This window comes from Chelonia mydas, chromosome 9 (genome assembly GCF_015237465.2).
Source record: "Chelonia mydas isolate rCheMyd1 chromosome 9, rCheMyd1.pri.v2, whole genome shotgun sequence".
NCBI lineage: Eukaryota > Metazoa > Chordata > Testudines > Cheloniidae > Chelonia > Chelonia mydas.
The window spans coordinates 80,835,247-81,411,962 of NC_057855.1; the positions used below are offsets into that span (position 1 = coordinate 80,835,247).

General features: G+C 42.4%; 4 protein-coding genes and 3 long non-coding RNA genes across 11 annotated transcripts; 2 read left to right on the forward strand and 5 right to left on the reverse strand.

Moving 5' to 3' along the window:
* Positions 1–33,965: 33,965 nt before the first annotated feature.
* On the reverse strand, positions 33,966–274,269 carry NEXMIF (neurite extension and migration factor). Of its 2 annotated transcripts, none has more exons than XM_043523178.1 (4): positions 274,150–274,269; positions 96,092–96,230; positions 50,687–50,811; positions 33,966–44,914 (listed from the first exon to the last, which is right to left on the reverse strand). In XM_043523178.1, the coding sequence occupies exons 3-4, from the start codon at positions 50,760–50,762 to the stop codon at positions 40,614–40,616; spliced, it is 4,377 nt and encodes a 1,458-aa protein (XP_043379113.1). In that variant the 5' UTR covers positions 50,763–50,811; positions 96,092–96,230; positions 274,150–274,269; the 3' UTR covers positions 33,966–40,613. The 2 variants fall into 2 exon arrangements, with proteins under 2 accessions (XP_043379113.1, XP_037765095.1); XM_037909167.2 differs by lacking the exon at positions 274,150–274,269 and adding an exon at positions 273,691–273,992.
* A 10,008-nt stretch (positions 274,270–284,277) lies between these two features.
* On the reverse strand, positions 284,278–288,991 carry LOC122461838. Its single transcript, XR_006284047.1, has 3 exons — positions 288,832–288,991; positions 287,004–287,007; positions 284,278–284,288 (listed from the first exon to the last, which is right to left on the reverse strand). It is a non-coding gene; the product is annotated as an uncharacterized LOC122461838 (long non-coding RNA).
* A 25,861-nt stretch (positions 288,992–314,852) lies between these two features.
* Positions 314,853–380,533, reverse strand: ABCB7 (ATP binding cassette subfamily B member 7). 2 transcript variants are annotated; one of them, XM_037908160.2, is made up of 16 exons: positions 380,269–380,533; positions 355,810–355,887; positions 352,891–352,977; positions 347,504–347,623; positions 337,185–337,317; positions 336,456–336,724; positions 335,273–335,361; positions 335,094–335,181; positions 333,061–333,235; positions 331,099–331,256; positions 330,369–330,532; positions 330,072–330,201; positions 329,419–329,590; positions 320,765–320,868; positions 318,266–318,373; positions 314,853–315,568 (listed from the first exon to the last, which is right to left on the reverse strand). In XM_037908160.2, the coding sequence occupies exons 1-16, from the start codon at positions 380,428–380,430 to the stop codon at positions 315,350–315,352; spliced, it is 2,256 nt and encodes a 751-aa protein (XP_037764088.1). In that variant the 5' UTR covers positions 380,431–380,533; the 3' UTR covers positions 314,853–315,349. The 2 variants fall into 2 exon arrangements, with proteins under 2 accessions (XP_037764088.1, XP_037764089.1); XM_037908161.2 differs by lacking the exon at positions 380,269–380,533 and adding an exon at positions 379,937–380,169.
* Positions 380,513–382,162, forward strand: LOC122461597. Its single transcript, XR_006283598.1, has 2 exons — positions 380,513–381,303; positions 381,569–382,162. It is a non-coding gene; the product is annotated as an uncharacterized LOC122461597 (long non-coding RNA).
* On the reverse strand, positions 381,934–392,385 carry LOC122461598. The gene is made up of 3 exons (XR_006283599.1): positions 392,282–392,385; positions 382,464–382,547; positions 381,934–382,381 (listed from the first exon to the last, which is right to left on the reverse strand). It is a non-coding gene; the product is annotated as an uncharacterized LOC122461598 (long non-coding RNA).
* A 10,151-nt stretch (positions 392,386–402,536) lies between these two features.
* On the forward strand, positions 402,537–427,428 carry UPRT (uracil phosphoribosyltransferase homolog). Its single transcript, XM_037908126.2, has 7 exons — positions 402,537–402,887; positions 414,843–414,885; positions 418,855–418,924; positions 421,135–421,197; positions 422,101–422,262; positions 424,027–424,125; positions 426,973–427,428. The coding sequence occupies exons 1-7, from the start codon at positions 402,610–402,612 to the stop codon at positions 427,077–427,079; spliced, it is 822 nt and encodes a 273-aa protein (XP_037764054.1). The 5' UTR covers positions 402,537–402,609; the 3' UTR covers positions 427,080–427,428.
* Positions 427,429–428,547: 1,119 nt separating this feature from the next.
* Positions 428,548–469,258, reverse strand: ZDHHC15 (zinc finger DHHC-type palmitoyltransferase 15). 3 transcript variants are annotated; one of them, XR_006283612.1, is made up of 13 exons: positions 468,985–469,161; positions 460,525–460,551; positions 457,007–457,101; positions 454,379–454,499; positions 452,142–452,211; positions 451,410–451,442; positions 449,707–449,827; positions 447,203–447,335; positions 445,124–445,250; positions 444,219–444,328; positions 437,940–438,022; positions 436,271–436,322; positions 428,548–434,897 (listed from the first exon to the last, which is right to left on the reverse strand). XR_006283612.1 is itself a non-coding variant. In XM_037908125.2 (13 exons), coding segments are annotated over exons 2-12 (882 nt in total). In that variant the 5' UTR covers positions 466,595–466,692; positions 468,985–469,114; the 3' UTR covers positions 428,548–436,322; positions 437,940–437,978. The 3 variants fall into 3 exon arrangements, 2 of the variants coding, with proteins under 2 accessions (XP_037764053.1, XP_037764052.1); XM_037908125.2 differs by adding an exon at positions 466,594–466,692 and having other exon boundaries at positions 428,548–436,322; positions 468,985–469,114; XM_037908124.2 differs by having other exon boundaries at positions 428,548–436,322; positions 468,985–469,258.
* Between the last annotated feature and the right edge of the window lie 107,458 nt (positions 469,259–576,716).

Here is a 576,716-nt window from a genome sequence, read left to right on the forward strand (position 1 = left end):
ATGTCAAAGGCCTGGACTTTGGGGAGGAAATTTCTGGATGAGCTGTTAATCATTAATCATCTCTCTTTTTATTATATATGTTAATGGAATCTTTGAATTGTTTGATTTAATTGAAGGTTGCAAGGCAGTGTGGATCCTGGCAAATAAGTGTGTGTGTAGTACCACGGGGTACCTAAAATGCATAAAAACAATTTAGGAGTTACAGAAGCTTTACAAGCATTACCTAATTAATCCTTCTCAGATCCCCTGAGGCTCAGAAAGGTGAAACAATGTACCCATGGCCACACAGCAAGTTAGTGGCAGAGGAGGAAATAGACCTCAAGAGTTCTTGGCTTACTCCGCTAGGCCATTTCTCTGAGATAGAGGTAGCTAATGTCTTGTTAGTCATTTTTATTATAGTTAGTATTTTATCATCCAATGTGACAGGCCAAAACTGAGATCAGAATCACATGTTCAGACTCCACAATTTGTGTGGGTGCTGGATAGCATGAGTGTAAAATCCTTCAGCCTGTTCTAACTCATCAAAACATTAATAAATCCTATGGCACAGCAAGAATCACATATCAAAACTCAAGGATTTACAGATTAAATGGTTTAATGCTGGAGACAGAAGAGCCAGAAAGACTGTTTTAGACCTTCCCCTCCCTTTAATCTGAGCTCCCATAGCCCCCTTGGGTTGATTTACAGTGTGGCCATTTTCCTGTTCTCTCTCCCAAATTAAATCATTTGGCCTTGTCTACACTACGAAATTAGGTCGAATTTATAGAAGTTGGTTTTGTAGAAAGTGTTTTTATACAGTCAATTGTGTGTGTCCCCACACAAATGCTGTAAGTGCATGTAGTCGGCGGAGTGTGTCCACAGTTCCGAGGCAACCGTCGACTTCCGGAGCGTTGCACTGTGGGTAGCTATCCCATAGTTCCCACAGTCTCCTCCACCCATTTGAATTCTGGGTAGAAATCCCAGTGCCTGATGGGGCTAAAACATTGTCGCGGGTGGTTCTGGGTACATATCGTCAGGCCCCCTTCCCTTCCTCCCTCCCTCCGGGAAAGCAAGGGCAGACAATCGTTTTAAGCCTTTTTTCTTGAGTTACCTGCGCAGACGCCATACCACGGCAAGCATGGAGCCCGCTCAGCTCACTGTCACCGTATGTCTCCTGGGTGCTGGCAGACGCGGTACTGCATTGCTACACAGCAACAGTTTATTGCCTTTTGGCAGCAGACAGTGCAGTATGACTCGTAGCCGTCATCGACGTAGTCCAGGGTGCTCTTTTAACCGACCTAGATGAGGTCAGCGGCGCCTGGGCAAACATGGGAGTGACTCAGCCAGGTCATTTCCCTTTTAAGTTTCGTCTCATGGCGATTCAGTCCTACTGGCAGTGCACTGTCTTTTAATCTGCAGCCAGCAGAAGACGATGGCCAGCAGTCATATTGCACCGTCTTCTGCCGAGCACCCAGGAGATGACGATGGCTAGCGGTCGTACTGCACAGTCTGCTGCCAGCAAGATGTATAAAGATAGATGAAGTGGATCAAAACAAGAAATAGACCAGATTTGTTTTGTTTCATTTTCTCCTCCCTCCCTCCATGAAATCAACGGCCTGCTAAACCCAGTTTTGAGTTCTATCCTTGAGGTTTGGAGTTCTGTCCTTGAGAGGGCCATTCTGTTTCTCGCAAAGCCACCCCCTTTGTTGATTTTAATTCCCTGTAAGCCAACCCTGTAAGCCATGTTGTCAGTCGTCCCTCCCTCCGCCAGAGCAATGGCAAACAATCGTTTCGCGCCCTTTTCCCTGGATTGCCCGAGCAGGAGCAGCCATAGCACAGCAAGCATGGAACCCGTTCAGCTCACCGCAGCAGTTATGACCATTGTAGACACCTGGTGCATTATCGTGCAGTGTATGCAGAACCAGCACCTGAAAAACCAGGTGAGGAGGCGACGGCAGTGCGGTGATGAGGACATGAACACACTTTTCTCTAAAACCGCGTTCCCCCGCAATTTGGAGATCATGGTGTTAATGGGGCAGGCTCATGCCGTGGAACTCCGATTCTGGGCCCGGGAAACAAGCACAGAGTGGTGGGACCACATAGTCTTGCAGGTCTGGGATGATTCCCATGGCTCCGAAACTTTCATATGCGTAAGGGCACTTTCATGGAACTTTGTGATTTGCTTTCCCCTGCCCTGAAGCGCAAGAATACCAAGATGAGAGCAGCCCTCACAGTTCACAAGCGAGTGGCAATAGCCCTGTGGAAGCTTGCAACGCCAGACAGCTACCGGTCAGTCGGTAATCAATTCGGAGTGGGCAAATCTACGGTGGGGGTTGCTGTGATGCAAGTAGTCAATGCAATCACTGAGCTGCTGCTATCAAAGGTAGTGATTCTGGGAAATGTGCAGGTCATACTAGATGGCTTTGCTGCAATGGGATTCCCTAACTGTGGTGGGGCTATAGACAGAACGCATATCCCTGTCTTGGGACCGGACCACCAGGGCAGCCAGTACATAAACCGCAAGGGGTACTTTTCAGTGGTGCTGCAAGCACTGGTGGATCACAAGGGACATTTCACCAGCATCAACGTGGGATGGCCGGGAAAGATTCATGACGCTCGTGTCTTCAGGAACTCTGGTCTGTTTAAACGGCTGCAGGAAGGGATTTACTTCCCAGACCAGAAAATAACTGTTGGGGATGTTGAAATGCCTATAGTTATCCTTGGGGACCCAGCCTACCCCTTAATGCCATGGCTCATGAAGCCGTACACAGGCACCCTGGACAGTAGTCAGGAGCTGTTCAACTATAGGCTGAGCAAGTGCAGAATGGTGGTAGAGTGTGCATTTGGAGTTTAAAGGGTCGCTGGCGCAGTTTACTGACTCGCTCAGACCTCAGCAAAACCAGTATTCCCATTGTTATTGCTGCTTGTTGTGTGCTCCACAATCTCTGTGAGAGTAAGGGGGAGACATTTATGGCAGGGTGGGAGGTTGATGCAAATCGCCTGGCCACTGAATACGCGCAGCCAGACACCAGGGCAGTTAGAAGAGCACAGCAGGAAGCGGTGAGCATCAGAGAAACTTTGAAAACCAGTTTCATGACTGGCCACGGTACTGTGTGACACTTCTGTTTGTTTCTCCTTGATGAAAACCAGTCCCCTTGGTTGACTCTAATTCCCTGTAAGCCACCCACCCTCCCGCCTTTGATCACAGCTTGCTTGCAAAGGAAATAAAGTCACTATCATTTAAAAAACATGTATTCTTTATTAATTGATTATAAAAATAGGGAGACAACTCACAAGATAGCCCAGGTGGGGTGTGGGAGGAGGGTAGATGGGAAGGAAAAGGCCACTTTAAAACTTGTTGAATGCCAGCCTTCTGTTGCTTGGGCTGTCCACTGGGATGGAGTGGTTGGGTGCCTGGAGCCTCCCACCCTGCATTCTTGGGCATTTGGCTGAGGAGGCTATGGAACTTGGGGAGGAGGGAGGGCAGTTAAGCAGGGGCTGCAGCGGCAGCCTGTGATCCTGCTGCCATTCATGAACCTCCACCAGATGCCGGAGCATGTCCGTTTGATCCCGCAGTATCCCCAGCATTTCCTCATGCCTCCTCTGATCTTCCTGCCGCCACCTCTCCTCACGTTCATCGGCCACCGTCCTGTACTCTGCTATTGTGTCCCTCCACACAGCTCTGTCAGTGCTGGATGACTGCATGAGCTCAGAGAACATTTCAACGCGCGTGCGTTTTTTTCGCCGCCTTATCTGAGAGAGCCTCTGGGACGGAGGAGGGAGGCTTAAAACATTTGCAGCTGCTGGAGGAAAAAAAGGGAGTGAAGTATTTAAAAAGATACATTTTACAGAACAATGGCTATACTCTTTCACGGTGAACAACAGTATTCACATTACATAGCACATGTGATTTGTGGTACAAGGTCGCATTTTGCATCTTATATTGAGTGCCTGCGGCTTTGGTGTTAGAGATCATACACGCAGGGCCGGGCAACAGAATTCGGCTTGCAGGCGGCCATGGTAAGCCATAGTCTTTTGGCTTCTGCAACCTTCATAACAGCAGCCCCCTCCTTTCCCAACCAAGCAAAGCCCGTTGAGTTGGCCATTTACTGCTGCAGTTTTCCTGTTAACGTGCAGCAGCAGAAACCAAACTAACCCCCTCCCCCATCCAATTCTCTGGGATGATCACTTTTCCCTTCCCCCCACCGCCTGGGTGATATCAGGGAAGATCCCTGCTAGCCAAACGTGAACAGCTCAGCACCAATGCCCCCCCACCCCCACAGTGTGGCTAACAGCGGGGAGGATTTCTTTTCAGCCACAGGCAAACAGCCCAGTAGGAACGGCCACCTCTGAATGTCCCCTTAATCAAATTCCCCTATTTCAACCAGGTTACCGTGAACGATATCACTCTCCTGAGGATAACACAGAGAGATAAAGAACGGATGTTGCTTGAATGCCAGCAACCACCGGGACCACTCGCTGCCAGGCTTTGTCATGCAGTGATACCAGATTACTTGCTACTAGCATGGCGTGGTAAAGTGTCCTACCATGGAGGACGGAATAAGGCTGCTCTCCCCAGAAACCTTCTGGAAAGGCTTTTAGAGTACCTCCAAGAGAGCTTCATGGAGATGTCCCTGGAGGATTTCCTCTCCATCCCCAGACACGTTAACAGACTTTTCCAGTAGCAGTACTGGCCACGAATGCATCCCAAGTCCTCAGGGCTACTTAATCATTAAAAAGCGCTTGCTTTTATAACATGTATTATATTTTAAAAGGTACACTCACCAGAGGTCCCTTCTCTGGCTTCGTTGGGTTGGAAGGGTATTTCAGTCAGAGTGATAAAAAGATCCTGGCTGTCGGGGAGAACGGTGTGCTGTGTGCTCTCCCCAAGCTCGTCCTCCTCCTCCTCATCTGCAAAATCCTCAGCCATGGCGGAGAGTATCCCATCCTCGGAGTCCATGGACTGGGGTGGGGTAGTGGTAGTGGCCCCCCCTAGAATTGCATGTAGCTCAGTGTAGAAGTGGCATGTCTGGGGCTCTGTCCCAGAGTGTCCATTTGATTCTTTGGTTTTCTGGTACGCTTGTCTGAGCTTCTTAAGTTTCACGCGGCACTGTGTTGCATCCCTGATGTAGCCTCTGTCCCTCATGGCCTCTGAGATTTTTTGAAATGTTTTGGCATTTCATCTTTTGGAACATAGTTCTGATAGCACGGATTCCTCTCCCCATACAGCAATCAGATCCAGTACCTCCCGTTCGGTCCATGTTGGAGCTCTTTTTTGATTCTGGGACTGCATGGTCACCTGTGCTGATGAGCTCGCCTGGCCAAACAGGAAATGAGTGCAAAGTGAATCCAAATCAGAATGGTAGTGTTTTACACCAGCTTTGCACAGGTGTAAATGGCAACACAAGGTGAAGAGAACTATGGGCCTGATTCACTAGTAGGCATTTGTTAAAAGAGCAATGTCATACATCTCTCTGAATGACATGAATCTTTTATTGATCTTGGCTCAGATTTTCGTGATTGCAGGCATAATTATTGTCACTATACCTGCAATCATGGTGCTTGCGTTTGCAAACTAAATAGACCTACAGTTATAAAAAGTCTTGGCCCTTATCCAGCCTTGCAAAATTTCTATGACAATTTACCACACAAAGTTTACTCACTTGTAATTTACCAAGATAACGAAACATCTAATGATATTTTACCCATTGGAGGATAATTATTGTACATTTCACGAAAGTCCAGGTACTAATCATTTGAGCTGGTTGCTTGTGGTTATGGTAGTAAGTACGTGAATACTTCCCATATTAAACATTTGTACATTTTGGTACACACTTGGGGCAGCAGTTATTCCACAGTTCAGTTTGTAACAATTTCTGTTATAGTCTCCAAGTCAGCAGAGCACTTAAGCACATGCTTAACCTTAAGCATGTAGGTAGTTACATCCCCGTTCAGCAAAGCACTCAATCATACATTTAATTAAAAGTTTTAATTGGGGACTTCAGCACATGCTTAAAGTTAAGCACTTGCTTGAGTGCTTTGCTGAATAGGGATGGGATTACTACATGCTAAAGGTTTCTACAAAATTTAAGTGAATCAAGCAAGGGCTTCATGATCCTTCATAAAGACTGTGATTTGACTATAATTTGGAGCTTCCCCCCCCCCCATCACCACCACGCACACCTATATAAAAACCAAACAACCTGATCCTAATAAATTAGGTCTCATTATTATCCCCATTTTACAGATGGAGGAATTGTGACACAAAAATAAGTGGCTTAGCCAGCTTCCTACACAACCTGCTGTAGCGCTCAGAACAGAACCCTGTGTTTAGCCCTGTGTCTTAACCACAAGCCTGTCCTTCCTTCAGCTAGCTAGTTTCTGATATGGCACCCACCACCATGGTATGTGAGCATCTGATTCTTAACAAATTGTAAAGTGGATACACAAGATACAGTTATCTGTCACCTTCCTTCCCCTCCTGTCCCCAGTCTGCAAGTACAAGAATGTGGGTGTTTAATTTTTTGGTTGTTTGGAGGAATGCTAAGTCAAATAAGTTGGTTTTGCAATTTGTTCTGAAGGAGCTGAATTTCTTGAATATGTTGATCTGTCTCAAACATGAGTGCCAGACTTTTGGATCAGGCACTAAGAAAGTTCTGTCTCACGCACACATGAGCCTCATCCTTAAAACTGACAGTTCTGCTGTTCCAATAGAATGCAGCACTTCAAGAAGGTCACAATCACACAGACTGAAGTGGTCCCTTTGGTAACTTGGGCAAGCATGAGGCATTTGATCATGTCTGGGTAGCCAGTAAAGGGAGCAGAGCTCTAGGGCAGTGTCCTTTTGGTGAGCTGGGTTGCTGAACAGATGGACTGCTTTGTTCTGAAACAATTGTAGCTTTGTTTTAAAATCAGTCCTTTTCTGTATTCAGAGAATTGCAACAATCAAACTTGGAAATCACCAGAGTTGGATCACCCTGGCCAAGGCCTAACCTCACAGCAGAGGGTGCAGTCTTCTCACCACCCATTGCTAGAATAGGATATTTGTCATCCCTAGGACCTTCTTACAGATACGGGAGATGGATGTCTATGGGATTTGCACAGGTCTGGGCACTGGAGATGGAAGAGCAACAGCCCATTATGTCAGCACAGTGTCGCTAACCCCTGACACATGTCCTGGCTGGAAGCTTGATTTGGAGGAATCCAGGATATGAGCAGTGTCTAGCTGGAGTTGAAGATGGCAGTAGGTAATGGCTCAAGACTGGGAGGCTAGATGCCAGGAAGTAGTTGGGGTCATAAGTATTGGTCATATTATACTGTGCTTTTGAAAGGGAGAAGCAGATTTTCTTTCTCAATGGTGTTGTTGATGTTCTTGGTAGGAGTCCCATATGTTCTTGATGTTCACAAGCCAAAAAGGGCTTGGATCAGTCTCAGGTGGTGCTTTAGCTTTCCTGCTAGGCTTCTAGTACTTCAGTGTTGTATGAATGGGCTAAATTCAGAGAGGGAATTTGTGAACTAGAATTTAGTGAAATAGCTCATGCAGCTGTTTTAGTAATCTGTATCCCACTACAGACTGGCTTGGAAAGACAAAAGGCTGAGTCACAGAGCTGAAGCCATGGGTCATCACTGATGCTTCTTAAGCCTGGATAACATTCATACCCAAATCTTATCGCGCGCAGTAGGGACTACACTATACAAACACAATGAGCTTTACCTGATTTTATTTCTAGTTTTTAAAATTTGAGCCTACTCAAAATGTAGTGGGGAGATTCATAGAAATGTAGGGCTGATAGGAATCGCAGGGTCATCTAGTCCCTCCCCCTGCACTGAAGCAAAATTAAGTCTATCTAGACAGACGATTGTCTAACCTATTCTTAAAATCCACCAATGACAGATTGATCAACACCTGGAGTAGAGCATTCACCAAAATGTTCCAGGAGACTATTCACCCTCCTTCCATTATGTTTCTTTCATGTAGGCCATAAAAAGAGATAATCCAAGACGGTTACAGTGATAGCTTGTTTTAATTTTGATCAATATGTCCTGATCATGAAAGAGGTGAAACAACCATCTCTGGATTTTCACTTCTAAATTCATGATCTGTTTTTAATATGCAGTATAGGAGGTGCTGCATTTGTTCTCATCTATCATTGCTCCTTTTTCTCTTTGCTTTGTCAGCAAGATTAATTCACAGCCTTTCCTGATTTTTCCCCACTCAAGATTGTGAAATTTTGGGATCCCGTCCTCTAATTTGTTCCATGGAAAATAATACTTGTACGATGTTAATTCAGAACCAGACGGCAAACCCACTTGCACAAGTGAAAAAAGCTGAAGGGGCATGTTCCCTGGAGCACTAGACACATTGTAGTAAGGTTGCAATGCAAAGCATTCACAAGAATCCCTCCTGCATGACAGTGAAATGTAAACACTTGTATCGTGAAAAATAAGAAGCACAGATCCAGACCAAGTTAATGCATATGCTATTCCCAACCTTGGTGCCATCTGAAAACTCATCACAAGTTACGGCCGCAATAATTTGTGCAAATTGTGTTTTTGTTTTTTGGGGGTTTTTGCTTATCAAAGCATCACCACCATACAGGGACAATGGAATGCTATTGTACATATGTTCATATGACAATATACAGAAAATGGCTTTGGGTGACGTCTTACAAACACAACTCTGCCTGGGCCTCCGGCCATAGCCGTGGTACCATGTATTGGAACTTTGGCCTAGACAGTTTCTCCATGGCATCACTGAAAGTTTCTACCCTTGTGCAATGGATTTTTTTTAAGAGGCGCGCATTGGCAGCATATGCATCAGATGTCATGTGCTGCAATACCTTCTGTATTTTTCTGCATTTTCAACACTCTGTTTTCCTGGGGAAAGAGAAACATTTGGCCTTTAAAAACTGGAGCTGTCAAAGATCTCTTCAGATCTGGTGTACCAAATCTGTGGCCACCGGGGCACTTCATGGCTTGCACTTTGCTATATAGTGTGGCCACGGGGAAATACATGGGCTATAAATGGCATCCTCTTGTTCCAAAAGCACTCACACCTGAACTAAAGGAAAAATCTCTGTTGCCTCTCAGCTTTACAAGGAACATGACACATACATGAGCAGTTCTAATTTCATCCAGTAGAGAGCACTGGTGCATATGCACACCTGCCAGTACTTTTTATAGTACTCTTTGCTTTGTCAACATTTCAATATAAAATGCTTAGTCTTTTCAGCCCTTGACACATTATGTAATCTTTTCTTTCAGTTAATATATTTGGAACACCTAGCAAACAAGATGTAGCCACACTTCTTCTCTGAGGACAATAGCAGGCTTTAATGTTAAACTAAAGGAAGGAACAGAAATTAGCAACTCTGTTTGTGCTGCACTGAGATGCCTCAAGATTCAATAATCTGGTATTTATCAATCTAAAATGCAGAAATGTCTGATGATTATATGAGGAAAAATAAAGACATTGAATGCAAACTGCCGACTTACAGATAAGAGCGTATTTTTTGTAGCAGGCTACTGCTGAAACAATGCAGTGCTGAGTCAGGTGGGAGAAACAAGCACCACTGAAGACTACACAGATGTAGGTCTCTGTAGAGTACTTCAATTAATCTGCGCCTGCATACTCTGTGTGGTCATAAACAGGAACAGAACTCAGCCCAAAATATAGGCTTCTAACATTTCAATCAAGGGAAAATCTCCATGAATAATACTTACACACTGTGCCTACAGGGTGACCAGGCAAGTGACCAGCCAGTAGAGGGTAGTGGTGCACACATAGTAACCTCATGCAAAGAAGACTATGCAAAGAAGAAACCCTGTTGAGACAATCTTAGCATAACTCTGATCGGGTGAGCCAGGAAAATTTCCTTTTGACTCATCCATTAAACCTGCTGTCTTCAGCTCATAAGGGTCCTGCTTTGGGTCTCGGCTGCAGTTATCACTAGGGTGAAATGGTCCATGCCAGGACATGCAGAGGAGGAGAGACTGCGTAAACCAGGACTGTTTAACCCCAAGAAGACAACGAGGACTTAGGGACACTTGAACAGGTTATTTTAAAACATGAAGGATATTCATGAAGCTGATCAGTCCCTCTTTTGTACTCTGTTATATAATGAGTTACTTGATGGAATTCTAGACCAGGGCATTTAGACTAGTTAAAATATGTTTTTTCTCACAGAATATAGTCAGTCTGTGGAATTCATGGCTGCAGGGGGTCAGCCAGCCAACTACTAGGGGTGGATTGTAAAAGTGGCTGGATAATTGTTATCGAGCATTTGTAGACATGCAAATTAAAGGTATGTAATTATATTTCTTGCTTCGAGGCATAAACTGATCATCTATGAGGGTCAAGAAGGGAATGCCTCCTTCTTCCACCTCCAATATACAGAATTTCACAGTTGGCTTGTTGCATTATATCCACCTTCCTTAGAAGGTGGGATACAGGACATGATGGACCACTGGCCTGATCAGGAATGGCAAATCTTATGTTCCTAACTATGATAATATTTCATGATTATACATCAGTTTTCATCCATTGATCTTGAAGCACTTTACAAAAGGTGGGCTTGGCAAGTATCATTATCCCCCCTTTACAGATGGGAAAACTAAGAGATGAAGTCTCCTATCACCCAGTGTGGGGGTGCCCTTTCCACTGGATGATATTCTTGAGAGTTCTGAGTTCTTTCTTCATAACCTATGGCCATGTTTAATTCCCAGAGTGCTTTCCCTTTTACGCCTGTGTTTTAGCCTTGGGTATTTTATGGAAATTCACCATTCTCTTGGGGCTGAATTCAGACCTGATGTTAGCTAGCATAGCTCCCAGTCAGTTCGGGTGAAATCCTGGCCCCACTGAAGTCAATAGCAAAACACCCATTGACTTTAATAGGGTCTCCCTTTGTGGAGAGTTGTGTCCACTTACAGCTCAGAGCAGGGCTAGCTGAGTGACAAAGCATCATTCCTATGTAAAATGTCAAACCTTCTGCACATTTGATTCTATCCTCTGCAACCCAAAAAGACACACACAAGAAAATCTGCCACTGATTCACATCCCAGTGACTGGGATTTCCTCACGGATGATCCTAGGAAAAAGAATTTCTGCCCCGTTAGAGAATGTGATGGGTCAGCAGACATTTAATAATAGAAGCCTCTACAAACTGTGACAGGATTATGCCTGGGCAATCGTGATTGTCTCTCCCTGACACAATTAAAATTCATTGAAGGTTAAATAGGGAGAAGAGGGAGAGCAAGTGAAATTGGAAGCAGTTTCATTATTTATTTATTTTTGCATGAGTGGGGGCTGGGGGACAGGGTTGGTAATTCAAATCAGTGTATAAGGAAAACACAATTTAAAAAAAAGAAAGGGAGACTGGCCTGGAATGAATGTTGCCATTGCCAACTTGGCTGAATGTAGTGGGACTGTCATGATTCTGATTGGACCGTTCCACAGCTTATGGGGCTAAACTTAGACCTACAGAACCCCTGTGATATAAGGAAATATTGTTAACTCCATTTTAGAGTGGGAAATTGAGACACAGCAGTCAAGTGATTTGTCCAAGGTCACGTAGGCTCCCTTTTGTGTTCCCATCATGAGAAGCCAGGATACAGGCCCTCAATGGCAGAAAATCAGCCCAGAAGGATGTTGCAACTGCACCAGGAACCCGCAATCTCTGTTTTGCTAGGGAGCTAGAGTTGGCTAGCACCTTCTTAAAATTATCTGGGGACCAGGCATGGCCAGCTAGCTCAGGCCACAAGTGGCTTCAGTACATCTCCCAGGCAGCATCTCCATGCATAGCTCCAAATTAAAGATGATCTTGCCTGGCAGAATGCCCACTCCTGCTTTGAGTAAACACTGAACTGCCACAAAGTGAATCAAGGTTACAGTATGTCAGACGCAGGACAGAACCCAGGTCTGCCGATCCTAAGTCCTGTGCCTCCAACACAAGGCCATCCTTCCAGGTAAAACTATTCTAGACTGAATCCAGGGCAAAAAAATATCCTCCAGGTTGCTGAAAGCCTTCGAGATCATTGTGTATTGCTACGTAACAAAAGAGCTTCAAAATCTAGGTACAACAGCACTAGTCGAGGATGAGGCGTGGAAGGCTAAATTTATAATTTGCTTGACCACGGAATGGAAACATACAAATGTTAAGTTGGGTAAATGTAGCATTCTACTGCACCTCCCCCCATCGCAAGGCAATCAGTAAGTCTGTGCTCTCAGTGGACACATTGCTTTACTTACACACACACACACACACACACACACACAACTAGGTGAAAAGAGCATTATTAAGGTTGCAAAGTTAAGCACCCAAAAGGTAGGAAATGCCAGAATTAAGGTTCCTTGTGTAACCTTAATTTGATTCCCTTATGTGGTTGTATTATAATGCGTTAATGTAATCTTTGGTTTCAGAGTAACAGCCGTGTTAGTCTGTATTCGTAAAAAGAAAAGGAGTACTTGTGGCACCTTAGAGACTAACCAGTTTATTTGAGCATGAGCTTTCGTGAGACTGGGAGTGGCTAAGTCATTATGCAAGGTAGCCTGTCTCCCCTTGTTTTTTTCCTGCAAAACCCCCCCCAAGATGTTCTGGTTAAACTTGGATTATTGCTGTGCACATTGTAAGATGAGCTGTTGCCAGCAGGAGAATGAGTTTGTGTGTGTGGTTTTTGGAAAGGGGGGGTGTGGTGGGGGGGGTGAGAAAACCTGGATTAGTGCTGGAGGTGACCCACCTTGATTATCATGCGCATTATAAAGAGGGGTTTCAAAGGGGGATGGGCTGTTGCCAGCAGGAGAGTGAGTTTGTATGTGTGTTGGGGGGGGGGGAAGGGTGAGAAAACCTGGATTTGTGCTGGAAATGGCTCTACTTGATGATCACTTTAGATAAGCTGTTGCCAGCGGGGGAGTGGGGTGGGAGGAAGTTTTGTTTCATGGTCTCTGTGTGTATATAATGTCTTCTGCAGTTTCCACGATATGCTCTGCATCCGATGAAGTGAGCTGTAGCTCACGAAAGCTCATGCTCAAATAAACTGGTTAGTCTCTAAGGTGCCACAAGTACTCCTTTTCTTTTTAATGTAATCTTGTTTACAGAGGCCTGTGTTAATACAAATTAGGAACCTTTTAGTTTTCCCCCACAGTATCCACATGGGGATGTTACAGCGCAGAACTTTGGTGCACACTGCTAGTCACACCCCTATAGACCAAACTGTAGGGCACCATAGACAAGCCCTAAGCAAGGAACAGGGAACCAGGATCTCCTGAAGTCTAAATCCCCTTCTGACACTGAATACTTCTGAGGTTTTAGGCAAGTTATATATAATCTTCCTCAGTTTCCCCATGTGTAAAATGGGGATCATAATACTTATTATTACTAGTACTAAAAGGGGTGCTTGGAGGCTTAATTAATTATTTACTCTACCTAGCTAGCTACACATTTCTATTATGCCATTCCTTGTAGTATCTAGGCTCCAAATTAGAGTTTTAATTTTCAGGTGGCTCCTGGTTTGGCCTATGTTCTGTCTGTGTGTGTGTTGCGAGGGAGGGAAAGACTAACGCAGGCTTGTGAATGTTGCACTGCACTCTCACGGGGGCAAATCATGAGTGCCTGTGGCTAAAAGTTCCAGAGCTGGATGCCTTTCACTGGGAATGCCCTGACTGCAGCTCAGCTGAGCTTTGTTTTGCGTACGAACAGCTGCATCATACCTGCTGATCACAGGTATTATATTGGACCCAGGGGTTTCTATTCTCTAGTTGGCTGTAAAAGCTTAATGCACACCTGTGATGCTATAGAAATAATTAATAATAAAGTACTTTGAAGCCAAAAGCATATTACATTAAGCATGGGTATTACTATTATTAGAATACCCCAAATCCTTATGAAAAATGGTAGCTCCAGCAGGGAAGGCCTGGATTTGTAGCATATTTAGCACAGGAAAAACTCTTAGGGTTGCAGTTTATTAACCCTAATAACAGTTTTCTGCTTCAGATAAAATAATGGGCTAATATAGCTGGCTGCATAAGGCATTTTCTGCATTCAGGGTTGACTTAGAACTGAAATTTGACCCTTGCAGGCAGGGTAAGCAGATGGTCCTGTTTGCTTTGTCTATTGGTGATTAAATAGTTCTGGAAATGTTGTAGACACACTTGCAGCAGTATAATCATAGCCGGCGCTAGGCATAAACAGACTAAGCAATTGTTTAGGGCCCCAAGCAGCTCAAGGGAGCCCTCTATTAATTATTAGTATGTGTTGTGAGGGGAGGGCCCCCCCAGAATAATCCTGCTTAGGGCCCTCAATGGGCTAGCACTGGCACTGAGTATAAGAGGGCTAAAAATGAATTGTTCATGGAAGCACTGTCGTTTTCAAGTTAGGAAAATATTTAAGGCCAGCTCTTCTGGACACCACACACACAAATATTTTTTCAAAGAGATATAGCCAAGATTTAAAAAATCACATATGTAAAATCCTTGCCTGCCACTTAAGGCCCCAATCCTGCAAACATGTCTGATTTTACTCTCATGAATACTCTCAAGTTTTTCTTTGCTCAGTTTAGATAATGGAACTAAAAGGGTCGATTTCACCTCTTTGTTTCCAGTTAGTTTCACTTTCTGGTTCTCATGCTGTTGTGTCTAGGATCACACCACTGAAGAAAAAGGTTTAATTAGAGAGAGAGAGGGAGAGAGATGTGTTGCACACATGTGCACACACACACAAAGAAACCTGAAAATGATGCCGCAAGGTATGACGCTGTAAACTGATGGCAAGAGTCAGAAGAAGTATCAAATGTAATGATAGCTAAGTTTTTTTCCGTAAGGAATTACACTTATAATAAGCACTCAAAATAAGGCACCATAGCAGAAAAAATGTAAACAAAAAACTCTGCCACACATTGGGCTCAACTTATTCCTTTGAAGCTTGTGTACACTATCAAAGACACTCTGGGCCTGATTCTTCACTGCCTTGTATAGTCATTTATTCCTGTGCAAAGAGGATTTGAAACACTTCCATTCTGATCTGATAACATTTTACACTCACTGCGTGGGTGACAATGACCACACAAGGTTCAAGGAAGTGGAAAATCAGACCCCATCTCCTGAGTAACCTTTGCGCGCGCGCACACACACACACGCACACACACACACACACACATTCCCAAAGCCAAGTTGAAGTTAACCCCTTGTTCACTGGAGACCAGGTAGTGCCTCTATTACAAGGGCATACAACTATGGGGCCAGATTTACTGATATTCTTCTGCTTCTTTATGTTGCTCCAGCTCTAGTTAAACTGAAGTTTACAGCTGCTTTGCATCACTCTGGAGTGGTGCAGAGAGTCCGGCACATACCAGTGACTCTGGACCATGACATTTAGTTTACAGCCCATGGCTGGCACTGCGGATACCAGTGCTCCTGAACATGTAGCAGCGTTGCTGAAGGATTTTGTTCCTCACTAAACTTTCCATTTCGGTAGCCAAAGCCTGCAAGGCTCCAGTTGGAGCATTTCCTCTGTCACAGCTTCTCTTACATCCGAGCCTGTGTTTTACCATATTTTAAATCCTGTCCCATGTGTTTTCCCTGAAGCAAACCATGTATTATATTAAGAAAAAATATGAGCAAGACGATGTGGAATGAACGCTCTGGTTGCACACCTAAATTCAACACTCCTTGGAAGTGTTAAAAAGCAGTGTGTAATGATATGGTGGATCGTGTCTATTATAACATCACAATATAAGGTGAAAGCAGTCTGGGAGTCACAGTTATTTATTGTTATTAATTATACATAATTTATAGGGTCTTTAACAACCATAAGCTTTACAGAATTGCAGGAAGGATGGTCCAGTGGTTTGGCCACTAGCTGAGGGCTTGGGAGACCCAGCTTCAATTCTTTGCTCCACCCCAGACTTCATGTGGGACCGTGACAAGTCACTTAGCCTCTTGGTGCCTCTTTTGTCCATGAGTATAATAGCATTTCCCTTCCTCTTAGGGGTGCTGTGAGGATAAATACATTAAAAACTGCGAGGTGCTCAGATAATGCAGTACTGGGGACCTGACCTTAAATAGTCAGTCTATAATGCCTTACTCTTCATCTTATTAAGGATCTTCTGTTACTTTATGCAGCAGGGAAAGGCAAATTCCATAGGATTATGTTTAGCTGTGTTGTATATGCATAGGGGACTGATCTTTCTTGGGCCATCAGCCACTTAAGGTAAAATAGTAACTCTCCTTAAAATAGACACATAGCCTTTTCTGTGAACCAACCGCTAGAGGGAGACAAAGACAATCCCTCTCTCCTAGTATGAGTTACCTCCTCCCCAGGTGTGCCCAGTTGTATCTGCACCCTATACATACAGTGGCACAGTGTGTACTGCTTTTGATAAGCACCTGGTTATTGTGGGGAGTAGATCTACTGGAGAAAGTGTATTTGAGGTCAGAGTGTAAGCATGCCCTGAGAAGGAAGTGAAAAATGCCAAATCCTACACCCCTAAATGTCTCAACACCATGATAAGACCTCCGTCCTACACCAAAAGCAACAAGCACATGTGCCAACATCCATAGTTCACAGCTGTGCACATGCACGACCAGATTAGTCAGCTGTTGACTTTACTAACCTAAATTTTGTACATTGGTTACATGCATCCATCTCAATATCAGCTACCTGCAGTGTAGTTGTAGCTGTGTCAGTCCCAGGATATTAGAGAGACAAAGTGGGTGAGGTAATATCTTTTATTAGTCCAACTTCTGTTTATATTACCTCACCCATCTTGTCTCTCTGTTCAGCTACCTCTCAGTCTTGGGACCTGTCCTCCTGCGGCATGGAGAAGATAAACCAAACACCCATTTATGAATCTTCACAAACATTCTGCCTGACTCAAACCAGCTTTAGTTCCATTGACATCAATGATTTACAGGTGGAGTGAGCAAGAGCAGAATAAGGCTATATTTTAGCTGTTTCTGACCACCTCTGCTTGAGACAGTGAAATGGGTCAGCTTCCTTAAGTGCTGTAATGGTTTGTTATTGCAACGTGGGCCGCAGCTGCTTCTCAATATGTGCTAGCTCAGCAGGTTTGGGGACCAAATTATGCCCTCAGTTACGGGGCTATAACTCCCTGTAAAGTCAATGGGATTTTTGCATGCTTGTCTGAAGGTAGAATTTGGCTTTTTATGTTTTGAGGGAGTGAGGTAAAGTAACTTATGGCTAGGGCAGTGGTTTGGGAATGAAGACTGGAGTCCTGGCTTCTATGTCTGGTTCTGCCACTGACTCACCATGTGACCTTGGCCAAATAGCTTTCAAGAATTGCTTTCACAACTGTGGTTGTAAAAGCATGTGTATAATCGTATGCCTAAATTGACCAGTTCTGTTAAGACATGCAAATGGACAAGTGCAATTATCAGACTGCAATAACTGCATGTACAAATTAGGCATATTTTTGTACGCACAACTGCACATCATTTTCAAAATCAGCCCTTTAACTCTGTGCCGAGTTTATCCAGCTGGATATGGTAGTGGAGATAGATAATATTTACAGTGCCTATCTCACAGGAATGTTAAGAAATCTAAACGAGGTTTCTAAAGCACTTGGATAGTCTCAGATGAACAGCACTATGCATGCATGATATTATTAGATAAAATAGTAATCATCACGTTTTAAACTAAAAGTCCTGTTGAGATATATAGACTGCAAAAAACCGAAACAACATTTTAAAAAGACCTGGTACACTTTTAGTATTTCCCCCCTCTGATCAACTGAAAACAATCAAACCAAAGTTGGTTTAAATAAAAACAGAAGCTCTCCACTTCCCAAGCTGTGAACTCAGCTGTTGAGCTTCCACATGATATAGAGTTTAACAGCTAAGCTACAAATCCTCCATAGAAGGCTTTAGAGTGGAAGTGTTGACAGACCCTTTAGCCACAGGAGTGCTTTGCAGGTGCTGCTTTGATAAAATCAAGACAGAGCCTGAGGGATTTACATATAGGATAATGAATGTGGATGAGGAAGACAGACAGACTAGCAGGGTGTAAATCAATTGAGGGGACCTGATGCTATTATCCAAAACACAAGGAGAAACTCAAGATGTCTTGTTTAAAAACCCGTGTGATTCTGATGACTTTCATGATTCTCCTAATTAAACATTAGGATACACTGCTGCCTGTGACCAAATTTATACAATAAATTCTTACACCTACTGACTGTTCATCTTCATTTTTCTTGTACTGCCAACATTTTTCAACTTCTTGTACATTTTTTTACAACTTCTTGTACATTTTTCTTGTACTTCCAACAGTAGCCTTAGAATATTTCTGTCCTGGTTAGAGATCTGGTGAGGAGAGCAGGGAAAGAAGATTGAACACATCCCATTTGCTAAGCATGTCATAGAATCATAGAATATCAGGGTTGGAAGGGACTTCAGGAGGTCATCTAGTCCAAACCCTGCTCAAAGCAGGACCAATCCCCAATTTTTGCCCCAGATCCCTAAATCGCCCCCTCAAGGATTGAACTCACAACCCTGGGTTTAGCAGGCCAATGCTCAAACCACTGAGCTATCCCTCCCCACAGTTAAATAACTGAATTGTCTTCATGAGGCAGTGCATGGAAGGAAACCATTTTTCATGTCACAGCAGCTAGGATAATTATAATGGGTATTAAGGTAGCTTTGAGTCAAGGTATAGTAGAGTAGCCTCTAAGCAGAGGTAATCTCATAATAGAAAATGGTATAGGAAATTAGATTTTTAAATCTTATTCTTTCAAGAATATGTGCGGCAGTTTGGTGAGAAATGTTTGCTGCCTCTTGAACCGTGAACTAACTTGGGACTATTGCTTAGTCGATTGACATAGAGATAACCACACTAAATATTGACGATACATTGCAAACTGATAGTACAAATCAATTCTGCTATCACAAGATGTTCCTAGTGAGTGTTAGTGAAAGATGCTAGACAGACAACCCCAGAGACTAAAGTCCTCTCTTTAATCCACAGAACAGGGGCAGCATAGGCAGTGGCAGTGTAAGCTTTCCCTTCACAGACCTGCCAATGTGCCCCTGGAGGGATATCCTCTAGAAGTAAGAAAGTAGATTGGCTTCCATTGCCCATTCTAGCTCTGCTCTCTCTCCTGGCTCTGCACTGAAAGAGCTCAACTGGTGTCAGCTGTGGTGGTGGTTTTTCTGATGTGGACATCCTTTCACTGGGAAATGGGCTGAGACCCCAAACTCATTTCACATAGACTTCTGTACAGCCACTGGATAATAACTATCAGTCAGTACTGATCTGTGCTGCAAACCTGATTTTTAAAAAAACTGCTCTGTAATCCCTTCAGATAAGTGGTGATCCTACTGAAATACATTTATATAGGGCAAACTGACAACCATTATGTATTATACTTTCATTTATGGAAACTCTTCTAGAATTTAACAGAAAATTAACTGTTGTCTAGATTTTTTTTAAGCATTTTGTAGAATTGAACAGAGAATTATATTCCTGCAACAGAATTCTGTAAGGTGGTAGAAAAAAAATCCTTTAGGAAAAATATCAGGTTTGCAGAGTAATTTCTACAGAACCCTATTACATTCCATAGGATTTTTCCATACAGTTTCCATCATCAACCAGATGTACCTGCTCTAATTAGCAAGACTCAAAATCCTGTGATACTAAGTTACATTCACACAAGATTTAATTCTGCCTTTTCTCACAAGCAGAAATCACTGGGCCTTGAGTTCAGATAGATGTCTGAGTCAGAAATTATGGAAGTTTTAATTACAGCACTGTGAGTTCAGCAGAAATGTGTTTGTGACAGAGTGCTGGAAGCTTACAGTGAGTCAGCACTCTGATCACTTAGACATCCATCAGTTCCCTGGGAGAAGACTGATGGCGGATATGCAAGCTAATTAGCTGATCAGGCTGGGAGGGCTGATGAACCAGTTAGCCCCTCAGCTGAGGTACATAAGAAAGAGACAGGAAGAAAGTGCAGGGAGATGAACTGAGGAAACGTTGAAAACAGAAAAAGAGTTCTTAGCTGGAATTTTCAGAAAGCTGACTGGGCCTTTTCAAGATTAAATGTGATGAATATTTACATAGTAACTGTATGAGTGACAACAGAGGAGAATTCTATTGCAATGTCATAAAAGGAATTACTGATCTGGCCACCTACAAATCATGAAATGGCCCCTGACTTAGAAATCCATTTTCCTGAGGAATGAGGGTTGCACATTAGCAAAGAAAGAAAGAAATTAGGCATACAGGCAAGAAAAACACACCATGAATAGTAAAGACAATGAATTATAAACGATGCAAGGCGATGTCACAAAGGATTATCAAAAAGACAAAAAAAGAAAGAAAATGGAGAAATTTCTGTGGGAAACTGAACAAAGATTCAAAGCTTTCAGAAATATATAAGCAAATTCAAAGAATGAATGGTATTTGAAGAAAAAGTAAATGTATACCTGGCCTTATTGTAAACAATGAAATTGAGGTTTCCAACTTAGGAAAGGCAGCCATTTTAGCAAAAGAATGCCAAAGGGTCAGTAGGGATATGAATCAAAGCAATGAGTTTCATGAGGAAAAAAAGGAGGTTTATAGAGGAAAATGTGAACTATTAAATGGCAGGAGAAAACATACTGATAATGTGTTAAACAAAAATGTTAGTATGCAGGAGCATATTGCAGCCATTGGAAAAAGGAAAACTACAGCTCCGGGTAAAGATAATATAAGTAATGAAACGCTTCAACACTTGTCAGAAGGGAGTCTAAAGGTTCTATTGTGGTTTAGAATGATCTATAGGGGAAAGGACTGCTGTCAATAGAAGGGAAACAAGCATTGGTGGTACCAATTAGGAAACCAGGCAAAGCACATAAAAGATCTGATGCTTATAGGTAAGGCTACGTTTTAGTCATGGGTATTTTTAGTAAAAGTCATGGACTAGTCATGCGCAGTAAACAAAAATTCACAGCCAGTGATCTTTCTATGACTTTTACTATATACCCCTGACTAAAGCTTGTGGGGGGAGCCTCAGGTGATGGCCCGGGGGGGGTATGGCCCAGGGAGGTGCAGCGGGTGCTTGCGGGGGTGGTTGCGCCAAGGTGCTGGGGAGGAGGGGTTGGCGAGGCTGGGGCAGGCTCCCTACCTGACTCCTGAGCTCCACATCCTGCCTCCACTCTGCCCCAAGCCCCAGTTCTGCAGCTCCCATTGGTTGTGAACTGCAGCCAATGGGAGCTGGGGGGTAGTGCCTGCCGGCAGAGGCAGCACATGGAGCTAGGAGCTGAGGGAAGGGAGCCCTCCCTCCAGGTAAGCCCCCCAGGGCCAGTCAAACCAGCTGCTGCAGAAGTCATGGCGGTCACAGAAAGTCATGGAATCCGTGACTTCCATGACCTCTGTGATAAACGCGGAGCCTTACTTATAGGCCTATTGCCTGCACATTGTTTCAGGGAAAAAATGATAAATGTAAGACTAACGGAATACTTGGAGAAAAATTATATTATAACTGAAGTACAAAGTGGTTTCAGAAAAGGAAGATGTACTGCTGACCATATAGTGAGACTAGAAACAGAGGTACAAAAAAAGCATAAGGACTCAGAGCTTTATGATAAGTCTTCCTGGACATTGAAAAGGCATATGACATGCTATGGATGACAGGCCCCCTATATAAACTAGCCAAAATTGGAATGAAGGGGAGAATGTTGTAGTGGATAAGGGACTTTTTAAGAGACAAACTATACAATATAAAGTGGGAACGGCTTTATCAAAAACCTACAAGCTTACAAATGGAACTCCACAAGGGAGTATTATCAGCCCTACTTTGTTTTCCATTATGATAAATGACCTCTCAGAAAGAGTGCAGACGGGAATAGGTATTTCCCCTTTCACAGATGACTGTGTTATATGTACGAAGCCTAAAAGACTTAAAGTAACCATGGAAAAGACAAATGAAACACTCCAGAGAATTTCCAAGTGGGGTAATGAGTGAGGATTTAAATTCTCACTTGCAAAAAATAAAAGGAATGCTTTTAACTAGGAAGAAAATTAGGGAAGCTTTGGACTTATTGCTTTATGGTGAAAAAATTCAGATAGTTGAAAAGTTTATGTTCCTAGGAACAGTGTTTGATAATAAATTAACTTGGAAAGGTTACATCGATATCATCATTCAAAAGCGTAAAAGTAGAATGAGCTTACTCAAAAGTATAGCTGGAAACAAATGGGCGTGCCAATAAAAAGGTATTGACCATTATGTCTAGAGTATTGATAAGACCAGTTTTAGATTATGGCTGCCAAGCTTTTGGTTCAGTTTCAAAAACAACTCTTAGAAACTAGGAATTGCTGTCGGCCCAAGTTCTGTGTTGGCATGTGGCTCAATGATAATACCACCGTGTGAGAGCGGCAAACAGCCCTGGAGAGGCACCTATAAATCGGAGGATAAAACTATTAGATTTAACCTTTTGGGTGAAGGTAAAAGCCAGTCATGAAAACAGAAGTACACAACAGATTTGTGAAGATTGCTGGGAGCTTAGTAGGCAAAATTATATGCATTGCCACAGACTTCCTCATACTATCAGGGGCAAAAAATAGGTAAAGGAGAGAACTAAAAATGTTTAGTCATGGAAATGAAAATTGGGACAGATATTCCTCTATTTATGGATTTGGAATTGTATGAAAAAAACCTTGGGAGGGGAAAAAACCACACAAGTGACATTTCTAAATGTATTTATGAAAAATGGAACCAGCTTTGCCAAGTCTGTACAAACAGATCAAAAGATGACAGCATGGTTAGAGTGGGAACAGCCTTCTAAGTTCCTAGTCTTGGAATACAGAAATCTAAAAGGCTATTGAATTATGACTGTTCTGACAGCTGAACTAAGGGGGATAATGTTGGCATTAACCTGGGTAAGAGATGTGCAACTGCACCTGTAATTTTATCTGATTCCTTGTCAAGCATTATGACAGGGACTTTGGAATGCAGAAATGTAATAATAAGTGAAATAATGTTCTTAACTATGGTAACAATGCAATCATCTGGGTAACAATATAGTAGAACCTCAGAGTTAAACACCTGGGGTATGGAAGCTGTTGGTAACTCTAAAATGCTCGTAACTGAACAAACCATTATGATTGTTCTTTCAAAAATTTACAAATGAACATTGACTTAATACAGCTTTGAAACTTTACTCTGCAGAAGAAAAATGCTGCTTTTAACCATCTTAATTTAAATGAAACAATTTCCTTATCAAAACTTTCCCTTTTTTTCGTAGTTTATGTTTAACGCAGTACTGTACTGTATTTGTGGTTTGGGGGGGGTTGGGAGGTTTGGTCTCCTCTGCTGACTGATTGAGTACTTCCAGTTGCAAATGAGGTGGGTGGTTGACTGGTCAGTTATAACTCTGTGGTTCGTAACTCTGGGGTTCTACTGTAGCATGGGTTCTGGTGCATATCAGAATACCTGGAAATGAGATGGGTGACAAAGCAACAAAACAAGCTCTAAAAAATGAGGAGGTGGATATTAAGATACCCGAATTTAAACATGTGGTCACGAAGGAGCTCAGGAAGGAATGGCAAGAAAACAAAAGGACAAAGGTTTATGAAATATGCTCAAAAACCAAAGATAATAATATACTCCACGGTCATGACAGAAAAAGTGAAGGAGTCATTTTTAAAGTGTGAGTAGGTCATTGTGCCTTACATGATAAGTTAAACTTATTAAAAAGACATAAAGCTGGGCTCTGCAATGTGTGCAAAACCAAAGAACCTGGTGAGCATGTTCTATGGCATTGGGGGCAATATTCTATGGTAAGAGAGTTTCTTTATGGAAGATTAAGTTGGCTTGGAGTCAAAGTAGGGAGTAGTGAGAATATCAGGGAAATGGAATAGTGCAGGGGGGAAAAAAGGCTTGTTGCATTTCTTTAAGGATACTAGGCTGAGTGAAAGGACATTGAAAAATATCTTGGCTAAAAATAAATGAAGAAAGTGGTGTTCATAGCCTTGTGTGATGAGGCTGCTTGCCAAAAACAAAGAACGACAAAGTGTGTGGGGGAGGGAAAGGACTTGGGCTAGCTGAGCCCAGTGTGCTCATAGATCTCAAGGAAGGGAGTCTTCTGTTCCTCTCTTGGCCTGTGGGAATGGGCTAGGTAGCGAGTCACTGTAATAATTTGCTGCAGAAGACTGTTGGTGTTGGGAATGTAAATAAATCACACAAAGTTGCCACTTACTGGACAGAGTCTGAGAGGTTTCTGGGGCATCAGAGGATGGGGATGGAGCATTCCCATTACAACTGGGGGCTCGGATGGGATCAGACTCCCCCAGCTGCGGTGATAGAGAAAGCAGAAGTGGGAAGCAGCTATGAGGATTTGGCATCTGGGCGATGGAGCAGTCTCTGGAGTGGTTGGTGGAGCAGCTGCAGGAGATTCAATAGACTATGCAGGTCTTTCAACAATCACACCATCCAGAGAGAGAGAGTCCCTGCTGGCATGGCAGTTGGAGCAGCAGAAGGAATTTATCAGGGAGCAAGCACAGTTGTTTCAGAAACTGGTGAGTTCCAGTACGGGGAACAGCAAGCAGACACGGGGTCAGCCTGGGTAAAATGAGACCTGCATTTCCAGTTACGTTTGCAAGGATAGCAATGGGAGCTGTGTGGGACAGCAGAATGTGGGCCCGCTGGTTAGCACCCTATTTGGCAGAGAAGGCTCAAGTGGGCTACATGGCCCTGAGTGACAAACTGGCCAGTGACTATGATATTGTGAAGGTGGCTATATTAGACTGTCTACAGAGAAGTACAGGCAGAAGTTTCAAGCTGCTAGGTGGGTGGGAGATGTACGACCTAAGGCATTCACCCAAAGATTAATGGATTGGGCTACCTGCTGGTTAAATCCAGGTATGCAGAGTGTGGGTGAAATTATGGACTCCATAATTCTGGATCAATTTGTACCTGAGAACCCCCGTATCTGGGTTAGGTGGCATCAACCCACAACACTGGAAGTGGTGGTCAAACTCACAGAGGAGTTTGAGGAAGGAGATTTCCCCTGAAAGTGGGTGCATTTATTTAACAGGCCAGAGCTGGGAAAGAAGGTTGGAGAATTGGCAGGGGTAAAGCCTGCAGAGAAGAAAAGGGTAGAGACCCAGAGGAATTTTTTCAGGGCGTCAGGAAATTACCTGCTAGCCATATGGGAGATTGGACCATATAAAAAGAGACTGCCCCTAAATGGATTGTAGGGTGACTGAATTTTATGATTGGACTGGGACATTGGGGGAGCGGTGGAGAAAAATGCCAACAGTCTCTGTGAGGGTGGGGAGGAGATGGGAGAAGGACACTGCCTCAGGGTGTTTGCTGGCTAGGAAAGATGTGGTAAAGCCACACTGGATCCTGCCAGGGGAAAAGCTGACTATGGAGTGTATCCAGGGGGAGAGAAAACTCTGACCAATGGCTGAGATGCCCTGGGAGGTCCAGGGAAAGTTCAAATTGAAACAGGTTGGGGTCGTGGAGAGGTTGCCCCATCTGGTGGTGTTAGGGATGGACTGGAGCCTCTTCCCCTTCAGGAAGAGAGCAGGCATCTGGGGTCCACAGTGGAAGGGAACTAAGCTTCCAGAGAAGATAGAGAAAGGGTTTAAGTTAGGGGTGGGCAAACTTTTTGGCCCAAGGGCCACATTTGGGTGCGAAATTGTATGGAGGGCCGGGTAGGGAAGGCTGGGCACATGTCCCCAAACATCCTTGCCCCCCGCCCCCATCTGACCCCTTCCACTTCCCGCCCCCTGACTGCCTCCCTCAGAACCGCCCACCCATCCAACCCCCCCTGCTTCTTGTCCCCTGTCCGCCCCATCCCAGGACCCTCGCCCCTAACTGTCCTCTGGGACTCCACCCCCATCTAACCCCCCCTGTTCCCCATCCCTTGCCCCCTCCAGAACCTCTGCCCTATCCAACCGTCCCCTGTTCCCTGTCCACTGACCACCCCCAGGGACCCCTTATCCAACCCCCTCCACTCCCCGACCCCCTTACCATGCTGCTCAGAGCAGCATGTCTGGTAGCCATGCAGCCTGGCCAGAGCTAGACAAGCTGCCGCTCTGCCCTGCAGGAGAGCGCAGCCCCGCCGCCCACAGTGCTAGCCTCCCTGGTGGGGAGCTCAGGGGCCGGGCAGGCTGGTCCCGCAGGCCGGATGTGGCCTGCGGGCCATAGTTTGCCTACCTCTGGTTTAAGTAGAAGAGATGGAGAAACCCCCCAAATTTTAAAATCAAAATGAGGGTTCTTGGGTTGCTAAAATTTGAGAACCGCTGCCCTAGACAAGAAGATACAAGCTGGGGGTAAAAGAGGGAAATGGAGATTCCCAAGGAGAAAATGGGGAAAAGAAGAAGTGGCTGAGCAGGCACTCGGAGGAAAAGGAAGCCTGAGTGGGATAGGCTGTCCCCAGGATGTTCACTACCAGGGCCTTGAGAGGAGGAACCCTGAGATATGTTGGTAGGAGAGAACGAGAGGCCATAGAAGAAAAAAAAGATGATGAAGGCTTAGGACATAGCCTGCCCCAAAATAAAGAGATGTGCGGGAAGAGAAGGAGAGAAACAGAGAGACAGAAGACTCCCTTTGCCAAGCTCTCCTAGCCTTCTGAGTAGATACACCTTCCCCACCCTTCATCTCTTTCAGTTTTACTTCCTGTTTCTGGTCAGCTTCCCTCTCACTTTCTGGCTCGCTTGGAATTTTCCCACCCAAAAAATATGTTTCCATAGATTTTGAAATCGAATCACAAAAACTTTTATATTCATATTCTATCCCACAAAACTTAAATCTTGGGCCTAAATTACCTGAGTGTCTCTTAAACAACATTTAATCTGTCTTTTCCAAGGGTGGAAAACAACATTCATAAGGTCAGGAAAAAAAAGAGTTTATTGAAAACTAGTCAATACCATTTATGAAATGTTATGTTAGAATTCAGTTGCTTTTGCTCATTGATCCATAACTTGTGTTTGGAAAATTCAGATCCAAGAGTTGTTAATAGCTATTTTTAGATGACAAGGCTTTGTTGATATTGGTGTGTTTTAACATGATACCCATTTAACCTACCTTATTAATACTGAAAATAACCAGCAACTTTTAGCTAAAGAAAATAAATATTGAGGGTTGGGGTTTTTTTTCATCTTCTCACAATGTAAGATCTTTAAACATGTTGATCAAACTCTGGCTGACCATTCCATTGACACATGCCAAAAAAGAGAGCAATTCTACCTGTGTGTCACTCCAAATTACTCAGAAAGTCAACACTGTAGGTCTAGGTCAACATGAGCTTCTGTAGGGTGGGGTAGGACTTAACCTATCCGTGGACATGATCTGTTCTAAAAAAAATAATCTGTATTCATGGGCTTCTGCAGGTGAGAACAGGCGTCCATGTTGGCCCCATTTTAGCAGGATCAATGAGTGTCTGTTTTGGGGGCCATATTGTGCATTTTCAAAATGTAATTGCTTTGAAATGGAATTGCTTGGTTTCAGAATATTGATCTCAGAACTGTGATTCTGCGGGCAAACTGAGGTGGTTTCATACTGAGTGATACCTAAATTAACAAATAACTACCTCATTTTGGGCCAGGTCAATAGGTATCTGACTACGCTGCTGCTGGAAGTGAGACAGCTTGTGGGGCTTGCGCTGTCACACTAAACATAGCAATGTGGATGTTGTTGCACTGACAGAGGCTCGGACTAACCACCCGAGCTCAGACCCAGGGGATCTTGTGGACCCAAGCTCAGGTGGCTAGCATAAGCCACTGCCAGTGCTGCTATTTTTAACATACTAGCTTGAACCCCACTAGCATGAGTCTGTCTACCTGGGCTGAGAGGCCCGCTCCCAGCAGCAGGGTAGACATGTCCTAGGAGTCTTGACTTTAATGGGCTTCGAATCAGGTGCTGTAACAAACAAGAAATCTGGAGAACCATTGGAAGAGAAGGATTTCCCATTGGATTGTAGATCCAGTCATTTAAAGTGTGCTGCTCTTGGGAGAAATTGTGCTAATGAATCTCTCGCTCTAATTATCATAAAACAAGGCAAATGGCCAGACTAAAAGTAATCATAATTGCTGGGTTTTTACCCACGAAAGCTTATGCCCAAATAAATCTGTTAGTTTTTAAGGTGCCATCGGACTCCTCGTTGTTTTTGTGGTTACAGACTAACACGGCTTCCCCGCTGATAACTATGAAAAGGAGTTTTGGCCAAGTAATGGAGAATGATCGGATGTGGATCACAGAGACATTTTAAAGCAAGATTAAAACATTTTGTTTTCAGTTTGCCAGTTTGACTACTGGGAAATGGAACAACACCAAGGAGATTCTTAATCTCTTGACATGGGCTTTGAATATTGAGTGACTCAAGGTTGAATCTTAAACCTGCACTTGCTAAGCAGCTCCTTAATTCTGTCAGAATTAGTTAATTGGAATAGATGTGATAGCTTGGAACGACAATTTCCTTAGGTAACTGTAACTGTTATCAAATCAGTGTCTGTGATAGAGTCAATAATCCTTTGCTTCATGTTGTATATTTGTTCATAAACACTTATGTGATTCAGTTGAACAAGTATGGATTATTAGTATCATTATTAATTCTAAATAATTAGCGCAACAGAAGTTTACAGTAACTTGACCAGAAGCTAAACTACTTAAAGTTCCGGGAGGCAGTGTTGTCAAGTACAGTGGCTCTCAACCAGGGGTCCGGGGCCCCGTGGGGTGCCGCGAGCAGGTTTCAGGGGGTCCACCAAGCAGGGCAGTCATTAGACTTGCTGGGCCTAGGGCAGAAAGCCAAAGCCCACACCACATGGGGCTGAAGCTGAAGCCTAAGCAACTTACCGCTCCTTTTATATTCAGAAACCAGTTGCTGTGGCACATGTGGGCCATGGAGTTTTTATAGCATGGGGCGGGGCTCGGAAAGTGAAAGTTTGAGAACTACTTGTCTAGTAGTTACAGCAGACAGGACCTTTACATACTATTTCCAGCTCTGCCGTGAACTTGCTCTCCCTCTTCCACTGTAGCAGATAGAAGTGTCTTGTCCTCACTTGAAGGTCCTTCACACTCTGCCCTTTCCTACTAATCTACTGTTGTATCTTATCTCGTTGCCCCTTCACACCCTCCAGTCTGACAAAAATGTCATCCTTGGTCACCTATTTTTCTACTTCTCCACTAACTGCCTTGGTGCTTTCTTCTGTCCTGCCTCTTACAAATGGTACACTCTGCCCAAACTAGCTCAGAAAGCTGCTACTCTGTCCTCCAAAACCCTCCTCAAGAGCCAGTCCTACCATGATCCCTATCATACATGCCGGCTGATAATAGCTAGTGAGGAGATCGATCGGGATTCCTGCCATCGGTACTTTTTTTTGTTTGCTTATTCATGTCCTAAACCTAAAACAAAAATCAAACTTTGAATGGATTTAAACAAGCTAATAGTGCACATAACTACTCTGTGTAACCATGGTGTTCTTATCATGTTACCCTCATCCTCTCCCCCCAGGACCTGCATTTGTTTGTTATACCCTCTTGTTAAATTAGATTGACAGCCCTTGTCCCGAAGAGCATGTAAGTACCATACAGCACTCAGCACAATGGGGTCCCAGTTCTTATTAGAGCTTCTGGGTGCTACCATAGAACGAAGAATAATCACTAATAGGACAGTAGTGACCATTACATCCAGAAACAAGGGTTTGCAGCACCTAGCCCATGGTTTCAAAGCCTTGTCCAAGTGACTGGCAATTGAGTGATTAAAAGTTTAATTGAATCCTTCCTAGCTCAAGTAAACAGCTTTTGACATTTGGACATACTGTTAGAATTCGTATTCCCCTCTCAGCATCAGGTTGGCTAATCGTGCCTAGAGCAGCTCTTTATGTGTCATCACAGAGTAAGGAAAGATTGGTGAAAATCTACATTGAATCTGGAAAAAAATGACTTGCCACTCAGATGTTATGTGGTTTGGTTTTGTTTAATCAGTGGATTCTTACTTTGATGGGCTAATAGACAACTAGACTTTCAGAGAAAGTAACCTTGCTAGAGTGCTAAACTCTGGTCCTAACAAAGTCAAAAGCAAAACTCCAATGAAACTAAAATTTTGGACGAAAATAGCTTAATATTTTTTGTCAAGTTTAAATATAAGGAAAACCACCAGGCAGCTGTAATGCTTTATTGGGGTTTTGTTGTTTCTTTTTGTGTTTGTTTAAACTCATTTAAAAAAAACCTGGGTAAACTAATGCAATGGCAATTTTATTGCTGGGGTCTGAAAGACCAAACCTATGTAAAGCAACATGGGTATCTCCAATGGGTGTTCTATCCCATCAAGGATGAGGACACAACAAAGGAAGAGGCTTCCCTGTCTTCACGAAGTACCAAAGTGGTGAGAAGCTACAGAGCTTGATGACCACACTAGGGAAATGGCCTCTTTACCAGAACAGTTTGCAGAGGAGGAGGGTGTGGGATTCAGAGGGCGGACTCCCCAGATCAGAGCTTTACATTCAGGGACAGTGTAGGTGTTAGCATCTTTTACCCTAAAATAGTGGGCCAAATTCTAATGCAAGTCCAGAGTAATGCTCTTGAAGTCAGAGGGCCACTCCTCAATGTAGATGGGAGGAAATTCCACCAATTGAAACCCACTAAGTTCCCTACTTGTTCCTCTGTTGTGGGGATTGAGTTTTTCTCACCTCAGACTGCCAGAAGAAGCCATGGAGTTCCATTCCCTTCATCAGCAGATTTTGTGGGATCCGCAGAGTCATCATGTATATACTTTTGCCTCCACTTTGCTACCTAGCCTCGCTAGTCCCCACAGGAGCTAAGCTTCCAGCTGTTCTCTTGACCACAGCAGCCTAAAGCGGAATTCTGCAGCTCAGAGGGCAAAGCAGTACAAGATAACACAGCCTAAGGCTATATTGGCTTACATTGGGTTTTGTCATAATCTGAAGGGGTAAAAATGGAGAAGCCCAGCCAGCTTCCCTACTCCATCCTCTCCGAGGTCCAACCTTTTTCCTCCAGCTCATTGGAGGCTGAACACAATGGAGTGCTGGGAGGAGCATACTACTGGGGGCACATGCCTAAAGGACTCCCCGATGTACCCAGAAAAATCATGAGATCACTGAAATCAGTCAACTCCTATGCAGTGTACAAAACCCATTGAGCTAACCATATCATCTTATCAATGGACCCCTTGTCTTCCCAGTCCCTTGTCCCCTCTTGTCTGTCACCTCCTATCTGTTTTTAGAAAGTTGGCTGTTTGGGGCAGGGCACATCTTTCATTTGCTCTCTAAGCCATTGGCACACTGCTAGGGGCTAAAGAAGCAATAAAAAAATTAATTATTAACAAACATCACCACATGCTTCTGGAGGAAACAGTGAGCAGCCATGCAGGTGGAGGGAAGAACTGTCTTCAGGAGAAATTGTCTTCAGGGATGTAGAGGAAGCAGTGTGCCCACAGGAAGGTATTTCGTATGTAGGGGCAGCATGGAAGAAAGCATGATGATAAGGAGCCTACATGAGTATGATGGATTATCAAGAGCAAGTAAGGCAGCCTGTTACATCACTACTGTGCTAAACAATGGGTTGGACTTGGGACACTGAGAACTGAGTGAGACCATTCATAATTATGCTCTAGGATGCATGCTGATTTGAGGCAAGCATGGCTTGGGAGTCTTACGAGGGCAGAGGTCCAAGAGCTCATAGCAGGAATGAGTCTCAAGGCATAGCTGGCATTTAGTAAAGCAGCAATACTCACATTGTTTGGGTACATTACTGCAGCAGGAACAAATTGGTGTTATCATAGAAAAGGCCTGCAATGGCTTGCACATTCTTCATCCCCCTGTGGGCATGAGGCTTCCATCCTCCCCTTCCATCACAACTGGAAACAATTATCTGTTGACAATGGCTGTTTGTTCTGCCTTTGCATATCTGTTGAACAGTCTGAACAAAGGGTGACATAAAATGGATATGGATGTCCATGCAGAGGTTATATTTGCAGTCAGGAAAGAGGGCGGGGTAGTATAGTGTGTTAACACACTAGCCTTTCACTTCTGTTGGCCTTGCTTCAAATTTGGATGCACTCACATATGAAAAGGAATGAGGAGTACTTGTGGCACCTTAGAGATTAACAAATTTATTTGAGCATAAGCTTTCGTGGGCTAAAACCCACTTCATTAGACGCATGCAGTGGAAAATACAGTAGGAAGATATATATATATATACACACACACACACACACAGAACATGAACATGAAAAAATGGGTGTTGCCATACCCACTATAACGAGAGTGATCAGTTAAGGTGAGCTATTATCAGCAGAGAAAAAAAACCTTCTGTAGTGATAATCAGGATGGCCCATTTCCAACAGTTGACAGGAAGGTATGGGTAAGAGTAGGGGGAAAAAATAAGCATAGGGAAATAGGTTTACTTTGTCTAGTGACGCATCCACTCCCAGTCCTTATTCAAGCCTAATTTAATAGTGTCCAGTTTGCAAATTAATTCCAATTCAGCAGTTTCTCGTTGGAGTCTGTTTTTGAAGTTTTTGTTGTTGTAGCAGTGCAACTTTTAGATCTGTAACTGAGTGATCAGGGAGATTGAAGTCTTCTCCGACTGCTTATTTTTCCCACCTACTGTTACTGCTAGGTGGGATTTTAAAGGCCCCATGGGAAATTCTTGAAACCCTGTACTCTCTAGCACATGCTCAGAACAATTTTTAAGAGGCAGCAGTCTGTCCCAAAATCCTTCAAAAACTATGTCCGTGCAAGGACTTTTTATGCAAAAGCAATAGTTATTAAGAGTCTAGCTGTTAGCTCTCCTAAGGCTCGGACATTCATCCTCCCCCCACAACACAGCAGAGGATGAACATGTACCAGAGAAACTTGGTGTTATTGCTGAAGGTCTCACCTATGTCCCTCTTGCTGCTCACTCATCCAGGTGGAAAGATCTAATTTGCTAACACGTGTTTTCCAAATTATTGCAATCAAAATTAAATATTTATAAAAGAAATTAAATGCGATTTTAAAAGAGAAGCCGTTTGCACAAGGGACAGAATACAGACCAAGACGTCAGTTATTCCCCATCATCTTTTCACACAGTGCTACGGGATCTTTAACTTTTGCCGGGACAGCGCTCCCTCCACCCCCATTAGATGGCCAGAATATACTGTGTGTGACATTCCTTCAGCACCTCTAATAGCACAACTCTTCTTCATACTGCGCTGCAGCTAGGAGGGGATACAAACCCCCCGTCTTCTGACTTACAAGTAAAGGGGCTCCCAACTGAGTCACACCAACTCAACATTGAGGCCCTCACCTAGCAAAGCACTTAGGCATGTGCTTAAGTTTAAGTAAATGAGTTGTCCCAATGAGTCTACACACATCCTTAAAGTTAATCACGTGCTCAATTGCTTTGCTGGAATAGGTCCTAGGTGAGGAAAAGGGAAGTAGCAGCAGAGTCTCAGCAGCCATCCCAGCACCCCCACAATCCTACTCCGGCTGCCTTCACTCCCTGAGCATGGCGGGGGAGCATGGCTGGGAACACTGAACCGCTCAGATAGGGAAGTGCACCCGGTGCAGCAGATAGCACCTGAAATACTGTCTTGGGGGAGCACATGCTAATGCTTTGCTTGCCCAGCTCCCCTGCAAGTCTTATGCCTGCTCTCAGCCACAATGCTCTGAGTGCTGCATCTCTAGAGCTTGGCCAAAGAAAAGCGGGCAGGGGGGACTTCAATCTTGAAAATGTATCCCCATTTTTAGACCAACTACCAACCTTTTCCAATTTTGATGAACTTTCAAATTTCAAAGAAAAAAAATTCAGACTCTGTATGAATTCCCCCCTCCCCACCCAACCAGCTCTATGCAATTCGGCCCCACCACCTCTAGGAGCCTTATGGCCCACAGATTTTAACATGAGCCCAGTTAAACTGACCATCAAAAGGTTATAATCAGGAGTGCGCAAGAGACTCCATTACTCATTTCTTTCTAACAATAATGATTTCTAATATTACAATTTCTAATGTTCAATAAATGAGTTTAATTTCTTTTTTTCATACATGATCTTAAAATGAGATTTTTAATTTTTTTATTTGTTCCATAAACAATATAACAAAACTCAGCAAGTTAACAATATGACGTTTTCACCATACAGAGTCAGTCACAAATATTTAAAACCTTTGCAACAAGAACAACAAAACCAAAAATATTACAAGAATAATTTACAAGAGGATCTATAAAACAGCAAAGCGCTCACAAATTTCCAGTTTCCTTTACACAATATCACTACACTCTTTCACAACATTTCTTTTTATTACAAAATTCCCAACAAAAGTTTAATTTTTTTCTTTGTATTTTGGTTTTTAAAACCAGAAACTTTTAAGTATACATCCTTTTATTAACACCCGGAGGTGCAAAAAAAAGGAAACCTCACACATACAAACACTTCACAGCACTTTTCTAAGAAAAATATACACTTACAAAATATTTTACAAATTGGCACACTTAAAAATATACAAGATTTTGTAGGCGTCTTAGAGTGATCCTTAAGAATTATACTTCAATTGACTCTACAGAATATTTATAAAGCTTATTCTAAAAGAAAAAAGGCAAATAATTTCCAAACATGTTAAAACTGTCGTGTAAAATGTTAAACAGAAATGGATACGTTACATTCATAAAAAGGGCCATTTACTATTTCTGAAATGCTCAAGGGGGATAAAAGTTATTTTAGCACCATAAAACAGTAGCAACTTACTAAAGAGGTGCCTCCAGTTCTATGGAAGTTAACTTAAGGAGCAGTACATTCAAATCTCTGTAGGCAGCAGTCAAAATGTCTACAGCCAGTGCTGCAGGCAGTGAAACAGAGCATCTCCTTAGATTTCTACCCTGCTTCCCACTGGGAGTAAAAGACAAAAGGAATTTAACTGGTATCTTTCTTTTTTTTACTTTATTTTTAAAAAATCTTCCCTTTGTGCTTTTGAAATGTACATTTTTCTATCGAAGGGCAGCAGTGAATACAAATTTTATTTCTTGTTTCCTTTTTTCACCAAGTCTTCAAAGGCTCAGCAAACGTGTCTAGCAACCCAACTATTCTGTGAGATTGAGGGCACCCTCCTTTTTATAGATCCAAATTCTCTTAGATGGCTGTTACTCCATTGTCATTAGTGTCACTTGTTTACCTGAGAAACAGATTTTAAAAGCCTTGCTTCTACCACAGACATTGTACGTTATTTATTTTTTGCATTATTTTACACACTGAAAGATAAGGAGGCACATTCTCAAATAAGATGTCAGTGGCTTGAGCCATGCAACTTCCACTAGACTTTCTGGAAGCTGCACAGGAAAAGTCCAGTGCACTGAGTTGAGAAAGTACAGCCCAAGGGCCTGATCCTGCACCAACTGAAGTCTATGGACCTGGTTCTCTTCTCATTTACACCGACTTCAATGGAGTTTCTGACTTACACCACTGTAAGGCTTTGATCCAGCAAATCAGATAAGAATGCTTTAAGCATGTGACTAGACTCATGGGACCTGTCATGTTTGGTCAAGTACTTAAAGTTAAGCACGTGCTTAAGTGCTTCACTAGACTGGGGCCTAAGTGAAAGACGACTCTAATCCAATGGGTGCCAGTGCTGAAACTGCTGAAAATGTCTTTATTTTGATTAATGGTAGATTGAGCTATAATGCCAGAAAATAGCAGTAAACATGACTTTTTAAACAAAAAAGTTACGCCCATGGCAATTGTTTCACAAAGCAAGCATCATCCACCTGATCCCAACACAATTTTTCCCCTCTCTGTTTAGGCCTTGATTAAGCAAGATATAAAAGCACATGCCAAAGTTTAAGCACAGGAGTAGGCCCAATTGGCTGTAACTGAACTATTCACATGGTTAAGTCTGTTGCTGAATCGGGGTTCTAATTCAAGATTTTGGTTCCTTATTCAAGAAACACTATGCTAAAAAGGGAGAGGGGGCGCAAGTGGGGGAGAATACATAATTTTATGCTTTATGATTGCTCAAGTTCCCCATTATTAATCTTTTTGTCTTTACAAAACCTCTATATGCAAGTACCGCTAACAAAACTAGGGACATTGGGGGTTGTAATTTAAAATCAGGTTGTCATGGGCATTTATTTTGAAAAGAAATATTCCTCATAGTGTCTTTACAAAAAGAAAATGGAGAATTTCCCTATAAATGCAGGAGGCACCAGTCCTGCTAGAACCAGGATTAGCAAGCAAATGCAGCATTCTCCTCACCTTGACTCTGTCCAGCACAGGGATTTTTCTCACTTCAATTCTTGGAATTGGAATGAGAGCAAATGAAATTGGGCCACATTAAACTGACCCAGTTTATGCCAATCTAAGCCAGGCTAATAATGGGAATGGGTCCTTTTAAATTGGGTTGTTTGTCCCTTTATGTATTCTAATTTATCTCATGATTATAACTCACCAAAACTGAAATCTGCCAGAGTTGCAGTACAGCGCATCGTAAGAGAACAAGGATACTATATAATTTACATAGCATCCTTTATACAAAGGATCATAAAACGCATTGATAGTAAGAGTCAAACAAGATACACTGAAAACAGGGACTTCACGGCAAGCTGTAAAAGGGAATGGCTTAGTGGCTTGTAGTGAACATCCGACATTGATGAGCCAAAACAAATAAAATCGTGGAACTGTAGAGGATCCTGAGGAGGCAGACTAAAATGATGCAAAGTGGAGATGGGAGGGAATATAAGGAGAGGGAAGGGTGGAGTGAATCCTTGGAGATTCCTTTAAAGGGAGATTTAAAAATGGCAAGAGGCCAGTTAGTGACAGGATCCTGGAGAGGGGACTCTAGCTGCAATATTTTGGACCTTCCAGAATTTTTGAGTGTAGGAGTATGCAAGAGGGAAGTGCGCTAATCAGGATAATAGAATAATAAGTGGTGAAGGCAGGAATGAGCTTTTTGACAAGGAATAAGATAAAGAGATTATGAAAATGTTCTCGAGGTAGCTTTAGGCAGGTGCACAGAAAAGGTAAACAAGGGTAGAGGACAAAAATTTGGTTCAGGGAGAATTCCAAGATTTCTGGCTTTGGAAGCCAAGTGAAGGGGTGAGTTAGCAGAGGGATAGTAGAGTCACAGGTGGAGCAGGGTCAGTGTTTTACCCCAAGGACTTTTGTTTTTCAGGCATTCAGTGGCAAGGAATGATGGCACAGTCTAAGGATGACAGAGTCAAGGAGGCCAGAGAGATGGGAGACAGAAGGCTGAGAGAGTGAGTCAAGGGAGATGGAATCTGCAATTAATATTGTACTGAAATGTAAGGTAACTGAGTATTAATGGAGTTTGCAAGATACAATACAATAATTGATATGTTTTATGTACTGTATTATTGTCCTATTGCACATTTCTCAAATCCCATAAATATTGCTGTATGTTTCAGTACAGTGTATCTTATTATGAGTCACATGTTAAACACACACAACACAATGAAGACCAACAGAAATGTGCTTTCAAATGACAGGTCTGAGTAAATGGGCAGGGAACTGCTGTTTCCTAGACCTGGGTCTGACCCTGCTCCATAGGAGCAGCAGCCTAAACATCCAAAATAGCAGTGATTGCAGGTTCCTACCCCTCCCACCCACCATGTGCAGAATGGGAAACAGCTCTAGAAAATCTTAGTTAGCAACCCTTTTATTTTATAGAGCAGTTAATCTCTGATTACCACATAAATACAAAATACAACAGTGACTTTGTAATTACATAGGCCTGGACTGTCTCTTCGGGATCCAGATGTGGACGGGACCCTTTGTATGTGAATGTCTCCAGCTGTGGCACTGATTGAGAGAAAGGGTGCTGTCTCTTCCCACACAGCTCCGGGGCCCCATGGATATGGAGAAGGGCAGGGGGCTGGCTGTGCCCTGTGACTCTATTCTCTGCCACAGTAGACATCCAAGTAGGAATTAACACTGTTTAACAGGGCTCTGAGTTCCCTTCCAGGTTGCTACTATGTAGCCACAAGGGGAGCCAAGCAATGGAAACATGGCTTAAGCAAAGCCATGCACCTAAGGGTGGGGGCCAGCAGAGCTATCCCTGTAGAGAGCTTTTGCTTTAGCAGTTCTGGGGTCCCTTAGACCTCACTCCCAACTTGCTGGATTTTCTGTGGGATGCTGCACTCTAGCTTGGGTCCCATAAATCAACAGTTACTATGAGATTGCAGAGCTACCATAATCTGATCCAGAGTCACTCACTCCAGGCAGAGCTATAATGTTATTTTTCAGGACGAATCAACCAATATGATACTTTCAGAGTAATTACAAAGCAGATTAGTTGTTAAGTAAAATAATGTTATTAAAGAGATGAGGCTAAACTAAAACCCCAGGATCTGAACAACCCCAAATGCTAAGAGATTTTGGATCCAGGTCAGTAGTTTGCAACTCAGTCCCATCTCTAAGTCTCAATACTAATAAAGTGGGGAATAATTTAATATAAAAATGTATAGCCACCTCCAACTCTGCCATTAATATTACAGAAAAAAACCTGACTATATCAAAAACACTTCCATGTACTGCAAACACAAAGTCTATCCCTATCTACTTTGAAATGCCACCTCAATACTCATGAATAGGTTGAGGAAGTGATCTCCTATTAGATTGCTACTAAGGCCCCTCTCCTTGTACCCATAATTTTCTATTGCATAAATATGTGACCTTACTTTCCTCTGCTTTCATTAGCTCCCCAGTTAGCAGGTCTCTTGCATATCAAGGTTTCATAATAAATCAGCAGCAAAATGCACAGGCTCTTAGTTGCACAAGGAAAATAAGTGAATTTTTGTTTTGTTTTTGTTTTCTCGAGGTGAGGGCATGGTGGGCTACAAATAAGGCCTTCTGAAAATACTTTTAGCATTCAATACTTATCACTGTCTTCATATAGTCCAGTCATGTATGATCTGGCCTCGATTTGGTGAGATCACAAATATTTCTGTTTTCTCTTTTATTATGTACCGAGTCAAAGAAAAAAATGGTTGCATTGAAAATTGTTTTCATTTTAAAGTTTTCAAACAATATTGGCATTGCAAAGTTAAACCCTTAGAAAACACCAAAGCTGTGATATGAGAGCACTTCTGACAGGATCAGCATAAAAATGTTTAAGAAACTTCTCAAAGAAAAGTAAATAGCAATAAATGTATGAAATGTAGTAGTTCTAATTTTATAACTATTTTAGAATTTATCCCAGGTTATTATAAAATATATAAAACTGAGATACAAAGTATCAGCAATATAACTTTGCACTTTAAATGATCTTCAGCTACAGGTTTTGCTTTAAGAAAACAGACACTTGAAAAGCAGCTGTTCTGTAGTCTCTAAATGCAGACATTTGAGTCCCTGTCAAACTTACCTTGAGTGATTTTCTGAATTCCTCCAACATTTCAACTTTCTCCTATAATGAAACCCAAAATTTCATCATTATGGTTTTTTTGCTCGTGTTTCTAAAGAAAGGACATTAAAATTTCCCAGCTTCAGTTTTAAAGTTCTTTTTTTTTTTTTTGGTGAGCTTTAAACCACAGGGCAAATCCATGAAATGAGGTAAGTAAATTTGGCACACTTTTAGTTATGTCCATAAAACTTTTGGTAAGTTGTATAAGTGAACAACATCATTTTCACTGTGAGTTACAGGTGCTTTCAAAGGGGGGTGGTTAATACATAATCACTGGAATGTTTATAGTAAATCAAAAGGCATAGTTCCAGAAAACACTCACAACCCAATGTTGATAGAGAAGTAAAAATATGTACAATACAGTCACTTGTTCATAGTTTGGCACAATTTTTGTTGTTGTTGTGGGTAATAGTGCATAAACTACTGTACAACAGTATGACTTTTAAAAGTCTTTCACGGAGAATACCAGATTAGGTTTGCTTTCAAAGAATAAATTCCCACAATTTCAAACTCTTCATTTCAGCACTTACATTTCAACATACCACAAGGCATATTTTGAAAGAAACAAACAAAAACCAAAAAAAAACCAAACATCAAACGTCTTTCTAGAAAAAGGAGTCTCTTCTTCAAACACAGGTAAAACCAAAGATGTTGTTTCTGCTTTAAGAAGAATGTAGTCTGATTCCCTGCAGAAAAATCAAACATTTTATGCCATCTTAGTTAGCTTGTGTGGAGCCACCACGATAGGATCATATGCTCTAAACTCTGATACAGCAGATGACGCTTTATGATATAGGTTATGATATAAACAGCAGAGGGGGCTAGAAAGCACTCAGAATTGCCACATGAAGCTCAATTATGAATGAGTTTTCATTTTCAAACTAAAGAGCCTTTAGTTAGATATCTTGGCTTTTGGATGCATAACCTCTTTTTTGTGTTTTCTTTTATACAAAATGTTCAAAAAAAAAAGTCTTTCCTTTTCAAAATCATTAAAAAGAGCACGTAATTGTTTTGTTTTTTTTCAATAAATAAGTAATTAAAAACTGAAGAAGCCAAACAGCAGAAAAGAGTAGCCTTGTTAGTTTTTTAACCCCAGCCAAGCCAGAAAATGGGTCATTCTTTTAGGTAGCTTGCAAGTAATAAGTATTTTCATGCACTTAAAAAAAACTGTAAAAGGGGAATGTCTCTTTCATGCAACTCTTGCTTTCAGGAAGGAAAAAATGAGGAACAGCGGGCTTAGCAGGTAGTAGGAAAGTTAAGGGTGCATTCCAGCCAGTTTGGTGCAGCATTACCTCAGTTTTTCAAAAGAAGCTGTCACAGATGGGTCCTTATGGGTCTGTTCACGGTCTGTTCGCTTTACTTTACAGTTCTCATCCCTCAGTGATTTAGAACTTGATTTATGACGGTACAGCTTTTTATGGGTAGGTCCATTATTGCCTAAAGTGCTCAGGTTACTATAGCTTTTATCAAAAAAGGGAGAGTGAATGTCTATATTGTACCCAGTTGAACAGTTGGGGCGACTGGGATCACAAGTTGTGGCTTTGCCATTATTTTTACTTGAGCCCTTGTTGCTTGACTTGTGATTCTTCGCAGTTCCCGGGGAATTACCATTTCCCTTTTTCTTGGACTCTTGTGATGTCCCTGCCAAAATTTTAAGAGTTTTCAACTTCAGGCTGTTAGATTCAGGCGACCGAAATATATCTGGGACGCTATTATGGCCTACAGGCCCCCACAAGGGTTCGATTGAGGCCATCATAAATCTCTGAACATCTGCCATTCCAGATGCAATGTTAGATAAAATATTGGAAGGTTCCTCAAATTCCCTTTGATCATCATCAAGGAGGTTGTTAGTGTTTGCTATGCTAGTTTCGGACCAGCCTGTACTATTGTCTTTTCTTAGTGACCATTCACCAGATAGTCCATTATGCTTCCCTATCTTTACAGAGGTTGGGCTGCGGTGCTGAATGCATTCAGCTAGTGCCTTTGTTGTTGAGGCTGTATTATTTAACTGATTGACTGTCCTGCTGCCAGCTGCTTGAGCCTTTTCACCATTGACTCCAGCTGCATTTTTCCCTTTCCTTGTTGACTTGGGAGTCTGCCTGGAATTTTTACTTTGTGGTTTATCAGTTCCTTTGTTAGTTTTAGGAGATTTTTTCCTGGTGTTTTTCTGGGGAGAACTTTGGTTTGTACCTACATTCTTGCTGGATGAACTTTTCCTCTTAGATTTTGACACTTTGCTATTGGTGCTAATTTGACCAGATGGCTCATTAAATGTTGACAAGCATGGACTTTTTTCAAGGAGGCTAACAGAATCTTCATCATTGAACATATGGAACTGAAACTGATGATTATTTAAAGTAAACCCACTATCTGCCTGATCTTGGGTCTGGAGAACCCCACAGTTCCACTTGACCTTATCAGTATTGCTTAGCACAGTCTGAGTGGTCTCCTGAAAACCTTTCAGATTGCTTAGCGATTTGGTATCTGACACAGTTATCTGAGGGGAAAGGTTGGGGGTGTCTGGAGGAGACATTTCCGAAAGCGATGACTGACGGAACTTATCAGGTGTGAAGTTGGAGATGTCTAAAAGGTCCGTAGACTCTTTCAAAGGGGTTATTTCATCTATACTTTGTTGGATCACTAGCTTGGGACTGCAGTGGGCCAAGAAATCATCATTAATATCATCTTCACCATCCTTTTCACAAGACTTTAGACTTAAAGAACTGTAATTGCTCGAACTAACTGACAGTGAGCCCACTGAATCAAAACTAATGAGTCTGCCATCATCTGTACTTAGTGTACCTCGTTGGAAATGAAAGCGCCCCTCTCCATTATTAAAATGACATGACTGATAAGAATCATCAGACTGCACTTGTTGGTTATCCGGCACATATTTTTTTTGGTATAGCAATTTGCTGCTATTCAGATTTACTTGACTATATCCAGAGGCTGGGAGGTTATCTGCTCCTGCAGAGCCACCAAACTCATTTGATAACGCAGAAGCCTCCCTCATGTCACTTGCAAATTCCTGATGGTTGCTGCTAGCAGCCTTGTTTGCTGGCCACATGCTACTGAAGTTGCTCTGCTCAATTTCTAAGTGGCCAGGTGACTGCTGCAGTTCAGATTCAGAAGGCGGGGACAGCACACAACTCTGGGCTGTCTGCAGAGCAGAGAACTGCTTTTCTGCCTGAACAATGCTAGGGAGGGAATGCTGCCGTTCAGCAGGATGCTGGGTGAAGTATGAGATACCAGTGTTACTTGACAAATCAGAAGCATCTAACAATGTCTGCAGATACCCGCCGGGGATCAGGGGTACATTGGTGGTGATATTAGCAGGTGGTAGAGGCTTGTCGGGAGAGCAGGTGGCTGGCAGGAAAGTAGAATTTTTAGCAACCTTATCCTCCTGGCACTCAGAAATATGGGAGGTCTCTGAAGCACAAGGAATATTTTCATCCTTCAAACTAGCTGCTGTGTCCTGATTTTCCAAAGCAGGGGAGATTTCTCCCGTATTTGTGGCAGCTTTGATTTTCTTGCATTTCAATCGGGCTTCACTTTTGAATTTGATTCGGCGTAGCACTTTCCTCTCTGTTCCCTTATATTCCCTTTCCTGTGATTTGTACTTCACTGAGGCAATGCCTGTGATGTCATTTAAATGTAATCCATTTGCACAGCTGGGGGTAGCGATGGCTAATGTCTGCATCCCTTTCAGGCCTGCATCTTCTTTACTGCTGCAAGGCTGCTTCTGATCAGAGGAGCAGGAGCCCAGTTTGTTCACCGATTGCTCAATGGCTTTAATTCTTTGAATCCTGTGCCTGTTTGCTAGTTTGCATTTTCGCTTTCTCGGGTGAGGAAGGAATGAGACATCCGAGCCATTAAGATAGAAATTCTGTTTATGGTAAAGAGACGATCTAAGATAATCCATCCGGCTCTGCTGCCTCTCTTGCCAGAAGCCCTTCAGTGGGGCCAGTTTTTCATACTTGCTGAGCAGTTCCTCGCTTAGGGTAACAGTTGTCTCATTGGCATCGACTTTACTGAGCTTCACCAGCATATGCTTCTCCCCTTTAAATCTGTTAATGATGATGTACTTGATGATAACCGGGGGCTCCTTGCGAGAGACTTTTCGCCTTTTCTTTGGGCACCATTCGTCGTCATCTTCCTCTTTGGGTCCATCCGGGAGCCATTCTTTCTTATCCAGAATCTTCTCACTCTCAATGGAATCCACATCGTACAAGTAATCATCGCTGTATCGTACTTTCCTCTTTGCCCGCAGCCCATAGTTCTGCTGAATGAAGGAATTGGAATGTTCCCTGGACAGATACCTGCTACAATCCTTTATATCCCGCAGCACATCATCCGAGGACTCCGTGCAGGTGCTGTCATCGCTGAACTCCCCGGAGTCCTCTGTGGAATTCACAGAGTCCAAGAAGTGGCTCCTTTTAGAGCCTATATACTGCACCACCTCTGTACTGTTGCAAGTTTTATTTAAGGCAGCTTTCTCCTTCTCCTCCTCCCCATCCTCCTCCTCTCCATCCTCCTCTTCCTCCCCCCAAATGATGCCCTCCTCAGATTTGAATTGGGAAGGATCAGCCCCACCACCAGCCCCCCTCTTGAGGGTGCTCTTGTTGTCCCTTTTAGTGCAGTTGCCAAACACACTGGGAAAGAAGTTGAACTGGGCATCCTCTTGCAGGGCGTTGGTCTTCTCCCTCACGTTGTCTTGGAAAGATTCATATCTAATCTTTAAGGAGCAGACGTCACTTCCCAAGGTTGAATCATCATCATCAAACATATAATTATCCACATCTTCCTCAGAAAACAAGTTTACAGAAAGCTCATTTTTGGAGCAAAGGTCAAGCAGCTCAATTTTACTTTCACTAATGAAAGATTCGAAATAGCCCCACTCCTGGTTGGGATTTGTTAGCAAAGGTTCCTCACCATTGCATTTGTCTGATAGTAATCCCTCGTAATAATTTTTCTGAGTGGGGTCCTCTGAATCACTGTCAGATTTCTCTGCATCTCTTTTGTCTGCTGCCCTCGATTTATGCATAGGGAAGCTTAAAAGCTGGTCTGAAAGCAGCTGATCCCCATATCTCATGGTTTCTCCTGTGCTCATGCAGTGAATCCCTATATCAGAGACTGAACAGGTGTCATAATCCCTATTTATATCACCCACTTTCAAGCTTATTCCCGGCTCTGCATCAATGCCGTCCTTTGATTCAATAAAGCAGCCTAGACAGGTCCGGCTTGGCTGCATCAAGCAGTCACCAGTCAGAGCTGACATGCCTCCGGGCTCCATAATTGTGAATGGAGCCTTCTCACAATCGCCTGGCAGAGACCAGGAGCTCATGCTCTTTGTCACACAAGATGTAAGAGAAATAGCGTGTGCGGACGAGTCATCTGAAGTGTTCTCAGGTACATCAGTGAGTCTCAGAGGAGAAGGAGGGCTCAACAAACAGGGCTTCTTTGAAGTCAGAGGAGGCAGCACTCGGTGGCACACTTGATTTTCCTTCTGAGCTATTGTCAAGGCTGAAAACGTAACCGCAGTATCTGCAGCAGTGCAAGGCTTCCCATCACTGTCTGGGTCATGGGACTCTGGAGGAATTGAAAGAAAAAGGGAGAGTGGAAGAGAAGGAATAAGAGAAAGAGAATTAGTTTAACAACCTTGGGATTCTGATCTGATTATTTTCCCCTCCTCTTGCTATGTTTTGGGAGATGACTTTTGCAAACAAACAAATTCTTTGAAAAACAGCAGTGTCTTGCTTACAAGACTGCAAGACTTGTGCATATGGACAGATTTGGCATCCATGCAATCTACTATAGTCACCTTTATCAAGAATATTTATTTTACACTGAAACTGATGAGAAAACTAATTTAATGTATTTATGCCAATTTGCATTAGCTGAGGATCTAGCCCATAATGTGTTTATGTAAACACCCATAGTTATAAAATACAATATAAAGTAAAGAACAAATGTGTTACTGCACTGTTAATGAGGAGAAAACTAGGACACAAAAGTCAAGAAACTCAGAAGATGAAGGTTTTCAAGGCAGCACTAACTCCGGTACATCACACACTTGTGCATCTATTTAGTAACTTATAGGCAAAATTCTGGGGCTGTTGGGAGGTCCACAGTGCAGGGGTCAAGATATGAATCTCCATATCCCTCTGCACTCCCTGCAGACTAGCTCTGCAGTGATGCAAGGTATGTCTACACTTAAAACACTGCAGTGGCATAACTGCACCTCTGTAGCACTTCAGTATAGACACTACCTACGCGGATGGGAGGGGTTCTCCCGTCGGCACAGGTAATCCACCTTCCCAAGAGGCAATAGCCTGGTCAACAGAAGAATTCTTCCATCAACCTAGAGCCGGTCTACACCAGGGGCTAGGTTGGTACAGCTACATCTCTCAGCCAGGCCTCTGTCTGCAGGTGCCTTGAGGAACAAGTATGGCCAGGGGATCTCCCACTCTATGGATCTATTGATATACAAAAATCTCTAGGGAGAACAGTGGCCTGTGGCTAATATTCCTGACAACATCCGGCAGTAGTGGCCTTAGGAGCACTGCTGAGCCAACAACTGCAGGATGGGGTTGTGGGTTCTGGACCTCAGGGCAGGTCTACACTGAAAACTTACATCGGCATAGCTAAGTCTCTGACCTAACCCCCAGTGTAGACAGCACAATGCCAACAGAAGAATTCTTCCATCAAAATAGCTACCGCTTCTTGGGGAGATGGATTAACTACAGTGACGGGGGGACCCCTCCCCCTTTGCCATTGGGGGGGTCTACATTGATGTGCTAGAGTGGCACAGCTGCAGCTGTGAAACTGAGTGTGAAATTGGAATGGGATCAGAATCAGGCTCAAAGAGCTTAAGGCAGCTCCACACGATTGGCAGTCTTAAGGGCTGAGCCACCTTTAGCTTTAAAGCATTAAGCAGGTAAGGGCAACCTAAAACTAAAGCGATTCAGCATGCACCCCACCTTCCAAGTAACGCTACCTTCGGGGCCCTGTGAAAATGGAAATGGAAATGTTTTACACATACACAGGCACATTACATTCCACCTTTAAACATATATAGCTTTAAAGCTACTGAACTGATTTCCCTGAAATGTGGTTTACTTTTCCTTTTTTAGAGAGGACTAAAAACAACTTTGAGTTCCTCACTTGAGCCATTTCTGAGTTTGAGGCTGCAAAAATTTCAATTGGATTATACGGGAAAGCAACTTTTGGGCCAGCTCCCATAACTTCAAAACAAATGAACAAATTCAGGTCCAACTTAAAAAAAAAAAAAGAAAATCAACTTTGAGCTGACAGTAAGCATGGGAAATTGAAGCCAAAAGGAATATGTCTGTGAAAGTTACAAGGACATGAACAAGGGAAGTTAAAATGACAATGGGAACTTGGTCTTAAAACATTCACTACCACCTAAATCATCTCCATTTTTTAGATCTACATCTGTAAAAATGAGCTTGTCTCCTGTGAGGTGCAAATCCTGAAAAATGGATTTTCCAGGGACTGTATGGTGCTAAAGTCAAGATCATATTCAATTAAAAGGTGTATTTACTCAATGGACTGTAGTGACTTCAATGTACAGAGTGGCTGAGAGCCAAGAAGAGCATTTCAGACGTAACTATCGATTTTCTGGCTTTTGTCACAGTTTTTGGTCACAATTTTAATATTATTTCAGTATTTTATGGTAACATGTTAACTCAAAAGCTAAGTAAAAACACAGTAGCCCAAATACTCATCTATAGCCAAAGAGAGTGCAGTATAGTTGCAGAGAGGGAGGGGTGCAAAAGGGGCCTCCTTTGCACTCCCCAAGTTCTCAGCCTGTTTCATGCCAAGCCAATCACTAGCTGTAAGTTAGAGCTACCTAAAAGCTACTCTAAATTACACTGGATGCCAGTGTCCCCAACGGGTCAGTAAAGCAGTGAGGGATTGATACGATATAGAGAAGCCCTGGCTACCACCATAATGAACATGCAAACATAAGAACGGCCATACTGGGTCAGATCAATGGTCCATCTAGACCAATATCCTATCTTCTGACAGTGGCCAGTGCCAGATGCTTCAAAGCGAATGAACAGAACACGGCAATCATTGAATGATCCATCCGCTGTCATCCACTCCCAGCTTCTGGCAGTCAGAGGCTAGTGATACCCAGAGCATGGGATTGCATCCCTAACCATCTTGGCTAATAGCCATTGATGAACCTCTCCTCCATGAACTTATTTAATTTTTTTTTTGAACTGTGTTATAGTTTTGGCCTTCACAACATCCCCTGGCAATGAGTTCCACAGGTTGACTGTGTGTTGTGTGAAGAAGTACTTCCTTTTGTTTGTTTTAAACCTGCTGCCTATCAGTTTCATTGGGTGACCCGTGGTTCTTGTGAAGGAGTAAATATCACTTTCTTATTCACTTTCTCCATGCCATTCATGATTTTATATACCTCTATCATATCCCCCCTTAGTCGTCTCTTTTCCAAGCTGAAAAGTCCCAGTCTTTTTAATCGCTCCTCATATGGAAGCTGTTCCATACCCTTCTTCCAGATCATTTATGAATATATTGAACAGCCCTGGTCCCAATACAGATCCTTGGGGGAACCAGCTATTTACCTTTCTCAACTGTGAGACGTGACCATTTATTTTTTACCTTCTAAACAGTTACTGATCCATGACAGGACCTTCCTTCTTATCCCAAGTCTGCTTACATTGCTTAAGAGCCTTCGGTGAGGAATATTGTCAAAGGCTTTTTGAAAGTCCAATCACCTGGTACAGAAACTGATTTAAGAGGTGATAAGTTACATACAACACTTAGTAGTTCTGCAATTTCATATCTGAGTTCCTTCAGAAGGGAGATGATGATGGCATAAGAACTGCCATGCTGACTAAGTCACAATCCCCTACACTGTAGTGATCCTCACATGGGCAAAGACACTGCTGTCAGCACATAACCTGCTTTTGGTTCAGCATCAAGTAACTGCACAGCACTGGAAGATCTGGGCCAAAACCTTTAGAAAATTCACTATTATACTCCAGTATTTAATTAAGACATTTTCCTATTTCTGTTTGTTTAACTGCATTTCATGGAAGTTGTATCAGATTCTACAAATCAAATCAGTTTCTATTGACAAGGTAACCATTGATTCTGCTTGGTAGGAGTAGATTAGGCACACGCATAATGGCCAGGAAATCTCTTTGTAGCTCTAGCAACTGTCACCCACTATTATTTTACAGACTGTTTGCATGTATCTGATAAAGAATAAGATTGGCTGAAACTGACAGATATATTCTGAATTCTGTCATGCTGGAAATCACAAATGTGTGTTTCATTTCTCACTACTCTATCAGCTAACAACAGTGCTATTCACCTATACATCTGGAGTTACTCTGGATTTACAGCTGTGTGGAAGAGAATAGAATTTGCACCTATAGACTTATGCTTCCAATTTCATTTTGATAGGGTACAAGAATCCGAGCCTATACCACCTCACAGGATTGGGCCCTCAAAGATCCAATATGGTCAAATATCAACAGTCAGAAAAATTAAAAGGCTAATAACAATTTTAAACAGAAACACGCACTTAACCATGTATGTTTAAATAAATTTTAGAGATGCTACAAAGAATGAAAATGCCAGTTTTTGTCGCAGTGCTAGGAACTTGAAAGCTAAATGACATCAGCAAATGCTCAGAGGAATTTTTATTTGAATCGTAGAATCATAGAACTGGAAGGGTCCTTGAGAGGTCACCTAGTCCAGTACCCTGCACTCATGGCAGACTAATTATCTCGACCATTCCTGACAGGTGTTTGTCTAACCGCCTCTTAAAAATCTCCAATGATGGAGATTCCACAGCCTCCCTAGGCAATTTATTCCAGTGCTTCACCACCCTGACAGGACGTTTTTCCTCATGTCCAACCTAAACCTCCCTTGCTGCAATTTAAGCCCATTGCTTCTTGTCCTATCCTCAGAGGTTAAGAAAAACAATTTTTCTTCCTCCTCCTTGTAACCACCTTTTAAATACTTGAAAACTGTTATCATGTCCCATCTCAGTTTCCTCTATTCCAGACTAAACAAACCCAATTTTTTCAGTCTTCCCTCGTAGGTCATGTTTTCTAGACCTTTAATAATTTTTGTTGCTCTTCTCTGGACTCTCCAATTTGTCCACATCCTTCCTGAAATGTGGTGCCCAGAACTGGACACAATACTCCAGTTGAGGCCTAATCAGTGTGGAGTAGAGCGGAAGAATTATTTCTCGTGTCTTGCTTACAACACTCCTGCTAATACATCCCAGAATGATGTTCGCTTTTTTTGCAACAGCGTTACACTGTTGACTCATATTTAACTGTGGTCCTCTATGACCCCAGATCCCTTTCCGCAGTACTCCTTCCTAGGCAGTCATTTCCCATTTTGTATGTGTGCAACTGATTGTTCCTTCCTAAATGGAGTACTTTGCATTTATCCTTATTGAAGTTCATCCTATTTACTTCAGACGATTTCTCCTGTTTGTCCAGATCATTTTGAATTATAATCCTATCCTGCAAAGCACTTGTAACCCCTCCCAGCTTGGTATCATCTGCAAACTTTGTAAGTGTACTCTCTATGCCATTATCTAAATCATTGATGAAGATATTGAACAGAACCAGACCCAGAACCAATTCCTGCAGGACCCCACTCATTATGTGCCCTTCCAGCCTGATTGTGAACCACTGATAACTCCTCTCTGGGAACAGTTTTCCAACCAGTTATGCACCCACCTTATAGAAGCTCCATCAGGTTTGAGGGCAAGCATAGCACTGAAGAATACTTTTAATTAGTTATTGCTTTTGAAAGAAACTATGGAGCAGTTGAAAATGACCAAAGACAAAGCTAGATACAGGAAATTTTGGGCATGTTCCTGAAAGATGCCAATCATTTCCCACTGATTTCAGTGGGAGTTGAAATTACTCAACAGTTCTCAGGATCATGACTTTACCAGTAGCATGTGTTTATGCACAGAAGAGGTGCCTAGAATTCTAATGTGATCTTGGGACAGCAAGTTGGAGGGGCCATGCTGCCAAAATGGTCACAACAGTATGTAACAAAAACCAATACACTCAAAAAAAAAATCACAATTCAGATCTGTGTGTGTGTGTGTGGGCATGCACATATGTGTGGGGAAAAAGCAGCAGTTGTTGCTTAAGGTTTAAAAACTGAAGATTCATAGCTGCAGCAACATATTTGCACAAAATATCCATCTGCCCCACTGCTCTACATTTTGAAGATGTCGGCAATACTCAGAAATTAAATACATGAACTAGGAAAATAGATTGGCTTGCTGTTATCACTGCTGCTTCGTGCACTGTAATTAGGTTTCCTTACCATTTTCTTTCACCCCATTAATCAGGATAGTTTCATGGTCTTCTGAGGCACAATCCTTATCTTGTTGGTCATCCATCAATTTAACCTCTTATTGTTCATTCCATACTCCACTGCATCTAGCCAACCTGTACATTTCCAAAAACATAATTACAGTCATTAAAATTCCTGAAATAAGCTCACAGAACTGTGAATAAAAGAAAAAACATTACACACAGCTACTAACCCTGTTTAGGAGGACAAACACTATTTATTATAACAAAGTAGCTATCATATTTTCACTCTTCTAATCCAAAACCTCCCCCAGTCCAATGTATTTCAATGGAGTTAAAAAGAGATGTCTCCATTTTCTTCCCAAAAGAACAACAAGCATCAGTAACACAATTTCTTTGCAGTTGTTGAGGAATTTTTCACTGCCACCGAGAATTTTACTTCAGTGCAAATCCAAATTTCAGTGGTTCCCCAGAGAGGATGACTTGGTTAAAATGAGACTCCCAGCTTACGGACACCGACACCATTCCCAGCGCCTCAGTCCATTGCTGTGGCTGCCACAATGTTTCATTCAGTGGGCCAGGGAGCCCAGTAAAAGATCTACTGACATATTTTAATCAAAAAGAAAAGGAGTACTTGTGGCACCTTAGAGACTAACCAATTTATCTGAGCATAAGCTTTCGTGAGCTCACGAAAGCTTCATCGGATGCATACTGTATGCATCCGATGAAGTGAGCTGTAGCTCACGAAAGCTTATGCTCAGATAAATTGGTTAGTCTCTAAGGTGCCACAAGTACTCCTTTTCTTTTTGCGAATACAGACTAACACGGCTGTTACTCTGAAACCTGTCATTTTAATCAAAGAGACTCCCCATATTTTTAGTAAGATTTCCCAGTCATAAACTATGTATCATTTAGAGCAGTGGTTCCCAAACTTTAACAGCCCGCGAACCCCTTTCACTAAATTGTGAAATCTCGTGAATCCCCTCCTAAAAATGAATATTTCCAGGGATTTAAGTTTAAATATCCTCCGCACGGCTCCTGCTGCTGGACCCCGTTGACTGCCCCAGTCAACTGAGCTCCACTGAGCTCGGGCTGCAGGTCCTGCTGACCGCCGGGGCTCGGGCTGCCAGCCCCAACTGCCCGGCCCCGCTCTCCCTGGGGCTCGGGCTGCCAGCCCCGTGTGGAGTGCTGGGGTTCGGGCAGCCGGCTGGCTCATGGGGAAAGGGCTCGGGCTGCCAGCCCCAACTGCCCGGCCCCGCTCTCCCTGGGGCTTGGGCTGCCAGCCCCGTGTGGAGTACTGGGGTTCGGGCAGCCGGCTGGCTCATGGGGGCAGGGTTCGGGCTGCCAGCCCCAACTGCCCGGCCCCGCTCTCCCTGGGGCTCGGGCTGTTTGCCCTGCAACTGGGTCCCACCTGCTGCCTCTAATGCCCAGGTTCCTCTGGCCGCCATTAGTGAAATTTTTCTGGCGAATCCCCTGTAATGTTCTGTGAACCCCCAGGAGTTCGCGAACCCCAGTTTGGGAACCACTGATTTAGAGTATTTGCATGTAACTTTAGGAAGATTAACTTTTAAGTATGACAGATGCTCTACATTTTCCAGTTACAGGCTGCTTAATAATGTCTCCTGCCTGTTAAACATGCGTTCAGGAGATACACAGTATAAAGTAGTAAGTGAGACAGCTTGACTTCTTTGGAATGGGCCGCTTGCTGTGTGAGGAATCTTTGGTGGGAGGAGTACTGCAATTTGGTAAGGAGCTTAAACACATCATGGATTGACATTAAACAAATCCATTCTGTCCCTCTCTTATGGTTTTCCAGGTGGAAGACAAATGTGCAATGATCATTCATTTCCAATAACCACATGTTAGGGTTGCCAACTTTCTAATTGCACAAAACCGAACACTCCTGCCCCGCCCCTTCTCTGAGGCCCCACCTCCTGCCCCGTCCCTTCCTCGAAGCCCCATCCACCACTCACTACATTCCCCCTCCCTCGGTAGCTCACTCTCCCCCACCCTCACTCACTTTCACTGGGCTGGGGCAGGGGCTTGGGGTGCAGCAGGAGTATGAGCTCTGGGCTGGGGATGAGGCATTTGGGGTGCAGGAGGGGGCTCTTGGTTTGGGGCAGGGGCTCAAGGATGAGGAAGGGCATTGGGGTGTGGGCTTACTTTGGGTGGCAGGGCTAAGGCAGGCTCCCTGCCTGTCCTGGCTCTGCACTGCGCCCTGGAAGTGGCCAACAGGTCTGGCTCCTACGTGGAGGTGCGAAAGTGCCTCCGCATGGCTCTCGCCCACAGGCACACTCCCCCCCAGCTCCCATTGGCCATGGTTCCCGGCCAATGGGAGTGCCAAGCTGGTGCTCGGGGCGGGGGCAGCGTGCAGAGCCCCATGACCTCCCCCACCTAGGAGCCAGACCTACTGGCCACTTCCGGGGTGCAGCGCGGTGCCAGGACATGTAGGCACTAGCCTTCCTTAGACGTGCAGCACCGCCGACTGGACTTTTAACAGCCTGGTCGGCGGTGCTGACCGGAGCCGCCAGGATCCCTTTTCAACTGGGCGTTCCAGTCCAAAACTGGACACCAGGCAACCCTACCACACGTGAGTATAGTCAGATGACTGCACATTCAGCTATCCACACCTCACATATTTGAACTGCTTGCTTGCTCACTTCAAAGCACCACAAATATGTATGTGCGTCTGGATGATCTCACATTCTGTATTTGGAATGCTGCACGCTGTAATAAATGCCCCTATTTATTTGAATCTGTCATCATCTCAGGTGGGTAGTGGTGATTCTCTAACTTGCACAGGGGCCAGTCAGCACAGGATGGAGAAGCTGAAGCCAGCTCCCTGACAGCTAACCTCCACCTCGTCTGAGTAAATTTGTCATTCACATTGCATACCACATTTCTCCAGAAAGAAAACACTGATACAGACACAAAACACTGGCAAGCTTGGACACCACTAGGATTTAATTTAGGTGAGTACACGAACGACTATAAGAATGTTTTCTTAAAACATTCCAACACCAAAATTGGGAAAATTTCCCCACACATTTGTTTCCTGCAGTTTTGTTCTACATCTTCCCCTTGGCCCTACTAATGAGCTATATGAAAGCTGCAGATCATTGAATTGAGGGATAAGATAACAACGCAACATCTGAAACTGATTCTCTTATTTCAACTTTCCATCAGTTGTTCTCCAAATCAGATCATCAAAAAATCCAAAATGTGCTTTTTTTCTGTTTTGTAAACCATGGGGATGCTCCACAAGTCTTATGTGGCCTGGTATTCCTGGAGTGGAGGAAGCTGACTCCAAAGACAGAATGTGGACAGACATGAAAGCAATATTCCTGAGGTCAAATTCTGTTGGACAGGCTCAGTGTTACTGTCTCACAAAGAATGTTCTCTAAATAGTATTCATCTCACACAGCCGCTCTCTGTCCTATAGGCAATAATGATATTGCAATGTATACAGAATCTTATTGTGTAGAAAAATCCTTTGATCAGTTTCCTTCAATGAAGCACTTGTTCCTTTTCCTATAAACTTAACAGAAAGCATGGCTAAAATCTACGTTTACTTATTTTGCAGGGGCTGAAATCAAAACTAGGGCAGAGAAAGAAACACCCGCAAATTACAAGATTAAAATATCTGGACTACTTTCTACATTTGTCTCCTTCCAGGTAATCTGAAGGCCTAAAGTGCTAGCTGTGTTATCAGTTACTGTACGTGTAGAGCCTGATTCTGCTCCCACTAGTATTAGTTTTACACTGGTGAAACTCCACTGACTTCAACTGAAATGCTACTGAGTTACGCATGTGTGAGAGCAGAATTTGTTTAATTACTCGCGAAGATGCTACAGTTTATTTTGCTTCTCCTCTATTAGATTCATGAGACACTTGTTTTCCCAAGTGCAGCGCATGAGTGTCCTTGACAGCTATACACATGGAGTGGACCACTGCCCTCTCAGACTAGGAGGGTCAGCCACTTCTTTGCTCCAGTCTCCCAGTGGGGGAAATGGGCAGGCTAGTGGCAGGAGCAAGCATGCCAGGGTGAGGCAAAGGAAGCACCTCTTTCCCAGCCAGCTCTTGGTCCCACAGTGATTCACCAGAAACATATCAGATCACCTGGGATTGTGGGATCTTGTCTGTGGAAACCCCAATTCTGCTGGGAGTCCTTGGCTGATGATTGGGCAGGAGTCTGCCCGGTGCTACAGCTGGTTCAGGGGCACAGGGCCTCTGCACAGACAGCCCTGATCTCTTGTAGATCTTTGGGGATTCTCCAGGTTCACTGCTGGGCCCTGAGGCCTGTTCCACGAGGGGCAAAACTTGCTCCCTCAAATGACTGACTGGGAACAAAATTATGCACTGGGATCTTTGGAGAGATTTCCCTCTCCTCCCCCGAGGCCCCTCCAGCAGGTTTTACAATAGGAGGAGGGGTGATCTGGCTCACAGTATTTTCAGGCACAGCAGTGCTGGTCTTGGAGATGTCTTGCAAGTGTGTACAGTGGATGAAGATAAAGAAAACCAATAAGCGGTGATAACCATGTCATCTAGTATCTGGCTGCTGATATATATGTCTATAGCTCGATACGGATCTCCTGACTCAACTTTCCCATGTGCCAGCATTATCCTCTGAGGCCAAATACACCTCCAAGCATGGAAAAATCCATGCTGTAAAATAAATATTCTACTGTGGGTATGAACTGCCTGGAAAATGGAAACTGATCTATAGCTATCAAGTTAGCTTTATGAATAGAGATAAGATACACATACCTATATACACACAGAAGCCAATATTAGGTAGGTAGGTAGATGATGCGGTGGTGATAGCTGCTCCATAGTTAAGGCTGAAACAGAGTTTTAGTTTAAAGCTGAATATATGGAGGGTCAGTAGCCCTCAGATGAGATCCAGCATAGCGATTCCAATAATCAAATACCTAGTGAAGTGTCCATTGCTTGTTTTTGTTGTGGATAGCAAGGGTTGCAAGAGACACAGAATTGAGGGAAATCTTTTTTACGGAGAGGAGGATTAAAAACCACCATCATGGGAGATCTGATTTTCTGCAACAGAGTTGTAAATAAGTGCAAGTGTTGGAGTGAGGCCTGTATGTGCAATTAGGTCTTAGAGAAAACCTCCAGAGAAATTAATTAGGTGTCAAAGCTTCTGATGCCTCTGACAGGTCTTATAAGAATTAGGATACTTTTAATGAAACCATATACTTTAAAAAACACACCAAGTAAATGTCTCTAAGATATTTATGCACTGAAAAGTAACACAGCAAGAGAGCCCAGGTTTCCGCATAGTAAAAACAGACACTGCACACTCTGTGTTCTCATTAATACAAAGTCTTCCCTCTTCTTGGAGTGCTGTATTCATTAGGCCTTTCACAGAATAAAAAAACATGAATTGCAAAGCCCTCTCTAGCTAGGGCTCTAGGGCAGGTGCTTCTGCCCCAGGCATCAAACTGTAGCAAGTGAAAAAAGAATCAGAGCAGTCCAAAATATAGATATATTTCCTTCCCAGCTATGAGGGCTGGAGTCCTTCTTGTAGACTTTCTGACCTCCCATTTCCCTTCCTAAGCAAAGTCAGCATATTTTATACCTCCTGCTAGGTTAGCTGAAAGGGTAGCAAGGGCCATCTGCCAAGCAAATCCAACTTCAAAACCCTTTGCTGGATCTGGAGATGTTCCCATGGAAGATACAGGGATACTGAATTCTCTTCAGAGAGCATCTTGGGGCAATCAGCTACCAACCCTAAACTCCGGAGTATCCTTGTATTCAAAGAACCAGTATACCCAGTCCCAGACACAGAAACTGAATGACTTTATTTTCCTTCTAATTTCTACGGTTGTCATAATCATCCTTCAGCTATTTCAAGTATTCTTCTTGATCCTTGATATTTATAATAAATTGATATCTTATGTGTGACTACATTTAATATTTTCATTTGCCAATAGACAAGGGATCTCAGTCTGTCATTTGTTCCATTCCAGGGTACCTTAAAATGCCTAGTATAAAAGAATCCACTTCTAATAGAGGTGGAAGAAATAAAAATCGATGCCTTGGAACTGGAAGTACTTCTGCTTGTTTTATTTTACCAGTGATGTTGGCTTTATTTAGAACAGAGGTACCCAAATTTTCACCAGCAACTTGCCAGGACCCAATAAAATCGAACAGATTGCACCCACCCTCATCTTTAATAAGATGATCCAGACTGCAGAAAATACAGGTTGCAACATCCAATTTAGCCCAGCCATTCAGATCAAGATGAACATAGTGTACTGGAAACAGTAATCTCTGAAGTCTGTATATCTGTGTTTAAGCTTTGTCCAGCCACAGGCTGCATTGTAGAGCACTGTAAGCCACCCTTTGGCTACCTGATACACAACTTTGAGTTGTAGTGATTCTGGAGCATGAAGATAACCTTATAAAGCAGAAGAGCTGTTTGTGTGTAAAGTTGCTATACTTGTGACTCATGATTTGATATAATTTTTGTTACATGATCATGTAGCATTTCTCAAATAATACAATATCCGACTTGTTCCCTATAATCTTAGGCACACAAGGAGCATCTTGCAGCAGTGTGCATGCCAGACAAACAGAATCCACAAGAATCTTGTATAGGAAATGCATACAATATTCATCAGATTATGCATACTTTCAACATAGAGAAATAGTTTCATTTAGATGACATAGTTGGGCCAACAGAATTTACAGGTAAGGTAGCCTCATAGTCTTATCCCCTGAACTAAATCTGAAGAAGGCTATGCAGCTGATTGAAAATTTCTTTGCAATCAGGTATGTAAGGTAAATTCATGGGTGCTAATAAAATAATTAAAATTCATACCTTAGAGAGAAGAGAACTTATCATATCTTATAAAAACTAAGTCAATAAAGATCAGATGCCACACATTTTTATGTAATGATGCAGAAAAATGTTGCTTTATTTGAGGAAATAGTATGTGATTGTGTAATTAAAAACACAGAGCTTGTCTACGTGAACATATAGTTCACAGCAAGCTGGGGTGTGGATCTACCTCGAACTAACTTAAAACTGGACTAGATCAAAGCAAACTAATGAACTGTTAATTTGCATCAGCAGGATCCACATGGACAGTTAGTCCACGCGAAGCTAGTGAGTGCTAGATTCACAACGCAGCTTGCCACAAACTGTATGTTTGGGTAGCCAAGCCCTTGTAATACAGACAAATGAGGGAGCAGAGTTAAAGTTGTGCATGCACTTTAACTTTAGTATTTCCTGACTTTTGAGTGCTTAACCATACAACTTTCATGATACCTTAAGATAGTTTTTGTAGGGAATTTTAATTCTCTTTAAAACATGTGCAGGCAGATTTGTTTAGTAGGTTCCCTGCATTTGTAAAACAACAAGTGTTCTTACAGGGCTCTCTCTTCCATTATTCCATTCACGTTTAATAAAGCAGTGGACATTTGCTTTTGAGAATTGGTTCATTTTTTAAAATTTCCAAACAGCTCTATTCACAAATTTACGCGCCTCAGCAATTCACCCAACTAGATGAAAGAGTCATAATGAAGTACAAAGACGCGTCACTTAATTTTATCTTTGAAATAATTTTGGTTCAGCCAGATTTTAAAGTCTGTTTTTTAAGGCAAAATACTGTGTTAGGACAGATTGTAGCCTGTAAGAGATCAGTCCAGCTCTCCATCTGTATCCAGGTAACAATGTGGAACGCACATATTTAAGGGGGAGGGAGGAGAGAATCTGGACAGCTGCCACAACTGCCTGGGAAGCAATGTTTAGTTAAGTCTCGGATATCACTGAAAGATGATGTGGAGATGTCACCCTGTAGGTGAAACATTTTTCTGCATGTCAGATATTCAGCCCTGGGTCTCAGATGTGGAATCCAAATGCTTTGGTCCTGCTCTAGCTTTAGACAATGTGAGATTCCTTTCTGTGAATCTGAGTGCCTCCTCATCAGCCTTCTTTCATTCATAATCATAGGAACGTCACTGCAAATTGGTCATATCCACTGCCGAGTCCCCAAACGATAATACTATGATCTGAGAATCTCAAAAAGTGTCCCCTGCATTAATGAACTGAGCCATAAAACAACCCCATGGAAAACAGTATCATCCCCATTTTACAGATGGGGGAAACTGAGGCACAAACCAGTCACATGACTTGCCCAAGAACACACTGCAGAAGAGCAGCAGATCTGGGAGTAGAACCCAGAAGACCACTAGACCATACTGATTTCCAGACCACCTTTTCCAGTCTCACTGAATGGCTAATTTCCAGTATCACTATGTATGCTACAGTGTGTGTGAAAGAATATACATTTCTATGTCCATCCTAACCATCTGCAGCCCAGCCAGTCAAAAAACATTCATCTCTTCACAGGAAGATAACTAGTGACCATCATGGCTATGTTTTCCGTGGGTAGTGCCCTTTTCTGGGGTCTAGACTCCTTTGATTTAGGTAACAACAGAGATGTCTGATGCACTAAACTCAGTATCTTTTGTGAGCCACAGGTACACAGTTCACTGTCAAGCTCGGAGCCTAAGAGAGAGCTATTAGTTGTCTAAAATGCATGCCTGGCTAGCACAGCACCTTCCTTTTTGTGTTGGTGGTGAGTAGGTGGTTCCTTAATGATCTGGCAAACATCCTTAGCATAGTTCCCTTGTAATTATATCATCAGTAACTTGTGTGGATTCACACACACCGTTAGTTCACACTGACACTTTGCTGGTCCTATAACCATTTTCTCCCCCACAGACTGTCATTCAGCATCAATTTTTTTTTGTTTGATTAAACTTTTTCAAACTAAGAGGAAGTCAGTAAATTTCACCACTCTCCCTATATAAAGCAACAAGCGGAGGGGATCATAAACAAAGGCATTTATCAGCCTTTGCTGGAGGTGTTAGTCTTTGCATATTGAGTAGCAGTGCTGTAATTGTTTCATTAGAAGGACTCTGGTTTTGCCTGCAGCACTAACAATGTTTAGAGTACAGAGGAAAAAATACTACAGGCAGCACCAGAGCAAAGATAAATTGATAAATGCTCCATGCCTGACATTAGTTAATACATTGCAGCTTTATTCACTTAAGGCAGCCAAAGAATCATTCCTCAGTAAAAATAAAAAATAAACATCTGGATCCATGCACACAGTATTGGTGCAGAGCAAGAAATGATGGAACAGAAAGATGAAGCATGTACTGTATATGCCTTATACCGCCACTGCTACACTTGCAAGTCATTTCCCACTTCTAAGTATTTGGCTTTACTCAAAGCAAGCTTTTGCATGTTGGCTGAAAACTAACTAATTTGTCTCTGCTGAGCTTTCTGTAAGGGTGGCAAAGAAGTAATCTCAAGGAGACTTTGCATTGGGTTTATAACAGTATTCTAAGTAAACCAGCCGCACTGATGCAAACATAGGGATTGTAAATACATAAATAAATTGAAAAACAAAGTGAAAGATGCTTTTAAAAATGGTTTTAATCCCCTCTTACTGTTGGAGGAAGTTCTGAGCCCCAGATCACAAAGAATTCTGTAGAGATAGCATCAAACAGAAAGTGAAAGCAACCTAGTAAATGTTAAACTAATTGTGAATTCAAGGTTACACGCTGGAAAAACAAAATAAGATCATGGTTAACTCATCATCTGCAATAAATCTGAATCTGCTAGAATAACTTGTAGATTCTGACAAGGCAGACTGAACGTTTGCGAAGAAAATGTGCCTGTCCTTCAAAGACAGAGTAGTCATGGCACGCAGACCAGTAAGGCTGATTCTACCTGGTAACTGAGCATTAGTAATCCTCCAACAAAGAGCACGCTGGAGCCACAGTCAAACCACTGCTTCTCCACCCTCCTCTTCCCAAACTTGCATTGCTTGGTATAAACGGGCATTATGGAAGAAGGAATGTGACTCCTAGACGAAGGCTCTGAATGGGAGGGTAGCCAGGATAACTCCATGTGTCCAGGGACCTCAGACAACTGCTACTAACATGCAGCAAACATTTTATAACAGCAGTCCTCCACATGACACTACTTAACAGTTTTCATTTCCAACGCACTGCACCAACCTTAATTAATGTATCCTCACAATAGTTTCATATGTAGCTCAGGCCATTATGTAAACAGAATTTTATCACAGGAACATTTTTGTGGGACCCTTTGTTAAATTAATGGGAGGTTAGCTGCATGACACTAGTTTCAAGACAAGGAAACTTTTGATGGATGGAGGAAAGCATTGGGGGCCTCCATCATCCTGCACTTAATCTTGTCCTTTACAAATGTGCCACCAAATGAGAATTCTCCATTCACTCAGGTAACAAGGTAACTGTGGATGTGTGTAATGTGACAGCACAAAGTGCAAGATAGGGACAAATCAGGCCTTTAGCCTCTAGTCTCATGATGAAATCTCACCTGAGAAGCGGCTGTGGTGCAGCTGTACTGTGGTGCATTACTGAGTAGCTCATAGAGAGAGAAATCGCCACTAATGCAAATGGCCAAATCTGGACAAAAAAATCCAGCTTCTAAACTAGATGTTTTTATATGGCTCGTGCACATATTTAAGACCTAACAAAAGAATATGAGCTTCCATTGCAGTAGTCAAAAGGGTGATCATTGGATATGTAAATGGGAATCTCAAGTAAGAGTAGACAGGTTATTTTAACTCTGCACTTGGCCCTGAGGAGCCTGCACTTGGCCCTGAGGAGCCTGCTGCAAATTCAAGAAGGATGTTGATAAATTGTAGGAGGGTTTAGAGAAGAGTCATGAGAAGCCCTATAAAGTCTACACTTAAAATTTAGGTCAGCATAAGTATGGTGCTGACAGGTGTGAAAAATCCACATCCCTGAGTGCTGTAGCTATGCTACCCAACCCATGGGGCAGACACAGCTAGGTCGCTGGAAGATTGCTTCCATCAACCTATCTACCATCACTTGGGGAAGTGGTATTCCTACAGTGACAGGGAAAAAAAGTTGACGTAGGTTAAGTCTACCCTACAGAGTTATATCGGCATAGCTACAGCACCATATCTATGCTGTTATAGTCCCTGTTAGGGTAGTCATGGCCCAAGAAGCTCCCCTTTAATATCTACTGCTGCTGCTGGGAAAAGAGAGGTGCGAAAGAAACTACCTCTAGTACCATGGCAGCCGAAAGAGGACACTGCCGGCAAAAAGTCTGTGAAGGGGCAGGGATAGAAAGCTCAGAAAGCTGTATTTTCAATTAAGCTCTCCCACCAGGTGAGTTTTTGCAAGCTTTTTCAGAGGCAGCATTCACCCAGTCACTCACCCAGAATCAAGGTACTTCAAGGGGTTTAACAAAATCCATACAAGACCTCGATCTTTTCATACTGCCTTTTAGGCTTACCTCTTTATTCACCTAGCCTCAATGAAAAGGCCTGTGAGGCAGAGGCCTTGAGGATATCACGGTAGCCATTGCACGCTACACAAAATACTGTACAAACAACTCAAGTCCTCATTCAGATTTTCAGAACTGTTTTTTTGGATGGTAGCAGCCGATTATGTGGGGCTTTCATCTATTTTGAGCTCAAATTGATTGGCAATTTTGAAGAATGTGTTGCAAATTGCTATGCTAATCATGGTAAATCAAGCCATGTAACTATATTAAAATAACATTAGCACTGAGACAGAAACTGAGAAAACCAAGGAAATGCTGAGTTAAGGTTTCTTGCCCTGGAATCTTCATCTTGCCCACTTGTGCCTCGATATTTTCTGCCATTATGTGTTGTGAGATTCTAGAGCGGTCATTATAATGCTTAGGGCACATAAAGAATGTTTTACATTTTACATTTTCAAAGCAGTGGGGGAATATTTTCAGAAAAGTGAGTTTTTGTGGCACACACGATTTTGCACCCACATTGAAATAGCGGGCACTGATCTTGGTACTTTTGCTTCAACCTACCTGATCACAGGCAGAAATCAGAGAGTCAGGAGTGCAGATCTGTGGCCACCATACATTTCAAATGAAGATGTAAAATGCACACAGAAAACATCTTTTGCCTGGCTGTAAAAGACTGTATACCCCACAGGGTAAACCCATAGCTGGAGAGTCTGGGGAAGGAAAAGTATTTGAGGTTCCCCTCACACTGAGTTTCCTCAAATTCTTCTGTTGGGGGTATACGGGGTTGCCAACTTACCAAAAAAGAAGCTGGGGATCTGCCAGAGGAATATTGCAATCTGCATGGAGGCCCTGTACGTCTGCATCCCCTCTCCTGCACCTTGGCAGTGTGCTCCAATGCTGCCAGGAAACCGCAGAGAAGTGGCCTCCTCTACAAACTCCCCTTTAAGGAGGCTTCCCCAGCATGGAGGGACTCCAGATAAATAGCGGTACAGCCTCAGAGCGTGTTACCTTTTGCAGATTCCCAATGGTTTGTAGGGAAAGGTGTGGCTCTACCCTGCCCTCCTATGTGCATTCCAAACCCCCCAGAGAGTACTCTGCAGGGCCCCAGAAAGAAGTGGAATGTGCCATGAGATAGCTGGCCTCTGCCCTTTCTCAAGGGCCAAAGGAGATCAGAGTGTCCCTTCCTCATGCAGAACTCAGGAACAAACTGGGCTCTAACTAATTAATCTCCATAAATTGCCTTTTAGAGGGATGTTATCTCCATTTTGCTGGGGAGGATACCGAGGCACAGAGTTGCCAAGAATCACAATACTTCTATGACATGGTTTGGGACAAGGCTACTCTTCTGTACCTGTTTACTGGCATCAAAGAAATACTGGCTACGATGGATCAAATCTTAGGTCAAACACTACACATGTGTGCTGGTATAGCTTAATTTGGTATAATTTAAAACTAACCCTGTCAAGGTTCCTTCCCCACTCTGAACTCTAGGGTACAGATGTGGGGACCTGCATGAAAGACCCCCTAAGTTTATTCTTATCAGCTTAGGTTAAAAACTTCCCCAAGGTACAAACTTTGCCTTGTCCTTGAACCATGTGCTGCCACCACCAAGCGTGTTAAACAAAGAACAGGGAAAGAGCCCACTTGGAGATGTCTTCCCCCAAAATATCCCCCCAAGCCCTACACCCCCTTTCCTGGGGAAGGCTTGATAAAAATCCTCACCAATTGTACAGGTGAACACAGACCCAAACCCTTGGATCGTAAGAACAAGAAAAATAAATCAGGTTCTTAAAAGAAGAATTTTAATGAAAGAAAAGGTAAAAGAATCACCTCTGTAAAATCAGGATGGTAAATACCTTACAGGGTAATCAGATTCAAAACACAGAGAATCCCTCTAGGCAAAACCTGAAGTTACAAGAAGACACAAAAGCAGGAATATACATTCCATTCAGCACAGCTTATTTTGCCCGCCATTAAACAAAAGGAAATCTAATGCATTCCTAGCTAGATTACCTACTAACTAACAGAATTTCTGTGACTGCATTCCTGATCTGTTCCCGGCAAAAGCATCACACAAACAGACAGACCCTTTGTTTCCCCCCTCCAGCTTTGAAAGTATCTTGTCTCCTCATTGGTCATTTTGGTCAGGTGCCAGCGAAGTTATTTTAGCTTTTTAGCCCTTTACAGGTGAAAGGGTTTTGCCTCTGGCCAGGAGGGATTTTATAGCACTGTATACAGAAAGGTGGTTACCCTTCCCTTGATTTTTAAGACATGCCCCCCAAATCACAGATAGGGTGAAAACACTGGCTGTGATTTCTTCCTGGAGCTCTAGGAGAAAACAGAATTAATAAGACACATGCACCTCTAAATAGACTACCAACTGTATAAAGACTAACAATATTTTCCACATCTCAAGGATGATTTTAACCAGTTGATTCTGGGAAACTTTCACGGGAGAGTGCATCAGCCACTTTGTTAGAAGCTCCTGAGATGTGTTGTATGTCGAAATCAAAATCCTGGAGAGCTAAACTCCACTGAATAAGTTTTTTGTTATTTCCCTTGGTGGTATGAAGCCACTGTAGCGCAGCATGGTCGGTTTGCAGGTGGAAACGCCGTCCCCAAACATATGGGTGTAGCTTTTCCAGAGCATAGACAATGGCATAACATTCCTTTTCACTGATTGACCAGTGGCTTTCTCTCTCAGACAGCTTCTTGCTGAGAAACACCACAGGATGGAACTCTTGATTCGGTCCTTCCTGCATTAAGACTGCTCCCACATCACGCTCGGACACATCTGTGCTTACTAGGAACGGTTTGTCAAAGTCTGGGGCCCTTAGCACAGGGTCAGACATGAGTGTTGCTTTAAGCTGGCTAAAGGCCTTCTGGCACTCTTCAGTCCACTGAACTGCATTTGGCTGTTTCTTTTTGTTAGGTATGTCAGTGGGGTGGCAATTTGGCTGTATTGTAGTACAAATCACCTGTAATATCCAGCCAAGCCTAAGAAGGATTGGACCTGTTTCTTTGACTTTGAGATAGGCCACTTTTGGATAGCATCCACTTTGGCCTGCAGGGGGCTGATAGTTCCTTGACCCACCTGGTGTCCAAGGTAAGTCACTCTGTTGAGGCCTATTTGACACTTCTTGGCCTTAACAGTTAGTCCTGCCTCCCTTAAGCACTCAAAGACTTTTTGTAGATGTTCCAGGTGTACTGCCCAGGAATCCGAAAATATGGCCACATCGTCAAGGAGGGCGACTGCCTGTTCTCACAGTCCTGCTAGGAGACCATCTACAAGTCTTTGGAAGGTGGCGGTGCATTCCGCATCCCGAAAAGGAGCACATTAAATTCATACAGCCCAACATATGTGGTGAAGGCTGACCTTTCCTTGGCAGATTCATCTAGCGGTACCTGCCAGTATCCCTTGGTTAAGTCCAAGGTAGAGATGAACTGGGCCCATCCCAGTTTCTCCAACAGTTCATCTGCGCGTGGCATTGGATAGTTGTCTGGGCGAGTTACAGCATTTATCTTATGGTAGTCCGCGCAAAAACGTAACTCCCCATCTGGTTTGGGAACTAGAACCACTGGAGATGCCCATGCACTGCCAGAGGGGCTAATTACACCCATCTGTAGCATATCCTGGATCTCCCGTTCTATAGCAGTTTTAGCTTTTGGAGACACCCGGTAAGGTTGGGCTCTAATTGGGTGAGTATTACCTGTATCAATGGAGTGGTATGCCTGTTCAGTCAGTCCTGGGGTGACTGAGAACGTTGGCGCGTAGCTAGTGCACAGCTCCTTGATCTGCTGTCGCTGCATACGCTCAAGGGTCATGGAGAGGTTCACCTCTTCCATGCCGCCATCACTTTTCGCTTTGTAGTAGACACCTTCAGGCCACTCTGCGTCATCTCCTCCCTGGGCTGTAAACTGACAAACCTTTAATTCTCTGGAATAAAAGGGCTTTAGAGAATTAATATGATACACCTTAGGCTTTCGGTTGGAGGTGGGCAATGCTATGAGATAATTAACAGCTCCCAGGTGCTCTTGGACCGTGAATGGCCCTTCCCATTACGCTTCCATTTTATGGGCCTGGAGCGCCTTTAAGACCATGACCTGGTCCCCTACTTTGAAGGAACGCTCTCTGGCATGTTTATCATACCAGGCTTTTTGCTCTTTTTGAGCATCCTTTACGTTTTCTTTAGCAAGGGCTAAAGAGGTTCGGAGGGTGTTTTGTAGGTTGGTTATAAAGTCCAGAATGTTAGTTCCTGGAGAAGGTATAAACTCCTCCCATTGCTGCTTCACCAACTGTAATGGCCCCTTAACCTCGCGGCCATATACAAGTTCAAATGGTGAAAACCCTAAACTGGGATGTGGTACAGCTCTGTAGGCAAAAAGCAACTGCTGCAACACTAGGTCTCAATCATTGGAGTGCTCATTTACGAATTTACCTATCATGGCCCCCAAAGTTCCATTAAACTTCTCCACCAGGCCATTTGTTTGATGATGGTAAGGGGTGGCAACCAAGTGATTCACCCCATGAGCTTCCCAAAGGCTTTCCCTAGTTCCTGCCAGGAAATTAGTTTCTACATCTGTGAGGGTGTCGGAGGGCCAACCTACCCTGGCAAAAATGTCCGTTAGTGCCTGACACACACACTTTTAGCCCTAGTGTTACTTAGAGCTACTGCTTCCAGCCATCGGGTGGCAAAATCCATGAAAGTCAGTATGTACTGCTTTCCTCTGGGTGTCTTTTTCGGAAAAGGACCCAGAATATCCACAGCTACTCGCTGAAATGGAACCTCAATGATGGGGAGTGGCTGCAGAGGGGCTCTGACCTGGTCTTGGGGTTTGCCCACTCTTTGGCACACCTCACAAGACCGGATATAGGTAGAAACATCCTTGCCCATTCCTTCCCAGTGGAATCACTTTCCCAAATGGTCTTTGGTCCTGTTCACCCCAGCATAGCTACTAGGATGATCGTGGGCTAAGCTTAATAGATTTACCCGGTACTTAGTTGGAACTACCAACTGTCTCTGAGGATGCCAGTCTTCCTGGTGTCCACCAGAAAGAGTTTCCCTGTATAAAAGTCCTTTTTCTACAACAAACCTGGATCAATTAGAAGAGTTGAGAGGCAGTGGGTTGCTCCGTGCCGCCATCCAAGCTTTCTGGAGGCTTTCATCTGCTTCCTGTTCGGTCTGGAACTGTTCCCTTGATGCTAGAGACATCAGTTCCTCATTGGATTGTGGACCTAAGCTTGGTCCCTCTGGAAGAGATGCAGGTGCTGAGGCTGTTTCCGTTGATGGTGAACTGCGCTCCGCTGGTGCACTATGGGGTATTTCAGGTTCTGGCTGAGCCACTTGTGTAGGGTCATCTGCTGCTGCTGCCAGTGCAGGCTCGGTGGTTCCCTGGGGTGTTGGAGCTGTACATGGGGTTGCAAGCACTGGACTCAGTGCTGGTAATGGTTCTGGTGCTGGTTGCTTCGCCAGTTTCGGTTCGGGGACTGGCTTGGGCTGGGTCTCTGGGACTGGATCCACTACTGCCATTGCAATTGTTGGCAGGGGATCCGGTTCCACCACCTCCATCTTGGTCTCTGGTAACACAGACGGGGCCCTGGTGGAAGGCTCAGGAACAGGGATAGGTGTGGAAGCTTGCTTAGTCTGGCTGCGGGTGACCATTCCCACCCTCTTGGCCAGTTTTAAATGGTTGGCCAAGTCTTCCCCCAGCAGCATGGGAATGGGGTAATCATCATAGACTGCAAAAGTCCACATTCCTGACCAGCCCTTGTACTGGACAGGTAACTTGGCTGCAGGCAAATCGAAAGAGTTGGACTTGAATCGTCACTTGGGTCTCTGGGTTGATTAAGTTGGGGTCTGTGGCTGCAAGGGCTGGGGGGGAAGATACCGGCGAAAGGAGGACACTCAGGCCTAAGAATAGTAAACTATGCTTTATTGAAGGAAGGCAGAACTTACGCTCCAATCTGCGCGGGGAGACCCTAGGACGCGTGGAGGGGCTGCAGGGGACTCTGGCCATTCGGGACAGCTGACCAGGCAGGACTCCACCAAGGGGGAGTCCTCTGCGGTGCTATATTCTCCGCACTTATCTTGGGGTTACATGGGATCAACAGCTGGTTACATTCTTACATGTATAATTTATGCTTTTTACATAAACTGACTTGTTTACAGGCAAAAATATGCTGAGCTATGCTACAATATCTTTTGGCAGGGTCTGTCGGACAAAGTTCATTGAAACTGCCTGCATCCTCCGCTTACATCCAGTCACATATTCAGTCCACCACTTAGCTCCTCGCCAATCTTCCGCAACCTTGTCCCTACAGGGTCCACTAAGGATTGATGGATGACTGACACCTGCGCTCCAGTGTCCCTCCACGCTGTAACCTTCTTCCTGCCCATGCTCACGGTTTCCCTTTGCTCCGAGGGTATCTGGGAGGCATCTGGGCCTGAGGACCTTTGGTGTGACCCCGGTGCAATGAACTGTAATCTGTTGGGGTTCTTGGGGCAGTTGGCCTTCACATGCCCCAGCTCATTACATTTAAAACATCGCCCAGTTGACTGGTCACTGAGGCGAGGTGGGTTGCTGGAGAATGGTGTGGTGGGACGATAAGGTGTCTGGGGTTTTCTTTGGGATGTAGGTGGGGCCTTGGGTTGTCCCCGGTCATAGGGTTTTGTCTCGGGTTGCCCCTTCTGATATTTGCCCCAACTGCTACTAGTTTTTTTCTTTTCTGCCACCTCCACCCATTTGGCTCCAATCTCCCCTGCCTGGATTACAGTTTTGGGCTTCCCATCTAGGATGTACCTTTCTATTTCCTCAGGGACACCCTCTAAGAACTGCTCCATTTGCATTAGGAAGGACAACTCTTCTGGAGATTTAACACTTGCTCCTGATATCCAGGCATCCCAATTTTTCACAATGTGGTAGGCATGTTGGGTAAATGACATGTCTGGTTTCCACCTTAGGGCTCTAAACTGCTGACGGGAATGCTCAGGTGTTAGCCCCATTCTGTCTCTTGCCTGGGTTTTAAAAAGTTCAAAACTGTTCATGTGTTCTTTAGGCATTCAGCCGCCACCTCTGCTAAGGGTCCTCTGAGCTGCAGCCTCAGCTCTACCATGTACTGGTCTGTAGAGATGCTGTACCCAAGGCAGGCCCTTTCAAAGTTTTCTAAGAAGGCCTTGGTATCATGGCCTGCCTTGTAGGTGGGGAATTTTCTGGGATGGGAAGTGGTACCTGGAGAAGGATTGCTAGGGTTGGTTGGTATATTCTGCTGAGCCTTTGCCTTCTCCATCTCCAGTGCATGCTTCCACTCTTTTTCCTTTGCCTCCATAGCTCTCCTGTGGGCAGCCTCCTGGGCTTTTTCTGCCTCTTTCGCTGCCTCCAGTCTGGTTAACTCCAGTTTGTGTTGTGCCTTGGTTTCTGTCATCCTAGCGTCTCTGTTTTTAACTAACTTTACACCCGAGAGTTAGAAAGAAAACCACAAAACAAAAACAAAAAACCTGGCTTGTAAAATTTTGCTGTGCTGTAATGTGATTACCTATGTTCTCTGATAGCTATTCTCAGCCTACAGAAAAATCCTTTAAAAAAACCCCAAAAACTAACACCTCTGTCTCCAGGCAAATAGACAGAAAACCCTCTAGCTGCTCTTAGCTTAAAAAAAGAACCTCTTCAGGTCTGTGAAAAACTTGTGAATTTCCCTGCAGGAGATTAACTACCCTGCCTTTAGGTAGAGAAAACTCCAGCTCAAAAAATAAAAATCCCTTTGTTATGCCTGCTGCTCTGTCCCCCAGGCAGAGACACAGAATTTACACCTGCAATCCTCTTTTACCAAACTTTTTAAAATCCTGCTGTGCTTCTGGTTCAAAATGATCTCAAAAAAACCTCAAAATGATGCCACCGCTCTGCCACCATGTCAAGGTTCCTTCGCCACTCTGAACTCTAGTGTACAGATGTGGGGACCTGCATGAAAGACCCCCTAAGCTTATTCTTACCAGCTTAGGTTAAAAACTTCCCCAAGGTACAGACTTTGCCTTCTCCTTGAACCCTATGCTGCCACCACCAAGCGTGTTAAACAAAGAACAGGGAAAGAGCCCACTTGGAGATGTCTTCCCCCCCTCCAGCTTTGAAAGTATCTTGTCTCCTCATTGGTCATTTTGGTCAGGTGCCAGCAAGGTTATCTTAGCTTCTTAACCCTTTACAGGTGAAAGGGTTTTGCCTCTGGTCAGGAGGGATTTTATAGCACTGTATACAGAAAGGTGGTTACCATTCCCTTTATTTTTATGACAAACCCAAATTAAGGTCACTATAATTCTGAATGAGACTATCCACACAAGGGGTTTAATGCACTCTAAGTAGTCCACTTTTATTTCACACCTTTAGTTAATTTGGATTAACTGTCCTGTGTTTCCCTGTGTAGCGAAGCCCTTGTACACTACCATACAGTCCTGAATACAATTGTCACACTTGGTGCATCTCCAAAGAATAACTCCAGTGTAGTGACAGGCTTTCTTCCTTTTCCTTTCAGCAAGCAGTATTTCCTCTCCATACTGACTGGGTCGTTGGGCTCAAGTGGCTGAGCGGCATTAGGTCACTGCTATGTCTGTGCTCTCAGAGTATATTTCTGTTCTACCTACCTGTTGCTCCCCATTGCATTGATATGCTAATATTTCATTACTATGTCCCCCTTATGTATTCTTTGTGTAGCTCTGGGAAAAAATGACCTCCTTACTCTCACTCTTAAGCTAGGATTGGGTATGAGAAGTGAAGTACTGCTGAATTTATGCTAGGACTTAAAGGGATGCTGTCAACTTGTAACTCACAAAGTATTTCAGTTTTTTCACCTCTGTTAATAATACTACAGAAGTGAAAGATTTTTAAGTACCTAATTTCAGCATTACTAGCTCTCTCGATTTTATCCTGAGTTTCATATTTCGTGTTTCATTTAAAGCCTCAGCTCCTGGAGTCAAGCGGTTACATGGAATCACATCTTTCCTTTAAAACAAAAGTACATTTCTAGCCCTTGTGGCTGCAGAGAAAAGCATGAACACATGACCCAAGTGTAACCTTAAAGGCTCAAAAACACAGAAGGCAAATAATAAGTACCCAAAAGGTACTTTTAAAAAAAATTATGATTAAATTTCATGATTTTTGAATGATCTGGCAGTTGACAATAGTATTATTTACTTTTCAACATTTATCCAGTTTGTTTACTTTTTACATTTCACTCAGTTCAGTGAAACTCAGCCTGTCAGTTTCACTTTCTAGTCTCATGCCTTAGCATGCTGTCATTATGTTTGGGGATCTAAAACTGCAGGACAATGTATTTAATTCATCCTGTTTTTATTGACAGTCAAAATAAATAAAAACTTTTTTGATAACGTTTCAAATGAGATTTCATACATTAAAAAAAAAACTATCTCCATTTTGCACAAAAGGACCAAATCCTTTTTCTCTGACAGTGTATTTTTTCATCCTACAACTAATAAATAAAATAATAATAATTATTATTATTTTTTAAAAAACAGTTTACTGAAGCTTATTTAAAGAAATACTTTCCTGAAAATTTTCAAGTTTTTAATATCTAGAGGCTTTCTATTCAAATCAAAAATAAAATAAAATAAAAAATCTAGAACAGATTAAAAATCTACCCTTTAAAAAAATTCAACTCCAAAATAGCTCAATGGATTGAAACCATTTTTGTATGAATTTTTTTAAAAAATTGCATCTGGGCTGACAGCTTGAACACTGAGTTGCAGCCCAATGAAACAGAAATGCCAACTCAATCTTAACCATAGTGTTGCTACCAGTTGCTATAATGATCTTAATCAAAGAGTATTGTGATAAAAAAGAACTCTGGTTTGACTGCCTTTGGCACGTCCTAGTTATCACAGTGTCCAGATTTCACATTATGCATTCAGAGAAGTAAAACTCCTTCCCAGAAAACTCCATATTGAATTTTTCTTTTTTCTTTTTAATAAAACATAAGCGTATAGCACTTCTATCTTTCTTGAAATCTTTGTGATCACTCAAAATGTTCAGAAAAGTAAATGAATAGTAGAAACCATTGTCAATCCATGCTAAATTCCAGAGGAAATGCTTTGAGCAATGACTTTATGTTCATTGTTTGTGCTGAAAATAAAGTTCCATTTTATCCCCTTATACTGAACAGGCAACTGGAGAAATGACAAAAATATGTTGAATTTTGATGTCTATCACTTAATCCCATTCCAGAACCAAAACTAATTTTGATAACAGAAAGGAGGATTTAGTGACTGATGTGCTAAAAAGTATTTTAAACATCTATTAATGTGTGTTAAGCTTGCATTTTTCAAAATCAGATGACTGATGATAATGGATAAGAGAACCAGATTTGCATGGTGAAGTATATCATACACAAGCACACACTAAGGCCCCAATACAGCAAAGTATTCAAGAACACTTACAGCTAAGCATGTGAATAGTCCTACTGAAGTCACTGTGACAGGTGATGCCATGGCTAAAACAGGGTCCTGTGTTCTAACAGTTTTGTACTATTCTCCTCACTCATCAATACTCCAGTAAAATCCTTAGGGAATCTATCTGAAAGGCAGTTGCTCGATTAGTTGCTTTTCAAAATCAATAATACCTGGCACTTCAAAGTAGCGTACAGGTTTAAAATAACAGATCCCCACAACATTCCTCTAAGGTATATAGGTAAATATAATTAACTCATCCTACGAACAGGGAAACTGAGTCGGAGGCTGACTTGCCTAAAGCCACACAGCAAGTCAGCGTCAAAGTTGGGATTAAAATGCAGGAGAGGCCTAGCTCCCTACCCTGTACTCCCAGTTAAATACCTTCAGCCATTTAATTTCTTGCCCATCCCTTCTTCACTCCTTCTTATGATTGTGATATAGTAGCACCCAGAGACACGAAAGAGGATCAGGACCCTGTTGTGCTAGTGCTGTATAAACACACAGTAAGAGACAATCCCTGCTGGGCAGATTCTACAATCTAATTTATGACAAGATGCAACAGATGCTGTAACACACAACTGAAGAAATGTGGGAAAGAGGGGGCGGGTAACATTGATAGGAACATGTGGTTACATAGACTGGACATGTGCAAAGTTAGGTTGCCGTGGGTCCCTTAAATATATTAGTTAAAATATATAAATAAGCAAATAAAAACAAAATAAATAAATATCCATAATCTAACTAGGCAATTATCTATAGAAGGCAGACTTGTGGGTTTAACATAACGGAGGCACATAATGGAATATTGCTTGTGGAACACAAATGTTCTGAGGTTACAGGAACATAATAAATAAAGAAATAAAACTAGACAACTTCCATAGAGTCTTGGAGGTTGCTTTTTTTGTATTACTTAAAACAGATACATGCTATTTCAAGCTGGGAAGATGAAGAGAAGCCTTTGGAAAGTTGAATGTGGCATGAAAAGGAAGCACCCTCTCTGCTTAAAAGAAGAAAGTTTTTGACATCTGAACATCTATAACATATAAAGCAGATACTGTGGAAACTCAGCAAGCAGTTGGAGCAGTAACTAAAAGGCTGGACTGCAAATACATCTACTTGGGGAGTTGTTTCCAGTGTATCTGCTGCATATATGGTGTGTGTGTGTATATGTATGCGCGCATGTGTGTAATGCACACATTAGCTACATTACACTACATATATGCAGCAGATACTCCAACTACTTGGTGAGTTTCCAGTGTATGTATGTAAGTCTAACTTGCGAACACATGGGGAAAACAGCACAACAAACCTAGATAAACAGGTCAAAGAGCAAAACGAAATCTAGGAACATCTTGAAGACATCGAAGAAACTGAAGTGCCTGCAGTCTGGGTCCATATTTTAAAGAACAACATTGTCAGCAAAGAAGTTGAAGAGATGATCTGAGGCCCGTGGTCAGCCTTGGACAGATAACACCATAGGTTAGAGAGAGACTTTTGTCCTCAAAAGACCTGATTAAGGCACTTAATAATAAACTTGAGTCTGAATTTATTTATATTTTGTAAAATTGAACAGTGAGCCAGCATCTTTTCCCAGGCAGAGCCCCGGCCTGCCAAGATTCAGCATAGAAAGTACTTTTTATAGTCTAGTTGGAGATGCATATCACTATAATGGGCTCTGCACCTTTATAACCATCTCTTAATTAATGCGACATCTTAGGCAAGTCAGCATTTCCCTCTTTAAATGATGCTATTCAACTTGTTCTCCCTCAGTCGCTATTTGGGTTTGCAGAGGTACTGCCAAGATCTAACACGAACTTAATAGTTGGACAGGATTATTTTTTTTTAAATCCTTCCATATTTTCTGATGATAATACCATGCTAAGCAAATGGCCACACACCAAGCCAACCCTTGCTGCCTTTACTCAAAGAGTACCATTGGCCACAGCATCTCCTCCATTGGCTTTGCTGGGATTAATCACAAGACTTGGCCCAATGTATTTAAACTCCCACAATCACCACCATACTTTACTACCTCCCTACACCCACAGACTGAGTATTCACTGCTGAGTAAAACATCCCATTTTATAATCTCCTGTGTAAGTGTGTGTCATGCATGCACACTTGGAGAGTTCATTGCAATATAATCTCCAATTACCTTGTTCAAGTTCTGATGACATTTCTGCAGCCCTTGTGCTTTCCTTACACAAAGATGGGAAGAAGGATTGATGAAGACAGGAGACTGGGAGATCAGGGTTCTATTCCTGCTTAGTACTTTCTCTGTGACCTTAGTCAAGTCACTACCTCTGTTTACTGTAGTTTCCTAATGTGTAAAATGTGGCTAATACTAATTCCCTTCCTCATATTGTGGATCAATTAATTAATGTTTATCAAGAAATTTAGACGAAGATGGGAATATATAGAAGGCACCATATTAATTCAAAATATTATTGGTAAACCAGATTCAGAGGTCACATGTAAATAGCTGCAATGCTATTTCAAACATATCAATAACATTGTAATTTTACACTAAGGAGAACATCTCTGCTTCACACAAACATTCTTACGATTGCACCATGTATATTTATTAAGAGAAGCAAGTTGTACATGTATTAGTGGGCATAATATGTTTCAGAGACACTCTTGAATAGATTTCAATCCAAAATTTAGGCTTAATAGATACCAGGTTTTTACAAAGCCTAATATCAAGAGAACACTTTATTTTTTATTTATTAGCTTCAATTAAAACTGTTTTTAATTTAAATTTCCCCCCAGTGTTTTCAGCCTGAAAAATGCAGCATTGTGCTAGTGCATGAGAGCCAGAAAGAAACACTGATTAGAAACTGATGAGAATCAAAAGTTGAACTGATCTCTATTCATTGTCCAAAATCAGTGAAGTGCAAAAAGTAATCAATCAGCCTCAATAGTGAAAAGAAAATTAGATTATTAAAACTGAAAGCATTTTAAAATCTATCTAAGGGGTTCAGATTTTTAACCAGAGAGTGCCCCTTCTGATCTGATTTATTAGAGTAGGCTATGGATATAGTTACCAATGAAGAGGAGTTATTCGCATACAAAGAAACAAACCTTTTTAGTGACATTTCTTGGTGTCCAAAAATAAGGTGAAAAATAAATTATGCTATTTTTCCAGGTACCATTAAATTATGCCAAGCTGCAGTGTCAAAAACTGACACCATCCTATACAGACCCTTATTGTTCACCCTCATTTTCACTTTTTTAACTCTTGTGTATAAATTACAAATCAAGACTCTCCTCCATGCTTCCACTAAAGGGAACCACTTTAGTGAGGATGCATGACTTGGACTAAAGCCTAGCGGTGAACAATTGTCACCTGTCAAACTATATGCTACAGTTCCTCAGTTTATCCACTGACCCCAACACACGGCTGGCCAGCTATTTATCACTCCAAGCTGCAACACTATAGACATACAAAGTTCAGACAGAGAGAGAAAAATAAAACGTGGCATCAATTTAAAACCCCCTCCAACCTACTACAACCATTCCTGCTTCCAATAAGCCTATTGCAAATTATGGTCCAAATTCTCCTCTCATTTACAATGGTGTAACACTGGAGTAACTCCACTGACACCAATGTAACTGAGAGCAGAATATGCCCCTCTCTGTTTAAAAGGTATTTTACATGTTATCATCCGGATCATTTGACTTTCTTGCATAAAGACTGCTGTAGTCTGTACAAAAAAAAAAAAAAAAAAAATCAAGCAATTATGCTACTTCACTGAGAGCCTTGATTTTTGCAGTTTTGGAAAAATCCTATGATTTATTGTTAGATTTATGAGACTAACACAGAGACTTGCAAAGGTTTGGAGGTGGGGTAGTCCATCTTTCAGTCCTGTATGTAAAAAGCACATTTCCTTAGAAATTCACAGCCTCACAGACATTACTATAGAGGAGCTGGAGACATTTTTGCCCTTTCCTAGCAGCTTATATAGCATTCCTTTAAAAAAAAAATGTTCAGAGAAATGTGGTGCTTTTATTCCCTTGTGTTGTTTAAACCTTTTTTCAGGACACCCCACAATGAGCTTTCTTAGGGAAGTAGAACACTATCTTCTCCTAAGACCACAGTGAAGCAGGTACAGCTTCAGTGTGGTGAGAGGAAGGCGCGGGGGCGGGGTGCGGGGAGAGAGAGAGAGAGAGAGAGAGAGAGAGAGAAAGACTGCGAATGAGTGAGGGTACAATAGGGAACATGAATTACTGAGGAAAAAATGAAATCAAGTGTGAGTATAATTGCAAAGCACCAGCTCACTTCTGGCACTGGGGAAAAAAGGGGAATTATATACGATTCAGGAGTATGACAAAGAATCCCTTCAACGGGTTGTCTTTTATCACAACTTCACTGGTGTACAGCACAGGGAGAAATTGCATCATGTCAGTAGCAAGTTTATAAAGATAAACTGGTTCTGCAGAGGGTTGAAAGATGCTGGAAGTTACCTTGTGTTTTGTTTATCACATTGCAATAAATCCTCCAAGAACAACATAAAGAGGATATTAGAGATAAAAGGTACAGATGCACTTAAAAGGTCAGTTCCCATAATTCTGAGGCTCAAACCGAAGAGTATGGCCCACAGCTTGCAATAAATCTAGAGCATTCCTAGGCAAAGGTCCAAAGCTCTTTGGTTTGTTGGGTGTTTGTTCTAGAGACAATGAGGGTGCATAACCTAAGTATTACACACTCACATATGCTGAGCACAAACATCAAACAAGGACACTTCATTTAGACAGCCTAGCCTTCCATCTGGGCTCTCAGCCTGAAATTTAGGCACCCAAACACCCATTTTTTAAGTATGAATTTGAGCTTTCACGTGCTAAAATGAAGAAAACTAGTTTAGGCTATGGATTTAAAACTGGGGTCACCATTCCAAGTATCATGAAAACCATGGACATTTTCCTATGCAATAAAACCTGGAATTTCACAAGATAGCAGTTTAATTTCTAAATTACTACACATCTAAGATGCTGACTGTGTACGACTGAGTGAGTGTGACACTGCCTTCTGGGGCTGGCCCAAGGAAAAGAACAATGACCCCCAGCTATTTCTGTCAAAGCTAGAGCCATGTGTTTTTAGAGCAGAAGGCACAGGCTTCCAATCTCAACTCTGCCAGGAACTGATAAATCTTTACCAAGTCCCTACTCAGGCAGAACTCCTAGTGAAGGAAAATGGGAGTTCTGAGCAAGGACTAGGTAACAAACGAGTTAGAACTCAGGGTTAGTGCTCCTGGTAATATAATAAGAATGCAATATTTTTTCAGTGCTACCTTCAGAACTTGTTGAGTACAGTGGTGGTGTTATTTTATTTAAGGGCTTTTCCTGCTTGCCTTTGTACTTTCCCCACAATGGATGGCTTCTGGTTTAAATGCAAATAGTGAAGATGTAGTCATAGGATCTGTTTTTAAATTCCAAAAGAGGAGACTTCTAAGTTTATCTCAGAAGGACACTGGAAAAATGAATAGAGAGAAATTATGCAGAGAAAGAGAAAATATTCAAAGAGTAGAATTATGTATGCATAATTGCATGGCTCCCTAGGGTGCATGGACAAGCACATGCAGTCACTTTGTGAAATAATTTCCCACAACTACTGTATCCTAATTATACTGTCCTAAGTGGAGAAAAGCTAATTTTTAAACAGTCCTGATGGGGTAACTGGGAGAGCCATGAGGAGATTTTAACCCCTTATCTACTGCTGCAGGTCTCCAGGCAGAGAAGCAAAAACAAAAGTAGTATGAAATGCAAGCATGATGATGCATCTTTATTTGCCAATTTAAAAGTGTCCTGTAACATACGAGAGAGACCCCAACCAAGTATCAAGCGCTTCTGGTTTCTGAACTAGCTGAGACAAGGAATAGATAAAAAGAAATGGGCCTGAATCAGAACACTGGGCTTGAACTCCTCTTAGACTGTGGAGATGATTGGATTCAGGCCCTCAATTTGCTCTCGAAAGACAAGCTAACTTCTGTTTTGCTAATGTTATGTGAAGCCCTGCATGAAATGGGTTGAAAATTAATGTGATGTCGGGGGGTGTATTGTCATCTCCTAAGAAGTGAAAGGGAAGGAGGGTGAAATTCTGGTCCCACTGAAGTCAATGGCAAAATGCACATTGACTTCAGTGGGGTCAGGATTTCATCAGGTAGATTAAAGGGGAGAAGTTACGGAGCACTGGAAGAAGAAAAGACACGCCCTGTAAAAGCCTCCTGTAGTTTCTACTGAACATAGTATTCTTCACCTAAGGCGTAACTCCACTCAAGTTTTTATAGCATCTTTTCACCCAAAAGGACCCCAAAACACATTACCCATTCTATACACCTTTAGTGGTTCACTTCATCCACCACTGAAATGTAGCCACCCCTGGGTGGTACAAACCAGCTGTTTAATGGCATATCTCAATGCTAGACAATGATTTAGGACAGTAAGGACCTATTTCAATGCCAGCTGAACTCAAGGGTATTTTTCATGCTTACACATGAAGCAAGTGGTTCCAGGTACAGACATGCTAAGATACTTCTTGTTTTAATATAGTTATTACATCTTACAGTTTGTACAAATAGGTATCACTACACACAAGCATACAGGATTGATAAAAACACACTGTAACCATACTGAGCAAAGGGGCATGTTTTCCTGTGTGTGCCGGTATACCTCCCAGTAAGATGACAGGAAATGTGTGTCTGAATTGAAAGCAAGCTACTCCGTATTCCACATAATATAAAGCTTGCTAACATCCTCCTTCCAATGACTCACTGAGACCCCAACTGTTTATTATAGCTATGAAGTCAACATAGTTCACTTGGTTTGTTTTATTAAAAAGCACTAAAATTACTTTAAATTAATTACTTGTTCTATGCTTAAATTCCACATAAAGTTCAAAGAGAAAAGAAAAAGAAATAGTAAGACAACTCCATCTTAAAATATGAAAAAGTAAGACAACACGTGCTTCCCATGTTGCCTTTTGATTTCCTCTGAGTCAAAAGTCCACCATAAACTGCATTCTATTATTGCCAACTTCTACGAATCTAAATTAACTAAAAATATTGCCTGAAATCTTTCAACTCCCATACTTTTACTAGACTTTTCTCTGTTAATCTGACCCATATACCTCTGTTCTTTTGTGATTTTTTTCAGCTGCAAATAGATACTGCAAAAATACCATGAAGTCACTAAAGTGTTCCAGTTATTTTTCTTTATTGACACAGATGCTGATTTTTTTAAAAACAAAATTATAATCTGATGCTGCTAAAGAAACCTTCTCCTCAATTCTCCCCGATACAATACTGCTAAAGTGTGTAAATGTTTGTTATTTCTCTAAAGAGCCCCCCCCCCACAAAACCACAGCATTAACAAGTTCTGAAGAATATGACTTCAAACTATTCTTTATATTAACTTGATTCCTAGATTCATTGCTCTGGGTGAGAAAAGAGAATCTTCTCACTCCCAATTTCATTATTTTGAGTCCTTTGGGTATTCTGTTCTTTGCATTTCTCCAATTCCTCATTTGCGGAGCTTTTCCCATCTTTTTCTCCCCAATTGCAAAATCCTCCATGCAGTCTGCTCTTTTGAAGCAAGAATTAGGGCTATTAGTCTTGGCAATGTAAGCCAAATACTTCAGTTCTAGCAAATGCACCTTTCTATTCATAAATTCATTCTTTCTTCTAAAAGATCATCTCCAAAATGTCACCTTTATTCATAGATTCATGGAGCTTAAGGCTCGAAGGGACCATTTCACCTAGCCTGACCTCTTACATAGCACAGCCCATTAAATTCCATCCAGTTACCCCTGTATTGAGCCCAATAACTTATGTTTGACTAAAGCATACCTTCCAGAAAGACAGCAAGTCTTGATCTGAAGACATTAAGAGATCCACCATTTCCCATGGCAGTTTGTTTCAATGGTTAATTATCTTCACTGTTAAAAAATTGTACCCAATTTCTCACCTGAATTTTTCTAGCTTCAGTTTCTCGTCATTGTTTTTTGTTGAGCCTTTCTCTGCTAGGTTAGAGAGCTGTATGGTACCCAATATTTTCTCCCCAGGAAGGAACTTATACACTGTAATCAAGTCATCTCTCAAATCTTTGAGATAAACTGTTTGAGCTCTTTAAATCTCTCCCTGTAAGGCATTTTCCCCAGCTCCCAAATCATTTTTGTGGCTCTTTTCTGCACCCTCTCCATTATTTCAACATCCTTTTTAAAATGTGGACCCCAGAACTCCCCAATGCTATATTCAGAGGTAAAATCATCTCTGTACTCCCACTCCCATTTATACCCCCAAGGATCACAATAGCCTGTTTTGCCATGACCTTGCACTTAGAGCTCATGTTGACTTGCTTGTCCACTCTGACCCCTAAATTATTTTCAGAGTCACTGTTCTGCAGGATACAGTCTCCCTTCCTTGTAGGTATGGCCTACATTCCTTGTTCTAGAGCTATAACTGTGCATTTGCCTGTATTAAAAAGCATTTTGTTTGAATGGGCTAAGGTTATCAAGCGATCCAGATCACTTTGTATGACTCGCTGTTCTCCCCATTATTTACCACTCTCCCAATCTTTGTCTCGCCCCCACTTTTTATCAACAGTGATTTTATATATACATCCACCCTGTTGAGGAAAATGTTGAATAGTGTTGGGCCTAGTGCTGAACCCCACTAGGAACACCCTCATTCACTGATGATCCTCCTTTTACAACTACTTTTTGATATCTGTCAGTTAGCCAGTTCTTAATCCATTTACTGTGCACTCTGTTGATACTGGAGACTGCCAGACTTAACTCAGAATGTTGTGCGGTACCAAGTCAAATGCCTTATGAAAGTCTAGGAATATTACTCCTACACAGTTATCTTTATCCATCAAACTTCTAATCTCATGAAAGAATGAAATCAGGTTTTTTTTAACAAGGCCTATTTTTCATAAAACCATATTAATCTGTGTTTAAATACATTTGACATCTTTTTAGCCCAGATACCTAAAGCATCTACATCCCAGTCCATTTCACTGATGAACATGCTTAAGTTTAATGTCATGGTCATTTAGGTGGCCCTGAAATTTGCTTGTTTAATGCTCCAGGTGCAGAAATATCATCAGCAGTATCTGAAAGTATCCATGTTGTGGCTGTATTCACTGAATACCAGCATTTAAAATCAGACACACCAGCTATGGGACATAGCATTGCATATCTGTTTTATGTCATATACCTGGCATGTGATGCAGTACAGTGATGACCTGTGGAAAACATTCATGCTTGTGAGTAGTATTTGGGTTATGTCCTCTGCAGCCTCTCAAGCCACATACACTTGAGCAGGTCTCATATTACATCTAAAGACTTGTCTAAACAAACATTTAGTTTCCAGCAAGCCAGGGTGTGAATCTCTCCCACACTAACATGCCGCATATTAACTATCCATGTGGATCCTGCTGCCACACACTAACAGGTCCATAGTGCACTTTGGTCTATGTCGCTTTGAAACAAGACTAGATCAAAGTGTGCTAAGGCAGTGGTTCTCAACCAGGTTCTCAGCCCAGGTTCTGGGACCCCTGGGGAGCTGTGAGCAGGTTTCAGGGGGTCCTCAAGCATGGCCAGCATTAGACTCGCTGGGGCCCAGGGAAGAAAGTCGAAGCCCCACCGCATGGGGCTGAAGCTTGGGGCCCTGAGCCCCGCCGCTTGGGGCTGAAGCTAAAGCCTGAGTGACTTAGGTTGGTAGTGATCAAAAGCTGTCCCTATTGATATTTGGAATCAGTCCAGTTCCTGGTATCCAGTTAACAAATGTTTACCATTATGGTTTGTTGGAAGTTTTAGTAGAAATCCCAAGGACACAGTGGGCTCATGGAGACTGAACCACCCTCTCTCACTTAAAGGTGGAACAGCCACAAGAGAATGCCATGGGGAAGCTTGCCTTGTCAGTACCCATCCTGTACCCTATGCTCTGTGGATGGTCTCCAGAGCTTTCAACAAAGTACCCATTAACAACAGTAAATTCACATGATAATTTGTCAAGTGCCCAAGGGAGTGCTAGGAACCTCAGAAAAACAAGTAAAGATTCCATGAGTGTATAATCTAAATTCAAAATGGCACAGTGAAGGTCATTAAACACACAATGGGATTGGGTGGCCAGGCTTGACAAGAAGGACTAGGCTGACAACAGTAAGATCATGCAGTTCATAAGATGTGTGCACAACTGGGTGGTTCAGTTTGTTACTCTTCTGCTTCCTTCTTCTTATAGGTGTGATGGCAGAAGAGAGTTTTTAGGCGTGATCTGAATGTGAAGAAGGTGGCTTGATGAACACGATCATGTAGAACATTTCAAGTGTAATAGGAAGTTGTGGAGGGAGGCATGGAAATGTCACAGAGAAAGAGACAAAGGGATATGCATCAGTGGCAGAACAGTGGAGGGAGGGACAGGGGGAATCAAAAGCATATTGGATTCAAGTTGACAAAAGAGAAAACAAAGTAAGACTATACTACAATTTATGTTGGGAGAATTTGTGTCGCTCAGGGGTGTGAATCAACCACGCCCTTGAGTGACATAAGTTACATGGACATAAGCACCAGTATGGACAGCACTATACTGGCGGGAGAGCTTCTCCCATCAACATAGCTTCTTTCACTTGTGGAAGTGCTTTTATTATGCTGATGGGAGCGCTCTCCCATCGGCATAGAGCGTTTTCCCCAAACACGCTGCATCGATGCAGCTGCACTGCACATATAGACATGCCCTAAGATCAGACTCAGGCAGCTTTAGAGCTTTCCATACTGATTTATAAACTGTTGAAAGGGACGTGGAGGAATGAGGACAAATCCCACCTATTTCTTTAGCTCAGTCCTGAGGGTCTCCTGGACACAAACGACCATCTCAAATTGTACCACATCAGAGCATGGAGGTTCTGTGATGAGAAATCTTGCCCATTAAGAACTGAACCAGGCACCATCATATTGAAAATATCATATTGAAATATTAGCCTAGAGGTGAAGAGCGGGTGTTCCACCGTTCCACCATTTGGAGTTTCAATTCGGTGAACACGACATTGTGGCAAGATGGAAGGATACTGATACAGCAGCACTCAAGATAAATGTTGCTTCTGAATGTAAATACATAAGTATGAAGGGAAGGGTGAAAGAAAGAGAATGGGAAACAAAGAAACATCACAGTCTACAGGCAATATTGTACTGACTTCTGTAAAGTATAATCTAAGCAATCACACATTGATGCGTAGAGCAACTTACAGACACACAGCATTATTTATTATTTACTAACTCTTCCTTTTTTTTTCTCTGCCCACAGCAAGTGCCAAGCCATATATCCATGCTCATACAGAAAAGAGGTGGAAGGTGATTGTATGAAAGAATTCCTCTCTAACCTTTCCATTCTATGTAGTGTAATGAAACAACTGTTACAGCGATTTCTAGCCTTTTCCACACTGGGATTCCCATCCCATGACCCCCTGACATTTGTTCATGACACTCAGGTTGAGTACTCATTAGCCAGTAGGTGACCTCTGCCCTCTGCTGGCTTGAATCACAACTCCTCAATGGTGTGCTGTAGGCTGTATACTGCAAACCTCAACTAATGGAGATTCTCCTTCAGTTCAAGTGATGGGGTCTGTGTTTTTGGAACTCTACTATCTGCCTTGATGTTCCAGGTGATTATGGTGTGCACCGTAGTGATGACTTTGAAGTTGTGAGTTGCTCTGAATTTGGCACAACACTCTTTGTCAAATCCAATAGCCCATTTTTTAAATGGTCTTTTCTGTTAACAGCTCCAACTCAGCTAAATCTTGGAAAAGCTGCTAGTTAAACCAAAGTCACCAAAACATAAAAACAATCACTCCAGCACCTCTTGAGACAAACCCACTGTGGACATGGAACTGTCACATGGTGCTCTACACAGTCTCATCTGCACATAGACCTGCAACCTGCATCTATGACTAGCCAGCAATATACACGTGGCTGCACAGAGAGTAAAGAGAAAATTAAAATCCCATAAAAGGAGAAAAGTTAACGAGCTGCAACTCAGAGGTTCATCATCCGCAAAAGTGATGAGCAATATATAAATAAGGACCATACTAGAAACCAGATTCACATTGTTGCTAGGCTTTTAATTTCCTCATTGACTTTAATTAAACTAACAAATTGAAGATACTGTCTATTTTTCCTCCCCCCTTCACCAGGTAGGATTATCTAAGAGCTCACAGCTAAAGCAAAGAGACACAAGAAACTGCAAAATTAAGAAGCACAACAGACAGCACCATAAAGGGGAAGGAATGTTTATCAAATGTTTTTAAAACAATTCAGTTTTAAAGCAATTTGTGTGCAGTGGTACTGAGCTTTCTTGATTGGAGAAAGCAGAGAGCAGACTGGATCAACTGAGGGGTGGAAGTGGGTGCAGGGAGACAGGAGCAGTAGAGTGTGGCGCGGAGGCTAATAGCATTGTAGCAATTTATTCACTGAAAAATACTGCAGAGTGATGCAGGGGTCTGTGTAGAAGATAGCAGTGAGTTCAGCAATGCCACAATGACAGAGAGAGACACAGAGCGAGCGAGTGAGACTGACTCAAGAGTGATGGAGAAGAGAGAGTGGAAACTAAACACTTTAGGGAATATGGGACCCTCCCCCCTCCAAATAAATACAATTGATCAGGCCCCCCCTATGGAAAAATCTGTGGTAGAACAAAGGATATACCAAAAATGCTGTGTGATAATACCTGCTGAGCTACCAAGAAATTATGTTGGTTAAGGATGTGGATTTCTTCCCCATGGAATGAGCAGGGGTCATGGCTCTCCAGCCTCACCAAGGTACATGATCTGTAGGCAACTACAAAGGGCAGGAGCATTCGTACGCAGAGGGACTGCTGTTCCATGCTGTAAGTCCCTTTTCCTTTTGGGACACTTCATGAAATAGTCCTCATTTTTTCAGCCACTGCCTGGCCCTGTATTTTCCCCTTGGCAACAAAGCTCCACCTGGAACCATGTCACAAATGTCTCTCCTCTCAGATCTGCCCCTGCCTCCACATTTGCTAGTACACTGCTGAGACCCCCCCCCAGGAATTATTCCCCCAGGTGTTTCCAAGTTGGGGGTGATGCCATGTAGAGCTTTTCTCTCTCCTTATTACACCACTCCCCAGCCCACCCATATCCACCCTAAATAGGTAGGGAATCCCAACATGCCAAGTTCACACAGCCGGGCTTATGATGAGGCTGGAGAGAGGTGAGTAGCTGACAATGCTAAGACTCAGTTCTTCTGCATGTTCCAAACTCTGCAACTTTCTTCACCTCCCTGGCAAAATCTTGAAGGTGACTGATCTTGCCCCAAGTCCCTTCCCTTCCCAGGCAATAGTTTCTCCTTTCCCATCTCTGCAAACTTCTCTGACTTGCTATCAGTTGCTAATGAAACATAATAAATTGTTATTAGTGCCACAGGTGCATTAGGAACCTTACAGATAAGACCAGGTCCCTGTTCCCAAGAAAAGACAGTCAAAATGCAGCCAACACAGATAAAGGAAGGAGGCTGGAATGGTTATACAATAAGCAAAGGGACTGAGCAGGGAAGCTTGGGACACATCTCGTTACGCCAACAATTTTTTTTATTTATTTACGATAAATAAAAGTAACAAGATTAGCTGTATACGGAGGATGTCTTTGGCCCTGATCCTTTGTTGATCACACAGAGGACTGCTGCACCTGCACGGAGCCACATGACCCAGTCCTGCGTGGCGAGCAGCTCCAGAGGACTGTTGTATCCTTCCAGAGATCTACTGAAGTCAGTGGAGCTCTCTGCAGGTGCAGCAGTTGCAGCGCAGAATCAGTCCTTTGCTGTCCTGCCACTTCACCAAATTGCCCTTCCCTTCCTCTTTTCCCCGTTATTCGCCTTCATGGTGTAACTGAAAGAATCCGTCTATTTATATTATTTCTAAGGTCCCTATTGCCATGATATTTACCCACCAGATTATTCTCCCTGTATGGCATCTGTATGACAATAAATGCAGTTTTTCACTGCATTGCTGCAGTGGCTGGCTATGTGTTATGTCTGAAGGTACGTGTTTTATTTTCATCTATGAAAACCTCCCCCTGGTTCTAAAAGCAATGGAACAGTCCACTATTTAAACTTCCATCCCTTAGAGAATTCTGCAGTTGCAAAAACGGGTTGAATTTGATTAAACCTTTGGAATCCCTCCAATATTTCCACTTATTCCATCTGTAGAAACACTCTACTGGCACTTGGCACATTTATAGCATTAACTGCCTTCTAAATCAGCAGCAGTTCTGCCTAATAATTTGGCATTTGCACACGCCTTGCAAATTACAAATGTTGCATCCTTGAGTATGAGGAGTTTTCTCCCCAAAAAACCATTAGCTGTCTGCAGAAATTCTGGAGGAAGAAAATGTCTCTTTGTTTTGGCAAAGGACAATCTCACAAACAAACAAAAGAGGCACAAAGTGGGTATGAAATTAACTCTACATCTCATGTCGGAGAAACAGAGAGCAACCCAATGAGACCAGCTGGCTGCTAACAGCATATTGCCAGGAGGCCCTCTTTTTTGTTTTGAAGCTTGTTAGCTTGCATTATTCAATTCAGAATCAAGGGCTAGCATTTAAGCTGTAACTTGCATGTTTCAGGGCTGCAAGAGATGCTGTGTGGCAGGGAAGCAGTCCCTCCACTGGCCATGCTCCTGGAATTAAGTAAAATTCAGAAAACGAAAGATCTATATGCTTTGATACTATTGCCTCCCAAACCAGAGAGACCGAGCTTGGAATGACCAGCAGATCCACATCAAGTCACAGAACAGTAGGAAGCTGATCAGCAATATCAACAGTGGTTTGTTTGGTCCTCAAGCATGAATAAGGAGATAGAGCAGGTCTATAGCTGTAGCCTCCCTATCTCTCCTCTCTCATATGCCAAAACTGTTGGGGCAAAAATCACCTTCTTCCCCCAGTTCCCTGAGAATGTCATCCCATCTCTAGTTGTGTCCAGTTCCAGCTCCTTCTGTGACTGATGGATTCTGTCAGGACAGAAACTATATGTTCTAGAAGACATGTGCCTCACCACCAACAAATGCAAGGACATTCAACAAATGAAGTGCCAGCTCATGCCCCTCTGCAGAGCTTCTCCCCGTCAGCATATCAGATCTTGTTTATTCTTGGCATCCTACGCTCTGGCCCTTTCTCCCGGATGCTGCTGTTGTCTCAGTACTTTTTTATTTTCAACCATTTTAAGGAACTCTGCTCCTGCACCCCACCCCAACAATATGCCCCATCGATTTTGATATACACTATGATTCTGAGGAAAACATATTGTTACAAATCTAGGGTCACCTAAGGACTCCACGGCTGTCACTATGCTGCACATCATGAGCAGCTGGAATCTGACAGCAGCACTGGGGACAGAACTCGGATCTTTGTGCTTCAGAAGCACAGGTCATTTTTGCCTCAGCTGAAAAAAACCTCTGTTAGCTCACCTCTTTGCAGTAGAAAGCCTATGACACACAGCTGAACCACGGTGATTCCATCCAGAAGGAAGAGTGACACACACTAGCAAGTTCCTTATTATTCTTTAAATTAGTGACAAACACTTAGATTAGGTCTCCTATTCTATCATTTATAAAATTACCTTCAGTTTTTCTATTTCTCTTTTATCTTGTTTTTTCCTTTTGGTGTCTTTTATTATTTTTTGCTTATTTTAAAAAAAATATCAAAAGGTGGACAGTTACATAGGGTTGTGATTTACTTCCAGCCAAACTCCTACTATCATCTCACTGCAAAAATTAGCCATCAGCATTTTAATAAATAAGAATCCGTAATCTCTCTCATGGCCACGTGATCCCTTTTTGTATTTGTAGTAAGGTCTATGAACTGTGCATGTCCCAAACTCCACATCATACAAATACAGTATGTGCCTACAAGGATATGTCTACATTACAAACACAGGGTGCACCTGAGGCTCTGGTAGACATGCCTGCGCTAGTTTTAATTTAGCTAGCTTGAGTAGTGGAGCAGTGAAGCCACAGAAACATGGGCTTCAACACAGACTATACAAGCCTGCCCGGAACCCTGGGTAATTAGTCGGGCTTCACTGCTCCAGTACCCGAACTAGCTCAGGTATGTCTACATAAGCTGCATCACACCTGTAACTGCAGTGTAGACATACCCCGCAGAACTCACAGCCTATGGGGAGGAAGGGCTAACATGCCTTTCACTCATCTTTGCACCCTTCCGACCCCATGGCTACTCCAGGGGACTGGAGAGGCCCTGACATAACTTAAACAGCCCTGGGGCGCTAAGTCATAGCAGCCTCCCTGAATTGCCCTGTGGGCCACAACGCCTCCCAGAATGTTTGCAGCACTGCATGGTGAGGCCCTGCCCCTCCTCCCCCTAGCCCTGCTCCCTACACCACGGCTTGCATGGATGTCCCTAGAGGGCAGTCTTACAGCTTTCTTCCACAGTTCCTATGCCAGCAGAACTCCCTCTCCCCTCACAGAGAAGCCAGGACTTTTAAGACTCCTTGCACCGCTCCAGTCTTTTTATCTGGCATAAAGGGGGCCAGAAGGAGGATGAGGATTTCACCTTATGTGCCTTATGGAATATACAGTGTACTGAAACTGTTGTGAGAGAGTGTAACATGACCTGAACTCTATATTTTTATAAACAGGGCTCCCGGAGTATAATGAGCAACAGCCTTTGTTGTCCCTAGGGATCACCTTCTTCCATATCTTCTATGGGAAACAGACATGTCTCACAACCACATAGCTATACTGCACTTGATGAAAATGTCTGCTCTCTCACAAAAAAAGCTATCTGCAGCCAGCAGTCAGTGATGCATACTAGATGGCTGCCTTCTCAACATGGGAGCAAAAGGGCAAACGAATCACATTACACTCCATGAATAAAGACTGAGTCTTAATGCAACAGCTACTTAATGATTTCATTTTCAATACACTAGACAGTTTGGCCTCATTTCCAAAAATGCCAAGCACCCACAACTCCCACTGAAGCCAATTGGAAGTGCAGGTTCTCAGCACCTCTGGGACCCAGAACGCTTGTGAAAGTTCTCTAACCTGAAAGAAAAAAGAAACACCCTTTCCTCTCCCCCCCCACCCCCCCCCCCCAAAAAAAATTCAGAGCATGTATTAGAGATGAGTCTGAAGTTCAGATCCAGATCTGCATTTGAGCTATCTGGGGCATTCTAACCTGGGATTCTGGTTCAGGTCCATACCCAGTAATGCAGAAATTGCACTTTGCAGAATCCCCTGAATCATTCTTCTACTTCATCTGCAACCAAAGGAGATGCTGTGCCAAATTCTGCCCTCAGTTATATCTGTGCAAACCAACTGACTTGTGACTGAGAGCAGAATTTGTCCCCGTTTTCCTAGCCATGGTCACAAATAAGAAAGGAGAGTGGTTTCAGCTTGCTCTGAGGTGATTTTATCAGGCTTGGTTTTGGACACACTGTACGCACAAGTTAAATAAGATAATGTGCAAACCATTAGAAACAAAGAAAATAGTATTTTTAACTACTGTGTGGTATTATTGACAAGGTTTTGTTCACAGAGTTCTTTAAAAAAAAAAAGCAGTGTGTGAAGGAGGAATGGGAGAACAAATCTACACCAGTCAGGCAGGACCTAGTTAACACCTAAACACCACGGTGATGGGTTGCTTTGGAGAGACCAGGGTTAGACAATGTGATGGTTTGCTTTCCAAACCTAACCCAGCCACTTTGGAAAGAACAACTCTTAAGATTTAAATACCCTAACAATTTATTTGCTTTTTAAAATGTCCCCCATTCTAAGGCAGACTGACAGCCTCTCCCACACAAAAGCTACACTCCATGTCCTGTGCTGGGCAACCCTTCAAAGCAAGCAATCCATTATTATTTATTATTGGCCTTGCCATAGTGCTTAGGAGCCTTAGTGATAGACCAGGACCTCAGTGCACTAGGCGCTGTACAAACAGAACAAGAGGACAGTCCCTGCCCCAAAGAGTTTACAGTGTAAGTACAAGGCTAGCAACAACAGATGGATACAGGCAGATGGAGTAGTACAAGGCAAAAATGTGAAAAATATTGGCCAACATGATAGGCAGTGGTCTCAGTAGATCAGCAGCCTAACCATCGTCAAGGTTCTTGTAGGCATTGTGGCAAAGAAGGGTTTTAAGGAGAGATTTGAAGGATAATGAGGCGGCGTTGCAGACATTTATGGGGAGCAAGGGAGAAAGCACAAAGGTGAATGTTTGAAAACTGAACAGGTGGGTGATGGAGGCGGGCATCATGGGCTGATCAGAGTTTGGAGCAGACACCTCAGCAGGGAATGAGAGATGATGAATAGAGGGGTGATAGGCAGTTGGGGAGTCCTAAAAGCGAAGACAAGCATCTTATGTCTGATGTGAAGGACAACGAGGAGGGGCAGTGAGGGGATGCACAGAGATGGGTGATGTGGTCAAAGTGATGGGACAGGAAAATGAGCTTTGCAGCAGCATTCTGAATGGATACAAGTGGGGCAAGATTGCGTTGATCAAAGCCAGAGAACAGGATGTTGCAGTAATGGAGATGTGAGATGATGTGATCCTGGATGAGAGTTTTAGCTGAGGAAAAGCTGCATCTTAGAGATGTTACGTAGAAAGAATCTGCAAGATTTAGACACAGTCTGGATGTGAGGATCTAGAGAGAAGTCTGAGTCAAAGATGACACCCCGGGGGCCAGAGTGACAGGCAGGGTGGTGGTGTTGTGATCATATTGTGGTCATTGTGATTGAGAAAGGCAGCAGCGGAAAGGGCTTAGAGGGGAAGACTAAGAGCTCTGTTTTGGCAGTGTTGAGCTCTGGCTTCTTTATAAGTGTGGACAAGGAGGATGACTTAGCACCATTCTTCTCAGTCAGCAGGAAACTCACCTTGTCAATATTCCCATTTTTATTTGAAAAATTCTTAATGGGATAAGCCCTCAAAACAAAACCAGCCTCTTGCATGTCAAAAGAAGTCAGATGAAGAGTATTTATTGCCAGCACTTCTCCCCTCACCCTAAATGGCTGATTAATTTTATTCCTTAGGACATCTATCATTTCATATCCCACATAATTTTTTTTCCTGCTGGCACTGCCTTATTTTCACGCATCAAGAGAAGATGTGCAGACACAAACCAATTCACAACTCGGAGTAATTGTTTGAGAAACAAACAGCAGTTTCACCGGGGTCCTAGCAAGAATATCATGAATTGATGCTTCTCATCTCTTCATTATCTTTCTGCAAGAGTTGGCTGGGATCACGTGTTCTCTGCCTCTGTGCAGTGACATTGGAACTTGTCATCCCTCCCATTTGTAACAGACTGTTTGGGAGGCAGCAACCACTTACAATGTAACAATCGGAGGCCCTTGCTAAGCTGGAGAGACTTTCAAAAGAAACAGAACATAAGCCAGAGAGGAGTATTCCGCTGGTATGTGCATCATGGCCCCCTCACTTATATATGTATGCTGCTGTGAAAATAAAGCCGTAAGCTGAGGTTTTCAATGTCTAAACATCTCTTCTGTTTAAAACAGCTGCTGAATTTTAATCAGAACTTAAAAATCAAAATCACAACCCTGGCTAATGCAGTACATCCCATCAAAGTGCTTCCATGTCTCCATTTTTGTGGGGATTTTTTAATTTGTACTGTTTGGTTGGGTTTTTAAATTAGACCTTTTGTGCTGCCTTTAAAGTATTTGCATTCAAAGTCATGCTGCAAGATATTAGCCCTGTATGTAAGTGAGAGACCTTCTCCAGGTAGGGAGTCAGTGATCTTCATTTTAAGGAAAAACTTGAAATGTACTTGCCTATGAAATGGCTAGTGCTAATGCCACATGACTGAAACCACCCCCATCTGAAAGAGAAATAATGTATCCATCACAAGGCTGGAAATTTACAAGGAATATCAAAAACTGATTCAGGCAAAACTGTTTGCAGTTCTCAAACCTTACTGAACAACATATAAATAATGCAGGAATCTAGAGATTGGGATCAAAAATAATTGAAGCAATTAGGGGATGATTTTTAAGACAGTTACAAAGGGTAATAAAGTTATCAAGTAACTAGCCAGTGTTACTAAGAAAGGCTGTGAAAGCAAGTGTGTGTGTGTGTGTGAGACAGAGACAGAAAAAGAAAATGAATAGGTAGGTTATTGATTTTGATCCACACTCCTGCAACTACACACAATAAACAGGTGTGTAATTTAGTTTTTAATTTTTGTCTTGAACATACAGCTGTGAATTGTAGCTATTTGGTCTTTCAATGGGGTCAGGCTCTATGCTGGTGGGCTGGGCTCTCAGTTCTTCCTGTCAGAAAAGATGCGCCTCCACCATTAGTCAAACTGGCAAATTTGTTCTTGGATCCAATGATTCCACAACAAGTGGCCATGACACAACTTGCTCCTTTCAGTGCCAGGGGTTCTCAACCTCTCTCTTTCTGAGTCCCCCCTCTCCCCAAGAACATGCTATAAAAACTCCATGGCCCACCTGTGCCACAACAAAATTTTTCTGCATATAAAAGGCAGGGCCAGCGTTCGGGGGTAGCAAGCAGGGCAACTGCCCAGGGCCCCATGCCACAGGGGCCCCTGCAAAGCCACATTGCTAGGCTTCAGCTTCAGCCCTGGGTGGCAGGACTCAGGGCCTCGGGCTTCAGCCCCAGGCAGTGCGACTTCGGTTTTCTGCCCTGGGCCCTAGAGAGTCTAATGCTGGCCCTGCTTGGCAGACCCCCTGAAACCTGCTTGAAGCCCCACAGGGGCCCCTGGTTGAGAACCACTGCTGTAGAAGAGAGGAAAAACAGTTCTTAAGCAGAAACTAAGAGACTAAAATGGCCTGGGACCTGGTTATGCACCCGACCAGTTCTCATCGTTTCCCCATCCAGGTCGTTACCGTCAATCAGGAGATTCTTGCCACCAGAGCCTATGCTTGGACTCTGTCCTCACTGCAGGGCTCTCTCAGAAGTGAGAACTCTCACAAGCTCCTAAATCTGGCAGCTGTCAGGGCTTGATGCAACATGCATTTCTTCTGCTTAGGGCTCATGTTAGTATTTTGTTCTTACTTCATGCTTTGGCAAATGGCATGTCTAACATTTGACTCTCTGTAACTGCAGTGTTTTACTACCATAGCCCCAGGATTTAGCGAGAAGAAAAACGCCAAAGGACCTGGTTGCAGGCATCAGTGGTTTGCAAGTGCCCTTGTCTTGTCCAGTGGGCGTTACTGCAGCAAATAGAAATTGCAAGCAGAGGCCGAATGGCAATGAGTCAGCCAGGCAGAAAGGCATGAGAACAAAATGAACGGAAAGGCAATAAACCTGTAATATTTCACCATCCGTACTGAATTCCTGGATAACCTCAATCTATGAGCGTTATAGGAGATGAACGTCTATGAGTGTCCCTGGAGATGTAGTTACAGTACATTAATGACATCACCAATGAAGAGAAACAGCAAAGTGAATGCACTTTCTCTCCACTGTGGTGAAACCATCATGAGGGAGGGATGGTGCAGCTGGCACCCCAGCCTCTTTGTCAATTCTTAAGCCCCTCAGATTCTCCTGCAGTTATCAGATAACTTCCCAGCGAGCAAAGAAAAGGCTCCCAGGGTTTACTGGCTTCCCTGAAGGAAACAGGAGTAAGGGAAGTCACAAGGCAATGCCAAGCAGTGATAGAGGCCCTGATTCAGAAAAGCATCCCTCTTTAGGAAGGGCATTTAAGCAAAGGCTTAAACACTTCCTGCACAGGTGCCATATTTGTGAAATACTTGGGGATGAGGGAACAGAAGAACACAGAGGTCTCAGAGCTTAGGAGAGAAGTAAATACCATGTGGTACAATGAATGAAATGTAAAAAATTACACTCACACACATACACACACAGAGAGATGCATTCTCTAGAAATAGCTAGGAAGCAACCCAAAGTTTAGAATCAGAGAAGAGAAAGTTTAAAAGCAGGAAAATGAGATTTCCCTGCTTCTCTTTGACACACACAGATTGCAATAGTTCATTTCAGGGAGATAGTAGGGGAGACCCTATTACTCAGGATATTTAAAACTAGATTGGACAAAGCTCTAGAAAATGTACAATAGGGAACAACCCTGCGCTTGATTTCCCAGGGGACGGATTCACCAAGGATCCAAATGGGCCACCTTTTTTTAAATGTTCTCTAAGTTTGCACTCACAAATTAAATGATTTAAATATCTAACTAGCTGACTGTACCCCAAAAATCAGGCAGAAAATCCACAGTCAATCTTTTGCACCATCAGTGCAGCAGCTGCAGGAGGTGCCAAGCATACATTCGTATGAAATATAATCACTTACTGGCCTTGTCTGGAAGTTAGTCACATAGCACTATGTTGGCACATGCTAATCACCTGACCAAGTGGAGTCCTGCTTTCTTTCGTATTTTCTAGGCACTCTTGCATTTGTCCCTATAGCCTACTTGGTGCAGAAATAACAAAGACCAAAAAAAGCCAATTCCCTATTAGCAACACAGAAATCTCAGGCAGCCAATTAGAACAGAGCTCTTTAAAGAGATATAAACCCAAGAGTTTTGTATTGAGATAGGTGCTACAGATGGCATACCAGATGAGGATTAATTTAGAAATCATGTTTCTTAAAATGATATGGTCTACCTTTCCAGTTCTATATTTTCCTTTTTTGACTTGAAGCAGGGATTTAAGTTCCTCTCCCAGCTATGAATTTTTCATGAACAAGCATTACAAAAATAGTAGTAATGAAGCACAAAATCCAATAACATATTGCAAAATTTTCGATGTGAACAACTGTGCAACCTAGCTACCTATGAATGGATATGTGAGGAAATATAGATATTTGCATGCTCATACCTCGTTCCACCTTTGAAAATTTTTTCTCCAACATTTAGAAATCACTAATCCTAAATAATGCTTTCTAGCAACTTTATTTCAGACAGGATCCTGATTTACAAAGGCAGGGGTAATAGATCATTGTTATATCTTGATTTTTTTCCTTTTATGCGGAAAGGAAAGTTCAGTATAAATAAGTCTCCTAAGATGTATATTTCCAGTTAGATTGCACCCTGATCTGATGCATAATGCAAGCTGATTCATTTACTATCCTTTATCCCTTTAAAAGCATTTTTGGAAGACCCAGTGACATCTGATAATTAAAAGACACTATCTCTCACTGATGCAGTGAGAAAGACATTCATTTTTAGATTCTGCCATTAAAAAATTTACCAAAAACCACAACAGTGGAAGATATCAGAATAGGGAGTCACAACATTCCACAAAATGCAAATAAAATGCAAATAAGTTACCCCGTCCCACATCCGAGTTGCAATGTAAGTGAAAAACACACAGCAAAACTGTGTAACAAAAAGAGAAAGTTCAAAGCTCTGAAGTACCCCCTCTTTGTAAAGGTTTCCTCAAGATTATGACAAGATTATGCCATCCACGTAAACCACATCACCATGTTTCTTGTGAGAACGGTTGTTTTCAGTCACGCCATCACCTTAGCAATACATACAAGTTAAGTTGTTTCATGGCTCATCTCTATATTACCCTCTACTCAACACCAAGGATTTAGCCTGTCTTCTAGACCTCATGTTAAAATGAGGGGAGAGAAGGAAAAGAGGATAAAAAGCGTCACTTACCCTTAAATTATTTCAACACCATCCCGCTTTCCCTGTTCTGTTTAAGATGTGGGCCTCCCTTTTGGTTACTTTTTCCAAATTTGGTCTTTGGGTAGGTGAAGAGGAGAGTGGAAGGGTTTATACTTGCTGATGAAGGAGACTGTAAAACAAAGAGAAGTGATTTAGTGCAAAATAGTCCCCTATGCACATACATATCAGATTAAATTCAATTATTGACACCTACATCAATGCAATGCTTTCTATTGTTTTTATGCACACATACAAATATCACATGGATCAAGGAGAATGCAGTTGTCAGTTATTTGGAGGGGGAGGGGGAAGAGCGATTTGTAAAAAAATACAACAAAACAAAAAAAAAACCCAGCTTTTAAAAGGCCAACAAAGGAAGCTTCTGCTGCTCTTTAGCAAGATGCCAGCCAGTGCGCTGGGCAACTGTGCAGAAGTGGGTCTGCCCTCAGAACTTGCCCTCTCTAGGCAGGTATAGAGATGTACTCCACCATCTGGAGATGAAATAGCAGGATGAGGTGCATTGGTCTTCAGCACCTCATGCTGGACAATTTATTAAGCAGCATGGGTGGCAGAAGAAACCATCTACACATTTTTTGCTGAACAAATATAGTGGCACAATAGGGGCCATACTGAGAGAGCAAAAGGAAAATTAAGAGCTGAAGAGACAAAAAAAGATGAACAGAAAGGAACTGCTGGACACTGAGCTAATGCTTAGAGCCCAGGGCAAGATCAAACCAATCTGTGTCAAAAGGCTTTCATAAACTCTATTCATTGAGCAAAGGCAGGTATGGGAAACTGCTCGAGTCAGGCCAAAGGGCAGAAAATTCTGGAACCTTTATTTCAGCTCTTCCCCCACCCCCTAGCAAATGGACAAAAGGTTCTTCCACACTACATTCAAACGTCAACAGGCATCAAATGCAAGCATTCGTCCAAATCTTGTTGCAACAAAAGGCTGCATATCGTGGAGTGAAATTAACTATGGACAACATTTAGGGCTCCACAAGTACCCCCAAAGCTTCAGTTTATGTCACACCATCTGCTTTAACTGCAGAATTTCTTACAAGTGATTATTTCCCCCAAATACCTACAGACCCATGCATCTATTTAAACACACAGACAGACAATTGGGCTATAAAAAGTTACAGGGTAAACAGCTGCTGTACAAATAAACGTGAGGTTTTTTTTGGGGGGGGGGGTCTGAAACAATAATACGTTTTTGATGTATGATAGAAGATTCATTTTTACATCTCCAGCCCTCTCTCCACGCTTGGCTCACACCTGGACTCTTAAGGCAACATGGTGACTGGGAGAAATGTCTTGGGCTATTTCCTTGACACTGACCTCCAGCAATCATGATTTATTTTTCTACTGCACAGTTTTAGGTCCTTAAAATGTAACTTTATTTTTAGATGGTTGAAAGAAGAATGGAGATGAGAAAGGACTGATTTTCAGTGTTATCTGATGTCATTAAAACTGTCCAACCTTTTGTATCCCATTAAAATCTCTGAGACAAGCACAGAGTCGTTTCCCCCCCAACCCCATGATTAATATACATAGCTCCAAAGACAACAACAAATTACATATGTCCTTGGCTAAGTTAGGTTGTAAGGCACTAGTGGTAGGGATTGTCTTGATTTGCACTGTACGGCACCATATTTACTGATGACACCATTAGAAAATGTACAATCAGAACTATTAAACAGTGCTCACAATAAACAGCTAATGGTTACATAACATAACACTTTTCAATAGATCTCAAAGCACTTTCAAAGCTGGGAAGCTTTCCATTCCCATTTGACAGAACGGGGAAGCTCAAGCACAGCTGAAGAACTGAGGTTAAGTGCCTCACCCAAGGTCAGGGGCAGAGCTGGGAACCCAGGCCTCCTGACTTTTTACCCAGCGCTATATCTGCTGGAACACACTACCACCTTCCTGCTTTTAAACAGAAGTGTTACTATGAGCATAAGTAATATAGACTCCCTGCACATTTTAATTTTTAGTACAGAGAATAAATAATTTAAACATCTTAAAAAAGACACCCTCAGCCTAATAATTGCTGAAAGAGGTGACAAAGCTGGTTGCACCTTACTGCACCTATTAAGGGGAATGCTTGCATGGCTGCAGTCTCACTAATTTTCCTAGTGAGATTTTTAGCTCCCCTGTTACAATACAGAATAGCTCGTTGGGGCAATTGGGTTGAGGGTGTGGAACCACCTACAAACAATTCAGGGAACCTGCACATTTGCTGTCATTGCTCCTGCTCCCAAGCTATTAGATAAAAGGTAAAGCTAAAAAAAGTAGGTAATTTGAATTACTCATGGACAGCAGAAAACTGAAGCTATAATTTCCCACATGTTTTTAATGGGTGTAGGTGTATATATGTGAATACCCTTGGAAAACAGACAAACCTGATGCCCAGAGAGAGGTCTTCTTTAAAAGAATTCAGGGAAAAAGCAGCACACTTAGCCCTGGTCTACACTACGGGGTTAGCTTGAATTTAGCCGCGTTAGGGTGATTTAAAAATGACTGCGTCCACACAACCAACCCCGTTCCGTTGACCTAAAGGGCTCTTAAAATCAACTTCTATACTCCTCCCCGACGAGGGGAGTATCGTTAAAATCGACCTTGCTGTGTCGAACTTGGGGTAGTGTGGACGCAAATCAATGGTATTGGCCTCCGGGAGCTATCCCGGAGTGCTCCATTGTGACAGCACTTTGAACTACAATGCACCAGCCAGATACACAGGAAAAGCCCCAGGAACTTTTGAATTTCATTTCCTGTTTGGTCAGCGTGGCGAACTCAGCAGCACTCAGCAGCACAGGTGACCATGCAGTCCCCCCAGAATCGCAAACGAGCTCCAGCATGGACCGAAAGGGAGACACTGGATCTGATTGCTATACGGGGAGAAGCATCTGTGCAGGCCAAACTCTGATCAAAAAGAAGAAATGCAAATATATATGCCAAAATCGCACAGGGTATGGTGGAGAGAGGCTACAACAGGGACACACAGCAGTGCCACGTGAAAGTTAAGGAGCTCAGGCAAGCCTACCAAAAGACAAAGGAGGCAAACGGTCGCTCCGGGTCAGAGCCCCATACATGCTGCTTCTATGATCAGCTGCACGGCATTCTAGGGGGGACCCCACCACTATCCGGGGACACCTGCAAGGGGGGAGTCTCACGAAACAGGGAGGAGGATTTTGTGGATGAGGAAGAGGAGGAGGAGGAGGAGAATGTGCAGCAGGCAAGTGGTGAACCTGTTCTCCCTGGCAGCCAGGACCTTTTCATCACCCTGGAGCCAATACCCTCCCAAGGCGGGATCCCCGACCCTGAAGCAGGAGAAGGCAGCTCTGGTGAGTGCACATTTGTAACTACAGTACAGGGTTTAAAAGCAATAGTGTTTAATGTTTGATTTGCCCTGAAGAATTGGGATGCATTCGCGGCCAGTACAGCTACTGGAAAAATCTGTTCACATGTCTGGGGATGGAGCAGGAATCCTCCAGGGACATCTCCATGAAGCTCTCCTGAAGGTACTCTGAAAGCCTTTGCAGAGGGTTTCTGGGGAGAGCTGCCTTATTTTGTCCTCCGGGTAGGACACTTTACCACACCAAGCCAGTAGCAAGTATTCTGGAATCATTGCAGCACAAAGCATGGCAGCGAATGGTCCTGGGTTTTGGTCGCATTCAAGCAACATACGGTCTTTATCTTTCTGTGTTAGCCTCAGGAGAGTGATATTCATGGTCACCTGGTTGAAATAGGGGAAATTTTGTAAGAGAACAGTAAAAGGACCCTGTTCATGCTGGGCTGTTTGCGCTTGGCTACAAGGGAACATCCCATGGCCACGCGGCGGGGGGGAGGGGAGAGGGGATCATCCCAGAGAATAGAAACGTGGAGAGGTGGGGGGAGGTGTGTGCTGCACATCCACCTGAAAACCGCAGCCCCTCCTTTTAAATGCGAAACCCAACCCATTGATTGCTCTGGGAAAGGAGAGCGCTGCAATTTGAAAACATTGTCACATGTTATGAAGGCGTAAGAAGCAAACCCTGCGTACCAAAAGGCTTACCATGGCTGCCTGGAAACTGCATTCTGTTTCCCAGCCGTGTGTGTGTGTGATGTTGTGTGTGATGTGTCACCATACCGGCAGGCGCTCAATATAAAAGGCAAAATGCGACCTTGTACCTAAAGCACATGTGCTGTCTGCTGTGAATTGCTTGATTCACTGTGAAAGAGTCTCCCTTTTGTTCTCAGAAATGTATCAGCTTAAATTTTACTCTCCCTTTTTATCTCCCCCCCAGGTGCAAATGTTTCTACGCTCCCCCTATCATCTCCGTCCCTGAGGTTATCGCAGATTAGAAAGCGAAAAAAACGGACTTGCGATGACATGTTTTCCGAGCTCATGCAGTCCTCCCGCACTGATAGGGCACAGCTTAATGCATGAAGGCATTCAGTGGCAGAGGCCAGGAAAGAATTAAGTGAGCACGAAGAACGGAGGCAGGACGCGATGCTAAGGCTAATGGGGGAGCAAACGGACATGATGAAGCATCTGTTGGGGGAGCAACCGGACATGATGAAGCGTCTGTTGGAGCTGCAGGAAAGCCAACAAGAACACAGACCCCTGCTGCATCCATTGTATAACCGCCTGCCCTCCTCCCCAAGTTCCATATCCGCCTCACCCAGATGCCCAAGAACACGGGGGGAGGCTCCGGGGACCCAGCCACTCCACTCCAGAGGATGGCCCAAGCAACAGAAGGCTGTCATTCAAATAGTTTGATTGTTAGTGTGACTACAATAAACAATGTGGTCTTGCCCTTCCCTCCTCCCCCACCCCATCCGGGCTACCTTGTCCGTTATCTCATTTTTTAAAAAATTAATAAAGAAAGAATGCACGGTTTCAAAACAATAGTTACTTTGTTTCGAAGGGGAGAGGGTGGTTGGCTTACAGGGAATTAAAATCAACAAAGGAGGCAAGTTTGCATCAAAGAGAAACACACACAACTATCATATTATAGCCTGGCCAGTCATGAAACTGGTTTTCAAAGCCTCTCTCTGATGCGCAGCGCGCCTAGCTGTGCTCTTCTAATCGTGCTCGTGTCTGGCTGCTCAAAATCGGACGCCAGGTGATTTGCCTCAACTTCCCACCCCACCATAAATGTCTCCCCCTTACTCTCACAGATATTATGGAGCACACAGCAAGCAGCAATAACAATGGGAATGTTGGTTGCGCTGAGGTCTGACCTAGTCAGCAAATAGCACCAGCGAGCTTTGAAATGTCCAAAGGCACATTCTACCACCATTCTGCATTTGCTCAGCTTATACTTGAACTGCTCCTTACTACTGTCCAGGCTGCCTGTGTAAGGCTTTGTAGGGGGAGGGACAGCTCAGTGGTTTGAGCATTGGCCTGCTAAACACAGGGTTGTGAGTTCAATCCTTGACGGGGCCATTTGGGATCTGGGGCAAAAACTGGGGATTAGTCCTGCTTTGAGCAGGGGGTTGGACTAGATGACCTTCTGAGGTCCCTTCCAACCCTGGGATTCTATGAGCCATGGGAGCAAGGGATAGGCTGGGTCCCCAAGGATAACAATTGGAATTTCAACATCCCCAATGGTAATTTTCTGGTCTGGAAAGTAAGTCCTTTCTTGCAGCTGCTCCAACAGCCCAGAGTTCCTAAATATGCGAGTGTCATGCACCTTTCCTGGCTATCCCACGTTGATGTCAGTGAAACATCCCTTGTGATCCACCAGTGCTTGCAGCACCATTGAGAAGTACCCCTTGCAGTTTATGTGCTGGTTGGCAAGCTGGTCCGGTGCCAAGATGGGGATATGCATTCCGTCTATCTCCCCACCACAGTTAGGGAACCCCATTGCAGCAAAGCCATTCAGTATGACCTGCACATTTCCCAGAGTCACTATCCTTGATAACAAAACGTCAATGATTGCATTGGCTACTTGGATCACAGCAACCTCCATAGTAGACTTGCCCACTCCAAACTGATTCCCAAATGACCAGTAGCAGTCAAACGTTGCAAGCTTCCACACGGCTATCGCCACGCACTTCTCAACTGTCAGGGCAACTCTCATCTTGGTATTCCTGCGCGTCAGGGTGGGGGAAAGCAACTCACAGAGTTCCAGGAAAGTGCCCTTACACATGCAAAAGTTTTGCAGCTGCTGTGAATCATCCCATACCTGCAACACTATGTGGTCCCACCAGTCTGTGCTTGTTTTCCTGGCCCAGAATCGGCATCCCACTGTATCAACCAGCCCCACTGCCACCATGATGTCCCAATTGCCACAGCCCATGCTTTCAGGAACGTCTGTGTCCATGTCCTCTTCAAAATCCTCCTTGTGCTGGCATCTCTTAGCCCGGTTCTGCATATAGTCCAGGATAATGCGTGAGGTGTTTACAATGCTCACAACAGCAGCAGTGACGGTGAGCTGAGTGGGCTCCATGCTTGCCGTGGTATGGTGTCTGCACGGGTAACCCAGGAAAAAAGGCGCAAAACGATTGTTTGCTGTTGCTTTCACAGAGGGAGGGGCGACTCACAACATGTACACAAAACCACCCACGACAATGTTTTTGCCCCATGAGGCAACCCAGAATTCCAATGGGCAGCGGAGACTGCGGGAACTGTGGGATAGCTACCCACAGTGCACCGCTCTGTAAGCTGATGCTAGCCACGGTAATGAGGACACACTCCGCCGACTTAATGCGCTTAGTGGGGCCATACGCAATCGACTGTATAAAACAGATTTCTAAAAATCAACTTCTATAAAGTCGACCTAATTTCATAGTGTAGATCTACCCTTAGTCTTTGCTCTACCCCTAGGAATTTCTGTAGAGGCCATTGTTAGCACGTGACTCATGTTACTGATTGCAGATCATCACAAGGGTCACTTTGGATGGGTCATGTTTGTGGCTTTAGATTAACCCAAAGGAGCAATGGGATGAATGAGCCAGTGGAGTAGCTGAACTAAGCAGAAAAGCTCCCACGGGGACTAAAGAATATATTTTTGGTATCTGCTATTTTAAACGAAAGGTCAGAGTCCAGAGTCCTAAGTGAGGGTTGATTTGTGGGAGAGAGAGTTAAGAAAGCAGTTATTGGAGTTGGTGTGCAATAGGCCAGATGGAAAGATGGATCTGATACATCTGAAACCCAAGGCACAAATGGCCCTAGTAAAAAGAACATCAGAAGATTAAGTACTATAACTTGAACCCACACACTTAATTAACCACATTCCTGTGGCCTGGGGTTACGCATGCTCCCCCAAAGATTCATCTAGCTTTCATAATATTAGCTGTAATGTTTGGAAACTGATTGTCCCAGGGAATTGGTAACAAGATACAGAGTCTTTCACTATGAGGTTGATAGTCTGAGTCCAGCTCCGGTCCGCAGTGATATGACCTAATGGCTATTCACTGATGTATCTGAAGGAGGTTAGAGGTCTCAATCCTCTTCCAGTGAATAGGTTTTGAAATAACAACACACAGTAGAGATGCTAAGAACTGAATGGGCCATGGAGATGCAAATCTCCTCCTACTCTTAGTAAAAAACAATATGAGCACACAGGCAGGTCAGACTGGATGGTTTACTTGTTCTGTGTCTGTACATCACTAGCACAGTGGGGTGCTGGTCCATGACTAGGGCTCTGACATGCTATGATAATACAAATAAATAAATGTGAGGGACATTTCCACTGTTCTTGTCTGTGCCAAACCTAGTTTGCTGCTGAATAAAGAATTTCAGGTCTCCTGCCAGTTCAGTACCTTTCACCAACACTAAATTAGTTGTGAAAATGTTTAGACTGTGATTCTCGAAGTAGTCTAAAGGAGTAGTAGATGCCCAAATACCACTGGATGTAATGGGCTTGGGCACATAAATCTCCTAAGATTTGTCTACACTGCAACCAGAAGTGTGATCGCAACACCTGTAGACACTAGCTTTAATCTAGCTAGCATTGGTACCAAGAGCAATGAAACCACAGCAGCATGGGCTTCCTAGCAGGCTTACAAGCCAGGCTGGGACACTCGGTGCTTACTGAGGTGGCTAGCCCCCCCTGACATCTGTGCTGCCACAGCTCCACTACCATTGGTAATGGTGCTTAGCTTCGGGCCCTCCACGTCTCCTCTGGCTAGATTAAAACTGGCTTAGGTATGTCGACATGTGCTGCACACACACACACCCCGATTGCAGTGTAGCCATACCCTGAGACTCCTTTGAAAGTCACAACCTTCAAGTCTCAAGTTGAAGTTTAACTTCCAGTGCACATCAAAACTACATCTGAAAGAGAGTTCCCCCAACTTGCTTATTACAACAGCCACAAGTAGGAAAACATCCATTACAAACAAGCACTTTGGCTGTTTTTTTTATTGCCTTAGCTGCCATCCAACATATAGATCCCATTATGAAAGTGCTATTTTATCGCAGTGCCACTCTATAGAGAGAAGATACAAATAAAATCCTTCAAGGGAAATTAGGAGAGGTTATTTTTGTTGTTGCTGCCTTTGTTAATCTGAGTAGAATAGCAGGAGCTGTTGGCCTTTTTAGCAGGCTGACAGGCCTCAAGGCAGGGACAGCTTCACAGGTTTGGCCATGTGCACGCCACATGTGCACGCCAGTTTGAAAATAAATCTAACCTTCTGATGTCTGGTTTCAGAGTAGTAGCCGTGTTAGTCTGTATTCGCAAAAAGAAAAGGAGTACTTGTGGCACCTTAGCGACTAACAAATTTATTTGAGCATAAGCTTTCGTGAGCTACAGCTCACTTCATTGGATGCATTCCAATGTCTGTTTCTGTGCCATCATTCCTCCCTGGAAAAATCTGTGTGCCTGGAAGAGTTTCCCAGAGGTCTGTTGTACCTTCCCTTGTCAGAAGCTCATTACAGCATGTTTATGAAGGGTAGGGGCAGAAAGGATCTTGGGAACTGCAATCCCAACAATCATCCATGCCAAACCCCAGCAGCTAAGAACACAATGAAATTACAGAAAAAGAATCTAACTTTATCAGTGTGTCTTTCTATCTATATACGGACAGAGACTGACCTTCAGACAGATGGGTGATAGGTACAATATAGATTAGAGGATGGGTGTGATAGGCATGCAGACACAAGGAATGTGTTTGCATGTGTAGTACCATATTTTTGACACCAAGGTGTGCCAAGATGTATACTCATCTTCCCATCAAGACATCCACAGCTTTCTAATTCTATAAATCCAGCTGACCTTGGACTCCAATGGGCTTGGTAAGACCACAGGGAGAAAGATGCTTGGCAATTATTTTCCACCCCGGAAATTCACTGAGCTTAAAGTTAGTCTTGTATAGGATCTCCAGTCATATTTCAGCTAAGTGCAAGTTATCTGGGAGGAGGGGGAAGGATGGGATAGAGGGAAAAACAGCAAAGAAAACCTTTGAGTTTTCAGAGTGAGTTCAAAGATGCTGCATGGGAATTCGGTTTCCTGAACTCAGAAGTTCCATTTCTGCTTAGCCTGACCTGACACCAAGAAACCTCACCTAATTTTACACTGCAACAGGTTTCAGCACGTTATAGATGAAGCAGGAGGAGCTGGTGCAGGTTTCTTGGCAACATTTGAAATTGCACATCTTTCTCCCCGGTCCTCTGCTCCCCACCTCAGAAGTACAGGGACTTGTCCTGGGGTTCAGCCATGGTGATCTCTGGCAGGATTCCAACACTGCACAGATGGCCATGATTTGGTTACCCTGTGCTAAATCCAATCTGCACAGGCTATGCACATACCAAGTTCCAAAGCAAAATGAACATTTGTTCTACAACAAAACACACTGCAAGTGGCCCTTAACCAATTTTAACTGTTGCTACAGACAGATAAGACCATGGTAGCACATCTCACACCCTGTTGTTAGGGCAAGCTCCGCGCTGCTAAACATATGAGTGGCAATGCAGACAGATCTATATTTTGTATTTCAGTATAAATTATAGAGCAGCATAATAGAACTGAAGAGGCAGCTTTGCTCTTCCCTGCATCAGTTCTTTCACATTTTGAAGCCCATTAAATTTCTTCCCATTTAGTTGCTTTATTTTGTTTTTTTGCTGCATAAAATTGTTCCACATTCAAGAAGCAATGAAGCTGAATAAATAATCACCAACTTCCATGCAAAGCCTCCAAGAGCTGTTATGTAAAGCAGAAGGGTATCAGCAGATAGAGACGACTCTAGAACAACCTAAGGTTTAGTATTCTATGTCAGCTTGACACACAGGGGAAATAACCCTTTAATCCAGTGCAGTGTATTTCATTTGCTGTAGTGTTATGCAGTTCGAAGATGTTATGAAAGGCATCCCCAGAGAGATTTAAGACTTCAAAAACATCCCGAGTTTGAACTTAATTCCACTATTCCAAAAGGCTGTAGCAACGGAAGATGACCTTTTATGTACCTCACATGCCAGGAACTGTTCTGTCTCATAATGTCATGCCAAATTAGAATGGTCTCCTCTTGGGCTTTTTTTTTTTTTTTTAAATTAAAAGCATCTGTCACTACTAATGACACAGCATAAAAAAATCAATAACAAACAGAGGTTAAAAATCGTGACGTTAGGAGAGATTGGTAGGCCCAGGGCAGTGGTAATCAGGAATAGGGTCTTTCACATCTTTGACTTTACCAGGTCACATCCAAATCCAGGCCAGGTCACTAGTGAATGAATGTTGTTACCATCTGACCAATGTTGGTGAAATGGACCCATGCTCTCCATCCAATTCTTAATGGAGAGGTATCACAAAAATCATCACCACACTTGGTAGCTCTGCTTAGAGTCCCCACAGAAAAGAATCCAAAGACTGAATGGAACATGGAAACTGAGGTACCATCTCAGACTTAGGGGTGATCCTTCCAAGAGTTGAGGTACAGTGTAGGAAAAGCTGATGCTACCAAAGCATATGCTGTACCTATTCAGTGCATAAGGATAATGACCTCAGGCTCAAGGACTGTTAATTTAGCTACTTTCTTCAACACTAAAGACAACCCCCTGCCACACATTGTAGCAAAAGGTTGGGCAGGTAGATTGGACAGTGCCTCTTGCAATCTAAGGCTATGTCTACACTACAATCAGACTGATCCTCTGGTGATCGATGCACCGGGGGTCGATTTAGCAGGTCTAGTGAAGACCCGCCAAATCAACCGCAGATCACCCTCCGGTTGACCGCGGAACTCCACCCCAAACAAGAAGAGTAAGGTAAGTCGACGGGAGAGTGTCTCCCATTGACCCGAGTTACATCGACTCAAGCTACGTTATTCACGTAGCTGGAATAGCATAACTTAGGTCGACTTCCTCCGGTAGTGTAGACATAGCCTTGGTCACTATATTGTAGGGAAAAATATAACATAGATCTCAAAAAGCTCAAACCCAATGCTGGTCTTGAATATATAGTTACTTTGATTTTAAAATGATAGTGATTGTATAGTAATAAAATAGAAATTGACTATTAAAGCATTAACTGAGGTGACAGAATTATATGACAATACCTGCTGAATGGTGCTTAATCAACAGTAAATGCTTTACTGAGCATCTGGTATTATTTAATAGTAGCCATCTTATTAAAACAAGCTTTTGGGAACCTGCTTTAAAGTGGTTCTTTAATATTAAACGTGTCCACTAATTATATTATTTTGAGTTGAACTGTAATATTTTAGTTTTGATTAATTCAAAGACCATTTCATGGAAAAAAATAGTTACTAACCTTTTGTAACTGTTGCACTTTGAGATGTGTTGCTCATGTCCACTCCATTTCTGTTTTTAATTAAACGTAAATTTGTATTTTTAAAAAATGTTACTCCTACACAAAATATACTAGCTTCTTTGCAAAATTCTTCATAATATTAAATTATTTTGCCTGTTAAATGTGGTACAAATAGCTTTATTGTATCATCAATACTAAAAAATGTTCAGTCAGCACTGCTGAAAAAATATAAACTAAATATGTCAAAGATACATCACTTTCTAGTCTTACTATTTTTTAAATGCCTTATTTCACAGTAGATAAGTAAAAAATCTTTACCACCTGACTCAGTGCGAGGCTCATTTACTCATGCAAATTTGAAACCAAGTGTCATAATACAATGAAATTATAAAAACATATCAAAAAGAAGTTAGCAAATCACTAAATTTAGCTCCTAATGGAGTTCAATCTGCCTTACACTGCTTTATGTTAATGTGAATAGCTACAGCACTCTGTAAACATCAGAGTGCAGTTTAGAAATCATTATATGTGCATTGTATTTTGGAAAGAAGTCTTTCAGGCTTACAGGATCCTACATCTTGATCTAAGTGAGAGTTGAATTTTGATCCTAGCAGAGATTAGAAATATGCTTAGTAAAAATAAATTAAAATGCATTGTACTTATCTCACTACAAGTGCTCAGTTGTGCATATTCCTTCATCGGACATGATTTTAGTTAACCTCTTTGCAATTGCTGATACAAGTGCAGAATCTGGAATTATTACAGGCTAGATATTTTGCATTAGTATGGCTCTTCTAACTCAGTACAAAATATCAGGGCCTGATCTTCTGAAGTGCTGAGCACCTCCAGCCTGGTGCTGAATGCCCTCAACTCCCTCAGATGTCAATGAGAGTTAAGGACACTCAGCACCCTACGAGCTACAACTCTAAATGTGACCACTAATGTCAGATGAAAAATTTGTACTCCCTGAATGAATTACAGCAATCCCCATTTTAAGGCATGGTCTAGATCCCTAGTTATAATATTCTTCTCCACTTGCTAAGGCTTTTTCTACACTACCACTTTTGTCAGGAAGACTTTTGTCAGTCAGAGGTGTGAAAAAAAACAAACACACCTCTGACCAACATAAGTTTCACCTGCAAAAGTGCTGGTGTGAACAGCACTATGTCGGCAGGAGAGGCTCTCCTGCCAACACAGCTAATGCCGCTCGTTGGGAGTGGTTTAATTATGCTGGCAGAAGAGCTCTCTCCTGCCAGCAAAGAGCGGCTACACAGGAGACCTTACAGGGGCACACCTGTAGCGGTAGAGCTATGCTGCTGTAAGGTCCATAGTGTAGACATAGCCTAAGAATCCTACACCAGCACTGGCACTGCCTCTGAAAAAAGAAGCAGCCCAACTATCTTCTAGGACAGGATCAAGAGCAAAGGAGATAAAGGATCAGAGAAGACTGAAAATAAAATGGCCATGTGATCAGGCCCACATGTAATGCTCATTTAATATCTCTCACTGATATAGCATCAATATTCTGCTAGGCAGTTCAGGAATGCTAAAGGCAAAGGATCTCTTTCCTGCAGAGTTCTCCTGTAATTTAAGTAGACAGTTTACAGGAGTTTATGATTTAAGTATCCCCCTGTCGGAGACTCAGGTTTGGCTCCTGGCCTCTAAGACCCCAGACTGGTAAGTGTCCTGGAAGTTCTGCAGAGACAGCATGTCCTGACCACATATGACTTTTAAAGAGAAGAGACAGACCTGCTGTCTATATGTGTAGTCCTTCTTGGCTTGAAGGATGATGGCTGCAGCATTAAGTCTTGGCCACATGGGTGTCATGGGTAGGGGAAAAATTAGGATCCTCAATGCTCCTCCCAACCTCCTGGAGAAAGATGAAAATCAGGCAGTGTGGAGGGTAGAGGACCGGGATCCATGAAAATGTACTGAATTCCAGTCAGGAGTGGGCCAACAGTTCACTGCATAGTCCTTAGGTAAGTCAGTTAATCTTCCTGAACTTCTGTCAACCTCTAGGTAAAACCAGAGACATCAATAAAATATATAACCTAGCTGTGATTTTTTCTGTGTGCTGTAAATATACATATCTTTATGTAGATATAAATATACAATCTGTGTGACCCGGATGACTGTGGTAGACCTGTACTTTAACCATAACATCATCCATTTCTCCTAACAGATCTGACAAGGTGTGGAGAATGAGAGGGAGAAGGAGAGATGTTCTATTTAAATGTATTAAATTTTTTTTGATATTTCACATACTATTTGGAGTGTGACATTGCACTACATTTCACTCTACAGTCTGAATTTTATTTTTATCCTGAGTTAGATTTGAATCAGGTTTTGCAAAAGACAAAACAACACACTGTAATCATCCAGTGTGCCAATTAAGCTAAAACATACCCTGGAAATTAAAATTAAATGCCAAAGCTATGAAAAGAAACAGACTTTTCTCAGGAAAAAAATTAAAGAGAACATGTTCTTGGCAGTCCAAAAATGTATCCAAAGCAGTTATATAACTTACTATCATCCCTCACATCTGCATACTGTGTATCTTCATCAAATTCTGTATGTTTGTGCACATTTATAATCAAGAATTATTGAAGTTGATTCCATAAATTTCATTTAGTTGTTCACTGCTGCTATTTGTTTCCAAGGCAACAAATGCACTTTGCCCAAGCTGCACAGTAAATCATGATTGTTCTGAATTTGGGGGTCCTTGCCCCTTGTGCGGTGGAATGAATGCACTTGTACTGGCAAATAACGTGCCAGCACTTAGGCTGCAATAATTAGCCACATATTTGGTTGATTTTTTTAAAAATGAAGCTATGCTATGAAAGAAAAACGCAAAATGCAAAAGCAAATACGGACTGTGGGCTGCCATGTTTGGACGTCCAGCTACTCTTTGCTGACAGGAAAGAGACTCATGCAAAGCTTCCATCATACCTAATTTGCACCTAGGGTTGATAGTGGTTGAGAAATCCATTTTCAAATTCAGGAGTCAAGGCTAGTTCTGTCATTTTTGTCCTTTCCATCACAGAGGATGCAAAAGGATAAAATAAAACAGAAAACCAATGAACAACACTTGAAATGCAAACATTATATACAACATAGCATCTACCTCCTTATTTTTATTTGCTGTTAATGCCCATCCCTCGCTCCTTACCTCACCTCACCTTTCTTTGTCTGTTAACGTCATTTCTTGTGGTTGGCTAATTAAACACCTAGAGCAGGAGTAGGCAACCTATGGCATGCATGCCGAAGGCAGAATGCGAGCTGATTTTCAGTGGCACTCACGCTGCCCGGGTCCTGGCCCCCGGTCCGGGGGGCTCTGCATTTTAATTTAATTTTAACTGAAGTTTCTTAAACATTTTAAAAACCTTCTTTACTTTACATACAACAATAGTTTAGTTATATATTACAGACTTATAGAAAGAGACCTTCTAAAAACGTTAAAATGTATTACTGGCACACGAAACCTTAAATTAGAGTGAATAAATGAAGTCTCGGCACACCACTTCTGAAAGGTTGCCGACCCCTGACCTAGTGCATGGTGCCCAGTATTTTCAGCTCTCATTAAAGTTAAACAGGCACTCAGCTCTTTGCAAGATTTTCATCTTCAGGCAGCAAGATTTTGGGAAGCAGGGTCTTATTTCTGAAAAACACCATGCAAATTGATGATGCTTATAATAGAATGGCAGTGTCTTCTGTTGACACACCCTGTTAGCAGGTGTTGGACCCTACACGGACATGCTAATTTAGGCCTCGTTTACACAGAAATTTGCACCAAGTTCTTACTAATTTGCTATAGCAGGTGCAGCTTGTAGAGCTTGGGGGGATATTTTGGGGGAAGACGTCTCCAGATGGGCTCTTCCCCGGTTCTTTGTTTAACACGCTTGGTGGTGGCAGCACAGGGTTCAAGGACAAGGCAAAGTTTGTACAGGGAAACTCTTTCTGGTGGACACCAGGAAGACTGGCATCCTCAGAGACAGTTGGTAGTTCCAACTAAGTACTGGGTAAAGCTATTAAGCTTAGCCCACGATCATCCTAGTGGCCATGCTGGGGTGAACAGGACCAAAGACCGTTTGGGGAGGTTATTCCACTGGGACGGAATGAGCAAGGATGTTTCTGCCTATGTCCGATCTTGTGAGGTATGCCAAAGAGTGGGAAAACCCCAAGACCAGGTCAAAGCCTCTCTCCAGCCACTCCCCATCATTGAGGTTCCATTTCAGCAAGCAGTTGTGGATATTCTGGGTCCTTTTCTGAAAAAGACACCCAGAGGAAAGAAGTACATACTGACTTTCATGGATTTTGCCACCCGATGGCTGGAAGCAGTAGCTCTAAACAACACTAGGGCTAAAAGTGTGTGTCAGGCACTAACGGACATTTTTGCCAGGGTAGGTTGGCCCTCCGACATCCTCACAGATGCAGGAACTAATTTCCTGGCAGGAACTATGGAAAGCCTTTGGGAAGCTCATGGGGTGAATCACTTGGTTGCCACCCCTTACCATCATCAAACAAATGGCCTGGTGGAGAAGTTTAATGGAACGTTGGGGGCCATGATAGGTAAATTCATAAATGAGCACTCCAATGATTGGGACCTAGTGTTGCAGCAGTTGCTCTTTGCCTAAAGAGCTGTACCACATCCCAGTTTAGGGTTTTCACCATTTGAACATGTATATGGCCGCGAGGTTAAGGGGCCATTACAGTTGGTGAAGCAGCAATGGGAGGGGTTTACATCTTCTCCAGGAACTAACATTCTGGACTTTGTAACCAAACTACAAAACACCCTCCAAATCTCTTTAGCCCTTGCTAAAGAAAACGTAAAGGATGCTCAAAAAGAGCAAAAAGCCTGGTATGATAAACATGCCAGAGAGCGGTCCTTCAAAGTAGGGGACCAGGTCATGGTCTTAAAGGCGCTCCAGGCCCATAAAATGGAAGTGTCGTGGGAAGGGCCATTCACGGTCCAAGAGCACCTGGGAGCTGTTAATTATCTCATAGCATTGCCCACCTCCAACCGAAAGCCTAAGGTGTACCATATTAATTCTCTAAGGCCCTTTTATTCCAGAGAATTAAAGGTTTGTCAGTTTACAGCTCAGGGAGGAGATGACGCTGAGTGGCCTGAAGGTGTCTACTACAAAGCGAAAAGTGATGGCGGCATGGAAGAGGTGAACCTCTCCATGACCCTTGAGCGTATGCAGCGACAGCAGATCAAGGAGCTGTGCACTAGCTACACGCCGATGTTCTCAGCCACCCCCGGACTGACTGAACAGGCATATCACTCCATTGATACAGGTAATGCTCACCCAATTAGAGCCCAACCTTATTGGGTGTCACCACAAGCTAAAACTGCAATAGAACGGGAGATCCAGGATATGCTACAGATGGGTGTAATCCGCCCCTCTGGCAGTGCATGGGCATCTCCAGTGGTTCTAGTTATGTTTTTGGGTGGACTACCATAAGCTAAATGCTGTAACTTGTCCAGACAACTATCCAATGCCACGCACAGATGAACTATTGGAGAAACTGGGATGGGCCCAGTTCATCTCTACCTTGGACTTAACAAAGGGATACTGGCAGGTACCGCTAGATGCATCTGCCAAGGAAAGGTCAGCCTTCACCACACATGTCGGGCTGTATGAATTTAATGTGCTCCCTTTCAGGATGCGGAATGCACCTCCCACCTTCCAAAGACTTGTAGATTGTCTCCTAGTGGGATTAGGAGAACATGCAGTTGTCTACCTTGACGATGTGGCCATATTTTCGGATTCCTGGGCAGAACACCTGGAACATCTACAAAAAATCTTCGCGCGCATAAGGGAGGGAGGACTAACTTTTAAGGCCAAGAAGTGTCAAATAGGTCTCAACAGAGTGACTTATCTTGGACACCAGGTGGGTCAAGGAACTATCAACCCCTTGCAGGCCAAAGTGGATGCTATCCAAAAGTGGCCTGTCCCAAAGTCAAAGAAACAGGCCCAATCCTTCTTAGGCTTGGCCGGATATTACAGGCGATTTGTACCGCAATACAGCCAAATTGCCACCCAACTGACAGACCTAACCAAATAGAAACAGCCAAATGCAGTTCAGTGGACTGAAGAGTGTCAGAAGGCCTTTAACCAGCTTAAAGCGACACTCATATCTGACCCTGTGCTAAGGGCCCCAGACTTTGACAAACCGTTCCTAGTAACCACAGATGCGTCCGAGGGTGGTGTAGGAGCAGTCTTAATGCAGGAAGGACCGAATCAAGAGTTCCATCCTGTGGTGTTTCTCAGCAAGAAGCTGTCTGAGAGGGAAAGTCACTGGTCAATCAGTGAAAAGGAATGTTATGCATTGTCTACACTCTGGAAAACCTACGCCCACAGAATTGGGGATGGCTTTTCCACCTGCAACCTGACCATGCTGCGCCACAGTGGCTTCATACCACCAAGGGAAATAACAAAAAACTTACTCAGTGGAGTTTAGCTCTCCAAGATTTTGATTTTGACATACAACACATCTCAGGAGCTTCTAACAAAGTGGCTGATGCACTTTCCCGTGAAAGTTTCCCAGAATCAACTGGTTAAAATCATCCTTGAGATGTGGAAAATATTGTTAGTCTTTATACAGTTGGTAGTCTATTTAGAGGTGCATGTGTCTTATTAATTCTGTTTTCTCCTAGAGCTCCAGGAAGAAATCACAGCCAGCGTTTTCACCTTATCTGTGATCTAGAGGGCGTGTCATAAATATAAAGGGAAGGGTAACCACCTTTCTGTATACAATGCTATAAAATCCCTCCTGGCCAGAGGCAAAACCCTTTCGCCTGTAAAGAGTTAAGAAGCTAAGATAACCTCGCTGGCACCTGACCAAAATGACCAATGAGGAGACAAGATACTTTCAAAGCTGGAGGGGGGAAACAAAGGGTCGGTCTGTTTGTGTGATGCTTTTGCCGGGAATAGATCAGGAATGCAGTCTCAGAAACTCTGTTAAGTTAGTAAGTAATCTAGCTAGAAATGTGTTAGATTTCCTTTTGTTTAATGGCTGGTAAAATACGCTGTGCTGAATGGAATGTATATTCCTGTTTTTGTGTCTTTTTGTAATGTAAGGTTTTGCCTAGAGGGATTCTCTATGTTTTGAATCTGATTACCCTGTAAGGTATTTGCCATCCTGATTTTACAGAGGTGATTCTTTTATCTTTTCTTTCATTAAAATTCTTCTTTTAAGAACCTGATTGATTTTTCATTGTTCTTACGATCCAAGGGTTTGGGTCTGTGTTCCCCTGTATAAATTGGTGAGGATTTTTATCAAGCCTTCCCCAGGAAAGGGGGTGTAGGGTTTGGGGGGATATTTTTGGGGAAGACGTCTCCAAGTGGGCTCTTTCCCTGTTCCTTGTTTAACACGCTTGGTGGTGGCAGCATAGGGTTCAAGGACAAGGCAAAGTTTGTACCTTGGGGAAGTTTTTAACCTAAGCTGGTAAGAATAAGCTTAGGGGGTCTTTCATGCAGGTCCCCACATCTGTACACTAGAGTTCAGAGTGGGGAAGGAACCTTGACACAGCTCCTTAACTCCACCTTAGCTATACAGGTGGGAGTGACTCTCTGAGCAGAGGGATTAAAGCTTCTGAGGCAGAGAGGCCCTTTTGGGAAATTTAGGAACAGCCTAGTTTAAGGCAGAAACTGACCTTTATTTGGTGTTATTGTTATGTCGACTGCCAATATAAAAGAACTCCAAGAACATGGGTGAGTTTGGGCACTAATTCTGATTATTGTTGTTCCATGATATATAGCAGCATAAAGACTGTGCCCATTCACAGTGTGATGTAAATATTAAAAATAATAAATAACTAGAATGCTATACACACACATCCCCTTTGTACTGCAAAACCGTGGTACAAATCATGGATGATGCATCCTGTTCTGGATATCATAGGTAAAACACATTTTAAATAAATGGTTGCAGAGAAAAGAAAAGCTCAGAATTTCAGAAAGACAAGTGGGACAACATAAATCCAGAAACCAAACACTGGGACTTAATGGAGTTAAAATATGTTTAATATTCCTGCAAACTTCTCAGGAGAAAAGCTTACATGAAAAGCCATTAGCTCAGCATTTTTGAAAACTGAAACAGCCTTGTACCAATGCCTACATATCATGGCTATTGGACTTTTTAGAGAGGCAAAATAGTTATTCTTGTCCACTTTGTAATAAGCAACATCTCACTGACTGCAGAAATACTGTGTAAGAGATAGTGGGGACTCACCCTTACCTAGCAAGGATATTGATGTTGTTTGGCATACTCTGCAACTACTAAAACTGAAATGTATCAATGCACTTTAGTCTACTTCAGAGAACATAGGACCCTGATTTACTCTAGTGTAAATGGAGATCAGAATCTATGGAGCTACTTAAGATTTACCCTGGTGGAAATGAGATCAAGATTTACCACACTGTGTTTAATCACTTGCAAAAACTCTTTGCTGCCTAGTATAGTCCCTCTACCATGGATATTATTCCCAAAGTGATTAACAGAGACAATATTCCTGATGACAATAGCCACTTATTATTTTCAAATGCTGACAAGTCTTAAGCTTTCTGCTTTGATTATAAGTGTGATTCTACATTTAAATGATAGACACAAAGAATTTGCCATACCAGACTGGTTCAATGATCCATCTAGTCAAGCATGCGGCCTCTAGCAGTCTAGCTATGCCTTCTGAAGAAAGTAATATAATCCCTATACTGCTCCTGGCCAACTGTACAATGTGGGCAACTGTGAGGACATTTCTTTTCTGATCTCTGCAGCAATCAGCTACTGCTCCAAAGCATGTGAATTGATTGCTGTTATTAACAGTTATTATTGTCCATGAAATTATCCAGCCCCTTCTTAAATCCACTGAGATCATCTGACTCTATTACACACTTCTAACATTGGATTCTGGCCTGTCACATGTCATGTTATTGATTATACAGCAGCGATAAGGCTAGAAAATGATCAACAGAAATGGAAACAATATCATTTCAATTTAAGTAACAGGAAAAAATAGCCCTTTCATTGCCATCCTATCTCAAGAATTGAGCTCACATCTACGAAAAGGTGTAGAATCAAAATAACTAGAAATCTTCAAGTTGCGCTAGAAAATACTTGAGCCAGAAATTATTATTATTAACATGTTTATTATGGTAGTGCCTATGGGCCAACCAGCAATGGGGCCCCATTGTGCTAGGTGCTGTACAAACAGTGTATTCGATGGTCCCTGTCCCAAAAATTCAACTACTACAAAAAAAAACAAAAACAAAAACAAAAAAACAGGGATGTATTGGAGGATCGACTGTGCACCTGAAACAGTTCTACTGATAGCATCACTGTTAATAAACATAATGTAACTGGGAATTACCTTGTGTTAACAGTCACTAAGTATAACCAAACTCCTCTAATAGCAACAAATGAAATCCATTCTATAAACAGTCATCTTTTTGAACATGAAACAAAAATATCATTGCACTATTCAGACACCAAAGTGACAAACTGTATTAAATATTCCAATTAAAGAATCTCTTCAGCTTTTCAGTTGTACAATCTAACCCCTTTATTCATGACTGCATTTCCTGATATTATATGAGCAGGAAAAATAATATGTACCAATAGCACCATCTTCATTTCATACTACAATAAATGAAAAGCAGCTCAGAGGACGCACTCCATGTGCAAGACAAAACGTTCTCTTTCAAGAGCAGCATTAGAAATGCATGCTCCAGCACTTGGACAAAGGTTGTATAATATTTTTATATTTAATCATTTTAGCTGCTCAGGAAATGTTCTCTAGCCATTACTACAAAAGCAGGAGTTCTCTTTGAGCAGCTTATTAATAGCCATAGGTAACACTTGTGCACTGGTGGGGGGAAAGCATCAATTTTTACCAGCCTTTGCAAGTGCTACATTCTTTTCCACAGTCTTCTGCTTGCACTGTCAAAATTGGCTTCCCCCCTGCATTCTTAGTCCAGGCATCTGGGGGAGGGGAGTTTTTGCAATCAGCTCTTACACACTCTGCGAAGAATGGCAGAAAAGTAAATTTCCCTTGCCAGCTGTTTAAAAGAGATTATCAAGGTTGAAGGGTCCAAAATTAAACCTATCGGGGCAAATTCTTTTTGGGTTACACACATGGTCCGTCATTATCTGCAATGAATTGGAATGCAAGCAACAGAGAGTGGTTTTTGTTTTAATATGCCCTCCTGGATGTAAAAACTGCATGTGCGCGCACAGACACACACAAAAATATATACTATCTGCCTTCTCAAAGAGATCTGAGCTGGGCGGAAAAAAAATCTACAATGCAGCCATGCATGTGCATGTGACACAAGCACCTGTATATCACACTCCCCCACTGCCCTCCTGTTGGGTCCATTCTTAGGAAGCAACAGAGATTTGAAACACTCTCCAAAGGCTCTATTTGTCAGTGAAGGCTGTGTGAGCTACCTCAGCTGCAGAGATTACTTCCTGTTCACAGGAGGTACTTTGCCTTCAGAAACAACAACATAATGGCAATTTCAGCTTTCTGAGGTCACCCAACCTGCCCTCTGCCCAAATATTGGTGTCACCAAATCTGCCTCGCTCCAACCACACCAGTTTGGAAATTTGCCCCCCCCCCCCCCCCCCCCCACACACACCACAAAATGGCTATCGGAGGGGAAGGTAGTAGAGATCTGTTTCAGTTGGAAGATTTCCCCTTCCAACTCAAATGCTTTTCCTAGCAATCAGTCCGAGCAGGAGGATTTTTCCCCAGTTGCCTCCAAAACTCAGACAACTAAATGCTGAGGCAAGGGGAGCGAAGACAGAGAGGCAGAAAACCAAGCTCAGGGCCTATTCTCCTGGAGTGACTTCCCTGGAAAGCTGGGGTTGGGGATGAAGAACCAGGCTCAGCAATGAGTGCTGGCACAGCTTGCTTTCATGAGCCCCCAACCTGTGAGCAACTCCCTGCTGCATGCACGTGGCTTCTCTCATTATTTGTTATGCTTGGTTTTTAGCTTAGGCAAGCGGAAGACTGTGGAAAAGAATGTAGCACTTGCAAAGGCTGGTAAAAATTGATGCTCAAAGAGAACTCCTGCTTTTGTAGTAATGGCTAGAGAACATTTCCTGAGCAGCTAAAATGATTAAATATAAAAATATTATACAACCTTTGTCCAAGTGCTGGAGCATGCTTAGGCCAAACTCTCCACTGAGCAACTCAGCCCATCGAACAGCCAACATCTACAGCATCTCAGGGCCTATGCACCTCAGAAGAACACATGCAACTAAGGCTGCTTGAAAAGAATGTCACTGTGCTGCAATCACTGTGGCATATTGAACTGGAATCTCCACTGGCTCCATGGTGTGGCATATATCCAAATCATGCCAAAGTAAAACCATAGGCAGCAATGCCAGCAATGCCAGTTTTTTTAAATAACACTCCAGTAATCAAGTGAACTGTAAAAACATTTCTTTTTGTTTTCTTTGTACAGGCCCTAGCACAATGGTGTCCTGGTCCATGCTTAGGGATCCAAGGTACTGCGGTGATACAAATAATAATTATTTTAAGGGTAGGGCAATTTTCAGACTTGTTAATTACAGTTGGGTCCCTTTAAGGTAGGATATTCAAAGCTGTAAGTAAATACGGTTGTCTAGTACTGATCTTACTAGAATTCATTTGCTCCATCCATCAAAGACGCAAAACAAGGCATTCCAAAGTGGCAGTTTATTATGTAGGAACATATGCAAGGCAAAACATTTTTCTTATTTAAAATTTGCAATGCCCTTTATCCAACCTCCACAAAGGTTCTACAAATGTGTGAAGGACAATGGCACAACAAGGAACTGGTGTACATATGGGCACTTGTGAATGGATTTCCTTGATATACAATTATTTTAACAAGCCCAAAAGTAATAGTTGCAATGTCCTGGGATGTCATATAATCTGCTGTGGTTTTTAGTCTTTGAGAATAAAAGGCTTTTGTAAGTTTTTAAGCACGAGAAATCTTATAATGATGGCTACTTGCTGCATGCAATTTGTTTGTATACAGAACAGAACATAGAGAAAGAATTAATTTCCTCAATGGAGTCAGGAGGAAAGAACAGGGCCTACATGTCAGAAACTCACTTCTAATCCTGGCTCTGCCACCGACTCATTATGCAGACTTGGTTCACTTTTCTTGGTGTCAGTCTCTGCATAGGTAAAATGGGGGTAACAGTTCTCACCTCCCCCGCAGGGTGTTTACAACTACTACTAATAATTCATATTTGTAATGCACTTTGAAGAAGCGATAAGAAGCATCACCTAGCTATCCCAGGCATTTCTAATTCACTCCTCACCTTGGCTTATAGGCGCCAGTTAACATTAGAGAATGAAGGAAGGGTGCTGTGGTAACTTGGAAGCCATCCAGGCTGTTTGTGGAAGGGAGGTATGCAGGATACAAGGCACAACAGGGAACACGGGGGAGGAGTGTGGCTCCTACGGCCAGTAGGGGAAGAGAGACTGAGTATCCCACCAACACAAAGTGTAAAAAGCAAGGCGATGGGTAATTAAGTCATTCAGCAGCCCATCTACACACTACTTATGTTTTCCACTGCAGCACTTTATATGTAAACATGGCTTTAGTCTCACCAATACATTTCCATCACCCCCATCTCCCATTATGTCCACACTCGTGCTAACTAACGTGGAGCCTTAGTTCCAACCATAAGTATAATAAACAAAGGAGCACATATGTGCACCGATTTGAACAGTGTAATTTCTACATAAAAAATCATACCAACTCTAGAGCAATCATAAGCATGGATCACCTGTTCACAAATGGTTCCCTAAGCATTACAGAAAACAGTCAGAGCTGCCGTGTGCAACCTGACATCACCCCTCACTTACTGTTCACACATACACCAATACAAAACCACATACAGAACTGCATGGAAAGGCAATTTATGAAAGCCACATTAACCCGATATTAATCATCAAAACACAGGAAACTAGGTTAGAGTTCAAGGGTGCCTGTAGGTGTCCAGGATGAGGGTGGAGCCACCTGGACACCTGGTGGTGAAAAGTAGGTAGCTCAGACTGAGAAGGAGAACTCATGAGTGCAGGGTAGATGTTTATTTCCTCTTTTTATGGTCAGGGTTCATGGAACATGAAGTCTAGCAACCTAAGCTCAATGTAAGCCAAGATTTTTTCAGGGAAATTGTTAATAAATGTGATTTTCAATGAACAGCTGCCCCTTCCACTGAAGGAACCATACACCCCCTCTGGCCTGTATGGGAGCAGTGGCCATGCTGAAGTATCCAGGGCTCTGAAAAGAAACCATTTGGGCAAAAGGAGAACTTCCATACTTTGTAGTAATTTGTCTCTCTTTTGTGGGCCTGCCTACTTGAGAGCAATAACACTCACTCATATAAACAAGGCTAGGACATTACATTAGTATAACTGGGAACCTCAGCATCACCCAATTTACCATATAGCCAAGCTGACTAGTTAGGACCCATCACTGTACACAAGCTCTTCAGCAATTCCCTCAGTATTTCAGGCATTTGTGATTCTGACTCAAGGTTTGGCCCTTCTGCTGAGATTGCGTGTGCACATGCCTGCCTGCCTGCCTATATGCAACTGGGCCTATCCTATCCATATTTGTGGAAGAATGAAGGAACTCATGCAGGGTTTTGGCAAGATGAAAGGGAAAACCGTAATTAAAATGAGTTTTAAAAACCATCACAAAATTTTTGTTAGTTATTCAGATTAGCACCCATCCTAAAATTACACTCAGTCTAAAACGTGCTGCCTCTCTTCAGACACGGTTAGCTTTGCATATGAAGCCTTGAAGATGTCAAAACCCATGCCAACCTAATAAAATTAAAATAAGTAAATTCAATACAGTGACTAAAATGAGGCAGACCTTTGGAAAAGAGCCTCTTCATAACTTTATTTTGTGCAAATTTCCCTCTATCTAATCCATCATCATCATTCCCTGAGGCAAGTTGTAGCTAACCGAGGGCCTCTTATTTGGGAATAGGCCTATGGCTATCTCACTTCCTGGATGACTTTCAGGCTCAAGCCCTTACATTGCAAGCTCCTTAGAGCACAGACTGTGTAGAGCAGGTTCTCTAGTACACTGTGGCCATTATGTGTCACCTGACAGGCAGAATCCAGACCAAGAGCTATGTATCCAGCCCAGAGAAACTTCCCCCAATGCAAGAGTGATCCTCTGGTAGGAAACAAAAAAAAACATTTCTATGGCAGATTGATTTAAAAAGCCAATAAACTGGAGCTCTTTGAAGCTGTTCATATGTTTGGAATGTTAGAGTAAGTTCCAGCAGAGATGGATTAATGAGATATCAATGGTGCATGATAAATGCAATTTATCACATGGCTCTGCAATTTATTACATAGCTATCGCCATTATATATAAGACAGTCACACACATACACACAAACACCAAACACACATATACCTCCTCCTAAGCATTTATTTGGCCAGAATCCTAAGGCTTACAAGCCAGTCCTACAACAACAGTGAGAGCAACGGAAATGAGTCTCTTTATTAGCATTTCATTATGCTAATAATGTTATGTTAATAAAATGTTCTGTTGCAACATCCCCACTACCTTTCTCCTTTCATTACACCCAGATTTTATGATGTTACACACAGGAAAAATACCACTTTCTCTGACCTTTCTTCAATAGCTTGTTCTTTATTTCTATTCAACCAGGATCCCTGATGAGTTCTAAACAGCAAGGAGAGGATATCTGACCGTTCTCCAGCAAATCCAACTCTTCCCATACAACTCCAGTTCTGTACGGATGCTATTTCTCATACCCAGACTTTAGTTTCTGAACAATCACATTCATGCGCCATGACTTGATGTAGCAGTAGCTCGACAGGGAAAAGATGCAGCATCATTGAAAAAAGCGTGCTGTTTGACTTATTCTTACTCTCAATCATCACCACTAGCATTTAGACCTAGTGTATTATCTATACTACCTACTATGTACCATTAGTTTCATACTGAGTTTTCTTTAGGAAAAAGAAGAACTGAATCAATTTTTTGGGATGATAAACTCGCAGCTAAAGAGAAAAACTACAATTACACTTTTCAGCCATGAAAAGTAAATCACATGGTGCTGAAATCCCAGCAGAAAACACAGATTAATTAAAATCTGCACTTTCTAAATCTGTTATTCAACTAAACACAGCTGTTAAAAAATGATGTCTTTGCTATAATGTTTATGTACATTCATACCACTGAAATACAGTGAGAAAAAATTAGGGGGATTTGGTTAGCTATTAAAATTGTATAAGAAAAGGAAGTGTATATATATATTATATATGCTTCCCTTTCTTCTACAATACTTATATGTATGTACAATTATAACATGGAACATTTTTTATGCCAAGCATAACAAGGTGGCAAATAAACTACCTTTGAGCAATAAAAAGTGTTACACAAAGGGACAGATTTTGAAATCAAAGCATTAGGATGTAAGGCAAGTCCATGATGTGGAAGACATAATCCAGGAAGTACAACTTTGCTGGTTTGGGTACATACGCAGAATGAATGAAGAGGATCTGCAAAGAAAGCATCATGGCAGGAAAGGGTGGTAGGAAGGAGACCTTGAGGAAAGTTAAAGAGGCGATGAATGGATTGCATCAAAGAAGACAGTAAGCAGGTGGACCTTAGTGCTACCTTAGACAGACAAAAATGGTGGATGCGTATGCAATGATAGAACCCCAGGGGATGGGAGGAAGAGGACAAGAAGTCATAATAGTAGTAACAGGGTGGCAGGCTCTTTTTGTGTGCACTCTATTGGCAGGTTTTGGAACCCAGCATGGAGACGTTGATTGACTCCTGCTGAATCATTATGGCAGGTTCAGCTTGTTAAATCCACTAGGGACGTAGGATGGCTCTCTGGGAAAGAGGTCACTAGTGCCTAGGGCAGAGAGAACTCCATAGGGAAATCCTAGGAAGAGCCAAGAAAGTTGAGGTGGAGGTTTTCACTGGAAACTCAGATAACAAGAATGAAGTGAACTCACAAGGAGGGGTTAAGTTTACACTAAATATAGCAGGACAGCTCTTCATCTGGTGTCAAATGACAGCTTCATTGAAGTCAATGAAACCATGCTGGTTTACACCAGCTGAGGATCTAGCCCTCTGTCCACAGATTCTGTTTAAAGCAGGTTGGGAACTCCACCTACTTCCATCATGGGACCAGTTACAGTTACAGTCTAGAGCAGGGGTTGGCAACCTTTCAGAAGTGGTGTGCCGAGTCTTCATTTATTCACTCTAATTTAAGGTTTCGTGTGCCAGTAATACATTTTAACGTTTTTAGAAGTCTCTTTCTACAAGTCTGTAATATATAACTAAACTATTGTTGCATGTAAAGTAAATAAGGTTTTTAAAACGTTTAAGAAACTTCATTTAAAATTAAATTAAAGGCAGAGCCCCCCGGACCGGTGGCCAGGACCCGGGCAGTGTGAGTGCCACTTAAAATCAGCTTAGGTTGTCTTCCCTGATCTAGAGCAAGGAACACTGGGTCAAGGAGCATGTTTGCACAATGCATAAATAGTAATATTTATCCAGTCATAACTCCAGTTCCTGCTGTTCCCAAGTAATGGCCACCTGTAAATTGGAGATAAGGCTTAACTACTTCACAGCGGTGATGAGGGAATTAATTCATTAACACATAACATGCTTTGAGATCCTAACGCTAAATGTACTACAATGGCTCCCTAGGGGCTTGATCCAAAGCCCATTAAAGTCAATGGAAGGACTTTCATTGACTTCAGTGGGCTTTGGGTCAGGCTCTATCTGCGTAGAGAGTCACTTTATTAAATCCCTTGGGGAAACACTGAGACTGAACGATGGTATATTAAACAGACCTCAGTGCTTGCTGTGAAAACGCCCCAAAGCCCCTCTCTAACTACTCTCATCCTCTGACTCAATGGAAGGTTTTGCACACAGTATGCAAAACTGGCAGAGTACAGCTCCCAGTGACACATTGTCATGTGTGAAAAAAACATGACATGCCTGAAACAAAAGCTCTCTTTTCTTTTCTTTTTTTTAATCCCCAAGTCTACATCAACGATCAAAGTAGAGAGCTGCTTGCTCTGTCACTGAGGGAGGTGAAATTGCCATGATTTGAACACAACCTAAAATGCACTCTGCAATTCAACTCAGTCATTATAAACATACTTCACAGCTCTGACACAGCTGTTCCTCCCCTATGGAACAGAAAATAATATTCAAACCTCACTTCTTTTTAGAGAGGGAGAAAGCATGGAAGAGCCCATTCCTCCCCCGAATCTTTCAGAAATAATTTCAGCTTAATATATAATTAGTATTATATAATATAGCAATATATTAATATTAGCAATAATTCTTTGCGTTTATATTAGCATACAAAGCCCCTAATAATCTAGGCTCGCTTCATCTCAAAACTGCTCCATACCATGAGCATTGGATAGGCGCTCAAGCGTTAAGGCCAACCTCGGCCCTATGATAACTGGGCAAGATTGCACTGACATGATGAGTTGTAAATTTGTACCCACTCTCACTAGGCATGAATTTGGTCCATAGTGAAGGACTTGGACCCATGGCCTTATATTGTGGGAAAGCTGCGACGTGAATCCCACTGTCAGATTGTAAATTCTAAATCACAGACTGTTCATGTCTTTATGCAAAACCTTAAATGCAGATTTATGGTGGTCTTCTAATGCCCACTAATATAATATGTGGCTATAAATTAGCATATATGAAACTGGAGACAAGTTTGTAAATGTGTTTAGTATTTATGAGCTTTTAATCAGCAATAAGAACATCTGTTTTGAAATCAAAAAGCCCGTTTTGAGAAAAGCAAAATTTGGAAGAAAAATATGCTGATACATTTTATGAAGTTTTTCCCATAAAAGCTCTCAAAAGGTTGACCTGACAAAATCCCTTTAAAAACTCAGTCCTAAGGAATCATAGGAACTTCTAGTCTATTGTATGGCAATGTATAATCAGCTATGTGTAAAAGGTGTATAAGGTGTGGTGAGCTATTGATTCAGAAACTGGATGGAACATGACAGAGCACTGCTTGACAAATTTTGTTGTTGCTGGCTTTTGAACTGAACACCTTGATCATTACATAAGGTTGCTGTTATCTAACCATCTCCCTACCCACATTTAGCATACAACCCTTTTACAAATTCCTGAAAAAAAGAGGACCCAAGGGAAGAAACACAATTAAAACCAAATGTGCACCATTAAAGAATAGGAGTTATATTATTGTCAGGATAAGCAAAGTACCGCCTATAATCTCCTATTACAGGGTGAAGGTTTTAATAAAAAGAAATATGAAGCGCTCACATTTTTATCTTTTCTCAGAGCCAGAGATGGTTTAATTAGTTTGATCTCTCATAAACTGGGAAAAAAACCACTATTAGAGCAGTACCCCACTGGTGAATGATACAACCGTGACATCTACTAAAAAAAGTTTTCTTGGAGAAAGAGACCTAGACTTTTCCACCTCCTCCCCAAATACAATTTCTTCATAATTCCATCTTGAGCAATTCCCTTCAGCTGCCTAGTTTAAATTAGCAGCATTCCTAGTTTTCCCCTCCCTTCCAACTGCTCAAATAAAATAAAATGAAATAAATAAACAACAATAATAAAAGATGTGAAAGAGCAGTTACTCATTTTACAGTAACTGGTTCTTTGAGATGCGTTGTGCAAACAGATTCCACCTCGGTGTACATGCACCCCATGCGCACTGAGATCAGGTTCTTTTAAATAGCAGTGTCCCCTGGGGCCAGGTGTACAGCCCAAGTACCCTCTCAGTCCTCTTAGCCCAGGGCATAAAGGAGAGGGCAGCTACAACCTGCACTCAGTTCCTTCGCCAGTCAGAATTCCACAGGAGCAGGACTCTGACCAGCAGAGGAGGAGGGCAGGTTGAGGAATCTGAGTGGACAACACATCTTGAAGAATCCCAGTTACAACAGGGTAAATAACTACTTTCTGCTTTGAGTGACAGTCCACACAGATTCCACTCTTGGTGACTAACACACGCAGATGCCTCAGTGCTCATAGGTGGGTGAGCAGAGGCCTACTTCAACAGAGAATGCAGGAGAACCTTACCAAAATTAGCATCTGACCTAGAAGCTTGCACTAGGGAATAATGAATGGGAAAAGTGTGGAATGAACTTTGCATTGCTGCTAGGCATATCTCCAATGTGGCATGAATGCTAACTTATACAGGTGGGTCTTTCTTAGTCAAAACGTAACAAGTTTGATTCCTGACACAGGCCGAGACCCATTTACATAGCCTCTGGTATGATAAGGATTACCCCTTTCAGCACAGGTCACAAAGAGTCTAGGTGCACACCTGATTGGCTTGGTTCTATGCAAATAAAATGACAATGGTCTCATGACATCCAAGGAGTGCAGTCTCATTTCACATGGGGTACAATGTGTTTTAGGGAAGAAATATGGGAGATGAGTAGACTGATTGATGTGGGAGCTGAAAACCAATGCATTGGCCAAATAGAAAATCAATTCTGTTTGGCTTAGTATGGCAGTCTGGTTGAAGGTTTCCCACCTTGGAGCATGATGTCATTCTGTAGCAGAATAGCTTTTTTCAGTAAGCATCAGCCACCTTCCAGATTGTCAGGTGCAGTGATGTCAAATCCAAGTGAAGGATACAGCCATTGTTCTGTGAGATCAGATCTGGTAAGACCAGTAAGGTGATGGGTTGCCATACTGACAGATTCACAAGGCCAGAGTATCAAAACTGCATGGCGCGTGCTGGGGCTATCATGATAACCTGACACATGTTGCCTCAGTTTCCTCAAGACCTTAAGCATCATGGGTATCAGTAGAAAAGGGAACAGCAGTCCAGAATCCCACTGGATGAGAAAGACATCTGAGACGAAGCCCAAACTCATGCCTCCCCTAGAGCCCAACCTCGGGCACTGGCTGTGGTGACATATTACAAACAGATCCACCTGCGGGAATCCCATCTGCAAAAAGACATTTAGGAGGACTGAGGTCTTGAGGAATCACTCACGGTTCTTGGATACGTTTCTGCTGAGATGGTCCGCCAGTGTGTTCTGGAGGCTGGGGAGGTGTAGAGCTACTGATGTAACATGACAATTAATGCACCTAATCACAGATATGTGTGGCTTCCTGGCGAAAGTGAGAGGATCTGGCTCCCCCTCGCCTGTTGATGCAGTGCATGGTCAGTTGACCCACAGAAGGTTGCAGAAGCATGAGTAACTTCTCCTGTATTACCACCAGCTGTATAGCCAACATCTCTGCCATTCTTTTTAGCATGTCCTGGAAAACGTGGAGCTCATCCATGGAAGCAGTGGATGGGGGTGTTATATGCTTTGTCTGGGGAGGAAGATGAGATGGTCAGAGGCTGATGAATGACTGAAGAGTGGCCATCTCCACTGTGTTTCTCCTCACCCTACACAAGTTGAGAGAGAAAAGCCTGAGATCACTGGATCTGCTCCTTTGGTGAGGAGGATCTACCTCTTGAGACTGAATGAAGCCAGCATTCTAGCAGAGGGGTTCACACCCCAGGGAATCCGTAGGGCCATGGTCGGTATGGATAGTGAAGGGGTGCATCAGTGGGATGCTCTCTACATGTCCCTGATGATCTTCTGGTGCCCCTCAGAGATTCTTCCCAGGTCTCTGTGCCAGACTCCCACTGTGCCACCCGTGGAGGACAGGAGTGACCTCTCGGGAGGAAGCGCTGCTGTATTCCTCTAACGATAAGGAGAAAGTGTAAACCTCCTGAATGGTGGAGTAGATCTGTCTGGTCTACTCTGTCTCTCAGAAGGTACCCTGGGTGGTTTAGTAATGACCTCTGTAGCTTCTCATTGAGAGGTGAGTCTGGTGCCGCTGCCACTAAAAGATCTCTTGTATGGTACCAGCATAGAGAGTGTGTGAGCTGCCGGAACAGACTCCAGTGGTAATGAGGAAAGGGGTCTCTCTACGGAATCGCTCAGTGCAGTGATTCCCAGTGCCAGTGTGGATGGTGCCAAGATGGTCAGTACCGGCATATCTGATGCTAGTGTCTTCCTATCGGTACTGAAGGCAGCATGGTCCTTGGAATAGGAAGAGACCATCCGCACCAACTATGATTTCAGTGCTCGGGCATGGGTACAGGACTTCATGTTAAGGCTTCTGGAGGAATGAGCCTTATTAGAGGCTCTCTGTCCCCTTGTTCTGAGAGGGTATTCGGTGCCAGCCCGAGTCCAAAGAATGGGGCTCCTTATAGTTCCTTTCTGAATGCATCACGAGTGCAGCTGATGAGAAAGGCTTAAGCAAAATGGCCTGGGAGCCTGGAGTGGAATCTCGGTTCAAGAGGATACTGGCTGCATGGGTTTCTCTCTGAGGCTCTGCCAATGAATCTTCCACAAGAGCTTCAGCTTCAGCCCTCTCACTTTCTGGGTCCTCTTAGAGGAGGCTTTCCAGATCAAGCAGTACACGGGAGCATGGCCCCTCCAAGGCACTACAGCCATTGAACATTCCCATCATTCACAGACCTAGCAGTGTTGCAGGATAGGCACATCTTAAAGCCCAGTGATTTAGGGTCAGATGTTTTAGGCTATTGTACAGTGGTGGGAGGGAGGTGCTTGTACCAGGAGGGGTCAATTACAGGGGAGAGATCCCTTATACAACATAAAGCCTATCACTACTCTGTTCTAAAATGAAATCTCTAAAGCCAGCTGCAAAGAAAACCTATCGGCACTAAACTGACACTAACAATAAACTTTTCCTATGAGTAGAAGGACTGTTAGCTACTGTGATGTTCCAGGTCTTGAACCCAGGCATCTCCTGACAGCTGGACTGGCCACATCCTGGGCTCCACCTAATGGCTACTAAACCCAGGTAGGCTGGAAAGCTACTAGGGCTGTAGCTCCACCCAAGGCACCAGCCACGGGACCTCTGACTGGAGGATCGCCTGGCTCCACCGATTGGTCCAATTACACTATTTAAGCCAGGAAGAGGAACAGGAAGTTTGGCCAAGTAACAAGATGGTTTCCTGTTATGGCTGCATTGAATCCTGCTTGTGCCTGCCTCTTGCACCCAACGCTGTTCCTGGTTCCTGCTCTGCTGTTGGCTCCCGCCTTTGCTCCTGTTCCCACTGTGTTCCAGCTCCATGCTTGATCCTTGCTACTCTCCTGCCCTTATGCCTTGCTTCCAATCCTCAATGACCAGTCCTGGCTCTGACCCTGACCTCTAACTTCTGACCTTGACTCCAGCTTGACTCCTGGCTCTGGCATTTGGTATCTGACCTCAGCTCTGATCTTCAGCTTGGATTCCTGGTTCTGACTCTGGCTTGACCTCTAGCTCTGGTAATTGGCAGTTGACTTTGGTGCTGACCCTTGGCTTCGTTCCCCAACCTGGATACCCACTAGACCTGACTCCAGCTCTGACTACTAGGCCAGACTGCCTACATCCCACTCCATAAAAGCTAAACAACAAAAGCAAGGAACGCAGACACGACAGAGTTCTGTCCAACACCGCAGGCAGTAGGAAGGAAATTAATCCAGGCTGCAGTCACCCCACCCATTATATCCTCAGCTGTGGGGAGTGAGAGGGTATGCAGGGCACTGGCGCAACCCCAGCGGAAACAGCTATTCAAAAGAATCCAATTTCATGCACATAAAGCACATACCAACCCTGAATACACTGTGCATGGACAACACATCTTAAAGAACATACGTTTAGTTAGCCCGTGATCATTCATTACATTCCTTAAAAAAAATCAATTTGGACTAAATATTGTCACAACATAATCCATCTGTTAAAATATATAATTTTTTGTAGCACATTTGGAATTCAACAACAAAAGTGAGAATTACAAACAAGGAGTCCATAATAAGCCTTGATATAATTATTAAGCAAGATAAACTGGCCTTGGTATTCAGTGCAAGAAAGTTATTTGTGGCTTAATGAGAAGGAAATGTAAAACGCATCTGTAATTTCCACTGAAATATATCACAGAAAGTCAATTCAGTCCACATCACTTTGCCAACACTGCTCTCATTATTAAGTGTGTTTGCAATGACAGCAAAATGCTTCTTAGTTCCAACCCTCAGGATACATAAAAACATGGCTCAACAGCTCTACTAGTACAATAGATTAATTTTCCCAACAATTATATTTTGGTATCTTACGTATTTTCATGGTTTATTTTACCAATTGAAAGGTGGTTGTTTTGGGAACTTGGTTCATTGCAATGAGGTTTAGTACATTAATTCCCATCCATTTGTATATTCCAGTACCATTACATCAGGCTTTTTTTACTCTAAATTCCCTCTATCTGCCATAATGATGAGCTTTGTGCTGGTTTCATGGGCTAGCCCATGTTTTAGCTTGGACTGCTCCCCAGCCAGAGTCAATATATTAATAAGGGAAGCTCAAGCTTCACTCTGGGTAAGAGCTTGCACAACTGAATGTGAGGTGGAGGGCGCTGCCTGGCACAGCAAAGTTTTTCATCTGGTAATATGGATTACCTGAAAAGGTTGGAACCCACTGCTTTTCTGCTCCTTAATAACACATAAGATTACTAATCTGAGTGAAGTGGAGTATACAAAAATAATCAATGTCAAAATGGTGTAATTATTAACACAGACCAAAAGGTGCTGAGAAATCAGGTATTGGGGTGGAAGAAATAATGGGAAACAGTTAATATTTCTTCTGTGGAATCTCATTGGAATAGTAGCTCTTCAGATAACCAGAGGCTATTAGTATTGTGATAGGGTCAGGCCAGATGGCTACAGGAAAGTAACAGAAGGCAGATATATTAGCCCCAGATTAAGTAGGTCCCTTTTTTCTCTGGGTAAGGTAACAGGGAAGGTTCCAGGACAATCAGGAACCTTCTGGAGACAATTAAGACAGACAGGCTGATTAGAACACCTGCAGCTGATCAAGAAGCTGCTAGAATCAATTAAGGCAGGCTAATCAGGGCACTGGGTTTAAAAAGGAGCTCATTTCAGTTTGTGGTGCGCGTGTAAGGAGCTGGGAGCAAGAGGCACTAGGAGCAAGAACGCATACTGTTGGAGGACTGAGGAGTACAAGCATTATCAGACACCAGGAGGAAGGTCCTATGGTGAGGATAAAGAAAGTGTTGGGAGGAGGCCATGGGGAAGTAGCCCAGGGAGTTGTAGCTGTCGCACAGCTGTTCCAGGAGGCACTCTAGACAGCGGCATTCCACAGGGCCTTGGGCTGGAACCCGGAGTAGAGAGCGGGTCCAGGTTCCCCCCAAACCTCCCAACTCCTGGTCAGACACAGGAGGAGTTGACCTGGACTGTGGGTTCACGAAAATGGCCAAACTAAGGACTGCCATGAAGCTTCAAAGCGAACAAATCTGCCAATAAGCACAAGACCCACCAAGGTAGAGAAGGAACTTTGTCACAAATGGTGTCAGCAATGGGATCTGGTATGCACAGCGTGGCGAAAGAAGGAGGGTGTTTGGCGGGGGAGAAGGGAGAGGGTTTATTTATTTTTTTCACCACAATGGAGGAGGTAGTTCGGGCACTGATACAAGCCACGGCTGCCCAGCAGGAGGCTACCCGTGTCCAGGCAGCTGCCCAACAGGAGGCTGAGCGGCTACAGCAAGAGACTAATCGCCTGCTGATGGACCAGGCTGCTCAAGACCGGGCTATGTTGCGGGAACTGGTAAACCAGGTGAAGGCCCTTACAGAGCTGAACTGCGGCCACGATGGGACGCAGATCATGCGGGCCAGCAATTGGCTGCAGAAAATGACGCGGGAGGATGATGTAGAGGCATACCTCCTGGCCTTTGAGAGGACAGCCCTGCGAGATGCTTGGCCCCGAAAACAGTGGTCTGGCATCCTCACTCCATTCCTGTGTGGGGAGGCCCAGAAGGCCTACTATGATTTGCCTGAAGAGGCTGTGGCAGACTACCCCCAGCTGAAAGCAGAAATCCCGGCCAGATCTGGGGTAGCGACCGCAGTGCGGGCCCAGCGATATCATGAGTGGAGGTACCAGGAAAACAAAACCCCGTGGTCCAAATTATATGACCTCATCCATCTCGCATGAAAGTGGTTACGAACTGAGTCCCGGAGTCTGGAGGAGATACCAGAGGTTCTTGTCATCGACCGGTACATGAGAGGACTATCGCCAGACCTTCACGCCTGGGTAAGCCAGAACGAAACCTCCACCTACGACGAGGTTGTCGCGCTGGTAGAAAGGCGAAGGACGGCAAGGGAGATGACCCAACCGGTTAAGAAAGAAGCACCCTGGGTTAAACTAGCAGCACCAAGCCCTAGAGCTCGGGTGACTGGGCCACCAGGAGAGCCCAGGTGGAAAAAGAGAGGGGCTGAAGGCCCACCAGAAGCCACAAAGAGTCGGAGCACTGAGGGGAAAGAGGATCGTGATATTAGACTGCCCAAACCAGGAGACTGGGGAACTCCTAGGGCTCCATACAGATGTTACACCTGCGGGGAGTGGGAACACACAGCTGCGCAGCGTCCCAATGCTGAGGAGCCTATGCAGTGCAACCTGGGGAACTGGGCAGACCCATGCTCCCTAATCTACCTTGTGGGGGTCTCACTAACCCCACATATGTACACCAGACCAGTGAAGCTAAATGGAGTAGAGACCACAGCACTGGTTGATTCGGGGAGTGCTATCACGCTTGTCTCGGGGAAGCTCGTGAAGCATAGTCAGTTGCTGTGGGCTAAGCGTACGGGGATAACATGCGTCCATGGGACAGTTGGTTATTACCTCACCATCCCCGTAAAAATCAAGATTCAGGGGAACACTACTGAGGTAGCAGCAGGTGTAGCCCCTAAACTCCCATACCCGGTGCTCATAGGGAGGGACTTCCCAGGGTTTGGAGACTTACTCCCGGTAGGGGAATTGGAGAAAGGGGGAAGCCCTGAAAGTAGTGAGGCACCCACAGTAGATTGTCAACCCCCAATCTTCTCTGAAATATCCCCAGATTTGTTCTCCACTCCCAGACAGCGTAGAAAGACGAAAAGGGAAAAAAGGGCAGCTAAAGCCTTGGGAACCCGAATACTGGCCCAAAGCCAGCGGGTCGCTCTCGTAGGTAGGTGGACCCGAGCAGATGAAAAGGAGGCCACCCAGGAGGAAGAAGCACCCGAGTCTGACCCACACCCTAATGCCTTTGAACCAGTTGAGGCAACAGAGACTGGCCCCTTAGATCTCGGGCAGATTAGCCCCGGAAGAGGAAATTTTGGACTGGACCAGGCTGAAGACCTAAGGTAAGACAACATTAAGAAGGAGGTGACTGAAATAGATGGGGTCCCCGTGGAAGGGAAAACCCAGGGACCAGGACCCTACTTCATAATGAAGAAGAATCTTATATACCAGGTTGCACCAGTACAGAGGCCGAAGGTACAGCAGATCCTAGTACCTCAAAAACACCAGAATGCGGTATTAAGTCTGTCCCATAGTCATCTTTTTGGGGGGCATTTGGGGGTAGAGAAGACCCTGACACGGGTCCTGCGATAATTCTTCTGGCCCAGAGTACATGAAGAAGTGCAGAGGTACTGTGCGTCCTGCCCGGACTGTCAGCTGCACAGTCCCCATCCCCACTTGAGGGCACCTTTAGTATCTCTTCCCATCATAGAGGTCCCGTTTGAGCGAACAGCCATGGACCTAGTGGGACCCCTGGAGAAGACAGCCCGGGGCCACCAATATATACTTGTCATTCTGTATTATGCTACTCGCTACCCAGAAGCCGTCCCCCTGTGGAACACAGCCTCTAAAACGATAGCAGAAGAGTTGGGGGGATCTTTGCCCGAGTGGGGCTACCAAAGGAGATATTAACAGACCAAGGTACCCCACTTATGTCGAAGCTAATGAAGGACCTCTGTACGCTGCTCCATATACATACCCTGAGAACTTCAGTCTATCATCCGCTGACCGATGGGCTGGTAGAAAGGTTTAACCGAACCCTCAAGGCAATGATAAGGAAAGTGGTAAGTCGGGACGGGAAGGATTGGGACACCCTACTACCCTACCTTATGTTTGCAATCCGGGAGATACCTCAGGCCTCAACTGGGTTTTCCCCCTTTGAATTATTATACGGACGCCACCCCCGTGGCATACTAAATATTGCAAAAGAAATCTGGGAAGAGGAACCCAGTGAAGGGAGAAATATAATTGACCATGTGTTGCAGATGCGTGAACGGATAGCCCGGGTCACCCCTATTGTACGAGAACATTTGGAAAAGGCACAAGAGGCCCAGCGAACCCATTACAATCACCAGGCAAAAGTCCGACAGTTCCAACCAGGAGATTGGGTGATGGTGTTGGTACCCACAGTAGAAAGCAAGCTTTTGGCCCAATGGCAGGGGCCCTATGAGGTGGTTGAACCCATGGGGGAAGTAACCTACAAGGTGCGGCAGCCAGGACGCTGGAAACAAGAACAAATTTATCACATTAACCTCTTAAAGCCTTGGCACCAATGAGAGGCGTGTGTAGTGGCCCAAGAGACCCCGCTCCAGGGAAATAACATGCAGGAGCAGATCAGGAAATCCACTGGTCTGACACCAAACCAGAAGAAGGAGGTAAATGAGATGGTCAACCGATACCAGGATTTGTTTTCAACCAAACCAGGTTGGACCACCAAAGCATATCACCGCATTATCACAGACCCTGGGGCAAAGGTAACTTTAAGGCCCTATCGGATCCCAGCGGCAAAAAGGGAGGAGATCAAGGCAGAGGTAAAAAGGATTTTGGAGCTGGGAGTCATCGAAGAGTCCCACAGTCAGTGGTCAAGCCCGATTGTGTTGGTGCCCAAACCTGATGGCACCACTAGGTTTTGTAATGACTTTCGCAGGCTGAATGAGATATCCAAATTCGATGCATACCCCATATGGATGAGTTAGTTGACCGCCTGGGCAATGCCCGATTTTTGACCACCCTTGATTTAACAAAGGGATACTGGCAGATTCCCCTGGCCAAAGATGCGAAAGAAAAGACAGCATTCTCTACACCAGAGGGTCTGTTTCAACATACTGTTCTTCCTTTTGGACTGCATGGGGCACCTGCCACCTTCCAGCATCTTATGGACAAGTTCCTATGGCCCCATACCACTTATGCAGTGGCATACCTGGATGATGTGATTATTCACACCCCTGACTGGGAAACCCACTTAGGAAAGGTGGAAGCGGTTCTGGACACGCTAAGACGGGCTGGCCTCACAGCCAACCCAGCCAAGTGTGCTACAGGGCTAGCCAAGGCTAAATACCTTGGCTACATTGTAGGAAGGGGCATGGTCAAGCCCCAACTAAACAAACTAGAGGCTATCCAAAACTGGCCCCAGCAGAATCGGAAAAAGCAAGTCCGGGCATTCCTGGGTGTGGTGGGGTACTACCGACGATTTATTCCCCGTTTTGCTACCACAGCAAGTCCCCTGACAGACCTGATAAAAGCCCGGGGTCCAGACATGGTGAAGTGGACAGATACCGCAGAGAAAGCATTCATGGATCTACGGACAGCCCTCTGCAGTAACCCTGTGCTTATAGCCCCAGACTTCAACAAAGAATTCATTTTACAAACAGATGCATCTGAAGTAGGATTGGGAGCTGTCCTATGTCAGATGGTCAGAGATGAAGAACACCCAATCCTCTACCTCAACAGGAAACTCCTCCCGAGAGAGCAGAAGTATGCCGTAGTTGAAAGAGCGTGCCTAGCTCTGAAATGGGCCATGGAAACAACTACGTTATTACCTTCTGGGACGACGGTTTACCCTTGTGACTGACCATGCACACCGCCAGTGGATGCAGCAAAATAAAGAGAAGAATGCAAGGGTGACCAGAAGGTTCCTGTCCCTACAAGCTTTCCAATTCACCATACAACATCGGGCTGGAAGCCACCATGGCAATGCAGATGGCTTGTCACGAGTACACAGCCTGACGTCCCAAGTTGCCCAACCCCGTAGTGTTGCGGGGGGGGGGAGGAATATGTGACAGGGTCGGGCCAGATGGCTACAGGAGAGTAATAGAAGGCAGATATATTAGCCCCAGGTTAAGTAGGTCCCTTTTCCCTGGGTAAGGTAACAGGGAAGGTTCCAGAACAATCAGGAACCTTCTGGAGACAATTAAGCGAACCAGCTGAGCAGCAGGGACAGCAGAGCAGCTCACAGCAGGAGTTTGCCTGGGACTGGTAAGTATCCGAGTGTGTGTGTTTGCTTGCTGAGGAAGTATCCGAGCGTGTGTTTGCTGGGAGGGCAGTGAGAGAGCCTGAGTGAGTGTCTGATTGGCTGCTAGCCTGCAGGGGGCGGGCATTAGGGTGTCTGTCTGTTTGCGTCAGGGAAGCCTGGCTGTTTAAAAATAGCCAGAGCCTCGCGAACCAGCTGAGCGGCAGCGAACCAGCTGAGCAGCGGGGACAGCAGAGCAGCTCACAGCAGGAGTTTGCCTGGGAGTTCGCCTGGAGTGAGCCCAGTGAGGCTTACATCTTGCAAACGTCTCTGAGGAAGCTCATAGTAGGTAGGTGATATGGAAGGGGGGGGTTCAGCTGTTGTGACCTGCACTGGATGTGCCATGTTTGTCTTTCTTCCACAGGACAGAAGCGACTTTGTCTGTACAAAGTGCAAGCCGGTCTCCATACTGGAAGAGAAGATTGAAGGTCTGGAGCAACAGATAACGACCCTGCGTTGTATATGAGAGACTGAGGATTTTCTGGACAAAACTCAGGATAGGCTTCTAGGGGCACAAAGCTCTAAAGATATAGAGCAGGTTGCACAGAGGAGCCAAGAGGCCAGTGAAGAAGCTTGGCAACATGTGACCTCCAGAAGAGGTAAGCGGAATGTCCGGGTTCCAGTAACACAGACACAGGTAACTAACCGCTTTCATGTTCTCTCCACAGGTACCATTGCGGAGAGTGGACCAGATGATATGTCTGGGGGGAGAAAGCAGAAGGAGACTCCGCTGGTTGGAAGGCATGAGATGCGATGTCCTGAGGTTGGGAGTTCCACGACCACCACTCCCAAGAGGAGAAGGCGGGTGGTGGTGGTCGGGGACTCTCTCCTCCGGGGGACTGAGTCATCTATCTGCCGCCCTGACCGGGAAAACCGAGAAGTCTGCTGCTTGCCAGGGGCTAAGATTCGCGATGTGACGGAGAGACTGCCGAGACTCATCAAGCCCTCGGATCGCTACCCCTTCCTGCTTCTCCACGTGGGCACCAATGATACTGCCAAGAATGACCTTGAGCGGATCACTGCGGACTACGTGGCTCTGGGAAGAAGGATAAAGGAGTTGGAGGCGCAAGTGGTGTTCTCGTCCATCCTCCCCGTGGAAGGAAAAGGCCTGGGTAGGGACCGTCGAATCGTGGAAGTCAACGAATGGCTACGCAGGTGGTGTCGGAGAGAAGGCTTTGGATTCTTTGACCATGGGATGGTGTTCCATGAAGGAGGAGTGCTGGGCAGAGACGGGCTCCATCTTACGAAGAGAGGGAAGAGCATCTTTGCCAGCAGGCTGGCTAACCTAGTGAGGAGGGCTTTAAACTAGGTTCACCGGGGGAAGGAGACCAAAGCTCTGAGGTAAGTGGGAAAGCGGGATACCGGGAGGAAGCACAGGCAGGAATGTCTGTGAGGGGAGGGCTCCTGCCTCATACTGGGAATGAGGGGCGATCAACAGGTTATCTCAAGTGCTTATATACAAATGCACAAAGCCTTGGAAACAAGCAGGGAGAACTGGAGGTCCTGGTGATGTCAAGGAACTATGACGTGATCGGAATAACAGAGACTTGGTGGGATAACTCACATGACTGGAGTACAGACATGGATGGTTATAAACTGTTCAGGAAGGACAGGCAGGGCAGAAAAGGTGGAGGAGTAGCACTGTATGTAAGGGAGCAGTATGACTGCTCAGAGCTCCGGTACGAAACTGTGGAAAAACCTGAGTGTCTCTGGATTAAGTTTAGAAGTGTGTGCAACAAGAGTGATGTAGTGGTGGGAGTCTGCTATAGACCACCGGACCAGGGGGATGAGGTGGATGAGGCTTTCTTCCGGCAACTCACGGAAGCTACTAGATCGCATGCCCTGATTCTCATGGGTGACTTTAATTTTCCTGATATCTGCTGGGAGAGCAATACAGCGGTGCATAGACAATCCAGGAAGTTTTTGGAAAGCGTAGGGGACAATTTCCTGGTGCAAGTGCTAGGGGAGCCAACTAGGGGGGGCGCTTTTCTTGACCTGCTGCTCACAAACCGGGTAGAATTAGTGGGGGAAGCAAAAGTGGATGGGAATCTGGGAGGCAGTGACCATGAGTTGGTTGAGTTCAGGATCCTGACACAGGGAAGAAAGGTAAGCAGCAGGATACGGACCCTGGACTTCAGGAAAGCAGACTTCGACTCCCTCAGGGAACAGATGGCCAGGATCCCCTGGGGGACTAACATGAAGGGGAAGGGAGTCCAGGAGAGCTGGCTGTATTTCAAGGAATCCCTGTTGAGGTTACAGGGACAAACCATCCCGATGAGTCGAAAGAATAGTAAATATGGCAGGCGACCAGCTTGGCTTAATGGTGAAATCCTAGCGGATCTTAAACATAAAAAAGAAGCTTACAAGAAGTGGAAGGTTGGACATATGACCAGGGAAGAGTATAAAAATATTGCTCGGGCATGTAGGAAAGATATCAGGAGGGCCAAATCGCACCTGGAGCTGCAGCTAGCAAGAGATGTCAAGAGTAACAAGAAGGGTTTCTTCAGGTATGTTGGCAACAAGAAGAAAGCCAAGGAAGGTGTGGGCCCCTTACTGAATGAGGGAGGCAACCTAGTGACAGAGGATGTGGAAAAAGCTAATGTACTCAATGCTTTTTTTGCCTCTGTTTTCACTAACAAGGTCAGCTCCCAGACTGCTGCGCTGGGCATCACAAAATGGGGAAGAGATGGCCAGCCCTCTGTGGAGATAGAGGTGGTTAGGGACTATTTAGAAAAGCTGGACGTGCACAAGTCCATGGGGCCGGACGAGTTGCATCCGAGAGTGCTGAAGGAATTGGCGGCTGTGATTGCAGAGCCCTTGGCCATTATCTTTGAAAACTCGTGGCGAACGGGGGAAGTCCCGGATGACTGGAAAAAGGCTAATGTAGTGCCAGTCTTTAAAAAAGGGAAGAAGGAGGATCCTGGGAACTACAGGCCAGTCAGCCTCACCTCAGTCCCTGGAAAAATCATGGAGCAGGTCCTCAAAGAATCAATCCTGAAGCACTTACATGAGAGGAAAGTGATCAGGAACAGTCAGCATGGATTCACCAAGGGAAGGTCATGCCTGACTAATCTAATCGCCTTTTATGATGAGATTACGGGTTCTGTGGATGAAGGGAAAGCAGTGGATGTATTGTTTCTTGACTTTAGCAAAGCTTTTGACACGGTCTCCCACAGTATTCTTGTCAGCAAGTTAAGGAAGTATGGGCTGGATGAATGCACTATAAGGTGGGTAGAAAGCTGGCTAGATTGTCGGGCTCAATGGCTCCATGTCTAGTTGGCAGCCGGTGTCAAGTGGAGTGCCCCAGGGGTCGGTCCTGGGGCCGGTTTTGTTCAATATCTTCATAAATGATCTGGAGGATGGTGTGGATTGCACTCTCAGCAAATTTGCGGATGATACTAAACTGGGAGGAGTGGTAGATACACTGGAGGGCAGGGATAGGATACAGAGGGACCTAGACAAATTGGAGGATTGGGCCAAAAGAAACCTGATGAGGTTCAATAAGGATAAGTGCAGGGTCCTGCACTTAGGACGGAAGAACCCAATGCACAGCTACAGACTAGGGACCGAATGGCTAGGCAGCAGTTCTGCGGAAAAGGACCTAGGGGTTACAGTGGACGAGAAGCTGGATATGAGTCAGCAGTGTGCCCTTGTTGCCAAGAAGGCCAATGGCATTTTGGGATGTATAAGTAGGGGCATAGCGAGCAGATCGAGGGACGTGATCGTTCCCCTCTATTCGACATTGGTGAGGCCTCATCTGGAGTACTGTGTCCAGTTTTGGGCCCCATACTACAAGAAGGATGTGGAAAAATTGGAGAGAGTCCAGCGAAGGGCAACAAAAATGATTAGGGGTCTGGAACACATGACTTATGAGGAGAGGCTGAGGGAACTGGGGTTGTTTAGTCTGCAGAAGAGAAGAATGAGGGGGGATTTGATAGCTGCTTTCAACTACCTGAGAGGTGGTTCCAGAGAGGATGGTTCTAGACTATTCTCAGTGGTAGAAGAGGACAGGACAAGGAGTAATGGTCTCAAGTTGCAGTGGGGGAGGTTTAGGTTGGATATTAGGAAAAACTTTTTCACTCGGAGGGTGGTGAAACACTGGAATGCGTTACCTAGGGAGGTGGTAGAATCTCCTTCCTTGGAAGTTTTTAAGGTCAGGCTTGACAAAGCCCTGGCTGGGATGATTTGATTGGGGATTGGTCCTGCTTTGAGCAGGGGGTTGGACTAGATGACCTCCTGAGGTCCCTTCCAACCCTGATATTCTATGATTCTATGATTCTAAGACAGACAGGCTGATTAGAACACCTGCAGCCAATCAAGACGCTGCTAGAATCAATTAAGGCAGGCTAATCAGGGCACCTGGGTTTAAAAAGGAGCTCATTTCAGTTTGTGGTGCGCATGTAAGGAGCTGGGAGCAAGAGGCGCTAGGAGCGAGAACGCATACTGTTGGAGGACTGAGGAGTACAAGCATTATCAGACACCAGGAGGAAGGTTCTATGGTGAGGATAAAGAAAGTGTTAGGAGGAGACCATGGGGAAGTAGCCCAGGGAATTGTAGCTGTCGCACAGCTGTTCCAGGAGGCACTCTAGACAGCGGCATTCCACAGGGCCTTGGGCTGGAACCCGGAGTAGAGGGCCCGGGTTCCCCCCAAACCTCCCAGCTCCTGGTCAGACACAGGAGGAGTTGACTTGGACTGTGGGTTCACGAAAACGGCCAAACTAAGGGCTGCCGTGAAGCTCCAAGGCGAGCAAATCTGCCAATAAGCGCAAGACCCACCAAGGTAGAGGAGGAACTTTGTCACAGTATATTCTCAGTTAAAGCTATCACGTTAAACTGGCTGAGTTTGTAAGGGGGAAGGGAGATGCCAGGCTGTTTTAAACAGAGAGTTGCTAAACTTCCCTATGTACTTAATCAAATTGAACATGCCAAGCACCTGACTGAGCGAACTGGGCTTTTGTGACATGAAGAAACAGCCTATAGGATCTCAAAAGTGTTGTCACATTGGGAGGGAAGGAGGGAGGGAGGTTTTAGGTAGGAGGAACGTAGGAATAGTCCAAGCATCAGAAACATGTATTAAACTAGAAATGCCTGAGAGTCGTGACCTCCAAGTAGGATAATTGAAAGGAATTGCACGTAGGTTCTCTTCTTCCCATAGGTGCCACCACAATCAGTGGAATCATTATCCAGAGCAGTAGAACTCCAATATGATTTGGACAAGTACATTATTTGCTACAAGATCTGTACTTGGTTTCAAGGCAATATCCCTTTGCTCTATGCCTGCCCCAATCCTATCCACTCTGCCAGTGACTGTCTCCTTACACTTTGCTCCCCTTCTATTTTCTTCAAAGTGTGTCTTTCTGATTCTCCTGCTGGACCAGCACCCTAAGAATGCATATTTGGAGACAGCATCTCCACTTCACTTCTCTACAGTTGTTATAACACCCTGGCACCACTTAGGACCTCCAGCAAAAAAAGCACAAGCACTGATTCTACTGAGATAAGCATAGTATAAGAACCTATAAAGAATTGTACAGAATAGTGCCTCTTAGGCTAAAGGATTAACACTCCTTTAGCTGTAAGGAGCACTGTTGTTGCAGCCATGTCAGTCCCGGGATATTAGAGAGACAAGTTGGGTGAGGTAATAGCTTTTATTGGACCAATTACTCTTGGTGAGAGAGACAAGTTTGTTTCCCTTACCAACAGAAGCTGGTCCAATTAAAGATATTACCTCACCCACCTTGTCACACATACACTAAGCCAATATGTTTTACACATTCTTTCTGAGTCAGTCCTGGAATGTTGTATGATTGAATAATGATAATTTATATAATTAATATTGCCATTGTTAGACTATTGCAACAAATTTTATACAAAGTATGTCACGTAAGGTGTCACTGGAAAAGTTATGATTTGCACAGTAAGGTTATCCTACTTGTATGCATGTATCACCTTTGTATCTAAAGTTATAAATATTGACTATATACCTGTATTTCAAATGCATTTGCTCCTGCGTTAACACCCACAAGGTAATTTACATCCAGTCTGGCCAGCACATTGCGAATGAACTATTAAGAAACACTTAGCTTTCCCAAGGAACCATAGAAGAAGCTCACCGCCCGGTGAGTCTTCCTGTAGACTCTTTAGCAGAAGATGGGTAATGGGCACTCCTGTGAGTCATGGAAGCATGCAAGGGCATGTGACTAGCTCATGTGAACCTGGACTCCATCTTGTGCCTGTAATTTTCCACAAACTAAGACTGACAGCAGTCCCTCCACATGGGAGAAGGTATAAAAACCCCTGGAAGCATCACCATTTTGCCTCTTTCCTGCTCTGATCTCTGGACTATGGACTTACACTAACAGGAGCATTACAACCAATGGACTGAGGACCTTCCAGTCTTTTGGAAGTTACCAGAGACTTTACAAGCCAGCAGTCTGTAACATCACTGCTACAAATCTAATCCAGGAACTTTGCAATTATTGTATGTATGTGATTTCTTTGACCATTTTAATTCTCTATTTATTCTTTTCTCTTACAAATAAACCCTTAGATATAAGAGCAGGGGTTCCCAAACATGTACATGTACCCCTGGGGGTACGTGAAATATCTCTCGGGGATACGCAGGAGAAATTGTGTAATGGAGGGTTTTATTTATTTATTTATTATTTTATCGTATTTTCACAATAGGCTATTCAGACGAAGGTTTAAAACGCTGTAGGAATTTGTTACATAAAATACAGTCGTTAATTTACTTCAAGATGTACAAGTGAGAACACAGAGACACTGATGCACAGAGCTCTCACCTCCAATCACCGTACAGCGCGGGTTCAGTAGCCCAGCAATTGTCCAGTCTAAGTGAGCTCAGGACTGAGTCAGGGTTGTTGGGTTTTTTTGTTATATACATCGCACTGTAACTATAGCTGTACGTAACAGTGAAATATGGGCAGATAGCTAAAGACAGGTAGCGTTAAGAAGAAGACACAAAGTATCAGTGATGAGAGGGGTAGGGGTATGCGGGCAGCTGATAGAGCTGGAAAGGGGTACGCAATAAGAAAAGTTTGGGAACCTCTCTATTAGAGGATTGGCAACAGCGTGATTACTGGGTAAGATCTGAGTTATATATTGACCTGGGTACTTGGCTGGTGCTTTGGGATCAGAAGAATCCTTTGTTTGATTAAATTGGTTTTAAATGACCACTCAACGTGTAGCATCTGGGTGATGAAACAAGTGCTGGGATGCCTAAGGAGACTGCAGTTTGGACTTCTTGTTAACCAGTATGGTGAGACAGAAGTCTACTTTTGTTGCTGTTTTGGTATTTCTTATGGAAGAATAACCACCAGTTTTGGGGAGAGTCTGCCCTATTTCTCAGCAGTTTGTCCTGAATCTGGTATCCTCAGCTGGGACCCACTGAGGCACAGTGACAACTCCCCCACTCACTGAGACAGAGGACAGACAGACCAGGAAGAGCAGTGAGAAAGAACATCTTAAGGGAAGTATCGGTCTTCCAGACCCAATTCTTTGGAAGCACCAATTAAGATTTCTGAATGGTTTTATGCCTCACATGTTAAATTGGGAGCCATTCAATAAGGATTAGAGGAGCCTACTCCAGCTTGTCAAGGATAAAGGGAAGGAAGAGATGGGAAGAGGAATGCAAAGGGTGTGGGAGAGTTGGGTCTCAACCAAAAATACTAGGATTGAACACTCCTAAACTATGGGGAACTTTGAACTCAGTTTTGAACTTTGCAGCTTGGACCTATTTTACAAAACCCTAACGTGGTCCTTATGTTTCCTCTAGCAGCACAGTGACTACAGAGAGGTACCGTGGGTTGAGATGGGAGAGAAGAAGATAAAAAAACAAGCACCCACAGAGCATCTCCTTATCAGAGTCTCCTTACAAATCCAAAACCTGTTCTCTTCCCACTTTCCACATGAAAGCAGATGAACTTCTCATTCATTTCTGTTGTGGCCTTTTGCTGGACTTGAATGATTGCCAATTGCTACTTCGGCCACAAGTCCAAATGGTCAGAGGGGTGATTCGCCTCATGCATTGACAGCTCTGGAGTTGGGTTAAAAAAAAGTTATCTCTAATCAGTCTTCTCATGCCCTTCCTTTCATTGTAGCACATGCCTCTTGCTAGTCTAAGACCTTGGCCTCTCAGTGCATTCACAACTCTATACTTGTGTTCTTGGATTCTTCTTTTTTTTTAAATTGGTCTTTTCACTAACGTAAGGAATTAGCAACTAGAGAACAAGAGGGGCTTTCCACCTCCGTGCTCTGCTGTGTTAAAATTGATTTAGCATAATGGTTTCAGAGAGATTAAAATCCAATTTTGTAAATCAAAGAGGGAACCATGCTGACTCACCACTACAGAAGGAAAAAAATAACCTGCTGGATTCTTAGACCCACAATAGTAGTTCTGATTTATTGACACTATTAATGCAGAGACACTAATTGAGAAATCAAAAGTATATTTTTAATAAGCTGTACTTTACTAAAAACATCTGTTCTTTATCCTCATACCAATACTGAGACAAGATTATTTTGATTTTAGGTGTAGAAGAACCTAAAAGACGACAAATAGCAGTTTTGGGGCTCAACCAGTGCTTGCATTTTTAGTTATGTTTCAAGTGGCTTTTTCAATGGCTCAGGGAGCCATTCACGGGGCAAAAACAACATGAGGTCCCATCTCCTTGAAGTATTGCTCCCATCTGGAAAAGGACAAGTCTGTGTATTATTTCAGCCCCCTAAATTGGTTCCTAGGCATAAAAAAAATAGCTCACGAAAAACACAAATACAAATGAACAGAAATATAAATCCCAAGCCTTGAATAGACCCTAACAGAAACCCAGAAGATTAGATAGCTTAATGACAACATACAAACTCTGAGAATCACCCATTTGTCTTCTTATATTGAACATTTGGCTCCAGCTGTAAAGATAAAATTCACAAATTTGGAATCATTTACACTAAATGCCTTTGAGGGTTATAGCTTTTTTTTTTTTTTTTTTTTTAAGATTAATGCAAACATACTCAACATCTCCTGGTGTGTATAACACAGCAAGGAGATGTTAGGTGAGGAAGACAACCCACTGAATGCATCCGATGAAGTGAGCTGTAGCTCACGAAAGCTTATGCTCAAATAAACTTGTTAGTCTCTAAGGTGCCACAAGTACTCCTGTTCTTTTTGCGAATACACACTAACACACCTGCTTCTCTAAACCAGTATTCACTAGCTCCATTATACAAAATTCATATAATTTCTTGATCAACATCAAGTATAGAGACCTTATCAGTAGCTCCTCACACAAAAAAGCAATATGAACCTTAAACAGCTCCTGGTGTTTCCTGGAGGAGAAACATATATATGAAACAATTCAGCACACGTATACATCAGACTTGCTGGCTGTTCTGTCTTTCCTCGCTCCCTGCCCTATTTTTTATTAAGAACCTTTAAATGCAAAAGCATCCCTGTACCTTAAGAATTCTTTTGGTGATGTTTGGCACCAAGGGTCTGATTCAATGGAAGTTTGAAAATGCTCTACAGAATATGGCCCCGTGGAAAGGGGTGGTCTTGTTACAGGGTAAAATCCAGGAGGTTTTGGTAACTGGGAAAATAGAGACTGTCAGCTGATCATCTTGGGGTGATCTGGAAGGGTTTCTCCACCTGGGAAGCTGTAAAGAACAAGCAGCCATAGGCTTCTCATTGAGGGTGGTAGGTTTAGGAGGAGTTTAATGGCTGGAGTGGTGGGTTTTGGCATTAGCGAGGTGGTTGTGCACTCATTAGACAATACATTCCAATCAAACTCTGTGTCCTCTACGACCACCATGCAGTGCACCTTTCAGAGCATGTGAAATTTAAAAGGGGGCTAGTAAGAAGGCCACCAGATCAGCAGGAGTTATTCCAATGGTATCTGAAAGGTAGCAGAGGTGGGGAGGATTTCCACACCCATTAAGGTGCATATCTTACTAGATGGGCACTTAAATAGGTACCTAAGCCAAATTCTGCCATTGGAGCCTCCCTGCATGTCTTCTCCTTCTAACCAACATTAAAGATGGCATCAGCAAGCTCCTTGCATTGCAGAATGCCTCAGTATCAGTTATATTTTCTATTTGCTCATGCACCTTAGAAAGGTGATGCAATTAGGCTCTGCAGCCACGTCTCCTGCCAGCTGACACAACAAAAAAGCTTTGCCATCCCTTTTTAAAGCAAACAAGAATTTATCACTGGGGGAAGGAGGGAGTGGACTCAATCAGGATGAAGCCATGGACTGAGGGGAATGGTGGACTAAACAAATGCTCCTCCTTTCCTTTAGGTAGTGCCACTTCACAAGGAAAGACAATCTAGGTAGCTGTCTTCTAAGGCACGGGTCCTCAACCTGGAGTTGTGTCAAGGTTTTGGGATCATGACCACTCTGACTTACCGATAAGATTAAATGGGAAGGGTGGCCTGGCCAGACCTAAACTATATAAGGGATTCTCCAGTAGGGAAAAGATTGTGAACCACTGTTCTAAGGGAAAATTCCCAGGGTCATTTGGTATCTTCTTTACTGGGACAGGACCTGGATATAATGAGACAAGACGCAGGCCTGGTCTGATCCCTGATGACATCTACATCTACAGCCAAGAGTCCGCTATTGAAAATTTGATGGCCCTGCAAGTGCACACCCCAATCAGTCAATTACAGCAGTCATCACGGAGTGCCAAGAGATGAAGTCTCAAATATCTTTATCCTGGCTCACTGAAAGGCCAGAACCTTGAAAAGGACTCAGTACTGGATTGGGAACCAATCTAGAGCATGGAGCGCAGACATGATGTAATCAGGAAAAGTGGATATTTAATTAAAACATTCATTAAGAAAAACTAGTGCTGTCAGTCAATATTCACTTTTGTTTTATTGGGGGGTGGGCGGGAAGGGATGTACAATAATCAATTCTGTTCTGTTTTAGGATATATTTAGTACAGTATTTATAAAGTACAGCTCCTTCAAAGATTTTTTTTAAATGAAATGCATTTCCTTGTGCAAAGGAGAACAAATTGCTACTTAAACTTTCTTCTATTGTCTATTTGCCTGCAATTTCCACCTCATTTAAAGCCTTTTTGTGTCTGCCCTTTTGTTTAGTTTTACCTTTGACATTCTCTTAATTTCTCTTCAGAGATACCTGACACCTTTACATTAAACCCACAATACATCTAATGCATGCATTTTTGATAGAATGGCTTCTAACACTAATAGCTTTGAAGCAAAGTTGAGAAATATGACGTTCTCTCCCAGTATGTACATTCCCGAAAATAATTTCTCCATTACATACCCAGGATCTTTAACAGCAGGTAGTGTTGGCAAGTGGTTGGAGCCTAGTGATTGGGGTTAGCTGAATTTTTTCAGTAAACAGTTTATTTGTCAAAAAATGCATGTTTTGGCTGAATTAAACTATTAGTGAACTTGGGTCAAATTCAGCAAAGAGCTTCAGCCAAATAAAAAATTAAAACAATGTTTTGAAAAAGTTGGAACAGTTTGCTTCATTTTTTAAATGAAATGTTTCAACTTTTTGTTTTGAAATGACCATTTGTTCTGAAGTTTAGCTACATTTGTTTCTTTTTAAATTAAGGGTAAAACAACTGAAAATGTTCCATAACAAAACACTACAAAAAATTCATTGGAGTCAACAAAAACAAGCTCTTTGACTCAACCCTCCCCCCCTTTTTTTTCCTGTTCCATCTTTTGTTTTCTCAAGAAAAATTTTAAAATGTCAGTTTTGATTCGATCCAAAACTAATTTGGTCACCTAACTGAAAAATCAGTTATTCACTCAGCTCTGCTAGCAGTCTTTGACCTTTGCAACTCTGTCACTGACTCAAGCCTGGTCTACACTACAGAGTTAGGTTGACATAAGGCAGCTTACAGCGACCTAATTCTGGAAGCATTTTGATAGACACAGGCCAGTTGGGTACAGCAGAGTAGTAGAAGGCAGATATACTGGCCACTGGATAACCAGTTTTCTGTCCCCTGAGTGACCAGAGCAGGAGCTGCGCTAGAGCAATCAGGAACCTGCTAGAACCAATTAAGACAGGCAAGCTAATTAAGACACCTGGAGCCAATTAAGAACATACTAAAATCAATTATGGCAGGCAGACTAATCAGGACACCTGGTTTAAAAAGGACCTCCCATCAGTTAGTGGAGTGCAAGCAAGGAGCGAGAAGGTGTGCTGTTGGAGGACTGAGGAATACAAGCGTGATCAGGCTTCAGGAGGAAGATCCTGCTATGAGGATAAAGAAGGTGTTGGAAGGAGGCCATGGGGAAGTAGCCAAGGGAGTTGTAGCTGTCACGCAGCTGTTATAGGAGACACTGTAGGCAGCTGCTATCCACAGGGCCTTGGGCTGGAACCCGGTGTAGCGGGCGGGCCTGGGTTCCCCCCATCCCTCCAACTACCTATTTGAGATAAGAGGAGTTGACGTGGACTGTGGGTCCCACCAGAGGTGAAGGTCTCTGGCCTGTCCCCCAACCCACTAGGTGGGCCAGCAGAGACTGCAGGGATTGTTCTCCTTCTTTTCCCCATGCTGGCCAGTGATGAGTTTAGCTGAGCAAATAGTAGCTTTGAGCCACTGGCAAAAGTGGCCAAACTGAGGGCTGCCGTGAACCTCTGAGGCAAGCAAATCCGCCAATAAGAGCATGATCCACCAAGGCAGAGGAGGAACTTTGTCACAGCATCTATACTAAAATGTAGCTCCCACCGATGTAAGTCACCCGTTACGCTGAATTAATAACTCCACCTCTGTGAGAGGCGTAGCGCGTAGGTTGATGTAATTAGGGTGATACAGTGTCTGTGTAGACACTGCATCACTTACATCACCTGTTGGCTGTGAGCCCCGCTGTCCAGGGCTGACAGCTCAGTCTGTCAGCCCCTGGTTGGGGGCTCCAGCTATCTGCCCCTAGCGGTGGGTTTCCAGCTGTGAGCCCTGTGTGGGGCTCCAGCTGCCAGTGCCCCACAATGCTCCATACAGTTAAGTCAGTGAAAGCGCTCCTGGTGAGGATGCACACCACTGACAGAAGGAGCATAAATAGTGTGGACGTGAAACACCACTTTAATTACTGTGGTGGCTGTATGTCAATTTAAATCAACTTAATTTTGTAGTGTAGATATGCCCTCAACTCTTTGATCTTCCCCAACTGCAAAATGGAGATAAAACACTCACTTATCTCAAAAGAATCTTGGGAGCAGACATGCCAAATCCATGAAAAAAACCTAGAAATTGGGCTTGTTTTTGGCTTAATTGGCTTGTGAGTTGCTTGTTGGCTAGTTTTTAGCTTGTAGCTTGTTTGGCTTGTAGCTTGTTGTAACTTGTTGCTTCTTTTTTTTGATCGGCTCCCGGCAAGCAGGGGCAAGGGGCAAGCAAGGGAGAGAGTCAGGGGTGCACAGCGGTCCCAGACTGCATGCCGGGGGGATCTAGTCACATAGAGTGTTGGGATTCTTAGGGATTGGTTTGTTTTGGCCTTGTTTTGAAATGGGATTAGCTTGATTTTGGCTTTTTGTGAAAGTCGGGGTCCTTATTTACCGCATGAAAGTTGGCAACTGTGGTTGGGAGACTTCATTACTTAATTTTGGGAAGCACTGAGATTCTTCAGAGGAAAAAATCATGCATAAAAAAAGTAATCAATAATATAATAATGAGCTGTGAGGTGAAAGTCCTGTTTAAAGTGACCCATCCTCAGAGGTTAGTGGACCCTAGCCATTTCCAGAGGACTCAAGGAGAAGCATTGTTCCATAGACACACCACACTGTCACCAGTTTGGTCGGATTTTATAACCCTCTTTTGTCCTCAATCATCAATTTAGTTGTCCTGAGGCATCCTCTTCCCTGGCTTAGTTCTCACCATTGACCCTGATTTAGGAATGCCCTATGACACCTGCAGGAGGAAGGTAAGGCAGCTCACTAGCTGATGGTGGAAATCTCATTCTCATTCAACTGGCTGTATTCACATTTATATTTAAACCTTATGCCGTGGCTGTGCAGGAGGCAAAGCAGAATTTCTTTTGTCTCTACAACCGGACCAATGAATTCAGAGTCAGCAGATTGTTTCAACTAGCGGACAGCCTAGTTAATTTGAGATGTTTCCATGCCATAGCTCACATGAATCACTCTGGTCGTGAGAAAACGTCACGTTACTCTGTGGGTAAAACCATGCTATCAAAGCTTGAGCATTGAATATTTGTAGAAGTCCCCGGTCAAATACTAATTTGTTTCTGAATTTGAAATTGGGGAATAATTTCTTCTATTTGCTCATCTCAGCCTGGAAGCCCCTCTCTGACCCAGTCAGATATGCCAGCTTCATTTCAGTTCCTCCTTCTTCCAGAACTTTTTTCCCTCTTCAGAACTCAATTATTCCTTTTTGTTGGCTTTCATTCCCCACTCCTCTGCATTGCCTGTCTGCATTTACATTGTCTGTCTAGAACGAGAACTCTGCAGGGCAGGGACTTTGTCGCCTTAGCTCTCTGCAAAAAAAACAAAACAAAAAAACCCCGCAGGTCATGTCTATACTGCAGCTGGGAGGTGTGACGCCCAGCACAGGCAGAGATCTCATGCTAGCTGTACTCGAGCTAGTGTTTTAAAAATAGCAGTGTAGCTGTAGCAGCATGAGTGGCAGCTCTGGCGAGTCACCCAAGCTTGGGCTCCGGCAGCGAGCCTGAGCCATTGCCTATGCCACAACATCCACACTGCTATTTTTTAGTGCACTAGGTCAAACAGAGTTAGCGAAAGTCTGTCTACGCACACTGGCAAACACATGTCCCAGCTGCAGTGTAGACATCCCCCTAGAGTTCTTGTTCAATCCCTGACAACGACCCATAGCAGGGGGTCATCATATTGGTGCTATACAAGCAACCGCAATAATAAGAATCTTCCCCCAACTACTAAGCTTTCACGCAGTGCTGAGGCTGGGAATATTCTGCAGTCACAGATCAAGAAAAGGGCAATTTTAAAAATGTTATTCTGAAAAGTATTACGCCCATCACCCCAAATCTCAGTGGGTCACACACATTCTATATTAGCGAACACCCCACTTTTTTTGCAGAATAAAGTGAAAGAGGTATTTTTTTTTTCTTTTAAATGTTTGTTTACTCTCTCCAACACTCATTCAACTCTCACTTTCTCCCATCCTGATCTCCTAAAACTAGGCCAGCTGTTCAGTTTTGCTCCCTAGGCAGGACAATCTGCCCATTTTGCTTTGCTTTTAATAAGAAAAAAAGGAAAGAAGGGAGGGAGGGGGAAAAAACCAAAGACAGCCAGAACTTGGCATCCCCATCAAACGTACTCTCATGTCATTAAAATAAAATTAGACTCTTGTCTGAGATAATGGCCAATCCCTGGGAATTTCCAACTGTTTCTTTGGGCTGCAGATTGGCGGCAGGGCCTGTCTAGCTTTAGAAACAGCAGCACCTGGACCAAACATGCATTCCTTAGGAATGGATTCCTCGGCTTGTGGCACTAACTCCACTTCCATGCTAAACGCTTCCTGCTGGGAATACAGAACATGGATGACACAGTATATAGCTTGAAACTCTAAGGTAGTGTAGATTTGATTTTCACCTACTATGTTAAATTTTTGCTATAATTGTTTTTAACATACTTTCTCCAGAAGTCTTCATAGCTTAATTCCTTATGGGTGTTCTTTCTGGAGTTTTACTGAAGTACAGAAGGAAAATTATATCTAACTACACACCAGTGATGTAATTGTTATTGGTATATACAACAAACGCATACAAGTGGATTTTCCACTTCTTGTTGTTTTTTCTTTTCTCTCACTTACTGCTTTAATCCAAGTTTTTAAATTAATGAAAGCCAGGAAGAATAGGCTGCAGTTCTATAAATACTCTGAAACATAGGAACTGGATGTGGTGTAGTGCTGTCCAGTCTTTTATAATTAGTGCCTTGGAAAGTGCAGTGAAAACTGAACCACTTGCCCTCAAGTTTAAACACAATAAACAGCTACTGTCTATTGTTTTAAACCAAGATATGTTGCAGTCACAGACCAAGAAACTGAAACTCATTTTTAAAACCCTCAATAAGCTATAACCATCAGGACTTAACATATTTCTACTCTTCTAACATGAGGGATTAAGATACAGATCTATATCTCTACGCTACATTATATTCACCATGTATATGTTTTCATCATTATCTATTAATATGAGAGAATGAAAGGTGGAGCGGTGGCATTATATGTCAAAATTAATTATAATGCCAGCGAGCTACAATTTAACAATGAAGAGAAGGCTGATGAAATTATTTGAGTTAGATTATAAAAGATTAAACTAAACTGAAAGAGACAGTGGCTGTCTGCTACAGATTTGGAGCTGGACTGGAGGAGAGAAAGAATGAAAAATTCCTGAACCAATTTGCAGGGCACTAAAATTCATGGGATGCCATACTCAGGTGAGATTTTAACTAGCCAGATATATATTGGGTACAGCCAAACCTGCATCACATATACTCCTTATTTATACAGAAGATAATTTTGAGCTCCAAAAAGTGGAGATCAATTAGAATAGAAAATATCCTGGTTCTACTTCTTACCAAGAACTCACTCAGATAACAGAGACATTTAGAACCAGAGACCACAAGCTGTGTCCATACATAATAGTAAAGAATGAGTCCCCAGAGTGCAGCTGTACAGGTTATTATATTTCAAAGGAAGCAAATAATTTTGAAGTAATTTAGGATCCAGTTGTGTGAGGTATCTTCACTATCTATCACAATCAAGCACCTCTAGGGTAAGGCCACTGGGGAAAAAATATTAAATGCCATCTGTGTGGAAGATGTTGAGGAATCATAAAGAAACCATAATTAATGCAACACACTCTAAAAAGGAAGAGTGGAGGAAATGAGAGGTAGTCAATGTGGCTTCCCAAGTCAGAAGCCAATGTGGCTCAAAGATCTGGAGTTTAAGGAAAAAAACAAACAAAAAAACCAAACCCTTGCACAAAAACCACAGATAAAGGGGGAAAGAAACCAAACAAGAGAACATACAGTCATTTACATCTCGCAGAAAAAAAGATAATGTGAACAACAAAATACAGTATGAGTAAATGCTAGCCAAAAGAATTAAAGGACTAAGAAAGGTTTTTATAAATATATCAAGGAAAAGGGAGAAAATAGACCCATTAATAAATGAGGAGAGCAATGAAATTAATGACTGAGATGACATGGCTGAGATGCTGAATTCCTTTATTAAATTTGTCTTCAACAAGAAAAATAAATAGAAGTTGTCTGCAAAATTAGGAAGTGGAAAAGACTATAAAAATGGCTATCGTTAAAAGAGGAGGTAGGGGAAATATTTTGAAAATGTAAGCATATATAAAATCAGCCAGTCTGTGCAATCAGCAAAAGAAATTTACCATATAACTATTTTTGAACAAATATCAGAAAATTGGAGAAAAGCAAATTTAGCACACATTCTCAAAACATGAAATCAGAGTGATTCCTGGGAACTACTGGCCCATATATCTAACTTCTATCCCTAATAAAATAACTGAGCTAATATTAAGAAAAAATATTTCTAAAGAGTTATAGAACCATGAGTTGTAAACAGCATTGGTTTATAGAAAATAGCTCTTGTCGTGCAAACCTAATTGCTGTTTGTTTTGTTAGAGCTAGAGAATTAATGGATGAAGACAAAGCACTGGCTATTATATACTTGGATTATAGCATAGTTTCTGAGACCCAATCCTGCAAGGTGCAGAGCACGTCCTGCAAGATTCTGAGCCCCCTTAACTCCCACTAAAGGCAATGGGAGTTAAGTTGCTTAATACCTCAAAGGACCAGACCTAATCAACAAAATATTGTTCTTAAAGGGCCTGAACCAAAACCCACTGAAGTCAGTGGGACCCTTTCCATTGACTTTAGTGGGCTCTGGATCAGACGCGAAATAGTCGGCTTAAATCTCATCACTTTCAGATTACTCCAAACAAAGTGTTAAAAAAAAACAAGTACTGACTTGGAGAAAGCTGTATATGTATCATAGGGATCTGTGTTAGGTTCAGTGTTAATATCTTTACTAATAATACAGAAGAGTAAACAGCATGGTTAATTAAAATTCCAAAATTCACTGATTATAGTAAGGAAGACAGAGCTGTGAATACTGCCGAGGACCAATGAAGGGACACTGAGAGGATGATAGGTACACTTTATAAACCTCAAAATAATAATAATAATAATAATAATAAAAATAAAAACGGCATCTGGTCAATGTTCCAACTGGTCAATGTCATTCAAAGGACCGATATCCCTGCCGGTTTAAAGAAAGTTTCCAACTCTCCCAGATTAGAAACACAGACAGAAAATAACATAGTGAGATTTCACTTGGAAAAATGCAAACGAATATATTCCATTCAATATCATCCAAAACACAGATATTCTGCAAGAGACAGATACCTGGAAAGCAGTAATCCAGAGAGGGACTTTGGAGAGATAGTAGGCAGGAAATTAGACATGAATTTGCAATATGATATGATAGTAAAAAAGGGTAATTTTAGGCTAAATAAGCACAGACTGCATATCACATAACAGGAAGCTATAGTTCCTCTCTCTAGATGTAATTAGACCATTCATGGAATAATGTGTTGACAAACTGAAAGGAGTTCAGACAACAACAAAAATGATTCGAGGTTTGAAAGGAAGGAGTCATAAGGAAAGATCAAAAGGATGAAATATGTCCGAGTTGTAAAAGCAACAGCATAGTGTGGGGGAACATGAAAGCAATCGACATATATTTGAAAGGTGTAAACATCAAGAAAGAAAGGGAAAAAAAGATTATTTAGAATAGTAGAAGGGGATACAATGAGTAGAAGCAGGATGAAATTAAGTAAAAAAAATTTAAGAGAAATATCAAGGAAATCATCTTGATTTATTAGAAGGCATGATAGACTCAAGGCAAGTGGTGGATGGTCCATTGCTTGAGAGAGTTAAAACCAGACTTGACAAAACACTAGTAAATTAACAATAAGGAACAATCCTGCATGGGCTAGGAAATGGAGTTGATAACATAGTAGTTCTTTTCCTGTTCCAGCTTCTGATTCTGTGGGCCTGATTCTCTTCTCACACCAGTTGTATACTGGTGTAACCCCACTGATTTCAATGGAAATATTCCAGCTTTGTACCAGAGGAGAATCAGACCCACTGATTTTAAAACAGTAATGCTATGTATGAAAGGCACCCACACTACTGCTAAACAACTTGAAAGCCAAAGGACCAAATTCTGCCCTCATTTCCACCACAAGCTCGAGCTAGTCTCTAATGTTAAGAAGTATTTAAGACTTTTCATCTTCAGTTTTTACTGATTTTTACCAAAAAAAAAATCCCCAGGTTTTACAAATGCCATTATTCAGTTTTTACTGATTTTCACCCAAATTTTGGAAGTGCCAAAACTCCCAGGTCCCAGCTCCCCACTCTAGAAAGAGAGATGGTGGCTCAGAACCTGGGCTGCTCAGGTCACCAATTCGCCATCTCTCCTTCTTATGCGGGCCTAGGAGTGGAAGAGGTGGAAACGCAGAGTGAGGAGATGGTGCCTTCATCTCCCCCCACACCCTTTTCTGCTTCCAGGCCCGCTCCAGGAGGAGAGATGGCAGCCCAGGTTACAGAACCACCATTTCTCCTTCCAGAGAGGGAAGCTGGGTCAGAAGCTACTCAAGCCTCTGGAACAACTCAAACACTGATGTATGTATTGTTGTCAATCACAGGCCTGCCACATACACATAACTATCCATGCTAGCTGTAAAGCTGGTAATCAGCATTCAAAGCAAACAAAAATTAGTGAACCACTTTTCTTGCTAAAATGGACTGAAAATGAAAAACTGTATCTGACTACATTTCAGATCATAAGGGGTTTGTGAACGTTTAAAAAAAAACAAAACCAGAGAGTAATATTTACCCTAATGTTTACCCAGAAAACAGTGGAGTTAATTTCTTTGCACAGATTTCCACCCATTTTTTATTTTTTGTAATAAACACTGATAAATTCCTAGGAAATTTTAAACAAAATAAAAACTGAAAGCAAAGGGCCTTAGAAGTGTTGCAAAGACAGTCTAAAGTGCAGGGCCAACTACTGAGAGCATGAGTATGACCATTTAAAGGAGGCTGCTACTCCCAGAATATCTATCACTAAGCATGGGAGATGCTTCTTCTAATCAACTAAACCACAGACACGCTTCTCAGAAGTTAACAAAGCATTTGGGAATAATCCTGCAGTCCTTACCAAGAGAACATTTTCCTTGAAGTCAATGGGGAGTTTTGCCTGAGCAAGGCCTGTATGGGTCAGGTTCAGGCTCCCTGTTTGGGAGAAAATAAGTTTGTTGCCAGATACATCATGACCATGGTAGCTAACACAGTGACTGCTACTACCCTAAATCAACACTATATTAAAGGAATATAATTACAAATTATATTAAACCCAAGACAAACCCAGAGCATCTTTCAAGGGATGCTGTCATAAAAACCTGACCTACCTTTTGCCAGCTGTCTTGTGTTATAGGTCTTACCTTAAAGATTGAAAAATGCAATTTCCTTCTTCGGTGCATCTCTAAGGTGGCAAACACAAAAATATACTTGCCAAGAGATTCACTGCAACAAACCACTGCACCCTGTACCATGACAGGCGATCTCATTTCGGTACCAGTTTGTCTTCAGGAAGTGGCACAGCAAGTCTGCCTTAATTGTGTGCTCTTCTAATTCCCGCTCCAATAAAGATCGGTGGATAAAATATGATACAGGTTTGTTCTTCTTAAAGAAGGACCTTTCAGATTAAAGCAATGTCAAGGGAGAGCAAGGTGTAAAGAGAGATCCATGGTCTAGTGTTCTGAATACAAACCTAGGAGTACTAATCCAGGCCATTGCCAGGGATAGAGTCCATGTTTCTGGACTCAGCCCTTTGCAAGGTCCACAGCTAAATAGCTTCCCTATATGACATTTCCCAATGCATTACGACCTGAAAACTACAATAAAAGAAATTGCAAGAGAGGTCAGTTAATACTAAAGAGAATGTATGCCACACAGCTATATACCCAAAGCAATACTGTCATGCTCACGTACCATAATACAGCTTACTGATGTGCTTTAGACTGGGTCAGCTGTACATTCAGTGGTCCACCCATAATATAGCTTATTGATGTGCTTTAGACTGGGTCAGCTGTACATTCAGTGGTCCCTTTCTCTTTCAAAACAGTCTGAATTAGACCAAGGAAAAACACTGCAGTTAGCTGGCAGCTTATGTGCTGCCCAGGCACTGACTCATTATCATGACAAAGGAAGGTTTGAACATCGTTCAGCAAACATGATGGCTCCCTTCTAGCATCTGTTTGAAAATTTGGCAATAAATGTCTCTCAGGCGCCTGATAACCTGTTTACTCAGAGTCAGTGGAATACCATGAAATGGACTTGGAGCTCTTTCACCAATTTTTGTGGAACTGCCTTTTGTTACTTATCGGAATCCTCCCTGCCTCCCACCAACCGCACACCCCCACTTCGATTTTTAAAGTGGTCTGAAAAAAAAGCATGTGTGTATTTGCAGGGGGGAAGTCTATCATACTCTGGGAGCAGCATCTTTGTTAAGACAGTGCTTAAAGTGCACCCCTCATTGACCCAGCTCAGTTACTTTCTCCCCCACCCTGCAAGTTTTTGAGCCCCTTGCAAACTCCCAAGCACTGCACCCTATCCATCTCCAGTAGATGGACGGCAGCTGTCCCTTTGCAGACTTTGCTAAGGACGGCAACTTTTAGTTTTGCTCTCTCCCCAGAATGCCACTGGGAAGGAGGGAAATATTCTACAGCATGAAGATGCCAATGATTAGTGCCTCCAGAAGACACATTTTCAGTTTGCCTCGACCCAGCATTTAGTTTTGTACCTGCAGGTTTGAGGGATGCAGTTTTAGAAGCTGCTTTTGGAAAATGTGGTCACAGAAATTTCAATAAAGTAGACACAGAGATGTCAATCACTGCTGATTTGATGCCATGAAAGGGTAATATTTACTACCTTATACTGAGCACTTCTCTGCAAACACCACTCGGAAGGATGCCCTTGTCTCTAGAAGTTACCCCTTCATGCAATCAATGAAAAACATCATTGGCAAGTCAATAACTTTAGAAAGAACAATACAAGAAATAAGCATTATGGACAGAAGAACAGGAACATTGAAAGAATCTTAAGTTATTTAGCCCATTTGTAAGATGCCTATCTCCAAGCAGCTAAGACTAGAAACCAACGTACAGAACATTGCAATTCAACTAAAGAATTGCCCAGATCAAAGACATGGCCAGCAAGAATCAAGGAATGTGGCAGAGAGGGAAACCCAGTGAAACACCTCCTCTAAAACTCATTCAAAAGACATGGGGAAAGAGGTGAAGGGGATGGAAGGTTTAGAAACACATGAGAGGAGGAAGGTCCAGCACAGTCAAAGATAACGAGCCAAAATAGAACGGCCTTGCAGTATGCCCTAAAGGCAAATAGTAAGAGAATTCAGCACACCTCCTTTGAGTGTGTGTTCCACAGTCAAGGGCCCTTGAATGAGAAATCCCTGGCCTGGCGATTATTAAACACAAATATTATCAGCTAGGATAGGTCTGCTCTCATGCTCTGACAGGCAGGAACATAATATAAGAGATGATCACACTTGTGAAAACCATAGTTGTTATTTTGCCAAGCCTAGTCTCTCTGATTTCTTTTCTAAGGGGTATTCTGTGCACTCGTACTTTCTGCTATAGGTTAAAGATTAGACAAATTGGTCTCTCCCATAAGGCTCTAAATTCCTCATGGGCTATACTAAGAACTAAACTCATTGGCTTGTCTGATGCATTCCTCAACCTGTCCAGGCAGCCAGGGGGTGCTGCTGGTAGCATTCTGCCTCCAGAAGAGAAGGGTTGTGGTTTCAGTCTCACAGCAGGCCCTGGCAGCACACCCACTGATGACACTGCAGTGCAGTACTAAGAGGGGGTTGCTACATTCTTAGAAGTGCTGTTTCTTTAATCCAAAAACACTTCTTCCCCTCTAGAGTGGATGTCCAGGTGGATCTCATGGCACTTTTGGATAGATTCAGTTCCTCAGCCAGCAGCGCCCCCCCAAAACAATTTCAAATGACCATGGTTGTGCCCGTGTCATTATTGAGATAACAACAGATGCCATATCTGTTCACAGTCACCCTAATAGAACTATCACTGACCATGTGCAGTTATCCTCAAATAGACTTCCCTTTACAGCATTATTTCAGGTCTGGGATATTACAAAAAGACTACCTGTTGTGGAAAAAATCCAGTAGGCCTAAACTCCCCAGGTAGGCCTAAAACTTTGGTCAAGCTAACAGTGTGTGTAAAAACATAAGTAGAGGCTGAGGGAAATTCCACTGTGGGGCAGTTGCAATAGAACAGCTTAGGAAATGTAACCCTAACAGTTAGAAATTAGGAAAGACTCGCTAACCACAAAGAACAACCTGTCAATAATAGGAAAAGCTTGTTTTGCTATATCCCAAATAAGGAAAACTACTGTTAGAGCCTATACTATATGACGAATAAGGAAAATGCTGTTAAAGGAAGTGTGCTTAACAAACTGTGGTTTTCAGCTATATAATCTCCTGTATTTTGTGCTTACGCAGAGCAGCTATGGCTGACTCTCCCTGTATACGTATACTTGAACAAAGCTCCTCAGGCATTTCTGATTTCAAACACAATGTGTGGTTAATTTTCCACCACACTGTAAAAAGGGAAATTTTAGTTTTACCTTGTAAATTGCCTCTCTGCAAGCAGCCCGCTAGTCTGGAATCTGAGCTGTGCTTAATAGTACTCAGGTGACGTCTGAAGGAGTTATTAAGTTGAGAGAGACAAGGAAACTTGCTTTGGAACACATTCCCCTGAGCACAGCATCCCACAAGCCAAATCCGCTGGCATACTGAAATTGATTCTGTATTGTCAACTTAAGGAGTAGACTGACCACTAGGTTACTATCTGGCAATTCTCCTCCTTAGAAGTAGACTCTCCTTTTGCCCATAAAGTGGCCATGCCTTTAAAAAAATAAGCCTGACACCCTTCTGTTATGTACTTTGCTAAGACTCAATGGGATCCTTTTCCCACCTTTCTTGCACTATGAGCAGCACATAGATGAAAACAAATATGTTGGGGGAAGAGTCAGCATAGCTTTTGTAAATGGAAATCATGCCTCACCAACCTATTAGAATTCTTTACAGGAGTCAATAAACACGTGGACATGGGTGATCCAGTGCATAAGGTATACTTGGACTCTCAGATTGCCTTTGACAAGGTCCCTCACCAAATCCTCTTAAGCAAAGTGGGCTGTTATGGGATAAAAAGGAAGGGCCTCTCTTGGATTGGTAACTGGTGAACAGATATGAAACAAAGGGTAGGAATAAATGGTCACAGTTAAGAGAGGTAAATAGCAGGATCCCCCAAAGATCTGTATTGGGACCAGGACTGTTCAACACATTCATAAATGATCTGGAAAAAGGGGTAAACAATGAAGTGGCAAAGTTTGCAGATGATACAAAATAACTCAAGATAGTTAAGTCCAAAGATGACTGTGAAGCGTTCCAAAGGGATCTCACTAAACTGAAAGACTGGGCAAGACAATGGCAGACGAAATTAAATATTCATAAACACAAAATATTTAAAAATATAATCCCAACTATACATACAAAATGATGAGGGTCTAACTTAGCTCTTACCACTCAAGAAACGGCTATTGTGGATAGTTCTCTGAAAACATCCGTTCAATGTGTAGCAGCAGTCAAATAAGCTAACAGAATGTTAGGAACCATTTGGAAAGGGATAGCTCACAAGACAGAAAATATCAAAATGCCACAATTTAAAAATCCATGATACACCCACACCTTGAATACTGTGTGAAATTCTGGTCATCCCATCTCATAAAAGATATATTAGAATTGGAAAAGGTACAGAGAAGGGCAACAAAAACAATTAAGGGTATGGACCAGCTTCCGTATTAGGAGAGATTAAAAAGACTGGGACTGTTCAGTTTGGAAGAGAGACGAGTAAGAGGGAATATGTTAGAGATCTATAAGAATTATGAATGGTTTGGAGAAAGTGAATATGAAAGTGTTATTTATCCCTTACCACATAACACAGGAACACATAACAGCCAAGACGGTCGGGGCGCAACCCCATGCTGAGTGTCCCTAAGCCTCTGACTGCCAGAAGCTGGGACTGTTCTGTTCATTTCCTCTGAAGCATCTTGCACCAGACACTGTTGGAAGCCAGGATGCTGGGCTAAACGGACTACAGATCAGAGTGCTGACAAAGCCTGGCCTTCTTATGTTCTTACAAACAGGGAGTTTGAGTTGTGAAAATCCTGGGTTCTAAGCAATTAGATATTTCAATGGCTCAGATTATATTTAAAGAATACCATAAGCTTCTGGAAAAGAGATATTAATGGATTGATCCCTTTGAAAGCTACTACTGGACCTTGGCCACGAATACTTGGACTGTGTGTCATATATCAGGATGAGGGGACCTACAGCTAAAATGCTAGTATAAATTGTCCCACCCTCCTAGTCAAAGAGATGGCCTCCAATAAAGCCAAAAAATGGAGGCCAATTCCCTCCATGAGTGAGAAATGGAAGTAAAACCTGTGCAAAACTACCATAATGTTGCTGTGAAGTTTTGATTGTCTGTGGCATGCAGCAAAGGAATCACAAAGCTGATAGATTATTATTATGAGAACTGATCAAATCTTGTTCATCCAAACAATTTTTTCTCCAAATGAAAAATAGCTTTTTGACAAAATGAAAATTTTTGCAGTTTTTGTTTGTTTGTTTTCATCAACATTTTCTGTATTTTCAACTAAATGAAAAATGAAAAGGTGACTGTTTTTGGACACCCCCCGGGGTAAATTAATTTTTTTGCATTCTTTTAAAGGGAGGAAATGGGAGAGAAAAGGGTGAAGAATGAAAAACCCCAAACTGAAAAAAAACAAAACCTGTTTTTGTTTAGTCAAAAGAAAAGAAATGATTCTGTGAAATTTTTTATAAAAACAATTCTTAATTTTGTTCTAATTTTTCATGAAAAAAATATATAGCTTTTCCATCAGTTCTAGTTACAACCAATCATCTCACCATTTGGGAAGGGTCAGCAGAGAGAAATTATTTTTTAAGGAAAGCTGTTTTCATGCAAATACATAAAGTAATGGAGAAAGAAGACACTTCCCAAAATGCAGTCTCTATGAGAGAAATGGCTTCTGAACAGGATTTCTTTCACTGTTGGGTACCAAGAGGCATCAGTACTTAACTACTTATTTGCACACATTTTCACTTTTAAAGGCCATTTGTGCATTTATTTCACACTTCTTTTATTCTCAGAACAGAGGGGTGCTGGACATTCACCACAACCATTTTCCAGAAGGCATTGCAGATAGTTTGCAATCTAAACTGCATTTTTACACCCACAGCAAAATAAAATGTTTCTTGTAGGAACAGAGAGATTCTCTTGCAGTGATTGTGATTCTGAGACTTAATTACCTCAGCATAGAACTGCAGGTATCAATGCTTCAGAGATACAGAACAAACAAGGTAATTATTCCCAGAACTCCTCCTTTTCTCTCTAATTGCAGGGGTTACAAACGTGCCAAGGTCAAAAAATGTGTAATAAAGAGATTTATTTTCAACTGGAATGCACAGGTAACTTTGCACTGTAATAGGAGAAGAGCAATGGCGTGAAATGTAGCAGAGCCAAGATATAACGCATGGCTAAAGATCATGCCTGAAATTACAAGGAATAAAATTAACATGCATCTTTCCCAACTCCCTCGCATCACCTCTTTATGCCTGCTGTATCCTGCTGAGCTGCATCACATGCACCCTGCATGGAGATTTTTACCTATTTAAATACATCCTGTCTATATTAGAGATAGTCCCAAGCTGCAAAGTTTAGCTATGGATCTATAATCTTCCAGGGTTTGTTCAGACCTAGAGTTTTGGTCCAGGCCCATCTCTAATATGAATGGATTAGGTTAGATGTGGGGTGGGGAGGGAACACACCACCAATGTTAAGGGAGCATTTGAGGATTCTGGATCCAATTTAGGACAGCACTTACGTACATGCTCAAGTCCAATGGAGTTTACCTTAATCGGGGCTTTTGTGAGGTACTGAGATGTCTCCACACAGCACCTGGAAGGACCAGGCTCTGAAACCATATACTTAAAACACACAGAGTATTAAGGAAATGCAAGCATAAAGGTTCTCAGAGCAACGCTGTATCATCCCCATGGTATACACTTATTATTTAAAAGCCTAACTGATGATCTGAAATACTATATAGGGGCAATCTTGAGGAGTTAGCGTTGCTTTGAGGACCTTAAATTTGCAGCCCTTATTCCATTAAAGTAAACTTTTCATTTAAATGTTCTTGTTTTTTTTTCAATCAAAAACGTCTGAACAATAAGTTACTGTGATAAATTGTATTTTACACAACTTGGTAAACTGTTACTAGATATACCCCTGCCTCCAGTACAATAGGTCTGCATCACACCTGCAACTCCATTAGTTTTAAATTATGCTGGAGTAAAAAGACAGGAAAAGTGTCATTGAAGCACTAAGGAGCTGTGCCATTCCTTAATACCACATGCAATGCCCTGGCTAAAAATCTAAATTAAATCTTCCATTCCCAAGTGAAATAAGTATTACTTGCTTTGTTTTGCAAATGGCGGTACCAAGCAACAGAAGTTGAGTGATTTGCCTACAGTCACACAGTGAGTCAGTGGCAGAATCAGGAGTCCTGACTTCTGATATCCTTTTCTAACTGCTAGACAACATCCTGTGCAATTTAAACCCCCCAAAAATGGACACATCCATAACAGCATTTTTCGCTGCTGCCTCCTCCCCTTTCCCTTCCCTCCCCGTCTAATGAACTCTTCTATGGAATTCTCAGTCAGACTCCACCTCAATCTACAAGAAAATCTGACCAAAAAGATGTAAGTTTAAAACACTTGGGAAGACAAAAGATATTGTGATCAATCTCTAACTCATAAGCAAAGCCAGCATTCCTAAAATAAGGAATAGGAGCCATCTGGTATTCAGTTCACACAAGGTGCACCTCTCTTGTTCTCTCTGATTTATAAAATGTTGTATGCTATAATTCTACAACACGGGCAAACAAACCAGCAGTGAGCAGGGACATACCTTGACCAGTAGACAAGATTCCCTTTTTCCAGCTTAATCATCATCTACCTTACAACCAGCTCTGGCAGCAAAAATTGAATTATCGCTATGTTCAGGAACAGAGGCACATTAATAGCAGAGGTGCCAGCTGCAGATGGAAACCTAGCTGGATCACACAATTCCCTTTCGGCAGCCAGTTCCAAGGAAAGTATTGGAGTACAAGAGCACAGCAGTGCTCGATCGTTTCGATAGCTGCTGGAGTCTGACTCCAGCTACATGGAGATTCAGCTGTTTTATCTGACTAAAACAGCTTGCCTGGCCAGCAGTGTAGTGTACAGCCATTCTGAAATAGTGTTCTAGATTAGGGACCCAATTCTGCATATTCTCCATGCTCAGAACTCCCAGTGTAGTCAACGGGCGTTCAGAATGTGGAACGCTTCCAGTATCAGGCCCTAGAGGTACAACAACTAGTCTACAACAAGGTTTTTAAATTATGAAGTGTCAGGCAGACTGTGTTAGTGCAAAGCAGTTTCAAATCAGATAATTGGCTAATATGGTATAATCCCCAGGGTAAATATGAGAGAAGGAAATAGACAGAAGAATAGGTGCATGGGGCGGGAGGGGGGAAATGTAGGAGGAAAGACAGAAGGATGAGAATGGGTGAGAAACAACAGTGACAGTCCCAAGATCTCTGCACAAGTCTCACTACACAGGTCACCAGAATTTGCATTTTGCTAACCCCATGGACCACTAACCAACCAACATATAAACTGGTTCACCCTGAGTAATTAGTATGTCAAGTATGTGTCACTGCTGCAGCTGTTACAGACCTAATGGCATTAGGCTCTGACTGAGAGTGGCTTTCTTTACACCACGATATTTTGTCAGTGAGTGCAATCCTAGCAATATCACCAACATTACCAAGGAAATGAAGCGGTAACAATGCAGGTTGAAGCAAAGCTTACCTCGGAAATTAAAAGAAGTGAACAGTGCTTCTTTATATTGCTATGCTTCCTACCCAACCCCTGGTCCACAGTTTCCTAGGGATAGAAACCTATTCCTAACTGAGGCTCCTATATTTCAATGATAGTTCTCCAGTTCTCCTCAGGGATTGAGTGCACAGAGTGAGATTTCTGTTATCATTGTGGTTGGTGGTGGCAGCTGGTGGTATTAAACCATGCTCATTTATTGATTTATGTCTGAAAAAACATCAACAGGTGCATACTCCTGTTTCTGGAGCAGAATCTTTCACACACTTCCTAAGGGGAGAATTATTTTGAAACATTCTATATAAAGTATTCCCAGCACGGAATCAGATTATGCACCTTGTGTGCCAAGAAGGCATGACAAAAACAGTAAAAAATTAAGGTTCCCTCCTTCTCTAAAAATATTGCTCCTGAATCAAGGAGGATTGTGGACAATCAGCACAGGAGATGGAAGGCCAAGTCAGGCACTCTTGAGAGCTGAATAATGAGGCAATACAAGATTTATTTCTTCTCCTTGTTTGATACTACTTTTATTTACACACTGTGACAGGGTCAGGCCAGATGGCTACAGGAAAGTGATTTTTTTTCCTTTAGATGAAAATTTTTATTGACATCCTTAACAGAGTAACAAAAGTTTATGATCTTGGTCTCTTAAAGGCAGATATATTAGCCCCAGGTTGACTAGGTCCCTTTTCCCTGGGTAAGGTAACAGGGAAGGTTCCAGAACAATCAGGAACTTTCTGGAAACAATTAAGACAGACAGGCTGATTAGAACACTTGCAGCCAATCAAGAAGCTGCTAGAATCAATTAAGGCTGGCTAATCAGGGCACCTGAGTTTGAAAAGGACCTCACTTCAGTTTGTGGCACGCGTGTGAGGAGCTGGGAGCAAGAGGCACTAGGAACTGAGAGTGAGAACGCGTACTGTTGGAGAACTGAGGAGTACAAGCATTATCAGACACCAGGAGGAAGGTCCTATGGTGAGGATAAAGAAGGTGTTGGGAGGAGGCCATGGGAAAGTAGCCCAGGGAGTTGTAGCTGTCGCACAGCTGTTCCAGGAGGCACTCTAGACAGCGGCATTCCACAGGGCCCTGGGCTGGAATCCGGAGTAGAGGCCGGGCCCAGGTTCCCCCAAAACCTCCCAACTCCTGGTCAGACACAGAAGGAGTTGACCTGGACTGTGGGTTCACGAAAACGGCCAAACCGAGGGCTGCCGTGAAGCTCCGAGGTGACCAAATCCGCCAATAAGCGCAAGACCCACCAAGATAGAGGAGGAACTTTGTCACAACATGGAGAAAAGAAGAATGTCATCAATACAGAACATTAGTTCTCAGATACTGGGGTTGCTGGGTGCATTTGAAATGTGACAAACATTAAAATGAATTGGTTTCTATATTATGATCATGACCTTTCATACAGACTGAGTCATTCCCAAACCCCATTTTTCTAACATTACTGAATGGAAAGTATACAGTATAACCACAAGTACTCCTCGTTCTTTTAGTAGAACCTTGCTAACTCACTCAGTGATTAGGAGATCATTGGATTTCCCTTGAGGCAAGAATAATGTCCAGATCACCCAATGTTGATGATAATATTTTACATTCCCATATTACATTAAACTATATCTTCATCCAGGGGAAATGAAACGTAGGCACCCTGGGGTGGAGGCAGCACAGGCAATATACTGCTATGCTGGCCACCGCACAGCTGCATGGGAAGGAAAAATTATGGCCAGTCATTACCTTCATCAAAAATAACATAGGATCTATATGATGAAGCTTGAGGGGGCAGCTCTGTGTAGCTCGAAAGCTTGTCTTTTCACCAACAAATGTTGGTCCAGTAACTCACCCACCTTATCACTCTTGTATCCTAGGTTCAACAAGGCTAAAACACCACTGCAAACACAGGATTTATAACGTCTATCCAGAGCAGAAAGGATCTTGTGAACGATTTTCAGAGATACTGAGTACATGCAGTTCCTATTAAACTTTTCCAAAAGACCTACACACAGTAAAATGTAGGATACTAAGGCCGGGTCTACACTACAGAGTTAGATCGATGTAAGGGAACTTATGTCGACCTAACTGTGAAAGCATATGCACTACAGTGTTTCTCCCGCCGCTGTAACTCGCCTGCTACACCGACCAAATAAATCCACCTCAGTGAGAGGCGTAAGGCTTAGTTTTATGTAGTTCGGGTACCGCAGAGTCTATATAGACACTGCTTTACTTGCATTGCCTGCTGACAGCCTGAGGCATGAAATTGACAAGAAAGGTCAATTTCACTGCTGGTAGGTTCCCTGTTTAGAAATTGAGCCCCTGGGGCAGGAGTGGTATTCCAGCTGAGAACCCGGGCTGTGGGCTCTGAGTGGAGCTCACCGCTGAGAGCCTCACTGCCCAGTGCTAAGAGCTCCGTGGGGAGCTGGGACCCCGGGGCTCTCAATGCTGGGCAGCTGGACTCCCAGCACCCCACACTGCCCTCTTAAGTCAGCGGAAGCTACACTCCTGGTGAGAACACGCACCACCAGCACAAGGAGGGGAATGTGGACGTGAAAAAGCGCAGTAATTACCTAACATAGATCAACTTAATTATGTATTGTAGACAAGGCCTTAGATTATCTCGTTTGGAAGAACAAAGGAATGTGTCAATCTTGCCAGGATTGGAACCTGGCATTCTTGGGTCTGCATATTTCAAACCCGCTGCTTTGGACACTGAGCCATTCCCTCTAGGGATGTACAGACACATCAGTAATGATTTACAAGTATTCTCCTGTACGCACAGGCAAAGCACAACAACCAATAGGCAAGTCCTCATTTAGAGTGAGGAGGGAAAGTAAATTTAGGGGAAAGGCAGTGGATTTACCGTAGACAACTACACAAAATGGAACATTTTCTTTGCAGTTAGAAAATATAAAAGTTTTACCTCTCATCTAATTTTTTTTTAAAAGGAAATACTATAAAGAAAAAGAGTAGTTGTTCTAGGTTGCAACCCATAGTAGTTTCAGTCCAGAGTAAAATGTCACGGTGAGTTACAGCCTGCTCCAAACTTGCTGAAAATAGGCAGACCGTTAATACATCCATGCGAGGAAGAGGACCCTCGTATAATAAATAATACAGTTTCAGGAAGGCCCTTTAAGATCATAATTCCAGCAGCATGAAGCTCTCTCCACCTGCTGCGTGACACAGCATCATTTTCACCAGTTCATATTGCCTTTAATACAGACAGGAGCAAATTCCTGTCTGGTGTAAGTCCCTCTCTTAACACTAGGGATAGACTTGGCCTGATGTTTCTAAAAGTGACTGAGTAAATGTATATATTTTTCAGGAGCAATTCTGTGATAAGATGGCCAAATACCCACAAAACCACACAAAGAGGAGGAATAAGGAGACCACTCCAAAGAGAGCATGTGGCTACAGAATCACAGATTCCAAGACCAGAAAGGACCATTGCGATCACTCTGGATAACCCGGGCCATAGAAGTTCTCCAAAATAATTCCGAGAGTGTATTTTTTAGAAAAATATCCAACCTTTATTTTAAAATTGCTAGTGATGAAGAATCGAACATGACTGTTGGTAAATTGTTCCAATAGTTAATTACTCTCGCTGGTAAAAATGTACTCCTTTTTTTCCATCTGAATATTTCTAGCTTCAACTGCCAGCCATTGGATCCTCAGGTCTGAAACAGTTTAGCCCAAAGGCCATAGAGATACTCCTGCATTGTGTGAGCAGAAGAGAACAGTTATGGGTCAAAAAAAAATTGGGATATAAATGCATTTGCTAATTCATTTCTATTCTGTATGAAAATGTAAATTGGGTGCAAAAAATAAAACAAACAGAAGAGGCCTAATTATTTATACAGGCATTTTAATCAAACAATGAATAGCACACAGCAACCTTCTACATCAATTAATAAAGCTGGCTTCTGCAAAACAAAAGAGTTACACCATGTGCCCTAATTATAAAATCCAGCCTGGAGATGCTTTCCCTCCCCCCCCCGCCCCCCCCCCAGTACACCTGGCTTAATACCCACTGCATTCCTGAGCTGAGGGCACTGTTAGCCTCACACTCTATTTACAAATTCATTATTGCACTGCATATTTACTAATGTCTCCGACAGTAGGAGTGGTCGTAATGCAGCACTCTGAAGCGAAACAGCAGCTAATTGAATGCAGGGAAGGGGAGGGAGGGGGATTCTGCCTCTTTCTCTCTGTATGGGAGGCAGCTGCTTCCACTTAAGCTCAGCACATTTCACTAGATGAGGATAAAAAACAGGAACTATTAGATGTTTGCAATAGATTCCAGGGAGCCACCTCTATGTTTTGTACTAACAAAGCATGCTTGACAATGTATTTCTTTATATCTTACCTTGGGCTTCAGTTGATCAAACATCATTCACCAACATAACATATGTGACCAAACTGGCTAATGATGAGCTGTCACTTTTTTGACAAATCAGTGCATATGCCTTCTGAAGACAGATATATCGAGAGAAGCCCTGATGCCTTAAACACACAAATACAATGCAGGGTTTTTATGGGAGCCTCAGAAGGACTGGTGCAGAATAGAGGGTTCAGTAGTTTCTTGAGGCAGATAAACAATGAGCTAAACAACCTATAATGTGTTAAATGCTATTTTCCCCTAATCTGGTGGTGGTGGGTTTTGTTGTTTTAGCAGCAAAAGGCAACATATAGATTGTCACAGCTGTCACAGAGTAACAAATACAACACGGGTTATGATAATCAGTTGCTTGTTAATATACAATGAAAAAGCCATTATGGGGGTTTCTTTATGATCCAGAAATATGCACTTTGAGCTGCAGGGGAGATCGGGGCATGCAGCACTGTGCTGGATCTCCTCTGCAGTCGGGAGCAGACTCGCTATGGAGTAACAGCTCCCTCCACAATCATAGGTCCCATTCCTTTATAAAAGAAGAATGGAGCACTGCTTCAATCGTACACACCAGTGGCAGGCAACCTGCAGCCCACCAGGGTAAGCTGATTGCGGGCTGTGAGACATTTTGCGGACGTTGACCATCCACAGGCACGGCCCCCCGCAGCTCCCAGTGGCTGCAGTTCCCATTCCCAGCCAATAGGAGCTGCGGGAGGCAGCGGGCCACGGAGACTGTAAAAGGGGGCTAATGATGCTTATTTGTGGAAAGCACTTTGAGATCTATAGATGGAAAGCACCATTAAGTATCACACTATATAAACACTACAAATGAAGTAAAAGTAAGATGACAAATTATGGGTCACATTCACTCACACAAATGGAGAATTTTCTTCTATAACAGGGACCAACCCTACACAGGAGGACCCTTGTATGTGGATTCTTTAGCAGAATTGGACCCTTAAACAAGAGCTGAAGATTAATAAATCAAGGAGAAATAAACCCCAAACCTCAACGCCTCAAGGATGTTGCTCATTTACTAAAACCTTAACACAAATGAGTAGTTCTGGTTTAGGAGAGTTGTTGCATGCTTTAGGAGTCTGCATATGAATAATTTTATATCCTGACACCCACAGTACATTACCTACAAACATACTCACTCTCTTTCTCTCTAGGTACTATGGCTGGTAAGTAGTGACAAGAAAGAACAAAAATATTTAGCTCTCAGCTTCCAAAAATCATCCTTATTTTTTCTGGATGTTTACAAGTATTTCATCCCTAAGCCAAACTCTGAGGTTAAAAGGAGCATGATGTGCCCTTAAGACTTTTAAAAATGTGGTCAGCAACTTTGTAAGTTGAAGCTGCAAAGCTTCTTGGCTTAATCTTGCTTGCAAGTGGGTCCGGATATAAACAGTCATAGGAATTACATTTTAGTACTCAAATATACCGTATGTAATCAGGTATTGTTCAAGGCCATTTAGTCAGTTGTATGATAAAAAAAAAAAAAAAGAACTTATTAATGCCGGTCTGATTTTCCTGGAGAGAACCCCTCAATGAAGAAAGCCCTCCAAATTTTCAGAACTGATGTTTAAACCAAACAAAGAAAATATTCAAAAATGTACCTGCCAGTTTATGTTGCATTATAAACTGTGCTTCAAAGAGAAATCATGTTGTACACTCAGTATCTGTAATTAGAAATTACCAACATGAATCATGTTTTGGTTTTGATTGTGTGTAGGTGCTTTAATGCCCTAAATGTGAGATGCCAAAGTTTCAACAATTACACTTTTCATCAGTGGCTTAAAAAAAACCCACCAACAGAGCACCAAAAGAATATTTGATAAAAACTGGAGGACAGAAAACCTTGGCTTCTCCCTATATCTTGACAGTGGAATTCCAAGAGCTAATGGAAAACAATAACATCCAATGAGCTGCTTACTTCCAACTCCAAAAGATGGCGTGTGTGATACAGATTTCTGTAGTGCACACAGCTCTCTCCTGACAGTAGTTTTTCTTGACACTAATGTTCCAGAGAAGTAACCCAGTTAAGCACTATTAAATAATAAATAATAGATATTTTTAAAAGGCTAGCAGGTTCCTTGTACCACCCATCACAGTCCTTACTGTACCACCAATCATGGATACCTTCACTGAAGTGGTTGAAAGCAGAGATAAAACACATTCCCTTCTCGTCTAAAAGAGCACAACAGCTCAATTGGAACTAAAGGAGAATCTCTATTTGCTGTAGGAATATTAGGCTTTTACGGTCCCTTACTGCACACTGTGAAGCAGGTCTGATCCCCTCCAATTTCTCCTCCTCTTCTATATCTTGCTAAAAAGTTCTTATTAATTATTTAATAATATACTTTAAGAATACCAATAACAATTCTCTAATAAAAATCATTTTGACTTGTAATTCTTTGGCTATTTAGGAGGACATCAGATAATTACAAATGAAATCTACCTTTGAACAGTAGACCATAAATGGGTGTGTTGCAAGCAGTGAAATAACACAGAGAATAGATGTATTCCATCACCAAATGTCGTGGAGAACCTTTCCGCTAAATGCTTCAATTTCAGATGTACATGTTTAAAATCTCCTTCTGGGTTACGCTGCACATTTTACAGGTAAGAGAGACTAACTGCTAACCTGAAATGTGATTCAGAGGAGAGAGATGCTACAAACAGGGTTGCTTTTTCAGTTACCAGCATGACTTCTCTTCTTTGTGATTTAGAGATACTTAAAAACAAGTAGGTTAATGAAGCAACAATACACTGACTGTGGAGTGCTGATTAACACAAACTTCAGGAGCGTCATGAGGCTATTCAGCACAAAGGCAACATCCAAAAGATTTGATTGGGATTATAAAATTGGCCTTAAAAAGTAACAATCATGTTTGTTTATTTAATATTCCACATAAAATAATTCCTAGGGATAACTACGTGTCACCATTCAGGATACGTTTTAAAACATACCTATTAATCTATATAATATACTTTTTATTCCTTTTACCTTATTGAGTTAGATTTTTGGCATTTCCCCACCCTCTCTTTCCTCCAAAAAGCTTGGTTAGCAGTTCAGTTAAAGAGAGGCTTGGTCTAATGATTGGATCACATGATTGGAGCATCAAGATTTTCAGAGTTCTAAACCTGCTTCTGACGCTTCACCGCTCTGCCTCAGTTTCCTTATCTGTAAAGCAGGGATAATAAAAAGTACCTAACCCCTCAGTGCACATCATTCAAACCTTCTAAGAAAACATACATAACAGCAAACTGACTAAGCCATTTGAGGTTACTACGGGCATCAGACAGGGATGTCTTGTGTCGCCCACGATCTTTATATTATACTTTATACAGCTGCCTTAGACAAATCCTCAGTATCAGATGGCCAGAATAAAAACTCAAATGAAGAATTCTGGAAGAGGACAAAATAGAAACTGATAGGACAGGAAATTATGGAACAAAAATGGAGATGGCTAACGCATACATGGAGGAAAGACCCAAATAACATGAGACAGGTGTTGGACTGGACCCCCCTAGGCCAAGAGGCAATGAGGCAGACCAAGTATAACATGGAAATTCACAGCAAAAATGAATTGAAAGCTATCAAAATGACACTGAAAGAAGCTAAGACTGCAACAGAAGACCAGCAAAGATGGAAGGCAGTGGTGAAGGCCCTTCGTTTCACATGGAATAAAGAGGCATAAGAGAGAGAGAGAACCCCACAGAGGAGTTGTGAGGATTAATCATGACAATGTTTGTAAAGTGCTTTGAACGTGAAAATATAAAGTGCTAAGCATTAATATAGTTCCATTTTCATTTAGAAAACACAACAAGGAACCATTTGTTACTCAACAGAAAGGGAATTAAGCAGACAATAGGGCCCTACACCTGAGAGAAAAAAATGCTAGTTAGAAATGGAAGTGTGTACATGACCTTCCTCAGCACTGATCTCCCACAGCTCTGCACATCAGCCTGCTAATTTCTCAGAATATTTGCTGAGGCCTGCGGCTCAGTCAGGCCTAGCACAGGACTGAAATATTAAGCTGTCATTTTGTCTGTGATTGTGATGGAATCACAACTTGAAAAGACTTTGTGAACTACATCAGCAATGGTAGAGCCCAAAACAACCCAGTGTGTTTTAAGCTAATTTCTTTTAATGTATTTATTTGTATTAATTTAAAATTGTATCTAATTGTATGCCTGCTGTGTGTGCACGTGCATGTGTGTACAGAATTTAGACACTGTTCATTTCTACAGTCTCATTTGAACACCTGAAGCGGTGCCTACCCATATGAAACCTCCTGTTGCCCCGTCATTTAATCTACAAGAAACTAAAATCTGTTAGTGAAAGCACATGGCTCACTTTTGGGTTAGCATATTTAAAATAGGTATTAGATTTATAAAAATGTGTTTCATGATAATGAAATGCTTGTAGGGCCTTGTATGTATTAATCTCACTTATAACATCTGTACCCCATGCTATACATATACTTATGTTAAGGCTTTGTCTACTCAACGCAGCTCTTAGTGACACGGCTGCACCGCTACAGCCGTGCCGCTAAAAGGTACGCAGGGTAGCCGCTCTTTGTCAGCAGGAGAGAGCTCTCCTGCCGACAAAAAACGTCCACCCCCAACGAGTGGCAGTATCCTTGTCGGCGGGAGAGCTCTCCTACCGACAAAGCGCTGTTCACACCGGTGCTTTTCCTCAGGAAAACTTTTGTCTTTTGGGGTGTGTTCTTTTTAATACCTCTGAACGACAAAAATGTTGTCGTTCACTTGCCAGTGTAAACAAAGCTAAGTGTTTTCATTGCAAACCTCTGTAACTGTGTAGCTCACCAAACAGGAAAGAAGCATTAATTAACGTAAAGGCAGGCTTCCTACAGAATGTGGTAGGTCCTGCACACAAGAAGCCCTATTGAAACCAAATGAGCCATTATGAACCATCAAAGAACAGGGACTTTGTTAATTGCTCCTCCTCACACACCCCTGAAGAGCAGACATGCATGAGGACTCCCCTCATCAACTTGAACTCTGGGGGGAAGGAATAAAAATCCCTGTCAGGAAAAAGAAACTGGACCTCTATGCTCCTTGGACTTTGGGAGGGCAAGATTTCTAAGGGAATGTCTATACTAGCAAGTTTCTGCACCACAAGTTATACCACTTTTATTAAAACGCTGGAATTAAACCGCTGTGGCGTGTCCACACTGTGCTTCTTGTGACACTAGAGCGCATCCACATTAGCAGCTCTTGCAATGGCAAAGACAGCAGTGCACTGTGGTAGCTATCCCACTGTGCGCCTGGCTGCAGGGTGCTTTGGGAAGGGTTTGCAATGCCTCATGGGGCAGGCACAGCCTCACATGATACAAGTTTCCCAATCCCATTGTTCCAGGGACTTCCTACTACATTGCCAGCTGCTTTTCAACTGAAATGGGCAGGGGAGAGTGAGTGTGTGTGTATGTGTGTGTGTGTGTATGGAGGGGGGAGAGAGAGACAGTGTGTTTTGGGAGACAGAGAGTGTGTCAGCATGCTGTCTTGTAAATTCAGACAGCAGCAGGAAGCAACCAGTCCTGAGGCAGGGGGAAGGGGAAACTCCGACATCAGCCCCTGCCTCCCTCCCTGGGCTCTCTGCACAGCAGTCTCTCTCTCTCTCTCACACACACACACACACACCTGCCTCTGTGTTCAACAGCACGAGCATTTCACATTAATGGTTTGCTTTGGAGCAGATCAGCACAGCACGCAAGGGCTGTCAGAAAGGGTGCTTTGAAAGGGGAGGGGCGCATGTCTCCAGGACAGCCGAGTTCAAAACAACGAGCAGAGCGGTCACTTGAGGCATTATGGGACAGCTCCGAAGGCCAATTACAGCGCAGAAAGCAATTGAGTGTCTACACTGGCAATAGAGCGCTGGAGCCTCTGTGCAAATAGCCTTATGACTCTCATCAAGGTGAGTTTTTTGCAGCGCTGCAACTGAGGAGTTTCTGCGGACAAAGTAGGTTGGCAGCGTGTACACACGTCTGCAGTTTGATCACAAAAAGCTGCTTTACTGTGCAGAAACTTGCCAGTGTAGACAAGCCCTAGGCAAAGCTAGGGATCCCCAGCTACTTGTCCTGGGTTCGACCTAAAGGACCTACAGAGTTTGATTATTATAGAAGCTTCTACCATCCTTTGGGACCTAAGTTTGTAACTCATTTTTGTATCTCTTCCTACTTTAAGCTTGTAAATAATGCTCTTATTTATTTTTGAGGGTTAATAAATCTTTAGTTAGTTGATTACAGGATTGGCTACAAGCATTGTCTTTGGTATAGGATCTAAGATGCAACAGACCTGGGGTAAGTCACTGGTCCTTTGGAACTGGCAGTAACCTGAATATTGTTGTGATTTTTGGTGTAAGGGACAACCTATCACAAAGGCAAGCTCACCTGGGTGGCAAGATAGACTGGAGTACTCAAGGGGCCTGTCTGTGACTCCATGTTAAGGCTATTATAGTACTTGAGGAGTTCACACTTGATTGGTGAAATCAAAGTATAGAACTCACAACTAGTTTGGAGTTTGTTCCCTGCTTCTTAACAGTCTGTCCTGAGGTTGCTCCTGAGCCACTGCAGACAGCTTGACAACCTTCCCTAATGCAAACACACGGCAACATGTATATTTAAAAAAACCCTCAAACCCCGACCCAAAGAGGACACTTAACTACACTTCTCCTCCTGGAGAGAGGATGAGAGAACACATGACAGGCACTGGTGAGACCTCATCTGGACTACTGTGTGCAATTCTGGTCTCCCATGTTTAAGAAAAATGAATTAAAATTGGAACAGGTACAGAGAAGGGCTACTAGAATGACTCAAGGAAGGAAAACCTTATAAGAGGATACTCAAAGAGCTTGGATTGTTTAGCCCAACCAAATGAAGGCTGAGGGGAGATATAACTGCTCTCTAGAAATACATTGGAGGAATAAATACCAGGGAGGGAAAGAAGTTATTTAAGTTATGCACCAATGTTGACACAAGAATAAATGGATGTAAACTGGCTATCAACAAGTTTAGGCTTGAAATTAGATGAAGGTTACTAACTATCAGAGGAATGAAGTTCTGGAACAGCCTTCCAAGGGGAGCAGTGGGGGGTCAAAATCCTAACTGGCTTCAAGACTGAGCTAGATAAGTTTATGGAGGGGCTGGGATGATGAGACTGTTTACAGTGGTATATAGCCGATCTGCAACTGCCAATAACAAATATCCCCAATGGACAGAGATGGGGCACTAGATGGGGAGGGTGCTGAGTTACTACAGAGAATTCTTTCCCAGGTGTCTGGCTGGAGGGTCTTGCTGAAATACTCAGAGTTGACCTGACTGGCATATTTGGGGTCAGGAAGGAATTTTCCCCTACGTCAGATTGGCAGAGACCCTGGGGGGTGGGCTTTGCCCTCCTCTGCAGCATGGGATACGAGTCACTTACAGATTTAAACTAGCATAAATGGTGGATTCTCTGTAATTTGAAGTCTTTAAACCATGATTTGAGGACTTCAATAACTCATCCAGAGTTCATGGGTCTATTACAGGAGTGGGTGGGCAGGGTTCCATGGCCTGTAATGTGCAGGAGGTCAGACCAAATGATCACGATGGTCCCTTCTGACCTTAAAATCTATGAGACAGATGTGTAGTCACATTGCTTAGTGCACTACTGGAAGGTGCTCAGATATACTATGCTGATAAGCATGGGGGGCGGATATTGTAGGCTTTGCCTCCCCAAACAGCCTACCATGGCCCCACCCCTAGCCCAGCCTGCCTCCTGCAGTGACTCGGGGCCACTGGGGTGGCTGGTGCTGGGCTGTGCTGCCTGCCTGGCAGTGGCTGGCTGAGCACTGGGACTGGGGGCCGTCCAGAGTCCCAGGGCTGTGGGCATGGCGACCGTGCTGCCTGGCCGCCTGAGCACCAAGGCTGGCAGCGTGTCAAACATGCTGCCCGGCAGTCCAGAGCTGGGGGTGTGGCAATGGCACTGCCTGGAGGCCTGGAAATCTGGGGCTGGGGGTGCTGTGGCCGTGCCACCCAGGGGCTGTGGGTGCTAAGGCTGCGGAGCACCAGGGCTGGGGCCTCGCCTTCCCACCTCCAGCCATCCGGCACTGGGACTCACAGTGGGGGTGCTTTGGGCTCCTGCAGGGGAGGAAGAGTAGAAGTGGAGTGGGGGGGGGGGGCAGAAGAGGAGGTGCAGGGCCTTGGGCACAAGGGGAAAGGCTGGGGGTTAGCCTCCCTGGGCGGCCGGGTCACCGGCCGCAAGGGGAGAAAGTAAGATAAAAGACTTACCAGTTTGGGGGCCCAGATCCGGGCCCCTGGAAGAGGCAGGGCCTTGAGTGGAATGGGTGGGGTTGGGGGAGGGGGTCAGCCTCCCCCAGCCAGCCCTTCCATGCTGCCCAGTCCACGCCACCCAGGGCTCCAGAGGCGATTTAAAGGGCCTGGGGCTCCGGCCACTGCTGCCGCAGCGGCAGCCAAGAGCCCCGGGCCCTTTTCAATTGCCAGGCCCCAGGACAGCTGCCCCTTTTGCCCCCCCCCCATCAAAAGGCAGTGCTTTAATGTTGGCTGTGTATGGGCCGGTACTGGCCACTTTTTACCACTACACCGTACAGGCCCACTTTCACCTCTGCCGGCCGCCATGCTGATTAGCACAGTAAAAGATCCAATACAGAAAGAAACACATGGCAAGGTGCATCCTCTATTGACTTGATATAGGACACTGAACATTAGATACCAAATAATGGGTGAGTGCTTGTCCTACTATTGCCACAATTGGCTCCTTTGTTGGCAGGCTCAGCAGAGGATTGAAAAAGCCATGGAGACTAAACTCCTCTCTCACTCCCAAGAGTGAGTCCCTCCAAGTCAGGACTGAGCCATATTGATGGAATGGGAGGAAGCTTATTCCTCTGTGGGCCCTGCTGTGCTTGGTTTATGAACAGAGGGCTTTGTCTTCTTCCTGGCTGCCAGACTGGTACCTTTTGCCAGCACTGATTTCACCAAAAAATAATTTTAAAAGTTAAGTAGAATGTGATAGGTACTGAGCACACTGAATTCATTACTATGAAGCTCAGGCTGGTTAAGAAGCAAAAAAGAGAAAGGCTACACAATTTGGCTTTGGCTCCCAGCCTCCCCACAGTCTGGAGATGTCCCATCAGAGGTTTTGTTTCAGGCTCATCCTTAGTCAATAAAGAAGCACATGAGGAGGGAGGTATCACTCTGCAAAGGAGAGATGCCATGTGTTCTTCTCCACCTAACCTGTTCAGCTTTTTCATGCTTTATACTATAATCCACCAAATTTACAATAGTGAAAAACCTTTCCCCTCCCCCAACTTTTAATGGGTATGCATTGGGGGTGGAGAAGAATGGGGAAAAGCCACAAATAAATATAAAGAAAAGGTAAAAATGTGAAGGGGGAGATTTATAAGATCAAATATTTTCTCAGCTCTTGCTTTATTATTATTGTTATCACAAACAATAGATCGGCACAATGTTATTATCAAAGGCACCAGCTCATTTATAGTGACTAACCAGGGCAAATAGGGACAACAGTTTTAATGAAGCAAGGATGCCTGCAACTTCAACTGAATTCTCAGAAAGAACACAAAGAATGCAGCTGTAGCAGAAAGAGTAAACTATGATCATAATGACAGAGTCAGTTGCTTTATCATGACTGCTACACAGAATCTAATGAAACATGCTCTTGAGGGTAGCTGACATCAAGGTCTCTCTTCCCAGCATTGAGTTTCACTGCATCTCCTTGCATCTCACTTGCTGCTTACATACAGTGCTCTTTCTTACAATCCCACCCTTCCCCAGTCCCACCAAGCTATGAATCAGATTTTCACCAACCATACAAAAAAGAAAAAAAAAATCAATAATGAACCAACTTATCAGGGTTCACAGACAACTGTGAACTGTGAGCATGTGGAGGATAAATGGGCCATAGGTCAAGGTCACACCACACGTCTATCAGTAAGAGGTGTCTACATATTGCTGTCTATTGTACTATCAGAAAAGCTGAGTGTTTTGTTAAAGGCAGTGGATAACACTTAACAGGATGGAAGGAAGACTTGAAACAGGCAGCCTCTCCTATTCCCTATATAATGCTACATATTTAGGGGAAGCAGTGGCAAGGGTTATCTTAAAAGTTTGCTTCTGAATGTGTGCTGATGAACATGAAAAATAAGCAGCTGCTGGATGACCCACTGTAATCTGCTTGGGATATCACATCCCCGTTTCTGAACAGGGCTTTGGAATAGTCAAAGAAGAGGCTGCCACCAGAGACTACATTATAGGTTTTAAGCCCAATACTGTGCATACTAATCAGGGTGATGTGTATACGTGCGATCAATAAAGCTTGTCATTATGACCTGCCTTGATTTAAAGAGTTCCAATAACCTTGGACTCAACTACAGTGTAATACTATTTGCAGTTACTGGGGAGGAATGATGGTCTAGCATTTGTATACTATACTAAACAATATGGTATTTGAATGCCTGGTCTTGTGCCCAACATATAAGACAAGGAGTCAAGGGGACTTCGGTTCTATTTATGGCTCTGCCACTGATTTTCTGTGCAACTTTGGGAAAGCTGCTCAGGCAATTTTCCACCTACCCTCTATCTGCACACTCACACAGATATAACCCACCCTTTCCAGGTAAAACACTTATGTCAATTCCTTCAGCTTTGCAGATACAAATCGTTACGCCTGTGCTCACAGAGACACTAAACTTTTAAAAAATTAAAATGTTTATACACACAAAGGTTGGTATATGTATGTGAGGACACAATTGGGGCTGAAAATGTCCCTTTCAGCCCCTCTGCATCTTAGTTTCCCTATCTATAAAATGGGTACTAATACTTCCCTGCCCTAAAGGGGGGTTGAGAAGCTAAATTCATTACTGTCAGTAAAGCAATTTTAATTTCAGTTAGAAATTCTAAAGTCAGACTTGTTTCCACAGAGCCACTGAGAGTGCCACTGAGAGGGGTAGACCCAGGCAGACTGTCTATAACTGTGGAGAAAAAACACAGTTAGGGGACTGGTGAGAGAAAAAACAAGCTTGAACAACAGGTTCACAGCCTTGCCAAGCCACACTGGCAGGTGAGAATTGAGGTTCCAAACAAGCCCTTCATATGCTGGTTGGACATAGTAGTGACCAAGGCTTATACACATGTATTTACAATATGGCTGATATAAGGGGGACAGGCATAACTTAGATGGACCCACTGTGTTGCATAAATGTGTGCTTCCTACAATGAGATCTTCTCAAGTGAAAGTTATAATTGTGTACATATTGTAAATGACAGTGGTACATACTTGCAATACAAATGTAAAATATCTTAGGAGGCCAGTGCTAAAACACAATAAAGTACTCTGACTGCCTCTCACTTAAGTACCTACCGGTCCTGATTACAGCTAGGGGACTTGTCATCTTATTAGGGGGTTCAGCAGGATCATTGGTATTATCCTTACTGGATTTTTCATAGTCAGTATCATACAATTTCACCATACAAGTGACAAATCACATTTTAACACCTTTCTAAGTACACACTTTCCTCCCACCCTGCAAACATTTTCTGACCCCTCAGGAACTTTTGTCGAGAAGTGGAATGCATTTAGCCCCTCAACAAAGCTTCATGAAAGAGCACATTTAATCAGCACAGCCTTGATTTATATGTCTGCTTCTTACAAGGCCCAATTTCCGATGCTGAAATTCTGATTTGCCATCACAACCTTTAGACCTACAGCCAAAGAATGTCATTTTTAATGCCGGTCATTTGGCAAACCACAAAGAGAGCTCACAAATTCAATGAAGGAGATAAAAAAACCACAACAACTCAGGCCTGCTGCATAGCAATGGGAAAAAACACATAGTAAATCACCCATTTGACCACTGAGCAAGTGCCAGCATTCACTGGGAACCTGGCTAGAGGCGACACTTTTTCAAATTATTCACAAAGCGTTGCTTCAATTTGCTTTTTAACCAAACAGAGCTTTGACGTCAGCGCTTGCTGGCAAAATATTCACTGAGAATATCTGAGTACCTGGAGTGTTGCAGCTGCACACATATCTGGAGAGATTTAAATTCACTGGAACACTGAGGATTCAAACTTTGACTGGGAGAGTCATTGTGAGTGACTGAATTATATGAATTAGCTACTAAGAGAACAAGCCCTGGATTTATTTAAAAATAAAAAAGCAAGTATGCCACACCAGAGCATTGACTAAGAATCGTGCATGACCAATTATTTTTCTTACTCCATCTCCTCTGACCCTCGTTTCATCTGCCTGTTACATCCTGTCATTTATACAGCAAGCTCTTTGGAGCAGGGACTGTGATTTACTGTATGCTTATACAGCACCTAGCATAAGAATATAAGAATGCCCACGTCATAAACATACAGCTAAGGGTAGCATAAAATCCCTTCTTTACCTGTAAATGGTTAATCAGTTCCATTAACCTAGTTGGCACCTGACCAGAAGGACCAATGGGGAAAGAAGATACTTTCAAATCGGGGAGGGGGGTTGTTTGGGCTTTTGTGGTTCTCTCCGGAGACAAAGAGAGAGACCAAGCAAGTAATCCAGCTCCTACTGAATGATACATCTAAAATTACAGAAATAGTAAGTAATAGCAAGGAAATGCGTTAGAGTATCTTTTGTTTTAGCTTGTGAATTTTCCCTATGCTAAGAGGAAGGTTTATTCCTGTCTTTTTGCAACTTTAAAGTTTTGCCGAGAGGGGAATCCTCTGTGTTTTAAATCTTATTACCCTGTAAAATTATCTTCCATCCTGATTTTACAGAGGTGTTTCTTTTACTTTTTTTTCTTTATAATAAAAGTTCTGTTTTTAAGAATTTGATTGGGGTTTTTAGTGTCCTAAAAACCCAAGGGTCTCGTCTGTGCTCACCTCGTTTACTCTCAAGCCTCCCCAGGAAAGGGGGTGAAGGGGCTTGGGGGGATATTTTGGGGAAACAAGAACTCCAAGTGGTCCTTGTCCTAAATCTTTGTCTAACTCACTTGGTGGTGGCAGCGATACCGTTCCAAGGACAAGGAAGAATTTGTGCCTTGGGAAAGTTTTTAACCTACGCTGGTAGAAATAAGCTTAGGGGGTCTTTCATGCAGGTCCCCACATCTGTACCCTAGAGTTCAGAGTGGGGAGGGAAGCCATATTGGGTCAGACCAAATGTCCATCAAGCCCAGCATCCCTTCTTCCGACAGTGGCCAAGGCCAGGTGCTTCAGAGGGAATGAACAGAACAGGTAATCATCAATCATCACCCATTCCCAGCTTCTGGCAAACATAGACTAGGGGTATCATCCTGGCTAATAGCCATTGATGGACCTATCCTCCAGGAATTTATTTAGTTCTTTTTGAACCCTGTTATAACCTTGGCCTTCACAACATCCTCTGGCAAGGAGTTCCACAGGTTGATGGTGTGTTGTGTGAAGAAATACTTCCTTCTGTTTGTTTTAAACCTGCTGCCTATTAAATATGCCTATTAAATATGCTGTGAGCATAACTGGGTCCAACCTGGTTGCTAATACAATTTAAATGTTAAAACCCAATAATTTACCCTGATCATTGTTTAACGATGCAAGCATTATTATTTGAGGTTGGTGCTTCCTTAGTGGCTGGGCAGGTTCTTCTGAGCCCACTTGGAGTTAGCTCCTCCTGATTAGGGACAATGCAGGAGAAGAAAAGCATGGAGAGCTATGTTTCAATTAGAGGAGCAAACATGTGCTAAGCAAATGTACGTAAAAAGTATCTACATGCTGCAATGATCGGCTCTTTAGAACTGTTTATAATAACAATAGTTTCATTTTAATAATTTATGCTAAAATTTCATGATGTGCCAGCAAATGCACTGCAGTTTGGTTAACAAACCAATGACCAGTTAGAAACAGCATGGCTCTCATTATGCTACATGTCATGGCCCTCCAGTTCAGAGTTACATCTGGGCTAGAACTCAGATTCTCCCATTCTACATGTCTGAGCTAAAGGAGTCTCTCTCGGTGGTAAAGTCTCTGTGGCACACAATTGAGAAGTTCTGATTCCATCTGCTAGGGGGCAGTGATGCACATACCTGCAAACTAGCTCATTATATACCTCTATCTATATAGCATATTTGAATAATATGAGAGCTCATTTCTACCTCTCTTACTAAATATTTGTTGAGATGTAGGAAGGCTCCATCCGTTTTTCTGCAAATAAAGTGTTGGGGGTGGGAAAGTTAGCAAGGTTCGACTAACAGTCTGTTCCAATTATTGGAGATCTGATTTATTTTTTATGACATTCATACCAGTCTTCGGGGTGGGATCTGTGTTTTATTCTTTTGAATGTGCAAAGTACAAGATATTTTTTAAGTCATGCCCATGCTTTTGCAATGTATTTCTCTCTTCTGCCCCCATGCTTGGAAGACATCTCCTTCATTTCATCCCAAATTATAATTATCTAAATGTAGGAGGTATGAGGAGGAGAGGAAGCCAAAGGAGCCATATTATACAGTCATACACACACTAAAACAAGTATAAATTAGAGCTGTCCTTATTCTGCCATAACCACAACAGTTTACATTTCTATAGCACCAAGTCTAAGCATTATTTCCCCCATTTTCACTAGGGTAAACTGAGACATCAAGTGATTAAGTGATCTGCCCAAGGTCACACAATGAGAACGTGGCAAAGCCATGGTAACTCAATCCTATGCCTTGACCTCAAACCCTTCCTCTCCTTCTTTCCTTCTCTAAGAGAGTTCTATTTTTCATCCACTGTACTGTAGTTTCTGCCTGGACATGGCTTTTTTTCCTCAATTCCCCCATGGCTCGCTTGAAGGTAGACATGGGGGAAGGGGCTGTTTACAAATAAGCTGTAAAACCAACATAAAGGAGCAAGAGAAGACCATGTGATACTGTGCATGGGTGGCAAGGTGGTGCTGCACCAGTGACCCCTACTATTTACACTGGTTAAGCTCTTCTTCCATCTTTAATGTGATGGGACATAAGGCATAGAGCAGGTTGCATCTGACTGCTGGGTAGACAGTCTTGCTACACCTCTAATGTGGGCTCTTTCATTCACATAGATCTCTGTCATGCGCAAATGGTCTTCAATGTCGGAGGGGAATGGAACCGTTCACAAAAGGAAATCTGTAGACTTCTTTGAAAATTTAGGCTTAGAGCCACCAGTGTTCCACCAACCTTTGCATAAGGACTATCTTGGTGGTAGTTCTCCATCTATGACCAAACGCAGGCAAAGGCCCCGCTGTGTACTTCCAGTTGCAAATTATGAGGTGGAAGAGAAGCACTCAGCCTAATTCTTTCCTTTCTTTCCCCCCTTATGCCCCAAAATTTACTGTGCATCAAGAAAAAATATATTAATGTGCGGAGAAAGCACCAACCAGTCACAGCGCTAAGACACATAGAGACTTATGTTTTGAACTGAAATTTTCTTTGCACCAAATGTGTATGTTTTACAGATTTCGACCATAGCATGACTTTCATCCCTTCCTCCTCACAGCTCCTACTTGTCTCGTGGTGTGAGATTGAAGTAGACAAGTGTGAAAGAATCATATAGGGCTCAACATCATTAGGCTCATTTTGAAAGCATAAGAGCTGACAGGTCTGAGGAAGCAACTTCCTGTTTCCCTCTGGGGCCCAGATTTGGGGGCAGGGGGGGTTGGGGAGAGGAAGAAAGATCAAAATTTCAGGCTTGACAAAGCTCTGGCTGGGAAGATTTAGTTGGGATTGGTCCTGCTCTGGGCAGGGGGTTGCACTAGATGACCTCCAGAGGTCACTTCCAACTCTGATATTCTATGATTCTATGATCTTTCAGAAAATAAAACCCGAGGAATGGTTTGGGGTTTTTTCTGCAGACTTGGGGCAGTTGTAAGGATAGCAGGCTACAGAATTACAAAGGATTAAATAACTATTAAACCCTCAAGTTAAACATAAAGCCAAACGACAAAAACACAGTGAAAGTTCATCCTATCAGAACTACTGTGCTGGGTGAAATGTTAACACATTCACGCTTGAAAGTTGCAAAAGGGTCAGAACTATCCCCCGTTTAAAATGTATCCTTGTTACACAATATCTGATTTCAAGGCAGAATGTATCCTGCAGACACGCAAAAGAAAATAGCTGAGTAGGTGTCATAACACAAATATCCATTTATTTCCTGCCAAAGAAGATCAATGTCCTCTCTCCACAAAATAATGCTCCCTGCAAAGTGTTCAAGTTCAGCTTGTATACAGCAGAACAGGTCACAAAATCAAACAGCACCATAGCACACAAACAGTGTTTCTTTTGTAAAATTGGCTCAGTTGCATATCTCAGGACAATTGTATTTAATTCATATCTCCTATATTTGTACAAAAGAAAGAAAGAAAGAAAGAAAGAAAGAAAGAAAGAAAGAAAGAAAGAAAGAAAGAAAGAAAGAAAGAAAGAAAGAAAGAAAGAAAGAAAGTCCCCAATTCAAACTAACACAAATCCCACCTCCAAGTGAAAGCCTAACAAATGGACCTTGCACCATACCCTAAAGGTCAACAAACCTGATCTGGCAGTCAATTCCAAAGTCAAGGGACCCCCAATGAGAACGCCTTGCTCCTAGCACCCAGATGATCAACCTAGTGACTGTTATCTTGAGCAGCCTTGCTAATCTCATCTGCCACAGTGGCTCAGGGAGGGAAGGGTGGTGTTTTAGGGCCAGGATGCAAACTTCAGCTCAAAGTCAACACCTTGAACTGCACCCAGAAATGAAAAGTAAGCTGTTGAAGAGTAAGTCTAATTTTTATTCCCTGCAGCTAACACCATCAAACAAGCAGGCAGCTACATTCTCTACCAGCTGGAGCTTCGAACTGGCCATACAGAATTGCCCTACGTAGAACATACGGCAATTAGTGCAGCAAGGCCCGAACCCAAAAGGAAAGGTCACCAATGGCTAATCAGTGAGGAGATTTATATACACACAGAACATGAAAAAATGGGTCTTCTGTGTGTATATAAATCTCCTCACTGTATTTTCCAATGAATGCATCCAATGAAGTGAGCTGTAGCTCACGAAAGCTTATGCTCAGATAAATTGGTTAGTCTCTAAGGTGCCACAAGTACTCCTTTTCTTTTTCCTTAACTACAGTTCTGTAGTGCACAGATGGTTGGTTAGTTAATGTTTGCTAAGTCCTTTGAAGTGGAAAAGTTCTGTATATAAAACCTACCAAGCTATTTAAAAATCTGTCAGTCGTCGGCCCTTCCTGCACCCCAATGTCATTTTAAGAAGTCCCGACTATCAAGGTAAAATCCTGACAGGAAGCAACCCTGCTATTAGGGCGCTTGCCAGAAAACTCAACCATTAATAGATCTGTGTAGCAAAGGAAGCCTCTGCAGAAACTGTTTCATGTGTCTCGCTACATGTCAGGCTCTCTCTCTTTTTCCTTTTATCTTCAGATTTAGATAATTCTCATTAAAAGCAAGGTGGTCGTTTTGGCAAAATTACCATAATGTCTCTTGATGGACTTTTAAGTTATCTCCTGTTTGTTGTACAGTGCTTTGAATCGTGTGTTTTGCCAAGAAATGAAACATTGTTTATTCTTGTATTAGGAAGACAAAGTGTTTCCCACTTAAAGATTTAGTCTCTCTTTAAATGTGCAATGTAGCAGAAGCTGAGTGGCACAAGTGAAAGGAAGAGACTCCTAACTGCAATTGAATTTCAATTTCATTGATTAGTAGTATCACCGGTGTAAAGAGATTTAATGCCCAGGCTAGTGTAAATTGGATTCAAATTGCTATCTCTGTGTAAAAAGGGGTCTCACATAAAGGATTAAATGAAGGCCAAGGTTTCACAATGAGCCCACTGGCTCATACACAATCAGCTTTGTGTATTCATTAGAAAAGGGAGCTAATCACCCCAGTTTGTGCTGGTTTCAGAGCTGCAAACAAAAAAGACTCTGACCTCCCACTGAGAGTCAAAGACAAAATATCCCTTTTTCTCACATTTACAACTACCACACATTTTGTGTCCCCAAAATTTAATGATCTGACTGAACCACAATAAGAATTACTGCAAGGAACGGGAGTTCAGCTACCTACCATTTCACAACTTGATGCAGTTTAATGAAGAGAGAGAAAAAAAATCAGAAAGGTAGGCTAGGAAAATTAAACATCTGTCCAGGAAAGTGTCTTGAACAGTGACCTAGTTTTGTCACAGTGAGTGGCTTGTTTGTAAATGTACTGCAAGCATGTACAACACAACAATCATATAGAATTCCAAAGCTGTCTCACTGGTAATCAAAGAGACCTTCTCCATTTTAAAAGGCAAGTATAAACATATTTACACACTTGCTGGCACACCACACAAAATCGAAGAGTTCACTGAAAGTCACATATAGCACGAACAAGATAGGGTTCAATGCTTCCCTCTGCTTTTTGCTGGTGGAGGAGAGATAAAGCTGGCTGAACCACATGGTGAGGCACAGAGAGGGAGAGCAGTAGCTACACTGCATGCTCCCCTCTCGCCCTGAGCCCACAGGAGCTACTCTGCAGCCATACTGCCGTAGTCGGGGCTCTGCAAGTTGGAAGGAGGCATGCTGCAGATGGACCGTGGAGCCAGGTGAGCAGCCTCTGTACACAGCATGTTCCTCTTCTAACCTGTCAGGCTCTGAGCAGAAATCTATCCAGGAGTTAAATGGCATCCCACTGATCTTGGGCTGATGTACAACATTTTTTATAGTCTTTTCATTTTGAGGTTGCAAGTGCTATAAAAATGTTTATGCTGTATCCACCGCTGAAAGGTAGCCACCTCTACGATAGAAGATGGCAACTGTTCAGCAGAGCACAGTAACTGTATGACAGATTAGGGCAGGAACTGAGTACCACAATAGGCCTGGATGTCTCAAACCACATCTATGCACCACATCCTAAAACATCTATGGACCACATCCTAAAACATCCTATGGACCTCCCTTCCCATTCACAGTCTTGTAATAACCCTGTGGCATCACTCACATGAACCGAACTATGAGGAAAGCTTTTATGTATTTTCAGGGTGATAAGTGTTTTCTCTGTTTTGGAAAAAAGTCCATCATGCTGTCTCCTTTTGCTCCTCATTTCATCTCCCCCTCCCATCTGTTCTGTTTCTCTCCACTGTGAGTGAGGAGGAGAGCCAGCACCATGTGATAAGTCAGCATCCTGCACACACCTGTGCCACATGCAACTGAAATCGCAGGGGACATTTAACTCAGAAAAAAGGATTCAAGCACATTAGAATGTAGACAGCACACTGGGAGCCAAGATCCCGCTCAGTAACTTATGAAAAATGCCATGGAGTCTTTAATGACCATAAAGTGGTCCCATGACCTCTGTTTTACATCTCTCTCAAAACATGGCACCTCCAATGTTAGCATTAGTATCTTACAGTGTCCGAAAGAGTGTGAGAGACCTTTCAGCACAAGTGACACACATAGTCATTGCACCAAAGAGCTTACAATCTAATTTCAGTTCGGACGCTGTTTAACTTGCAAAGTCTAATGAGATCAGTACAGCAAGGTACGGCTAAAAATAATTTGCCTCTCTTCCTCTCTTGCACTATTTTTTTCACTTTGTGTTTGTACAGTGGCTAGCAAAATGGGGTCCAGATCCTAGTATGGGCCTCTACCTGTAATCTTAAAACAAATAGTAAACAATAATACTGTGATACTGGCAATCATTTCTAGTATCACAAGTAAAAAGAGGAGCATTACCCTGTCTCAGAGATAGTCACATAAAACTTTCTACCAAGAGAAATTAATCAAACAGGAGCATCACAGTGATTATACTGTTGACCCCATATAAACTCCATTCATTTAACTTACTGTAACTTTTAGGTAAATTTAAAAAAATAAATATAATTAATGTAAGATGGAATCTCTTCAATGTGCAAACTCTGTGTTGAGTTATTCTTCTGCTTGAGTACAATGCAGTCGGTCATATACTCCGCCAATGCAGGTAGCAGCAGACTAAAGAAAAATAAAGGCCCAACCGCTAACAACTGGCCCTCACCCTACTATGAAAAAATAAGGCTCAAAGACCCTAGACAATCCCAGAAGATGGGACAGACTAATACAATCTGCTTACAATGCATTATCGCCATTGTATGAGACCTATATCGGCTGAACAGCAAAGGGAAACAAAATCAAACAATTCACCCCTTTCCTTTCCAAACTCCAGGGCTACAATTTGGATGTTTCAGAACTCTACAGTATCAATACACAAAAAACTCTGTTGTGAGACAGTCAAGACTGCTCAACACATAACATAATTGGCACAAAAAGCACAAATACAAGAAAATGAAAAATTAGGCTACTTACAGCATATACCCCATCTTCTCCTCCAACACAGACAAATTACTATTCATACAGACCACTCAGTACAACCTTAACTCTGCCCTCTCAACCTTTGGGATACTCCTTCCTAGACTGCTAGCTTTGGATGTTTGCTATAATTGGGTGTGGGGGGAGGAAGAAGTTTGGTAAAGGGGGCAATGGAAATTCTGGCATCCCTAGGTCTGGGAGGAAGACAGAAATTTCCCAGGGGTGGTTTCACTATTTAAGTATCAGGAGGAGTTGGGAAAGGTTGGTGGATCCATATGGGGGAGTGGTTCTGGAGCTCTTCCATAGAAGTGCAGCTGTTGATTAGAAAAGATTTTATCCACCAGCAGCTGCTTTTGTCAGGCAAATAAAATCTTCTGTCAATAGCTGCACATAAAACATTCATTGCTGTAGGACAAAATATGACATAAATGTGCAGCTACCTATTGGCACATAAAACTTCCAGTTGCAACAAGTAGGCTAAAAGTAAACTTAAATCAATTTTCCTTCCTTCTTTAAAAAACCTACCCATTAAAAACTAGATCTACACAAGACTCATCTCTTTGCCAAATTTTTCCATAAATAGTAAATGATTACATAAAAGATATCAGTCGGCAAAAAAAAAACTAAAACAAAAAAACAAAAAAGCAAAAAAAAAAAGACTCAGACTGCCGGAGACAAATTTAATCCATGGCCCAATTTCAGCGTTTCCTTATGTAATTTTATTAACAGAAATCAAACCAAAACTACAGAGAAAATTCAAAGGATATGAAAACTATCTGTGAGGTTCCATACTGATAGTCCACATACATTTAGAGAAAAACTAGAAATGTATTCCCCTTTTTAAGCCCATTTCAGAACACAACCTTAACTACTATGGAGCACCAACCAGTACCTCAATAACATGGACCTGTTTCAAAAAAATGTCCAATATACCAAGATATGAACAATGTATACGTACCATGAAGGCATAACTTGGTAGGATAATAGAGGAACACAATGCACTGTGACAGGTTTCAGAGTAACAGCCGTGTTAGTCTGTATTCGCAAAAAGAAAAGGAGTACTTGTGGCACCTTAGAGACTAACCAATTTATTTGAGCATACGCTTTCGTGAGCTACAGCTCACTTCATCGGATGCACACTGTGGAAAGTACAGAAGATCTTTTTATACACACAAACCATGAAAAAATGGGTGTTTACCACTACAAAAAGTTTTCTCTCCCCCCACCCCACTCTCCTGCTGGTAATAGCTTATCTAAAGTGATCACTCTCCTTACAATGTGTATCTGCAAATGGCCCAACTTGATTATCATACACATTGTAAGGAGAGTGATCACTTTAGATAAGCTATTACCAGCAGGAGAGTGGGGTGGGGGGAGAGAAAACCTTTTGTAGTGGTAAACACCCATTTTTTCATGGTTTGTGTGTATAAAAAGATCTTCTGTACTTTCAACAGTATGCATCCGATGAAGTGAGATGTAGCTCACGAAAGCTTATGCTCAAATAAATTGGTTAGTCTCTAAGGTGCCACAAGTACTCCTTTTCTTAATGCACTGTGAGACCCTGAAGTTGTCTCTCTCGTTAAGTCTTTTATCCCAGAGTTTATCCAGCCACATAGCACTTCACAACTAGTGAGTGAATCTCTCTAGTTTTCCTAACTCTACAGTCCCAAAGTCCCCCACCAACATGATAAATCTCAGTCTGAATTTATATCCCAGATCATCATTTGAATTTCTGCATGGCTTACATCCCAGGTTTTTGGCATTCGGAGCAAGAATAGCATTGGGCCCATTGATGGTTATCTCTGTGACTTCAATTTTCCTCTGAGCCTCTTGCAATCTTAAACCAATGCTTTCCAACTTTTTATCCACTGCAGCATGAATGGCATCTTGTTTTTCTGCCAAGTTCTTTGCTAGTCCAGCACTGCTTGATAAGCCAAATCCATGCCTCCTGATGGTCTGAAACTGAAAGCAGTCAGGCCTGACCCTCCCAGTGAGGGGAAGCTTGAAAGTGAAATATCAAATCTACAGTGCCTCCAGGGTTACTCTGTTTTTTTCTCCAGCAGCTGCTATTATTATAACTGAAAACAAGCAGTAACTAAAACTTCAAATTACCAGGATAAGAGTGAGCACTAAGAACTGCACACCACCAAAAGTTGTCCACCATCATGCTCTATCCAACCAACCTTCTTTAAGATACATAATTTATGTATCTTAAAGTCAAGCCAGACTGAGTTTTTGGGTTTTATAGTTCTGGAGTGCAAGTGCCAAATATTATATTACCATTCCAGATGTAATGTAGCAAGACAAACTGAGAGAACAATATAATCTCTTTGGCTTCCAGAGCTATCAGAGGTCAGGAAAGAGTCTGATGATACAGGACTGTTTCCTGCTGTGCTTTCAATTGTTTAAAGAACCAAACTATTACCATCACTTCCCTGTGCCTTCAGTCATGTAGATTCAAAGTATAGAATATATATATATTTCATACCAGCAGATGTCTTCATAAATCATGTTAAATTAGAAAATAAATGCCTGAATATAAAAACACACATGCTATTTTCCTCATGGTTATATGTTCACTGATTTCCTTTTTAATGAAAAGCTCTTTTCCACCACCCTTGGGTGCAGGAATGGTGACATCTCAGTGGAATACATGTTTTCTTTGACATTTCTCTCCACATATTATCCTCAGTCCCAGCAGTAGTGTTGATCTCTTCTTATTGTTTTAAAGTTACACCATCATTTGTCAGTGAACTGTCAGAAACCAAACAGTTTTGTCTCTGGAATTAAATGGTATCATCCTTAAAACAGGAGGTAGGGGGTTTTTTGCAGGGGGGAGGGTAAAACAGAAAACATGTTACATCTTTTAAAAATTAAAATGATTTTTGAGTAAAATGTGTTTCTTCCATTAGCTTCGGAATACAAATCAGACCGAAATCACATATGCTCTGGAAAACCTCAGTGCATATTTAAGGAGAGATAAAACTATCACATCCTATCCATCGTTTGCCAACAGAACTAGCTGGGCTCTAAATCATTGTCCCTACTAACAGCAAAACAAAAGGTTGAGGTGGGAAGAGAACATGTGGTGGGGAGGGGAAGAAGCTGGAAACTTAACCACCTTGCTTCTCTTAAAGCTTCTTCCTGCTATTCCCAAATGTTCTTGCTCCTCCAAAAATACCCTGTGGGAGAACAAGACAGTGAACAGACTTAAAAATAAATACTGGGGTTGGGGAAAGGAAAATGGGGGAAGGAACAAGCTCTTTAAGAGCCACTTCTAGAAAATGGAACATTATGCTGAAGTGATCTTCAGCCTTAGGAGGAGGAGTCCCATTGTCTTTCAAAGAGACTTGTGCTCCTGAGACACTTTGAAAATTCTACTCCACCTTTAATGTTCCAATTAGCTCTTGATAGAAAGAGATTTTTATGACTATTGGGCCTGCAAAACGGAAGAGTTAAAAGGGACTCAGGCCTGGTCATTCACGATTCTGAAGGGCACGGTTCATACTGATCAGACCCTGGTTTCTAAAACTGTCCCATAAGGCTCTTGAAGAAATTAATGGCAGACAAAATGTAGCCCAAATACAAGGAAATACTACTCCATGAAGTACACACACTGAGCGTGAAACACAAGAAGGCAGTCAAAGAGCCTGGGTTTTTTTTAAAGGGTTAGGTAATTACCTGTTACTGCTCCCCTTGCCCTCAACGGGAGTAAAATCAGGCTCAGCATGTGTAGTTGTGCACACTAAGGCAGAAGCAAGTAATCAAATCTCATGCATAGAGAGTCAAGGGTTCTATCCTGCAAGGTGCTGGTAAATTCTTGCCCTGCTTCAGCAAAGCACTCAAGCACATACTTACTTTTAAAGCATGTAAGTAGTCTCATTGATTTCAAACGGGATATACTTGGTGCTTAAAGTTAAGCATGTGTTTAAGTCATTGGCTGGTTCTGGGATAGACAGCAAAGCATTCTGTAGGATCGAGCCCCAGTAGAGTTCCACAGGAGTCAGGAAAGAAATTTTCCCACACATACAGTATTGCAAAATTGGCCAAGTGCATTAGATGAGGGGAAGGTTTCTTCTCATGGTCTCTGAAGCATCAGATACTGGAGGCAGCATACAACCTATCAATGGTCTCATCCAGTGTTGTCCTTGGTATTTACTTTGTATTCAGGTAAACATGTGGCACAGTAAGAAATCAGGGTCAGACAGAACCAATTAGGTTCTGAGAGTCCAATCTTCAGTTATACCCTTAAGGACTTTAAAGCATTTGTGGCTAGAATTAGTGGACGTCTCATCCTATTTACATAAAGTATGACCTAATTTTGTGTTCACTTAGTATTTAATTACAGCAGACTGAATACAAAAATGATTCAAAACACTCTCAGAGCTAATAATTAATGCTGTAACTGTGATTTATTTTTCGTGTGTAACATTTTGCCTTTACATATTTTATGTATAAATAAAGAAAACGCATTACTTCTTTTGGATCCAGTTTTGAATGGACTGTGCCTGCTCAGCTAAGTGCCCTTCCTTCCATGCGGCAGTCAGGAGTTTTGTATTTCACACTATCATAAAATTAATAATTCCAGTCCATTCTGTGAACCTCTGTCAGTGCACTTATATGGTTCTGTCCCTCTGGGACAGGGCCTTGTCAAGCACCTTAGCATCATCCGTTTGCCTCAGGCAGAACCGAGAAACAACTGTGTTGAAAAGAATTCAAGCACAGCTGCTCAACAATTACTCTTGCAGCACAAGACAAAATGTCTGTATGAGTAGCATCTAACTATTAATCAGTGTTTATACGATATTTAATGGGAACCTCCTTAATAAGTGTGCATTTTCCACCCATGGGGTTACATTAACACACTGTTCTAGGGAATTATTACCTCTATTCCTCAACATTTCTTTGGAGGTGTGGGAATACCTTTACCAACACTAAACAAAAATGTGTTTTAAAGGGGAAAGGGCATTTGATGTAACCATCTCAAAATATATTTGTAAAAAATGGTTCACTCTTGGAAAATAATTAGAAGCGTGGCAAAAACTTATAAGTGTAGTCTTGCTTTTACACACTGAAGTAAGGCTTTTCTTACTGTACCCGTAACACAGCCTGCAATATGTTCCTACTATATTGCAACAGAAGAATATCAGTCTTGCTACAGCCTTTTTTAAGAAGTGATTCAGATAATGATTGCAAGTTGCCAATTAAATCATACCAGCACCACCAGAAAATGCAATCCTTTGTAATTAGGACTTTTTTGAGACAAAAAAATCACAGATATAGAATGCTTGTCTCACGGACAAGAGCCCTTTTTGGTTTTTATTTTCATTTTTTAAAATGTCAGATTTAAGGCATTTTAAGAAGCCTTTCAAGTAGAGGTTTACTATAAATAAAACCAAGTATTAGTATGTAAACCACTGTTCCAGTACAGCCATGTGACACTCAAAACATATTCAATGCATTAATCCCACCAAACACAAACCACCATTTGTTTTCACTTTAAACCTAGGAGTCAGAGCCAATTAACTCTGCTTTCACGGATTATATTCTGTTATACTGAAATGATAACCCCCTTCCTTCCAACTCTTCCGATGAGAAAAATAACGATTGACAGAAAGTCCAATATTTCATGTAAGTAAATAGGCAATCTTATGCCAAACAAACAAGAAAAAAATAATAGGCGATTCACATGCAGTTTTATAAACGGTCCGTCAGCTGGCCTGGCCAATGCTTTTAAGATCAATAGTTATAACTATACTCAGCACTTATCTCTCTCTGGGCATTTATATTATGTTCATCATGCTGGTATCTGAGCTCAACATAAGAAAAGAAGAAAGTGGTGCATATATAGAATAATGAATTTTCAAAGTGTTTTACAACCACTAGCTAATCTTCACAATATCTCTGTGACATCTTAGATGGAGAAACTTAAGGATATTGCTTAAGTGAGTGACTTCCAGCTTGAGCGCTGCTATTAGAAAACAGGTATTTATTAAATCAGATACTTACGTGGCTATACCCAGTACAGTCATGGGGAATATGGGCTCAGAAACAACCTCAGGATAGTAGTTGTTGTGGAACTTCAGTGCCATGGTTAGTTATGTGGACTCCAGAGTAGGGGTGAAGAGAGTATGGCCGCCTAATCTTTCTTTGCTTGAATGCAAAGTAAGTCACCAGTTAGAAAAAGTTACAACAGCAGACATCTAATGGAAAGGAGGGAGAGCTGTAGGTTAAAATGGCAATAAAATAAGAGATCTGCTTGTGCCACCCTTTGATTAGATGGCAACAGAGCCCCTCCACCTGAATGCCTGGAAGACTTCAGGGAGAGATACCAATCACACTGCCTAGAACAGGGGTTCTCAACCTCTTTCTTTCCGAGGCACCGCCAACATGCTATAAAAACTCCATGGCCCACCTGTGCCACAATAACTGGTTTTCTCCATAAAAAGCCAGGGCTGGCATTAGGGAGTAGCAAGCAGGGCAACTGCGTGGGGCCCCATGCCACAGGGGCCCCCACAAAGCTACACTGCTCAGGCTTTGGCTTTAGCCCCGGGTGGCAGACCTCAGGGCCCTGGACTTCAGCCCCATGCACTGGGACTTCAGCTTTCTGCCCTGGGCCCCAGCGAGACTAATGCTGGCCCTCCTTGGTGGACCCCCCCGAAACCTGCTTGCGGCCCCCCAGGGAGCCCCGGACCCCTGGTTGAGAACCACTTAGAACACAATCTTTATTATAATGTCCTTACTGGTTTGTTTTTAATTCCTCAGACTGGCTTCATTATTATTTTTTTTAAATGGAAATTAGATCTTCATCAACCTTGAATACTCAGGCTACCTTTATCTGCTGTACATACTTATCTACTGAGCCTTGCTGGGCTTTAGAGAGGATTGTTTGAAAAGCACTTGGAAACTAAAAGTGTTCTATTAGTACTAAGCATGATTAATACACACAATCTGCAACCAATTTCTGATTTTACTTTTAATTATAAAACACCTGTATAATATTACACCCAGTGAGGGCCCAAGACAGACAGACCCTTCAGAGAAACTGACCATAAGGAGTCTGATTTTCTTGACCTTCCAGAGCCATTAAATTCCCAATCCACCCCATTGTTGAGGATTTTTTTTTAAATGGTAGCTACATAATGATCTGCCGTTGACAAGTTGCCAAGAAGGACAGGTGTTTTACCCATTAATTAACCATTTTAGAACTAATTGCTTCTGACTAGCGCTCAAACACCTTTTTCTCAATGTATCAGTTGCAGAGCTCTCCAGCCCCTTTTGTTTACAGAGTAGATGCAAGGTCTGTAAGCATTTGTGGGGAGGAAGGGAGGAATAAATCATCTGAACCATTTCACCCATGAGATTGTTTATTAAGAGAGATTCAGAAGACAGTAGTTAATGAACAATGAGGAAGCTCTGCCCTCTGACGTCAGTGATTCTTGAGTGGTTGTACCCTGGTGCATCCACCTCAGCCCATGCCTCTCCACTTTAAGTTTAAAGCAATCTTTTTGTCTTCAGCAGGGCTAATAGGAATAACAAGCTGCTTTTGTCAGTAAAATACATGGATATGACTCATTACATTCAGGGAGCACATTTGATGAGTAAGAAGGTGTCACTATTCATAACATAGTACCTAGAGGCCCCAATCTCAGCTGGGGCTCCGTTGTGCTAGGCACTGCATATAGGATGTGTCCACACTAAGGAGACTATAACCATGTTGGTGCAGCCCACACCAACAGAAGGTTTTTTATATCAGTGGAGGAACACCACCTCCCAGAACAAAGCCAGCTCTGTTGATGGAAGCGCTCTTCTATGGACATAGCTGTGTCCACACTTGTGATTATGTCATGTTGCGCCATTGGTGAGGGATGTGTTTTTTTCACACTCCTCACCGATGTAGCTATGCCAGTGCAACTTTTCACTGTAGACCACGCCATAGTGAGAGATGATCACTGCCCCAAAGAGTGCATCATCTGAACAGCACGACAGACAACTTGTTAGCAAGTGTTAAAACTACAAATTCTGTTGTCTTCACTAAGATTTTACCTCATGTTAGTTCTTATTAATAGTAGAAGCCCCAATCGTGGCCCAGGACCCCACTGTGCTAGATACTGTATACAGAGAAAAAAGACAATCCCTTGCATAGGCGCTGAATATGTGGGAGCTCAGGGGCTCAAGCACCCACAGAAAAAAGAAATAGGGGGTGCACAGCAGCCACACTGGTTCCCGCCCCAGAGCTCGCCACTGCCAATCAGCTGTTTGGCAGGGCCCCGGGGCTCACTGCTGCCGATAAGCTGTTTGGCGCCACCGCCACCACCAATTAGCTGTTCAGCGGGGCCCTGGGTTTCGACAACAACGACCAACTTTTTGGCGGCGGGAGGCACTCGGGGAAGGGTGGGTGGAGAGGAAGGAGTGGAGGGTGGGGGGAGCCTCAAGGGAGGGGGCAGAGTGGGTCCAGGAAGAGGCGGAGCGAGGGTGGGGCCTTGGGGGAGGGGCAGAGCAGGGGTGGGGCCTCTGGGAAAAGGTGGAGCAAAGGCAGGGCCTTGGGGTAGATCAGGGGTGGAGTCCATGCCTGTGGTTCCTTGCCTTACAATCAAAGTGTAAGACAAGAGACAACAGATGGGGTAGTCCAAGGAAACAATGAGACAATATTAGTCAGCATGACAAGCTGTGGTGTCAGCACACCAGCGGCCTAACCGTTGTCAAATTTTTTGGAGGCATCACTGCAAGGGAGAGTTTTGAGGAGGGATGTGAAGGTGAATAATGAGGTCACTTTGCAGATGTCTACAGGGAACTCCTCCCAAACATGAGGGACAGCCTGTGAGAAAGCACCAAGCTGCTTGTTTGAACATTTAACAAACAGATGATGGAGTCTAATATCATGGATTCAGAGTAACAGCCGTGTTAGTCTGTATTCGTAAAAAGAAAAGGAGTACTTGTGGCACCTTAGAGACTAACCAGTTTATTTGAGCATGAGCTTTCGTGAGCTACAGCTCACTTCATCGGATGCATAGCATATCGTGGAAACTGCAGAAGACCTCTTCTGCAGTTTCCACGATATGCTATGCATCCGATGAAGTGAGCTGTAGCTCACGAAAGCTCATGCTCAAATAAACTGGTTAGTCTCTAAGGTGCCACAAGTACTCCTAATATCATGGAGTAATCGGAGGCAGGAATAGATAAATGAGAGATGATAGGAAGGGTGGGACTAGGCCACGAAGAGCCTTGTAAGTGAAGACAAGTAGTTTATATTTGATGCAATAGAGAAGGGGAGGCTGTGGAGAGATGACATGAACAGTGCAACAGAATAGGAAAATGATATTTGCAGCAGCATTCTGAATGAGGGGGGCACGATTGCATTTGTCAAGGGAGAAGATTTGCCAGAGAGCAGAATATTGCCATAATTGAGGTTCCATATGTTTGCTAGTGAAGACAGACCCTTATCGTCTAAGTGCACATCACGAAAAGAACGGGATGTCAAAGTGACTGAGTGACACTAAGCAAGAGTTCTGATAGTTTCAATTATGTTTAGAGTTCTTTTTGTTCGTCTGCTTTGCTAATAATTCTTTAAAAGACAACTCTTCCCCAAGGCCAGTAAACCCTAATCCTCTACTTACAGGAGGACAGTAGAGAGGGCGGAGGCCTAAAGGAACAGATCAGGGAGCAGCTTCCAGTGGAGTGGAGCAGCAGAAGAGAAGACACAGAAATAAGAGTCAGAGAAGGGCTTGAAGGGAGAGGTTAGTCATGCAAACAAATAGGGGTTCCATGGGCTAAACACAAGCAGGGGCAGAACCTTAATTTGGAGCAAGCTGAACTAACTGCACTTTTAATTTGGCCAGATTTCTGGTGAGAAGCTGAATCAGACGAGACTGGCTGTATGTCACAGATCCACAGAGGTCACGTTTGTAGCTTTCAGAGGGGGCAGAGAAAAAGGCCACTTCCTCCCTTCCCCCCTCACCCCCCAACCTTTGACTTCTAAATTAAAAGAAAAGCATACACTAGAGGTGGGTGTGGATACAAAGTGAAGCACATGTGGGAGTGGGGAGGTGGGAAACTTCTAGCCCTAACAAAAGCAATTGTTTTTTCCAGTAATCCTTTCCACTGCTGTATGTCTATCTAAATACCTAAATAATCATTTATTGAAAAATATACTGCTATTATTTATTGAACATTAGATATATTGTAAAACTGGGGCCTCTGAGGAATTATGAGGTTCAGCACAATACTACCATTACTATTACAATACTGCTACTGAGCCAGTGCTCAGCTTTTGCAGATAATATCTAATGCATATCAGAAGATATTTTGTTCACTATTAGTCACCAGAAATAACTTGCCTGGCATTCACAGTTTATGAATTAAATCCAAATATATTCAAAACTGATTCAAAATTTAAAAAATTCCAAAGTAACATTTGATCTTGGCCCTAAACAAACAAACAAAAATCATCCTTTATATTTTCAAAATTAAAATGCTGGTGGCTGCTTTAATCTTCCCAACAAACATTTATGAAAACTGATTTTTAAACCATCTTAGCATCTTTAATCTTCATGATGTTTGGTATATCACTTTTCTTTGACAACTAATCCATCAAAGTCATCAGACCTTTTGTAAAGCTGCCAGTTCAGTCTCACTTCCTCTCATTCAACAATGGTTTATTTTCTAAAGAAACTTACCTGTTAATAACATGAGAACGTATAAAAGGAGGACAGGAAAAGAGAAGGGGGGGAGAGGGGGAATGCAGCCAACACAATATACTGCTGCTTAAGAGTATCAACAGAAAATCCCTGGCTTCTAGTCAGTGGAGCATATGGTATGTCAAGGTAACTCAGTATCCAATGAGAAAAAACAGAGAATGAACAGGTCCACAGAATTCTGTTACTAATCAACCCAAGAGGCAACGGTAGCAGCAGCACTATCTGGAATGAATAAAGACAACTCTCTGCCTTTTCTGAACGTGGAAAGGTAGTGAGGAGAGCTGTTTGCAGGACACACAAGCTGTTGGTTAACCCGAGCAGCCTCCAGAAGTGTACCAGCAGAGATCAAGCTGGGAGTACATAACTACCTGTCCTTGACCTGGTGTTCACAACCTAGGAAGCCAGCAACACACACTAAGCAGGGAAAGCGTAGCTCATTATAAATGGCATACAGTGAGAGTAGAAAGAAAAAAACATTGAAAGCAAATAGCAGCATCATGGAGCTACTCAAAGAAATGCACTTCTCAAAGCCACCTTAAAAATCTCAGCAAAACTCTCTCCAATACCATACTGAAATCCATGCACTTCAAGGACCTCCCTACTCACATCCAGGGCCTCCAGTGAAATTCTATACCACAGACAGGTAGATCCTTCTATCAAGCTCTGCTGCCCTGAAAGCATGGAGGCATTCAAAGAGAGATTGATTTCCTTAACACGAAGTGCACAGTCTAATTCCACCATTTTCAATGGAGCTGTGTTTGAAATGTCCATTCAAGTGTAATGGTACCTTCTGGGAAAAAAAGAGAAGGAATTAATTTTTTTTTTCTTTACACGCTGCGATGATTGACTTAGTAAAAAAAAAACAAAAAAAAAAACCTACTAAACTCAGTAAAAAAAACCTTGGGGTCTAAAACGTTTCAAAACCACAGCAGCAGATATTTTGTGCTAAAGCAAATTTGGTATCACCTTACACCAATACCCAACCTGCCATGTGTCCATGGGCACTCTGAAGCAATGTCTGCTGCTGCCATGCTTCTGCATCACTCCTGGAAGTGCAGCTCTCACTGGGCAGCTGTACCACTAGAAATGACATCTCACTGTGCTAGCTAACTGGCCGGTACCAATTCTGCAAGTACAGGTTGGGTGGGGGAGGGAGGGGTGAAAAGGTACTTCAGGGAGCAAGAAAGATGACATGCTAGAAGTTGAAGTAGTTAAGCAAAAATACCAACCTACAGACCGTTCCTGTACGTAAAAGCTACCCAAGCGAAACTTGTCCCAACCCACCATTTCTATAGTCACAAGAAGGGTCTAAGTATTTCAATTTTGAGACTTTGAATGGTCAGTTTCTGATGACCAGATGCTGTTAGGTTGGTTGGCAGAAATGCATAACAGGAGATGATAAAATTATCTATCACTAAAGTCAAAGTCAAAGGCTTTCTGGTTACCTGGGACTCCTAGGAATACAGCATTATTCCTTCCTCAATTTATATAGTTAGATTTTTGCAGAGACCATTCCTAAATTTGGCCATAACTTTCAACCTTCCTTGGTAGTATCTTTTAAGTACTAATTATCATCTATGATTAGATTTGGGTGTGTAAAAGATTCTAAGCAAGACTTTCACACAGTGTTAGTGATCATAATTTGTTTAGCTAACATTTCCTGCTGTTGCAATTTGATACAGCAAATTGTTTTTGTGCTGCTGTATAATCTTAAAAGGTTGTTGAAATCCACCCCAGAGGAGGCTGCATTTCAGTGTTCTGGGTAAAACTATCTATACATAGCTTGTGAAGTACTTTGTGAGATTTTCAGATGAAAAGCATTATATACAAGTAAGATGTTAATATACTAACACTGAAAAGGAAGAAAGCTGTCGTAAAAGTACCATAAATTCTTTTCTTCTCATTTCTATGGTTTATACCCTGTAGCTTTGCTCCAGAAATTATTCCAGCTCGCTTTGTCAAAGCGACACATTTCAGTAAAATGATTGTGTTTTTATGCGCAACTTGAAGTATAAACTTTAAATGGAAAGCTAGAAAACAAACGTTTCGCCCTGGAATAAAATGCATCCCGCTCCAGATTTAAATACTCTCATTTGTTAAAACTGTGTTTTCATTTTGTAAACATCATGTAGAACAGCAGAATTCGCAGCATAAAATAAGTTGATCAGAGGAGAATGTTAGCAGTGACACATACTATGATTGAGTCACACATACACCTACAGTACCCTGAAAAAAAAGGCCTGATACCAACAAGGTTAAATCAAGAATCTCTTTTTGCCATGTAGAGGGAATTTTGATTGGGTTCCTTTGCAGGGCTCAGCAGATAATGGATTAGATTAGAACTTGGACAAAGAAAACATTAGAAGACTCCAGAACTTTTTTTTAATAATATAAATAATGCTCATAAGCTTACACAAAAAAAGCCCTCACAGACTAAAATGGGAGAAACAAGCTTATGGGAACAGAAGTGTCTTCAATGAGAAGCAATAAAATAACACAGATGATCTTATTTCTGGAGTGCTGCGCCATTGTACCAATGAGTACGTCTTCAGTTATTCCTACTTGCTCTTATTCTAATGAACCTTGTTTACTCCAGTTGTGTGTACCTCCAGACAAAAATGGCCCTTCAGCTACTGTACATCTTATTTGTCCTTCATTCTGTAATAAGCACTCACAGCAACGAGTGTTTAAAACAGTGCACAGTTCAACAGAAACTCCCCCCCAGGTGGTCTATGCATATAAATAAGTATATATTTTGCTTTTTTCATAAAAAGACACCCTGCAGGTTTCAAGCTTTTCTCTCTGAGAGATATTCTCAGGCAACAGTGCTGATTTGGTGTAAGCTGATCCGTATCACTGAATTCTGCCTTTGTTTTTGGCGGTCTTCTTTCAAGGTGACTAAATTAAAGTGAAAGTATAATTCCCACAAACCCTACAAGGGGAGAAGGTTGTTTTGCAAAATCTAAAAGGCTAAATAAGAGAAAGCAAACCTTCAAGCTAAAGAGTTAGTTTAAAAAATAATCATGCTGCAACAGAATGTCACTGGAGATATTGGAGGTGGAAAAACTACACTAGCCATGAGAAGGTTGGGGGGGGAAGCAGGCGGGGGGGGGGAGAAAGAAAGAAAAAAACAGCCGCCTGAATCACATTCATTTAAGACAAAATATTTCAAGAGTGAGGTTACAAATAACATTCAAGAAGCTACTTCTTGAGCTCTGTCAATATAATGAAACCATTTCAGTGAAATTTGCCAAAAAGAAAATGTGATGGTAACATTAGCACAATTGTGTGAAGATGCTGCTGAGATATAGTAGGTCAGCACCGATTTTATCATCAGTCATATCACAGTTCACATGGTTGCCAAAAGCAAGCATGGTATATACACACAGGTGTACACAAAACCACATGCATATTAGTCTAAAATGTATGAAACCTAAAAGAGCTAAGGCAAGACATAGCTGCAGCCTACACTTATGTGAAACCTGAAATGGAGAGTGCAAGTGCTCTTAAATGCTTTGCATACACATCTACAGCAAGAGATAGTAACAACTATATTACGCACTGGAGGATGGTCAATGGTCCCTTTAAAATGAAAAAGTGCAACTAGAACTTCAACTAAGATGGTTCCAGAACTCATGTGCTACATCATTCCCTCAAAGATCAGTTTGCCTAACAGCTTTGGCCTTAAAATGAAATTGTCATCCAAAAGCCCCAAAGCAGTCTCAGTAGCAGTTTGAGCCTCACACTACTCCCCAACTCCAGTGGATCTGTTAATGGATGTCTCAAAGCACGATCTCCCCCTCTCCTGCAGCAGGACTCTGCATTTGGGAGGTCTTAGCAATATCAAGCCCAATTCCTTTACGGAAGTGCTTAAAATTGGCCATGTTGTCCCTTCTGCCTGAAGGAGTGCTGTGCCACAGAAGCTGGAAAATAAAGCCACATACTTTGTGAGTCAGTGGGAATACATGAAACTCAGACCACAAAAGCAGGACATTTGTATGAAAAGCTGAGCATCAATTACTAGGCCAGAGAGGACATAGCCTTGGCTACCAATGTTGCATCATGCTAAGGTTCCAGGATCACAGGATGGGAGATATTCCTTCTTTAAAGGCATGCATTACAGACTCAAAGCTAAACTACTGCAAACTAAAATGACTGCTGCATAAAGCACAAAACTCCGCCTATCCAAGATTAGCATAGGGATAAACGATGAGATTCGCTGTGCTATATACAAAAGCCAAAATCACCAGTGCATTTACAGTTCAATATTCTCCTAATCTCATCTTTATTTCTAGTGCACAAATAAAATTCATTATAAATGATTTTCTTTAGAAACCTACTAGCAACTGGAAATAATTCATGCATGTGCTGTTCATGTTTATACATCCTTGACACCCAGTATAAACATCAAAACAAGGAATCCAGTCAGTAGCATTTGTTGTAATACATAGAATTTATAGAGAGAAGAGAAGTTACCATAAATTCTACCAGTAAATTCCCTCAGTGGCATCCTTCATGTTGTTATATATACACAAATACATACACACACATTTTATATTGACTTCTCGGTTTCTCACTTTCCATTACTAGATTATGTACTACATTGTAATGTGTGCATGTTTGTACATAAATCAGTAACAAAGTAACTGAAGACCTGATTTAAAAATACATATTTTATTTAAAATTTATTGATAAAAGTTATTTTTAAACATTGTCAAATAGCTATTATATTGTATGGAGCCACTTTCTTCACTGCTGTTCTAATAAGTTATTCAAAACAAATGTTACATCCTCTTTTGGTTCATTTCACACCATCCAATCTGCCCACCAAATGAGGCAAAGGTCTTGCAGAAACAACATATGTGACTGTGTAATTACGAACTATAGCACAATACACATTTACAAAGGGGCAGAGTTGAGATTGTATTCTAACCTTAACTTCGGCATTTCCTGACTTGAGCCCTTAACTTTGTTAATTTAAGATGTCTCGTAAAATTTTTGTATAATGTTTCCTATATTTTTTTAAAGAAAAAAAAATCCTAAAAAGGACATTTACTATCTGCCTAGACAGCTTTGCGAGACAATTCTACAATTTCAGAAGCAAAATTGGATTGGTTCCTCATTTAAAAAAAAAAAAAAAAAAAAAAAAGAAAGGTTACACACCCTGCGCACACATGTCAGTAGGTAACAGAGACCCACCACTTCACATAAAAAGCTCCCTTCCCTCTTTACAGCACATGAAGTAACTGTACAGTGCATTAGACAACCCTATCTTCTTTACTGTTCAGTAACCACTAAGTGTAGTGGTTGTGTATAACTTGCTACAACTTTACATTCAGTCAGTGACTTTAGCATAGAGTACATGTGAGTATTAAATAGCAAAGTTCTACAAGGTGATACACAGGGGACAGTTTTGGTGGATGCTGGGGAGAGCAAGAGTGAGAAGGGTGCACCAGTCCCCTCTCTCCTTCACTGACACCTGGTGGGTCACACTCCACCTGAGTAGGAGATACTAGTTCAAATATCACTGCACCTAAGCAGCCCCATAGAAGGAGTGGAAAGAAGGGCAAGAGACCAGCATATGACAAACCTGGTGGTGGAGGGTCTTGAGTCACATACATGTGTCCGCTAGACCTGCTGGCAATTTTACTAGTTCAGCTGGCCAATGGCTCCTTCAGGTAATTACAAAACTGGGCATGGATTTTTATAAAACCACAAGAGATGCCAACATGTCCTGCTGGATTTCAGGGATACCCTAAGTAAGTATAGGTTTCAGAGTAGCAGCCGTGTTATTCTGTATCCGCAAAAAGAAAAGGAGTACTTGTGGCACCTTAGAGACTAACAAATTTGTTTGAGCGTAAGCTTTCGTGAGAAGTGAGCTGTAGCTCACAAAAGCTTATGCTCAAATACATTTGTTAGTCTCTAAGGTGCCACAAGTACTCCTGTTCTTTTTCCTAAGTAAGTAGCAACTAACCCTGCCTTACTCACTGCACATGTGCATCAGACACCATCTTGGCCAATATACTGGGAATTGTACAGGGGACCTACAAAGCTAAAAGCATGAGCTGCAACAGTTTGAGCTAGAGCCAGGGCTCTCTAGGTGCAGCTGTAACAACTCACATCATTTGCAAATCTGGTACATAGGGGGGATTCTAATATATACTTCCTGGTGTTTTACACACATGCACATGTGGGCAGCAGGGCCAAAGCTCCCGGCCACCGTGGGCAGCAGGGGTCCCCCACAGCTCCAAGCTGCTGTGGGTGCCGGGGCCATACCTCCTGGCCACTGCGGGTAGGGGGGAGGGCACTGGAGCTTCCAGCCACCATGGGCAGTGGGGGCCCCCCGTGCAGCTCCCAGACGACGCAGGCAGTGAGGCCCCCTGGGGCTCCCAGTAGCCGCAGGCGCCAGTGCCGTAGCTCCAGGCTGCCGCAGATGGCGGGGACCACCCCGCATATCCTGGCCACCATGGGCATCACGCCCCCCCCTCAGCTATTGGCTGCTGTGGACAGCGGGGCCCCCCAGAGCTCCCGGCAGACACGGATGGCGGAGGCCCACCGGAGCTCTGAGCTGCTGAGGGCAAAAGGGATCCTTCAAAGCTCCCAGCCACCATGGGTGGCAGAGGTCCCCCGGAGCTCCGAGCCAGGGGACCCTGGAGCTCTGAGCCCCCACAGGCGATGGGGGCCTCTAGAGCTCAGAGCGGCCCCGCAGCTGCCCAACCTCTGCTGGCAGTGTGGGACCCCACAGCTGAGCTCCCCATTTTGTCAGGGATATTTTTAGTAAAAGTCAGGGATAGGTCACGGGCTTCTGTGAATTTTTCTTTATTGTCTATGACCTGTCCCTGGCTTTTACTAAAAATATCCCTGACAAAAATCTTAGCCTTACCTATGATAGAAGACTTAAAAAATTGGTTTTGTTTAGTCTGGAAAAGGGAAGACTGAGGGGGAACATGGTAGCAGTTTTTAAGTACAATAGAACCTTAGAGTTATAAACACCAAAGTTATGAACTGACCGGTAAACCACACACCTCATTTGGAACTGGAAGTATGCAATCAGGCAGCAGCAGAGACCAAAAACAAAAAACAAAAAAAAAAGCAGCATATTTCTTCTGTGTAGTCATGTTTCAAAGTTGTATTAAGTCAATGTTCAGTTGTAAACTTTTGAAAGAACCATAAAGTCTTGTTCAGAGTTACGATCATTTCAGAGTTACAAACAACCTCCATTCCCGAGGTCTGAAGTTCTACTGTACATAAAAGATTGTTATAAGGAGGAGGGAGAAAAATTGTTCTCTTTAACCTCTGAGGATAGGACAAGAAGCAATGTGGGGCTTAAACTGCAGCAAGAATGGTTTAGGTTGAACATTAGGAAAAACTTCCTAACTGCAGTTATACACTGGAATAAATTGCTGAGAAAGCTTGTGGAATCTTTGTCACTGGAGATTTTTAAAAGCAGGTTAGACAAACACCTAACAAACACCTGTCAGAGATGGTCTAGAACAGGGGTAGTCAATAGGTTGACCCAGGCCAAATCCGGATGGCAAGACACTTTTGAACGGACCATGAAATCTTTGTATTTATTATCATTGGTTTTTTTAATTATTTTCTCTGGAGTCTGGACCTTGACCATACCTTGACCATGAAATTTGGACCTTGCCAAAATATAATTGACCACCTCTGGTCTACAAGATAATACTTAGTCCTGCCTTGAGTGCAGGAGACTGGACTAGAAGACCTCTCAAGGTCCCTTCCAGTTCTACGATTCTATGATTTTATTGCCGTTTGAAATACAATTCAACATATACAACTTTACAAATGAAATAATTAACTCCTACACCCCCAAAATAAAAACAAGAGTACATATTTAAGCAACTGAGAATGAAGGTTGGAACCCTATCACTAATAAAAAAGAAAGCATATAATAGCTTATTGTAAGTGATATCTCCACAGCTTTTGATCACATTAATTATTTCCAGTTCGACCTCTCTCTCAGTTAATCGTTTCTAATCTTCCTTGCTAAACTGGCATACAGTTGAATAAAGCTTTTTGGTGCCCATTTGTTCTACCGCATGACATCACAAGATGCCTGCCAATAACACAGAGATGTCTAAAAGCTTTGAAATTCTTGGCTTTGGAACTCCAGGTTTTCTGAGAACTGTTAATTTATTTTGGCTAAAATCCTAGCTTTTGGCTCCACTTGAAAAAAGTGTCTCTCACACAATAATTAAACTTGTAGTGGACAATACTGCAGCAGTGAGAGAGAACTCCAAAAAGAATATATCGTCTAGTCACGTCTTAGTGAGGTTTCTGGTTTTGCTGCCATGACAAGAAGCAGCGCAGGAGATGTGCAACAAGAGTGCAATTTAAATTCTAATTAGACAATTAGGAGAAAAGAAATGGTGTTTTTGTCAGACAAAGCTTTATATATTATTATAAAATTAAAGAAAGCTTAGCCACCAGCATAGAATGCTCAGCCATCAATTAACAAAATACAGTTTAAACTCAGTCCACGTAAAATTTCAGTGAGACAAGGTGGGTGAGGTAATATCTTTTATTGGACCAACTTCTGTTGGTGAGAGAGACAAGCAAGCGTACACAGAGCTCTTCTTCAGATCCTGGGACCAACCTAGTTAAAACAACACAGCATACATAAAATTCAGTGTAAGTCATTAGATTTTACAGCAGCAACCAAATTAGCTATTTTGTTTTTTTTAGGCAAAGGCTTCACGTGATCTCAGATGTATCCCTTTGGTAGTATAAAGCACAAGTCAGGAGAAACCTCACCTCTCACACCTGTGTGGTTGATTCTCCATGGAACAGAGATAAAACTAGAGGATGTTACAAAGGCAGTTTCCCCGACTCTTCAAAATGTCAAGGCTGCAGTCTGGGCCTTCGGCCTGCTCTCTCTCTCCAGGTGTGGCAGTATTTCACTGCACTGCTGTGTCACTTGGGGACCAGGTGAGCCGAATAAAAATGGCACAAAACTGCAGGTTCAAATATGTTACAAAATAATCTGCAAAAATAGCTGGTCCTTTTAAGAAATACAATTCTCCATGGAAACAGAAGCTCTCAATTCCAGCAGAATAGAAAAAGCAGATTCATATTACTGAAGGAAATGTTGATATATTTAGGATTTTATAGTTCTAACCTTCAAAACAAGAAAGTAGCAGTCACCCGTCAACTACACCTTCTCAAATCCTTACACTTTCTCATCTTTCTCTTCAGTGGCTCTGTCAATATTTGAGCAATAAAAAAGTAAAGTGTTTTGGATTTTTTTTTTATTATTGTGCATCTAAAATTAAAGACACCCATGACTCAAAACACCTGCACATGTAAAGAATATACTTCAGAACATTTAGGTGTGGAAGCAAGAATGGAATCAATCAATATGACTGTAAAGAGTACGGTATATTTCAACATCTGTGTATTCCAAAATTACTGTATACTAGCAAATACCAGATTGGCCATTTCTAATCTCTGTTTCATCCAAAACAGTTCCCACTTAGACTATGTGATTGGGAGCTAAATATTAACTAACAAACCCTAACCTGGAAGATCCACTTCTCCACATAACACTATCCACCAATCAGTGAACTGTTATCTACAGAGTCTAGAAGACAACTCTACAAAAGAACTGAATAGCATATTTTACATAAAGAAAAAAAGCGACGCAGCCTCAAAATGTTAAAGGGATGGACTACCAAAAAGCAGCCCTATAGGAAGCAGTATTAGATATCTAATGAGTCTGTCTCAGAAAGTAAGAAGAGGTGGCGAGCATCAAACTATACAAAAAAAAAAAAAAAAAGAGTACGATCTCACAAAAAACCAACATTTTGTTTTAAAAGTTAACAAACATAAACCTGACTTTGCTATGTTAACTCACAGTGCTTAATGTCTTTTCAATTTGTTATATGACTTATGGGTGAAAAATATAGGAAATATGCATAGTACCAAAAATTAAATACAATCACTTTTCATAACGGACTGTTAAGTCAATTGACCCTTCTGCCTCCTGAATCTGTTTTCTGCTTTTACTCCAGACCTTATATATTTCAATACAAAAGATAAAAATCCACAACATTCATTCTAAGTATCTGCTTCTCCAATGCATCTTTTATGATCAAAGATGAGCCCAAACACTAAGTCCAAACCTAACTGAATTCCTGCGAAAGTTCAGATTCTACCCTGACCTCCCAATCCAAATTTCATGATTTGACATAATCTCTGTTAGCGCCTGCATACTTGTGCACTAATCCTAGCCCATGTTTCCCTCTATTTCAACCTATTCAGTCACTTCTTCTTGGCTTTTTGACTAAGATCAAACATAGCTCCCATACCCATCTCTGTAACTTTTTCCACTCTACCCAAAATGCATGGCATTCCTTCCCCATCCAGGTTCACTAAACCAACACCCTCTCTCCTTGTTCTAATGTCTCCCTAAAGACTATGGGTCAGATACTCAGCTGGTGTAAATTGTCACTGAACTCAATATAGCTATGAAAATTTACATCAGCTGAGCATCTATCACTCAATTTTCTTCCACTGCCTGCAAAAAGACCATCAAACGTTTCAAAATTTAAAACCACCACCATGAATCCCCGCCTATGGACTTTCCAGTGCAATCTGTCATAGCAATGAATGCCTTATAGATTGTGCAGCTTGTGGCATGGACCATCTTTACAGCACACTGCTGTTATTTGTTTAAAATAATACTAGGTCATCATCCAAAATGCCCAACATCGGTCTGGTCAGCAAGGGAAACTATATTCTTTCCTTGGAGGTGAATGCACTCTGACTTAATAGGGTAATTCTATCTTTAACTTCTGAGACAGGAAAGGTTATTTTTATTATTCAAACCAAACTTCCAGACAACATAAAAATTGGGTTAAAGCTGAAGTTAAACACTAACCTTTGAAAGTCTGATCCTTTCAGGCAGCACCATTCAGACCTACAGAGTGGGTATCTTAATCAAGACTTCAAAACAAAATCTCAACATTTAATCCTTAATCCTACCAATCATCAAAACTTGAAAAATATGTAGTTTGCATGAAAGCAAAAAAAGACTTTAGCTTTCCCTCAGTTTGAGAAAGTAAAGGATAATCTACAATGATTAAGAAAGTTTTGATGGCTTAACGTGCTCAAATTGTCATTTTATTTTTATATTAGCCACATTTTATTAAATGACTTGTCTCAAAGATAATACAGATTTATACAAAAAAGATGACTACTATTCCCTGTCTTAAGAACGGGTGCATTTTCAGTATACATAGCTTACTAACCAATATTCACTGTAGTCGATTTAAAATTTAGAAATGAACAAGTTCCAACTGAGTTTGTCCTGAAAATTAATACAGCTCCAACAAAGATGTCTATTTGTTTAGATATCACCTGTATAAAGATCATTAATAACACAACAGATGATTGGCCAAATCTAAGGGAAATGTGCAAATACGGGCAAAATAACAAGGAATATCAACTCCTTATGATGCAGAACGAGTTTGTGTCTCACCAACCATAAATTCCAAGGGTTAGAGGCTGTCTTGTGTGTCTCAGCCCAGGAGGAAGAGGCAGCTAAGGTGACACTAAGCAGTGTCTTAATGTGTTTTCAGCCTCCGAGCCCTCAGCTATCTAGGGCCAGGGCAGCACCCATTATGATTGAGACAGCCCTGTAGGGATGTCTACATTGTAACAGCCTCCCTAACCTGCCCTAAACTCAGAATGTTACAGATTTATATGCTGTAGCCCCACACACAACAGGCCCCTCCCCTCTCCAGGATATTCCCTATGGCAGGGCTTGCCACAGGGACCCAGCTTCAGAAGATAGCCTGTCGTGCACCAGGGGAATTCTCCTCCAGCTGGATCCTTTTACCTGATACAGAGTACAACTGAGAATGTTGTACATGCTCAAATTCCATACAAAGCATTATGATTTATGAAACATTTAAGATAAAGGGACATCATCAACTTGAAATCTAGTCAAATTTTTTTTTAAAGAGTTAAATATAGTTTCAGATGTTACATTGGCCTCAAGTCACTTTACCAGTTTTTGTGCTTTAAGAAACACCTTTTGTATTTTTTTAAATGTTTCTCTCTCCCTGTTGTATGTGAATGACCCACAGAAATAAAAGGGGAAACTTATTATTATACCAGATTGGAAGCTGCGAAACTGACAGTATACAAACACATAAAATAAATTAGAACAAAATAATTTTTCCCCTCTAAGTGCTTTCAGTTACAGTAACTGCAGGTATTACTTGCAACAACAGTATGTAAACAAAAAAAGTCAAAAAGAAGTTGTGATTTTCAAGTTGACTGATCCCTGTAAAGTAATTGTACAGTTGCATCAGGCAAGGCCCAAATACACAGTACGCATTTATAGCTGAACGGGAAATGGTTTTGTAAATGCTATTCCCAGGTACAGAAACAAGGAAGAGGGAAGAAAATTAGAGGTCAGGATTTTTGTTTTGTTTTGTGATTTTTTTGTCTTTTAACTCTAGATAGCGGACTGCTTAAAATGGTTTTCTAAGGCTCTCAAACCCACACACAGTCCAGCATAATGAAAGGTGTTGTTATACCTGTGAGGCTTACAGCAGGTTGCAAAGGAGCGGAACCTAAAGACATGATAACCATGTTGTCTCTGAATATTTTTTGTGAAGGCGGTCCTGAGCCACAAAGTTTGGATTGTGATCTGCCTTCCCCCGCAAAGTCTGAGCTGTTCAGAGGAAGGTCAAGGATTTGTCAGTTTTTTGTTTTGCTTGTATGCCAGTCTAAAACCTCTTTATTCCTTTATTTGTATTTAGCAAAATATATGAAATCTGAGATTTTCCTTAAACCACATATGAAACTATGCTCCCCTCACCCAATTATTTTCAGAATATAAGAACATAAGAATGGCTATACTGGGCCAGACCAATAGTCCATCTAGCCCAGCATCCTATCTTCGAACAGTAGCTGGTGCCAGATGCTTCAGAGGGAATGAACAGAACAGGCCAATTTATTGAGAGATCAATCCCCTGTCATCCAGCTGTTGCATCCCTGACCATCTTGACTAATAGCCATTGATGGACCAATCCTCCAAGAACTTATTCTAATTTTTTTTTTAACACAGTTATACTTTTGGCCTTCACAACATCCCCGATCAACAAGTTCCACAGGTTGACTGTGCCTTCTATAAAGAAGTACTTCCTTTGTTGTAAACCTGCTGCCTCTTAATTTCATTCCATGACCCCTGGTTCTTGTGCTGTTTGAAAGGGTAAATAACACTTCCTTGTTCACTTTCTTCGTACCATTCATGATTTTCTTTTCTATTTCTACCATTGTGTCTCTTTTCTAAGCTGAACAGCCGCAGTCTTTTTAATCTCTTATGGAAGCTGTTCCATACCCTTCATCATTTTTATTGCCCTTCTCTATACTATTTCCAGTTTTAATATATCTTATTGAGAGGTGGTGACCAGAACTGTACACAGTATACAAGATGTGGGCGTACCATGGATTTATATAGTGGCATTATAATATTTTCTCTCTTATCATCTATTCTTTTCTTAATGGTTCCTAGCATTCTATTAGCTTTTTTTTGTTTGTTTGTTTTTACACTGCTGCTGCACATCGAATTGAAGTTTTCAAAGAACTATCCACAATGACTCCAAGATCTCTTTCTTGAGTGGCAACAGCTAATCTAGAACCGGTCATTTTGTTCATATAGTTGGGATTTCATTTGCCAATGTGCATTATTTTGTATTTATCAACATTAAATTTCATCTGCCATTTTCTTTCCCAGTCACCCAGTTTTGTGAGATCCCTTCAGAACTCTTCGCAGTCAGCTTTGGACCTCACTTTCTTGAGTAATTTTGTATTGTCTCCAAACTGCCAAGTCACCGTTATCCACTTCTCCAGATCATTTATGAATATGTTGAACAGCACTGGACCTAGTACAGATCCTTGGGTACTCCAGTATTTACCTCTCTCCACTGTGAAAACTCTTTCTTTCCTATCTTTTAACCAGGTACTGATCCATGAGAGGACCTTCCCTCTTACCCCATAACTGCTTACTTTGCTTAGGAGCCTTTGGAGAGGGACCTTGTCAAAGGCTATCTGAAAGTCCGAGTACATTCTACCCACTGGATCAACCTTGTCCACATCTTTGTTGACCCCCTCAAAGAATTCTAATAGGTTGGTGAAGCATGATTTCCCTTTATAAAAGCTGTGTTGACTCTTCCCCAACATATCATTTTCACCTATGTGCCTGATCATTCTATTCTTTTCTTTGGTTTCAACTTTGCCTGGTACTGAAGTTAAGCTTACTGGCCTATATTTGCCAGAATTGCCTCTGGAGCCTTTTTTAATAATCGGTGCTACAGTAGCTATCCACCTGTTACCTGGTAGAGAGGCTGATTTAAGTGATAGGTTACATACCACAGTTAGCCGTTCTTCAATTTCACATTTGAATTCCTTCAAAATTCTTGGGTGAATACCATCTGGTCCTGGTCACTTATTACTATTTAAATTTACCAGTTTGTTCCAAAACCTCCGCTAATGACACCTCAATCTGGGGCAGTTCCTCAGATTTGTCACCTAAAAAGAATAGCTCAGGTATGGGAATCTCCCTCAAACCCTCTGCAATAAAGACTGATGCAAAGAATTCAGTTATTGGCTTCTCGGCAACAGCCTCGTCTTCCTTGAGTGCTCCTTTGGCACATCGATTGTCCAAAGGCCCAACTGCTTGTTTGGCAGGCTTCCTGCTTCTGATGTACTTTAAAAAAATTGTTGCTGTTAGTTTTTGTGTCTTTTGATAGTTGCTCTTCAAATTCTTTCTTGGCCTGCCTAATTATACTTTTACACCTCACTTGCCAGAGTTTATGTTCCTTTCTATTTTCCTCAGTACGATTTTACTTCCAATTTTAAAAGATGTCATTTTGTCTCTAACCACCTTTCTACTCTGTTTTTTAGCCAGGGTGGCATTTTTTTTGGTCCTCTTACAGTTACTCTGACCCCAAATTAAAAAGCGAAACAGTAAGAGGACCAAAAAAAATGCCACCCTGACTAAACAAGAGTAGAAGAGGTAGTTAGAGACAAAATATATATAGTTTGAGCCTCTGTTATGGTGTTTTTAAAAAGTTTCCATGCAGCTTGCAGATATTTCACTTGTGACTGTTCCTTTTAATGTCTGTTTAACTAGCCTCCTCATTTTTGTGTAGTTCCCCTTCCCACCCCCCACCCCCCCACAAGGATGTCAAATCTAATTGCATTATGATTGCTGTTACCAAGCAGTTCAGCTATATTCACCTCTTGGACCATACCCTGTGCATCAAGAATTCTCTCCCCCTGGCGGGTTCCAAGACTACCTGCTCCAAGAAACAGTCATTAACGGTGTCTAGAAATTTTATCTCTATATCCCATCCTGAGGTGACATGTTCCCAGTCAATATGGGGATAGTCGAAATCCCCCATTATTATTGGGTTTTCTGGTTTTGTAGCATCTCTAATCTCCCTGAGCATTTCAAAATCACCCTCACCATCCTGGTCAGGTGGTCAGTAGTATATTTCTACTGCCATATTCTTTTATTCAAGCATGGAATTTCTATCCATCGAGATTCTATGGTACTGTTTGATTCATATAATATTTTTACTGTATTTGTCTCTATTATCTCTTTCACATACAGTGTCACTCTCCCTCTAGCATGACCTACTCTGTCTTTCTTATATATTTTGTACGCTGGTATTACCATGTCCCTTTGATTATCATTGTTCCACTGAGTTTCTGTGATGCCTATTATATCAATATCCTCACTTAATACCAGGCAATCAAGTTCGCCCATTTTCGTATTTAGACTTTTTGCATATGTGTAAATCACTTATAAAATCTGTCACTTTTTAGTTGTCTGCCTTCATGTGATGTAATTGAATGGGACGCTTTTTCGTTAGACTGTTTCTCTTCAACTCCTATCCTCTCCTCTTTACTAGGATATAGAGTGTTCCTTTAGTAAATCCTCCCCAAAAGATATGTCTGTGAAACCACGGGCTCCACCACACCAGTCGCCTTTCCCCCAGCCCTTAGTTTCAAAAGCTGATCCACAACCTTTTCAATTTTACATGCCAGCAATCTGGTTCCATTTCAGTGCAGGAGAAGCCCATCTTTCCTGTATAGGCTCCTCCTTTCCTAAAAGGGTCCCCAGTTCCAAATAAACCTAACACCACTGTCTCATCCATGCATTGAGACAGTTCTACGTGGCTAACTGGCCATCCCCAGCCGAGGGCCCCTGGACAAGTGGCGGGCCCTGCACGCTGCCTGAGCCCCCTGGCTGCCCCCCATCCTGAGCGCCCCCCAGCTGGAATAAAAGCATTGGCCTCTAAAAAAAAAAAAAAAACCACAACAACCTGGCCTTGCACATGGAACTGGAAGCATTTCAGAGAGGTCCTTAAATTTGGCCTCCAGGCCTCTCTGCTACCTTTCCCAATGTTACTGATGCCTACATGTTCCACGACCACTGACACCTCCCCAGCACTGCACGTAAGTCTACCTAGATGTCTCAAGAGGTCTGCAGCCTTTGCACCCAGCAGGCAATTCACCATGCAGTTCTCCCAGACATCACAAACCCAACTATCTCTATTTCTAATAATCCAGGGGTTGGCAACCTTTCAGAAGTGGTGTGCCGAGTCTTCATTTATTTACTTAAATTGAAGGTTTCACATGCCGGTAATACATTTTAATGTTTTTTTAGAAGATCTCTCTCCCTATAAAAGTCTATATATTATATAACTAAACTATTGTTGTATTGTAAAATAAACAAGGTTTTCAAAACGTTTAAAAAGCTTCATTTAAAATTAAATTAAAATGTTGATCTTATGCTGCCAGCCCGCTCAGCCCACTGCTGGTCTGGGGTTCCGTTCACCTAGGCCAGCAGCGGGCTGAGCGGGGCCTGCGGCCGGGACACCTGCTGGCAAGGGGCCGGCAGCCAGAACCCCAGACCGGTAGTGGGCTGTGCGGGGCCGGCGGCCGGGACCCCAGACCGGCAGTGGGCTGAGCGGCTCAGCCCGCTGACGCTCAGGGGTTCCATCCGCCGGCTCCTGCCAGCCGGGATCCCGGCTGCTGGACCCGCTCAGCCCACTGCCGGTCTGGGGTCCTGGCCCTGCCCACATACAGTGGGTACCTACCTTCTCCCTGGTTCTGGCCCATTCTCTTCCTCTTTCTGCACTGAGCTGAGGGTGGGAGTGCACTGAGCACAGGGCTGGGGGTGAGGGAGCAGGCTGGGGGTTGGAGTGTAGGATCTAGCCAGGAGCTAGAATGAGTGAGGGGGCTCAGGGCTGGGGCAGGAGGTTTGGGTGTGGAGAGCTTACCTGGGCAGCTCCCATTTGGTGTGAGGGGTGCAGGTGGGAATGTGGGAGGGAGGATGCAGGAGCTCCCGTTTGGTGCTCAGGGTGGGGGTGGGGATGTGGGGAGTGCATGGTGTGTGTGGGGGGGCTGGGTTTGTGGGGGGGTGCAAGAGTCAGAGCAGAGGGCTGGGGGCCTGTGAGGGGGGTGCAGCTGTCAGGGCATGGGGTGTGGGGGGCCTGGGTATGTGTGGGGGTGCCAGAGTCAGGGCTGGGGTCGTGGGGGGGTGAAGGAGTCAAGCAGAGGGCTGGGTGTGTGTGAGGGGGGTACAGGGCTCAGGCCAGGGGCCTGAGGTGTGTGTGAGGGGGGGTCAGGGCAGAGGGCTGGGGGTGTGGGCTGGGGTCATGGGGTGCTCACGGCAGGGGGCTGGAGGGGGTATGCCCCGCTTCCACACACCCCCTTCTCCAAGGCCCTGCCCCCGCTTCTTCTCTGCCGGGAGCAGCAAGCACGCTGACCCCGCTCCTCCCCCACCCCCTCGCAAGGGCCATCAGCTGATCGGCAGGCAGGGAGGGATGGAGGGGGGGGGGCAGGAACCCAGCACACTGCGGGAAGAGGCAGGGGAGCCGGCAGGACAAAGCTTCTGCCCCTTGCCCCCACAGGAGGGGGCTGGGGGGCGGAGAAGAGTGGGCCGGGCCGGACAGGGCAGGATTTTTAATGGCACGCTCCTGCTTCCCCGGCAGGCAGCAGCGTGCCATTAAAAATGGGCTCACGTGCCGTCTTTGGCACGTGTGCCATAGGTTGCCGACCCCTGTAATAATCGAATCCTCCATTACTATTACCTGTCTCTTCCTAATAACTGGGATCCCCTTCTCTGGAGGATTATCCTCAGTGCAAGATGATACCGTCTGGAAGAAGGGCCCCAATATGGGATTGTTTCTCTTTGCTCCAGCAATGTTCTCCTTCCCCGAGACTTTCATCCTCACTAACAGCACAGAGGCTGTCAGACTGCGGGTGGAATCACTTTACTGTATCCCAGGAAGTCTTGGCTACATATCTCTCCTCTCTGTCTCCATTAGCTCCTCCAGTTCAGCCACTCTGGTCTCAAGAGCCCATACTCTTTTTCTGTGGGCCATGCACTCCTTGCATCAAACATACAAATGGCACCTGCTCACAAGGTAGATAATCATACATACTGCATTCAGTGCAATGAACTGGACAGCCCCAACTCTGTGCCTGGACTTCTACCTGCAGGATTTTTACCCTTGCAGGGGCTTTTGTTTGTTTCTTTGTTCTTCGTGTGTGGTTTTTTTTTGTTTGGTAGGTTTGTTTGTTTTTTTGTGCGGGGGGTGTTATTGGCCTACATTACAGAATGTTTATTAGGTGAATCTGGCTCTCAATGCTCCCTCGTTAAACTCCCGTTTGCTGCACCTATTCACTAGCTCCTCTCTTTAACACAATTGTTTTTTTAAAAATGCTAAAAGTGTCCCATTATAGACTTATCGCAAAGGAAAAAAACTGGAAATTGTACACATCAGTGATTTGGGCAGAGAGTTTAGTGAAGAGTATAGAATTCATTGCTGTTCTTCTAAACAAACTGTCTTGTTTCATTAGCTAGGAAGTACATTAGTTTCACATGGTTAGATAATCATATTCTGTTCAAGTGCAGGGAGATTGTGTAAAATCAAAATACAGCACCTTGGATTCCTCTATGTCCCTTCAAGAGAAGACAGTTGCACTGTATTCTGAAGTCGTTTTTCATCCACAAGTCTCCACTAAAAGGAGAGTTTCACTAGAGCAGTGGTAACCAACCGTAGATTGCGATCGACTGGTCGATCCTGGAGCCTCTGCCAGTCAATCGCAGTCTCCGGTCGCTAAAAGTCCGACGGCACAGTGCTAGGGCAGGCTCCCAGAAGCAGCCAGCACGTCCCCGGGCGGGGCAGGAGGGGGGCAAGGATCTCCGCACACTGCTCCTGCCTGCAAGAACCACCCCTGAAGCTCCCATTGGCCAGGAACAGGGAACTGTGGCCAATGGAAACTGCGGGAGTGATGCTTGCAGGCAGGAGCAGCGCACAGAGCCACATGACACACACACACATCCAGGGTCCGCAGGGGCATGTTGGCCGCTTCCAGGAGCAGCGTGGGGCCGGGGCAGGCAGGAAGCCTGCCTTTGCCCTGCTGTATAGCCAATCGGGAGTCGCCTGAGGTAAGTACCACCTGGCTGGAGTCCACACCCCAACCCCCAGCCCTGACCTCCCCCCAGAGCCAGCACCCCATACCCTCTCCTGCACCCCAACACTCTGCCCCAGCCCGGAGCCCCCTCCTGCACCCAAACTCCCTCCCAGAGCTTGCACCCCTCACTCCCTCCTGAACTCCAACCCCCTGCCCCAGCCTCCTCCCACACTCTGAACCCCTCGGTGCCAGCCCAGCCCAGAGCCCCAAACCCTTGCCCCAGACCAGTGAAAGTGAGGGAGGGCGGGGGAGAGTGAGCGATGCAGGGAGGGAGGCATGAAGTGAGTGGGGCGGGGTAGATCTTGTGCGTAAAAAGGTTGGAGACCACTGCACTAGAGGAATCTGGCAAATTATTTCACTCCTTGTCAACTTGGGGAATGGTAATGTGGCTTCTCTCTCCACTCCATGCAACCACAAGCAGGTACTGAGCTTCAACTGCAAGTGCACCTCTACAGATATATTTACTTGCAATGGGAGACAGCTATAAGATGACTGGCACGTCTCTTCTTCATTCCACCTGGAGAAACTTTCACCCTTTCTCCTCTGCTGAGCAAGGCCCCAATTTAGCAAAGCATTTTTAAGCCCAGGTTTAATTTTAAGCACATATTTAACACCCACCTTCTTCCCTAAGCCTTGAAGCACATGTGTAAGTCCATTGAAGGCAATGGGATTTATGCATATGCTCAAAATACTTTACTGAACAGGGATGGAATTACTCAAATGCATGAAGTGCTTCCCTAGAGCAGGAGGAGGAAGGTGATAAATGCTGAATTCCAAGGAGGTTAACACCTAATAAGTAGCTGGCATTCTTCACATTCCCAGGCTGTATCTTCACTGCAAAAAGTGATTGTGGAACTACAGATAACTATCTCAATGTAAAATTGTAGTGGAGACAGGTAGCTTTTATCTCAGTGAACTAGTAGGGTTCAACCCTGTACTCACACTTGGGGTTTAAATTTTTTACCTCCTTTTAGCTAGTCAAGATAAAAACCACAGCCCAAGGATTTAGCACCAGCGAACTCATTTTCACCATTTCACTAAAGCGATGTTTATCATAAGCAGGCTCTGCTATGTAACACAAGACAAGGTGTGACCACTTTACAAAAATGTTTTGTGTTTGGGCATAATTGTGAACAACTGATGGTCAGCATTGTGTCCTCTAAGTCAGTTGTTCACCATCCTGTTTCAAACGTGTTACATTTTTGCAATGTACACAAGCCCCAGGAAGTTAACCCATAGATAAACAAATATAGTATTCTCTTTTACTAGGAAGGGAAGCACATTTATATAAGTTCTCATATCATCAAAAAAAAACCTTGCCATCACATGATCGTATTGGCGGAGAGGGGAGAAGTATTGATCACGTGGCCTTCAAACAACCCCTAACCCCTCCAAGCTCATTGTCAAAAGCAAGCTCCCCACAGGCCAGTACACACCAACTCAAAGTGGCGCCGGAACCTAACATAACAAATGCAAAACCTGCAGTCATATCTCCACTGCTACAATAATCAATACCCCCCACAACACACTTTTCCAGATCCATGGGTTTTACATATGCCTATCATGACATGTGGTGTACCTCACCCTGTGCATTAAATGCTCCAATAACAACTATGTGAATGAAAAAAAAAATCACTCTCTCTCAAATGAACTTGCACAGAAAAATGATAAAACACAAAAACTCCATGTCACCCATAGGCAAAAACTTTTCACAAAATGATCACTCCATATATGACCTCTCAGTCCTCATCCTCAAAGGAGACCACCACAACACCTTCAAAAGACGAGCTAGGGAACTTAAATTCATAACTCTGTTCGAAACCAAAAATCATGGACTCAATACAGACGCCGAATTGATAGTTCATTACAACAGTCTGTAACCCACTAACCCTTCTTTGTCCTCCAACTGTAGAGGTGTTAACTGCACCTCACCTTGAATGATCTTTTGCAACAGGTGTTAACTCCTTATCTGTTCCACTTCTTATTGAGCTGTGACACTCTGAGTAGCATTCCCAGACCTGAAGAAGAGCTGCGTGTAAGCTCCAAAGCTTCTCTTTCACCAACAGAAGTTGGTCCAATAAAAGATATTATCTCACCCATCTTGTCTCTCTAACGTCTCTACAAAAGCAACCAACCATAGATAGCTGAACTGTCCATCAGTTAGGGAGTACTGATTTATTATTTTTAAAAGTGAACTGACTGGGGACCATTGAGTTGTCCAGCAGCTCCTATGCAACTCTGTGATCTTATTTACATTACCCTTAGAGACAAGGAGGGTAAGGTATCTTTTATTGGACCAACTTCTGCTGGTGAAAGAGATAAGCTTTTGAGCACCACAGAGCTCTTCTTCAGTTGTCTCTCATATCCTGGGACCAACAAAGCTACAACAACACTTTCATTGTCCTTCTTACACACACTCACTTCTGTCTTATCTCAGAGGAACAGACAAACTCTTTGGGGAAGGAACCACATCTATCTACACCTCGCATACTGGTACCTCCGATCTTGAATGGGGTTTGTAGGTGCTACTGAAGTACAAATAATACACAACAATGAAATAATAAATTCTGAAGCATTGTTACATGTAGGGGGACACTATCAATGTGTTGTTGTTTTTTCTTTTTTAACTGACTAATGTGGGCTGGGATTTTCAGAAGGCAGTTGGCATCCAAATGGTATTTGGGTATGTAGCTCCATTAGGCTCCTCTGAAGTCCCAACATTACAAAAATCTAGCTCCTGTTGAGAACTCCTCTAAGCAGTAAATTCTGAATTTTTGTTTAAATCCTTTAAAAATGCGTATAAGGGATTTTCCGCTCTTCTTTTGATGTTTATAAGAGTCCTTTCAGAAGGGAGAAAATGACTGACTATACAGGAAAACAGTGAAACTGTCCATACACAAAGAACTGTCAAAAACACAGATTAAAAGTAGACTAAAAAAATTGCTAATTTCTTTCTATCACAATAACTTCAGGTGTTGGAAGTAACTATAGTAGGTACAAAACTTTCAGGCAAAAAGTAATTTGCATGTTGATGTCTCTTTAACCCCGTTAGTGGAAATGGAGGAAGATGAACGAGAAGTCTCATGCTGAGAGATAGGGTGCCTTTATGCATGTTTATCATGAGCTAATACCTTTATGAAAGTCCTTGGAAATATTGCTTTGAAGATGGAATGCAAAGCAAAAAAAAAAAAAAAGAAAAAGTAAGTTTTGACCTTTGCTAGCTCTTTATGTAGTATCAAGACCAACTCTAACTTCTTGTTTCTTCTCTCTCTCTTAAAAACAAAACATTTTTTCCTTTTGCTCTTACACTGGAATATCAGGCCCTTGTTTTTCCTCTCTTTGCTAAAAGATCCTGGAGGACTTGAATAAAGATGTCAACATCGAGCTGTAACCCAAAGTACGTCTACACTGTAGCTGGGAGCATGCCTCGCACCCCAGGTAGACAGACATGCGCTATGGTCTGCTCTAGTTGTGCACTAAAAATAGCAGCGCGGGCTTCACGGCACAGGCAGTGGCATGGGCTGCCCACCCCAGTTTAGATGCAGGGGGTCAGGCAGGTCTATACTCCAGCGGCTAGCCCACGTTGCAACATCCACGCTCTTTTTTAGCTCACTGGCTTAAACAGAGCTAGCATGTGTCTGCCTATCCTGGCTGGGAGGGCACACTCCCAGCTGCAGTGCAGACACCCTAAGCTGCAGCAATCCCTCCTGCAATGCCCTTCCTCTCATTCTTTAGAAAGCAAAGACCTAAAATCTTACAAATATAAGACTACATTCAAAACGCTACAGTAGCTCAGCTGGAGGGCTGCAGCTGCGCTGCTGTAGCATTTCAGTGTAGACACTCACTACAGCAACAGGAGGGATTCTTTTGTCGCTGTAGTTTGCCCTAGATCGACCCAGTGCCGTCTACACCAAGAGTTAGGTGGTCTTAACTACGTTGCTCGAGGGTATGGATTTTTCACACCCACCCCAAGTGACATAGTTGAGTCAACCTAACTTTTCTGTGTAGAGCAGGAAGAAACAGGCAGAAGGGAAAAAATGTTGAAGAAAAGTGTGTAGCCACCTAGATGCAGCATGAAGGAGCAGCAAAGGGCAAAAGCAAAATAAAATGTTTACTTTCAGGTTTGCAGTTCACCATTAAGTAGGGACTTGGAACTGAATCACAAAGAGAAAAGCAAGCCAAAGAGAAGAGATTTCAAAAGAAGTGCAAGTATTGAGGCTACATAACAACAAGCTAGGGAGCCCAATAAAGACATTCAGAAGGCTTGGGGGGAAACCACTTAAGACAATTTTGTGATTATAGAAACTTCAAATACTGAATTATCCTGCAGCAGTTTCCTTGCATTCTTTGCCTCCCCTGCAAAATAAAGTTTAAACCTGAGCACAAGCTAACAGTAACAGTAACTGCAATTAAACTCTCTCTGGCAGAAGCTTTGGTTTCCAGAACAAAGGTAAATCAGGCTGGAGAAACAAAAATTGCTACAATTAACATGGTGAAAAGCCTTGATGTGACAAACAGCTTTTCTGTTGTATGTGCTTCACCAAGTTAAGTTTGGGGTTTTGTTGTTTTTATTTTTTAAAGTTCCCAAGAGGGCAGGATATAATGAAACACAACCTACTTATTCTCAAAGTTCTCTCAGGCATTTCATCCTATTATACCATCCAAATGAAGTTTTAGTGTTTAAACATTTCACACACATCCTCCCTCCCACCTCCCCCACTGTTTCAATGGTGAAAATCTCCAGGAAAAAAGCACTGAGAGCAGCACAATGCACATACCCAACATACCTAAGACAAGACTAAGGGTTTTTCTTTTTTCCTTTGGTCACATCCTAAAAAGCCTCAACTCCCAATTATCTACAATTCCTTTTAGCTGTACTGTAGTTCCATTGTTTAGGTCTTTAGCTTTTCATACACCCAATAGAGCATGAAGAGGTCTATCACAGCGCAGACCAAACTTTATACACCACACATGTAAAGGGCCTATTAAAACATGAGGATAGTTGGCTATTCTACACACCAAAATAAAATATACACCACAGAATCCACCCTTCAGTTACAGGAATATTCTGAGACATTTCAGACATACATTTCAATATATTCTGTTTTGGCTCAGCAGAATTAAATAAATTCAATTTTTGAGCATATCAAAAGTTTAGTTATGAATTAGGTAAGTTTCATTTTTGCTGACAAATGTTTGTAAACTTATGAGGAGTAATTTTTTTTGTTACTGACTTAATTAAATGCAAGTGCCTGATTGGGTTTGCTGCCATGCCGCCACTCACCAGAGTGGATGTTTATACACTCCCCTACACCATGGGAGTGCCTCCTGTCACTGCTGCTTTCCTGGTCACCTCCAATGGTCTATCTGTCGGTAGCTAGGGACGCGGAGTCAGCTGCCACCAGTCTTTCAGCTGCCAGGGATGGGGCAGTATCTAGGAGTGGACCCCAACACCTTCCCCAGGAGCAGGGCCCTCCTAGGACAGTCAGAGAGCACTCTGCTGGAGTGACAGCAAAGGGGACACACACACACACACACCAACAGACAGAGTCCTCTGATCGAGTGGGCGGGGAATGAGACCTCTCTTTCTGAATGGACCCCAGCCCACATGAAGAGAGGCCTTAGCCTGACCAAAGATTATAGAGCTGCAGTGACAAGCTCCCCCACCATCCCAGCAGATGGCTTTTATGGGAGCAGCTCATGCCATCACCTCCCCAAACAATGGCAGAGCCACAGTGTAACGGCAGGGCCCCACTGCCTTACCTCAGTCCTGGTGATGACTTCACACCAGTGCCCCATGCAAACAATTCCCTTTCAGGAGCAATTCAAGGCTTTGATGTATTTGTTTACAATTAATAAACTGGGCCTTTGAAACCTCTAGGCACATGCATGTAACACACACCAAAAAAGGACTAAACCAACAAAGCCACTATAGAGGCTAAGAGGAAAAAAAAAATTAAGTGAAAATGACCCAGTTATTCAAGAGATCGCATCTCTCTCCATACCCGATCATGGGGGTTAAAATCTGCTGGGCTGCTCTTGTTGACAGTCCTTGGGGTGTCATTGTTCAAAACGAAAGGCAGGGCATTCTCAATGGAAAGCTCCTGCTGGTCAAGCACATTGCAGCCACAGTTTGGCAATCTTTAGAGCTCAATACAAGCCATATTTATAGGAACAAGCCATTGGTTATTAATAATACTACATAGCTCTTAGGCAGTGCTTTTCATCAATAGTTTTCAAAGCACTTTACAAAGGAGGCAACTATCATTATCACCATTTTACAGATTGGGAAACTGAGGTAGAGAGCTAAACTGACTTGCCCAGTCACCCAGCAGACCATTTGCAGAACCAAGAACAGTGAGTCCCAGTCCAGTGCCCTATACGCTAGACCACACTACCAACCTTAGCCTTCAAAACCAAGTATGGTTCATTAATCTACATAATATTGCCTGTGACAAAGACCATTTTATGTCATGTCAGTTTTAACTGATAAGGTGTACAGATGCCAAAGCAAAAGTCTCTGCCACAAAAAAAAAGTATAAATCAAGAATATCAGACTAGATTATCAAAATGGTCCCTTCTAGCCTTGTAATCTATGAATCATAATTCTGTCCTCCATTAACGGGATTGGTGTTCAGCACCAAACAGATAATCAAGTGCTCAGATGGGTTTAAGAGTTTTAAAGCCAGACATCTGTAATAAAAGCGATCACAGTCAACAAACTATTAAGAAGAGCAGTAATGGGATTATCTGTCAGCACAAACAAAAGGAAAAATACAAGCAAAACCATCAGTCCCTTAAATATAATTCTTGTGTATTTAAAAATCAGACTATGGCAAGGAGATTAAAGAGTCTCAGGATCAAATAAAAAGTTATTGATCGTCAAATTCTTGCTTTAAAACAAAATACATGTTTAAGATCACATCTGAAATGTACTGCAGTAGTAGACCAGAGCTGCTGAGAAATTGTACTTTCCCCCTTCACATCAGATGGCCCGGGGAGGGTGGAAGGAGGGAAGAGCATCAGAGGCATGGCTACGGGGGAAGTGACTGAAGGCTAATGCTCACCTTACTCACTCTCACAACCATTACAACTATTTGTTTTCACTAAGCACATGCATGATATTTGCAGAACCCTCAGCAACAGGATCACAGATGCCAACCCCTAACATTGCAAGACAGGTCAACTCCTGCCCAGGTCCAGCTCAGCATGACAATAAGGAATAGTTCAGATTACAGCTGAAGCCATGCTAACAGCAGCAATATTTAAAACCAGTTATTGCCAACTTTTATAGTAGGGGCAAGGCCAAAATTGGAATGCCCTTCCAGAGAATTTGAGATTTGGGATGCCAACACTTCTTGCAACATATGGGGTGTACTCAAAAGTACTGCAGTATGTGGAGAACTTCTACTGCATTAGAAGAAGGAATGTTAAAACAACGGGTGACTGATTTATCTTTCAATTATATCTGCTGTTGCTAGGACCCATTTGAAAATGAAGTTCTATAACTTAAATGTAACAATATTAGTGAGAGTTTTATTGTGTCTTTACATTGAAAATGTCCAGCACTTACATTTTACAGAGAAAGAGATCTGAAATGTTCACATAGATCCCATTTCCCCATTCCAAACACAACACACCTGGGTGAATGGAAGGAAGGGGAAAAGGAACGTATGGTTTTATACAGTTTCACAGCCACACTTGCCAGCAACCCCTTTACCTTTTTATGTGTTCAATAAGGTTGCCAAGATTGAATCCACATGAATGACTTCAAGCATGATACAATAACATTGACTTCACTTCAGCTTCAATCTAATTACTGGATTCATCTGAGTGCACGGAGAGAAAGGAGGACCCAGAAGGGCCAAGAAACTGTTGCAACTCCCACTTAATTCAATGGGAACCATGCTTCAGGTCCGGTGTAAATGCAGCTCTGTGAACCCAAAGAGATGATTTTCATTGCTGCCCACATTAAACATCCATCCAGCCATTGCTAAGAGTCCATAGCTGCATGTCCGATGTCTGTCTCTTAGGGTCTGAACCACTGCCTGCTAAAGTCTGTGAAAAGCATTGCGTCAGGCCCTCACTGTGCAAAGAACCTAAAGGATGCCTTCAAGACTAGTAGGGTAGCCATGTGAAGGCAGGCCTCAGAGGAAGGTACATTTCAGCCTCTCAGATAAGGAAAGAATTTCAGAGAGCTGCTTCCCCAAGAATAGTGGGAATTCAAGCACCACCTCCCCACATAAAACATCATTCAAATTGCAACACCCTCCACACTAAGATTTTCTCCCTTTCAGGCAACTCTCCTAATCTGAGGCTCTAAACCCACCGGTTACAAACTCCCCTGAAATCCACTGAAATTTCCCTCTCTCTCTCTGTACAGCACATACAATTATTAGCTCCCAAAGAAGTATATAATAGAACAGAGGGCTCCATATTCATTTTCTTATGCAACTGTGCCTTTCTGCACACGACTGAGGAGATTTTCTGCAAACACTTTAGCTATCCACCTAATGCTTACTTAATGGAAGTGTTTTCAGAAAAACACTACAAGAATTTTCAAATAGAAACAATTAGCATGCACAGTAATTTGCATTTACTTTTCCCCCGTAAAAGCTGTGTGCTCTGCTTTAACATTAACCCCTACGTGTTCATCAAACACTTGCACAGGAGATTCAGCCACACAGTTCCCATTAGAGTCCACAGGAGCAGTTAAAGTCAATGATGAAAAGATTATACAGCAATGCTTGAAATTTAGGGGTACGAGTCTTTGTTTTTAAATGCATATTATATCAGCAAAATGAGCAGCTCCATCATGCTACAAGAATTCTCACCCGCACTTTGAAATATTGTTTTCCAATTCATTCTCAAAGGCATCCACATAGCTATGCAATAGAATAGGGTTCAACTTAACTAGAAAAATAATTCATTGATTCATTCCCACTTCACTTAAAGTGCTTTGTATACATTAAAGGCTGAGGCCAAATGGCCAAAGATCCTTGGGACGCTGATAAATAGCCTCCAATAGCCTGTATTTTTGATGGATACCCATTTCAAGGTCTGATACCTCATGAACTGTTATGCCTGGAAACTCATGCAGTATGCCATCAAAAAACTGGGAATTGTGACTTTCCATGTTGTAATACAATAACTTTGAGGGTCTGTTAAAAATCAAGCCACATATTCCATAAATTGGATTATACTCTTGCATGTCCATGGAGTCCTGTGCTCATAAACTAGCATGTGACCCAGGCCAATCTGCCCCGGGGGATGGGCAATATTCACCAAGCTATGAACTATAGACAAAGGTGAGTGGTTGCAGGGTAAAGACGGACTCACAAAATGATTCCTGTGAAGCAGGATTGCACAGCAAAGATGCAGAAGGGAGCCCTGTCTCATTCAACACAGCAGTGTCCACTCAATGAGGCAAGGCTGCACAGAAACCCTTAGCAGTAGAGAGAGAGGAAATAGATTTTTGTGAAAACAGAGTTTAATACTGCAGCCTAGCAAACCATTTCACAGGATGGAATTTATATCCCAATTTTCTTTTTTTTAAACCCTAAGAAATTTCATACACAAAGAAAATCTATGTTTAAATAACATTAAGATTGTAAAGCACTCAGAATCCGAAGGTGTCAAAATTAAGGCCATCTGTGTAATTTTAATTCTGACCGCTCGTTTACATGCATTACAATACAGTCTTTATGTGATCATATATTACTTTTTCTACAGGATCTCTGCCTCCTTCAGTGTGCAGGTCGGATGGCGAGCACAGAGTGAAGCAGGGACACATAACGGATGAGAAAGATTTACTCATCTGTGCCTTACTTGGTGCTTAATTCTATTTGCAATGATGATATGGCAAATTCTGAATTTACACAGGTGTTACAAAGACACTGTTTGGGTCCTCGGTGGACAGGATGGATGATGTGTTGTAAATTAGGCAGGGATCCAGGGGACTGATCTCATTCAGTTTGCAGTTTGAATAGTTTGCAATGAATGAGGCTGGAGTCCAGCACCCCTTGAACAGCAAGGATAGAAATAAATTTTAACACTCTCCAAATAGTTTGCTATCAGTCAGTCAAAGACTATATTGTAATGGGAAGCAAACTTAATGGGGTAAGCAACCTAAATGATCTTAACATGTTTTGTTGTTTTGGTCTGGTTTTTGAAAATGGAATGTATCATTAAAACTATAGAAAGCAACCAAATATTCTTTGTACAGAATCACATTTCAATAACTTAAGAACAAAATACACAACATGCTGAACAATCTCAGCCCCATATAGCTATCTCCCAGGCAAGGCACACATATTCCTCTCCATCACCCCCACTTACTTGGAAAAGTCAACAGACTCCGGCCCAGGACAGTGAGAAAAATGCAGAAGGCCCTCCACTGAACATCCAGCTTCCCATTCGCAGAACATCAAGTATGATGACTGAGAGCAAGAATAACCCATACAATCTCAAATGATACAACTGTGCATAAGGCGAGAGAGATATTTCATAGGTAGACTGGGCTCAAAAACCACGATAGGGACCTATGCACAAATGATTCCTACTCTTAGCAGGAGTGAGAACACTCGTGTAGAACTATTCTCAGATAGGATATCAGAGCATACCACTTAATGCCACTTTTGCAGCATATTTATATATATGCATGCATGGTCACATTTTGTACATTTTGGCCTGGTTTATTCTCAAAAAACATATACCCCAGACCCTCGCTAGAACACGCGTCTATATAGCACAAATTTGCATATAACGCAGCTATGGATCCCAAATGTAATCACTTTAATTGCAATTCATTTTAACGCGGTCCCCGCGTTAACGCAGTACCACGCATGGATCCCAAATCCCACATTCTAGCGGGGGTCCGGTGTATATCTTTAAAAATGTTAAAACCTTGTGAGTCTGTATAGCCATTTGTGATAGACAGAGATACCATATTTTGCCCACTACTTGATGTAGCTCCTCAATTGGTTCCTATGTAATATCTTTAATACTAGAAAGATTAGGATGGTCACTGTAATTCCATCCAGTACAGAGCAAAGATGCAGGATAATAACCTCTGAAAGCTGCAAGCTATACCATTGCCCCATTTCTTCTTACCAGCTCAATTAAAGACATGCTCAACCTGCTGACAAGCAAAATTCAGTGGTCTGTAGTTCACTGAAATTTATTATAATCTGGTTTAGAACTACTTCCGGATCCTCAATATTCTATTTCTTTTTTAATGTAAATGTTTAAAATGCACGAAGGAACTGATGACAAGAACAATCACTGCCATTTTAGTTTAGGACATGGGCCGTAAGCTCTTCAAACTGTTTCGCAAGAAGAACCACCAGCAGCTACAATACACTGTGGTACATGTGTCTTCCTGCTAACAGTTTCAATGAAGTTTATGCTCAGACAGTGAAACAAACAGGAAAAAGTAGGCATGTCGCCTTTTGCTGAATTAGAAAAACTGCAGGATACAATGTATGCTACAGAATGAAATTCAGAAGACTAACGTTTTTCAAACTTCAGATGATTTAACAAAAAATTTAAAATAAAAACAACATCCTTTTAAGGAACAGGTTTCCCTTTTAATTTATCTGCTTATATTTGTGTGTTATTTCCTTCATGGTGCAACACTGATGGCTCCTCTTGATTAATTAAGAGCCAACAAGGTGCTCCATACCGTACAAAACACACAGGAATCCCACAAAAATGAAAATACAATTAATCTTTTGCTTGTTCCCTTAGGCCCTGGTTCAGCACAGCACTTAAACACATGCCTAAGGGCCTTACTCACTAATTTACAAAATACACACATTCGGAATGTGTCTTCCAGTAATGAGAGCGCAAAAGAAAAGTTCTGCTGTAATTAATGAAAAGCTCTTACACACAGAAGCACTTCTCAAAGCACTTCCCAAATGTTAATTTATCCTCACAATACTCCTTTAAGATTGGTAAGGATTATTAGCCCCATTTTACAGAAGGGAAACTAAGAGTTAAGGGCCCAGTGCTGAACAATATCCTCTTCCTGTATCTTACCCAACTAACACAAGTTTGGCAACTGCAACTACCAAATGCATGCCAAACACTGGATCTTTCTGAAGCAAAGGCATCTGGTGGTCAATTTCTCTATCTAACATGCCTTCCTCCTCCCTCCTGGCTTTACTGCCAGCCGCAGTACAGTGCAGAAATAGCTTTATATACTGCCTGGAATACTGCTTTTTTCTTTTAAATCCATCTGATTGTGAATTATTAGAACAACTGAATAAAGATCCCATGCCTGTTCTGTTCAGTGCTTTATTTCTGGTCAAGACAGGGACGATTTCAGAGCCTATATACTTGTAAGTTTCAGCCTTCAATTTGTAAAGCTGTCTACCTGCCATGGAGCAGCCTGCCTCATCCTGCATCCTAGACACCTGTGATTAATTGACTTTGTGAATCATGAGTTCAAAGCTAGTTTCTTTCTTCATCACCACATATAAAGGCCTCTGTCAGGTGACTGAAAACCTAGGGAGGTTAATTTTTTTGTTGTTGATGCAATGGGGTTGGCGGTCTTGCTTTCAAGATCTGAATGTGGGAAACAATAAATGGATAAATACCTGCATTAATTTCAAAAGTACTGATTGGAGGACAGCAATGTTGCATTTTTTAAAGGTCACTGGCTGTGCAATCATACATTTTGCATGGGAGAAAGTGATTCCTGTGACATGGTAAACAGTGGAAGAAGTGACTAGAATGTACAACAATATATGTAGTAAAATTCCAGTACCAAATGTAAAGAGGCAAAATCAGCATACCCTTTAAGTTACGAGTTTTGGTTTGTATCTGAAGCAACTTTTTACATGGTTACAGATTAATAACTAATAAATATCTAAAAATACACCTTTTTCAAAAAAGTACCCCAGGCAGATTCAAGTTGTCACATACTGTATCAGTGACAAAACAGAATAAAGGCTAAAGCAAAAATATATACTAAAATTGTCACCATTCTTGATTGGTTGAAGTCAATTACTATAGTAAAGCTGTCATGCTGTGAAAATGATATTTTGTCTGTAAGCAATATAGAACTATCAAACATACATAGTGCAAAAGTAGAATATTTAAGATCTCCCGGTGCACTGCTCTGCTTAGCCAGAAACGCAGGAAGAAATCAGCATTTATGCTTGTATGGGAGGTTCAAATATTATTTCCCTCCCATCCCCACCAAGACACATATAGAAAACGACTGTTAACTATGAGATAGTGTTTACAGTGCAGAGATAAGAGAGAGACACACAAAACATTTAAGCAAAAGCACAAACTGCTACCCCGTTATAAAATCTATTAAAACGCCACCTCTAGGTGTGAACCTTGGGTTGCTCACTGATCCATGAGAATTATTTGGTAAACGAAAGAAACTGGAACTTGAGTGACTCCCACGTCCACACATGGGGGTGTTTCCAGAACATTAAGAATCAGAGCAGTGCCCTCCAATGCATTTACCAGACTGTCACCACAAAACAAAAGGCACATGTGGGTTCTTCCTTTTCCCGTAGGTGGAAAAATAATCTGACCAAGAATAAAGTTCAAATGGACACCCTCAGGAATGAGTAGCCTCCAAAACAGGAGAGAAGACTGTGGGGGAGAGGTAGCAGAAAGATATCTTTCCCTTCACTATTCTAAGGTGTAACAACTTCTCCATCATGACAGATTTTTTTTAAGCTGTAACACATTCATAACACTAATTGATTTTCATAGGGAAGAGAGCAGATGAGGTCTCTTTGGGAACTGCCTGCTACATTTCTGCTTGAAAGGAGATCGCTGCTAGTGTGCCTCAGCTCCTTCATAAAAAATTTAATTAACAATATCTCCAAGAACGAAACCACAGTTAGGTCTCCAGCTATCATGTGACTCCCAGCACTCTGATGCAGTGTGACAAATTAAACCTAAGCAAATGATACCTGTCGCATGTTGGGTAGCCTGTGTATTATCGTCTGGATAGATTCTTTGGGGAGAGGGGTGGAATGTAATGAGAATTACGCACCCGCACGCACGCGCGCGCACACACACACACACGGATCAAGAGATGCCTGCATCTTAGCCTGGTAGTGACAAGCTGTTTTCCTATGTGCCACGTCTAATGGTTACACATTTTTATCTGTGATCAGATGGCTCTGCCAGAAAGCAAATACTTCACAACCCCTGATTCCAGTTGATCTTCATAAAAATTATATTTTAGAAACAGCAGAAATTGCAAATATGAGCCCTTTGCTTTTGAATAATCAGGGATGGCCATATAAATGGGAACTCGTGTGTCCCTCAGGAGAGGCGCTGCACCATCATGACTAAATGATGCCAGAAATAGAAAGCCACAATGTGCGGCTCTGGAAGTTCCATCTGGCATAGCAATGGAGGAGAGAAGACAGGAGTGTGGATTGTACTCTGTTCTTTCCACCACCACGCCCTCCCCCCACTTAACCTTTTGAAACTTCCATTCTAAAGGGATTTGTTTCGTCAGCAAAAAAAGAAAACTGTGAGAAAGGAACCTGAAAATATCAATGCAACAGCAAAAGATTCAATATTATATACAGATTGTTAAAATCACTTCTAATGTATAGGTACAAGATCCACGTTTGCACTGAGATGGTATCCGGAGGCTCGCATCAATATCTTTTAAAATTCCCTGAACTGCATAGTAATTAGTGCTGATTTACAAGATATTCCAAGACGGCCACTGGATATCATCAGTGCTGTATTTTTAGCCCTTGTTTTGTTACAATTTAAAAACTCGTACCGTTGCACATAGGATACCAATAGGCTTGATTTATTATCTATAATGTCAAAATTGAAAAGGTTAATCACCATTATTAGTCAGTGAAAATTAGGAGAGTCAGAGATTATCACTTGAATACCGAAGACGACACAGGGATCAGAATCTAAAAAGAAAAATTAGACACAATTGGGCACCATTCACATTCACCAGATGGCAGTATGTATTCCATCCAAGCATTATGTCCTGAAACAGTGTTCCTCACATTTGTAATTGAATACAGTCTTGCAACCCAATCATCATTTTGTGGAAAGATTAGAGAATGTCAACTGTCTCCATGAAGTGAAGACTATACTGAAAAGCACAATATAAATTTATTTTTAAAAGGTAGTATCCCTGGTCTGCCCTGAACCAATGCCACGGCACGATGCTAAGGGGTCCTATGCTAAGTGTGCCATCTTTTAGATGAAACATGAAACACAGATCTAGACAACCTGCACTCATTAAACATCCCATGCAACTTTAATGATGTATATGGGTGTAAATCGTCATGTCCTGGCTAAATTCCAATTCATAACTGAGCAGTTACATTCCTCATGACTAAAGGTATATCTACACTTACAGCAGCATGTAAAGTACAGATACTTCACACTCAGCTAGCATGGATATAAATAGCAGTGTAGATGGTGAGGCCCGGCTTAGGCAAGTAGACTACAGACTAGGGTTGCCAGCTTTCTATTTGCAGAAACATCCTTGCCCAGCCCCTTTGCCGAGACTATGCTCCCCGCTCACTCCACCCCCTCCCTCCGTCACTCGCTGTCCCCCACCCTCGCTCACTCGCTCATTTTCACCAGACTGGAGCCGGGGGTTGGGTTGGGGAGGCGGGGGAGTGGCGGTGAAGGCTCCTGCTGTGGGTATGGGTTCTGGGGTGGGGCCAGAGATGATGAGCATGGGGTGCAGAAGAGGGCTCTGGGCTGCGGTTGGGGTGTGGGAGGGGGTAGGGGCTCCAGGGTGGGGCCAGAAATGAGGGGTTCAGGGTGCAGGAGGGGGATCCAGGATGGGGTGGGGGTTGGGCCTCTGGGGTGGGGCCGGAGATGAGGGTTTGGGGTGCAGGAGGGGGTGCGGTCTCAGGGAGGCACTTACCTCAGGCAGCTCTCAGGAACCTGCCGGCATCTCCCTCTGGCTCTAAGCAGAGGCGCAACCACAATGCTCTCTGCACTGCCTGTGCCCGCAGGCACCGCCCCCTCAGCTCCCATTGGCTGCGGTTCCTGGCCAATGGGAGCAGGTGAGCTGGCGCTGGGGGCAGCGCACAGAGCCCCCATGGCTGTCCCTCCGCCTACGGGCCAGATGGAGATACCGGCAGCTTCCCTGGAGTTGCACGGAGCCAGGTAGGGATCCTGCCTGCGCCGCTGACGAGACTTTTAACGGCCTGGTCAGCAGTGCTGACTGGAGCTGCTAGGGTCTCTTTTCGACCGGGCATTCTGGGCGAAAACCGGACACCTGGCAACCCTAGTACAGACACATCAGAACCACAGGGTATTGTCTACATGACATTCTACATGCCCAAGCAGTGCCTCCCATGTCTACACTGATATTTTTAGCAGTGTAATGTCTTGCTGCTGGAGCCTTTCCACACCCCAGTGTAATCCATTGCTAGACTGGAGGCAATGGGGAAAGACTCCAGCAACTCCTCACTGCCAGAGCCTTTCCTTGCTGCCTCCCCCTTGCCAGAACCTTTCACTGCCAAGTGTAGCTACACACCACAGTATGGATGCAGCCTGCCTTTCCCTGTTGCATGTAGCTACATGTACCCTACTTGCAGGGCCGTCCCTAGGAGTGTGCGGGACCTGGGGCAGAAGTGATGTCACTTCCGGGACTGACCACACCGGGTAGGTAGGGGAGGCTGGGGGATGCGGTGCCTTCCCAAACAGCCAGGCATGGCCCTGCCCACACTCCGCCCTCCTGGGATCCTGCTGGGGCCACACTGCCTGCCTTCCGGGACTGGGGAGGCCGCAGCGGTGTCGCCGAATGCTCTCCCTCCCGGCACGCTCTCCCTTGCATGGAAGGGGCAGGACTGGGGGTAGCCTCCCGCAGCCAGCAGTTCACCTGCCGCCCATGCGGCGCCGGCATGCAGGGCCCCCCCAGAGCAGTTGCCCCGATTCACCGTCCCCTCGGGAAGGCTCTGCCTACATACCATTTCAAGAGTAGACAAGGCCTCAGTGCACCCTACAGTTTCCGTTGGATACCGTATTCTTCACTTTGTGTCCTGAACTGTTGAGCTGAATTACTATGCACGGTTAAACAGCTGATTTGATTCACCTCAGAGGTGGCTGCATTTCAGTCATGGATTGATTCCTAGGTATTGTCTGCTTCTCAGTTTAAGTTGGAAAGGTTTTTTTGGGCAGAGAAAACATTACAAGTATATCATCTTCTGCTAACATTTTTGACACCCTTAGTGTTTGTATAGTAGCACTCAACTGCTATCTAAAAAAAATACTCATAGGATCTAAGAATTGTTATACTTTTAGTTAAGGTACCCATTGTAACTTTACTCAAAAAACTCCTGAAAACTAGAATGCTGGAGGAGAGTAGTTAGTTCCAGTTCCTGGATGTCTTACTGCATCATTGACCATTTTGTAGTTACAGAAAAGGGGCCAAGTTCACTGCTGGCAGATGCAGACACCATTCCATTACAGACAAAAGCTTTGTGCCTACTTACTTATACCAGTGGCAGATTCGTATTAATCAGTGCTTCAGATGTGAAAATCCTAGACAGGGAAAAGCCTAGACAGGGAAAAGGCTTCAAAATTGCAGAGGGAGGAAACTAGAATTTTGCAACAGCAAACGATAATACAAATCAAAAAAAGGATACAGAAGAGGGGAGGCACATTTTACCCATAGGAAGTTAATAAATCAACATTCAGAATCAGATAGCTGAATTTTTTTTAAAGAGGGGACAGAATTTAAAATAAATCACTGAGTGCTATCTCTAATTTATAACAAATGTTAATGGGTATCCCTATTATAAGTCTGTCATAGCATTTCTCTATAAAACCATATTTTCACAGGGGTATAAATCTGCTGTGAACATTTGCTTCGGACTGAAATGCGGGCATAGAAATTAAAAGCCCTGGACTATATATTGTCATTACAAAAAATTTTTAAGCACGAATCTGCCACTAAGCACGAATTAAATTGTTTTTACATTAAGCAACTGCAAAAAAAATCCAGACTATAGCTCCAAGCAGGTTTTTGTGTGTTTATAACCCCTACATGTGTCTTTGTCTTGCAGTGGTTAGTCAAGAATATGGTATAGGTCAGTGGTTTCCAAACTTGTTCTGCCGCTTGTGCAGGGAAAGCCCCTGGCGGGCCGGGCCGGTTTGTTTACCTGCCACGTTCACAGGTTCAGCCAATCGTGGCTCCCAGTGGCCGGGGTTTGTTGCTCCAGGCCAATGGGAGCTGCTGGAAGCGGCGGCCAGTACGTCCCTCGGCCTGCGCCGCTTCCAGCAGCTCCCATTGGCCTGGAACAGCGAACCGTGGCCGCTGGGAGCCACGATCGGCCGAACCTGCGGACACGGCAGGTAAACAAACCAGCCCAGCCCGCCAGGGGCTTTCCCACACAAGTGGCGGAACAAGTTTGGGAATCACTGGTGTAGGTCCTTTGAGTATATGTTTGTTGGTTTAGGGGATATTGGGTGTGGAAAGAGCTTGAATAGGAGATAAAATTGTAAAACAATCATAATGAACGTGATCAATTTTTAAGTAAAGGAATATTTGAAAAAGCATTTGTTGGGTAGATTATATACTTTTATTGTGCCCAAAACATATAGCTTAGTTTTACCATTTTTCATTTTATTAAGAATGTGATCTACACATTATTCTGAATTGGTCTCCTTTTCACAGAAGGTAGAGTTGGAAAGTAGCACCCTGTGCAGGACTGTTTTTTTAATCCCGCTCCTGTCCTGCCCTGCAATATCCACTCCCACCCGCTCCCACGTTGTTTCTTGCTTTTTATCCTGCTCCCACCGGCAAAAGCCTTAGATCCCATATGAGAGAGATTCCCCCATGCTACCAAAAAAAACCCCAAAAAGTTGTATAATATATTATATAAACAGAATTCAGACACCATTTTTATCACTAAAAGAATAAAACAAATCTTGCTTACACCATGTAAAAATACTTTAACTCCTGTTATAATAGATATCAAATATCTTTCTATCCCTCACTTAAATTTAAGTATTAAAACCTTTATTTAAAAGAAAAGAAAAACTTGATTTACATTGCTGAAATTCTATTTATGAAACTCAGAGATTTAGTGTTTTCCCACAAATTACCAGAGTCTGGTTGGGTTTTTTTGCCCACCCAATCCCAACTGCAATAAAATACATTTTACCCACTCTGCTATTACGGCAGTGGACCCTGTGGGACCTGCAGATCCCGGTCCCACTGCAGGGCTCTGTTGGAAAGCCCTTTTTGTTTTTAGATGAGTCATTAATATTTGAGGCCAGGCATGCATGTACAGCTAATAATTTTGTTCCCTCTTTCTAGCTTTTAAGTATAAACCAATCCCATGCTAAGGAATACATACAAATAAATGTAACACCCAAGATCAGCATAACAGCTCCAAAAACATAAAAATCAGAAATGTGTTAACAGGTCTCAACTTTGGAAAAGCATTGTAAAGACACCTGATAGCCAGCAAGGCTCTTACCTTCAAAAGCTCACCTTTTATATATTCCTGTCAAGGGGCCAGGTGACCCTCAATGCATGCTGAAGGTCAGCTTGGCATGCACACAATCCAGTATATGAAGCTTTGGCTCCTCTATCAGCCATTTAAAATTTGTGTAAAAGCTCTTAAAAGATTAAATGATATGGCTCTCAAAGAGCCCAAGAAAACAATACACATTTTTAAAGTTCTCTCTTTCTGTATCTCTATCGCTCTCTCAAAAAAAATGCTATCGGGGGGCGGGAGAGAGTAGAACCATATGCGTTCAAGTAATCTTAAGAGATGGAAACTCAGCAATACAACAGTTAATCTCTGAACGTAACTCACCCTGTTATGCTGAGATTTTGCTGGGATCTCACTGAAGAGCGGGTAATTCTTACATACCATATGTTCTATAATTGCTCATAACAACACAGAGAGGGTGAGCAGAGGATGGAATTCCATCTTCATCGCTCAACTTCCTTCCGTGACTGTATAGACAGAGTCTGAATTTTAAAAGAAAGTAGCGTCAAGTGGGCCGAGCAGGTGTCTGGTTGTTGAGACTCCTGAATTTTACTCCTAGATCTGTCCATTAACTCTTTTAGTCACTTTAATGAAGTCTCCTGGCCTCCTAAGTCTCAATTTCTCTATCTCACAGTGGTGTCATGAAGTAGCAGTAGAGTTTTTAAAGAGTTTTAAGATCCAGAAATGAGAGGTGTTACGTAAGGGCTTGATTCTCCCCCCATTACAGTAGTCAAAATAAAAGCTCCCATCAAATTCAACCGGAAGAAGATTGGACTGTAAGGCCTGGTGTTCACAGGGAAAAGTGTTTTCACCAAGTTACCTAGCATGTGGTATCTAACAGGAGGTAAAGTCCTAGTAAAGACAAGGCAGTCTGTAGTTTTAACACATTAGTAGGTTGAGTAATCCCAAAACTCCTCCTCCCCCCCCTAGTGTTTACCTCTACCTCCTAACGTGTGTGATAACTACAAATTGCCTTACCTTCCACAGGATTTTTCCACACAACTAACTCTAGTGAACATATAGTGAGAAAACACCTTTTTTTCTTCTCTGTGGACACACCGTTAGTGGACATTTTTATTGTTACCGTAATTGGTGATTTAACACATGCTTACTGGTTGGGCATCAGTCAGATGTGACTGGCAATATCCAATAGCCATTTTAAATTTGCAGCCAAAACCTCTCGGTAGGATGCTATAATTTATTTCTTGGCTGCTGTTTTTATTCAAAGTAGAATTCAATCAACATTAAATAAGGCCAATAAACAACAATGAAACAAAAAAGCTCACTACTAGTAAGATTATTGCACTAGTAAAGCAATAAAAATATTCCGAAATAGCAGAAAGAAAAAAAGCACAGTTTAAAATCAATACACACCAATAAATACTCATGTCCCATCTTACTGCACGTTACTGAGCACCTGAACATTTGAAAGTTTACCATTCTGAGGATTTTCACTACAGAAATTCACTGTTGACTTAAAATACAATAAAGCTCATATACATTTTTAATAGTTGTATCGCATTCATCAAGATAACATCTGGGTAAGTTTTCAAAATAAAAGGCACATCCCCAACTTGAAATCTGGTCAGTTTAAAAAAGGAGTTTCAGACAGTACATCTGCCCCTAACTCACCCTCAGAATTTATGTGGTTTTACAAATCACATTTTCCCCAGTTTAAAAGTGTTTTTTCTCTACTGTTGTGTGAAAAACCTACACAAAACAGGACAAACTGACTATACATAGGAAATATGGAAATTAACTGTACAGGTATTTTCAAATGCATAAAAATACCCTGAAAAGATGGAGATTTTTTCCTCCATTTTAGATGTTACATATTAACACTGGTACAGGTAAGTAAAAGTAGTTCACACAGAAGTGCAATTTTGAAGATGACTGTCCCTTTAAAAACAGTATTTGTTGCTAATAACTGAACATAAAATATTTTCCACCCACTACCACACCCTTGCCTCAGTCTACAACAAACACCCACTCAGATTAGTACAAAATAGATTAAAGTGGTGGGCATAGCACTGTATCCTAAAGGCCACCAGAACTGCGGCTGCATGCAGCTCTTTTGCAGACCACAGAACTGATTCTTTCATTCTAACAGGAAATACCGCCATTTTTGCTTGGCATGCAGAGAAGAGGCTAGGGGAGAAAAGTGTGTCAAATGGAGTCATCACTGCAACAGAAATGAGACAGTATTTGCCATCATGTTGCATTGCTTCAGGGTGGGTAGGTGTGAGTGTGAAAAAGCTAAGGTAACTACATTCCAGCTCCACAAATAATCCCAAACTCCCTCATAATCCCGGATGGATGTTTCTGCTAAAATTATCATTAGAGAATTAGTTAACAAAATTGACTTTTAAGACCAAATTTTTAAAAAGAAGCTTAAGCATGCATGTATTGCACAACTGTGCACCACATTTCCTCTCAGTTACCATGCACGCACACTGAAATCAGGTGATTGTGAAAACAAATGGCCACTTTGATGTCAAAACATCCATTTAAGAGAGCTGCTAAATTATTGTTAAACCATTGTAACTGGGCATGCAAAAATAGGCAAGTTTCACAAGCAAAACAGAAAAGGCATATTGCAAGTGCCTTCTCTTCTCCTGTTTACAAGTTTGGACCATAATCTGTCATAACTAGGTTTCAGAGTTAACACACAATTGACAAGACCCTCTCAAAGCTACTGTCACAATCTATCTGCAGCTTCAGTCAACACTGCAAAATGGATTTACAATTTATTTCACGTTTTGAAGGTCATATTCGCAGCCATAAGGGCTATAAATTTAATTCTATTTCAAAATAAATATTAAATCCTGAAGAAACTAACAGGGTCACTAGAAAATTGCTTATATGGAGAACCACAAAATAGCTGCTTCAAATAACCCTTGGTCATTGCAATGAATCAATATATGATGATAGAATGTCCTTCTGATGCAATGCCATGATATAAACATCACAACTCCTAGCAGCAATGCTGCAGGACAAAGTGGCTTCTCAGCTCCGTATAGCCAAATATCACCGCTATAATCATTCTGCTTACACACATGAAAAATGGCAAGGCAAAGTTTAGACACATAAAAGTTTGTAAGTTGGGACATTATGAAGCAAACCAGTTGTTATTTGCTAAAATGTGTTAATCCCTGCAGGAATTTTGCCAGCGTAGCCTGAAAATTTCCAGTCTTCAAGTCTAACCGCAGTCTTCAGCAGTTTCAGTGTTTCATAAAGACAAAGATAGTGGACACGAAGGACTGGAGCACAGAGTGTTACAAAGAGAAGATAATACATGCACACAGCATGCACGCCACACTCCAACACTGTTTATCAGATTGTAGCAGCACTGCGGCATCCAGTAGAGTAGATGTGCTGCTGTTCTGTTCACATTTTAATGTGCCATCTTGCAGTAAATGCCTGCACAACAGAGTGAATGCAATCTCTATATATACCCTGCGTAGGCGTCTGGGGTTATTTCTGACTGTCATTATACTTCATTGCCAATTTAAAATGTAAATAAATAAATAAATAAATAATCCTCAAAATGATTTAATTCCGATTTTATAATTATTTCCAGAACCTTTTCATTATGCAATTTCAACTGTTCATTGAAAGCTTTTCCTTTTACAAAGTTTTCCTTGAAGCAAGTCAAGCAAACCAGACACAGCTAAACCTTCTCCCTCCCCTGCTTTGTTATAAACACAGACGTGAATAACATTCAGAACATTTAGCCCCAAGAACAGTTTAATAATAATGCTGCAGCTCGCTTTATATGGAGGAAGCTAAAAAAGAAACTAAAAGGCTTAAGAGGTACAGATATTGTGCTTCAATTGCAATAAATAAATCATGCTGAACTGGAGAAATGTAGTGATAGCAACAATCTGAATGATGTGGGTTCTGGTAACCCTCAAGCTAGAGCCGCTTAGGTTTTGTTACATAGGTCCTTTGTGTATTTTTGTGCTGCTATACCAGTTAAATTGAACTCTGCAGGCATATGTGTTGCTTGTATTGTTTAATGGCTTCACATTTTAGCTTAACTTAAGACACACACACACACACACACATAAAAACAACAACAAATCAAAGTCTTTGTATTTGCTAAGACTATCTGTGACAAAGGAAAGGGAGCTGAACATAAACACTGTGAACTGAAATCCAGGGAACTCTAAGCAATTGGTGCATAGGCAGAAGAACACTTTGGCTGCTAAATGGGAGGCCTGGGCCCAAGAATGGAGTTAGATTTGTTGGCAGTTGTGTGCATTGGGCAGAAGTGTTATTCAGTAGCCAACAGAGTTGCCATTCTGGATCTAACCATTAGTCCCACTGATGTAGTATCCCACACCTCTGAGAGCAGCCAATAAGGGATGTTTCAGCAGAAGACGGAAAGCCCCTAGAATGCAACTAGGAAACTGTACAATGCTGTAAACTGGGGGAAATTCCTTCCTGACCTCTTGTGGTGATCAGCTAACACCCTAAAGCGTGAGACATAATTACCCATATAGAGCTGGCTACTACAAATATTTGTAGTTTCTACAAATATGATTGGTTGCAGAAGTATCCAGCCACAGTATTTGATTCATTGACCTCTCTGTGGCAGTGAATTGCAGAGTCTGACCATACACTGTGGCTTTCCTGTATTTTTATCTATTTAAACCTGCCATTAATGTAGTCAATGGACACTTTGTTCTTGTACTAGGGGACAACACGAAAAGGGGCCTGAGCAGTTTTCACTATGCCCTTCATCCTCTGAAAGAGACACCAACCATACAATATGTACCAGGCTCATAAAAGATAGCACTACCACATCAAACTGGCCATTTACTCCCTTCTTTGTTTGGAGGAAAGATGTTGTGAGAGCTGGAACGACAGTGGTGCAGAAGAGAAGATTTGGAAAGCCAGTTGGAAAAAATCTGGTACAAAATTTGTTCATGCCAAAACACCTTTATTTGCTCAATTAGAATGTCTTGACCTTAGGGAAACCTCATTAAGGTAGCTGAAGGGAAGTTTCAGCCAAGTTCTAACTATGTATTTTTCTTCTAGGAAGCAGAATAAGTAAACTTGGCTACAGGCCATAAAACATAATTACTTATGTGAAATTGTTTAAGTATGTAACTACAATTACTAATAGAAGAGCCTAGCGCCACAAATACGAAGGGATTCTGTGGACTACCAGCCTAGATGCAGACAGAAAGCTGAAGATAATTCCTGAAGGAATAAGCATCTCTTTAAGGAAAAACTTCAGAAAAGAATTTCTAATTAATGGGGATATAATATTAAAGTGCAATCAGGCTCTGATAAGGAAGGTGGGCAGCAAGGGTACATTTTGAAACATGTGGCAGCTCATCATAAAGACTCAGTTTTTGGAACCAGGCAGAATAAAGGGAAGAACAATCTATTTCCACAGTAACAGCCAATCTCCTTCTTTCAGAATGTTCAATGGTCAGTGGCAAACTAGTTTTCACTTGAGACATACAAAAGCCTGGAGCTGAAACCATAGAGAAACTTCAGAGACACTGCAGAGCAATAACAAACCTTCAAGATATTAAAATAAAAGAATGGTGTATTAAGTGATGTGGTAAATGCAATTTGTCATTTAGCGCTGTGAATCTATGGATTTTAATGACAGGGTCTCATTTACATTTAACAATCAGTCTACTAGAACATTTCTTGGAAACTGTGGATATTTTCCTGTCTCAGTAGGAATATATAGAAATTTCTTCTCAACTAACAATTGAATGAAAGAATTCTGCCCTGAAATCTTAGTCCTGTAGGTTCTCTCTAGAGCCGTATAAAGAATATCAACATACTGAACTACTGTCCAGGCAAGTCAGCTTCTCCACAAATCAGAGATGTTTTGGACAATTATGTATTAGCAATATTTTTCCTCCTAAATCATCTCTTAAACCAACCAACATTTTATGGGTTAATGACCATTTATACTATATATATGCTTTAAAAACATTAAAATAAGAATATCTTGTTTTTAATATGACATTTAAGGGGGGTTTTCCAAAACCACTTGAAGTGACTTAGGAGCACAGGTCCCATTGACCGTTTCTGGAACCTGTGCTCCTAAATCACGTAGGGGCTTTTTAAAATCCCCCCTTAATCTCAAAGCATTATGCATATTCAACAGATCATACATGCACACAGAAATCGCTTCACCAGACATTGCAGTGCAACCACCTCAGGGTAAAAGGCAGCAAATGTTTCACATTGTACAGCAGCACTGTGCAGTTTTAGGTCAGAAAATTAAGAAGAATTCCATATCCAACTGAAACTATAAAGGAAAATTTAGGGAGGCAGAATGTAATGACCCAAGTCAAATCTGAAATGACCCTAGGCTGCATCAACACTGGCAAAAGTGGAACCCCTAATTCTCTACCTGCTCTACAAAGGTTGCAACAGTGCAGGCTGTAGGATAGACAGACCTGAGGTGGGTTCAGGCATTTTAAGACAGTGTAGCGCTTGGCTCCAGACAATGCTCTAGCTTCTAAAGTTGCTACCACCAGAGATGATGTGCCCTAGTCTTGCCAGTACACACAACCTTACCCTTGCCAACAGTGACCACATCACTGGATGACACAGGGGCAAAGTTGCTGACAGCCACTCTACTATAGCCACTGCATCATTATCACAGTCAGTGAAGCTGAACTGGACATAAATGCAATGGTGGAAAATTTTCAGACAGTTGCTAGAGTAGATGCAGCTATAAGTGTTAGTGTAGACTGGACAAACCTTTTTTGCAATAGCCTTTCAGCCAACACTGGTTCAGGATTTCTCAAGCAGCATGGAGATGGTTTTGTCTGGTCTATACCACTTTCATTTCTGGTTCAGGAATGAACAACTGCTGAACACCATCCTCAGTAATGGATCAGTTTCTAACCGGGCTGTAGAGAGATTAGTCTAAGCACATGATTGGGAACTAGGAATTCCTGAGCTTTTCTCCAGACTCATACTAACTCTCTCTGTGACCACACATGGCCCGATCTCAGTAGGAGATGTGTATGCTCAGCACTTTTGAAAAATCAGGCCATTAACTTCCCTACCTCAGCTTCCCTCATCCGTAATATAGGAATAAAATACTCATTTGTGGAGATTTGTTAATATCGAAAAAGTGCTATAAGAACTTTTGCTTTTATTATAGCAAATTCAGCTAAAATTGAAAACAAGGCAAAATAGGCACCAAGACCTTTTAAACACTTACATGCAATTGCATAGACATTTGCTGTTTCTCTCTTATGATTCTAAAAGTCACAAAAAAGGATTTTTTTATGAAGGGTAGTAAATGGAATTTGTTCATAGCTGGTTTGAAAGATGGATTATTCTTTGTTAGTTATACAAAACCCAAATGCGTGTGAGGCTCCTTGCAGATGAGATGAAGAAAAGCTCATGCCCCAAATAGCTCACTATCAGTTTACAATCAGGTTTTTAAACAGACCTTCTTTTTGATTCCTTCCTCCTTCTCTATGTAAAACTGTAAAATTATCACTTTTGAATTACGCTGACTTTCTGATTTCTTGTACATTTCGGTGAATTTATGGCTTGGTCCTACTCTAATGTAAAGCAATGGCTAAACTCCCATTGACTTTAATGGCGTAGGATCACAACAGGGAAGCTTGCCCTTTGCCTGTCTGCTGTTTTGTTCTTAGTGCAGGTGCTGAGACTACTAGGCACACGATGCCAGAGCAACAAACACTACAGACAAGCAATGGGCAAGTTTCCCTGTCATGATACTGTGCCAATGTGCTCATCCGTCCTTGAACTTGGATATCCCTGCTCTTCCAGTAACGGAACATATAACCAGACCGTACTTGCTTTTACCAAATTAGGTAGTGAGCTTTTGATACAGACACCCAAAACTGCTAGCTTCACTTCCACTGAAGAGCAATATTGGCAGCCTAGAGACAAAAAGCTTATGCACTAAACCATTCTGATGCCTGACTACCCTGTCAAATCATCTCTAACTCTTAATTAAAATGACTATTATTGATAGTGTAAAATGAACTTAGGTTCTAGTCTCATTTGGTAAAAGTCCTGTTCTCAGACACATTTATGATCCATTCAGAGATTCCCTCAAGAGAACACATCTGAGCTAGAAAGACTCAGGACCTCTACTGTTCTCACTGAAAACATGCTGGTCAATCCACTTAATCCTTAAATAGGTTGTTATTTTTAATGTAAGTCACAAATAATCATTTTAGGAGAAACATGTAATATCAGATGTCACACCACTAAGAGTTTTTTTATATACAAAAGTTATACCACCTTAAGTATACCGGTACAACCTCTCTAGTAAAGATTCAGTTATACTGCTTTGATGGTTATTATACAAGTATAGCTTATTCCTGTATGGAAAGGGGAATAAACTGTACCAGAGTAAAGCACTTTTAATACTTACTGCTTTAACTGGGTCCACACTAGGGTTTGTACCAGTGTAACTATTTAGATTAAAAAAAAAAATCACACCCCTAACAAATAGTTATACCAGTGTGGAGACCAGGCCTAAAACATTTGCAGTAGAGAACAGCAAAACCTGCTCTGAGCCAAATAAAAGTATGGACAAGCCTCATGAAAGGCTTGTCTACATGGCCCCACATTTTGGACTACACAGGTGTGAACTGCAGCCCCCACTATCACACCACGCTGAAAGGACCTCTCATGGACGCTACTGGTGTTGTGTCAAAGTTAACGTGAAGTAGGTACCTTTTCATTTGTGCCAGCAGCATCCCAATGGTGTTGTTACAGTGCAGAATGCTATTTGTGCTGCAATTCACACCCCAGCAGTCCGAACGGCAGGGCTGAGTAGACTTGACCTCATTCTCACTTTGCTCATCTACAAAACCTCGTATTTTCATCCAAATAAATCAACCCAGTCTCACTCTACTTCTCAGAGTGCTACAGTGGAGGCTGCTAACAGACTAGGAAATGAGAGTGCTCAGCACCTTACAAAATTAGGCCCTTACTAAGCCTTTGCTGCTTCCACTAAATATACTGCAGTATATATTCTTGGGTAGCATGTGGTACAACCGCCACGTAAGGGCTAGTCTACACACACTTCGCTTAAGTAGATTCCTTATCAAGGTGATAAGTGTAAACAGATTTAAGTGCATCCACACAAGGGTTTGCACCAGTTTAACTAATTCCATTTAAAAACTGATTGATTTTAGTTAAGCCATTGCATCTTTTGCATGCTGACAAGGCCTAAAACAAAAATGACCTAGTATATTTTGTGTCACAGCATCCTTGTATCATCATGTTTGTCCACCGAGTAACAAAGTGTCCATTGGTGAGAATTAGAGGGTTTTAATGGAATCTGAACTTTAACTACCTGAATGTTTTTAAAAACATCTCCCACAATAAGCAAAATTTTACTTACCAAAAGCCAAACATTCAGATATCATAGATGAAAACCCTTAAAAATTATAGGACCAAGGAGCGCTTATTTTTTAAATGATAAAACATTCACTCTGTTCCAGGACTGAACAGTAAAGCTTTTATCTCATTTAATTATACTTATTTAATCACTTGCATATGTGTTTCCTATCCTGAGGAGATCCTGCATGCAATCCAAAGCACCTCAGACCAAAGTCTGCCACTGAATTCTTCGCATCTGCCTTATGCATTCCAATCATCAGAATGTGCAGTTAGTATGCCATTAGGAATTATACAACTAATTGCCCAAGTGGATAGCCTGAATTATTTTAGAAAAGTTGAACTATGTATTTTGTAAAATAATGCAAGTCATAATGAAATACAGCAAAGATCCTTGCAACAAAAGTCTTCAGTGTGCCGTGAAGCTCCCCATCCTCTGTCAGAAGAATGGATTTTGGTGTTTTTTTAAGTCATATCCATATTTTATATACAAATGAGATTAGTAATACATGTTTCCAGGTGCACTCAACTTGTATATTAATTGTGGACTTCTAAATTTCTTTTAGCATTAGAGCTCCATGTTTCTCAAACAGAGATGAAATTTAAAAAAAAAAAAATCAGAATAGCACATAACGAAGCATATTTCAATAAAATAAAATAAATCATATTCCCATATCACAATAACCCTAGTATTGGTACAGTAGATTGAATAATTCACTTTATTATTCTGTTTTCTACTTTAGGTTCAATAATGTTTGTATTAGCTCTAATATTTCCAACTAGTTGCTTTATTTTTAGAAGAACTAAAAGATAGTAATGAGCATTTTGGTTTCATTCCCCTTCTAGGATTTCCCTTTAATGAAGAAAACATTTACCTGACAATTTGCTCTTGGGATTAAGTAAAAGGCATTCACTTGTTTTCTAAATGTGAGAAGTATATTGTTCAAGACATTCTGTTAAAAATGGCCACTCAACCCAGTCAAAGGCCTTCCCTGCATCAACAAACAACAAGGCAAGTTTATTTTACTTTGTTGAATGGATGCAATTCAATATACGTTACAGATTATGTGAAGAATGTTCTCTTTGCATATGAAGTCTGACTGACATATATCACTTGTTTGATTATAGTCTCTATTCTAATTATCAAATTTTTGCATAAATGTTAATATCTATTGTACATTTGGAAGATAAATGGGTATGTAGGATCCACAATCATTCAGAGGTATATGTTCCCTGTGTATCACTGTGATGGTAACTTGCTGCATACTTTCCAGGAGACTATCCTTTTCTAGATTTCAGCAGGACTCTACTTAATATGGACATATGTTCAGTTCTTGCATAAAAGTTTTAAAGAATCTGGGTGTATAGACATCTGGTCTTGGGTTTAAAATTGTTGATAACTCGTTTGTTGTCTCCTTCCAATACTGCACCTCTAATGCACCAAAACTGCCTCATCATCTTTTTAAAAACAGCAATTTTACTTTAAACTCTGCTATATCTGCTCTGTATTTGCATCCTGTGATATATACAAATTGGCATGGAAATCCAGAAAGGCAGATTTAATAGATCTAGGATCTTAGAGAAAAGCTACAAAAATGGTTTATGATCTGGAAAACATACCTTACTCTGAAAGTCTAAAGAAACTCAATTTATTTAGCTTATTGAAGAGAAGGCTAAGAGAGGAGTTGATCATGGTCTACCATTACCCATACAGGAAAAAGATTTCTGAGAGCAGAAATCTCTTTAATCTAGCAAACAAAGGCGTAACAAAACCCAGTAGCTGGAAGTTGAAGACAGAAAAGTTCAAACTAGAAATAAGACACTTTTCTTTTTAAAAACACTGAAGATATTTAACCACTGGAACAGATTACCAAGCGATGTAGCAAATTCTCCATCGCTTGAGGTCAAGACTGGATCTCTTTCTAAAACATATATTCACATTCAACCAAAAGTTATTAGGTCAGATGCAGGAATCAGTGGTGAAGTTCTATGTCCTATGTTACACAGGAGATCAGATTAGATCATCATAATGGTCCCTTTCAGCCTTAAAAAAAAATCTATTAACCTAGGATTTCTTACCTTATCTCTTTCAGTTTCTGACAACTATCAGTGTTGCCAACTCTTGCGATTTTACCACTAGTCCCCTGACTTTTAATGTATTTATTAACGCTGCAACTCCTGGAGGAACATGAAAATATCAGCTTTTCTCCTCCTCCCACCAAAGTAAATTTCTAGCTGTCATATTTGTGGAGAAAACCTTAGAAATGTGAACCCAGTGGACCTTAAAGACTAAGAAACTAGAAGGCAAATAAAAAGATACCAACCACAGACGGCAAGTATCATAGGCTGGGGGAGGCTGTGCCTCCCCAAACAGCCTGGCATAGCCCCACCCATGCTCCGCCCTAGGAGCATTCCTGCAGTTCTTTCCCAGTTCCCAATCTTCTGTAGCCCAGGCTGGCTACTGCATGTCACAGGGACTTGAGGCACCTGGCGCTGGGGCCAGAGCCACGTCACCTGCCCGGCACTCGGGGCCTGGGACTGCATCACCCGATCCTCCAGGGCTGGGGTTGGGGGCTCGCCTGGAGCTCAGGGGCTGGGGGTGCCATGCTGCCCGGCCACCTGGATCTCCGGGGCAGGGAGCACGCAGACGGCCCATGGCTTGGGTGTGGGAGGGTGCTATGGGCTCCTGTGAGAGAAGGGGCAGAAGGGGCTGGGCCAGGGGCTAGCCTTCCCAACAGCCAGTTCACTGGCCGCCCATGATCCCAACACAAGGCCAGCCAATAAACTGGAATTCCATTTCATGAAAATTTTTGAGGTTTTGATATTTGGTTACTTTCTCCATTGGGACAAAAATGAGACCTTAAAAAAAAATTTTTTTTTTGCAAAAAAAACAGAGAGAGCCATCCCAAAATAGCCAATAGCCCAATGGTTAGGGCACTCACCTGGGATATGGGAGACCCAGGTTAAAGTCTCTGCTCTACCCCATTCAGACCAGGGACTGGAACCCAGTTTCCACATTCCAGGTGATATGTCACTAGACCAGAGGTTCCCAAACGTTTCTTATTGCATACCTTCTTCCTTGCAGATCTACCAAATGCCCGTATACCCCTTCCAGATCTGCCAGCTGCCTACATACCCCTACCCTTCTCATCACCGATATTTCATGTGTTCTTCTTAATACTACCTATCTTTAGCCATCTGTCCATATTTCACTGTTACATATAGGTATAGTTATAGTGCAACATATACAACCAAAAAAACCCCTAAGTTCTGAGCTCAGTTAAACTGGACAGGTGCTGAGCAACTGAACCCGCGCTGTACAGTGATTAGCGGTGAGGGCTCTGTACGTCAGTGTCTCTGTGAATCTGAATTCTCATTGGTACATCTTGAAGTAAATTAACTAATGTATTTTATATAACAAATTCCCACAGAGTTTTAAAGCTTCATCTGAGTAGCCTACTATGAAAATGCAATAAATAAAATAAATAATAAATAAAATCCACCATTTCTCCCATATACCCCCCAGAGATGTCTTATGCACCCACAGGGGTATACATACCACAGTTGGGGAACCCCTGCACTAGACTATAGACTCATCCTCTCTTATTCCCAGTGGAACAACTCCAACAGGAGAGACTGAGAGAGAGAACTGCTTTAGAACAGCCAGTAGCCTGATGGTTACAATGCTCAGCTGGGATATGGGAAAGTCAAGTCCAAGTCCCTCCTCTGCCTGATGTGGTGCCCAAATCACTGGGCTATAGAGTCAAACTGTTTCTCTGGCCCAATGAATATGTACTTATTTATGGAAAGTTCCACAGGAGAGACTGAGAGATTCCCACCGCATGAATTTGGAAGCTCCACATCCCAAGTAAGTGCCCTAACCGCTACCAACCATTAATTTTTTAAAATCTCTGATTTTTAAATACTTGGGTTTGGCAATACTGTAACTTGCTTTCTTATGAACTCTCCTTCCCAAGGACCTATGCCAGTATTTTATCAGCTTTGTTGCTTTTGACATAAGCTAACGTTATTTGTCACTCTGCCCTATCCCGGCATAGTATAGTAACTTCTCCCCTTTCATTTGTATGTGCTATGTATTGATTCTGATTTTCTGTATGTGCCACTCTATACCTTGGGCAAGCACCCTGTAACCCCATATTCCTCATCTATATATAATTGTGATATTGCATATAAAGCGTGCCTTGCTAGGTATCATGGGAAAGGTTATGATCTGCTGAAACCCACTGTTCCATCTAAATATGTATATCATCAATGCAAAAGAAGTTATGAGATTTTTGTTGTATGGTTGTCACTAAAATATGCTGTGGGTTTGGGAAGCGCCCAGATACTAGCTCCCCAAAGACAATAACCAGGGGGATAACCAATGCCGGGCGAGTGTCGAATAACGATCAACAGCCGTTGTCCAGCAAGGGAGCTACAATGCAATGACTCACTTGCACAAGGCCACACCAGGGGAACTGCTCAACCTTGTCTGGTGACTCAGTAATGCCCACCCAGGCATGCCTGGACTTGTGTTCTCCAAGCACATGGACTAAGGGCATAAAACAGAACACAGGGGCCCCATGCTTCACCTTTTCTCCTCCCCCCACCTGTGCTTCAAGCAACAAGGACACTTAGAAGACTAAAGACTCTGACAGAGGAGACTGGCCCAGGTTTCAAGGGTGAAACCTGTGTAGTATAAAGTGCAATATCCAGTGGGGTGAGAAAAACTGTTTAATCTAGATATTTCCCAGTCTAATAGGGTTGAGAGGTTAGATTACGTGGTCATATATTTTATTTTGGTAACTAACTGACCTTTTGCCTATCACTTATAATCACTTAAAATCTATCTTTTGTAATCAATAAACTTATTTTACTGTTTATCTTTACCACTGAGTTTACATCAAGTGTTCGGTAAATCTACCTAGGTTTACAAAGGCTGGAGTATATCCACTTTCTATTGATGAGGTGGGGACCAATTAATAAACTTGCACTGCTCAAAAAAGAGTCTTGAGCAGTGCAAGACAGTATATTCCTAGAGTACAAGGCTGGGAGCGGGGGGTATGTGCATGGTGCCTTTCTCTGTGTGATTCAAGAGTGGCTCTGGGAGCATTCATGCAGTCTAGCTGGGTGTGGAGCGCCACGTGCTGAGTGATAACAGTGCCTGGAGGGGTTTGCTGCTTGTCCCTAGCAAAGCATTGTGAGAGACAGCCCAGGCTGGAAAGATAAGGGGGCACAGTGGTCCCACGGTCCCTGGATGCATCCCGGGGATCCTGTCACACTGTATACTTATGAAGACTTCCAGCCTTTGTACCTTGCTTCATTTTTTTCCTTAGGACATTAGACCTTATCAAGCAACCTCCAGTAGCATTTTCCATATCATTCAGTTCTCTATATTCAAGGTTAATTTTTGTGACTATTTTACAATCTCCAGTGCTTTCCTCATCTTTCCTCCCCTGCAGTTTGTACAGCTGCCCATACAGAGGGACATAATCTGACAAATACTATTGTTAATATCAATTCTATATACCATATATAGATCTTTACAGCCTACAAGCACCAGATCCATTCTGGAGTAAGAATACTGACTCTCTCTGCATATATCTGCTAAAAATATTTCAGTAATTTTTCTCCCCTGCACTATTTTTTTTAAATCACCCTGTCTATCTTTAGTTCTGGGACCCAATTAAAGTCCCCTATCACAAATACTATACCATGGACGTGAGGAGCAAGATCTAACTAGAAATCATTAATGGATTGATTTTTTTCATTGGGAGCGTACAGATTTATATAAAGGTAGTTTCTCGCCCATTTATAATTCCCAAGACAAGTATATATCTTATACAGACCTCATTTGATTTTTTAAAAAGTATTACAAGCCTGATTCACCACTGCATTACTGTAGTCTTGCACTAGTATAACTTTAACTAAGCCAGTGTAAAATTGGTGTAACAGAGGGCAAATCCAGTCCTACTTGTAATGGGAGATTTATTCTGATTAGGATAGCCTCCCCTCTGTTTTCTCTTACCAATTGCAGAAGATACATTTCCAAAAGCTGACTCTTCTTCAAAGATGAGTTTCTCACCTTCAATATCTAGATGCAACTTTTTTAAGGTAAGTTGAGATCTCTTCCCCACCTCTAGCCCCCCTTGATTTGGTTATTAAGTCTATTAACATTCAAGATACTATTATATAAGTACTGCTACTCACTATTATGTGGTAGAATTAGAGAGAAAGCTATTAGAACCAAAGTTTGTCTTGTTTCCTCTAATTCTCTAATGTGAACTCAGATACCAGGGAGAGAGAAAACCTTTATCAAATCATCTGGAGCTTTTGACAGTGGAGAAAAAAAGAAAAGTAGATAAAAAGGTTCACGGGGCAGGGGGTTTCAGAGAAGCAAGCACACAAGGAAAATGAAAAAGTATACTTTATATATATTTGTTAGAAAAACTCAGTGATGGGGAAGGGATACATCATACTTTTTTCGGCCCTTCAGGGTGAATAAATTACTCTCTCATTCCTAATTTTGTTCTTGTTTTCCCCATCCTTATATTTTTACCCTCACCTCCCCACTTTAGAACTTTACAATCTGAGTAGGATCAGGCTTGATCAGTACTTAAATGGGAACCCACCACCCAGCCTGAATCCTACAAAAAGTGTCGTTGGTGACACTCCTCTCTCTTAGCTTAGGCTGAGAACTGGCTCCTCCCCAGATTATTTTCAGGGACCACTGCTAGAGGTGCCATTTTTCTCACATGAAACTGGCCCTGAATAAGAGTGGTTATTAAAAAGACCTCTGCACCTTTAACAGGAAGAGAGCGTTTGTGGTTAAAGTACTTCATTAGCATTTTGGAATTAAGCCAGACAACCCCTTGTGAGAGAGGAAACATTTCCATTTTACAAATAGGAAAATAGAAGGTCAGAAAGTTTTACAGGCCAAATTTTTCAAGAAGCCTTTGATTTTCTCAGTGTTCAGATGTCCATGTTGAGATGCCTTGGGTCTTGTTTTCAGAGGTGTAGAGCACTTGGAGCTCTCATTGGACTTCACCTGGAGTTGTGTGTTGTGACTACAGATAAAAGTCGTATCCAAAGTGTGTCTAGTTGAGCTCACAAAAATTAGGGCACCCAACATCTCACATTACTTTGGAAAAAGATGACCTTTAAGAGATATGCCTAAAGTCACACCAAAAGTCTGTGGTAGAGTCAGGGTTAGAATGCAGACCTTCTGGCAATCACTCCTGTGCCATAGCCACAAGGCCATCACATTTATATGCCTCTTAGCACACTCATTCCTCAACTTTTCCAAAAAGTTCTGCCATCACTGTAAGATCTGTAAGGCTTCACACAATGTAAATGTGTTCTTTAAATAGGCTTACTGTAATATCTATCACATAGTCACTTAAGTGAATCTCACTGCATAAATGAGCCATGGCTAGCACCCAGTTAGGGAATAAGTGACTACAGAAGTAGCAGCAGCACAGGGGTTTTCACATCCCACTCACCTTTCAATTGTGGTTCACAGACTTCTGTAGTAATGACATATTACTGAATGTTTTGATTTTCGAGCACAGACTTATTACAAATTCATACTGCATACTGTACATGGAAAGAGCCAAAGGATGCAACACAGAAGTAACAAGAAAAGGCGAGGAATCAACACTAGCATGAGAAGAAGTACTTTTTTCAGAAGGAGAAATTGAAAACTATATATTTTAAGGTAATTGATATATTAGTTATAATACTTGGCACTTAGCGTACTTTTCATCTTCAAAGCACTTTACAAACTTTAACCAGTCTTCACAATACCTGTGAGACATTGGTACTTAAGTATTAGTAATTTCATTTTACAAATGGGGTCACTGGGGCAGAGCAGTTATGATGCTTGCCTAAAGCCACAAAAGTCATCAATGAAAGGGCTAGGATTGGAATTCAGGGTTTTCTGGCTCCTATGCTCAGAACACTGAGTGATGCCTCTAAGTATTAGATATATACCTCCTCCCACATCCCTCGTCAGTTTATCCCCACCCCGCCTGTCCAATATACTATCTCAGTGCCAACTCCAGCCTTTGCTCCACCAATTGCCCCAGCCCCGATCACCTACTTCTCCAGCAAACGATTACCGCTTTCTCACTTGCCGCCACTCACAGGTGGGAAAAGCTCCCAGTGAGAATCCATAAGACACCACCTTCTTGCCCACCTCAAAACTCACCTCTTCTGTAATGCATACAGGAAACTGCAATCTGATAACAGCTACGCAGATGGAGAGCTGTGATCACTGCCACTGATAGCTAAGAACTGTGCACTTCCTATTACTTTATTCATTAATCTGTCTCTCCCACTCAGCCTGCTTGTCCACCTCATCTACCTGTTATGTCCTGTCTTTTGGACTATAAGCTCTTTTCTGTTCTATATGGGTTCTTATGTTGTGCACTCTTCGCTGTAGTATCTGAGTGCCTTCCAGTAGTGCATTAAGTAATGAGACTAATATCTGTCACGTGTTTATTCTCTCATCCTCTCCCCAGGGGGAGAGATGTGTGCAATGGCATGTTTTGTCTTGGATTTTTTATATATATAAATACATTGCTATGTATTTATTAGAGAAGGCAAGGTCAAAGAGATCATAGAATCATAGACTCATAGAACTGGAAGGGACCTCGAGAAGACATCTAGTCCAGTCCCCTGCATTCACGGCAGGGCTAAGTATTATCTAGACCATCCCTGACAGGTGTTTGTCTAACTGTGTTTTGCTCTTAGAACAGAAGGTGATGAGGTTCATTCCACAGTTTTAGGCTCGCCCACAAGAAAACTCTGTCTCGTGCACAGACTAGCTTTACCTTTATTGAAGACAGTTCCACTATGCCAGAGGACCACAGTCTTTATCATGGAGCTTCGGTTGATCTTTTAGATTCCCTGGGCAAAGGCTACTGAGTGCCTTGAAGGATAGAGACCTTGAACTTGATTCAATGTTCTATGGTAAGCTAGTGTAGGGAGCAGAGAACAGGTCTGATGTACTCATAGTAGACTGTGTTCTTGAAGAGATGCACTGCAGCATTCTGTACCAGATGGAGATTTTTAACTGCTGATGTCTTCGTTCAGGTATATCGCATTGCTGCAGTCCAGAAAGGTGACAAGGGCATGCATAACTGAAGCCAGGTCATTGTTCAGCAGGATGGGATGCAGTCTCCCAGCCAATTGGAGATAGTAGGAAGCATTATTTTTTGATGCTGCTACATGAGCGCTTAGCATCAGAGAGGAATCCAGGAGCACTCTCAAGCTATGGACTGAATTGACCAATTGTGGTTGTGTACCTTCAACCAAAGGAGACTGCACCATGGCTTAAAATGCTTCAAAATGTTTTCCTCTGCCCCACAGCACAACATCCATCTCGCCTGGGTTCAGCTTAAACCTTAGAGGCAGAGACTGGCATTCATAATATGCCTACCACAATGGGGTTCAACCTAGCTGTGGTCTTTAGGTACTACTGCAATATAAAGGTTAAATGAATAATAAAACAACATTTAAACAAAAGGAGCAAAAACCTGGCCATGAACCTCAAACTAAGATTTCAGTCAATCAAATCCACAGTTATTGTGTTACATCCATCCTTAACGTAACTCCACTGAAGTCAGTGATGCCACACAGGAATGAATTTGGCCCACCTCTTATATTTGGCCAACAACTGGTTATGTACATAGAATACATATGTATTATACACAGTGAAAACTGAAATATAACACAGATAGTAAATAGATTTGTCAGAAGTGTTACCAGCCCTAATCAACTGATTATACACCGAGGAATAATGTTATTAAAATGGATAAGATCACCCAACAACTACAATCACAATCTTCCCATGTCCAAAAGCTAAGATCCTCTTCAATTAATTGTTTAAAAAAACTGTAATTGTTAAATGTAATTTTCAGCTAGCAGGGTTGCCTCCCCCGCCCCCCTTCTTAATATATTCCATTCACGTGTATTCCCTACAGTACCTGACTGGCTCAGCAATCTTCTCTCCCTTCCACATGTACCCATACATTAGATTTTACACCTAATCCCATCATATAGCTCCCCAGGAGAACCCTGTTAGGCAACTGCCATTTAAATGAGTTCTGAGTAGATTGTTCCTCTGCTCTACCTTGCACCAAACCTTGCCTTGCTCATACATCTAATCCCACTGAAGTCAGTGGAACTGTTTATGAGGATAAGACCAGCAGAGTCTGGCCCATAATCAGACACCTCTGGCAAGACGTGGGCACTCTGTCTTCACATATATAAATTTATTTCATCATACAACACTGAACCGTTTTAGATAGATTTAGATAGGAGAGAAAGGTTTCCCCACATTTGTAGCACAGTCTCAGCTGTTAAAGAGACTGTGAACTTTCCTTTAACACACATTTAAACTGATACAACTTTAATTAAAAAAGTAATTTTGAAAGTTGCTTGTGCAGTGTGTAAGATGGTGTTCAGACAGCATCTCTGATCCCTGGAGTTCTGCAGCCTTGAGTTTAATAAACTGAATTTTCAAAAAGTAAACACAGCTTCACATCAGCATGAATCTTCCATTTTAGACAAATATTTTTCAGATATTTCTTTTTATCCAGGAGATGGAATTTTTGCTCCACCCCATTCACTCCATACTGTGCAGTGGTTTGCTACTTACTGGGGAGCAGGACATAAGGTTTCAATAGAAAAAGTATTTACTCAGAGTCTTTTTAAGACTCTGAGTAAAAGACTTTCAAACTATAGCTTCACCTAGCTACCAAAACAGAAGCCTTGCCTTTATCACAATGATACAAGCAGTCAGGTAGGGTGCCCTGTACCACACACAAGATCATAAAGTTGACAACCTGACCCAGTCCAAACCCTGGTTATATAATAGAAAGTCCATTGGGAACCTAATGCCTACCCATTCCCTCCCTTGGCAGCTGCACAGTCTGCAGGTGCTTCTTTCCAGCCTGCTTGTACTGCTATAAATTAAAGTTTACATTGCTTCATTTCTTGTTTTCAGGGGCAATAATTTGGCTGGGGAAAACAAATTAAACAAAGGCAGTTTGCTCCAGGTAGAAGCTAGGCAAAAATAATTCCAGCTCAAAGGAGGGCTTTTGTTGTTTTTGTCATTGGTTGTTTTGCTTTGCAAGTATTTTAAATAAATCCCTTTAATTACCTGTAGTGTATCAAGAGTGCAAAAGGATGTCTACTGAATAAAGGTTTATTTTTGTCATCAATTTATCACAAACAATTTAGGATAGGCAGTATACCCAACAAATAGAGTCCAGGACTGGGCAAATCGGGACTTCTGGGTCCAATTCATGACTGTGCGATTCTGAGTAAATCACTTAATTTTTCTGTCACTCAGTTCTCTCACTAACAAATTTAGGTTGGGGTAGTGGTAAGGCTTACTTAATTTGTGTTTATAATTTGAAAACCTCCACTGAAAGGTGCTGAGCTGGAAATACCAAGTATTTAGTTTTAAAAAACAAACAAACATTTACCATTTTCACATATTTTAGATTTTTTTTAATCTTATAATCTTTTAATACTATTGAGAACACCTAAAAGAAGGGGCTTTCTGTTTTCAAATCTGTTCCGTCTGGCAATTTCAAAACTGCATGTAATTTTGAACCCACACTGAGTTTTGGTAAATTTTTAAAAGTTGTATTTCTCAAATCATATCTACAATAGATAAGAGGTCCTTTGAAAACATTTATGTACTTTGTTTTTAATGACAGAACTGTGCATGCTTAAAGTTCACTACTGCACATGGGCAGTAATTTATTCATCCTAATGTAACTTAATTTTCAATATGATTTCAGAATCTGCTATGAAGTTTGCTTTCATAGAATTTGTCTCACCGGAAATAAAATTAAAAAAATGGTTGATTTCATACTACTGTGTACATAGTCAAGAATTCCAAGTTATGGGGGAGTTGTTTTTGTTTTTTAAGCTCCCTTTATTTTACAGACTACAAAACAGCTCTTCATTGGGCTGACACTGTAATATTTACCAGCTCTATTCATATATTGTCAGCCCATTATCATGTGATGCATAGAATTGTGCAAGAAAAAAAAATATGGTGAAATTTTTGTGGGTGAGTGGTAGCAGAGTTATCTTCTAGAGGGATAGCCAACACAACTATCCTTGGATCCAAAGAAGAGTATTCCTCTGTTTCCAGTACCCTCCAAATGTTTTAAGCAGTACACAGTGTTTTAGCTATATGACCTCTCCAGTCTTTAATGCTCAAAATTTAAGAGCTAATAGCCCAGGATGCCATTCTGCCCCTAAACATGGCAAAAGGGTCTTTCAAGATACTAATGAAGTTACAGATGTATAGCAGTACTTAAGAGACTAATGGGTTACTTAAGAATTGAGAGTTACCACCTCGACTTTTTATTTACTTGTATTTGAGATCTAAGTGTGACTTTACCGGTTGCATTCAGCACGTGCACAAGCCTAACGCAATTGAACTTACTGCACACCCTGTAATATCTCCTTTCGTTTGAATGTCATGGACTAGACTATTGGCACCAGAACTCACGTGTGGCACACCGCCAGCAGCAAAATTAATTTTGTGGTTTATTACAGGTTGAAATGGGGAAAAGCAACCCAAAGGTTTCATATAAAATTTAAGAATTGCACAATCAGTAAGCATTTGAAATATGATGTGTGCGTTCCCCCATGCACAAGCTTATCGATCAGTGCACAGATAAAGACGTTCAGTACTGTATTGTACAGTCAGTTCTGAAGCATAACTTATGCAGTATTTCCCTCTCCTGCCCTGTCACCAACATTGACATTTCTGACCTGCTACCTCCTTGAAACCTCTCCACCTATTCCTTTTCAGTAGCTTTCTCCACCCCATTCTTGTGTCTCTCCTCTTCCTATAGTTTCAGAAAATGGTTGGCAAAAGGTCAGGGTTGGTCTTGGGTGCCTATGAAGATAAAAAGCTGATCACAGAAGTTTTGTTCAAAATCTCTAGACTTTTTGTGGCAGTGATAACCTCCAAAATCTAAACTGATTGCTATGGTTGAAGGTTTAAATCATGGCCTTCCTAAATCTGTCCTGGACTAGCCTGTGAAATTCTGAGCTATCTGTAACTGCAGAGGAGGAGCTGAAAAACTTACTACAGTAGCACCCCTCAACATCCTGAAAAGACTATGTGGGTCTTTTTGGTTAACAGTAATAAAACATCTGCCAGTCGTTAGTGCAAGGAAGATTGGGATACCACAGAGTTTGCTTAATACATTAATCAGAAGTCAATAATTCCACAAACCAGTCACCATGTAATGGTCAATATGTCAATCACAAGCTAATGCTATTTGTAACTCTTCATCACTACTAATAGCAATCTACCTGCCAGAGCTCCTAAAGAGCAAATCTCACATCACATTCTAGTGGCTATTCAGCACTATTTTCTTATCCATCTATAAAGCACAAGTAGAAAACGTATATTAATGTGACATAGTATAAAATACAATCTCTAAATTCATTGCAGACTCGGACCATGGAACTCGCTGCTATGTTAGACATCATGGAGCTGAGATGAATTGATCTATTTGATCTAAAAAACTTACCCTTTTACTGATCTTTTCAAAACAGATATTTTCTGCAATACAATGGATTATCTAGAAATTCATTGAAACTCAATAAAGCTAGTGTTTATAATAAACAAAATCGGAAAAGGCCAGGGTTCAAATATAAAAAAAATTAGGCAAAGGATTAATATAAAGAGAGATAGAGGCACAATAAAGAAGAATCATCTTATTGAAATCTTATTACTAGATCTCAGTCAAATGACCTGACCAGATGAATAGGACAATTAGGTAGGTAAAGATTACTGGGATAGGCAAAGTTATTTTTTCTACAGAGCAGCTGATCAAAGAAACTCTTTTAACTCCATTTTATGGATGAAGAAGACTAAGATTTTGTTGCAATTAAAAACTCACTGATTTATACAGCAGTTGCAGCTGATGAGTTTTAATGCATTTTGTCATGACTGGTTGGGCTCTTTCTCCTTTACTTCCTTTAACCTTTAGATGTTTTAGGTTATTAATAGTCACATGTTTCAATATTATACATTAACTATTTTGTTGTATCACCACAGAGTCTGCGATATTTTTGCCCACATCAGCAGTGTCAATTATCTAATTATATTGCAAAAATGTACAACACACTACTACACAATGGATTTCTTTTAAAAAGACAAAAGAACTTTATGTTATACGGGGCCATTTTAAAGTAGAAGTATCCAGCTAGACACTATGAAGTCACTGCACATTGCTCCATATAGAAATGCAACAAAAACTTTGTGGTCAACAACAAATATTTTAAAATATATGTAAACAGAGGGATTAGTCATCAGGACACCAGAAATACCCCTTCATGTTTAAAAACAAAAACAAAAAAGTTAAGTGTCACCGCATCTTTTGGATTCAGAAAATTCTGGCACTGCCATCTCTAAATTACTAAAGGCACCTTAAATACCAACTATAGATATCTGTCCACTCAATATTCCGGTTTAATTATCTAGCTAGCTGTGACTATGCTATCAAATTATTTGTCAAAAAATTCCACCTCAGTCCCTGGAAAAATCATGAAGCAGGTCCTCAAGGAATCAATTCTGAAGCACTTGGAGGAGACGAAAGTGATCAGGAACAGTCAGCATGGAGTCACCAAGGGCAAGTCATGCCTGACTAACCTAACTGCCTTCTATGACAAGATAACTGGCTCTGTGGATGAGGGGAAAGCAAAGGATGTGATATCTCTGGACTTTAGCAAGCTTTTAATTCGGCCTCTCACAGTATTCTTGCCAGCAAGTTAAAGAAGTATGGCCTGGGTGAATGGCCTATAAGGTGGATAGAAAGCTGGCTAGATCGTCGGGCTCAACGGGTAGTGATCAATGGCTCCATGTCTAGTTGGCAGCTGGTATCAAGCGGAGTGCCCCTAGGGTCGGTCCTGGGGCTGGTTTTGTTCAATACTGTAACTTCATTAATGATCTGGAGGATGGTGTGGACTGCACCCTCAGCAAGTTTGCAGATGACACTAAACGGGGAGAAGTGGTAGATACACTGGAGGGTAGGGATAGGATACAGAGGCACCTAGACAAATTAGAGGATTGGGCCAAAAGAAATATGATGAGATTCAACAAGGACAAGTGCAGAGTCCTGCACCTAGGACGGAAGAATCCCATACACTACTACAGACCAGGGACCAAATGGCTAGGCAGCAGTTCTGCAGAAAAGGACCTAGGGGTTACAGTGGATGAGAAGCTGGATATGAGTCAACAGTATGCCCTTGTTGCTAAGAAGGCTAACGGCATTTTGGGCTGCATAAGTAGGGGCACTGCCAGCAGATCGAGGGACATGATCAGTCCCCACTATTCGACATTGGTGAGGCCTCATCTGGAGTACTGTGTCCAGTTTTGGGCCCCACACTACAAGAAGGATGTGGAAAAATTGGAAAACGTCCAGCGGAGGGCAACAAAAATGATTAGGGGACTGGAACACATGACTTATGAGGAGAGCCTGAGGGAACTGCGATTGTTTAGTCTGGAGAAGAGAAGAATGAGGGGGGATTTGATAGCTGCTTTCAACTACAGGAAGGGGGGTTCCAAAGAGGATGGATCTAGACTGTTCTCAGTTGTAGCAGATGACAGAACAAGGAGTAATGGTCTCACTCAATGCAGTGGGGGAGGTTTAGATTGGATGTTAGGAAAAACTTTCTCACTAGGAGGGTGGTGAAGCACTGAAATGGGTTACCTAGGGAGGAGGTGGAATCTCCTTCCTTAGAGGTTTTCAAGGTCAGGCTTGACAGAGCCCTGGCTGGGATGATTTAGTTGGGGATTGGTCCTGCTTTGAGGAGGGGGTTGGACTAGATGACCTCCTGAGGTCCCTTTCAACCCTGATATTCTATGATTCTACTCTATTATTTGCATTAACAAATCTGAGACTCTTCTTAAAAATCAAATCCTTAATTTGTACTTGCTCAGCTATCAGAGACAGCCAAGAGGGACTTCTGTTTAATATCTCATCTGCAGGACAGCACCAGTCAGCCATCAGTATTGCACCAAAATGTCAGCATAAGCCATAAATCTGGATTTGGGACTTTAAGCCATGACCTTGTGACCTGTAGAAAACCATGCTACCAACTAAACCATACTGACACTTCATTCCTTTCATCTTTGCTAATTCCCCAAACATACACCCTTGTTTCAGTGAAGCAGTTAAAGAATTTGTTGTAGTTATTCAACAACTATGAAGGTCAGATATCATCCTGACTCGAAAAGTCCCTCCACCCCCAAGGCTACATGTGTTTCTGCTTGTTTTAAGCACCAACTACAGTGTGAAATCTAGATCAGTCACAGGGGGAAATGGCAGCTAAAATAGAGATTCGGAAGGAATCTGACTGACCAGACCAGAAGACCTGGCTATTGCAGCAGATGGGAAAGAACCAGTCTTGATGTGGAAAACTAGTAGTTTCAGTTAAAATGCTAAAAATCAAAACATAAAAAAACAGCTTCAATAGCACTTCTGAAGGAAAAAAAAAAAGCTTTGGAGGCTTTAGATTTGAAGTCTCACAAGCTTCTTATGAAAAATGGAAGCTTTGAAAAAACTTCTGACGATTTTATATTTTTTACTTTGGGTTCTTCTACTGCCAATCAACTACTGATGCTGTAACTAATAAAAAAATAATTAATACTAATAAATAGGCTTTTCATAAAGCCTCAGCTCTTGTTCCCCATCACAGACTCCAGTTAGTCACTTGTACGTTGTACAGGAGACAAAATCTGTGGACTTTCTAGTCTCTACTCTTGGCCGTTTTGCACTGTGACTTTCATGTCTAAGTGCCTCTGGGAGAAAACTTTGAAGGGTGGGAAAGAATTTGGCCTTTTCCAAGTTTGTGGCTCCAAATGCAGCTTTGAAACACTGTACAGCATAACAAACAAGAGATTTCTATAATACTGGGGATTTTACGGACCACATTTCCAAAAGAGCTCAGGTCTCACTAAGGCAAATAAATATACAGATTTTCAAAAGAACTCAACATTCAGCAGCTCCCAGTGTTCCGCATTGAAGCTGCTGGCTACTGGATACCTTTGAAAAACTAGTCATTTACAGGGTTGCACAATGTGAGCCAAATTCTATTGAAAAATCTCTCTCTAAATGTCTGCATGTCCTCACAATTGCAGCTCTCGCATGAGAAGTGCAGACCATCTCTCTGTACACTTACAGCACTCCAGAAATAATTGCATCATGATGCTAAAACCCATGTATGTATAGAACTTCTAAAGGAGTAGGGTTGCCAAACCTCCAGGATTGTCCTGGAGTCTCCAGGAATTAAAGATAAATCTTTAATTAAAGATGATGTCATATGATGAAGCCTCCAGGAATACATCCAACCCAAACGAGCAACCCTATAAAGGAGAGAAAGACTGGAAATGTCTCCAAATCCTAATCATATTTCCAAAAACCCCGTTGCTCCCCTCCTGCACTCCTGCATTAGGAACTATAGAATAATTTCAAAGCTTAACCATAAAAAAAAAACCCACAACAGTAAAGACCACTTTCATAAAATTAAACAGTAAGGAAAATCCCACATGGGATGAAGAAACATGAAAATGTTCTATATAGAAAGGGTAACAATGTTTGTAATTATAGATAGGGCTGAACCAGAACACCTGATACATAACCTCACCATTCTGCCAATCTTAGGGAAGTCCAGATCCATCTATGCACTAAGCTTTGCAAGTCAGGCCACTGTATAATGAGCCAAACTGGAAACCAAACTCTTCCACCGTCTGAGGAAGTTCACATCTGAATTCAAACTTCACTTAGAGATAATAAAGTGTTATTACCACTGTACAAGGCACTGGTGAGACCTCATCTGGAATACTGTGTGGAGTTCTGGTCTCCCATGTTTAAAAAAGATTAATTCAAACTGGAACAGGTATAGAGAAGGGCTACTAGGACAATCAGAGGAATGGAAAACCTGCCTTATGAGAGGAAACTTACAGAGCGTGGCTTGTTGAGGCGAACAAAACAAAGGCTGTGGGGAGATACGATTGCCCTCTATAAATACATCAGAGGGATAAACAACAGGGAGGGAGAGGAGTTGTTTAATTTAGGGCCCATTTTGGCACAAGAACAGATGGATATAAACTGGCTGGCAACAAGTTTAGGCTTGAAATTAGGCGAAGGTTTCTAACCATCAGAGGAGTGAAGTTCTGGAACAGCCTTCCAAGGGGAGCAGTGGGGACAAAAAACATAATTTGTTTCAAGACTGAGCTTCATAAGTTTGTGGAGGAGATGGTACAATGGGGTTGCCTACAATGGCGTATGGCCCAAACGCAACTGCTATTAGCAAGTATCTTCAACAGTCAGAGTTGGGCCACTAGATGGAGAGGGCTGAGTTACTCCAGAGAATTCTTTCCGAGGTAGTCTCACTGATAGATCTCACCCACATGCTCAGGATCATCTTTAGAGTCAGGAGGGAATTTTCCCTCAGGTCAGATTAACAAAGAACAGGGGAATTTTTTGCTTTCCTCTGCAGTGTGGGGTGTGGGTTACTTGCTGCTTTGAACTAGAGTAAATGTTGGATTTTCTGTAACTTAAGTCTTTAAATCAAGATTTGATGACTTCAGTAACAAAACAAGAGCTTAAGGTATAAACCCCCATGCTTTAGGGCATCAGCCAACTTCTAACTATTTAGGGTTAGAAGGAAACTTTCTCTGAGGGCAGGTTACCCTATAAATGTCTACTGCATGGTTTCTTGCACCTTCCGATGAGGAAGCTGGTTCTAGACAGTCTCAGTGACAGGACAATGGACTGGACAGATGGACCACAGGCATGGTATGGCAACTGGTTATATTTCTATATAGCTGCAGCAAAATTACAATATAGAAACAGAACAATTTTTCATTTACCTAGAGTTAAGCAATTTTACAACCATCCAGATCTCTATAATCATCTGATGTAAAAGACATACAGAAACACCTTCAATATGCAAGCAGACCTAAAGATTAAATTAAAAATTTTAACATGATCTGAGAAATACACTAGATGAAAGATATCCTTTGATATATGTGCTGAATGAAGACATTGCTACAGAAATATTAGAGACTGACTGGCCTAGCCCTTGCTATCTGTCACTCAGGAGACATCAATTTGCAACAGAGTCACACAAATGCAGTCTTACCCAGACTGTATTATTCCCCTGGAATTGCTAACAAAATATAGCTAGCACTACTATCTAACTGTCCAAAATGTTACTCACCAAAAGCAACTATTTTGTTGTTTGTGGGAATACCCCATTATGTATAATTTATGGGTGAAGGTTCAAAACTGTTTTATAGAAATGATGGATACTTCAATAACTTTCACGCCAACTCTGTGTTTGTTAGGTATCAGCAAAGCTAGTAAAGTCACTGGGTGTGAAATTGAGGTTTTCAACACATTTACACTGATAGCAAAACAGCCTGCCCTAAGTTTATGGATATCTTATGTAAAATCCATGTATGACATCTGGAAACCAGAACTAATTAATTACCTTAAACTTGTTAAGCTTAGCCACTCGCTACAGGACAACACAACACATTATTTAATATTGTATTGCAGCAGCGTCTAGCAGCCATAAGATGAAGGCTTACTGTTGTGTAAGGCACACAGTACATATAATAAATAAGACAAGCTCCTACCCCAAACAGCTTGCAATCTTAGTATATGATGAGATAATAGCAAGAATGGTGGCAGTGGGAGGTCTGACACGATATCAGTGAAACATGGTTCACTTGGTTTTATGCAGTATGGCTCATTTATTCACTATTGGATGGTTCCACAAAATCAAGAATCTCTAGCATCTGACTATATGCATGGATACTGATTGTAAAACCAATTCCAAACTGGGATAAACTACTCCAGATCTACAACAGACTAAATATACACTCTTCCTCCAGTTGAGTGTATAAAACCTTGTAATAAGTAAACTATTTCAGAGTTATTAATCCTTTACTCGGGATTCTTAATATATTCTGTTGTTATTCCCTGAAAATTGTCATTACTGAGCAGCAGTGGAAATTTTATTTTATTTTTCCACACAGACTACCTACCTATCTTGGGGTTTTAAACTTCAGCTCATCCCTGAAGTATCTGAGTACACTCCACATAAAACAGATTGGGAATAGCAAGATATTAGCTGACTTTGTGGGATCCCTGGCTCTTTTCCCTTTTCGGAGTGTGGGGATTCCACTTGGGATAGATTTTTGGTTGGTTCATTTGTCTGTTTCAGTTTGGTTGGTTGTTCTTTTTGATGGGTGGGGAGGTAAGAGATGGGTTATTCTTTTCTAGATTGGGTTTTTGTGTTTGATTGTAGGGGGCGACTGGTGGGGGTGATGGTGTGAATTTCATTCTCACAGAGGAGGAAAGGCTTTCTCAGAGTAGAAAGTTTTTCAGCATTTCCTAAAAATGGTTGGATTCTGGATCTGTCTAATCTCGTCTGGAAAGTCATGCCATAGGCTGATCCCCTGAACTGAGAATTCTTTGTCCCCGTTCTTGTGTGCTTCATCCTCGGCTCTGCATGCGTGCAACACACACTCACTCTTCTATTTCCTTTCCAGACATATTTTGGATGGATAAAAACAGAAAGATTACATACACACGCACAAATATCCATCAGGAGTCATCATCTCAGGAAGGGAGTATTCCATAAAAGTACCGTCTGCCTTACATTTCACATATATACTTACTACTACCTGTTTTGCACCAGCTTGAAAAGTTCATGTCTATCCGTCAAGATCTTTTTCACTGAAAAGACACCTCCCAGTCCAGAACAATTAGGAAGGTTAGCAAGTCACTGTTATAAGCAACTTGGTAAGGTACAGAGCTGAAAGCTTCTTAGGTTGGCGGGGGAAACATGAATGGCGAAGCTAGTTGGTCTGTTCCCCTTTTTTGTCTTCCTTTTACATTTCTGTTGTGTGTAGAAACACTTGAACTGGCACTCTTTATTTTCAGCCGGATACACAATTTGTAAGATATTGTACTGCTGTGTAGACCAACTAGGGTCTGCCATTCTTCCTTAGTTAGCACTTTGGGGAAAATAATTATTCACAGAAACTGCCATCATGAACAGAGAAACCAAAATCAATGTAGCTGTGTATGGGCCATTGCCACTGCAAAGCTAATACTCAATCAAGACATGGATCAGTGAGAATTATATCACTGGGAATCCTTAAGCACATCTTTGTGTATTTTTAATATCTATCTTATTACTTGCTGATCTCTCCTCCCCCTACTTTGAAATACACATATATGCACCTTCAAGACCTCTCTCTTATCAGGGATTTGGGCATAAGATTCATATAAACAGCAGGAAAGATCTTAAATGCACAACTAGGTTTATTGCCTTTTTTAAAAAATAAAGCATTGGTGCATAGCAGATTTATTCATTGAACAGGTTGATTTATTTAACAGACTTGACATACATTAAGCCCCACCATGTGCTTACATAATTGTTATCCATTTAACAGGTCTGTTCTTTTGTCAAATATTTGTTTAAAAAGTGGTTCACTGAAGATTGTTGTCTTGTGCACAGTTCACATATTTTAACAAATGTATTCTTGTATTAGGTATCAGCTGAAGTAACTTAATTGCATCCTCCCTGCTTGAGTGCTGTCATTTCCCCCCCACTATACCTAAACAAACAAACAAAAAAATTGTGTGTGTGTGCACATGCGGGTGCACACACACACACACACACACACTTTCTAGCAGAGATATTTTGCTGTTGGCACAGTGGTTACTGCATTACCATACTGTTCCACTGATAACAGCAGGTACCTAAAAACACAGCGAACACAAATCTGAATACCAGGATGTTGATGGATGTGAATAGATTGCAAGCAAGCTGACCAGAGAGGCCAGGAAGGGGCAAAAAGGATGAACAGACCACCAAGTAGAGATGGGGGAAGGCTCAGAACAGATTCCAAGGCCAAAGAATTTTTTTTTTTTAAGATTGCCCCCTCACGCATTCACGTCTCTCCTCTTCGTCCCCCCAATACACACACACACACACACACACAATCCTTTCACCTAGTGAATGTGTACATTACATATTTTCAGCAGGGGGTAAAATATTGGATGACATTTTAGAGACAAAATGTATAGCCTTTGCTTTAGTCACTAATCCATTAGAACTGGTTTGGGTTACTATATTGTAAACATGCCATTTTCAAATTGCACAATTAATTTTGAACATCGGGGTTTAATTTTTTTTAAAATCAGATATTAAAACAGACACGTCATATAGTACACTTAGTAAGCAAAATACATTACTGTTATCACTCTTGCACAAATGCACAAGCAGTTCAGAATTGAAGACACTGAAATAAAAATATATGAGCCCAATTTTCAATTGCTCACTAGACAGATGGTTAATTATATTCACAGCCGCATTTTTCACTGGGATAGAGTTTCAGACAATGAGCCAGTTTTATTTGATTAGCCAGTTTTCTAGTTTAATATGTGAAATGACAGTTACTTCAGTGCTTTTTTGTTCCTTGCTAAAAATAAGGTTTCAATGTAAATTCTTCCACCATTCAAAATATCATAGCTGTAAATAAAAACCTGGTCATATGTTACCCAGTGTGTAAGTAGTGTAAGGAAGACACACAGAAAATACAAATGGCCTACAGTAGTTCAGATGATACTGATTTGTAGAACCTTTTTCCTCTCACTGTGGAATATTTTAGTTCCCACCAGAAATCTCATCAGTGTTGAAATGCATGAAAATAAAGTAGCTTACATCCAATCTTTTTCAAAGTGCTTTAATACCATATTTTTACCAAAATTTAGTTTACCAGAGATTCAGAGACAAATTAAATACTAGAATACCCAATAGCAAATATATTTGTCAAACAGTTCTCTGTGAACACAAACAGGAAATGTACTAAACAAATAATAACAGTTGCCCAAAGACAGAAAGTCTTACAACCAGTAGACTGTAGTGTAGTTTTTAAAACAAAAACTTCTAGAAGTATTCAAAAATTCAGAGGGCAAATTTTGGGCTGACAAGAACACACGTCTATTTTAATTCCTAAACTAGTAGATTCCACAGCAGAAAATCTATTCATTTGTGATATTCACACACTTTCGGTGACCCCACGAGCCTCTTACAATTTGATCCAAGTCTCCCTTTTCTGTCCCCTCAGAACACGTATTAAAGCAACTAATTAATTATTGGAAGCCTTTGCCCTAAATTCCACTTTCAATATTTTAAGAAAAGAGACATAAGTCAGGAGCAAAAGCATGGAAACTAAATATCTCCCTCTCTGGAAAATTCACCCTGGATTGATTGGAATGGGGAGGGTTAAACTTAACTCGTGCCCCGCCACCCCCCAAGTCGCCTTGAAACCTTCTCCGCTTTCCCACTGCTCACCAGAGACACAGGGAAGGTTGGAGGAATTTGATTGACACAATTTATGTTTCCCTCCTGGCAAGAGACGGCAACAAGACAGACCTTTTCTCAAACATGCAATTTCTAATCATCATCACCACACACACACACACACCCTATCGGAGCCGTGCAAGCCGCCGGCTCGGGGCTGCGTGTGCCTGCGCTGCGTCTCCCCACAGAGGAAAAGGCCTTTCCAGGCTGGCCGGGGCTGAGTGGGGGGCTCCCGGAGAGCGCTGGATGGGCACCCCCGCCGCCCCCCCAAGAGAAACTCCAGCACGCGCAGCCCGCCCGGCTGCGGGGTGCAGGCACTTACCTTGGCACCGGGCCCGCCAGGGGGGCCGGGGAGCGTGGGGCGGGCTGGGGGCCACCCCCCCCCTGCCTCCAGCAGGCAAGGCTGGGGATTGCGGCGGCGGCTGCTGCAGTCACCGCCGCTCCATGAGCCCGGCTCTCCCGTGCGCGCAGGTGGACGCGCCTGCCTCCCTCCTCCGGGGGGTGATGGAGCCAGCGCTTCCCCGCGCCTCTTAGCGCCCGGCGCGGCTCACGGCAGCCCCCCTGGCCCCGCAGCCATTCGGGGACCCCGGCCGCCGAGCCCCCCCGGCCCGCTCCCGCTCGCAGTCACCCGGCGCTTGCCGGCGGCCCCCTGCTTTGCTGCGGGGGGGGCGGGCAGCTCCCTCCTCCCCTCCGCCTCCTCCTCCTCCGCCGCGGCTGTTTCTTCCTCTCCTCCTCCTCCGCCCCCACCCAGGTTGCTTTTTCCCATTCAGAAGGTGCCTACAGCGCTGCTGTCGCCGCTGCCATTGTTTCCTCCGCCGCTGGACCGACTCTCTCTCCCCCTCCCCCCCCTCGCACCACCACCTTGCTTTCCCCGGGAGCGCGCGGCGCGCGGCCACCTGTCATAAAGGGCGCGCACCCCCGGCAGCGGCGGAGCGCGCCCGAGCGCTGGTGCACGGCCGCTGAGCCCGAGGGAGCGCGCGCGCGCGCGCTGCGAGGCTACCCTGTCTGGTTGCGTGAGCAGTGAGTGTGCAGCGGGGCTGTCCCCTGGGGCAGCGGCCGGGTAGAAATCACTGACTCACAGTCGGGGGCGGGGGGGGGGGGAGCCAGTGGATCTAAGCCCCCGGGGAAGGGATGGAGGGGAGGCTTTGCCGCACATGGGAGGATGAGGGCATCATGTCCCACATGCCCTGGGATTCTCCCTTGCTGCCCTCTCCAAAGCCCCTGTGTACTGGACAGGAATGTGCCCATTGCTGCAGGGTGAGGGACCTTCCCCCAGAAGGCTCCCTCTCCCCCGGGTCCCATAAGGGTAGCTACCGTACTTTGAGAAGGGCTGGCCTCCCCTGTGGAAGGTGCAGGGCAGAGCAGGGGCCAGAAGAGCGGGACTGGGTTCCTCCTACCCCTCTTGGGAAGTGTGGCCACCTACCGGGCTAGAGAAAGGCATGAGGCAGGCAGGTGGAGGGTAAGGCTTCCTCCCCTCAATGTCCCATCTAGAGTTCCCTCACTACTAGGTCAAAGCCCCTCAGCCCTCCCCTGCAGCACCCCTTGTTATACCACATCTAGGCCCTTATATGCTCTGTGACTGCACCCCAAAAGGCTAAAGACAGCTGCTACTCCAGTTCTAGGCTCTAAATCAGCTCTGCTGCCAATGCGTCTCATTCTGATTTGTAGTATCCTATTCCACATCTGAGCTCCCACATTGCTTTACCAATATACTTCACCTTCAACCTCCATCCAATTCACACCCATCTTCCTGCCCATTCCATTTCTGTCCCTGATACAGCTCTGTCAATGCATCTCTCAATCTTAATTTGCAGCACCTTCTCCTATTCCAGTCCTGGATTCTCACACACCGCTCTTCCAGCGCACCTGAACCATGATTGAACACCCCTAGTGTTTTTCTAGTTCCATTGTTCCCCCATGAACCAAGACTGCTACAGGTGTAAAGTTATGCCAAATTGCAGGGGTACTTAGTGAATTGTTTTTCCACAGGAGAAAGCTGATATGAGCACATTATTGCATCTTAGTACTTTTGATGCAAAACTCAGAAGCAAAGCTGGAAGATTCAGGAATCAAGATTAGCTACATGACATCAGAATAAGAAGGAACTTTTTAAGGAAAACCCTTAAACTGTAAGAAAGTGGATTTTAGGCAAAATAAAATTCCACCTTGAATTTTTAAATGGAGAAGTGAAAGATGCCAACAGAGCAAAAAGCAAAGTGTTTGTTTGCAAAGATGAGCGCTGTATATGCTCTGTACCTTTGTTTTGTGTTGCAGATTATCAGTTCTGGCATCACACTTAGTTGAGGAAGAGGTGCAGACCTTGAGAGTGAAGTCCTATTTATCAGCACCAAAGCTTCTGAATGGCCCCACGAGCCTGCCTCAACTCTGGCCTAGCAGGACCCCTTTTAGGGATGGGAAAGCCTTTAATTCTCCATGAATTGACCTCAGTGTTGAGGTGGGCAAAGGAGTCAACTGTCATGACGGTTTTTGTGATATGGACCCTGTTCACTGGGGTAGGGTGGGGGATTTTAGCTCAAGGGTATGATCCACATATACTGCTTCAGATCAGTGCAGATAAGAACTCTGGAGCCAGAACCTAAGAAAGAGACCTATTATCTCTAACAGTATTCCTACAGGAAGACCCCTAGCTCCTGTTGTTGTTAAAGATACAGAGAAGCCTACCAGAATTGACTTAGCCCCGTCCTTCACATATTGCAACATCTTGATTCAGTAGAGTTATTGATAATGTCAGCTTCATATTGCATGTGACCTATGCAGAGTATCATTACATATGGAAAGAAAGGAATCTAGAAAAAATGCATAAAGAATGCATCAAGGTTTAAATTACAAAAAAAAAAAAAAAGCCACTCTTTGCAGTAACCACACCTGTGGGTCTTCCAGTAAGGTAATTTGGATTAAAAGGGTTCTCGAAATGAAAATCCATTAGTTTACCTGCCAAAATCAGGAGGGACAACATGTTCATGAAGATAGATTTGAAACTAAATTAGGGACCTCTTGAAACGCAGGAACAGCAAATTGATGATATAATTATTGTAGTACTTCTTGAAAGGGGTGGGAAGGTGGAGAGAGAAAATCACTCACTGCAAAAATGAAAGACAAGCATTATATAAAAATAGGTAGGGAGGTCAATATTTCGTTTGTACAAGTCAACTTTTATTCTGCAGTAGTTCTTTTGCAGGAGGAATTACATGACACACTGTCAGGTAAAAACAATGAGGAGTACTTGTGGCACCTTAGAGACTAACAAATTTACTAAAACGGCTACCCCTCTGAAAACTGTCAGGTAGTTTACATTGAACATTTAAGCACTGCAAATGTTTATATGTGGACAAGAGACACTTATCCATTAGGAATAGAAGACTTATGTTGTTTTTTTAATTATGCAATTATTAATATACAAAAATGTCTAAAGTATGATATTTTACCTTCACATATTGATTACAATTAAGAGGCTGCTTTATTTTTCAATATTGTTTATCACTATTTATTAGTGTTCCGTTATGACACCCTACCCTATACCTCACTTTGTCTGTCGCTAGAGGACAGAGCTCTAAGAAGGTGCTATCCAGCATGAGTAAGGTTATTCTACAAGTGGTCCCATTGACTTCAGTGGAACCCTCTGTGGAGTAAGGTTCAATTCAATAGGAGTAAGGGCATGGGTTCTCAACCCAGGGGGGAGGTCACAGACAAGTGTTCTTGGGAGGTCATGACCACCCAGCCCCTTTTCATATTGCAAAATGAAGAAGGTGTCAACAGTATGGAAAAAGCTAAAACCACTGAGAATCAGAAAGTGGCCCTATATATTTAGTTAATTTAAAATAGATGCATCTTGTCAAGGTTCCTTCCCCACTCTGAACTCTAGGGTACAGATGTGGGGACCTGCATGAAAGACCCCCTAAGCTTATTCTTACCAGCTTAGGTTAAAAACTTCCCCAAGGTACAAACTTTACCTTGTCCTTGAACAGTATGCTGCCACCACCAGGCGTTTTAAACAAAGAACAGGGAAAGAGACCACTTCCCCCAAAATATCCCCCCAAGCCCTACACCCCCTTTCCTGAGGAAGGCTTGATAATAATCCTCACCAATTGGTACAGGTGAACACAGACCCAAACCTTTGGATCTTAAGAACAATGAAAAATCAATCAGGTTCTTAAAAGAAGAATTTTATTAAAAGGTAAAAATCACCTCTGTAAAATCAGGATGGTAAATACCTTACAGGGTAATCAGATTCAAAACATAGAGAATCCCTCTAGGCAAAAGCAACAAAAAGATACAAAAACAGGAATATACGTTCCCTCCAACACAGCTTATTTTACCAGCCATTAAACAAAAGGAAATCTAACGCATTTTCTAGCTAGATTACTTACTAACTTAACAGGAATTGGAAGGCTTACATTTCTGATCTGTTCCCAGCAAAAGCATAACACAGACCGAGCAAACCCTTTGTTCCCCCCTCACCACCCCAGATTTGAAAGTATCTTGTCCCCTCATTGGTCATTTTGGGTTAGGTGCCAGCGAGATTACTTTGGCTTCTTAACCCTTTACAGGTGAAAGGGTTTTGCCTCTGGCCAGGAGGGATTTTATAGCACTGTATATAGAAAGATGGTTACCCTTCCCTTTATATTTATGACATCTGTTTTCACAGGACCATGTAAATAGCTTCAGCACTGTTAGCACTGAGAGTATGTGGCACAGACAGGCATCTGCAGCATTGATAGAGTTATACACACAGCATATCCTGTAACTAATACACTGGGAATTGAAGCATAGATTACTATTACAACTTCTGACCCACTGGGAAGTTTTAATAGGTAGAATATAGGACTGGAAATAAGCATTATAAATGTAATTAATAAAATATTAAGATATTCTCCAGGTTTAATTAAATCTTGTATTATATTTGAAAGTATGTTATTACCAACCTGTTCCTTACTTACAGAAGATTCTCAATTTCCTTATTTCTACTTTTCATTTTCACAAGATTCTACTGCCATCTTCCCACAATGGACAATGCTATATATAAAATCCAAACAACTCTATTAAAGAACATTATGGGTGTGATTTTAACACACACGCCAGGCCACTTGAAACTGTGGTTCTCATGGCATTTGCAGCTGGGGCCCCTTGTGTATCTGTAGAATAAAAAAAACAATACTGCTTAGCCCTTTGTGTAGTGCTCTGTCATCATAACACTTTACAAATCAACCAGCCTTCAACACCTTTATAAAGTAGGCCATTTTCATGATAATTTTGTACTCATTTCTGGAAGCATCCAGGATGTGCTAGTTGTACATCCATAAATGACACCGTCCCCACCACAACAAACTCACACTCTAAAAATGTGTCAGTATATTTATGTCTGCATCTGTAATTTTCACTCCGTGCATCTGAAGAAGTGGGGTTTTTACCCACGAAAGCTTATGCCCAAATCAATCTGTTAGTCTTAAAGGTGCCACCGGACTCCTTGTTGTTTTTCTGGTTACAGACTTACACAACTACCCTCTGATACTCTAAAAATGTTATCTCAATTTGTAGAAACGGAGGCAGAGGTTTTAAGTGATTTGACCAAGGCCACAGAGCAAGTCATAATCAGAGCTAGGATTAGGAGCACCGGAAGTCCTGTGCTCATCTATACCTCTCTCAGGTTTTATTATTGTGCACCAGGATCAAGATACAGTTGCTGTGGAAATTATAACTTTTAGTCCTCTAGCTTTTGCATGTTTGAAATCTCACCCATAAACTAATTTTCTTCCCATTTAATTTCATTGATAGATTTAAAGAAATATAAATATGAGTAATAAATCAGGAGCACTGCAGGGTCACAAGAGAAAAAGTGACAGTGCATCTGGTATCGCTCAGTAAAATAAACACATACGAATTTGTTCGTTAGATCTCTCACTCATTTCAAAAATGTGTTTGGGGTTTTTTCACCCTCTCTCATTCCCTCGCCTGCATAACTCCTTCATTTCCCTCCCCCATCCCCAGCACAGTCACATACATGCTGCTACCTTCAAAGTGGCATTGGAAAGAGACAAGCAAATCTGGCAGCTTCTCTGCTAGGTCATGCTGCCAGCAATTTCACATGCGCTGTAAAGGCACATTGCATGCTGGGGTGGTGCACCTCACCAAGCGTGGAACATTTGCAAACAGCAACACTGGGTAACCAATATCAAATTTGGCAGTTGTTGAACAACTTCTGTTGCCTTTAAGAATGAGAGAGAGTGATGATGTTGTGCAAGGGAAGGCAGGTACCATGGTGATTAGCAGAATATAACCAGCTAGATGAGGTTAGAGAGCTTTCTTGCAGATAAAGAGCTGTGTTCCATTAAATAAACATTCTGCCTGAAACCAGTTTAGAAAATGATGACTCAGGTATTATTTAAGTATTCAGGTATTTACCAAGAACACAAATACAATGCTCAGCGATTATCCTCGGGCTGTGGATTCAGTGTAGCATTTTGGGTTTCACTTATCCACAAGCTAATAATTTAAGATACTACAGTAACGTTGTAAATGAAATATTAGCAAATCAGCAGCATCTAATTCCACACAGCAGTCTGAGCAATCTTAAAAATTAACAATCTGTGGACTATGATCTTTTATGTACTGCCATAAACGGATGTAAAAAGTGCAGAGTCTTGCTGGAAGCGCAGCTACATGCCTTAGCTGGATATTAATTTTCCAGACTGTCAAATAAGAGACTCAGGTGTGAGAGCAGGATTCTGAGAACACTCTTCTTTGCAGGAAGAGACCAACAAAACTCAGAGCTAGGAAAGGTGTCAGTGCCTTTCAGTGTTTCACTCTGCCCTCTTACACACACTCACTGCTCTCCTGACCTTACCAGTACTATGTAGTTGCAACATGCATTGCAGCCAGTAGCTACAAAGCAGACGTTTACATCTGTCTTTGTATAGTTACCAATACCATGCAATTTTAAAATAAGTAATGTTCCTACTCACACTGATTTAAATGTATGATGTGAAGGAATTAAGCCCTTAACTTCTATGCTCACTCAAAAAGGCAGTGAGGTTGATAGTGGAATCAGTTTACCTTTCAAGAATTCTCCCAAAGTTGTTGTTCTAAATTGGATGGATGATGATTGAAATTCCCCCAAAGTCCAACTTCCCCCTCAAATAATCCATCCTCTTCTGATGTGTCCTCCTGCATACAATTTGTAATCCCTAGAGTTTGAGAATCATTGACAATTTTCACATCACCGGTTTGAAACAACGCAGACTATTTTACAACCTTTTAGGCCTTCTCCACACTACCTCTGAAATCAGGCTAGCAATAGCCCTGGTTACTGCTAGTACATTTCCCCCAACCTGTTGTGACAGAGCGGAACATGGCCGCATCAGATTATGGCTCCATTCTGTAGTCTGTGTTGACGACACATCTAAACTTACCTTACGACAACCTATTGTAATGTCTTACAGATTGTGGCCTTGACCAGGATAGGTGCTCGACACCTAATTGAAGAACTGTTACTGAGCATCAAGACTGCAGTCTGGGACATTCAACTTCGACTCTCAACTGCTGGCCCACCCCAAAGGAACAATGATTTTTCTACACACGGGCCTGCTGTGGTGGGGACAGGCACCTCTTTGTATTTTGTAAACCTGTGTATTTATTAACATTATACATTTTTTAATGAATGTAATATACAAACAAAAAATATATCTAGGTTTAAAGAACTGACCTGCTTTAATGATTTTTGATAAGGGGTGCAAGAACATATTTTGATTTTTGATAAGAGGTGCGAGAACTTATTTTGAGAACCAAAGGTGTGCAGGCAGGGCTGAAGCAGGACTGATTAAGCATATGTCATAGAGGAGACATGCTACTTAAGGGCAGGGTTCTGCTGTTTGAAAGGGTGGCCAACCATTGCTCCCGTCTCACACACACACACACACACAACCCCAAGAGACTTGCAGGAGGAACTCCACCCAGCTGACAAATCTCAGATTCACAGAAGGGGTGAGATCAGGTCAGAAGAGGGAGGGCATTTGCACTGTTATTTTATTTTTAAAGATTTATAACTCTCAAGAATAAAGTCACTGTGGTTAAGAAATTGCTTTTCTAAGTCTCTGTTCCTTGCTTCCTTCCATGTTGTCCCCAAAGGGGTTAAACTAAAAGCCCAGAGTGCCCTCTCTATTCCTTAATATGCTGTTCAGTCAGCAGAAAATAAAAAAATGTCTTTCACATAGATAGATGGGATTAGACTACCAGCCTGCAAAAGTTGCTCCCTCCCCTCTCTCCCTCTGGGACCTAACATCCTCTAAGCCTTCTCCAGTCTGAAATAATGTTAACACCACACTCACATGCTGAACACAACTAGGTCCCAAAACCTTTTTTTTTTTTTGTAAATGCATTAAGTCTGAAATCATTACCATAGTGTGCCTAGGTGCTGGTAACCTGACTAGCAGCAACGTCTGAACAAGCCAATGTATAGCGATAAAATGAAGGCATACAAAGTATCAACCTGTGGCCTTGCCATGATGCAGAATGTAAAGGGGGGATTATTTTCTTTCTTTCCATATACAAACAACATGCTTTTGTTTCTATTTGGCAGGATCTTCCAGCTCTGCTGGACTCAGGCAGCCACCCAGGCCTTTTGGGGAAAGGACCCTGAACCAGTGGGGCTAACCTGCAACATCAAATGCATAGTGACTTTGGGCACAGGTCAGATGAACATTACTACTGGGGGAATTCTGTGCCACTGTGTGCGTGCATAATTAATGAGCCATGCATATTTTTAATTTTTTTTGCACAGAAAACAGCTTCTGCCAGAAAGTTGCTGCAGTTCCGCCTTTTGCCCACCAAATGGCACTGTGGTGCTAGAACAGAGCAGCCACAGCAGAAAATAACTTGGCTGGAACTGCCGTTCCACTTTTTGCCCACCAGAGGGCACTGTGGTGATAACACAGAGCAGCAGCTCCCAGCCGGCTAGGGAAGAGAAAGAGCCTGCCTTCTTCACACCGCCTGTTGGGCCAGATCAGGAGACAGTGGCTATAGGGAGACAGAGAGCGTGTGTGGCTGCTGGAGGGTCAGAAAGGGGCTCATGAGGGCTAGTGGGGGAGGACAGACTGGGGCAGACTGGACTGAATGGGAGCAGTGCCCCGTGGTGACAGGGGAGGGGTGCAGGTCCACATGAATCATAGAATATCAGGGTTGGAAGGGACCTCAGGAGGTCATCTAGTCCAACCCCCTGCTCAAAGCAGGACCAATCCCCAACTAAATCATCCCAACGAGGGCTTTGTCAAGCCTGACCTTAAAAACCTCAAAGGAAGGAGATTCCACCACTTCCCTTGGTAACACATTCCAGTGCTTCACCTCCCTCCTAGTGAAAAAGTTTTTCCTAATATCCAACCTAAACCTCCCTCACTGCAACTTGAGACCATTACTCCTTGTTCTGTCATCTGCTACCATTCAGAACAGTCTAGATCCATCCTCTTTGGAATGGTGGCAGGTGGTAGTCACATGGTGAAAGGGTGGCCGAGTGGTGGTACAGACACATGGGGGGAGGGGGTGCAGGGCCACAAAATGATGGGGGAGTGGGTGTTTTTGTGGGGGTGGAGGAACACATGGGGACGGGCAGATGTGCCTGACTGAATGGGAGAGGCTAGGGGTCAGCCAGTGTCTGCATGGGGGAAGCTCCCTCACAATCCCTCCCCACCCCTCAAAAACCCTGTTCCGTATTTTTCCCATCCATACCCAACAACCCTTTAAGTTCACACCCAGGCTCCTGTCCTGAAATTTACTTGCCTCTCCCTCAGCTCCTCCATTACTCCTGACTCCCCCAAGCCTTTGCACTGCTTCTGAGGGGTGCAAGAAATACTGTTCTGTATTGTAGTTTAAATGAATTGTTACTCAGAGTTCTGTATTAATACGCCTAGTAAGGAATCTATTTTTCAAAAAACATTTCCTGAATCTTTTTTGTTGTCTATATTGTTACAGACATACTTGCTGACAGGTATTTTGAAATAAATAACCAAAAATGATTGAAACTGGTGTGATTATAGTGTTATTTTGACAAATAAAATATGCAGACTTTTACAGATTTTGAAAATATCGTGCACAGAATTTTTAATTTTTTATTGCAGATTTTTTAGGTGTAGAATTCCCACAGGGAGAAAAGGAGGAGCAGGACAAGGAGAGGGAGAAAGCCAAGAGAGCGATGTGATGCTCCCTTAAGTTATCTAGGGTTGTGAGGCACCTCATTACTGCCACCTGCCTTTAGTGAGAAGCAATCTTGTCTCTGCCTGATGTAGATCAACTCCCTGAAACCACCAGCCTCTGGCAGCACAACCACTACAATCCAGGCTTCTGCAGGCCTCTCTCTGTGTATAGGTAACAGTGGCAGATTAGTTACTGGGCCAACGGGGCCCATGCCCAGGGGCCCCAGCTAATTGTGGAGCCCTGGATAAATGGGTGCCCCGCTTCCTCCGCCTGTCTAGTGCTCCCACCAGGGTTGGGGCACAGGGGCTTGCCCTCCTCTGCTTGGAACTCCTGCTGGGCAGCGGGGTCAGGGCCCAGGGGCTTGCCAGAAGTGCCAGGTGGGTGGAGGGGGGCAAGCCGCTGCATGCCGGGCTGGCGAATGGAAGCTCCCACTCCCTGGTAGGAGCACCGGGGTGGGGGGCGGGAACTGCATGTGGAAGGGGTAGGGAGGGGCCCCCACTCACTCTGGTGAAGGGTCCCAAAGCACCCTAATCCTCCTCTGACAGGTAGTGATAGCTACACACCAACCCGTGAATCCTCAGAGCAGGGTCGGCTCTAGGCATCAGCAAAACAAGCAGGTGCTTGGGGCGGCACATTTCTAGGGGCGGCGTTCCGGCGCCGACCATGCCACCCCTAGAAATGTGCCCCCGCCACCCCAGCTCGCCTCCGCTCTGCCTCCACCTGCTCCCCTGAGGGTGCCCGCTGCCACTCCGGTTCTCCCCCCTCCCTCCCAGGCTTGCTGTGCGTGAAACAGATGTTTCGCACAGCAAGCCTGGGAGGGAGGAGAAGCGGTGGCAGAGTGGAGATGAGCTGGGGTGGGGAGCGATTCCTTTAACCCCCATTACTTCCTGCGTTCCCCCCACACCCTCGCTCACCTCCACTCCGCCTGCTCCCCTGAACGCGCTGCCTCTCCCTTGCCTGAGAGGGAAGGGGGAAGAAGCGGAGCGGCAGCGTGTTCAGGGGAGCAGGCGGAGCGGAAGTGAGCTAGGGCAGGGAAGGGAGTCGCAGGAAGCAATGGGGGGGGGAAATGGAGCACGCCCAGGGGAGGAGGCGGGGCTGGGGATTTGGGTAAGGGGTTGGGAAGGGGCAGAGTTGGGGTGGAGCCGGAGGCGGGGGGCATGGAAAAAAAGCGGGGTCGGCAAAAATCCTAGGGTCAGCCCTGCCTCAGAGAGTGTTCCCTGCAGCATCCAGGCCGTTATCCATTCAACACTCACAGAGTAACCAGGTCTGCTGTCCCGAAAGGAACAGTACGCACCAGCATGTAAGATTCTACTGTGTACCAGCACTTCTCTTAATACCATGCCACTTAAATTTATTCTTGTTTTCACTATAAATATATCTATCATCAAAGAGATAGAGATTCAAGTAATAGCGAGTAAGAATATTGGAGTCACATGGTTACATATAAAAAAAAAAATCATAACATGGTTTTAGAGCAGGGGTTGGCAAATTACAGGCCGCAGGCAGCATCCGGCCCACCAGACATTTTATTCCAGCCCTCAAGCTCTCGCTGGGGAGCAGGGTCTGGGGCTTGCCCCGCTCCGGCACTCCAGATGGGGAGCAGGGTCGGGGGCTGGTTTGTGCAGTTCCCGGAAGCAGCAGCATGTCCCCCCTCTGGCTCCTATGCCTAGGGGCACCCAGGGGGCTGCGCTCCGCATGCTGCCCCCACCCCAAGTGCCGCCCCCACAGCTCCCATTGTCTGGGAACCATGGCCAATGGGAGCTGCAGGGGCAGCGCCTGTGGATGGAGCAGCGTACAGCAGAGCCGCCTGGCTGTGCCTCCGTGTAGGAACCAGAGCACTTCCGGGAGCTGCTTGAGGTAAGCGCTGCCCAGAGCCTGTGCCCCTGAGCCTCTCCCCATGCCCCAACCACCTGCCCCAGCCCTGATTCCCCTCCCACCCTCCAAACCCCTCGATCCCAGCCTGGAGCACCCTCCTACACCCCAAATCCCCAGCCCCACCTCAGAGCCTACACCCCCAGCTGTAGCCCCCTCCCACACCCTGAACTCATTTCTGGCCCCACCCGGAGCCCTCACCCCCAGCCAGAGCCCTCACCCCCTCCTACACCCAACCCCAATTTTGTGAGCATTCATGGCCCGCCATACAATTTCTATACCCAGATGTGGCCCTCGGGCCAAAAATTTTGCCCACCCCTGTTCTAGAAACTAAACTTAAGTAATGGGTTAACCTTCTGCCTAAAGGAATTAATCTCACCCAAAGTTTTCTTCAGCATTTTCAATCCAGCTAGGTTGAGACCCCCTTTTTCATGAAACAAAAGCTCTGACTTTTTTCTTTGTCAATGAAGGACACATCTCTGCCCTCCAAATATATTCAAGCAAACCTTTGAAGTGCACCCACCAAACAGGGTTCCCTCCCCTCTCCTGCTCCTGTCTTCCTGTCAGATTTTTTTCTCTAAAGTCCTCACATTCCTTAATTTGCATTCAGTTCAGACTGGTGATTGGTTACCCATTGTTATACAACTAGACAATACTCAAGTTCAAGTAAAACAGACAAATGAATAAATCTCTCTTATCTGACAGGGTACCTGTTTTTCACCTTTGCTGGTGACTTAATACTTTGATTCAGACTTTAAGAATGTGCTTCCAGTATACATACACATGACACCTTACAATAGTATCTGTACATACATTTCACAATGATAACAACCCTTGTGACCCTGGCTTTCATTTGAGACCTCATATGACATTCTTTGGCAAACCAGAATGTACACACCAGAATCAGGAGATTTCTGTAGTCTTTCTGCACCCTCTTATCAGTTGGCATTAAGAGGTTCTTGGATCATGGGAGGACTGAATGATCATGCAGTACCTCAAGCACAACCAGAAGGTGAAGGAGCATAGGAGGTGAGGAGAAAGGAGCAGTCTGAGCAGCTGCTCACCCTGATGACCAACAGGCTGCAGACCATAATACTTGCACCATCACCAGTGCCTATGGACTCCCCTCCACGCTACCTCATTCTGCAGCCAGTGCAGCCACTGGAAAATTTAGGAGTTGGGTGAGCTATTAACTCCCTTTTTATCCTGCCACCATACAACCAAAGGTAAGGAGTACAGGTATACTTCTGACATCCAGTTCCACTACCAGTGAGACGATATAGTTTGCACTTACTGACACAGTTTGGTACACGTTTGCACTTCAATTTTTTACATTTGTTTACAGGCAGCTGGAATATGCACAATGGTTTTAAAAATACTTTGTTAATAAATGTTTGGTTCTACAATATGTTGCTGTTGGAGTGCTTGAGAAAGAAGAAAGTGAGGAAGTTGCATGCAAAGCTTTTAATAAAGTTTCCTATTCCCTGCATTGTATACTACAACAGTACACAGCATCACATTCCCTCATGCAGGTCACCCTGTGATGCAAGGATTTGGGAGCACAAGGCTTCCTTTATTTTCCTTGCTCACGTGGACCCAGCCCCACTGATGACATGTGCAGTGTCTTGAGCCCACTTCTGATGAAAATTCTTACCTTTAATCTCCTAGGTTTGTGGAGGTCACAGCATGACACAGTAATGAGGATGGCATTGGCCACGCTGGCATCCAATCAGTTTTGTAGGCAATGCCATCTTGCCTTCAGCCTGCCAAATACGCACTCCCCCACCATCTTGCAACAGCTAAGTGGGTAAATTAAGCCTTCTTCTGCCATATGCTTTGATGTCAGGTACAGTCTTATGAGCCAGGGCAGTAGAGGGTAGATGGGGTCCTGTAAAATGACAGTTGGCATAGGCATACTGTTGATATCTATGTTATTTGAAGAAAGTAAGATCCCTTTTTGTTAAAATAGGTAAACGCCAGATTTCAGCACCCTGGTACATCCTTGTACATCCTATGCAGTTGTTCGTGAACCTTAGTGATCAACGTAGTCCTACAGAATGGAGGAGTATTACCCTTTATGACTGATATGCAGGTGTTCCTTGTGGCAGACAAATTACGGGCACCAAGAGTGCCAGTGATGGCCTGAGTGTAGTTCTGGAGACCCATTCTCTCAAAGACAGGGTTTTTTTAGGCACATTAACTATGACCACTACCAATGGGTAAACCACAGTATTAATTCCTCCCCACAAACCTCCACAATCAGCGCACTGACAGTTGACTTGAGATCAGCAAACTAGACAGCCATGGGCATTTAGCTGTCTGGTGGAGCCAGCTTCCATCTGGCAAGAGAAACCTGCTTTTGGGCTGGTATGGCTTCCCTTATTTGTATGTCCTTGGTGGTAGAGGGCTAGAGCATATGGAAGTTCTAGAGCTGCTGCTGGGCACCCCAAATCTGCATGACTATGCAATCCAGCTCACATCATCTCCCCTCTGAGACCCACTGCTGCCTTCCAAAGGTCAGAAGCTGCTGCTGAAATGCCCCCACTCCCGCTATCTCCCATTCCCTCAATCTGTGACCTTGTGCAGTCAGAAGCAGGAACAGCTCATCCACCTCTACTGAATCCATGGCTTGGCACGGCTGGAATGGACACAAGTGAGGAGCACACCCAGACAAAAATGCCACAGGTAAATATGTCAGTGGGCTAAATACACTTCTGCACAGGGGATTGTGAAAGAAAGATAAGTTCTCCCACAACACAGAACAAAAAAATGCCTAGGATTGGCTTAAGTTACTGAGATGCTAAGAGCCCTAAGATATACCCTGAGAAATCCTAGTCAAACATGGGTAACTCTAGTGCCAGTTTCAGAGGATAGCCATGTTAGTCCGTATCCACAAAAACAACAAGGACTCCGGTGGCACCTTAAAGACTGACAGATTTATTTGAGCATAAGCTTTCGTGGGTAAAAACCCCACTTCTTCAGATGCATGGAGTGAATATTACAGATGCAGAAATAAATATACTGACACATGAAGAGAAGGGAGTTACCCAGTGATGAGCTGCCAAAAGCTGAAGAACCGGTTCCTTCAGTCTCTCCAGGTCTTCAGCGGCGGGTCTTTCACTCGCTCTGGGTCTTTGGCGGCACTTCGGTGGTGGGTCCTTCAGTGCCGCCGAAGTCCCAAAGCACCGCCGGGTGAGTAAAAATTAAAAAGGGATTCTCAGGGGAGCCTCCCCAGCAGAGAGCTCAGGCGGGCTGGACAGGACGGTCCTGCGGGCCAGATGTGGCCCACGGGCCGGAGTTTGCCCATCCCTTTAACAACCAGTTCTAAACTGGCTTCAAAATTTAATAACTGGTTCGCGCAAACCGGTATGAACTGACTCCAGCTCACCACTGGAGTTACCTCATAAGTGGAGAACCAGTGTTGACATGGCCAGTTCGATCAGGGTAGATGTAGTCCACTCCCAATAACAGATGAGGAAGTGCAATTCCAGGAGAGGCAAAGCTGCTTTTGTAATGAGCCAGCCACTCCCAGTCCCTATTCAAGCCCAAATTAATGGTGTTAAATTTGCAAATGAATTTTAGTTCTGCTGTTTCTCTTTGAAGTCTGTTTCTGAAGTTTTTTTGTTCAAGGATAGCTACTTTCAAATCTGTTATAGAACGTCGAGGAAGATTGAAGTGTTCTCCTACTGGCTTTTGTATGTTACTATTCCTGATGTCTGATGTGTGTTCATTTATTCTTTCACATAGGGACTGTCCAGTTTGGCCAATGTACATGGCAGACGGGCATTGCTGGCATATGATTACATATATAACATTAGTAGACATGCAGGTGAATGAGCCTCCGATGGTGTGGCTGATGTGGTTGGGTCCTCTGATGGTGTCGCTAGAGTAGATATGGGGACAGAGTAGGCAACGAGGTTTGCTACAGGGGTTGGTTCCTGGGTTAGTGTTTCTGTGGTGTGGTGTATAGTTGCTGGTGAGTATTTGCTTCAGGTTGGGGGGCTGTCCGTAAGCGAGGACTGGCCTGCCTCCCAAGGTCTGGGAGAGTTAGGGATCATTTTCCAGGATAGGTTGTAGATCGTTGATAACGTGCTGGAGAGGTTTTAGCTGGGGGCTGTACGTGATGGCAGGTGGTATTCTGTTATTTTCCTTGTTGGGCCTGTCCAGTAGTAGGTGATTTCTGGGTACCCGTCTCGCTCTGTCAATCTGTTTCCTCATTTCCCCAGGTGGGTAGTGTAGTTTTAAGATGCTTGATAAAGATCTTGTAGGTGTTTGTCTCTGTCTGAGGGATTGGAGCAAATTTGGTTGTATCTTAGGGCTTGGCTGTAGACAGTGGATCGTGTGATGTGTTCTGGATGGAAGCTGGAGGCATGTAGGTAAGTATAGTGGTCAGTAGGTTTCCGGTATAGGGTGGTGTTTATGTGACCATCACTTATTTGCACTGTAGTGTCCAGGAAGTGGATCTCTTGTGTGGACTGGTGCAGGCTCAGGTTGATGGTGGGGCGGAAATTGTTGAAATCCAGGTGGAATTCTTCAAGGGCCTCCTTCCCGTGGGTCCATATGATGAAGATGTCATCAATGTAGTGCAAGTAGAGGAGGGACGCTAGGGGATGAGAGCTGAGGAAGCGTTGTTCTAAGTCAGCCATAAAAATATTGGCATACTGTGGGGCCATGCAGGTACCCATAGCAGTGCCACTGACTTGAAGGTATAAGTTGTCCCCAAATCTGAAATGGTTGTGGGTGAGGACAAAGTCACAAAGCTCAGCCACCAGGTGTGCCGTGGCCTCGTCAGGGATACTGTAGTGCCAGTGTTGATGTGGCTACATGGGTAAGGCTCACACTCAGTTCTGCAGTGTAGATGCTCGCAGGTGAGTTTGGTAAGCTGAGGAGCACATCCCCAGGTACACCCTACTGTAGATGAAACTATGCCAGAGACCCATTACACTTAGCACAGTTACAGGCTTTAATGCTGTAGCTTGGCAAAAGCAAATCTTGGTTTAAAATGGTTGGAACACAGCTGTTACTAGCATTGTTTCCTCCACGGCCTGGATAGGACATTAGGTTAGTATGACCAGGTTGGTGGGAGTAGTGATCAGGATGGCAAGGCCTGTTTACCAAGATGAGATCAATTTTGTTATCAGAGATTTAGAGAGGTCTATACAGGGTAACATGACTTTTCAATAGCACAGTTCCCAAATGTGATTGTTTATAGAAAGACTCATCTTTAAATTGTTACCCTGAAACACCGGGATAAAGCTCATTTTGCAAAGTGTTGCTATGAGTGAGCCTGAAACATACCTTTGTAGAATCTATGGAATTCTTCCCTCTTCCTCCTCCACATTTAACAACAGCTGCTGCAGACCCACTGAATCAAACTACTTACCTTGGATAAGCAAGAAGAACAAAGCAAAGCAAGTCACTGTCCTCATTGTTTTAAGCCTTCTTGTGTGTGTTTTAATTTAAAGCCCAGAAGTTCATTCACGAGTTGAATGAGATGTAGAAAATGAGAAGTTTCTTACACTGTGCAGTAACTGGAGTTCTAGATGTTTTGTCCCTATGGATGCTCCACATCACGATGTGCATGCCTCTGTGTACTATCAATCTGAGATTATTTTGTTGTGAGCAGTGCCAGCGGGTGCACACCTGCACCATGTGCCTCCTTATACTCTGGTACAAGAGCATATAATGAGGTGCAGCCCCACACCACTCCATTCCCTTCTCAGCTTCAGAGCATGGTAGATGTCAAAGCAAAGGGTAAAGGAGGATGGGTTACAGAGCACCAATAGGGACAAAATGTCTTTAAGAACTCCATTTACTGTACCAGGTAAGTAACCTCTCCTCCTTCTTTCAGTAGTGTCCTATGGGTGCTGTATGTGAGGAGACTCCCAAGTAGTATCTTAATGTGGATATGGTGCTGAGGAAGAGGATCCAGTACAGAGGGTAGAACATTTTCACCAAATGCTGCATCCACTCTGGAGACATGCATTAAGGTATAGTCCTGTGAAAGCATGTGAACGGAGGACTAGGTGATTGCCTTCCAAATGTCTTTGATGGGTACCTTCCTAAGGAGGGCAATGGAAGTCAATTAGGCGAGTGGAGTGAGAAGCAATTCAATGAGAAAGGTGCACCCCAGTGGACTTGCAGTGTTCCAAATGCACCTCGACACACACTGAGATAGTGCCTGAGAGGAGATTGAGTGACACCCTTCCCCGCCTTGGCAAAGGAAACAAAGTCTGGGGGAAATCCTAAAAGGCTCGGTGAAGGTAGAAAGCCAGGGCTCTTCTTATGTCCAGTGTAGGGAGACTCATCTTCTCTAGGAGAGTGGGGCTTGGGGTAAAAGATCAGCAGTTCCTGTTAGATGTGGAACACTGATGACACTATAGGGAGGAAGTGAGAATGAGAACTCAACATAGCTTGTGGAAGAAGATAGTAAAGGTCATGTCTGAGCCCACTACAAACCTGAGGAAGCATCAATGCACTGGGTGTATGGCTACATGAAAGTGATCAACCTGAAGGTTGAGGGTAATGAAGCAGTCCCCAGGATCTAATGATGGAATGATCATTGCTAGTGGGACCATCCTGAAGTGTTACGCATGAATAAGTGTTTAGAATCAGTTCTCTACCCTCCCTTTTTCTGGGGGACCAGAAAGTACCTAGAGTAGAAACCCTTTCTGGTCAAGTCTGGAGGAATGGGTTTGATTGCCCCCAGCTGCAAAAGAGATTCCATCTCCTGCTTTAAGAGCCTCTCAGGAGAAGAGTTGCTGAATAGGGATGGGGAGGCAGGGCTCATGTGGGGAATGGAGTTGAATTTATTGGAGTAAACAGTTGAGATCACTTCAAGTACACATTTGTCTGAGGTGATTGTGACATACCAGGGTACAATCCAGACTAAGGAGTAGCTGTGTCACCCCTGCCGTGTAACCTGGGGTGCCCTTTACAATGCCCTGCTGCTGTAGCCTCCAGCCTGTAAGTCAATCCCAGCTATGTCTGTGTGTGCTGCAGCCAGCCAGCCAGCCTCACCGCGGCTCTTACCAGCCTGGGTTATGCTGCAGGGCGACCCCAACACCCACCCTGTCCTGAATCTTCCCCCAGAAATGTATGTTTTCAAATGATACCTTACAGGACATACTTTGTACAAAGATTATTACAATAGTGTATAGGGAGTGAATATAGGGATGTATTCCATCACAGTGATATGTTCCCAAGAACGGAGGAAATGGGTCAGATGGTCTCTATAGGGTGAGTGGATGGAAGGTTGTTCCAGCTAAAGAGCCAATGGGGCAGGTTCATGAGCCTCAACCAAGCTGTCAAACTGGTCATTAGATGAGGTAAGCAACTGAAAAGTGACAGTACAAGATGGGCCTTTCTCTGAAGCTCTTTCTGGGCAGTTCTATAGTTCTTGGGGGCACCTGAGAGTACACTGGACAGGAGCATTGCGCTGGCTGAGACTTGCTGTATTTCCTCTTTGTAGATGGTCTATAGATGCGGAGAGTGTGCAATGTCACCCTGGAGTCCTTCAGCATGTGCAGAGCTCTGTCCATGATGTCACTAAAGAGTTTAAGTCCTTTGAAGGGCAAGGCCTGCACAGTATTTTGCACCACCCTGGGCAAGCCAAACTATTTGTAGGTAGGAGGCCTGGCACCAGGGGTGCTGGAACAACTTGTATAGTGGGGGTCCTGAGAGCCATTGAACCAAACTGTAAACCCTGTATATGAAGAAAACTACTTCAAGCCCGAGGAACAGAAGCACCCCCAGCACACCTAGTTCCAGCACCCATGCCTGGCACATGACAATAGCAGGGGCGATAGAATGGGAGGCCATATCCACTGTGTCAAGGGAGGTCTGTAGGGAGGCTTTGGCTATTTTCTGACACACTGTAATAAGAGCTTGAAATTGCTCTCTCTTGTGCTGAGGCAAAAACTCAGTAAAAGTGAGACAATTGATTATCGTTGGTGAAGGCATATTTTGCTACCAGGACTTGATAGTTGGTGACTCTGAACTGATGAGTAGCTCTTATGTCATAGGAGGTCCAGATGCTTGAGTATCTTGTCAGTTGGTGTTGACTTGAAGAGATGTTGCCTAATCCTTTCGTTGCCGGTATTGATGACCAGGGAGTTAGGGCTGGGATGAGAAAACAAGTACTCTGAGCCCTTGGCCGGGACTAGTACTTTTTATTGGCCCTCATGCAGGTGTCTGGGATGATGACAAGCATTTGCCACACTGTGCAGGCTAGTGAGAGAAGGACCTCATTAGTAGGTAAAGCTACCTAGCCCTGGGCGGAGGTATGCAAGATGTCTACCGAGGAGTGCTGCTGTTCCTGGATTTCCTTCAAAGGAATCTGGAAAGCCTCCTCTGTGCATTTCATCAAGTCCTGAACGGCCTTGAAGCCATCCATGTAGGATGGTGGAGGTGGCCTAGCTGTCTCACCTAGGGTGGAAGAAGATGGGGTGTCTTCTCAGTTCTCAAGTCTTGTTCCTCTAGTTGCTCCTCTTGAGTAGAGTGAGGAGGATCCCAAGTTGGTGGATGAGTCTCCTGGTAGGACCGCTTCAATCTGTAGACAAGACCCCATAAGAAGCCCAGAAGTAACAGAAAGCCCACTATAGAACATAAGAGAAAGAAGCCAGACCACATGGGTGCTCTCGCTAGGACTATCAGGTCTGTGTTTGTTAGCTTCTGGGGTCTGCTCCTCAGGGAAGACCTTGAGGAGAGGAAGGTGGAATGGATGGGTGGTAGAGGACTGAATAGAGACCTCAGAGCCAAAGAAAGTATCAGAGTTTAAGGGCAGAAGGGACCACTAGATCTAGTCTGACCTCCTGTATGTCACTGGCCATCAACCCCACCCTGTGCCCACACACTAAACCCAACAACTGAAATGTGACCAAAGTACTACAGCCCACAGGAGACAGACTATTATGTGTCACTGGGAGAAAACTGAAGGGACCAGTGCCCCAAGCCCCCGCAATGGTCAAGAAATGGTTAGAGAGAACTATATCCAAATAATCCTGGCAAGTGACGTATACCCGCATACTGCAGAGGAAGGAGAAAACCCCCGTCAAACTGAATCTCATATATGGCGATCAGTTAGACCCTGAGCATGTGAGCAAGAACCAGCCAGCCAAGCACCTGAGAGAGAGAGAATATATGCTCAGTGCCAGCTCAGAGCCCTGGCCCTCCCCACCCAATCTCATTTCAAGCCATGACTATCCATGATGCTTCAGAGGAAGGAGATAAAAACCCACCCAGAATACACCAGGGGAAAAAAATCCCTTTCTGACTCCAGCCAGTGACCAACAGAAGCCCTGAAGCAAGAGCATTATGAACATAAGACAAACTGCAAGCAAGCCCTAGGGATGTAGGCCTTGTCCCTTACCATCACAAGCAGCCTCGTCATACAATTGCACTCAAATTTGTCCGTTTCTCTTTTAAAAGTAATCCAGTTCTTTGCCCCCATAACTCCTATTGGGAGGCTGTTCCAGAAACTCACCCTCTCTCATGTCTAGGGTGGAGCTAAATGAGTCAGTGCATTGCATTGCATTGGTATCAGATGGCAAGGAAGGTCCAGCCATTATAATGGTACTGATGGGAGGATCTTTACTTGAGGCAGCAGTAATACCCATGCGTTGCTGGGTCAAGGTATGAGACAGGCACTGGCAGGAAGATTCTCCTGGTGCTCCTTAGGGGGTGTGGGGAAGGCTCTAACTCCTCCGTAACACAAAGGTCCTCATGAGAGAGGAATCTGCCAGTTGAGAAGGCCCAAGAAAACAATGGGCCTGGTTCTCAAAGAAGAAAGATGAGAAGGGGGACCCCCAAAGCACAAACTGTGCTAGAAAAGGCAAACAAAATAACTAAAAGTAAACTAAAAAACAAAAATCAAGTGCAAATATGGGTAGAGGAATAGCTGTGTCAACTAGATAGTGGATGCCACAGAACTCCATCTTGAGCCTAAAACAGCTGAGAGGGAACTGGAGTGGTGCAGGTCTGCTCCTCTCTACTCCCTCACGCTGGAACATGAGTAGGCGTATGGCACAGGCTGGACCCGGAGTCATTGCTAGCAAAAACAATCTGACAGTGTATGGGCATGTGCATAGCTTCACATGGAGCACCCACAAGGACAAGAACTTGAAGCAGCAGCTCAAAATATCTCCCATACGCATCTGAAGATGAAGAACCCAGTTACATGCCACGCCAGCACTCCTGTCTAACCGAGAAGAGTGGCACAAGCCTTGCTGGTTCTTCGACACATTTTTCTCCAGGATTCCAGTTTGTTCACTACAGAAGCTGATATTCCACGGATAGGTGTTAACCAATAACCTTCCCATTATAATTCTCACTATAGTCTATGACGTAGGGATCATTTATTGGAAACAAGAGCAGAGTGAACAACATGGGGTTTTTTTTGGTTGAGTTAAGATTACAGGCCTGGTGCATTACAGTTTATGCCCTCAGTCTTATATTTTTCTGTTAAAATATCTGATATTACCACATTTTTCATTATTATTTGTGGCACTAAATACTACAGTGCACAGTGCCAGATGGCTTGTATTCAGCATAAAAATAATGCAAGGCCCATATGAGAAAGGCTCAGTGAGACTATAACAGCATGTATTCATCCTGCCTCCCTAATGCACGTAGTTAAAACATTAGACTTAAAATCTGGTTTTCCACTTTAGAAGTGGAATAGCATATTGTGGAAATTATTTATGAATTCAAATTTATTTCAAACATTATTTGTATGTTTCTAAGGTCTTGGCATTACAGAGGAGCAAATATTCTTTCACTCTTTGGAAGGTTATTTTGCCTTTTAGCCTCAAGTGAAGAAAGCTGAATTGTTTTAAAATGCATTAGGAACAGAAGCAAAAACCTTTTTGCAGAGATTGTTATTGGTAAAAGCTACTTTTTTTTAAAATGTATAAACAGCTTGAGTTCTAAACTTAACCAGATGGAAACGTGCCTACAAAGAGTTGGATGTAATTCAGAAGCGACTGACAGCCAATAGATGAGGCAATTTAGACCAACATATGCCAAAAATGGTCAATCATGTTATCGTAAGTGTGACTCTGCTGTGGCAGATGCCAACTCTATCCAAACAATTTTAAGTGGCTTTTTGGAAGACAGGAATATTTTACACACACGTAAAATAATTCATCATAATGCTTGATTTTTCTGGAAATATTCCACCTAGTTTCAGCATTTTCACAGAGGATTTTTTTTTTTTTTTTTAAAGGATGATAAATCCTCTTATGGCCTTCTAACTAACTAAATGTTGTGCAATCCATCAAAGACTGATTTAAAAAAAAACCCACACACTTCACTGAATCCCCAATTTAGTTTAATATCGAATACAAGAAAAGCTTTGCACTCATACAAATCAATTTAGTGTTTTACTTAAAAAGAAATGTTCACTGTTGAAAGCCTTGAAAACAAAAGAAACACGAGTGAGATAATAGTAGAGTACAGAGTAAGTGTGCTCCCCGCGCCAGCCCCTTAAAAACAAGCTAAAAATCAGAATTAAAGAATCTTTGTGGGGAATGATCCAGACTAGAAGAAAGATTTTTCTGCACAATTCATAGTTATTAGGAGACCACCAGATTACTGAGGAGTACATCTGACCTTCTGCAGATGCTAAGGTACCTTGCTACTAACCCGTCTCAGGCTATATCAGAGAAGGCCTCTCGGATGCCTCCATTATAACGATTGTACTCCCTCCAGTGAATGCAACACTAGCATGATTATTTTTCTCCGTTGTCATCTAACCTGAATTAGATTCGTCAGAAAGATGGAAAAGACCTATTTGGTCATAAATCTGTCCTGACGGTGTAGGTTTGTTTCCTTTGGAGTATTCTCCAGTGCTTTGCATAGGTTAGGTTTTAGGCCCTGAGTGCATTGAAATCACAGTAACGTCACTGAACCCAGTTACATCTCAGTTGTCCCATAATCTTACAAACCTGGTCCCTATTTAAACTGTCACCTGGATATTAGCTGAGTTTCCCAAGTAGGCTACTGAGCTAACATCTCAGGTGAGCTATGACAGCTGCTAGGTTAGATTTGCTTTCCTTATTTTCCCAACACTTTTACTAGGTGACACCTCTTAAGCCATTTCTCCTCATTGTCTCCTCTTTCTTCTGCATTTGGAAGGACCACCAGTAGGGTCAGGGGATACTTGAGGTCTGCATGTCCTTTCAGCCTTTGGCACTGCTACTTGAGACTACCAACAAATATACCAATTATAGCCCCTGCTGATGGGTTTTGCAAACACCTAATGGGTCACATGGACACCTATTTACTCAAAGCTGGATTCATTTCAAATAGGCCAACCAACAGTGAATAACTTTTGGTCACTACTGCTCTGGTATGGACTTGAACCATAATCCTTAAAATAATGGCTCATTATGCTGTCATTAGTCTCCTGAGTTGAGCAGTTCTTACATAGTTGTTTTAATTCCCAACTCTATTTACCTTTTGTTTTCACGATTGTTACATACATGTGATTTACTGTAAACTATTTTCATGTTGTTTGCATTGATTAACTATGGTAGGTGTGTTGTACACAAACATACTCAAAATACATGATGGTGGGGTAATCAAGTTTTATGTGCATGAGTTTGGGATTGGGTGAATTACTCACAAGATGATCTATACAGTTCACTCACATGAGTTTTGATAAAACCTTGATACCACATTACTCTTTCACGTAGTATTCTGTACAAGTCAGATATTACAGGGCGTTGTGAGTATAAAACCTGTAAGGTGCTCAGATACGATGGTCATGGGGACCACTAAGTACCTCAAATAGATGGATAGGTGCTTTAATTACCAAAGTCCAACTGTGCAGGGTATAAAAAAAAGGCTTAAAATGTATAAAGTGATCTACAATCACATTTTAGTACAAAATATTTAATGGCACTGAAGTCCAATATCTTGGGGAAGTTTTACCATTGACTTCTGCGGGAGCAAAGTTAGGCCAATACTGGGTGCTTTTGAAAATCCCTGCATTAAAGCTATAGCTATAAAACCTGCTACTGACCCAGAATAAGTCTTGCCTATCCTGAACCTCAAGCTGGTGTAATTCCAAACTGGTCAAAATTCCAGTTTGATGAAGAAAGATTTCTCTGGCAGGTTACAACAACAGCTGCTTCTATTGTTCAGGGGTTGGAATGTCAGAATAAATTCCAGAGGGATGGATAGCAATGAGTTGGTCAAAGGTGAATATTTAAATTTACTTATAACGTGACTTTGCACCTTCGCTTTCACATATATATTTGGGTGGGTAGATATTCACAGTATCAACACTAAGCCAACATCTGGTGTTTTTATAGGAAACCAGTTTTCAATGGGGCATAACTCTGCCAAAATGATTCTTTTCATAAGAATTGTCTGGTGCCACTTTTAACAAAGCTATGTTTAGCCAATCTGGAATTGATATGCAGTAACATGATCCCATATGTAGAAAATTAGGAACCTATATGGCCCTAACAATGTATAAAATTTAATATACAAAGGACAGCACTGAAAAAGCTGCTTTAATTAGCTGCCTCGTATTTCAGTGTCTGCCTGCCTGACATGGAGAAAGCAGACCACATGTCATAGCTCACTGAGCCGTATTTTATAAAATAAACCTCTCCCCACATGAATGCAGAGTCTGCTACATGAGAAGCACAAACTTAACACAGGGTCCCATTGTCCAGCATCCCTTCCCAGCCAGGTCACCTTATAGGAGGTTACTTTGAAAGACAGCACTCTTCTGTAGAATGCTAGGAAGAATCAGCCCTGGGAGAGAAGCTGGTAACATTTCTCCAAGTTTGACAGGAAACCTTTTGGGGAGGATTATATTACTGTCTAGCTAGGGAAGAAAAAGAAGAGGCAGAGCAGGGGTAGATAATATGAGTAAGGAACAATCATCTCACTACAGGCAGTAGCTTCAAGGAAGAGACCTGCAAATCATGGCTGGTGTGCCTGTAAGGCAGATAGACAGAACTATGCCCAGAGATGGGAGATTTCTCTGTTTGATTTAAAGTTGTAAGTTTCAAGGTTAAAATAACTATAAAAGGTTTTGCTACATTCTGAGAGATGAACCTTAAATTAAGCAGCATTACATCTCTGCAGTTAGAGAACAAATTTAGCAAATTGCACTATTTGTTTTTTGGAATATGGATGAGAGGTTTTCAGATCTTTGAATTACTCTTCCTCAGCTATTTATTATTTACACCGTTAACTATGTTATATAGCTTAATTTCAGACTTTTTTCGCAGCTATAGTATATCTCTGCTGAGGTTTCTGAAATAGCTGTTTGTGTAAGGCATCCTCATCACTTCCCCACACAACACTGTCTGCAGAATTCAGAAGTAGCAAACTAAAGGGGCTTGAATTTTGAAATTGGCTAATTTAAATATTTCCATTTGCTGATAAAACAAACTAAGATAAGTTAGATGTATTCAAGTCAGCAGGGCCTGATGAAATTCACCCAAGGGCACTTAAAGAACTAGCTGAAGCAATCTCAAAACCATTAGCAATTATCTTCACAAACTCAAGGATGGGTCAGGTCCCAGGCAACTGGAGAAGGACAAACACCTAATCTTTAAAAAGGGGAACAAAGAGGCCTGAGGGAATTAGAGACCAGTCAGCTCAATTTCAATACCTGGAAAGATACTGGAACAAAATTAACCAATCAATTTGAAAGCACCCAGAAGAAAATAGGGTTACAAACAATAGCCAACATGGATGTCAAGAACAAATTGTGCCAAACCAACCTAATTTCCTTTTTTGAAAGGATTACTGTTTTAGTGGATGGGGGGGAAGCTGTAGACATTTTTTTTTTCCAGTAAGGCTTTTGCTGACAGTCCCTCATGCTATCCTCATAAGCAAACTAGGGGAATGTGGTTTAGATTAAATTACTATAAAGAGGATTTTTTTTTCCAGTCAGTTATGCATGCTCAAAAAGTACTTATCAATGGTTTGCTCTCAAACTGGGAGGCTGCATCTAATAGGGTTGCATGAGGGTTTGTTTTGGGTCTGGTACTATTCAATACTTTAATTAATGACTTGAATAATGGAGTGGAGAGTACCCTTATAAAATTTGCAGATTAAGCCAAACAGAGGGGTTACCAACACTTTGGAGGATGGGCTTAGAATTCAAAACAACCTTGACAAATTGAAGAATTGGTCTGAAATCAACAAGATGAAATTCAACAAAGACAAGTCCAAAGTACTACACTTAGGACAGTGATCAATTGCCCTCCATGTCCATTGAAGGTAGGACAAGAATATATGGACTTAATTTGCAGCAAGGGAGATTTAGGTTAGATATTAGGAAAAGCATTCTAGCCAAAAGTGTAGTTAAGCACTTGAATATGCTTCAAAGGGAGGTTATGGAATACTAGTCTTTGAAGGTTTTTAAGAACAAGTTAGACAAACATCCATCAGGGAATGGTCTAGATATATTTGATCCTGCCTCAATGCAGGGGAGCTGAATTAGATGACCTCTCAATGTCCTTTCCAGCCCTACATTTCTATGATTCTATGAAACTTAAGAGTCTGTCCGGAAAACTATTTCCTTTAAAATGAGGAGTGGGGAGGAGGGGAAAAGACTCCTGGTTTTTGTTTCAATTGGTTTTTTGGCTGAGACTGAGTAGTACATACACACCATCTTTGCTACAGCTCCACTGCTCTGTGCACACTCTGCAGCCTCCTCAATTTCAGCCTTGCTGCTGTTACTGGTAGAAAGCCTTATAGCAGGGCATAAGTCATTGACATGTCTACACTACAAAATTAGGTCGATTTTATTGAAGTTGACATTGAGCCTCCGATTTAAGCAAGTTGATTCTGCATGTCCCCACTATGCACAGTGTGTTGGTGAAGCACATCCTCACTAGTAGGGCTTGCATCAACTCATGGAGCGCTGCACTCTGGGTAGCTATCCCACAGGCATGGAACTGAGTGGAACGTTGGGTTGGGCTTGCAATGCCTCATGGGACCAAGACATTTGCGCAGGTGGTTATGGGAACAGAGCATTAGCCTCCCATGATGCACTTACCTCCTTTCCTCCTTCCCTGAAATCAACGGCAAACAAACCAAGCCTTTTTTGCGCCTTTTTTCCTAAGCCTGGGTTACCCATGCAGATGCCATAGCATGGCAAGCATGGACCCTGCTTAGCTGTACACTATTGTTGTGAGCATTACAAACACCTCACGCCTTATCCTGCAATATTTGCTCAGCTGAAACAGGAGCCACCGCATGGAACAATGTGATGCCACAAAAGCAGCCCTCCTGGAAGCCATGGAGCGGAGCAATTTGCAGATGCGGATGATAGTTGTGTATCACCTTGACACAGTGGAGCGCCACTTCTGGGGCCAGGAAACAAGCACTGACTGGTGGGACCGCACAGTTATGTGGCCATGGGATGACAAACAGTGGCTGCAGAACTTTCGAATGCACAAGGCCACTTGCATGGAACTGTGCAAAGAGATTTCACCAGCCCTGAAGTGCAGCAATATTAAAATGAGAGCTGCTCTGACAGTTGAGAAGTGAGTGGTGATAGCTCTGTGGAAGCTTGCAATGCCAGACTGCTACCAGTCAGTATGATTGGGGAATCAATTTGGAGTGGGTAAATCTACCGTGGAGTCTGCTGTGATCCAAGTTGCCAGGGCAATCAATAGACTTCTGCTAAGAAGGGTAGTGACTCTGGGAAACGTGCAGGACATAGTGGATGGGGTCGTGATGGGGTTCCCTAATAACTGCGGTAGGGTGATAGATGGCATGCATATCCCTATCTTGGCACCAGACCACCTTGCCAAAGAGTACATAAATCAAAAGAGGTACTTCTCAATGGTGTTGCAAGCGCTGGTGGATCACAAGGGCCATTTCACCAACATCAGCGTCGGGTGGTTGGGAAAAGTGCATGACACGCACATGTTTAGGAACTCTGGTCTGTTCAGAAAGCTGCAAGCAGGAAATTTCTTTCCAGACTGCAAAATAACCGTCAGTGATGTTGAAATGCCAGTAATGATCCTGGGAGACCCAGCCCACCCTTTACTTCCATGGCTCATGAAGCCGTACACAGGCAGCCTGGACAGCAGTAAGGAGCGGTTCAACCATAGGCTGAGCAAGTGCAGAATGGTGGTGGAATGTGCCTTTGGATGTTTAAAAGCCCACTGGCGTAGTTTGCTTACTAGGTTAGGCCTCAGTGAAAGCAATATCCCCATTGTTATTGCTGAGTGCTCCAGAATATCCGTGAAACAAAGGGAGAAAAATTTCCGACAGGGTGGAGGTGGAGGCAGATTGCCTGGCAGCCAATTTTGAGCAGCCAGACACCAGGGCAATAAGAAGAGCACATTGAGGTGCGCTGCATCTTCGTGAGGCTTTGAAAAGTAGCTTCATCAATGACCCACTGTAACGTGACACTTATGTGTGTTGTTCCTTACCTAGCTGTCCCCTTCATTGCATGTACTCCCCTGTAAACTACACCCCTGCTAACTGCTTGTGCTGAATGAATAAAGAGCCTTTTCTCCTCAATCCATTCATTTTTATTATGCTCACACAGAGACAGAAAGGAAAAGGAAAAAGAAAAGGAGTACTTGTGGCACCTTAGAGGCTAACAGATTTATTTGAGCATAAGCTTTCGTGAGCTACAGCTCACTTCGTCGGATGCATGCAGTAGAAAATACAGTGGGGAGATTTATATACATAGAGAACATGAAATAATGGGTGTTACCATACACAGTGTAACCAGAGTGATCACTTAAGGTGAGCTATTACTAGCGGAGGCGTGGGCGGGGGACCTTTTGTAGTGATAATCAAGGTGGGCCATTTCCAGCAGTTGACAAGAACGTCTGAGGAACGGTGGGGGGTGGGGAATAAACATGGGGAAATAGTTTTACTTTGTGTAATGACCCATCCACTCTCAGTCTCTATTCAAGCCTAAGTTAATTGTATCCAGTTTACAAATTAATTCCAATTCAGCAGTCTCTCATTGGAGTCTGTTTTTGAAGTTTTTTTTTGTTGAAGAATTGCAACTTTTAGGTCTGTAATCGAGTGACCAGAGAGATTGAAGTGTTCTCCAACTGGTTTTTGAATGTTATAATTCTTGATGTCTGATTTACGTCCATTTATTCTTTTACGTAGAGACTGTCCAGTTTGGCCAATGTACATGGCAGAGGGGCACTGCTGGCACATGATGGCATATATCACTTTGGTAGATGCGCAGGTGAATGAGCCTCTGATAGTGATTAGGCCCTATGATGGTGTCCCCGAATAGATATGTGGACACAGTTGGCAACGGGCTTTGTTGCAAGGATAGGTTCCTGGGTTAGTGGTTTTGTTGTGTGGTTGCTGGTGAGTATTTGCTTTAGGTTGGGGGGCTGTCTGTAAGCAAGGACTGGCCTGTCTCCCAAGATCTGTGAGAGTGATGGGTCTTCTTTCACAGGATAGGATGTAGATTCTTGATGATTCGTTGGAGAGGTTTTAGTTGGGGGCTGAAGGTGATGGCTAGTGGCGTTCTGTTATTTTCTTTGTTGGGCCTGTCCTGTAGTAGGTGACTTCTGGGAACTCTTCTGGCTCTGTCAATCTGTTTCTTCACTTCAGCAGGTGGGCATTGTAGTTGTAAGAATGCTTGATAGAGATCTTATAGGTGTTTGTCTCTGTCTGAGGGCTTGGAGCAAATGCAGTTGCATCGTAGAGCTTGGCTGTAGACAATGGATCGTGTGGTGTGGTCTGGATGAAAGCTGGAGGCATGTAGGTAGGAATAGCGGTCAGTAGGTTTCCGGTATAGGGCAGTGTTTATGTAACCATCGCTTATTAGCACCATAGTGTCCAGGAAGTGGATCTCTTGGGTGGACTGGTCCAGGCTGAAGTTGATAGTGGGATGGAAATTGTTGAAATCATGGTGGAATTCCTCAAGGGCTCCTTTTCCATGGGTCCAGATGATGAAGATTTCATCAATGTAGCACAAGTAGAGTAGGGGCATTAGGGGATGAGAGCTGAGGAAGTGTTGTTCTAAGTCAGCCATAAAAATGTTGGCATACTGTGGGGCCATGCGGGTAACCATAGCAGTGCTGCTGATTTGAAACTATACATTGTCCCTAAACGTGAAATAGTTATGGGTGAGGACAAAGTCACAAAGTTCAGCCACCAGGTTTGCCGTGACATTATTGGGGATACTGTTCCTGACGGCTTGTAGTCCATCTTTGTGTGGAATGTTGGTGTAGAGGGCTTCTACATCCATAGTGGCTAGGATGGTGTTTTCAGGAAGATCACAGATGGATTGTAGTTTCCTCAGGAAGTCAGTGGTGTCTCGAAGATAGCTGGGAGTGCTGGTAGCGTAGGGCCTGAGGAGGGAGTCTACAAAGCCAGACAATCCTGCTGTCAGGGTGCCAATGCCTGAGATGATGGGGTGTCCAGGATTTCCAGGTTTATGGATCTTGGGTAGCAGATAGAATACCCCTGGTCGAGGTTCTAGGGTTGTGTCTGTGTGGATTTGTTCTTGTGCTTTTTCAGGGAGTTTCTTGAGCAAATGGTGTAGTTTCTTTTGGTAACCCTCAGCGGGATCAGAGGGTAATGGCTTGTAGAAAGTGGTGTTGGAGAGCTGCCTAGCAGCCTCTTGTTCATATTCCGACCTACTCATGACGACAGCACCTCCTTTGTCAGCCTTTTTGATTATGATGTCAGAGTAGTTTCTGAGGCTGTGGATGGCATTGAGTTCTGCACAGCTGAGGTTATGGGGCAAGTGATGCTGCTTTTCCACAATTTCAGCCTGTGCATGTCAGCGGAAGCACTCTATGTAGAAGTCCAGTCTGTTGTTTTGACCTTCAGGAGGAGTCCATCCAGAATCCTTCTTTTTGTAGTCTTGGTAGGAAGGTCTCTGTGGGTTAGTAGGTTGTTCAGAGGCGTGTTGGAAATATTCCTTGAGTCGGAGACGTTGAAAATAGGATTCTAGGTCACCACAGAACTGTATCATGTTCGTGGGGGTGGAGGGGCAGAAGGAGAGACCCCGAGATAGGACAGATTCTTCTGCTGGGCTAAGAGTATACCTGGGGGAAAAGGACTGATAACACTGGGGGAAGGGAGGGAGAAACAAGCACAGCTTTCTTACAATTGCAATGCAACAACAATAAAAGGTGTGGGAATGTGCACCTTCTGGTCCTTGGACCGTCCCCTGGAGTTGAGTGCAAGGGCTACCCGACTTCCCCTCCACCCACATCCTAGAACATCTGGGAGAGAAGGATGTGGAACTTGGCAATGATGGCAGAAGGTTCACCATAGGCTGCATCGGGACTCTAGTGTCCAGCAGCCTTTCTTGAACCTCAACCAGATGCCTCAACATGTCTGATTGCTCCCTCATAATCCACACACTCTCTTCCTGTGTGTCACCCTCGTGTTCCCCATATGCTCTTCTGTCCTCACGGTCATTGTGCAGGCTCTCCGACAATGCAATCCTCCATGCGCTGTGCTCCGTCTTATCACTCTCAGAGGCATGCATTAACTCACTGAATATGTCCTCCCGAGTCTTCTTTTTCTGCCTTCTAATCTGGGAAAGTCTCTGTCCCAGCGTGGAGGATGTGCCTATGGACAAGGTTTCAGCTGCAAAGAATACAAAGCACAAGGGTAGAATTGACAGCGCATACATAGTTTCTGGTGCAAGATTAAATCTTTTTATAAAAGAAACACCCCTCAATGCACTTCCCTGCAAGCCACAACTTAAGCAGAACAGCTGGCTACTGCAAGAGTCGGTTTGCTGCTCCGGCCATGGTGAGTAAGGCCACGAGGCATGGGCGAGAGGTCTTGTGCTGCAGCTTTTGTTAAGACATGCTTGGGATCAATGGTTGCCACCTCAGCACAACCCCCTTTCCCATAGCAACCTGGATGGTGCTTGCAGACAGGCACCAGGGCACGCTCAGGAAAACGTGGTTGTGTGACCCAAAATTCACCAAGCAGGGGCGGATTACTTATCCAATTGCTTGTGGTTTAAGGGTTAGCATTTAAAACCTTCACCTGTTTCCCCTAGGTGACCATATGTGATATCACTCTACTAAGGGTAACAGAGGTGGAAAGGGAACAGATGCTGCAAGCATCTGGGTACAGACCTGGTCCTTTGCAGCACACAGCATTGCAGCATATGATGCCAGAAGTGTTAATTTTCTGCATGGGAAAGTGTCCTACCATGGTGGACAAAATAAGGCAGCCCTTCCCAGAAACCTTCTGCAAAGGATTGCAGAGTACCTCCGTTAAAGCTTCCTAGAGATCTCAAGGGAGGATTCCCAGGCCATCCCCGGGCACATAAACAGCCTTTGCCGAAGAACACCATCTGTGTAGCTGCAGTGGCCGCCGATAACTTCTATCTCAATTGTTTAATTCAGCTTTAAAAATAATAGCATGTAACCCCTACAGTCTGATTGGAAATGTGTACTCACCAGAGGTGCCTTCCCCGGCATCACGCTCCGCCGACAATTGGTCCTGTGAGGGGATGCGTTCCAGAGTTAAAAAAAGTTCTTAGTAACTCAGGTCTGAAATACCTTTGTCCCCCCAAAATTGTAACATTCCTGAAGTACATAGAGTTAATGGCGTCAATAAACCATGCCATTAGTTACCAGCAAACACTGAAGTTATCAACAAGACATCACAGAATTTGACTTATGATGAAAACATTCTTTTCTCATTTCTTCTTAGCTCGTGCAGCCTCCGTGAGAAATTTCTTCAATTATTTGAAAAGTTAAGGCAGTCTAAGCATTCTTAGACTAATGCATATAAGTAGATGAACATACATTTCCTTTTTTAAAAAAGAAGTTAGCTCTTTGAATTCATAAATGAATTATGCATGGATTTGCAATGGGGTTTTTCAAATACAATTATAGTTGAAACTGACCTTCATACTCCATTCTCCATAATTATTTGAAAATTAAAACTTTTCCTTTTTTCACACCATACTTTTCAAAATATGTATTAGTTTTCCAACAAGGCCAGTAAAATCACCAAAGTACTTTAGAATATATTCAAATGATGTAACAAGCTGATGTACAGCCTGCACAAAAACTTATTTTTCTTTTCATACTGCAAGTAAAATCTCTGCTCCCAAGTTGAAAGCTTTGCAGGACACATTTTAGGTTGGTGTTCCATACAGGGCCAGCTCTAGGTCTTTTGCCACCCCAAGCAAAAATTTTTTTGCGCCACCCCCCCCTTTTTTTGTGTGTGGCTTTTACACATGTTTGCACTTTGCAGTGTTTTAGTTTTGTTTTGTTTTTTGACTGTTTAAAATTTAAAAAAATGAAAACAGAGAATTTGTAGTTAGTGAAATAAAACAATTTCCTACTAGTGTACTCATTTAATTTTAACAAAATCACAATTACAAACAATTTGGGTTCAACTATACACTGTAATGAAAAACGTTAGTGTCTTCCGGTGCACTCAGTTTCTCATAAATTAAAAGAAATTTATATGAACTGAATGTTTCTGGTTTTTATACTTGCATAGTCTTAATTATTCAGTGAAATCAAATTTTTTTGCAAGGGTACTTTCAATTGAAATTAATGCGAGTCCTGACAAACGATTTTGAGACATGGTGGACCTCAAATATTTTTTCAGTAATTTCAGTTCTGAGAAACTGCGCTCACCAGAAACCACTGATACTGGTAACGTTAAAAGAACGTGTAATGCTATAGCGGTGTTTGGAGTGAGGTGCTCAGGGCTGTACATCCCACCTGTGGGCTCCAGCCCAAACTCAGACCCAGCCCCACACCCGCAGAGGGGACAGTAACTGAGAGTGGTGGGGGGAGGGGGTTAAGCTGAGGGGAGGGGGGTGGACCAGGGGTGCCCGCCCAGTGCCAAGCCGCCCGGGACAGCGGGTCCCTTACTGGCTGCGGGTCCTGCCCCGATCCCAGGCTCCGCTCGGCTCCGGCTCCTCCGCCGCTTGTGACATGTGCAGGTGGGATGGGCAGGGGGAAAGAAGCCACATCGGCCCACTCCCCTGGAGGCAGGGGGGCAGGGCAGGGACCTCCCCTGGGCTGGGACCCCCACACTGAGCCTGCTGCCCCACCCCACGCAGGGGCTCATTGGTTGACTGAGCGGGACGGGGGAAAAAAAACAAACAAAGGATGTCCGGAACGCCGCCCCTGGAAACGTGCTGCCCCAAGCATGTGCTTGCTTTGCTGGTGCCTAGAGCCGGTCCTGGTGACATACCTGTTTTACTTGACAATTTTATTAATGGCTGCAAAAGATTGAAAACCAGGAATGAGCAAGGATGGCTCATTAGTCTTTCAACTCTTGAGATCCAACTTTAAATTCTGCCTTAGGTCACAATTGAAGGTTTTTGTTTTCCTTCCTCTTTCCTCACATCATAAAGCCATCATGCAATTTGGTACAATTGGCTGTCACTACTTAAGATAGACCTAGCACTGGAACAATATTGGGGTATTATAGGTCAAGATTAAATTGGAGAGCAGTTTCTAGAGAAACTTGTACAACACCTCTTTGCACTCTCCATGGCTCCAGCAAGTTGTAGGAATCCCTTACTTTTACAAGTTGTCGAGTCACTCACAAAAGTGCTTGCCTGGAAGACTATTTGGAAGTTCAACTAGACCAGAATGCAGCTGTCTGCATGATTGGTAGCATAAGTGGCTCAAACTGCCCTGGTTCTCTATTTGCTTTCGGTAGCAATTCCAGGTGCTGATCTCTGCAGTCCTCCATAGCTTGGGTCCTGGCTTTAGAGGAGTCTGTCTCTCTCCCTATGTACCACCACAGGTGGTGTGGTCTGCTGGAGCTCTCAAGCTATCAGACCCTGGTGTTCAACAGGAAGCCGAGGCCTGGGCACTCTGAGTGGGAAGATCCTCATCTCTGGAACAAAAGCTTTCAGATCAGTGTAAGGCTCAGCCCCTTTCTCAGGCTTTTGCCTGAATGTGTAGTAAGTATACAGTTTAGTGGATACTCTTCCCATGTTGACATTGGCCAACAAGTTATGTAAAATGGCTTAACATCTTTCAGGGCTTCAACTATTACAGGGCTTAATCTCAACTTTGCTAGACATCATGGACTGAATACACAGAATGTTGTAATTAGCCATAAATCCAATCTAAAAACCACTTAACTCTGCCGGCTCACCATGACTGGAGAGGTGATAACGGGCCACTTCACCGTGAATGATCCCTTGAAATATGTCCTAACTACTTTATGCTAAACAATCTGTTCCACCTTGTATTTAGTTGTGACACTCCAAGTACATTTTCCAGACCTGAAGAAGAGCTCTGTGTAAACTTGAAAGCGTCTCTCTCTCAGCAACAGAAGTTACTCCAATAAAAGGTATTACCTCACCCATCTTGTCTCACGGGGTACTTCAGAAATTTAAAAAAACTAAGTGTATAGTGAATAAAGCCAAGAACTCTGATGACTCTAATTGTAGTTTTATAATACTTTTGTAATTGTAGTATTTTGCCATCACCATCACACTTCGTGGTGCACCTACACACAATACTACTGCTGAATCCACCAATTTAGGCTTCATTTTGTGGCTTTTGAAAGTAAAGATCCCACGCTCCTCAAGAAATTTGACCTCCCTATTAGAAGGCAGTAAAGATACAGACACAATGTCAAAACTCCTAGCAACCTGTGTTGGCTTGAGCCATAACCCCTAGCAAAACAGGTTAAAAAAAAATCCTTGAACTTTTCAGATATTCCAATGGACCAAACTACCATCTGATAAATGTAAGATAAAAGACACAGGAAATTCTCCACTGCGGAATAGAAGAATCAACAAAACATTGAGCAGCCATCTCTGAGACCATTGTTTAAACACAAATGAGATTCTAAATGAGAAGCATAGCAATCTCAAAACAATTCCTAATTTATAACAATCCAGCAGTTTATAATCTTAAATTACCGTTTTCTTTGATGCACACATGTAAGTCAAATTAGCATTAATAGAAGTTATGCAGATACACCAAGAGAAAAAAAAAATATACTTATTTTAACTCATCCTCTACAAATGAATGGCTACATTTTTTGTCAGTCAGCATTTACAGAACATTTCTGCATAATATTATTAAAAGATGCGGTAAATGAAACGTTAGAAACAACAGCTGGAGGGTGCTATAATTAGACTCTAATCTGTTCCAGGATCGCTCTCATTCATTCCAGTAATACAGCACTCTCTGCAAGACAATGCAGAGCTCAAACACACTAACTATATAATGAAGTGATACCATGACATGTGGCTAGTGCAGCTCAAGTGTGTGAAACATAATGCATCAACACAACTACATGATAAGTTGGGTTGCAGTAAGTGTATTTCATACTTCCATTTCCAACGGGAAAGCTAGAACTACAGATGCACAGAGAAACAGTGAGCAGAGAACTTTAGTATCAAGAGTATGGCTCAACAGCTCTTGTAAACAATAAGAAGTCTGTGCTGGAGGAGCTGATGGGGGTGGGAGTATTTAGCTGTAAACATATGTAAAAAATATATGAAACGATGCATGATTTTAAACTAAAAAAATAAGCTTTTACTAAGAGCATGGATATTCTTCAGTATGACCTAGCTAATATGGAAGCTCTTTATGTAGTCAAACAATTGTTTTCGTTTTTTTCTAACAAGAAATAAGTGTGTATGTTGGGGGTGGCAGAGGAAAATTTGGGTGCACAATATCAACTTATCTTTTTCTGACTGATCATCCAAAATTTCTGATTACCTAATACCCACCCTAAAGCAATATAATTGGTTATCAATGTCACTGATGTCACTGAGCACCGCAAACAATTACATTTATTAAGAAACAATTTGAAGCTCTCTTCTGAGTGGATGCAGGGCAACACTCCCATAGTTGCTACTAAAATCATATCTGTTCTTATTTTGAGCATGTTGCTGACAAAATATTGGTTTCTCCTGGAAACTGCTGTAAAGCTGTAAGCGTTGTTTCAACAGGACACACATTTCCATTCACAAGATAAATCATTTAATTAGTAATAATTATCTATGCACAGATTAACAATGGAGTTATGGTAGGAAGTTTTCCAGCTGAATGTTTACACTAACATGGTTTTAACTGGCTTTTGGTAGACATTGAGTATCTTATCTGTAATGTACAATTTACATTTTATTTTCCCATACTGAAAAGAAAACTGACAATTTCACATCTGAATTTCAAACATATTTAAATGCTGTTATGGATTACAGAATAGCTGGGCATAAAACTGTGAAGCCACCTGCACTGGAGAATTATAAATTCACATTTGTAAAAACCCCAACTGTACTAACCGTAGCAAATTAAACAATAACTAAAGACATTTATATATTTATCTTTATATTCTCTGTTCAGACAGTTTCTCCTTGGGAATAAAAAAAATCTAAAATCAAGATGTTTAGAGCTGTTAGGCTGATACTTGCTTTAAGAAGCAGTCATTTTAAACAATTAGGATATGCATCTCAAACAAGTATACATTTATTGGAATAATTAACACAATTGAAGAGGTATAAGTTCTTCTAGAGACAAAAAAATGGATTTAAGTGGCATTATTTAGTCCAGACTTTTTCACTCCAACATGGCAAGCTTTGGTTTTATAATTGTCGTGGACTGATTTAATTTTTTACCAGTGACCTGCTCCCGGTCCACAAGACTTCCAAACATTATGTAAACATGCTGTTTTGGAACAGGGATGTATCAGTTCTGCTACCCCCAATGTTAACAGGATCTACAGCTGTTCACACAGCCATGAGAAGATTTCAAAATGAACTGATTTTTCCCATCAAAGACTGTAAATTAGGGATTTTAACAGGACATCCTCTGCCCCCAAAACTTGGCACACCTCTCTGTATTTGTTCAAGTCCTCCTAAGCTCTGATTCTTCAGGTCAGCAAGTACTCTAAAATGCCTGTTTAGAATAGCCTATGTAAATACATGACACATGAACACACAAATCCAATCCTAACAAATTCAGAACCAGAGTTTTACATCTCTAATAAACACGAAGATCAATAAGTGAAGTGCTATTACTCCTTTGACATTCCTGCTCACAAGGCAAGACATAATATTCATTTTGATCTCACATCTGTTTGATGGAGTAACGCAGAGCTGTAGCAGTGGAAAAACCAAGTCCATTTGTAACCCTCCAGCTTTCCAACAAGTATCTGTTTCTAAGTAAATTCTCTTCTCTTTTAGGTATAGGAGAATATATAGGACATGGGAGGGAAAAAAAACATCTCACTTATCACGAAGATCAGTTTAGAAGCCTTCCCAATCTCCTACATTCCCCGCCCTCGCCAAAACTGACGGCGGTGATGTGCAGTTTAGCAATAGCCACACCTCTGCTCCAAACCCTTTACCAAATTAACAAAATAACTTTCATGGTATTTGTTGGCTAAAAAGTTCACCCTTTCCCGCAATGGCAATAACACTCAAAGTTCTGGAGTACTGGAAGTTCTGGAAACTTTTTGCAATTGATTAAGACGCGTCAGCTTCATTACAGCGCTTACTTAGCTGCCAAAGCAGGTTTCCTGTATCATATACTCTAGCAAAGGAATTATTGGTTCGTTTCAGATACTTTCAATATAATGCTAGTGTTAGATCTGTTTTTAGGTAATGAACAAAGTATATACGCCTGGTAATATGTGGGCAATTGTCCAGTCAGAAAACCTTGTCACCACAATTGAATTCACATAGCAATCACTAAAACATGTAAATGTCAAGTAATGTGTCAAAGCAATGAAGGGGTTTAAGAAAATACTGAAATATTATTAAATACAGCTTTTGTCCATAATTCAGTACATAGAGCAGTAGATATAAGTTATTTAATTTAAAAAAACTAGTTGCGTTATTTGAAGTCACATCATATATGAAAGGAAAAACATCTCAAAAGGGACTTATCAACCCTTTGCTAACTGTTTCTGGCCGTTGAGATTATTATATTGTTTGTCATCTTTGTACTGCTAAAACAAATTTTAAAAGGAGACATTCCATTAGGGAAAATAAAAGGGAGGCCCTAAATAGAAATAATTCTGAACTGTCACCACAGATTTCCATGATTTTACCTTTCTTCTGCACTCCAATGCTGAAGGTCATTCATCTTTGTATTTTGACACTCTCTTTACAGTAATTTTTAATTGAGCATATGTTATATATTGGCACAGATTATTTTTCTCTTACATAAATTTTAACAGAGAGAATTAGACTAGCCAAAAAGGAAGAAACCAAAAGTGCAGCCTCCTTTAATTTTACATGTTTTTTGTAGCTAGCTTGATGACAGGTTCAGCTAAAATGAATGTTACAACACCAAAAAAAGTAAATAATTTACATTTGCAGCCACATTTTAATAAGTGTTCAGTAACTTTGGGTTCTTCAATTTCTGGGTGTCGACCTGGAGGCACCTACATGCCCAATTTTCTGAGGTAAAAAGGACCTGCACCTCACATTAACTTCAAAAAAATCAAGCACAAGTTGGGCACCCAAAATGAGTGAAAACTGAAAATTCTGGCTTTGGTCTTGTCCTTTACCTTATTTTACTCATTTGGAAGAAGTTAATTTCCTGTTTTATTAGGAAGTGAATTCCTTAACGAATCTTTAAGGTGACCTGAAATATTTTGCTCCCAAGACTTGAGTTTGACATCCAAGGTTCTCCTCCAACAATTAATAAATAACTAAGGGCTTATCTATACAGGGAAATTTACCAGCATAATTATACTATAAACTGGTAAAATGCCCCTTGTGGGCACACTTATTCTGCTAGGGACAGAAGCTAAACCGGGGATAAAAGTACTCCTATTCTGGAATAGCAGTGTCCATGCAGGGAGTTAGAGGAGGATGGAATTAGAATATTAAGGTGAAGTTATGCTGATAAGTTTCCCCTTGCAGATAAGCCCAAATAGATACAATCTTAGGGCCCAGTCATGGGAGGTCTTGCAAGCTTTAGAGAGATTTAAGGTTTCTCAGAATGTCATAGGTTTTGGCCTTGGGTACAGAAACCTATATGGTTATTAGGACAATAGCCCTAAAGCTATTTTGGTTGATTTCTCATACAATCATGCAAAATGATAGAAATACCATTCTTTCACAAACTAGCCTTACTGAACTTTAATTGCTCCCTAGGACTATGAGTGAAATAAAGCAGGATGCAGTGGTCTTACAACATATTTCAAAGACCTAGAACTCTCTTCAAGGTTCAGAACCTAGAACTCTCTTCTTGGCAAGTAAGTAAAGGGTAAACTATATTTTATAATGTTTTGGATTACAACATTTATGTGATGTCAAATTATATTCTTTAATTAGAGATTTTAAATACTTCTTAAAAATACATATTACTTCCTCTTTAATGGGACAACTATGAAGTTTTCCAGAAAGGAAAATGCAGAGTTATTCTGAAGGAACAACTGAGCAGGGTTGTTCCAAATTTGAGTTTGCTACTAGAGGTTTTTTTGCTTTGTTGTTCTTAAAAAGGAAACACGTTATTTCAAACCAGAGAATCATTTAATAACTAAGATCATCTTATTTTTTAGCATACAAATTCAAGTTAGCTGAATCACATTAAAAATATAAAACACCTTTACCAGCCATCAATGGTGGAAAATAAACAAAGAACAAGTCTGTTTACCGATTAATGATACAGTTCAAACAATTCCATCTTTGCCAGCTGAAATGATCTAGGTCACTTGACAAGTGATTGCCAGTAAAATGTATAAATGTCTGAAACTTCCATAAAAATACGCCTTGTTAATTAGCAATAAATTGAGAGTTTTTCAAAACCTCTTTAAATATTAGAGATTCTGAGAGATGTAGAAATAAATCCTTTGGTTAAAGAAGTTATGCTGCGTTGAGATACCGTAAAAAAAACAAAACCAACCAGGAAGTGTCTGAATCGTTTATGTTTCCAAATCACAGCTGTGCTTCAGTGCAGTCCTGTATTACCCTTTAACCGGCAGCAGAAATTTAATCCTGCATCACACACTTAGCACGAACAGTTTCCACAGCCCTTCACACTGTTGATAATTTCCTCTTGTAGTTTCTTCCTTTCCTCTTCTTTGGACATATGGTTATTTCTTTCTTCCCATTTCTGGTTGACATTACTATTTAGTATTCTGCTGCTCTGTGTGTGCCACATCTCATAGTAGAGACTGCTGGGACTGGCCAGAAGATGTAAATGGCTACCACGCTCAGCAACTTTACCCTGTAAAATATATATACAGTTAGTGATTGAACGCTATCAGATCTTTAGATCGGGGTTCTCAAACTTCATTGCACCATGACCCCGCTTTGACAACAAAAATTACAACAAAAACATGACACCAAGGGGTGGGGGAGGGGTGGCAAAGCCTATGCCTGAGCCCTGCTGCCCCGGGCAGGGGGGCCAGAGCTGAAGCCAAAGGGCTTCAGCCCCACCACCCAGGGCTGAAGCCAAAGCCTGAGCCCCTCTGCCCAGCGCTGAAGCCCTGGAGTTTTGGCCCTGGGTGGTGGGGCTCAAGCTTTGGCCCGAGCCCTAGCAAGTTAACGCCAGCCCTAGAGACCCCATTAACACAGGGTTGCGACCAACTTTTGGGGTCTTGACCCACAGTTTGAGAACCGCTGCTCTAGAGTATGAAGGTGACAAAAGCATGGGCCAGACAGTTTCACAGTGTAGCTAAGAGAAATCCTCCTCTTTAGTAAGGAGGTGAAACCCACAGAGACAGGCTCATTTAGAGGGAGCACTGTATGTATGGACTCAGTCTTCTCAGGCCACACTCCATGTTAAAGACAGAGAGCTGTAGTCTTCTCTGGGTTATGAAAATTAGGTGCAGACCTCAGGTCTCAGCTGGGCAAAGTTCACAGCTTGACTACACGAAAAACTACCAGTTTAAACTAAGATACAATTTAAACTAGGGTTAGCACTATACATAAGAGCTAGGGTTTATTATTAAACAGTGCATATGCCATATGAACGCTCCAAAAATAAAAAATATATCTGCCTTATCTTGACTTAGTTTAAATTGACTAGGAATAAATTTATGCTAAACTGAATTAAGCCATTATTAAACCAAAAATAAGAATGTCCACACAAGGATTTGCACAATTAAACCAAATTGATTTAAAACCTGATTTAAGTTAAATTGGTGCAACCTCTGTGTTTTGATAAGGCCTCAGTTGCTCCTATGTTAGAAAGTTCAGTCACTCAAATTATATTGGCAACTAAGTGTGTGCGCTCTCTGTGGGTCCAAAAGCTAAGCTCACTTATTAGACTGCATAATAAAAGCTACAAATGTGTTATTTTGATTATTGATTCATATAAGGAGAAAATACTAAACCCTGTGGTGTAATATTTACATCATGCAGCAAAACGGTTATACAATTTTCCAGCTCCTTCTCCTTTCCTGATCCTTATTTAATTGGTTGCCATTATTGTACCCTGCACACAAGCAGGGTTTCATGAACCAGCCTGCCAGCAGGGAGTGATGCATCATGTTGCCTGACTGAGCACATCACTCAGTCTCTACTGAAACAGGAGCTTGGAAAAGCAAGACAACTGATGAACCTAAGCATCCCAGCTGTTCAGCTAACACTAATGAACTAGTTTAATTGTGTTTCTTTTTAAATCCAACAATTATACTATAATACAAAACACACTTTTACTGTGTTGTGCTACATTATATAATTCATGGATTGGATCATTACATATGGTTATAAACCACACTAAATGTTGCGCTAGGTCTGACTTTTTATAGAAAAGTAGGGGCACATGAACGTATGCTATTTAAATGTTTAGCAAAAGCAGCAAACAGCAGACAGGTGGGAAGTGAGTTTACTCCATTATCTAATTTTGTCTCTTCCATCTGAATCTCAGTGATATTGAGAAATACCATTAACTCACTTCAAAAGTTTGTTTAAGAAATTCTAGCACAATCAGTTAACATACCAAAGAAATATCTGTCTGTTTTCTTCTCGATATATACCATTTTAATATTTTAGTCAATGAAGATTTCAATGGATTCAAGTACATGAACAGCAAATAAAGCAGATGAAGAGCACACTACTAAATTTAACAAATTTAAGAAGATCCATAACCAGCAGACAAAACCTAAATCACTAATATCTACGGAGATACCGATTTTAAAAAGCTATTAAGTGATTTTTAGGGGCACTTTTATTTTAACTTGGTTACTCAGATTGTAACAGAGAGGAAGGTGGACATAGAATAGACAGAGTATGAGATGATGGCTGAACAGAGATATTAATCAAATATTGAAAGAGTCTCTTTTTGGGGGTGGAGAAAAAGACAGAGGGAATAATTACAATTTTCTAGAGCTACCAGCCACAATAGAGTGGTGCTCAGATTTCTACCATAATTAGATGGAACAATCCTGCAACAATTTTATCTGCAGAAACACAGAGCACACTGCTCTCTTTTCTATTGAAAGTGAGAAACCAGGGATGTATCTGAAAAATGGCCACTCTCACTGGGCAATGAAAATGAAATATAAATTGGGGGAACACATTAGGAATCCAACATGAGAGAAATCCATAATAGAGGTAAATTGTACACCACTTAAACCAATACCAGATTGCCCAGTGAATAGGATTTACAGTAATCCACTTAAAACATTAGTAACTACATGTAGTTAAAAGTATTATACAAGCGCACTACAACATATAAAAACACAGACATACATATGTACAGATACACTAAATTTCTGTCATTGATAAGTTGTATTTGTTGCAAGAAAAATGACTATGTATGAGAAATTTGGGGTAGATTTTTCAGACATGGTTCATGTCCAACAAAGGCAGTTCAGTTCTGTATACTCAGAAATAATTTATAGATTTCAAAAGCACACAGTCACTAAAACATGCACATCATGTCAAAGTTGAATTACATAGGGTGATACTCTCTCACCTGATCTAGGACAAGGATTTCATCTGCATCAACTACTGTTGACAATCTGTGTGCAATGAAAACAGTTGTTCTGTGCTTCACCAGGTCCCTCATGGCACTGAGAATGTTCTGCAAATTAAAAATGTACGTCTATATGTGTGCATTTAAGAGGAAATAAAATCAGGTCGTGTAACACTTCAAACAAAGTTTTAATGAATGCTGAAGAATGTCTTCGAAGCCCCAAATTGAAAAATATCTGGAACTATTTCTGGAAGAAGCAACACAAAGCCTAGAATAAGACATCAGTAGCTCTGTGAAAATCCTCAAAGTGGAGCTTTACAGTGTGAAGGAAAGCCAAAGGAGGTTACACTTCTCTAGGAAATTTAAACATCTCAAGAGGGTAGAGGAAGGGAAGTGTTTGCTCACCTTCAGGAAAAAAAAAAAAGTTTGTAGTATGACTGTACAAGAAACAGTGCTGATAGCTGTGGCATGTGCAGGTATAACGTTTTACTCTCCAAATCAACAAAAATTAAAGAACAGCTAAGACTGTCTACACGATGGAGATTATACCAGTATAAGTATGCCACGGGAGCCATGTTCACCTAACCTGCCACATATATGCAGCCGATGCTGATGAAAGGGGATTTTCCATTGGTGTAGGAACACCATCTCCCCAAATAATGGTAGTTAGGTTGACAGAAAATATTCTTAATAGACATAGCTGCGTCTATGGGGGTTAGGTCAACACAGTTATGTCGATCAGGAGGTGTGGATTTTTCACACCGTGGTTGAAGTAGCTACAACGACCTAAATTTTAAATGTAAACCCTGGCCTGTGTCAACAAGGAACACAAATATTCCCAAAACCACAACAGCCCAAGGAAATATTTACTATCTACAGCCAACCCCATCAAGTCAGAAGCAGTGTTTCCTTTTCCATCTTCACGAGCTGCATACCTCAGATGCAAAAGTATGATTTGAGGCTATGTCTACAATGCAATAAAAGACCTGCAGCGTGGCCACAGAGAGCCCAGGTTAACTGACGCAGGGTCCGAGACTAGATGTCATGGGTGTTTTACCACAGTGTAGACATACACAAGCTCTCTTAGGGTAACTACTATACAAGCTGGGATATCCATTTTGTTTTCTTTAAATAAAGCTAGCCTCTGTCAGAAAACATTGTGATTACAAGATATACATTTCTGGAAAGAACTCATTTTTATTTGCTGCCTTTAAAATGCAGCTGTGTTGTGCAAACATTCAGCTTTGTTTGGCAACCTTGCAATAAATATAGCAAAATGAGAGGAAAAAAAGTAGTACTGTTCAGAAATCTTTGTCCCAAATGATAAAAACACAAGTCCAGGGAAGTGGTCTACTTCAGACAGGGGGATCATTATTTATATTATACACCATAAGCATGTACCAAGTGTACATTAAATGACTTCCCTATGTCTGTAAAATAAGCACAGTCTAGTGATCAGCGGTCAAAGTATGCCAAATAATCTACACAAGTGGAAACAATTTGCAAACGGGCATTCTTTTAGCTCTAGTTTTAGAAAATGCGATTAGTTCATGAAATTACTGTTACTGCTGAGATTTCTGTATTTAGCACAAAGATGTGGTTATGAAGTCTGATGCAGTTGCTGTGGTAGTGTCATGACATCTGTGTCACAACATCCTGATATTTCACAGCCCCTTCTATGAAATGAATATAAATTAATACCAGCAATGTAGGGTATGCGTACCTGACTTGCATCTCAGTATGATGCTCCACAATGAATGAAAGGTTTTCTATTTTGCAGTATGTCACAATCATTTAAATGACCTATATTGTAATGAATGTTAAACAGCACCCAAATTCCTCTATTTAAAGTGGACTAGGCTTCAGACACCATGAGTACATTAGCAACTGCAACACTTTCAAATGATGTCGGCTTACTGCTGCAACAGGATGTCACGCTGTAAAACAGGACAGTAGTTCAGATGTGGACCTGACATTGCTGGCTCTGGCTCCATGTAGGTTGGGAATCTCAAGGTACATCTATGCTGCAATAAGAAGCCTGTGGCATGGCTACGGCTGGCTGGGTCAGCTGACTCAGGTTCTGCAGGGCTCAGGCTCATGAGGCTATAAAATTGCAATACAGAGTTTGGGCTTGGGGTGGAGCCCAGGCTCTCAGACCCTGAGATGCGGGAGGGTCTCAGAGACCAGGATTCTGCCCCAGGCCAAATGTCTACATCACAATTTTACAGTCCCGTGAGTCCAAGCCAGAGTCAGCTGACCTGGGCTCCGAGTGCAGTGCCAGGTTTTTTTTTTAATCTCAGTGTAGACATACCCTTAGTGTCTCAACTTTTGGCCTTCGGGGAAAGATTCTTTACTCTTCTCATTGGCAATACTAAAGAATGGCATTAGAGTAGCTAGACAAAAAGCAAACATAAAATCTCTTCTGGGAGGAGATTGGAGGACCAGCAAAGTTGGACACAATGCAGCTGAAAAGGCTTTAGATTCTTTATCCTAATTTACCTCTTCTGTAATTGAATCTAAAGAGGATGTGGCTTCATCGTAGAGAATAATAGGAGGATTCTTTAAGATGGCTCTGGCAATAGCAACTCTTTGCTTTTCCCCTCCTGAGCAACAGAGAAAAAAAAAAAGGTTACTTTTGCCTTGATCACCACAACATAGTATTCTAACACCTGTGATAAAGAGAGAGATGTACGAAGAGGATACATCTGAAGCCCTTTTTCATTCATTTTTGCCATGCAAACATTTCATATAAAAAGAGAGGGATTACAGCCACATTACAAGAAACCTCCACTCATTTTGCTCTTCAGAATCTTGAAACTTACCTGATAATTTTCACATGGGACTAAAGTCCATTTGAGGTTGAAATGACAATTGGAATGACTACGCTTCTGGCTGCCACCAACAGCCATTTTCTGAATAGTGACACCAGATGTATTAGTCAAATGTAAGACTGATTTCAATTTTGAAATCAGTGTTAAAGCTGGACAGAAAGTAACCTTGCAAACACAATTTAGTGGGGGCAACAAAGTGCTCAAGTGTAAAGAGCCCAGCGGTACTTTGAAATAATACTTTGCTCTTATATGGCCCTTTTTATTTCACGTACAAATCTTAAAGTGCATTAAAAAGGAAGCCAAGAATCATTATTCCCATTTTGCAGATGGGGAAACAGTTACAGAGAGGCAAAGTGACTAGTGCAAGATCAGACATGTCAGTAACAGAACCAGGAATAGAACTCAATCTTTTGATTCCAGTTTGCAGGGTACTGAATTGGTTTCATGCTGCTTCTGACTCAGGACTAAAACACTCGTACACAATGTTCCATGCCTGAAATAGCCTCCATCATCACATGAACCTTGCAGCATCACATGCTGCCACCAAATCTCTCTCACGACTCACTTCCGCTATTTGCCTTTACTCAGGTGCTCCCTAAAAATCCAATACGGTCATGTAAACATGATTCTTAAACTGAATGCAGCAGCCTGAAGTTCTTGCATACACAACACCTAACACCCCCCAATGAATGATCCCCTAAGCACCCTTTTTTCTACCTTGTGGTTCTGTTGTTCACTAATCCCCACTCTGACATTCTATACCATGGGGGCGCATCCTGGAACCCCCATATGTCTCATTTTTATATAATCGTGATCTTACATTTAAAGCATGCCTTGTAAGGTCTCAGGGGAAAGGTTATCATATGCTGAAAGTCAGTTCTCTATACATATATGTGTATCATTGGAGCATCAGAAGTTATGAGAATTGTGTTGTATGGTGGTCACTAAAACATGCTGTAAGTCTGGGGAATCAACCCCAGAGGCAACAGCAAGGAAAGTAACCAACACCTGGGTGGGGCGTCAATCAACCCATCAACAACCATTGTCCAGCAAGGGAGCTACAATGCAATGACTCACCTGCATGGGGCCCACATTAGGGGAACTGCTCAACTTTGCCTGGAGACTCAGCAATGCCCCCAGACATGCCTGGACTTGTGTTTTCCAAACACATGGACTGAGGGTATAAAACCAAACACAGGAGGCTCATGCTGGGCCTTTTCTCCTTCACCCACCTATGGTACAAGCAACAAGGATACTCTGAAGACTCCAACTGAGGGGACTGGCCCAGATTTCAAAGATGAAATCTGTATATTAAAAGGACTGCAATATCCAGTGGGGTGAGAAAAATTGCTTAGTCTAGTTTTTCCCAGTCTAATAAGGTTGAGAGTTTAGACTGCGTGCTTATATTTTATTTCTTATGGTGATTAACTCTGACTTTTTGCCTATCACTTAAAATCTATTTTTTGTAATCAATAAATTTGTTTTACTGTTTATCTTCACCAGTGAGTTTGTATGAAGTATGTGGCAAATCTGCTCAGGTTTTTGAAAGGCTGGTGTAGATCCACTTTCCACTGATGAAGCGATGAACCAATTAATAAATTTGCACTGCTCAAGACGGTATACTCCTGCGGTACGGTGCTGGGGGGATTTGGCTCTGGTGTCTTTCTCTGTGTGATTTATGAATGGCTCTGGGAGCATTCATGAAATCTAGCTGGGTGTGTGGGGCTCCACATGCTGGTGTACTGAGTGATCACAGCAGCTGGAGGGGTTTGCTGCTGGTGACTAGCAAGGCATTGTGAGAGACAGCCCAGGCTAGAGAGAGTTAAGGGGGCACAGCGGTTCCACAGTCCCAGGCTGCACCCCGGGAATCCAGTCACACCTACCATCTTGTGTTGATATAAAACTTACTTATTGTATAATCTGTGTATATAAGAATGTGGTTAAACTGAGCAATAAACAGAAGTTGCACTATTTGCCCAAGATGTTATTTTTACTTCTCTCTTTTAAGAAATATCTAGTATGAAGATTACTACTGTCTGTTAGAGCCGGTGCTTGAAAAGCATGCGGTGATCCTGTAATCGGTGGCCTCCTCTTATGCAGTTGGTTTGCAGCATATACAGTTGCTTCATGTTTTTCTTTATGCACAATCCAGCAACTCAGTGTTCAATGAATATTTTAAAATGCTTAATACTGTAGACAAATAAAAACCACGTTTATATCAATATTTAAAATTGTAATTTATATTGCCTGCATAGGCTAAAACTGTTTTGATATCTGTTGTTCACTCTCTATGTAAACAGTGAATTTTACAATGTTTACTGTCCATTAAGCATTTTACTCAGGGCATTTAATGAATATAAAAGTTTCCATTTTAACAAACGCTCTTCCCCACTGCACCTTTTATTTCAGCATTACACAAGTGAGGAGAATCATCATGCAATATTTGTAATGTTTCCTCCGTCAGATTAAGATCTATAGACACAAACATACAATAGGTAGATATTTCTTCTTGTTAAAGCTAATTTAGTGACACTAGAGAGATGTCAATTCACTGACTTGACTGAAAGTTGCCCACATTAAGCACAGGCTAGTTACCCATTGCAAAAAAGTTTTAAACTCTGTAAATGTGCTGTTGGCTTGCTACAATTTACATCCCACAATTTTACAATGACCACCACTGGATTACTTGAACAAAAGGATCTTTTACTACAGCAAGTAAGCCATTTGCATACAGAATTCTAACCATGTGCTCCACTCCAGAGGATGAACATCTATGAGAATGAGAGCTCGTAATTACATTTCCCCAGATTTCTAATGAAAAGTGCTGCCACACGTTTTCCATCTGGAAGTCCATTATTTCTCTTCCTCCTCCATCAAAGCTTATTTTTAGTATCACCAGTAGGGTAGCCTACCTTTTTTTTTTTTTTTTTTTTTACTGAAACATCCTCTGTTTATGAACAGTGGCCCCTCAAACTCAGCTTCTCCGATTGTTAAAATGAAATATGTGGATTTCAATGCAGCCCACTTAAAATACATAACGTACTCACCGTCTTCCCCCTAGTTTTCCCTTGCACCCTCTACTAGAATGCTTTGGGGGAAAAAACCTCATGGGAAAGGATTGAGTATTTTCCCTCAGGAAATGTGAGGCTGAACTTCTTGTTTTAAGCTCTAATGAACTAAAGCAGATAAGCATTTGGGGAAGAGGGTCTGGTTTCCATTTCACAATTCCAGAAAAAATATGAAACTTGAAAGTCATTATCACATTGATGGTACTCAAATGGAGTTGCTTCGTAAAGTCAGGGGGTTATCTATAAAAGTGAACTAGTGGCAAGGTGTATCAAGTCCATTAAACAAACAGGATATAACCATTTCAGTAATAAGGGATTTGTAGTACAACAGACGAAGTTTGGCATCACAAGTTGCATTAAAACTGTAAATATAGCTCTAACTAGTAAAACATGTTATATCAGAATCCAGATGAAAGAGAGTTAGAAACATTAAAGCCCAAAATTGTCAACTAATTTTCAAATGCCTCTCTTTAAGGATTCCAGTTTGAGAGATGTTGGGCCCAGAAAGGTGCTGAACACACACAACTTCAATAGAGTTCAATTCAATATGCCATTTGAAGCACCCAAAATTAGTGGCTATTTCTGAAAGTATTGGCTTAAGCCTCCCTGGCACCTTGATCATATGTAAAAGTTATGATACATGTTAACGACTACTGTCCACTTTCTCATAGTCATCTAATTTAGTGTCAGATGTAAATGAGTAGGGAAACAGAGCTAGGGAAATACAGCCAAGACGGAGCTACCATAAGGTGGGGTGCATAACTGGTTGGAAAACTGTTCCCAGAGAGTAATCATCAGTGGTTCACAGTCAAGATGGAAAGGGATAATGAGTGGGGTCCCGCAGGGATCAGTTCTGGGTTTGGTTCTGCTCAATATCTTCATCAATGATTTAGATAATAGCATAGAGTACACTTATAAAGTTTGCAGATGATACCAAGCTGGGAGGGGTTTCAAGTGCTTTGGAGGATAGAATTAAAATTCAAAATGATCTGGACAAACTGGAGAAATGGTCTGAACTGAAATAAATAGGATGGAAGTCAATAAGGTCAAATGCAAAGTACTCCACTTAGGAAGGAACCATCAGTTACACACGTATAAAATGGGAAATGACTGCCTACGAACGAGTACTGCACAAAGGAATCTGGGGGTCAGTGAATCACAAGCTAAATATAAGTCAACAGTGTAACGCTTCTGGGGAAAAAAAAGAAAAAAAAAGGGAACATCATTCTGGGCTTATTAGCAGGAGTGTTGTAAGCAAGACACAAGAAGTAATTCTTCTGCTCTCCTCTGCACTGGTTAGGCCTCAACTGGAGTACTGTGTCCACTTCTGGGCACCACATTTCAGAGCAGAGCAACAAAATGATTAAAGGTCAAGAAAACATGACCTATGAGGGAAGAGTGAAAAAACTGGGTTTGTTTAGTCTGGAGAAGAGACGACAGAGGGGACACGATAACAGTTTTCAAGTACATAAAAAGGTGTTACAAGGAGGATGGAGAAAAATTGTTCTGCTTAACCTCTGAGGATAGGATAAGAAGCAATGGGCTAAAATTGCAGCAAGGGCAGTTTAGGTTGGACAGCAGGAAAAACTTCCAAACGGTCAGGATAATACTTAGTCCTGCCATGAGTGCAGGAGACTGGACTAGATGACCTCTCAAGGTCCTTCCAGTCCTACGATTTTATGATTCGAGCTGCTTGTTCACTCCAATGTCAAAGGCACATCCCCAACTGCTTCTTTGCCAACTAGAAAATTCAAATCACTCTGATTTTTATTGATACATGATTTTTCAAACACATTTTGCATTTCAACACAAAAGCCTTAAAAAAACAAACCCACAACAAAAAAGACCAAATAATTATAATTTTAAAATTGCATTTTTTCACCGCAATTTAAGTGCTTCTTCCATAAAAACGTGTGTTGTGTGTGTAGTCAAGATCACCATGGTGACAAAGTGTAAAATGGTGTAAATGTTTCCTCAACTTTCAAAAAAAGACTTCTGCCCAAGAGTCTCAAGGTCAGAAAGGCAAGAACTTCTCCCCATAACTAATGGGAGGAGTGTGTTTCAAGACACAACATTTGATTTTACAACAGCCATTTCTGATGGTGGGGCCATTGTTTGAAGTTGCAAGGTTTGAGATATTAGCAGTATTGGAGAAAACAGTGTAAGAATAAAGCCAGCTTGCATCCTGCAAGTCATACACAATATTACTGGCCAAAATGTTTTTATCCCTATCTGCTAGGTTCTGCATCATTCTGTCTTGCTTATATCTCATCTTCTTCTACTCCCTCACTCAGCCCTTGGGCTATACAAATTCTGCTTCCCTTCAAGTGTCCACAAATGACTTTATGCTTTCTCCTGCACCTGGAATGCCCTCCCCAACCCTCTATGCACACAGCCTCCATGTCATGCAATCACTCTTTCCTGACAACCCATTTCTCTCCACCTCTCCAGTAATGTCCCCACTTTTATGTTATTCTAATAAAGTTCTTTTTTAAAAAAGGAATAAAACTCTCCTTGTGAAATAAGGCAAATGCTCAAATATGCCAATTTTCAGACATTAACTTTAATCTTCTCATATATTTCATTTAAATTTCATCAAGTGGCTTTTAGTCATGGACAAAAGCACTTTTCTTTGGGAACTTTTAGATTACTGAAATAACAATATGGCTTTGAATAGATATTTTCTTTCAACATGCACCTTAAGAACAATGCACACACTACTGCATACACTGGCATATGGATTTGGTCAGAAGCAGATGTTGCCTTACATCTTTGAAACCCATAACAGAAAATGGATTCAGGCACCTACGAGTTTTGTCATCACCACACCTTGCACTTTCCAGAATATTTACCAACGAGGAAAATCAATTCCATTAGCAGAATAAGTGTGGGAGTACTTCATGAAATGGCTACCACATTCCACTTTCATTCAGCTATATATTATAAAATATTTGTAAGCACCATAAGAATACAGACTACTACGTAAAATGTAACATTTATTCTTGTTACGATTGTTTCATCCAGCAAGATAAACAATGATTTTAGTTTTGCATTATTCAACATGTACAATTCATAGGTTAATAATGTTGACAATGTCTTGAGCACAAATCTAACAGCTTATTTCCAAATAAAACTTTAGGTTTAAAAGATGGCTAAGGTTGAAACACTCAATTAAAAAACACGTACGCAAGCACACATACACCAATAAAACCACAAAATTCTACATCTTAAACCCCCCACATCCACCCACCCCAAAAGCCCTACAAACAAACAAGGTAAGGCATCCAGACATTTCCTAACAGCCATGCAATCAGTCATCCATCACTCGCTATCACCCACTTAACTCTGTCCCAGTAAGGATGCCAGCCTTCCACCCCCACTTTCCTCAAACATGCATATGTGTAATTTTACAGAACTGTGCAGAAGGGGCAGTGGCGGGAAGAGAGAGGAGATAGTCCGGTCTGACTGTGGTATGGAGGTGGAATTTTGGCAGGGTGATGCTGAAAGGCTGGCATCCCTACTGAGTTAAGGTTGTGGTACAATCTCTGTAGTATATGTTGGTTGTGCTGCTGGGTGAGGTGTGTGTCTCTGGGTGGAGCAGCACAGGGTATGTTAACTTTTTATTTCCTTGCTTTTTTAGACGCGGCAAAGAGTCCTGTGGCACCTTATAGACTAACAGACGTATTGGAGTACAAGCTTTCGTGTGTGAATACCCACTTCGTCAGATGCATGCAGTGGAAATTTCCAGAGGAAGGTATAAATATGCAAGCAAAATCAGGCTAGGGATAATGAGGTTTGTTCAGTCAGGGAGGATGAGGCCCTCTTCTAGCAGTTGAGGTGTAAACACCAAGGGACGAGAAACTGCTTTTGTAGTTGGCTAGCCCTTCACAGTCTTTGTTTAATCCTGAGCTGATGGTGTCAAATTTGCAAATGAACTGAAGCTCAGCAGTTTCTCTTTGAAGTCTGATCCTGAAGTTTTTTTGCTGCAGGATGGCTACCTTTAAATCTGCTATGTGTATCCAGGGAGATTGAAGCGTTCTCCTACAGGTTTTTGTATATTGCCATTCCTAATATCTGATTTGTGTCCATTTATCCTTTTACGTAGGGACTGTCCAGTTTGGCAGACGTACATAGCAGAGGGGCATTGCTGGCACATGATGGCGTATATTACATTGGTGGACGTGCAGGTGAATGAACCGGTGCTAGCGTGGCTGATCTGGTTAGGTCCTGTGATGGTGTCGCTGGTGTAGATATGTGGGCAGAGTTGGCATTGAGGTTTGTTGCATGGATTGGTTCCTGAGTTAGAGTTACTATGGTGCGGTGTGTCGTTGGTGGTGAGAATATGCTTCAGGTTGGCGGGCTGACTGTGGGCGAGGACTGGCCTGCCTCCCAAGGCCTGTGAAAGTAAGGGATCGTTGTCCAGGATGGGTTGTAGATCACTGATGATGCGTTGGAAAGTTTTTAGCTGAGGACTGTATGTGATGGCCAGTGGAGTTCTGTTGGTTTCTTTCTTGGGCTTGGCTCGCAGCAGGAGGCTTCTGGAGCCAGACGTGTACCCATAAGTGCCAATACTTCTGTTAGTCTACAAGGTGCCACAGGACTTTTTACCGCTTTTACAGATCCAAACTAACACGGCTACCCCTCGGATACTGGCTTTTTTAGGTTTTGTATTAGGTGTGTTATACAGCCAATAACCTTAACTGACAGAATGCAATGCGTATGTATTAATTTATATCGAATTCAAAATAGCAAGTTACAATTATAAAGTCCCTTTTACTATGAAAAGGATCAATTTCCAATGTACTGTACCGAGATACTGCATAACAGAGCTCGCTCAAAAAAAAAAAAATGTAGTAGCTCCACATTTATATTTAAAAATCCAAACTTGGAAGGTCTACAACACTTGTGTAAACCTACAAAACAACATTAGCAGCAACACACACCATCAAACCAAACACACCTGACATTCCAATTCTATTCATACATGTTTTTCTATGACCCCCACACACCATACTAGAAGGAAAAAAAGTCTATGTAATTCTGACATTACTTAATGTCCCCTGAAAATATATTCCTTTAAATACCTTCGAGAATACAGAGATCTTGAGCCACTGGTTTTAATATTTAACTCTACACTTATTACATGCCAGCTAAGAACTTCAAATTAATGACATCTCAGGGTGATGTGTGAACTGTGTACACAGTTTGGAGCTAGTGAAAAGGGTGCAAAGAATGTACATATTTATGGATTTACCTGAGAGCTTGAGTCCTCGTTCACCAACTTGTGTGTTGTACCCATTGGGCATTCGGGCAATAGAATCATGGATTCCTGCCAACTTTGCTACTGCATACACCTCTTCTGCTGATGCACCCATATTACCATATAAGAGGTTGTAGTAGATGGTGTTATGGAATAGAACGGCATCCTACAATTGTAAAGAGTATTTTAAACATGAAAATATGATTGATACTTCATGGGTGCAAGTTGGAAAAAAAACAAAACCCCAATACAGATTAGTTTATATTCTTCCACTGTGCCCTTAAGGGAAAAATGTTTCTGGGAAAACTAATTAGATGTTTCAATATCTTGAACAGATATAAAATATATTTTGAGTGAAATAATTAAGATCTTTATAATACATGCTCTAGTTTTACCATCTCACAACAAGTGTTAATGACTATGTAAAACATCGTGCAGGAAACCTCTTCATTTCCAGTAGTAATATCTCCTTGACGTTTCAAATATTAAAGTTACCAGGGTTCCTGAAATACTGAAGCAAGAGAGACTTTCAAATTAAGCCTAACAACACAACTGTGCGAACCTTGTCTTTCATTTGAACCAGAGCTTCTGAATATCAAAAGTTACACTATCAAGGACAACATCTGGGATATTATAAACCACTATACCTGAGGTACAACTCCTATAGCCTTTCTCAGGCTTTCCAAGCTGATGTCTTGTATATTCTGACCAGCAACATAAATGTTTCCTTTCTGGGGTTCAAAGAAGCGGAATAGTAATCTGACTATTGTGCTTTTTCTAAAATTGAGAGAAAGGTTGAAATAAAGGTTAAATTTTAGTTTAGCATTTGTAAAGCTCAATCAATATAAAAGTGTCACAGAAAAAAAAAATCGCCAAAGCAGAATAAAATCATATTTTCAAACTCCAATCAATGATGCAGAATTTGGCACAGTCCATTTACCCACCCTGACCCACTACCTCCTACAATGGCCACTTTCTTTCCTGCAGGGACTTCAAAAGACACTCCATTAAGGACTTTCTGCCCCTCAAGGTATTCAAAATACACGTTATCAAAGGCGATGGTAGCAGTCTGTGGTGTGATGTGCAGCGGTGGAGCCAGCTCTTTGTCCTATTAAAAAAAGAGTGCCACTTTACACACTGCCCAGAACGTATTTCAAACAGCTCAACAAGCTTAACAGTCAATTTCCTAATTCAAAAAGTGAAAGGCGGATGCTTTAGCTTTAACTAGTTAAAAATTATTTATTTCAGCCACACACGTGAAGATTGTGTTTCACTCCTCTCCTCCCCTGAAGGTCAAAAATTTCCCTTCTGATCATTCAGCTTCTAGTCAGCTTTTTTGCATAATAAATTCTGCATCATTAATTACAACTAAAAGACTTAAGAGCATGGTGCAAACACTAAAATAAAAAAATCTCAATACCAATACAGCTTCTCTGTGAAATAACATTCTCTCTTACCAAAAGGCTCTGCAAGTTAAAAGCAAAAGCTGTTCTACTAACTGCACTTAACACACAGAATGAACAGAGCTTCCTTACACAGCATCTCCTTGTAAAATAGAAATTAGCTCTAAAAGGTAACAGAGGATGAAGTGAGAACATTGCCAGGAAAAAAAAATACCCTATTAATGCTGAAGTACTTGGTAACTTTTTTTGAAGTACTTTCTAAATTACTTACTTTAATTCTTGTGTCTACGCTGAGGAGTGTAAACAAGGTGTTCATATCTATGAGAGCTTGCCTAGTCTCTCTGTACACTGTTCCCAGAAAGTTAAGCGGTAGAGAAAGCTGGAATAGCAGTCCATTCACCATTACCAGATCCCCAACTGTCAAGTTCCCTTAAAACAAAGATAAGGGACAGACAGCATTTATGTTAAGTATTTTACCAGGATGGCACATAAATATTTTAGGACTGTTAGTGTGAAATCCAGCATAGTCTGTGCTATACCACATTTACAACAGGACACAAGTGTTTAACAACACAAAAGAAAAGTCATTCTTGGAGGAGCACACTTTGTCCAGTGAAGTGCCACAGTCGTCACTTATGCTGATTTCATTAAGATATTAAATTATTTGGAAAAAGAAGCAGATAGCATAGTTATAAAATCACAGAAAATTCTAGACTGGGAGATGTTGCAAACGCCACTGTTTCTCTCTTTTCAATGAGTTCTAAAGGACCTTAGAAATACAGATAAGAAAAAACCAGTGGAACCTAGATATAGGGGCATCATTTCATGGACCAGAGAGGGAACAGAAATTTTCTATGTCTCTCTTGTGAGACCACACCTAGGATACTGTGTGACACTATGAGGAACTCAGTACCAAATACATTGAACAAGAAGATATTCAAAGGTCCCGCTGAAATGCATCCTAGAACACTCAAGGAGCTGACTGAGGAGATATCTGAGCCATTAACAATTATCTTTGAAAAGTCATGGAAGACTGAAGAGACTCCAGAAGACTGGAAAAGGCCAAATATAGTGCCAATCTATAAAAAGGGAAATAAGGACTATTACAGAATTACAGACCAGTCATCTTAACTTCTGTACCAGGAAAGATAATGGAAGAAATAATTAAGCAATCAATTTGCAATCAATTTGCCTAGGGAGGTTGTGGAATCGTCATCATTGGAGATTTTTAAGAGCAGGTTAGATAAACACCTGTCAGGAATGACCTAGATAATACTTTTAGTCCTGCTATGAGTGCAGGGGACTGGACTAGATGATCTCTCGAGGTCCCTTCCAGTCCTATGATTTTTCTGTAAACTCAAATTGGAGGTCCAAGAAAAGATCTCTCCCTCCGCCCCTAAGCGTGAACTGCATTAACAGAGAATTAACATTTAAATTCATGGTCATAACTTTCAATGGAGCAATATTCTGACAATTAGATGAAAAGCTTCTGTTGCCCTGTAAACAACATAACAGAACAGGGTTTTCATACAGTTAGTACTCCAGATTGGGATTTTTTTTTAAATTGCTGAATACTTGTATTTAACTTTAAGAATGTCACAGATGCAAGTGATTATTCACCTTCTAGAGTCAGTGAATTTGCAAGTATAATATGGTCTCCTCCTTTAAAGAGGAGAACCAGTTTCTAAAGCACAGGTCTCACTACCACACACATACATGACAGAATGAAGATACAATGGTATCAGATGAGAAGGCAAATGCTCACCCACTATCCCAGCAATAAAACAAACGCTAGCTATGTCCATGTCCAACAAAAAGAATTAAACAAAGTGGGATAAAAAGAATTAAAAAAACCAAACCACTGTCATTCTGACAGAAGTCAAAACCAAAAATGTGATTAAAAAATTGCATTTAGTTCAAAATGCCTGCAGTCCAGTAATACAGGTAAGCATAAGTTATCTTACGTTATCCTGCAGCCAAGTTTTATGTTGTTCTAGAATTTTGTTTTACTACTGGCAAGGATAGCTCAGTTAGAGTGTTAGCTACATGAAAAAGAGAAAAACTAGAAGAAAATGTTACCAAAAAATAGAATGAAACATCCATCCCCAAAACAACAAGAATTCAAAATTACAGCATCAGAAGCAGTAATATCAGTCTTTCTAAAATACTTTAATCCAGTTCAGTTATTAATGCAAAAGGGAACTTGCATTTTACTTAGAGTCAGATCAATTACCTGCAACGATTCCCTGACTAGCAAGCACCATAATGGCTGTTAAGCCAACGCTGAATATAGCGCTTTGCCCAAAGTTCAGCATAGCTAAGGTAGAGGTAGTCTTCAGTGAGGCATTTTCATAGGTCTTCAAAAATCCATCATATCGCTGGGCTTCATATTTTTCATTATTGAAATACTACAAGATAGATAAAGGTAGAAAGGTGTGACATTCTTAAAAATGTACTAGAGTCAGTGTACTTTAGCTAAACATAAGATTCATTGGAACATGTTACATCAGTCAAAAATTTATTAGATATCTACTCGGTGTGACATTAACTCTAATACCCAGAGACAGGTCCAAAAGGTGAGGATACAGAAGCCCAACCAGCAAGGGCCAAGGCCATGACCTGGTGAGAAGACCAGAGCCCACCTGGCATCTTCACCAGATTGCTGTTCCTGGACCTAGCTCAGGTGCTTCATCTTTTGTGTTGGTTGACCATCTTCTCTATCTGCCAGAACTTCCCTAATGCTGTGAGGATGGCAAGGTCCTCATGATTTTACTCCTCATCCAATCTCCATTTATGGGTCCTTCTCCACAGCAGCAGAAGCATAAAACTGATTATGACTCTGGGCAGTTTCGGGGCTGCCACAGGAATCTGTGCCAGTCCCTTTTCACTGCTGCTATTTACTCTTCTTCATGCAGATACTGTGGTTGAGGTACAGTGTTCGGAACAGTGCACATGCACTAGAATTGTCCATCTACTAGCTCAGAAAGACACCATCAAAATGGTTTACATTCAGAAGATACTTTTTGCAATCATGAAGGATAGGGGATTTTTGTTTTGTTTTAAATGAAAGTTTAAAATTTTGCAGAAATTGTCATTTTTGGCTCAAGCACTCACTACAGAAAGTTTCCCACTTGTCACTGAGGAATGGATTTGTCAATCCCTGCACACAGTTTTCACACTACCTAGTTGAGACCATTATCCATTTTAAGAGAACTATGTTTTTACAACATATTATTGGTCTAAATGTGTGACCATATGGCTTCATTTCACTTAGGCTGGAAGCGAACACCAAAAAACAACACACCTCCCCCAGGCCAGCTTTCTGCTTCTACAAATGCCCAAAGAAGCATTTCTTGCACATCAGTTTAGAAATTAGCTTGGGCATCCAGTTCTCAGACTGTGGTCCATGGACTACCAATAGTTTTCATGTCCCTTCATGGTAGTCTTCCTGCAGCATAACACATTTGAGGTCCATGCATTGGGGGATGATGACAGGAGATAATCCATGTGAGGAACTCTCTTTTACAAAAGTGCTCCCACAGACAGGAAAAATTGGAGAACAGCTGGAATAAGTTATTCACCAGACTATCATTCTTTAGATACTGTTTTAACCGCAACAAAAGGGCAACAAAAATTATTAGGGGGCTGGGGCACATGATTTATGAGGAGAAGCTGAGGGAACTGGGATTATTTAGTCTGCAGAAGAGAAGAATGAGGTGGGATTTGACAGCTGCTTTCAACTACCTGAAGGGGGGTTTCAAAGAGGATGGATCTAGACTGTTCTCAGTGGTAGCAGATGACAGAATAAGGAGTAATGGTCTCAAGTTGCAGTGGGGGAGGTTTAGGTTGGATATTAGGAAAAGCTTTTTCACTAGGAGGGTGGTGAAGCACTGGAATGGGTTACCTAGGGAGTGATGGAATCTCCTTTCTTTGAGGTTTTTAAGGTCAGGCTTGACAAAGCCCTGGCTGGGATGATTTAGTTGGGGATTGGTCCTGCTTTGAGCAGGGGGTTGGACTAGATGACATCCTGAGGTCCCTTCCAACCCTGATATTCTATGATTCTATCAGGAAATGGAGCTGGAGTTCCAAAAAGCGGAGGATATTGTAAACCAAAAAATGAAGGAGAATAGGGAACAGGGGTTGATACTAAAAGTTGCTCTCTCAAACTGAACACGCCTAAACTCACTTTGAATATATAGATGTTAGTGGGTAATTATACTGTATACCATAGTGTTAAAGATGGTAAAAAGAGATTTAATGTCTTACCTTCACAGTTTCATAATTTAACAGCGAGTCAATTGCAGCATTACCTGCATCATTATCTGCTTTGTTCATTTCTATTCTAAACTTAGTCCTGTAAAATAAAGGTTTTCACAGTCAAAGAGTATTGGTTGCAGTGAGAAGAATAATCTTTAAATCCTGATCTGTTTTGAGGAATGTCTTACCTCCACTGTGTAACTCCTATCGTGAATGCTGTATATGCACCGAGTGTCCCCAGGGCTACAAATGCAAATGGTGCACCGCATTTATAATACTGGAGGGGAAAAAATGCTAATCGTCAGTACAACTTAGGACACCAATATTATTTTAAAAGTATCACAGCATCCAAAAGTTGGGTAGGTCCCTCCCAAAATAGATTAAAAAAGACATGGCCCTTGCCCTGAACAGTTTATAAATTAATATCAGGCTTGATCTAACCAGGGTAACAGGAAGGGAGTTGGCAAAGGAAGGACAGAGGTAACATCAATAAGATAATGAAACAACTCAGCAAGGGCTAGTGCACAAAATGGTAAGGAAGGGCTTTTAAAACTTTTTGTATTAATAGAATAAAGTAAGTGTCTTAGTTTGCAAATTTCTTGAAGGCTTTGCAAAAAAGGTGAGTCTTGACTGACAGAGTAGTGGCCTTGGAAGGATGTTCCCACTGTAACCCACTCTTAGTATGCATAGCTTTTGGAGACAGTGTGAGAGAAAGGCTATAGAAGGCTGCGAGAGACGCAGATGAATGGGGTATCAAGGCTGGTGTCTCTGGCAGGGTGGATATAATCAAATGATAGCAAGACAAAAATTCACAACTTTCTAGGCTGAAACATTTAATCAAATTATTTAAACAAAAATGTTTGTAAGGTGTAGAATCAAATATTCATGTAATAATCCAAGATAAGGGACAACACAAACAAAAAAAATACTACTGAAGACAAAGGGCTAAAAATTAAATTGAAAACTCATAGCTTTTTTCCTATATTCATCCAGTTTGTTTACTTTACGCATTTGACATAAATTTATTTATAGTCATTTTGCCCTTTTGACTTGGTGGGTTTTTCCATACAACAGGAGAGACAAAAAACATTTTTTAAAAAACCATATAAATGTGACTAAAAACTACAAATTAGAAGAGTATTCAGAGGCATGTATTGTTCCTAAAGTTAGCTTAAAACAAACAAGTTTAAAATGACTAAGCTTAAAACTGATAGTGTGCTCTCCTTTAAGTTTTCAGTACAGCTACCTTGCAAATGCTGTGTTTATTTAGTAAGTTTTGTTGCAAAACACTTAAACGTTCGATATTATTTCCAAAAAGTGAGACATGATCCTTCCAATTTACAGGATGCCTCATGAAAAAGTAACACTTACCAGAATTCCACTCACAAGTGCCATTTCAAACACAGTGGGTCCCAGATTAAATACTAAAGCACTCAGCACAAAGCTGATGCCCCTTGTTCCCCTGTCAATAGCTTTTGACAGAGCTCCTGTTTGTCTGTCCAGGTGGAAACCCAAATCCAAGTTATGCAGATGGAGAAAGACATTCTTTGCTATCCTTCTGATAGAATTTTGGGCCACTTTCCCAAATACTGCATTTCTAGCTTCATTAAATAAGGCAGCCCCAGCTCTTGACACACCATCTGAAGAAGGATAATAAAAGAACATTTTTAAAGTCACTTATTTTACTCAACTCCAAAACTGCCTTGATAAAGAAATATGACAGAAGATGTTGTTCCTCCCCTATATACGACAGCTTTCATGCAAAGGGTAAATCATAGCATTTATTGCTCCAAGATTTCATGTGCTTTTGGGGTTTATTCATTTTTAATGTGGCTGTTGTTTGTATAAATGTACTGGGGTGGGTCAACTTGTTAAAGGAGGATTCATTATTGGAAATAATTTCTATAAGCACCATTTTTTTCAGAACTGGGGTAACAGAACTAAGGCCACAGAAGGCTGGATATCAACAAAAGTAGGAAAATATAATATTAGAATAACCATCTCCAATGCTTCGCAGCTAAAAAGGTCATGAGCTCTAATATTCCAAAACCTTACTGAAGAAAGTCAACACCTGTCGACAGATTAAGGAATCACACTTACAGCCAATCAGAACAGCTGTTGCCATGGTTGCAACTGTATGTGGTGCATCACTCAGGTTCAGCATGTTTCCAGACATCTGGTTGAGGTTGTCTACTGCATATTTAAACATGAAGGGAACCACTATATTCATGCCCTAAAAGCATAAAAACAGCAATTACCTAGGATGTGCTAAAATGTTTATTTATAAAGTATACATATTTCCCTTGAATTAACTACAACTATTGCATTTGGTTATTAACCACTTAGTGCCAGTAGGATGGCTCTCCTGGTTTCAAAAATAATATTCTCCGCATTAGGAAGTTTGACCTTCCAAGACAGAAGGATTACTTTATGCTTCCCACTGGCTCCTTTTAAATATCAGTTTTCATCCTAACTAAATGGTTTACTGTAAAAACACTTGAATTCATTATGAAGACTCATTCAAACAATGGCAAACAGAGACTATAAAGTATCAAGACTGCACAGTGGAGGGATAGCTCAGTGGTTTGAGCATTAGCCTGCTAAACCCAGGGTTGTGAGTTCAATCCTTGAGGGGGCCATTTAGGGATCTGGGGCAAAAATAAAATAAAATAAGGGATGGTACTTGGTCTGGTCCTGCTTTGAGCAGGGGGTTGGACTAGATGACCTCATGAGGTCACTTCCAACCCTGATATGCTACAAATACTGAAAGGTGACACAGTGGAAATGGTCAGTGGAAAGAGCTACTGATAAAAAAAATAGTTAACTCTGGACCAGTTTCTGAGAGATGTTAAACACCTGAAATTCCCACTGACTTCAAACAAAGTTGAGAGGTCGGCCCTTTGTTTTGTCCAACAGTAATATTACTTCTTGTTTATATAGTGCTCTCAATTTTCAAGGTGATTTCAAAGTTTAATCTTTTTACCGAGGTTAATCTAATGATTCTCCACAGTAATGCAATGTAGTTCCCTTACAATCTACAAATGCATTACGTAACATGTCACTGTCGTGAAATATTCAAATCATAGCATATATGGTATGCTACTAAATATTCTGTAAGAGGGGGAAAACAATGGAATTTCCTGTACATATAAGAAAGAAAAAGGCTGGTTAAGTTGATAAAAGGATTTATCTTCAGAATTTTCACTTGCATACATTAAGAGATAAAACATGCGAAGATTCTGTAAGGCTTAAGAAAACAAATATCCCAAATCTTGTTAATGTTCCATTATTATACCATTCATTTATACCAACGATAAAGACATTACTGTCAACAGCCTTAATTTTATCTCCGACTGATAAAATTATTCAGGGATTTAAACTGCTTTTAACAATGAAGGTTTCAAACTAAGATATATGAGTTTCTTAGCAACTGAACAGATGCCTTACGACTCAATATCTTTAACACACGCCAGATGTTAAAATACCTTTACAATGAACTGACTTTGCATAGATGCTTTGCAACTAGAAAAAAAAGGCAATGAAAAACAAATTAATCTTACAGGTAGATCACCTATCAACTTTCAGTGTATGTTATATAGTTTGTATCAGGAGAGGTGATAGGTAAATAAAGCAGACCAGCCCCTCTTCAGTTACAAAAACTCCAGCTCTCCACTCCAAATGCGTAGTACTGTAACAGCATCTGGAGGCCTTAATCCTGATTGGGCTCCATTGTGTTAGGGACTGTACAGACTAACCAGACATCCAAGCAATGAACACTAAAGTTTTCAGTAAAAAGGGATAAATTCGCACTGCAGCAAAAGTTTAAGAATAGGTTTTTACAACACACACTAAAAACATCTGATGTTGCAAAAGTTTACAATGATAAAAATTGTTAGCAAAGGGGACGATAGAAGTCTGTCCACTGGAAGAAAAATGGAGTTTTGAAGGTGCCAGTTTTTGATAGGATTCAAGGAAAATTATTTCAAGGGATTTCGTATGGGTTATTATTTTTACTTCTAAAAAAGGAACCATAATTTGCTTAAATCTTAACTGTTAAAAAAAACCCAAAATACAGCATGAAATAGATAATCCAGAAAAGAGAATATCTAGATGCTTTTTATTGGTTAGCTCATAGCAAATTCTGACAGAAGGCCCAATCCTTAATTCCTTGCTCATGATAAGCTTCTTACTCCTAGTGAGGAGTGCAGGACTGGGCACCAAATCAGCAACTCTCACTCCCTTTCCAATGCATCATCAAGAAACTACAACCTATCCTAAAGGACGACCCATCACTCTCACAGATCTTGGGAGACATGCCAGTCCTTGCTTACAGACAGCCCCCCCCAACCTGAACCACACACCACACAACAGAACCACTAACCCAGGAACCTATCCTTGCAACAAAGCCCATTGCCAACTGTGTCCACATATCCAATCAGGGGACACTATCAGAGGCTCGTTCACCGGCACATCTACCAATGTGATATATGCCAACATGTGCCAGCAATGCCCCTCTGCCATGTGCATTAGTCAAACTGGACAGTCTCTACGTAAAAGAATAAATGGACACAAATCAGACATCAAGAATTATAACATTCAAAAACCAGTTGGAGAACACTTCACTCTCTGGTCACTCGATTACAGACCTAAAAGTTGCAATTCTTCAACAAAAAAACGTCAAAAACAGATTCCAGTGAGAGACTGCTGAATTGGAATTAATTTGCAAACTGGATACAATTAACTTAGGCTTGAATAGAGACTGGGAGTGAATGGGTCATTACACAAAGTAAAACTATTTCCCCATATTTATTCCCCACCCCCCAACGTTCCTCAGAAGTTCTTGTCAACTGCTGGAAATGGCCCACCTTGATTATCACTACAAAAGGTCCCCCCGTCCCCTCTCCCGCTGGTAACAGCTCACCTGAAGTGATCACTCTGGTTACAGTGTGTGTGGTAACACCCATTATTTCATGTTCTCTATGTATATAAATCTCCCCACTGTATTTTCCACTGAATGCATCCGATGAAGTGAGCTGTAGCTCACGAAAGCTTATGCTTAAATAAATTGTTAGTCTCTAAAATGCCACAAGCACTCCTTTTCTTTTTGCGAATACTGACTAACACAGCTGCTACTCTGAAACCTCTCCCTTTCCAATAGTTTGCAATTGTGGAATTTTTCATAGTAATAAAGATGCAAACCTCAACTTGTATGCAAAAAGCCAACAATATCTCCCAAATGGCTATAGTGACTGACCTCTCCAGTAGCTGGCAGAGAAAGAATAAACAGGTCATTGTAGTTAAGATAAACTTCAGATGCACTAAAAAAACAAACAAAAACCCAACAACCCTGAAGAACTGGGGATGTGTTAAAGATTTTTGAAGCTTTAAAGTAGAAATATAGTTTTGGAATCCAAATTTCCACACATACCCTTCAGACAAACAGAAAAATATTGTCACTCCCTTTGGAGTTACTTGTCTTGAAACTCAATTTTCTGTAGTATTTAGTTTTTAATAAGGCACAGTATTATACCATCTGTGTAACAGTGATGACCACCACTGTAAAATGCAGGTTTTCCTGGGAGACCCTATTCAGTAAAAATGAAAAAAAATTGTAATGTAGATTGCCCTGATTTGCTGCAGATTCTTACAAATCCCTCTGCAAGGATTTTACTTTTCCATGGGCTACACTGTATGATGTTTTAAAGTACACTTAAAACAATCTCTGCAGTTCTATTTCTAACTAAAACAGTTTATTCCTTATACTGCAGTTCTCAACTTGCACCTGTCAACAGATTAGTATACAATTTTGCATTCTTTCACACTAATGTACAGTGATTCAACCCAAAAGACTGTTTTAATAAAATGTAAAGGTGTGCCTCAGGTTACCATTGTTCTGACTCCCTGAGGGTGAAACTTGAAGAATAAGGCAGCATGGTATTGCATTTCATTCATAATCAACTCAGTCTATATTCACATCACCTTATTTGGGTTTTTTTGTTTTGTTTTAGATCAAGACATTTGTTAATCTCACTGGGGAGAGAGAGAGAGAAAGAAAAGACTCTTTTCTCAGTGTGGTAAGCCAACATGAGATCATGTTCACATAGCGGGAACTAAATTTCAATCTCTTACATTCTAGACAAACTTATCTACTTCTTTAGTAGCCTAGATTTGCTGGCACAGAATTCAAAAGCTCTAAGTGAATCTGGATATTCTGTACCAAAGAAGCCATCTATACCAGATAAACAGATGAGTTAATCTTTATATGTTCTCTGAACTTTTGCATTGCTACAAGTACCAATGCCCCCTATGGGATCGATCCCTCAGGAAAAAAACTGAAGAGTCTTCCTACAGAATTCTTTTCTTGCATAACTTTCAAATAGTATATTCTTTAGAAATATCTCTTTTTAAAGAGATTGGTTGTTAATTTTATTTTTATAATGCAAAATGTACACACTTCAAGCTTTCACACAATGGTAAAACTAGTGAGAATAATTCTTATTAAAGGATTCAACCCAAGCAGTCATAGAAATCTGTATATTTTTACCACACAAATTTTGAAATAAAAGCTGTGGTCCAAATTCACTGATGATGTAAACAGGTATAGCTTCAATAAAGTCACCCCTTTTTATACTGCTGCTTAATTTGAGCCTGTAAGAATTGTACAATTAAGCACAAGTTTCAGGGTAGCAGTTAATACTCAACTACAAAATTATAAATAAGGTTTAAATGTTTTAAAAATAAGATTGTATTACTTTAAAGGCAACACAGCACCATCTACAGAACAGAAAAGCATACAAAAGAGGTTTTGCGGCACTAACATAAATAAATCCAAATTACTTCCTCCTATCCAGTCCCCAGTGCATCCTGTCTTCTCTTTTGATCTTAGATTGTAAGCTCTTTAGGGCAGAAACAGTCACATTTGTGTCTTGTGCATTCCACTGTTCTTTTCTTAATAGATGATGATGATGATGGGAGAACAACTGAGATCAAGTAACGTGATAAAAACGGTCCAAGGTTAACTCTTCTTTCACATATAAGTCTATGTAACCTAAATAACTGTTTGAACATTGTGTCTAACTTGAAACTTCGATCTAGTTATAAATTAGCTTTAGAGCTGTCTGCAATACCAAAGGGGTCTGTACTATTTGTATATAAAAAGCATAGCATAGGATACACCATGCCAGATAGGGACCAGTCAAGTCTGGTACCCAGGAAATTTAAAACACAGTCAGTGTAGTGGTCAAGTGGCAGCACAAAGCGCTATGTGCAGATGAGTGAGCTTTGATCCCCTATCTCTCGACCAGCTTGAAGACCCTCCTTTCCCCCACTTCTGCACTTCAGTGACAACTCCGCTGGTGGTCACAAGGAGCAGAAACAGCACCAACCCTTGTAGAGGAACAGTTGCTGTGATACAGTGCTGCAAGATAGATTTAGAAACAGGGGAGGAGGAGGAGGAGAAATTATGGGCTTCTTGAAGCTGAGGGCTTTGAAACTTCCCCTTTCCACAGCAGGGGACAGGGAATTAATGTTGAAATATATTTCACTTCAGACTTCTCAAAAAACAAACGATCTCTGAAGAAAGAGGTTAATGAGACCACCTGACTCCAGGTAACAAAAGCAGGTGCTCAGATACTACCATAATGGGGACCATATACAAACCTGATTTATGAGGTAGATATAAGTAACATGCATTGTAAGTTCCATCAGCATGCAACACCTGTTCCTTGCCCTTTTAGCCAAACCATTTCCCCCCAAACATAGAAAATTAACAGTCAGTAGAAATACAGATAGTGTGAAAGATTTCTCCAGCTCATGAATAATGCATATTGAGTCCATGAGCAAGAGGCCAAAAAATTGCAGATCTGACAGAGATGACAGGATTCTTGTCAAATCCATGAGTTTAATCTGGTTCCTAAGGATACTTAATGCATCTGAGATGGAGAAGGAAGGAGGAGGAGGAAAAGGAAAGTGAAGGAGCCAAAATAAACACACAAAGCAACAGAAGATAGAACTGGGAGAGGGAATGTGCAGGAATTAATGCCGGACCACATAAAACCTTGCGCAAGTTATCCAGTGTATCTAAAATTTATTTATTAGGGAAACTCCCCCCTCTCCCTGTTCCACCTGACACTCTGAGTTTAGATGTTTTAAAGATTCAGAATGTAAAACATATCAAAGGACTACATAACAATACTTCTGAAAAAAGGCCTTATTAGCTTCAGAGCAGATCTTTGCCTGTCAGCCCCTTTTAGTCCTCCAATCATGAAGAACTGAACAAATAATTATTTTTATAGGAGCATATAATATAAGCCTTTAAAATCAAGAAATGTGAAGAGAGAAAAGAACCAAAAACAAGATCATTTTTCCAGTGACAAGCAATCCAGTCCTGAAATAGGGACAGAGATAGGCTGTAACTGTAGGCTCTTCAGTAGCCACAATGCAACCTTGTCTACTTAGTTTTGTGGCTCAGTTGCACTGAACTTGAACATTTCAAAAGGAACAAAATTGGGAAAACCCACAACTCTCCCTGCCTTCCCATTCCAAACAACTGGCCTTTACAAAATACCCATTCTAAGGATACACGTTCTCTGGAAGCAAACAAGTTTATAGTGGACAAAGTGAACCAGGTCTGCACTTAACATAATGGGAATCAGATACATCAGAGTTCTTACGCTAATAGAGTTTTGTAACAATATGCACGTTAATCTCTGATCAAACAGATTATAAAGTACAAGTAAGCGATCACATGAACAAACAGGACAAAGGGCTCCAAGACAGTCTAATGCAGAGGTTGCACAAATGTCTTTTTCCCCCCCTATATAAGGTTCAGGGAGGTTACAGATTAATCAAATACAAATTGATTTATTTTTTGGAGGAAAAGGTGGAGGGATTTAATAGTGCTGGGGGAAAAGGCAGAAGCTAAGAAAGCTAGTACTACCTGAGACATCACAGTGAGAGTCTATGCAGGAGCTAGTTTTGGTAGAGACAGAATATGGCAACTAGGATGAGTATTAAGAACAAGAGAAATTGTCCATGGAGTCTTAAGATGGTCCACCCACAATAAATATTCTGTTCTCATAAGACAACCTGAACTGGGAACCAGTGAAACTAGATAACTAGCTCCACGGGTGACCACAAAGTATTGCAAGAGTCTGCATGAAATAAGAAAAAACAACAAAACAAAACAAAAAAACAAATCTCAACTGGTGACTCCACACTAAAAAAACCTGCTATGAGACTTCTGTGACTGAGAATGAGAACAGCATAGTATTTTGCCCCGTTGGTGCCACAATGAAAGAATAGCCTTGGAAGCATTTGTTAATTTGAGATTTTTCTTTCTACTCAGAAGCCACTCATTCTGGGAGAAGGTAGTTGCTTGTCATTGCCACTGGCTGTTTTATTTGATCTCAGATTGTGAGTAAGACAATATTCATGGAATGATTAAGGAAAAAGAATCCCAACTTATTAGGATCTCTTAGTTGAGCTGAGGTAAATACTGGGCACTTTTGTAAACCGTGCATGTTGCTGTTTATGCAATACGGGCATAAACAGATGCATGCATGAACTTAACAAGAAGGGTGCATAATACTCAACTACTGGTGGCAGGGCATCCTGAGCATCAATTCATCTCACTGCATACAAGAAACTATCTGGAACACCTCAAGCTGAAAAGCCCCTTTTAGAAGCGGTATACCACGCTGCCATATAGGGGATCAGACTTAGGGCTTGTCTACACTATGCAGCTTTTACCGTGTGTGAACACTCTCTCCCGTTATTTTGTTGACACTTTTGCTGACAAAATACTTCCAGCCCGGTAAGCGATGTTAGCTTTGTCGGTAGGAGAGCGCTCCTGCAGACAAAGCCACGTTCACACTGCCACTTGTATCAACAAAACTTCTGTCTTTCATGAGGGTGGGGCTTTTTAAAGTACCCATGAAAGACAAAAGTTTTGTCGACAACGTTGCAGTGCAGACAAGCCCTTAGGAGTGTCACACTGTACTATGCAATGTGCAGGAGGTCAGACTAGATGATCCCTTCTAGGCTTAAAGTCTATGAGATGTACTGCCCTTGGAGCTGGAAATACTTCAGATTACCTTCAAGCAGCCCACTTCCGGCTTGAATTTGAAGCACTATTATTAACAGGTTTTAAAAGGAGTCACAGCCAGCATTCCTCAGACATAGGGAGAGCCATCATGCCAGATATGTAAAGGGTAGGGAGGGGGATTCAGAATAACCCCCTAAACAAAAACAAAGAACATGTATGCCAGGTAAGTACCACTATGTGGCCTACTCTCTTGTTCCACCTGCAGCATATCATGCCATCTGCTACGAGGATCTGTATTTTTAGCAGGTTGTGAACACAGTTTACCAAAGTTCAAAGCACAGTTTCAATACTGTTGCATGTTATGCACTGGCATCCAAAAAAGGGGTGGAGGGGTCTCAGCTATACATGTATGCCATACTCTGCACACAGTCAGCTGTGTTATCAGTAACTTCCTGCACAACAACTGGAAAACAGAACATCTATTGTAGAAAACATCATGCTGCCATTTGAGAGAAAAAGTAATCAAGATCACTGGTAAGACAAAGAGCTGCAGGCCAAGATATTGCCTCTTCGCTCCAGCTCAATTAAACAAACAGATTTCTCTTCCAAGTACTCTCCTTTTATCACCTCTATGCTTCAAGTTTGTTTCTTCTACCCTTCTTTCATGTTGCTGAATGCTGATAAGATAATACTTAATTTAGCCAGTTTTAGCACTGAAGCTCAGTTTCTTAGTAAGAGCTTGTCTTGATGGGGAAATTGATTGGAATAACTCCCCGCATGGATACTCTTATTCTAGAACAGCTGTTGCAGAATAGCTTATTCCGGTCAATTTTCCTTGTTGACTAGCCCTGAAACAGAGACTTTCTGCACAGCAAAACCTTTTCTTTCTTTATTTCCATTTGCTAGAATTTAGCTTATCCCAGCTGCAGCCTAATTTTAGCCTTATGTATGGTAAATAATTGTCCACAGACGGTAGGTAGCTAGTTAGAGCCACTAGTTTCACTGAAAAGATTAGAATTTGCTTCCCAACCCCTAGCAGTCACAGGAGGTTTATCTTTTTCTATGGCAAGAGAATCTATATATGGAGAGAATTAGCATGTGTTCCTCTGCCTTATTCCTACAAAACTACTGCCAATTTAGGACTGTACCCTCCACCAATCTGGTGGATATTTATTGTGAGGATGCTTCAAAGTCTCAAAAAGCCTAGAAGTGGGTAAACACAAATTTACTATGGTCTAGCACTCAAATGATTCCTTCAAAAAAAGAAGTAAAATAAAGGTGAAATCACTACCTTTGCCTTGTAATAGGCCTGAATGTTTTTTCTTTTACTTTTAAACTAATTTTTATGAGGGACAATACTATGATCAGCAAGAATATAGCAATATAGTCTAATACAAAGTGAAGCAAATTCAACAGCATCAACCTTCTGGGGGCTACAGCAAAGTCTTATGCCCCACCGACCCCCGCAGCAAGACAACAGGGAAGAACTGGGTCTGCAAGTGTCCTTCCTACCAGTTTAGGAGGAGCTGCCTCAGGACACTAGGATGCCACCACTTCTCTCTACTGCATGGCTGAGCTAAGCCAACAACTTTCTAGTGGCGGTGAATAAAAAGTCGCACCTGACAGATACTGCACCATGCAATCATTGCCCAAGGCTTTTCTTTTGTAGCTTTCAGCCACATGACTGAAGAATTGCAATCCTCCTACTATCTGCATTTCCATATCATTAGCCCAGGGCCCAACTTGCAAGGATTAAGGGAAAATTCCATGTTCTTTATGAAGCCAGTTCAAAATTACTCAATTGCCATATTCAATTCTACATTTTGTGACCATCAAGTGCTATGCCAGCTCCCTGCCCCTCAAAGGCTTGTATTCTCCCAACGCCACCAATCTGTTTCAACCCAATCACGTACCACACCTTGCTTCTCTTCCTTGCTGCCTCAACTTCCCTGCCTCTCTCTTTATCCTCTGTCTCCCCACACTCCTTCACCCCTTTCACTATGTGTGATTCTTTTCTTATCACCCCTTCCCGCACTTACAAACACTCTATCATAATTTAACTGATTAAGCAGTGAGAAAATTGTGGAATCAACTAACCTGATCAATCCAAATCATGTGTTTGATCTCAACTAGTTCCTCCCAACCTCATGCCCTGGCCAGCCCTTGGGCCCAAATTTTTTTTTTATCTGTATATTATAAGCACCTCAACAAATAGAAACAGTATACCTGTGCTGTATGCGATGTACACCTATGCATTGTATGACAAATACTAAATTGCAGGTCTACTTGCAAAAGTAACAGCAACATTAATGCTTCCAGACTGCAATGAGCTACAGCAACAGCCATCACAATTCAGAGAAGTAACATTTCTTACCTTTGCACCTGCCAAAAATCCTAGAGAGATGGCAACTCTGGCTCGTAGGTCTGGTCTGTCTTTGGGCCATACATAAGACATCATTGCCCTGATAATCTTCCCAGCATCTATCTCTTTCAACTATTGAGAAAAACACATACATCATAATAGAAGAGATACAAAAATACATTTCAAAATACACTATTTAATAAACAGAATGAAAGAAGCAAAACATAAACTCAGAATAAAAGTTACATTCACTAACCAAGGCGAGTTTTATTCAAATTACCTGAAAAAACTATTCAGGAGTTTCAATACATTAGGAAATCAAGAATTTTTCTTTTAAAAGTTGTCCTGAAGGTAATAAAATCTACAAAACTATAAAAACAAGATGGTGGACACAGTACTGAGAAAAAGAAGTACAATCTATAGGTTCACAAACCAGTTATTTCACCTAAAACACCCCAATTTTAACCCCAAAAAGTATTCTCTTCCAGTCATGAATCCTCCACTTGTAGAGTATGCATTTAAATACCAGGGCTAAAAAACAGCATTATTAAATGCATGACAGAATTGTGTTTTAACCTAAAAATCTTATCTATATGATACAGGAGGAAAATGATTTCTATACTCAAATATATGAGAGTTAGAAACTGTAGAATGACATAAAAATGTAATGCCATTTAGGAAAACATTTAGACTTTTCCATAGGAAACAAGAGTTGTTGCCTCAGCAAATGATGGGGTAGAAGTATGTCACTGGAGTTAAAATGCATCTTATTGGTTTGCCATTGTTTTTGTAGCTCTCCTTGTCAGAAGCTTCTGTACTATAACAACATAAGGGGCTAGTCAATGAAATTGAAAGGTGGCAAATTCAAAACTGACAAAAGGAAACACTTTTTCACTCAATGTCTGAACAGACCATGGAACTCAGTGACACATTTGTTGTTGAGGGCAAGACTTTTGCAAGATTCAAAGAGGGACTGGACTCATATACAGATAAGAATAATCAGAGTTCAGTTAATGCTAAAATTAAAGCTTTGGAAGGGATCTAAACTCTCATTTTAGGGTTTAAAACAATCTATTAGGGTTTAGGATAAAACCTACATGAGGGGTAGACTATACCACATGTTTACTGGGGAGAAGGGGAAGGTATTTTAACTGCCTCTGAAGTAGCTGTACTGGTCACTGTCAGAGGATAATGGGTTAGGCAAACAATGTTTCTGACAGAATATAGCAATTCATATGTTCCTATTTTTGTGACTATTGTCTTATGTAATTGTTATATAATAATTCTGATAAATGTAAGTGAATGCAACACTTGCACTTAGTGACAAATGTCCAGTGTGTAACTGTATATTCCCTATCATTTTATTTGTATGAATGGTTTTACTTTTATTTGATAATGGAAAAAAATACAAACGTTTTAACATAAAGCGTCCGAGGGTGTGACAGCACGTGAAGTATTAAGTATTTCCCAAAGTCTAGGGGCTAATTTATATAGCACCAGAAACTTATAAGGGACTGGTACAATAAGTGAACTGTGCTGAATTCGCACATTCTCCAAAGAGCTTAAAGTGTAACTACTCTAACAGGTACAATACAGAGAAGAGTGATGGTTAATTATCGCTCTAATGCTTCATGGAACAAGTGGCTTTTTCAAGACTTTTGAATGCAGTGTGGGGGCTTGGCACATATTTCCTGGGAGACGGTTCCAAGTACCCAGGAACAGCATGAAAGAGAAAACAAAATCAGGAGTGCAGTGAGACAAAAGGGATCAAGGCAAGAGAAAGGTCTGCATGGACTATAGAAAACATGTAAGTTAAGTGCATCATTAGATATAAAAAAATAAATGCAAGTTTCTAAGATTCAGTTTCTGAGCATACAGGAACTCAAATGCATCTGAAATTAAGTATTTCTGCTAGATGTTCAAAATTTTTAAACATTCATATTTTAAACTAAAATAATGGTAAGCAAATGTAATTTAGGTGCATTACCATAAACTGAAATGTTTCAAGTATTTAATCATTTAACAAGCTTCATGTCACTTATCCCTCTTTACAGAATAGTGACAAGGATTCTTGCTCTGCCTACCTAAAAAAGTGTTTATTTTCTTTTAGGATATTCTACAGTGTACACTGGCATTCTTTCAATTGGTACACACTGAAGTTATGGCTAAGAGCAAAAAACCAACCAAACAAAATCCCAAAAATGTTCTAGTTGGGTTAATTGTGTGTAAAATGTCACCACTTCATTTAAGAGTGGTCTCTGCAGTTGGGTAATCATGCATTATGAGGTCATTTAGCTATACATGACTACAGTTTAGTTTAAACAGTACTGTAAAGTTTTTGCTGATCTTTTATTTTATATCCTCCCCCTCCAACCCTGAAGCTCCCTTTTAAGCCAAGGACAAATCCAACATTCAGATGACAGCACACATCTTTCTGAATATAGCCAAGACGTTTTTATAGTGAGATAGTTTAGTGGATAAAGCAGAAACCTTTTTTCTTGAATTCCAAAGAAGTCTACTTGCTGTACAAAAATCATATAAAAATGTGTGCCTCAGTTCAGACTCTAATGTAACATACAGTACTACACTGACAACCAACAACTCCTCCTCCGTCAGTGCTGGACACCCAGGGTTAATCTTGAAAGACAGAAAGGTTATCTAAAGCTGAAGGGAAGCCAGCCTAGCAAGTAAACTAAATTACCTATCACCTCTGTGTGGGTTAATCTTTCCATTTCAGGCTACATTTGTTGGGAAAAGTTTATTTGCCCTTTTCTGGATGAATTTTTATTAAACAGAACAGCCATGAAAATAGATGGATTTTACAATATAATTCTGTATTTCCCACACTGCAGCATACCTTATGTATTCCCCCTTACATCAATTTCATGGGAAAGACATACATTAGATTTAAAATTCACTGTGAAAGCCAAGTTTGAATCAGAGGGAAAAGGTAGGGGTTTTTTTTTGTTAAGAGAAACGAGTGCTGAAGCAACCTGGAGAAACCAATATCAAACTTAAGCCTATAATTTAACAGAAAAATCCAGCTCTCTTTATGTTTTGAGTCTCAGCTTCAATGGCGATCAGAATAGAAAAGTTAATAAGATACACTGACAACTGCTGACAGTACATACAGTACCTGAGCAATATAAGTACCTTCTACACAGCCTTTAACAAGTGGATATATTGACAATTCATGAATCAGTAGAGGATGCAAACCAACATATTTCTGCCTATCCCTTTCTACACAGAAGAGAGGAGATATTTGCAGCAGCACATGCATGAATCCTACCCTTTGTAGCGAAGGATATGAATAAATAGTCTTGTATTTCAATCTGAAAAGATTATTTTTTTTTTTTTAGCACCATTAATGGGTTGGAAGGAACAAACTGGTGCCATGTTAATAGGTAACCTACTAGAGTGACTGGAGTGGTTCTAATTATATGTTGCTATCGGCTAGTCAGACTTTGTACAGGAAAGCTATTAGAGAGAAAAAAAATGAGAAGGAAATATAAAGGCTGCAAACAAGGAATTCAATTTGGCTCCTTGAGGGCTCTGAATGGTTACAAAACGAAAACAGTCTATTCAGAATAGAGTGAGAAGGCAGCAAGTGATTTGCAGTGGCCTTGCAAAGGATCAAGAAAAAAAAATTATCAAAGGATGCACCGAATATGCATTACATCAAAGTTCAACATAAAATGATCGTAGATATAATTATATATGTATAGAAACATGAATCTGAATGCAGAAGATATACAAGTCACAAGATTAGGAATATTTTTTAAAAAATTAAGTCTGTTAAAGGTGACCTGTAAAGGAAGAAAGGGATTGTGTATATCATTGATGCCAAAGGGCTTTCTCTGAGTATTGCCCATGCCATCTTTTTGGAAGGAGAACTTGCTATTGTCTCCCATGGTCTTCCAGTCTCTGCTGTGTCCCCTTGATAGTGTAGACTTCAATCACTAGGCCATTAACGAGTGCTAATAGTATAACATGTTTTGGTACATAATCTCATAGGATGCCCAGCAAAGGGAAAACATATACACCAGACATGTCAACATGCTTATTATTATAGGAAGGGGCTGATAGTGCCACCTGTTAAGGTTGCCTGACACTTCCCATTATGAGACCCTGTTTTCAGTTCCTTCAACTTTACTGAATGTTAACCATTTGGGCTGAAATTATACATACTGGTGTCTGCCTCTGGCTGAATTTTGGGGTAAATTTCAGTCAAAGCTCTTCAGCAGTTTCTAAGAATGAAGCTTGGGAAAAATATATTGTTTTGTCCATGTTAAAAGTACCTATTTTTTTTTTTTTTAAACAACTCTAGTATCCCCATGCTTTGGGTTGGAACTGGTGGCTGGAATGCCTTTGTGATGTGCCTTTTGCTTGTCCCTGGAAAAATCTGCCCAAATTTGGTGAAGCTATAAACCTCTAAAAATCAAATCAAATCACAGTTTGCACATGCTCTGTAGAGACTTCTTAAACTTTAACAGTTACAATTTCTTAGGAGTCCATCCTGGCTAAGTATTGCTGAGCCTCTCACAACCTCTCGTGCTGATCAGACTGGGCATGAGCCATGCTCTCACAGTAACTGAGGCTGCTCTAGCCCAGGGCTAAAGGGGTGAAGACAGACTTTCCCTATAATGGCTGCTCCAGGATGGGGTGGGGCCAGGCTCTGGAACTAAGAGCAGGGAGCTGTCTGTTCTGTCAATGACTACTGTTATCCCCTCTGTACCCTGGCAGCATAGAGGAAGAAGCAATCTGACTCAAAAAGCAAACTGAAATAAACAGAAATTATACACAAAGAACCAATGTTAAATGAATATTCAAGTTGCAATGGGAAAAATTAGAAAGTGTCAGAATTAAGGTTGCCTGTGAAACATTTAATTAAAGGGATAATGACTTTATAAACTAACAAGTTTTTTTTATTTTCTATTGCTGCAGTGAGTGCAGGCAGAGTGAGTGATGCACTGACTTGTACTGACAAGCAAATTCCTTCTACACCAAATGTCAAGTCCTAGAAATGCCACCGACAAGCAGGAATAAGAGAACATATTAAAGTATAATGGAACATATCTGTCATGAAAAGTCTAAAATACCTGAAGCTAATTTCAAGTCAACATCTGTGACACTTTGGTGACTATTTATTTATAGAAAGCCAGAGAATTTGTGGGAAAATAAACAGATAAAATCATTACCAGTGTTGGGTAATTTAAAATCTACTAATCCAAGGTTCACAACTAACAGTATTTATTAGACAACAGTCTAAAAACTAAACTAAGCAGTCATCTGTGTGAAACATTTGCTGTTTTCAACTGTTAAATGTTTGAAAACGCTAAACATGATTGATACAGCATCTTGAACAGAGTTTGAGTAATATTGTCTAATCAAGCTTTTACCCCTTGCTTTGGATCGGTGTGGAGTCCTCCACCTGCATGACCATGCCAACATGTTCTCTTATCTATCAGTGGCCTCCTCTGGAAATTCTGTGTAAAAAAATAAATATCCATTATACAAATACTACAAGAATCATGGACTTAAAAAACCAATGAACAAAACTTAAATTCTGAATTAAAGTGACAATCAGAATAGCGCTGAAGATCTAGTAGCTCAGGGCCATCACCCAGAGGAATGGAGGTTATGCCTCAAGAACAGTACCTTGCGGGGTAACAGTTACGTGTCAAAATACCTTAGAGCAGAAACTGTCTCTAAGAGTTACAGAAAGATCTCTAAATCCTTCAAGTACACATCTACTCTGAAAAATGACTATGTAAAAATGGCACCTTCTTTTTCAACAGACCTGCTTCCTGTGCACATGGAGCATGCTACCTGCTGATCTTAGAGACAAAGGTATGTTTTTAATGCTTTTATTTCCTGTCGACCTTGCCAAGATCTTGTATACACATAAAGCTTGCCAGGTTTAACTAAGGTCTACTTTAAAAAAGGAAGGTTTAACTAAACCAATGCAAAAACCTATGTGGACACATAAGTCAGGCGTACACTGAAATATCAATTTAGTTCAGTAAGCAACTGATTCAAGATAAGCTAAATTAATAAAAGGCAGGCGTAGACCAAATTAAGTAGACTCTTTAACCCAGTGGTGGGCAACTTGCGGCTTGCATGCAGCCTGTCAGGGTAATCTACTGGCGGGCCGCAAGACAGTTTGTTTACATCGACTGTTCGCAGGCATGGCTGCCTGCAGCTCCTAGTGGCCGTGGTCCGGACAGCGGTCCCCACCCCACCCAGCTGAAGTGGCCACGGTCTGTGGCCCCTGGCAGCTGGAGCTGCTGGCCCCAGGTGTCCCCCCCAACACCCTCGAGCATGAGCCCCCCCACCAAGTGCCCTCCACATTTAAACAGGTATTTTTAGTATGTCATGGACAGGTCACGGGCTGTGAATTTTTGTTTATTGCCTGTTACCTGTCCATGACTTTTACTAAAAATACCCGTGATTAAATCATAGCCTTAATTATAAACAGGTTATAAGTCTCAATGGTCATTGTTTAATTACATCATAAATTAAATATATGAATTGCAATTTACTTGTGTCCGATTAAGTCATCCAAATGTCATCTCATTTATTTTTTTAGCTATACATACCTTCCCTTGATGGGTAAGAAAATGCATTTTTACAAAGCCGCTGTTCAAGCACAACTGCACTTTCAATAAAGTGCTTAAAACCACTGCATTAGACTAGAATGCTATGATCAATTTGGCAAGTATCATAATAATGACACTTAGAGCTTTACAAATGCTTCCAAGTACTGTGCAAAGCATTAATCCACACCACCTCTTTGAGGTAGGATATTACTACTATTCCCACTTTGAAGACAGGAAAACTGAGTAGAGAGGTTAAATTACCTGCATAAGGCCAGGGAGGGAGGAGGGAGGGAGGAGGAAGAGAGACTGAACTGGAGATCAGTAACTCCTGAATTCTACTCTAATAGACCTTGCTTATTAAAAAACAAAATCTACAGTAAAACACAGTTAATTTTGCAATCTTATCAAGCACTTGAAAGTGACTAAATGCTAAATTTAAAGTTGTCCATGAAATCTTAATTCTGTCCCTTTGTGTGTCCAATCTCTGCACTGAATGAGCAGGGTTCCTGTGGGGAAAAAAACAGTATATGATCATGTAATTAAAAACTATATTGTAATCCATATGTACAAGGGGGCATAATTATGATTGCATGGGCAACTCCAAGTGGTATTTCCTAACCAATGAGTGAGTGGATTTGCAACCTAAATAATGGTCTTTTAATACATTTCCTAGATGTTTAAAAAAAGATAAAAACAATGTTACATACCACTATAATAATCTCCCCATCATGCATCATCAAGAATCCTGAGACTGCAGCATGGCAGCACAGACTTCTACCACAGTGGTTCTCAAACTTTTGTACTGGTGACCCCTTTCACCTAACAAGCCTCTGAGTGCGACACCCCTTATAAATCAAAAACACTTTTTTATATATTTAACACATTATAAATTCTGGAGGCAAAGTGGTGTTTGGGGTGGAGGCTGACAGCTCGCGACTTCCCCCCGCCCCCCTGTAATAACCTAACCCGACCCCCATTTTGAGAACCTCTGTTCTACCACTTCAGTTACATGGCCCATATGATGCTCCCAAAAAGGGGGATAGGAAGCAGGGGCCATGTGCCAGGTCTGAGAAGTGCAGGTTGAGGCAGCCCGGCCTGGTCCAGTCCCTTCCTGCTTCCAGACATTGCCAGTATAGTGTGTTCTGTGCTGCAGTGGTAGTGTGAACCTATTTTTTTTTTTTAAATCGTGTTCAGTTATTTTAACATACTACCAAAATTTTCCTGATGAATACACGTGGGAAACAGGAAATGATGATTTAACAGTTAATAATTCAGCTAAACTGAATGGAATTCCATAGGACAAACAAGTCACTTTGCTAACCAAGTGATTTCTCCTTAACTTTGAAGGCCTGCTGAAAACAAGAGAGGTAGAGCTTCTAAATAGATAGATTAGATAGATAGAAGCAAGAATCTTTTACAATGGAAAAAGTTAGGCAACCTAAATATTAAGGGACGCTACCAGGCAATATTATAAAATCTCATATATAATGTATATGGGAGGTAACATCATCTAATATATTAGAATTCAGGAGTCCCTGACTCACAATTCCATCTCTGTCACTCACATAACTTGCCAATTATCTAGTAGTACTTAGAAATCATAAAAAGGGAAAATTATATAAAGGATGTAAAATACGCAGCATAAATTGGAAGATGCTCCAAGGGATAGAATTTTCCCCCCCTGAGAGAGTAGAAGGAGTTAAGACTGCTTAATCCTACCTTTGCAGCATCTAATAATTGTCTTGAATAACCACTCCCCAAACTCTGCCATGTAGCTTGTCTGAATCTCTGTGGAATCTGCAGGAAAGAAGAAGAAGAAGAAGAAAAAAAAGAGGATTGAGTAATTAACAGTGTATACTTCATGTTCAGAGAATATTTCACCTACTTGGTGTAAACATGCATAACATGGGAACTAAACAAAGGGAGTGGTTGACAAGTGATCAAAGAAAAAATAAGACGACAACAACTGGTGGGGAGCAGGTGCAAAATAAATTGCTTCCAACTATTAAAAATGCAAAACAACAAACCTTTCCCCCATCTCCACCCACGCTCTCACTAGGCTTCCTATCCTTTGTTCCTTGAAAGCCCTTAAGTCCTTCTTCTCTTCTCATTCTGTTTTGTCCTCAGAGGGCCTTTGCATTCTTTTCAAATATCCCCTTTTGTTCTGTTTTATTGAGAAAACCTGGATTTGTGCTGGAAATGGCCCACTTTGATTTTCATGCAGGTTGTAAGGAGAGTGGTCACTTTGGATAGGCTATTACCAGCAGGAGAGAGAGTTTGTGTGTGTGGTTTTTGGAGGGGGGTGAGGGGGTGAGAGAACCTGGATTTCTGCAGGAAATGGCCCACCTTGATTATCATATGCATTGTGAAGACAGTGGTCACTTTGGATGGGTTATTACCAGCAAGAGAGTGAGTTTGTTTGTGGGAGGGCGGAGGGTGAGAAAACCTGGATTTATGCTGGAAATGGCCCAACCTGATGATCACTTTAGATAAGCTATTACCAGCAGGAGAGTGGGGTGGGAGGAGGTATTGTTTCATGGTGTCTGTGTATATAATGTCTTCTGCGATTTCCACAGTATGCATCCGATGAAGTGAGCTGTAGCTCACGAAAGCTCATGCTCAAATAAATTGGTTAGTCTCTAAGGTGCCACAAGTCCTCCTTTTCTTTTTGCGAATACAGACTAACACGGCTGTTACTCTGAAACCTATTCTTATCCTTGTTGCCCTCCCTGTTTTCATTCCCTCTTACCTCAAATACTACGCTTGTACATTCGACCAAAAGGCTACAACTCTGCCTGGGAACTGCTGCCACTGCTATGAATCTGAACTTGACTGGGTTGCAAGTTTTTTCAGAAGGGATATAAAAAACACCATATTCATAAATACAGGACTCTGCATGGACATAACATAGGTTACTAGCAGATGCTGTTACAGAAACTGGAACACTGTATTCTAAGTACTGTAGGACACAGATCTTGTCTGCCTACCCTTCTGAAGTTCCTACAACCCTTTGGATGCTACCGAAATAGTAACTAACAGCCTTATACCTGGATGGCCGTTTTCATTACACTCTTCCTTTCAATAAGGATGGTGAGCTATGTCCTCCCAAGCAACAGCAGACAGGGGGCACTCAGTGTGCTTCCATAACGTAACTGATATATTTCAGCCAGGAAGCACGTTCTCTACCCCCAATGGTTGTTTCTGAAATCAGTCCTGATACTCCTAAAGCACGTGGCTAGTATTCCACCATAAACCCGTGTTCCACAGCTCTCTTGCGATACTAGCTGCACAGCATGCACAATATAAATCAATACTGTACTTACAGCAGAATAGCAAAAGGGCAGCTCATTGGCTCAAGGCAAAGAACAAACGTCAAGAAAATGAACTCTTAAGAAAAACATTTTTAACCTTAACAAATAGCAGCATGGCCTTGTATATATTTTCTACACATTGCTTTAAACCTTCTTTTTGCACTTGTCCTAAGTCACATAGTACATTACAAATTGCTGATGAAATACAACCAAGTGAAATTAACTTCTTCACCATATAATACTTGCCCATTTTAACACATCTTATTGTATTATATCCTACATATAGAATGGGATGAAGTATTTTTGGGATTAAACATTCTGTTAATTACTTTTAAAGATGCATCACACACTTATGGCACTTAATGTAGCAAATGGCTTTCCAGTTATACATGCCATTCATATAAGCCAATGTGATCCATTCCAGCACCACACCTCAGCAGACAAAAGTAAAACACGGTTTTCTTTAAATCTCTATGAGAAGATCCTGTTTGCATCCTAAAGGTTTACTGGAACGTTGACACCAAGCAGTTTGTCTCAGATTTATGCTGTAGTGCTTATGAAAGGTGTCAGCATGACATCCATATTTCTACCATCAGAGTCTTGACCAAATGACGAAGACACTCTGGTCTTTAAGCATAACAGTTTTTGCAAACAATTTTCCAACTATTGCTTAGCATGATGGGTGGGCAAGGCACTCTCCATATAAAATAATAAGAAATAAGAAAGGGTAAAAGGGTAAAATTTTCTAAAACATGTAAGTCCTAATGACTTTTTATAGAACTTAAGGTAAAATGACTTAGGGTAAGCTTTGCAAAAGTGCTTCAGTGACTTAGAAGCCTACATTTCTGCCCAGAACAGCTTTCAGTCTTAACAGTCAATTTTTCAAGGAGTTCCCTGCAGTATCCACCACACCCTCCAGCCAACCTTTATAAAGCAGTACACAGTTGTGTGCACATCATTTGCAGAGACAAGCTAACAAATCTGATGTGCCAGTGGTCTAATGTGGTACTGGAAATCCTAAGCACCCAGTCATACAGGTCAACATTTTCAAAAATGAGTGCCTAAAGTTAAACTCCTAAATAAGTGGTCTGATTTTCAGAAGTGCTGAGCTCCTCCCTCGCAACTGCTACTAACATCAACATTCACATCACATTTTTCATTTTATGTTTCAAATAGAAAGTAAGATCACAGAAGTTGGCGGGGAGGGGAGCAGCGGTAGCCCTCAAGGCAGTAATAGTATCTGTAACTAGTTTTAACTCTCGTTTTAAACTAAGAGATTGCAAGTTGACACAGTCTCTTTAAATAAGCATATAACAAGCCAAATCATGTCAAATACTCAAACCTTTTGTTGCCTATACAACTGTGTTTGAAATCCATGCTCTGATCTAAAAAACAAAACAAAACAAAAAAATCCTGTCCATGGTGGTCATGGTAACAGCACTAGAAATTTGTTACCAACAACTTTGTTTAATCATGGTCATAGATAGCATAATTCTGATCCCACTGAGAACAAAGCCTTTGGAAGGTCCGATCTCAGTTGCAACACTGTAAGGTCCTCATATGATTAAGCAACTGTTTGGTCTTGCCAACGAAGATGAACCTTATCACCGTAGATGTGTTTTTGCTGTGCAACTGAAATGTGTTACTGCTACAGCTGCAGGAGAAAAACCCTCAAATCTTGGCAGACATTTGATAATCCTTTAGCTTCATAATAAACTCTTTACAGAGACAGCCATCCTTCACAGAGAACTCCCTCCAAGTAGCTCCCTTCTGTTTATATCGACAAGAACTCAAGCACTTCCACAGACCAACTGAGGAAGCATGGCATGGGAACAGAAGCAATTTCAATGGTAACGAGGTGTCAAACCATTTAGGGCTTTATAAATTGATTCCAACATCTTGAATTCCACCAGGTGGTCCACAGAAGAAAGAGCAGACCCTATTGCACTGATGTGATATGCTCTCTGCCTCAAACAGGCCATGGATGGCATTCTGCACTAGCTTGAGTTTCCAAGTGGTCTCTGTGCATAGCCACATGTAGAGAGCATTACAGCAATCTCATCTAACTGTGGCAGAAGCTGGAATAAGAGTACAGATGCCTACATTAAAAAAAAATAAAAAAAAAATCATTCGTGGAAACAGCCACTACCTGGGTATCCAGCAGCAGACCAGGATTTAACACCACCCCTCACTTGCATACTTATGCTACAAATGGCAGCTGAACTCCCTAATTCAGGTGCAGTGATTAAATTAGGACAGCACTCATGACTGCTTACCCAAATCTGTTAACACTGCCCTCTTGTTTGGATTAAACCAATGTTTCTCAAATGTGGCCACCAGGGGCTTTTCGTGCGTCCACGACACTCTCCTGGTGATGGGCAGGGGAAGGGTGAGCAAAGCACTGGCCCCTTCCCCTCCCTCCTTGTTGCTCCTGGACGCACCACCCTGCCACTGCCTCTGGAAAGAGGTGGGGCACAACGCTGCAGGAGCAAAGTGAGTTCTTGACCCACCTTGGGGGGGAGGGGTTTGGGTGGCAGGCTCCAGCGGCAGGACTTCAGGAACCTGGCCATGCGGCCCGGGGCTCTGACCGCAGGGCAGCAGGTATTGACACGCCCCCCGCCTCTGGCCACGCAGCCCTGGCCTCCAGCCTCCGGACCCTGGTTCCAGCTTCATGGCAGCAGGCGTTGGGTCCTGGCTCCAGTCCTGGGCTCTGGGTGCGCAGTGGCAGGCACTGGCCACAGGAACTGACTCCTAGCCCCAGTCACATGGCAGGAGGCTCCAAGCTACCCTTGGGGCTGAGGAACAATTGCCCACTGTAAAAAGAACAGGAGTACTTGTGGCACCTTAGAGACTAACAAATTTATTAGAGCATAAGTTTTCGTGGGCTACAGCCCACTTCATCAGATGCACAGAATGGAACATATAGTAAGAAGATATAGATATATACATGCAGAGAACATGAAAAGGTGGAAGTAGCCATACCAACTGTAAGAGGCTAATTAATTAAGATGAGCTATTATCAGCAGGAAAAAAAAAGTTTTGTAGTGATAATCAAGATGGCCCATTTAGACAGTTGACAAGAAGCTGTGAGGATACTTATCATGGGGAAACAGATTCAATATGTGTAATGACCCAGCCACGCCCAGTCTCTATTCAAACCCAAGTTAATGGTATCTAGTTTGCATATTAATTCAAGCTCAGCAGTTTCTCGTTGGAGTCTGTTTTTGAAGCTTTTCTGGTGCAAAATTGCCACCTTTAAGTCTGTTACTGAGTGGCCAGAGAGGCTGAAGTGTTCTCCTACTGGTTTTTGAATGTTATGATTCCTGATGTCAGATTTGTGTCCATTTATTCTTTTGCGTAGAGACGGCCAATGTACATGGCAGAGGGGCATTGCTGGCACATGATGGCATATATCACATTGGTAGATGTGCAGGTGAACAAGCTCCTGATGGTGTGGCTAATGTGATTAGGTCCTATGATGGTGTCACTTGAATAAATATGTGGACAGAGTTGGCATCGGGCTTTGTTGCAAGGATAGGTTCCTGGGGTTACTGTTTTTGTTGTGTGGTGTGTGGTTGCTGGAGAGTATTTGCTTCAGGTTGGGGGGCTGTCTGTAAGCGAGGACTGGTCTGTCTCCCAAGATCTGTGAGAGTGAGGGATCATTTTTCAGGATAGGTTGTAGATCTGTGATGATACGCCGGAGAGGATTTAGTTGGGGGCTGAAGGTGACAGCTAGTAGCGTTCTGTTATTTTCTTTGTTAGGCCTGTCCTGTAGTAGGTGACTTCTGGGTATTCTTCTGGCTTTGTCAATCTGTTTTTTCACTTCAGCAGGTGGGTATTGTAGTTTTAAGAATGTTTGATACAGATCTTGTAGGTGTTTGGTTCCGTCTGAGGGAGTGGGCTGTAGCCCACGAAAGCTTATGATCAAATAAATTGGTTAGTCTCTAAGGTGCCACTAGTACTCCTGTTCTTTTTGCGGATACAGACTAACACGGCTGCTACTCTGAAAATTGCCCACTGTGGGTTCTCTCAAATACTTAAGACTGGAACCTCTCAAAAGCAATGCTATAAACTCCTGTTTAGGTCTGCAAGAAGCATGTAAATTAACATTTGGAGTGATCAAGCATATGAACACTAAATATTAAATCCACAATATTTTTGCTCAGTGTGTGTTCATGGGAGTAGAGGGTTGTGGAGCTATAATAACCTATGGGGGAAAAAAAGAATTCACAGCCACCATGCTGAGAAAGAGCTAGATTGTGTATACAGTGCAGTAAATGTGCATGGTATTTTACAGACAAATAAATCTCGTTCCTATTCCAAAACAACATTTATAATCCAAGCAAGATTATACACTTTGAATGAGATATTGGAAAATAAAAATTTTACTTAGACTAATTTAGACTTACTGGTTTAAGTTATTCTATTTTCTTTACAATATTTTTTAAACTAATGATTTTCTTTCTATTACACAAATTTTACAAACTCGATTGTGAAGTATATTTAAAGAAGTTTTTATTTATAAGCTTTTACTGCAGCTCGCCTAGATTACATTTCCTTAATACGGGAGTTTCTAATCTATTTTTGTTGAAATAACTAATGTGAAGCCTGCTGTCCTGTCCCAGGACAGATCCAACCTTCCTTCAGTTTGGACTGTTGAAGAGGCAGCCCCTATGTGTAAAATGACCTGTGGCCAGATGTATTAGAGGCTGCCAAAGAAGCAGTAAGTAAGAAAACATTTTTGTTGTTTTAAACAAGCCACCTGTTGCTTTATCTACAGCTGCAGGAACACACATGCAGGGGCAAAAGAGGTGGCTCTAGGGTCCTTCTTGTCAACTGCTGGAAATAGCCCACCTTGATTATCACTACGAAAGGTTTTCTCCCCCCCCCCCCCCCCCCGCTCTTCTGCTGGTATTAGCTCATCTTAAGTGATCACTCTCCTTACAGTGTGTATGATAACACCCATTGTTTCATGTTCTCTGTGTATATAAATCTCCCCGCTGTATTTTCCACTGAATGCATCCGATGAAGTGAGCTGTAGCTCACGAAAGCTTATGCTCAAATAAACTGGTTAGCCTCTAAGGTGCCACGAGTACTCCTTTTCTTTTGTGAATACAGACTAACACGGCTGCTACTCTGAAACCACTTTCTTTTGCCTCCCAGCCCTGCTCTTCTCTTCTGCTCACTCTCTGTAGATTGAGAAAAACTGCCCTCTTATACGACGGCAGTGTATCATTATAAGAGGGCAGTGTATCATTATAACGATAAACTGCCCTCTTATAATGATAATACTTAAAACTTACATAGCACCTTTCAATTAAACATTACTTAAATAAGCCACACAACACCTCTGCAATTAGGGAAGGATCCCAATGTACAGATAAAGGAATGGAAACACATAGGATTTGTCTTCGGTCATACAGAAAAATATGTGAGGGAGCTGGGAATCCTAGTTCTCTTGAGTCCCAATCCCTCCTCTCATGCTTCTCTCTGAAAAATCCGGTATCAGCATGGAGGCCAAAGATTAAACTAGCATGGGCAGCCCGCCCAGCAGTCAGGAACAGACAGTGGTGAGGCAGCCTAGGGACGTGGGACATAAGTTTGTATTGCTGCTTTCCGAGCTGTACCTGCTCCCTGGATAGCAGACTTCAGTCTCCAGTGCTTTCAGTCTAACATGCTTTTCTATCAACAGAAGTATTTCACAAAGAAAAAATGTTTTTGTGCCTTTTTATGGTCCTGTATGATGTACAAAGATGGCCCTTTGTTTCTGAATATTTCTGCTTGTTTTTTACTTCACAGATTGCACAGGCAACCTTAATGCTGGCATTTCCTAACTTCTGAGTATTTGACTTTGAAATATTAATATACTTTTAGTGCCATTTTTGGTCACAATTCTATACAGTTTCAATGATGAAACATAGTTTTCAAGTACAATCAATACTAAACCTATCTATTCCTACAGTGTCATGGCTGTTAAATGTTATAAATATCTTAACACATCAGAGCAATGACTGCAAAGATCAAGATTACCAAGAAGCATTTGTTCAAGGTCAAAGGCACTGAGAAAAGAAGAGTGAATGATAATAGTCGGATTGAATTTAGATTAGAGGGAACGAGGAGAGTGGAAATGGAAGACACTGCATGACAATGAATGTAGAAAGAGAAAGTTTGGGAATGGGGAGAGGTCAACTGATCAAACTGGGCTTTTCAGTATATTAAGCTTAGTTAGGCAGTCACTCTGTATGCAGAAAAATAAAGCTGAAGAGAACATTGGTTAAAATTAGTCATTTTGTGTGAGAATAACTTCACTTCCTCATTTGATTAAATTGTATTATTTAGCAATAATCACAAGAATTAACTAGCAACCTCCCCTGTGTATTTATCAGTGTGACCCCTTTTGGAAAGGCTTTTCCAAAAAGATGTGCACAGATGTTGGGAAAGAACACCAGAACCCACTAATGGCTTAAAAATACATGGGTTTCTATATTAGGAAACTCATGAGATTGTTTTTAAATTGACTGATTCTTTAAAATGGCAAAAGTTGGTTCACCATTGTAGAATGGGCCATCAAAAATAACCTTTTAAAAATGAATGCTATATGCATTTTACCAAAATATCTTCAGCTAAGCAGTTTACATTACAACAGAAAGATGACAAATTTTCCTTATTTTGCTGTTTATATTGACTTAAACGAGAGCTGCAGCTTGTTGGGACCTCTGAAAAAGACTTCTCAAGCTGGACACCGAAAATCTGAGATCAGTTCTGAAAAATGTAGCTGCATGTCTCTGTTTCATCTGTAGTTTTTAGAGAAGGCTTACACTGTAATGCTGTATATTTAAGAGAGACAAGGTGGGTGAGGTAATATCTTCTATTGGACCAATTTTTGTTGGTGAAAGAGACAAGCTTTTGAGCTTCAGAGAACTTTTCTTCAGGTCTAGAAAATGTAACCAGAGTTTCACAGCTAAACAACAGGTGGAACAGGTTGTTAAGCATAAGGAGTTAACACACGCTACTGAGGAATATCAAGACTCACAAACCATCTCAAACCACTAACCACGCAAAGGGCCAGTTTCCTCCAGGACACAACCGACTTCCTCCAGAAACTCCACAATATTAACAATTTCCCGCAGAATACATTCCTTCCCACCATGTATGTTCCTTTCAGATATGCACCTCAAAGATGTTGCCAAACTAATCCACTTCATTCTCACCCACAACAACTTTACATTTAACAACACACAGTTTGTCCAAACAACGGGAGCAGTCACTGGTACTGGGACGGTTCCTCAATATGCCAACCTCTTCATGGGACACCTCAAGGAAGAATTTCTGGGAAAATGCAGCACAAAACCTATGTTATACACTGACGACACTTTCATTCTCTGGACAGATGACCTAACTCCCTCACAGATTTCCACCACAACTTCAGCAGTCACTATTTGGTTTCTTTGGTGAAACGTGTCTATTGAGAAATGGCCTGAGGCCATCAAAATCACTTCACAGTCCATTAAACCATCCTCAAGTGATAATCCAAGTTCATTAAGTGTGTCCTGCTGCACAGGACTGATCGTGGGCAACATGCAGGCAATTCTGTCATACCACAAAAACCTTGCCTCAGTACATAAAGAGAAAGGAATATTTTTCCCCTGGTTATGCAAGTGTGGGTGGGTCACCAGTCATGTTTCAATGACTCTAATGCTGGGTGGTCAGGGAAGGTGCATGATACTTGCATCTTTAAGAATACACGTCTTTTTGAAAAGATGCAAGCACACATTGGCATATTCACATTGGTGGGGCTAAAATGCAAACTGCGTTTCTTAGATGCAAGCCCAGCCTTTGCTTCCCTGACTCATGAAATAATACACCTGGCACCTAGATAGGTGATAATTAAATCTTTCCTTGTTGCTAAGTATATGCAAGATCACAGTGGAGCATGCGTTTGGCAGATTAAAGGATCAGTGGAGATGTTTTATGAATAGGCTGGATCTCAGAGAGCCAAATATTCTTGTTACTGCTGCATGTTGTGTTTTATATAAATTTAAAAGGCCATGGGGGAAATGGCATGGGGCGGGGAAGCGAGGGAGAGAAGAAAGACTGATTTTGAGCAACCTGACATGGGCAATTAGCTTCATCAGCAGGTCAGTTTTGTCAGTAGGTCTTAAAATTGGTGTGGACACATGCAAAGCTGTGCCAACAGAAGACAAGTTTTACCAGTAAACTTTGTAGTCTAGACGAGGTCTTAGAACAGGTGACAAAAACATAAACAAATAAATTTAATTGAAATAGCACCTTCAGTCATGAATCTTTGTTATGACTGCTTATTAGAAACCAAGAGCTATAGAAAGCAAGTTAAAAAAAAACACACTCTTGTATGAATAAAAAAATGCAGATCTTATCACATATTATACATTGTACCTGGAACGGCAAGATAAGAAGAAAAATTGAGGAAAATTGAAGTTAACCTATTTCTGCTTTTTACAGTTCTACTTTCCAGTAATGTCCATAGTTTTACTTTTTACTGTTGACAATGTGGGCTTTGAAGGGAACCCCTAAGCATATTACTTGACTCATCCAGATTAATCATATAACAATTTGCCTTAGTTGCAGGACTGCTGCTCTTTCTAATATATTCTTCCTTATCCCCTTTATATTTGTTCTAGACTGAATAATCTTTTATTATAGGCTCTGTTTCAGATGCAGGTAAATTGCTTTGGGAATGGTCCTAAACTCCCTAAAGACTACATTTCCATTTACTTGGGTCACTTTTCAAGATCACTACGTAGGCCACATCCAACACTTTGGTCTTTAGTAACATCCAGGTTTCAGAGTAGCAGCCGTGTTAGTCTGTATTCGCAGAAAGAAAAGGAGTACTAGTGGCACCTTAGAGACTAACCAATTTATTTGAGCATAAGCTTTCGTGAGCTACAGCTCACTTCACCAGATGCATATCCAGCAGACGTCATAAGTCAAACAGGAGCTCTGACAGGAAGCACTTCATGTGTATTCCAATCGCATTGGAAGGGTGAGATAGAGAAGTTATATTTGTGGAAACATAAAATTAATCTCAATGTTAAGGTTTGGAGTCTAGACACAGTTCCACACTATACTGTGCATAGAAGAGACTTCAGAAAATTATTTACTGTGTCTGTTTTCCTGCTAGAATCCATTCCTCTCTCCAGGATGCAAAAGTTAACATCTCTTTGCACTCTGTTTTGAAGCAACAAGCCTATGAAAAACTACTGAACTAGCTAGGTGAGAGAGTGGAGACAAGAACTGCTATTATTTGTATTGGCATATCACCCAAATGTCTCAATTAAAATAGATCCCCATTGGGCTAGACAATGCACAACATACATCCAAATACTGCTCCACCCTAAAGAACTTACAACTAAAGAAAAAGAAAAATTCAAGTTGAGGGAAATGGAATAAAATATGAATGCAAAATAATGAGGGTGGTGATGGGCAAACATTTTAATAATGTGGAACTAATGATAAGTTATTAATGTTTAAACCTTGCTTTATTATTTTTAGACTTGCCTTTTTCCCATATATTTAACCCTAGCCTTTTTCTATTTTTTATAGTCATTTCCCCCATAAAATAAGAAAGAGAACCACCATTCTGTTTGGACTTTTCATTTATTTTGTCCCCTTCCTGTCCCCACTTCTATCTGAGATTAGGTGTTCTGTCAATGAAGTTTCATTTCAGCCATTATTGCCTTCTGTTGCACCCAACAAGCTCAAAGGAAACTAATGTTTGCTGACTAGCATAGTTTTTAAAAGTAATGTGAGTGAGGAAGTGACAGCTCTTGCTAAAGTTGCTAAAACATGCATTAATGTCTTTATTTTCAAGGTTCTTCAAGGCCTACACCCACCTTACCTATCGCCTCTCATTCAGTATAAAGAGTTTGACTCCTGCCTGATGCCAGCCTCCATTGCCCACTGGTTGTACAGTATTTTAAAACAAGCACCTTTGTGCTCATCTCCTATGCTGCCCCTCACGCGTGGGAGGAGTTCCCTGTAAACATCCTGAAAGCCACTTCAAATCCCTCCTTAAAACTCACTTTTTCTGTGAGTTCTACAAAAACTTGACAACGGTTAATGTACTGAGACCATTGCCTGTGGTGCTCGCCAACATTGTCTCATTGCTTCTTTACACTCCCCCATCTGTCTGTGGCCATTTCTTCTCTGATACTTAGATTATAAACTCTTTGGGTGAGGGCCCATCTTTTGTTCTGTGTTTCCACAGCACCTAGACCATGGGGTCCTGGTCCATAAGCACAGATCCTTGGCATTACACTAACAAATTATTAATAATAATAATAAATAGTTGGAAGAATAAACAAATAGTGCTTTAGATTAATTATTCCTTCCTTTACTAGCTCTCCAAGTGTCAAACCAATAGCCTAAACTCAATCTCACTCAACAATACAAGGGTCAGAATAATAATAGTTTTGGTTTTTTTGAACAGTTGTGTACTGCTTAGAAACTGTAAGGTAAGACAGAAATGAAAGTCTGATGGGGTTACTCTATGCAATATATCCAGCGGTTCTCAAACAGTGGGTCACGAGGTTATTACATGGGGGGGGGAGGTGAGGCGGGAGGATTGCAAGCTGTCAGCCTCCACCCCGCTTTGCCTCCTGCATTTATAATGGTGTTAAATATATTTAAAGGTGTTTTTAATTGTGGGAGGGGGGTCGCACTCAGAGGCTTGCTATGTGAAAGGGGTCACCAGTAAACAAGTTTGAGAACCATTGACATAGACGACAGTTTATCACTAGGTAATCTGGAGGCTTTTGCAAGATGATATGCCACATCACACTCATTTCACTAACTAAAAATTTATGTCTACTTCATTCGAAAGCAGACAGCCGAAGACTATATTCCCACTTATGCATCACTCTCTGAAATCTTCCTGTTAAAAATCTTCTAAAGATGTAACTCTTCAAGATAATTCAAAATAGACCAACAATGAATGTTTCAAGTTGATGAACTTATTTTATTTTTTGTTTTAAATCCATTATGCATAAATATTGCACAGGTTTTAGAATAGTGCTGCAGTACCTCATCACAAATGGATAGGATAAGGACCAAGTTTCTGCCTTATCTCTGAATTTCTTGTCTTGCACAAGTTTAAAAACAAGACCCCTATCATCATCTGAACGGTCTTTTGTCATTTAATTTATTTCCGTCCAGCCATTTTATTGATCTAAGCAAATAAGAACTTTATTCTGGTCTGTGATAGAATTGTCTGTCACAGGCATTTAATCAGAACCAATGGTAATGAAAAGCTCGTCAAATAACATACTTCTGCAATAAATATAGGTTTAAGATGATCAGACTGAAATAATAGCTACTCAAGAGTTTTTCAAGGATCGTTCACTCATTTTAACATTTAGATGCAGTAACATTTGAGATGTGTTTACAATACTCTTACTTTACAATTCTTCTTTCCATTTCTACAATTTTGGTTGTTTCCATTTATGAGCCAGACTACCAAGAATTTTATTTGGAAAACCCGCCCCCCTCCCCCAAAAAACCGATAACAACAACAGAAGTTATTTTGCAACATCTACTGGAATGTATTACCAAAGATATCCATAGCTGACAGCAGGAATTCTGACTTGTATATTAGTAATATAACTGGCACCTCTATGTGAGTAAATGATTGTCACAATTATCTTTTAAAATTTAAAAATTCCTCCAGGACGGCAATTTAAGAACTAAAAAGTATGACATGTCCGGGAAAATACGGATGTATGTTAACCCTACCTACAATTCTTTTCTAAAAAGATGGGCCTGAACTAGAAATGAGCTCCGTTTCACATGTGTGGGTCCCCGCCACTCCCTGGGGGTGTGCTAGGGTGACCAGATGTCCCGATTTTATAGGGACAGTCCCGATTTTGGGGTCTTTTTCTTATATAGGCTCCTATTAACCCCCACCCCCGTCCTGATTTTTCACACTTGCTGTCTGGTCACGCTAGGATGTACACATGTGTGGGTCCCAGTTGCTCCCTGCCTCCCTCATTGAAGCAGGTGGGCAGGGTTACTGCCCTGGGAACTCCAGGGCACCAGTGGACGTGGGGCCAGCTGCAAACAGGGGCATGGGGCAGGGCTAGCTGGAGGCAGGGGGCTGGCTGGAGGCCAGGGGCTGGCTGCAGGCAGGGCAGGGGGGTGCGGGGCTGGCTGGCTGGCTGGCTCCGGGCAGGGCAGGGCGGTGCGGGGCTGGCTGGCTGGCTCCGGGCAGGGCAGGGGGGTGCGGGGCTGGCTGGCTGGCTCCGGGCAGGGCAGGGGGGTGCGGCAGGGGTTGGCTGGAGACGGGGGGTGTGGGGCTGGCTAGCTTCGGGCAGACGGGTGCGGCAGGGGTTAGCTGGAGACAGGGCAGGGGATGTGGCAGGGGCTGGCTGCAGGCAGGGCAGGGGGTGCGGGGGTGGCTGGAGACGAGCTGGTTGTGGGCAGGGTGGTGGGTACTCACAGGGAGAGCGGCTCGTAGCAGCCCGAGCAGCAGGACGCAGCCCAGGCCCAACAGAGCAGCCGGGGGCCCAACAGGCAGCAGCGGGAGCCCCAGGGCCAGGGAAGCAGCAGCAACAGGGCTCATGCCCAGGGTCAGGAAGCAGCCCACATGGCTCCGGCAGCACAACGCCCCCAGTGGCCGGAGGAGGAATTACATCACTTCTCGGCCGGAGCTCATCAAAGCCTCAGCGCCCCCTGCCGGGAAGCGGGTTAACAACCGGTTCTAAAACAGCTTCAAAAATTTAACAACCGGTTCGTGCGAACCAGCTCCAGCTCACCACTGAACAAGAATATAGCAAAGCATTTTCTGCACCACTCTGGCATTTCAGCAGCAGGGGAAGAGTGCTTCCCTGTTACAATTCATTGTTTCAATGAAACTGAATTTTCATTTAGGACTTTGCCACAAAATTCTAATGGAAGGGAATAAAAACTGTCTGGACTTTAAAGGTGACTTGATGTTTAGATTTCACCTTCTACAGTATGCCTATGCAAGTTATAGAATGTTCTTTTTAAAAATATAAATAAATAACTGAGGGAAAAGGGAGAGAGAATTACCGAACAAATGTCAGGAAACAGAGATAAAAATGGAAAACATCAAGATGCAAACAAACAAAGAAAAAAACCCCACCAGCAACAGAAGTAGATAAAATGGAGTACACTTCTGACCAATTTAGAAAAAAGCCAGTACAAATTATTTGCTTTCTGAAGATACTTTTAAAAATACCCACAGTAAAGTAAAGTATATTCCAAAATATATGTATTCTACCACTTAAGAAGCACTTAGAAGTTAACTATGCAGTAGGATTATCAACACAGATCTTTTAAACATGAGATTATTTCAAAATCAGACAGGCACTTAACTGGTATCAAACAACGAAGCCTTCTCTCACTGCTACTGCTTGGCAATGCTATTGACTTCATAATGAGAGAAAGTGTAGATGGATACAACACATGCATCACAAGGCTCAACAATACATTAGAAGATCTAGATGTTGCTGATGATATAGGTCTTCTAAGTGACAGCTCAACCAAAACGCAAGTAAAAACCGAAAGACTGTCCAGCATTATCAAAAAGGCAGAGTTAATAATCAGTTATGAAGAAAAAATTAAACGAGAACTCCAACAACTCACAACTCTAATATTACTTTGGAAGGCAAAGGAATACAGGAACTGAATGAACTAACATACCTTGACACGAACGTTCAAGCCACAGGGATGTCCAGAAGGAAATAGTATCATGAATTGGCAAGTCAGCAGCTGCATACGCTACCTTAAACAAGATTTGGTCATCAAAAATCTAGTTTAAAGATGAAATTCTGAATCTTCCACTAAAACGTTATTTCTATCTGAACATATGGATATGAAAGTTGGAAATCCAAAAATACAGACATCCAAATGCCTTCGAAAGCAAATGCCTTAGAAAAATACTAGGTATTAAATGGAATGAATTTATAACAAATGCCGAGATTCGTCAAAGTGCAACAGCCCATTATCTCTAAAGATATCAAGAAAAGATGGAAACAGTTGGGACATATGTTAATAATGAAGCCAGAGCTCATGCCACAGTGGGAATACTACTGGGCAGCTGAAGAAGGAATGATAGAGGATCATTCATGCCATAAGTGATATGTAAAGGCATGAGAAGGATTCAGACTTATCCAGAAGTTAACAGACTTTAGGTACTCAGCTTAATTTCACCCTATACACTAAATTTGAAACCACTATTTAATAATCTCCAGGATACACTATACCTATATAAGTATATTTAATCAGTTATATAGATTAACATACATTTATTACGATTCTTTATTTTTACATGTTTATTATATTAGAAAATGGTGAATGATACTTCTTTTATTTATTAGATTATTAATTTTTTACTTGCGATTTGTGTCAAGCTGCATTTGGATGGAAATTGGAATTAAATTAAAACTGCACAAAATCAGCATTTTATTTATTTAGTTAGTTAAATAAAGCTAGATTAAATGTACTGGATACATGAGAAAAAATAAGTTTATCAAAACATGTTCTGCATTTAAAACGAATTGATTTATCAAATCAGGAAGTATTATCTGAAGTTGAATTTATTGTTTCTGGTTGCCATGTCCTTCAAGACTTTAGAACTAGAACTCATACTTGTTTTTATTTACAGGCTGAAAGAGGAAAACAAGCTTTCCCAAATCAGTTTCTCAACTTTGGATGAACCAGTCCTTTTACTAAACTGACTGAATAAACTGAAAAGAATAAAATATTTTCTGCACCCACTAGAAAGGTGACAGCTGTCAAAGGCTGGCTTAGCACTTCAAACTCTGGTCCCGGGGCTTAGCCAGCGACTTCCAACAGTTCAGTGGTTTGACTTTCTTTAAAACTTCGGCAGCAAACATGCACTGCTTGATTTTTTTTTTAAATTTAACTTAAATTATTTTAGTAGATCATAGCAAGCTTAGGCCTTAGCATAGGCTGCCATAAAAATAAACCTATTTAAAACTGAAATTAACAAGAACTTATTTCAACAATTCTGCAATTAAACTTTTTCAGACTTTTTGTTTCACTAAAAAATTTGATATTTTGATGTTTCTTTTCAATTCGGGGCAAAACACAACTGTTGAAATATCAGAATTTCCTGTGAGGCAGAAATTTTGATTTTCTCTCAGATATAGCTAAACAAGATTGTCCCTTAACCCAGTTAAGAACTATTCCAATTTATAGACTAAATCTTAACTGTGTTTCATAAGCAGGGTTACACTCATAAGCTAGCATCTGACTGAAATTTATTACAGAGTGGTGCTTGTAAAAGACAACTAGCTACCACAGGGCTCCCTGGTGATCCTCTATACAATATTGTACTGTCAGTCACATACTAGTTGTCCCCTTTTAGCAGAGACTCTTACTGTTGCCTTTCCTTCTTGTAGTTACTCTGGTTGCTACTGAATTTAATCTTTAACATTGCAGGGCAAAATTCTGAATTTAACAGAGTTAACAATGACAGGGAATTAGACTGTAAATAGGTTTTCAGTGAGTCTAGATTACAGCAGCCTTTGATGATGATTTGCTTTAAAAAAATTAAAATTAGATCTGCTATGGTTGGTGTTACAATATTTTATAAATAGGAATAATAAATTTGTAAAAATTATAATATTCTGTGGAAAATACACCATGAACTATACTAAAAAAAGTCATGTGATGGCAAGAATGAAGAGAGGTATAAAACATTATTTGGCAAAATTTCAACCTTATTTTAATAGATAATACTTAGTCCTGCCATGAGTGCAGGGGACTGGACTAGATGACCTCTCAAGGTCACTTCCAGTCCCATGATTAAGTGAAAAAATCATCAAAGTAAATATTTACTCAATAATCAACCAGTTTTAACAGCGGGTCAAATACTATTCTATCGATTTATATATTCAACAAGTATTTTTCTAGTATTCAACAAGCTCAACACATTTTTAAAATGTATTAAACAAAGTTGATAGTTATAATTAAATACAACAGCAGACATTATAACACAGTAAAAGCTGTATTATCAGGCCCTGTACCAACCAGAAAACTCTATAAACCAGCATTTCTAATCTTCATAGAAAGTCCAGTTTATAGTCTGGTTGGCACTGGGCCGGCAGGCTCTCTACCTGGCGCCGTGTGGCTCCCCGGAAGTGGCGACATGACTCTGCTGCTCCAAGGCGGAGGAATGGCCATGAAAGGTTCAGAGTGCGAAAGGGAGAGAGCGGATGGGGCACAGGAGGAGGTGTGGGGCATGGGCTCTGGGAGGGAGTTTAGGTGCTGGGGGCTCAGGGCAGGTAGTTGGGGCATGGGAGGGGTCAGGGTGCTGGATCCAGGCGGCGCTCACCTCGGGTGGCTCCCCACAAGCGGCAACCTGTACCTGCTGCTCCTAGGCGGAGGCGTGGCTAGGCAGCTTGCCTCCGCATGCAGGTGCTGGCCCCGCAGCTCCCATTGGTTGTGGTTCCCAGTCAAAGGGAGCTGCAGAGCTAGCATGTGGGGCGGGGCGGGGCGGCACAGAGCCATGCCTTGGCCTAGGAACAGCTCACCACTTACATGGAGTCACCTGAGATGAGTGCCCCCCCGGATCTAGCACCCTGAAACCCCTTCCTCATCTCAACCCCCTGCCCCAAGCCCCCTCCCACACCGCAACTCCCTCCCAGAGCCCGTGTCCCACACCCCCTCCCGAGCCCCAATCCTGCACCGCCTCCTGCACCCAAACTCACTCCCTCTTAGTTAACTGGAATTTTTCCACTCACCAGCACCCCCAATTCCCCCAGCATGCTGGATAAAACAGCTTTTACTGTAGACTGTTTTACTCCTTTTAGAGTACAATGAGCATGGTTTGGGTTGGTAGCACAGACACTTCCTAACCTGTGGCCTAAACCTACTAGCCAGTGTGAAAAGATTTGATATTTTTTTAAATACACACTCCTAGAACTGGTCACAATTAGTTACATATTTTTTTTAAAAAAAGTTTTTTACTTCATATACACTTATGTTTAAAAGCCTTAGAGAGTTAGAATGGGAGTTCATAGTTTAGACAGGGCCATAAGGAGAGAGGCCATCTCTGAGGTTATCAGGGCCCAACTAATTTAAGGATTTATAGTATGGCTGTCAAGGGATTAAAAAAATTAATCGCAATTAATCGCACTGTTAAACAATAATAGAATACCATTTATTTCAATATTTGTGGGTGTTTTCTACATTTTCAAATATATTGAACCCAGAATACAAAGCGTACAGTGCTCACTTTATATTTATCTTTGATTACAAGTATTTGCACTGTAAAAAAACAAAAAATAGTATTTTTCAATTCACCTAATATAAGTACTGTAGTGCAATCTCTTTATCATGAAAGTTGAACTTACAAATGTAGAGTTATGTACAAAAAAACCTGCATTCAGAAATAAAACGATGTAAAATTTTAGAGCCTACAAAGGCCACTCAGCCCTACTTCTTGTTCAGCCAATTGCTCGTACAAACAAGTTTGTTTACATTTGCAGGAGATAATATTGCCCGCTTCTTGTTTACGTCACCTGAAAGTGAGAACAGGCATTCACATGGCACTGCTGTAGTCGGCGTTACAAGATATTCACGTGCCAGATGCGCTAAAGATTCGTATGTCCCTTCATGCTTCAACCACTATTCCAGGGGACATTCGTCTATGCTGATGACAGGTTCTGCTCGATAACAATACAAAGCAGTGCGGACCGACACATGTTCATTTTCATTATCTGAGTCAGATGCCACCAGCAGAAGTTGATTTTCTTTTTTGGTGGTTCGGGTTTTATAGTTTCCACATCGGAATGTTGCTCTTTTAAGACTTCTGAAAGCATGCTCCACACCTCGTCCCTCTAAGATTTTGGAAGGCACTTCAGATTCTTAAACCTTGGGTCGAGTGCTGCCCCTGATGTGCCAAGACTACTTCTGCTCCTGCTTTCCTGCCCTGTCAGCTTAGGACTTCAGTGCCCTGCCTAGTTTGAGCCAGACCCACCAGCCTGCTGCAAACCCAGACCCAGGTCTGAACCAGAGAGAACTAAGCCGCTGTATCCTTCCACCCCAGACACTCCATGCCATCAACCTTGACATGTTCCCTGTCCACTTCACTAGGCCCCATGTCCACCAAGCTGGTGTGATAAGAGGTAGGAGGGGACTCAGGGCTGAGGGCAACTGAGCGAACATGGGACAAGGGAGGTTTACTTGCCATTAATTTGGGACAGCTGCTTCTCAGGTGCCCTGAGGAACTGCAGTGAAAGCACCTTCGGGGATCCCCTGCTTGTGCAGGAAATATGGGATGAGTAACAGGGGAATGGGGAGGTGAACGCCCAGCCTCTTTTTTCCCCCATGGGCAAAACGGTGGTTTTGCTTTCCACCAACCCTGTACCCCTCAGTCAGTTGTTTGTGTTTAATTGCAGCTGGCGCTTGCTCATAAGAGTCTGCATACCCAGCTAGTTCTCCCACTGCATCCACCTTCTTGTCCCACAATTACTGTTTTACATCACCACTGCACATATTCACGAATTGTTCCTGAGTAACCAAATCACACATTCCTTCACAGCTTGTAATGCCTTTCCCCCCTCACCTGCTTGTCTACCAAATCTCTCATTTCATTTACATAAACCACATTACTCAATCCAGATCCCCTCTTAAGACTCCTGAATTTAATCCTGTAGGTTACAGGTATAACCTGAAACTGTTTCAGAACAAGTTCCTTAAATTTACCATAGTTTGAAGCATCATCAATAGACATCTTACTGAATATGTCCAGAGCTCTGCCAGTCAATTTTGTTATGAATGTGGTCATCTTTTGGTCTTCAGGGATCGCATGGAGGGTGCACAGTCTCTCAAAGGTGATGAAATATTCCGCAATATTGCTGGATTCATCATACTGGGGGCATAGTCGCTCCCATTTGTGGATTTTTGGGAAAGTGGAGCCAGCAGCTGAAGGATTTTGTCTCTTCAACTCCATAACAGCCAGTTCATGATTCTGAGCCTCCCACTGGGCCTCCATAGCTCTCTTATGGGCAGCCTCTTCTGCCTCCACCCTGGCTGTTTCTGCCTCCACAGCTCTCTTGTGGGCAGCCTCCTCCGCATTCATTTCTAATGGTCTTAATTCCATCTCTCTCTTTTGCTTCCAGTCTAGCCAGCTATAGTTTATTGGCTGCTTCACTGGTAGTCATTTTCCTGCTTTCTTGTGCTGGACCACGCCCCCTCTGCAGTTCACTGAAACTGGGAGGCACTCAGCTCAGAGGCTTCTTAGTTAACAGAGACTTTCCCAGGACCCAGTGTTCAGACTTTCTGGGTAATTTGCAACCTGTGCAGTTCTAGCTTGTTCTGATCTTCACTCTTACTTATTCTGCTTCCTTTTCTGTCCCTATTTCCCTTACCTGAAATAAGCAAACATAAAACAACAAACCCGTAACCACTTTGTCTGTTCTCTGGCCACCACACTTAAAACTCACTTAAAATCACCACCAGTATCTCAAAGCAATCAGCTATGCACAGATCCTGCTCGACTAGGCCACTGTGATTGGCAGCCATCATGAGCAATCCCCCAGCTACCACCTGAGCTGGAACAAGGGCTGTACCAGGGGAATGGATTGTGCCCAGACTAGGAAGGCATCCAGTCTGTGAAAGAAACTTACTGAAACAGCTCTGAGGGTGAGATTTTATCTGTATTCAGTTTTATTACTTTACTAGACTTAGATTTGCGTGTTTTATTTTATTTTGGTAATTCACTTTGTTCTGTCTGTTACTACTTGGAACCACTTAAATCCTACTTTCTGTCTTTAATAAAATCACTTTTCCACTTATTAATTAACCCAGAGCATGTATTAATACCGGGGGGGGGGGGGGGGAGAGAACAGCTGTGCATACCTTTCTATCCGTGTTATAGAGGGCAAACAATTTATGAGTTTACCCTGTATAAGCTTTATACAGGATAAAACGGAATTATTTAGGGTTTGGACCCCATTGGGAGTTGGGCATCTGAGTGTTAAAGGCAGGCACACTTCTGTAAGCTGCTTTCAGTTAAGCCTACTGCTGTTAGGGGCATGGTTCAGACCCTGGGTCTGTGTTGGAGCAGACTGGCGTTTCCGGCTCAGCAAGACAGGGTGCTGGAGTCCCAAATTGGCAGGGAAAGCAGGGGAAGTAGTAGTCTTGGCACATCAGTTGGTAGCCCGAAGGGGGTTCTGTGATCCAACCCGTCACAGGTACCTTCTTTGCATTTTGTCAAATCTGCAGCGAAAGTGTTCTTAAAATGAACAGCATGTGCTGGGTCACCACCCAAGACTGTTTTAACAAGAAATATATGGCAGAATGCAGGTAAAACAGAGCAGGGGACATACAATTCTCCCCGAAGGAGTTCAGTCACAAATTTAATTAATGCATTTATTTTTTTTAAACAAGTGTCATCAGCATGGAAGCATGTTTTCTGGAATGGTGGCTGAAGCATGAAGGGGCTTACGAATGTTTAATTCTCAATTACTGAGAGACAATCTCCACTCATTGATATATTTTGCTTTTCACAACCAAATCTCTGTATAACTTTTCATGTGTGATATACCCGAGTACTCAGATTCTAATATCTAAATTGTATTGTTAAATCTATTCACCTAAATTTGGGTTATTGCTGATTATGTACTCTATGTATCATATGACTTTTAAAAACAAACTTTGTATTTGTGGAAAATCTAAGTACTATACCCAGACGTACAGACATTCTTTTCTCAACCTATGTGTTATATAATTATTTTAACATTAGCTTTAATAAAAATTTTGTATCTGGCACATAAATACCTTGCAATGCCAGCTACAAAAACGCCATGCAAATGCCTTTTCTCACTTTCAGGTGACATCATAAATAAGAAGAGGGCAGCATTATCTCTTGCAAATGTAAACAGACTTGTTTGTCTTAACGATTGGCTGAACAAGAAGTAGGACTGAAGGGACTTGTAGCCTCTGAAGTTTTAAATTGTTTTGTTTTTGAGTGCAGTTATGTAACAAAAAAATAAAGCTACATTTGTAAGTTTCACTTTCAGGACATAGAGATTGCACTACACAGTACTTGCATGAGGTGAATTGAAAAATACTATTTCTTTTGTTTAGCATTTTTACAATGCAAATATTTGTAACCAAAAATAATATACACTTTGATTTCAATTACAACACAGAATACAATATACATGAAAATATAGAAAAACATCCAAAATATTTAATAAATTTCAATTGGTATTCTATTGTTTAACAGTGCGATTAAAAATGTAATTATGATTAATTTTGAGTTAATCACGTGAGTTAACTGCAATTAAATCGACAGCCCTTATTTATAGGTTAAAAACAAGTATTTTAAAACAGCACCCCCCAAAAAAGCGTGGCATCACATAACACAGGTGCAACATGCTCTTCAGAAGCTGGAGGCTCAGAGTAGTCATTTTCTTGGCCTCTAAGTCAAGAGGAGAATGCCATTACCACTGAATATGCTGGTGGCTTTTTGATACAGACACTGTGTCTCCATTAGACTGGACAATGACTATAATTACAGGTCCTCTAGCCCACTTAACAGCCTACCGTTATTCTGGGTCAAATTTGAACCAGTATTTTTGATATAAAAAGACTGTCTCATTCTTTACCAGCCCCCCTTTTATGTCACCACCTAATAAACCAACAACATGTAACAAAACTTTGTGTTAAATATTTGCTTACGTTATAAACATTTCACAATTAAAAGATCAGTTCTTATTACTTAAGAAAGCTTCCAACTTTGTTTTAAAAACATTAGAACCAAAGTGCATCAAAATTAACAGCCACAGATGTAAATATAATAGAGAACACAGTATTTACACAGCTGTCAGAAGGCCCAAATCTGTTCAAGCCAGTGTAATTAGTACTAGGTCCTCAGTTACCCACTACAGAATAAGCAACAGCTGTCTACTCAAGTCCCCTTACATTCATGCTATAGCTCCAGCAAGTTCCCTACTTTGTCAACATTACTTAAATTTTCTTCACCAGAATAACCTTGTGAGGTACAATAACTTGATTACATGATGGTTGGCAGTGGAACAAGGGGAAAACAAACGGACTCAGAAATGAGAAGCTGGGAATGGACAACCAGGGGTGGATCACTTGAGGATTACCTTTTCTGTTCATTCCCTTTGGGGCACTTGGCATTAGCCATTGTCGGAAGATGGAATATGGGACTAGACAGACCTTTGGTCTGACCCACTATGGCCGTTCTTATGTTATTATGCTTTGTATATTCATCCACTCACACATTAAATAGGCAGCTACAATATTTTTTTCAGGCAAACTACAGGGCAATGGAATGAGGACATCCAAAAAAAAAAAGTATATAAAAAAAACAAAACTGTTGAAAGCAGTAACAGAGCAAAGAGGGCTCAGAAGGAAAAGGACAAACGAAACCTTCCCACCAGCCATGACTTATCAGTAAAAACAGGCAGAAACACAGAGGACACCAACTCCCCCTAAAAAAGCCCAACCCGCAACACCCCTGTACAGAAACTCACTGTCTGCTTGGCCCTAGCCTCCCCTGCTGTCCTCAGCCCGGCTGGCCCCGTCCCCTGCAATCCTGACGCCAGGGCCCCTTCCCCACAGGGCGCCATGCCGACGAGCTCCCTTGCTCCCCAGGAGCTCAGCCCCACCGGCCTTGACCCTAACACCCCCAGGCCCTTGCTGCTCCCCACTGCCGACTATCCCCCACTTGAGCCTGCGGCTGAGTCCTGCCCACATCCCCGGCTCTGCCCGCCCCACAGACCCCTCTCCTCCCTTTGCCCGGCGCTCCCTCGGGTCCTCCCCGCTAGCGCCCGGTTCCGGTGGGGACCCACGTTCCCCGCCGCACCTGATAGATCCGCGGGGAGGGCTGGCTCCGCTTCAGCCTGCTGCCAGCTGTCCAGCCGAGGACGCAGGCCGCCGGCTGCCGGAGCAGGGAAGCTGCCAGCAGCCTGCGCCGATGGAAGGCGGCGAGAGCCGCCAGGCTCCGTGGAGCCCCCAACAACGCCATCTTGAAAGCGAGAAAAGACAGAGAGGATTGTGGGATACTGGCGGACTCGATCGGGGTTGGGGGGAAAAGGAGCGAGGGCGAGAGTCCTCATGCCCCCTCACCTGGCCTGGCACCGGAAGTGGAGCCTGCTCTAGAGTAGTGTTGCTCCGAACCAGGCCAAGGGTTTCAGTCCATCTCTCCCACCCTTCAGTGCTACCGGTGTCTGCTGAGAAACCCCTGTGCCTGCTGCAGAGCCACTGGTAGTGTCCCTACCCCCAGTGGGGAGACCTGCCGGAGGCAGCTCTCTGACCTGGTCCACATATCTCTATGGCAGCCTGGACAGTAAGGGGTATTACGCAGGCAGGGAGCCATCGTGGGCTCCTTCGGCAGGGATTGATGCAGCGTGGGGCTGGAGTGGTTGCATGCTCCGTCCCAGAGCGGCCAGCTCCTCTGCTGCTGCCCCTGTTTCTCATTTTCACAAAACAAGCTTTGTAACCCGGTGGCTGTGGTGATTCTGGGCACCTGAGCAAGCCCCTGGCCTTCCAAACTAGTGGAACTGACCATAGCTTACGTGAGCATATTAGCAGTCACACAAAGCTTCTCTTTCCATAACTAGATGCACCAGGACAATGGAATGTACTAGTTTTCAAAGGCCATATCTCCCCCTCAGAGTGGTAGGGGATGGGGGAGAGTGTGCCTATGTACTGTACTTTAAGGAAATTCCCTAGTGAAGATTCTCCAAGCTTCAGCATGTTCCTCTAGCAGGGGAAGACAGGAGCAGGACAGAAGCTCTTTTCCCCTTCTCTCCAAGCTATTAAAACCTTTCCAGGGTAGTTTCTTGGCTCCTTCCATAAACTGTTCATCTTGAGTTACAGCACCCTCCATTCGTGCAAGGTACAGTGTAACTGATTTTACTCTAGTCACGCTTTCTGATATTCCTATTTGTGGAGCTGGATCATCTGAACAGTTGAACCCTCCAAACCAAATACACCTGAATCCACATATTAGTCTTATTCACCCATCCCTAACAACTCCATCATTTTGGGATTAATGTTTTGGCAATTTTTAAAGTCTCTTTCTCTTGTAAAGGAGGGTGTTTGTTTCAAGGTGACATTTAACAATCTAACTCCAAATCTCCTTTATTCAAATTGTCACACAGCTTGATGGCTCCATAAAACCAGGAGGAGTATCCAGACTGACACGAGTGTCCATTTTGGGCAACTTCTGGGAGCCCTGCAGGGCCTACGTTATTGACTGTGGTAGCTACCCTCAACTTGATTGCAGAGTGGGCTCTCTCTTACTGCAAGAGGCCTGAAGATGGAAGTGTAAAATCTGGACTGAGAAGATATTGCTTGGATTAAGATGGATCATTACATACAGGGGACCTGTTACCTCTGTATAGAACTGAGTCTATAGTCAAGATAGGTTTAGCTGTGAGCCACCTAACAGAACTCTTTGGGCAAGTGAAACTTTGTTTACCCCAGCGCAACTTTGGTTTCTCTGAGATCAAATCAACATGGTAATAATAGGCTCCTAATTCAACACCAGTCTGAAAACTGAGGAAATTAGGGAATTTCCATAGATTACAACAGTGTATGTACTCTCATCTGATTGGCATGCAGAGCCATGATGAAGCTGTAACTCTGTGTGACATTATTAGTCACACAAAGATCTCTTCAAAGCTACCAGAGCTTGACTGTTGCTGTTGTTGCCTTCAGGGAGAGTTGTGAGCTCAGTTAGGGAGACAGCTTGACACCAAAAAGAAAAAAAAAAAGAAAGAGGCCTGTCTTAAAACTGATTTTAATGAGGTAGGTTTCTCAGGAATTATTAGGCTGCACTATGATATTCAACATTGCTTCGGACCAAGGTTCACTTCAAACTATATAGATGACATTTCTCTGTTACTAATCGGATTCTTCATCATAATCATATTTGGCAGTATTTGGTGTGAACAGTGCCACCTAGTGTAATCCTGCAAGAAAATAAATTATAATTTAGCAGCAGAATAGAATAATGATACTGTATTACAAGATTACTTTGCAGAGTACTCGTACTTTTTAACTGGGGACCTAACTCACTTGACAAACAATTATTCAAGTCTCACAGCTCCACAGTGAGGCAATAGTATTATTAGAGCCCTTTAATGTAAATTGAAACAGAGAGAGAATAAGAGGTTACTTGAGGTCACAAATTGAGTCAGTGGCCTGTAATATAATTTAGGAAAACCACTGAAGTTAGAGATGGAAAGATGCAGGAGATCATCCAGTTCATATCCCTGCCAGTGCAGAATTTTTCCCTACACGCACTTTCTAATGTTTTGTCTAATTCTACTCCTAAAATTCCAAAGCAAGTCCTAGTTTTGTAAGGAATATTTGTAGACATTTCATATAAGGAATGTGTGTGAGAATTCGGAGTGGTTTGATTGAACCCCCAAGCTGGAGGGATAGCCATAGCTCTGAGATCAAAAATAATATTAGGAGACTGGAGGGATTCATTTGGGAAAAGAGATTAAAAGAGCTAAATATTAACAGCTGGATTTACAGATAACTAAGGGGATACAATGAAAAAATAAACATTAAGGAAGGAGAGGAATTATTTACGGTGACACATGAGTGAATTACAAGGAGTAATGAGATCACAGTAAGTATGGAAAAATTAAGACTCAATAGTAGAAGAAAACTCTTATGGTGGGATGTGATAGGCAATGGAATGGAATCTCAAGGAAAGTCATGGAATCCCTATCACTTGGGAACAGGGTGGATTGATTTAAAACCAAGTGGAACACCTCAATTTAAATCAACTTTTCCATTTTTAGTTCAATTATTTTCTAAAGAAAGGTGCATTCTCATTGGTTGACATAACCATTAAAACATTGCTTTACAACTAAATAGAGTCTTTACGATAGATTTGGTATTTTTTTTTGCTACCTCGAAGGGTACACTATAACTATATACATTTATTTAAGCAATTATGTAGCTTAATATTTTCAGATTCTTAACTCACAATTTTAGTATGTTAGAAAATAGTGAGTAATATATTACTTTTTTGCTAGAGAATTAAGTTTTTGCTCATGATTTGTGTCAAGCTGCATTAGGATGGTGACTAGAATTTAATTAAACACACCAAACAGCATATAAAAATTAAACAAAACAACCTTAAATGTTTTGGATACATAAGCTTCCCTTATCAAAACTAAATGATTTATTAAACAGAGGGATTAACTGTAGTCAGTGAATTAAACTGATTATTTCAGGTCACCTTGAGACAATTTTCCTCAGAACATAAGAATGGCCGTACTATGTTAGACCGATGATCCATCTAGCCCAGTATCCTTGTCTTCTGACAGTGGCAGTGGCAGATGCTTGAGAGGGAAATACCACCACAGGGCAATTTATCAAGTAATCCATCCCCGGTCATCTGCTCCCACCTTCCGGCAGTCAGAGGTGTGGGCAGATCCAGAGCGTGGGGTTGCATCCCTCACCATCTTGGCTAATAGCTATTGAGGTACCTTATCCTCCAAGAACTTATCTAATTATTTTTTAAACTCAGTTATGCTTTTGGCCTTCACAACGTCACCAGCAATTAATTCTACAGGTTGAGTGTCTGTTGTGTGAAGAAGAACTTCTTTATGTTTGTTTTAAACCTGATGCCTGTTCATGTCATTGGGTAACCATTGGGTCTTTTGTTATGTGAAGGGGTAAATGACACTTCCACATTCACTTTCTACACACCGTTTGTGATTTATAGACCTCTATCATATCCCTCTCAACTGTGTAGTTTCTAAGCTGACCAGTCCCAGTCTTTTTCATCTCTCCTGACCTGGAACTTGTTCCATATCCCTAATCATTTTTGTTTCCTTTCTCTGTACTTTTTTCAATACTAATATATCCTTTTTGAGATGGGTGTGACCAGAGCTGCATGCAGTATTCAAGGTATGGGGATACTATGGATTTACATAGTGGCATTATGATATTTTCTATTCATTTCCTAATGGTTCCTAACATTGTTAGCTTTTTTGACTGCCGCTGCACATTGAGTGGATATTTTCAGAGAACTATCCATAATAACTTCAAGATCTCTTTCTTGAGTGGTAACAGCTAATTTAGACCCTATCATTTTGTATGTATAGTTGGGATTATGTTTTCCAATGTGCATTACTTTGCATTTATCAACATTGAATTTCATCTGCCGTTTTGTTGCCCCATCACCCAGTTTTGTGAGATCCCTTTGTAACTCTTCACAGTCAGATTTGGATTAAACTATTTTGAGTAATTTTGCATCATCTGCAAACTTTGCTCAGCTCACTATTTATCCCTTTTTCCAGATAATTTTTGAATATGTTAAACAGCATAGATCAATACAGATCCTTGGGGGACCCCACTATTTACCCCTCTCCACTGTGAAAACTGATCATTCATTCCTACCTTTGTTTTCTATCTTTGAAAGAGTTAGTAACTGATGAGAGGACATTCCCTCTTATCCCATGAGTGCCTACTTTGCTTAAGAACCTTTTTCTGTGTGTGAGGAACCTTGTCAAAGGCTTTTTGAAAGTCCAAGGAAACTACATCCACTTAATCACCCTTATCCACGTTTGTTCCCCCCCCCCATCAAAAATTGTTTATTTATGATAATTCTTTTCTTTACTATAGTTTCATCCAATTTGCCTGGTACTGAAGTTAGTCTTACTAGCCTGTAATTGCCAGGGTTGCCTCTTTAAAAATCAGCATCCCGTTAGCTATCTGCCAATTATCTGGTACAGAGTTTGATTTAACTGAGAGGTTACACAGCACTGTTAGTAGTTCTGCAATTTCATATTTGAGTTCCTTCAGAACTCTTGGGTGAATACCATCTGGTCCTGGTAACTTATTACTTTATCAATTTGTTCCAAATATGCCTTAGTCAAAGTGACTGGAGTTTAAATTCCTACTCGCCTAAGTCTCTTGAAAATGACACAATCTCCTAAATTACTTTGTCCATCCTTCAGACTTCTATAACTGGTAGATCTCATCCTCAACCTCCTCATTTTTATTCATAGACTGGAAGAGAAAGACAAGTTTTCCTGCTTTGCCAACGCCAATTCAGTTTCTCACTTTTGAATGAATTAGTCCAAATGAAGAAAATATTCTTTCTGTGCCTGAAGAAGAGGCTACTGCTGTCAAAAGCTAGCTTAGCACTTAAACTCTGGCTCCAGGGGCTTAGCTGCTGACTTCCACCAGTTCAGTGGTGTTACGAATTACACCTGGTAGGACACGCACACAACTGCTGTGAATTATACCTTGTAGGACACGCACACAAATGCTACGAATTACACCTGGTAGGACACGCACACAAATGCTGCAAATTATACCTGGTAGGACACGCACACAAATGCTGCGAATTATACCTGATAGGATACGCACACCAGTGCTGCGAATTATACCTGATAGGACACGCACACCAATGTTGCGAATTATACCTGATAGGTCATGCACAGTTCGAATCTAGGCTGAGGCACAGAAACAAAGTCCACAACTGCAGAGTTCCCAAAAGACACTAAGTTTATTACGCTTGAGCGTGGTGCCCCCCTGCTAGCCAGGAGGGGACCCTGAATACAGATTATACAAAGGTTATATACTTTTTAGCAAAGCATGTTGCCCTCGTGCATCGGAAACCTTAGCCAATAAACAAACCCTTGTCTTATCTACCACCTATCCCTGCTTGGTGCATTCCTCGTGCTATACCAGTATGTTAATTACACAGCATGGTCCTAAAGCCATGCATCAGTAACTTTTATTATCAGGATGGGAGGCCTCACATCAAGGCCACGAGACAGGGAGTTAGAGACTAACAAAAACCAGATACTGGGAGTCAAGGCAGGCTGGAGACAAGGAGGAGGATTTTCACAGGGATTCAGTATCTAAGGATCACTCCTCCTGGTGTATGATGTGCTGGCATTGAAACAATGGTGGGCCCCAAACCAAAATGGAGTCACATGTGCTAACTTTTCCTTAACAGTGGTGTGACTTATTTAAAATTGAGAACTGAGACAATTAGAGCTCAGGTAGAAAGAAGCTATAAAACAGGAGTAAGATACCACCAGGTGGGCTTGATGGATGATCCTGAGGAGATACATGATCATGTCTCCTGTAGTCAGAGGCCAATTCCCAATGCCTATGATGATTTGCCAGTCTCTTGCACCCAGTAACACAAGCGCTTGATCCTGTGGGGGATCTAGGGGCTAATCCAGTACATGTTGTGACATGTTTAAAGAGCTTGACCTCAAAAGTTAGATATTTTTCTTTTGATTCTTTCTTTATAAAGATCAGCCATTAAATCAAAGTTGTTGATAGAGCATCATGGATTCAGCATATTTATTTTTTAAAATGTTTTACAAGATAAGTTTAGGTCTCAACATACTTTGTATTAAATTCAGATTTCATTGTAAACAGGTTTATTTTTAAAAAGAAGAAAACAACAAAATTTAAAAATCCAATTGAAATTTTATTAAAAAATAATCTATTTTTATCCATTCTGTTTGGGAACTCCCATCACTTGGAACTTTTAAAATTAAATGGAACAATTCACTAGAAAATGGTCTCTAGTGAACAGTCCTGTACTTGGGATAACTGTGCTCTTTCTTTAGAGAAAATTCTGTAATCTTAGTAAAGTTCATATTGTATCACTATGGACTGAATTACATCAGAGGTTTATAATCTCTGATTCTATGCTATGAGTTAAGATGTGCAACTTTATTTATATATCCTTGCAAGGAAGATTGTATTATTTAATATATTGGGGGGAAAAAAATCTCATCTTGTTTTCTATAGTTAAGGTCCTTCCAATTCTGCTGTATTTTTCCTCTTCCTGTGTTCTTTCGTCAGTTTCCCCATTTTGGTTTTTAATGCTCTTCTTCCTCGCTCCTAGCCTTATGGCCTACTAGCAATTATTATTTGTATTAGTGTAAGACCTTGTTGTGCTAGGCACCGTAAAAACACATAGTGGAAGACAATCCATGCCCCAAAGAGACAAGACAGGGTAGGAAAATGGAGGTCCAGACAGGTGAAGTGACATACCTAAGGTCACAGTGAGAGTCGGTGACTAGAACCCTGACATCCTGAGTAATAGGCCTCAGAGCCCTGCCTACTGGACCACATTGCCTCCAAATGCATAGTTAATAGGTAAGGAAATTACTTTGACTCCTTAAATCACTGGGGAACTTGGGACAAGGATTGCTGAAGAGGCCAAGCCCTCAACTTTTAGGGGACCATGTTTCTCCTGTGATTACATCTGGTAGAACCAGGGGTGACATGGATAACATCCAGTCAAGCTGTGATGGAAGAATATGATGTCTTTGGGGAGACCTGATGCAGGGGGATAACTGGGTATTTTTGGAGATCCATGCAAAAAAAAAGAAAAAAAAAGAAAAAGAATCTCTCTTTAATTTATTCTACTGGACTTGTGTATGGTTGCACCTCCCTTTTATACATTTCATTTGATTCTTTTAATCACAGTGGATTGCTATACAACAGTGCTCACCATTTGGAGACACTTGCATTAAAATAGGTACAAGACAATGAGACAGGACTGAGTTTTAGCCTTGTCACTGAATGTCCTCACTTTTTCAGATTCTTAATATTATTAAACTGATAACACACTTCCTGTGCATGTGCAATTGCTCAGCCACTCATTTTCTGTGTAACTTTGTGCAAGTCACTTAAAGTCTGTCTCTCCCAACAGTAAAATGGGAATAATAATAATGGTCTGCCACATAGGATGTTCTGAGGAATAATTAGTTAATGTTTTTACAGCACTTTGAAGATAGTCATAATACCTTTTATTATCCATGATGAGTGAGTATTTAGACAATTTCCCTTATTTAAGAGCTGTGAGTCAGTGCCCATTACAGTACCAGCAAAATGTTAATGAGGATGTGCATATTACAAACTCCATGAAAACAAGGCATTTCAGAGACAAGCAACTTGATTTCATTTATTTGATCAATTTCAAAATAGGGAAAATGAGGTCAGAAGGGCAAAGAGGTTAGAAGAGTGAAATGTACAGGTGAATATGAAGTCAGAAACGTAGACTAGAAGAGTAGACTGTGTGAAGCTAACATCAGAGAAAGCAGCAATGTGTTAAGAGCTTTCCAAACAAAGAAGGTGATTAGGGATTTGACCACTGTGAGCAATGTAGATTTCCGAACCAGATCAAAAAAATTTGACCCAAATTCTTACTTCAGTTACATTGGGTTGATCCTATTGAAGGCAAGGGGGTTGCACTGGTGTGACTGTGAAAATACATCCCTTTTTTACTACAAGCGGCTTGATACTTGAATATAATAAGTGCTTGCATTAATAATGAGTAGAACTGATCACTTTAGATCAAGAATACGCCCTTTGTTGTTCACTTGACAGTCCTCCTTCAGTTTTGCCCTCTTAGTTTAAGCAGGTTGATACCTACTAAACATTTTTGCTCTTTGGCCACAGTTTCTCCTGTGAAGAAATTTCCAACTTCCTCTCTAAATAGGATTCACTTTTAAGTATTTCAGTCCTTCAATAAAAAATAAGTCTAAACTATATTTCAGCAGGATATAAAAGATATCTACCATTATTTTCTCAAATTTCCATTTTTTCTGTTTCCTTAGGTTGGCAGATGTGGCTTCATTTAGATGCTCACATTTTTGACATCTCTGCACACAGATACATGAAATGGCTGAGCAGTGCTTAGAATAAAACCATATCTGTAAAAACCTCATCAGGGCTGTGCTCACAGGAGATTGTGCAGTGGCAGGGAAGTACTTGACTTGAAGTGTGTACGGATGTGAAATCCTGAGATTGACATGTAAAATATCAAGAACATGAAAATACACACACTAAAGGTGATTTATGATAAAAGCATAGGAGTCAGACAAATTACATGCTGTATCAGTTATGGATGGGGGACTGATAACAAAAAGCATTAAGAAGGTACAACATTTATATTGAATTTTAAAAATTTTAAAAGATGTTTAAGGGGATTATGATATTTCAATAAATTCTGATTATTAATTCTCCAAGCTGTAAAAATACAGAATGGAGCTTCAGAAAGAAGACTGAGCTAGATTTAGAACTATAAAACATTCTTCCAAAATGAGCAGAATCAGTGTTGGAGTTAGGCCAAAGGCAGACGCCTATTGTTCAAGAAGTGACCCAGGTAACTCTGATTGCAGTGCTCAGACTGAATGAAAATGCTCCCAATGTTCTGGCAATCGACTTACAGTCAGGAATCAGAATGGGAGGGTAAAAGAAAGCGATAGTACTCTGTTCAATGTCCACCCACTATCCCCAAATATCTGGATTCTTTGGCTAAATAATCAGATTTGATATTACAACTGTCATGATTAGGTTTAATAGTTAACATCCCACTGAGATTATTGGAGGGATTTCATACCTCACAAATCTTTTGGGCCACCTTCATCCCTAATGTAAACCCATAGAAATCAGTTGAGTTACACCAGACATGAATGTGATCCACTGTTAACTATATTTGCCTGCAGACTCCATAAGGTAACAGTGGATCAATTTGCATTTGGAAAAAGTTATTCAGCCACAAGATATAGGCTCAGTGCAGATATTACTGGATGAACTATGGTCCGTGTTCTGCAGGAGATCAAACTAGAGGACTGCAATGGTCCCTTACAGTCTTAAAATCCATGAATCTATGAACCAGAATGGAAAAAAAAATTAAACCTTAAAAATGTATAAATAGTTGTAGGGACTGAAATTACTAACGGAATTAACAAGGAATAATGGGATGAAATGAAGAATGGAAAGATTAAAGATCATCAGAAGAAAACTGAGTGAAATATAATAGGCTATAGAATAGTTCTTCATGGAAAGTGGTGGAACTACTTCTCTTGCTTGGGATTTTTAGAACTAGTTTGGACCAAGCATTACGAAATATAGGGAACAATCCTGCATTGGAGATAATGGCCATTAATATTTATAAAAAAATTGTGTAATCTATTAGTCTTCAGCCTGTACCATTATGCACTGAAGGACTATAAATCAGACAGGCTGTGTGATTACATCTTGTGAAGCTACTGGAATTATATTAGTGTAAAAGTGGTGTAATTGAGAGACGAGACAGTCACGTTGTCTGTTTAAAACCGGTACGATTGTCATGGCCAGCCTACCACTATGCAAGAGCCCTCCATTTTACAAATTCAGCCCTGCCTTTTATGTTTCCAGTATGGTTAAGTTTGGGTTCTTATTGGTTTACAAGAAATACATAGGATTACATTGTTTAATACACATTTTATTCAAGTGCAAGTATACTAATATTTGTTTGACTTTTCCCAGAATTTCCCGTGACAGTAATTTGAATATTCAGTGCCATGACTATTCTTTGAACTAAACTGATGACTTTTGCATTAAAGGGATTCCCATTGTAAAATGGGGATAACATCTCCCTCCATCACAGGAGTGTTGCAAGGATAAATATTCATTAATGTTTGTGCGAAGCAAAGCTACTACTACTGTAAATAGAGAGAGATTTTGCCATGACTTTTCCTGTGGCTTGCCATGGAAGACAGCCAACCTTACACACAGTTCTAGGCATATTTAGACAAATGGTTTACAAAACTTCATGTCATAAATCATTTCTATTAACATATACCATGGTGATATGCAGCCTTATAAAGTTCTAAGCAGAATATCAATAACTTTAAAAAAAGAAAAAAGAAAAAAAGAAAAGAAGAACTTCAACCCCCTCCCCTCACTTCCCTGCTTTACCTTCTATATTGTACCTATGTAGGTCTAATACATGACTAGTGACCAATGATTTTGGGTGCCTTAATATGTGTGTGCCCAAGTGGCGACACCTCAAAGGGAGCCGATTTTCAGAAGTGCTGAGTACCTGTCCTCTGAAAACAAAATCAGGCACCTTTAAGGGGTCTCAAGATGGCCACCAAAAACTGAGCTATCCAAAAGTCACTAGTAATTTTTGAAAATATAAGCCTTCATGTCATTCTATTTAGGATTATTGGAGGGGGAGGGGAAGAAGTCTTGATGCCACAGGCTGATAGCATATAGAACACCACGTGATCAGTAACCTGGTATTTATTTACTATTGTTTCCCCATTATCGAGCCGAGCAGCTAGTTAAATTTCAGGGCCCTGGAGATGTTCCAGCTGGAACTAGATAGAGTCTAATGTCTTGTATAAAAACACCCCCCCCCACACACACACACCCAAAACACAAGATTGCATAGAAAAAAAACCAAACAAGAAATGTACAGCATAAGCTCGACCCCCGCTCTGCCCCTGGTCCCACCCTACCTCCACCCCTGCCCCACCCATTCCAACCCCTTCCCCAAAGTCCCCACCCCAACTCTGCCCCCTCCCTGCCCCTTTTCAAACTCTTTCCCCAAACCCCTGCCTCTTCCTCTGAGCACGCCACATTCCCGCTCCTCCCCCCCGGAGCTTGCTGCAGCCATTTGGTGGTGGCAAGCACTGGGAGGTAGGCACAGGAGCGAAGACACGGCATGCTTAGGGGAGGAGGAGGTGAGGTGGGGCAGGGCGGGGAGCTTAGCTGCTGGTGGGTGCAGAGCAGCCACTAATTTTTCCCCATGGGTACTCCAGCCCTGGCGCACCCATGGAGTCAGCACCTGTGGTGTACAGAGTCCTGGTTCTCTGAACACAGGAGAAACCAAAAACAAAAGGAGCCATTTCTTAGCCAACCAGGATGAGGGTAGTCTAGCCTAGTAGCCAGATTGGACAGCAGGCATAATGGTCAGAGTCAGAGCCATAGTCAGTCATCAGGAGCCAAAGCCAAGGGTCAAACCAGAGTCCATAATCAGGAGCCACAGCCAAAGATCAAAACCAGAGATCAAGAACCAGAACCAAGGCTCATACCAGAGTCCCATAGTCAGGAGCTGGAGCCAAAAGTCAAAACCAGAGGTCAGGAACTAGAGCATGCAGGATACCAGACAAGGTAGCAAAACTGACACAGGCACAGTGGTAGACCTGAGCATTGAAAACAGGGAATTAGGGGTGCTTCTGGCTTAAGAGCCAGCCTGCAGGCCTCTGCGGTCAATCAGGTTTCATGGCTAATCAAGCAGACTGCTGCAGGCCAGTTGTGCTGGTGAGGCTGCCTACAGACTAGCTCTGCTGCAGGCCCCGATCCCTGACACAGCCCCAAGCCTTTTCAGTCAATAAACCCCAAAGCTCGCTCTCATTTTTCCCAGGGTCACATTGTGCTTACAGGCTACTGCTTGGTTTTCTTGCTTTTTGCCTCTGCCTCTCTCTCTGTTCTTGTCCCTTCTGTTTCTCTGTGTTCTGCCTCCAAACAATATTCAGCAAAAGCCCACTACAGTTAGTCCAGAAACCCCTGTGTGTATTCATATAACCCTTTTGTCTTAGATAGGGGCTTGTGATTAATATATTCTTATAGTTATGTTACTTGAAGGGCGAGTTCACACCCATCAATCTCAGCAAGGTTTCAATTTGACCTATGAGGAGGTTTCACCCAGCTCATAACAATTTTACATGATTATCTGATTGTTTTAGACTGGCTAAGAGTACAGTGAAGACCATTTTGATGGCTCACTGCTGCTCTCAAGGATTTCTTGAGCTTTAAGTGCCTTTAACATTTACACCTTCACTAAGCAGTTAGTAAAGAGTAAGTAACACTATGCATTTTATTCAGAGAAGAAGGGACAGTTTGTTTACTTATGCTTTCTTTGTGTTGTTTTTGAACAGAGGATACTGTTGTTTTACAAAAGTAAGATTAAAAACAGCTATTGGTTATTTAAATTAATATGTGGGGCAGTCATTTTCATTTAAACACTGTACAAGATATGAAAGCAGAAACCCATAAATAAAGTTCCCTCTTTGCTGGCAACAAAGGTAGTAACTAGTCCAGATACCATAGTCTATGGCAATAAACTAAAAGCCAGCACATTTACTTTTCAGACTGGACTATGTAATTTCCCCCCATAAAACTAAACTCTAAATAGAGGGTCATTGAGACCAAAATTACACTTTACACATAACAATACACTGAAAAAAAAAATTAGAACATTCACTTCATTTCCTTATAAACCAGAGGTTCCCAAACTTTTTAGTAAGGAAACCCACCAACTGCATTTTGTCTTTTTTTTTTTTTTTTCAATGAACCCAGGGTCCAAATCAGTGGGGATCCAAAATCATAGGTCACCTTCCTCCTTGTCCTCCCCTGCTGATGGGCACCAACTATGCAGCAGCACCATGTGCCCTGGCACCACAACCCTAATTCCAGCCAGGTGTGGAGGAGAGGCCCTGGGGGTGTGGGGGGTGGGGTGGAGAGCAAGCTTGCCTCACCCTCTGCCATCAGTGGCGGCTCCTGTCCTATGGGGCTGAACCTGGCACTGCAGCGCCACTCAGGTTTGGCCCAGCCAAATCCATCATGATGGGGGTGCAGTCAGACAAAATTTAAGGGAATGGCATTGTGACCTGGTGCACAAAGTCACAGCACCACTCAGATTTGGCCCAGCCACTACTACAACCCCATGCACCAGATTGCTACACTCAGAGCAGGGAGCAGGGCCCAGACCCATAGGACAGGAAACAATAGTGTGGGGTGAGTGTGGGTTCACTTTCCAACCTCCCTACCCCCTACGGCATCCCCTCCTCCCATAACCACCCAACCCCATCCCCGATTTGGAAAACACTGCTATAAACACTATCTGAATTCATAAGAGACCCAATCTTGCAACACACCCTGACATAGCTGTCTTTAAAAACAAAATCCACACCTCTATTTTTCATACCAACAAGAGAGAGGATTTTTCAGTGTAGACATACAAAGGGAAAAAAAAGGCATTCAATAAGCTTCTTGCATGAATTAGCCTCACCAGAAGGCAGATTCTTTTAATAGGCACGGAGACTTCAATAGGGCTATGGTGTCTATGGAACTCCTGATGGCAGCTGTTAATATAGATCTGGGATTGAATCTATTCCTGCACCAGTCTAGAGTCTAGTGAAGGGATGGGTAGCTAAGGTGCAGTCCTTGGCACCCGTTAAGTGATCCCTTGGGGTGCTATCGGCCTTGGGCAGCTGGAGAATAGCCAAAGTGCAGAGTTTCCCCCGTCATATCCCCAGAATTGTGTGTGTGTGCATGGGTGAGTTGCTGGGAGGCAGGGGGATTTACAGAAAGCCCGCTATACCAAAGCAGGTATTTTTGGAAAAGGGATGCAACTGATTTGCTGATAAAAATTGGCTGCAGGACCACTTTGATCTGGACCCATTGAAATGAGAGATAAGGGACTGCAAAGTGTGGGGTATTATTTCCCTTTATAAATATCAAAAACTAGACAAGAATTGTTAGGTGGGTTTTTTTTTTTTAATTTACTTTTGCTTCATTCAGAATGAATTCAAGGAACTATCTGGATGACAGAAGAACCACTCAGCCAAAGTTATCCCGAGTGTAACTCCACTAGGAGTTGACAGCCACTATAGCAGAATTTTGCATAGTATTAGCGGTCTTCTGGGCCATATTTTCCAAGTCTTTTTGCATGTTCCTTTAGAAACATAAGGCCAAATTTTCAAAAATACATTGCCTTCCCAGCCAAAGTAATTTACTTCATCTACCACTGGAATGCAAACACCTCTGGAGTAAAATGCAGCAGCTGATTATAAGCACACAGAAATAAAAATTTTATTAAGATGATGTTTAAAAAAAGTGAAAGGTACAGAGTTTAAGCGTAGAAGTTTCTGGTTATCAGGGAATAACATACAGATTATCAAGGGGTGTGAAGTTTGGTTTAAAATTGGCGTAAGGAATACATAATCTGCAATATCCCCAATTGGGGGTAAAAGGTTAACGGGTCAAAGTACAGACATTGAGATATGAGGGTATGTTGTTCATATGATGGCTATGTTCAGGTGTGGAGTATAACGAGTGGATACGATGATGAGGATGGATTGACCCCCATTTGGTGAGATTTAACGTTCAGTGAGTTTATGGTTCCAGTTCATATGGTCCAATGGACAAAGTCTCTCGGTCCATTTCTTGTGGTCGATGCACGATGTCGCTCCGGCTCACGCCTCCTGGTACTGTTGGTGGCTGGCGATGTGTTTGGTGTAGATGTCCCTGGACCATTGGATGCTGTCTGAGACCATGAGGAGCCCCATAAGCATAGTGTCGACCAATCCCACATGTCTGCAGCACACGCTTATTGTAGGGGTTCCAGGTGCCAAGGCTCCGACGATCAGGGTGTCCATCTGCACCTCATAGCCTTTCACTCTCAGGGTGTCGGCCAGGGGAGTGTACTTTTCCAGCTTACGAGCTTGGGCTTTGTGAAAGGCCGGGGTCCTGTTTTCAAAGGAGACTGCGACGTTGATGAGGATGACCTTTTTCTGGGCCTAATTGGTGATGACGATGTCAGATCGCAGCTGGCTATCGGTACCAGGGATGGCGCAGTTCACAGCAACCTCCCCCAGGCATGGTGCGATGGCTTTCACCAGGCAGTGCTGGAAGGCGTTGTGGCGCAGCTGCCAAGCTCTGGAGTGGGGCTTGCAGCTGCACAGGACATGGGGCAGGGTCTTGTTGGAGTAGTCACATTTCCTGCAACGCTTGTCTCGGTTCCTCTGGTGGACGACTCCGTTAAGAAGGATGCAGTTGAATCGGGCACAATGGATGAACCGCCAGTCGGCGAAATGGGTGAAGCCGCCCCTGGCAAGGAAGTGGTTGCTGGCATCCCACTTGCTGGTCAACTCTAAGGCTTTACCCTGGTGTGCTTTACGTTTCAGGGTTTCCACGTACAGCGAGTGGATGGTGGCCTTCAGGGTCCTCTCCAGTATGCCCCTGGCGCTCAGGGTGACGAAGGTCATTGGATGTCATTGGATCTGATCTGCGGTGCCAAGATTCCCAGCTCCTGGTGCTCCTCACACCACTTCCAGCGGCAGCCGACGTGCTTCCCCAGGCGATGCGTGGCATTGCGAGCACGGGACCACAGTGAAGCGATGTCGCCCCCGTCCCGCCCGAATTCGCCATTCAGGGAGCCGCTCAGGAAGGTGGCGATGTCTTGGTTGGAAGGGGTTCTGCCAATCTGCTTCTTTATCATGTCACGTAGGGCGTTTGCCATGATGTTCCTTATTGTGGCATCAGGACACGTCAGCAGGCGGAAGGCGTGGTTGATCACCACGACATCGCACAGGTCGCCCATGCAGGGGACTTTGGCGCCTCCATGCCTGTGGGTGATGTAGAGTAGCTCGTTGCTGGCTCTCTGGGGAAGGAACAGTCACTTCTTCACCAGCTGCCGGTCGATCTTCTCTGTCTTGTTGAGGGGCACCTTCGCCACGGCAGATCCCCTTAGGATGAACGAGATGCGGAGGATCAAAAGAAGGTGTTCAGGGTGTTTATCTTCTGCCACGGTGCCAGCAGGGAGGCGTCGATCTTGGCGGCATCCTGCAAGATCTCCTGGATGGTGTCCTCGGGTGTCTGCCGGACACGGAAACCCGTCAGTGTGCTGAGGTGCTGGTACACCTGCCGCTCTGCCAGGCGAATGACGGGCTTGCCCTGGATCTGGAACCCCGTCGCCTGCACCGAGTCCCTTTTGCTGCCGTCAATGTGGAGAGTTGCGCACTTCTTTGCACTGAAGCGGAGCCCCAGTTGGCAGCTTGAGTGGTGGCGTCTAGCACACCTTGGAGGCTCTGGGTCGTCCGCGTAAGTCACGATGCTCATCCTCTCACTGTGGAGGTTGAAGCCATCTGTGCCTTTGGAGAGCACTCGCAGCAATGGCTCCATGGTGAGGTTAAAGATGATGGGGCTGAGGGCACAGCCCTGCTTTACTCCGCTCTGGATCTCGGCGGTCACCCCTTCACCCGAGCAGATGGTGGTGCTGCATCCCTCATACGGCTCTTGGATCACATGAAGGAAGTTCTCTGGCATCCCGAATTCCTGGAACGTGGGAAAGACGTGGCGGTGGGGCATGGACCCAAAGGTGTTAGCCAGGTTGAGCCATGCTACCGCGCACTGCCTCCACGCCCTTCTGGCTGTTTGGATGGTGGTTTGGAGGACGAAGCTGTGTTCGTAGCAGCCCTCGCAGGACATGAAGCCTTTCTGGACAGAGCTGATGGCTCTCCCGCTCAACGACCACTCCGTGATCCTCAACGCCAGGTAGCTGGCATACAGCTTGAACATTGTGGAGCAGAGGGAGATGGGCCTCCAGTTGCTGGGGTCATCCCGCTCTACTACACAACACTTGAGGGCAGGAATTGAAGAAAAATCCAGTAAACTACAGTGCAAATATAGGGAGGCAGAAAGTAATTAGCTGAACTTCAATTTAGTCAGGACCATCGGGGTCAACAGCTGTGTTTTTACGATTTTTTTTCATTATGTGAAATGGTCAGGGCTAGAAATGGGCAAATACTGCAAAACAGTATTTGCAAACATTTATGCATATCAAATAAGTGAATTTGCCTCAGCAGTATTCATAAGCCCTTTTTTTGCTGTTTGCTAACATTTGGATGTGCAAGGCTTTGTTCATACAGATATTCAGGGGAGTCTCATATTCACACAAGTATGTGTGTTCCCACGGGTAATTATAAAAAAAAATTATGTTAATCCAATCACAGAGAAGGAACAATATAAAGTAACTTTCTTGATGACAACCATGCAGCTTGAATAATGAGCAGTGAGCACCAAATGAATCCTTGCAGAAAACAGTTTACAAAAAATGCACAATCCAAAATATGTTTGCATAAAGTGTTAGCTGAGCAATTGTAAATATTGAACAAGTTTATTGAAAATATTGCAGATTGCATGTGACCATTCTGAGCCACAGAAAGGACTAACTTCCTCAACTAAATTGTTCGCTAATAGTTCTTATAAAATCTCAGGCTTTATGTCTCAGCAGAAAATGTTCTTCCCCAATTCTCCCCCCACCTTCAGTGTTCTGCAGTTTATTTTCTGTGTACTACACCTTTAAATGACCAAGAACTCTGTATGTGTGGAGAAATAGCAGTCATTTTGATGTCAGGGTTACTGTAGCATGTGCAGAGGTGACACATCAACACAATGCTCTCACACGTAGACTTTACTTTTGGTTTTTTTTGTTGATATCCTTAATCTAAATATAAAAATAATTGTAGACGGAAAGTATATATTTAGCTTTCTGTGTAGAAACATAACAAGAAGTGGCTGTTTCAGGAGGTTTAGAGCAGTGTTGGGGAAGAGGTTTAAATTTTTGTGTGTGTGTGCCTGGAGTAACAATGGATTTGTTTTCCTCTCTTTTCTTCTCTCTTCACATTTGTGTTTGCTCCCCTTCCATTCTGTATTGTCTCTCCACCCTCAAAGGACCTGAGATATTAACTGTAATTATAAAGCAGGCAGTAAACATAAGATTCACTGATAAGTATTCCTGGCCACGATTGTAATATAGTCCAATTAATGGCTTGGAATTTAGGAGTCTCATCATTTAATTAACAATCAGAATTCAGTGAGCAGTGACAGGGATACAACACAATTCACAGGACTTGGAATTTCTGAGTTTTGTCAGTTAGCATGAAGTAGGGAGGAGAAATCAACTGACCTGATAGCTAGTATGAATGTCAAGAGGGCAGACTCTAATACATAAATTTAAGAATATTTTAGAAATAATACCACAATGAATGGACAATTGACAACTTGATTTTTCTGTCATACACATAGGACTGGTTTCCGTTTCCCCTTCTACAAGCTTTACGCTGACTAACTTGGACTTCAATGCACTTACTCCCAGTTTATACCAATGTAAAACCTGATCCTGCATTAGGTCTTCTAGCAGGGACCATGCAGTAATGTGGCTCCCATCTGTGATTTTTGTCAGGCAGGGCCAAGCAACAACAGTCTCACTGTCACAGCACTCCCTGAGGATGCCTCACCTAATAGGATTGGAACCTACTACTCAGGGGCTTCATGCTGAGTTTAACAGCTGATGTGACATACCCTCTTAATAGTGGGAGAGGCCACAGAACCTAATTCAGACTACTCTTCTTGAAGGAAAACATGACAAATGTGCTGAACTGTCTATTTTATATTAGCTTGCAACCCACTCTAACTCCTATTGAAGTCAATAACAAACCTCCCACTGACCTCAGTGGGGGTAGGATTGGGCCCTTAATTTGGGCCAAGATAGCAGCAATTAAGTTTATTTCATTGACATTAATATAATTATTTGTATTGTGGTAGCATTTAGAGTCCCAAATCAGGGATCAACGCTAGGCGCTCTAATAAATTTTGTTTAGTCTCTGTTCCAAAGAGCTTATAATTTTAACATATGATGAGAGACAACAGGTGGATGCAAGAAATGGGTAGGGAGGACAAGGCAGGAGTGAAAAGATCATTAAGTATAACAAGGAGCAGCACAGGTTGAACCAATTCTAAACCCCCAAAACACAAATACAGTAGGGACATGCACAAGCCTTGACTTTTAGGACTCAGATTCAGACTGGTTTGCGAGATGTTTATGGTTACATATTTAAACTTCCTGAGGTCAGACTCCCTTCTCCTTTGAGCCTCCTAGAATTCTCTCCTGCAGTAGTCTTCAGTTCCCCACACTCATGCCTCCTGTTATGGGATGCCACTTATCTGGCAGCCATTCGGTTGGGTTCCGGGGCTGCTGTTCGTCCTAAAATTTTAAAGCACACAATCCCAGAGCACTTTACATTCCAGGGAAATTGATCTGGCAGAGAGGCTGTGCTTCATTTCCCATCACTGAAAATTTGCTGCACATAATCTAAACTTCAAGTTTAGGCCACATTTTCAGAAGCCTCTGATTGTGTTCAAAAATGCATTTATGAGTGTAATGTGTAAACATTTTGCAAGCATTCACAGACGCACATACAATTTTGTAACTGCAAATACCTTTACATGTACTTTGGGAGTATGAAAGATAAAGCCTGGTTTGAGGCCCTCTGAATTTCAACCCTAGACATTGTTTCTATAGATGCACTTTTATGGTGGTCCAGCCTTTCATGGAGTCCTATCTTGTCTTCTCTCCATTGTATATATGTTTAAGCATTACAAAAAAAAAATCATACAAGAAGTTCTCATTGAATGCTACTGTGCTCTGCAAACTGCAGTATTACTACATACCTAGTTCTTGGTTAAATGAATTGACAAGATAATTAAGATGTACCAAGGCTTTGCTTTATTTATTTATTTTTTAAATTCCTATTTTCCTAACAGGCACATGCCTAGAGTTACTGATATGCATCCCTTAATTAATGCAGAATCAAACACCTCAACTCCAATGAAGGATCTGTGTTTGTGCCTCTACAGTTAAGGCTCTGCCATTATTTCCATTATAAAGCCGCTCTCTCCAAGAGTTCACAACTTCTCTGTTGAAAAAAATACCGTCTGAAATTTTGCACATAAGATGGGCACCTGGGATTTTTTTTCAAATAAATCTGTTAAACTCTGGCTATTTATGGTATAAGTATTACCATCTGTGGATGCTTATTTTGGGGGCAGATAGTCCAGAATTCATCCCCTATTTTTTCCTATCCTCCTCAAATATCTTCAAAGATATAACTGGCCCAATTAGTTCAGATAAGGAAGGCTGCACTGTAACATTTAGAATAGTCAGCATTCAATGACTGTTTAGTTCAGGACAATACCTGTATGGGGCATTAGGAAGCACAGGCTACATTTAGTATGGGAACTGGAAAGGAACACACATTTATAGGCAACAAAGTATTTTCCCTCAAGGGTTAGTACTCATAAGTTAAGCTAGTTAACGTAATCAGAAAGGAAATTTAAAAAGCTCCCTGTCTGTGATTAGATCCATCCCCCTGACCCTGGGGATAGAACACTACCTGACCAAAAAAAGAACAGGAGGACTTGTGGCACCTTAGAGACTAACCAATTTATTTGAGCATAAGCTTTTGTGAGCTACAGCTCACTTCATCTTTTTGTAGATACAGACTAACACGGCTGCTACTCTGCTACCTGACCAAAGACATTCTCCTACTCCTTCCTATCTCCCAAGCAGCCATTTTTATTAGCCCCCTGAACACCTGGGGGAATAGCAGAGCTGAAGTTTGTCCAGAGAGACCAGGTAATATCCTTACACAGCTCTTGTTGGCATGCCCCTCCCCTCCATCAAGCAGGCGTGTCCTTACAACCAATTGCGTTTTTAGTGGGTATGTCAGGAACCAGATGAAAATACAGCCATCTCTATATCCCACAGGAAGGCTGGAGGGACGTGTGGGTAGAGGAGTTTACCCAATGCCAGCTAGTCTCCCAACAGAATCATTAAGGACTATTAAATCAATATGCAAAACCACTTCCTTTGAAGATAAATATATATTTCTATCCTTGGAGTTGGCAAAACCCTTAAACAACAACGTTGGCCGTTAGACTGATTTATAGGGTCCCTTGCAATCCCTTTAACCTGCTCGAACAATCCGTACGCGGGCTGAACAAAGGAGGGTTAAGCAGGGGGTTTGCCCCTTTGCAATAGTTAAAGGCAACCACTGCCCGCCCCCGCGAACACCTGCTGAGCTGAACTCACTCTCAACCCTCATTTACAAGTCACCCTGGCGATCCCGCTCGAGCAGCCCCCCCAGGCTCCGAGCGCCTGCCCATCCCGGGATCCCCACCAAGGCGTTTCTCCGCCGGGGGGGGGGGAGACTCGAGCGGCACGTGGCTGCTCAGCCCGGCTGCGGGCCTTGGGGAAGGACAACCGGGGGATAAGGGGAGCGGGTTCACGGGGCCAGCAACCTCACAGCCGAGGGCAGCGGGAGGGTCCCGGCACTTCACTTGCCGGGGAGGGGCCTGCTGATGCCTGAGCGACGCTGGCTGCGGAGCGCCAGGGCTATGCCGACGCTGAAGGAAGGGGGCTCAGGGGGGAAGGGCGCGCCCGCGGGCGGGTCACTGGGGTCCCCAGCAGGGCGCAGCGGCCCGGCGGGGAAAGGAAGGGGACCACAGGGGGCACGCGAAGCAGCTCTGTGGGGGAGAAAGGCGACACTGGACGCAGAGCCCAGCCCGCTCGCGCCGGCGGGGGGAGGAGCCCCCGGCTCGCCGTCGCCCGCGTGCTCAGCACAGGAAGCGGGCGTGGCGGGAAGCGGGGCCTTATGCTCCCGGCCGTTGGACCCCTTCTGAGTGGTGAGTGGCAGGGCCGGGAGCCAATGGGCGCGGACGGGGCGGGCCGGGCCCGGCCGGGAGCGAGGGACCCGGGCTGCGCGCGGACGGCGGGTGGCGGCGCGCGCCCCGCTGCATGGAGACCATGCCCTGCCACAACCGGCCGTTGGGCGCGGCGGGCGGCCCGCGGCAGCAGGAGGACCAGCCGGCGGCTGGGGCAGGCGGTGGCTGTGGCAGCACCCGGCTGATCCGCTTCGCGGAGCCCGGCCCCGACAGCAGCCCCAGCCCGGACAGCGGCAGCAACGGGGTCCCACCCCCGGAGCCCGGGCCGCAGCCGCTGCAGATCGGAGCCCAGCTCAAGCTGCTGCCCATGAACGACCAGATCCGCGAGCTGCAAACCATCATCAGGGACAAGTGAGAGCAGGGCCCGGCCGGGGCGGTGGGGAGAGCGGAGACCCCCGGGGGACCAGGGGGTGGGGTGGGGAGCGGGCTGTGGAAGAGGACGAATCGGGATGGGGGTGGGAGGGGCGGAGGGATTGGCCGGGGGGGCGGGCAGGAGGCTGGGGGCAGAAGGGATCGGTTTGAGGAGGCCCAGGCTGGAAGTGGGGGATCAAGAGGGATCGGGCTGGGGGGCCCCAGGCAGCAGGTGGGATGGGGGGGGGAAGCAGAAGACGGGGGATCAGATGGGGGGGAGCAGGAGGGATTGGGCTGGGGCGCCAGGCAGGAGGCTGGGGGTATATGTGGGGTGCAATTTTATGGAGAGGGAATCAGGCAAGGTTTAAAGTGTCCTAAGTGGCAGGACTTGTCTCAGCAAAGAAGGGCTGTGAGGAGGGCCAGTTCTTGGTAATAACAAGGGTGCGTCTGGCAGCACTGTAGGTGGTCGCACAAGGGCCACCACTGTTCAGGCTTCCCACTCTTTCTGAGACCTAGATGCTGCTCAAGCTTTGTGGGCATTTCAAGGGGCGAGGAAGTACAGTGTCTTGGGTTTGATTTTGCTTCTCAGTCTTAGACTCTTGCATTTGTCGGCAGCGCCCCTTTGCTAAGTGGGGAGCAGCATGTCAGACTGTGCTGTTGAAGCATGCTCGGTCGGTCTCTGGCTGGCCCTGGGGTAAAACTTGCAGAACTAAGGGTATGTCTACACTACGAAATTAGGTCGAATTTATAGAAGTCGGTTTTTTAGAAATCGTTTTTATATAGTCGATTGTGTGTGTCCCCACACAAATGCTCTAAATGCACTAACTCGGCGGAGTGCTTCCACAGTACCGAGGCTAGCCTTGACTTTCGGAGCGTTGCACTGTGGGTAGCTATCCCACAGTTCCCACAGTCTCCACCGCCCATTGGAATTCTGGGTTGAGATCCCAATGCCTAATGGGGCAAAAACATTGTCGCGGGTAGTTCTGGGTACATGTCATCAGGCCCTCCCTCCGTGAGATCAACGGCCGACAATCTTTTTGGTGAGGTCTGTCAGGGGCACCTTGACAACTTTAATGGAGATTCAGTCCTCCCTGGAATACCCAGGGGGAGGGATAGCTTAGTGGGTTGAGCATTGGCTTGCTAAACCTAGGGTTTTGAGTTCAGTCCTTGAGGGGGCCATTCTGTGTGACAGTTGTTTTTGTTTCTCCTTGATGTAAAGCCACCCCCTTTGTTGATTTTAATTCCCTGTAAGCCAACCCTGTAAGCCATGTCATCAGTCGCCCCTCCGTCCGTCAGAGCAATGGCAGACAATCGTTCCGCGCCTTTTTTCCGTGCAGGCGCCATACCACAGCAAGCATGGAGCCCACTCAGATCGCTTTGGCAATTAGGAGCACGCTAAACACCACATGCATTATCCAGCAGTTTATGCACCACCAGAACCTGGCAAAGTGAAACCGGGCTAGTAGGCAACGTCAGCGCGGTGACGAGAGTGATGAGGACATGGACACAGAGTTCTCTCAAAGCACGGGCCCTGGCACTGTGGACATCATGGTGCAAATGGGACAGGTTCATGCCGTGGAATGCCGATTCTGGGCCCGGGAAACAAGCACAGACTGGTGGGACCGCATAGTGTTGCAGGTGTGGGACGATTCCCAGTGGCTGCGAAACTTTCGCATGCGTAAGGGCACTTTCATGGAACTTTGTGACTTGCTTTCCCCTGCCCTGAAGTGCCAGAATGCCAGGATGAGAGCAGCCCTCACAGTTGAGAAGCGAGTGGCAATAGCCCTGTGGAAGCTTGCAACACCAGACAGCTACTGGTCAGTCGGGAATCAATTTGGAATGGGCAAATCTACTGTGCGGGGTGTTGTGATGCAAGTAGCCAAAGCAATCAAAGATCTGCTGATATCAAGGGTAGTGACCCTGGGAAATGTGCAGGTCATAGTGGATGGCTTTGCTGCAATGGGATTCCCTAACTGTGGTGGGGCCATAGATGGAACCCATATCCCTATCTTTGCACTGGAGCATCAAACCGGCGAGTACATAAACCGCAAGGGGTACTTTTCAGTAGTGCTGCAAGCACTGGTGGATCACAAGGGACAGTTCATGAACATCAGCGTGGGATGGCTGGGAAAGGTACGTGATGCTCGCATCTTCAGGAACTCTGGTCTGTTTCAAAAGCTGCAGGAAGGGACTTTCTTCCCAGACCAGAAAATAACCGTTGGGGATGTTGAAATGCCTATAGTTATCCTTGGGGACCCAGCCTACCCCTTAATGCCATGGCTCATGAAGCCATACACAGACAGCTTGGACAGTAGTCAGGAGCTGTTCAACTACAGGTTGAGCAAGTGCAGAATGGTGGTAGAATGTGCATTTGGACATTTAAAAGCGCGCTGGCGCAGTTTACTGACTCGCTTAGACCTCAGCAAAACCAATATTCCCATTGTTATTACTGCTTGCTGTGCGCTCCACAATCTCTGTGAGAGTAAGGGGGAAACATGTATGGCGGGGTGGGAAGTTGAGGCAAATCGCCTGGCTGCTGGTTACGTGCAGCCGGACACCAGGGCGGTTAGAAGAGCACAGGAGGGCGCGGTGCGCATCAGAGAAGCTTTGAAAACCAGTTTCATGACTGGCCAGGCTACAGTGTGAAAGTTCTGTTTGTTTCTCCTTGATGAAACCCCCCGCCCCTTGGTTCACTCTACTTCCCTGTAAGCTAACCACCCTCCCCTCCCCCCTTTGATCACTGCTTGCAGAGGCAATAAAGTCATTATTGCTTCACATTCACGCATTGTTTATTAATTCATCACACAGATAGGGGGATAACTGCCAAGGTAGCCCGGGAGGAGTGGCGGAGGAGGGAAGCACCAGGTAGGGTGGTGGAGGAGGGAAGGACAAGGCCACACAGCACTTTAAAACTTATTGAATGCCAGCCTTCTGTTGCTTGGACAATCCTCTGGGGTGGTGTGGCTGGGTGGCTGGAGGCCCCTCCACCGTGTTCTTGGGTGTCTGGGTGAGGAGGCTATGGAACTTGGGGAGGAGGGCAGTTGGTTACACAGGGGCTATAGCGGCAGTCTGTGCTCCAGCTGCCTTTCCTGCAGCTCAGCCATACACTGGAGCATATTAGTTTGATCCTCCAGCAGCCTCAGCATTGAATCCTGCCTCCTCTGATCACGCTGCCGCCACCTATCATCTTCAGCCCACCACTTACTCTCTTTAGCCCGCCACCTCTCCTCGCATTCATTTTGTGCTTTCCTGCACTCTGACATTGTCTGTCTCCACGCATTCGTCTGTGCTCTGTCAGTGTGGGAGGACAGCATGAGCTCAGAGAACATTTCATCGCGAGTGTGTTTTTTTCGCCTTCTAATCTTCGCTAGCCTCTGGGAAGGAGAAGATCCTGTGATCCTGGAAACACATGCAGCTGGTGGAGAAGAAAAAGGGACAGTGGTATTTAAAAAGACACATTTTATAGAACAATGGGTACACTCTTTCACGGTAAACCTTGCTGTTAACATTATACGTAGCACATGTGCTTTCGTTCCAAGGTCGCATTTTGCCTCCCCCCACCACGTGGCTAACCCCTCCCCCCTACGCATGGCTAACAGCGGGGAACATTTCTGTTCAGCCACAGGCAACCAGCCCAGCAGGAACGGACACCTCTGAATGTCCCCTTAAGAAAAGCACCGTATTTCAACCAGGTGACCGTGAATGATATCACTCTCCTGAGGATAACACAGAGAGATAAAGAACGGGTGTTGTTTGAACGCCAGCAAATATGTGCTGCAGTGCTTTGTTCTGCAATGATTCCTGACTACATGTTACTGGCCTGGTGTGGTAAAGTGTCCTACCATGGTGGACGGAATAAGGCTGCCCTCCCCAGAAACCTTTTGCAAAGGCTTTGGGAGTACATCCAGGAGAGCTTTATGGAGATGTCCCTGGAGGATTTCCATTCCAGCCCCAGACACGTTAACAGGCTTTTCCAGTAGCTGTACTGGCTGCGAATGCCAGGGCAAATTAATCATTAAACACGCTTGCTTTTAAACCATGTATACTATTTAAAAAGGTACACTCATCAGAGGTCCCTTCTCTGCCTGGCGTGTCCGGGAGGCAGCTTTGGGTGGGTTTGGGGGGTACTGGCTCCAGGTCCAGGGTGAGAAACAGTTCCTGGCTGTTGGGAAAACCGGTTTCTCCGCTTGCTTGCTGTGAGCTATCTACAACCTCATCATCATCATCATCATCATCTTCCTCGTCCCCCAAACCTGCTTCCGTGTTGCCTCCCTCTCCATTGAAGGAGTCAAAGCACACGGTTAGGGTAGTGGTGCCTGAACCCCCTAAAATGGCATGGAGCTCATCATAGAAGCGGCATGTTTGGCTCTGACCCGGAGCAGCCGTTCGCCTCTCTGGTTTTCTGGTAGGCTTGCCTCAGCTCCTTAAGTTTCATGCGGCGCTGCTTCGGGTCCCTGTTATGGCCTCTGTCCTTCATGCCGTGGGAGATTTTGACAAATGTTTTGGCATTTCGAAAACTGGAACGGAGTTCTGATAGCATGGATTCCGCTCCCCATACAACGATCAGATCCCGTACCTCCCGTTCAGTCCATGCTGGAGCTCTTTTGCGATTCTGGGACTCCATCATGGTTACCTCCGCTGATGAGCTCTGCATGGTCACCTCTGCTGATGAGCTCTGCACTCACCTGCAGCTTGCCACTCTGGCCAAACAGGAAATGAGATTCAAAAGTTGGCGGGCCTTTTCCTGTCTACCTGGCCAGTGCATCTGAGTTGAGAGTGCTATCCAGAGCTGTCACAATAGAGCACTCTGGGATAGCTCCCGGAGGCCAATACCGTCAAATTGCGTCCACACTACCCCAAATTCGACCCGGCAAGGCCGATTTCAGCGCTAATCCCCTTGTCGGGGGTGGAGTAAAGAAATCAATTTTAAGAGCCCGTTAAGTCGAAAAAAAGGGCTTTGTCGTGTGGACGGGTGCAGGGTTAAATCAATTTAACGCTGCTAAATTCGATCTCAACTCCTAGTGTAGACAAGGGCTAAGTCTAAGAGCCAGGGTCAACTGACTCAGCCTCATGGCATTCAGGCTGTGGGGCTAAATTGCGGTGTAGACCTCTGTTTCAATATTATTTATGCTAAAGAAATGAATCCTCTGACTTTAAAGCTTCCTGTAATATTTTTTCACTCCTTAGTTTGAGTCTTTTGCCACCCACGCTTGGCCTTGGCAGGTTCAGAGCTGATTGGAGCATTTGAGACAAGAGAACATAAGACCTTGTGGTAATAAGCTGCTGCTTCCTTTCTCTAGAGCAGTGTTTCTCACCCTTTTTGATACCAGGGACCGGCTTGCTGCCTTCCTAAACTGTGTCAGGTAGATCTCAGGGACCACTGGTTGAGAAACACTTTTCTAGAGAACATCAAGATGTGATATGGAAATAGTGGTGGTGAAACTCAACTACTCTTTGGATTTTTTATATAGTGCACAGAATGAAAAGTCTGTGTGGAGCCATAAATAGAAGCTGGGGAAGGTATGGGGCACCAGCGTGTGCCCTGTTGCATTTGTTGGAAATTGGTCACATGGGATACACCCACATGGTCTATTTGTAGTTGCAAGCCAACTGTCTTGATTCTGATGCAGTCTCTTATGTCCAGGCTTGTTTAAATTTTGTGCATGACAAAGACAGAAAGTAGTCAAAAACAATGCACGCTTCCTTTCACCCACTTCATCTGTCTTGTTCCTGGTCTCCCCACTCCTGCGACACGTCTTGATCCAACCAGGTTTTTTCGCTGTTCTGGAGTCAGACAACACCACTCCTTAACTAACAGATGTAGTGCAAGATCCTGCTCATTTCTACCCGGAACAGAGTCCCTTTATTTCTTCACGTCTCCCAACTCAGAACAAGAGGCTGGGACTGGGAACAGAAACATGTTGTTCGGAGTTGTGCAGGACATGACCAGTAAGTCACTAGTTTGGCCAAAGAAGTGACTTTAAAATAGATCTGCTGCCAGATCATTCCTACTCATAGTTTGATCGAGACTAGAAGTTACCTCTCATGCATATAGTAAACATGAAATCATGACTAACTGCCCAATTTTTATAGTTCTAGTCTCTTGTTGTTTTCCTTCTTCTTCTTCTTCTTCTCTTCTTTTTTTTTTTTTTTTTTAAATAGTACCCTAAAAGCAGGAAGGAATCCTCACAGGTAGAAAGACCTAGTGTTTGTAAAAAAAACCCCGTCTTTATACTTCTAGTTAAAACATGTTAAAAGAGGCTTACACTTTCCTTAATTCAGAGTCAATTATTCTTCTTGTCTCACTGCTAAGACTTGTGCTGTAGCTTTCATAGTGTCTGCCTCCTTGCTGTATTATGACTCTGCTTCCTGCTTTTGGATGTACATGCTAAAATGCATAGTATGTGGTGAGACGCTATATACATACAGAGAATAGAAAGCAGTACTACTTTGGTCCTGTGCTTTGGAGCAGGAAGAACCATTGCTCACTGGCTATGATGTCAGATTTATTGTAGAAGCATCCATTGGCGCCACTGTGCCATTGGATAGGTCAGTAGTTTCATTACAATCCCCACTTCTCTGGCACTTAGGAGATTGCTTTTCAAATTCCTGCTGCTTTGAACCCCCACATTCATTCCTTTGATCAAGGAGAGCCTCCTTTTTTGTAAGCTTGGCTTGTTTAAAAAAAAATCAAGTTTTTAAGACACTAAATCAGTGTGAGGTATATGTTGCAGCCTCACCTGTTAAACAAATATTTTAATAAAGCATGTAAGAATACCAAGAAGAGGCTGAAGCAGCACGTGACTTGGAGTTCCAGTTAGGTTCTGCTATTGACTTGCGATGACTGTGACTGAACAGGAGAAGGGAGCAACACAGATATGACTAACATTTCCTTTTTCCCTAGTAGCTAATAGATGTAAACTTACCAGAGCAAGAAAGGGAATAGAGAAAGTCCCTGAGTGCTGGATTTCCCAGAAAGCAATTGTGAAAGAGGAGAAGAATGGAATGAGGCTGCCTCTGGAACAACTTTAAGGGAGAGAGCTGCCTTTGATCATTTTCTCCGGGTTATAGAAGTTCGTGAGCAGCAGCATGAAGCAGACAAGACGCTTGCCAGTTTCCTGTGTGTTATTCAGACAGGGTTGGGCAGCCGCGAAACTGTCAACAACACTTGTGAGATTCTCTTTGTTGCTGACTGGGAAGCGGGCTATTGCAGCAGTTGCCACCAGGCACTACCAGTGGCCCTCCCTGGTCTTTTGTATCTGCCTTTGGTTGGGTCATTGACAATAGGTGTTGTGTAAAATTTTCAAGCAATGGTTTAAATCATCCATATCCGTACAATACTTCACCTCTCCAGGACACTATATGCATTAAGTAACCTTATCTTCCGTAGTTTAAATTATTTTAAATTAGGGTTTTTCTGTATCTTTTTTCTCTGTGTGCTGAAGAGTAATCGTATCACAGGCACAGAATGCACGGAGCTGCTGCAATGTCGTTGTACAGGCTGTGGAGGTTCCATAGAGAGCGACTCTGCACATCAGACACACTGCCTGGCAGCTGTCTCCCCTGCAGAGCAGAAAGGGGGCTTTGAGAGTGGGCTGCGGAGAGAGGGAGGATTAAGATCTGCCTCCCCAACCCATGGTGTTGTCGTGTCCCCTCAAAACCTGTTGGTGAGAAGGGTTTCCCCTGTAAAGAGTTTTGAGGCTAGTAAAGGAAAACCGTGTCGTTTTTGGAACATAGGGAAATATCCCACTTACTGGGTGTCTTTCTTGCTGCAAGTAAAAAAGTGTTCAGCTTTTCCAAGTGTATTCAGTAGGTCTTTGGGTTTGGCAAGCCTGCAAGCCACTGGCTGATTCTTCCTTTGAGGAGATTTACACATAAGATTCATTGCAAGGCTATGTTATTTTGTTGAGAGGCGGTGGAGACTCATAAATATGGATCACTAAAACATCGACTGCAATGATGACAAGTCTCAGAGCTACACTCGATCCTGAACATGGCATGATGACAAGGCAGCAGAGCTGTAACTGACACTCTGAGCTTTTCACTAAACATTTACTAGAAAAAAACATTACTGTGTAAGGGGGGAAGACCCAATGAGGCTGTTCAAAAAGGCAAGCAGGCTTCCAATGTCACAGGGGCTTTCGCCTCTCATTTGTTAACACTTTCACAGGGGAAAAAATGGCAGCAATTTTATTGCCACATTCCATCTGAGAAAGACAGCTACATTTCAGTGGTGGAGAAAGAGATTCCAGGGTGCAATAATCTTTCATCCAGGAGGATTCTAAAATGTTCACTGCTAAATCCCAGAGGGGAGAAGGAACAGTTAGGCACAGGGTGACTAGAACTTGCTGTGATGCTTTTTTCTGGGAACAGCATAATTCATCTTGTCTGGTCTTTTTAAGCAACTGTAGTGCTGGAAATCCTCTTAGGAATGGATGCAGCAGCGATAGGCATGGAGCTTTACAGCTAAGACTAGTTCCGTGCTGCCGAGAGCTTGGTCTACTTGATACAGATATCATAATGAGACATTAATAGACAATGCTAGGAAGGAAGGAAAAATTGGCTCACTTACAGGGCGTCCAAATCACGTCTTGTTTCAGATCTCTCTCTAGATAGAAAGTAGTATAAAAATGAGCAGATAGCACCACAATTACAAGTCTTAGAGGGGAGGTGTGTTTGCTTAGTGCACCAGAAGACAGATGGTCGAGGCACTGGGACAGTATGAAAAAGCCACAAAGTTGGGAGGGGCAGGATGAGAGAGAAGTGGCCAAGATATAGGGCTGAGAGAGGCAGTTTGTGGCTCTTACTCGGGAGCAGGGGTGGGATAGTCTCTTACTCTGACACAGGTTAGTTCCATATTAGCCTGTGGGATCCTGAGGACAGTTGGGGCTAGTGCAGAAGAGGGGCACAGTGGGGCTCTGTGTTCATTTCATGGTGGGAGGTGCTTGGGGAAGTGGGAGCTCATGCAAATAAGTCTTTCTCCCCCCTCTCCAGGAATCAGGGAAGTTAATACAATCTTGCATTGCAATAACTATCTGGCATCTGCTGCAAAATATGGTGGGGAAAATCAGGCAAAATCTCAAGACACTTTAAAAAAGCTCTTACCATTGTGGGCTGGGTGGCATTTCATGGGTTCCCCCTTTTAGGATACTTACAAAGCTCTGTATCATGGAGTCATGCCATGCTGTGGCGCTCTGGTCAGCGGCATGTGACAAAGCACAGGAGGGCCAAGATTTGGGCCCGTTTGGCAAGTGACTATTCTTGGACAAACCTTGTGTCTGCAAGATGAAGTCTTAAATATATGTATTTTATCACCACAAATAGCTGGTGGGTATTTCTCTCCTTTCTGTTCTGTTTAGGTTCTTCTGCCATCACCAAGGTGTTGTCCTGGCATTGTTTTCAGTACAGCCCCTGAAGCCTAAGGAAGTTAAAGTAATTGGCATTATTACTAGTCCTTCTAATGCCTCATACCGGATAAGATAGCATATAGAAAAGGAGTACTTGTGGCACCTTAGAGACTAACCAATTTATTTGAGCATAAGCTTTCGTGAGCTACAGCTCACTTCATCGGCTGTAGCTCACGAAAGCTTATGCTCAAATAAATTGGTTACTCTCTAAGGTGCCACAAGTACTCCTTTTCTTTTTGCGAATACAGACTAACACAGCTGTTACTCTGAAAGATAGCATATGTTAGTCCACCGAAGCGTCATTACTGACTTAGTCCATGTCTCTCTCTAGAGCTGTCCATGTTCCTTTTGCTTCCTTTATGTAGCTGTCATTAATATTAACAGGAGTTGGGCACATGTACAGGAGACTGGGGGATAGGATAGGTTCCATATCACTTCCTCATCTCTACATCCAGATGTTTTCACAAACTTGCTCAGTTTTGCAAGCTTTCCAGTGTTTAGTTAGAGGTGGTTGCCCACAGCTTAAGTCTAATGGATGTGAATTTTGAACCCTCTAATGGAGAGTGTACTTGTGCATTTAAACGTTGGTTATGTGGGAGCACACTGCTGTAGTCTCTTGTTTAAAGCTCTGTACTGGTGAGACTATAAAAATCATCTCACAAAAGTTCATTCATTCATGGCAGGGATAAATTAGATGGAGTGATCTGGAGGCTAAAACCTGTAGTATTGCAATTTGCAATAAAATCAAGTCTAGTGCACCCAAGATCTCTGGTTTCCATAGAAGCAGCTTCGTTAGCTTAGATCAGTAGTGTGTCTGTATTGTTTAAAATCCAGACGTAACACGAGGCAGGATTTAAGTGTAGGTATTTAAAGGTTATTGTGGCTTTTGTTTGTGACCATTTTATTGTATTCTACTTAGGCTTTTTATTCCCTGAGGTGTTTAGAGTGAATAATATAGAACTGAAGACAGTAAAGCAGCAGGGTATATGCTCCTGACTGCTGTACAAAGCCGGATGACTCAGCAGTGCATAATACATCAGTGAGATGACTTCACTGCTGGGGGGGGGGCAGTGGAGGGTGGCATCCCCTGCATGTTCCACCTCTAGCAGGGCAGACACTTAAAATACACTCGGTGCCTTAATTCTAGATTTGACAGCAAGAGGAACATGGCAGTATTGCCTCAATATATTTTCTCTTCTTTGTGATATTGAGTCTACTCCTGAGTCTACTCTCATTTTTGACATCGGGTCACCAGGCCTGAACACAGTTTTCCAGGTGAGGGTGTACCACTGGTCTGCCATATTTTCAGAATTATTCTCTATTCTTATGCAGTCAAACACTGCTTGCGTAGTGAGACCCAGGTCTCCCCCCAAGTCGATATAATTAATTTAATAAGCTATGTGCATCATTTTGAATGTCAACACTGAATTTCATCTGTCATTATGTCACTTAGCTTACCTAGATCCTCTTAGATTCCATGGTATGGAAGAACCTAGATGTGCCATCTGCAAGTTTTGCCATCTCACTGCTCACTCCCCTTTTCCCAATAATTAATTAATACCAAAGAACAAAATATCAATCAAAATCTAAAAAAACAAAATATGATTGTAAAATCACAAGATTTATCAGAGGAACACTGTGCAGATTTACCTGAAGCCATTTTAAAAAAAGTTTTGGGTTTCCTTTTAATGCCAGAGAACCAGAAAGTGATTAGTCTGTGTTCACAGCATAATTGAAAGCCAAAAAATAAATAGCAGTGATGTGACAAACTAAATAAACTTATTATTAGTATAAGATTGGTAACATGGGGAAAGAAATTAAGACAAACTGACACTGTCCCTTTAAAAACAATGTCTTTAATGTGGCCAAGTCACCAGTTGCTCTGGGAATAACCAATTTTTTCCGGAATAACCGACTTTCATGCAGGTAAACCCTCAAGTAAAATATTGCAAAAATATGGAGTTTGGTGCCAACATTTCTTTATGGAAATTTAGAGAGAGCTGCAACTAATTGCATGTAGTACTAAGATGTGCTTGTACATGATATTCTGATGGCTTGTTTGGGGTTTTTTAGGGCTGTCAGACAGTTGGATTCTTAGTTCAGCGCTGGAGGCTTGGTACTGCTCTCATTTGGTGACAATGCTTCTGGCTATTGACTTGATTGGACGCAGGATATTGAGCACAATGTCTGTAAATTCAAGAAGTGAACACATGATAGTTTGGGTGGCCTGCTAGGATGGAGTGGAAGCAAGATCAGATTTTCCCATGGAAAGCTTACATAGCAATCTTAGGTTTCCATATTCTAATTGCTTTGGGCAAAGCACTGCAAAATGTTAGCCTATAGTAAGAGGCAAGCCTGGCTGTAGCTTTATGTTCTCTGAATATTAGTTACCCACTATCAAGAGATTCCAATTAGTTTTATCCAGTAGAAATTAGTTATGCGGAGAACTCCTGCTATGTACAGTGTACTATCCTTGAATTATTTATCAGTGTTATCGAAATAAAAGTTATTCCGCAATTTAATTTAGCACTTTTGCTACCTTTTTCAGGACAGCCAGTAGAGGGGACTTCGTGTTTTCTGCTGATCGGCTGGTAGGTGGAGAATTTCTTCTTGTTGTTGCTGTGCTTTGACACTTGTGTTAAACAGGACTTTCGTGCTGGAGAGTCATCGTGTGGGAGTGATTTGTGAATGCTGTTTGACAGTAACTTTCTTAATGTCTTTGTATAAGATGCCTTTCATGCCAAAGGATTTCACAAATACCTTCAGCCAGCCACCTGTGGAATGCAGCAGCTGTTTTAACAGCACACACTACTATGTTAGGACAGAAGTGAAAAGCTTGTAGGTAATTGAGAATGCTAGGGAAACATAGATAAGCAAGATGTGCCTACCCCAGTTTCCCTGAGTAAGACCCATACTCTTGTTAAAAGTGCCATGGGATCTTTAATGACCTGAACATGGGGTCCTGTTCCATGACTACACGATATTACAAATAAATAATAGTAATAACAATCTAAGATCCTTTACCTCCACCAGTACATATTAACAGGTCAAAGTAACACTACCAGGGAGCCTACGGTTTTTACTTCAATCTGCTAACATGTTAATACTATGATATAGGTATACAAATTGGATAATCACATTCATTAAATCATAACCTTTCCAATGATATTTTACATGAGCTATCTTGCGTAAAGTATATCTTAGTTATGCCATATTCATATCATAACCATATTTCTATGAAGAATATGGGGTATAACATCACAGTCTCCAACAAATGTCATTTGTTTCAAACACACATTTGTGACAGTTAATAAAGCAAATAAGGACAATCGTGGAAGATACACACAGGATGTGAAAGACTTATTTCTAGGTCACTTCCATTTCAGAGTTCCTATTTGTCAGGGTTCCCAGGATTCCCAAAATCTTATTATACGCAGAGTCAAGATTTGCAAACAATAAAGATAAACCATACTGAACATTAACAGAACTTGGTTCTCTCCATCAAGGGTGCTTTCTCTACAAGAGTTTCTACCACACTGAGCTCCTTCTGAAAGCACTTTATTTTTTACCTGCAGAGGGTTCCCATCGTGACCTACTCTCAAAGGGGTATTCCTCCCAGTGAATTGGCTATCAAATCACTTCAAAAAAGAAGATAGGTCAAAAATACGTTGCTAAAGTTTTGATAGAAGGGAAACAATGGCTATTGCAAGACAGGCAGGAGAAAACCTTAATTAACCCTAACTTACCCCTGTTGCAGTTCCCCAGTGTGAAAGTCCTCACCCTGGGCCCTCTCATATTTTCCTGGAAGTGTTGTGCCCGTCTTAGGGATGTACAAACTTCTTCCTCTCTGCTGCAGGCTGTAACTTTCCAGTCACTGAGCCAAACTCAGGCTTATGCTGCTGGAGTCCAGTGTTGCTTAACCTGCACATTTACAGATCTAGAGCTGCTGCTCACAGGATTGCCTCTACCTGCTGGTCATACAACAGGCTTGACATTCGTTAGACAGATAGCAGGTCCCTCCTCCTCCTAAGAAGAGGGAAGAAATGGAGAACCCGTGCATAGGATTGTGGGATGTCTTGCTTTGTATATTTTATTGTTTGATTTGTACTTTGGTAGTGCCTAGAGCTCCAGGCAGATTGGGGCTCCATTGTGCTAGGTGCTTTACAAACCTAATAAAAAGCCAGTCCCTGCCCAAATGATAAAATGTAACAGATGGATGAAATAAACAGAGAGGTGGGATTGGATGTGAGCACAGTTTAGCTTTTTGCCTGCTTGGCACTGGCTGCTAGCAGTCTCCGGGAGGGTCACAGCAGATGAGTCATAGGGAGAGATTTGAAGGCCGATAAATTTAGCAGTGCAGATTTTTTTCATGCAATTGTTCCCATACATAATAGGTGGCATAACAGTGTGTGCAAAGGTGCTATGGGGAGAAGGGGACTAATAGGTGGAAAGGCTGGCAGAGGGAAGGTGGCTGTCACTGATGTGCTAATGCATCTGTGAAGGGTGTGTCAGGCAGCTAAAACACGATGGTGAGGACAAATCTGGTGTTTGTAGAAGAGAAGGGGAAGCTAGTGGAGGCACATGGTTAAAATAATGGCCTAAGAAGATGATCTGAGCATTATAAAGACTTGGATTAGAGCTTTGGTGGTGAAATATCAAAACACTGATGTTTGGTCTGAAAAGGTTGAGTAGAGGCTCTTTGAAAAGCCTTGGGAGCAGACCAGGAGCTGCTGGAGAACACTGCAGGGCTTTTCAGTCTCTTCCACTGAAGAGTTGGAGACACTGGACTCAAACACAAAGTAGAACTCAGGCTATGTCTACACTACTGCGGGATCGGCACTGCTGCGATCGATGCACTGGGGGTCGATTTAGTGGGACTTGACCAGGAATGAGAGGAGTAAGGTAAGTGGACGAGAAAGTGTCTCCCGTTGACCCAGCGCGGTGTAGACACTGCAGTAAGCCGACATAAGTTACATCGACTCCAGTTACATTATTCACACTGGAGTAGCGTAACTTGGGTCAATTTACCCTGGTAGTGTAGACATAACCTAAGTCTCTGAATGAGTTGTGCTAGCACTGTAAACATGAAATCAGCATTTGGTGGGTGCCTTCCATACCTGGTCTAGGTAATTTATTTTGCCCCTTTCTGTTCCCAATCCTAGGCATGTACTTTTAAAGCCTGGTGCATCTTGGTTTAAGAGTACTAGAAGATGCATCTTCCCACAAACAGCACAACCAGATACAAGTGATATTTCCTTCAAGCTGTCAGGATTAGAATGTGCCAGTAAAGAGCAAGAAAGAAAACTTCACATTAAAAAAGGGAATAAGTTGGCAGTGACAGCTTCCTGTTAGCTGTAACTACCAAACTAGAGATGGACACACTGGGCCAAATTCACAGGGGATGCCCATGGAGGTGCAGGACGCAGTAGGACCCACTTCCTGATATGCAGTTTGGTGTCATTTATATGCCATGGAGAAAAATGAAAGTATCCATCTTTCCTGACATTTACTTACAGCATCTTGCTAATTGCTTTTCTTGTCTTCTGGCCCCTGGGTGTGTGAATTACACCAACTCTGACCCACTCACTCACTGACATAACCTGTCCATCACCTCTGAATGTGGCCCATAAAACTCTGCTCCGAATTGAAATTCTTGTGGTGGTAAGCTTGAGAACACTCATCAACCTTGTCATGCCAATAAAATTACTGAACTTTCTTTGGCATGACAATAAATCGAAAGGCCTTTGGCACTGACTGCAACTGAAGAACTTCCCTTAAACAGACAGTCTGTGCACTGGGAACTGGGTTGAGAGGGAAGGATGGAAAAGATTCCTCTGGTGGGTTTTGCCCTGTTCCTGGAATGAGAACAGTGGAGATGAACCTTATATTTATCTGGTCAATGGATAAGTCATGTGCTCAGTCCTGTGAGAGATTCCCTCACTTCTATCATTATACAGTGACTTTTGCTTAATACATTTTCATCTTTGCTTGGCTGTGGGTTTTTTTTTGAGTATTCTGGGCTCTGAATCGCTGGCTCGCTCTACTTTCTAAATCTTTAATACCTGGAGCTCCTTTCATGGGAAATCATTCCTGGGTCAGATTAATACATTTTAAATAACCTTGCCTGGGGTACAGCTACAGAGCTATCATTGGGGGAGGACTAGGGGTTTTCAGATCACCTGAGGCTGTGGAATTTACTGGCTCTGTCTCCTGTAGAGATATCCCTGCTGAAACTGGGCCATGTTTGTGAACGTGAAATCTTTTTGCAGAGCATCCCATAATAATGACAACTGACAGGTGTCAAAGGGAGGGGTGATGATATCTCTCTATTGATTGATTTGCCTTGGGGAACTTGGCTTTGTGTTTACAGTGCTGCGGGTCAGGCTGTTCTGGGCAGCCCACTGCAGCTCCTGAACGGAGATAGGGATATGAAAATAAACTGGCAAGGGGAAAACCTTGTTGACATGTTCACTGTATGTTGGTAAAACTACTAGAATACAGTACCTTACCTTGATGGGTAAGAAACCTCTCTAAGCTGATGCTTTCCTTTGGTTCTACAGATCAGACTTGTGGTTGAAGAGGGATTAAATCAGCTGCCATATACAGAATGCACAGTGACCACTCCAACAGGTAATTGGGAGTTTACTCCCCAGCTGGTAGGGTTGGCAGTAGAAGCTTCATACTATATGTAAAGTAGAACTTAGAATCCTTGTGAGGCTGACTCAGCTGAACATTCAGGTCAGGCCCAGCTTCCTGACATTTAACAAACCCAAACTTTACTGGCTAATACACTTCAGCAAGACACACAGGAGTTATTTAGTAAGAATTTAAATCAGTCTAGCAAAATGATCATGAAAATGTACCAGTCCAGGTGCCAGATCTGCTTACTTGCCCTTACTGTGATGATGAAAATAACCCTGATGATGTTTTACTTACCCATTAAGGAGAGTTGGGGGGATTTAGGCAAATTCAAGAGGTCTTGCAAAATTCTCTGTGCCTGGTTGCCTTCAACCAGGGACCAGATAGCAGTGATGACAGAGGAGCAGGAAGTTAGTTTCTGCATCATCAGGGAAGCATCTGTGTGTTAACACTAGAGAGAACCCATAGGAATCATTTTGGCTTGTTCCTGTTGAAGCCAAATATGAGGTTACAGGCAAGACAGGTTAAACAGGAAACAGTGTAGCATTAGCTAGAATTTGGGAAAGAGGCTTTAAAAGTAATACAGATGAACATTGTGTTACTGGTTTAACAGAAGTGTCGCCTTTCTCCTCTGGAACACTGGATTCAAATCCAGTCCACATCGATCAACAACTGACACCACTTGAAGGCTGTTTGTTAAGTGGCCTCTGTGAAATGAGTTTGCTGTGTTCCAAACTGCAGCTGGTAGCTCCTTTGCAGAAGAACGCCCAAGGACTTCTGACTGGGCCATTGTCATGGTTATAGAGCAAACTGTGCCTTAGACCTCTTGAATGTTCCTGTTAGGTGACAGGCCTGGCTTCCTGCAGCTCATTCTGGATGGCACCACATGGACCAACCGCTCTCCGACCAGATCTCTGTGTTCCCAACTGTGTTAATGTGACAGACCCAACAGCACTTGGCACCTATCAGCACTTTAGCTCTCGAACCCTCTTACTAGTTAAAGCAACTAAACAGCAACTTTTCCAAAACAAAGCATTAAGTATTCTTACCCCCAAAGGAACATAGCACCCTGAGCAAAGAGTTAATGCAACTGAGTCCTATACACATTTTCCCTTACCTGTACCATAATCTTTCCTTGCCCGCATTTGTGAGTAACCCTCATCTCTAGCTGGGAGAAGGAGACTGTCATGCTTGCAGCATGTCTCCTCTGCATCTGTCCTCCCTTGCCAGGATGGCAGCTGTTGCTGACACTCATTGGGCAGCCTCTGGCCACTCACTCAACCCTTCCTCCTGCCCGAGGCTGGCATCTTTAAGGTTTAGCATCTCCTTTGATCCTAGGCTGAGCCTTGGGAAGAGTAAACTTGCTTACCCACTTCCTGGCTTCATCCAGGCTATTTCCCAATAAACAGCTTACCCAGTGTTTCCTCAAGGACATTATTTCAGTTTTTGTTTGCTTCCCTCTGAACAGCCTCTTTTGATTTATCTCCTGGCAGTCAGGCTGGGTAACGTCACACAGAGAACCACAGGGGCTTTTGCTGTTTATAAAAAATATTACACATAATTCCCTCAGTCTCCACAGGTGTAGACTGAACTCTGCACCAGCCTCAGTATTAAGACTGAAGCATAACGCTTGGGCAGGGGAAGCTTGCCCTGCTGTCCAAGCTGTTCTTTGAATAAGTAAAGGACTTTAGCTTCCAGGGCTGTCAGTTGACCCCATCAGACGCATAGTATTTTCCAGTTATTCCTTGCACAAATCAAATAACTCAAGTAGTTTCATATTTCTGGTATCTGTCCACGGCACTGGCCTGTATCCATTGGCTTCTTCTGAAGTTACCATTCAGCTTTATTTTGTATGGCATCCTTCATAAGAAGTGTGCCCAGAATATGAGTTATTAAATTAAAATCCTACAGCAGGGAAGGCTCTCCTCTAAACCCCATGTTACCAGCTCTTTGCCAACTTACATTTTTGTTCCTCTGCCCGTCACTTTTTTAGGCCCATAGTATTTGGCATACTATCATACTACTGGTCCACGCAGAGTATGGCATACATCCGTAGCTCCTCTTTATACAGTACGTACTTAGAGAGATGTTAGTTCCATTCATGGGAATATCATTTAAGACTATGACCTAAAGGGGCACCAAATGGGTTAAAAAGGCACAATGACTTCCACTGACCATCAGATCTGTCTTTCGTCTCACAGGGTACAAGTATGAAGGAGTGAAATTTGAGAAGGGAAACTGTGGAGTCAGCATAATGAGAAGTGGTAAGCCATGGTTTCTTAATGTGTCTGTGTTTAAAGCTCTTCTTTAAATCTCTTTACCACCTTGCTTTTAAGAACAGCAACAACCCCTTTTACTCTGATGAACAAAATTCACCAAAGTCCTCCAACTGCCATTCTTCTCTCTTCATAAGTGTCCTGTTTCCAACCAAGCTTACACCCAACCACTATCAAGTAACGTGTTTTATTAACCCCTTAGGAAATAGAACAGTTGCTGGGGATTTCCTGTGGCTGCTAGAGAAGGGGCTCTAGGTCGAGGACATTCAAATGGAGCAAGGCCTGCCCTTCTTTCCTTGCTTCTAGAAACCCCCATCCTTGTTTCCATTAATTTCCCCTTCCTGACAATTCTCCAAATAAACTGTGGCTACTGGTAGAAATTGTGCACATTCTGGGGAATGCTAGTGGGTTTGTCTAACTTAATTAGCAGCTTGATAGCAACAGTTCTTAAAGATCTAACAGCAAGAGGCTGAAATCCACTTGATGCAGTGTTTTCTGTCCCCTCTATAGCATCATGATGATGCATCAGTAACTGGAGAGTTGCAGATGAGTTTCCTTCTCAGTACTCAAAGCGGTTTTTCATACTGATTAGGAATGATCAAAATGTTTGTAGGAAACTTTGCTATATTTTAGATTTAGATTTGCTATATCCTTGAAAACCAGCCTTGTGTTAGTGCTTGGGACCAATGAGTGATACTGATCAGGCTAACTTCATTATGTAAGCAGAGTGAAAACTTCCAGTTAATAATCTAATGTGATTTTAGTCATTTGGTTTAATAATCTCCTTACCACAGTTAAATATTGAATATCCTTTACTAGTAGTAGCTTGTGGTGCTTTCTTCCTTGATGTGTAACAGGGTTTTTGTTGTTGTTCTTGTTACTAAACTGAAGGAGAGGCAATGGAACAAGGCTTACGGGATTGCTGCAGATCCATCCGAATAGGAAAAATCCTGATACAGAGCGACGAAGAGACTCAGAGAGCCAAAGTGTACTATGCCAAGTTTCCACCAGACATTTACAGGAGAAAAGTTCTTCTCATGTACCCAATACTGAGTGAGTGTCTTAGAGAATTGTTAGTGTTAAATATTGTTTGACTAATCGGTGTTCTGTGTAAAATTCCCTGAATGTCAGTGGCTACTAGTAGGATTTTAGCTTGCCTTGAGCAACACAGCAGAGAATTTATCAAGTTCGGCTAGAATAAGCCTTAGGGCATGGCTACACTTGCCAATGTAGATGGCTTTGAATTAAACCAGCCTTCGGAGAGCGCAGTAGGGAAAGCGCTGCAGTCTGTCCATACTGAAAGCTTCAAGCGCACTGGCGTGGCCACATTTGCAGCAGCATTGGGAGTGGTGCATTATGGGCAGCTATCCCAGCATGCAAGTGACTGCAGTGTGCTTTTCAAATGGGGGTGGGGGTGGGGTGGAGTGGAGTGTGACAGGGAGTGTGTTGTGTGTATGTGGGGGAAGAGAGAGTGGGTTGTGGGGGGGCAGAGAGCATGTCAGAATGCTGTCTTGTAAGTTCAGACAGCAGCAGACCCCCCTCGCCTCTCTCTCTCTCAGCATTCCACACTAATGGTTGCTTTGTCTCGGAGCAGATAAGCAGCCGGCTGTCAGAAACGGAGCTTTCAAAAGGGCATATCTGCATTCCTGTAGTGATTCAAAAACAATGACAAGAGTGGCCACATGACTTAAGGGGATTATGGGACGTTTCCAGAGGCTGATCAGAGCGCAGTAATGCAACACCTCGTTCACACTGACGCCCGGACATTTCAGTCAAGACGCAGCAAGCGTTAATCTTCTCGCCAAGGTGGAGTACCAGGAGCGCTCTAGCCGTGGAGTCAGAGCGCTCTACCTGCCTTGCCAGTGTGGACGGGTAGTGAGCTTGGGTGCCCGGAGCTGCTTTAATGTGCTCTAACTCACAAGTGTAGCCAAGTCCTTAGTCAAACTGCAGTACTTGTTAAGGCATTATCTTCAAAATACACACGTTGAGGCGATAGATCTAATGAGGTAAAATAAATGTGGTACAAATTGCTTGAGTATGACCCACTGTGTATGTGGGGTAGGGGAGAACTGGGGTTTGCTGTAAATTGCTTTTTTAATATATAAATTTTAGTATGTAAGTGTAGAAAAGATTTAGAACTATTATTGCATGCTAAACACTTCAAAATTTCAAATTAATTAAATACTAGTTAACGCTAATTTTACATTTAAAAATTCTATTTAACAGTTTATATTAAATTATTTCAAAATTAAACTAATTAATGCCACCAAAGAGCCTCAGAAGCTGGTAGAGCTTACGTCAGGCTGAAGCGAATTTTCTAATACTTAATTCTCCTCCTTCACAAGGAACTCGATTGTCATTTTCTGTTTCAACTGTGATTTCTTGCCAGAGGGACTAACCAAGAGCCAATTGATGTCAATGGACTTTGGGTCAGGCTCTTAATACAAAAAGAAAAGGAGTACTTGTGGCACCGTAGAGACTAACCAGTTTAAATAAATTGGTTAGTCTCTACGGTGCCACAAGTACTCCTTTTCTTTTTGCGAATACAGACTAACACGGCTGCTACTCTGAAACCTGCTCTTAATACAGTATTTTAGTGCCTAGATGCAGTAGTGTCATCAAGGCACTAAGCTGCCATAGGTAACAGAGTGAGTGGTCTGTTCTGCAGTAGAAGAGGGACATATTCCTTCTGTTTACTTACACGGCAGTATTGGTGGCACACTAATCCCCTCTGAATGTGAATTCTGCTTAATCTAGTTCCAAGTGACTTGTGAAGTCTTTCTGATAAGGACAATGTTGTTTTTCCCCTCCTCCCAGGCACTGGCAATACTGTCATTGAAGCTGTAAAAGTTCTTATAGAACATGGCGTTCAACCAAGTGTCATTATCCTACTAAGCCTATTCTCCACACCTCACGGTAAGTTGAAGGAATAGGTTGGGAGGAGGTTATTCACGCAACACAGAACTGTACACAATGCGTAGATTTTAAAAAGAGTTCCAGTGAGCTGATTTAATGTAGTCTTATTTGGGGAGCGAAGTGGGAGAAAAGTCATAAATCGAGGAAAGGAATGGATAAAATGTAAACAAAACAACAGGTGGTCATGGTAGTTTATAAAATGTGACGTGAAAGACGTTGGTTCAATTTGATGTTTTCCTCTCCACTCTGTTAAAGGGCATGTCATATGACTCAATAGCGATCCCTTGTGAATAACAGTGGCATTGACTCGTTAAGAAAGGAATTCGGTCCCATCTTATTCTGCTGACTTCTGGGGCTTTGAGAATGACTTTTGGTTTCTGTTTAGTGGGGTGGGAGGATGGAGAAATTCTAATGCCTGTCAGGGCTACTTACGAAATTCAAACAGAGACATAGCAGAAAAGAAAAGGAGTACTTGTGGCACCTTAGAGACTAACCAATTTATTTGAGCATAAGCTTTCGTGAGCTACAGCTCACTTGATCGGATGCATACTGTGGAAAATACAGAAGATGTTTGTTTTTATACACACAAATCATGAAAAAATGGGTGTTAATCACTACAAAAGGTTTTCTCTCCCCCTACCCCACTCTCCTGCTGGTAATAGTTTATCTAAAGTGATCACTCTCCTTACTATGCGTATGATAATCAAGGTGGGCCATTTCCAGCACAAATCCAGGGTTTAACAAGAACGTATGAGGAAGCGGGGGGGGGGGGGGGGTTAGGAAAACAAGGGGAAATAGGCTTGAATAGAGACTGGGAGAGGCTAAGTCATTATGCAAGGTAACCTAAGTTAACTGTATCCAATTTGCAAATGAATTCCAATTCAGCAGTCTCTCGCTAGAGTCTGGATTTGAAGTTTTTCTGTTGTAATATCGCAACTTTCATGTCTGTAATCGCGTGACCAGAGAGATTGAAGTGTTCGCCGACTGGTTTATGAATGTTATAATTCTTGATATCTGATTTGTGTCATTTATTCTTCTATGTAGAGACTGTCCAGTTTGACCAATGTACATGGCAGAGGGGCATTGCTGGCACATGATGGCATATATCACATTGATAGATGTGCAGGTGAACGAGCCTCTGATAGTGTGGCTGATGTGATTAGGCCCTGTGATGGTGTCCCCTGAATAGATATGTGGGCACAGTTGGCAACGGGCTTTGTTGCAAGGATAAGTTCCTGGGTTAGTGGTTCTGTTGTGTGGTATGTGGTTGCTGGTGAGTATTTGCTTCAGGTTGGGGGGCTGTCTGTAGGCAAGGACTGGCCTGTCTCCCAAGATTTGTGAGAGTGATGGGTCGTCCTTCAGGATAGGTTGTAGATCCTTGATGATGCATTGGAGGGGTTTCAGTTGGGGGCTGAAGGTGACGGCTAGTGGCGTTCTGTTATTTTCTTTGTTAGGCCTGTCCTGTAGTAGGTGACTTCTGGGAACTCTTCTGGCACTATCAATCTGTTTCTTCACTTCTGCAGGTGGGTATTGTAGTTGTAAGAATGCTTGATAGAGATCTTGTAGGTATTTGTCTCTGTCTGAGGGGTTGGAGCAAATGCGGTTGTATCGCAGAGCTTGGCTGTAGACAATGGATCGTGTGGTGTGGTCAGGGTGAAAGCTGGAGGCATGTAGGTAGGCATAGCGGTCAGTAGGTTTCCGGTATAGGGTAGTGTTTATGTGACCATCGTTTATTAGCACTGTAGTGTCCAGGAAGTGGATCTCTTGTGTGGACTGGACCAGGCTGAGGTTGATGGTGTGATGGAAATTGTTGAAATCATGGTGGAATTCCTCAAGGGCTTCTTTTCCATGGTAGATGATGAAGATATCATCAATATAGCGCAAGTAGAGTAGGGGCATTAGGGGATGAGAGCTGAGGAAGCGTTGTTCTAAGTCAGCCATAAAAATGTTGGCATACTGTGGGGCCATGTGGGTACCCATAGCAGTGCCGCTGATTTGAAGGTATACATTGTCCCCAAATGTAAAATAGTTATGGGTAAGGACAAAGTCACAAAGTTCAGCCACCAGGTTAGCCGTGACATTATCGGGGATAGTGTTCTTGACGGCTTGTAGTCCATCTTTGTGTGGAATGTTGGTGTAGAGGGCTTCTACATCCATAGTGGCCAGGATGGTGTTATCAGGAAGATCACCGATGGATTGTAGTTTCCTCAGGAAGCCAGTGGTGTCTCGAAGGTAGCTGGGAGTGCTGGTAGCGTAGGGCCTGAGGAGGGAGTCTACATAGCCAGACAATCCTGCTGTCAGGGTGCCAATGCCTGAGATGATGGGGCGCCCAGGATTTCCAGGTTTATGGATCTTGGGTAGTAGATAGAACATCCCAGGTCGGGGTTCCAGGGGTGTGTCTGTGCGGATTTGATCTTGTGCTTTTTCAGGGAGTTTCTTGAGCAAATGCTGTAGTTTCTTTTGGTAACTCTCAGTGGGATCAGAGGGTAATGGCTTGTAGAAAGTGGTGTTGGAGAGCTGCCGAGCAGCCTCTTGTTCATATTCTGACCTATTCATGATGACAACAGCACCTCCTTTGGCAGCCTTTTTGATTATGATGTCAGAGTTGTTTCTGAGGCTGTGGATGGCATTGTGTTCTGCACGGCTGAGGTTGTGGAGCAAGTGATGCTGCTTTTCCACAATTTCAGCCCTGCACAAGCCCAGTGTAAATGCAAAAAGTGGATCAAACAGCGGAGGTGAGGTAACTACAGGGGACCAACCTCTGCTCAACCGATTATAAAATCCTGCAGGCGCTGGACTGAATTACAAAGTGTAGTTTCAACTATTTTCTTCTTTCCTCCTTAAAAGGTGCCAAATCTATCATCCAGGAGTTCCCAGAGATCACAATTTTAACTACAGAAGTTCATCCTGTTGCACCAACACACTTTGGACAGAAGTATTTTGGGACGGACTGACACTTAACACAAACTGGTTATGTCAATATGTTGCTGTATATTACAATGAGGTTTTTTCTACGTTTTATTATTTGTAGCAGGGCTGGCTGCAGGCATATTTAAAATCTTTATTGGCCAGAGGGGAAAAATATTTGACCTACATTCATTTTGTTTGGTTACTTTCTGAAAATTGAATCAGATACAATAATGAAGAACATTCAATTATTATAAACTAAAGGCTGTTTAATGAGCTTTTGGAAGTTGGTACACACTCAGTGCTTTAACTTATTTATTCTTTCATAACCCTGTTCTATAGCTGTTTGCAATAGCAAAATAAAATCATGCTGTAAAGCATGCAGTGTAGATTTCATTTTATGTTGGTACAGTTTTCATTGTGCTGGTGTAGTCATTACAGCTTATTTTACTAATTCAAAAATCATGAAGGCACTAGGAACTCTGCATAGACATTAGCACCAGAGGTAGATTTCTGGTCCATGGATGGTGCCCACAGCCATTGATTTCAACTCTTTTTAGGTCATTGTTCTCTATGGATTAATTCCACATACTAAAACATGTTGTAGGTGCCTCATTAAGCTCTGTGGTACTAAAAAATAAAGAAGCCTTCCACCATAACCCACTTGCTGCTGTAGTGAAAATGCTCAAAGGGCTACTGCTGAAGATGGCAACAGTATGGTTTTCAAAAAAATCTCTACACAAAATACTTAGCAATTGTGCCTTATTAAAACCCCTATGTGTTAAGCTACATATGTGTTCTAATTAACCATTTTAAAGATAAGTAAACTGTCAGATGAAGTGATGCCTGGTTTCTAGCCCTGTCTACCAGCCAGCATTCCTAAGAAAGGGGTTTATGTTGGTAGCTGTCTTGCATTTTATGTCCAGTAATTAGGTCTAAATGCTTCTTAAACACAAGCTAAAACTCTGACACACTTTAAATGTAGTTCTAGCTTCTTGGTGTATAATTTTTACTGTAAAATATTTAAGTCCCTCAGCTTCAAGTGCACAACAAAACAGGGTCTTGTCTTACTGTAATTTTTTGGAATACCTAGCGCGAACAGTTTATTCTGAAAAGAGAAGCAAAAAAAGTTTTTCACACACAAGTGATAGCAACTGGATTGCCTGTTTGTAAAACTTGTACCTCACCTTAACATGGTGCTTAATATCATTCAAAAAATATCCCAACACTTAAATGCTGTAGTGTGGTGTACTGGTAAGCTTCCTGCCTGTAATAGGGTGGAATGGGAATTCTCCTCAAAAAGACAAGCTGGTGCAAGTATCCCTTCACCAGGGCAAAGGAGGCAGGAATTGAGCTTGCCACGTGTGCAGCTCCAGCAGTGAGATCTTCTCAAACCTCGCCTAGGTGGGATGAGCTATCACACCCTCCTATCCTCAGACAGCTGTTTCAGGCTCACAAGACTTGCCTGTGAAATGGTGCTCTGGACTAACTTATGGCCAATAATCAACATCAATGTAAAGCTAAAACAATTTTAATGCAGTTCTTTACTGCAATACAGTATAAACCATGCGATTCTCTAGTAAAAAAAACAAATAGTAGAAAACAATGCATAATATACAGTATTCAAACCATAAAAACTCCTTGAAAGTGCTACTGAAACTTACTAACACATCAAATATAGGGAATGTTTGTTGGCCAATAAAAATGGTGGTTTGTACAGAAAGTTTTTGTAAAAATCCATTTGACACTAAAAGCCAATGCCAGCATCGCTAATAAAAACTCTTGAAACTGCGCAAAAACATTCCCAATGCTGTCAGACTTTTCATAACATTATGGAAAACATTTGGCCCCCCTGTTAACATAAGGAAGTGTGAGAGATAAAACCTCATGCAGTTCCAATCTATCACAGTCTTAGCTGAACACTCCAGTAATCACTGAATCTGCAAGATGCATTTCAAAAAAAGCAAAGAAAACACACTTACTGGTATGAACATAGGGCCATATTGCGCCAGCAAGTAAGTTAGTGTGTATATGTAAGGCAGAACTAATTTAAATCAAATGGCAGTCCCGTTTAAAGTTGCTGACATGATATGGCTCACTATGCTAGTTTACATTAGTGCGAAGGGAAAGTTCTCTGCACTGGTTGTTAATATTGAAGGGGACAAGTGACAGTAGGTTTTCTCCCCAAGCAAAGCTTTCTGAGTAGTTTGGATAAAATGTTTAGTTTGATTCACACCTTCCGCAGCAAACAAAACCCATGCCTGTGCAGCAAGGAGTGAAGCTGACCAGTCAAAATGGATTCTGAAGTAGAGTAAAATATTAAACAAAATAACTAATGAAAAGTGAACTCCAACATGTAGGTTGCTTACATCTAACAGGTAAGTATGAATTTTTTAAAAAAGTTATTTTTGAAATGCTCCTGTTTTAAAAACTTAGGGAAGGAGGATCTCCCTTGACTAAATGATGGCTCAAGTCCGTCCCTAAATGAAGATGCACTGAAAACTTTACAAAAGAACTGGCGGAAGTTAAAATCGAAGCTCCCTGCGTAAATGAAGCAACTTACATTTTTATGGTACTTGGGGTTTGTCTACACACAAGTTATTCTGGAATAGCCATTGCACTTGAAATTCACACCCTACCTTATTCTAGAAGAACTTTCATGTGTAGACAAGCACTTAGTTTCCTTCACCCTTGTAGAAAGGCCCTGTCTGCACCAGAACCAGGGTGGTTTGTTGCACAGTTAGGATACCAGATGCCTGTGTCATGACTTTGCGCCATTTATAGATGCACCACAAAACAGCTTTAGGGCTCACTGAGCACCAGGGCCCAGAGGAGAAAGAAAAACACAGAGATACAGATTATGTGCTTTCCTTCCATGCAGGTGTGTAATAGATAATACACTGCAAAGGCTCTGCAGCTTTGCGAGTGGGGGGAAAGACACCTCTGTCGTCCAGGTTTGGTATAGGATTTGGTCACAAGTAAATGCAAAGGTAGTTACAAGTAGCAAAAAAGTTCTGTTTAGTAAAATCACCTTTGCGTTACATGGGCTGTTTGATATTAGCACCCAGTGCAAAAAGAATGCCTCTTCCTAAGCACAACTGGAATAAAAGAGCAAGAATGACCCTTTTGTCTATTTTAACAGTCGTATTTTTCTAATACCAGCTGTACTGCAGATGCTGCTGCAAACCTCAAATCCTGATATAGAATGAATACTTTAAACAGCATCTTTGCAGGCATAAAAGATTTTTGGTCTTACTTGAAATATAAATGTGAATACCATTTTTAAAAATTTCAATGTGTACATTCCAAATTGCAGACAGAAAACAGTAAAATAGGGATTTAAAAAAAATATTTAAGCATTCAAAAGAAGATACAGAAAATTGGATCTTGCTGCACTGAACAAAAAAACAAATCAGAATGACAAGGATGATGCAAAGATACCCATTGACAAATAATTGACATCAAACCAAGAAATTACATTGCACAACATTTTTTGAGAGCCCATTCCATCCACTCTCTGCATTAGTAACTGAAGGAAAAAATGCAGCTGGCTGAAAAATAATAAATTGTAAGTCATTTGCATGTGATCAGGAAGAAAAATTCTTTAACAAAATGGAATAAGAATGCCTGTAAAAACTAAAATGAACAAACGGATATCATCTTGGTGGACTGTTAATTATCAAAAAAAGTGAAACGAGATGAAATAAGAGGAAATGATCAGGAAAAGTACATATCTAATGCTCCACGTCTGAATTGGTTGCCACCCTCCAAGCTGCTAACAGAACATTAGTTTTAATGAAAAAGCAACTCTGCCATGCAAATGCTTTAATTGATGGTTTGTGGGAAAAAAACCTCAGTTTGAAATGTTCTGCATCAGAACACCTGCTGACAACTGAAAAATACCAATAAGAAGAAGACATTTTTCAAGTAGATCAGTTTGAAAACATTGTACCACAGACACAAAAAGAGAACGTGTAACTTTGAGTTGACTCAGGCCTAACAGGCAAGGGTCCAGCAATGTTTTGTTAACCAGCTTACAATTATTAATGATCAGTTCCCTTAACACTTCTGTGGAACAGTCAGCCATATGAATGGCAAGTCTGCTGTGCTGGCTTAACAACTGTACTGAAGGCAGTTGTTCCCTGAATGCATCTTTAAAATCTTAACTCCCCCATCCACATCGTTAGATACAAAGGAAGTATTTCCTGACAGGTTACATTCATATTGTGTTACAGACTTTATGCAGCTAGTCCTGTAACTGGTACAAAATTATGCTTTCAGCCTGTGCCAGAATACACACCTCCTACACTTGGAATACACTGTAGATTTTGCTGAACCACAGCTCTGGCCATTTCTGGGAAGTAAACATTCATCACACTATCATGCTAATAGAAAGCTTCCTAGTCCTTACTGATTACAGTACACCTACATGCAACAAGTACAGTCTATTAAAAATGTACAGAACTGAATTCCTGTTTAAAGGAATACAAAAACTTATTCTACTCCAAAAACATCTTACACTGATTCAGCAAGAGTCCAAATTTACAAAACAAACTGCAGTGCAGAGATGCTTACAAACACTAATTCCTTGGAGAGCAACTCACTGGCCAAGGAGAGGCCTTGTCACAAGACACCCTATGCAGACATCAATATGATGCCTTACCTGCTTGTTAGAGCAGGGTATCTGGAATGTAAAGAGGATAATTGTCAGTGGAATATTTTGGACTGTTATTCATAGGAGACAGGCAGCTTGACCGAATGATTCATATTACAGTAAAATCCACCCACAGCATTCTTTGTGCATGTGGTGACATTCAGTGGGGAAAGTGTTTATAGTACGGTCATTTTGGGCGGGGGGGGGGGGGGGGGGGAGAGGAGAGAGGAAGAGGAGGATAGGACAAATAAATGTTTCTTATCCGATATGAACACCACAGTCAGTATAAAATGGATCTGGGGCTGGGGGTACAGGGGAACGTGCTTTGCATGGGGAGGTTCAATACCCAAGTTTTTAGACTTTGAGCTAAATTAATGTTTAGTGTTTAACATTTCCAAAGAGACTTTAGGAACCCCTGTTAAGCTTTTCATCTTTAGGTCTCTGGTTTGAATTCAGTCCAGGTTGGTTGTGACTAAAAATTACTCTCTGATGGCTGTTTGGTGAATTACATAAATTGAATTCAGTGATTTCAATTCAGTTTCCACATCCAAAGCACAAAAAGCCACCACGGAGAGCACTAACTGGCAACTTGCCTCTCTCTGTCCATTCAAGCCTTCATTTCTCAAAGCAGACTGCCAGCTATTTTAGCCCTAGAGGTATTCCCTTTCGGGAAAGCTTGTACTGCTGCCACCAGTTTGTGGCTAAACAGTACACTGTGCAGGGCTATCAATCTGGCACCTTTCAGGAATATTGCATTCACACAATTTAAAAATAAACATTGGGACCTGCTAGAAGGATTGTGCTCCAAAAGTTTAATAGAGCTTTAACTCCTGTTTTCTGGGATTCAGTTTACAGTTGTGAAGCCCATTCTTTTCCTTGGCAAGAACAGACACACAACTGGATCCTGATGATATCATAGGACTTAAACATCTCTTTCTGTGATGCAGCATAAAAATATGCCCAGCAAATAGCACCTTTGAAAGAGAAAATGCACCCTTAAATTTAAAGGGCTATCAGAACGTTAAAAATCACACTCCAAGCTGAATATTTTACCAACAGTCTGTTTTTTCAGTGCATTTACTTAGTGCTTTTGATAGCGTTGTGTGCATAGTGCATTTCCCCTGATGTTTGTGCATGACTTTCCTACAGCAACAGGGAAGGAAGGGGGAAAAAAAAAACACTTTACAAAATAAATAGGAAACTGACTGTAAAACCACAACAAATCACAGGTAGTGTCGAAACTATTTAACTCAATTTTTATGGTGACTAGATTTCAAGCTGACAGAATCCTTTTTAATGGTGAAAAATACCAACTGAGAGTTATACACTTCTTAGTATGTCATCCTCTGTGACCTTAGGAGTAGATCTGTAGTCACGATACACCATCAAAGCAGGGAAACTTAAGTAGAAATATTGTATGAGGTGCTAGGCTTCCCCAAAGGACCTGGTTATTCATCTACATGCAGCCTTGAAGACGGCAGATGCAGAATATCTCTAGGGAAGGAAATAAAGGCACACTGTATCTCTCCATTTTTGGGCATAATTATGTTCAATACAGTTTTCTGTACTCAGCTTCTTTCTTGGGATGTAAAGTTTTTGCACAACTCCACTCTGTTGCATTGGACTGCAGCATCCACAAATTCGATCTGCAATCATAGTATGACCATTTCTTCTAAAAGCAAACAGGTTTATTTTGAAAACTGATTTTTTTGTCACTCAGACACTCCTGCTCTGTACTATATTTGTCACGCTTCACTTGGATTGAACTTCAGCACTGATTTGATTTGATTTTATTTTCTAAGCACATTTAGTTTTGAGCCTTGGTACTGATTTTTAAAAGTAGATTTTGAAGAGCTAAGAAACAGTTAGTTTCTGTTTGGACAGGAGACAGTCACCAAGTTACCTTAAAAAGGAGACCTGCAGCCTTACCTGGCTACAGAATAGCTTTTTAAATTAGAATATGTAAATTAAGCATGGAAATTTCAAAACAGTATTTCAAAATACCTGAAATTACTTAAGACTGTCCCGTTATGAATTGGACAGTTGTATAAACACTGATGGCCTGCCATTTTAGTGATAATTGCAACAGGAAATGCAGCCTGATGTGGTCTACCCAAAGAAGAAGGTCAGAGCTGCAGTCAGTGAGCAAACAGGAGCAGCTTCTATAGCTCCTTGTAGATACTCTCCTGCTACCACTGTACAGTTAGCTTTGGTAAGAAACGAAAGAATTAGATGGCTGTAAACAGAAAAACAAAACAAGAGATATAAGAACCTACCTAAAAAACTCCAGGAGTTCCATGTGGGTCTGGCCACAGCGCTGTTCTTCCTGCCCTGAAGGATACAATCAAGCTACCAGATAATATGCCAGCCTCCTGCTACAATCCTTAGCTTCACATTTTTATACATAGGGCATTTTAAAGAGTTTGTAGTGATTTAAGGGAAGATTTTTAAAGGCACAAACACCAGTTAGGTACCTAACTCCCATTAATTTTCAGTGGGAGTTAAGATACTTAACTGCATTTCTCCCTTTGAAAATCTCCCTTTAAACACATTTTGTATGAGATTAGGCAATTACTTTGATTTCATGGCTATCTTTCCTTAGTATTTCACAGAAAATAACGTAATGAAAGGAGCAAGCCTTTACAGAAGTTGACTATGAATGTATTAAAAGCAGTAATGGGCTTAAACTAAAGAAAGGCAGATTCAGATTTGATAAAAAAAAAATGTTGAGAGCCACCTGATAACAGAACAGCTACCAAAAGAGGTGTCTGAGGTCCCATCTGCACAATGTACAAATTAATTAGCTAACACACTCAAAAAAAGAGATGAGAAGAGAACCTACACTAGGATATGGATGTGTTCTGCAGTCCCACTTACCCCAGCTTCTAGGAGTTAAATTGGGTGTTTGTAAAATATGTTGCTGCTGAAAGCAAGAGTTCGATTACCAGCTCCAGGATTTAAATACAGAGATGAAAGACGCCTCTTCCAAAAGCAGTGATTTATATCTGTGACAGAAGGTGGGAGGAGGAGTGTTATGTACACCAGGTTCTTCCCCTACAATTTCCAGCTGCTGCTACCACTGGTATATCTTCCTCTCATAGCAGCAAGAGAGAAATCTCAGGGGGAAAAAGTCTATTCTGTAGACAAGGCCTTTGTCACTGAACATTTATCAAGCAGTTTCTCATCACATCCATACTTGCTGTTTCAGGAACTGTCCACAGGAAAGTAAAGACTGATACTAAATAAAAAGTTGTATCTAAAATGGTATATAGTGAGCAGAATGACTGATCTTATGACCTATGCTTAAGGACTAATATTAGTATTGTCCATACATTACTATTATGAAACAAGCATCTAATTTCCAGCATGGATGATGAGGGAGCTGTCAATCCTGAATCTTACAGGTGGAAAGAGAAAATTAAGACCTACCCCTAACATCTACGACCCAAACTCCAAATTCCATTACCTAGTATAAAATTCTTGATTGCAAAAGTAGTTTAAAAAAATCTGGAACAATGATGTGCAGTCAAAGGAATGCAAAGTAACTGGGAAATATGACCACAGCTTGGTATTGAAAAAAATCTTTACAGCCCCAGTCAATACATTTAATCAGGCAGAAGTTTGAGCTAATATAATACATCAGCTGCTGTGTTCAGCATTATGGGGCTAAAACCATCTTGGTTGAGGCTCCAATCACAGTTGCTGGAGCCATACATTCAATGCTAGTTTCTAATTTACCTGCTTCTAGATCAATGCTTATGGGGAGCTGAAAACAGTGATTAAAAACCTTTGTAATAGCGGATCCTGGTGGGAGAGGGAAGAAGAATGTGCTCTATGTGATTGTTAGATTCCCATACATTAGGCCTAGGAATTAAACGAAGTCATTATATTGTCTAAAATTCCCTTTAACATTTGAGTACCTGCTACAGGATTGTGCTTGAAGGCCAGTAAACTTCAAAATCCTACTGAGGATGATGCATTTCTAGACAGAAGCATCAGTGGCCTTGGCATATTCTTTAACCTTGCTTCTGCCAGCATGAGCAGGTATTTTATGCACATATACAGTTGCAAATGTATATGCATGTTATCTAAATATACACTGCACATACACACAAAGGGCTCTTCCAATTTAGGCCCTGATTTGGCAAACCTGACTCACATTGAGTAGTACTTACTCAAGAAATTCTGTTGATTTATGTGTACATTTTACTCACCGTGAGTAAAGGCTGAAGAATCGGGCCCAAGATAAACAGCCTGCCTGGGAATATAAAGGCTTGAAGTATTTTGAGATTTAGAGTGCCAGATGTTTGTAGCAATGGAAAGGACTGTGGAAATGCATTTACACCAACACTTTTCACCTATTACAGACACAATTATATATAGATATATTCAGGCCAGTCTGCCCTGGCCCACTGTCTATGAAACTGCTCCGCTCAGACATTAACTTTAAAACACCCTGAACTTGTAAAGCCCTGAAAGATCCGCCCAGCAGGTATTCTGGACAATCAGTCTAGAACGTTAGGATTCCAGTCAGATAATACTTCATGATGTTTTTTTATCCTGAATATTCATTTGCTTCCTGACCTTCAATTCTGAAGTCTGTGCAAAGAAAAGATGCTGGCTCCTGAGAAGGAAGCTGAAATTTAAAGGAACAAGAAAAATAAACTAAGCATTGTTCTGTCAGAGCAATTCACACCTGCCTGCTTCAGCCTTTATACTGGGTTCAACATTTATTATTTTAAATCATACAGACTTCAAGGAACACTTTGCCTTCTCACTAGCATTTTTGATGGGTGTAGGGCAGCAAGTGGCTTTCAGTGTTATCAAGATTCGCAACATTTCCTTCCTGGGTTGGTAGCATCGTCTTCCTCAGAAGAAAGTGGATGCATATTCAAAAGCTATAACAAGTAGTTTATCAAATAGTCTTAGGGCTTGTCTTCACGTACCACACTACAGCGGCGCAGTTGTAGCGCTTTAGTGAAGACGCTACTACACTGTCACCGTAGCAAATCTACCTCCCCGAGAGGCGGTAGCTTTGATGACAGGAGTAGCTCTCCCCCCGACATAGTTCTGTCTACCCCAGGGGTTAGGTTGGTATAACTACATTGCTCAGCGGCGTGGATTCTTCACACCCCTTGAGTGACGTAGTTCTACCATATAATTCTCTAGTTTAGACCAGGCCTTAAATCATCTTTTTGAAGTACAGAACTAGGTACTGGATTATGCTGCGTTAGCACAGAGTTTACAATTAACACTTTGAACAAAGTAAGGGTTAAACGTCCTCTGTCTACCCACGGCCCTACACTGCCCTACCTACAGAACAGAAAGAGAAGTAGATCTCTTGAAGTGGTGCTTCATTGCACGGTTCCTTTGCAGAGACTTGAGGAGGACACAGCTCATAACTGAGTGGAGCTGTGAGAGGGCATCCTCCCAATGTTGTGAAGGCCAGAACATATGGGAGCTAAGTTGATGGATCAGTGACATTCTGACATGAAGGACCTGACTCCTCTCCCAGCCCATGCCATCTGCTGTTATACCCAGGCCCCTCCACGGTGAGAAAAAGCCAGATGGGAGAGTCACTACTGACTTGAGCATTGTAAGCTACTGTAATTTAGCCCTGATTGCATGGAAGAGGAATTTACAATGTAGCATTGCTATTCCCAACTCCTCCACAGGCCCTACCCGCTACTTTTGGAAGTACATGAAACAGATCTTCATTCCTGTGGTCATGCGGGGGAGAGATGTGATTAAATCTTAGGGAATATACTGCCCAGCCACATTCCACCATCAAATACCTCACAACTCTTTGATCCTTTCCTTCAAGTTAAATGCCTTTCGGTGCTCTTATGGGGTTTGTAAACTGAGGGGGCTTCTCTGGGCTCTCTTAGCTCACACAAGTAGGTCAGAGATATGTAAAATTTATTTTCTAGATCTCTGAACAAGGAGAGAGAACACTGTAGGCAACACTCTGTGCACCACACTGACAGTTCACCACAGTCCTGGGAGGTTAAAAAAATAAAATAAAATAAAATAAAAAACCCCCAAACCCCAACCTCCATTACTTTATCTCACACTTTTCTATTCAAAGCTCTGTACAAACATACCATAATTAATCCTCAGAGTGTCCCTATGAGGCATTATTATCCTATTTCACAGAAGGAGATATAGACAAACAGGTTAAATGACAAGGCCTCAGAAGAAGTCCCATGTCAGAATCAGACTGTCTCAAGTCACCTGAAAACAAAGTGCTGACCTGTCTGAATGAGTTTTGTACCATCAGATTTGCAAACCGCTATGTCTCCATTTCTATGGCAAGAGATGAACCTTCATGGTAACCTATAAAATTGAAAACAAAATGGTTAGAGATAGATAGAATAGTGTTCATGTCATCCTTATGCTCTGAATACACCGTTAGCCATTAAATGTTATAGATAATTTTTTTAAGCACCATTTTAAACAAAATCAGACATTCATCCCCATCGGGGTAACCCTGCTGATTTCGAAACTGAGAGTTTATTTATTGACATTATCTGATTCACAGTCCATGCCACAGGCTTTAACAGCCACTTTGACAAGTAAAGATCTTCCAATTTTAATGGCATGGTTCAGGTCTGATTAGTTCAGAAAATTATATGGTCTTGCTGCTATTGCTCTGGATATAATCCAAATACTCAGTTACAGTACTATAGCACTTGAGGTGCTGGTGCATTGATTGGAAGGAAAGAGATGGCTAGAAAATGAGAGACTGCAAAGCAATATCAGTTGTGTCTCAAATACATGTGATAGAAGGGGATGGATGTAGCTGCATGGATTGCAATTTAATCCCTACAATGAAAAAAGAGGTGATTGGCTTTGTTTCAAGGATTTATGCAAATTAACTGATGATTTCTTAGGACAGGGAGGTTTCTCTTTATTTAATTCCTCCTGGTCAGAGCACTGCAGTAAGTTCCTCAACTGCAGTCAAGGCAATTCTCATGCATACAGTATTTCCTAATGAGTAACATTTAAATTGAAATCAGGTGCCTTCAGATATTTGAAGATTTATGTGATAATCTGTGTTTATCGGCTTCCAACTATGACAAAGAAAACAGTGGAATATGTGGTCAATTCAGGGGGAACTCTACTCTCATGATTATGCTCCCAAATTCACTGTACTACATATCCAAGTACTACATATATTAATTACATCTAGAATTTTGACTTGCCCTGAAACATACATTTAAATCCACCTGTGTGATTAGTTGTTAACATCATATACTACATAGATATTTAAAAAGTTCTTGTCCACAGCCTTATCTTGTTACTATAAGGGCAAACAGAATCCAAGCACACATAGGACCAACAAATTCAGGATTTGGATATTAAGCGCATTCAAGATTAATTTTTAGAAAAAATAAGATTTTATAATCTGCCAGCACAGGCCATTTGGGGGAACTTCCTGACTAGATAGATTAGAGAGAGAATATGTTTGTGAATAAAGGACAGCATTAATGAAATCAGAAAAATGCCATAACTTAAGAATTAAAGTGCATTTGAAAGTGAAGTGTTCTTGGTTTCTGGTTGATCAAGAAGCTCAGAATGTTTTTCATTCTAACTGAAATGCTACAATCCTTAGCAAATCAATGTACAAAAAAGTCAGAGCAAAGGTCAACACCCATTTCAAACCGAGAGGAACACAATCTTACAGTGAAGATAAAAGCAACTGAGAATATTCTTTTTCATACACCTAGTCCAGGTCATGGTGTTCCCCGCCTCCTGAATTTCAGTAACATGTCTCTTGTATTCAGAAGTCTCCCAGTTTCCCCTAAGATTGATTTTAAAACTATATCCACAAGGGGTTTGCCTTTGCCATTTTTGCTTTTAGCTTTAAGGGTCTGCTGGGTGTTCGCTTTGTTTATGTTCAGAAAAATCAAACCACAGCACAGGCAAGGATTGTAGTGTGGTGGTTCAGAAGGAGAACATTATACAGCAAAACTGGATCAAGTATTTTCTCTTTTCTTTTTTTTAAATTATCTCTGTGGCATGTCACTTCCTCTTCCTCATATGCCTAGAGGAGGGACTCCGATGATGAGAACAGCTCTTACTACTTCTACCAAAGTGCAGGTGCCTGACCAATCATAGGTGTGTGCTGCAGAAGCTCCAAGAGGAGAGAGACACCACTTAAATACATCACAGGAGGGATCATTCTGCTTTTGTGTTCTAGGAAGGAATTCGAGTCCCATTGATAGGGCCCTACAAATTCACGACCGTGAGAAATACGTCACAGACCGTGAAATTAGACTTCCCCCGTGAACTCTAGCTATTGGAGGGGAGAGGAAGGGGCAGGGCTGGGGGCGCTCCAGCCAGGGACTCCTATCTGTCACTGAGCTCCAGCTGCTAGTCTGCCGGGCTGGGGAGGGACAGGACTTTTTCTTCCCCTGCATGGCTGCTCTTGGGGGGGAGATCAGACCCACTTCCAATTACCTCCGCTGACTGCAGGAAGCTCCTTGGCTGCATTGCACCCTCATTGGTTTCAGCTGGGCTCTGAAGGCAATGCAGCCATGGAGCTTCCTGCAGCTTGGGGAGGTGCCCAGAGGTGGGTCTGATCTCCCCCCCACCAAACAGCAGTTGTTCAGGGGAAGAGGCCAGGACTGGATGCTAGGAGCCCCCGTGGGGGCACTCCCAGCAGTATGGGGGAAGATCAGACCCACCTCCACCTCTGGGAGCTTCTTCCAACTGCAGGAAGCACGGTTACAACAACCTGAAATTTCAGATGTCAAACTGACCAATTAAAAAACCTTCTGGCTGTGAAATTAACCAAAATGGCCCTACCTATTGGTGCTGAAAAAAAACTTCACCAAGTTTCAGAGCAAGATGATTACACACCATTTTCTTCACTGGGAAAGAGCCTAGTACAGGTCACTGATCATTATATGAGCACTACAATCATAAGGCTTGAAACTCAGATTTTGAGAGCTGACTTGGCAAAAGCTAATTTCATTCTTACGCATGCTTATGCTCATATTTAGAGAGCTAAGCAGACTTTTTATTCAGAGACCATAACACTTTGTAAAGGGTAGGGGACTTGGGAATCACTCCTGAAGGATTGATTTTTTTTAAAATTATCACAAATAGCACACAGAAGAACACCAATTTTATTTTAAAAAGTCCATCAGCAATGCATCACCGTGTCAGACAGATTAGCTTAACTAAAATATACACGTTTTAGCAGAAGCAGATGTTTTTTCAGCCCAGATGTACAAAGGCCATTTGAAATCACTTATCTGAACCAATGTTGAAATGAGCCTCTTCAGCTCTGTTTATGAAATCCTGGAGTGCTAGTGTCTGAAGTGTGCCTTGGACAAGGTTTCATGTATTTACTTTGCAATGACACATCCCCTCCACAATAAAACTTTAACACAAGCTAACATTAAACCGGGGACAGTAAGGCTGCAAGTGCTGTATAGTCAGAAATAAAAAAAAATAATACTGAGGTCTTATATTGCAATTTTCATCATTAGATCTCAAAGTGCTGGAGTCTTTAACATATTTATCCTCCCAACATCCCTGTGAGGTAAGGCAGTTTTATTATCCCTATTTTACAAATGAGGAACTGAGGAACAGAGAGGATAAGTGACTTGCCCAAGGTCACACAGGAAGTCTGTGGCAGAGCAGAGAACTGAACCTAGATCCTAGGCTAGTGCCCTAATAACTGGACCATCCTTCCTCTAGCTCCTTTCTGTGTTCTGCAAGTAACAAGACTGCACACACTTATAAAAACCTACATAAGCTTTATTTTTAAACAAAGCTATTGCTTCCACACAGGTCCCAAGTATGCACTGTTGAAAATGACTAAAGGGGGCTTCCCGGAAGTCAACTACAGCACGAATGGTCTTGTTTTAAGCCTGGAAATAGTTAACATGATACCAAAGATGAGCTCCTAATGAAAGCCTAGTCTCTATAGCACTAAATGTGCATTAGCAAGCTCTTCACCTATACTTGCTTAATTCACAAGTTATGGTTACACAAGAGTTTATTATGTTTTCACGATTCCTATAGGAAAAAAACATGATCCAATTCTTTAAATAGAAATCTGCTGAGCTTTCATGCCAGGATGGAATATCTATGCCTTTATTATTATACTTTCTAAACTTATATATGTGGCTATCCTTGCTCCATACAGTAAGCACCTGCCTCATGACACCAAGTGACAATATTCTGGAACCCTAAAACTTGGAGGGCATGAAGCTTTACAGGACACCGGGATGTGTTAATGCTTGTCATCATGTTTGAAGGCTGGAGTTTGGGGGTTAACAAGTACATGAGAAAAAAAATTGTGATTCAATAGGCAGAAGCACTGAATTATTTTGAAACTGTAGAGGTATCTTAACCAGAGCAAAAGCAAGCAGCGAGTGGATATATTAGCAGGGGCCTTTTCACAGGAGCACCATAGCATAAAAAGTGTGTCTATGTTTTTAGAGGTCCATCAAGTCTTATTTCCATCAATCCAAAAATTAATTTTCAATTAATCTGAAATTATAACTGTTGTACAAACAAGCCATTTCACTATAATTGCTGTAGGCACAAGTATTTCTTTAACACCAATTATAGCAGCATGGACAGGTTTGTTTAAGTACCACCTACCTTACAGTCTCACTTTGAGGCAAAGCATAATTGGGCATCCTTACTGACTGATTCACAGTGCCAAAATGCAGTTACTGTACATATGCATGTGCACACACACTCTGACATGTACGCTGGGTAAACTTCTCATTGAGCATGCACAGTTTCATGTCCCAAATAATTGTGGGTGCAAATAGTGAGTGAGGGAATATCTTTTATTGGACCAATTTCTGTTAGCGTGAGACAAGCTTTTGAGCCACACAGAGTTCTGAGACAATAAAAAAATATTACCTTACCCACTTTGGCTGCCTAATATCCTGGGGCCGACAGGGCTACAGCTACATTGCATACCTGGTGCAAAGAGTATTTACACATCTACGTATTTAATTTGTGGGAGCAATCAAATAGCTTGATGAAGAAAAGTCACCAATTCTGCCTGCAACTTGGGGGTGCAAAACTGCAAGTCCAATTATAGTAACTCCTCACCTAACGTCGTAGTTATGTTCCTGAAAAATGCGACTTTAAACAAAATGATGTTAAGCGAATCCAGTTTCCCCATAAGAATTAGTGTAAATGGAGGGGTTAGGTCCCAGGGAAATTTTTTTTTTTGACAGACAAGAGACATATATATGTGTGCGCACACACCACACACATACAGAGTGTGTGTGTGTGTTTAAGTTTTAAACAAATAATTTAATACTGTACACAGCGATGATGATTGTGAAGCTTGGTTGAGGTGGTGGAGTCAGAGGGTGGGATATTTCCCAGGGCATGCCTTACTGCTAAATGATGAACTAGCAATTGGCTGAGCCCTCAAGGGTTAACTCATTGTTGTTAACGTAGCCTCACACTCTACAAGGCAGCATGAATGGAGGGACAGAGACAGAGGCACACACCCTGTGTGCGGGAGAGAGAGATGCGCATTTCCCCTTTAAGTATGCAGACACCACTCTTAAGTACATTACCTTGTTAAGTTAATCAGCAAGCTGAGACCACAGCAGCTGCTGCCAGGAAGCTCCCTCCCTCCTGAGTCCTGTTGTGTGTCCCCCCTGCTCTATGGAGATAGGGTAAGCGGGGTGCAGGAGCAGGGGGGAGGAGGACATCCTGACATTAGCCCCCCTGTCCGCCTCCTCTCCTCCTGCCCGTAGCAAGCAGGAGGCTCTGGAGAGCAGCTCCAAGGCACAGGGCAGGAGCAGCACCTGGCAGTGGGGGGGAGGGACAGCTGAACTGCCAGCAATCGATAGTCTGCTGGGTGGCTGCTGCACAGGGAACTTAGGGGAGCTGATGCAGGGCTGCCGGTCCACCCTGGTTCCAAGCCCCCACCAGCTCGCTGCAACGGGCTGCTCTCCCTGTAAGCAGTGGACAAGGCAGCTGGCTGCCAAATGACATTATAAGGGAGCACTGCACAACTTTAAACAAGCATGTTCCCTAATTGATCAGCAATGTAACAACGAAACAACATTAACCGGGACGACTTTAAGTGACGACAGGTTTCAGAGTGGTAGCCGTGTTAGTCTGTATCAGCAAAAAGAACGAGGAGTCCTTGTAGCACCTTAGAGGCTAACAAATGTATTTGGGCATAAGCTTTTGTGGGCTAAAACCCACTTCATCGGAGTTTTAGCCCACGAGAGCTTATGCCCAAATACATTTGTTAGTTTCTAAGGTGCCACAAGTACTCCTCGTTCTTTTTAAGTGAGGAGTTACTGTATTTGTAGGAGCAGAGCTCCTCCTGCAAAATGAGAGACTCATTCCAAACTTGGGCCTTATGTTTGTTCTATTTCATTAACCAAGTCAGAGCTGTCAGAGACTTAGCCAACATGCTCTTTCATAAGAATAACTCTCATAGTGGGTTCTCAGTGACTATTTTTGAATCCACCCAACAGTTACTTTAGTTTAAAACACAGCTAAATTTCCTTTTGTGTTACCTTACCATGGTTCTCTTCATCCAGTCCGTCATCTCCCCACTGCTCTTCATTTGCTAGCAGTGGATTCTGAGCTTCACACAACGTTCTCATTGGGAAGGAATGTCCATCACCCTGGCTGGGGAGACAAAGGCAGAAAATAAGCTACTTCCGACTTGCTTCATTTGAAGGTTGAACTACAACTTTACTCCTTGCTTTGGGCTTGAGTCAAACCTAAAACAAGTCTTTGAATGTCCAGAGATTACTTTTAAAGGACTAAATTCTGGAAAATACTGGGTTCAGTTTTGGAACTTTGTTTTGACGGAAGCTCATAGACCATGTTTTAAAGTGATTTTGATCTTGAATTCTTGCTAAAGATCAGTGGGATAAAGATTATAGTCTGAATTCACTACTTGTGTAACTCAAATGGAGTTCAATTTAGCCCAATCATTTAAATATAATTAAGAGAGATAGCTAAATGTAATAGTTCGTGTGTGTGTGTGCGCACACGTGTGTGTGTATGCATGTGAGAGAGAGAGACTGACAGACAGACAGAGACACACACACACGCCAACAGAGAAGGTGCAGACCACCTGTACACTATGAAGCTGTGCTCCGTGGCAGTTTCATTCATCCATGTTAACAGGAAGCCTGGGGGGACAAGGCAAAGATGTTTGCTGATGGGTCTATGACTGCCTAACCACGTTCCAGTCAGCAGTACAGCTGGAGGTGTAGCAATGAGGCTGCAGCAGCTGTTGCTTAGGAGTGACTCCCTAACCACTTCTCAATCTACATGCGAGGACACCAGCTCCTCTTGATTCTTGCAGAACTCCGCAATACATACTGGTCGACACTCAGGCTGAGCCCAGGACCAGAATTTGGCCCTCAGCTTCATGGTATTGGCCTCTTTTCCACTGTTTTGGTTACCACTTACCTGGATACAATCGGTAGTAACCACAGCTTCTTTTCCTCTCCAAATACTTGCTGAAGATTCTTTACGAAGCCGAGATTGAATCCATTTTTATCTGGGCCATTTTGAAACACTGGAGCTGAGAACGCCTCTATGGACAGATGCCATCATAGGGGAAAAAATAAAAGAAGCAAATGTTATATAAAATATTTTATGCTGAGGCTCCAACATAAGGTGTCTAAGATTTTTCAAAACCTTGCTTTGTTACACATTAAAGTGATGACACTGTATCCTCATGGGAATTTTCAATGGACAAATCCTGAGGTCCCTTCCTCACTCATAAACTTCATCAAAATCAAAGGAAGCCGATTTAGACATTAGGAAAATAATACATATTTTAATCAATGCAAAGTAAATTACCGTCTTTATGCTATACAGTAGCCATCTTTGAGTACACTAAGCCAGTGGTTCTTAACCACCGGTACATGTACCCCTGGGCATACTCAGAGGTCTTCCAGGGGGTACATCAACCCATCTATATATTTGTCTAGTTTCACAACAGGCTACATAAAAAGCACTAGAGAGATCAGTATAAATTAAAATTTCATACGGACAGTGACTGGTTTATACTGCTCTATATACTATACACTGAAATGTAAGTAAGATATTTATATTCCAGTTGATTTATTTTATAATTATATGGTAAAAATTAGAATGTAAGCAATTTTTCTGTAACAGTGTGCTGTGACCCTTTTGTATTTTTATGTCTGGTTTTGTAAGCAAGTAGTTTTTTAAGTGAGGTGAAACTTGGGGGTACACAAGACAAATCAGACTCCTGAAAGGGGTACAGTAGTCTGGAAAGGTTGAGAGCCACTGCATTCAGCAAACAAACATACCACACCATGGACCAAAATGGAAATGTTACAGGAATGAATGTGGAGATCACAGCCATTTCTTTTTGCATGCCTGTAAATCTTTACATTATTATTTCTCTTATCTTAAAATTGATGGCATGGATTGGGTTTTGCAGATGAAACCCATAAAATAATCATAAAACCAATTAACGATGTTTTAATTTAATCCCCAAAACAAAAATTATAAAATGAAGTTTATTATTTAATGTGTTTAAACATTCTTTCATGAGACTTGCTCTGAATTTCACTGGAAAGACACAAAAATTGGGGAATTTCTAATCCGAAGACTGGAAGCATAAAACGGAAACAAACTCCCTTCTATGAACCATATCTCAAGTGTGGAAATTCAGAGTGCTTGATGAATTATCACTTATCTATTAAGAGTTAGGGTAGGATACACAGGCCCTGTGTTGAGAGATAAAAGCGGTGCACGGAGAAAATGATAAAATAGAGGGCATCAGAAACAGTATTTTTAAAGTTACCTTCTACACTGTTGTGTAGAGACCTGATGCTTCAGGCCAGCAAAAAGGCCTATGGATGAGTTCTAGTGCCCTTTGAAAACGAGTTTTCAAGGCAAACCTATACTAGGTCTGTGCAAGAAAGAGAGAGATTAATCTGTGTGTGGAACTTTGCTAAAAAAGTTTCAATTTTGTTTCAAGCCACTTTGTCACAAAATGGTAGTATCTGCATTGAAACATGTGATATTTGTGCTCTGATGTGAAACCTGATCTTCATCCAAATGCAGTTTCAAATTTTGAAACTTGGAAGTTTTTTGGCTCAAAAATCATGGAATTTCAGAAGTTTTTCACAAAACTGATCCAATTCCACATACCCCTACCCTCAATCACCATCAGAAAAGATGGATGTACTTTTGCTCAAATCCACTTGCTGTTTTACGGCCTACTCCAGCAAACACACGTGTAAGTAAATGTACTTACAGGTAGTCCCATTGATTTCAGTGAATAAAGTAATGCATAAGCATTTGCAGGATTGGGCCCTTCTATTTTACAGTATCCATGTCACCAATTTAGCTTTTGTCAACTGAAGAGGAAAACCCCCAGCAGTGTAAATTAGAAATCTTTTTATTTCAATGCTTTTTCAAATATTTGAATATTTGTTGGTATACCTAGAGGTGAACAGCACACGTTTTTTTAGAACACTGCTTTATGGTGTACACATGGAATCTTACCCAAAGTAGACCTGTTTCTACTGACGAGCCAGCAGTGGTAGCCAAAGAGAAACATCAGGCTTAGAAAGAACATGACTGCCACAAAAAGAAGGAAAAGGACATGGAACTTGGAACGTCCATTGGTCAATTCGTCCTAGAAATAAAAGCAAAAAAGGATAAAGGACATGAAAAAGAGGGAGAGAGAAATCTTGGTGCCTAAAGGAAATCAGACGTTACACTGGATCTATTTAGGATGTGTGGGTTTTTCAGACTTGCAGAAAAAAAGTCACCTCTCCCTACAATGAACAGACAAGACAAAGAAGAAATAAGCTGGCTCTTTCCCTCATCACTTCCAAAGCAGATATACAGTTGGGCTTTGCTATTAATTTTTTGTATGGAACAGGGCCAGTATGTTCACAGTCCCCCATATGGGTATGAGAAGTGTCTCCTATGCCCACAGTGAATTTGGCAGGCAACAACAAGTGCTTTCAAAGCCTGTTCACATTCTGCTGAGTTTCCTTTAATCTTCACATTTTCCTGGATGCACATTAATATGCTGCCATCTTTTCCAATGGCTACATTCCAATTTAAGAGATCAGAAATTTGAACTCCCTCTCTCTCAGCTACAACAGCAACAAGCAGGTAAATCAAATGCTTGTGACAGATGTCTACAGTTAGTAAAAGCCCAGAAAATCTTACAGGTGGCTGAAATGCTTCATTTCACATGTTGGAGCATGAGGACCTCTCTGGCACTTAATTCCTGCAGTGTAAAGACAGACTGTACCTACCCCTTGCAAGTGAGCAAATGTGCAAAAGCCTTCCTCCACCTTACAAGTCCTACATAACGTAAGGGAGAGTTACAAAGCCTTTGCCCTCCCGAGTACGTGGACTAATTCCCATTAGTGCCCCACAGTGGTGACTGGGTTGGAGGTATGGTTTACAGCACCATCTGTTATAAAATTGAGGTCCAGAGAGATTAAGGGTACATCTACACTACGATAAAAAACACCCACAGCTGGACCCAGAGCCCAGGCTCCAGCCTAAGCCCCAGTGTCTACACTAAAATTTGATAGCCTCGTAGCCTGAGTCAGCTGACACAGGTCAGCTGTGGGTGTTTTACTGCAGTGTAGCCATACTCTAAGTGACTTGGCCAAAGTCACAAAGTGAACCAGCAGCACCAGCAGGCATTAGAAATCAAGAGTCTTGAGGCCCATCTCCTGTTCCGTCAGCGGACACTGTCTCCATATAAACCAACTGTAATATAAAGTAGTGCTCAGTATTTCAGTCCGACTTTTAAGCCAAAAAAGAAAAACTATAAGGAAACAATGAAGGTCAAAGCAGTTTCTTTGAATGCCATATCCTAAAATGAATGTGTGTAGATCAATGGCAGGACAAAGCTCTTTATATTAGTTCTAACTCGAAGAGAAGAGAAGGGCAGGTGTACTGCAGGAACTAAGCTTATGGAGACAAGCAGGCAAGTAACACCATGAAAACTAACACCAAAGTAGGTTTCATTTACTTTTCCTCTCACTTGTTCCCTTAACACACTAAACTTGATCCACACGAGCAAGGATTCAGAGAAGGTTGGGAAAGTGGGTCTGGGAATTACAGGAAACAAAGCATAAGTCACAGAAAAGAATATACTCCAAGTAATAGTTTCCTGCAATGCTAATGAAAATGCGTATGTGGTGAAAATGCGTATGTGGCCACTTAATACATTTCAAATGTTGGTAACTTGCCAGTTTTTACCCAGGAGACAACTATCCTCCCAGGCAATACAAGCACATAAAGAGATGAGATGACATAATTTTTCAGTATTTCCCAAATAATAGTTGTACTTGGATTTAGGAAGTTTCATTGTGTTCTGTTGCAAGATCACCACAACGATGTACTGATTCTGACTTGCTTTATAATTCTACCTCTCTAGTCACAAAGATCATTCCAGACATGACTGATATTCAATTGTAAATCTCTTATATCTGATCTCTCTCTCTGCGAGTCTTTACATTCCCCTTACACAATACATAGGACAGTTAAAAAAATGAATACACTAAAACTGCAACTGGCAACAATGATCCCTGTGCTATGTTGCTCAAGTCAGTTCTGGGACAGTATGTGTTACTGTTACCCTCATTCTCCCTCCATCACCCACTCCTTCTTATAGTTTAAACACACTCACTTGTATTTTGTTTAAAATTAGGCTGCAAGTTCTGGGCCCTAAAGACTGGCTGAAAACATGCCCTTTCATGCACAAATTTGGTAGCATTTGTAGAATAAATTTAAAAACAGGTTTAGCATTTTTCAGCCAAAACCTTTCTATAACTGGAGCCTATTTTCCCTTCAGTTTGTGCATATCTGAATCACAATGCGAGTTAAACGGACATACAGAATTTAAGAAAAAGCCCCCCTACTACTGAACTGCAATATATTTTTCTGTGGAATGACAGTAAGAGTAACACAGCAGAGTTTAAAGCCACAATAAGAGTAATAAAATACATAAAAGTAACATGATTTCATGCACTTACTGTCCAATACTTGATGACATACTTGAAGACTGTTGCAGCAATATACATGCAATACAACAAAGAATACATTAAAAACAGTAGAAAGAATTTGTAGTTAGAAAATCCAACGCAGTTATTCACCCTAAAGAATTAAAGCAAAGTTGAAATCAGGATACTTACAGCACATGTGGTCCAAAGACAAGGAATACGAAAGTAATTTTTTAAATTTTAATGTAGGTGCTTGATTATACAAAACAATCTGTTCAATAGCAGCTCCCCTTAGTGGTAACAATGAAATGTAACTGAGTTCTTGGTTACTTTTGTATTTTACCTGCAAGCAAAAGTCACACCAAGCAAAACATGATAAATGTATCTGATAACATCAAAAGACCAGACCTCCATCAGTTTGGTCTCGTTGCTAGTTTGTCACAGAGATGGGCTCAAGCTGAAAAATTCATATCTGGATTTCAAATACCTCAAACTCTGAAGGTACCCAGATTTGGGATTTTGATTTGGCTTGTATGGGCCATTTGGGCCTGATTCACCACGGACGTCCACATCGTGGAGTAATTTACACATGTGCAAAATGAGTGCAAAATGGTAGTAAATCAGAATTCTCCATTCACATTGGTGATAGCATCTTATACCCTCTTTATATATGGGGTGGGATCTGAGTTACTACAGAGATTTCTTTCCTGGGTATCTGGCAGGTGAATCTTGCCCACGTGCTCAGGGTTCAGCTGATTGCCATATTTGGGGTCAGGAAGGAATTTTCCTCCAGGGCAGATTGGAAGAGGCCCTGGGGATTTTTCCCCTTCCTCTGCAGCATGGGGCACGGGTCACTTGCTGGATGATTCTCTGCACCTTGAAGTCTTTAAACCATGATTTGAGGACTTCAATAGCTCAGACATAGGTGAGAGGTTTATTGCAGGAGTGGGTGGGTGAGATTCGGTGGCCAGCATTGTGCAGGAGGTCAGACTAGATGATCATAATGGTCCCTTCTGACCTTAACTTCTATGAATCTATGTGTAAATCTTTCCACTAGGTATTAATCAGTGGTGCATCAGACTCGCATCTGGACCTGGGTTCAAATGTGGAACCCCCTACATTTGGAAATAAGATACGGGGGTATGTTTCAGACCCATGTCTGTGTTGCCTCTGGTTCCTGAAGCCTCCCTTCTAGTAAAGGGTAGGGAGTAGCAGAGCTGGGAAAACCCAATGACAGTAATTAAAAAATCTCAACCAGGTAGTTCTGGGAAATAAGTATATGGGGGCAAACTCTCAAAGTGTGACCTTTAATTTTTCATGCACCATTCCGCAGACACTATCACATATGCCCAAATGACACCATTTCATATGCATACTGCATGCAAATATTATTGGTGGGTGCAACTACTAACTGCTTGCCCAAATGATTATGTACCCAAAATGAAAGGTAGGGTTGAGGCCCCTTTACTATTCTGGGTAATAATCTAAGAGTAGATTAGTTTATAACAGCTTCTAAAAATGCAGTTAATAAAACAAGAATATTCCTTATCTGTCCCGCAAAAGAAATCAAATGCTTCAAGCAAGTCTTCCCAGTATGTTCATTTCATACAGTGCTAAACACAAAAAAGAGATACATCCTCCATGATAAAAGAAAGAGGCGTGCAGACACAATACCAACAAAAGCATTTAAATAGCCTTTACTTTCAGAAAGATACAGACCAATATCCTGGACATACCATGGGCAATGATGATCCATTTTTAACACACACCTGCAAAAGGAAAGAAAAAGAATACAACAAAGAGGATCCTTATGTTTGGAACTTAAACAGACTCATAAACAAAGACTCCACCAACTGTAGGTCAGAAGACTTTGTTGCTGTTGTGTGTTGGATTTCTACAAAGAAATAGATTTAAGATGGCTGCTATCATTCCATCATTCTTAAGGCAGGCACCATTTTTAAGGCTATTTGTTGTTGTTGTTGTAAGAGCTACCGACATCCTTGGTGCTGTACAAGACAAAAAATGAAGATGGTTCCTGCTCTGGGGTGCTTACAATCTTTGCATGATCAATACATAGCGAAGGCCTGACATATTTAAAAAAAAAAAGAAAAAAGACTTTTTTGAGTGCACTGACAGTGGCTAGTGCCTTTCATAAGTTGGCAAACTTCCACCAGATTCACACTCATGCAGGCAGAAGTGTAGAAACTATACCACAAAACATATTAGGGACACAGTGTTTTGGGAGTGCAAATGCTAACACTTTCGTGCATGTAGGTGCTGGCACACATGTGCACAAGACCTAGCAGAAGTCCTTTTGACTGTTTCGCCCTTACTGTTTAGCTATTCTTGAACACAGGAAAACATTTGGGTACTTCTATGTGTATAAGTACATGTTCAAGACATTGTCATTTTTGTTGCTTAGCAGTGGCTCAATTCACTGGTGTCAAAACATTTCAACAACAACTTACATAGCACAAACAGAACAGTGGTGACAACGGTCAGGCTTGATTAGCTGGCATCTATCACAGAATCGAATAGCTAAAATTAAACACAGAAGTATTAGAGTTAGTAGTTAGTGTTAAATAATGAGCAAGAAGAGAACACACACTTAATATTCTGTTCATGTTCTCATCCTTTCCCTCATAACTAGCTTCCTAAACAACTTTACAGTTGATTCAGGCTGCCAGGCAGAAAACAGATAAATGGTGGTCCTAATACTCCAAGGGGCTGGCTTTGCGGTGAATGTATATTCAGCTTGAAGGTAGTCAAAAGAAACGTAGAAACAGGATGTGTGTGTACATGTACATTTGTGTTGTGGCTTTGAAAAAACTCCATTTAAACAATGGCCCAGTACAAAAATTCCTTACTTCAGATCCTAAGTTTGCTGACTAAAGAATACACAGGCCAGAACACTGCAGCAATTCCAACCATACAACTCCTTTAGGCTTCAACAAGAGTTCCATGTGTTACTCCTGAGGGCATTCTGTGCCAAAAAATTAAAAATTCTGCACACAATATTTTAAAATTCTGAAAATTGTATTTGTCAAATAAATGTAGAGGCTCCAGCATGACATTGGGGAGCACAGGCCACTGGCTGCACAGAGGTGGGAGATCACTGTGCAGCTTTCCCCCGGGACACGGACTCAGCAGTGATGCTGCACCCAACTCTGACATAGCGCGAGGACCGGGCCTGCCCCAGAAACACCCCAGAGCCCTGCCCCTCTGTGCTAAGTGCACCAGATGTGGGCAGGCAGGCTCAGCAAGGCAAGATCCAAGTGTGGAGGGGCTTAGTGTGAGGGGATCCATGTGTGGGGTGAGAAGGTTCTGTGTGGGGCAATCTGTGTGCGGGTGGCTCAGTGGGGGATCTGGTACGGGGGGATCTGGATGCACAGAGGCTTGTTGGGGGGGTTCTGTGTGCAACATTAATGGGACTCTTCAGGGGGGTCCAGATGAAGGTGGTTGGGGCTAAGTGGGGTCTGTGTGTCTGGTTGTGGGGGATCCAGGTACGGGTGGCTTGTCAGGGTGGTCCAGGTGCAAGGGGAGTGGGGATCATTGGGGGGGTTTTGTGGGAGGGTCTGGGTATGAGGGGGTTGGATGGGGGAGCAGCTCCCTGTACAGTGATCCCTCCCTCTGCAGCTGAGGAGCGATGGGAGCAGGAAGCACGTGGGGGGGAGGGGGGGGGGGAGTTTGCAGAGCGTCCTACAGCCAGAGGAGAAATCTGGGGGTGGGTCTGACAAAGCCCTGGATGCTGTGCCAGGGAAGAGGAAGTCCCATGTCCTCCCAGCTGGAACTAGTAGCTGAGCCCAGCACAAGGTAGGAGCTACCAGCCGGGTCTTCCCCAGTCCTGCTCCCTGCCCCACAGTGATTTACCTCTCTGCAGGCTGCACTGGGCATCCAAAAGATACTACTGGGGAGGGTCACATGACTGCTTTTGTGGCTTCCCTTTGCTTCCCTGTCAGAAAGTCATTTTTCTGCAGGGAAGCAAAGAATTCTGCTGGGGGAAAATTCTCTACATGCGCAGTGGCACAGAATTCCCCCAGGAGTGACAACGTGTATCTGGTTGCAGAACTAGGTCCATAAGGGACAATAACTGTTGACCTCATTTATGGGGCCATGTCCTGCAGTCTTTACTCAGGCCAAACCCTCTTTGAAATGGGGGGGAAAAAAAAAAAGGCTACAAGATTTGTTTCTACACATAGGTGTAGTTTGGCTTCCATATTTGAGGGGGCAGCTGCAGTCAGGCCATGGTGGGGGTGGGGGGGAAACATATAAATTCCATGCCTGCCAGAGCTTTCCGTTTTTGGGGGTGGGAGGGTGGCAGTACTCTCCTATCCCCCCCAAGCTATGCCCATAATTCTACATTAATAAGTATAGTCTGGGAACCCAACTACGGTTTCCAAACTATAACTACAGAAAGGAAGACAACATAAGGCTAAGCCCCCGGCACTCTACTTGAAAATGTGATAAGTATTCAAGGATTTCTCGTTTTCCCCAATCAGGAGGGTTGGAGGAGGAAGCCAGGAAGGAAATCCTTTTAAACTAATAGTATTTCCTCAGCATTAAAGTTCTGAGCACTGAAATCCTTTAGCAGTATGTCTTGGCATGAGGGATTTGCTGTTACTGTCAGTATAAAATGGATTGCCAGCATACAATGCTTAGCGTGATTGAATAGATTTACATCAACAGAGCCCTCTGCTTAGCTGACCTCCATTCCCCGTTCTTGTGTACACTGGCAACTTCCTTGCAATTTCGACAAGAATCTGCCTCTGCACCTCCGGTCTCTCTTCATTTTCATAGCGCTCTTTGTCAGCATAGGACATATGGAACTAGAAGCAGAAATGATGAGAGGACCAGTTATCCATGTGTAGTACAGTAATATTTCAAATGCAGGCCAGGTTGGAGAAGCCATTATCCTCCCACCACTTCCAAAGCACAAACATTAATCACACTTAGAAGAGCTTTCATTTAGGAGATAAACAGAGAGGTAATCACTGTTGGACAGATCAGCTGCTGCGGAACTAACTGATTCACTCATAAGAGATACAAACTGAAATTGAGGTCAGAGCATAATAGATTAGCTTCACTACTACATGTTGCCTTAGATGTTTTCTCTTCATTAAATAACTAAAATAATAATGATGATGATAATAATAGCGGCATTTACATTGCACTTTATGAGGCAGATTCTGTTCTCAGTTATGTTAGTTCAAATCTGGAGTATTCCACTGACATAAATTTACATCTTTGTAACTAAGCTCAGACTCTGGAGCTGTATTTTTAAACTGCTGCACAAACATTCATTAACTCAACCTCAAACAGCCTTCTGAGGTTGGTATTTTGCCAAATATTTTACCAAGGGGTATAACAAAGCATAAAGAAGTGAAGTGACTTGAGTATAGTCAGACAGTAAATCAATGCAGAGCAAAGATTAGAATTCAGGAACTCCTGGCTCCCAGTCCAGTGCTCCAGTAAGTCATGCTCTCTGTCTTAAAAATATCTTAAATTAAGAATATGATTTGTCAAGTAAATGAATCACAATCTACATTTTGGTGAAGTGGTTCTTTCAATGCCTCTTCTCCCTCGTTGTTGTGCTCTTGGACAGTGATTTTTCCATTTCTATTATCACCACAGAAGGACATTTTGCTACTGGGTTAGGTGTCTATGCGTATATAGGCAGGGATTGGCAAATTAAACAATAGACACATCCCACAGTCATGTAACGTCAGAATTTCACCTTTCATTTAAAACAAAAAATATGTTTTAAGCCTTCAAGGTTGCCAACCCCCCCTCCATCCCCTGAAAATATGAAGCGAGTGTAATCAATTCAGTGACATTTGTCTGAGTCTGCAGATAGCCTCCAACAGAGGGCAGGCCAGCCAACACTAGAACCAGGGAGAAAAATCATCTGGCCCCACACCCACTCTAGGGGGACAACTCGCATGCCTCCAAGGGTGCAACACTGCTGCTGCTCAAGAGGCCCTGTCACCACTACCAGTGCACCCTTTGGGGACCTCCTGGCAGACATGCCTAGGGCTCCATATTGTTTTAATCCAGCTCTGTATACAGGAGCCAAATCTCAAGGTCCTTACTCAGGAAAAATTCTCATGGAATTGGTGTGAAGTTAGACTGAATAAGAACATCAGGATTGGTTAAATCAGAGGTGGGCAAACTACGGCCTGCGGGCCACAACCGGCCTGTGGGACCGTCCTGCCCCGCCCCTGAGCTCCAGGCTGGGGAGGCTAGCCCCCGGCCCCACTCCTGCTATCCCCCTCCCCTGCAGCCTCAGTTTGCTGCACCGCCAGCACTCTGGCCTGCCACTGCTGCTGGGCAGCACGGCAGCATGGCTGGCTCCAGCCAGGTGGCGGGGCTGCGAGCTCCTGCTGCTCTGAGCGGAATGGTAAGGGAGCGGGGGGTTGGATGGGGGGCAGTCAGGGGACAGAGAGGGTTAGATAGGCGTGGGAGTCCCGGGGGAGCCTGTCAGGGGGCAGGCGTGTGGATAAGGGTCGGGGCAGTCAGGGGATAGGGGTCCTGGGAGGGGGCTGTCACGGGACAAGGAGCAGGGGCAAGTTAGATACGGGGTGGGGTCTCAGGGGGGCAGTTAGGGGCAGGGGGTCCCAGGAGGGGGCAGTCAGGGGACAAGAAGCAGGGGGGGTTGGATGTTCTGAGAGGGGCAGTCGGGGGCAGGAAGTGGGAGGGGGCGGATAGGGGCCGGGGGCCAGGCTGTTTGGGGAGGCATAGCCTTCCCTACCTGCCCCTCCATACAGTTTCGCAACCCTGATGTGGCCCTTGGGCCAAAAAGTTTGCCCACCCCTGGGTTAAATGCTTAGGGATCGAAGACATTAAAAGATGTAAATTAATAATAATAAATCCCATTATCCTCAACCATTTAAAATCCTGTTAGCTCCTAAACCACTTGAAAGTAAAGCAACATCATGCCTGCTTTAAGCTCCCTAGACAGCTTAATTTAAACAATTCTCAGAACCGTTCAACTGCACTCTTTTTTATGGACAGCCACAGACATGTTTCCATCTAACCAGGAAGACTCATCAGATGTCCTTGGCCACAGTAGTATAGGTGGATTTCTTGAATTCTCCCTTTGTCTCCACTTTCGTCTTAGGTTTGCCATGGATAAAAAGTATTTAGGCCTGGACTACACTAGGGCGGGTGTGCGTGTGTGTGCGTTTCGAACTAAGATACACAGCTTCAGCTACACTATTCGTGTAGCTGAAATCAAAGTATCATAGTTCGACTTACCTGGCCGTCTTCACGGCAGCGAGTCGACCGTGGCAGCTCCCCCGTCGATCTGGCGGGTAGTGAAGACGTAGGCCCTTACCTTTTTATCTGGCTGCAGCGGGAGAGTAAAAACGGACTTCCAGTATGTCCATACAAAGAGCACAAAGATGACATGGAATATGCTGAGGTAGGCCACTAAGAGAAGAAAAGAATAATGAATCATAAGCAGAAGTCACTCTATACTCTTCACCATTCAGGGTGTTTCATTTTAAAAATATTATGCTCCAATGGAATTTTGTATCACGGGAAAAATCAAATATCTTATGAATTGTCAACTACAGCTGTCAGAGCTCATGTGACAAAGCAAAATGGGAAAACATTTCTTTTCAGCAAGTAGGCAAAACAGGAAATGATCACAGCTGTGAGGCAGGGTTATAATTCATCAGCGATATCATTATCATATGAAAAACAAGGTACCTGGAGCAATCTTATTTCAATATACAAACTTCTTTACTTGAAAGAATTTGGAAGGACATGAGATATTGAAAATGAGGCATATGAAGAGACTCAGAAGGGCAAAGGGCAGTTCTGCATCAGCTTTGCAAAGCACTTGGATATTTTTTTAAATGCTCAAACAAAATACAATATTAACTACAGTTATATCCATGGGCAGTGGGTAGCATAGGCAGGGGAAGGCTGTGCCTCCCCAAACAGCCTGGCGTGGCCCTGCCCATGCTCCGCCCCCAAGACCCCTCCTGCCTGCTTCCAGTTCCTTTTCTGCTCTTTTGTGGTGGAGACCCTGGGACAGGCAGGCTAGGGCTGGTGCGCACAAGACCTGGGGCTGGGGCCACACTGCACTGCCCGTCTGTCCAGCCAGTGCTCCGGGGCTGGGGGTGCTCCAGCTGTGCCGCCCACCCGCCCAGTGCTGGGGCTGAGGGAGTGCTGTGGAGGGAGTGGTGCTCTGGGCTCCAGCGGGCAGAAGTGGAGGGGCCGGGGGCTAGCCTCCCCCAACGGCAAGTTCACCCGCCACTCTTGGTTATATCTGCAATCAGGAGACAGCCTTATTTCTAAGTGTGTCACTTAAATAGATGCAAATATGTGCTTTTCCTGATCATGTTGAACTCAGAATTAATATGACCTCCACAGGAAGAGTCAGAAGGCTATAGTCCAGGACAAATCCTGTTTCCTTACTCAGATTTTATGGAAATTTAGCTAGTGTAAAGGCTGAGTACAGACTTGAAAATTTGGCCCTTTCAATGTGAATAATAAGTTATCCACTCGGGGAGGGTACGTTATTGTTATCTTAAGTTTATTTATTTGAAGTGTGCTCATCACGCTTCCTTTAGGCGTGCACACAATTAAAAAAACCTCAAAAAAAAAATCTATTGCAGAGCTGGGAATAGAACTCAGGTCCCCTGATTTCTGGTCTTGTTTCTCATCCACAAGATCAACCTTCTTCAGATAGCTTTTTTGCACAATTCTATGCAATATGAGATTACACCTTCCTCTGAAGCATCCATGTCGCCCACTGTTGTTGACAGAATGCCTATTTAGATGCATTATTGATCTTTCCAGTGTGTCATTCACTATATATATAGAGCTAGAGTATAGTAATTTAGGAAGTAATGTAGGATTCTCTGTGCATACCAATAATATACATGGTATGTACACATGTGCTGGACTGAAAAAATTCTGAGAGGTTGAGATGTCCTAAAAGCTCTATTTCACAGAGAAAGGCTTACTTCACAACCCTTCCAAGACATTTTCCCTGCTCCTTCCCAGGATTTACCAAGTGACATCAGTAAAGAATTTCTACTCTGGTAGTGCAAAGTAGCCTTAAGCAATAAGAAACTCAACTCAGGAGTAATGGAATTCACACTGGAAATGGCTCCCACTGGGGCAGATCCAAATACTCCACTGACTTCAGATAAAACAGTGTACTGCAGAACAGCAATGCACTGCTTTTGGGGGCACATATTTTTAAATAACACTGGCAGAATGAAAGAGACATAACTAAGGGATGCTAGTTATTTGGGAGTGACAAGCCACTAACTCATTCTGTGGCATCCCAGCAGGATAGGGCAAGCACTCAGTCATTCTTAAACTGGCATTTAAGGAGATAACTCTTGCTGAAGGTTTAGTTATGCTGGTTAGGTGGCACAGAGGGGCTTCTCTGGGAAAAAAGGATCATGGTGAGCAAACTTTTCTCCAGGGAACTTAAATGCACAGTGATTTAACTTCACTGGCAAACTTTACAAAATAAGATACATTTTGCTGGATCCTCATTAACCTATTGCCATGTTTTCTACATTTTTTTTGTGACCACTTAAAATACTGGGGCAGTACTTTGCTGCAAAGAGAACCTGCTTGCTGCAGCACTGAAAGAGGGGGCCATCTGGGAGTGAGTTACAGCTCTCCAGTTCTCTGCCTTGGAAGCTGCTCTTGTCTGTTCTGGCTGACATGGGTTCTCAAGGGCCAGTCTGCCAGATGAGGATCAGTAAACCTGCTACTCCTCCCCATCCCCTGGGATGGGTTGTGTGGGAGCTATGTATGCCAGCTATACACCTGCTGGGGACTCTCCCATGCTGTGGAAATCTCCAGCAGGGGAGACAGTGCCAGAATGCATCTCCTTTGTACCATTAAAGTAGCACAAAAGGGATGGAGCAGGACAGAGAATCTGGCTCAAAGGGCCAAATGGCAAAACTCCCATTGACCCCCATAACACAGGGCTGGAATTTAACCCACTGACAGTACGTGCCAATGGTAGCTCTGTCTAATCCTGCCTGCTCCTCCTGACTGATTTATTCAGTGACCTTGCAGTTCTGTTTCTGCTTCCATGAGAATAAACTTTCACATTACTGAACGAATTTGAAGAAGGTGCATGCGAACAAGGAGAGTGCAGTGGTGAACTAGTAATGGGACATAAAACCTTTCACCCCTAGGCCACTAGTTGTAATTCATATAGAGACTGTAGTCTGAAAGTCATTACCATTCAATGGCTGCTCAGGGGCCTATGGAAAATGAGTTTAGTGGTCTTGGTCGAGAGATGTCTATTTTACAAAACCATTACAAGTGGCATTAAATGATACAGCAATGAAGAACATTAATTGGGGCCACAGGGACTGAACTACTGTTTAGAGATAGTATTTTTACAGAAAAAGTAGGATAGTGTGTGTGAAGGTGCTTTGGGAGCATGCCTGTTGCCCGTGCTGTACTTGTTCTGGGAATAAACAGAAGGTTTCCACTTCCAATTGGCACCTTTCACGAGCACGGAGAGAGGTTAGAACACTTCTCTTGATACATGCTGTACATATCCTGGTAATCTGCAATCGGGGGAAGGAAATATTGAAAGAGTATGTTGGTTTAATGGAATTCTACAAGAAGTTATTTGTAGTCTGCTGGAGCATGGAAATGTTTGCTTTTAAATTTTCTTGTTACTGAACTGAAAGATCCTACTATTTGGAGATTCAGCGCAAATACCCTTTCCCTTCCTTCCCTTGAGAGCTGTATGTACATAAATATACAAAAAATGATTTTCAACTGCTTTCTTTTAAGTAGATGTTTGTGCACTTTTGGAACTATGGACAAATGCCAAGGTATTTAATAAAATTCACCTACCTTGTTCTACAGGATTGGTTAGAGTCACTGAAAAAGAAAAAACAAACTATATGTTTATGCAGCAGATGAAATTCCCAAAGAAGTCTATAATCTTTTCTAAAACAAAATAAAAATAAAAAAAAGAATTTTAATATGCTAGAAGATCAAAAAGAAATGATTCCCAATTTTTATCATTAAACCATGATCAGACATAACACTACACCTGGGAAAGCATCTCTTTTCATTTATTCACTTGAATGGGCTCCATAATAAAAAGTTCAATCATCTTAGTTACACCATTTTCCATTCCTACAAAATGTAATTTTTCTCAGGAGTCCCAATGGTATCGATGCCTGCAGATAATCAGGGCTCCTCTAACAGCCTGTCCAAATAACATCTTCACTTATTTACTGATATGCCTGCTTGGAGCTAGTTTACAGCTGCTTTCATTTCTACATTGGAAGTCTTGTTTATTAATATCCAGGGATGTACAGTTAATTTTGTATCAATGTAAAATTAAAGTAGACTGTCATGGCCTAGCCAGGTAGCCAATCAGTGGTACTCTGCAATGACACACAGTGTCTTACTTGGACCCATCTAGCTGCAATCTGGATTAACAGGGCACCAAAAGCACTATGGAGCCCACTGCTTGCTTCAGCCTGCAGGGAGGAGGGGTACATTGCTCAACAGCTACTCTGAGTAAAGAGCAGTTGCCCCTGAGGAGGGAGGGGGAGAGCTGTGAGAGCTTTTTGTTGCTCAGCAGTTATCCCTCTAGGTTGATTTAAGGAGTGGCAAAATTGACAGAATGCAATAGGAGATCTGCCCAGTTCTCAACTGGTGGTTAGTGGCTATGAAGCTGACCCTTGTTGGTGGATAAAAAGAACAAATTCTCAGGAAATGCACAAGTGTCATTAGCCACAATACATTTTTGGTAAAGAAACTAAGGTCCAAAAAGATCCTGTCATTTTAGCTGATACTTCTCCCTCTTCCCTCATTTCCAAAATTTGTCTCTTCTCTCTCTCTCTCTCTGGGGAGGGAACAAGATTAAAAAACCTCTGTTTCAGAAATCTGGGTGTTTTTGAACTCTGTTACAAGTAAGGCAAATATTTCTAAAACTGACAGTTGAATAAAAACACAGTTACTCCGTCTAGGAAACTGAAGTTACGCAGGTAACTTTACCCATATGATCAGACACTGAGATACAGCTTAGTATGTGTAACCTCTGATTTTTTTTAAGTTTCAACACCTTTTGGCAAATGCTCATAAATAAACAAGTTTTTGGGCTGTGACTTCATTTGCTCCAACAAGCTAAACCTAGTGGGATCAAGACAGTATTTAAAAGAGAGACTTCTCCAAGGAAAAAACAGGGTTCTACAGGAAGAGATACTGATGAATTAAGAGAAGTTGTTGGTACATATTGTGGTATTAAGGAGCTCCTACTACTCTTGACTGTCCTGGGGTCATATGATTTAGATGAAGAGTTATAAATGCTTACGTTAGAATGATAACACACAATCTCTTATGTCAGTAGCAGGCACCATACAAGTTTAGAAGACAGAGTAAAACCACCTTGAAAACTGAGCAGATCTGATCCACATTTATCTAGAAACAATGGCTGGCCCCTCCATGCCATTTTTAGAGTCATTATTCAGCTTCTGGGAAAGCATCAATGCTCTGGCCTTTTGGAACTCCCAATGTTTCCAAAACAGCTGCAGTTTCTACCTGGGTAAATAAGACTTAACTACATCAGGTTTAATCTCATCAATTTATCTGATACCCATGAGAGAACATAACTCAGGTCCAAGCCCTTATGCTGAGGGCAGGGCTGAGTAAACCTGGACCATCCCTGACAGCTGTATGCTTAACCTGCTCTTAAAAATCTCCAGTAATGGGGATTCCACAATCTCTCTTGGAAGTCTATTCCAGATCTTAACTACCCTTACAGTTAAAACATTTTCTAATACCTAATCTAAATCTCCCTTGCTGCAGATTAAGCCAATTACTTCCTGTCCTACCTGAAAGCCCTCTTTATAACCACCTTTAACACACAGGAAGACTGTTATCAGGTCCCCTACTCAGGCTTCTTTTCTTAAGACTAAACATGCCCAGTTTTTTTAGCCTTTCCTCACAGGTCAGGCTTTCTAAATCTTTTATCGTTTTTGCCGTTTTCCTCTGGACGCTCTCAATTTGACAAGATCTTTTCTAAAGTGTGGCCTCCAGAATTGGACACACTACTCTAGCTGAGGCATGAGCAGTTCTGAGTATATCAGGACAATTACCTCCCATTTAACATTCCTGTTCGTACACCTCAGAATGACATTAGCCATTTTTTGCAACAGCATCACATTGTTGACTCACATTCAATTTGTGATCCACTATAACCAACAAATCCTTTTCAGCAGTACTTCCATCTAGCCAGTTGTTCCCCATTTTGTAGTTGTGCATTTGATTTTTCCTTCTTAAGTGTAGTGCTCTGCACTTGGTTTTACTGAATTTTGTCTTGTCAATTCCAGACCACATCTCCAATTTGTCAAGGCCATTTTGAATGCTAATCCTGTCTTCCAAAGCACTTGCAATCCCTCCCAGCTTGGTGTCATCCACAAATTTTATAAGCATACTCTCCATTCCATTATCCAAGTCATTAATGAAAATACTGAACAGTACCTGACCCAGAATTGACTGCTGCAGGACCCCACTAGAAACACCCTCCCAGTTTGACAGCGATCCATTGATAATTACTCTTTGAATATGGTCTTTCAACCGGTTCACATGGAAAATACAAATTAGAATAGGAACTGAGATGTATTGCGTATGTTGATGAAGATGGCTTTTGTTAATGCCATGCTATCTGGTACTTTTGAGCCGTAGGCTATTTGAAATCAGCTAAGTAATCAGGATTTTATAGTTGATAAATACAGCAAAATTTATCATTTGCCTATGCATGGTCACTTATTCACATTTGAATATGTAATATCCTCTTCCCTTTTCTTTGGTTCTTTGAAAATCAGCACTACAAGACCTCACTAGCATTACATAACTGCTGCCTGGCTCCCTCCTAAGGCTCATTTTGATGCCCACAGTAGGACCCCCCCCATGCATCATAAGCCCAAGGTTCTGCTTTAGTGGGAGTGGAAGCTTTAACCCAGGGACTGGCAACCTTTGGCACGCGACCCGCCAGCGTAAGCCCCCTGGTGGGCCAGGCTGGTTTGTTTACCTGCCGCGTCCGTAGGTTCAGCCGATCGCGGCTCCCACTGGCCGCGGTTCACTGTTCCAGGCCAACGGGGGCTGTGGGAAGCAGCGGCCAGCACATCCCTCGGTCCGCACCGCTTCCCACAACTCCCATTGGCCTGAAGTGGCAAACCGCGGCCAGTGAGAGCTGCGATTGGCCGAACCCGCGGATGCGGCAGGTAAACAAACTGGCCCAGCCCATCTGGGAGCTTACCCTGGTGGGCCGCATGCCAAACATTGCCAATCCCTGCTTTAACTCTGTGGTTTTGCAACAGTTTGTTCTTTTCCCTCTTCCTTGACGTGGCATAATATTCACGCCTCCAGCACACTCATTCCCTATCATTCTCATGCTATGGTAGCATCCACCAGCCAGTCACTGGAACCAGATCCCCTCTGAAGCATGGCTTTATATCCAAATCAGGCAGCAATAGCTGCAGTGATAATAGCATGAGATATTCCCTCTGGAATAGAGTACATCACCTCTACACTGTTTCAAACTCACAGTGGTACTATGTTACAGAATCTGTTTAAAAGAAAAAGAAAAATTGTATTATGCCAAGAGTTTGGAAGGGCCAACTTTGTGCTCTAAGCATCAGTTTTCAGATATGTGCATTCCCTAGAAAAGCAGATTCAAATCCTAAGAGCATCAATTCAGCCAATCATCCTTCCAATACAGATAAACTAAGTTTCGTACAGTTATTGTGTTTGTGGGGGGGGGGTGTGTGTGTGCGTGCGCGCGCATCTCTTTTAGGTGAAATTTTAGACATTGAGGTCCTGTCTGCTCTGCATGGGCTTTGAAGAGACCAATGGTTTGACCAAGAACACAGGAAACAAACTTCTTCTTCCCTCACTGTCACCCTGTTTGAAACACTTCACCCAGTTTGTGGCTGCAGAACAATCTACAGTTGAAAAGCGTGATATGGGCCTGTGGAAGTAGATAAAGGGAATTTGGATGCTGACTTTAATGGGAGTTGGATTTGATCTTATAAGAACTAAATATTATTATTACTAAACTTATATAGCCCTTCTATCAAAACACTTTCCAAAACTCCATTGGTACTTTTGGTATATATTTTGTTAACCTCTTTATGTCATTGGGCTAATAAACCACTGACCATATCTGCGCAGCTGGGGGCTACAGTCTCTTTAAATTAATTACTAAAAGGAATTAAGTAGTTCTAATCTCAGTAAAAGGAAAATAAAAAAAAGTCCCGGGGTGGCTTCTCTTGACTACGTGTTGAAATGAAACACAACAAATACAGGGCAACTTCCTTGTACCTAGTCCAACTGTAGAAAAACAAAAATAGATCTTACCATGGTTACTGCCTTGCCTACCACCAGTACAGTCCTTCTGAGCACAAGACAAGCAAATGTTTCTGCAGTTTTGCCACTCCCCTTGTTGGGGTCTGGTTCAAGAGCCTTCTAGGTTAGGAGGAGACCAGAAAGCAGCTCTTTTCTCATCTCAGAAACATCCCTCACTCCTCTCTCGTGACCTCTGCTTCCTTTATTTGGCTTTACCCCAATAAAGAGGTACAGCCATCAGTTCCACCTCCCAGTCGCTTCACAAACACAGCTGTCAGCTCTTCTTTCCAGGACTGACAGCTCTACCCATCTCTTTTAGGTACAGTGTCTTCCTTTCTGCCTAGTGAGGAGGTTTAACTCCTTCTTGGGTCACATGATGGGCACATAAGTGGTGACCCATGAAGTGACTCAGGCTTTGCGATGCCTTTTAGGTGCCTAGAAAAATCACACGAATGCTGCTGAGATCCAGAACGCCTGAGTTAGGCACCTAGGTTCCTTACAAAATGAACGAGGAAGGATAGGCTCCTTAGATTGTAATCCACAAAGCCAGCATGCTAGGTGGGGAGCCACCTAAGCTAGCCGATGAGAGATACTGACCAGAGAGCCCGACCCCTCTCACAGAGATAAGCACTTAACTATGGGCTGCAAGGAGGCATCTTTACTAGTGATCCAGGACCCGGAGGAAGATAGGCATTTGGTCACCAAAGCTGCACATGGGGCCCAAACCAAATGACAGGAGGACCAGGAAGACTTTCCATATAACCTGTAGTCTAATGCACAGCGTAATCCTCCAGGATGCTGGAGACCCTCCTGATTCAAGTCCCCCTTCCTACTGAGGGGTAGAAGGGATTTGAGCAGGGATCTGCCATCTGACAGGAGAGTGCTCTAATCACTAGGCTATGGAGTCATTTTAACTCTTTCTCTGGCCCAATTACTATTTATTATTCCATTGTTTAAATCAGTGGTTCCCAAACTTGTTCCGCCACTTGTGCGGGGAAAGCCCCTGGCGGGCCGGACCGGTTTGTTTACCTGCCGCGTCCGCAAGTTTGGCCGATCACGGCTCCCAGTGGCTGCGGTTCGCTGCTCCAGGCCAAAGGAGCAGCGATTGGCCAAACCTGCGGACACGGCAGGTAAACAAACCAGCCCGGCCCGCCAGGGGCTTTCCCTGCACAAGCAACGGAACAAGTTTGGGAACCACTGGTTTAAATTAAAGTGGAACGCTTTCAATAGGAGCGACTGAGGAAGACCTACATCAGGATATTCCATAGTTTGGTGGCTAGGGCACTCACCTGATCTATCTCTGGCACCTAGAGAAAGGCTGCAGTGCACATACCCAGAGGTGCTGAGTGAGTTTAGGCACCTATTGGATTAGGTGGTAGCCAAGTAGGAGTTTTAAGGGCTGCAGTGGTGCTTAAAAACAGGACTCAGGTGCTTATAAATGGGATGTAGGTGCCTAAATACCTTCATGGATTGCACCCAGACATCCTACCACAAAGTGCTATAGAAATGTTAAATACTATTACATGCATCATATTATTTTAAACTTCCCTGCAAACTTACTAATAATCACTTTAGCCTCTTAGGTAGTACTGCGACAAAGCAATTTATTGTAGACAGCACTGAGTGTTCTTATAAGTTGTTCATTCAAGTAGCAAAAGCCTAGGTTAGATAAAGAGACAAAAGAAATTGGTCTGCATTGCACAGCATCACTCACTATTCTTTATTTAATTTAAATGAAAACCACCTTTAAACACGGTTCAGGGTCCATTAACATGAAATTTTATTGGAGGTCTGTGTCTCCCCCAAACCCCTCAACTTCATATTTATTTTTACGAACCCATCGCCATAGCATCTGAAAATATGAGATTCAGATTCAACTCCACATTCAACAGTCAACAATATCAGTTCAACATTAGCTAAGAAAAGAACTCAGTCATGAATCTGGGGTAGTGGGATGCCCAGTGCACCACAAACATTCCCCAAATTAATCGCATCCTGGAACCGACATACTAATGGAAAACACAAAAAAACTTTAAAAACAGACTCAAATGAGAAACAGCAGAACTGGAATTAATTTGCAAACTGGACACCATCGAATTAGGCTTTAATAAAGACTGGGAGTGGATGGGTCATTACACAAACTAAAAACTACTTCCCCATGCTAATTTCCCCCCCAATGTTACTCACACCTTCTTGTCAACTGTTTGAAATGGGCCATCCTGATTATCACTACAAAACGTTTTTTCCTCCTGCTGATAACAGCCCACCTTAATTGATTTGTCTCATTAGAGTTGGTATGGCAACCCCCATCTTTTCATGGTGTGTGTGTGTGTGTGTGTGTGTGTGTGTGTGTGTGTGTGTGTGTGTGTGTGTGTGTGTGTGTGTGTGTGTGTGTGTGTGTGTGTGTGTGTGTCTCTCTCTCTCTCTCTCTCTCTCTCTCTCTCTCTCTCTCTTCCAACTGTATTTTCCACTCCAGGCATTTCCTTAGTCTAAGGTGCCACAAGTACTCCTCGTTTTTTGGGGGTGGGTGTGTTTTGTTTTGTTTTTTTTGGCTGGTACAGACTCACATGGCTACCTCTCTGAAACAAATATATCTGTCATTAGAACAAGTCACTTTCTACATCTAAGGTTACATCTATAGTACCAACTACGGGGTGTGATTCCCCTGCTCGTTTACACATACTCCCCTCTGCTACTGCAACTGTATAGACATAGCAAGATGCAAACAGCAGAGCCACCTCCCCAACTCTCCTGAAACTCATGGTAAATGACATTCCCTGTGGACCCAACTGTGCCAACACAAGACCAGATGAATCATCCTATTAAGACTCAGTAATACTAGCAGAGTCAGGGTCCTTATCCATAATAACTTCACAAATAATGGTGTCTTTGTGAGCTACTGCTCTTGCATTGGACAATGCAAACCCAAAGTTAGCCACTGTTACCCACTGTCTCGCACTTCTGAGGTGAGAGTCAGTGCAAGATCAGTGGTGACAGATGTTGTGTCCAAGTGACCACAGATGCTGACCAACTGATCTATATCTGGATATGTCTCTTTTCTGTGTAATCTACCCAACAAAAATTTAAAGGGCCCATGCGCAAAGAATTTATTTATGGCTAAACGTGCAGCTCAGAACAAACACTGCTACTCTCACCCCGCATATGAATGCCAATTTTACTACCATCATAGTGCTGTCAACTCTCATGGTATCACAAGTCTCAAATATTTAGGGTTTTGTGTCAAGCCCAAGCTCTTGGAGTCACACAGTCATAAGAATCTCAGCTTTTATTTCTTTAAAAAAAGATTCTAGCGTTCATGGTTGCAGGAAAAAGCTTGAGCCTTTACTCAAACCCCAGAAGGGAAATAATAAGCATCTAAAAACTATTATTTTTACAGTTGCCATTATTCTGGGGGGCCTAAATAGTGATTTTTAAAAAACACTTAAGAGTTGGCAGTGTGTGTCTCCCCATCTCCTCCCCAGTCTGGAAGGGAATGAATCCTCCCCACCCCCCCAAGCTGGGGCCAAATATTTAGGCTCTTTCCTCTTGCCAGACTCTCTTCAATCCTCCCTCTCCTTCTGGGAGACCCCACATACACACCCCGCTCATATACAGGATGGGGGGAAATACGGGGGTGTCAGCTTCTATCTCACCCCAGGTTATTGTCGCTGCTTCACACAATCACATTTATTCATCCAGTGCCCCCTCAATCCTGTTCCCCAGTCCCCCAAGCAGAACTTCACTCCTCCACTCATCCAAATTTCAGGTCCCTGGCCAGGCACAAACAGAACCCCCCCAGCCCAGCCGGACAAAGTCCGCCCCACCCAGGGAGAGCTCCCCCAGCCCACCCAGGGAGAACCCCCTCCCCCACTCACCCAGGGAGAGCCCCCCCCACCCAGGGAGAGGCCCCGCCCCTCCACCAGCCCAGCCGGGCAGAGCCCCCCCACTCACCCAGGCAGAGCTCGCACACGTAGGCGTAGTAGGACCAGAGCACCACCAGGGTGATGATAACGACCGGCACCCAGGCGAGCACCCGCTGGCAGCACCGCAGCCCCCTAGACAGAGCCATCTTCTCCCCAGCCCCATCCGCATCGGCGATCCATAGAGAGGGGCTGGCGCAGGGCGGGGAAGCCGGCGGCTCGGAACTCCACTGAGGAGGCCTGACAAGCCGCGGCTAGCGGAGGTCTGGCGCCGCTGGCCATTGCGCCGCAGCGCCACCTGGCGGGGACTCCGCTGGCAATGCACAGCGAAGGCCGTTCCCGCAGAGCGGGGGGAGCCGGGGCAGGGCGGAGGGCGCTGCGTGGGGAAGGGCAGGCGGGGAGCGTGGCCAGGGGCAGCGTGCTGGGAGCCTTGCTGGTAGGTGAGACGCAAGGTGGGCGGGACAATATCGTTCCCCTGTTGGGCCAGAGAGAACTGGAGCTGCCTGGAGCCAAGGAAGAGCTCTGGGAAGGACCAAAGCGTCTCTCTCACCAACGGCAGTTGGTCCAGTCACCAGTACAGTGGAGTCGCATCTTATGCGGGGGTGAGGTTCTAAGGTCAGCGGCTAAAACAAAAATCACGTATAGTCAAAATTTCCCTTGAAAATCACTTAAATCGCCCATGAAGTACAGTATACACTAGAACAGGGGTCGGCAACCTACGGCACACAAGCCGATTTTTTTTTAAATGGCACACTGCAGGTCCTGGCCGCTGGCCCCGCTCAGCCCCCTGCCGGCCTGCAGGCTCAGGGCGGCCGGGATCCCGGCGGACAGGACTCCAGGCCGGCAGCGGGCTCAGGGCAGCCGGGATCCCATCGGACAGGACCCCAGGCCGGCAGCGGGCTCAGGGCGGCCGGGATCCCGGCGGACAGGACCCCAGGCCGGCAGCGGGCTCAGGGCGGCCGGGATCCCGGCGGACAGGACCCCAGGCCGGCAGCGGGCTGAGCCGCTCAGCCCGCTGCCAGTCTGACAGGGGTGAAAGTAAGGCGGTACGGGGTACCGGTAAAAGATGGCCTCCTGTACCGGCCTTTACCGCCTTAAAGTGCTGCCGTGGCAGCGCTTTAATGTCGCTGCTCTTTTTGCGCCACCCCGCTCGGGAGCCCTGCCGGGTCCCTACTGTCAGGGCCACCAAACGGGGCGGGGGGGGGGGGGGCGGGAGACACAAAAAGAGTAGCAGTGTTAAAGCGCTGCTGTGGCAGCACTTTAAGCAGGGCGCTTCAAAGAGCTGACGCAGCAAAGGGACCTGCTTAAAGCGCTGCCGTGGCTTTAACATCCCTGCCCCTTTTGCCCCCACCCCGGGCCGCCGCTCACGGGGGGCAAAAGGAGCAGCTACCCCTGGACAGCGTGGGCAGGCTGGCAGCGGGATGTTGACCCCCTCCCGCCGTTCCGCCCGAGGCCCCACCCTACTTAACGTGGGGAAATAGATTCAATATGTGTAATGACCCAGCCACTCCCAGTCTCTATTCAAACCCAAGTTAATGGTATCTAGATTAACTAGACTGTAATGACCCAGCCACTCCCAGTCTAGTTAATCTAGATACCATTAACTTGGGTTTGAATAGAGACTGGGCGTGGCTGGGTCATTACACATATTGAATCTATTTCCCCATGTTAAGTATCCTCACACCTTCTTGTCAATTGTCGAAATGGGCCATCTTGATTATCAGTACAAAAGGTTTTTTTCTCTTGCTGATAATAGCTCATCTTAGTTAATTTAGTCTCTTACAGTTTGTATGGCAACTTCCACCTTCTCTGTGTGTGTGTATATATATATATATATATATATATATACACACACACATATACACACACACACACCTACCTACCTTCTTACTATATGTTCCATTCTATGCATCCGATGAAGTGGGCTGTAGCCCATGAAAGCTTATGCTCTAATACATTTGTTAGTCACTAAGGTGCCACAAGTACTCCTGTTCTTTTTGCTTATACAGACTAACATGGCTGCTACTCTGAAACCAAAGAAAAATAAATTTCAGCATGATCACAGGGTAACTATGGGAACTGCATCCATAATAAAGAGCCCTATTCTAAGGGCTGGTATAAAGTCAACATTGATTTATGTGGCACCAGGATACTGCTGTCAGGCAAAACCAGTATCTTATGTTTATCATGAAATATAAATATAGAACAAATTTCAATTTTCTACAATAATTTATTCAGTCTACACAAATCAAGGAATCAGTATCAATTTCATCCCTCAAAGGGCAGTATTTCCCATGAAAAAGAGGTCTGAAGGAAATAGACATTAAAATATGTTCAGTCACATTGCCCTTTTAAAAACAGTCATATAGCAAACCTCAAATGACATTTCTCCCTACAAAATGCTATAGAAAAAATCAAGCTGTGCACAAACTACAATACACATTTAAAATGATGTACTAACCCAAAAGAGAGAAGTTTTGCAGACCATTTCACCCTTGATAAAATGGAAATTCTGGTGTACCCTTAAATGTGGTGACACTACTGCTCCTTCATAATGTTGCTGTGCCACAGCATTACTGGTGAATATCTTAATTCTGTATTTTCTGGTTTTCAGAAGTTTAAATATAGGAGACCTTGACATTCTGGGAAGGTATAAAGCACACATTTGGTCAATCTTAACTCTGTGTTAAGAACATTTATGGGTAGTGAATAGCTCTGTAATTAAAGCTGAACAAAAATAAAAAAAATCATGACAGTTTTCAAAAAATTCAAAATGTTTTGTTTCAAAGTTTTGAAAAGGAATTGAGATAAAAAATATTCATGACATTTTTACTAAAACATTTCAGCTTCAAAATATTTGGTTTTCTGTTTTTTCACCCCCTTATTTCTCCTTTCTCTGCCTTTTTTTCATTTTGGCCCTGAAAATCAGAGGGGCAAAAAAGGTGAGGTTAAAGAAAAACTGAAAATTTGCAATTTTGTTTTGTTTTTTATTTTAAAAAATTAACATGAAGAAAAAAAATGAAATTTTCATTTTTGAAAAAGATCATTTTTTAATAAAGAAATATTTACATTTGAAAACTTTCAACCAGCTTTATTTGAAATGCATTGACCAACGCCACATATACTTGGCATATTGGCTCTAAATTCTGCAGCAATGTTGATTGATTACACAACCATTCAACTGCCTACAATGTAAAGAAATTGTTCCGGAAGAAAAGCTACCGTGTGAAACTAGAATACTGCAAATACATATTTTTTTTTATATGCAGCATAATTAAGGAATAGCACCCACCTTACACAGTCCTCTGAAACTGCTTGCCATAGCTAGACCCCCTAAGTGGGCTATCAAAAGCCTTCCTTCCCTTCATACACTGCCCCAGCTTAGTTAAGATCTCCTGTCAGACTTATGCCACAAGCTTTTAGCACTAAAGCATCTCAGGCCCCAATTCTGCAAGGATTTAAGCATGTGCAGTGACTTCGGTGGCACTACTCACAGGCCATAAAGTTAAGTACGTGTAAATCCTTGTAGGATTGGGGTCTTAGTGCCTCAAACTGATTTTGTTTCCTCCCTTCCTCAGGATGTGGAGTGGATGTGAGCAGCTGTTTCCCCAGGAATTGAAATGGGGGGGGGGGGGTGTTTGAATTTACAGGGGGTGGGGGGGGTGTTTGAATTTACAGGGGGTGGGGGATGTCAGGGTCGATGAGGGGTGAGACTGTGAGGGTGAAGGTGGGCTGTATGGCACCATAGTAAAAACATAAAAATGTTTCATGACCATTTTATTAGATTTAACTCAGGTTTTAAAAATCACACAGATTAAGGTTGGCTACTCAAGCCTTCTATGAAGAACTACGTCTACATCCTTCGTGGTTTCTGGTTATAATTTTGCACAACTCTGTTAATGAACTTCTTGAATGCAATGCGTTCATCTTTGGTGGCTTCTCGTGTGTCCAGTACTTCCATTCCTTCAATTGATATGCTCATTAGTTCATTCACATGATCAGACAGAAGGCGACTTCTTTCAGAACACAAAATTCTATTCAATGATGAAAAAGAATGCTCAATTGTAGCTGTTGTGACTGGGAGTGGCAAGAGATGAATTTCTACTTCTTTCATCCCAGGAAACATAGCACAAAGATCGGGTTGAGCCACTAGTGATGATAAAAAAGCAGTTGAAGTCAAATCTTCATTTATTCGTCATGTGATATTCCACTCTGTGTTCAAATTCTCTAGTCTGTCCTGATCACATGGCAGCCCCAATGCTGGTAGTGCCTCACTCCACTCAACTGTTGGTGTTTTATAGGACAGGCATCTGTAAAAGTTACGTAGTGATTGTGTAGAATCTAGAAGTTGCTGTTGTAAATTTTTAAGAATCAAGTCTGTGTACTTTTTCAGTTGTCTTAACAAACACTTCTTGTCCTCTTCACTTAAGGAGTCAATATAAATGCCTTCATTAGTCAACTTCTGGACTGAAGTCTTTGCTTCTTCCAGTACTTTTTCCAATGGATAGCTCTCTGATTGATCCAAATGTAGCTTCTATTGCTGGACAAAGATCTACTACTGTTGTAGCAGATGCCTGGATAGCATTGTTTAATGACCCAAGTGGTTTCAACAGTAGACTTACGAGAGAGAGAATGGCAATAGTCTTCTCTGAACGTAGTAGCAAAAGTAATCCACCAGCCTCACTACTTAGATCCATCTCATCTTGGTAGATACTTTCCAAAGCTAGTAATAACAGCTGGAGTAATTTTAAGACAACAGCCAAGGATCACTCATGAGAAAGCCAGAGGGTTTTTCCAGGTTGGACTAATATGAACTTCAGTCCCAGTGTATGTTCTATATTTTTCAAGATATTCAGTCTTTTTGGACTCTTGCTGAAAAAAGAATATAATGAAGACATTAAATTTATAACTTTTTTAATGTCCTTTGAAGATTCTGCAGCTTGTACTAGTGCTAGTTGGAGTAGATGGCCTCTGCAGTGTGTATAGGAGAGATTAGGGTTACACTTTTCTCTGAGCAAAGCTTGTACTCCACCATGTCTTCCAGAGAAGTTTGCAGCTCCATCAAATGCCCAAGCAGTCATCTGTTTGGGGTCCGACTGACAAGCATTTAACTCTAAGATGTGGGTTGTCACAGATGCAGCCGATGTGTCTTCTATAAATTGAACATCTAGAAATGCATCTACTGGCCTACCACTGACATCAAGATAATGTACACAGTGACTTAATACTTGATGCCCATTTGCATTCATCAGCCATGTATGCAAATTTTTTGAATGTGGAGAGGGAGTTCTTCACTTTTTCAACTGTTGAGTCTTTCACTGTTGCACCGCATGCTTCTAGCCGGGCAGTTGAGTTTCTTGGGGAAAGATAGTGAGCATTTGCTGGTCTCGTTTGGAACCAGTGTTCAACTACAGGATGAACAAGTGACAATGCACTTAACATTGGCCTCCAGTTTGTAGTGTGTGATATCTCTTGCTTAAATAGAAAGTATGATGCCACAGCCATGTTTGTTTGCATGAACTGTGTTGTGTCTCCAGCATTCTTATTAAGTACTTCTAAAATGGGCTTTGAAAGTGGGCTTATAAGGCTTTCTGTATGTTGATGCAGTCCAGAGGCCTGGTGTTTTGCTGCCTTTTCACGTAGTTTGTCAGCATTGGCTTTGCTGATCAGTCTGACAAACCAAGCTCCTCCACTTTTACCAGTTATAGCATTGGGGAGCTTTCCTTCTTCATAAGCTTTTTTGCAAGAGGTGCGCCAGTAGCCATCTTTTGTAACTTCAATAAATGGGAACACTCTGACCGACAAACATCGGGAACTGCCTTTAGGATTTGGAGACAGACACTGTTTCTTCAGTAGGTAGCTGTATTTGTGCTTCGGGCTGGTCGGATGTAGATACACCACTTGAACCTTCAGATGACATATTGATATATTCTTGATTCTTGATGCGTTCTTCACCTTGGTTAGTTTTTGAGGCCTTTGAGTGGAAAAATTGTTGTATTGTTTTTTGTCTTTTCATTTTCACTTTGATCTGCAACATATAAAAAAGATATGAATAAATTAAATGTTTTGTTAGGATAATGCAAAACACATAACAGGTCTAGATTTCTAAAAATACATACATTAAAAAAAATGTATTTAATTTAAATTGACTTTTGAAAAGTAAGCCATCATTGGATAAGAGGGAAGTCCTCTCATGGATCAGTAACTGGTTAAAAGATGGGAAACAAAGGGTAGGAATAAATTATCAGTTTTCAGGATGGAGAGAGAGATAAATAGTGGTATCCCTGAGAGGTTGGAACTGGGACCATTACCTTTCAACATATTCATAAATGATCTGGAAAAATGGGTAAACTGTGAGGTGACAAAATTTGCAGAGGATACAAAACTATTCAAGATAGTTAAGTCCAAAGCAGACTGCGAAGAGTTACACAGGGATCTCACAAAACTGGGTGACTGGGCAACAAAATGGCAGATGAAATTCAAAGTTGATAAATGCAAAGTATTGCACAGTGGAAAACATAATCTCAACTATACGTACAAAATGATGGGGTCTAAATCAGCTGTTAACACTCAAGAAAGAGATGTTGGAGTCATTGTGGATGGTTCTCTGAAAATATCCACTCAATGTGCAGCGGCACTCAACAAAGCAAACAGAATGTTGGGAATCATTAAGAAAGACAGAAAATATCATATTGCCTCTATATAAATCCATGGTACGTGCACACCTTGAATACTGTGTGCAGATCCCAGATTGGTGAATTGGAATTCTGGTCACCCCATCCCAGATTGGTGAATTTGGAAAAGGTACAGAGATGGGCAACTAAAATGATTAGGGGTATGAAACAGGAGGAGAGATTAAAATGACTGGGAATTTTCAGCTTAGCAAAGAGACGATTAAGGGGGGATATGATAGAGGTCTATAAAATCTTGACTGGTGTGAAGAAAGTGAATAAGGAAATGTAATTTAATCCTTCACATAACACAAGAACACAGTCACCCAATGAAATTAATAGGCAGCAGATTTTAAAAAAAACAAAAGGAAATACTTCTTCACACAACATAAAGTCAATCCATGGAACTCTTTGCCAGGGGATGCTGTGAAGACCAAAACTATAACAGGATTAAAAAATAGAACTAGATAAATTCCTGGAGAATAGGTCCATAAATGGTTATTAGCCAGGACGAGGAGGGATGCAACACCATGCTCTGAGTGTCCCTAGCCTGTTTGCCAGAAGCTGGGAATGGGCAACAGGGGATGGATCAGTTGATGATTACCTGTTCTGTTCATTCCCTCTGAAGCACCTGGCCTTGACCACTGTCAGAAGACAGGATACTGGGCTATATGGACCATTGGTCTGACCCAATATGACCATTCTTATGTAAAAATTAATTATAATAATATAAATGTTTAGTACAGAACCTCCTCTACATAATGACCTCTCAAGATAGCAACGATGTGAGATAACAACTGTGGCAAATAATGCATTTTAAAAATCTTGGACTACTAGGAAACATATTTATATAAGTTTCCATTCCCAGGCCCAAATCTAGCATTCTGGAGCAAAGTCACTAAAATATAGTCCAACAAACAAATGTTTATTTAACATGCCCCTCACATTTCCCTCCACTGCACCCCACTCACCGGTGTTGTCCTTGGTCAGTGGAGACTCAGAGTTCAGAGGTGCTTTCCCATGAGTACACCTCCCAGGTGGGGGGCAAGAAAGCACTTTGCTTATTCCTCTAGCTGCTCACTGTTTGCTCTGGCCACTGGTGTTCATTGTGCCACCATTCACTCCACGGCTCTGTTGCCAATGGCTCTACGCTGTCACCTCCTGCTGCCACCTGCCACTGTAACCTCTGCAAGTTGGTCTCTTGAGGTTCTACCCAGCGCTCAGTGATTTCAGCTGAGCTCTCAGTGGGGGAACCTCGCTGCTAGTGCAGTCTGGGCCATCTCTTCCACAGAAACACTGTCCCACAGCAGGTCTAAGCACTTAGATCTGATTTTCAGTGATTTCAGCTTATTGGTCACCTAACAAAACAAAAGACTATCTATGGAGCCTAATCACCTCTGTCTTTAAACAGTGGAGAGGGGCAGGTCAAATAGTACTTGTGACTCAGACAGACTATCAAGCAAAACACCTGGCTCTTGATGCCCTCAATCAACACTGGCTAAGTACAGTTCTACTTCCCTTTACTCATACAATAAGAATAACAACATTTCATTCTCCCCACATTCAAGTGATCTGTAACCCAACCCCAGCCAAAATCTATCACCTGGGCAACACAACTCTGTTTGCTGGATACCTAGGTAGATTAGATGTGAATGTAAATACAACCTGGTCCTGAAGCCTTTTCCCCCAGCCCCTAGCTCATCACTAGCTGTCAGGGAGAGCTCATTCAGACTTCACTTACAAATCATAATTTGAAATTATTAGGTTGGCAAACATCACCGAAATGAATGCACTGACACTGTCATAAAAAACAATAGCTGTATAAGGAAGCTAGTCTTATGTTTATGTAAGGGGACTGTTGCCCCCTTACTAACATTCAGTGGGGGTGTTTTGGTTGGCTAGCTCCCAGTACTAAAAGGGGAAGGGTCTATGGGAAACCAGGACCCTGAGACTGATAGTCCCCAGGAACAATGGGGAGAGGCCAATGCTCCAGGTCAGCCTGAATGACAGGCTAATCAGGGAATCAGGAGGCCAGGGAGGTCCCGTCCTCTGTGTGAGCTGGATTTGCCTGGGTCAGACAGAGTGGGGCCGACCTAAGGAGAAAGCAGGGGCCCAAACTAAGCTGGGCCAGATCCAGAAGGACCAGAAAAGCAGCCCAGAGACAGCAGACCCTGTCCTGGGAGCAGAGCTGCAGCCCCAAAGCCAGAGGCACAGCCCAGAGAGAGCAGACTTGCCCTGGGAGGAGAGCTGCAGCAACTAGAGCCAGAGGGGCCAGAAAAGCAGCCCAGGAAGCAGGTCAGCGCTGGGAGCAGAGTCACAGAAGCAGCCTGCAGAGCAGACCTGTCCTGGGAGCAGAGCTGCAGCAACCAGAGCCAGAGGGGCCAAAGAAGCAGCCCAGGGAGCTGGAGGCAGAGCAGCAGCAGCAGTGCAGAGACAGAGTGGTGCAGCTGGGGCTGGAGCAGTCTGGAGCTGGGTGCGGTGAGCAGCTGGGGAGACCGAGGGGGACCCTGGGCAGCAGGCCCAGCACAGGGAAACGCCTCAGCCAAGAGGCTCTGCAGGCCAGGCTTGGATCGTAACCCCAACAGGGCGGGGGCGACACTGGGAAGAAGGGTCCTACCACTTAGAGCCTGAGAGCGTGTGGCCACCACCAGAGCAAGTGTCCAACCCACAGCATCCCTGCAGCACAGCCAGGGCCTGAGAAGGAGGCCTGGGACTTACAAGGAACAGACTGTGAACTGCCCGGACATTCCAGAGACACTGTTTGTGATGTTCCCTGCCACAGAGCGGGGTGATGTGTTTCCTTTAACCTTTCCCATTTTTCCTTATTCGTTTTAAAATTAATTGTTGATTAAATAACTTGCATTTGCTTTAACTTGTATGTAATGGTCAGTGGGTCAGAGAAGTGCCCAGTGCAGAGAGAGTACCCCGGAGTGGGGACACCCTAGCCCCTGTCCTAGGTGACCACAGCAGGGTTGGGGGTTGAGCCCCCCAGGAATCCTGGTCCCAGCCTTGTTGGGGTTACGAGGATTCTGCCAGACAGGAGAGTGGAAGGGGAATCCTCAAGGGCAGGGAGGCCACTGGGTAAAGGAAGTGGGAGTGAGGACTCAGATCCTTTCGCTAGCCCACTTCACCGGGATAGTGCAGAAGCCAGGAAAGTTCCCCACAATAGCGGGACTATTCCCCCGCTTACATTTATACTTTTCAAATCTATTACACTTTTTCAGATACACATATTTTATCATACACTGTATATGCTTTTAAAGTGTGTATTAATATTTCAATTTCAATTCAGATTTCCAAACAGTCACTAAATTGGCATGTAACTAGTTCACAAAACTGGAGAGGGTGCTGGGGAAATTCAGGGGGGGTGTAGGGAAATCACTGCATGCGAGGTAGCAGGCTGAGAGGTGTGTGTCTTTGGAAAGCTGGGTAAGACTAGAGGGGGACACTTATGGTGAGGACTGGCATGGAGGCCAAGGATCCAGAAAGATGTGAGCGCTCACATTAATTCACCTTTAAAACTTGAGGTACTTTATGGCTAAAGTTTTAAATGTCACCAACCTGAAACCAGCTCACATTTGTAATGTGTAAGCATGAGGAAAAATGGGAATATAACTGTGAAGAAAAACATCCATGAAAATCCTTTGAGGACCTTACGCAGAAAATGCATTTTGAAGTCAATGTGAGTTTTGTCTGGGTTTGGTCCACTAAGATAATGTTATCATCGGTTGACCTCGTGTGCGTGCTATAAGAGAAAAAGTCAAAGATAAAGCAGTAACTTTTTCATCATCACACACACACACTTATATCTCAGTTAATTTTACATTTTAAAAGCAAAAACGTTTTCCAAGAATAAGGAAAGAATATGCTCTGGGCCTCAACAACCTCTACTGCAACCTTAATAGAATCAAAGAAAACCTGAGTTTTCCAGGGCTGCCCAGAGGATTCAGGGGTCCTGGGGTCTTCGGGGGTGGTGGTCCTTCCGCTCCGGGTCTTCGGGGCACTTCACCAAAGACCTGGAGCGGAAGGACCTCCGCTGCCGAATTGCAGCTGAAAACTCTCCTGGGGATCCTTGAAAACTCTCATGGGGGGCCCCTGCGGGCCCCATGGCCTGGGGCAAATTGCCCCACTTGTCCTCGCCCGGGCGGCCCTGGAGTTTTCTCAGTGCCAAGGAGGCTGAGTCTGTAATAGCAATAAATGTGGACAGTGAGATGCATCTTACAGCACTTTCTAAACTGAGCCAGAGGAGTGGGTTAGATACATAAGAACAGCCATACTGGATCAGACCAAAGGTCCATCTAGCCCAGTATCTTGTCTTCCAACAGTGGCCAATGTCAGGTGCCCCAGAGGGAATGAACAGAACAGGTAATCATCAAGTGATCCATCCCCTGTCACCCATTTCCAGCTTCTGACAAACAAGAGGCTAGGGACCCCATCCCTGCCCATCCTGGCTAATAGCCATTGATGGACCTATCCTCCATGAATTTATCTAGTTCTTTTTTGAATCCTGTTATAGTCTTGGCCTTCACAACATCCTCTGGCAAGGAGTTCCACGGGTTGACTGTGCGTTGTGTGAAAAAATACTTCCTTTTGTTTGTTTTAAATCTGTTGCCTATTAATTTCATTTGGTGACCCTTAGTTCTTGTGTTATGAGAAGGAATAAATAACACTTCCTTATTTACTTTCTCCACACCAGTCATGATTTTATAGACCTCTATCATATCCCCCCTTAGTTGTCTTTTTTCCAACCTGAAAAGTCCCTGTCTTATTAATCTCTCCTCATATGGCAGATGCTCTATACCCCTAATAATTTTTGTTGCCCTTTTCTGAACCTTTTCCAGTTATAATATGTCTTTTTTTTAGATGCGTTGATCACATCTGCACACAGTGTTCAAGATGTGGGCGTGCCATGGATTTACATAGAGGCAATATGATATTTTCTGTCTTATTATCTATCCCTTTCTTAATGATTCCCAACATTCTGTTCCCTTTTTTGACTGCTGCTGCACATTGAGTGGATGTTTCCAGAGAACTATCCACAATGAATCCAAGATCTCTTTCTTGAGTGGTAACAGCTAATTTAGAACCCATCATTTTATACATATAGTTGGGATTATGTTTTCCAATGTGCATTACTTTGCATTTATCAACACTGAATTTCATCTGCCATTTTGTTGTCCAGTCACCCAGTTTTGAGAGATCCTTTTGTAGCTCTTCACAATCTGCCTGGGACTTAACTATCTTGAGTAGTTTTCTATCATCTGCAAATTTTGCCACCTCACTGTTTATCCCTTTTTCCAGATAATTTATGAATATGTTGAATAGGACTGGGCCCAGCACAGACCCCTGGGGGATACCACTATTTACCTCTCTCCATTCTGAAAACTGACCATTTATTCCTTCCCTTTGTTTCCTATCTTTTAACCAGTTACCAACCCATGAGAGGACCTTCCCTCTTATCCCATGACAGCTTACTTTGCTTAATAGCCTTTGGTGAGGGACCTTGTCGAAGGTTTTCTGAAAAACTAAATACACTATATCCACTGGATCCCCCTTGTCCACATACTTGCTGACCCCCTCAAAGAATTCTAGTAGATTGGTGAGACATGATTTCCCTTTACAAAAAACATATTGACTATTCCCCTACAAATTAAGTTCATCTATGTGTCTGACAATTTTGTTCTTTACTATCGTTTCAACCAATTTGCCTGGTACTGCAGTCAGGCTTACCGATCTGTAATTGCAGGGATCATCTCTGGAGACCTTTTTAAAAATTGGCGTCACATTAGCTATCCTCCAGTCATTTAATATAGAAGCTGATTGAAATGCTAGGTTACAGACTACAGTTAGTAGGCCTGCAATTTCACATTTCAGTTCCTTCAGAATGCTCTGCCCCAGCTTCCCCAAGTCTCATCCTGGGGATGGTTAGATTAAGCATTCCAGACAAATAGAAATGGCAGAGCAAGTTGCAGAGGGAGAGCTGGTTAGGAGATAGGTTATGAAGACTTTTTAGCTTGAAACTAGCACTTTTATTTTCACCCAGAACTTTGTAGCCAGTGCAGTGTGAAGCACAGATGTCATATGCTATCACCAGCCTAGTCCACTTTGCTCAAGAAAGTAACAGCACATGATGCACTAACTGAAGTTTCTGAGTAGCCTTCATGGTTACTGCCAAGCAGAGCACAATTCAAAACTGACAAAGATGTGTTCATGCTATAAATAGTTTGGGAAGGGGACTGTTTATTTGAGATGCATTTTAATGAATTAATGTATCTAAACTGAATTGTAGGTAGAATTATTGAGAAGATACAATCGTTTACAGGATTTATTATTGTATAAAATTATATATTTGAAGTCTCCTTTAAATGTACTTATCGCATCTTACAGACCTTGACAAAGACATATAGTTGCTATAGTTAAGGTTGAGGATTATTATACAGATAACCCCCTACTTTCTGAACCGTGAATCTCTGTTATCAAAATTCTTATCTTGTCCTGTATCTGAAATTCTTATTGAAAATGACATTTGTTTTTATGAAACCCCAACTTTATAAAGGTTTTGGATATTGCATAAGACTTTGGTAAATTTGGGATTTATCTGATTTATCTAGCTCCCATCACTGTAGTATCAGGAAGCTTGTAGGACTGGTGGACGTTGAGATCAAGACTACTAAATAACATTAACAAATAAATTACAGTCAGCTGAACATTTTCAAATCTCAGAAGAGGTCTTGTTTGTTTTGGATTGGTGGTTTTGGGAGGGAGGTTCATATTTTATCCATGCTTTTGTTTTTCTTCCTAATTTTTCCAGCTCCTTGACAGATGATGTTATAAGTGTAAAATGTGTTTGACTAGTACTAATATATCAGAACCATATTTTTATCATCTTTAAAACCTGTCTAGTAAAGATCATATTTTCATATTAAAAACCTGCTCCTTTCCCACCCCCCGCCCCCCAAAGACCTACTTTTGGTTTCTTTTATTGAAGAAAATAATTTAGGCACAGCATTGCAACTCTATATCATGACTCTTGCACCCTATATTATGCGATTGCATTTATACACAATGACCATGTTATTGCACACTGAAGCATACAGTGTGAAAGGAATGTCATGATGCTGCCTTGTAAGGCCTAAAATAAAGTCAGGTGACTATGGGCCGATATAAATCAGTATACATTGATTTACACCAACTGCGGATCTGGCTCTATAAGTATTGGTAGACTTTAGATTTGGGGAAGTTGGCAAGCCTACCACTAATATTAAAAACAAGTTAGAATAGGTATGTTTTCCCTATAGAGGTTAGAAAGTTTGAGTTTTTCCCAATGCTCTAGTCTCTCTCTTATGTTTAAATTCAAATAACTTGCACTGCAACATGATTTTTTAAATTCACTTTTGCTTCCTGCTCTTTCAGAGTTCCCAGTTCTCTCACCCCCCACTTTAGAACTTATAATAATTTGATGCCGTTATTCTGGCCAACAAAATGACAAGATACATCTCCATTTTTGTGATCATCAATTGTGTGCAAAACTGCTTTGGATATTACAAATTTGTTAATTGGCATCAAATGGAAAGGTGGCTATTAGTACAAGATTTTGTCTCCTAATATCACAAGCATGGTCACTGTGTATGTAACTGTAAGAGAGAGATAAGGCAAGTAACTTCTGTTGGTGAGAGACAAGCTTTTGAAACTTGAAAGCTTGTCTCTCTCACCAACAGAAATTGGTCCAATAAAAGAGATTACTTCACCCACCTTGTTACACTAATATCCTGGGACCAACACGGCTACAACAACACTACATATGTATGTGTAAGGAACACATGCGTAATAAAAAACATGAACAGACCATTAGAGGGTGCTGGAGTCCACATAATATTGTTTACTGTGAGAGTCTATCACAGTCCAATACAGTAGAACCTCAGAGATATGAACACCTGGGGAATGGAGGCTGTTCATAACTCTGAAATGTTCATAATTCTGAACAAAACATTATGGTGATTCTTTCAAAAGTGTACAACTGAACACAGACTTAATACAGCTTTGAAACATTACAATACAGAAGAAATATGCTTCTTTCCCTTTATTTTTTTTAAGTAGTTTACATTTAACACAGTACTTGATTTGATGTATTTGATTTATTTTATTTTTTTATCTCTGCTGCTGCCTGATTGTGTACTTCTGGTTCCAAATGAGATGTGTAGTTGACTGATCAGTTCGTAAGTCTGGTGTTCGTAACTCTGAGGTTCTTCTGTAGCTGATTGATCTCTTTTCACATGAAATTTAAATACCCAGTTTTCAGTGGTGGTTGGTGCATTAAAATACATCCTGGGCACTGGAAAAGACCACCTGTTTTATCATGCTTTATAGCATGTATACCTTTTCCCAGTGATTGTTCTCAGAACTGTTTCCCCATGATTGTTGTTGTCATATATTCTTGGGGTTTAGGAAATCTGCTTAGAGACCCTTGCAGAGTAGATATTTAAGTTGTAAAGTCAAGCACTTAGAAGTTAGAAGATGTCTGCAACCATAAATCTGGCATTTCCTAACTTCTAAGTGCTTGACTTTGCAACCTAAATAACATTCTTTTAACATAGTTTTTGTATGCATTTCCTAGATTTTGTAAAAAGTAAAATCAAATTCTATTCAGTACAACTGTAACAATATCCCCACCACTATCAGGGTTTGAACCCTAAACCTTCAGCACAGACATTTACCACTTGATTTATATGACTAACTACACTAGTTGGCAACAGCAGAAGGCTGTTATCCCAATGAAGGGGCCACTGGGACCAGATGATGGGCCAACAGTTGGCTTGGGAGAACTTGGTCTGGCTTTCTCTGTTATCCATGTGGTGCCCCCAGAGAGGGAGAGAATGGGCTACAGAGGAAATGCATTGTGTCCAGAAGGGATTACAGGAAAGAGGCCTAGATTTCCGCACCCCCCAGGATCTGATAGAGCTCTTGTCCCAGGTGGTGTCCCTGGAGGGGTGGCATGGGGTTCTGGGGCCATTTGCCAGGCAAGGGGGGTGTCATAGGGTATGGGGAGCGCAGTGTGTTTCTCTTCCCATTTCTACAGCAGTTCCCACTTTTTCTGGTGGAATGCCTGCTGCTGTTGCTTTGATGGCCATATGGGCCTCCTACTTCAAAATGTTCATGTGCAGTTATTATTTTGGCGTGCTGCCAAAATTTTCCAGAGGCATGCAAGTGAGAGAAGAGAAATTGTGATTTTTTGTAGTTTATGACTCAGCTACATCAAAATGAAATTTCAGGGCCAAAGAAAAGGCACTTCTGTAGTCCAATGGCTTGCTCCCTGCTGAATATCAGTGGCCTGCTGCAAACAATGGAGGTGCTCAGAACTTCTGTGAAAAAAAAAAACAACTTGCAAGAATCTTTCATAATGGAAAGGGTTTGGCAATCTCAACAGAGGGGTCTTATAATAACTGTGTGAACACAATTCTGTACTCAGCTACGCAGGCAAAATTCCTTTTGAAATCAATGTGCATTTCACCACTGTACTTCTTTATGCTTTTTCCTCCTTAGTTTCTAGGTTTGTAACAATACTTCCGTAGGCACTTCAGGAGAGTGTGCAGTGCTTTATGAATCGGCTGTATTCCATGTTTTATTTTTTAAATCTTTACTTTAGTCTTGCCAAACTTCTTTACTCTTTCCCCCCATAGCTGTATTTGAGCTCTGGTAAACACAATTATATCCAATGGGTCACTGAAGCCTTCCCAACATTTTAGCATAATGTACTCTGTGGTTTAATCCTCTGACTCTTGTGAAGCTGCTGCAGAACCTGAGTCTGTTTCACATAGTAGAAATGAGGTAAAAGGAAAAAATTCAGTGTTGTCTTTCCAAGATGAAAATGAAGGCAACTATGTGATTAACTGAAAGTTCACTTTAAAGTTTTAGCAGATTTTTAGTAACATCAGTGATGCACAGGATTTATCGGGAAGGATTGACTTTGTTAACTCACTACAGCCTGCACAATTTTCTTTGGGTATGGTGGCTATTATTTCAATGATGAAAAGCGGTCCATGGATGTAGGCAGTCAGCATATGCCATGAGCAACTTTTTAAATTTCCTGGTGGCAGCAATTCTTAGAAGAGCAATAGCAGGTTTATTTATTTTTTGTTCTTCATCAGGCCTTTTATTAACATGCTGCTAGATGTCTCTAACTGTATCTGGCCTGCGAGCATCTGAGTATAATGGTATCTTGGATTCTAGGGGATTGTGCATAGAGATGTGGAAAGCAGCAGGCAGTACACATTTCAAATTGCCAGCTTTATTCCTGAAGCAGTTCAGGTGAGGAAAAATCTCAAGGACAGAATGAGAACAACATGGCATGGTTGTAATTCTCACTGAAGCTGTAGGAGGAGCAAGCAGACATGGAGTCTTCATTATGCTGTTCATAGGAGTTTTACTGCCTCCTGGATATTCACACCCTTCAAATATGTAGAAAAGATTTCCATGTCCTTGTCATTTAGCTGAACTATACCTATTTAGTCTTTGTTTAAAAAAATCTTTTAATTTATTTAGGAAGTTTTAACAGGTTCACAAATCATTGCCATGTAACTATCAGAGACGAGAAGAATCATTACACCAGTGAGCTGTTGTTTAGAAAAATGTTATACAACCATCAGATCTCTCCCTATCACAGAGTAAGGCTCCCTACCCTACTCAGAACATGGTGGTCTTTTTTTTATTTTATTCAACTAAGGGAAACCTCTATAAAATGTTAGTATTCAAAAAATTGGACAGGTGTGCTTTTGTTTTGTTAGGTTAATTATCTTTGTCTGAATATTGAGTAAATGGTAATCAAATATCTATTTGTCCTCTATTTTATTGGGTATGTAACTGGTGAATTGATTTTTCCATAACAACAACCTGCCCCATTTTGTAACTATTCCTTTAGTTTTAGACCATTTTTCATTTTCCAGTGAAAGGGTATCAGTAGTCTAGCAGCTACTAGCACCTGAGATGAATTCTTAATTTCTCTTCAAGGAGAATTACCAAGGGATCATTTGGTAAGGGATATCCAACAATTTGTAATATCTGATTAAGAATTGCATCCCAATACTCTAATGATTCTTCAGGTCCACCACATATGCATCAAATCTCCTCTTTCACCACAATTCTGCCAACATTTATCCTCATTCAATCTATATCTTTACTTTAACTTGATTGGTGTTAAGTACCATAGAATCATAGAACTGGAAGTGACCTCGAGATCGTCTAGTCCAGTCCCCTGCACTCATGGTAGGACTATATTATCTAGACCATCCCTGACAGGTGTTTGTCTAACTTGCTCTTAAAAATCTCCAATGATGGAGATTCAATAACCCCCTTAGGCAATTTATTCCAGTGCTTAACTACCCTGACAGTTAGGAAGTTTTTCCTAATGTCCAACCTAAACCTCCCTTGCTGCAATTTAAGCCCAGTATCTTAAAGAAACAGTTATCTTAAAGAAATTTCCTTGAATTGTGCTACAGATTGAGGTTGCCAGTCCCCTTTTCCAAGTCAAATCCCATTCCTCTGATGTAATTTGTCTTTTTCCAGCATGTCATATATGGACATTTTTTTAAAAGTAAGGTTGTCTGCAACAATTGATATAAATTAGTTATTTTTTTGTTTCCTAATTGATGAGAGACCAGACACCATCACTTTTATTAAAGCTAGCTTTCTGTATAAAACAACTTTTCCAGAAAGTTAAGACATATAATTCCTAGTTTGAAGTTACTGTTACCATGGGAGAGAGGGCCAGTTAAAGTTAGTTTTGATTTCCAAATAAATTAGAAAAGTTTCTTGCTGAGCAGCTGGCCAACTGTTTGTATTCCATGGCTCTCCCATTCTTTAAAACTCCCTGATTTGGGATTTGGGTTAAGATTTGAATTATATGCAAAGCGTGTCATTGGTGAAGGAAAATAACTTATTTAGTCTTTTAAACACTTCTCATAAGTCAGTCGTGATCTTCTTTCTGCCGTAGCCTGCTGTTTCGATCACATTCCTCCTTTTCGCTCATGTTTATGTTCACTCATCTCAGCTGGGAAGGATGTATTCCACCACAAGATTTGTGTGTGTGGGTCATTATCTAGTTGGCATGTCTTCTTCAGAAAGCTTCTATAGTCCATTTAAGACCTTTTCAGTTAATGACATTATTCTTTACCTCTCTTATCTTTCTCTATTCTAATACAGCTCCCCAGGTAAAATATTCCAGTCCTTTAACCTATTTATTCTAAAAATAGTGTCCACTTTCTTCATTTATTCTTTTGTCTTCTTAAATTCTTGTGCACATCTGCTTTGCTTTCATTGTCTGATAGAGACTTGGCATTTGTAGCTTCATGTAGACTCTTGGTTTGTGAAGGAAGCCAGAAAGTAACCAAAGCACTCAGGAAGAAAGACAATATGCTCCACATAGCCTTAGTCCTGAACTTTCTTTCCACCTTCATGTCTTTGTGTGAAATCCTAGCTCCATTGATGTCAACAGCAAAACTCCCATTGACTTCAATAGTGTCATTATTTTGTCCTTTGTCTTTATTTCCCACCATATTAGTCTTCATGAGATACTCCATTTAACCAGATAGTGGAGAAGATTTGATGGATTTTTATATATCTTTCAAACCGTTCTTTATTCCTAGCATAAGTCTTTGTTCTTTCCTCTCTCCCTCTCTATATACAGAAATAATCTGTCTCAACTTTCCCTCAGAGTAATAGAAGCACTAAACAATGGGCCAAATTAATCTCTGGTGCAATTTCAGCAAAAAACAGTGAAGTTACACTGATGATTAATATTTCTCCTGTTTCTGTTTACACAAAGTCATTAATCCCACAATAATTATCCTTCATATAAGCCAGTACAATCCTTTAAAACCAATCATCATAAGTCTTCAGAGTGCAGAAAGTTAGTGTAGCAACTCTGCTCCAGGATCAGCCTGCTGTTGCCATCCAAAGTAAAATTTCTCTTATGTCATATAAACTTCAGCTAGTCTGGATTGTGACTACTAATAATATAATGGACAGTGAATAATAGCTGATGGCTCTAAGAAAGGTACAACTTGTTATCAATTCAGTAATAATCTGTGAGAAAAACAGAATTTTCTAAAAATGCTGTGTGGATGACAAGTTTTGGCTTGAAATTTTCAGAACAAAATATAACTCACAAGGTTCCCTCTTTTTCCGAATGCTGATGAGCCCCAAGCGTGCTCATAAATACTGGCAGACTAAATTAAGTCATATTTTGCCAACTTTTGTTCCTGCTAAATTGTAGTTAGTTTTATTAGCATGGTGATACATAACAACGCCCTTAATGCTATTCACTGGGATTTCACCCCTGAAATTCTGTTTCAGCTCACTGTGATCCCTGGACATATATGTCGGCTAGCGTTATGACTGCCAGAAAATAGTTACTACACTTGCTAATGGACCCCAACAAGGGAAAACATATGTCTGCAGCTGCATTTGACTCACGGCAGAATGAAGGAGTCTCTCATTTTCAGTACTTCTAAGTTTTACTTATGTTTGTTTTATGTAGCTGTACATGTTTATGTGCACGAGAGACTCTTCTAGCATATTTTTAAGGATCTGACTTTGGTTTTGAACATTCATATTTTAAAACTGGAAACAAGGTAAAGGTAAAAAAATAATGCTCCAATCTGTTCTGTTTAGTTATTTCTGAAATTCTCAAAAAATAGTAGTTGTACTTGTATCAGGTTCTATTAGTAGATTCACACCAAATAAACTTGGAACAAGACAGACGATGCACATTTCAAGCCAATTCCTATTTAGACTTCTCATGTATCTATACATTTTCCTTTTATAAATCACTCATATTCAGTTGGTTACTAGCTATTCTGAAGGACCACAAACTCATTACAATCTCAATCAATATTTGCCTCTTGATCTTGGGAGAATACATTTTAATGTTCACCTAAATAAAAGTGACTGTGTACTGGGAACAGAAGGTGGTTTATGGTAACTCACTCTGTCGCTACAATCATGTGCTTTAAAATTTTTGGTTACTTCTAGTCTGGTGTCTTGCCAATAATGTCATTTGCTTTTTGTAGCTCAAATCTCTTTCTTTAGTTTTCATCACAGTCACCAAATCATTGAACAGTTTGTTTCTTTACAACCTCTTCTAGTTTGGGAATGCAAGTACAGAATTGTGTGCTGTTAGGGGGCTTATTCCTTCACCCACTTACTTCCCTGGTCCTTCTCGCATGAACAGAGAGCAACAATACCCGAAGTCCAAAGGTGCAAACAATTCGATGGTTATTGGGGTGAACTTCCAGCAAGCATGATTCCAGTTTCCTTCCTTAGTGTCCCCCTTCCCAGCTCTGACACCACAGAGCCTTACCTATGTCCCTGTTCCCATCCCCCCCCCGTTAGCAAAAGGATTCCAATTTCCCCACCCCCATTCCGTTCCCATTCCCTCCCTTAGCAAAACATGATTCCAATTCCCCACCCCCATTCCCTGTTCCCATTTCCCCCCCCCCACATCCATTTCCTGATTGACTGCAGACTATATAGTAAAACTTGAATTCTGCTTAGCTATACCTTAACCAATCATTTTCCTGAAATTTAACTAACCAATCCTAACATATTGTAACATGATTATTTAACCAATTATATCCCACCACCTTAATTAGTTTACACCCAACAAAATTAATTATACAGCAGACAGAAACAATCACAGAACCAGACAGAGATTATACAGACAAACAATAGCAAAGTGGGAACTATAATGACAAAACAGTACAGAAGTGAGGATTTCACATCCCAGCTATTGATAAGTGAGTTCTTGCCAGAAAGGGTGCTATCAAACTAAGATTCCTTTTACATCTTCTAGGCACTTCCCTTTCTCTGGAGGCGATAGGCATTATCAGGACAGGATTGTATTCCTAACAGCCCAATAGCACCTTATTTCAATGTGACTAATTTGGAATGTGAGGATGTGACCGGTCGCTTCCCAGCTTATGACTGCCTCTGCTGCTTAGCCAAAGGTCTTAGCCTAAGCACAGGGCCTCAGACTGTCACAGTAAGAGAAGGCCCTTACACCAGCAGACAGTGATTTTGATTCTTTCTTTTATACCTCTATAACTAGCCAAGTGATAAGAATACACCTAAATTCTTAGAGTATAGGCCTTTACAGACCTATCTATATCCTGAATATCTATATCCTAACGTGCAAAGACTGTTGCTACAATTAAGTGGGTGTGTACAAGGATGATGTTATAAATATAAAGGGAAAGGTAACCACCTTTCTGTATACAGTGCTATAAAATCCCTCCTGGCCAGAGGCAAATCCCTTTCACCTGTAAAGGGTTAAGAAGCTAAGGTAACCTCACTGGCACCTGACCCGAAATGACCAATGAGGGGACAAGATACTTTCAAATATGGAGGGGGGAGGAACAAAGGGTTCTGTCTGTCTGTGTGATGCTTTTGCCAGGAACAGATCAGAAATGCAAGCCTTCCAACTCCTGTTAAATTAGTAAGTAATCTAGCTAGAAAATGTGTTAGATTTTCTTTTGTTTAATGGCTGGTAAAATAAGCTGTGCTGGAGAGAATGTATATTCCTGTTTTTGTGTCTTTTTGTAACTTAAGGTTTTGCCTAGAGGGATTCTCTATGTTTTAAATCTGATTACCCTGTAAGATATTTACCATCCTAATTTTACAGAGGTGATTCTTTTACCTTTTCTTTAATTAAAATTATTCTTTTAAAAACTTAATTGATTTTTCATTGTTCTTAAGATTCAAGCGTTTGGGTCTGTGTTCACCTGTACCAATTGGTAAGGATTATTATTAAGCCTTCCCCAGCAAAGGGGGTGTAGGGCTTGGGGGGATATTTTTGGGGAAGACGTCTCCAAGTGGTCTCTTTCCCTGTTCTTTGTTTAAAACGCTTGGTGGTGGCAGCATACTGTTCAAGCACAAGGCAAAGTGTGTACCTTGGGGAAGCTTTTAATCTAAGATGGTAAGAATAAGCTTAGGGGGGTCTTTCATGCAGGACCCCACATCTGTACCCTAGAGTTCAGAGTGGGGAAGGAACCTTGACAGATGGTCGCTACATTTCACTAGGGATAGCAGGTTCATTGTTGGCACATTGAGATTATGAGGTGTTAAAACAATATGTCATTGAAGCTATGTACACACCTTAAATATATAAATATGACAATGAGCAAATAGCAATGAGACTGAAGCACCATGAATGCATAACTCTGGTTCCTTTATCACATTCAGTCAGCAGTCACATGCTTAAAGTACGAGACTCATCACAGTTACTGTTTTATCAGGCACAGCCCAGCCAGCTCATAAAATATTATCCTCCTATGTTGTCAAGCCTTCTAGTTTGGTAGGAGATAAACACTTTCCCAACAAACACTTTCCATCCTGAGTTGAAACCATGGTTTGCATGGGCTTATGAACCATTTATGAGATGTGGCTATTGTAATCCTCAAGACCAGTAAGCTTGATTCTTGAAAGATATTTGTGTTTATGTAGTGGAAATATGATAAAACATATTTTGACTAATGGTATCACTCTAGAGAAAAACATACTTGTTATGATATGTTCCATTGCAATTGCTGGAAATCTAACAAAATCGCCATACACAGGATTTACATCAATATTCCTGCTTGACCTATTCGGAAGAAAAAAAGGAACTTCTGGGAATGCAAAACAAAACAATTTTTTTGGAAACAACATAAGCAACGCAGCCCTTTCTTTTCATGGAATGTAGCCATGATATAGCTACTGCTGCTTAGTTACAGTTCTTTGAAATGATTCGTAAAAGCACTAGATGTAAAGGTGCGTGTGTATTTTTCTTAACTGCAGGCTCTACAGTAAACTAAGAATTGCTCACGCAGTGGGTATGAGACTCTCAGTTTTTAGATCGAGTAACATTTTCAAAATTAAAATCATGTCCTTCTGGAAATGGATAAGCTGAGCAATCAACTCCCTTAACTTTCTCTCTTTTGCCCAATTCAACGAATTGTTAATTAAGATGCTGGAGCTACAGCTGATGTTGCACACCACTTCCTGGAAATACTCTATCACAGCTGGACTGTGTCTTGTGCCAGCAATGCCCCTCTGCCATGTACATCGGCCAAACCAGACAGTCTCTATGCAAAAGAATAAATGGACACAAATCTGACATCAGGAATCATAACATTCAAAAACCGGTAGGAGAACACTTCAACCTCTCTGGCCACTCAGTAAAAGACTTAAGGGTGGCAATTTTGCAACATAAAAGCTTCAAAAACAGACTCCAACGAGAAACTGCTGCGCTTGAATTAATATGCAAACTAGATACCATTAACTTGGGTTTGAACAGAGACTGGGAGTGGCTGGGTCATTACACATATTGAATCTATTTCCCCATGTTAAGTATCCTCACACCTTCTTGTTAACTGTCTAAATGGGCCATTTTGATCATCACTACAAAACCTTTTTCTCCTGCTGATAATAGCTCATCTTAATTAATTAGCCTCTTACAGTTTTGTATGGCAACTTCCACCTTCTCTGCAAGTATATATATATATAACTTCTTACTATAAGTTCCATTCTATGCATCCAATGAAGTGGGCTGTAGCCCACGAAAGCTTATGCTCTAATAAATTTGTTAGTCTCTAAGGTGCCACAAGTACTCCTGTTCTTTTTGTGTCTTAGATGGCTCTCTCATTCATCTATATGTTCCTCCTATGAGAAAGAATCCCTATCCAGTGCAAAAGACCCATCTGAAAAACAGTGATGAAACAAAAAATGGTTACCTACCTTTCGTAACTGTTGTACTTCAAGACTCTGGGACAAATACTCTCGCCTGTTTTGAGTCCAGTACTGCCCCTATGAACTCTATCCTCTGAACGGGGGACAGAGTTGACTTCTGCATGTTCAGTAGAAGGCTAAGGTCATTGAAAGTTGCTCTTGTCAGGCTCACATGTGTGTCCACTTGTGCTTTGGAGCGGCCCTTCATTAGCCAGTTATCGAGGTATGGAAACACCTGCACCTGGCGCTTTCGCAGAAAATTGGCCACAACTTCCATGCACTTAGTGAACTCTGGAGGTGCCGCCAACAGGCCGAAGTGGAGGACTGTGCACGGATAGTGACTGTGGTTCACCACGAACCTGAGGTACCTTCTGTGGGACAGTGTTATTGAAATATGAAAATAAGTGTCCTTCAAGTCGAGGGTGGCATACCAGTCCCCTGGATCCAGGCCAGGGATAATGTAGGCCAAAGAAATGATGCAGAACTTCAGCTTCTCCATGAACTTGTTGAGGTCTCACACATGTAGGATGGGCCAGAGGCCACCTTTGGTGTGACGGTGCCCCCCATAAGACTTTATGGAAATATACTTATGAATGTATATATGACATAACAAGAATGTGTTTTATGCTACATATGCCACGTAATATCTCTCTGTAAAGGTTATGATCTACTGAATCTATTAATCCTATTTGTATGCACATATCATTTTTGTATTCGAAGTTATGAATATTGGCTGCATACTTGTTTGATTCTGAGTAGGTTTTAGTGAAGCAGTTGGTCAGCTTACTGAGAAAAGACTATTCTCAGTAAGTGCCCAATCAAGAAGCCCTTAAGCCAACAATGAACTTGGAGATGCCAATCCACATCTGGGCTTTCCCAGGAATGTGACGTGGCTGGTAAGGGACTCAGTCATGCATGGACATGTGACTTGCCCAGGTGACTCCAAAACTCCATTTTGTAGCTGGACTTTACATAGGAGAGAGGAGGAGGTCTCCACTCACAAGAGAAAGTCTATTTAAACCCCTGAGAGACCACTCTATTTTGTCTTCAGCTGGCTAAAGAGAGAGCCTCTCCACGCCCAAAGATACCTGAAAGAAACTGGAACAAAGGACAGTAACTACAGGGGGTGTGAGTCATTGCTGGACCCAGACTAGAAAGAGATTAGTCTGTAAAAGAAAACTTACCTGAACTGGTGAGGATTTTATCTGTATTCAGTTTGATCAGATTTAGACTTGCATTTTTTATTTTATTTTGGTGGTAATTCACTTTGTTCTGTCCATTACTACTTGGAACCACTTAAATCCTACTTTCCGTATTTAATAAAATCACTTTTTACTTATTAATTAACCCAGAGTATGTATTAATACTTGGAGGAGGGGCAAACAGCTGTGCATATCTATCAGTGTTATAGAGGGCGAACAATTTATGAGTTTACCCTGTATACGCTTTATACAGGGTAAAACTGATTTATTTAGGGTTTGGACCCCATTGGAAGTTGGGCATCTGAGTGTCAAGGACAGAAACACTTCTGTAAGATGCTTTCAGTTAAGCCTACAGCTGTTAGGGGACATGGTTCAGATCTGGGTCTGGGTTTGCAGCAGGCTAGCGGGTCTGGCTCAAACCAGGCAGGGCATTGGAGTCCTAAGCTGACTGGGCAGGAAAGCAGGGGCAGAAGTAGTCCTGGCACATCAGTTGGCACTTCCCAAGGGGGTTTCTGTGATCCAACCCGTCATAGTTTGGCTTTTGGGATTAGGAAACAATGGGAATAGAAGCCCTGGCCCTTTAGTTCCTGAGGAACCTCTTCCATAGCCCCCACACTTAGAAGCGTGCATTCCTCCTGCATTAGAAGCCGCTCATGAGAGGGGTCCCTGAAGAGGGACGGGGAAAGGGGGTGGAAAGGAGGGAGGGAGCTGAACTGGAGAGAATATCCCGGTTCTACCATGCAGAGCACCCAGTGGTCTGACGTAATTCAGGCCCATGCCAGGTAGAAATGGGATAGTCGGCACAAAAAAGAAGGGATAGTTGGATCTGATGTTTGAACTGGTGCGTTGCCCTGGGGCGCACCTTCAAAAGGCCTGCTTTTGACCAGAGGACTGTTTTGGCTGCCCAGAGCCCTGAGCTGACGAGGGAGGAGGCTGCCTCCTGTTGTTTCTGTTATGCCTCCTAGAGTAGTCCTGGCTGTTCTGCAGCTGGTAGAATCGAGGCAGGGGCTGGGGCTGAAAATCTGTTATGCCTCCACTGCGTAGACGGAGTATGGAGACCCAGGCACTTGAGAGTGGCTCTTGAGTCCTTAAGGCTATGAAGCCGTGAATCTGTTTTCTCAAGGAAAAGGGTCGAACCCTCAAACAGGAGGTCCTGGATGGTCTGTTGGACTTGTCGGTGCCGAGCGACAAAAAAACAACAGCCCTCACACAGTTTGTTTTCTTCAACCAGTTAAAATGTATCTTTCTCAGGTATTTATGTATCAGTATTTAAGCACTGAAAACATCACACATCAATGTCTTGCCCAACTAGATATGGCATAGTGAGAAATTTCCCCCTGCCCCTGTTCCCCTCTCAACGGGGGGAGGTGGCAGAACTATCATTCGGTCTCCCTGGGAGCGAGCTTCCAGTGTGGGAAGGCAGCTTTAAAATCTAGCTGGGGCTTTGCTGGCAGAGGTGCCAGTTCAGTGCCTTTCTGGACGAACACTTCACACTTTGTGGCCTGTGCCATCTGGCTCCAGGCACCACGGCAGAGCAGAAGTTGTGCTGCTTCACCTAACCCTGTTCTGCAACCAGGCAGAATCTGATCCCTAGAATATGAAAAAATGCCACCTTTGAGAAAATCCCATAGTCTCCACAATGTGGGTTGGATAGCAGGGTTCATGCAACAGTTACAAAATGTGTGATGATGAGATCCTAAAAGGACACCAATAGATAGAATTATTCCTGCTCACCCCTTCCCCAATTCCTCACTCCCCACCTCCACATGCATTTAAATTACGTATCTGCAGTGTGGTCTTAACAGATCTGTAAGTAGGGTCTACCCAAATGTTTCCAATTTCCCCTCATTGAACTTGAATGAATAACATCTGAAAATGCGTCTTACAGCATTGCTATAGCACATGGAGATGATTTAAAACAGCAGTTTGATAATGTCATGATCCGTTAGAAATAGTCCACTTTACACTGAAGATATTAAAAGTTAGTTGCCTCAGTCACATAGTGTATGTTCTTCTTATGACCCATAAGAAAGCAATTCACTGGGTTGTGAAATATGATGTTTGGACCTCCCTGTAGCAGGATAAGTACAGCATGGATAGTGCAGCTTTTTTCTTTTGTGTCATATTATTCTGCTGTTCACAGCTACTAAATTCACAGCTAATAAAATGCAAGAGTTATCAAATTAAACCTATTGTTACCCCAACCCAGGTAAGCATCTGACGGAAAATCAGTCCCACTGGGTATAACAAACATCTTTGCAAATAGCACATGATAAAAGAATTGGCTTTATTAATGAACAAATAAATCAAGCACATAATGTAGAAAATGGAGAGAACTGTATGATCTGTTCTGTGAGTTCATGCTAATGCTAAGTGTAATGAAAACATATAATCCTACAAACAAATTCACCACCAGCCCACCTCTCCTGTCACACATGTAACTTTTTGCACATAGCTGCAGGAACCTGTAGGCAATGAACCTGTAGCCAATTTAAGTTTCACTGGACTCATTTTCCTGGAAGCATATGCTACTGGTCTGATTTTTCGATGTCTCTCTCGAGAAGCTACTGCTGCAATTGCAGTTGTATTCACAGATACCGCTAGATGATATGGTTTGCTAGGATCTGGGGTGATCAGCACAGGTGCCTGCACTACTTCTTGCTTTAATTTGACAAATGCATTTACATGCTGGTCTGTCCAGACCCAAACTACTCCCTTTTTCAAGAGATTGTAGAGTGGACCTGCAATGTAAGCAAAGTTAGGGATGAAGTCTCGATGGTATCCTGCTAAACCTAGAAATGAGCATAAAGAAGTTATGTCAGTGGGCGTAGGCAATTCCCGAATTGCATACAACCTCCCTGAGACAATGTGATACTTAAAAAAGAAACTTCGGGACCATTAGTTTTACCTTTGTTGGGTTACACTTTTGTCCTGCTTCCATGATGATTTCTAAAAGCTCATCCAGGCACTCCAGATATTCCTCTCAAGTCTCTCTTGGAAAACAAATGTCTTCTACATACTGAATAAAACAGATGGTTTGGAAAACCTAGACAGAATTCACTTCATTTATCTATGAAAGATAGCTGGACTGTTATGGAATCCTTGAGGTAAGACTTAGACAGTGTACTGAACCCCCTCCAATGTGAAAGCCAGATGGTATTGACTTTCAACATGTGTCTTAACCACAGGATATAGGTTGTGCGTCAATGCTAATGAGAACAAAGAGAACCTAAAGAAATCGGGGTCCCTTAAGTTTCTAGGGGACACTACACCAGTAAGAAAAAAAGAAGACTGACACTTTCATGTACATGCACAGAATGCAGGCATAGGCAAAATCACATTATTAAAAGGGGGTGCCCGGAGTGGGAAACTTGAGCTTCCTATGGGAAAACTCCAGCAGTAACGACTAAGTGGGTATTCACCCACGAAAGCTTATGCTCCAATACGTCTGTTAGTCTATAAGGACTCTTTGCCATCCCTCTACTGATGATCGATCCATGAGAAAGCCATCAGACCCTAACACTATTTAGGAGGATGTGAGTATGTCTGTAGTTATAACTGGTGCATGGATATATCCAGGAGTTGTATATGCTGTGACATTCATAACTTTGTTAGTAACTTTAATAAAATTGATAAGATAATGGATTGTATTGTTACTTGCCTGTGGTTTCACACGTTCCTATGAGCGCTAGATCTAAAACAAGCAGAGATAACTCTGTTGAACTTGAGACTGTAGCTGCCAGAGCCGAACCCTCAATGGTATAATGTAACATCACTAACATTTAAATAAAAGATACAAACCTATTGACTTAGGCTTGATCCTACCCAAGGCAGGTGTGAACTGCAGCATGTCGATTCATAAAACAGAAAGTGATCAGCAAGACAGAGAGTACAGTGGAGAGCTCTAATGAACATTAATGAGAGTGCTGTCATGGGGCTGCCAACTCAGTCCTGCCTAGTAGAAGTGCAAGCACTGTTACATAATAGTGGGCACTGATGCTACTTACTGCTAGGTATGGCCCTGAGCAGATCAGCAGTGACCACAGGCTCTGGGAGTGTGGCTGAAGGAGTCAGAGGCATATGTTGTGTTCTTGTCCATCCTCCAAGTTGAGGGTAAGGGCGCACCAGTGACATGTGTGTCCTGGAGATAAACGTATGGCTGCGCAGATGGTGTTGATGAGACGGCTTCAGCTTCCTCAACCACGGGATGCTGTTCTGGGAAGAAGAACTGCTGGGAAGAGATGGGGTCCACCTGACCAAAAAGGCAAAGAGCATCTTCACACACCAACTCACCAACCTAGTGAGGAGGGCTTTAAACTAGGTTTGAAGGTGGCAGGTGACAAAAGCCCCCAGATAAGCATAAAAAAAGGCAACCTTAAGAGAGGACTAGATGCTGGAAGGGGATAGAAAATTATACTAAGGTCACAGAAGAAAGAAGAGGGAAATCACTGGTGCAGTCTACTCAACATTTTGCTCAGGAAGAATAGGCTCGAAAAAAGGGAGATGTTGCATTGTACATCAAGAATATACTGGTTATGAGGTCCAGAGGGAGGTGTGAGGCTGTCCAGTTGAAAGTTTTTGGGTAAAGATAAAAGGAGTGATGTTATGGTAGGGATCTATTATTGATCACCAAATCAAGAAGAGGAGGTGGATGAGGCACTTCTAGAACAAATAACAGAGATATCCAAAACATAAGACCTGATAGTAATGGGGGACTTTAACTACCTAGACATGTGTTGGAAAAGTAATTTGGCAAAACAAAATTTCCAGTAAGTTCTTGGAATGTACTGGGGACAATTTCAGAAAGTGGATGAAATAATCAGGGGGACAGCCATTTTTGAATTAATTCTGATCATCGGGGAGGAATTAGTTGTGGATCTGAAGGTAGACGGCAATTTGAGTAAAAGTGATCACAAAATGATAGATTTCATGAGTCTTAGCCCTGGTCTACACTCAGTCGTTAGGTTGAACTTAGCTGCATTAGGTCGATTTTAAAATGAATGCGTCTACACAACCAACCCTGTTCCGTTGACCTAAAGGGCTCTTAAAATCGACTTCTGTACTCCTCCCCGGCGAGGTGAGTAGCACTAAAATCGACCTTGCTGGGTCGAATTTGGGGTAGTGCAGATTATTGGCATCTGGGAGCTATCCCAGAGTGCTCCAATGTGACTGCTCTGGACAGCACTTTGAACTCTGATGCACGAGCCAGGTACACAGGAAAAGCCCTGGGAAATTTTGAATTTCATTTCCTGTTTTGTCAGCATGGTGAGCTCAGCAGCATAGGTGACCATGCAGTCCCCCCAGAATCGCAAACGAGCTCCAGCATGGACCAAAAGGGAGACACTGGATCTGATTACTGTATGGGGAGAAGAATCTGTGCAGGCTGAACTCCAATCAAAAAGAAGAAATGCTAATATATATGCCAAAATTGCACAGAGCATGGTGGAGAGAGGCTACAACAGGGACACACAGCGGTGCCATGTGAAAGTCAAGGAGCTCAGGCAAGCCTACCAAAAGTCAAAGTAGGCAAACGGTCACTCTGGGTCAGAGCCCCATACATGCCGCTTCTATGATCAGCTGCATGGCGTTCTAGGGGGGGACCCTACCACTACCCCACCACCGTCCGTGGACACCTGCAAGGGGGGAGTCTCACGCAACAGAGAGGAGGATTTTGTGGATAAGGAAGAGGAGAAGGCGGAAGAGGAGAATGTGCAGCAGGCAAGCGGTGAATCCATTCTCCCTGGCAGCCAGGAGCTTTTCATCACCCTGGAGCCAATACCCTCCCAAGGCGGGATCCCCGACTCTGAAGCCAGAGACGGTAGCTCTGGTGAGTGCACATTTGTAACTACAGTACAGGGTTTAAAAGCAATAGTGTTTAATGTTTGATTTGCCCTGAAGAATTGGGATGCATTCACGGCCAATACAGCTACTGGCAAAGTCTGTTCACATGTCTGGGATGGAGCAGGAATCCTCCAGGGACATCTCCATGAAGCTCTCCTGAAGGTACTCTGAAAGCCTTTGCAGAAGGTTTCTGGGGAGGGCTGCCTTATTTCGTCCTCCACAGTAGGACACTTTACCATGCCAAGCCAGTAGCAAGTATTCTGGAATCACTGCAGCACAAAGCATGGCAGCGAATGGTCCTGGGTTTTGGTTGCATTCAAGCAACATTCGGTCTTTATCTTTCTGTGTTAGCCTCAGGAGAGTGATATCATTCATGGTCACCTGGTTGAAATAGGGGATTTTTTGTAAGGGAATAGTAAAAGTACCCCGTTCATGCTGGGTTGTTTGCGCTTGGCTAAAAGGGATCATTCCAGAGAATAGCCACATGGCGGGGGGATAGGTGAAGGGATCATCCCAGAGAATAGCCATGTGGCGGGGTGAGGGGTAAAGGGATCATCCCAGAGAATAGCCACGTGGTGGGGGGAGGGGTGAAGGGATCATCCCAGAGAATAGCCACGCGGTGGTGGGAGGAGGTGTGTGCTGCACATCCACCTGAAAACCGCAGCCCCTCCTTTTAAATATGAAACCCAACTGGAATTGCTTGCTATGGGAAAGGATGGCGCTGCAGTTTGAAACCATTCTCACATGTTATGAAGGAGTAAGAAGCCAACCCCGCATACCAAAAGGCTTACCATGGCTGCCTGGAGACCGAATTCTGCTGCCCAGCCATTTGTGATGTGTCTCTATACCGGCAGCTGCTCAATATAAAAGGCAAAATGTGACCTGTACCTAAAGCACATGTGCTGTCTGCTGTAAATTGCTTGATTCACTGTGAAAGAGTCTTCCTTTTGTTCTCAGAAATGTATCATCTTACATTTCACTCTCCCTTTTTATCTCCCCCCAGGTGCAAATGTTTCTATGCTCCCCCATCATCTCTGTCCCTGAGGTTATCGCAGATTAGAAGGTGAAAAAAACACACTCGTGATGACATGTTTTCCAAGCTCATGCAGTCCTCCCACACTGACATTCAGTGACAGACGCCAGGAAAGCATAAAGTGAGCGTAAAGAGCAGAGGCAGGGGGCGATGCTGAAGCTAATGGGGGAGCAAACGGATATGATGACGCATCTGTTGGAGCTGCAGGAAGCCAACAAGAGCACTGACCCCCGCTTCATCCATTGTATAAGCGCCTGCCCTCCTCCCCAAGTTCCATATCCTCCTCACCCAGACGCCCAAGAATGTGGCGGGGGGGGGGGGAGGCTCCACTCCACTCCAGAGGATGGCCCAACCAACAGAAGGCTATCATTCAAACAGTTTTGATTTGTAGTGTGGCTACAATAAGCTATGTGGCCTTGTCCTTCCCTCCTCCTGCACCCCACCCCACCCCAGCTACCTTGTCAGTTATCTCATTTTTTAAAAAATTAATAAAGAAAGAATGCATGGTTTCAAAACAAGTTATTTTATTTCCTTTGCCAGCTGTGATCAAAGGGGGGAGGGTGGTTGGCTTACAGGGAATTAAAATCAACAAAGGGGGAGGGTTTGCAGCAAGGAGAAACACATACAACTGTCACACTGTAGCCTGGCCAGTCATGATACTGGTTTTCAAAGCCTCTCTGATGTGCAGCACACCTAGCGGTGCTCTTCTAATCGCCCTGGTGTCTGGCTGCTCAAAATTGGCTGCAATGCGATTTGCCTCAACCTCCCACCCCACCATAAACGTCTCCCTCTTACTCTCACAGATATTATGGAGCACACAGCAAGCAACACTAACAATGGGAATGTTGGTTGCACTGAGGTCTAACCTAGTCAGCAAACAGCGCCAGCGAGCTTTTAAACGTCCAAAGGCACATTCTACCATCATTCTGCACTTGCTCAGCCTGTAGTTGAACAGCTCCTGACTACTGTCCAGGCTGCCTGTGCACAGCTTCATGAGCCATGGGAGCAAGGGGTAGGCTGGGTCTCCAAGGATAACTATTGGCATTTCAACATCCCCAACGGTAATTTTCTGTTTTGGGAAGTAAGTCCATTCTTGCAACTGCTTGAACAGCCCAGAGTTCCTAAAGATGCGAGCATCATGCACCTTTCCCAGCCATCCCACTTTGATGTCGGTGAAACGTCCCTTGTGATCCACCAGTGCTTGCAGCACCATTGAGAAGTACCCCTTGCAGTTTACTTACTGGTTGACAAGGTGGTCCGGTGCCAAGATAGGGATATGTGTTCCGTCTGTCACCCCACCACAGTTAGGGAACCCCATTGCAGCAAAACCATCCTGTATGACCTGCACATTTCCCAGAGTCACTACCCTTGATAGCAGAATGTCAGTGATTGCATTGGCTACTGGGATCACAGCAGTCCCCACAGTAGACTTGCCTACTCCAAATTGATTCCTGACTGACCAGTAGCAGTCATGCATTGCAAGCTATTGCCACTCACTTCTCAACTGTCAGGACAGCTCTCATCTTGGTATTCCTGTGCTTCAGGGTGGGGGAAAGCAACTCACAAAGTTCAAGGAAAGTGGCCTTACGCATGCGAAAGTTTCGCAGCCACTGTGAATCATCCCATACCTGCAACACTATGCAGTCCCACCAGTCTGTGCTTGTTTGCCAGGCCCAGAATCGGTGTTGCACTGTATCAACCAGCCCCACTGCCGCCATGATGTCCCAATTGCCACAGCCTGTGCTTTCAGGAATGTTTGTGTCCATGTCCTCATCACAATCGTCCTTGTGCTGGCATCTCTTAGCCCGGTTCTGCACATACTCCTGGATAATGTGCGAGGTGTTTACAGTGCTCACAACAGCACGCTTGCCGTGGTATGGCGTCTGCACGAGTAACCCAGGAAAAAAGGCATGAAACGATTGTCTGCTGTTGCTTTCACAGAGGGAAGGAGGGAGGGAAGAAGGGGCGACTGATGACATGTACCGAAAACCCCCTTGACAATGTTTTTGCCCCATCAGACATTGGGAGCTTAACCCAGAATTCCAATGGGCAGCAGAGACTGCGGGAACTATGGGATAGCTACCCACAGTGCACCGCTCCGTAAGTCAATGCTAGCCACGGTATTGAGGACACGCTCTACCGACTTAATGCGCTTAGTCAGGACATACACAATCAACTGTATAAAATCGATTTCTAAAAATCGACTTCTATAAAATCGACCTAATTTTGTAGTGTAGACATACCCTAAAAAAGGAAAAGAAGGAGTGAGAGCAGTAGAATAAGGACAAATGGACTTCAAAAAAGTTGACTTTGACAAACTCAGAGAACTGGTAGATAAGTTCCCATGGAAAGAAAATCTAAGGAATAAAAGAGGTGTTGGCAGTTTTTCAAGGAGTCAGTATTAAAGGCACAACCAGAAACTATCCCGATGCAAGGGAAAGATAGGAACAATATGGCTTATCAGAAACTCTTTAAGGACCTGAAAATCAAAAAGAAATCCCACAAAACATGGAAACAAGGATGGAGCACAAAGTAAAAGCACACTCATGTGGGGACAAAATCAAAGAGGCTAAGGCACAAAATGAGTTACACCTAGCAAGGGACATAAAAGCCAATATGAAGAGGTTCTTTAAATACATTAAGAGCAAGAGAAAAATGAAGGGACGTCTAGGTCCTCTACTTTTCAGGAAAGGAGAGTTAATAACCGATGACATAAAGAACGCTAAGATGTTTTATGCCTGTTTTACTTCAATCTTCACTAAGAGGTTAATTGTGACCAGATACTCGACACAATTAATATTAACAGCAAAGGGGAAGGAACGCAAGCTGAAATAGGAAGAACAGGTTAAAGAATATTTAGATAAATTAGATGTATTAAAGTTTGCAATGCCTGATGAAATTCATCCGAGGGTACTTAAGGAACTAGCTGAAGCAATTTTTGAACCATAAGGAATTATCTTCAAGAACTCATGGAGGATGGGTGAGGAGCAGTCAGCCTAACTTCGATACCTGGAAAGATACTGGAACAAATTATTAAACAATCAATTTGTAAGCACCTAGAGGATAAGAGAGTTACAAGAAATAGCCAACATGCATTTGTCAAAAACAAGTCATGCTGTGCCAACCTAATTTCCTTCTTTGAAAAGACTACTGGCCTAATGGATGGGGGGCGGGGGGGGGGGGGGGAAGCAGTAGACATAATATATCTTGATTTTAGTAAGGCATTTGACATAGTCCCAACATGACATTCTCATCAGCAAACCAGCAATGTGGTCTAGATGAAATTACTACGAAGTGAGTGCACAACTGGTTGAAAGACAACTCAAAGAGTAGTTCATCAAGTGTTAGCTGTCAACTGGGAGGACATATTTAGTGGGGTACTACTATTCAATATTTTCATTAATGGCTTGGATAATGGAGTGGAAAGCGTGCTTATCAAATCTGCAAGTGACAGCAAGCTGGAATGGGTTGCAAACACTTTGGATCAGAATCCAAAATGACCTTGACAAATTAGAGATTTCATCTGAAATCAACGAGATGAAATTCAATAAAAACAAGTGTGGAGTATTACACTTAGGAAGAAAAAATCAAATGCACAACTACAACATGGGGAATAACTGACTAGGTGGTAGTACTGCTGAGAAGAATCTGGGGGTTATAGTGGATCACAAACTGAATGTGAGTCAACAATGTGATGCTGTTGTGAAAAAGGCTGATACATCATTCTGGGGTGTTGTGATGGGGTCTACAGGCCCCTCACTGTACCAGGGCTGGGAGTAGAGAAATACTGGGCTAGGGAGGCCCCAGCCCTCCACAGGTTCAGGGCATGTTTCCAGCAGAGGAACAGTTCAAAAGGACACAGGTAGTCCAGGAAAAGGGGTGGGGGGATAAGAGCTGCATGTGCAGCAGGAGGCAAGGTTGATGCTGAGAGCTATGTGAGGAGTGGCAACAGCTTTGTGAAGGCTGTTCTAGCAGCAGGGACTTGGATTCCCTCCCTCACTCCCATTGCCTCTTCTACTCTTTGAGAGCTGGAAGCCCTAAAAGAGATTGATTGAATGGGACACTAAGAGACGAAGGGGAGTCTGCTGAACCAGCAACCATGCCTCAAACTGAGGAGCTCCAGACTGGTAGGAAGTGACCCAGGGGGAAATGTAATTTGAGGTAGCTCAATAACTGGGCCTGATGCTTTGAGAGACCCATAGGGCTCTGGGTTGGGACCTAGTGGAGTGAGTAGGCCTGGGTTGCCCTACTTTGCCACTCTCCTGCCCTCCCGTAGTGATAGAACCTCTGGGGGAGCAACTGAAGCACATGGGAGAAATTGAGTCTGCAACTGAGAGCCCCTGGAATGACTAGGCCAATAGAAACCATAAGGCCAGCTGTTCATTGGACCTTCCCGCAACTGGTGTTTTAACAGGAATGTTGTATGTAAGACATGGGAAGTAACTGTCCTGCTCTATTCAGCACTGGTGAAGTCTCAGCTGGTGTACTGTGTCTGATTCTAGGTGCCACACTTTAGGAAAGTTGTGGATGCATTGGAGAGAGTCCAGATGAGAGGAAGAAAATTATAAAAAATTCAGAAAACCTGACCTGTAAGGAAAGTTTACAAAAAATTATCATGTCTGATCTTGAGAAAAGAAGACTGAGGAGGGACCTGATAAGTCTTCAAATATGTTAAGGGGTGGATAGACACCATTATTTTGTGTGTGTAGTTGGGATTATGTTTTCCAATGTGCGTTACGCTGCATTTTTCAATACTGAATTTCATCTTCCATTTTGTTGCCCTTTGGCTAGTCTACGCTACACTAGTAGTAAAGGCTCCCAGGAATAGTATCACCAGTTGATCACTGGAATGCAAGCCACTCTGGCCATGCCTTGGCCTATCCTGGAATATCCCTGTGACAGTCTGTATCTATATGTTCACCCTTTTTACAAAACTATAATGGATTTTGTGCAAAGTATGCCTTGTGAGTTATCATCTGAAAACTCATAAATGTGCGGATCATTGCTGTCCTGGTAAAATATGTTTGGCAACACTGTATGTAAAGTTATAAAATTCTACCATATGACATTGCTGAGACATGCTCCAAAATTAGAAAACTAGTTCATCAGAGACAAAAGGCAAACTGATGCCTCAGCCAGGTGTCAACAAAATCAAATGGATTATCACCTGGTTAAGCAACCATTCTTTGGCAGGAAAAAGGGTATAAGAGAGAAATTTACATGTTGGGAAAGAAACAGCTGAAAGTTCCCGTCCCACAGACTTGCTTTCTCCTGAACCCCAGCTGGAGATGATTCTCAAAGAGGAGGAAAAGATATAAAAATGAGGAACAAACTCTCCAGATTATCTCTCCCTTCATCTCTACTCACGGCATTGACAACACTTGAAAGACAAAGGAAGCATCACTGGACTGGGGAGGGATCTTGGCTGAAAGATTCAGCCAGTAAGACTGCTAGAACATGTGGTGAGAGAGACCCTTTTACTTTAAATTCACTTAGCTTGTTAAGTTAGGTATTACTTTACGTTTTACCTTTTATTTCTTGTAACCAATTCTGACTTTTATGCCTCATTACTTGTAATCACTTAAAATTCAGCTTTCTGTAGTTAATAAACTTATTTTATTGTTTTATCTAAACTAGTATTTATTGGATTGAAGTGTTTGGGAAACTTCACTTGAGATAACAGGATTTGTGCATATCATTTTCTATTAATGAAATGATGGACTTTATATGAGCTTTTCTTGTCCAGGAGGGGCGGGGCAGCACAAGGTGCACATTTCTGGGGGAAAGTCTGTGACTGGGAGTTTACTGGTGTCACTCTGCAATATAACTCTGGATTTACATGCTGAAGGCCAGGAGTGGTTGCTCTCACAGAGAAGCAGTGTAAGAGGCACCCGAGGCTGGAGAATTGAGGGGACACAGCTGTTCAACAGTCCAGATTGTACCCTTGGTAATGTCACAATCCCTAGGTCAGTTATGGGGAAATGAGTGGTGTAGCACCAGCTGTGCCAGCTTTAGGTCACCCAAGGATTCTGCAATGTCATGGACATTACCAGCAGCCCCATAAGGGTAGCTTTCTGTCTCCTTTGTGCTGCATGAGCAATGCAAAGCAGCTGGCTGAAGGGCCAAGGAATTGGTCCCTGGGATCTAAAACTCACTATATCTTCACTAGGACAACACATGCTTGTCTCTCAAGCGCACTGGAGAGGTGGTGCACTCTGAATTCTGTACTCAGCTGTAATTGTTTAAATCCAGAGGAACTCTCAGGAGTCAATTCTTCTTTTAATTAATTCATGCAACTCCCATTAATTAATTTATCTTGAAAGTTTCTTAATTGTGCAGTTCCTGAGACATCCTGTGAGAGCCTCAGGGAAACAGCAAACCTACTATCATCTTATTTCTATGTATTCTGGTACAATACAAATAATAAAACAACAAACAACTTAAAACAGTCCCAACATCAGACCATGTTAGAAGGGTTTAAGAGTTTCAAAAAAGTCAAACAACCTTGCTCAATGGAACAGGGAAGCTTATTGTAGCTGTCCGGAACTGCAACCCCAAAACTGTGCCAAAACAGTCAGTGTTAGCTCCAAGCACTTTAAAGTGCACAAAATAGTTTAAGCGGAGGGCATCTGATATTTTCAGTGAGGAAAAACATGAATGTAAATGTGCTGGTGGGAAACAGTACCGGGTTAAACTGGGATCCCATTCACTAAAGGCTGAATCTCAAAGACTTTACTCAGTTTTTGCTTAGATCTGTGGCATTTGCCTGAATAAGAACTGAGAAAGAAACCTCAGCATTTGGCCCCAGGAGATTATGTATCTGTCTATGCATTTGTAATCAGCATCCCACTGTACCAGGGAGACAACCCAAATGCAAAACTTAGCAGGGGTGTTATGTGTCTGACCGGGATACAGTCTGTGTTCCTCCCTACCGTGTCATTTTTACACCTATGTATTTCCCTAAAAACCAAAAGATTTTCCAGATAATACTGAAAGGAAACACTTTGCTGTAAAGTGCCTCTCCTCCCCTCCTAGAACATTCCTTTCAGCTGGGGGTTCCACCACTAACTTGCACTCCAGGACCCACTCCTCCTCTTCCTCAGTCTGTCTTCCCTCTTCCCAAAAAGTGAACGCAATTACAAAAACACATTAAAATAAAAGGAAAGAAAGCCAACATAATTATCAAGTCCCATGCATGACATAAAAAAACCAATACACAATATGTTTGAACCCTCATCCTCCTCTTATCCCTACTGTCTATTGTTATCACTCACTGTGTTATTGCCTCAGATCTGTTTTTAGAAGTGCCTATCCAGGGCCTGAGATGCTTGAACACACATTATAAATATACAAAACATATATCCAACTTAGACCATACACTCCTCAGGACAAGGACTATATCCTCTGTCATATACTCAGCACACTTAGATTATGAATAAATCGTAAACAATAGTAATAAAGAATCACTTGTGCTATATTTATGAGTTTCGTCTATGAGGCTGCTCCACCAATGACCCTGAAAATTATCGATGAGACAGAGGGTAGTAAAGTTAAAAAAAATCAAGCTATTCTTTCCATCTTTCTTCTGAAAAGTTTGAATCCAAATCCCAGGAGAGGTGACACAGAGCAAACTTTTTGCTTTTGATGTGGACGGGAAGGGATTTGGCTTTTTATATCAAAGCTAGTTGGGAAGAGGAGGTGGGTGGCCATGAAAAAGAAAACCCAGGCAATTATCTGCACTGGTTTATAAGAAATGCACATTCTATGATTTTGGGAGGTGGAACACTCTGGAACATGTGCTAACGTGATTCCTCTGGAGGCCAGCAAATGTGAGCTGAACACTCATATCAAATAAAGGGGGTGGGGAGTTCCTGTCCTAATTGAGAACACACTTGTTTGCAGGGTTCAGTGTTGGGAATTCTGACAGTGCTTTTAGAACAGAGATTATTGTGTAGGTGTTGGAATTCACAAGAGGCAAAACAAAGGCTGATGGAAAGAGGCATCTGTGACAACTTATCCCTTAGAATACTGTACTCTCTTCTATTCTCTTTCTTCCCATTACCACACCACCTTGATCTCTGTCTTCCTATTAGCTGCTGCTCCCTCTCCTAGCAATCCTTTTTTACTTCTCTAACCCTTTCCCCACTGACCACTGTAATATGTTCCCCATCTGCAATCCAACAACCTCATGCTGCCCACACACTTTTCACTGTCTCTAGTCCCACCTCCCTACTCTTCCCACGGCTGGCTTCCATGTTTGTTACTCACTACCCATAAAATGAGCTCCAAAAGTGACTCCCTACCTATTGCTGACTCCTGGCCTGAGGGAGGAATCAGGACCTGGTAGCATGGGAAGCTTAGTCACATTACGAGTGACAGGCGAGGAGGAAAGTTTCTGGCAGGGAGAACCACGGCAGGTCACACTCTATTCCAGACTATCAACATACCTTGCCACTTAGTGGCCAGGAATCTTCAAACCTTCCCAGGACACCACCACTTAGTGACACCACAAAAATTATAGAATTTCCTAAATATTAATAACTTAGGACTTAGCTATTTTTCACAGGGTTTAACTCACAAGTTTCCAAATGATATTTTGTTAATGTGCTGAGACTATCATACAATTCTTTCATGTTCAACCTTTTTATTTAAAGATGAAAATAAAGGGATGAAAAGATTTCTGCTAATGGTTTGCTCAGTTCACTCAAAATAAGAATAATAAGATTTTCCACTAAAAAGTAAGGCAGAAAAACCACTTAAGAGCCTGATCCTGCTGTTGTTGCGAGGACAAAGCCCCCGTTTTTTTGTTCAGTGGGAGTTTTGCCTCCAGAAGGTGTGCTAAATCAGACGCTAAAAGTTTGGCTGAAAGGAAAGAGACTGCAGAAAGAATCTGGCAGTTTCAATCACTTTTTCAGAACCACCTCTCTCTTCTAAAAAAGTTAACTTTTCTCAGATATGGGGCAATATTATGGACACACAATAAACCCCAGTGGTGAAACCCCACCTTATAAATGATGTATTTGATAAATATGAAGACAGAATACCAACCTATGACTGTATATATAAATGCTTGATCCAAAGCCATTGATTTTAATGTGCTTTGGATCAGGCTCTATGTATTTAGAAGAATTTGGTTGATTCTTTCTTAAATTATTCTTATTGGTGGTGGTTTATAGTGCCAAACACACACAGACCCCTGGAACTCTTCAAGGTCAATGATGATTTTTGAAGATTCTTTTGCAGCCAATCATGCTGCACTGAACTATGGGATTAGGTGCCTTTTAAGCATGACATACCAGGCTCAGCTGTCACCCCATCACTGCTGTCTTAGCTTTTTGATGCTTTTCATTTCAGGTGCTGCCATCTACAGTCTACACTGCTACTTTTAGCCTTGAGGAGCAAAACCAAGTCAGTTGATCCAGGCTCTGAGACTCACTGCCATGGGTCTTTTTTTACTGTGTAGGTGTACTCACAGGAACTTAAGTTTTTGTAGCAGTTGGATTATCTAGTTGAATTCAGCATCAGTGGTCACAACCTGTAGATTTGATTCTTGGCAACAAATCTAACTTTCCAAAAAACACCAGGAAGTCGATGTGTTTGTCATCACTTACAATCAAATGTCTGTTGTTCAACTTTGAAGAAATTTCTCTATTTTTGTTGATTTCTTTCAAAAGTAGGAAAGAATTTCACAACTTCTTGTGGTGAGCTCAACTGCAGGAAAAGAATGTTATGGCTGGTGGGAGTTAGGGTTGCGAACCCTCCAGGATTGTCCTGGAGTCTTCAGGAATTAAAGATTAATCTTTAATTAAATATTCTGTCATGTGCAGAAACCTCCAGGAATACATCCAACCAGAATTGGCAACCCTAGAGTGCTAGTTTCAACCAGTTCTATCTTGACTGTCATGCTATAGCACTAAGACATGTGGAAGAAACTGGTGGGATTTTGCACATATACACAGTTTGATTTGGGAAGTTTGTGGTTTCATGGATTCACACATAATCATCATTCAGATATAACAATCAAAAAGAGGAACAGCTCAAACTGACCCTTATAAATAGAACTCTACTGTAATTAGATGATGGAGAGATGGGTTCAAATCAAAGTTGAGGTCTGAATTTCAACTTCTCATCCCTTAAGGGTAAGGCTGGAGGATCTGGATCTAGATCTTAATTTTGCAGCTTGGTCCCATCTCTAGTTCCATGGAAACATGTATGTCAAGCACTCCTGAAGTTTTTCTATAAATCTAAATTTATTTCAATGCTAATTTCCAACAATTCCTGTTCCATTCCCCAGAACCCTAGAATTTAGGTGGCTGTAATGTGCAAACATTAAAAAAAATATTAAACACAAGTCTTTGAAACATGCAGAAACAAATATCAGTGGAAATGTCTTTTCTGCATTTTTATAATAATTCCATACCGTTGGGTTTACAATAAGCAGCATCTTCACTTGGGGTATGTACACACCAAAAGTACAGTTATGTATGGGTAGAGCCCTGTGTTATTTGTAAATATGAAATAACGTGAAATAAAACAAAAAAAATCATGCCTAAAACAAAGTAAAATGAAAAACTCACCCCACAATGGCAACTCCTGGCTCCCAGTTTCAGACTTTGAGACCTGGCACACCGGGTTGCAGTGCCATTCATTCAAATTTGGCCCAGTCACCCAGGTTTCTGCTCCCTGGGGAGCAGGACCATACATATCCCCTCCCGCACCAGGTGGATAAAATGAAATAACATGGAATTTCCCCCAAAAATAAAATGAAAAATTTCAGACATTGAGATTCCATTCCTGGCTCTACCGTAGACTCACTGTTTGATCTTGGGCAAGTCTATAAGTGCTAAGTACTATGATTATAGGGGCCAATGTCTACAGCACATACGTATAAAACTTCATAGAAATGGCTAATTTGACTGACTTCTGAGATGAACAACTTCTTTTTTATTAAATATGTTTTAATAAATGGTAAATGTGGATACTCTGATCCAGGTTTTTCTGAAGAAAATGTTAATGATGTAGGTCCTCTTCCTACTGACTTCAATAAGAGCAAGATTGGGCCACTAATCTTACAGTATCTGCTCTTACATGTGCTAGATGTTATCTGTGTACCATAATTAAAGCAATGGACCAGATACTTAAAGAGAAAAAGTGCTCCTAATTAAAATGTTAACTTATTTATTTATCCACATGGTGAAAAATAATAAAAACAATACTTTGCACTTCCCAAAGATGCATCATCTGAGGATCTTAAAATATTTTATAGACATTATATTATAAACCTCATTACACTCTTATAGGTATCAACAGGTAATGGATAATAAAAAGAAGGACATTTATTTATTTTACCATAGAAATGCAGCTATTTCAGGGTGAAACTTGGCAGCTGTTTAACATTAAGAGTTTAAGACAGGAAGTGAACATTCTTGTAGTCAGCTCAAACTGCAAAAAAACTGTAGGTAGGAGGAATGTTAATTACTTGGATCATTAAAGCGAGAGCCATAGAAATGTTAATGGAAAATAAAGTTGGCAAGATTCTATTGCTCACATTTCTACCAAAAGGCCCCAAATCCTTTAAAATTGTGTCTAAAAGATGTTCTCAGTTACCCCAGTGTAAACTGAGGGCTTGTCTACATGGGGATTTTAAACTGGATTAAATCGGGTTAATCTGGTTTGAAAATGCTAGCATATACATGACACAATTCATTATAGCATACTAACTGCATTTCTCATGAATTCTGGAGGCCTCTTTCAATGTTAACTGAGTTTGATGCAAATTGAATTAGTTCAAGCTATTGCTCATGTGCATGCAACGCTACTGCACACTATTTTGGCAGTCCTTCAACTGCTATCCCACACTGCTTTGTGAGTAACCGTTCCTGACCTACTTACCCATGTGCCCTTCACTGCTCTGGTGTTAAGTTTACTGGGTGTCCACTTCCTTGTTTAAAAACAGGTGTGGGCCAGAATTTACCTGTCTGCTCCTGGATTTGAGTATATCAGCATTGCTGTGATTACTCCAGAAACCTTACAACATGCCTCAACCATCCGCTTGGAGCTATGCTGGGACCCTAAATTGCATTGCCAGATGGGGAGATGCATTGATGCAACAAGCTCTTGCGGCCAGCCACTGGAATAAAGATCTTTTTGTGGACACTGCTAAGCAGAGATCTGCAAGGGGTCACAACCAGGATGCCTACCAGTGCAGGATACAGCACAAACAGTTCAGGAGAATGTCCATTAAAACCAAGGATACCAGAAAATGTTCCGGCAGTTGAAATGTAACTTGTCCTTTTTTTTGGGCAGCAGGACAGCATTTTGATCAGTTACACCATAACTAAACCCAAGAAAGTTGTGTACGCTGGAAGGAGAAGGAACATGAAGAGCTGTCCACTGAAAGCCAGGATCTCTTTGGGACTCAGAATCCTGACACCAGCCAGGAAGGAAACAAGCCCAGCTCCTGCAGTGTAGGAATTGAGCCTACTTCCTAGCCAGAAACCCAAGCTGGGCCTGAGGAGGGAGATCTTATCGAGGGACCCTTGCCATGTAAGAATCCAGCTTTACAATTTATTGTTATTATGCTACACTGCCACGTTAGCTTCTGTTCCTGGTGATCAACTGCAGCAGCCCTTATTGGCAGATATAAGTTGGAGCCTTTTCAAGTATCCAGCACCCTTCCTCACTCCCTTGGCCCACACTGTCCATTTGGTGCCACACCCTACATATTTTCAAAATGGTGGCTTCTCCTGCTAAAGCCCTGACTATCAACTATTTTCAAGCCCACACCATGGAGGGTACATGCCCATCTACCTATTTTCCTTTCCCCTCCCTGTCCTGCCCAGCAATACCCCCTGCTCCAACTTCATTCACCAGCTCAAAATGGGGGCTGACAGTATGGCTCTGGCCCTTCCCAGGCATATTCAAATTGTAACCCTTCTGCCAGGTGGAGTCAGCAGCAACAAGGGCCAGATTCAATATCTACAGGTTCCTTTTTAACAGTACAACAAAGAACTGGCTCGAGCCCCCACCCAGTAACCTGGGAAAATTACACACCACCCACTGGGTGCCTCTAAGAGGCAATACTTCCCCTCTTGCAAGCACTGAGTCTGTGCTGCATAGAAAAGAAACTTTTAATAAAAAGGGGAAAGTAACCTGGTATTAACTTGGGAAAATGCCACAAGCACGATTCATAAGTATAAGACCACGAACAAAACACCCAACCCAGAATACGCTGGGCAGTGTCATTTGCCTCAGGTTCTCACCTTGCAGTGAGAAAGTCCAATAAACAAAAGTTCCTTTAACGTGTCCCTACCCTGTCCTTTCACCGCACCCCACTCGCAGTTGTCGTCCTTGGTCAGTGAAGACCCAGAGTTCAGAGGTGCATTTGCGTGAGTTCACCTCCCACCTCGGGGGGCGGGGAGTCACCTTGCTTGCTCTGCCAGTCAGCTGCTCGCTCCAACGTTGGTTGCTTGCCAGTCACTAGCTCTGCCGTTGGCCTCTCTGCTGCCCGTTCACTCCACCAGCTGCTTGGCTATGCTGTCGGCTGCTCTGCTGCCTGCTCGCTCCACGAGCCACTCACTCCACTGGAACCTCTGGGATGTCTTGAGGTCCCACCACTTAACACAGTTTTCAGTGATTTCAGCTGTTAGTTGGGAAGCCTCACTGCTCATGCAGGCTGGGCAGTCTCTTTCACCAGAGACCTTGTCCCATGGCGAGTCTAGTGCTTAGACCTGGTTATCAGTGATATCAGCTTCATTGATCTGCAACAAAGGAGCCTCAATGGAGTCTTAATCAGCTCTGTCATTACATAGTGGAGAGGGGGAGTATCAAATAATGTCTAGAACCCTTAGGCAGAGCCCACCCCACCAGTACAAACACCCGACCCCACCCTCTGTCATCTCCGCTGGGCTTTGGTACTCCTGCCTAGAGAGCGCAGTCCAGTTGAGAGTGAGTTCCTCAGTCAAGGCACACCAAGCACAGGCTTGCTGTCCTTTATTCACATGACAAGGGCACAACTCCTTGTTACCCCTGCTCCCCAATAGCAAAGTAACTTGAAGCACCGCTTCCTCCCATTGTGTTCTGCCCTCCACTGCGCTGTGTCACCTTGAATTTTTGTTGCATTATTGTTTTAATTAAAGGTTTAATTCTGGTTATTATATAAATAGTTTGTTGTTTACTAATAAAACATTAAAATTTAATTCATAAAGAATCATCAAAGCATTTTACACAGAAAACTCAAGCATGTTAAATAATTCATAGGCTTTACAAGGCACAGACACAAGGTAACCTAAGGATTGCCACAACTTGCCACCATCCCCACCCATAAGAGAGACTGAACCTCTCAAAATTCATCTCAACCCCTCCACCAACCCCCACTCCCTGGGTTAATAATGGGATGTACAGCTGCACATTTTCAGCCCAGCGACCAAAAGCAAGAGCAGTAGACGTCTCAGACAGTATTGTCCTGGTTGTTTCCATTTTCTATTGGACATCTTGCTGGCTGCTCAAACCGCTGATCAAGGCTCATACCTCAGCTCCCTAGCCATCATTAAGGCTGTCTCCCTTAATCTCACAAATATTGTGCAAAATACAACATGCAGCAATAATGTAAGGTGTATTTTTTTCTGCAGCTTCCCACCTATTCCTTTCATACTCTACTGTCATTCTGCAACTACTGAGGTGATAGTTAAACAATTCCTTCATTCTGTCCAAGCAGCCTGTGGATAGTTTCATTAGCTAGGGCAGCAGAGGATAAGACAGGTCTCCCAGGATAATCAAAGCAATCTCTACACTATTAAAGTCTATAGTGATCCTGGGGGCAAACTGTTCTTTTTAATAGAGCTAAGTTCCGAAAGACCCTAGCATCATGGACCTTTCCAGACCACCCTGCATTTATGTTTGTAAACCTGCCATGGTGGTCAACCAGCCTTTGAATACCGTGGAGGAACATTCCTTTCTGTTTATAAATTCTGAGTCCTGACTGGGTGAAATAATAGGCACATGGGTCCCATCAGTTGCCCCAGTTCAGTTTAGGTACCTCATGTGTGCAAAGCTGTCCATGTTCTGAGTATTACCAGGCTTTATAACCTTAGTTATATGCATGGCATCACAAACCTGCATGACAATGGCCCGAACAATCGATCTCTCTATGGTAAAATGGCTGGCTATGGACCGGTAGCATCTGGGAGTGGCCACCATCCAAATGAACACTTCTCCATGGGTATGGACCAACTTTTCCCTGGGTATGGGGCACTGCACATTGGCATGCTGCCGCTGCAGCTCTGGGGCTAGTTCATCACATAATTCAAAAAAGGTTGCCTTTGCCATCCTGAAATTCTCTTGCTATTGCTGGTCACCTAAGTCTGCAGAATGATCCTTTCCCACCAATCAGCACTGGTTTCCTGAGCCCAGAAACCACAATGCATGGTGTGATGCTGCTCCGGGAACAGCTCCTGTAGTAGCAGTTGCTCAGTGTCATGCTCTTCCTTGTCCTCTTCCCACTTCCTCTGCTGCCACTGAATCTACTGCTGCTGCTGGAGGAGCTGTTGCTTCTGCCACACCCTGTGCTCAGTGGTGCGACAGGCAAAGTCCAAAACCGAAACCACCTGGCTTTGAGAGCTGAAATACAGCTCAGGAAGCCTCTGCATATTCATGGTTGCCAGTATAGTGGCGCAGAGCATTGTGGTTCATGCTAGCTGAAAGCAATTTGAAAATGGCACAAACCCACCCGGAACGAAAGCATAGAAGATAGACAGCGGAATTTTAGGATGCACAGCAAGAAAAATCCTAGAATGCACACTGCTCTGCAATGAAGGAAAGGAGCCTGGGTTATCCTCCAAGAATGCCATGCACTTAGTACGTAGCAAGTAGCCATTATATGTACACAATGATGTGCACTTATCCTATGTGCATGCTATTAGTGCTGTTTGTGTATTGTGTGTTAACTAACCTGCGTTAACTCAATCCAGCTTAAACCCTTTGAAAGAGAAGCCCTAAGAATAACTCCCCTGAAGTCTTTAAATTCATGGACCAGGACCCCATGGTACTAGGCGCTACACAAACACATAATAAAAAGAGAGTTCCTGCCCCAGAGAGTTACAGCAATTTAAGTAAGTGTGTCAGTGGCTTTTAACACTATATTGAAGAATTGGTTCAGTACTAATTGAGAGGGAAGAGTGCCACCTACGGAAACATCAACATCAGTTTTTGGGGGAAAGGGAGATGAAGTGGATGACCTACTAGGTCTTTTACATCTCTATTTTCTATTTACTATTCAAGTCTTTGGAAGTAAATGAAGGAGGAACTGATTTTCAACTCTTAAAATACGCACATGCATGCACACACGCCCAATCCTGCTCCCGTTGAAGTCAATGACAAAGCATCTATCACTTAAGTACAAGCAGAATTGGGCCCCACAACTGAGATAAAATCACCTGTTGCTGACTGTTCCTTCCAACATCTAAGATGAACAAAAAATTACACCGCTACCTGATTTGTCACATCATGAAAATAAAACATTCTAGGATGGTTTTATCGGAGGCATTTAATTCGAGGCTACAGCCATACTCTTTTTTCAAAAAGTTCAGCTGGATCACCAGTTTCTCATTGGCACAGGCAACACAGAACAGCCAAATAAATGGAACAACATGGCCTCTCATCCAACAGCTGTGCAGTTCTTAATCTTTTAGCCAGTGGAGATACAGTATAATGTATGTACAGAAGATGACTAAAATTTAATTTGCACCAGTTGTAGTACAGAAACATAAGCCACTACACAGAGTTGAAATAATGTGGATGGTACCATCTGTATATAATTGTTAGGGTTACATTTTCCATTACATTTTCTTCTGGAGGAAGGGGAGGATATACAACAGGGTAGCAATCATAACAATCATGCATTACAAAACATCAATCAAAAATCATACTTCCATTTACTACAGGGTGATTTGCATTTCATTCTGACACGTACAAATGGTCTATTTCTAAACAATGTCACAGAAAATTATATGAAATTAAACTTTTATCCCAAATATTGTAAAGCTATAGGCCAAACAGATGGACAGGTATGGCATTACTTCATTTGCGGCATGCTAAGCTTGGCTAAGGGCCTACAGAGCACAAATGTTTCAGTAGTCCTTAGGGGTTAACAGGCATTAAATTCAATGAGGCCCAGAAATTAAGAGATCTGGCAATTGTTGCTCTTTGTTTTAACCCTGGAAGAGACTGCTGGAGTGGGGAAAGAGCTATTCTTGATTAATCAACCTGTCATTTTCAACTCTTTTAAACAGTTTCTTTAAAGGGGAACTACATAAATTATAACAAAACCAAAAATAAAGCAAAAAACAAACAAAGCAAAAATCACAACAAAAAACTGTTTTAAGAGCCTGAATTTTGTGTCTTTTTTGGAAAGTAAATTAAAAAAAACTGTAAACATATATAAAGAAATACTTCAGACACACCACTTCCAAAATCACCTTTCATCATAGGTCAATGACAAAAAGCTGAAAAAACCCACACATCCACACCGTAATCAGTGTGGGATCAGGGCCTTATTAACACTTGCAAACCTGCTTAACTTTAAGCATGTGAGTAGTCCCAGTTAAGTGTGTACAGAAGTGTTTGTAAGATCAGAGACTAATTGTGCGGATTAAAATCAAAATGAAAAACCATTTGCCTCTTTCAATTACCTCCCAAGTCCTTAGTTTGGATTTTTGCATTTCTCTGCAAGTATTAATGAAATTACCAATGTGAAATCTGAATGACTTCAAGCTCCTCAAATCTCTAATTAGAGCTACCGTTGAACAGAGTACTTTCCTTTATGACTCCTTGATGGCAGCAACTCCTGCAAGGGAAATATCGACTGCTAAACTGGGGATTCTGTTTTTTTAAAATACGTTTCTTTGAAATATATTTATTTGGTAGTTTAAAAATATTGTTATGAGATGGATAAAACCTAGGTATGGGTGAAGTTAAAAACCAATTGAGATTGATAGGTGTAAGGTCACCCTTCAATTAATGTAAATGTAAGCATAAGCTCCTACACGTAGGACAAAAGGTATGGGTGGACCCACCCAGGATCTTTGGACTGAGTATTGTTTTGGGTCATGTGAGTATAGGAAGAAAACACACAGAAACTGAAAAAGACAAGGACAGAGAAAGGCAAAGGCAAGAAAGCCAAGTAGGAGCCTGTAAAAGAAGTATAACATTGAAAAAGGCTAGGGAAGGAGCTTTTGGGTCCGATGTTTGCTAAAGAGGCATGGGGGCTGTAAGAAAAGAAACTGCTTCTTTTCTTCTTGGTTCCTTCTGAGTTCAGAGACACCAGACTTCATATATTCCTTCTCAATAAACAAGATTGCATCAAGGAAAATACCTGACTCCATCAATTTCTACTTGAAACTGGACCATTCCCAGGGCCCTGAACGGCGACTGGCCACTTGGGTTGAAAAGGGGCAACAATATGCAAATGGAGCCCAAAATGTCAAAAGCAGCCTCGAAAACTGACCCCCAAGTTTTGTGCAGCCACTTTTTCGGAGTGACCACTTTTCTATGTCTGCAAAAACTTACATTTGCACACGCCATCTACACCCATGCTCTGAAATGAAACCTTGGGTGGAGGACTAATCACCTGCTTTGCATGAACCATTGCAGTTGCCTGGGCAACTTGGAGCTTTTATATATAGAAACAGTTGGACGTACAAAACAAGGGTGCAATATTAGGTTAGGGACCGGCTCCTTTGAAAATCTGACCCTTAGTATTTTTCCTACTGATCTGGGAACGTAAACAGTCTGGGGAAAAAATATTCCGAAAAGCATTTGCAGTTCATCTTCAAAACTACAGGGAATATTTCTGGACATATACCTGTCTGCATATGGCACTTCTGTGATGTCTTTCAAGAATACAACTGCAGCCAGTTGCTGCAAAGCAAGGAATAGTTAGAAAAATCTACATAAAAAAGGCTTGCCAGCATTTGCAGATCCATCATTTTTAAGCATGAAATCTCTGGAAAAACTGCTCCAGACCAAGACTTTGATGGATAGGTCTTGGATGCCCTTCCAATGAAATCAAAGAACTAAGCCTTAATTGTTTTAACTATTAGAAACTGATCTGGCTTTCTGGCAAATGATGTTTATGAAATGCTACAGGAAAATAATTTATTAGCCATCATTTTGGTGTTCCGGATGAAAATATTCTTTAGAATCCTTTCTGAACCCAAAAATGCCTAGAATGAAATTCAGAGCAGTGATACATGGGTTAAGCTCCTGTCCCCTTGTTCTTAAAATGTTAAAACATTGTTCAACTTTCCACAGAACTTGGAACTCTGACAGTGCAATGCATACTTAAAACTAATTGGCAGTGAAGTGTTGCTTTAGGCTTACAAACACTGTCTTTTTCACTTCTGGGGCCTGGGTTTAGTCCAGCTTAATCCAACTAAAAATTGTTGTCTTGAAAAGTCTGAGACTGCCTTGAAATGGGAGAATTTGTAGTTGCTTGCCCAGAAATCTTCCCTTGTCAAAGGAATTGATCCACATATTCTCAGTGTGGGTTGTCGCCTTATGCAGCTGTAGGGGGCAGAATCAAAGCTGACTGCACAGCTAACTAGGGACTAGCCCTTACCTTCCGGAGACGACCTCAGTTTCGAGATGCTTCCAAAGCTAGTCCATCTGGACTGTAAAACAAAGAATGAATCTCTCATCTGCAAGATACTCAACAAGATAACATTATGAACAAGAAACATTTAACTACTGCAGAGAACTTTAACAATAAGTTAGACAGATCTCCCTTTTTCAGGGAGGACTGGATCTAGCCCTTTGAAGAAGGGAAAATTTTCAGGTAAGCAACCACAAATTCTCCCATTTTCTCCACAAATCCACCATGTGGGATTTTCTCAGCAACAGCAACATTCCTAGGGAGGGAACAAAATAATGTCACTGAGAGAAAGGATTCCCTCACCCTAAGGAATCACCATAGTGTGCAGGATCCAGCTGCCAAAGACTGCTTCAGCTGAACACTGAGTATCTATCTATCTTGTAAAACTTGATAAATGTATTCAGGGATGACCAAGTTGCAACTTTACAGATTTCATTGTAAAGGGCCTGCCCTTTCCCAGTCCATGATGCTGCCAATGCTCATACTGAGTCGAGATCTGGTGCACACTGGAGGATTGAATCCTTTGTCCCATATGCCTGTAAGGATCTGACAGTGCAGGTCTAACATCCAGGGCTATGGGCATCCTGGATCTCTGACACTCCCTTGTTGCCAACAGGGGAGATGGGTGAAGAAGCATCTTGCCAGTCCTGGAAGGTCAGGTCGCATAGGAAGTGCTATTGGAGCACCCAAAGCCTGAGGCTGCCTGAACGGTTCACTCCCCCTACAGGAAGTGAGCCACGTGGGACATCTGAACAATTGTGCAGATTCCCTGCTGCTGCTGTGTTGGGCCCTGCACTTTCCTGCCTCCTGCAATCCACACCCAACCCTGTTCCTGACTCCTGCACTGCTCCTGTCCTCACTCCTAGCGCCTACCTTACTTCTGGCCTGTGCCTGACCGTTGCCTCTCCTCCGGTTCCTGCCCTTACGCCTCGCTCTTGACCATTGGCTACTATTTCTGTCTCTGACTTCTGACTCGATCCTTGGCTCTGGCATTTGATATCTGACCCCGGCTCCATCTCTCAGCTTTGATTCCTGGTTCTGACTCCGGCTCCATTCCTGGCTCTGGTATTTGGCAGCTGACTCTGGTTCTGACACTTGCTTTTGTTCCCTAATCTAGACACCCTCTCCGCTCACTAGATCCCACTCCTGCTTAAGGTTGCCACCTTTCTAATTGCTGGTAACTGGACCCCCCATGGCCCTGCCCCTGCTCCACCTCTTCCCTTGAGGACTTGCCCCCTTCTCTGCCTCTTCCGTTGAAGCTCCACCCCCATCGCTCGCTCTTCTGCCTCCCTCCCGCCATTGCTCGCTGGATCATCTCCACCTCCCCCATGCCTCAAGCTGGGCTCCTTCTCCTCCAGGGCTGGGATGGGAGCTTTTGCAGCCTGACAAGGAGCCTGCCTGCAGGTAGGAGGCAGCCCCAACTGAGCAGGGACTGGCAAGAGTTAATTACCCGGCAGCTTCCCCGCCTTGTGGTATCTGCACTTTGGGTGTCTGCATCTGACCTGACACTAATAGGCCCCCTTTTCAACCAGACTTTCTGGTAAAAAAAATGGGCACCTGGCAACCCTAAAGGGCACCTGGACACAGAAACCAAAAACTGGACTGTCTGGGTAAAACCTGGATGGTTGGCAACCCTACTTCTGCTTTGACTCGTAGGCCAGACCACCTATGTCCCAGTTCCTAACAACCCTCACCAAAGCATCAGCATAGCCACTGTGAAACTAATGATTTTGATACCTTAGAACCTCTTTTTCTTTGATAAAATAAAACCAGAAAGGCTGTTTTACTTATGCTCTCAATTCTTTTCAGATAAGCCTTTAAGGCTCACCTTATATCCAGCAAATGCCATTGCTTCTCCTTTGTGGGAAAAGTATGTGGACAAAAAGAAGGCAACGAGATCTCTTATGCTGGATGAAAAATCTAATTTACTTTTGGAATAAAGGTGAGATCCACTCTCCAAACCACCGTGTCGATGTGAAAGATGCAGCAAGATGGATCAAGTGACAAAGCTTCAAAAACTCTTCTTTCTGAAGTGATAGCGATCAAAAAGGTCTTTTTGATAAACAAATAATATAATGAAACTGATTTCATAGATTCAAAGAGTGCCTGCAGTAAAGCATTGAGCTCAATGTTCAAATTAAAAGATGGAGCTCTGTGCATCTTAGGAGGGCTCAATAGCTACACTCCTCTAATGAAGCAATAATTGTCCTTATGGTAGGAAATGGAAGATTTTCTGGATACCTCAAAATTGCAGCCAGTACAGAAATATGTTTGTTCCAGGCATTAGCCTGCAGTCTGATACTGATTCTTATTAAAAATTTAGAACATGAGACACTTTGCCTACATGATGTTGAATATGTCTCTCTCAACACCAAGCTCTGAATTTAGATCAGATCCTTGAGTAAGCCCTGTTTGTTGATTTTCTCCTCAATGCTAACAGAGTTGAAAGATAACCAGTGGAGTAACCATTTTGTTCAAGAAACTTCCTTTCAAATACTAAGTTTCAAGATTTAACTTGCTTGGATCCTGGTAGAAAAAACTGGACCCTGGGACCAGGGCCGTCCCAAGCTATTCTGGGGCCCTACACAGCCCCCCTGAGGGGGGGGGGGAGGCCTCTGTGGAGGGGGACTGGCTTGGGGGGCAGTGGGGAACCACCCCCCAGCACTCACCGGTGGTGCAGCTGGGGCTGGGCTTCTGCACTTCCTGCCACCAGTGAGTGCAGGCCCAGCCCTCCTGCAGTCCTCAGGGGAGTGGGGGCAGGGCTGGGGCAGAGCAGGGGCAGGAAAGGGTGGGGCGGCGGTGGGAAGAGGTGGGGCAGGGCAGAACAGGGGCGGGGGCTTTGGGGAAGTGGTGGAGTGGGGGCGGGGCTGGAGTGGAGCAGGGGCGGGAAGAGATGGGGTGGGGCGGAGGCCCTGGGGAAGAGGTGGAGCAGGGGCTGGAGGAGTGTGCAGCTGCAAATTTCCTGGTGCCCTACGCAGCTGCATACTTTGAGTATGGGTAAGGACAGCCCTGCCTGGGACAACAAATCTGGACTCCGATTCAAGAACAATGGTGGCTCCACTGATGTATTCATGAGGTCAGGAAACCAAGACCCCCTTGGGCAATGGGGGCGGGCACTAAGATCACTTCCTCATCCGTCTTTCTGATCTTCTGCATTACCCTAGTGATACTGGGGGAAAAGCATAAAGTAAGCCTTTTGGCCATTTGAGCAACAGGACATCTATGCCTAGGGCTGCGGGGGGCAGAGGCTCCCATTTTCTTGCAAAGTATTGGTGAATCTTCTGGTTTGCCTTGGATGCAAAAAGAACCAGAATAAGAACTCTGAATTTTTTGGTGATCAATCGGAATGATTTGTTGTGAAGACTCCATTCTGCCTGATCGATTTACCTGCTGCTCAGCTAGTTGGCTTTCACATTTCTGGTGCCATTGATATGCAAGGACCTGATAGACTGTGATGGGCCTCTGCCCACTGCATCATGGAGATCCCATGAGCCTTACCAATCTGATGGTTTGTGTACACTGTTGCCAACGTATTCTGTCATTACCAGAATATGACTGTTTGACAGTGCTGGGGCCAGTTGTTGAAAAGCATACTTTATTGCCCTTGGCAATAAATGTATGTCTTTCTTCTGCTCTGAGAACAACTGTGGCCCTTGGGCCACTAAGTTCTTGGAGAACACTCCCCATCCTTGCAGACCGGCATCTGTTGTTACAATGACCTCTCTGGCTCTGTCATGGCCATCCCTCCCTGGAATCTGTCTTTGGACTCATCCATCAAGCCAAGGATTTCAACACAAGTGATGGAACTTCACTTTTCGAGATGGAAAAATCAGAAAATGGTGGTGAAAAAACAGCAGAAAACTCTAGAGCAGGGGTCTCAAAGTCCAGGCCTGTGGGCCATCTGCAGCCCAAGAACCTCCCCACTGCAGCACGCTGCCAGCAATGTCTGGTGCAGGCACCGCCCCTCGCAGCTCCCATCGGCTGGGGGAGAGGGGCAGAGATTTCACCACTAGTTGCTGGGCAGAGTCAGCCATGGAGGCAGCATCACTTTTTTCCACAATGACTATAAACAAGTCAAAATACCGAACACAACTATCTGATGCACCCCTTGCTGCAATCCCGAAGGTTTCAACTGCTCAGTAATTGAACCAAACATCAACAAACTGACAGAACTGAAGTGTTGCCAGGTGTCTGGCAAACACTAAAAACTCTCTGGCAGGTGAAGAATTGTATAAAGTTGTCTGACAGCTTTATTATTTCTAAGAAATTCAAAATAAAAAATACAATATAAATTTTTTCTTTCCTGAACACTATCTTCAGTGACATTATTGGCCCACTGGGAGGATTTGAGGACTGGCACTGGCCCTAAGGTAAACTGAGTTTGAGACCCCTGCAGAGAGTCCTCATATTAATTCTTACCAAAGGCATTACACCTGTGTAGGACACAATCATTTCTAGAATCCTTGTTAGGATGCCTACTATCATCCTCAGGACTTCCTCAGGAGGGCAGCTGCTGATCTGATCTTGTCCCATCTTTTGGCTGGCAAAATGGATTCTTTCGGGAAAGAGCCCCTATCCCCTTCTGTTGGAAGAGCAGTGTCTTTGACTAATGCTGAAATGGCCCCATCCACGTTGGGAAGACACACAAAATCTGCTTTGCTGTGGTTCACATTGTAAAATATTTGGGCATGTCTGGACAATCCATAGACTCTTCTGGTATCTCCCATTTGGACTTAATTACTCTTTCCAAAAAGACATGAAGGGGAATGTCTGATTCAGATTTTTTCAACCGGTTGGAAAATATGTCTTTCTTTGTAATTTCTGTACCAATCCTCTCTTCTTCTTCCTTAAGATCTTTTTTAATGGGTTCATCTGATGGCATACTCAAGTATCCAATCACCTTTCATAACATCTTTTCAAATGGTTCAGCTGGGAAAAGATCCTCGTTTTGCTTCATCCTGCAATTCAGACTCTGAGATTGAGAATTCACACTACTACTATGAAGAAGATCCTGACTTTATCCTGGACTTGTTTTTTCCTGTCTTGAACTTAGATGTTCTAGCCTTCTTTTTCTTTGATGAGCCCCATGAAGATGAAGAGGAAAATGAATTAAATAATGATGAAGATGAAGAACCACACACACACAATTCTATTCCAATTCAATTGTTTTTTATTTTCCACGTATGAAGAGTTTGTGAGCAGAGCCTTTATCTATTGCACCCTCTGGTGATGAGTCGAGGAACTGGTCTCCACAGAAGAATGGGTCAATTTTTTCCTAAGTTACTGAGGTAATTTCTTGAACCCTTTTTCCCTTCCTATTTCGGAGGTGTGGAGGTTGGTTACCTGAGTCAGATGAAGAGTCCTACAAACCTTTTTTTGCTAACAGGCATTTCTTTATCTTTGCTCTTTTGAGAGTGGATAGGCGGCCTGTGTCATGGATCCATAAGGTTGGTGCTATACCCTGAGCTTTGAAACAGTCTCTAGGAGAAACTCCTTCAGTGTGCCAAACCCCCAATTGGTCTCACTCTTCCTCCAGGGTAGGCCATGCAGTCTCACAGTCTCCTTAAACTGGACCTCTGGGGCTCCAGAACTCCTGTTTTACACCATAAGCTGTGCCCAGCCAGTCCAATTGAGATAGACTCCCTGGTAGAGATTTGTACATGCTTCAGGGATTAATGCACCTCATCAAGCATTTGCCATGACACTCAAAGAGTATTGCCAAAACATTAGGGTTTATTAGTCAATTGGAACACAGCATAGGACATTTCTAGGTTAGCACAGAGAACTGAAGGTTAAACCATAGACCATTCTGGTTAGCCCAGAGCCCAGCCAAGCTGTACTGACCCCCAGGGTTCAAGCTCTGTCTGTGTCTCAGGGCTTGTCTTCACTACCAGGAAATCGACGCTGCTGCGATTAATGCAGCAGATGTTGATTTAGCGGGTCTAGTGAAGACCCACTAAATCAATGGCAGAGCACTCTCTGGTTGACTCTGGTACTCCAGCTCCCCGAGAAGAGTAAGGGAAGTCGACTGGAGAGCGTCTCCCATCGATGTAGCGCAGTGAAGACACTGGGGTAAGTAGATGTAAGCTACGTCGACTCCAGCTACATTATTCACGTAGCTGGAATAGCATAACGTAGGTCGACTTACCGAGGTAGTGAAAACAAGCTCTCAGTCTGACCTCCTTGGTCAGACTACAGGTCAGAGCTTCCCTCCTGAGAGGTTGGGGAAATCTCTCTCCCTCTGGGTCATTGGTTGCTAGTTGTCAGTGTTCTGGTGCTTGGATTTGCCACTATCTTCTCAAATTCTTCACTAATATGGGGACTAACGCCCAGATAGCTAGGCGACATTCATACCTGTGTCTCTTATACTGCCTTGAGAGCAAACAGTCCTTTTCCCTGCACTGGGTAACAATGCAGCATATAGGGGAAACTAAGGCACACACAGGAATTCATTAAAATATTACAGAAAATTCCCACTTCATCACAGCCTTTAAGGGAGACACTGTAGCTGCTGCCTAAGACTCACAATGTGGCAGCCTCTGAGGTAAAGGTGCTTTTTGTGCCAAATCCAAGAGCTCCTAGCCCAAGAGGGAATTTCTTCCTGAAGGGGCAATTCTTTTCTTTCCCGTTGCAATCCATAATTCCTGACTTCCTCTGGTGCTAAGGGAAGGAGACTGAATTGCATGACAAGGAAAGGGGTGAGGAGAGGATGGCGAGACCCACACTGCGGGACGGCATGCGCCCAAAATGGTCTTACCTGCTGCTCCTTGCTCTGTCTAGGGTGCATTCAGCTGGTCCTGCTTATGTTTTCCCTGTGCTGAGCCACTGCCCTTTGATGTAACCACCTCCGATGGCCAAGGGCTCTCCTTATTTTTCTGCCATTCTTTGAGATGTTGTGGCCTGACTGTCTGACTCCTGCTGGTGGGGAGTATCTGGGGAACTGACTCCTAGGTTGGAGTAAGGCAGCCAAGGCTAAACGTTTCTGACTCAGCAGATGAGGTGGCTGGAGTGCACAAGACACAAACCTCTCTTTTCTGCATCCTCTGGCAGGGATACAGAGCTAGAAGACAGGAAATATGCCTCTTCAGGGTTGTTGTTGTTGTTTTTAATTCTCTCTCTTGCAGGAGGTGCTGGATTCATTGCCCTGCCAGTAGCTACAGTAGGCAGAACAAAACTGAGGGGGTCTCCAGAAGATGGGGTCTAGTCCCTTGTCAGCCATCCACTCAGCTTTGATTCTGCCTCTACAGCTATAGAAAGGTGACGACCCACACTGAGTATCTGTGAACTTACCCTGAGAGAGATGGGTTTTTTTCTGGCAGAATATATTTACATGGTGATTTTGAGTTTTGTTTACCAATCATAGTTTTTTAAGTCATGTCAGTGTATGTTTGTTTATATAACAGATAGAACCTTTCTCAAAGGCCATGTGAAGTGAACCAATGCTCTTGGAGAGGATAAAGGAAACTGGTGTGGAAAACATCTCAGTGGTCTAAGGGTCAGTTGAGCATCAAGTCAAAAGGCAAAAATAAAGTCTTTGATTTGTTTTTACTTCACTTCTTTAAAAGACCTAACATGGTGTTGCTCCCTCCCTACCTGATGTAAATCTTTGTCTTTGCAAAACTCAGATATACAAAGACATTTGTATTGGAATGCTTGTGGGATGATAAAGTACTTCAGAAATAGGTTTATATAAAAAGAAATTATACCTATCCTGCCAGAACAGTGACTCAGCCTAATGTGCTAGTTTATAAGCTACTCTGGTCTTGAAAATCATAGTCCAAGTCCTGGCAATTGTGATCAGATGAACATTTTGTTCTTCATATGGAGCATCAAGTTTCTGGAGCTTGAGCTGCCCTGGCATGAATTCTTGAAGTGAAGGCACTAATGTCTGGTCAATTAAACCTTCTTATTGGCTTTAACAGCAAAATACAGTTGGGTTTGTGAGCAACACTCTGGCTGTGTTCAGAAGCAGAGGAGACTTCAGAAATGGCCACAGAATTTGAATGAGGTGCAATACTTTCCAGTTATATTGTTCCCTGTCCCTGTGTGGGTTGGACCTGGTAGAGTAAGGAGCCACTGCTAGATCGCAAGCAGCCTGCTGGTAGCTGGAAGCCACCATCACACCAGGAAAAAGTGATCAAGGGAAGAGACAATATGTTCCTGCTCTCTGGGCAATGATAGTTTTACCTCTGAATAACATGGATAAAGGCTGCCCCTTGAGGAGGGACTAGTCTGAGTACATTTGGTGGGATTGGACTGGATACATTGCAGACTACTCCAAAATCTGCCCAGCAAGGTTAAAAGTGGACTTCATGAGGTCACAGCTCCAGGAAAGAGATCTCTGAGGTGAGTTTGAGGCACGCTGATTGCTGGGAAAAGGGCATTATAAGTGTATTTAAAGTTGAACAGCCCTAACATTTTGTTATAACCAATGAAATGCCACCATGGGGAGATGACCGACCAGACACTTTTTGTGATACTAACAATTCTGCTGTCCTTTGTGACAAATCTGTTTGTTGAGTGTAACTTCATGTGTTATTTCTTTATTCTGTCTATCCAGATTCTTATAATCTGCCCTTCAGTGTCGTATCTCTGTGTCTACTGCACCTCTGGTATGCTGACCTCCATGCTACAAGGAGAGAAAGAGAGACTTCTCGAATGAATGAGTGAAAGGTGAAGAAGGAATACATTCCTCACTGGTTTGCTATTTTAAATCTATTTCTTGTTTCTTAGTAATACCCTGAATGTCTTTCAGGTGAGAGACTGTTTGCTGTTGACCCTGACTCTGCTTTTGGGAGGAGTTAGAGAGACAAGGTAGGTAAGGTAATATCTTTTATTGGATCAACTTCTGTTGGTGAGAGAGTCAAACTTATGAACTACACAGTAAACCTCCTCAAGTCTGGGAAAGGTACTCAGAGTGTCATGGCTAACTAAAAGGTTGAACAGATTGTCAAGGTTCCTCCCCCACTCTGAACTCTAGGGTACAGATGTGGGGACCTGCATGAAAACCTCCTAAGCTTACTTTTACCAGCTTAGGTTAAAACTTCCCCAAGGTACAAATTAATTTTATCTTTTGTCCTTGGAATAACCACTGCCACCACCAAACTCTAACTGGGTTTACTGGGAAATGTAGTTTGGACACGTCTTTCCCCCCAAAATCCTCCCAACCCTTGCACCCCACTTCCTGGGAAAGGTTTGGTAAAAATCCTCACCAATTTGCATAGGTGACCACAGACCCAAACCCCGGATCTGAGAACAATGAAAAAGCATTCAGTTTTCTTACAAGAAGACTTTTAATAGAAATAGAAGTAAATAGGAGTAAAGGAATCACCCCTGTAAAATCAGCATGGTAGGTACCTTACAGGGTAATTAGATTCAAAACATAGAAAATCCCTCTAGGCAAAACCTTAAGTTACAAAAAAGACACACAGACAGAAATAGTCATTCTATTCAGCACAATTCTTTTCTCAGCCATTTAAAGAAATCATAATCTAACGCATACCTAGCTAGATTACTTACTAAAAGTTCTAAGACTCCATTCCTGTTCTATCCCCGGCAAAGCAGCACATCAACAGACACACAGACCCTTTGTTTCTCTCCCTCCTCCCAGCTTTTGAAAGTATCCTGTCTCCTCATTGGTCATTTTGGTCAGGTGCCAGCGAGGTTACCTTTAGCTTCTTAACCCTTTACAGGTGAGAGGATTTTTCCTCTGGCCAGGAGGGATTTTAAAGGGGTTTACCCTTCCCTTTATATTTATGACACGCCCCCCAAATCTCAGCTAGGGTGAAACACTGGCTGGGATTTCTTCCTGGAGCTCTAGGAAAAACAGAGTTAATAAGACACATGCATCTCTAAATATACTACCAAGTACATAAAGAATAACAATATTTTCCACATCTCAAGGACGATTTTAACCAGTTGATTCTGGGAAACTTTCACAGGAGAGTGCATCAGCCACTTTGTTAGAAGCTCCTGAGATGTGTTGGATGTCGAAATCAAAATCTTGGAGAGCTAAACTCCACCGAAGAAGTTTTTTGTTATTTTCTTTGATGGTGTGAAGCCACTTCAGTGTAGCATGGTCGGTTTGCGGTGGAAACGCAGTCCCCAAACATATGGGTGTAGCTTTTCCAGAGCGTAGACAACGGCGTAACATTCTTTTTCACTGACTGACCAGTTGCTTTCCCTCTCAGACAGTTTTTTGCTGAGAAACACTACAGGGTGGAATTCTTGATCAGGTCCTTTCTGCATTAAAACTGCTCCCACACCACACTCGGACGCATCTGTGGTTACTAGGAACGGTTTGTCAAAGTCTGGGGCCCTTAGTACGGGGTCAGACATGAGTGTCGCTTTAAGCTTGTTAAAGGCCTTCTGACACTTTTCGGTCCACTGAACGGCATTTGGCTGTTTCTTTTTGGTTAGGTCTGTCAGTGGGGCGGCGATTTGGCTGTAGTGCGGTACAAATCGTCTGTAATAACCGGCCAAGCCTAAGAAGGATTGAACCTGTTTCTTTGACTTTGGGACAGGCCACTTTTGGATAGCATCCACTTTGGCCTGTAGGGGGCTGATAGTTCCTTGACCCACCTGGTGTCCAAGGTAAGTCACTCTGTTTAGGCCTATTTGACACTTCTTAGCCTTAACAGTTAGTCCTGCCTCCCTTATGCGCTCAAAGACTTTTTGTAGATGTTCCAGGTGGTCTGCCCAGGAATCCGAAAATATGGCCACATCGTCAAGGTAGGCAACTGCATATTCTCCTAATCCCGCTAGGAGACCATCTACAAGTCTTTGCAAGGTGGCGGGTGCATTTCACAGCCCGAAAGGGAGTACATTAAATTCATACAGCCCGAGATGTGTGGTGAAGGCTGACCTTTCCTTGGCAGATTCGTCTAGCGGTACCTGCCAGTACCCCTTGGTTAAGTCCAAGGTAGAAATGAACTGGGCCCGTCCCAGTTTCTCTAATAGTTCATCTGTGCGTGGCATTGGATAGTTGTCTGGGCGAGTTACAGCATTTAGCTTACGGTAGTCCATGCAAAAACGTATTTCCCCATCTGGTTTGGGAACTAGAATCACTGGAGGTGCCCATGCACTTCCAGAGGGGCTGATTACACCCATCTGTAACATGTCCTGGATCTCCCGTTCTATAGCAGTTTTAGCTTGAAGAGACACCCGGTAAGGTTGGACTCTAATTGGGTGAGCATTACCTGTGTCAATGGAGTGGTATGCCCATTCAGTCAGTCCTGGGGTGGCTGAGAACGTTGGCGTGTACCTAGTGCACAGCTCCTTGATCTGCTGTCGCTGCATACGCCCAAGAGTCATGGAGAGGTTCACCTCTTCCACACCACCAGCACTTTTCCCTTCGTAGTAGACACCTTCAGGCCACTCAGCGTCGTCTCCTCCCTGGGCTGTAAACTGACAAACCTTTAATTCTCTGGAATAAAAGGGCTTTAGAGAATTAATATGATACACCTTAGGCTTTCGGTTGGAGGTGGGGAATGCTATGAGATAATTAACAGCTCCCAGGCGCTCCTGGACCGTGAATGGCCCTTCCCACGATGCTTCCATTTTATGGGCCTGGAGCACCTTTAAGACCATGACCTGGTCCCCTACTTTGAAGGAACGCTCTCTGGCATGTTTATCATACCAGGTTTTTTGCTCTTTTTGAGCATCCTGTAAGTTTTCTTTAGCAAGGGCTAAAGAGGTTCAGAGGGTGTTTTGTAGGTTGGTTACAAAGTCCAGAATGTTAGTTCCTGGAGAAGGTGTAAATCCCTCCCATTGCTGCTTCACCAACTGTAATGGCCCCTTAACCTCACGGCCATATACAAGTTCAAATGGGGAAAACCGTAAACTGGGATGTGGTACAGCTCTGTAGGCAAAGAGCAACTGCTGCAACACTAGGTCCCAATCATTGGAGTGCTCATTTACGAATTTACGTATCATGGCCCCCAAAGTTCCATTAAACTTCTCCACCATGCCATTTGTTTGATGGTGGTAAGGAGTGGCAACCAAGTGATTTACCCCATGAGATTCCCAAAGGTTTTCCATAGTTCCTGCCAGGAAATTAGTCCCTGCATCTGTGAGGATGTCGGAGGGCCAACCTACCCTGGCAAAAATGTCTGCTAGTGCCTGGCACACACTTTTAGCCCTGGTGTTGCTTAGAGCTACTGCTTCCGGCCATCGGGTGGCAAAATCCATGAAAGTCAGTATGTACTGCTTTCCTCTGGGTGTCTTTTTCGGAAAAGGACCCAGAATATCCACAGCTACTCGCTGAAATGGAACTTCAATGATGGGGAGTGGCTGGAGAGGGGCTTTGACCTGGTCTTGGGGTTTTCCCACTCTTTGGCATACTTCAAAAGACCGGACATAGGTAGAAACATCCTTGCCCATTCCCTCCAAGTGGAATGACCCCCCCAAACGGTCTTTGGTCCTGTTCACCCCAGCATGGCCACTAGGGTGATCGTGGGCTAAGCTCAAGAGCTTGGCCCGGTATTTAGTTGGAACTACCAACTGTCTCTGAGGATGCCAGTCTTCCTGGTGTCCACCAGAAAGAGTTTCCTTGTATAAAAGTCCTCTTTCTACAACAAACCTGGATCGATTAGAAGAGCTGAGAGACGGTGGGTTGCTCCGTGCCACCGTCCAAGCTCTCTGGAGGCTTTCATTTGCTTCCTGTTCAGTCTGGAACTGTTCCCTTGATGCTGGAGACATCAGTTCCTCATTGGATTGTGGACCTATGCTTGGTCCCTCTGGAAGCGATGTAGGGGATGGGGCTGTTTCCGTTGACTGTGAACCGCTCTCCGCTGGGACACTATGTTGGGGTTCAGGCTCCGGCTGAGCCTCTTGTGTAGGGTTATGGGCTGCTGCTGGTTCAGGTTCGGTGGGGCCCTCTGGTGTTGAGGTTGCAAGTACTGGATTCAGTGCTGGCAAATGGTCTGGTGCTGGTTGTTCCGCCGGTTCCGGTTCTGGGACTGGTTCCGTCTGGGTCTCTGGGACTGGATCCACTACTGCTGTTGCAGACATTGGCCTGGGGTCCGGGTCCATCACCTCTGACTGGGTTCTGATAGAAGTTTCCGGAATAGAGCTAGGCCTCATGGCTTGTTTAGCCTGGCTACGGGTGACCATTCCCTCCCTCTTGGCCCGCTTCACATGATTGGCCAAGTCTTCCCCCAACAGCATGGGGATGGGATAATCATCATAGACTGCAAAAGTCCACGTTCCTAACCAGCCCTGGTACTGGACAGGCAACTTGGCTGTAGGCAAATTGAAAGAGTTGGACTTGAAGGGTTGAATCGTCACTTGGATCTCTGGGTTGATTAAATTGGGGTCCACTAAGGAAGCATGGATAGCTGACACTTGTGCTCCAGTGTCCCTTCACGCGGTGACCTTCTTCCCGCCCACACTCACAGTTTCCCTCCGCTCCAAGGGTATCTGGGAGGTATCTGGGCCTGCGGACCTCTGGTGTGATCCCGGTGCAATGAACTGTAATCTGTTGGGGTTCTTGGGGCAGTTGGCCTTTACATGCCCCAGCTCATTACATTTAAAACATCGTCCACTTGACGGGTCACTGGGGCGAGGTGGGTTGCTGGAGAACGGGGTGGTGGGATGATAAGGGGTCTGGAGGGTTCTTTGGGAGGTAGGTGGGGCTTTGGGCAGCCCCCGGTGATAGGGTGTGGTCTGGGGTTGTCCCTTCTGGTCTCCGCTCCAACTGCGACCAGTTTTCTTCTTCTCGGCCACCTCCACCCATCTGGCTCCAATCTCTCCTGTTTCGATTACAATTTTGGGTTTCCCATCTAGGATGTATCTTTCTATTTCCTCAGGAACACCCTCTAAGAATTGTTCCATTTGCATTAGGAAGGGCAAATTTACTGGAGATTCAACACTTGCTCCTGATATCCAGGCATCCCAATGTTTCACAATATGGTAGGCATGTCGGGTAAATGACACGTCTGATTTCCACCTTAGGGCTCTGAACCTCTGATGAGACTGCTCAGGTGTTATCCCCATTCTGACTCTCGCCTTGGATTTAAACAGTTCATACTTGTTCATGTGTTCTTTAGCATTTCAGCTGCCACCTCAGCTAAGGGTCCACTGAGCTGTGGCCTCAGCTCTACCATGTATTGGTCAGTAGAGATGTTGTACCCAAGGCAGGCCCTTTCGAAGTTTTCTAGGAAGGCCTCAGTATCATCGCCTGCCTTGTAGGTGGGGAACTTTCTGGGATGGGGAGTGGTACCTGGAGAAGGATTGCTAGGGTTTGTTGGTATATTCTGCTGAGCCTTTACCTTCTCCATCTCCAGTGCATGCTTCCTCTCTTTTTCCCTCTCCTCCTCCACATGCTTCCTCTCTTCTTCCACATGCTTCCTCTCTTCTTCAGCCGCATGAGTTCTATCTGTCTTTCATGTTCCCTTTGTTTTTCCTTAGCCTGAAATCTGGCTAATTCCAGCTTTTGTCGAGCCATGGATTTTGTCATCCTAATCTCTCTGTTTTTTAATTAACTTTACACCCGAGGTTTAGAAATAAACAAACAAAACTTGGCTGTAAAATTTTGCTGTGCTGGAATAGAATACCTATTCGCTGATAGTGATTGTCAGCCTACAGAAAAAGACAATTCCCTTGTCTCTGCTCTGGCCCCAAATCAAAGCAAAAAACCTCCAACTACTTGGAAACCTGCTTACCAGCAGCCCAAAGGAAAAAAAATTCCTTTTCAAACTTGTGCGCCTTGTAAAAAAATATCAAAATCCTAAAAAAAAAAAAAGCCCCTGCCACTTTTGTCTCCAGGCAAATGGGTAGAATACCACCCCCTATTTACTTTTAGGGAAAAAAAACCCTTCTGGTTTGGAAGACTGTGAATTTCCCTGCAGGAGTTAAGTACCCTGCCTCCAGGCAAAGAAAACCTGCAATTCACAAAGATAATTCCCTTTTGTCTCTCCTCTGGCTCCAAAGCAGAGAAAAAACAAGCTGCTTTCAGTTTCAGCTGCTTTCTGGACCTCTTTTCCAGCAGCCCCAAAGGAAAAAAAAAATTTCCTTTTTAAAATCTGTATTTCTAGTTCAGAAAATCTCAAATTGATCTCAAAATGATTTCAGGTTAATCCCACCACTCTGCCACCATGTCAAGGTTCCTCCACCACTCTGAACTCTAGGGTACAGATGTGGGGACCTGCATGAAAACCTCCTAAGCTTACTTTTACCAGCTTAGGTTAAAACTTCCCCAAGGTACAAATTAATTTTATCTTTTGTCCTTGGAATAACCACTGCCACCACCAAACTCTAACTGGGTTTACTGGGAAACGTAGTTTGGACACGTCTTTCCCCCCAAAATCCTCCCAACCCTTGCACCCCACTTTCTGGGAAAGGTTTGGTAAAAATCCTCACCAATTTGCATAGGTGACCACAGACCCAAACCCTTGGATCTGAGAACAATGAAAAAGCATTCAGTTTTCTTACAAGAAGACTTTTAATAGAAATAGAAGTAAATAGGAGTAAAGGAATCACCCCTGTAAAATCAGCATGGTAGGTACCTTACAGGATAATTAGATTCAAAACACAGAGAATCCCTGTAGGCAAAACCTTAAGTTACAAAAAAGACACACAGACAGAAATAGTCATTCTATTCAGCACAATTCTTTTCTCAGCCATTTAAAGAAATCATAATCTAATGCATACCTAGCTAGATTACTTACTAAAAGTTCTAAGACTCCATTCCTGTTCTATCCCCGGCAAAGCAGCATATCAACAGACACACAGACCCTTCGTTTCTCTCCCTCCTCCCAGCTTTTGAAAGTATTTTGTCTCCTCATTGGTCATTTTGGTCAGGTGCTAGTGAGGTTACCTTTAGCTTCTTAACCCTTTACAGGTGAGAGGATTTTTCCTCTGGCCAGGAGGGATTTTAAAGGGGTTTACCCTTCCCTTTATATTTATGACACAGATAATTTAGCATAAGTAGTTAGCATATATTCTAAGGGGGCAGGAAGAGCTCTGTGTAGCTTGAAAGCTCTTCTCTCTCACCAACAGAAGTTGGTTCAATAAAAGACATTGCCTCACCCACCTTGTCTTTCTAATATCCTGGGACCAACATGGCTAGAACACCACTGCACACAGCTTTGGGAGAACTTGCGAATTGAAGAAAGACTTTGCTTTATACAACAGCATGTATGTTGGGCTTTGTACCTTTATGAATGATCTACATGCCAAAGAGCCCAAGTCTCCATGTTGTATTTAATGCTTATTGAAGAAAGCAGGAGTGAGTCAAGCAGTACATACTCGAGTACAAACTATAGATAGTTTAGGGAATGGAGTAGGAGACTAATGATGGAAGAACTAGTTTAGTTTGCTTGCTGAATAAAGAAGGAATACATTTAATACTACTGACTGCTTGCTGACTTCAACCAAATTAAAACACCATGACCGCAATCTGTATTCCTTCCAATAACAATTCCAACCTTTTTTGTTGCCTATATTATAATTCTTTTTGCAAACAGGATGCATGAGTTTATTTGTTTGAAGGGCATTTCCTTTCTTAAACTCCTGATAGAGGTATTTGCCCTCAAAATTCACTTGTGTTTTTAGGCCTCCTGGGAATACCGCACTTACTCTAAACGTTCCCCTTACAAAATATAGAATAGGTATGAAAAATGCACAAAGTTTATTCTTTATTGACCAATCTGTCTCTATCACAACCAGCTGTCAGCAACTGTGGAATCTATTAAAAATACAATATTATGGGGTTAAAGAGGTAAAAGAATCATTTTAGCCATACTGTTTTAAAAAATAACATTGAAAATCACATGAAAAAATACAGAATTTAACAATTGTCTGTTGCCATCCAATAGATGAGTGTTTGTAAAGTGCCTCTCCTCCTTCAAGTCTCCCCAAAATTCCACTTCTTCTAAAAGGCCTAGGAACCTCTGTCCTCCTACTCTCCACCTCCCTCCCTCACAGAGGTATGAACTAATAGGGGAGAATGAAAACAATAAACACAAATCCAACAAACTGAAGAAACTTTAAACAAAATGGTGAAATTAACAAGAAATATGCTTGATTTCACTTTTCATTCACACTTTTCTCTGTCTTCCATCTTCCTTTTTTGTCTGTTCATTGTCTAATTAGGACACAATACTATAACTGTTATTTATGCTGGCTAGTAGTTACTCATGTAAATAACCCCAGTAATAATGGAAGGGCAATACCATTACAACTGAGTGCTCAATGCTGGTGCTCAAACTAGTCTCCTTGGGATGAATGATCAAAACACAAACAGTCCACAGGTTAGCATCCATTTTGACGGTTATTAATAACATTTAGAACTTTATATCTATTTTACATTTTCAAAGCACACTAATAATAGTATATATTTTATTTTTAAATTAACAGTATGCCAGGCACTTTATATAAACACACACACTATGTAAATGAATGCAGCATAAATAACATCAGACAGAGAGACAAAAGAAAGATCCATCTCTGTTCTGAAGAGTTCATGCTCTAAGGACCTGATTCTACAACCCTTGTGCACTTTGGATAGTACTTACTCATGAGAGTAGTTCAGTGGGATAAAGGAGTCAGATTCATGGACTGTAGTACCTTTCGAAAGGTTTCTTTCAAAAAGTTTCTTTCTTTCTAAATGTTTCTGTGGTTTTGTTAAAGATTAGAATGAGGATATGCTTTCTGCTGGCAACAAAGAGTTAGAAGGGATGTAGTCTGTAATATGTAAGTCCAGAAGAATTTCTTTGCTACTAATTAATTTCCATTTGTTGTAAAGTATTACCAGAACTGAGTTCTGGTTGATGACAAAATGTTTATTTAAAGTTTTGTACTGAATATCATGTTGGGATTTGACCCTCAAGAGTGTTTGTTTTGAGGGACAAAAGTACAAAGAGAGTTCTTAAGGGATGACTTCAGATTTTGTAAACCAAATATGAAACTAAGAAAATATGGTACCGATGGATTTGCATAATTTTATGCTGATCAAAGACCTCCTTCATCTTTGGTATGACTAATAAGGAGGAAAGTAGTGGAAACAGCAGCTTATTTATTTATTTCGAATTTAGGAGAATTTGGCTGTGATGCAGTCATTTGGTAAAAGTATGTAGGAGGCTGCATTTCCACAAATGTCAATGAAAAGTGTGTAAGTAAACCAGGAATGAGAGCAGCCAGACACAGAACTAGATGCAGAGGGCAATTTAGCTGATATAAAGTAATGGCCCAAACTTGTTGGGTTCTGAGACCCTCCTACTCCCATTTGACATTTATGGGAGTGGAGTATGCTCAGCACCTCAGGCTGCACATATATTTCAGATTATTTCTGCAACATAAAAACATGGGTTGGGTACAGAGAATTTTAACTATGTTAAATTTGTAATTAGAGTTTAGCAAATCAGCCATAATGAGTAATTTATTTGAAGAATTTAGTTTCTTTTTCTGCTTGCAGACATCTGCAAGGAGATGATGATCCTCTCAAATCCATTCAGTGCTCACCGTTTTTTATAAACACCTTCTCACATGTTTTACCCTATGAATCAATTGTGAACATTCAAAATTCAAGATGTACTGCTTCATTGTGATTGGTTAAATAGGTCATATGGCACTGTTTCTATTCCTTGAACAAGCAAATACACAAGCACTTCTGACAACTGTACTTATGTATGCAAGTTTTAAAATTGTTTTTTGTGATTACTAACATGTGCAACTTTGAAATTCACTTTTCAGGGATGTTCTTGCCAGTAAAACTTGATTGTTCAAATGTTTACAAAAAGCAGCAGTGCATGAGAGATGTGAACATGACTGAAGATAATTAATTTAAATGTACAAATCAATATTCATGGCTTTTTCACCCTTACTAATTAAAATCTTTGTATAATTTTTCAAAAACTATTTATCTGAAGGATCTTATCAATGCAAACATATTTATGAAAACACCACAAAGCCAGTGAGTATCACACAAAATGCAAAAGAAAAATAAATCACATTTTCAAAGGAAATCAAGCACTATATCTAAGAAGATGAGACCTTAGCTAAGTCACAGTAGCTATTACATCACATATGTAGTATGTATAAAGTAAAGCTGATATCTCTCTGTTGACTCAGTTTAGCTGCTTAGAAGCTACTAGGCAGTAGCAGTATATTGGACCTGAACCCATTGGAAGGAATTCTGAGGACAGTCAGATATGGACCCAAACTTTGTGATTCAATCCATCACTAGCTCTAGGGTTTTAGGTTAGAAGAACCCTTTTAAGATTTATAAGGCAATATCCAACCGGGGAAGTACAGGAAATAGGAATTCTTTTCTGAACTCCATGGAGGAACAAGTGGGGACAGGCAGATCAAGATCTGGAAAGTCAAACACATAGCAATCGCCATACTTTATCAGTAATGGTGCGAATATATCATCCATATAAGAAAAGGATGAACCAGTTTGAGGGTACATGAATCTCTCAACCATTTGGGTTTGCAAGGCTCCTTTGATAAACCTTTTGTCCCTGCAATTTAAACCCATTTTTCCAAACACTAATTAATTAACCCTCCCTACTCTTCCCACCCCAAGTTAAATGGAAATCATTGCTGTGCATTACTCTAGTGCCTGTCACTAAGACTCACACATGAACACTTACCCATTCATGGTGACAGAATTCAGACCCTCTTATTCCAAAAGCACATGTTGCTAGCACTTGAGTTAAAGGAGAATCTCTGTTAGCAATATAAGACCTCTGACAAACAGTAGGGAGGTTCTTATCAATCAGCTAGAGGGCAGAGTTGTGCACACACATTGACTCATTACAATTCTTATGTAACACGCAGGTATTTTGAGCCTAATTTTAGTAATGTTTGTAAACGGTTTTGTGATCTTTGGGTGGAAGATGCTATAGAAAGGCAAATTTTGTGAGTGTGGGATATCGCTGAATCCACATTTCAAAGTAGTAAATTCAGTTGTGAATGAAACTCCAAAGCAAATCTGGCTTTCACAGATGAAGTACCCAGGAGCTTCTGGGTGAAAGCATGAAACACCCCCAAAAATAAGCCATGGAACAGGTCCAAACACAGAAAGAAAAAAACCTAACAAGAATTTAATAAAAATAACAATCTCAGCTGCTAAATTACTGAGGTGTTTCCGAATGTAATGCTAAAACCACCCTTCTACAGCCTCGAGAAAAACTGTGCACTTCAGCAATGATGAGAACTTGATGCAGTGTATTTTCCAAAGTGCCAAGAGCCAAGAATAATATAACATCACCAAGCAGACTTCAAAGCCCAGTCCCTCCACTCACTCCTCGCTCCTGTGCATCCCTCCAGTGCCAAAGCACACATGGATCGGAGGGCTCTGCTCAGCAGCTGCTCAGAATGTTTGACAGATTTCCCAAACTCGTACAGCACTTGTAAAAGAAGTTTCCAATAGAGGCAGCAGTTTGACCATACCATTTGCAAGAACAAAAAAGTGTGAGAGAGGTTTGTTTATTGATTGAATGATGGATTTTGTACTGGGTTCCTGGAAAAATGTATCACTGCAATTGTGTAGGATCCTACATCCGGATATTTTCATATGGGACTGTAGCTGTTTACAGGAACCACATTGGAAAGGCTATTATTAATCTAGAAGAGAGTGCAGGCATTTTAGGAACCATTTACTGTGAATGACAAAGGGGACTTATTAATTCAACACATTAATTGCCTCACTTTATGAACTACTGTAGGTTAAGATAACTGAATGCGTCACAGTTTTAAGAGCGACTGTTTTTAAATGCCAGTAAATCTCACACAACAGTTACCACGTTTATGCACGGCATTGTTTATTTATTTATTTAGAATAAAGAAAAAACTTGGTATGGGACCGTAATCAAGTGTCAAACACCATTTATGTATATTGGCACAATAAAGATTTAGAAAATGGACTGAAAAAAAAGCAATAGTCTAGGGTGTTAGCTGAAGTATCCCCCAGTCAGCGATAGGACCAGTGTGATTTTCTGGAGTTTAAGGGTGAAATTCTTCGTTATGAATTTGAGGGATGCTGACGGCAGGGCAGCAGAATGGAAGCTTATAATGTGCTAGTTTTGTATTTATGAGTGAGAAAGTGATGTTGCCCTCTGCTGACTGCTCAGCTTCTGCCTGTGCCTTCAGCTTTCTAGCCAACACCTGAGAGAGATGAGTTTAGTGTCAGGCAGTGGGCACAGAAAAATCCTGGCAGACAGCCAGAATGCTAGAGGTGGAAGGGCATGTGGAGATATTATTCCATTACATAAATATATACATATTAAACATTCATGGCGAAGAGGTTGGTATTCACATCATCCTGTAGACTTATTTTATGTTTTGTTTCTATAATTTTATTCTAAAATATAAAACCAAAAATCTAACCTGATTTTGTCATACATCAGACCAAGTCACCTCAGCACAGGGATGAGGTTTTCTTGACTGGATCAAGAACTGTTGTGATTTTTTCAGTGAATGAAGGCTGAATTCAAACTTGGAAGTAAAATTCAAAATCAAGTGAGTGCCACATAGTTTGGAGTTTTGTAATAAAATATCCACTTCTATCCCCATCTCATTTCACATCACCCATTCAGAGCTGTCAGACAGGAATGAGTTTCCACTGGAGATGGTCTCAAGCTACAAGATTCAGATCTAGATCTGAATTTCAAACACACCATAGTCCCCAGTTTTGTTCAGTCTATTAAAATTAGCATCAAAATCCATATTCACTCACAACGCATATAGCTAAGAGCATCTTTTGTACAGAGGTTCTGGAGACCTGGCCACAATCCCCATGAAGACACTAGGTCAAATGGTACTCCATACCTAGCATTCAAGGGTCCATATCAAAGTTTGATAGGGCTTGCATCCAGCAGTTAGGTTCAGCCCTATCTCTAGTTTCACTGATGATGGAATTGTATATGTTTCCCAGTTATGATTGAGCTTGGCGGTGGGTTTTGCCCTTTTTGGAGAGGTTTATAACTCAGCCATAAATATATGCGTTCTGGCCTGAATGTACAAGATTGCGGCCAAAAATCAAATTTGTTAAACAGAAGCTCACAATAATACGTTTTTATTTTTCTTTCTATATTAAAATCAGTGTTAAAAATGTGAAATATTTAAAATAATAGAAACCACATGATCTGTGAAAATAAGCAGGGTAAATGAAGAACCCTGGAGTAAGCAGGAGCCAGTTTTCACTAAAGTCAAATGGGAGCTGCGTTCTTATCTCAAGGCTGAATTTAGTTGCTTGTCTTTAGACGTTTTTTAAAATATTATGTACAGCACAAAAATTAGCATTCCACCACAGATTGGAATGGCTTTGATGGCATGATGAGGATCTATGTAAAAATATTCATTTAAAAAGATACATTGATCCTGGGCAGAATATGGAACTCAATTAATAAAGAATTAAAAGAGAATTATAATCAATACCTATTAACACGGGCTTATGGAAAACAGAGCTTGTCAAACTAACTTGATATGTTTTCTTGATAAGATTACAAATTTGGTTGCTAAAGATAATATCATTAATGGAATATATTCAGACTTCTATAAGGCATTCAATTTGGTATCAGATGACATTTTGATTAAGAAACTAAAATCCCACATTAAATGTACTGAAACTGCCTAACTAATAGATCTCAAAATGTATTCATAAATAAGGGATCATTATAGAGCAGGTATTTTTCTAATGGGGTCCCGCAAGGCCCTACACTATTTAACATTTTTATCAGTGATCTGGAAGAAAACATAAAATCATTACTGATAAAGTTTGCAGATGACACGAAGTGCGGGAGAATTAGTGGTTGCTTACCTGAAATTTTTCCCTGCTTTGAAGGAATAGGTCCACAAAACCTCAGGGTTTGTTGTATATGAGCACAGCATGCAGGAAAATCAGCTGAGGACTGAGTAGCTACTCTGTAAAGTTCGGTAAATGTATGCAGGGATGACCAAGTTACAGCTTTACAGGTTTCTCAGATCACAATGCCGCCACTGCTCATACTGTATGAGCTCTGGTGCCCATTGGAGGATTGAATTCTTTTGCTCTATACACAATCATGAGACTGATGATATAGATGCCTTAGCACCTCTTTTTCCTGGATGAAATTAAACCAGAAAGGGTGGTGTTTGTCTTACGCTCTCAGTTCTTTTCAGATTAAATTGTAAGGCTCTTCTTACATTCAGCAAAGTGATAGCTTATCCTTTGGGTGAGAACGATCTGGACAAAAAAGGCAATGAGAACTCTTTAGCTCAATGAAAAATCTTATTATATGTTGGAATAAAGGTGGGACCCATTCTCAAAACCACGTTATCTTTGTGAACAATGCAGCAGGATGGAGTGACTCACACTGTTCTTCATGAAGTGCTAGCAATGAAAAAGGTCTTTTTGATAGACAAGTAATAATGAAACAGATTTCATAGATTCAAAGGGCACCTGTATTAAGGCACTGAGCACAATGTTCAAATCCCCAGATGGAGCTCTGTGCACCTTATGATGATGCAATAGCTGCACTGCTCTAATGAAGCGACAACTGTCCTTATGGTAGGAAATGGAAGATTTTCTGGATGCTCTCAAAATTGCAGACAATACAAAAACATGTACTTTCTAGGTATCAGCCTGAAACCTGATATTGAAACCATCTTGCAAAAACTCCAGAACATGAGATGTTTTGCCTATATGATCCTGAATATGTCTCTCTTTACACCAAGCTTTGAATTTAGATTAGATTTTTGAGTAAGCCCTGTTTGTCAATTTTCTACTCAATGCTAACAGAGTTGCAAAGTAACCCCTTTCTTTTAGAAACTTCCTTTTAAATGCTAAGCTGCTAAATTTAACTTGCTTGGATCCTGGTTAAGAACTGGACTCTGGCATAACAAATCTGGACTCTCATTCAGGAACAATGGTGGCTCCATTGACATATTCATGAGGTCAGGAAACCAAGACCACCTAGGCCCGCAGGACCCTCCTATCCGGGAGCTCCTGGCCTGGGAGGCTCGCCCCCGGCCCCTCCCCGGCTGTCCCGCCTCCCCTGCAGCCTCAGTGCGCCGCGCCACCAGCACAACGCTCTGGGAGACCGGGCAGTGCAGTTGCAGAGCCGCGGCCTGACCCGGTACTCTGGCCAGTGCGGCTGTAGCGCCGCCAGCCACCGGTGCTCCAGGCAGCGCGGTAAGGGGGCAGTGGGGTTGGACAGAGGGCAGGGGGTTCGAGGGGGTGGTCACGGGCCGGAGGTGTGGATAGGGATCGGGGTGGTCAGAGGGCAGGAAACAGGGGGGGTTGGATGGGGCAGGGGTCCCGGGGGGGCAGTCAGGAAGGAGAGGGGGGGTTGGATGGGGCGGTGGGGGGCAGTCAGGGGTGGTGGTTCGGGGGGCAGTAAGGGGACAGGGAGCAGGGGGTGGTGGGTGGGGTAGGAGTCCGGGGGGGGCCATCAGGGGACGGGGCGGGGGTCTGGGGGTTGGATGGGGCAGGAGTCCCGGGGGAGCCATCAGGGGGCGAGAAGCAGGGGTGGGGAGGGTCGGATAGGAGGCAGGGGCCAGGCCACGCCTGGCTGTTTGGGGAGACACAGCCTCCCCTAACTGGCCCTCCATACAATTTTGGAATCCCGATGTGACCCTCAGGCCAAAAAGTTTGCCTGCCCCTGACCTACGCCAATGCAAGGCCACTAAGATCACTTCCTTGTCCGTCTTTCTGATCTTCTGTATTCTCCTAGAGATGATGGGCACTTGGAGGAAAGCATAAAGTAAGTCCTTTCACCATTTGAGCTACAGGGCATCTATACCTAGCACTCCTAGCTTCCTTTTTCTTGCAAAGTATTGGTGAATCTTCTGGTTTTCCTTAGATGCAAAAAGAATCAGAATCAGAACTCTGAATTTTTTGATGATCAATCGGAATGATTTGTTGTGAAGACTCCATTCTGCCTGATTGATTTACCTGCTGCTCAGCTAGTCGATTTTCACATTTCTAGTGCCATTGATATGCAAGGACCTGATAGACTGTAGATGGGCCTCTGTCCACTACATCAATGCTGCTTTCTTTTGGAGATCCTGTGAGCTTGTACACCCCTGATGGTTTACATACCCTATCTGTCATTATCGGAATTTGACTGTTTGGCAACACTGGGGCCAATTGTTGAAAAGCATACTTTATTGCCCTCAGCTCTAGAAAATTTATGCCTTTCTTCATGGGCAGCGGGTATAATAGGTCATATAGGCAGGTATAATATATAGCTGTCGCCGACCCACGGCCGGACATCTGAGCTGTGGTGGCCCTGGCCCCATCCCAAGACTCCCACCGCCTCCTCCACTCCACCCATCCTGCTGCTTGCCACGTCCCTCCTCCTCAGGTGCTGGGGCCAGCGGCGGGGGGCCTTCAGGGGCAGGAGGAGCTGGTGCTAGGGGGCTGGCGGCTCGGCCTGGCACTGGGGGAGGCCTGCGGCTCAGCCTGGCTCGGCCCGGTGCTGTGGGAGGCCGGAGGCTTGGCCTGGCCCTATGCTTGGGCCGGCCTGGCACTGGGGGTGGTGGGTGGCTCAGCTCGACTCTGGCGGGGTCGGGGCTCGGCCTGGCGCTCGGAGGGGGGTGAGTTAGGGTGGCCAGCGGCAGCAGCTCAGCCTGATGTGTTTGGGGCAGGCAGGCTGGGGCTCCTCCAGTCGTGGGGGGGCCCTTCAGAGTCAGGGCTTCTCCTTTTACAGTGTGGGAGGGGGGTTTTGGGGCTCCGGCGCGTGGAGGCTGGGGCCTTAGGTGGAAGGGGCGGGGCCGGCAGGCTTGCCTCCCCAAAGTAGGGGTTCACCCGCCGTCCATGCCCTTCCTTTGCTCTGAGAACATCTGTGTCCCTTGTGCCACCGATTTCTTGGAGAACACACCCCAGACTTTCCAGACAGGCATCTGGTGTTATGACAGACATCTCTGGCTCTGCCACGGCTATCCCACTGTGGAATCTGTCTTTGGACTCATCCACCAGAGTACCAGAAACAAGACTGAGTAGCAGCTGGAGTACATCTCCAGCTTGGGAATCTCTCTACCTCACTGATTCGCAAAAGATGATCTATGGCAATGGTTCCCAAACTTGTTCCGCCACTTGTGCAGGGAAAGCCCCTGGCGGGCTGGGCCAGTTTGTTTACCTGCCGCGTCCGCACATTCAGCCGATCGCGGCTTCCGACCAATGGGAGCTGCTGGAAGGAGCGGCCAGTACATTCCTCAGCCCGCGCCGCTTCCAGCAGCTCCCACTGGCCTGGAGCAGCAAACTGCGGCCACTGGGAGCCGCGATCAGCCGAACCTGCGGACGCGGCAGGTAAACAAACCGGCCCGGCCTGCCAGGGGCTTTCCCTGCACAAGCAGCAGAACAAGTCTGGGAACTACTGATCACATATGGTCTTTAGCATATTTTGCCTTCTTAGTAGAATACTGTAGAGGGGAGAAAACAATGATTCAGAATCTTTGAAAATTCTCTGGTTCTTGTAGAACCATAACAAGGACTTATCTGTCCAATGAGTAAAGAGGCCGTTTGTCCTGAATTTTAATAAACTCCCACCTATGTGTTGCACCTTGGATCTCTCCTGAACATAGTCAGGCATTGTTTCTAGTGTTGGAATTTGCATTGGCGGAAGACTGATTTCTCCCCTTTCTGGGCTTAGACTTGTTCCATTTGCATTTACTGTAGTCTAGCCATCCATACTTAGAGAAGCAGTCATGAAAAGGTTATATAGATCTGTAATAAGCTCGTCTTTCCCTTTTCCTAGATTTGGAGTGAGGGGGACCTGCAAAGTCTTTTTTGATTAATCTGAGGGTTACATCATGGCTTTGTCCAATGGTTCCCCAAATGACTGGCCTCCTGAATATTTTGAGCCTACTATCGTGATTCTGGCCTGTATATTGCTGCTTGCCTTATAGTGAAAGATTCAAGACGCTCAATCTGTTTAGTTTAACAAAGACAAGATCAATGGGTGACTTGATCACAATCTCTAAGTACCTACATGGGGAACAGAAATTTGATAATAGAAAACCCTTAAATCTTGCTGACATAGGTATAAGAAGAACCAATGGCTGGAATTTGAAGCAAGACAAATTCAGACTTGAAATAAGGTGCACATTTTTAACAGTAAGGGTAATTAATCACTGAAACAATTTACCAAAGGTTGTAGTGAATTCTCCATCACTGGAAATTTTTAAATCAGGATTGGATGTTTTTCTGAAACATATATTCTGGTACAAACAGAATTAATTCAAGAAAATCTTATGGCCTGTGTTATGCAGGAGGTCAGACTAGATGATCACAATGGATCCCTCCCTTCTGGCTTTATAATCCATGAATCATTTTTACACTGAGTGAGAATTAAAGTGAAACTGTCCAGGCTAGTTTTTAATGTCAAACTGAGTAAAATGCAATATTTTTTAAACGTTCAAATGGTAAAATAGTAAATATGATTTTTTAAAACATTCTTTCTGTTTTAATAATCTGAGCTGCTCTTATTACTAACAGATGGAAGGAAAATATTTTAACATGAGGTTTGTGTGGACACCACATCCCTTTATAAACATATATATAAACAGACATTTGTATTTATCCAACAGACCAGAATGAATCCTTTGGGGGACTTTCTGGGGTACTGAGTACTTAAGACCAATTTTTTATAAGTACATATTTACCCAAGAGCCTAAAGTAGCACTGTAAGGAGCATGGTACAAAATGTGGGTTTTATAAACTTTCATGAAAGATCAAAGGGAGAGAAGGGAAACAGGCAGGAACTAACAGGCAAACATGTAATAGCAAATAAAACCTTTCAGAAACTTAAAGTTTTTGTGACACAAACTGTCCTAGGAGCTGGGAGGCTGAACTTCTATCCTGAACTCACACAAAGGACAGAGTGAGGGCCATAACTTGGAATTTCCTGGCTGTCGTCAACTTCTGTCACAACCGTAACGTTGTTTCAACATGTTTTCGACTTTTAAATTTTTTTCTTCTCTTTGATATAGTCTAAACTAGACATAAAATGGAAAAAAATGTACTCTTTCCACTCAGCAGTGATAACTTTGACATCTGCTTCCAAGTGTTATTCATCACCACACAATGCAACAATCTGAGAGCAAGTACAATGTACCTTTTGGAAAAAGTGACTCTCTGTAATTGCTTTTCATAACAAAGCCTGCCTTCCCCCCTAATGATTAAGGCTTTATGGACATTTATAAAAGAAAAGCATAACAGCCCACCTACACTTCCTAGCAAGTAGCAGCATTTTCACTGTTTGCTTTTTAGGGTCAAACACTCCACCTAAATTCACAGATGGTGAAAAGGGATAATTAACACACACCCAAACCCAAACACACACACGCACTCCTTTTCCCATCGATTGCTTCCATCATGTTTTCCATCCATCCCTATTCCTGCGTGGGACCATTTCACGGTTGTGACAAACTTTGACAGCAGGTAAAGGAAATCACTGGATATCATTTTTGAAAGGGATGATGTCACTTAAGTGGTCTTATCAGCTTTTAGATTTAACACTTACTGGTTCTCCTTTTGGCTTGTTAGGTGGCTTTGGGCAAGTCACTTCACCTCTCTGCATCCCTGTTTCCGTGTCTGTAAAACAAGGTTAATAATTTATGGACCTGAAAAGAACACTGCAAACGTTGAATAAAAGGTGCTCATATAAGTGCAAAGCATTATTACTGGGCCAAATATTGTAGAGTACTTACTCAGCCAAATTCCCATTGAAATGTATGGCTTGAATATGGTGACTGCAGGATTTGGCCCACTATTGTTACTGAGACTTGTGTTATTGTAAATAAAATTAAATGGGAAAAGAGTATGCCATTTCCAGCAGCAGATACAGAGCTGAAAACAGATGAGAAGGGCTTTAACCAACTCAAAATGACAGTGAAACAATTTTCATTGTTTTGAGAACTATCTCCAGGACATAAAATGACAGATATTAGTGGCAAAGGGATATGCTTGCCTTCCTGTCCCAAATGTTGTGTCGTGCTTCTGTGCATGGTTAAACAGGTGCCTCTGGGCACCTCCAAGCTGAATGAATTTCAGTATAGGATGATGGGATTCCTGCATTTACAGTTTAAAAAGCACTTTGAGGTGCTTTGGGATGAGAAATACTGTGACCTTAGGACCTATGGATGCCAACTGGCAAAGGGTGCAGGGGGGTTATGGGTTACAGGGAATTCAGAGGTCTGGTATTTACTTTCTGTTTTACTAAAGAGTGTCATGTAAGGTTTCTTTTGAAAGCCTGTGTCTCACTAGTCATCACACTCTTTGCTAAATGTATGTGTGGATAATATGTAAGGAGATATGTATATATGTTGTAAATTATGTACTTAAGGTCTTGTACTTAGAGAGGTCACTCAGAAGTAGTGAGCCTTGAGACAGACGTCTCTGGACAGGCGGTGGGAGACACTTATTTCCCTAGCTGCCCACTGTATGTCCTGCAATAGAATTCTATTAGCATACTGAATCCGATGCTAATGAAGAGCTTGCGGGGGCCTCAGAAGGAAAATTAACAGGAAGAGGTAAACATCAGGGGACGATGACAATGATGCTGTTTTCAGGTGAAGAGCAAAGGTCTGAGCTGATACATTTGGGGGTGCAGAAAGACACCCTGGCATTCTATCTCAGGGAGAAGCAAGCTGCCAACATGTTTGAGCTCATGAAAGAAGGGCCTCAACCATCCTGGTTGAAAAGTGTTGTCAGAAGGACTTGGGTTAAGCAGTATCTTATTAGACAAGAGGCAACTCGTTAGTTGAGTTTAGACTCTAGAATGTGTGTTATAATTTTATGTGATATGTAACCCTTTGTTTCCAATATTTTTGTTTGTGATCAGTTGAATGTTTATTCTCAGTTAAATAAATGTATACTTGCTTTCTCTGTAAACAAATCTATGTGCTGTGTGTTAAGCAGTGTTCTAAGGTGTAACTAGTAAGCTGCAGTGCACTGTTCCTTTGAGAAAAGCAGGTCTGGTAATTCTGTGAGTGTCCAGTAGATAAGGGCCTCGAATGCAGGGGCATGCTCGGAGGACTTAGGGGTTGGAATGTACCTATCTCAAGCCTGCATGAGGAACAGTGAAACATGCATGGACTGAGAGGGGCGTGTTTGTGTTGCCTGTGGGGGAGAGTCAGGGAGCTGACCCCTGGTAGGCACAGAGAAGGCTCCCTCACATTAAGGGCAGGAGGTAGCGAGGGGCCCCGCAGCCCTGGCTACCCTTAGGAAAGTGTCACATATGTATAGCACTTGGACCCGTTACACCACTGTCTTGGCACCTAGTGTAGTAATTTACAACAGTGCAAAGTGGTATTAAATTGTACTAGATTAGAATGGAAATGTTTTACACTCACTTTGTACAGGAATAAATAACTCCAGAATGTGCACGGCTGTGGAAAATCAGACCCATTAAATAATATTTTGTGTTGTTATTTTACTAGCTATTAAACACCAGGGAAGTGGGCAAGCTGGTTTCAATGTTTTTGAAAGACTATTAATACTGATAAAACCCCAAACTGTACACACTTTTCTTCCGGATCCCAGACTCCTTCAGAGCTCTAATATTGACAACATCTTATTTGCTTTACCATGCAACATGTCCTGGGTGCTGGGTATATGATGCTGGGAGAGGCACACATGAGTCATGCCCAGACCTTCTGCTCTGTTCTTCTGAGCTGGCAGGGTTCTGACCCCTCTGTCACTGGAACATTCCCTTTTCCTTAGATCACATCCTTTCTGCATTAGCTAATGGGAGGTTTCTTGCACCCTGCATGGGAGTGTAGTGGGAAGCCCAAAACAAATTTCAGTAGCTCACCCCTAAAACTTTCGTGACTCATAATTCTTTGTGAAAAGATCATGTGGAGCAACAGGATTTAGGACCACCATAGTTGTCTTCTCCACCCATCCTTTTTTCTTTGTAATTTTGTAACCCTCACCTCTCTTAATTTCTCTGCTTATGCATTTTTCCTTGTTTCTTTCTTAGTCTTCAACTTTTGCCTTTTGTCTAACTTCTTGTCTGCTTTCTTTTTTCTTTTCGCTTTCTGGCTTTACTTCTCTTTTCCAGCTGTGCAAACCAAGAGAGGAATGATTGTGTAACAGATGAGAAAGAGGAGAGCTTGAGACAGAGAGACATTTTCTGCTCCACTCTCTAAAAGATGGGGGAGTATGATAAAGAAACATGCCACCAAAGCAGAAATGGGCAGTTATGACAAATGGATACAAGGCTTTAATTCCCAAATACAAAACTTTGTTCCGGATGAAATGTAGCTATATCTGACAGACTGCCCGGGGAGACTTTGGCCTCATGAGTATTGCTCATCATGCCTATAAAGTACTATTGCAGTAAACTAATTGTTTCTTACAAGCCCATCATTCAGCATATGTCAATATCATAAGCTTCTTGTGGTAAAGATGTCAGAGGGGGCTTTAGAGAGAGGCGTGGTCTACTGGTCCAAGCATCAGAATGGGTGCCACACCCAAGGAACTTCACTCTGTAATTATGGGCAACTGACTTACTTTCTTTTGGCCCAATTCAGCTTTGACGTAAGCTGACGCAACACCCATTGAGTACAATATAACTTCACAGCCCTTGTGCCAGCTTTCACCAGGGCTTAATCTGGTCCTTTGTCTGTTTTCCCACAAAATAGTGTTAGTAACATCTACCTGTCCCACATAGCTCTTTGAACAACACAAGCGCTATACAAATGGTAAATATTATTAGTAAATATAACACTCCATTGTGGATGTTCATGATGGCACCAGTTATCTCACAGTAATTTGTTGGCAGGTAAAAGTCATAAGGGCAACAGACTACCAGTCAAGAAGTGTGGTATAGATGTTTATGGAAGGCATGGAGGTTGACTTGCTACAAATAAGCTTGGGGAAACACTGTTGTATTGTGAAATTCTAAAAGAAGAAAAACAATTCCTCCCCCAAGATGTATTTGTAGAGCTGGAGTATCACGTTTTCTGTGAGCTTGGTTTGGTTAGTATCTTGTGGTCTGTTTCATGGGTGAATAAAAAAGTTGGGCATTTTCTATTTGGAATGACTTTAAAATGCTGGACAAAATTAGAGCTTTCTGATTGGCTGGTAATGAAGTCATAGCCATGTCTTGACTATATAGTAAATACACAGGTGATGACAACACTGAGCAGAGTAGCTAATTGTCCACCTTATTTTTATGTACTGTATAAATACCATTCCATAATGGCAATACGACACCTCAGGCCATATATTTCATGGCAATGATTACACTTCTCGTGTGGTTAAAGTCATTAATGCTGTGGGCTTGTGTTTTATAACACTTTCCAAGGTGTGCTCTTTTCACATAGAAAGGTAGTGCCTGTCATGTCTAATTGTTTAATTGTAACCTGAAGTCTAGTTAACTTAACAATGGAACAACTGTTCCATACAGTACTATCTAAGGTCCACTTTCCTCAGGATACTGTTATCATTCCAAGTCTAACTGTCTAGTCTAATAGTCTTTCTGCCATTTAGTATAATAAAATCTTAAAATGACCAAGTCTAAGTATTAGCGTTTTTTCTTGACTGCTTAATACTAAAATTATTTTAATTTCTTTCCTCATAATGTTTGCCAAACATATGGCTGGAGAACTAACTTTACCAAACCTTTAATGACATCACAATTCTGACCTTGCCAACAGGAATTCTGAGCTAACATGTTAACATGCAGAACAGATGAAGAACAATAAACACCAAGTGAATGCCTCAGTCCTTTGATATTTAATGTTTTCCTGTTATTTACAGAAGCTTAAGGTTGAACTGTCTCATTTGGTCACAAGTAGAATGCATTTGGGAGAATCAAAATTATCAGGAATTGAAGCCAGAATCTGACATGTCAAAGAAAGGAAAATCAAGGAAGCTCATAATGAATCTGCCCCGTTATGCCAGGCAAATGCCCATACCCCCAACATAAGTAATTTTAACAGAACAGACAAGTACCTACATGATAAATTACAAGACTAGTAGCAATATGTTTCCTTCTGATTATCTTCACTTTCATGGAGCATTGTTCAAGATTTTAGCCTCCAAATTCACTTATTCAGATCTGAACAAGAGCACCAGATCCAAACTTTTTTCCACACCTGTCTAGCTTATGAAAGGTCAGATTTAGACATGAGTACAGATTTGAACGTCACAACTCAAGCCCACCTCTAAGGTCAGTAAAGGACTGATGCATCATATTCATTATTTTGTCTGCACTGTTTAGACAAACTTGAGATAGCCAGGGACAGTAACTAGCTACCACACATGCATAAGAAGATAATGTAAGAATGGCCATACTGAGTCAGACCAATGGTCCATCTAGTCCAGTATCCTATCTTCAAACAATGGCCAATGCCAGATACTTCAAAGGGCATGAACAGAAGAGGGCAGTCATCAAGCAATCCATCCCCTGTCGTCTAGTCCCAGCATCTGGCAGTCAGAGGCATAGGGACCCCACTGCATGGGGTGGTATACATGATCATCTTGGCTAATAGAATCATGAGCTTATCTAATTCTTTTTTTAACCCAGTTACAGTTTTGGCCTTCACAATATTCCCTGGCAATGAGTTCCACAGGTTGACTGTGCACTGTGTGAAGAAGTACTTCCTTTTGTTATTTTTAAGCCTGCTGCCTATTAAATTTATTGGGTGACCCTGGTTCTTATGTTACGTGGAGGGGTAAATAACACTTCCTTATTCACTTTCTCCACACCATTGATAATTCTATAGACTTCTATCATATTCCCCCTTAGTCATCTCCTTAGTTATCATACAGGTTCATCATGGCCCCAACAGGAAGTGATTTTCCAGGTTGGGTCTACGGCTAAATTCCCAGCTAGCTGGCATACATGCTTCCCACCACCAGCACACACTAGCCCAGAAATCTTGTGCTTACTCCACTGTGTGCTAAGACTGAGTGGATGGACCCATCTTCCTTTCTACTTGCCTGCTTAAAAAACCTAAGAGGTGGGAAGATGAATATGAAAATTAGCTTACATTGTAGCACCAGGGTATTGTCAAACTCCATTCACAGTCCTGAATATCAACCTAAGGAACAATTACAGTCCCCTGGGAATTTCTCACATTGTTTCCACACATAATGGGTTGTCCTTTATATTTAACTCAATATAAACAGCAAGATCCAAGGACTCCTTTCACGCTCAAATCCCAGTTAACTGCACATTTCAAGTCTATATTTGATTCTACAATAGTTCCATACTTCATCCTAAGGGCATCAACAAAGGTTGATGTTACTTTAGAACAGAGCTGGTGAAAGATTTTACTGATGATTTCTCTTTAGAGAATTTGCCATTAAAGTCTACACATTTCAAATGAGTTTCACTTTGAGTCTTTGGATTCATTTCAAACTCGAAACTCAAAACATAACATAATGTGTGGGATCAAAACCCATGAAAATATCCTCGCAGCCCTCTGTCAAAGGAAACCACAGAGTTTTACCTGGCTCTAACTGTCACGTTTCATGAGAGATGGGTTGAGGACAATTATTGGAACTGGTTTTCTTTACATTACAGTTTGTGGTTCAAGTCTGAGGGTTGGGTTTAGGTTCAGTAGTGCCAAGATTGCCTGAGCTTTCCTGCCAAGGTTTCAGCCTTGAATACCCTCAAGTGGATAGTCAAGAATTGCTTGGTAATGTGTCACCCAAAGAAGATTCTCTTTCAGCTCAAGAGGTGGGTAAGCAAGTGCTTTTGAGCAGAAAGGGTTTTAGTTCCATCCCCAGTGTCACCAAGAAGTTCTGAGTGGCCACAGTGTGCAGAATAATGAAAACCAAGAAGTTCTGGTGGGCATTGATGTGTTAAGGTACCATAAACAAGTGATAATGACAATCACTTGCGATTTAGCAGCTTTTAACTCAACAAAATTGATTTAGTGATGGAATGAATTGAAATCTTTCAACAATTTATGTGACTAGTAAGTCTATAACAAGTCAGAAACAGAGGTCCATGAACAACTAGCTACCCTGACCTCTCTCTTGCTTCCAGTATGACACTCACACTGCATTGAGCTTCTAAGATCTGAATATAGATCAGCCATTTAGAACATCAAAAATTATGCTAAATGTCACTCTTTTGAAAAGATCTGGGCTCCTGCCCATGTTTGCAAGTTAACGTTAGCATATTCTTTAAAAAGCAGAGACATTACTGAATTCTTGTACAACAAGGGTGACTTGAATGCATCATTTAGTACTGTCAAAACAGACTGTTCTGTGATTAAGGGTTTGTTGTATATCAGCTCAGGTTGCAAGTACCATAAAGCTAGGAGTTTCAAAGAGAAGAAACTACAAACATATTTCTTGTGTCTTCTGGGAGTGGCTCTGTTTAAAACTCTCTTATAATAAAATGTTGACTTCTCCATTGCTTTCTGCAGGAAGAATTTGGTGAAGAACAAAGAAGCCTGAATAAAAGAAAGGAGTTATTTATGATTAATTTACTTGAAAGTGATATGTGTGAGAGAGAGAGAATCTAGTCATTACAGACTATAAACAATTTTAACTACAAATGGAAAGTAGCCAGTACTACTGAAGGAAATGCTTGACTTTTAACTTTTGGTCATTTTTATTTTTGAAAGAGTGTTGAGAGAGATTAAGAGGATAAAGAGAAGGTCCAGAAGGAATAAAAACCACACATATGCACAAATCAGCATTTATAGAGCAATGCTTTATTATTTATAAAGTTGTTAAAATTGTTTAGACACAAGCTTACAAGGAAATCTAGATTCATGTTAGCAAGAAGATTTTTGCAAAGATCTGCTATTATAAAAATATTAAGAAAACTGGCAAAACACTCAAGAAGTAATTTGTATTTGCAAATGTTCAGCTAAAACTTAAGTTTTTTATTATATCATGACAAGTGAAGTATTCATACAGTAAAAATTTCCAGTTTGGGATGATGTGTTGGTGACTTTAAGAGACTATATGTACCTCTAAATATAGAACTTTAATAGTTGTTCTAATATTATATATATAGATATATATTGTATAATCATAAATATATTATATATATTGAAATAGGAGTTTTGATAGCTTAAAATATGGTGTATAAATCTACACAAACGAGTGTATTATATATATGCTTTTAGGAAAATGGAGTCTCATCCTGTTTCTACCACAGTACAAATACACTAAATATAGTCCAAATTTACACTGTTCCTTGTGTTTGCCTTTAATGTTAATTTACAACATAAACCTTAGCCTAAGCTTTCTTGTGAGCTTGACTGTCCTTAGGGCTTTTCCCTGCAGGACCTTCCCCGTTCCTTAACATCGTTTCCTCTGCCTCTGAGAGAAATTGAAACTAATATATACTCTCGAGATGCAGCCAATAAAACTGATCTGGTCTTGTTGCCAGGATAAGCCAGCAGAAGAGCTCTGCATCTTTGAAAAGCTGAAAAGCGATACAAGCTAATACGAATTGTTATAGGAGCCATGTCAAGGTCCCTGTACACAGAAAGGCTGGCAAAACTCAAGTGCATAGTGGAGTTCCTGTTATAAGCTTTGACTCTATCAGGAAGGATGATTTTGACTTTGTTTCATTTTTCCTGAGGGGATTGGGAAGTGCACTCTACCACCATGACAACAGAAAGAAAGCAGCTGAGAAAAAAAGGCATTTACAATTGGGGCTGTGAAACAGAGGAAGTTTGGTATTTCTCCAGTTTTGCTGGCATTCAAAGGGACATGGTTTTTCCTCCTAGATAATCTGTCCCCTCATCTTGGGACATTAATCAAATGCATTAAAACCTAGCAAAAAAAAAAAAGGTCCGTAATAGTCATAAAAAAACCAGAAGACCACAATGTTCATCGTCTGATGTCATGGACACACTCCTTGAGCAAAAGAACAATGGAAAGCTGCACCAAGTGCTCATTATAAATGTTCTTTTCCCTTTCCTTTAGTTTTGCGATTAAACATTTTATTTATCCATATTGTATCTCCACCCAAGAATAATGACCCCCCCACCCCCGAGCTGGACACCCCAAATATATTCCATTCATTCCGATGACTTGGTAAAAGTTACAGGCAAATTTAGTGACTAAGTCAAGGTCAAGATGAAGGGAGGAGGCACTTAAAAGCAAATATTGAAGTCAATGCTGAGCCTTTTATTCTTGTTAAAGGTTAGAGAACGGATAATTATTTAGTAGTTTGCAGTTGGTTTTACATGAATTTATGAGAGGAAAATAGCTGTAAAGGAATGGCTTAATATCTATGAATACATCTTGCAAGCAGAAGACAAGGCATTGCTGGCACTGTTCCCTTTAGCCCTCACCTGCCAGTGACAGAGATTCCTGTACCTCACACACCAAAGGCTGTACTCTCCTCCCACTGTGCATACATAGCTCTCATTAATACTAATAGTTTCCAGGCAAAAATATCCAAGGAAGACTCATCTGGAGGTATGGATAGAAAATTCTCGCTTCAGGAGCTGAATAGGTTTAATGTGGGAAACCAGGTGCTTAAGGAGGTGACTAATAATGGCAACCCACGCAGAATAGACTGGGAATTAACTTGTTTCCATTACAGAATATTAGCAAAAATGTTAAATCTCAATCCGCCTCCCCTCTACCATGCCCAAGAAGCTAAGTTTTGCACAGTGTAGGTTTCAAGGAAAGAGAAACCGTGCCCTCTCAGGCCATTGGAGACACTCTGCAGCCTCTCATGCAGCCCTGAGGAGGTAGCAGCCCTTTTTGGTTCTGCTCACTGGCTCTGTGGAAACAGTGATTACTGTTTCTACATAGCAGGAGATCCACCACAACTCTTTCTATGCCCTGCACTCTCCAACCCAAACCTCCTAAGGGAATTAATTGCCCACAAAGCTGGACTCTGTGGTGCATAAGGGACTACCTGCAGAGTCTCTATAAATTCTGTTCCTTCTGCATTCCCAAGCTCCAGAACTACAGATGGGCAAGGTTTGGCCCTTAGACATGGCATAAAATGTAGAAATGAAGTGTTTTTCACTTTAAGGTTAAAAGGATAATAATAGTTAGCTTTTATGTAGGGCTGCTCACCAGTAGATCTCAAAGGAAGCCAGTATCATTATTCCCATTTTACAGCTGGTGAAACAGAGGCATAGAAAGGTGAAGTAACTTGCCTAAAGTCACCCAGAAAGACAGTGACAAAGCTGGGAATAGATCCAAGGTCTCCTAAGTCCAAGTCCAGTGTTCTGTCCTCTAGGCCACACAACCTAGGATTTGTATCAGGCTTGCATGTAAAGATGCCAAACCTCTGAACATCAAACATTCTAACTTCTTAGGTTTATTTCTACAGCCTTTTACATAGCCTGGGCTTCCCATGAAATAAATGCTTGGCAACTCATGGCCTCAGGTCAGGATGAAACATTTTAACTGCAGCAAACTGCATTATTGTGTACAACGAAAATGAGTCAAGGACAGGTCCTGCTGGCATTGTTATTACTGAGGTGAGTGAGAGAGGCGACATATCAAATAGACATTAAAACTATTAGTGGAGTATGACAGTAACCTTCTACCATATCCTGGAGGAAATATCACACTGCTGTCTCTACTCCCTGGTGGCAGAGTAGCTGTACTGATTATTAATGTTGGCATTTTTAATTCTAACAGTGTGATTCCTCCATTTTAAAGTGAAGGGTCTGTCAGCATTTGAAGACTCTCTCTGTTATTCCAGAGGTTTATAACTCAGCTGTAAATATTAACTCAGGAGTTAAACAGTCAGATGAGGAATTACATGTTATGCACGTTTTAAAATAAATTCATTTAGCCAATTTAGTTATTAGCAAAAATAATTTAGTTCTTTTGGATGCTTTTTACCCCATTTCCTTTTCAATTAAAATGTGGGGGGTTTTTTTAGAGGAAAAAGAATTAAACCACTTAGGGCCTAATTCTACTCTATTAACGTCAGTGAGAGTGGTATCAGACCCATCAATGTGTTCAGTTAAAAAGAAACAGTAACAGATTACTGAGAATGTACGGTCTACTCTTGATACTGAAATGGTCCCACAGATTGCAGGACAAAGGCTTTGTCCAAACTACTCATTCACAGCTCCCACAAAAATGGATACACAGTAAAAGTTCCTCTCAGGTCAAGACCACAAGGAATAAGAATTCCTTGGACCAAATCCTTACGTAGCCTTGGACCTAGGCTGCAAGTAAAACTGTAATACCGGGCAACTTCATGGCCTTTGTCATGCTACTTGTTGCTGTCGCTGAAGTCCACCAGAAGGAGGATAACAGAGAGGAATGGTAGGTCAAATTTTTAGAAAATAAGAGTCTAAACTAGCCACTTAACATCACATTTAAGCACCTAAATAAATGGCTTGATTTTCAAAAGAGCTGAGATCCCAGCAGCTTCCACTGAAGTCTGCAAACTAGTATCTGGGCCCTTGTTGAGGAGACTAAGGGGGATAAAATTCCATCCTAATACTCACAGATGATCAGCTCAGATAGAAAGGTCATAACAGTTATAGATAGCAGTAATAGTCATTCAGCCCTTTCTGAAATCCAGCAAAATAAACAGGCTCAGAAACTTCTTGTATTGGTGTGTAAGCCTTATGATAATACTAGCCAATATAGATGCCCAGTGGAGATGTGGCTAATGTGAAATCTCTTTGCCAAAACAAGCTAGGTTATTGTTATAAGGAACTCAAACAAACAATAAAATAGCAACTCAGACTGCAAAAGGAGGCTATAATTGCTGCCAAAACCCATGATGGAGGAAGACCTAATTAGAACAGGGAAGAGGACAGAAGCAGTGAGTCTACCAATGACCCATAACCATATCTGGTAATAGTGTGATTAATGCAGCTCTCCATTCACACACAGAGTCCTGCACTAGAAATGATATTGACAGAGGAATGTTTTTCAGTGATGCCCCATTGTATATTTTATATAAATTTTGCATGGGAAGCCAAAATCAATGCAACTTCCTCAAAGCAGTTTGGCATGGGACTTGTTTGGACGCTGTTTCTCACAGATATTCTCTCGCTTAATACAGAAAAGAAGGAGATAAAAGAAATAATCTGGCCTGTTACAGAATAAGAAAGAGGAGGTCAGTCTGACAATTACTGTTTATAGCTGCATCTGTCTGTCTGTCTGGCCATCTTAGTGTGACAAGTGTCAAGTTCCCGAGGAAAAGGAAAAGGAAAACTGCAGATTCTTTTCTTAGCTCAAGGCACTTTAAAGCAAAGAAAACTGAAAAGTCTGAACATCTCTCTAGTTTTGAAAGAAGATGAGGAGTCTGTTATACCTGCACATGTGCAGGGATGCGAAGTCACTGATTGATGAGTTTCTGTCAGGATTTGCTGACTTTGGAGAGAGCAATCTGCCAAGTTAGTTCTGACTGCTGCATTTTTGTTACACGAGATCCAGACATTATTGACAATGCTTTACCATTGGAATTAACTGACTCCAGTACATCTTGGCATTTTACTGGAATTCTGCAAAATGCTAACTTCAAGCAACTTTAGTGGCCTGAAGTGTCACATGCCACATATTTTCTCTAGTTCTGATCACATACTGTACAGCTTAGGAAAGGTACCATTTACCCTCTTTAACCAGAAAATGTCAAAGTACATTATACATAACTGCTACAAGCAAATCTGTTTGATTTGCTAGTTCCAATATACCTTTTGAACATATACATTTAAAAAGATTCAGTATCATGTTTCCCATTAGTTATGCCTGAGTTTAAATTTCATTACATAATGATCAATTAAATACTGGCAAGAGCCAGCATTATCTAGTGGTTTACAGCATGGGTCTGGTAGGAGGCTTGTTTCTAGTCCTAACACAGTTGAAACTGTCTTGAAATTTGTGCTGCTGGAATTATGGATTTTTTTTGCTGGTGGGAGCATCCTCTTCTGGGATCATTAAGTGGCCTTCTGAGTAGAGCTGGTTGAAAAATGAAAAAAAAAAACCCATCTCATGTTAAAATTTTGAAACTTTCTGACTAGCTGGACCTTTAAGTTACTGAGCTATCTCTAATCAGAATGAATGTTTGGCTACATTTATCACCGACCAGATATTTCAGTTGCCCTGACACATAAGGAAATGCTGGCACTTGCCCCAAATCATTCGTCACATCTAGCTTTCCAGTGCAGCAGACAACCTGGTCTCCCATTGCAATAATTTCCCAGACTGTATCCTATTTTTGCTCAATTGAGGACAATAACAACGAGATCAGGTGGGCAGAAAATCTGCAGTTTGCTGATCCCCACAGTCTTACTTCTATTGTGGCAGGTCCAGAGATATGGAAACTAGGTGGCTCTTTCTCTTAACAAGTGGCCTTAAAATGTGGTCCATGAACAACAAGTGCACCAGACAAGGCTTAGGGGATGTTTGAGAAGCAAGCAGTGGGGAACTGTGTGTTGAGAGGATCTCTTCATTTTGAAATGACCAGCCTGGAGTAAAAATAGGAGAACCACTGCTTGACTTAAACACTTAAAATATCCTCCAAGCCAGTGGTTCTCAACCAGGGGTCCGGGGCCCCTTGGGGGGCTGCAAGCAGGTTTCTGGGGGTCCTCCAAGCAGGGTCAGCATTAGACTCGCTGGGGCTCAGGGCAAAAAGCCAAAGCCAAAGGCCCCCCCTGCCCCCGGCATGGGGCTGAAACCCAGAACCCTGAGCCCTGCTACCTGGGGCTGAAGCCAAAGCCTGAGCAACTTAGCTTTGCAGGGGCCCTGTGGCATGGGGCCCCAGGCAAGTGCCCTGCTTGCTACCCCCTAACGCCGGCCCTGGCTTTTATATGCAGAAAATCAGTTGTTGTGGCAAAGGTGGGCCGTGGAGTTTTTATATCATATTGAGGGGGGGGCGGGAGGGGCTCAGAAAGGAAAAGGTTGAGAACCCCTGCTGCAAGCATTACAGTGCAATGGTGTTCCCCTTTTAGATAAAGGTAATCCTTGCTATGCAACTGAGTTTTGCTGTTCCTTTGGATGGTTGTTCAATATAGGTTTTCATTGTATGCCTTTCCAGGCATATATTGCCCTCCCAATGGAACATGGATATGAGCTAAATTTTGAGAATTGCACACACACATAATATGCATTTGCAAATATCATGACTGAGTATGAACTAGTGGTAAATGCACACCAGAACTATCAGCTAGCCAACTCATTAGGCTTATGTCAGTATTTTATATTTATACCGAGTCTTTCATCCCAACATTCCCAAAGTATTTTAGTACTACGGAAATGCATCCACTGTTGTGACCAATAGTGGCACTAATCACAATACAATAAACTGTTCGAGGGAAAGAAAATTTTAGTAAAGGACACTGTGGCAAACCCTACTCTTATGAAAAATGCCATGGGATCTTTCAAGTCCACAAAGTGGAGACAAAACCTGAGGGTTTATTTTTCTTTTCTTCCTTAATTCTCATCCTAGACCCACTTCTCTGCTAGAGTAAACTGAATGATACTCAGTCTATGCTTCATCCTTTCCAATACACTGTTAAGAGCAGTTGTTGTGCAGAGAGCTGGTAAGTGCTAAAACATAATCACAATGCTTTCCAAACATTAATTAAACTGAGGACAGGTGCTAGCCTTAGAGAGGGAGAAACAACATAAAGGTGCTCTTTGCTTTGATATGAAATATCTATTGCAGATGTACGGCAGCACTTATCAGCAATAATTTAACTGTGGTCACTTTGGGCCAAATTCTACCCTTAGGTGTGCAGAAATTTAAGTCAATAAGAAACACACACACTCAATCATGAGCAGAACCTAGCCATCCGAGGACTTGAACTGAGCAGTTCTGCCACTCTCACCCCTCGGAATCATTGAAGCAAGCTCCAGTTATCAGAGAGCATATCTATGCATATTACTTAGAGTATAATCCTATTCTTTTTACTTAGGAAATACTGACAATGAACCATTTGGACTTTGCCTAGGTAAGGATTGAGTGCACACTGAGTATGGGACTCAGGCTCTTTCCCAATGGGAATTTTGCTGGAATAAGGAATATGGAATAGGACCCTTAATCACAAAACAGCATAAACTTAGCAATAAACACCAGGAAAGAAGACCAGTAGCTTTCCATATGTTATATATACACTGATACTATACTTGAGCTGTCATTTAATACATCTGCTTAATACCTCATGGAAGGGCTGTGGCTTCTCATTCTAAGCTATTGTCTTCCCATTCCCAACATGTGGGCTGAATGGTAATTAGGTCTGACCAGGGTAGCAAATTATAATTGAAAATGTTTCTTTGGGGAATCCTGTATCTTTTGACGATATCAAATATAAACAATACTTAAAACCATTACAGTGTCCCTTTTGGGACTTCAGTCTCCTCCAGTTTCACCAAATTGCCAAGAAATGCTATTAAAATTTGGCAGAACAAGCAAAGAAGCACTATATCACCACGTTTTGCATTCATGACATATTTAGAGTACAATGGGCCTCATTCTGATCTTGCTTACACTGATGTAAATCCACAGACTTCAATTGAATTACTCCTGGTTTACACTAGTATAAACAAGATCAGAATCAGGTCTAGCGTGTCTAATTTAACTTTATCCACGGGAATATTTTTCATTGGATTTTCCAACTGTTAAATGTGTGATCAATGTTTCTTAAGCTTTAAAGAATTTGTAAATCAGCATATATGTTCCTTTCTAATTCGAAGTCCTGTGGAGATACCACCATCTACCTCACAGAGGTTTTATTTTATAACACAAATTAATTTTTAAAGTGTTTGAGCTGCACTGATGAAAGGCGCTATGACGTGTAGAGTCCAAGCATTAATAAAAACGAGAGTCATCTCCAGCATCCATCTGCAACTTTCCTAATGATAAAATTGTGCCCATAAAATATTTCTGACAGAGCTCCACATCCAAGGTTAATATCAGTGTTGAAGGTGTAGCAGTTATGGAATAAGTGGAAATTTGCTCCAGAAATCAAAGGCAAAGAATACTGCTGGTCAGAAACAGATGGTAGTGGGAGCAGTACATAATGAGACTGAATGTAGTCAGACTATACATGTACATAGAGAAAAACACAGATCTTTAAAAGGCTAAAAATTATTAATCAAGACAAAAATGGTTCAATGCAGCTTAATAGTGATAAGTAATTAGGGAGGAGCTACTCAAACAAGCATGTTTATGAGACAGAGGTACTGAATGGAGTAAAAAAAGTCTTAAATGTGCAGTGGGGGCATTGAATGGCTGAGGGGGATGACTAGCAATGGGATGTATAGCTTTTCACCTCTAGGTTGCTTTGTCAAATCCTGACCATGTGAAATCCCCAGTGAAGGTCTAAAATAGCCATTTAAAAAATAAGAGCTCTTAATAAATTCAAAAGTAAATATTTGTATTTAATTTCATATTAAAATATCAATAGCTAGACATTTGATTCAGGACAATGTTCAGGTTTGACTGAAAAGGAAATACAAAGAGCCAAAATTTTACATGGTGAAGAGACTGATAGAATTTAAACCCTACCAGGATGTGTGCGCCATTATGTAACTCGTGCCTGCTTGGTGTTGTGCTCTGTCCCCGTCTAGTGGCACCCAGCCCAATAGAGATTGATGAGTCTGCTACAGCCTTGGCTAAAAGCTGAATATCTGTTGACTCATACACTAAGCTTCAGAGGTCCCAGGTTCGATCCCACGCATCAACGACCAGAGTCTGTCAGCACTGCAATTACATATGAGAAATTTTTTGAGGAATAAGTCTGGACAAAAGGAAGGTTGGAGTCTGTGTGAATAACCAGAGAAGAGAGGGATCAATGCAAATTTCACCTGCAAATGAAGAGTTCTACAGAGCTGGTAAAAGCCAAGGGGTATAAGTTTAATGTAAACAGGACCTAATTAAATTAAAGTTTGCCCATATTGAATTATTTAAAATGATTTCAAGCTATTTGACAAAAAATGTTGAGTTTGTATATTTCTGTTCAGTGTTTTGCCTGATCACCATCTCTTCCAGCCCAAGCTACCAAGGCACTAAGGCAACTTGCCCCAGGAACAAGAACATTCCATTCCTGCTTCAGAGATTTGCTCCAAAACTTCAGTATTTGGTTACAATTAAGATTTCTTTAAATCAGTCTATTTCTCTCTCCATTACTATTTGTGTTACTTGTCTAACAGTCACAGATAAGCTAAATAAATTAATCTGTTGAGGACAGTGTTTTCTTGACTAATAAATTCACTAGACGTTGATCTTCCCACTGAGTTAGGCCCCAGTTCAGGAAGACACAAACACATACTTACATCCATCGCTATTCAGGAAGCACATAAGCCTGGTATATTTTCCTGAATTGGGACCTTTGTACTGAACCAACACTGGAGTGTGGACTTGTGGACACTGTGGTATTGGAGTTCCATCTTCTGATGGAATGATCCTAAAGCACTTTTCACAAGCATTTTAGGCCATTTCCAGTATGCACATTCACATTCTGCCTTCCTAACCTCATCCTGTAGTTTTACGTTCCTAGATTTCATTTCAACTTGTTATACTAAACATTTCACTACTATTGTTGAGCACTATTAAAAGGCTCATTTAATTTCAGAGGTGGTTGCTCTTTGGTGGTAGGGAAAATGAATCCTGTATATATGTTTCTAAAATTTTCAAAGTACTGTATGTTGCTTTGGAATGAAAAGCACAAGATGAAGATATTTTGTTACAAATAATAATTGTTTTTTAATTATTCCTGCTGCCTCTTATTTCTTATGCTTCTTTTTTAGCTAGTCTGACTAAGCAGGTATTAGATGCGGATACCGTAGAATTATCCAAAACATCTATATGTCTGGTAACAAAACAGCAAGCAGCAGCCAATTGGCCATTACACATACATTCTTCTTCTACTATGTCCTTTTCAAAAAATTTATTCTTTGCCTTATGATCTAACTAGATCAAGTTTCAGGTCCAATGTATTTTCAGAACATGAGGTGGAAACACTGATCTAAATCCATCTGTTGCTCTGTAGATTTCAAAGTTCTGATTTCCACAAAGGATTTACATTAGCTGGAGCAATGAATTTGTTTGGTCATCCTAGAGAAATAAGTAATTTTCTAAATATGTAGATATAAGCCTCCAAAATATCCAAAGGATAGCTTTGTCTCAGGAAGTGACATAGGGCAGGACCACAATAAAAGAAATCAAATATATATTGATCCAAGGTTTGGGGCTTTAATGATAATGAGTATTTATAGTCCTTTGCAACTGAGGATCTCAAAGCACTTTATAAATATTAATTCTTAGAATAGCCTTTGCAATATATAAATATCAACCTCTTTTACAGATTAGAAAAACAAAATACAGGGAGGATAAATGGCTTGAACAAACCACACAATGTTAGGAGCAGAGTAAGCAATAGAACTCAGATCTCCTAACTGCCAGTACCTTGATCTAAATACCATACCTAGCTCCCTGTCATATATACATTATGTAAGTTGTGACTAGGTTTTGTTAGGTTAACCCCCTCTCCCTAGGCTGCTGCTGAGTCAAAGAATACAAATGAACATCCAAAATCTTGAAACTATCTTAATTTATTTAAAAAGTTACTGTGTGAGAATGAACACAAATTGCTCAGAAAAGTGAAACAGTTGCTATACAGCACAAATGACAAAATGATATCACAAACAAAATCTATAGTGCTTGTACCAAAAAGTTCACTTTAAATCCACTGTTTCACACCTGGTAACAAACAGATTTTTAGTGCTGGTTTATCCCCCATTTTTGTCTTTATGCTTCAACCAACTGTACATGCTTGAAGTAGAGAAACACATTGAGGATTACTGAGCCACTAGAAGAAAAGGAGTACTTGTGGCACCTTAGAGACTAACAAATTTATTTGAGCATAAGCTCTTGTGAGCTACAGCTCACGAAAACTTATGCTCAAATGAATTTGTTAGTCTCTAAGGTGCCACAAGTACTCCTTTTCTTTTTGCGAATACAGACTAACACGGCTGCTACTCTGAAACCTGAGCCACTAGAGTACAAGTTCATACCCAGAGGCACAATTGATGATGATACCTCTAACTGAATAATCTGTAAAAGGTGTGGGAAGGCTACAGTGCTGGTGCTCAGTGTCTAGGCCTGTGTATCTCTCTGCCAGAAAAGAGAAGACCTGCAGTAAAAGCTTTAGAAGGTCATAGTAATTCAAAGCTTTGCTTGAGTTAGTTATACCTGTATGAGTTCTATAACAATAACTGAGAAGCAACATAATCCATGAGCTGAAACATCTGTTCAAGGCCTCTTGGTAAGCATGTTTTTCTGGAATATCCCCTTAGAAATGTTTTCTTAAAGTTTGTTAAAACAAGTCAGGTCTGCCCACCCTCGTATGTCTTGTTTGATTGGTTTCTTTCCAAGTATGACATGATCCCTGTCCATATGGTTTAAATTAGGGTGAGGCACTTTGCAATGCTGTGACAAAAAAGGGTAAGTCATAACAAAATCAACCAACTGCATTAGCATGTTTAGCAATACCACAGATATGATTGCTTAATTCTACAGATTGGAGCCACATGAAGAAAAACCACAGATCAGACCCTGCAATGGCTTGTGAAATATTTCCCACACCATGTGAGCAACATTCATCACATTCCTTTGCCTTTCACTGATGTTATCCTTTGCCTCTCCAGTCCTTTAAGTGTTAATTTATGTTCCAAATTCTTAAACATCTTTGATACTGCCGCTTAGTCAATGAAATGTTAAATGTTTTGGCAGAAGCCAAATGTGTTTAGGCTGCTTTCCTCTGCTAATTACACTTCAGGCTACCTAAGCTTTCATGTCTCAAGTTCTGAAACCATTATGTAATTTATTGTTGTCATTTACAGATGACTCAACATTCACATACATTGAAGAGACTGTAATTAAGAAATTTTACAGCTTAGGCAATTCAGGAATTAAAACATCTAATGGACTGAATATCTTCTACTGACATCAATGGTAGTAACTGCGGAGTCCTTCAAGAACATGGTTATTACAACAAACTGTGGGCCTTATTCACAAATGGGTGAATCTTGGTTCCATTTCAATCAATGGGAAAACGTGACTTCAGTGTCCAAAAAGGGAACACAACTTACTCAGACACACACAGGTCCATAAAAAGAATTTCTCAGAATGAAGGGGACATCCTGAATATTTTGTCCACAGATGTCTATGAAAAGGTGGTTCTGAGGTAAGTCTGGGAGACTTTGGTATAAATGAATAAATTATTAGCATCTACTGTGAGAGGGGAGCTCTTGGGTGTGTCATCAGGGAATCGTGTGACCACATTCCGGAAGTGATGACAGTTCATATATTTTGAACAAGCACAATGGAATGAACTGAACACATTGTCACAAAGAAGCTCAGAACCTGTCAATAGGTTTAACCCAGTGGTTCTCAAACTTTTGTACTGGTGACCCCTTTCACATAGCAAGCCTCTGAGACACCCCACCCCATAAATTAAAAACACTTTTTTATATGTTTAACACCATTATAAATGCTGGAGGCAAAGCGGGGTTTGGGTGGAGGCTGATAGCTTGCAAGCCCCCATGTAATAACCTTACGACCCCCTGAGGGGTCCGGACCCCCAGTTTGAGAACCCTGGTTTAACAACATCACAGACCCAGAGTCCATTTTTACATTGCCAGCAAAACTCCATGCAGACTTTTCTATGAGGCCAGAAACAAGTGCTGGAAAGGATCTTTACAGCTTGGCATTGTTGCTGCCCTCAGAGAAAGAATAGTATGATGAGGTGGGACAAGCAGAAAAGGACCATAGCCTGTCTAGTGGATAAAAAATGTGTGTAAACTATTTTTAGATGAAAGCATTCTGCTCACATTAAGCTCAGAACCAAATTTCAAAAGCAAGAATAAGTTGAGGGAAAATATGCAAAAATATTTTAGGAAAAAAATGTTTATAAGCAGAATTTTAAGCATGTACCTACTGGAGTAAAAAAACAACATTAGGAGCCTGCTTCCACTCCCACTGAAGTTGATGGGCTTTTGCCAACACTTTCAACAATACCAGGATTGGGTGCTATGAGGCAAATTCAGAGGTGATGTAAATTGCAGTGTGAACAACATATTGGTTAGTGGGAATAAGTAAATGCAAGTGAGTGTAATTCACACGCACAGGGTGTTGTTTTAGCAAGGCCCATCTTCCTCTAACACTTTCTTGTTGGCTGCTTTATCTGCTACAGCCTTGCCCTTCTGCATGTACCTCTGAATATGGCTCAGCGCCTGTACTTTATTCCAGTGGCTCTCAACCTTTCCAGACTACTGTTCCCCTTTCAGGAGTCTGATTTGTCCTGTGTACCCCCCAGTTTCACCTCACTTAAAAACTACTCATTTACAAATTTGGACATAAAAATACAAAAGTGTCACAGCACACTGCTACCAAAAAATGGCTGACTTTCTCATTTTTACCATATAATTATAAAATAAATCAACTGGAATATAAATATTGTACCTACATTTCAGTGTACAGCGTATAGAGCAGTATAAACAAGCCATTGTCTGTATGAAATTTTAGTTTGTACTGACTTTGCTAGTGCTTTTTATGTAGTCTGTTGTAAAACTAGGCAAGTATCTAGATGAGTTGATGTACATCCTGAAAGACCTATGAGTATGCCCAGAGGTACATGCACGCCTGATTGAGAACCACTACTTTATACAATAAAGCTTACCTGTGATCTTCAGGTGGAGAACAGGACACAGGGAGTGAAAAGGGAGACCGAAGTAAGTAAACCAAAGCTTACGGAGATGGGCATCTCCCAAGAGTTCTAGTCCTGGGAGACCGATGAAGGCCAAAAACAATTTTAATTTTATTTTTTGAGAACCCAAATTTAAAATCAATTGGCTTAGCTAGAAAACATGTTTTGGTTGCATTCTGATGAGTTCTTTCTTTCTTTTAAATGGAAAGAAAATGGTGGCTGCACTACTTGCCTGGAACTATGATATCGCTCTCACTAAAAAAGGTCATAAAGTGGCACAATAAAAGCTGAGACATGGGGAGACAAAGGGCTGGAAAGCTGCATGTTGTGTAATAGGAGTATGTCATTATTGCTAGGCAGATATTACCTTTGCTTATAGAATTTTTATTTTAAATAAGAAATGCTAAATTTTATGGAGTTCTCTGTTTATGAACAACACACTTATTAATTCCGATTTGTCAAGCAATCATGTCATGCCAACCTAATTTCTTTCTTTGACAGGGTTGCTGGCCTACTGGATCGGAGGGGCAGGGGTGAGGGGAAAGCTGTAGCCGTGCTATCCCTTGATTTTAGTAAGGCTTTTGAAACAGTCCAACACTCTCATAAGGAAGCTATAGTGGAGTCCCACAGGGATCTGTCCTGGGTCTGGTACTATTCAATATTTTCATTAATGACTTGAATGGAGAGTATGCTTATGAAATTTGCAGAGGATACCATGCTAGTAGGGGTTGCTAGCATCTTGGAGGACAGGATTCAAAATGACCTTGACAAATTGGAGAATTGGTCTGAAACCAAGAAGATAAAATTAAATAAAGACAAGTGCAAAGTACTATACTTAGGAGGAAAAATCAAATACACAACTACAAAATGGAAAATAACTGGCTAGGCAGTAGTCCACTGAAAAAGATCTGGAGGTTACAGTGGATCATAAATTGAATATGAGTCAACAATATGATGCAATTGCAAAAAAGGCTAATATAATTCTGAGGTATATTAACAGGAACGTTCTATGTAAGACATAAGAGGTATTTGTCTTGATCTACTTGGCACTGGTGAGGTCTCAGATGGAGTACTGTGTCCAATCCAGGGTACCACTTTAGGAAAGATGCTGTCAAATTGGAGAGAGTCCAGAGAACAACAAAAATGATAAAAGGTTTAGAAAACCTGACCTATGAGGAAAGGTTAAAAAACTGGCCATGCTTAGTGTTGAAAAAAAAAAAAAGAAGACAGAATGGGAACCTCATAATCTCCAAATATGTTAAAGGCTGTTATAATGAGGTTAGTGATCAGTTGTTCTCCATGTCCACTAAAGGCAGGCAAGAAGTAATAGGCTTAATCTGCAGCAAGGGAGATTCAAATTAGATATTAGGAAAACTGTCTAAGGATAGTTTCTAACTAACTTTCTAAGGACAGTTAAGCACTGAAATAGGCTTCCAAAAGAGGTTGGAGGATTTTAAGAACAGGTTAGACAAACACCTGTCAGGGATGTTCTAAATTTACTTGGTCCTGACTGAGTGCAGGAGGCTGGACTAGATGACTTCTCAAGGTCCCTTCCAGTCCTACATTTCTATCATTAAAAGATGTGATTGGCTCATTTTACATAAGATTTCCCTCACAAAAAGTAAGTAAATGGATAGAGGTTTCCTGGAGGGATGCCTGCAAGACAGTCTGTGAATATACTGTGCCCATGACTGCTGTATCTGAGTACCAACTGGAAGAGGTAAGCAGTTAAACATACATCTTTTTTGGTATTCAATGCTAGTATGTTACAAACCTAACTTATACTTGGGAGGGATGGAAATGGGGTGTTGCAGGGAAAGCAATGAACAGGAGGGTGTAAAATAAAGCAGCCCTTCTACCACACAGCATTACTTTAATTTGTATGCACACCATTCACACCATTCCTAGATGTTTAACCTTGAAGCTACTTTATTCATATCCATACCAGACACAACTTTCAGCCTTGAAGTCAATGGGAGTTATGCCTTTTTATTTTGAGGCTGAATTTGGTGTCAGTTACTTATTTTACCTACCTACTGAATTCCCAATTGGTGCAAGCTACCCTACTTTGTCACTGTGACATTACACATATTTAAGAATGACAATAGAACTTTGAAGATACTAATCTCCCACCTTCCTGAGGAGCTTCCTGGGATGTTTCTTTGACACTGCAGGGTCATCTGATGATGTCACCTGCTACAGCGTACCACCTTGGACACTGCTGGTATTTTTCCACTGGAAACAAAGGGTTCCTGCTTTATGCAAATTTAAGGCTGGGAAGTAAATCAATCAGGGCTCTCCTCCATTGCCTGCCCAGGAAGAAAGACTGCTAAAACACCTGAAGAGAAAGGCAGGGTTGAGTCCAGGCTGAGGCAGGGGGTCCAGTCTGTAAAGAGAAATAACTGGAACTCTAAGCTACTGAAACTCTGCAACTTGCCTAAAGCAACATTTAGGGTGAGAAATTACATTTTGTAACCTGTTTCTTGAGTGTATTAAGCTTAATTTGTGTGTTTTGTTTTATTTGTTCAGTAATCTGCTTTGTTCTGTTTGCTATCCCATATAATTACTTAAATTTTACCTTTTGTCTTAATAAACTTATTTCTTGTTTATAACATAACCCAGTTTGTGCAATTCATATCTGTGGGGGCAAGAAACTGTGCATATTTTTTTCACATTGAGAGAGAGGACAATTTTTATGAGCTTGCGCTATGCAGATTTTTCTATACCGTGCAAGACAATAGTATTTTGCGTTTACTCCCCAAAGGGGATGTGCATGTGCGTGCTGGGTGAATCCCTGAGTTGATTCTATGAGCCGGATTAAAGTTATGAGAGGCCTAAGGCTAATGGGAGGGAAGGGCCTAAATATTTATTATATCAGGGATCGGCAACCTTTGGCCTGTGGCCCACCAGAGTAAGCTCCCTGGCAGGCTGGGCTGGTTTGTTTATAGATTCATAGATATCAAGGTCAGAAGGGACCATCATGATCATCCAGTCCAACCTCCTGCACAATGCAGGCCACAGAATCTCACCCACCCACTCCTGAGATAAACCTCTCACCTATGTCTGAGCTATTGAAGTCCTCAAATTATGGTTTAAAGACTTCAAGGAGCAGAGAATCCTCCAGCAACTGACCCGTGCCCCATGCTACAGAGCAAGGCGAAAAACCTCCAGGGCCTCTTCCAATCTGCCCTGGAGAAAAACTCCTTCCTGACCCCAAATATGGCAATCAACTGAACCCTGAGCATATGGGCAAGATTCACCAGCCAGATACCCAGGAAAGAATTCTCTGTAGTAACTCAGATCCCACCCCATCTAACATCCCATCACAGGCCATTGGGCCTATTTACCATGAATAGTTAAAGATCAATTAATTACCAAAATCATGTTATCCCATCATACCATCTCCTCCATAAACTTATCGAGTTTAATCTTAAAGCCAGATAGGTCTTTTGCCCCCACTGCTTCCCTTGGAAGGCTATTCCAAAACTTCACTCCTCTGATGGTTAGAAGCTTTCATCTAATTTCAAGTCTAAACTTCCTGATGACCAGTTTATATCCATTTGTTCTTGTGTCCACATTGGTACTGAGCTTAAATAATTCCTCTCCCTCTCTGGTATTTATCCCTCTGATATATTTATAGAGAGCAATTATATCTCCCCTCAACCTTCTTTTGGTTAGGCTAAACAAGCCAAGCTCCTTGAGTCTCCTTTCATAAGACAGGTTTTCCATTCCTTGGATCATCCTAGTAGCCCTTCTCTGTACCTTTTGCAGTTTGAATTCATCCTTCTTAAACATGGGAGACCAGAACTGCACACAGTATTCCAGGTGAGGTCTCACCAGTGCCTTGTATAACGGTACTAAAACCTCCTTAGCTCTACTGGAAATACCTCACCTGATGCATCCCAAGACCGCATTAGCTTTTTTCACAGCCATATCACATTGGCGGCTCATAGTCATCCTGTGATCAACCAATACTCCAAGGTCCTTCTCCTCCTCCATTACTTCTAATTGATGCGTCCCCAGTTTATAACTAAAATTCTTGTTATTAATCCCTAAATGCATGACCTTACACTTCTCACTATTAAATTTCATCCTATTACTATTACTCCAGTTTACAAGGTCATCCAGATCTTCCTGTATGATATCCCGGTCTCTCTCTAAATTGGCAATACCTCCCAGCTTTGTATCATCCACAAACTTTATTAGCACATTCCCACTTTTTGTGCCGAGCTCAGTTTACTTGCTGTGTCTGCAGGTTTGGCCGATTGCGGCTCTCACTGGCCGTGGTTCACTGCTCCAGGCCAATGGGGTCTGCGGGAAGCGGCAGCCAGCACATCCCTCAGCCCGCGAGAGGTCATCTAGTCTGCACTCATGGCAGGACTAAGTATTCTGTTCTAGAATGAGTGATCAGCAGTTCTGACATGAGGTTTTTTAAGCATGAGTTCTGTGTGCACCATCCCCTATGGTTTGCATCTGTTTGTTTTAAGCATTCTGTAAGAAAAAGGTAACAGCTAGAAGTGACACAGATCTTTAGATGGTTGCCCAGTCATAATCTTTAGGACTTCTGTACTATGTTAGCTGTTCAAAACAAACATAATCTAAAGCCTTTCAGCTTTTGAATGACTAGGAGTTGACCAAACAGAGCTATTCCCTGTTGTGTTCTCTGCCCCCCTGAACAAAAAGACTTAATTGAAAATCAGCATCTTTAAAGAATCATTAAGGATCTTTCAAAAGAACAGTCCAACCAAGGCTGCTGTAGTTACACCCTTGTTACATAAGGTCTGGTGTTTGTTTAAGGCTGGTGTAGAATGAAGGGAGTGGTTCCAGTTTCATTTGCATGTGTAAATCAAACAGACCTTGCTTATTATTTTCCTTAAAGTGCTCAGAGTTTAAGGGAGGAAAGTGAATGAGATTCTGCTTATACGAGGTGTGAAAAAGCAGAAGGAACCAAAATCTATTCTTGTGCAAAAATCTGTTCTCCCTGAAGTCAATAAGGCTACACAGGTGTAACTGTCAGCAGGAATTGGCCTATGTTCTTCTTCCCTTCTGGAATCACACACATTCCATGCTTACCCAATATTTTCCACTTGGGAAAGAAGTTAGTTTGAGTTGGGGCAGAAGAATGAGGACTAACTTCAGGTTTATTTAGCTTTACGTTTTTGGAATGAAATTCAAAAGAAATCAAATGTGAGGTACTTTTATGATGGATTGAACTGCTGGAGAACCAGCAAAAGGACAGAACCTGCCTTTAGCCTATTCAGCCAGTCTTTCTATCATAGCCTGCTAAGAAGTGGATTTAAAATCCTTGAGGGAAAGGGGAGGGAAAAACCTAAAATATTGTGTGTGGAGCTTCCTCCAGTGCTTTTGCAACCCCTTAAAAGTACAAAGATGCGTTGTTCTGTGGAACTAGGCTGAGCATAAGGAAAGAACTTGGTTGCCCAGTACAGAAAAATACATCAAAGAAAAAAATTGGATTTCTTTGATTTTTAATACAGTTCAATACAATATTGACCACAGTGCATTATAAATCTGAAGTCCCTCGATGGAAGGTATTGTAAAAGTTAAAGTACTGGTATCCAGAACGGGATGTTTTGTTTTGTTTTTCCTACAAATGTGTGGGAATTTGTTCCTTATACATGGGAGGGGCAATAGTTCTGTCTGGAGCTGGACAGAGTGTGTGCAGGTTCTGTGCAAACTTCCCACCCCACTGCTCTGGTACTGCCTCTTCCCCCTGCCACCTCCTTGCCCTACACCCCCACAGGCACTCACCAGTTGTCCAGAAATGGGACCCAGCACACACAGAAGATGACGGTCACAGGCACTAGGACCCAGGAGTCAGCATCCTGAAGCTGCCTGCCAGCCTCAGCCGAGGAGAGGGACAGAGGGAGCCTCTTCCCTCCCTGACAGCTAAGCAGAGCTCCAGAGAAATTGGGGGTGGGAAGCTGGAGTGGGGTGGGGGTGGGGCGCAATGCCTGCTCAGACTACACCCACGGCTGGCACAGGTTCCCGTGGTAACTGGATTTTTAGGGTGGGGTCACCAGTGTTAACCGGATA

Coding starts and splice junctions, on each gene's coding strand:
- ABCB7 (XM_037908160.2), bottom strand. CDS start 380,430: ATGGCGTTGTTGGGGGCTCCACGGAGCCTGGCGGCTCTCGCCGCCTTC. Junction 352,978..355,809: donor AATTATTAGATGCTGCAAAG/GTAGGATTAAGC, acceptor TTTTTTACACAG/AATTTCCAGAGGAGGCCACT. Junction 315,569..318,265: donor AAATCCTTGTCCTAGATCAG/GTGAGAGAGTAT, acceptor TATATTTTACAG/GGTAAAGTTGCTGAGCGTGG.
- UPRT (XM_037908126.2), top strand. CDS start 402,610: ATGGAGACCATGCCCTGCCACAACCGGCCGTTGGGCGCGGCGGGCGGC. Junction 414,886..418,854: donor TGTTTTCTGCTGATCGGCTG/GTAGGTGGAGAA, acceptor TTGGTTCTACAG/ATCAGACTTGTGGTTGAAGA. Junction 418,925..421,134: donor CACAGTGACCACTCCAACAG/GTAATTGGGAGT, acceptor TTCGTCTCACAG/GGTACAAGTATGAAGGAGTG.
- ZDHHC15 (XM_037908124.2), bottom strand. CDS start 469,102: ATGGCTCTGTCTAGGGGGCTGCGGTGCTGCCAGCGGGTGCTCGCCTGG. Junction 447,336..449,706: donor ATGTCATCAAGTATTGGACA/GTAAGTGCATGA, acceptor TTTTATTTCTAG/GACGAATTGACCAATGGACG. Junction 445,251..447,202: donor TAGAAACAGGTCTACTTTGG/GTAAGATTCCAT, acceptor ATCTGTCCATAG/AGGCGTTCTCAGCTCCAGTG.
- NEXMIF (XM_043523178.1), bottom strand. CDS start 50,762: ATGGATGACCAACAAGATAAGGATTGTGCCTCAGAAGACCATGAAACT. Junction 44,915..50,686: donor TAATGGGGTGAAAGAAAATG/GTAAGGAAACCT, acceptor CAATTCCTCCAG/AGTCCCATGACCCAGACAGT.